This window comes from Schistocerca serialis, chromosome 3 (genome assembly GCF_023864345.2).
Source record: "Schistocerca serialis cubense isolate TAMUIC-IGC-003099 chromosome 3, iqSchSeri2.2, whole genome shotgun sequence".
NCBI classification, from domain to species: Eukaryota; Metazoa; Arthropoda; class Insecta; order Orthoptera; family Acrididae; genus Schistocerca; species Schistocerca serialis.
This window is the reverse complement of record NC_064640.1, coordinates 878,175,327-878,752,042: the sequence shown is the minus strand read 5'-3', so window position 1 is coordinate 878,752,042 and position 576,716 is coordinate 878,175,327. Positions and strand designations below refer to the sequence as shown.

Genomic DNA, 576,716 nt, shown 5'->3' with positions numbered 1-576,716 from the left:
AGCTGGACTACTGGTAACATTTTGGAACTCAGGAGTTATTCCTTCCGCTCATTTCATGCCATTTTTTACTTCCATCCCTGCTCGATGGTCTATATCTATCAGTACATGAGGTCTCCCTGGTCTAGGTTCATCTGTGATTATTCCTTCGCATTTCCACTTCACACTTTCGTCAGCCAGAGTCAACTAAGGTAGCTTTAGAAGGGTTTTAATGTGTCAGGTGGATTTATTTCTAAGGTGATATCCAATGAGTGGTCCACATTCGAAGTCAATGACTGATGCATTCTGCTGTTACTGATTCTCTGCTAAAAACACAATACTCCTTGCCACTTCTTATAGTGGCAGTGACGGGTTCGCCTACCTGGACATCTAGCTGTCAATTCTGTATTTTGCAAAAGTGTCCAGACACGTCCGATTTCTCCGCCTCAGTAGCCGAGATCGGTAAAGCATGCTTGTGCATTGATGTATGTGATTCGAAGTTTATTGGTTAAAGAAATTTCTTTCGGAGTTCTGTAGGCGCCCCGGTGGTCCCGGTCGCCTACGGTGGACTGGAGGCCGAGCGGTGGCCTCTCCAGTTGTCAGGATGCTAGGAAATGACGGTGGACACGTCATAAACGCCAAAGAAACATTATTATTTCATAACACCTTTATTCCTGCAGAGTACAATGTGGCTTGGTGATATCAACGACCTTCCCGAGTCCTCGCTGACTCATAGCGATGACACCAGCTCCGGGCCGCACAGTCTTGCTAGCGCAGCACTGCGTGCTGTGACGTAGTGAAGGAATGTCCACTCCTGGAAATTGAAATACGAACACCGTGAATTCATTGTCCCAGGAAGGGGAAACTTTATTGACACATTCCTGGGGTCAGATACATCACATGATCACACTGACAGAACCACAGGCACATAGACACAGGCAACAGAGCATGCACAATGTCGGCACTAGTACAGTGTATATCCACCTTTCGTAGCAATGCAGGCTGCTATTCTCCCATGGAGACGATCGTAGAGATGCTGGATGTAGTCCTGTGGAACGGCTTACAATGCCATTTCCACCTGGCGCCTCAGTTGGACCAGCGTTCGTGCTGGACGTGCAGACCGCGTGAGACGACGCTTCATCCAGTCCCAAACATGCTCAATGGGGGACAGATCCGGAGATCTTGCTGGCCAGGGTAGTTGACTTACACCTTCTAGAGCACGTTGGGTGGCACGGGATACATGCGGACGTGCATTGTCCTGTTGGAACAGCAAGTTCCCTTGCCGGTCTAGGAATGGTAGAACGATGGGTTCGATGACGGTTTGGATGTACCGTGCACTATTCAGTGTCCCCTCGACGATCACCAGTGGTGTACGGCCAGTGTAGGAGATCGCTCCCCACACCATGATGCCGGGTGTTGGCCCTGTGTGTCTAGGTCGTATGCAGTCCTGATTGTGGCGCTCACCTGCACGGCGCCAAACACGCATACGACCATCATTGGCACCAAGGCAGAAGCGACTCTCATCGCTGAAGACGACACGTCTCCATTCGTCCCTCCATTCACGCCTGTCGCGACACCACTGGAGGCGGGCTGCACGATGTTGGGGCGTGAGCGGAAGACGGCCTAACGGTGTGCGGGACCGTAGCCCAGCTTCATGGAGACGGTTGCGAATGGTCCTCGCCGATACCCCAGGAGCAACAGTGTCCCTAATTTGCTGGGAAGTGGCGGTGCGGTCCCCTACGGCACTGCGTAGGATCCTACGGTCTTGGCGTGCATCCGTGCGTCGCTGCGGTCCGGTCCCAGGTCGACGGGCACGTGCACCTTCCGCCGATCACTGGCGACAACATCGATGTACTGTGGAGACCTCACGCCCCACGTGTTGAGCAATTCGGCGGTACGTCCACCCGGCCTCCCGCATGCCCACTATACGCCCTCGCTCAAAGTCCGTCAACTGCACATACGGTTCACGTCCACGCTGTCGCGGCATGCTACCAGTGTTAAAGACTGCGATGGAGCTCCGTATGCCACGGCAAACTGGCTGACACTGAAGGCGGCGGTGCACAAATGCTGCGCAGCTAGCGCCATTCGACGGCCAACACCGCGGTTCCTGGTGTGTCCGCTGTGCCGTGCGTGTGATCATTGCTTGTACAGCCCTCTCGCAGTGTCCGGAGCAAGTATGGTGGGTCTGACACACCGGTGTCAATGTGTTGTGATATCAACGACCTTCCCGAGTCCTCGCTGACTCATAGCAATGACACCAGCTCCGGGCCGCACAGTCTTGCTAGCGCAGCACTGCGTGCTGTGACGTAGTGAAGGAATGTCCTTACTTCGCACTTCAGCCGCGCGTGGCTGGTGGCGCCCGGCTGGCCGGCCGACTCGGCTGTGGACAGCAAGCCGCTGTGCGTAGGAGGCTCCGGGTTGGAATCCCGGCGCTGTCGGCACGAGAAGCGTTCTCGTAGTGCGGAGTGTACTCTATCCCACCCCGTCTTCTTCCCTGCTCCTCCTGGTGGCTCGTCCGCAGTGGATGGGCGGAACGGGCTGCAATCCCCCAGCATCGTCAGCTCACTCGGTTGTGACGGCGGATGCACTGGGCCTAGGCCCCGCACGATCTCGACGACGGCTCACTGATGTGGTCAGCATTGGCGGCGAGCGTGTCTGCTGCGATGTCTGCAAATCCTGGGTTGATGATTGACAGCGGCAGCAGAGAGGACCAGAGCCGGTACTGTCCCCTCACGTCTGCTGCTGGATGGGCCGCCCTTACTGCAACATCTCCTTAATAAAGATTAGCATGTCAATCACCGAGCTGAGCGCTACGCAGCGACCCAGTACACATCTAACTGCAGGTCTAACTGCGAGTGCGAGTGCCTTGTTGCTATCAAAGCTGGCGTATTTAAAGGAAGCACGAGCGACGTCCTGACGTCATGCTCGTTTGTAGTGAATGCATTCGTTCCACTTATACTGCTGATTCATCTGTCGTACTCGCCCCTTAGGTGTTCTTGCAACAGAGTTACGTGTTGTTACGGCAGACTTATGCGAAGTTGTGAAATGCAGTACTGCTGACGCTATACCTCTGTCTCGCACTCTACGAAAGTCTCCGTCTAACACAAACCCGCGTGCTAAGCAATTCTTTCTCGCCTGTTGTGTGTAACCAGGCTATTACCCTGTGTGACGACACATTCCGATATATGTGCAATCCTTTTACCTCTGGCTCTCGGCATAGCCAACGAAACTTTGACAATATTCCACGTTTCCAACTCTTTACTATTCCGCGACACTACAGTTCTTTTGCTGGAAAGTGAAGGAGAGGTGATGTAGTACAGGTTCTGATCACTAAACTTTGCGTTACTGTCTCATGAAGTGACTGCATGTGATATTGTTGATGGTAACTCTTCCGCCATATGGGAACGTTAAGGTCGGTAGCCCCATTGGTGATATTGGAGAAGAGTAGCTGATGTACATTGGTGTCCAAAATTAAAACAACGAATAGAAAATTTTGAAAGTTGCACTTATTTTGCTACAAAACAGTGGCACTACAGTTCTTTTGCTGGAAAGTGAAGGAGAGGTGATGTAGTACAGGTTCTGATCACTAAACTTTGCGTCACTGTCTCATGAAGTGACTGCATGTGATATTGTTGATGGTAACCCTTCCGCCATATGGGAACGTTAAGGTCGGTAGCCCCATTGGTGATATTGGAGAAGAGTAGCTGATGTACATTGGTGTCCAAAATTAAAACAACGAATAGAAAATTTTGAAAGTTGCACTTATTTTGCCACAAAAATGGTTCAAATGGCTCTGAGCACTATGGGACTCAACTGCTGTGGTCATCAGTCCCCTAGAACTTAGAACTACTTAAGCCTAACTAACCTAAGGACAGCACACAACACCCAGCCATCACGAGGCAGAGAAAATCCCTGACCCCGCCGGGAATCGAACCCGGGAACCCGGGCGTGGGAAGCGAGAACGCTACCGCACGACCACGAGATGCGGGCTATTTTGCCACAAAACAGTATAAACAGGTGATAGTAAAGTAGAAACAATGTAAACAATACGTAATGTAAACAACTGCAACATGTATAACGGTAGGCAAAAATGTTCTTCGTTTTTTCCAACTTAACGGATTTGCACACACATTCCGCAACTGCTTAAGTGCTCAGCATGGAGTGTGACCACCCCCGGCATCAATACAGGTATGACAGCAACGGGGCATACTGTGAATGACGTCATCAATCTGATGTTGAGGCAATAACGGCCATTCTTCCTGAAGAGCTGCTCGCAAGTCTTCGAGAGTGGCTGGCGGATGCTGACATGTTGCAACCCGTCTGCCTAGTTCATCTCAGACATGCTCTATGGGATTCAAATCGGAATAGCGAGCAGGCCACGCCATCCGCGCAGTGTCTTTAGTCTCCAAGACAACACCAACTACCTGTGCTCTACGAGGTGGAGCATTATCTTCCAACAGTACGAGGTCGGAGCCCAAAGTACCTCGCAACAACCGCGCATGTGATCGCAAGATCTCCTCACGACACATTCGAGTGGTCAACACAATCCCTGCCCATGCCATTAGAGATCCTCCTCGATATTGGTTTTTTATCACAATATTTGGATTCCTAATCGTGTTCCACGTTCAGTCCAGATGCGAATCCGCCGAGAATCACTCGCATGCGAAAAGAACGTTGGCCCTCTGTACGACCGTCCAGGTGGCACGATGACGACTCCACTCTAGACGTTTCCGTCTGTAAAAACGCGCAGAGGTACACATACAGCAGGTCTCTGACAATAAAGGTCACACTACTGAAGCCTTCTGTACACCGTTTACATCGATACAACGCTTCCAGTGAATGTTGCGAGGTCAGATGACAATTGCCGTGCAGTACTAACGACATACCGTCCTGCCTTTACAGCAAAAGAACGGTCCTCTCTTTTTGCTGTCACACGTGGTCGCCCCTGCCTTGGTCTTCGGATACAGCCTGGGCCTCTGTAAACTATCGCCACACCCGAGAAACAACAGAACGATTCACAATAAGCCAGCGCGCCACTTCAGCTTGTGACTGTCCTACTTCCGTTCTTCTTAGGCCTTCCACCGAAGAGTCTACTAGGCGTCTTCTCCATGCCATGCTGCACCGTCTGTGACTGGGTTCACAGCAACTGTGGACATGGAACAAACCAACAAGCTCTACCCTGGTTAATAGGTGCCCTGACGTCATCGTTGGTGTGGTTGTCCGTTGATCGAATTCCATCTTCCGTACAGAACACAATAGTACGGTCATATGTAGACAGTTTGTATGATTATATGGTGAATGAGACACTTGACGGGGTAATAGAAGTTTGTCCAAATGGTTCAAATGGCTCTGAGCACTATGGGACTTAACTTCTGAGGTCATCAGTCTCCTAGAAATTAGAACTACTTAAATCTAACTAACCTAAGGACATCACACACATCCATGGCGGAGGCAGGATTGGAACCTGCGACCGTAGCGGTAGCGCGGTTCCAGACTAGCGCCTAGAACCGCTCGGCCACTCCGGCCGGCAGCAGTTTGTTGTTTTAATTTTGGACACCAGTGTATTTCGACCAGATTTCACGACCTCCCTACCGTTTATCTAAAAGAAGGTAAACACAATCCTACAACTCGCAGCCACTCAACGCAGCCATCCACACGACGCAGATACAGTCTCGAAACTTCGTAACAAAACGGGGGAAGGAAACGACTAACAATCTTCACTTGTACATTGCTCGGGACGGCAATGCGGGATTCCCACATCTGTTTCAGATGACCATTTCCTGCCTGTTTGACTGATTTTGACTTTTTGGTCCGCTTTAATCACGCTGAGTTGAGTGAGTCTCCACCTGACTAGCGCCACTTTACATCGGCAAGTTTGGTCCACTTCCATATTACACAACTGGCCATTAAAATTGCTACACCACGAAGATGACGTGCTACAGACGCGAAATTTAACCGACAGGAAGAAGATGCTGTGATATGCAAATTATTAGTTTTTCAGAGCATTCACACAAGGTTGGCGTTGGTGGCGACACCTACAACGTGCTGACATGAGGAAAGTTTCCAACCGATTTCTCATACACAAACAGCAGTTGACCGGCGTTGCCTGGTGAAACGTTGTTGTGATGCCTCGTGAAAGGAGGAGAAATGCGTACCGTCATTTTTACGACTTTGATAAAGGTCGGATTGTAGCCTATCACGATTGCGGTTTATCGTATCGCGACATTGCTGCCCGCGTTGGTCGAGATCCAATGACTGTTAGCAGAATATGGAATCGGTGGGTTCAGGAGGGTAATACGGAACACCGTGCTGGGTCCCAACGCCCTCGTATCACTAGCAGTCGAGATGACAGGCATCTTATCCGCATGGCTGAAACGGATCGTGCAGCCACGTCTCGATCCGTGAGTCGACAGATGGGGACCTTTGCAAGACAACAACCATCTGCACGAAACGTTCGACGACGTTTGCAGCAGCATGGACTATCAGCTTGGAGACCATGGCTGCGGTTACCCTTGACGCTGCATCACAGACAGGAGCGCCTGCGATGGTATACTCAACGATGAACCTGGGTGCACGAATGGCAAAACGTCATTTTTTCGGATGAATCCAGGTTCTCTTTACAGTATCAAGATGGTCGCATCCGTGTTTGGCGACATCGCAGTGAACGCACATTGGAAGCGTGTATTCGTCATCGCCATACTGGCGTATCACCCGGCGAGATGGTATGGGGTGTCATTGGTTACACGTCTCGGTCACCTCTTGTTCGTATTGACGGCATTTTGAACAGTGGACGTTACATTTCAGATGTGTTACGACCCGTGGCTCTACCCTTCATTCGCTTCCTGCGAAACCCTACATTTCAGCAGGATAATGCACGACCGCATGTTGCAGTCCTTTACGGGCCTTTCTGGATACAGAAAATGTTGGACTGCTGCCCTGGCCAGCACATTCTCCAGATCTCTCACCAACTGTAAACGTCTGGTCAATGGTGGCCGAGCAACTGGCTCGTCACAATACGCCAGTCACTACTGTTGATGAACTGTGGTATGGGCAGCTGTACCTGTACACGCCATTCAAGCTCTGTTTGACTGAACGCCCAGGCGTATCAAGGCCGTTATGACGGCCAGTGGTGGTTGTACTGGGTACTGATTTCTCAGGATCTATGCACCCAAATTGCGTGAATATGTAATCACATGTCAGTTGTGGTATAATATATTTGTCCGTTTATCATCTGCATTTCTTCTTGGTGCAGCAATTTTAATGGCCAGTTGTGTAGATAGATGTGATGGCGAGGGAGTATAACTGTGGAGCGGATAGGCGTACGCACTGCTCAAGACGCAGACTTAGGTAGTCGCTGGCCGAGCGTGAGCTCGGGAGGCGAGTCTTCGGCATTGCCTGAGAGGAATGTGAGCGGCGCGGCAGACGCGTCTCTGGCCTCGCCTGGTCCGGCCGCTATTGCGTAACGTGTGAAGGGACGGGAGAATGTATAACCGGCCGCCGGCCGCGTGGCTGGCCGAGCGTCTTGCGGAGATGCACGCGTATACAGCTGTGGCAGGCCGGCCGTCGCGGACACCTGAGCACGTTATGCAAAGAACGTGGTCAGCTGCCGTTGCACAAGCCGGTAATCCGCCCGGCGCGGCTGCTACCCACGTCCCTTTACCTGCCCACCTAGCCCCTCGGATGAGCAAATACTTATTAATAAAACTGGCCTCACTTATCGCTGCGTAGCTTAGTGAATCGCACTTGGTTTGCCTGCACAGCTCTTGAAACAGTTCTTCTTTTGGTGATGATATACCTTCTATATTCATCGATATGATGGTCAACTGTGGTCCTGAAAAGGACCAAGATGATGTTTCTGGTGTGAAAGGATCAGCCGCCAGAGAAACCTGACGCCCAATGTACACCCGATTGCAAGTCTTATCTTCGTCGGAAATCATTGCAATCTTCGTGGAGGCTCCGCGAAACAACCTAACTCACAAACTAGCGGGGACACAGTGGGGATCACATCCACAAACTATTCGCTGTTCTGCAATGGCACTGTGCTTTTCTACTGCTGAACATGCCTCTCCAGTCTGGTACAGGTCATCTCGCGCCAGACAAGTAGACATTGCTCTCAACGAAACCTGCAGGTTGATCACAGGTTGCTTAAGACCTACCCCAACTGATAAGCTCTACTGCCTGGCTGGAATAGCGCCACCATGGATACGCAGAACAGTGGCTGCCAACAAGGAGAGACTGAAAGTGGAACAGGACAGTGCCCATCCACTGCACGGACATAATCAACCACAGCAACGGCTGAGATGGCGAAAGAGCTTCCTGAGAACATCCGAGAAGCTCAGCATTTCACCAGAGAAGGCAAGGCTGGAGTTATGGAAGAAGTCGACGCCTCACCTGCAGACGCCAGAAGCTGAAGAACTACCACCTGGATACAACGAGAGCTGGCTGCTGTGGAAATCTTTAAACAGATTACGATCAGGAGTTGGACGATCCAGAGACAACCTGAAGAGATGGGGCTTCATAACAGAATATACGTCCTGTGATTGTGCACAAGAACAAACCACAAGTCACAGGCTCCAGTGCCTTTTGTGTCCTACATCCTGCACGAAGATTGATCTCCTGCAAGCCACTCCAAGCGCCTTGGAGGTTGCAAAGTACTGGGCACATGTAATATAAATACAATTTGTGTATATATATGTACATATTTATTGATGTGTATGGCTATTGTAAATTTGTATGTTTCTGATTCGAGAATAAATAGAGCTTAGTGAATCCTGTATTCGCATCCGTTCGCAATGCCACGTTGCCTCACACATGTTTGAATCCGAGGTTCATTCTCGAATTGACGACAATCGACGTACCACTTGCATCTAAGAGGTTCAGTAGCTTGGGACGTTCCAACACAAAATTTTACGAAATAGATTCGCAATCTGCAACTATTCATTGACGTCAGCTGTTTGTGACACATTAAAATATGTATCAGATTCAAAAATGGTTCAAATGGCTCTGAGCACTATGGGACTCAACTGCTGATGTCATTAGTCCCCTAGAACTTAGAACTAGTTAAACCTAACTAACCTAAAGACATCACAAACATCCATGCCCGAGGCAGGATTCGAACCTGCGACTGTAGCGGTCTTGCGGTTCCAGACTGCAGCGCCTTTAACCGCACGGCCACTTCGGCCGGCATATGTATCAGACCGGGACTCGAACCCGGCTTTCCCGTTTGTCACGAGAGGTCGCCTGAACCACTTGGGCTATCAGAGCACGCCTCCGGGACCGATACAAACTTTCATCCGTCACAACCACAACCATTATGCTCGCACAATTTGTGATTCCCACACTGGGAGATAAATATTATATCACTGTATGTGTGGTATCTGTTCTACATGCAAATACACTGAAGCGCCAAAGAAACTGGTATAGGCATGCTATTCAAATACTGAGATATGTGTGTTAGAATGAATGACGAAGGAGTTCGTTGTGCATCGCAAATGCTACTTATAGCTCCTTCTCAGCTAAGAAAGCTAACTATCCACAGTGAGTGTAGACACCTGTTACAAGACATACTTCCTCTGCATTACTCCTCTCCATCGCGGCCCTTGCTTGACCGGACACTAAAACCCAGTTTAAAATCAACCAAGTTAAAATGTGTACACTACACTTAATGTTCGTAAATCACTTGATTGCTGCCCTCCTTATATCTGAGCCGGCTGAGACTGGAAGACTGCGGGCTGTTAATGCTTTATGTCTGGCCACAGCCACAAGTAATAATAATAATAATAATAATAATACTGTGTATAGCACTATGGTAGCCCTTATGTAGTTATTGCTGTGTAGACCTGTCAGTTACTTCATTTATGTGTTCCGAAGCGAGTAATGAAGCAATTTCTAGGCTACGGCAGGTTGTATCAACTTGGAGAAGACATTTTCTTGAGATATTTAGCATTTGTTACGTATATGTCTCACTTTTGTCTTCGACGAGGTACGGGGCAAAGCACAACATATGTGTGTAGTGGGTGGACTATGTGAGGAATCTGTAACTTTCATCAGATTAATGCTACTAATTGAGAAAAAGTAATTATTGATAACATATGATTAGTATTACAGTCTTACATAATTGTGGTAGTAAAGATGATCTTTTAAAAATCATTTAGTTTAGTGACTAAAACAGAATCAAATCGTTCAGTTTTTACCACTCAGAAAATTTCATTTTGCTCCTCAGCGAGTAATTACTCCCAAGTTGGGAACCACTGTTCTACACTGATTAGCCAAAACATTATGATCACTGCCCACCGCGTAGTTAGACGCCGCCTGGGGGAGTTGTGGGGACGTGACACGCTAACAAAAGTATATACACGGTGCATACACTGACGAGGGGTAACCCTAACGAAGATATGGGCTGCAAATGGAGAAATCCATTGAGGTAAGCTACTCTGACAAGGGGCAGATTATTATTACGCACAGTCCGTAAACGAGTATCTCGAAAACGGCGAAGCTTGTCGAATGTTCACGTGCTACTGTCGTGATCATCTACGGAAAGGGCTAGTAGGACTCTGAAACTACCACTGGGCGCTAAATGGTTGCAAATCTACGACTCTTCACAGAATGTGGGATTCAGCGGCTTGGCTGCTCTGCAGATTAGGATATATGGTAATCTGTGGCACCTCTGCTGAAAGAGCACAATTCGGGTGCACACGCGAGTGTTTCAGAGTACACCGTTCATAGTACATTGTTGAAATGGAGCTCCGCAGCAGACCACTCCTACGTGTTCACATGTTGGCCCAACGACATCAACAATTACAAATGCAGTGGGCGCGGGACCATCGGGAATCGAACGTCGATCAATGGAAACGTGTCGACTCTTCGGGTGAATCATATTTTTGCTAAAATAAGTCGATAGTCGTCTTCACAAATGCCGTCATCGAGGTGAACGGCGGCTCGAAACGTGCAGTGCGCCACGGACACAGGCTGGTGGGACCAGTATTGTGCTATAGGAGACATTCTCCTGCGCTTGCATGTGACCTGTGGTAGTAATCCAAGATACGCTGACAGTTGCGAACCACCTGTATCCCTTCATGCTTGATGTCTTAACAGACGACGATGTCATCTTTCAGCAGTATAACTGTTCGTGTCTCGGGGCCAGGGCTACGATGGTTTGAGGAGAATCATAGTGAACTCACATTGGTGTCCCGGCGACAAAATTCGCCTGATGTAAATCCTATGGAACCCATCTGGGTCGCTATCGGCCGCCATCACCGCGTATGCAACTCAGCGGCTCGTTATTTACGCAAATTACATGACCTAGGCGTTGACATGCAGAATCATTGATGTATTTCGCTCCAAAGATGGACAAACAAGCTATTAAGCAGGTGGTCAAATATTTTGGCTCATCAGTGTATAAGTGGTCTGCTTAAAAGATGAACTACACATTTCTAGCCGGCCGCGGTGGCCGAGCGGTTCTAGGCGCTTCAGTCCGGAACCGCACGACTACTACGGTCGCAGGTTCGAATCCTGCCTCGGGCATGGATGTGTGTGATGTCCTTAGGTCAGTTAGGTATAAGTAGTTCTAAGTTCTAGGGGACTGATAACCTCAAATGTTAAGTCACATAGTGCTCAGAGCCATCTTTGAACACATTTCAGAACTCTCCCAACAAACCGAAGTCGACCTTTCGTCTTCCCTGTTAGAATCGGTATGTTTACCCAGTCAGTTGTAAGTGGACCTACGATTTAAAGTGGACTTCGGACCACAGTTCAACCCAGCTTCTATCACAACAACAAGCTACACAGTCGATGAAACAAATGAAAAGTTACAGAGGAAAATCCTAGGGCTCACCGGGAACTCAGAAGCCGAATTTTAGAGTTTTTAATTTGGAGAGCTAGCTCTATTTCGCTAACCTCCGTCAACATGCATTCCAGGCCATCCTATCTGTTCTGGGCATATTATTTTTAATCTTTCTCTGAACAATCGTCCTGAAGATGAACCATTTCTGACAGTTTAAACAGCACGTTTCTAAATTTTTTGGACATAAATTCGTAGATTTTTCCTTGTATGTTATGATGGCATATTCCAGTAATAAATCTGGAGTGCAGTCAGCCAATGGAAGAAAATGGGAACAAAATGATTGGCCATCTGTCCTTGGGAGTTCGTGGCCATCTCCCGCAAATTCTTCAGAGAGATAGCCAGCTTTGATACGTATTTAGAGGTTCGACTAATTGAATGAACGGTGTTCTCACCTAATTCGAGGGAATCAGCAGCGTCTATCAATCGCCGGCCGGTGTGGCCGAACGGTTCTAGGCGCTTCAGTCTGGAACTGCGCGACCGCTACGGTCGCAGGTTCGAATCCTGCCTCGGGCATGGATATGTGTGATGTCCTTAGGTTAGTTAGGTTTAAGTAGTTCTAAGTTGAAGGGGACTGATGACCTCAGATGTTACGTCCCACAGTGCTCAGAGCCATTTGAACCATCTATCAATCCACACGTTCACAAAATTGTATGATGTATGCTGAGTATGAAATTTATTAACAACAGAATAACGTTTTTCTTGTTTTAGTGCACAAATATAATCTTGTCGCAACATCAAACACAATGCTTGCAGTCACTTTAGTAAGCGTGAGTCCTGGCTGGATGGAGAGGCAGCGCCATCTAGCCGTATCTTCCTGAGGATTTGGCGGTTGGTTATCTGTGCCGCATGCCTTTCTTACCCCGATTTACTCTACGTTAAGATTAAGAAATGCTTTTCGCAGTTTCCCTTACCAGTGACAGTTTAGTGGTATTTTAATTAAATTTGATTAGACCATTACGTTTCAAGGATAAACCTTATTGTAAGACGATCATAGCAATGCAAAAACGTATAGCCTAATTATGAAATACTTCATTTCTGTCAAGATAAAAATTTGATTATACGTATTACATATGTACGAACCTAAATTTAAAACAAAACTGTAACCTTATAATTTTTGCATACTTATCGTCAGGTTTAGACAGCGTAACATATTCCACAAGCAAGGTACCAACGAATTGTGACAGGATGCATTTACTATTACATGTACACTACAGGCCATTAAAATTGCTACACCACGAAGAAACGTGCTACAGACGCGAAATTTAACCGACAGGAAGAAGATGCTGTGAGATGCAAATGATTAACTTTTCAGAGCATTCACACAAGGTTGCGCCGGTGGCGACACCTACAACGTGCAGGTATGAGGAAAGTTTCCAACCGATTTCTCATACACAAACAGCAGTTGACCGGTGTTGCCTGGTGAAACCTTGTTGTGCTGCCACGTGTAAAGAGGAGAAATACGTACCATCACGTTTCCGACTTTGATAAAGGTCCGATTGTAGCCTATTGCGATTGCGGTTTATCGTATCGCGACATTGCTGCTCGCGTTGGTCGAGATCCAATGACTGTTAGCAGAATATGGAATCGGTGGGCTCAGGAGGGTAATATGGAACGCCGTGCTGGATCCCAACGGCCTCGTATCACTAGCAGTCGAGATGACAGTCATCTTATCCGCATGGCTGCAACGGATCGTGCAGCCACGTCTCGATCCCTGAGTCAACAGATGGAGACGTTTGAAAGACAACAACCATCTGCACGAACAGTTCGACGACGTTTGCAGCAGCATGGACTATCAGCTCGGAGACAATGGCTACGATTACCCTTGACGCTGCATCACAGACAGGAGCGCATGCGATGGTGTACTCAACGACGAACGTGGATGCACGAATGGCAAAACGTCATTTTTTCGGGTGAATCCAGGTTCTGTTTACATCATCATGATGGTCGGATCCGTGTTTGGCGACATCGCGGTGAACGCACATTGGAAGCGTGTATTCGTCATCGCCATACTGGCGTATCACCTGGCGTGATGGTATGGGGTGCCACTGATTACACGTCTCGGTCACTTCTTGTTGGCATCGACGGCACTTTGAACAGTAGACGTTACATTTCAGATGTGTTACGACCTGTGACTCTACCCTTCATTCGATCCCTGTCTAACCCTACATTTCAGCAGGATAATGCACGACTGCATGTTGCATGTCCTGTACGGGCCTTTCTGGATACAGAAAATGTTATACTGCTGCCCTGGCCAGCACATTCTCCAGATCTCTCACCAATTGAAAACGTCTGGTCAATGGTGGCTGACCAACTGGCTCGTCACAATACACCAGTCACTACTCTTGATGAACTGTGGTATCGTGTTGAAGCTGGTTCAAATGGCTCTGAGCACTATGGGACTTAACATTTATGGTCATCAGTCCCCTAGAACTTAGAACTACTTAAACCCAACTAACCCAAAGACAGCACACAACACCCAGTCATCACGAGGCAGAGTAAATCCCTGACCCTGTTGAAGCTGCATGAGCAGCTGTACCTGTACACGCCATCCAAGCTCTGTTTGATTCAATGCCCTAGGCGTGTCAAGGCCGTTATTACGGCCAGAGGTGGTTGTTCTGGGTACCGATTTCTCAGGATCTATGCACCCAAATTGCGTGAAAATGTAATCACATGTCAATTCTAGTATAATATACACTCCTGGAAATTGAAATAAGAACACCGTGAATTCATTGTCCCAGGAAGGGGAAACTTTATTGACACATTCCTGGGGTCAGATACATCACATGATCACACTGACAGAACCACAGGCACATAGACACAGGCAACAGAGCATGCACAATGTCGGCACTAGTACAGTGTATATCCACCTTTCGCAGCAATGCAGGCTGCTATTCTCCCATGGAGACGATCGTAGAGATGCTGGATGTAGTCCTGTGGAACGGCTTGCCATGCCATTTCCACCTGGCGCCTCAGTTGGACCAGCGTTCGTGCTGGACGTGCAGACCGCGTGAGACGACGCTTCATCCAGTCCCAAACATGCTCAATGGGGGACAGATCCGGAGATCTTGCTGGCCAGGGTAGTTGACTTACACCTTCTAGAGCACGTTGGTTGGCACGGGATACATGCGGACGTGCATTGTCCTGTTGGAACAGCAAGTTCCCTTGCCGGTCTAGGAATGGTAGAACGATGGGTTCGATGACGGTTTGGATGTACCGTGCACTATTCAGTGTCCCCTCGACGATCACCAGTGGTGTATGGCCAGTGTAGGAGATCGCTCCCCACACCATGATGCCGGGTGTTGGCCCTGTGTGCCTCGGTCGTATGCAGTCCTGATTGTGGCGCTCACCTGCACGGCGCCAAACACGCATACGACCATCATTGGCACCAAGGCAGAAGCGACTCTCATCGCTGAAGACGACACGTCTCCATTCGTCCCTCCATTCACGCCTGTCGCGACACCACTGGAGGCGGGCTGCACGATGTTGGGGCGTGAGCGGAAGACGGCCTAACGGTGTGCGGGACCGTAGCCCAGCTTCATGGAGACGGTTGCGAATGGTCCTCGCCGATACCCCAGGAGCAACAGTGTCCCTAATTTGCTGGGAAGTGGCGGTGCGGTCCCCTACGGCACTGCGTAGGATCCTAAGGTCTTGGCGTGCATCCGTGCGTCGCTGCGGTCCGGTCCCAGGTCGACGGGCACGTGCACCTTCCGCCGACCACTGGCGACAACATCGATGTACTGTGGAGACCTCACGCCCCACGTGTTGAGCAATTCGGCGGTACGTCCACTCGGCCTCCCGCATGCCCACTATACGCCCTCGCTCAAAGTCCGTCAACTGCACATACGGTTCACGTCCACGCTGTCGCGGCATGCTACCAGTGTTAAAGACTGCGATGGAGCTCCGTATGCCACGGAAAACTGGCTGACACTGACGGCGGCGGTGCACAAATGCTGCGCAGCTAGCGCCATTCGACGGCCAACACCGCGGTTCCTGGTGTGTCCGCTGTGCCGTGCGTGTGATCATTGCTTGTACAGCCCTCTCGCAGTGTCCGGAGCAAGTATGGTGGGTCTGACACACCGGTGTCAATGTGTTCTTTTTTCCATTTCCAGGAGTGTATTTGTCCAACGAATACCCGTCTGTCATCTGCATTTCTTCTTCGTATAGCAATTTTAATGGCCAGTAGTGTATTTGTTAACGAAAAGAATTAGCTGTAACACGTCTTCGTGTTAATCGTGTAAATTTTTGTTTGTGTGCACACGCATTTTCACTGTTATTTGCGACGTTTAGATTCTGGGACGGGGACCACCCCGGTACTCGCCTAAAACGCACAGGCAAGGCTACCCAGAGAACAACATGATTTCCCACACCCAAATAAGCGAATTCTAGGTTCTTATGTCGTCTCGGTTTCCTATCTACGTCACGAAGTCGCTAAATATAAAGTACCGAGTTCTGAAGATACAAATGAAGACATCACATACATTTTCCTTGCTGTAATAAGGCAGCACAACTTCTGTGGTCCACAGGAAGACCATTTCGACGGTCTTGGTTAGGCGACAGTGATGACAGAAGAGGGAATTAGTTGCCACACGAGCCTTAAGTGGGAAAGTGAATTCCTGACAGAATGGGAAACGGATTACTACACTGCCGCTGCGCGCCGGGAAAGTGCTGCGCATGGTTCGGAAACGATTTCTTTCGTGTTGACTTTCTTAGAAACTTAACTACATTCTTTCCCGTACGTCATCAGAGCCACGAAGTGCTACAATTTGCCTCCAATTTCGTTATTTCTAGGAGTCTCCTCAGTGTCTGTAACGTGTAAGCTACATTCTCAGATCCCATTCGTAGGATCATACATTTTTCCTATTCTGACTTAGTCATCTACATCTACATGATTCCTCTGCAATCCACTGTCAAGTGCATCGCAGAATATTCATTGAATCACTTTCAAGTTGCCGGCCAGATTGGCCGAGCGGTTCTAGGCGCTACAGCCTGGAGCCGCGCGAAGGCTACGGTCGCAGGTTCGAATCCTGCCTCGGACATGGATGTGTGTGATGTCCTTAGGTTAGTTAGGTTTAAGTAGTTTTAGGTTCTAGGGGACTGATGACCTCAGAAGTTAAGTCCCTTAGTGCTCAGAGCCATTTGAACCATTTTTTTTTTTTTTTTTGTCGCAATCGGAGGAGAAAGTTGGTGACTGAAATTTCACGAGAAGACGCTACCACAGCGAAAAATACCTTTGTTTTAATGAATGGCACCACAATTGTGTATCATATCCATGGCATTCTCTCCCCTATTTCGCGATTATACAAAACGAGGTGCCCTCCTACGAATTTTTTCGATGTCCTCCGCCAGTCCCATCTGAAACAGTTCGCATGCCGCACAACAGTACTCCAGAAGAGGGTGGAGAAGCGTGGTATAAGCAGTCTCTTTAGTGTATCAGTTGCGCTTTCTAAGTATTCAGACAGTAAACCGCAGTCTTTGGTTTGCTTTCCCCACAAAATTATCTGCATGATCGTTCCAATTTAAGTTATTCGTAATTGTGATCCCTAAGTATTTTGTTGAGTTTAAAAACTTTATAATTGTTTTGCAGTGAACACATAGTGTGTAGTGCGGCGATCACTCTGTTGTAGAAATATTTCAAAAGCTAAGATCGCTTAAATACTGTTTACTGCATAACCGGTTTCAACACGCTAAAGGAGCCATCATCGGATCTGAATGTAGATTAACATTTATAAACCATTTGGATATAACGATACATTAGGCAGACCAGCTGATATAAAATCCTATCTTATGGAAAAGAATGACCATGAGAGCAGTTGTTTTTCATTTTTTGTGACAATGATTTTATATCAGCTGGTCTGCCTCATGTATCGTTATATCCAAATGGTTTATAAATGTTACTCTACATTCAGATCCGATGATGGCACCTTTAGTGTGTTGAACCCGGTTATACAGTAAACAGTATTTAAGCTATCTTGGCTTTTGAATTATTTCTTCTTTATATTTGTGTTACATTTTTCCTGGTAGAATTTTGTTTGCGCAGAGCATAACTTAATCATACCTAACGCTTGGTTCAGGAATCATGAAAGAAGGTTGTATACATTGAAGAAGCCTGGAGATACTAGAAGGTATCAGATAGATTATATAATGGTAAGACAGAGATTTAGGAACCAGGTTTTAAAGTGTAAGACATTTCCAGCGGCAGATGTGGACTCTGACCACAATCTATTGGTTATGAACTGTAGATTAAAACTGAAGGGAAATAGGAGGGAAATAGGAGGGAATTTAAGGGGATGGGACCTGGATAAACTGACTAAACAAGAGGTTGTACAGAGTTTCAGGGAGAGTATAAAGAAAAAAATTGACAGGAATGGGGGAAGAAATACAGTAGAAGAAGAATGGGTAGCTTTGAGGAATGAAATAGTGAAGGCAGCAGAGGATCAAGTAGGTAAAAAGACGAGGGCTAGTAGAAATCCTTGGGTAACAGAAGAGATATTGAATTTAATTGATGAAAGGAGAAAATATAAAAATCCAGTAAATGAAGCAGGCCAAGGAATACAAACGTTTCAAAAATGAGACCGACAGGAAGTGCAAAATGGTTAAGCAAGGATGGCTAGAGGACAAATATAAGGATGTAGAGGCATGTCTCACTAGGGGTAAGATAAATACTGCCTACAGGAAAATTAAAGAGACGTTTAGAGAAAAGAGAACCTCCTGTATTAATATCAAGAGCTCAGATGGAAACCCAATTGTAAGCAAAGAAGGGAAAGCAGAAAGGTGGAAGGAGTATATAGAGGGTCTGTACAAGGGCGATGTACTTGAGGACAACAATATGGAAATTGAAGAGGATGTAGATGAAATGGGAGATATAATACTGCGTGAAGAGTTTGACAGGGCACTGAAAGACCTAAGTCGAAACAAGGCCCAGGGAGTAGACTACGATTTTTACTCTCCACGCTGCCCTCCAATACTAAATTGGTGATCTCTTGTTGCCTCAGAACATGTCGTACCAACCGATCCCTTCTTCTGGTGAAGTTGTGCCACAAACTCCTCTTCTCCCCAATCCTATTCAATACTTCCTCATTAGTGATGCGATCTACCCATCTAATCTTCAGCATTCTTCTGTAGCACCACATTTGCAAAACGTCTATTCTCTTCTTGTCCAAACTATTTATCGTCCATGTTTCACTTCCATACATGGCTACACTCCATACAAATCCTTTCAGAAAAGACTTTCTGACAAATCTATACTCGATGTTAACAAATTTCTCTTCTTCAGAAACGCTTTCCTTGCCATTGCCAGTCTACATTTTATATCCTCTCTACTTCGACCATCATGAGTTACTTTGCTCCCCAAATAGCAAAACTCATTTACTACTTTAAGCATCCCATTTCCTAATCTAATTCCCTCAGCATCACCCGATTTAATTCGATTACATTCCATTATCCTCGTTTTGCTTTTGTTGATGTTCATCTTATATCCTCCTTTCAAGACACTGTCCATTCCGTTCAACTGCTGTTCCAAGTCCCTTGCCGTTTCCGACAGAATTACAATGTCATCGGCGAACCTCAAAGTTTTTATTTCTGCTCCATGGATTTTGCCGTCAAAAACCTTTTTTATTTCACTTTTCAACTGGCGAATTGCTTAAGGTTTGTTCACGTACACCTTTGATTTCACAAATCCCCACAAGAAAAGTCACAAGGTGTAAGATCGCATGCTGTGACAGGCCATTCCTGGTTGCCGCGCAAAGAGAATTTTTTGACGAAACTTTTCATTCAGCAGAGCAATCGTTTCACGGGATGTGTGACATCTCGCACCATCTTGTTAAAACCGAAAATCGTCATTTTCGTCAATAAGAAGGAAAAACCAATCAGAAAGCATGTTTCGGTAATGGTCGCCGTTCAGAGTGACGGCAGCACCCTCATCATTTAAAAAAAAGTGCAGGTCGATCGCTCCTCGTGCCCAGAACCCACACCACACAGTCGTGCGTTGTGGCTGCATCTCAACTCACAGAGTCACTCGCGGATTTTCGTTATCCCAAATTCTACAGTTCTGCTTGCTGACGTACACACTGAGGTGGAGGTGCGCCTCATCTGAGAGAATTATTCTTTTTGTGATGCCGTTCTCCGCTTGTCGAGTCAAGACGCATGTCTCTTTCCACGATCTGCACGCTGCCCGACTGTTTGCGAGTAGTGTTAACCACGTGAAAGCGAGGAAAAGTTTTCTAAATCTTTGCGTATCTTGGAACTCTGACGGGACTTGGGTGCCAACCCGGTATTCATCTATTACGATGTGGGAAACCGTCTAAAACCACATTCAGGTTGGCCGACACACCGACTCTCGTCGTTAATCCGCCGAACGGATTCGAACTGAGGCCAGCACACCACCCCATCCTGTAAATAGCACTTTAAAACACACGACTATCCGGCGAGTACACGTCAGACATGTACAATAGTTTATAAACATTAAAACATGCGTTTTACAAAGTAACAACTGAAAAATGCTTATTTTTAACACATTCATCTCTAAACATTGTCGTACACATCACATTACAGCTGTTGTACAGTTTACAATAGATGTTGGAACATCCCACTGTCAACTTCAGTGCATTTGTACACTCTTGGGAAAACATGCTGTGTTGCTCTACTCTGGGTGCCCCTGCACGTTCCCTAATGAGGGCAGAAGGGTACATGACTTCACCAAGCAGTTCATCTCGAGTATTCAAAATGGTTCAAATGGTTCTGAGCACTATGGGACTTAACATCTTAGGTCATCAGTCCCCTAGAACTTAGAACTGCGTAACCTTACTAACCTAAGGACATCACACACATCCATACCCGAGGCAGGATTCGAACCTGTGACCGTAGTGGTCGCGCGGTTCCAGACTGTAGCGCCTAGAACCGCTCGGCCACTCCGGCCGGCCTCTCGCGTATTCACCTTGCATTTGTATACCCCAGACTTCAATCAACCCCATAAACAAAAATCTGCTGACGTAATATCTGGCGATCTTGGTGGCCCATTAGTTGTACTTGGACGACCAATCTTACGATTAGGGTGGGTGTGGTTAGGATGTTCCCTCACACGTCTGTAAAATGTGGAGGTGCTACGTCATACTGAAAATACATTACAGCCCGCATGGCCAAAGAAAGGTTCAAGGTTTTCAACAAACCAGTTTTCCAAAAAACGCATGTAATTAAGTTCCGTAATTCGCTCTTCTAAAATGACTGGACCTTCCAACATGTTACCGATTATGCTGCACCAAACACTGATCTAAAAACGAACTTGAAAATTGATTTCCAATGTAGCGTGTTGATTTTCCTGGTACCATCTATGATAATTATGTATGTTGTTGATTCCATACCATGTGAAAGTGGCTTTATCAGTAAATAGTATTAACGCATCCAAAAGATCGTCATTTAAACAGTGACAAAATTCAAGTCGTGTGGGATTGTCACCAATGTAAAGATTGTGGACACGCTGCATGTGAAGTGGATACACATTTGCCGCATGTAATGTTCGCCATACACGTGTTCGTGGGACAGTGATACGTACAGAAAGTTGCCGGGTGCCGGTAGCAGTACTACGCTGTATCATTTCGACAACGTGTCTGTTCACGCACAGATTGTTGAACTACACGATCAGAAGAAAACTGGGCACTTGGAACAATGCCTGTTTCATGCAATGTGCTGAAAAATGGGATAAACAGTCTTCGATCAGGTATTCGGCATGTCGGAAAGAGCCAACGGTGTTCCTCGACAGCTACCATCACAGAAGCCGTAAACATACACCATATCTACATAGTCTCCATTAGCGCAGATGTGTGGCATTTTATCCAGCGCGTATACAAACATGGTTAATCGATGCTTCTCTCTGATATACTCTCAGTACCTCGTACTATTTCACTCACATCATACCTAGACAATTGCTAGTTCAGTGGGCTAGTTTAATGCCCAGAAGATATGCCTAACAAAGAAGATGAAAGTAACGAGGCAGGTTGGGATGCGTAAGACACATGCATGCGCACCACTAGCCCAACAAAATACATATTTGTCCAAGCTCGGAAAACTATCGGAAACAAAATACATATTTGTCCAAGCTCGGAAAACTATCGGAATAGGGTAAATGTCCACTTTAAGTTTTTTGCTTTAAATCAGCATTCCTGCCATATCCCTCGATATGCACCATTCCTCCTGAGCCACCCTTGGAGAGAGAGAGAGAGAGAGAGAGAGAGGGAGGGAGGGAGGGAGGGAGGGAGGAAGGGAGGGAGGGAGGGAAGGAGGGAGGGAGGGGAAGGAGAGAAAGAGAGGAGGGGAGAGAGGGAGGGAGAGGGGGGAGAGAGGGAGGGAGGGAGGGAGGGAGAGAGGAGGGAGGCAGGGAGTGAGAGAGGGGGGAGGGGGAGAGGGGGGAGGGGGAGAGAGGGAGGGTGGGTGTTTTTTTTTGTGGTTTTAGGGCGCACAACTTCAACGGTCATTAGCGCCCAGACTACGTTAGGAATGCACCGCGAGGCACAAGTTTAAAACAGGAACTAAAAGGGAAAACACGATAAAAGATCGACAGGCATAGGATTAAAAGAAAACAGCATAATTAAAAGTCCTTAGACAGGTTGGTCAATTTGATAAAACGAAGAACGCGAGCAGCTGCTCCCGGGTCATCCGCTAAAATGGCATCGAGAGTACATGGCAGGCCAAGATCAAGACGCAGTGGAGTAAAATCCGGACAGGACGTTAAAATGTGGCGGACCTTCAGCAAGTGCCCACATGGGCAGAACGGCGCCGGCGCAGCCGTCAACAGATGGCGATGGCTGAACCGGCAGTGTCCAATTCGTCACCGGGCCAAAACTACCTCCTCCCGCCGAGAGGGGCGTGAGGAGGACGTCCAAGCCGCAGGAAGAGGTTTCAAGGCCCGAAGCTTGTTGTCCGTAAGTGCAGCCCAATCGGCATGCCACAGCGATAAAATGCGCCGACAAATGACCCTGCTACAATCTGATGAAGGGACACAACAAGAAGCTGTCAGAGGCTGGAGGACCGCAGCCTTGGCCGCGGCATCTGCAGCTTCGTTCCCAGGGATACCGACATTGCCAGGAACCCACATAAAGCTAACCGGAGAACCGTCGTCCACCAGCTGCTGAAGAGAGCGTTGGATCCGGTGCACGAAAGGGTGAACCGGATACGGATCACTGAGGCTCTGGATGGCGCTCAGGGAATCAGAGCAGATGACATAAGCAGAATGTCGGTGGCGGCAGATGTAAAGAACAGCCTGGTAGAGGGCAAAGAGCTCAGCTGTGAAGACCGAACAATGGCCATGGAGCCGGTATTTGAAACTTTGTGCCCCGACAATAAAAGAACAACCGACCCCGTCATTGGTCTTAGAGCCATCTGTATAAATGAAGGTCATATTAATGAACTTCGAACGAAGTTCGACAAAACTGGAGCGGTATACCGAACCGGTGGTAACCTCCTTTGGGAGCGAGCTGAGGTCAAGGTGAACGCGAACCTGAGCCTGGAGCCAAGGTGGCGTGTGGCTCTCGCCAACTCTAAAGGTTGCAGGGAGTGAAAAATCAAGGTGTTGAAGGAGGCGACGAAAGCGAACTCAAGGGGGAAGCAGGGCAGAGACATACAACCCGTATTGACGATCGAGGGAGTCGTCAAAAAAGGAACGATAAGACGGGTGGTCGGGCATTGACAGTAGCCGACAGGCATACCGACAAAGCAGTATATCGCGCCGGTAGGGCAGTGGCAATTCACCAGCGTCAGCATGAAGACTCTCGACGGGACTAGTATAAAATGCTCCGATCGCAAGACGTAAACCCCGATGTTGTATGGAGTTGAGGCGGCGTAAGATTGACGGCCGTGCAGAGGAGTATACGAAGCTCCCATAATCCAGCTTTGAGCGGACGATCGACCGATACAGGCGAAGTAGGACGGTTCGATCCGCTCCCCACGACATACCACTGAGAACACGGAGGACATTTAGTGAACGGGTACAACGGGCAGCCAAATAAGACACATGTGGAAACCAGCTAAGTTTCCTGTCAAATGTAAGACCTAAAAATTTTGTTGCCTCCACGAATGGGAGTGCAACGGGACCGAGTCGTAAGGACGGTGGGAGAAACTCTTTGTAGCGCCAGAAGTTAATACAGACCGTCTTCTCGGCAGAAAAACGGAAGCCATTGGCAACACTCCAGGAGTAAAGATGGTCAAGAGAACGCTGAAGACAGCGCTCCAGGAAACATGTACGCTGCGCGCTGCAATAGATGGTAAAATCGTCCACGAAAAGGGAGTCTGATACATCAGCTGGGAGGCAATCCATTATTTGATTGATCGCTATGACGAAGAGAGCGACGCTCAAAACTGAGCCCTGTGGCACCCCATTCTGCTGACTAAAGGTGTCCGACAGGACAGAACCCACACGTACCCTGAACTGTCGATCCATTAAAAAGGAACGAATAAAAAGAGGGAGGCGACCGCGAAGGCCCCATGCATGCATGGTGCGGAGAATGCCCGCCCTCCAACAGGTGTCGTAAGCCTTCTCCAAATCAAAGAACACAGCCGCGGTCGGGCGCTTCCGCAAGAAGTTATTCATAATGAAGGTTGACAAGGTAACCAGATGGTCAACAGCAGAGCGGTGCCTACGAAATCCACATTGTACATTGGTAAGTAGGCGCCGAGATTCGAGCAGCCAAACCAAACGAGAGTGAACCATTCGCTCCATCACCTTACAGACACAGCTGGTAAGTGAGATGGGTCGATAACTGGAAGGCAAGTGCTTGTCCTTCCCTGGCTTAGGAATCGGTACAACAATAGACTCTTGCCAGCATGCGGGAACATGTCCCTCAATAAAGATGCGATTATAAGTACAAAGAAGGAAACCTTTACCCGCAGGAGAAAGGTTCTTCAGCTTCTGAATATGAGTAGAATCAGGCCCTGGAGCGGAGGACCGTGACCGGGCAAGTGCATTTTCGAGTTCCCGCATGGTGAAAGGGGCATTATAACTTTCACGATTCGAGGAGCGGAAGTTAGGTGGCCTAGCCTCCTCTGCCTGTTTTCGGGGGAGGAAGGCAGGGTGGTAATGAGCGGAGCTCGAAACCTCTGCGAAAAAGCGGCTGAAGGCATTGGAGATATCCTCAGGGGCCACAAGGACGTCATTCGCGACCGTCAAGCCAGAAACTGGTGAGTGGACCTTAGTGCCAGATAGACGGCGCAGGCTACCCCAGGTAACAGAAGAAGGAGTAAAACTGTTGAAGGTGCTTGTGAAGCCGGCCGAAGTGGCCGTGCGGTTAAAGGCGCTGCAGTCTGGAACCGCAAGACCGCTACGGTCGCAGGTTCGAATCCTGCCTCTGGCATGGATGTTTGTGTTGTCCTTAGGTTAGTTAGGTTTAACTAGTTCTAAGTTCTAGGGGACTAATGACCTCAGCAGTTGACTCCCATAGTGCTCAGAGCCATTTGAACCATTTTTGGTGCTTGTGAAAGCAGCCCAGCTGGCTTTCTTGCTTTCTTCAATAATACGACGGCACTGCGCACGTAATCGTTTATAAGTGATACAATTCGCCACTGTAGGGCGCCGTTTACAGGTGCGTAAAGCACGTCGACGAGCACGTAAAGCGTCTCTACATGCTGCGGTCCACCAGGGGACCGGTACGCGACGTGGAGAAGAAGTGGTGTGAGGGATGGAATATTCAGCAGCAGTGAGAATGACTTCCGTGAGGTGTGCGACCTGACTATCGCAGCTTGTGAAGGTTTGATCCTGAAAGGTCGGCCCGGAAGAGAAGAGCCCCCAGTCGGCTTTGGAGGTGTTCCAACTAGCTGAGCACGGAGAGGGGGTATGATGCAGGAGAGGGACGACACACGGGAAGTGGTCGCTCGAATATGTATCAGAAAGGGCATACCACTCAAACCGGCGTGCAAGTTGGGTAGTACATATAGAGAGGTCTAAATGGGAGTAGGTGTGAGATGTGTCCGAAAGAAAAGTAGGGGCGCCAGTATTGAGGCAGACAAGATTGAGCTGGTTGAAAAGGTCTACTAACAGGGAGCCCATCGGGCAGGATGCTGGAGAGCCCCAAAGGGGATGGTGGGCATTGAAGTCTCCAGTTAACAAAAATGGTGCATGTAGCTGAGCAATAAGTTGAATCATGTCTGCCCTGGTAACGGCAGACGACGATGGAGTGTAAACGGTACAAATAGAAAATGTAAAAGTGGGGAGAGTAATTCTGACGGCAACTGCCTGCAGGCCGGTGTGCAATGTGATGGGATCGTAGTAAGTATCATCCAGGACGAGCAACATAACCCCTCCATGAGCCGGAATACCTACCACAGGGGGTAGGTCAAAACGCACAGAGGTGTAGTGTGCCAAGGCAATGTGATCGCATGGGCGGAGCTTCGTTTCCTGGAGGGCTACGACGAGCGGACGGTGCAAGCGGAGCAGCAACTTCAAGTCCTCTCGGTTGGAGCGAATACTGCGAATATTCCAGTGAATAAGTGCCATCGTGAGAAGAAAAGGAAGATGAAAGAAGGGGTCACCTCGAAGGCCGCTGAGGGCCTGGCTTCGAGCGAGTACTGCCGCCGCTATCAGTAGGCGGACAGTCATCGTCCATTGGTTCTATAGGTTCATCGGCCATCTCGTTAAGATGGCCGGGAGGAGGAGCTTCCTCCGCCGGTGGATGGCCAGATGTTCGGCTACCAGCGGTGCGGCCAGGCGAAACGGATGACGGCCTGGGGCGGCAACCGCTGGGTGGCGCAGGAGAAGAAATGCGCCGTGGCGGAGAAGGAGAACTGTGCTTCCTATGAGCCTTCTTGGAAGGTCTTTTAGTGGAAGTACTGGTCGACGGCTGGGAGTGCGAGGTACGTAGGAAGTCTGCACGGGACGGTTCCTTGTTGAAGGCCCGTGCATCTGATTGCTGTGTCTTCGTCTTGGCAGAAGCTGATGAAGGTGCTTGTCTTGGAGGGGTGACGGGAGGAAGAGGAGACGTCGACCGCGCGATCTTAGCACTGGCCGAACAGATGACCGTGGTGCTGAAGGTCAGATCGCATGTCTGCGTCGTCACCTCCCTGGTAGTCCGAGGAGAGGCGAGGACAGTACTGTACTTTCCCGCTGGGAGCAGCGCGGGCTTCCTACTAGCAAATAGCTTGTGAGCAGCAGAGGTGGACACTTTCTCTTTGACCCGAATTTCTTGGATACAGCGTTCTTCCTTGTAGATGGGACAGTCGTGGGAGGACGCTGCATGGTCACCCCGACAGTTCACACAACGAGGAGACGGAGGTGGACAGTCACCCTCATGGGCATCCCTGCCACAAGTGACACATTTAGCTGCATTGGAACAAGACTGGCGAGTGTGATTAAAACGCTGACACTGGTAGCAGCGCGTAAGTGTCGGGACATAGGGGCGAACAGAAATAACCTCGTAGCCCGCTTTGATACGCGACTGCCGCTGAACACTGCCAAAGGTCAAGAAAAGTGTCCGGGTCGGTACAAGGTCATTGTTGACCTTTTTCATGACCCTATGGGCAGCCGTCACGCCCTGCTCAGCGAGGAAAGACTGAATCTCCTCGTCAGTCAATCCGTCAAGTGATCGAGTATAGACCACACCACCAGACGAATTCAAAGTGCAGTGAGCCTCCACCCGGACAGGGAACGTGTACAGGGGTGTGGCTCGAAGCAGTTTTTGTGCCTGAAAGGCGCTCTCAGTTTCTAGTAATATGGTACCGTTACGCAACCTGGTACAAGATTTGACAGATCCGGCTATGGCATCTATGCCCTTCTGGATAACGATAGGGTTGACAGAGGAAAATTCCTTTCCGTCCTCAGATCGAGAAACGACGAGGAACTGTGGGGCAGGCGGTAGTACTTTTGTCACTGGTGGCTGGTCAAGTTTCCGTTTTTGGGCAGAAGTCGAGAGAGATGGAGAGAAATCCATTGCGGAGGAATCCCCCATGATTGCCAGCGTCTCTGATGGCGCGCTCCTTCCTTGTGGGGACCCTCGCAGAGGGCACTCCCGCCTTAGGTGAATGTTTACACCTCAGGTCACACCTCCCGAGAAACAGACGGAGGGACCAATTGGCATGGTCAGAAGGTATCAGCTCAGGCAATCACCCCTCCCTGGGCCTGGCCTTTACCAGGGGGTACGTGCGTGCCTTACTTGTCTACCCAGGGCGGGGAATTACGCGTTACCCCGTCACCGGCTACGCGTGCGAACGCATCGGTCGGCCTTCAGGCGCGCACAGGGAGGAAGGAAGAAGAGGAAAAGGAAGAGAGAGAGGACAGACTGTCTCAAACGCCGAGGCGGAGACCAGAGAAGGCAAGGAGAAGAAGGCAAGGAGAAGAAGGCAAGGAGAAGAAGGCAAGGGAAAGAGTAAGGAAGACAGTGAGATGGAGAAGAACAAAGAAAGGAACCAACCAAAGGAAGGAAGAAACGAGAAGTGAAAAACCAAAAAGACCACAAATATAGGTGGTGGAACCGTCCGTGTCCGGACGCAGGCGCTAACTACCCCCTTGAGGGGGATGGACTCCTTTTAGTCGCCTCTTACGACAGGCAGGAATACCTCGGGCCTATTCTAACCCCCGGACCTGTAGGGGGGGGGGGGGGAGGGTTTGTGGGGGGGGAGAGAGGGAGGGAGGGTGGGGTGAGAGAGAGCAGAGGGGGAGAGAGAGAAGGAGGGAGAGAGAGACAGAGGGGGGGGGGGAGAAGAGAGAGAGAGAGAGAGAGAGAGGGGGGGGTTGAAAGAGACTGGTATAGGTGCAGATACTGTGATCGTTCGTACCTTAAAATGTACACACATCAGTGTGCCGGTTGTTTTTTCTCTGTGTTGAACAGTCTTCCCACAAACATGTCACAAACTTTGCGATCTGATGCTTTCTGCATTATCGTAACTGCACTGTGAAGTTGATGACCCCCGTCAGCACAGACTATCCGCTTTGCGTCCACGCGTCTTCATTTCGATACATGACCCGCAGCCCAGGGGAAAATAATCATTAGTGGCTGGCTTGTGCCACTAATACTTGGAGGTATGAACAAACCTCTAAATATACTACTCGTAATGGCTACAATTATTACTCTCGAAATAACGTCAATAATGTGCACTTTCAACATCTCGCGGCGTAACGAATAGTCCATTAAATTTCGGGCAAATAAAATTTCCTCCACTGATATTTCGGCCGCGTATCGTTCGGCCATCCTCAGAGTGAGTCACAAGACTGACAACAAGATGTCAAGCGCGGCCTTATATGCTCCACCGCGGCGGTGCTGCGCATGCGGGTCACAGATACTGGTCGGCGGCAGAGAAATACGCTTACACATGCGCCTCCTGTGGCGAAGGCGTACAGACATTAGATTCGCTTATCGATGTATGATTGGCGGCGGTGACACCATGACGACTTCTCTGCAGTTCAATTATCCCAAGAGCCGGATTCCATGCTTTGTCCAAATTAAAACCATTATCTCTATTTATTAAATTATTAGCTAATCTAATCTCTTTAGCTTCCTTGAAGACAGATTCCCGAAACGAAGAGGTGGATGTTAAAATCTTCACATCACTGTAATTCATGGAATGCCCTGTATCAATACAATGTTCGGCCACAGTTGACTTGTCTGGCTGTAATAAGCGTGTGTATCTTCGATGCTCCACACACCTCCCATGAACGGTGCGTGTTGTTTCACCTATGTACGACTTCTCACAATTTCCGCTAGGAATCTGATACACGCCAGCTTTACGAAGCAGTAAATCGTCCTTCACAGAGCCGAGTAAAGCTGCAATCTTCGTAGGGGGGCCGGAAGATCACCTTAACACAGTGTTTCTCAAGAATACGGCCTGTCTTCGAGGAAAGAGCACACACATAGGGCAAAAACGCACAAGATCTGAAGGAATTACTATCTTCTTTCCCATCACAAACCTGCATTTTAGGTTTTGTATCGAATACTCTACGAATTTGTTGCGGAGAAAACCCATTCGATTTAAAAATGCTCTGGAGGTATGTGCGCTCTTCTTGAGAATTGTCTTTATGAGATATACAGTGCGCCCGATGCACCTATGGTCTGTGAAGGGTGATGGCAGCTACTGGCATGAAGATATTAATTTGAGTGTGTTTGTTTCCGATAAACGGCATGTCCTAATGTGCCATCACCTTTACGGCGAACGACAACATCCAAAAAGGGGAGGCAGCCGTCTTTTTCTATTTCCATAGTAAATTTAATGCTAGCCTGGATGGAATTCAAATGCTCAAGAAATCGATGTAATTCATTTAATGAAAGTCAATAATGATGTAATGTTGTTCAGTACGCTGTCCTGCAATACTAGCATTGGAGCAAACGGTGCAAATTTCTAATAAATTTTGTTAACCGGATCTGTGCTTCATTTAGAAGCTACAGAATTATTATTTTTCCTGTAATCACGTAAAAGTTGTTTTTATTTTGTGTTTATTTTTGTCCCTTCTTTTTTTCAGTATTGAAGACGTAGGTCATTGTCCGGTAACGAGGCAGTTCAGAAGCTTATACTCATTTACTTGTGACGCAGTTCAAACCGCGCGCGTAGGTCCAGAGGCACACCGACGTGAATATTTGACTTGGGTTAGGTTGATCAGATACGACAGACCGATAAACTCAACCGCTGCACGTAAGGTGAGGTACATCCTGTTGTGTCATCACATGTACATCATTTGTCATCCACTCTTGGAGTATTTCCCGACAGCTGTGATCCCATGTATCTTATATTAAATTAATTGTCTCAACGTCATCTGCGTCGCTTCGGGCTTTTTAAATTACCTTGACATCTTTCCGTTTCGTTCGGTTAAAAGCGACATATTGATTTCCATCCGCAAGGAAGTCCTGAATCCAGTCAAGAATCTGGTCCGACAGTCGGTAAGCTACACCACTGGCCATTGAAATTGCTACACCATGAAGATGACGTGCTACAGACGCGAAATTTAACCGACGGGAATAAGATGCTGTGACATGCAAATGATTAGTTTTCGGAGCATTCACACAAGGTTCGCGACGGTGGCGACACCTATAACGAGCTGACACGAGGAAAGTTTCCAACCGATTTCTCATACACAAACAGCAACTGACCAGCGTTGCCTAGTGAAACGTTGTTGTGATGCCCGTGTAAGGAGAAGAAATGCGTACCATCACGTTACCGACTTTGATAAAGGTCGGATTGTAGCCTATGGCGTTTGCGGTTTATCGTATCGCAACATTGCTGCTCGCGTTGGTCGAGATCCAATGACTGTTAGCAGAATATGGAATCGGTGGGTTCAGAAGGGTAATACGGAAAGCCTTGCTGGATCCCAACGGCCTCGTATCACTAGCAGTCGAGATGACAGGCATCTTATTCGCATGGCTGTAACGGATCGTGCAGCCACGTCCCGAACCCTGAGTCAACAGATGGGGACGTTTGTAAGACATAACCATCTGCACGAATAATTCGACAACGTTTGCAGCAGCATGGACTATCAGATCGGAGACCATGGCTGCGATTACCTTTGACTCTGCATCACAGACAGGAGCACCTGCGATGCTGTACTCAATGACGAACCTGGCTGCACGAATGGCAAAACGTCATTTTTTCGGATGAAGCCAGGTTATGTTTACATCATCATGATGGTCGCATCCGTGTTTGGCGACATCGCGGTGAACGCACATTGGAAGCGTGTATTCGTCATCGCCATACTGGCGAATAACCCGGCTTGATGGTATGGGGTGTCATTGGTTACACGTCTCGGTCACCTCTTGTCCGCATTGACGGCATTTTGAACAGTGGACGTTACATTTCAGATGTGTTACTACCCTAGGCTCCACCCTTCATTCGATCCCTGCGAAACCCTACATTTCAGCAGGATAATGCACGTCCGAATGTTGCAGGTCCTGTACGGGCCTTGCTGGATACAGAAAATGTTCGACTGCTGCCCTGGCCAGCACATTCTACAGATCTCTCACCAATTGAAAAGGGCTGGTGAATGGTGGCCGAGCAACTGGCTCGTCACAATACGCCAGTCATTAGTCGTGATGAACTGTGGTATCGTGTTGAAGCTGCATGGGCAGCTGTATCTGTACACGCCATCCAAGCTCTGTTTGACTCAATGCCCATGCGTATGAAGGCCGTTATTACTGCCAGAGGTGGTTGTTGTGGGTACTGATTCCTCAGGATCTATGCTCCCAAATTGCTTGAAAATGTAATCACATGTCATTTCTAATATAATATATGTGTCCAATGAATACCCGTTTATCTGCATTCTTCTTGGTGTAGCAATTTTAATGGCCAGTAGTGTAGTATTTTTTCCACTAAACGACCTCGCCCGGTAACTGTTAACCAGGATAGTATGTGCGATGCAATACCTCCTTGCTTTAAGAATTAGCTGATATCGTGTTTTGTTCGTTGGTGCGATTAGACCTTTTCGTGAGGGTGAGGTGGTCCCTCATCTTTCCCCCTCCACATTAACTTCACTCAGCAGTCGAAGCGTTGTGCTTCTAGGTTGCGATTCGCGGTTTCTACGCAATTTGGTCACGATTGTCAAAAATGCGAGGCTGCGCGGGCGTTGCAGACATGCCGTGGGAAACGGGCGGCAGACAGCAGATTGCTAATTAACGGATCCGCAAGGCCGGCTCACACGGCTCACTCACTGGGAGACTGCGTTGCTAAGTCGGCCCACGCTTTTACCCAGGAAATCATAAATCCCGCTCTTCCATTGCACTAATGCTTGAAATTCCCTTCCTGTACTGCAGGCCTGAAACAGCCATCTGTTCCTGTATGAAATCATTGTTTCTTAATCTGCATCTAAATTTATGCTCAACAAGCCACATTAATCAGCCTGCCTCGATTGCTATTATTATCCCTTTCCTGTTCCAGTTCAAAAAAGGTGCGTAGGAAGAACGACTTTATTGAGTCAGTGTGTATGCTGTAATTTGTCAACTTTTTTTTGTTTGCATTTGGACGAGGGTCACTCCAAAAGAAATGCACACTATTTTTTTAAAATCCATCTTTTATTCTTCATCTACATCTACATGACTACTCTGCAATTCACATTTAAGTGCTTGGCAGAGGGTTCATCGAACCACAATCATACTATCTCTCTACCATTCCGCTCCCGAACAGTGCGCTGGAAAAACGAACACCTAAACCTTTCTGTTCGAGCTCTGATTTCTCTTATTTTATTTTGATGATCATTCCTACCTATGTAGGTTGGGCTCAACAAAATATTTTCGCATTCGGAAGAGAGAGTTGGTGACTGAAATTTCGTAAATAGATCTCGCCGCGACCAAAAAAGTCTTTGCTTTAATGACTTCCATCCCAATTCGCGTATGATATCTGCCACACTCTCTCCCCTATTACGTGATAATACAAAACGAGCTGCCCTGTTTTGCACCCTTTCGATGTCCTCCGTCAATCCCACCTGGTAAGGATCCCACACCGCGCAGCAATATTCTAACAGAGGACGAACGAGTGTAGTGTAAGCTGTCTCTTTAGTGGACTTGTTGCATCTTCTAAGTGTCCTGCAAATGAAACGCAACCTTTGGCTCGCCTTCCCCACAATATTATCTATGTGGTCTTTCCAACTGAAGTTGTTCGTAATTTTAACGCCCAGGTACTTAGTTGAATCGACAGCCTTGAGAATCGTACTATTTATCGAGTAATCGAATTCCAACAGATTTCTTTTGGAACTCATGTGGATCACCTTACACTTTTCGTTATTTAGCGTCAACTGCCACCTGCCACACCATACAGCAATCTTTTCTAAATCGCTTTGCATCTGATACTGGTGTTCGGATGACCTTACTAGACGGTAAATTACAGCATCATCTGCAAACAACCTAAGAGAACTGCTCAGATTTTCACCCGGGTCATTTATATACACTCCTGAAAATGGAAAAAAGAACACATTGACACCGGTGTGTCAGACCCACCATACTTGCTCCGGACACTGCGAGAGGGCTGTACAAGCAATTATCACACGCACGGCACAGCGGACACACCAGGAACCGCGGTGTTGGCCGTCGAATGGCGCTAGCTGCGCAGCATTTGTGCACCGCCGCCGTCAGTGTCAGCCAGTTTGCCGTGGCATACGGAGCTCCATCGCAGTCTTTAACACTGGTAGCATGCCGCGACAGCGTAGACGTGAACCGTATGTGCAGTTGACGGACTTTGAGCGAGGGCGTATAGTGGGCATGCGGGAGGCCGGGTGGACGTACCTCCGAATTGCTCAACACGTGGGGCGTGAGGTCTCCACAGTACATCGATGTTGTCGCCAGTGGTCGGCGGAAGGTGCACGTGCCCGTCGACCTGGGACCGGACCGCAGCGACGCACGGATGCACGCCAAGACCGTAGGATCCTACGCAGTGCCGTAGGGGACCGCACCGCCACTTCCCAGCAAATTAGGGACACTGTTGCTCCTGGGGTATCGGCGAGGACCATTCGCAACCGTCTCCATGAAGCTGGGCTACGGTCCCGCACACCGTTAGGCCGTCTTCCGCTCACGCCCCAACATCGTGCAGCCCGCCTCCAGTGGTGTCGCGACAGGCGTGAATGGAGGGACGAATGGAGACGTGTCGTCTTCAGCGATGAGAGTCGCTTCTGCCTTGGTGCCAATGATGGTCGTATGCGTGTTTGGCGCCGTGCAGGTGGCCGCCACAATCAGGACTGCATACGACCGAGGCACACAGGGCCAACACCCGGCATCATGGTGTGGGGAGCGATCTCCTACACTGGCCGTACACCACTGGTGATCGTCGAGGGGACACTGAATAGTGCACGGTACATCCAAACCGTCATCGAACCCATCGTTCTACCATTCCTAGACCGGCAAGGGAACTTGCTGTTCCAACAGGACAATGCACGTCCGCATGTATCCCGTGCCACCCAACGTGCTCTAGAAGGTGTAAGTCAACTACCCTGGCCAGCAAGATCTCCGGATCTGTCCCCCATTGAGCATGTTTGGGACTGGATGAAGCGTCGTCTCACGCGGTCTGCACGTCCAGCACGAACGCTGGTCCAACTGAGGCGCCAGGTGGAAATGGCATGGCAAGCCGTTCCACAGGACTACATCCAGCATCTCTACGATCGTCTCCATGGGAGAATAGCAGCCTGCATTGCTGCGAAAGGTGGATATACACTGTACTAGTGCCGACATTGTGCATGCTCTGTTGCCTGTGTCTATGTGCCTGCGTCTGTCAGTGTGATCATGTGATGTATCTGACCCCAGGAATGTGTCAATAAAGTTTCCCCCTCCTGGGACAATGAATTCACGGTGTTCTTATTTCAATTTCCAGGAGTGTAGATCAGGGACAGCAGAGATCCCAGGACGCTTCCCTGGGGTCACCTGATATCAATTCAGTTTTACTCGATGATTTGCCGTCTATTACTACGAACTGCGACCTTCCTGACAGGAAATCACGAATCCAGTCGCACAACTGAGACGATACCCCATAGGCCCGCAGCTTGATTAGAAGTCGCTTATGAGGAACGGTGTCAAAAGCTTTCCGGAAATCTAGAAATACGGAATCAACTTGAGATCCCCTGTCGATAGCGGCCATACGTCGTGCGAATAAAGAGCTAGCTGCGTTGAACAAGAACGATGTTTTCTGAGACCATGCTGATTACGTATCAATAGATCGTTCCTTTCGAGGTGATTCATAATGTTTCAGTACAGTATATGCTCCAAAACCCTACTGCAAACCGACGTCAGTGATATAGGTCTGTAGTTCGATGGATTACTCCTACTACCCTTCTTAAACACTGGTGCGACCTGCGCAATTTTCCAATCTGAAGGTACAGATCTACCGGTGAGCGAGCGGTTGTATATGATTGTAGGGAGCTATTGTATCAGCGTAATCTGAAAGGAACCTAATCGGTATACAATCTGGACCTGAAGACTTGCCCGTATCAAGCGATTTGAGTTGCTTCGCAACCCCTAAGGTATCTACTTCTAAGAAACTCATGCTAGCAGCTGTTCGTGTTTCAAATTCTGGAATATTCCATTCGTCTTCCCTGGTGAAGGAATTTCGGAAAACTGCGTTCAATAACTCCGCTTTAGCGGCACAGTCGTCGGTAACAGTACCATCGGCACTGTGCAGCGAAGGTATTGATTGCGTCTTGCTGCTTGTGTACTTTACATACGACCAGAATTTCTTCGGATTTTCTACCAAATTTCGAGACAATGTTTCGTTGTGGAACCTATTAAAGGCATCTCGCATTGAAGTCCGTGCCAAATTTCGCGCGTCTGTAAATATTAGCCAATCTTCGGGATTTCGCGTTCTTCTGAACTTCGCATGCTTTTTCCGTTGCCTCTGCAACAGCGTTCGGACCTGTTTTGTGTACCATGGGGGATCAGTTCCATCTCTTACCAATTTATGAGGTATGAATCTCTCAATTGCTGTTGCTACTATATCTTTGAATTTGAGCCACATCTCGTCCACATTTGCATAGTCAGTTCCGAAGGAATGGAGATTGTCTCTTAGGAAGGCTTCTAGTGACACTTTATCCGCTTTTTTAAATAAAATTATTTTGCGTTTGTTTCTGGTGGATTTGGAAGAAACGGTATTGAGCCTAGCTACAACGACCTTGTGATCACTAATCTCTGTATCAGTCATGATACTCTCTATCAGCTCTGGATTGTTTGTGGCTAAGAGGTCAAGTGTGTTTTCGCAACCACTTACAATTCGCGTGGGTTCGTGGACTAACTGCTCGAAATAATTTTCGGAGAAAGCATTTAGGACAATCTCGGAAGATGTTTTCTGTCTACCACCGGTTTTGAACAAGTATTTTTGCCAACATATCGAGGGAAGGTTGAAGTCCCCACCAACTATAACCGTATGAGTGGGGTATTGATTTGTTGCGAGACTCAAATTTTCTCTGAACTGTTCAGCAACTATATCATCGGAGTCTGGGGGTCGGTAGAAGGAGCCAATTATTAACTTAGTTCGGCTGTTAAGTATAACCTCCACCCATACCAATTCGCACGGAGTATCTACTTCGACTTCACTACAAGATAAACCACTACTGACAGACACAAATACTCCACCACCAATTGTGCCTAATCTATCTTTCCTGAACACCGTCTGAGACTTCGTAAAAATTTCTGCAGAACTTATTTCAGGCTTTAGCCAGCTTTCTGTACCTATAACGATTTCAGCTTCTGTGCTTTCTTAAGCGCTTGAAGCTCATGGACTTTCCCAGCACAACTACAACAATTTACAACTACAATTCCGACTGTTCCTTGATCCAAGCACGTCCTGTATTTGCCATGCACCCTTTGAGATTGCAGCCCACCCCGTACTTTCCCGAGGCCTTCTAACTTAAAAAAAACCGCCCAGTCCACGCCACACAGCCTCCGCTACCCGTGTAGCCGCCAGCTGAGTGTAGTGAACCCCTGGCCTATTCAGCGGAACCCGAAACCCCACCACCCTATGGCGCAAGTCAAGGAATCTGCAGCCAACACGGTCGCAAAACCGTCTGAGCCTCTGATTCAGACCCTCCACCCGGCTCTGCACCAAAGGTCCGCATTCGGTTCTGTCAACGATGATGCAGATGGCGAGCTCTGCCTTCATCTCGTAAGCAAGACCGGCAGCCTACACCAAATCAGATAGCCGCTGGAATCCAGAGAGAATTTCCTCAGATCCAAAGCGACACACGTCATTAGTGCCGACATGTGCCACCACCTGCAGCTGGCTGCACCCTGTGCTCTTCATGGCATCCGGAAGGACCCTTTCCACATCAGGAATGACTCCACCCGGAATGCACACGGAGTGCACACTGGATTTCTTCCCCTCCTTAGCCGCAATATCCCTAGGGGGCCCCATTACGCGCCTAACATTGGAGCTCCCAACTACCAATAAGCCCACCCTCTGTGATTGCCCGGACCTTGATGGCTGAGAATCATCCTCTGAAACAGGGCAGGCAGCTGTATCTGGCTCAGCCAGAGATAGTGCCTGAAACCTGTTTGTCAGACGCACCGGGGAGGCTTTCTGATCAGCCTCCAGGGACGTCTTTCGCTGCCTGCCACACCTTGGAACGACCTCCCAGTCAACCACTGGCGAGGGCTCAGTCCCACTGCGGGCAGCAACTGGGGCAACCACAGCGGCAGACCGATCTGGGGACAGACGGGACGAGGTTGACATCCCCGTGATACCCAAGTCCGGCTCCCCACAGTGGTGCCCATTGGCAACAGCCTGAAGCTGCGCGACTGCAGTCAGCGCCACTTGCAGCTGTGAGCGAAGGGATGCCAACTCAGCCCTCATTCGAACACAGTAATCACAGTCCCTGTCCATTCTAATCGATGTTGAACAAGTTACTGAAACACGAGTCCGAGCCTAGATAACGCAAGGAAACACGCAAAGAATGTATTAATTAACCTGTACAAATGCCTAACGACTGCTCTACAATCTGCCTGAATTTACGATTACAGTAACTAAAACTCGAAATTACACCTCCTATACGAAACTCACACGCAATTTAAGTAAGAATCAACGAAGTAAACACTAAAGCGCGATGCTACAATTCTCAAATACTATAATACGCCCAAAATTTATGAATTAAACAATGCAAGTACCCAAAAACACGCAAAGAAATTAAGAATTAAACTATGTAACAAATAAGTAAGCTAGGGGTATACGACTTGCTGCTGGCAGCTGCTGATCCAACGGCGGCATGTTTGAAAGTTTTACAGTGTGTAGATACATCCTTTAGGAACAATATTTTCATTACTCCACATAATTTCCATTCCTCTCAACTGCTTTACGCCATCTTGGAACCACCGCCTGTATACCCGCACGGTAAAATTCTGGACCAACCTCTTGTATGGAGCCACTGTTTGGCAGTGTTCACAAGGGAGTCATAATCTGCAAACCTTGTTCCACTAAGAGAATGTTTCAGTTTCCCAAAGAGATGATAAGTCACAAGGATCCAGGTCAGGACTGTAATGCGGGTGTTTCAGTGTTGTCCATCCGAGTTTTGTGATCGCTTCCATGGTTTTCTGACTGACATGTGGCCGTGCATTGTCGTGGCATATCAAAACATCCTGCTTTTGCCGATGTCGTCGAACACGGCTCAGACGAGCTTGAAGTTTCTTCAGTGTCGTCACATATGCATCAGAATTTATGGTGGTTCCACTTGGTATGATGTCCACAAGCAAGAGTCCTTCGGAATCGAAAAACACCGTAGCTATAACTTTTCCAGCAGAAGGTGTGGTTTTGAATTATTTTTTTTTTTTGGGTGAATTTGTATGATGCCACTCCATTGATTGCCTCTTCGTCTCTGGTGAAAAATGATGGAGCCACGTTTCATCATCTGTCACAATTCTTCCAAGAAATTCATCTCCGCCATTCTCGTACTGTTCCGAAAGTTCGCTGCATACCGTTTTTCTTGTTTCTTTGTGAGCCACTGTCAACATCCTGGGAACCCACCTGGCATAAACCTTTTTTAACGCCAACACTTTCAGTATTCTGCAAACACTTCCTTCCCCTATCCCAACGTAGCGTGACAATTCGTTCACTGTGATGCGTCTGTCAGCAGTCAGCAATTCGTTAACTCTCTGGACGTTGTCTGGAGTGTGTGCAGTACGAGGCCTGCCACTGCGAGGACACTCCTCAATATTGCCGTGCCCGCTTTCATCACGTAACCTGCTTGCCCACCGACTAACTGTACTGCGATCGACAGCAGCATCTCCATACACCTTTTTCAACCTCTTGTGGATGTTTCCCACTGTCTCGTTTTCACAGCACAGGAATTCTATGACAGTACGTTGCTTCTGACGAACGTCAAGTGTAGCAGCCATCTTGAAGACATGCTGTGACGGCGCCACTCACGGGAACAGGTTGAACTAAGTTTGAAAACAAGCGGGAAGGATGTATCTACACACTGTAAAACTTTCACACATGCGGAACGAAAACCGTATTTTTACACAAATAGTGTGCATTTCTTTCGGAGTGACCCTCGTAATTTTGTGGGGTACATAGACTGAGGTGACAAAAGTCATGGGATCTACATCTGCATTTACACCCACATCTACATATATATTCCGCAAGCCACCGTAAGCTGCGTCGCGGAGGGTGCCGTGTACCACTACTTGTCATGTCCCCTCCTCCCCCACTCGTAAAAAGAGCGAGGGAAAAGAGACTATGTGAACGCCTCCGTATGAGCCCTAATTTCTCGTATCTTCGTGGTCCTTACGCGCAATGTATGTTGCGGGAGCAGAATCATTTGGCAGTCAGCTTCAAATGCCGATTCTCTAAATTTTCTCAATAGTGTTTCCCGAGAAGAATGCCGCCTTCCCTCCAGGGATTCCCATTTGAGTTCCCGAAGCATCTCCGTAACACTTAAGTTCTGTTCGAACCTACCGGTAACAAATCTAGCAGCCCGCCTCTGAATTGCTTCGGTGTCTTCCTTCAGTCCGCCCTGGTATGGATACCAAACACCGGAGCAGTACTAAAGAATAGTTCGCACCAGCGTTCGATATACGGTCTCCTTTACAGGTGAACCACTCTTCCCTAAAATTCTCCCAATAAACCGAAGTCGACCATTCACCATCCTGTCAGTTTTCACATGCTCGTTACATCTCACATCGCTTTGCAACGTTACGCCCAGATATTTAACTGACTTGGTTGTGTCAAGTAGGATACTAGTAATACTGTATCCGAAAATTACAGGTCTGCTCTTCCTACTCATCCACATTAACTTACATTTTTCCACAGTTAGGGTTAGCTCGGGAAAAAAAAAGGTTCAAATGCCTCTGAGCACTATGGGACTTAACATCTGAGGTCATCAGTCCCCTGGAACTACTTAAACCTAACTAACCTAAGCACATCACACACATCCATGCCAGAGGCAGGATTCGAACCTGCAACCGTAGCGCCGGCCGGAGTGGCCGAGCGGTTCTAGCGGCTTCAATCTGGAACCCCGCGACCGTTACGGTCGCAGTTTCGAATGCTGCCTCGGGCATGGATGTGTGTGATGTCCTTAGGTTAGTTAGGCTTAAGTAGTTCTAAGTTCTAGGGGACTGATGTCCTAAGAAGTTAAGTCCCATAGTGCTCAGAGCCACTTTTTTTTGCGACCGTTGCGGTCGCGCGCCTAGAACCGCTCGGCCACAAAGGCCGGCATCCATCACACCAACTGGAAATATCGTCTTGTATCTTCCTACAGTCACTCAACTTCGTCTTCTTACCGTACAAGACGACATCATTAGCAAACAACCGCAGATTGCTGCCCATCTGTCCGTGAATTTATTTATGTGTATAGAGAACAACAGCGGTCCAATCACACTTCCCTGGGGCACTCCTGACGATATCCTTGTATCTGATGAACACTCGCCGTCGAGGACAACCTACTCGGTTCTGTTATTTAAGAAGCCTTCGAGCCACTCACATGTCGGTGAACTTATTCCATATGCTTGTGCCTTCGTTAACAAACTGCAATGGTACACAATGTCAAATGTTTTCCGGAAATCTAGAAATATGGAATCTGCCTGTTGCCCTTCATCCATAGCTCTCAGTATAACATGTGAGAAAACGGCAAGCTGAGTTTCGCACGAGCGATGCTCTCTAAAACCATGCTGATTCATGTACGTAAGCTGATTGGCCTAAAGGAAGTTTATTATATCCGAACTGAGAGTATGTTGAAGGATTCTGCAGCAAACAGAAATTGGGGATATTGGTCTCCAATTTTCCGGGTCCGTTCTCTTACCTTTCTTATACACTGTAGTGGCCTGTGCTTTTTTCCAGTCGCTTGGGGCTTTGTGCTGGGCGAGAGATTCACATTAAATGAAAGCTAATTAAGGGGCCAGTCCCGCAGAGTACTCTTTGTAAATTCGAACAGAGATTCCATCCAGACCTGGTGATTTATCTGTTTTCAAATCTTTAAGTTGCGTCTCTACGCCAGGTATGCTTATTCCTATGTTGTCCATATGGGAGCCTGTCCGATGAGCAAATGACGGTATGTTTGTACGGTTCTCCTGCGTGAACGATTTCTTGAACTTGAATTTGAAACTTCGGCTTTCGTTTTGCTATCTTCAGCTGCCACACGAGACTGAATGGATGCCTTAGACCCGATTAGTGATTTTACATACGACCAGAATTTTCTCGGGTTCTCTGCCAGATCTTTTGCTAAGGTGCGATGGTCGTAGTTGTTGTATGCTTCGCGCACAGATCTTTTCACAGACGCAAGAATATCTATTAACTTTCACTTGTCGTCTTTTGTGCGTCGCCTTTGGAACCTAGAAAACAACAGCCTCTGCTTCCTCAGCATCTTACGAACTTCGCTATTAAACCATGGTCGGTCTTTTCCATCCTTTATCCACTTACCAGGCACGTAAATCTCCAGACCACGATTTACAGTCTGCTTAAACTTTGCCTTTAATTCCTCTACACCCATCTTACTAGTGCTAAGTGAAGCAAATTTACTGTCTAAGTACTATGTTAATAACTGTTTATCTGCTCTATGTAGCAGAAACACACTCCTAGCCCTCTTGATTAATTTATTAACTTTCATAATCATAGTTGCTATAATGACATCATGATCACTTATCCCCGTTTCTATACTGACGCTGTCGATAGAGTCCGGCATATTTGTACACTACTGGCCATTAAAATTGCTACACCACGAAATAACGTGCTATTGACGCGAAATTTAACCGAAAGGAAGAAAATGCTGTGATATGCAAATGATTAGCTTTTCAGAGCATTCACACAAGGTTGGCGCCGGTGGCGACACCTACAACGTGCTGACATGAGGAAAGTTTTCAACCAATTTCTCATACACATCCAGCAGTTGACCAGCGTTGCCTGGTGAAATGTTGTTGTGATGCCTCGTGTAAGGAGGAGAAATGCGTACCATCACGTTTCCGACTTCGATAAAGGTCGGATTGTAGCCTATCGCAATTGCGGTTTATCGTATCGCGACATTGATGTTCGCGTTGGTCGAGATCCAATGGCTGCTAGCAGAATATGGAATCGGTTGGTTCAGGAGGGTAATACGGAATGCCGTTCTGGATCCCAACGGCCTCGTATGACTAGCAGTCGAGATGACAGACATTTTATCCGCATGGCTGCAACGGATCGTGCACCCACGTCTCGATCCCTGAGTCAACAGATGGGGACGTTTGCAAGTCAACAACCATCTGCACGAACAGTTCGACGACGTTTGCAGCAGCATGGACTATCATCTCGGAGACCATGGCTGCGGTTACCCTTGACGCTGCATCACAGACAGGAGCGCCTGCGACGGTGTACTCAACGACGAACCTGGGTGCACGAATGGCAAAACGTAATTTTTTCGGATGAATCCAGGTTCTGTTTACAGCATCATGATGGTCGTAACCTTGTTTGACGACATCGTGGTGAACGCACATTGGAAGCGTGTATTCGTCATCGCCATACTGGCGTATCACCCGGCATGATGGTATGGGGTGCCATTGGTTACACGTCTCGGTCACCTCTTGTTCGCATTGACGGCACTTTGAACAGTGGACGTTACATTTCAGATGTGTTACGAGCCGTGGCTCTACCCTTCATTCGATCCCTGCGAAACTCTACATTTCAGCAGAATAATGCACGACCGCGTTTTGCAGGTCCTGTACCGGCCTTTCTGGATACAGAAAATGTTCGACTGCTGCCCTGTGCAGCACATTCTCCAGATCTCTCACCAATTGAAAACGTCTGGTCAATGGTGGCCGAGCAACTGGCTCGTCACAACACGCCAGTCATTACTCGTGATGAACTGTGGTATCGTGTTGAAGCTGCATGGGCAGCTGTATCTGTACACGCCATCCAAGCTCTGTTTGACTCAATGCCCTCTAAACATTCTGCGTGGTGTCTGTTTGTTCTATATCGTATCTCCCTACCACTTTCGCGCAACGACGCTCTGAGCGTGTTTTTTAGGGAATTGACTAGTTTGAACCTGGGGCCTGTTGCTGGTAAGGAGACGCCAGACCACACATGAAATGTAGAATTCAGGAGTTCAGTGAGACTAGCGATGATATAACCAAATACTTAATGATTTCAGCGTCAGCTCCACTGCACTCCCTGTAAAAGAATCTTAATACTAACTAAATTTAGTGGAAGGGGTTCAAGGCTTTCCTATTTTTAGTTAGCTGGTGAAATAACGTCGAAAAAGCAGTTAAGTTTATCATTGGAAATTTTATTCTACTCACAAAACATTGTTTATAAATTGCACTATTGATAAAAGGAAATGTTTTAATACAGGATGGTAAAACCAACTGCGTTCAACAAAAATGTGAACGAATATTCCCTGAATGGGTTTCCAAGTTCTACAATGGATCGAAGGATGACCTATGCCATATCACATCTATAATCTAGGTTTAAATTAAGTTTCACAAAAGAGAAAACTATCAAAATGGTCTACAGTGACCCTCAATTATCTTTAATTACTTATCTAACTTGTCGTAAATTGCAGTGGCTGATGTGGCTTCTCAATAACTATATAACAGAAAAATCATCGCGTTTCGGATTTTTACTTCAAGTGGCAAATGTGAACACCATGAGATTTAATTGATGATCGACACTAGTATTACGCAAAAAAGGGGGTGTAACAGATGAGACTTCTGCAGTTCTGAGTGAAGCTTTATGCGCTCAAAAATGCGGCATCGCGTGCGTTCATTACCTTGTCGGTGTTCGTCAGGGGGCGACGGCCGGCGCGGCTCCGTCCAGCTCGCCCTCTCGGAAGCAACTCTTCTCCTAACTTCTCCTTACTACAATTTACCGAAGTTGGTTTAAAAAAACTATCTGGCTGTGTTTTCATCTGACCAATCAGGGTCTCAATGTTAACCTTAAGCTCCGCCTACAAAAATTCTGTCTATCCAATGAGAAACGTTATACTTTTCGTGGTGGGGCAATGTTTTTAAAGTTTGCAACGTAACAGAGACGCGAAAAAGTCTCACTCTAAAACTTGCAGCTGGTGTGGTCCTTTTAGCGTTATCGTAAGATCTGTACTGTTTTTCTGGAGGGCTCTGTCTTTTAACATGGGCTGGGGGGTGGTCCTAACGTAACAGAGACGCGAAAAAGTCTCACGCTAAAATTTGCGGGTGGTGTGGCCCTTTTTTGTGTTATCGTAAGATCTATACTGTTCTTCTGGAGGGCTCTAGCTTTTAACATGGGCTGGGGGGTGGTCCTAACGTAACAGAGACGCGAAAAAGTCTCACGCTAAAAACTTGCGGGTGGTGTCGTCCGAGCGGTTAGCTGGTGACGTGGGTGTCCGTCCGTCCCATATCGTAGGGCCTTCTCGCTTAACACGGTTCTGCTCTCGGCTTCTGTTCTCGTTTCTCCCCTCGGAACTGCGTCTGTCTCACGGTGGGAAGGTATGACATGCATTTAGGCATTCTTGTGTTAGTTTGTGGTATTCCATTTGCTCACTCGTTACTCGTATTACTTTGGTTAATTTAATGTCACGATTTATTCGGAGCTATGTGACATACTACTGGATTTGCTTATCATGTTAGGGTTTTCATGGAAGGTGTTGGATTTGCCTGACACCTTACAGTCCACGCGTATGAAGGCCGTTATTACTGCCAGAGGTGGTTGTTGTGGGTACTGGTTTCTCAGGATCTATGCACCCAAATTGCTTGAAAATGTAATCACATGTCATTTCTAATATAATATATTTGTCCAATTAATTCCCGTTATCATCTGCATTTCTTCTTGTTGTAGCAATTTTAATGGCCAATAGTGTAGTTAAAAGGTCTAAGACATTTCCTTGCGTTTGGGCTGCTGAGCTAGCTGCTGAAGACCATTTTCAGAATTCGTGATACCTCCTAATATCTTGTCGGATCTCCTTTTACCTAACCTAGTGCAGCATTTTGACGTGGCATGGACAACAAGTCGTTGGAAGTCCCCTGCAGAAATATTGTGACATGCCGCCTCTATAGCCGTCCATAATTTCGGAAGTATTGCCAATGCAGGATTTTATGGACGAACTAATCTCTCGATTGTGTCCAATAAATGTTAGATGGGATTCACGTCGGGCGATCTGTGTGGCCAAATCATTCACTCGAATTGTAGAGAATATTCTTCAAACCAATCACGAACAGTTGTGGCGCAGTGACGCACCATTGTACGACATAGCAACATAGCAGTAAAGTCAAAAATACGTGACAAGAAGGAGACAATAGATCCAGAGAGCAAGAAGTTTGTTTCGGTCTGTAGGTGTGTTAATGGAAGTTGGCTTTGCTATGATAATTCTGAATATGTCATGGGACACAAATGTGAGCTAAATTGTAAACCTGATAAATGTTCTCAAGCCTTGGAACATCGCTGTAATTATACGTTAATAATTATACACTTTGGAACTATGTTCGGGACCAGAGACGATGGTTAGAGAGGCTAGCTTTACTTTGTCAGGGTAGCGTCATAATGTGCTAGTAGCTACTGTGCGGTAACATACTTGGTTTCAAATAGACGGAAGCTGGCCTGCCCTGTAGTAGAGACAGCATTATTTGATGCTATTTTTGTAATATCATGTTTAAAGAGAGATATTGAGCAGAAGGATTACAATATTGTATGAACGAAAAAGGTGACATTTAAAGATAACGGGGTTTTTTATAATCGTATTTACTTAGTATGCAGATTTTTGTAACAGTGCTTATGGTTTGGATTTGCTGCAATGTTTTTGTGATGAAGTTATATGGCGCTGTCTTTCACTGCACTGATAAATTCTAAAGAGACATTTTGTGAATTAGTTCATCTGTAAAAATTGTGAAATATTGTATTGTTGTTATGATGTAATGAAGCTCAGTTATTTCTTTGTTCGTGAGATTAGTATCAGATTTTTTATTTGCATTCATGGTTTTATTTGACTGCACACTCGCACTGCATATCGAGAGTTGTGTGCTTGGTTCAAATGGCTCTGAGCACTATGGGACTTAACATCTGAGGTCATCAGTCCCCTAGACTTAGAACTACTTAAACCTAACTAACTTAAGGACATCACATACATCCATGCCCGAGGCAGGATTCGAACCTGCGACCGTAGCGGTCGCGCGGTTCCAGACTGTAGCGCCTAGAACCGCTCTGCCACCCCGGCCGGCAGTTGTGTGCTGAGTAACATTTTTGAGTATTGATGAAAGTCCGTCTCACGTTGCATGTTGCGAGTACGATGATTGAAACTTAATTTTGACAGGCAGATCCTTCTTTTATAAAAAAACAAAATTGCAGAGCAGGCGAACGGTCCATAGCACACAAGTAAGCCATACTTATTATTATTATTGTATTTCATATTCAGAGCCAGGCAGAGTGATTGTTAAAGTGCATGTACGAGAATAACATCACAGATTTAATGAGAGTGAAATATTTTATGAAAGTGCTACATTGTGATTTCAAACAGATTTAACAGGTAAAGTCAGATGCGTTTTATTCAGTGATCATTTGATGTGTATATTAGTTCTGCTACAGCAGTTGTCTGCTGCACTAACAAAGATTCACAACATACAGGACCAACATTTAACACAAAGACATTCTGCCACATAGGTAAGGTACGTAAATTTTACTGAGAACAGATTTCTTACTCCACTCGCATTGTTTGATCAACCGGTTACTCTGGCTTTCACAGCGTTTAGCGTGAGCTTCACATACGTCATTTCCATCTCAAATAATCTTCAGGTATTTTCAGTCAACATTTCTCAATTACTTAGCTATGTATATTTTACCGTCTGACTTCACAACTGTACGAATATGAAATCATTTTAAAGGATACTTTCAATATCACTGTTAAACTTTCTATTATATCTTTTACACAACTAAGTGCTATTTACTTTGCCATGCTAGGAACTCTCTGTTACCACTCTTTACACGTTTTACGTGGATTTTAGGTACGGATCTAATTCCAATTATTGCATATTAGTTCAAGTTTTAATGTCAGATGCCCGTTTTGCCATATGAAGCAATTTTAATTCATGTCTAGGTATACTGCATTTTAACTGTCGAATTTACGATATTGGTTACTCATGTACCATGGCTGTAGAATCCTCTACTGGCCTCAGTTATTTCTATAAATTCTGGACGCATCCAGGCTATCACCAGCATCTACTATGTACCTAGATACACAGAGCTTGACGTTGTTAGCTACTCCAGAATATTTTTACGGTATGTATGGCTGGTATGTATGACTGTTAATCATGTTAATATTTTTTATTTTTCTTATGTATCATGACTTGTTATAGATTTTGTTTCAGCTGATTGAACTTTGTTGCTTACACCACTTTTTTTTATTTGTAACAGATATGAAGATGGCAATAGCCGAAACTGGTAACTGCCCATTGTACATTCTATGTAATCAAGAAAGACTTTTACCAATGGAGTAAATTTCAAACATAAATATCAACCATTAGAACACAAAGGTTTACGTTCATATCGTAAATTAAATGTGAAATCAAATGCGCCAATTCTTAATTGCGAAAACAGGCACATTTGATATTTGTCGATTACAGAGCCCTATACCACGAATTGAAAATAATGTTTTGAGTAAACTGTATGAATTTTTTGTCGTAGGATCCGATTATCCAATAAAATGGGGGGGGGGGGGGTGTTCCAATTCGAAAATATGAAGTAGACCCCGCCCACGAGGGAGTGGTGGTTACGAGGTGGCCAGTTCTATCACAGACAGATGTCTCCATTAGTAATATCAACTTTTCATCTTGAACTTTTTTTCCGTACGATGTGTCGTTTCCGAGATATTTAGTTGTTTCAAGTTAAAACAAACACCCTATATATAAGAGGAAGTAATATGTAACTAGACTTCTTACAACATGAACTTGCGGAAGTCACTAGACCACTACATTCGGTAAACACTAAAAATTCAGTGATAGATAGCCCAATGATTTTTTTTACCAGCAGAGCTATGAGTCATGGCTTGATAAAATACTTTCATTCCTCTCAACATTAAAGTAGGTGCCGGCTGCTGTGGCCGAGCGGTTCTACGCGCTTAAGTCCGGAACCGCGCTGCTACTACGGTCGCAGGTTCGAATCCTGTCTCGGATATGGATGTGTGTGGTGTCTTTAGGTTAGTTAGGTTTAAGTAGTACTAAGTCTAGGGGACTGATGACCTCAGATGTTAAGTCCCATAGGGCTTAGAGCCATTTGAACCACTTTTTATTAAACTAGGTATTTATCACATTGTACAAAAGCAATACCTATTTACAGCTACCGAATATCACTGTATATCCACTGTCCAGTCATATTAATGTCACCTATTACCAAGAGCCTGAATAACCATCTTTTGCAGTGCGGACCGCTCCGAGACGTGCGAGAGGCAAGTTAATGGTGTTCTGGAAGGTAGCCACGGGGATGTGGAGCCATAGTAAATCCAGTTTCAAGGTTAGCTGCGCTAGGTTTCTCGACTGAGGATCAGGAACAGGCTGATCAAGGTGGTCCCACTATTCTCTACTGGGCTTAAATTTGGGGAGTCTGGTGGCCAGGGGAATGCGGCAGACTCATCCTGTGCTCTTCGAACTATGCAAGTACACTGTGAACTGTGTGACACGTTGCATTGTCCTGCTGGTAGATGCCATCGTGCCGAGGAAAAACAAACTGCTTGTAGGGATCGATATGGTCCCCAACGATAGACGCATACATGTGTTGATCCACTGTGCCTTGGAGAACGACGAGATCACCCAGGTAATGCCATTTGGCCTGGACCTTTCCGACAACTGTTGCAGGGCGTTCGTTTTCGGACGTTCCAAGCTCAACACGCCAACGGCTGACCGATGGAGCATTAAACGTGATTCGTCTGAGAGGGCCATCTGTCGCCACTCACTGGACGTCCAGTTACGGTACCAGCGAGCAAATTCCAGCCTTGGTCGCCGATGAAGCAGTCGGCGCAGGCGCCTGTTGAGGAGGCTAATACTTAGCACCGTTCGTTGACCGGTCGTTGAGGAGACACTGTTGGTAACTCTTTGGTTCACCTGGGCGGTCAGTAGCTCAACAATTGCATGGCTATTCGCTCTTACACATCTCCCTAGCCGTCGTTCACACCTTTCATCTATGGCCGTACTGCACAACGGTCGCCTCGGCGCACGATATCGGCATTTGGCCATGTACTGTATGCTTTAACCGCTGCACCACGCGAACAGCTTACCAACTTACTCGATTCGGAAATGCTTCCGCCCTTGGCCCGAAATCCAATGATCATACCCTTCTGGAAGTATATTACTGGCCATTAAAATTGCTACACCACGAAGATGACGTGCTACAGACGCGAAATTTAACCGACAGGAAGAAGATGCTGTGATATGCAAATGATTAGCTTTTCAGAGTATTCACACAAGGTTGGCGCCGGTGGCGACACCTACAACGTGCTGGCACGAGGAAAGATTCCAACCGATTTCTCATACACAAACAGCAGTTGACCGGCGTTGCTGGTGAAACGTTGTTGTGATGCCTCGTGTAAGCAGGAGAAATGCGTACCATCACGTTTCAGACTTTGATAAAGGTCGGATTGAAGCCTATCGCGATTGCGGTTTATCGTATCGCGACATTGCTGCTCACATTGGTCGAGATCCAATGACTGTAAGCGGAATATGGAATCGGTGGGTTCAGGAGGGTAATACGGAACGCCGTGCTGGATCCCAACGGCCTCGTATCACTAGCAGTCGAGATGACAGGCATCTTATCCGCATGGCTGTAACGGATCGTGCAGCCACGTCTCGATCCCTGAGTCAACAGATGGGGACGTTTGCAAGACAACAACCATCTGCACGAACAGTTCGACGACGTTTGCAGCAGCATTGACTATCAGCTCGGAGACCATGGCTGCCATTACCCTTGACGCTGCATCACAGACAGGAGCACCTGTAATGGTGTACTCAACGACGAACCTGGGTGCACGAATGGCAAAACATCATTTTTTAGGATTCATCCAGCTTCTGTTTACAGCATTATGATGGTCGCATCCGTGTTTGGCGACATCGCGGTGAACACACATTGGAAGTGTGTATTCGCCATCGCCATACTGGCACATTGGAAGCGTGTATTCGTCATCGCCATACTGGCGTATCACTCGGTGAGATGGTAATGGATGCCATTGGTTACACGTCTTGGACACCTCTTGTTCGCATTGACGGCACTTTGAACAGTGGACTTTACATTTCAGATGTGTTACGACCCGTGGCTCTACCCTTCATTCGATTCCTGTGGAACCCTACGTTTCAGCAGGATAATGCACGACCGCATGTTGCAGGTTCTGTACGGGCCTTTCTGGATACAGAAAATGTTCGACTGCTGCCCTGGCCAGCACATTCTCCAGATCTCTCACCAATTGAAAACGTCTGGTCAATGGTGGCCGAGCAACTGGCTCGTCACAATACGCCAGTCACTGCTCTTGATGAACTGTGGTATCGTGTTGAAGCTGCATGGGCAGTTGTACCTGTACACGCCATCCAAGCTCTGTTTGCCCAGGCTTATCAAGGCCGTTATTACGGCCAGAGGTGGTTATTCTGGGTACTGATTTCTCGGGATCTATGCACCAAAATTGCCTGAAAATGTAAGCACATGTCAGTTCTAGTATAATATATTTGTCCAATGAATACCCGTTTATCATCTGCATTTCTTCTTGGTGTATCAATTTTAATGGCCAATAGTGTAAGATGAATCGCTCCGTTACCGCAATGCGACGAATGCACTGAGTTCGCGTCCTCCGGACACGCTTTACATGCCCTCCGCTGTTAGTGCTGCCAACTTCCGTCTGTGAGTAACTATTGCACGTTGACATCTGACATAGGCTGTGGTCACGTTAACGCCATTAGACTGTGTAATTTTGAAACATGAAGACAGAATTACTTCTCGACATGCAAATTACGTTCTGATACTTTCCATACTGAACACAAACGAAGACTCGATGTAATATTAATACTGTTTATATATTTAAAACTAGAGTAGTGTAGTGCATTTTCGGTATTCCGAAGGGAATTTAGTAACCTTCGAACAATTATTCTTTCTGAATCCCATCAGATGCATATCAAAACATTTAAATTAGTCATTATTCGTTACCCAACAAAATGATCAAGTAATAATTTATCCAGTGTCCGCCCCGATAGCTGAGTGGTCAGCGTTCGATTCTCTGGGTCGGGGATTTTTTCCGCTCAGGGACTGGGTGTTGTGCTGTCTTCATCATCATTTCATCTCCATCCGGCTCGCAGGTCGCCCAATGTGGCGTCGAATGTAATAAGACCTGCACCAAGGCGGCCGGACCTGCCCCGCAAGGGGCCTCCCGGCCAATGACGCCAAACGCTCATTTCCATTTGTGTACCCAGTATGCATTTTTGGATCATTAATGAAAGGCCAAAGCTCTGCTAAATTTAACATTTATAATTAATTATATCATTACAGCTGATTTGGATCGCTGATGGATGGCCAAAGCTCTCCTAACTTTTAACATTTACAATTACTTGATTATAGTCAAATTGTAAAATTGAGACGGGTTGTAAAAGAAGGGTTAGTGGTTATGTCTGATTAAACTCAGAAAATTTACTACAGCTGTTGATCGATGTGTAGGAAACTTTAATGTTAACAATAAGCTCCGGAAAGAAATGAAGCAAAAGACGTAACAATTACTATTTTATTTTGTCGCCAAGATGAACCTCAGGCAAAAGAAAAATCATGAAATGAAAGCTAGTTTTGCTTTTATGTTATTTATAATGTTATCCATTCGAGTATCGGCGAACCATCGTTTTAATGCATGCAACTTTGAATAAAACCAATTATCGTTGAAGCGTACCTTGGAAGACTTAGACGAAATACAAAATATCGATACCGACGTAGCTTATAAAACGAGATAACTAAAAATAGGCTTCTTTGAACAAGAGTACCACCTCGAAGACAAACTCGGTAAAGGAAGTATCGAAGTTCTTTGTGTTCAGTAATGATTCAATCCGCTCCATAGAGCAGGGAACACAAAAGGGACGGCTGTGTACACCGAATTGATTGCTCTGTTGTGAGAAGCGTGGATGGCTGAGCAAATATGCGTCTCTGTCGATCAGCTTTTCTGATTCTGACAGCAGCCGATTATCTCATTATTGATTCAGTTTTGGCACCACATCTTGAGTAAACCCTCTGATAACCTGAGCAAGCGCACCGTCCTTACACTAAAAGCTCTTCATCGTTTCACGGACGATACTAGAGGCCGGTCATCATAAACTCAATGAAGGTCTTCAAACTCACCATAGCATTTTCATAAATAATACTGCACCAATCGTGTTCTGAGAATTAAGAATTTTTCTTCTACTTTGGAAGTTTGGAACATAATGTTCGATTAAAATTAACAATGAAAACTTAAAAATTTTGCTCTATCATTGAATGGCTTGATGTACCAATGAAAGCATAACGTTTTAGGTATGAAAGAAAACTGTTTTATGTCGTTTATACCATGTCATCTAGAGCTTTACGCATCTCAGAGGAGACAGTTCACAGAAGACAGTTCTTTCTGAAACATATGATGCTCTGACAGATTTTAAGCACTATTTCCAGATTTCTTAAATTCAGAGAATTTAATTTAAGTTTCTTAAAAGATAATGAAATCCTGAAATTGCAATAGGAATACAGGGGTGGACCAAAATATAGAAACACCAAGAACACGACACACCACCTTGCCTAATATGGTGAAGCAAAGCCATTGGCATTCAAAACAACTTCCAGTCGTCTCGGAAAGAATAAATACCGGTCCTATGTGTTTTTAAGGGAAATTTATATCATTATTCCTGCAAAATAGTGGCAAGTTCAGTTAGCGATTATAGGAGGGTGAGTCAAATGAAAACCTTAAATATTTTTTTAAATATTATTTATTGTGCAGAAGTGCTATAAAGCTGTATAACTTTCCAACATAATTTCCCCCACGCTCAATGCAAGTCTTCTAGCGCTTATAAAATGCATAAATTCCTTTAGAAAAATTTTTTTTGTAGTCCGCGCAACCACTCATGCACCGCGTGGCGTACTTCTTCATCAGAACGGAACTTCTTTCCTCCGATTGCGTCTCGGAGTGGTCCAGACATATGGAAATCACTTGGGGCAAGGTCTAAAAAAAATGGCTCTGAGCACTATGGGACATAACATCCGAGGTCATCAGTCCCCTAGAACTTAGAACTACTTAAACCTAACTAACCTAAGGACATCACACACATCCATGTTCGAGGCAGGGTAGCTGTCGCGCGGCTCCAGACTGTAGCGCCTAGAACCGCTCGGCCACTCCGGCCGGCCGGGCAAGGTCTGTTAAGTATGGTGGATGAGGAAGACACTCAAAATGCAGGTCTGTGATTGTTGCAACTGTTGTACAGGCAGTGTGGGGCCTTGCATTGTGATATTGCACAAGGACACCTGCTGACAGCAATCCACGTCGCTTTGATTTGATTGCAGACCGCAGATGATTTTTTAGGAGATCTGTGTATGATGCACTGGTAACAGTGGTCTCTCTAGGCATGCAGTGCTCCAAAATGACGTCTTTTTCGTCCCAAAAGAGTGTCAGCATAACCTTCCCTGCTGATGATTCTGTTCGAAACTTCTTTGGTTTTGGTGATGAAGAATGGCGCCATTCCTTGCTCGCTCTCTTCGTTTCCGGTTGGTAGAAGTGAACACAGGTTTCGTCCCCGGTACCGACTCTTGCAAGGAAGCCATCACCTTCTCGTTCAAAGCACCGAAGAAGTTCTTCACAAGCATCAACACGTCGTTCTCTCATTTCAGGAGTCAGCTGCCGTGGAACCCCCATCTTGCAGACACTTTGTGAGACTAGAACACATCATGCACAATGTGGTGTGCTGACCAATGACTAATCTGTAAAAATGCTGCAATGTCATTCAGTGTCACTCAGCGGTTATCCTTCACTATGGCTTCAACTGCTGCAATGTTGTGTGGAATCACAACTCGTTGTGCCTTACCTGGACGAGGAGCATCTTCAACTGAAACCACACCATTTGCGAACTTCCTACTCCATTCGTAAACTTGCTGCTGTGGTAAACATGCATCACCGTACTGAATCTTCATTCGTCGATGAATTTCAAAAGCTCTCACACCTTCACTACGCAAAAACCGGACAACAGAACCTTGTTCTTCCCTGGTGCATGTCGCAAGTGGGGTGGCCATCTTTATACTGATACTGCGACGGTATGTGTAAATCTGCACTATGCTGCTACCTACAAGCCATTCTGCACGCTGTTTGTAGCAAGCTTATCAACTTACATGATAACGGCGCGAAATTTCGATTTGTTATTACAAATTTAAGGTTTTCATTTCAGTCATCCTCGTAGAAGTGGATAGCGATCACGCATCCTTCTTGCCAAAGTAAACCACAAGGACTCAATAATATTCAAATCTGGTTCCTGTTGTGGCCAGGGGAGATGAGACAGTTCATGTTTATGTTCACAAAACCAGTCCTGGACGATGCAAGCTGTGAGACAGGGGGCCTGTCGTCTACGAACACGGCATCTCATTTGGAGAACAAATATTGTACTGTGGGATCGACCTGATCAGCCAAAATGGTCATATAATCCTTGGCAGTAACTCGACCTTGCGAAGTAACCATAGGGCCGATGGAATACTATGATGTCGCCGCCCAAATCATCACCGAATTCCATCCATGTTTCACACTACAGACGTAATGTCGGTCAGAAGTTGGAAACAGTATGGAACATGATTCATCCGACCAAATGACAATCTTCCATTGCTGCTTAGTACAGGTTTTATGACTTCGTTGCCACGATTTCCTATCGGGCATTTGCATCAATGATGATTTTTGGAATTGCAGCTCGCGCTGCAGTTCCCAGTTTATGGAACTTACTTCGTGTGGTGTCATCCTGACAGGGTTCCCGAATGAGACACTCAGTTCTGCAAAGACTTTCGCAACTGTCGTCCTCTCCATTTTTCGTCACAGTGACAGTCTGTCACGATCTCTCAACATACACTCGTTCGCGTTGTGATTTAGCTGATGATGTTTCACTGCTTTCGCTGTATGCGGTATAATTCTTCGATACGGTACCTCTTGAAACACTAAACACGTCGACTACCATGGTTACGGAAGCACCCACCATATGAACAACAACAATTTGTCCACGTTCGAATTCGATTATCTCCGACATAATGCACACACGACTTCAAGGAATTCTGTTCTCATCACGATTGACACTTGCAACGTATTGAGTACAGGTTTCATGGCCTACAGTTTGGAAAACGATCTACCAACCGTATCACACCACGACACTACCGCGTCGTTAACGGCAAGTATACTACAAGACAGAAACTGCATCGCATCGCGCTGGTGGACTCACCCCTGTGCCTCAAGTGCAATGTCGAAGATACAAATTTACATCGTGTTGAATGTGGGCCAGCAGCAGCTGTTTGGACCCTCGTACAGAAGATTGTGGATTTCTACCTCCGAGTACCACCACATCACGTTTCTCCTACCATGATGATATATCCCGACACGACCTGCTTTCCATCGGCTAAGTGGCACGCCATCACATGGATCAGTGGAATGGCTGTCAACTACCTCTCCCGGGACGACATCGTCAATCCGGCGGACTTTTGGACACGTCTCCAAGTACATCACCACACCCTTCGCCGACATTGACACTATCGGGCCACTTTCGCGAACTATTTACAAAGTATTTTCGCCAACCCGCCTCGAAGCTGGAATCTCAACGAACAGTGCGAGCCAAGACTGGACGATCCCACGTTCCCCTTTTAATGGTCAATGATAGAATGCACTTTGTTCTGATGGCGCGCCAAAGTGGAGCATGGTGCGGAAAGTATTCCAATTTATTTCACTTCTCTTTTCTCCTCCTCTTCTAAGTTTTTTCCCCTTTACACGTGTTTCTCCTTTTCACGCTTAGCTCTCTATCTGCAGCCTATTTGTTTTCTTTCTCCTGTGCTCCCCGTAAAAATAACATAAAAAACAAAGTTGGGTTGCTGCTGATGGTGAGACTGTATACTCATATACGTTAACAAAAAAAAAGGATGTTTGCGAAAATATAGCTACCTATTTATGTTTTACGTTTTCAAGGGATTTTGTGCTATTTTATGAAGAACGTCGTTTTTTATTTTCATACACTAGAGGTTTTTATTTGTTTTCTCATTACCTGCAACTTTACTCATGTAATAGGTGTTTGCTCTCTATGTAAAAAAAATAAAAAAAAATAAAAAAAACCGAAGAAACGAATTAAGATAAAGATGGTAGAGCACATGCACGCGTAAAAAAAAGTGGTCAGCCAGCGCCGATGTTAGTAAAAAAAAAAGTACATAGCAGAGTTGCCGTTCGTCGTCAAATACAACAAGTGGAAGCTGCAAGCTTGGATAGCGTCTGCGTTGTTGTTCAAGCACTCGCCTCTGTTTCTATATTTTTGTCCAACACATGTATCTATGTCGCTTGTCTCGAACGATACAAGGTAAGTCATAAGTCTGAGAAACATTTAAGCAGTTGACAGGGAAGAAACGTTGGAAAGTTCTGTTGCACTGCAAAATACACTGAAGCGCCAAATAAACTTGTATAAGCATGCAAATTCAAATACAGAGATATGTGAACAGGCAGAGTACGGCGCTGCGGTCGCCAACGTCTGTCGCAGTCGTTAGATCGGTTACAGTTGCTACACTGGCAGGTTATCAAGATTTAAGTGAGTTTGAACGCTGTGTTATAAGCGGGGCACAAATGATGGGGCACAGCATCTCCGAGGTAGCGATGAAGTGGGGATTTTTCCGTACGACCGTTTCACGAGTGTACCGTGAATATCAGGAATCCGGTAAAACATCAGATCTCCAAAATTGCTGCGGCCGGAAAATATCGTTCGAGAACTGGACTAGCGACGACTGAAGAGAATCGTTTAACGTGACAGAAGTGCGACCCTTCCGCAAATTGGTGCAGATTTAAATGCTGTGCCATCAACAACTCTCAGCGTGCGAACCATTAAACGATACATCATGAATATGGGATTTCAGAGCCAAAAGGCCACTCGTGTACCCTTGATGACTGCACGACACAAAGATTTACGCCTCGCCTGGGCCCGTCAACACCAACATTGGGCTGTTGATGACTCGAATCAAATAGATACGACTGTGACAGGTGACACGTTTGTAAGCATCGTGTCTGATCACCTGCATCCATTCATGTCCATTGTGAATTCCGAGGGACTTGGGCAATTCCAGCAGAACAATGCGATACCCCACACGTCCAGAATCGAGGGCTCCAGGAACACTCTTCTGAGTCTAAACACTTCCGCTGGCCACCAAACCCCCCCAGACATGAGCATTACTGAGCATTTCTGGTATGCCTTGCACTGTGCTGTGCAAGGCATACCCCCTCGTACTCTTACGGATTTATGGACAGCCCTGCAGGATTCATGGAGTCAGTCCTCTCCAGCACTAGTCGAGTCCAAGCCACGTCGCGTTGCGGCATTTCTGCGTGCTCGCGGGGGTCCTACACTACATTAGGCAGATGTACCAGTTTCTTTGGCTCTTCAGTGTAGATAAGCTTATTAAGTCATTATGACGTATTCTACAACTGCTGCATTTTTTTACTAAGTCATTATCAACATGAGCGTTAGCATTGTTTACATGGGTGCCAAGATCATGGTACTTGCTGAACATTGATGACAAAGAGATGGCGTCCTTCATAGAGCTGCATGGGAGTAAGTCAATTGGGTAAGACCAGTGTGTAGCTAAGAAGCCGGTTGGTGGGAAGGTGGGCATTGGAGTGTGACTAAAGCTAAAGTTCGATCTACTGGCCCTGTCGGGCCACTCAGTACCGACTGGCCGCCGTGTCATCCTCCGCCAAACACGTAAATCGAATGCGGTGTGAAGAAGCATGTGGTTCGCACACCGCTCTCCCGGCTGTTGTCAGCTTCCCAGACGTTAGATTCGATAGTTCTTACTCAAATAGCTCCTCAGTTGGCATTAAGAAGCGGAATGCACCACGTTCCACTTCTCCCACCAGGAAAAAATCCCTAGCAGGAAAGAATATTCACACGGGTCCGAAACATAGCAGTGTGACACGCTGACCGCTTTTTTAATCTGTTTCCTCGTCTTTCGGTGTCAGTATTTTGTGCGCATAACACCTATCAAATTCCATCGATGAGAAATTCACTCTTTTTTATTTTGTTGTTTTTATTACAGAGGATCGCCAGTCCCCTTGTAACGCCGGAAATGCATATCCTCCTATTTTCATTTATTGTGCTATAAATTTTTTCCTTATTTTGTTACCTGAAGATATGACATTTCTGTGTCTTTATATATTGTAATTGTTTTACAATTTGTGTATACATATATATATATACATCCAGCTTCTGCAACACACACACACACACACACACACACACACACACACACACACACACACATATTATATATATATATATATATATATATCGATGTATAATTGGTTTGTTTTATAAATATTATTTGTATTTTTTACGCTGGGTGGTCGTGTGGAGAACCAAAGTGTTTAGGATCTTTGGTAGTGTTAACTCTGCCGCGTGGAGCGCGGGCCGAGCGGATTCTTGCTGGAGTAGGGCGGTGGAGCAGGTGCGTTGAGTGACGCTCCCGCGAGTTGCCGCGCTTTCGGGGTTTGGCGGCAAGTAATTGCGCTCGACTTGCTATGATAGTTTCTGGCACAGTGTCGCGGACGGGAAACATTAGCTGGTACACATCAAGAGCCCGTTTCGCCTGGGGACCGTGTCGAGAAGAAGGCGCGCCAACATCCAGCTTCTGTAACAGCGACGGGCGACAATAAGTGATTGTCGCCACCTCCTCGATCGACGACTTCAAACCTTCAATCAACCAACAAGGAAGACTGAAAGCACGTGACGTTTTAGAACTGTATGGCAGATCTGAGCTTTTCAAACTGTTCCATTTGCATCACTGAAATACAGCAACTTAGCATGAACCTATGTTGCTCATTGTCCCAATTGCATTACCAAGCAGGGTCCCTTCCTTTTCCGAAATGAACCCGAGTGTCGTTGAAATTCAGACGCCAGCATTAAAGTAGTATCATTCCATTTCACTGCTTTAATTTCAAAGTTCGGTTAAAGTATCCACAGCTGGCTATGATAAACAAAGAGAACTATATTTAGATTACACAAGCACAAATTAAGAGCGCGAGTTTTATTACCATATTTTAGCTTACCTGTGACTGCAACTCAGCTTGGTACGTATTAAATTTTACTATTGTTAATTGTTAAAAATCATTTAATTCAAGTTCAAAGTTAAATCTCTTATTTCTAAATTGCGTAGGTTCAAGTCGCTGAGGTAGCCTAAGGCTAACCTTATTTAATTTAATTTCGTAGTGCTTTAGAAAGTTCACTATTAATTTCAGTCACGAAATTAACTTTCGAATTCCCGGTTTTATTAATTCTTTTGCTAAATTAAGTCAGAGTGTAGCGAAATTTATTACTTCTGACAAAAATTCAGTTTTCACACAACACCTGTCAACCTGCAGTTGCCACGATTTTAGTGGTAATTATATGTGCATTAACCTTTCTTTTTCAGTTATTATAGTAGTTGTCCATAGGACTGGCGACCGCAATTTTCGCCAAATCTCAAATATCTAATTAACGCCAGTTAATTGTTGACGTACCGACCACACATTTACTTTCTTTATTAAATTCACCCTTTTTCAAAATTAATTTCCACCACTTTCTTTGCATTTTTCCTTTCATTTACACGTAACCCTTCCCCCCTCTTTACCGACAGATTAACTTCGGTGACGATTGCTTTTCCCAAATTTCCATTAGGTACACACGGTTTAATTTTTCACTGTCATTAAGGTCGGTAAGTGAGGGAGAGGTTACACCGTTACCGAAACGGTGAGCTACCGCGTCGACACCACTGAGCTATGGAGGCGGACTGTTTCATGTAACGCACCAGCCAATAACGCCGTTCTTCCGAATCTGTCTGTAAAACATACTTCGAGCTGTGTTAAACCCTTTGTGTTGATTTTTGTGAAACTGCATGTAGAAAACTATTTTACCGCTGCACCGTTCATTATCGGTGACATAAGGGAAACACATCAATTATTACGTGAAAAATTTAGAACATTGGAGTTCAGTGTGTGCTAGTTTTTCGAATCAGAAGCAGTGTTCCCAGCCGCCAGTAGAAGGAATAGATGGACTATGAGGTGTGAGACATATAGCAAACTAGTGAAGTCGAAAAGTATTCTCTGACTATTTCTGTGCAGAAGGTACAATTTTTGCAATGTACAAACGACTCTACGTCTGGGAGCGGCCACTGTGTTAGTGCCTCTTTCCTCAGCATTGAAACCATTTTTGAGGCAAATTGTGACTGATGCACCCTCATACGTATCTTTTGTTTTAGAGAAATTTGGAATGAAGTTAAACTTCATGAAATCCGCTAAGAAAACACTAGTGCAATGTTCTTATTGACGTACGCCCCGCTACATCAAAATATCATACAAGTATCTAGAGAAAATTCTGGCTTTATTTATGCGATAAGGCAAGAAATATCAATTATGCACGAACACAGTACTATATACAAAGGAAGCTTCCGTCGAAACTATACCGTTTAACAACAAATATTGTGAACACTCCAAGCCTACCACCAAATCAATGAGTTGCTCGTATATCTAGTGTGTACAACAGTGCACTACCTGAACCTATTTATAATCTTCCGCCGTTCAGCACACTACTGGCCATTAAAATTGCTACACCACGAAGATAACGTGCTACAGACGCCAAATTTAACCGACAGGAAGAAGATGCTGTGATATGAAAATGATTAGCTTTTCAGAGCATTCACACAAGTTTGGCGCCGGTGGCGACACCTACAACGTGCTGATATGAGGAAAGTTTCCAACCGATTTCTCACACACAAAAAGCAGTTGACCGGCGTTGCCTGGTGAAACGTTGTTGTGATGCCTTGTGTAAGGAGGAGAAATGCGTACCATCACGTTTCCGACTTCGATAAAGGTCGGATTGTAGCCTATCGCGATTGCGGTTAATCGTATCACGACATTGCTGCTCGCGTTGGTCGAGATTAAATGACTCTTAGCAGAATATGGAATCGGTGTGTTCAGGAGGGTAATACGGAACGCCGTGCTGAATCACAACGACCTCGTATCGCTAGCAGTCGAGATGACAGGCATCTTATCCGCATGGCTGTAACGGATCGTGCAGCCACGTCTCGATCCCTGAGTCAACAGATGGGGACGTTTGCTTGACAACAACCATCTGCACGAACAGTTCGACGACGTTTGCAGCAGCATTGACTATCAGCTCGCAGACCGTAACTGCGGTTACCCTTGACGCTGCATCACAGACAGGAGCGGCTTCGATGGTGTACTCAACGATGAACCTGGGTGCACGAATGGCAAAAGATCATTTTTTCGGATGAATCCAGGTTCTGTTTACAGCATCATGATTGTCGCATCCGTGTTTGGCGTCATCGCGGTGAACGCACATTGGAAGCGTGTATTCGTCATCGCCATACTGGCGTATCACCTGGGGTAATTTCAGCAGGATAATGCACGACCGCATGTTGCAGGTCCTGTACGGGCCTTTCTGGATACAGAAAATGTTCGACTGCTGCCCTGGCCAGCACATTCTCCAGATTTCTTGCCAACTAAAAACGTCTGGTCAATGGTGGCCGAGCAACTGGCTCGTCACGATACGCCAGTCACTACTCTGGATGAACTGTGGTATCGTGTTGAAGCTGCATGGGAAGCTGTACCTGTACACGCCATCCAAGCTCTGCTTGACTCAATGCCCAGGCGTATCAAGGCCGTTATTACGGCCAAAGGTGGTTGTTCTGGGTACTGATTTCTCAGGATCTATGCACCCAAATCGTGTGAAAATGTAATCACATGTCAGTTCTAGTATAAAATATTTGTCCAATGAATACCCGTTTATCATCTGCATTTGTTCTTGGTGTAGGAATTTTAATGGCCAGTATTGTATGTATGCTGTTAAATTCTTCACTCGATGTGATCTGCAGGCTCTGAAGGGCTCGAGGGATGTGACATCGTCTATGCTCGCCTCTCTAAAGAGCAACGAAGGGAAGGAGATTACAGATTTGCGTCCCAACGACGACTGAGCACAAGCTCAGACTGGGGAAGAATCTAGAAGCCAGATGTCCATTTCCTTTTAAAAGGAACCATCCCTTTATTTGCCATAAGCGATTTAGAGAAACCACTAAAAATCTGGATGGGGACTATTAGATGGGAATCTGAAGAGCCGTCGTCCTGAATGCAAGACCATGGCTTACCTCTGCGCCAATTCCGTTAATGTCTCCAGGTAGTGTGATACGCATAGTGCAAGGGATTCAGGTACAGAGAATGTGGAGGATATTTCATACAGGTAGTCCTCACCCTCCTCAGTGTCGTATCAGCTCGAGTAGGAAGGAAGACGGTTCCACGTTCCATCTGCTACGAAGTCATTAGAGACGGAGCCCAAACGTAGATAGGACAAGAATGGGGAAGGGAATCTGTAGTTCTTTTTCATAGGAATTATCGCAGAAGATTCCTTAAAAATTTAGGAAAACTACGGGAAAATTAACTGTAGATGGCTGGATGGCGATTTGGACCCATCTCCCCCACGTGTCTTAACCATTGCGCCCCCTCGATTTTTGAATTATGTGGAAGTTGCCTCTGTTGCCAAAATAAGGAAGTGAAGATCGACTGAACCACGGATAATTCGACAACGTTCACCAGGTACCTAGGCGTTTCTTTTCCCTTCAACCGACTCTGACGCGTAGAAGTACGGTGGTGTTCTTGGTTGGTTGATTTGGGGGACAAGACCAAACAGCAAGGTCATCGGTTCCATTGGATTAAGGAAGGAAGGCGGAGGAAATCGGCCGTGCCCTTTCAAAGGAACCATCACGGTATTTGCCTGAAGCGTTTTAGTAAAATCACGGGAAACCTAAATCAGGATGGCCGGACGCGGGTTTGAACCGTCGTCTTCCCGATTGTGAGCCCAGTGTGCTAAACCATTACGCTACTTCGTTTGGTGGTGGTGTTGCAGTAATGATATCCGTACAGATACACGCGTCTTCCATGAATATCACGTTGCAGCCCTTTTTGGCACAGTGGTATCTTATTCGGTCTCTTTATACCAACCTGTGCCCTGAATCGGTCATTACACTTAATAGGACTCATTTGAGAACATTGTCCCGATTCACTGCCATTGTTCTAAATCGTCATATTCAATTTGGTGCTGCGGTGATTACAAGTTACTGGAATGCATCAAAATGATTGTCTTTACTGTCATCCTGGGAAAAAAGTGAGAGAATGGAGCACTAACAAGCAATGAAGCAATTTGTGTAAGACTAGCGGAGTAGTTCCTTTGCTCCCTCTTTGACTATCAGCCGATTTTCTTTGGACGATTCGCACCCACCAGGAAGCAGACGTATAGCTGTTCATCGGGAAATAGTTCTTTTTTTTACAGTCTTAATATTACACTTCCTGCTTCTTCCAGCGCGTTCCAAACAATGGTGAAGCTTTAACATGCCTCAAGTCGATTAACTGGTCTTCTACGGTCATAATGAACCAGATGACGGACTGTAACCATCCTCCGACAAGATTATTCCCAACAAGAAGCAATACAGCTCTAAAACCGGTTACTTCAGTGTGACTACAACAGACGTTCCCTGAACTGTAATAGTTATTTTGTGTGTACCGATGAGACAAATCATTTGGCAGTGTTCTATGTTAGTAACTTCGTATAGATACACCGTTGCGAAGACGTGACGAATGTGCGAATGTCGCTGTGCTTTAACAGTCGTCATGGAGTGTACTGATGTGCAATTAAGTTAGACACACCTGCCTAACAGCTTGTATAACCCTCTTTCACACTGATGGTGTCGACGACGTGTCGTGGCATGGCCTCCACGAGATATATAACGGGTAGGGGAGTCATCTTAATCCATGACAATACAATCGCCACATTTAATTAAAGGAGATTTGTCAGAGTTAGGTCCATGGAGCGCAAATCTCACTCGACGACATCTCTTTGTGTAACATGTATGTTACACCTAATATTTACACACATCAAAAAACGTTTAGCATCACCTCTGTTCCGAGAGTTCCGGAACCTGCACACAAAATCGGAATAGAGATCATAAACATCATTTCTGCCCTTTTTATTGCTCATGAAAACCACACATTGCATGTTGTACTACCATACAGCGACACCTTCAGAGGTGGTTGTTCAGTTTGCTGTACAAACCGGTGCCTCTAATACCCAGTAGCACGTCCTCTTGCATTGATACATGCCTGTATGCGTCGTGGTATACTATCCACAAGTTCATCAAGGCACTGTTGGCCCAGAATGTCCCACTCCTCAACGGCGATTCGGCATAGATCCCTCAGAGTGGTTGGTGGTTCACGTCGTCCATAAACAGCCCTTTTCAATCTATCCCAGGCGTGTTGAACAGGGTTCATGTCTGGAGAACATGCTGGACACTCTAGTCGAGCGATGTCTTTATCCCGAAAGAAGTCATTCACAAGATGTTTACGATGGTGCGCGAATTGTCGTCCATGAAGACGAATGTCACGCCAATATGCTGCCGATATGGTTGCACTATCGGTCGGAGGATGGCATTCACGTATCGCACAGCCGATACGGTGCCTTCCATGATCACCAGCGGCCAATGTCGGCCCTACATAATGCCACCCAAAAGCAGCAGGTAGTCTCCACCTTGATGTACTCGCTGCACAGCGTGTTAAGGCGTTCAGCCTGACCGGGTTGCCTCCAAACACGTCTCCGACGGTTGTCTGGTTGAAGGCATATGCGACACTCATCGGTAAAGAGAACGTGATGCAAATCCTGAGCGGTCAATTCAGCATGTTGTTGGGCCCATCTGTACCACACTGCATGGTGTCGTTGTTGCAAAGATGAGACGGCCGCGGTGGTCTCGCGGTTCTAGGCGCTCAGTCCGGAGCCGCGCGACTGCTACGGTCGCAGGTTCGAATCCTGCCTCGGGCATGAATGTGTGTGATGTCCTTAGGTTAGTTAGCTTTAAGTAGTTCTAAGTTCTAGGGGACTGATGACCATAGATGTTAAGTCCCAGAGTGCTCAGAGCCATTTTTTTGCAAAGATGAACCTCGCCATGGACGTCGGGAGTGAAGTTGCGCATCATGCATCCTACTGCGCACAGTTTGAGTCGTAACACGACGTCCTGTGGCTGCACGAAAAGCATTATTCAACAAGGTGGCATTGGTGTCAGGGTTCCTCCGAGCCATAATCCGTAGGTAGTGGTCATCCACTGTTATAGCAGCCCTTGGGCGACCTGAGCGAGGCATGTCATAGACAATTCCTGTCTCTCTCTGTATCTCCTCCATGTCCGAACAAAATCGCTTTGGTTCACTCCGAGACGCCTGGACACTTTCCTTGTTGAGAGCCCTTCCAGTCACAAAGCAACAATGCGGACACGATCGAACCGCGGTACTGACCGTCTAGACATGGTTGAACTACAGACAACACGAGCCGTGTACCTCCTTCCTGGTGGAATGACTAGAACTAATCGGCTGACGGACTCCCTCCGTGTAATGGGCGCTGCTCACGCATGGTTGTTTAAATCTTTGGGCGGGTTGAGTGACATCTCTGAACAGTCAAAGCGACTGTGTCTGTGATACAATATCCACAGTCAACGTCTGTCTTCAGGAGTTCTGGGAACCGCGTGATGCAAATTTTTTTTGGTGTGTGTATTTTTGTATACCTCAGGGAATTAAGTAAACGTTCTTTGCCAAATTGTAGTATATACTTTACACTACGTGCTTTCTGTGCACACTGGTTTTCGTTTCTGGAAGTTCTCAGTAGGTGGCAGCATTTGTCTGGAGAAAGCTATTTACCGAAGTGTCAGCAGGTCTTCGAGAAATAAAGTTAATTTCTGCTAGTTTTCAGCAATTTTTGACTAGACTGTGTTTAGAATTGGATGTAGTATGCTAACATATCCTACTCATAAGCCATTGTTTATTTCTCCACAGCAATACAGCGATATATTTTTTTCGATGCAGCACTGGGTCTACATAAGTCAATATACCTAAACGTTTCATTTTCTAATGGCATTGTTTTCGTAGTTTTTAGGTATTTGGCATTGAGTTTTCTGAATATTGCACATATTTAAGTTGTCTTCTAATACAAATAGTATTCACCTTCAACATGTCCTAAAATTTTGGGGAGAGCGTTACGGAGATGCTGAACAAGCTCCAGTGGCGGACACTTCAAGAAAGGCGTTACGCAATACGGAGAGGTTTATTATCGAAATTACGAGAGAGCACATTCCGGGAAGAGATGGGCAACATATTTCTACCGCCCACATATATCTCGCGTAATGATCACAACGAAAAGATCCGAGAAATTAGAGCAAATACGGAGACTTACAAGCAGTCGTTCTTCCCACGCACAATTCGTGAATGGAACAGGGAAGGGGGGATCAGATAGTGGTACAATAAGTACCCTCCGCCACACACCGTAAGGTGGCTCGCGGAGTATAGATGTAGATGTAGATGTAGTTTGTTACAATTATTATTTTAGTCTTATTTTGTTCCAGAACAATGCACTGACCGCCAATATAAACTTTTCATATGTAAAATGTAGACTTAGTACTCAGGAAGCTACAGGATTTAGATAAGAAAACCTGGGGGCTAAAAAGCAATCTCATGTTCGTGGAATGTTTCTCAAACCATCCTGATAAAATTAGGAAGCGATACGTTGTCTGACTAAAGGTGAAAGTCACATAAAGGACGTTGTGAACTGTAGGCAGATACCATCACGTATGGTCTTTGACGTATTCGTATCCTACCATTAGTTTAGGTGGCATATTTTGTACTTCCAGCGTCTAATGAAAGTGTTGGTGAACCATGCGGACCTCTGTAAGTTGTGTGTGCGGTGAGCAGAGGTACTATTTCTGTTTTGTTTTGTTTTGTTTTGTTTTAGGGCGCAAAAACAAGTAGGGTCATACGCGATCATTTCGGAACTGAAGAACACGAAGACAAAGAGAAGAGTTAAAAACGACTACACGTTAATCATAAACGACGGAAGACAGCTAAAACAGGGACGCGGAGAAAGGTCTATAAAATACGGCATAAAGAAACGGAGGTCCTGAACTAAAAATTAAATGGCCTTCGCCATATTGCTACGACGAATAAAAAGTAAACGCCGTCGACAGCCCTCGCGTCGATCGCTAAAACGGCCGATAACTCAGACGGTAAACACAAACGAGAACGTAAAATATTCCGTCAGGAAATGGCGGGCCGTCGAAGGTTGAGTGCAGCGAGTACAAAGTGGTGGGGCAGCACCACTTAATAAATGGCGATGGTTAAAAAGACAGTGCCCGATGAGCAACCTAGCTAAAATGATCTCACAGCGAAAGGGCCGAGAGGAAGTAGTCCAAGCTGCTGGGAGAGGCTCAATAACACAGAGGTTGTTCCCGTGAAGTGAAGACCAATGACGATGCCAAAGGGACAACACTTGCTGGCAGACGGCAACACGGAGATCATTGGAGGGATTGTAAGAACTAGCGGGCTGACGTACGAGGACTGCAGCCTTGGCAGCAGCGTCGGTGGCCTCGTTATCTGTCAGACCGACTTGACCAGGAACCCACAGAAACATCACAGTGGCTCCACCAAGAGTGAGCAAATGACAGTTGGCCGTTGTGGCCGAGCGGTTCTAGGCGCTTGAGTCCGGAACCGCGCGACTGCTACGGTTGCAGGTTCGAATCCTGCCTCGGGCATGGATGTGTGTGATGTGCTTAGGTTAGTTAGGTTTAAGTAGTTCTAAGTTCTAGGGGACTGATGACCTCAGCAGTTAAGTCCCATAGTGCTTAGAGGCATTTGAACCATATTTTGGAACAGCACCAGCACCGCCTTCTGCAGTTTGCATAGTTTGCAAGGAGACAACTTCTCTCGAAATGTTCCGAACATATAAAATGTTTGTTTTTTCTATTGGTCATAAACCTCTCCTCCTGACAGCATTTAACCATGTTTCTAAAAGACATGGTTTTGAAAGAGGAAACCTGCAATTAAATGCACGTTTATTACATTATCATGTTGTAGATACATTAACAGGACGTGTATTAACATACAAAGCATCAGAAAAACATCCACGAATTTGTGAAAGATAATATCGCTCCTTTTCCTTTATCGAACTTAAGTTGTAAGTAGGCTGTTTAGGTTTTTATGTTGGTAACGCCACGTAGCGCTCTGTATTAAACCACTGGCAGTGCTGTCTGCAATCTGTGGCTGGTTGGTATTGTTGGAATATTTGCTATTGTAGTGTTGGGCAGCTGGATGCGAACAGCGCGTAGCGTTGTGCAGTTGGAGGTGAACCGCCAGCACTGCTGGATGTGGGGAGAGAGGTGGCAGAGTTTTGATAGCGGACGATCTGGACGTGTGTCCGTCAGAAAAAGGAAATTTGTAAGACTGGATGATATATATATATATATATATATATATATATATATATATATATATATATATATATGTGTGTGTGTGTGTGTGTGTGTGTGTGTGTGTGTGTGTATTATGCATTTTGAACACTATTAAGGTAAATACATTGTTTGTTCTCTATCAAAATCTTTCATTTGATAACTATGCCTGTCAGTAGTTAGAATCTTTTATTTAGCTGGCAGTATTGGCGCTCGCTGTATTGCAGTAGTCTGAGTAACGAAGATTTTTGTGAGGTAAGTGATTCATGTAAGGTATAGGTTATTGTTAGTCACGGCCATTCTTTTGTAGGGATTATTGAAAGTCAGACTGCGTTGCGCTAAAAAAAAAATATTGTGTGTGAATTTAGTGTTGTTCAGAATAAGTAAAGAGAGAAATGTCTGAGTACGTTCAGTTTTGCTCAGCTGTTTAAAAATCAAATAACGTAGAGGTTTTCGATCACTGTCATTCTTTACATTCAAAGGGGAAATTTCAAGTTGTGCAATTAAACGCTGCACAACTCTTTACTATTTCTCTTCACGTAAGCTGGAATGTGTAGAGATTACGACTACGACTAACGAATACTGTATATATCCCCCGATAAATACACAATGTTCGATCTGTGTGCTTAAGAGCCAGAATACACTTTTGCTTAACAGACTGTTGCCATCATAATGGCGACCAGGCGAATGTTCAAAATATCCCGCGACTGCAGCGCCCTCAGGGAGTAAAGATGTTTTTACAAGGTCTTTGGGCAGCGGCGACAAACGAGCGAATGATAATGGTGTAACACAATCTGGCTACATGCATCAATGCCTCGCAATTTGTCCATTAACAACGCCAAGTAATATAATGCTTCCAGATGTTTTCCATACGAAACAAATCCATTTACGTCACGCGCTGCTTATTACTCAATTAGTTGTTCGGTAGGATAATGGGAGAAACAAACAAGAGACTGATCAACCGTCTCGTTTGAGTCTGAGGGTCTTGTAAACTGCGGCAGCAGTGGCTGCTTATAAACGGCCGCGGCGTCAGCGGGTCACCAGGGTCAGGCGAGGGAGAGTGGACATGAGCATTCTACAAGCCGCAAAACGCCGACATCCCACAGCTAGTGGGGCAACGTTCAACACAAGCAAGCAGTTTGCTGACGGCATTGTTTATGGAGATGGGCAAACACCAGTTGAATAGGTAACTAACTAGATCCGTGGTTTAACATGAGAGCTGTCTGTTAGAACTTTGTAGATGCATTCTGCTGTTTTGAAGTCAGGTAACCAAATAAAACTTCTTTTCTGTGTTTATTTTTGTGAGTATACGACTCCAGTAGAAAGAAGACCAGCGTATTGCAGATAAATGTACCTTAAATTAAAATTGGCCTTAATATTGATGTTTTATTGGTAGCAGAATCGATTTTCGATCACAGAGTTATCATCTTCAGTGCTGGATGTTAAAAATTTTACATAGCGATCAGTGAGTAAAAATAAAAACCACAAATACACCTGAATATAAAGCAACTGTTGGAAAGAACATACCTGTGGTGTACAAATTAAACTCAGACACTGGTATCAAGTTATCAATAACCAAAACTGAGAAGCGATCACAATAACTGAAGCCGCTGTTTACATTCACCTATACAGCAGACCTCGGTGTGACAGGGTCTTGGAAAGCCCTTTATGTGGCGTGTGTCACGTGAAGACTTAACAATTCTTTATTTGCCAAGAGATTACTACAAAATACCAACGTTCACTAGCAAATCATTAATTGAATATTTCAATTTTAAAATTGTACATTAAAAACGATGGCGTGTTATTTTCAAGCAACTTAAAAACATGTCAGAATAAAAATCAACAGTTATATGGTGTCAGATTACAGGACTAGAAAAGAAGAAAAATATACAAGTAACATGACATCAAATGTAACAGAATTTTAATTTAACATATATGGTCGTTGTGCACACAGCACTCCATGGAGCCGCCAATCAATAAATGTACCTTAAATACCAGATTAAGACACTGGTATGTTCACCTATCCTTCTTTTTTGAGCGAATATTCGCCTTGTGTGTATATTTTGCAATCGCTTGTGAAAGGCTAATTGCAGCTGGAAGAAACAGGCAACATTAAGAGAATTCCTTAGCCTATCGACTGCTCTCAATATGAGCAAAGAAATACAAATAATTCGAGAGCTATATCTCCTCTCGTTACGGCGAGTGATGAATCAATAATCACCAGAAAGGCAGTGCTAGCGAAAAGACAAGAGAATCTCTGTAAATGAGCGTCCAAATGATATCCATTAATTTCTTTCGTAACCAGAAGGTCCGCCAGCATTTATTAAGCTGTTTTACGAAGCACAATGTATTCTTTGAACCATTAAGTTAACGACATCGAAAAATACAGTTGCATCTCAAATCTGCGTGGCTAAATTTTATGTCATTTTCCTGAAATGACTTATCTGTTTTCTCTCGTCTTGAATCGTAAAAAAATTTAAGTTCCTTCAAGGAAACTGGAAGAAAGTTGCGCGTAAATGACTTTATGATATTAGAGGGAAATTGTAACTCATCATATGTAAACTGGGAGACTCAAGTGATTGGGGCGGATGGTGAGGATAGGCATTCGTTTTATACTGTTCTGAACGTCTCAACCGAGTATTACCTCGAGCAGTTTCTCAGAGAATCAACTGGTGAGGATAACGGTTAAGATCTACTGGTTACAAACAGGTACGAACTTTTTAAATTCAGTTAACGGGAATCAATGGTCAGAGACCGTTATAGGCTTACTACGGCTGTCATTGGTAGTGTTAGAAAGACAGGAAGCTATTTATATTTGATAAAGGCGGAAACAATTAAATTTTAAAACATCTGAGCAGTCAGAATCAAACATTCATCTCTGAGATTGAAAATGTTGAGTATAAAGGTTGCTCCAAAAGCAAAGAGAAATTCTCCACAATTTTAAACTTATCCGAAGATTTGTTGACCAACAAACACTCCACGAATCGACAATCAGCGTAAGAAGATCAATATGGGGAATTTCAATCAATTAGAAAATATAATTATATAGCCAGCCGTTGTGGCCGAGCGGTTCTAGGTGCTTCAGTCTGGAACCGCGCAACCGCTTCGGTCGCAGGTTCGAATCCTGCCTCGGGCATGGATGTGTGTGATGTCCTTAGGCTAGTTAAGTTTAACTAGTTCTAAGTTGTAGGGGACCGATGACCTCAGATGTTAAGTCCCATAGTGCTCAGAGCCATTTTTTTATAATTGTATGTACCGAACTCTCTAAAAACCGTAAGATGTTTATGCCTTAGGTAAAGTCAATAAACGGATGAAAGTCATATATCCAGTCACTCAGGGGCCATAACAACACCGAAATTATGTCTTACGAAATAGTTTCTCTGAGGAAGATCGTGCTACGGTTCGTCCTTTGATTCGCCGCACAACACCAAAAAGAGAGATGTCGATGTAAATCTCCGCGGTACAGGATATCAAGTAAAATCACTCAACAGAGGAAGGCTAGCAGGGCGCGATGAGATACCTATATGAGTCTACATAGGATGCGACAGAACGCGCTCCCCTTTGACCAGCAGTTTACTGTAGGCTGCCGAAGGAATGAAGAGTTATAAATGATTGGAAAAATGCGCAGGGCATCCCACTATTCAAGAAAGGTTGTGAACAAATTCACACAACTATAGACCTACATTACTGACATTATTTGTTTATTTTCTGTTTTCTTTCAGTCTGCTATCAAGATACAAGAACAGACCAAATGCTGCACATCAATTAGTATATACACTGAAGAGCCAAAGAAATTGGTACACCTGCCTAAGATCGTGTAGGGCTCCGCAAGCACGCAGAAGTGCCACAACACGACGTGGCATGTACTCGATTTATGACGGAAGTAGTGCTGGATGGAACGGACACCATGAATCCTGCAGGGCTGTCCATAAATCCGTAAGAGTGCGACAGGGCGGAGATCTCTTCTGAACAGCACGTAGCAGGGCATCCTAGATATGCTCAATAATGTTCATGTCTGGGGAGTTTGGTGCCCAGCGGAAGTTTTTAAACTCAGACGAATGTTCCTTGAGTCCCTCTGTAGCAATTCTGGAGGTGTGAGGTGTCGCATTGTCCTGTTGGAGTAGCCCAAGCCCGTCAGAATGCACAATAGACACGAATGGATGCAGGTGATCAGACAGGAAGCTTACGTACGTTTACCTGTCAGAGTCGTATCTAGACGTATCAAGGGTCCCATATCACTCCAACTGCACACGCCCCACACAATTACAGAGCCTCCACCAGCTTGAACAGTCCTCTGCTGACATGCAGGGTCCATGGATTCATGAGGCTGTCTCCATACTCATACACGTCCATCCGCTCTATACAATTTGAAACGAGACTCGTCCAACCAGGGAACATGTTTCCAGTCATCAACAGTCCAGTGTCGCTGTTGACGAGCCCAGGCGAAACTAAAACTTTGTGTCGTACAGTCATCAAGGGCACACGAGTGGGCCTTCGGCTCCGGAAGCCCTTACGCACGCTGACACTTGTTGGTGGCCTAGCATTGAAACCTGCAGCAATTTGCGGAAGGGTTGCACTTCTGTCACGTGTAACGATTCTCAGCAGTCGTCGTTGGTCCCGTTCTTGCAGGATCTTTTTCCGGCCGCAGCGATGTTGGAGATCTGATGTTTTACTGGATTCCAGATATTCATGGTACACTCGTGAAATGATCGTACGGGAAATCCCACTTCATTGCTACCTCTGAGATGTTGTGTCCCATCGCTCGTGCGCCACGTTCAAACTCACTTAAATCTTGATAACCTGCCATTGTAGTAACAGTAACCTACCTAACAACTGCCCCAGACACTTGTTGTCTTATATAGGCGTTGTCGACCGCAGTGCCATCGTCTGCCTTTTTACATATCTCTATATTTGAACGCGCATGCCGATACCAGTTTCTTTGGCGTTACTGTGTATGCATGTAACACATAACTTTTAACATAAAATTTCAAATGCAGTAGTATAACTCAACATTATGGTATTTAAGGAAAAAAGAAATATTATTGAGATCGGTCTGTTGCAGAATTTTTGAAAATGAATTGTACTTGCGTATCATAACCTTTCTGAAGACCGAAAATCTCCTATGCAGTTATCGTCACGGATTCTTGTGAAACGTAGCTCGCTTTATTCGCCGACGATATAAAGAAGGCAGTAGTCACTGGTGTCGATATTGATGCCGTCTTCCCCGACCTCCGGAAACCGTTCGGTGCACTTTCGTACTGTCAACTAATGAGCAAAATACAACTGTCCGGAATGCCAGACTATATTTGAGACTGTATTAAAAAGTTCATTACAAATGGAACATAGCATATCAATGTTAACGGAGAGAAATCTGCAGACGTAAAAGTAGTTTCGGCCGTGCCTCAGGGGAGTGTTATAGGACCGTTAATTTTCACTGCATACGAGTATATTAATGACCTAATCGGTAATATCAAAAGTTCCGCTTTGCGGATGACAGTTGTACATAAATGTAAACAGAGGACATTCTGAGAAACATCAATAAAACAATGTAAACAAAATTCATCACACGCCAGTTTGACCACCATTTCTGAACGTATCTAGCATCAAAACCTTCATGCAACCGTAGCGGGGAAACGGTGCATCTGTGACGTTTTTACCGCATGAAAAAGTATTTCTTTTTGTATCCTCTAAACACACTAAAATTACGCTACTGGCCATTAAAATTGCTACACCATGAAGATGACAGGTAGAAGATACTGTGATATGCAAATGATTAGCATTTCAGAGCATTCACACAAGGCTGGCGTCGGTGGCGACACCTACAACGTCCTGACACGAGGAAAATTTCCAACCGATTTCTCATACACAAACAGCAGTTGACCGGCGTTGCCTGGTGAAACGTTGTTGTGATGCCTCGTGTAAGGAGGAGAAATGCGTACCATCACGTTTCCGACTTTGATAAATGTCGGATTGTAGCCTATCGCGATTGCGGTTTATCGTATCGCGACATTGCTGCTCGCGTTGGTCGAGATCCAATGACTGTTAGCAGAATATGGAATCGGTGGCTTCAGGAGGGTAATACGGAACGCCGTGCTGGATCCCAACTGCCTCGTATCACTAGCAGTCGAGATGACAGGCATCTTAGCCGCATGGTTGTAACGGATTGTGCAGTCACGTCTCGATCCCTGAGTCAACAGATGGGGACGTTTGCAAGACAACAACCATCTGCATCAACAATTCGACGACGTTTGCAGCAGTATGGACTAACAGCTCGGAGACCGTGGCTGCGTTTACCCTTGACGCTGGATCACAGGCAGGAGCGCCTGCGATGGTGTACTCAACGACGAACTTGGGTGCACGAATGGCAAAACGTCATTTTTTCGGGTGAATCCAGGTTCTGTTTAGAGCATCATGATGGTCGCATCCGTGTTTGGCGACATCGCGGTGAACGCACATTGGAAGCGTGTATTGCTCACCCGGCGTGATGGTATGGGGTGCCATTGGTTACACGTCTCGGTCACCTCTTGTTCACTTTGACGGCACTTTGAACAGTGGACGTTACATTTAGATGTGTTACGACCTGTGGCTCTACCTTCGATCCCTGCGAAACCCTACATTTCGGTAGGATAATGCACGACCGCATGTTGCAGGTCCAGTACGGGCCTGGGCAGCACATTCTCCAGATCTCTCACCAACTGAAAACGTCTGTTCATTGGTGGCCGAGCTACTGGCTCGTCACAATACGCCAGTCACTACTCTTGATGAACTGTGGTATCGTGTTGAAGCTGCATGGGCAGCTGTACCTGTGCACGCCATCCAAACTCTGTTTGTCTCAATGCCCAGGCGTATCAAGGCCGTTATTATGGCCAGTGGTGGTTTTTCTGGTTACTGATTTCTCAGGATCTGTGCACCCAAATTGCGTGCAAATGTAATCACATGTCAGTTCTAGTATTATATATTTGTCCAATGAGTACCCGTTTATCATCTGCAATTCTTCTTGGTGTCGCAATTTTAATGGCCAGTATTGTAGTAGCTCACGTTGCCTGTATGTTCTATAAAGGAAAGGAAAAATGATTGAATAATATCTTTTCAGGTAGAAACGGACAGATGTCTACTGCTGACTTGGTATTTCTGTCAATCCGAAGCAAAATAATGGAACAGTGGAGTGGTGGAATGACGAGACATAAAAACTGGTTTTCCGTGATAGATTCAACATGCGATTTTTCAGTGGTTTCCACAATACTGCACAAGGAGAACATCGTCATTCAGAAAAAAACTATACGCCTTGCTTGTTGCCAGTAGCAGCCGAATTGACTGATTCTCTTAAACAAAAATAAGTACAGAATCCAAACCGTGGTTTAACTTCGGATTCGTGGCGCTGTTGTGAAATGTTGAACTTGAGAGTTCTCGTTAACGCCGGCTCAGCTCTGCAGTTCCCACGAATTATTTCCCAGTCCCTCTGGATGCTTGCTGAGAATTCTGTCAGATAAACGAACTGTGGGAGTGAGGGGCCAACTACTCTGGAGGAATTATTTTGACTTTCGCTCACTGGAGATGGTAATTAGATACTCTCTGTTACTTTAAGTTAATCTGAAGAACTCTTCGTTTTCATGGAACTATGAAAGCTATCTAGAAAGTGAACGTGCAAAGCACAGAAAATTATTCACGAAATTCAATATTTTCATATCAGCTTATCTTACGTTTCGAGCGAAAATTTAGCGGCGCTTCGCCGCTACAACTGCCAATGACCACATAAGTCTTCATCGTTACCACGACCGATGTCCACACATTTTGAAAGCTTGGTTAAAAAATTTTATATTCCAATGCTTTAGAAGTGTTCTATCGCCTCTTCACTCATTTCATCACACCCTTTTGAACCCTATCGACCCCTGCAAAAGCCTTTCCTCCGAAGTATTCCTTCAACTTTACAAATAAGTGTAAGATACACAGTGACATATCTAGACTTCACCGGTGGTGTGTCAAAGGTTAGTGCCAGAAGAACTGCACCAAGCCATTTGCAGTGTGAGGACAGTAGCGCAGTAAATGAGTTTCCTTGCCATATCCTTTAAATATCCGTGACAGGTTTTATCAAAAATGGTTCAAATGGCTCTGAGCACTATGGGACTTAACATCTGAGGTCATCAGTCCCCTAGAACTTAGAACTACTTAAACCTAACTTACCTAAGGACATCACACACATCCATGCCCGACGCGGGATTCAAACCTGCGACTGTAGCGGTCGCGCGGTTCCAGACTGAAGCGCCTAGAACCGCTCGGCCACACCGGCCGGCCAGGTTTTATCCTTTCTTACAATTAACATCAAGGGGTTGATATAAAAGGAGAGTGTGTGTTGTGTGATTCTGTTTGTATTCGTTCATTCTAACGTGTCCCGCGAACTACACAAGCTTCGTCAACCAACACAGTTCAGTCCAGAAAAACGACTTCTTGTTCTACAAAAGGACAAACTTCGCACATGGGTATGTGATGAACATAACCGTTTTAAAACTAACGTTCCGAGCAATGACACCAACAGATAAAAAAGAAAAAGCTTTTCTTACGTTTTCTTGGATTGAATCAGTATTACATGGATAGCTATCGCGATTGCGTTTATTAATTAATCAAGACTTATCATAACAATAAAACAAGGAATATTTGCAGTCCCCCTGTTTCATTTAGTACCCTTAAAGAATATATACTTGGAAGGAGAGACAGCACTGAAGATGGTCACTAAGTGACCGAAAATCGATTTTGCGTTTAATAAAACAAAAAAATACGACCAATGCTGTCTCTCCTTCCAAGTATACCCATTATATGGTCGTGGTGCACAGGACACTCCATGGAGTCGCCAATCCCTTAAAGAATGTTAGCACATACTAGAATCGAGAGAGGTGGTCCACTCTTAAGACACAAGATTTGTATTCGAGAGGGTCACGGTTCACTTTCCTATCTGCCATCCATATTCAATGTTTCCATGATTCCCCTAAATAAATTAATTCAAGTGCTGGGACGATTCTTTGGAAAGACACTGCCGAGTTTCTTCCTCATTCGTTTTCATTCCGAACTTGTGCTCCCTCTGCAGGGGCGCAGCTGTCGTCGGGACGTTGACCCCAAATCGCCCTTCGCTACGTTCTAATTCCACCGTTTTCCCCTCTTCCACGATCACCAGTAACAATGCAATACTGTACCGCAGACGTCAACACTGTCCTTCACAAGGTGGAGGTCACAACTTGTAGCATACCAAGTATAGAAGTGTGAAACCGGAACTTTTCTAAGGATGGTGCTAGCCGTCAGTATAGGGCCCGTGAGTCCGCGTTTGCAGCGCCATCTGCTTCCTGTAACGGCTGACGACGAATGTTAACACTCAGTAACCCAATTTCCATACACTGGTATCTGCTACAGATACTTAAACATGTCGAGTTTAGTGCCTACGAACTAAGATTTGCGGACAGCATTCGTTTTCTGTTATTATTTGAAGAAAACTGCTGCAGAATCGCATTGAATGTTTGTCGAAGCTTTCGGCGAATATACTCTTGGGAAAACACAGTGTTTCAAATGATTAAAAAAAGTAAAAAATGCTGATTTTGACGCGAGAAACGACCAGCGTGGGAAACCACCGAAGAAGTCCGAAGTCAACGAATTGCAGACCTTATTGGATGAAGATGATATTCAAACTCAACAGGAACTCGCGGAACAATTGAATGTGACGCAGAAAGCCCTTTCTCTTCGGTTGAAAGCTATGGGGAGGTTGCAGAAAGTGGGAAGATGTGTTCCGCATGAACTGAATGAAAGATAGCACCCAGGAATTTCTAAAGACCACATGTGAAATGCTGCTCGCCAGATACAAAAAAAAAGTCGTTTCTCCATCGAATAGTGACAGTTGATGAGAAATGGATATATTTTGAGAATCATAAGCTTCGTAAATCATGGGTGAATCCAGGCAAACCATCGACATCTACAGCAAGACCAGATCACTTTGGAAAGAAGACAATGCTCTGTATTTGGTCGGATCGGAAGGGTGTCATCTATTATGAGCTGCTAAAAACTGGTGAAACCGTTAACACTAATTGCTATCAATAGAAAATGATCGATTTAAATCGAGAATTACGTGAAAAACGACCGGAATATGGAAAAAGGCAGCACAGTCATATTGCTCCATGATAACGCTCCATCAAACACATCAAAACGGGTCAGGGAAATGTTCGAGGCGTTCAGTTGGGAAATACTAGGGCATGCGGCTTATTCTCCAGACTTGGCTCCTTCCAGTATACCAGGAACTGGCAGCTGCTGGAAGTAATAGTGACCATGGTAGTAACGATGTTGCGGAGAGCGGGATCTTATGTAGACGTATTTCCCTCAGACCGATGTCCAGTGCATATCAGAATGTATATTTTACCAATATCATCGTCTTTCCTATTCCGTTCGCATATAGAATGAGGGAAAAATGACTGACTATATATGCTTCTGAACGTGCACTACTCTCTCATACATTATTCTCATGATTAATAAGCAAGATATACTGTGGTGACAGCTGAAGTAATCTTCGAATATAGGTTTTCTAAATTTTCCCTACATGATTCCACTAGAAATATTTTATTTTTCATTTTGGCTTTACCCACCTGTACGATTTTAGTGGAAGGGGTGATCAAAAAGTTTCATTTGGAGGGTGCTGACGCAGCATATATGCGACGTAGTGCGACTCCAGTATGGGTATATAAGCACCGAAATGTCGGCAATGGATTAGTGTGGCAACCGCGTCTCTCGGAGTTACGCGCGCTAAATGCGAAATGTTGACTATGGCGATATTATCACCAAATGCATTCAAACAGGAAAAACATGCTGTTATTCTTTTCTTCCCTTTCGAAGTACAAACACGAGTAGACAACCATCACAGAATGAAGAATCTGTAAGTGGCAGCATGTCTGCTGAAAACCACTGTTATGAAATAGTGCACCAAATTCGTGAGTAGGGGGATAAGGTGAGCACCAGCACAATATGTTATTGTGGGTTGCCTACATCATGGGCAAGTATACATTCAAGGTTGGTTGATTTGTGGGAGAAGACCAATCAGCGAGGTCATCAGTCCCATTGAGCTAGGGAAGTGTGGAGTAGGAAATCAGCCGTGCCTGAAGCGATTTAGGGAAATCACAGGAAACCTAAATCAGGATAACCGGATGTGGGACTGAACCATTGTTCTCCCGAATACGAGTCCTGTGTACTAATCACTGCGCCACATTGCTTGGTAGATTCAGGGGCAAACCTGTTGTTCTCTTTTGATTAATAGGTCCTTAACCTGTTGTTATGCTAAGAGGATTATGACCCCTGGGGATAATCCATCCTTTTGGTTGACAGTTCCTAACCTATTGTTTGGTGAAGTGGTTTTCCATGTCACCCCCACCCCTCCCACTGCTCCGTCTCCTTCCCCTCCTCCTCCCCCACCCCTCAGGGAACACCCCTCGCTGATACAAGCCCACTTTTGACATCACTTAGATTGACTAATTAAATGAATCAATTAATTAACCCCTCACCCTCTGTGAAATCCTGTAGCCTCCCCTCCCCTCTCTAACCTGGAAATTGGAAGGGGGGGGGGGAAGCCTCAGTTGATCGGACATTTGGTGGGAAATCGACTACAGTTTATGGAATATTGTTTAAACAACTTAGACAATGTGTAGAATATTGATTATTTAAACAATTTATGAGATACAAGGCAGTGTATGGAATACAGTTTATCTAAAGAATTTGTTAGGAAATCGACTGCACTATGGAATATTTACACAATTGTTGCGCTTTTATATTCCGACCACCATGGAAATGGTGAGAAGACTTAGTTTAAATTTGTTGCCAGAGTCAGAGATGTTGAGGATCTTATTTCTTTTTTTTACTTTTCTCTCTTTTCGAAGCACATTTGTGTCTAAGCACACACGAGAAAATCTGAACAATTAAATATCTAAATGTTCATGATTTATTTCTAAATCTGCCACCACTTTCTACACATGGACAAATAACTAAAATCTCAGCAGCGAACTATTTTGTACAGATCGAGAAACATACAGCAGTCATATTGCACTAAGAGTAAAACCCTGCAAGAGGGGTCTACAGATCATGAGTGGAATGAAGTGCAGCATAGTAGCCACCGTTTGGGGGCTCCCGTTCATGTGTCTATCGTCAGGGCACCACCATGAAGGTCAAAACCGCCGAATGTTCTAATAACAGATCACATTACCAAATAACACCGATCACGGAACACATATCGGACTCCTTTGATCTCATGGCCCCTAAAAAAAAGCATCAAGTGGTGGCATTCTATTGATCGGGAAATTCCAAACTCGCTTCCTGTCTCTGTCCTCCTCGAGAGGTCACTCCCTGTTTGTCTGTGTGATCCAACATCCCAAAACATGCAGACGGAGGTTTTCATCTCTCCTCAGAATGCAGTGTTCCTATTAGCTAATGCCAGAGACAAAGGGAGAGCTGACTCAGTTTCGATGTGAAGAATAGAGTGGCATAAGCCATTTTCACTACCCTATCACATTAATTGCTTAACTATTTACAGTAATCAAATAGATTGCTTAAAACACACATCTCCACCTTACAACGATACTTCTTCATAATGAACTATATTTTCGACGTTTGAGTATCGCACACAAACTTTATGAAAATCAAGTAATGAAATTTCCACCACAAATAGATTGTGGCACTAAATATATCCAAGGTCCTGTGCATACTAACGTTGAACAGCACAAACACCCTAATCTATCACAACATACCACTAAAGATATTGGGCGAATATTGGGTGAAAGAAAATCCTACCATTCACGCAAACTACCGAACTTGAGGTGCGTGCTGTTGACCGTCTACAGGGTAGCCCCCATCCGCACCCCTGGGGTGACATGGAAAACCATTTGACCAAACAATAGGTTAAGGACCTGTCAACCAAAAGGATGGATTATCCCCACGGGTCATAATCCACTTAGCAGAACAATAGGTTAAGGACCTGATAATCAAAAGAGAACAACAGGTTTGCTCCTGAATGTATGCTTGTCCCTGATGTAGGCAACCCACAGTAAAAAACTGTCCTGATGCTTAGCTTTACCCCATACTTCTGTGCTGGTCACGATTTGACATAAGATCCTGGTCGATCTAGGAGTTCTGCAGAAGTTACTCCAATTTAAGTGGGAGACACTCGAACACCTGCCCTATAGATCTGAGCTTTCAAATGGTTCAAATGGCTCTGAGCACGATGCAACTTAACATCGGAGGTCATCAGTGCCCCAGAACTTAGAACTACTTAAACCTAACTAACCTAAGGACAACACACACATCCATGCCTGAGGCAGGATTCGAACCTGCGACCGTAACTGCAGCGCGGTTCCAGACTGAAGCGCCTAGAACTGCTCGGCCACAGCGGCCGGCTGTTGTAAAGCGCATGCAGAGTGTAAATTAATATAGTTTGTGTCGAAGTGTGTGTAATGATTTAACAACTGGACATTAAAATGGAGGTAGACAGATGGACACTAAGCGAAAAAAGCCGCCTATACTGTCGCAGTAAGTAAATAACTAAATTCACATCCATATCGACAGATAAGCAATAGTCATGGCGATACTTTAAGGCGTGTTCCATCTTTTTGTCATAGAGCCAGCACCCAGCATTATGCTAGCAATAATGATGTAATTTCCTGAAACCATCTGAAGATGAACGTGAAAAGGTTCAAAAACCGGTTCACGGAATAAAACATAATTATTCAAAAGAGTGAATGGTTGCAGTTTTGTATAAATTATTTACATTCAGTTTACAGTCGCGGTTCTAAAATATCCGTAATGGATAAGAATAATGTTTTATGCTTCATATCTTTGTAGGACACAGAATAATACACTCTTCGAACAGAAACTTCTATATCGCTCCTTATGTAGGTTTTAAAGGGTGGAAATGCAGATATTTCTACTGCTGAATGAGGACGACGTACTGAACAACATTACATCAGTATCTACATCATTTGGAGAATAAGTCGTATATTTTTAGGTTGGTTAGTAGCTCCGTGTACAGGGGGCATGGACAAGTCATTAAAGCGTATTTTCCCCTTGGCAGGGTGTTGAAGTGCGGATGCGTGATCGTAAAACAGGTAGTCTGTACTGACAGGCGTCGTTCACTTTGCAGCCCAGGTATGGCCATGTAGAAAACATCAGGTTGTAAAGTTTGTGACGTGTTTGTGGGAAGTCTGTTCGACGCAGAGAAAAAACAACTAAGACTCTAATGTGCTTCCACATTAAGGTACCATGTATAAAATAGTTGTGCTTATACCCGTTCATGCTGAATATTCAGAACATTAGAAATCCTATTAAATTTCCTTGGGGCATACCCTCTGTTACTCTCCTTTCCATGGAACATCAGCCACCCATTGCAATGTCATGAGTTCTGTCCGTGAAAGATTCCTTTAAACAATCACACATTTGCGAAGACACTTTGAATGATCGTATCTCAGCTGATGGCGAGGATGTGGTGCAGAGTAGAACGCCTTTCATAAATATACTATGACACAATCTATTTGTTCAACTGTATATGTTGTTCGCAAGATGTCCTGCATGAATAAAGCAAGTTGTGTGGAGTCGTCTGCTGTCAGATACATTTCACGTACTCAAGCTCGCAACAGAAGGTACTTGTGTGTCTCAAGAAACTTATAGTCATCTAACTTGCATGCTGGGATTGTGTTTCGCTGGATCAAACCGTAAGGCATGTCTTCTGAATTCTGAACTGACCCAGCCAATAGAAAAGCTTTACGGGCAGACTCAGTGAGGGCTACGTGGTTGGCAGACAAAAGGTCACTCTCGCCTGGACACAGTTCTTCCGCTTGGTACTGTGAGGACTTGCCGATCTGTTTAGATTCACCTTGTAATAACGAAATGGGCACAATGGACCGATTCGTTGTGGATCGTGGTGAGATCGCTACTGAGTCGCATGCTTGTGCTCCGTTTGCGTACCTTACGTGCTTTTACAGATTGTGGAAGATCAGAGTTACTTAAGAGAGTTGGTTTGCAGTAGTATTTAACGTGGGCAACGTTAGGTCTTTGTTCGAAATCACAAGTGCAGAAGAACACGGGACAATCAATAACCAAATTTTATTCATTCATCCTAGCTTTCAGGTTGTTTATTTCGTTGCTCTTTCACTCATCAAATAAATTTTGTGCTTTAACTCTGATATATGACTGTTTTAAAAAAAATGGCTCTGAGCACTGTGGGACTTAACTTCTGAGGTCATCAGTCCCCTAGAACTTAGAACTACTTAAACCTAACTAACCTAAGGACATCACACACATCCATTCCCGAGGCAGGATTCGTACCTGCGACCGTAGCGGTCGCGCGGTTCCAGACTGTAGCGGCTAGAACCTCTCGGCCACTCAGGCCGGCGACTGTTTTCTTTGTCTGTTATATGTGAATGGTAATGTCAAGACATGTGGTCTGTTGAGTGGAATTTTTGTATGAACCATGAGATATTCTAGGTAGTTGGTTGGCTAGTTTGTAAAGTGAAGACACTAGACGTATTTCATTCAATTTATGAACAATATACTAAGCGTGTATATAATTTGGAATTCTTACGAACTCAGTTTTCACTTCCCAGATCGTTATTCAAGTTAACCTTTCACGTGTTCTTTATCTCTGTGTGTGTTCACATATGAGTATGTTGTCGAAGGTACTACGTTCGCTTTAACTACACTCAAAGCCGAGAGGGAATAAACTGCTTTCAGCAGTGATTGTATTTTTATTTTTCAAGCCATTTGCACCTATGTAGGTAAGTTTGTGCTCGCAGATACGGTGACTTCGAGATGAAATTCTGTTATCTCACTAGCGCGATGATTTCCATTTACTAGGTGTTGTATAACACAGAGTACAAAACACATTTGTATCGCACGAATTACACATATAGAGTGTAATTCATAAACGCGTAGACTGAGAAGCCATATGATGTTTGTAAGGATAGTTTCAGTTTTGTCTTGGTTTAACTGCTGTTAAACCCCCTTTAATTATTCCGTTGCGCAATGAGAAAGTTATTGCCACTGCGAGACTTTAAACAAAGTTAGTCACATTGTGTTTATTCTTATACGAGTCAGATTTCATACAAAGGAGTAATATTTCAGTGCATTAGAAGTCGGAGTTATAGTCATCTGAAAGCGCACAGGTTAAAGTAAAAACTATCGCAAGGATTTCGTGCGTTTTAACACGAGTGTTTTTCTGAAACTGTTCTGTTTCTTTGGGAGAATATCGCGTTTATCCATGAATGTCATATTTTTTTTGCTTAGTATGTGCTCCAGGATCCTACAACAAACAGATGTCAGCAACACTAGTCCGTAATTCTGTGCACCCGATATTTGAATCCTTTCTGTAAGCAGAAGTAACCAGCTCTTTTCCATTTACATGGCACTTTTCTCTATGCAAGCGATTCTCCGTAAATGTGAGCTACGAAAGCAGTTAACTATGTGGTATATTCAATGTACACTACTGGCCATTAAAATTGCTACACCAAGAAGAAATGCAGATGATAAATGGGTATCAATTGGACAAATATATTATACTAGAACTGACATGTGATAACATCTTCACGCAATTTGGGTGCATAGATCCTGAGAAATCAGTACCCAGAACAACCACCTCTGGCCGTAATAACAGCCTTGATACGCCGGTGCATTGAGTCAAACAGAGCTTGGATCGCGTGTACAGGTACAGCTGCCCAAGCAGCTTCAACACGATACCACAGTTCGTCAAAATTAGTGACTGGCGTATTGTGACGAGCCGTTGTCAGTTGGTGAGAGATCTGGATAATCTGCTGGCCAGGGCAGCAGTTGAACATTTTCTGTATCCAGAAAGGCCCGTATAGGATCTGAAACATGCGGTCGTGTATTATCCTACTGAAATGTCGGGTTTCGCAGGGATCTAATGAAGGGTAGAGCCACGGGTCGTAACACATCTGAAATGTAACGTCCACTGTTCAAACTGTCGTCAATGCGAACAAGAGGTGACCGAGACGTGTAACCAATGGCACCCCATACCACCACACCGGGTGATACGCTGGTACAGCGATGACGAATACCCGCTTCCAATGTGCGTTCACCGCGATGTCGCCAAACACGGATGCGACCATCATGATTCTGTAAACAGAACGTGGATTCAACCGAAAAAATGACATTTTGCCATTCGTGCACCCAGGTTCGTCGTTCAGTACACCATCGCAGGCGCTCCTGTCTGTGATGCAGCATCAAGGGTAACCGCTGCCATGGTCTCCGAGCCGATAGTCCACGCTGTTGCAAACGCCGTCGAATTGTTGGTACAGATGGTTGTTGTCTTGCAAACGTCCCCATCTGTTGATTCAGGGATCGAGACGTGGCTGCACGATCCGTTACAGCCATGCGGATAAGATGCCTGTCATCTCGACTGCTAGTGATATGAGGCCGTTGGGATCCAGCACGGCGTTCCGTATTACCCTCCTGAGCCCACCGATTTCATATTCTGCTAACAGTCATTGGATGTCGACCAACGCGAGCAGCAATGTCGCGATACGATAAACCGCAATCCGACCTTTATCAAAGTCGTAAACGTGATGGTACGCATTTCTTCACCTTACACGAGGCATCACAACAACGTTTCACCAGGCAACGCCGGTCGACTGCTGTTTGTGTATTAGAAAAGCTAATCGTTTGCATATCACAGCATCTTCTTCCTGGCGGTTAAATTTCGCGTCTGTAACGTGTCACCTTCGTGGTGTAGCAATTTTAATGGCCAGTAGTGTACATTTTCAAGTGCGGTATTCACGAGGGCATGTTGAAAATTTTTTATATGAAAACTCTTAAAGCTTTTTTAATAAATACGTTATTAACATTCTTTGTCTTTATTCTTCATGTCTGCATATTTATTAGTCGATCGATGTCGAGTTATTTGCCGCCGGAGAGACGGCATTTGATTGGGTCCTCGGAAAGGTATGGTTTCGGTCGAGAAGATGGACCACAGACTGAGTGCCGCTGACTGGCTCGGCAGCCCTTCCTCAATTTTCCAGTCGAGTACGACGAAGAACAGACAAACTCTCCCCAGTGAGCAGTGTACTCACCGAACGGTGTCCCGCTTCATGACGGTTGCATCTTAACAGGACCTTCCATTCAAAGATCTGAGGAAGGCACATGTGTACCGGTCCGCCAGCACATTGCGAAGTGATCAGTACGCTATCTTCCAATTGTTCTTTCGACCCGTGATACAGTCACTCATTCAATCGGTATGGTACATTTCAAAACAACGTTGGATAATTACAATACGGCAAACACGTTTCCGACTTTGATCAAGGTGGGATTGTAGCCTATCGCGATTGCTGTTCATCGTATCGTGACATTGCTGCTCGCGTTGGTCGAGATCCAATGACTGTTAGCAGAATATGGAATCTGTGGGTTCAGGACGGTAATACGGAACGCACTGCTCGATCCCAACGGCCTCGTATCACTAGCAGTAGAGATGACAGGCATGTTATACACGTGGCTGTAACGGATCGTGCAGCCACGTCTCGATTCCTGAGTCAACACATGGGGACGTTTGCAAGACAACAACCATCTGCACGAACAGTTCGACGACGTTTGCAGGAGCATGGACTATCAGTTCGGAGACCATGGCTGCGGTTACCCTTGACGCTGCATCACAGCCAGAAGAGCCTGTGTTGGTGTACTCAACGACGAACCTGGCAAAACGTCATTTTTTCGGATGAATACAGGTTCTGTTTACAGCATCATGATGGTCGCATCTGTGTTTGGCGACATCGCGGTGGACGCAGATTGGAAACTTGTATTCGTCATCGCCATACTGGAGTATCACCCGGCGTGATGGTATGGGGTGCCATTGGTTACACGTCTCGGTCACCTCTTGTTTGCATTGACGGCACTTTGAACAGTGGACGTTACACATCAGATGTGTTACGACCCGTGGCTCTACCCTTCAGTCGAGCCCTGCGAAATCCTACATTTCAGCAGGATAATGCACGACCGCATGTTGCAGGTCCGGTACGGGCCTTTCTGGATACAGAAAATGTTCGACTGCTGCCCTGGCCTGCACATTCTCCAGAGCTCTCACCAATAGAAAAAGTCTGGTCAATGGTGGCCGGGCAACTGACTCGTCACAATACGCCAGTCACTACTCTTGATGAACTGTGGTATCGTGTTAAAGCTGGATGGGCAGCTGTACCTGTACACGCCATCCAAGCTCTGTTTGACTCAATGCCTAGGCGTATTAAGGCCGTTATTACGACCAGAGGTGGTTGTTCTGGGTACTGATTTCTCAGGATCTGTGCACCCAAATTGCGTGAAAATGTAATCACATGTCAGTTCTAGTATTATATATTTGTCCAATGAATACCCGTTTATCATCTGCATTTGTTCTTGGTGTAGCAATTTTTTGGCCAGTAGTGTATATGGAGGATACGTTCATTAATATGTTCTGCAGAAATGATGAGCATTTTATGATGGTATTTGGTTTGTGGGGCGCTCAACTGCGCAGTTATCAGCGCCCCTACAAATTCTCAACATTTGCTCGGTCCAATCTCGCCACTTTCATGAATGATGATGAAATGAGGACAACACAAACACCTAGTCATCACGAGGCAGGTGAAAATCCTCGACCCCGCCGGGAATCTAACCCGGGACCCCATGCACGGGAAGCGAGAACGCGACCGCTAGACCACGAGCTGTGGACATCAGCATTCGAGCCGCGTCGGCCAGTGGGTTCAAGGTCAACATCGATATCGCGGCGCAACGCCACCTGCTGGTAACATGTGCCTGCGGCTATCGTTGTCTCTATAAACTGAGGGTAATAGACCAGTGTCACTTGAGCAGATGTGCAGGATGTCTCGAAGACGCATGCGCCAACCGTTCAGGCAATTCAATGAGTTTGAAACAGGGCGCATTATAGAGTTGAGAGAATGTGGTGAATACGTCCGGGAAACAGCTGCTCGTGTGGAACGAAGTGTTTCGGTAGTGTACCGGGTGTGTGCAGAATGGTTTACCGAAACCGTAGATCACATTGAGATGGATGAAGTCGCTCCACCCAGACCACAACAGGAATCATTCGAATGATATTGCAGAATAGCTGCATCCTCATCGGCTCTAGTGGAACAGTGTAAGACACTATCAGGGGTGACAGTCCGTCGCCGTTTATTACCGCAAGGGTTACGTGCGCGTCACCCACTTCTCCGCTTACCTTTGACGAATGTGCAGAAACGTGCTAGAAAGCGAAGGTATATGGAACGGTGTCACTGGGGACGCGAATAACATCAGATAGTGTTTTTGGACGAATCCAGGTTGTGTTTGTTTCAAAATGATGGACGCATTTTGGTTCGCTGCAGACAGGGGGAGTGTCATCACAGTGATTGCATTCGCACACGACATACGGCGCCAACTCAAGGCCTTATGGTGTGGAGCGCGAGGTATGTGCAGAAACGTGCTAGAAAGCGAAGGTATATGGAACGGTGTCACTGGGGACGCGAATAACATCAGATAGTGTTTTTGGACGAATCCAGGTTGTGTTTGTTTCAAAATGATGGACGCATTTTGGTTCGCTGCAGACAGGGGGAGTGTCATCACAGTGATTGCATTCGCACACGACATACGGCGCCAACTCAAGGCCTTATGGTGTGGAGCGCGAGGTATGTGTCGAGGGCAATGTGACCAGTGTGACCCACGTGAATGGCATTCTGTGGCCCGCAGCCACACACTTTCTGCTCAAAACCCCAGACGCCATTTTTCCGCAAGACAATGACCTACCACATGTTGCAGCACCAACACGTGCCTTCTTGGTGTCACAGGATGTCAGCCTTTTGCCCTGGCCCACTAGATCACCACACTTGTCCCCAGTCGAAAATGAATGCAGCATGGAAGGGTATACCACACGACGCAACATGGACGGATATAACACAGGACGCCATTCGCGTCTTACAAGGGGGCTCTCCATACTGTAAATCACGGATTTTGATACGCTTCAAATATGTTGTTGAGAAACTTACCCTAAGTACCAGGCTATCCGGTTTTTTAGCGACGGGCCTTGGTTTTTGAGAAAATTGATTTTGAAATTCTTTGCGTGCTTTGTATACCCATAACATAACATGTAACCCGAGCAAGTCAGTGGTTAAGGTGCACGGTTACCGCGCTGGAGGTACCGTGTTCGAATCCTGCTCGCATATGTTTTTTTTTTTTTATGAATGCAAGACCGTCCGGAAAATTTGATTCTGACGTTCAAAAGCGAGTAGACGAATTAACTGGGAAATACAGAAATGTAGTCGTGTCCTGCACGAAATGCGAGAAGTTCAAGAAACTGGTATACGAAGAATTTTTGCGTTGTGTAATTCATCCGTATGTGGGACAGAAAATTTTTTTGTACGTTATCGATTCGTGGGGAGGGCAAACCGATTCAACTTTATACGATATTCACTGATGAAAAGAAGGCGAGCACCTACAACCTAAAAGTGGTCCCACGGAAGTGCACTGCTTATTGGCAGCCCTGTGATGTTTATTTTTACCGACAGTTGAAAATTTTCACGAAACTTGTTCAGAATGGTCCCGACTTGATGGAAGACAATAGGGAGATCGCTTCTAGGGAAGATTCGATAAAATTACATTCGCTAATCCTACATCAATTCAGGGCACCTAATTTTGAAAGCATGATTAGACACGCATGGATCGCATCGAAATTAGCTGTTGAAAGAGAAATCTTTTTGAATGCAAAAGAATTGTGTTTCCCGGTATTGCTCATGATGAAACCGTACGCCAGCAAGACGGTTGCTTTTATAAAATGCGCATGGTGCTGCAAAAATTTGTGTTTCGGTTGTTTCTATGATACGTATCACCCACAATATTGTTCTGGCACATCAAGCAATGTGGACGATGAAAAATAAGATTTTGTAATATTGTATAACAGAAAAAATTAATAACTGGATATATCTTTATAATTTCGCACACCTTACACTGTTTGTTAATATTCTTTGAAATAAAATTTAAAACTGCGGTCTATTTTGAAAAAAAAAAGTACGAGCGGGATTTCATCACGGTACCTCAACCACGGTAGCCGTTAAACTTCACCATTGCGCTGCACTGACTTACCCGGAATACATGATATGTTACGGGTATACAAAGCACGCAGTGACATTCAAAATCGATTTTCTCAAAAACCAAGGCCCGTTGCTAAAAAAACCGGATAGATACTCAGGGTAAGTGCCTCTACAATATAATTGAAGCGCATCAAAATCCGTGATTTACAGTATGGAGGGTCCCCTTGTTAAACGCGTCGATGCCATCGCTCGTCGAACAAGTTATCAGCGACCACGGCGGTCCCTGTGCCTACTAGGCAACAGCACACGTATTGAATCGAGATGACTGAAATGTTAATCGTTTCTGCAGAACATACTAATGTGCATTTCCTGTAAATATGAAAAAAGAGAACACCTTGAACGACTAGAGATAGCACGTTCATATTCAAAGGAACATCCTATATCTAGTCGTTCACGGTGTTCTGTTTTTTTCTGAACATGAGTCTAGAAAGACAGTAAATTTCCAACAAAAATTATTTGAGAAGCCTATTACTCCTCTGAGTTTACAAGGAAGTCCTGAATCACTCTGTGTAAACTGGGAAACCAGAAACTAACTGAACATCACCGGGACTTTTTTTTCTTCTCCGTCCAGTTTGTCTGAAGTACCGCTGCGCATTTTCTATCCAGTTAAAACCTATTGTTTAATTCACTTAGACGCGCTCTCCAGTCAACTGTACTGTTACTACAGGATCTTTCCACGTATTTTTAAAATTTAATACACGTAAAATCAGAGTAAAGTCCCTAAAACTCTTGTCACGTGTGTATTTTGCGCGTGGCTTTTTCCAGTTGTTGATATTAAAAGTTACGGTACAACGTTCCGTTTGAGATAGGTGCCGTTTCTTGATTTCCCTTCACATCCAGGAAGCGAAGAGTGGATGCTACTGCATGCGAAGTAACGGACGCACGGATGCGCGTGACGGAGTGCATCAGTGCGCGGAAGGAAGCCGTGGTTGCGCTTTAACCTTACATATCCTGCGCTCGCTTTCCAGCGAACTTAATAAACCCTCGTGTTAATTGAAGGGTGGCACGATATTTGCTGTTTCCGTTAATTCGCCTGGTGCGCTGGAATTCTGCTATAGAGCACAAGAGGACGGAAGAGTTCCAACGAGTAGTCGAGGCGGAATGGAAATATTGCTTATAGGGATGCAATAGAAATGAAAAATGTGAGTGATCAGGATCATTATTTCAAATTTAAATTCAAAATATTCCTTGTGACGCGGTATTTGTATCCTGTAAAGATTTTGTTCTCAGTAGTTTTCATTATAGACATATTCCCAGTCAAGTATCTTGCTTTTCGTATTTAGTTTTCTAATCAGTGTTATGCAAACTATGTGTTTACTGATCTGCGTCATGTCAGAGTAGCTTGGCTAGAACTGCTTAACGGAACCTATGAAAGAAAAATACACTACTGGCCATTAAAATTGTTACACCAAGAAGAAATGCAGATGATAAACGGGTATTCATTGGAGAAATATATTATACTAGAACTGACATGTAATTACATTTTCGCGCAATTTCGGTGCATAGAACCTGAGAAGTTAGTACCCAGAACAACTACCTCTGGCCGTAATAACGGCCTTGATACGCCTGGGCATTGAGTCAAACAGAGCTTGGATGGCGTGTACAGGTACAGCTGCCCATGCAGCTTCAGCACGATACCACCGTTAATCAAGAGTAGTGACTGGTTTTGTGACGAACCAGTTGCTCGGCCACCATTGACCAGACGTTTTCAATTCGTGAGAGATCTGGGGAATGTGCTGGCCAGTGCAGCAGTCGAATATTTTCTGTATGTAGAAAGGCCTGTACAGGACCTGCAACATGCGGCCGTGCATTATCCTGCTGAAATGTAGGGTTTGGCAGGGATCGAATGAAGGGTACAGCCACCGGTCGTAACACATCTGAAATTTAACGTTCACTGTTCAAAGTGCCGTCAATGCGAACAAGAGGTGACCGAGACATGTAACCAATGGCGTACCATACCATCACGCCAGGTGATACGCCAGTATGGCGATGACGAATACACGCTTCCAATGAGCGTTCACCGCGATGTCGCCAAACACGGATGCGACCATCACGATGCTGTAAACAGAACCTGGATTCATCCGAAAAAATGACGTTTTGCCATTCGTGCATCCAGGTTCGTCGTTGAGTACACCAACGGCGCTACCGGCGCCAACCTTGTGTGAATGCTCTGAAAAGCTAATCATTTGCGTATCACAGCATCTTCCTCCCGTCGGTTAAATTTCGCGTCTGTAGCACGTCATCTTCGTGGTGTAGCAATTTTAATGGCCAGCAGTGTGTAATAATGTTGCTTTCATGCACCTCTTATAGCGTAAGAAGTCACGGGTCGGTGCGAAAGCTCATGACCATGCATTTACACTGAGGAAACAAAAATCATGGATTACCTCCTAATATGGTGTGAAACCTCCCTATGTCCAGCATAGTGCAGTAACTCGAAGTGGCATGGACTCAACAAGTCATTGGAAGTCTGTTGTAGAAGTATTGAGCCTTGGTGCCTCTATAGACGTCCTTAATTGCGAAACTGTTGCTGGTCCATGATCTTTCGCACGAACTGACCTCTCGATTACATCCCATAAATGGGGTTCATGTCGGTCGATCTGTGTGGCCAAATCATTCGCTCGAATTGTCCAGAATGTTCTTCAAACCAATCACGAATAACTGTGGCCCGGTGACAAGGCGCCTTGTCATCCATAAAAATTACCCAGTTGTTTGGAAACATGAAGTCCACGAATGGCTGCAAATTGTCTCCAAGAAGCCTACCATAATCATTTCCAGTCAATGATGGGCTCAGTTGCAGCAGGGGACCCAGTCCATTCCACGTAACGATATCTCACACCATTATGGAGCCACTACTAGCTTCCACAATGCATGGTTGACAACTTAGCTCCATGGCTTCGTGGGGTCTGCGCCACACTTGAGCACTACCATCAGTTCTTATCAACTGAAACCGCGACTCATCTCACCAGGCCATTGTTTCCCAGCCAACATGGTCACGATCCCAGGAGAGGCGCTGCAGGCAATGTCGTGTTCTCACGTCGGTCGTCTGCTGCCATAGCCCATTAACGCCAAATTTCGCCGCACTGTCCTAATGGATACGTTCGTAGTACGTGCCATATTGTTTTCTGCGGTTATTTCACATAGTGTTCCTTGTTTGTAAGCACTGATAACTGTACTCAAATGCTGCTGCTTTCGGTTGTTAAGTAAGGCTGTCGGCCACTGCGTTGTCCGTGGTGAGATGTAACGCTTCAGATACTGCATTCTCAGCACACTGTCGACACTGTGGACCTCGGAATATTGAATTCCCTAACGATTTCAGAAATGGAATGTCCCATGCGTCTAGCATCAACTACCATTCCGCTTTCAAAGTCTGTTAATTCCTGTCGTGCGGTTATAATCATATCGGAAGGTTTCTCAAACGAACCGTCTGAGTACAAATTACAGCTCCGCCAGTGCACTGCCCTTTTATATCTTATGTATGCGATACTACCGTCATCTGTATACAGGGTGTTACAAAAAGGTACTGCCAAACTTTCAGGAAACATTCCTCACACACAAATAAAGAAAACATGTTATGTGGACATGCGTCCGGAAACGCTTAATTTTCATGTTAGAGCTCATTTTAGTTTCGTCAATATGTACTGTACTTCCTCGGTTCACCGCCAGTTGGCCCAATTGAAGGAAGGTAATGTTGACTTCGGTGCTTGTGTTGACATGCGACTCATTGCTCTACAGTACTAGCATCAAGCACATCAGTACGTAGCATCAACAGGTTAGTGTTCATCATGAACGTGGTATGGCAGTCAGTGCAATGTTTCCAAAGGGGGAGTTGGCAGATGCCCATTTGATGTATGCATTAGCACGTGGCAATAGCCGTGGCGCGGTACGTTTGTATCGAGACAGATTTCCAGAACGAAGGTGTCCCGACAGGAAGACGTTCGAAGTAATTGATCGGCGTCTTAGGGAGCACGGAACATTCCAGCCTATGACTCGCGACTGGGGAAGACCTAGAACGACGAGGACACCTGCAATGGACGAGGCAATTCTTCGTGCAGTTGACGATTACCCTAATGTCAGCGTCAGAGAAGTTGCTGCTGTACAAGGTAACGTTGACCACGTCACTGTATGGAGAGTGCTACGGGAGAACCAGTTGTTTCCGTACCATGTACAGCGTGTGCAGGCACTATCAGCAGCTGATTGGCCTCCACGGGTACACTTCTGCGAATGGTTCATCCAACAATGTGTCAATCCTCATTTCAGTGCAAATGTTCTCTTTACGGATGAGGCTTCATTCCAACGTGATCAAATTGTAAATTTTCACAATCAACATTTGTGGGCTGACGAGAATCCGCACGCAATTGTGCAATCACGTCATCAACACAGATTTTCTGTGAACGTTTGGGCAGGCATTGTTGGTGATGTCTTGATTGGGCCCCATGTTCTTCCACCTACGCTCAATGGAGCACGTTATCATGATTTCATACGGGATACTCTACCTGTGCTGCTAGAACATGTACCTTTACAAGTACGACACAACATGTGGTTCATGCACGATGGAGCTCCTGCACATTTCAGTCGAAGTGTTCGTACGCTTCTCAACAACAGATTCGGTGACCGATGGATTGGAAGAGGCGGGCCAATTCCATGGCCTCCACGCTCTCCTGACCTCAACCCTCTTGACTTTCATTTATGGGGGCATTTGAAAGCTCTTGTCTACGCAACCCCGGTACCAAATGTAGAGACTCTTCGTGCTCGTATTGTGGACGGCTGTGATACAATACGCCATTCTCCAGGGCTGCAACAGAGCATCAGGGATTCCATGCGACGGAGGGTGGATGCACGTATCCTCGCTAACGGAGGACATTTTGAACATTTCCTGTAACAAAGTGTTTGAAGTCACGCTGGTACGTTCTGTTGCTGTGTGTTTCCATTCCATGAATAATGTGATTTGAAGAGAAGTAATAAAATGAGCTCTAACATGGAAAGTAAGCGTTTCCGGACACATGTCCACATAACATATTTTCTTTATTTGTGTGTTAGGAATGTTTCCTGAAACTTTGGCCGTACCTTTTTGTAACACCCTGTATGTGAATATCGCTACCAGATGATTATCATCACCTCATCTACATCTACATTTATACTCCGGAAGCCACCCAACGGTGTGTGGCGGAAGGCACTTTACGTGCCACTGTCATTACCTCCCTTTCCTGTTCCAGTTGCGTATGGTTCGCGGGAAGAACGACTGCCGGAAAGCCTCCGTGCGCTCTCGAATCTCTCTAGTTTTACATTCGTAATCTCCTCGCGAGTTATAAGCAGGGGGAATCAATATATTCGATACCTCATGCAGAAACGTACCCTCTCGAAACCTGTACAGCAAGCTACACCGCGTTGCAGAGCGCCTCTCTTGCAGAGTCTGCCACTTGAGTTTGCTAAACATCTCCGTAACGCTATCACGCTTACCAAATAACCCTGAGACGAAAACCGAGCGTGGTGGCGCAGTGGTTAGCACACTGGACTCGCATTCGGGAGGACGACGGTTCAATCCCGTCTCCGGCCATCCTGATTTAGGTTTTCCGTGATTTCCCTAAATCGCTTCAGGCAAATGCCGGGATGGTTCCTTTGAAAGGGCACGGCCGATTTCCTTCCCCATCCTTCCCTCACCCGATCTTGCGCTCCGTCTCTAATGACCTCGTTGTCGACGGGACGTTAAACACTTAAGTTCCTCCTCCTCCTGTGACGAAACGCGCCGCTCTTCTTTGAATCTTCTCTATCTCCTCCGTCAACCCGACCTGGTACGTATCCCACACTGATGAGAAATACTCAAGTATAGGTCGACCGAGTGCTTTTGTAAGCCACCTCCTTTGTTGATGGACTATATTTTCTAAGGACACTCCCAATGAATCTCAACCTGGCACCCGCCTTACAAACAATTAATTTTATATGATCATTCCACTTTAAATCGTTCCGTACGCATAATCCCAGATAGTTTACAGAAGTAACCGCTACCAGTGTTTTTTCCGCTATCGTATAATCACACAATAAATTATCCTTCTTTCTATGTATTCGCAATATATTACATTTGTCTATGTACAGTGTATACAATCAACAGAACAGGCTACAGATGCATAGAAGATTGTAATCTAGCACAGCAGAAGACGCGGTTGCTTTCATGGAATGAGATAGCGCTGTGATCCGATTTACGACCGCCTTTTGAACCTTTTTTTTTTTTTTTTAAGTCGTTGGTAGGTGTTCAGAGGTATATGTTACCGGCTTTCTACGCACATGTCAAGCGATTCTCGTAGATCACGAACCGTTGGTTTGTGGGGGTGTAGTTGATAACTTAACAGATGTATTCCATCACGATCAAGACAGACGATTCTGGTGGCCAAGACATCAATGTGAGTTCACTACCGTGCTCCTCAGAGAACTGTGACACGAGACTGGCCTTACGACACAGACAGTTATACTGCTGGAAGATGTCATGTTCCTCGGGGAAAGCCATCAAGCATGAACATACACTATGTTATCAAAAGTATCCAGACGTATGGCCGAAAATGACTTACAAGTTAATGGCGGCCTCCATCGGTAATGCTGCAATTCATTATGATGTTGACGAACCCGCGGAAGTGTCATAGTACTTGCAGTGGATTCTGATGCAGTTTGGAATTCCTGTTTGACGGTCCGGATAGATGTCTGCCTATTACATATTACGACCATCTTCAACCGTCATCGGTCTCTGTCTACATCTACATCTACATCCATACTCCGCAAGCCACCTGACGGTGTGTGGCGGAGGGTACCTTGAGTACCTCTATCGGTTCTCCCTTCTATTCCAGTCTCGTATTGTTCGTGGAAAGAAGGATTGTCGGTATGCCTCTGTGTGAGCTCTAATCTCTCTGATTTTATCCACGTGGTCTCTTCGCGAGATATACGCAGGAGGGAGCAATATACTGCTTGACTCTTCGGTGAAGGTATGTTCTCGAAACTTTGACAAAAGCCCGTACCGAGCTACTGAGCGTCTCTCCTGCAGAGTCTTCCACTGGAGTTTATCTATCATCTCCGTAACGCTTTCGCGATTACTAAATGATCCTGTAACAAAGCGCGCTGCTCTCCGTTGGATCTTCTCTATATCTTCTATCAACCCTATCTGGTACGGATCCCACACTGCTGAGCAGTATTCAAGCAGTGGACGAACAAGCGTACTGTAACCTACTTCCTTTGTTTTCGGATTGCATTTCCTTAGGATTCTTCCAATGAATCTCAGTCTGGCATCTGCTTTACCGACGATCAACTTTATATGATCATTCCATTTTAAATCACTCCTAATGCGTACTCCCAGATAATTTATGGTATTAACTGCTTCCAGCTGCTGACCTGCTATTTTGTAGCTAAATGATAAAGGATCTATCTTTCTGTGTATTCGCAGCACATTACACTTGTCTACATTGAGATTCAATTGTCATTCCCTGCACCATGCGTCAATTCGCTGCAGATCCTCCTGAATTTCAGTACAATTTTCCATTGTTACAACCTCTCGATACACCACAGCATCATCTGCAAAAAGCCTCAGTGAACTTCCGATGTCATCCACAAGGTCATTTATGTATATTGTGAATAGCAACGGTCCTATGACACTCCCCTGCGGCACACTTGAAATCACTCTTACTTCGGAAGACTCCTCTCAATTGAGAATGACATGCTGCGTCCTGTTATCTAGGAACTCCTCAATCCAATCACACAATTGGTCTGATAGTCCATATGCTCTTACTTTGTTCGTTAAACGACTGTGGGAAACTGTATCGAACGCCTTGCGGAAGTCAAGAAACACGGCATCTACCTGTGAACCCGTGTCTATAGCCCTCTGAGTCTCGTGGACGAATAACGCGAGCTGGGTTTCACATGACCGTCTTTTTCGAAACCCATGCTGATTCCTACAGAGTAGATTTCTAGTCTCCAGAAAAGTCATTATACTCGAACACAATACGTGTTCCAAAATTCTACAACTGATCGACGTTAGAGATATAGGTCTATAGTTCTGCACATCTGCTCGACGTCCCTTCTTGAAAACGGGGATGACCTGTGCCCTTTTCCAATACTTTGGAACGCTACGCTCTTCTAGAGACCTACGGTACACCGCTGCAAGAAGGGGGGCAAGTTCCTTCGCGTACTCTGTGTAAAATTGAACTGGTATCCCATCAGGTCCAGAGGCCTTTCCTCTTTTGAGCGATTTTAATTGTTTCTCTATCCCTCTGTCGTCTATTTCGATATCTACCATTTTGTCATCTGTGCGACAATCTAGAGAAGGAACTACAGTGCAATCTTCCTCTGTGAAACAACTTTGGAAAAAGACATTTAGTATTTCGGCCTTTAGTCTGTCATCCTCTGTTTCAGTACCATTTTGGTCACAGAGTGTCTGGACATTTTGTTTTGATACACCTACCGCTTTGACATAAGACCAAAATTTCTTAGGATTTTCTGCCAAGTCAGTACATAGAACTTTACTTTCGAATTCATTGAACGCCTCTCGCATAGCCCTCCTCACACTACATTTCGCTTCGCGTAATTTTTGTTTGTCTGCAAGGCTTTGGCTATGTTTATGTTTGCTGTGAAGTTACCTTTGCTTCCGCAGCAGTTTTCTAACTCGGTTGTTGTACCACGGTGGCTCTTTTCCATCTCTTACGATCTTGCTTGGCACATACTCATCTAACGCATTATGTACGACGTTTTGAACTTTGTCCACTGATCCTCAACACTATCTGTACTTGAGACAAAACTTTTGTGTTGAGCCAACAGGTACTCTGAAATCTGCTTTTTGTCACTTTTTCTAAACAGAAAAATCTTCCTACCCTTTTTAATATTCCTATTTACGGCTGAAATCATCGATGCCGTAACCGCTTTATGATCGCTGATTCCCTGTTCTGCGTTAACTTTTTCAAATAGTTCGGGTCTGTTTGTCACCAGAAGGTCTAATATGTTATCGCCACGAGTCGGTTCTCTGTTTAACTGCTCAAGGTAGTTTTCAGATAAAGCACTTAAAAAAATTTCACTGGATTCTTTGTCCCTGCCACCCGTTATGAACGTCTGAGTCTCCCAGTCTATATCCGGCAAATTAAAATCTCCACCCAGAACTATAACATGGTGGGGAAATCTACTCGAAATATTTTCCAAATTATCCTTCAGGTGCTCAGCCACAACAGCTGCTGAGCCAGAGGGCCTATAGAGACATCCAGTTACCATGTCTGAGCCTGCTTTAACCGTGACCTTCACCCAAATCATTTCACATTTCGGATCTCCGTCAATTTCCTTCGATACTATTGCACTTCTTATCGCTATAAACACGCCTTCCCCTTCACTGTCCAGCCTGTATCTGCGGTATACATTCCAATCTGAGTTTAGGATTTCATTACTATTTACGTCTGGTTTCAGGCAACTTTCTGTCCCTAGTACTGTATGAGAGTTGTGACCGTTTATTAATGAGAGCAGTTCTGGGACCTTTCTGTAGACGCTCCTGCAGTTTACTATTAGCACATTAATATTGTTATTCCCTGTTGCATTTTGCCTACTCCTACCTTGCTGCGTCTCAGGAGGCGTCTTGTCGGTCCTAGGGAGGGGATTCTCTAACCTAAAAAACCCCCATGTGCACTCCACACGTACTCCGCTACCCCTGTAGCCGCTTCCGGCGTGTAGTGCACGCCTGACCTATTCAGGGGGACCTTACATTTCTCCACCCGATAGCGGAGGTCGAGAAATTTGCAAATGGCTCTGAGCACTATGGGACTCAACTGCTGTGGTCATAAGTCCCCTAGAACTTAGAACTACTTAAACCTAACTAACCTAAGGACATCACACACATCCATGCCCGAGGCAGGATTCGAACCTGCGACCGTAGCGGTCGTGCGGTTCCAGACTGTAGCGCCTTTAACCGCTCGGCCACTTCGGCCGGCGAGAAATTTGCACCCCAGATCTCCGCAGAATCGTCTGAGCCTCTGGTTTAAGCCTTCCACTCGGCTCCAAACCAGAGGACCGCGATCGGTTCTGGGAACGATACTACAAATAGTTAGCTCTGATTTCACCCCGCGAGCGAGGCTTTCCGCCTTCACCAATTCCGCCAACCGCTTGTACGAACTGAGGATGACCTCTGAACCCAGACGGCAGGAGTCATTGGTGCCGACATGAGCAACAATTTGCAGTCGGGTGCACCCAGTGCTCTCTATCGCCGCCGGTAGGGCCTCCTACACACCTCGGATGAGACCCCCCGGCAAGCAGACAGAGTGAACACTGGCCTTCTTCCCCGACCTTCCCGCTATTTCCTTAAGGGGCTCCATCACCCGCCTAACGTTGGAGCTCCCAATAACTAATAAACCCCTCCCCCCGTGTGCCTGCTCGGACCTTGCTGAAGGAGCAGCCACATGTCCACTCACAGGCAGAGCGGGCGATGCCACACGGCCGGCCTCCACATTTACCCTCCGCCTCCTGCGCCGCGAACGCCGCTGAACCCGCCACTCCCCTTGGGGAGAGGGTGGCCCAACCGCGCCCAGTACACGCGAAGATGTCTCGACAGCAGGGACAGTGAGTGAAGCATGTAACACCTGGGGTGTACCTTGCGACGCACCAGACTCCCCACTGCCGCTACACTCCGAGGCAGCAGCCTGAAGATGGCTGACCGCGGCCATCAACACGCTCAGCTGTTCGCGAACAGTGGCCAGCTCCTCCTGCGTCCTTACACAGCAGTCACACATCCTATCCATCCTAAGGAATCAATTTACTGAAGAGAGTTAATCAACCTTTAACTAGACTGCTAATTCACTAAAGGCGGCTGTTTATTCACTAAACTGTGGTTGCTAGCCACTTCTTGTAGAAAACAATGAAAATAGCACTACCTGTCTCTGGACTGTATTGAAAACAAACACTAGCACTACTGGCACTATGGTCGACTAAAGGGACTCTCTCTGACTGTATTCAAAACAAACACGAAATCTATGGAACTATTAATAGCACTCGACAATTAAAGCTTCATAAAAGCAAATACACACGGAAGAAGAAGTGACAAGTAAGAAAAATACAGTTAATACTTAAATTAAGGTAGCTCGCTGCACAGCAGACGTGAAGCAGTCGGCAGTTACGACGATACTGTCAGTCAACAGACGAGGTCGGCCTGTACGCTTTTGTGCTGTACGTGTCCCTTCACTTTTCCACTTCACTAACACATCGGAAACAGTGGGCCTAGGGATGTTTAGGAGTTTGGAAATCTCGCGTACAGACGTATGACACAAGTGACACCCAATAACCTGACACTTTCGAAGTACGTGAGTTCCGCGGAGCGCCCATTCTGCTGTCTCACGATGTCTAATGACTACCGAGGTCGCTGATATGGAATACCTGGCAGTAGGTGGCAGCACAATTCGCCTAATATGAAAAACTTATGTTTTTGGAGGTGTCCGGATACGTTTGGTCACATAGTGTATGTTCAATATATATGAAATATGTTACACGTGTGGGGATAGTTTTGATCACATAGTGTATTTTACAAGTATTTATACTTGCATTTCACCTTTATCTCTAGCGTATTTCGCACCGCAGTGTCATTCTGAAGCAGCTTAATGTTTATGACGTTCTATCTCCCGAACTATGTGTTGTACAATGACATAATTATGCAGGTATGTTCATTGGTACATTTCGCTACTGTCTACCAAATGTGTTGCGAATAGAGTCAGTAGCCAAGCAATAAATTAAAACGTCACACTTCATGCGGCAATTTTACTGCATGAATAGCGAGAATGTAGCAAGTGATAAACTTATTTCATTTCGTCATTTTCTGGGGTTGTCAGCGAGGGAAATGTTTCGTTAAGATTTGAAATGACGTGCAAAGTTTGTACCAATTCACTAACTGCTCTCATACCCAAATACTGGATGACTAAAGTTTGGGCATTCACGTGCTTTGGGCTACACTGTTTTTCCACTACAACCCCCACCCTTCTGATAGGTAGTCGGTTCTTACCCCCACAGCGATGATTTATAGACTGTAAGTGATATGTGCGCAAAGTTTGGATGATATCGGCCTAGTGGCTTAGGAGAAAATATGGAACATAAATACACACATACATTTGTGTAATATGTATCATATAGGGTGAACCAGAACTCCACCGCCAAATTTTAAGAGGTGGTAGTATCGAATAAAACAAGAAATAATGTCTAGTAAACATGCACTCTACAATGCATATCTTAATAATTATGAGCACTTTTTAATCTTGGTTGCTATGAAAGACATCCCTTCTACTGAACAAGTGCACAAAGTGTCACGAAATGCGTTTTAGAGCCCATGTTTACTAGACATTTTTTCTTGTTTTGCTCCATAGTGGCACCTCTGAAAGTTTTCTGTGGGGTTCTGGTTCACACCGTATAACACCGACATTCGTAGCACTCCAGATGTCTAAATCGCCCAGTTCGCGAGTGATAACGGCGTTTTTCACGATCGAATGAAGACACGAGACAAAAACTTGTATTCAACACCAGTTGGATCTTATTAGCGGATGGTGCCGGGAGAACAGATTTAAAATGAACGAAGAGGCTGTCCCATACCTGAGGGTAAAACTAGACAAACACATATTCTTCCACAAACATGTGGAAAAATTACCAATAAAAACGCTAGGCATGGCAAAGAAATCATCCTCTTTTTCTGAGTAGTGAGATGAAAGTGTCTGCTAAATTTAGACTATACAAGAGTACAGTACTAGCACAGATTATTTCAGGACTGTCTGGCGTTTAACGAGTAAAACATGCCTCAACGAAATTGAAATAGTCTAAAATACTTGTCTTAGATGGATTTTGGGAAAGGACAGATACTCGAGAATCACAGACCTGCATCACACATCCACAACTGTATACTTTAGGCATAGCAGTTCAGTTGAAACCGTCCCGTCTCCTCTCTATCTCTTTTGTTACGCAACCTTCCCTTCTACAATAACCTATGACACCTTCCCTTAGGATTTCTATCTCTTGCTTAATAATAACAAATGAAGTCTTCCCTTTGAAATTAATTCTCTTTCTCAATAATAATAAGTGCAATCTTCGCATACAAATTTAAATTCTGCTTATTAAAAGTGATTTTCTGATTATTTCGACGAAACATACAATGTGTCGTCGTCGTGGCCCTCAGTCGTTACCCGCAATAACCCAAAACTGTTCCTTACCTTTTTTACTATTACTGGATCGCCATCTGACTGCTACATCGAACTGCGACATGAATATACTTACTCTGTTTTACTATACTATATTAGCTGCTGGTCGGCTGTCATAATAAGTGCCTGTATTTATTACCAAAGCTGACGTTATTCTTTAATATCCAAGCTGATATTATTCTTTAATTAATTTAACTGAAGTTACGTAATTCATAGTTAAACTTTTTCTTGGCAACAATAAAATTTTGCAAAGTTTTACGTTGATGGTTTTTGGGATGGATTATAATCAGTAATGAAATATTGCCGGCAAAAATTAATTATATTCTGAAAACGATTCTTCAAATATTTACTGTTGGTAATGAAATGATTTTACAAACTTTCAAATGGGACTTACTTTTTACAATAATCTTACAACTAACACTGCGCAAACATACTTTCAGTAGTCTTGAGTTTCTCAAAAAAAAAAAAAAAAAAAAAAAAAAAAAAAAATTCAATAATATTAGTTCCCCTTGTGATAATAGTTAGCTGATGTCTCTGTACATCCGTTTATAATCTCTTGTAAATCATTGCTGGTGGCTGGCAGGCACACCGCTCCTCTCAACCTCTCGCTGCAGACCTGCTACCGACTCGCTTCACAACTCGCTTACTACTGACTTCCTAAGAACGCTAAAGCGCGGTCTCTCCCTCCAACAATGCTTTCTGGTGGAGACATTCCCTGCTACCATTACAAAATGTATCAATGTGCGGTCTTTCCCGCTCTTTTCTTAAAATGTATCCATACGCGGTCTCTCCCGCCCATTTTAAAATTGTATCACTGTGCGGTCTCTCCCGTCAACAATAATTTGGTGCAGACATTCCCTGCTACCACAATTATTTCCAAAATGACAAATATTAATTATTCCTACTTAATCCTATTAGTAAAATAAAATATAACCATCTTTCATAAATTGTGGTTTGACAATAGACATGTACACGTCTTACACAGTTGTGATCAACATATCAATAGAGTAAGATCGACCAAGTTCGTGTGACCATCAGTCAACTGGAACACAAAGACACAACGAAACCACGAGCCTGCCATCGATTCAAAGTTCCCTGGACGTTAGTCCACACAGATAAAACAATTTTAGGACAAACGTGTCGAAAATAGGTTTGTGGACGCCTGTCGCACTTAAAATACGTCTCCAGAGAGAAATAACGAGAACGTAAACCTCACACATCTCACGTAATGAAGCAGTGAAGGTCTCCTGGAGGCGATGGGACTTCAAACACACTCTGAAAAAAAATGGGGAATCGTTGTAGCGACGGTACGGGCGGCAAGTAGGGAAATCCATTGACGTAGGTGACTTTCACAAACGGCAGGTTATTATGGTCTGGCTTCTGGGAACGAGCATCTCGAAATCGGCGAAGCTCGTCGGCTGTTTGCGTGCTGCTATCATGAACATATACACAAAGTAGTTGAAGGATGGCGAAATAAGGGTAAGTGACAAGGTGTTGGACGTCCTCACCTCATCTCGGAAGGAGGGAGTATAAGGATTGCCCGCTCTGCAAAGTAGGATAGGCGGCGATCTGTGGCAGATTTGACAAAGAAGTAGAATAATGGTGCGGGTGCAAGTGTTTCGGAGCACACTGTTGAACATGGGCTTCCGCAACAAACGACCCCTATATGGTCCTACGTTGACACAACTTGATCGTCATGTAAGATTGCAGTAGGCTCGGTATTACGCGTCCGTTTTCTCCAAATTGTTCCTTAACTTATGGGAAAGTCATAAGAAAGTGTCCAATCTAGTCAAAGTAGATCAATCCCCTCCGGATAATGAAATGTGGCTCAGTACCAGCGATTGCCAGTACCTCACTATTTAGATTACAATTTAATGTACTGCTAAATGAGAAGCCAATGTGGAAGCAAGTTGGGCTCCGCAGAGGACGAGTGAAGTGCGGTAGGGACATAAACTGTACCGAGTCGGTCCCCCCAGTCATCTGCAAAAGAGCCACTTGCCTCCGTGCGAAGGGGCCGGCCTGTGTTTTGTAAGAAGATCACGCTGGCGCCACAAGTCCAAAGTTATACAATACAGATTACAGGAGGTTCGAGTCATCCCTCGGGCATGGGTGTGTTTGTTGTTATTAGCATAAGCTACTTTAAATTAGTTTAAGTAGTGTGTAAGTCTAGGGACTGATGACCTCAGAAGTTTGGCACCTTAGGAATACACACATATCTGAACAGATTACATCTGCAGGACGTGCGGGGACAACAAGATTGTTTTAGTGAGCTTTGTGGCCACAAGATGCGTGCTGTTTAAAGGCAGATTCCCGGAAGAACTACCAGTGTGGATAGAAACAGCGGGCAGTCAAAATTCACCGAAAAACACATGCCTTTAAGATGAAACCTTTGAAAGTGGAATGGAATAGAAAATTTAGGACCCCTTCAAAGACCGTGGAATTCAGACACCTCACTCTGATGCGGAGAAACCAAATAGTTAGAAAATGGTTCAAATGGCTCTGAGCACTATGGGACTCAACTGCTGTGGTCATCAGTCCCCTAGAACTTAGAACTACTTAAACCTAACTAACCTAAGGACATCATACACACCCATGCCCGAGGCAGGATTCGAATCTGCGACCGTAGCAGCAGCGCGGCTCCGGACTGGAGCGCCTAGAACCGCACGGCCACCGCGGCCGGCCCCAAATACACTCCTGGAAATGGAAAAAAGAACACATTGACACCGGTGTGTCAGACCCACCATACTTGCTCCGGACACTGCGAGAGGGCTGTACAAGCAATGATCACACGCACGGCACAGCGGACACACCAGGAACCGAGGTGTTGGCCGTCGAATGGCGCTAGCTGCGCAGCATTTGTGCACCGCCGCCGTCAGTGTCAGCCAGTTTGCCGTGGCATACGGAGCTCCATCGCAGTCTTTAACACTGGTAGCATGCCGCGACAGCGTGGACGTGAACCGTATGTGCAGTTGACGGACTTTGAGCGAGGGCGTATAGTGGGCATGCGGGAGGCCGGGTGGACGTACCGCCGAATTGCTCAACACGTGGGGCGTGAGGTCTCCACAGTACATCGATGTTGTCGCCAGTGGTCGGCGGAAGGTGCACGTGCCCGTCGACCTGGGACCGGACCGCAGCGACGCACGGATGCACGCCAAGACCGTAGGATCCTACGCAGTGCCGTAGGGGACCGCATCGCCAATTCCCAGCAAATTAGGGATACTGTTGCTCCTGGGGTATCGGCGAGGACCATTCGCAACCGTCTCCATGAAGCTGGGCTACGGTCCCGCACACCGTTAGGCCGTCTTCCGCTCACGCCCCAACATCGTGCAGCCCGCCTCCAGTGGTGTCGCGACGGGCGTGAATGGAGGGACGAATGGAGACGTGTCGTCTTCAGCGATGAGAGTCGCTTCTGCCTTGGTGCCAATGATGGTCGTATGCGTGTTTGGCGCCGTGCAGGTGAGCGCCACAATCAGGACTGCATACGACCAAGGCACACAGGGCCAACACCCGGCATCATGGTGTGGGAAGCGATCTCCTACACTGGCCGTACACCACTGGTGATCGTCGAGGGGACACTGAATAGTGCACGGTACATCCAAACCGTCATCGAACCCATCGTTCTACCATTCCTAGACCGGCAAGGGAACTTGCTGTTCCAACAGGACAATGCACGTCCGCACGTATCCCGTGCCACCCAACGTGCTCTAGAAGGTGTAAGTCAACTACCCTGGCCAGCAAGATCTCCGGATCTGTCCCCCATTGAGCATGTTTGGGACTGGATGAAGCGTCGTCTCACGCGGTCTGCACGTCCAGCACGAACGCTGGTCCAACTGAGGCGCCAGGTGGAAATGGCATGGCAAGCCGTTCCACAGGACTACATCCAGCATCTCTACGATCGTCTCCATGGGAGAATAGCAACCTGCATTGCTGCGAAAGGTGGATATACGCTGTACTAGTGCCGACATTGTGCATGCTCTGTTGCCTGTGTCTATGTGCCTGTGGTTCTGTCAGTGTGATCCTGTGATGTATCTGACACCAGGAATGTGTCAATAAAGTTTCCCCTTCCTGGGACAATGAATTCATGGTGTTCTTATTTCAATTTCCAGGAGTGTAGTTATAGAAATGTAAAAACGGCTACCACTGGTTCACGTAAAGTATTTAGAAGTGGGAGTAACGAGTGGACTATGCTTCCTGTCATTCTGTCCTTCCAGATTGACCAGCACACAGCAGTAGTCAGCAAAAGGGAGAACATCGGACACATTTTCTAGTGACAAGACTAACTGATTAACCACCCGAAACACGAGTAAGGTAGAGGACCAGCGTCTTGTAAGATAACTTCTTACTGGTCGGCACTCGCCGTATTTATTGTTTAGCCAGTTACAAACTACACAATGACGAAAAACGCAGAGTACAGAGTTTACCCCGTCTGAAGTGCTCTGCGGAAAGTTACTTCTCGCACGCTTCTCTATAGGCAGAGTTCAGTCCTATATCACATCTCCAGGCTTGTCTGAGACGAAAGGCTCTCATCTGGTTGAGCTGAACTTAGACACAAAAAGAGAGGAGCTGTTGGTCCTGAGCCAATGACTGATTTTTCAGCCATGTCAGCCGCCAGTTGTAGATTGTAAGTATGGTGAGGTCCAGCTGCAACAGTGATGCTAACTGCAGCGAAACACCAATCATTTGTAATGAATTTCAGTAATTTCAAACTTGATTGTGATGATCTGTTTGCCGTTAGACGTTCACCACGCTTTCAATTCTGGATATAGATGCACATACATATCCTTCTGTAGTATTTTCTATCTTCATTGCACTAACCTTTGTAAGTCACGGGCCGGCCGAAGTGGCCGTGCGGTTAAAGGCGCTGCAGTCTGGAACCGCAAGACCGCTACGGTCGCAGGTTCGAATCCTGCCTCGGGCATGGATGTTTGTGATGTCCTTAGGTTAGTTAGGTTTAACTAGTTCTAAGTTCTAGGGGACTAATGACCTCAGCAGTTGAGTCCCATAGTGCTCAGAGCCATTTGAACCATTTTTTTTGTAAGTCACGGTTCAATTACCACGAATGTAAATGTTTTGTCCAGATAAGCGTTCAACAAAATTACATTCCATATCACTTGTCCAGGTTTGCCAAGGCATTGGCATATTATTCTCAGTAATTGTTGAACCACCTGTTTCTTGGTTGGTTGGTTGATTGAATTGGGGGAGGGGATCAAATAACGAGGTCATCATTCCCATCGGATAAGGGAAGGATACGAAAGGAAGTCGGCCATTCCCATCCAAAGGAACCATCCTGGCATTTGCCTGAAGCAAACAGTATGGACGGATGCGGGCGAAACCGTCGTCCTCCCGAATGCGACTGCAGTTTGCTAACCACTGCGCCACCTCGCTCTGTATCTACACTATGTGATCAAAAGTATCTGGACACATGGCCGAAAATGATTTACAATTTCATAGCGCCCTCCATCGGTAATGCTGGAATTCAGTATGGTGTTGGCCCACCCTTAGCCTTGATGACAGATTCCACTCTCGCAGGCATACGTTCAATCAGATGCTGGAAGGCTTCTTGGGGAATGGCAGCGCGTTCTTCACGGAGTGCTGTACTGAGGAGATGTATCGATGTTGGTCAGTGAGACCCAAAGGTGTTCTATAGGATTCAGGCCAGGACTCTGTGCAGGCCAGTCCATTAAAGGCACGTTATTGTTGTGTAACCACCCGCCACAGTCCGTGCATTCTGAACAGGTGCTCGATCGTGTTGAAAGATGCAATCGCCACCCCTAAATTGTTCTTCAGCAATGGGAAGCAAGAAGATGCTTAAAACATCAATGTAGGCTTGTGCTGTGATAGTGATACCCGACACAACAAGGGGTGCAAGCCCCCTCCATGAAAAAGACAACCACACCACAACAACACCGCCTCCGAATTTTACTGTTAGCACTACTCACGCTGGCAGATGACATTCATCGGGCATTCGCCATACGCACATCCTGCCATCGGATCGCCACATTATGTACTGCGATTCGTTATTCCACACAACGTTTTTCTACTGTTCAATCGTCCAATGTTTACGCTCCTTACACCAAGCGAGGCGTCGTTTGGCATTTACCAGCGTGATGTGTGGCTTATGATCAGCCACTCGACCATAAAATCCAAGATTTCTCACCTCTCGCCTAACTGTCATAGTACTTGCAGTGGATCCTAATGCAATTTGGAATTCCTGTGTGACGGCCTGGATAGATGTCTGCCTATTACACATTACGACCCTCTTCAGCTGTCGACGGTCTCTGTCAGTCAACAGACGAGGTCGGCCTGTACGCTTTTGTGGTGTACGTTTCCACTTCACTATCACATCGAAAACTGTGGACCTAAGTATGTTTAGTAGTGTGGAAATCTCGAGTACAGACGTATGACACAAGTGACACCCAATCACCTGACTACGTTCGAAGTCCGTGAGTTCCGCGGAGCACCCATTCTGCCCTCTCACGATTTCTAATGACTACTGAGGTTGTTGATATGGAATACCTGGCAGTAGGTGGCAGCACAATTCGCCTAATATGAAAAACGTATGTTTATGGAGGTGTCCGGATACTGTTTATCACATAGTGTATGTTCAATATATATGAAATATGTTTCACATGTCCGTACGAGGGCAAAGCCACGGTAAAAAGCTCACTATAAACCGCACGAACGATGTCAACCAAATTTGGTACACAAATTATGAGGGTTGCCCAGAAAGTAATGCGCCGCATTTTATTCTTCAACAATTCTGTGCTGAACATAATTGGAATCACACACACGAAAGAATGGTGTTTTATCTACACACACTATTTTTCCACATAATCTCCATACCGTACTATGGACTTTCTCCGGCGCGGAACAAGGACGTGTATGCCCAGTCGGTAGCAACCCTTGTCATGATGGCGGAGCGAGTGCTTCACTGGGTGAATCACCACCTCATTGTCCTCAAAATGTCTTCCACGAATGGCATCTTTTAATGGCCCAAACGAGTGGAAGTCCGAGGGGACTATCACAGGGCTGTAGTGTGGATGGGGTAACACTGTCCAACCCTGTTTTGCGATGTGTTCACCAGTCTTCAGACTTGTGTGGGGCCGAGTGTTATCGTGTTGCAACAAAACATCACCTGGGTTGCTGTGGCACCGAAGTAACCGGAAGCGCGTGTTGAGTTTTGTTAGTGTGTGGACATATGCTTCTGAATTAATGGTACCGCCTCTTGGCATCATATCACTGAGGATCATACCTTCGCAGTCAAAGAACACGGTGATCATGAGCTTTCCGGCGGAAGCGGTTGCTTCAATTTTTGCTTCCGTGGGGAGTGGGAATGGCGCCACTCCATCGACAGTCGTTTTGTTTCGGGTTAACGGAGTTTTCATCACATTCACAATCCGGTAGCAGAAGGCCTGTCCCTCAGTTTCAGAACTTTGCAACAAATCTGTTATATAGCTAGGGAAGGACGAAATGCACGCTATAAGCTCACGCAGGATGGCGTGAGGTCTGAAACAGGATACGTAATGAATGCTATAAAGAAAAGTACGTAGCTGCTGGAATACTTAACTTTAATCCATCATTTGTATACATCGTTCTAGATGAGACATGCTTTATACGATAACTATCAATGCTATGGCGCCTTGCTAGGTCGTAGCCATTGACTTAGCTGAAGGCTATTCTAACTATCTTCTCTGCAAATAAACGAGGCTTCGTCAGTGTTGCATCGCTAGCTAAGTCGTCCGTACAACTGGGGCGAGTGCTAGTCAGTCTCTCGAGCCCTGCCGTGTGGTGGCGCTCGGTCTGCGATCACTGACAGTGGCGACACGCGGGTCCGACATGTACTAATGGACCGCGGCCGATTTAAAGCTGCCACCTAGCAAGTGTGGTGTCTGGCGGTGACACCACAAAATCAAGCCGTGATGACTGGGTGTTGTGTGATGTCCTTAGGTTAGTTAGGTTTAAGTAGTTCTAAGTTCTAGGGGACTGATGACCATGGATGTTAAGTCGCATAGTGCTCAGAGCCATTTGAACCATTTTTTTTCAACAAATCAAGGCAAATGTTTTTTCTGTGCGATTTGTGATCTACGCTTAGACACCGCGGGGCGCATCTAGCACACACTTTTGAATATCCAAGAACGCGAATAATTGCATCCACACTTCCTTTGCTGCTTGACAAATGCCGCGCCAACTGGCGAGTCGTAACGCGTCTGTCCTCGCGAATGATTCCAGCTCGCTGGAACATGTCAGGTGTGACAGCCGTGGATGGTCTCCGTGACCGCTGCAAAACGTGGAGCTGCGCCGAACCGCCTTCTGATGACCTCACCCTCCGTGCCCAGCGACTAACTCTCCTTCTGTCGACAGCAGATGCTCCACAGATTTTGCACAAGCGTTTGTAAATATTCCCCACAGTTTCTTTCTCTGCAGTGAGAAGTTCAATGATGGCACGTTGCTTGTAACGTACATCACCCAGAGACGCCGTTTTGAAATGTCCTGCAGCTACGCTATCTGTTGGAAGTGACGGAAACTTGGCGCTCTCACTCAGGATACTTCAAGTAATACATACACTACTGGCCATTAAAACCGCTACACCACGACGATAACGTGCTACAGACGCGAAATTTAACCGACAGGAAGAAGATGCTGTGATAGGCAAATGATTAGCTTTTCAGAGAATTCGCACAAGGTTGGCGCCGGTGGCGACACCTACAACGTGCTGACATAAGGAACGTTTCCAACCGATTTCTCATACACAAACAGCAGTTGACCGGCGTTGCCTGGTGAAACGTTGTTGTAATGCCCGGTGTAATGAGGAGAAATTCGTGCCATCACGTTTCTGACTTTGATAAAGGTCGGATTGTAGCCTATCGCGATTGCGGTTTATCGTATCCCGACATTGCTGCTCGCGTTGGTCGAGATTAAATGACTGTTAGCAGAATATGGAATCGGTGGGTTCAGGAGGGTAACACGGAACGCCGTGCTGGATCCCAACGGCCTCGCATCACTAGCAGTCGAGATGACAGGCATCTTACCCGCATGGCTGTAACGGATCGTGCAGCCACGTCTCGATCCCTGAGTCAACAGATGGGGACGTTTGCAAGACATCATCAATCTGCACGAACAGTTCGACAAAGTTTGCAGCAGCACGGAGTATCAGCTCGGAGACCATGGCTGCAGTTACCCTTGACGCTGCATCACAGATAGGAGCGCCTGCGATGGTGTATTCAACGACGAACCTGGGTGGACGAGTGGCAAAGTGTCATTTTTTCGGATGAATCCAGGTTCTGTTTACAGCATTACGATGGTCGCATCCGTGTTTGGCGACATCGCGGTGAACGCACATTGGAAGCGTGTATTCGTCATCACCATACTGGCGTACCACCCTGCGTGATGGTATGGGCTGCCATTGGTTACACGTTTAGGTCACCTCTTGTTCTCATTGACGGCACTTTGAACAGTGGACGTTACATTGAGATGTGTTACGACCCGTGGGTCTACTCTTTATTTGATCCCTGCAAAACCCTACATTTCAGCAGGATAATGCACGACCGCATGTTGCAGGTCCTGTACGGGCCTTTCTGGATACAGAATATGTTCGACTGCTGCCCTGGCCAGCACATTCTACATATCTCTCACCATCTGAAAACGTCTGGTCAATGGTGGGCGAGCAACTGGCTCGTCACAATACGCCAGTCACTACTCTTGATGAACTGTGGTATCGTGTTGAAGCTGTATGGGCAGCTGTACCTGTACATGCTATCCAAGCTCTGTTTGACTCAATGCCCAGGTGTATCAAGGCCGTTATTACAACCAGAGTTGGTTGCTCCGGGTACCGATTTCTCAGGATCTATGTACCCAAACTGCGTGAAAATGTAATCACATGTCAGTTCTAGTATAGTATATTTGTCCAATGCATACCCGTTTATCATCTGCATTTCTTCTTGGTGTAGCAATTTTAATGGCCAGTAGTGTATGTAACGTTTCGCATTCGTAGCATTGTTTTCGGCTGAGAAAAAAAAATGCGGTGCATTACTTTCTGGGCAATCCTCGTAGTTACGATCTGTAATGAAAGTCTGTGGCGGTGAGAACCACCAGCCCCATATTGGGTTTGGGTTGACAACATGGTGAGAGGACGAGGGGGGGGGGGGGAGATCTGCAGACAAAGAGGGGGAAGTAGGAGATGAACACTGATAAGGGGGAGGAGGAGATGGACAGAGTGGGGACGAACTGATGGACAGAGACAGGGGGCAAGAGCAGACATACAGAATGGGAGGTAGGAGGTGATGAACAGAGGAAGGGGCAGGAGGAGATGGGCGGAAATTAAGAAAGGGGGGGGGGGCGGGAGAAGAGAACATCGCACGACTGAAGTAAATAAACTGGACAGCAGTGGTAGACCTGCCTAATATCGTGGAGGGCCCCCGCGAGCACGCAGAAGTGCCGCAACACGACGTGACATGGACTCGAATGATGTCTGAAGTAGTGCTGGAAGGAATTGACACCATGAATCTTGCAGGGCTTTCCATAAATCCGTAAGAGTACGAGGGGGTGGAAATCTCTTCTGAACAGCAAATTGCAAAGCATCCCAGATATGCTCAATAATGTTCATGTCTGAGGAATTTGGTGGCCAGCGGAAGTATTTAAACTCAGAGGGGTGTTCCTGGAGCCGCTATGTGGCAGTTCTGGACTAGAGATGGGTCGTTCGCGAACTAACGGGTCCAAAGGAACGGTTCACCAAGACGAACGGAACGAGCAAGGAACGAATTCTAAGGAATGGTCTTTCATAGTTCACTTCAGTCGCGGGTTTCTACTTATAGTTCCCGAGAACGGGAAACGTTCAGTCTCGTTCGCGAACGGCACGTCGGCCGGTCTCGTTCCAGCCTCGGCCCCGTTCCCGTCTGTCTGGGTCTCTGCCTCCTACGCGTGGCCAGTCTTCGTAGTTCCACTGGCGACTGCTCATAGTTCAGTGTCCAGTGGTTGTTGTTCATTTCGTTCGTTTCGTATGCCCATTCTAGATCTGTTTCAAACCTTTTTGTTATTCTATTCAGCGTCCGCGACCGGTAATTAAAATGTATTTGATAGCTATGTAAACTACAAAAAAATTACGGGGTATGTAATACATACATCTCTTCAGGTAGCAAAACGGCGTATCAGCTTACTTCACTATTTCGATAAACAGAAGAAGAAATACTTGTAAAAAGGCAAGATTTTTGTTATTACTCATGCAAAGGACGTTGGCACGACACACACGAGTGGCCATTTTCCGTCTTTTTTTGACCCAAGGTAAAAGATGGTGTTCATTGTTATGGAAGGCAGACCAACTTACCATCGAATGAAGGCCGCTCTTCGTAATCGAGTGTATGGTGTCACATTTTGTAAAGAGAATATGATAACTCCTACAATGATATTTCAGTGGCACCGGGTGGCGCACAAAAAACCAACAGCCGGCCGCTGTGGTCGAGCGGTTCTAAGCGCTTCAGTCCGGAAGCGCGCGGCTGCTACGGTCGCAGGTTCGAATCCTGCCTCGGGCATGGATGTGTGTGATGTTCTTAGGTTACTTAGGTTTAAGTAGTTGTAAGTCTAGGGGATTGATGACTTCAGATGTTAAGTCCCATAGTGCTTAGAGCCATTTGAACCATTTTTTGAAAAATCGGCCCCGAGTACTAGACTGCTCATTGCCGCTTACCAATCGTAATCTATTGTTTGGTAGCATTAGCTTATTTGTTATTTCTTCACTGCCTAATTATTACATGTTTATCTATTCTGCTAGTAGCGGTCAACAAATCGTCCGTAATTGGCAAGCAGTCTGTGCTCGGGACCAGTTTTTCGTGCGCCACCTTATATTGTTTCAGTGCGATCAGCCACAAACGCTACAGTTGACTAAACGAGAAGTTTTGTAGAATCACGACAATTACAAGTGTATGTGAATTCAGTTATGAATAAAAACTCTGTACTCCATGTGCGAGGCAAGTGCCCCCTCATGGCCCCTTCCATCTTCAGTCTACTAATTTTTAATTTTTCATAAGAACCATATATCAAGCACAATGAAAGGTCAAATGAGTAAAAATGAACGGTTCCCAAAAAAGAGCGATCACTAGTGAACTAGTTCCCAAGGATGAACGACTTTGCCCATCTCTATTTTGGACGTGTGAGGTGTCGCATTTTCCTGCTGGAACAACCCAATTCCGTCGGGATGCACAATGGACATGAATGGATGTAGGTGATCAGGCAGGATGCTTACGTACGTGTCACCTGTCAGAGTCGTACCTAGACGTGTCAGGGGTCCATGTCCCACCAACTGCACAAGCCCCACACCATTACAGAGCCTCCACCGGCTTGAACAGTCCCCTGCTGACATGCAGGGATCATGATTCATGATGTCTCCATATGTTATGTAGACATGTGTCCGGAAACGCTTACTTTCCATGTTAGAGCTCATTTTATTACTTCTTTTCAAATCACATTTATCATGGAATGGAAACACGCAGCAACAGAACGTACCAGCGTGACTTAAAACACTTTGTTACAGGAAATGTTCAAAATGTCCTCCGCTAGCGAGGATACATGCATCCACCCTCGGTCGCATGGAATCCCTGATGCGCTGATGCAGCCCTGGAGAATGGCGTATTGTATCACAGTCGTCCACAATACGAGCACGAAGAGTCTCTACATTTGGTACCGGGGTTGCGTAGACGAGAGCTTTCAAATGCCCCCATAAATGAAAGTCAAGAGGGTTGAGGTCAGGAGAGCGTGGAGGCCATGGAATTGGTCCGCCTATACCAATCCATCAGTCACCGAATCTGTTGTTGAGAAGCGTACGAACACTTCGACTGAAATGTGCAGGAGCTCCATCGTGCATGAACCACATGTTGTGTCGTACTTGTAAAGGCACATGTTCTAGCAGCACAGGTAGAGTATCCCGTATGAAATCATGATAACGTGCTCCATTGAGCGTAGGTGGAAGAACATGGGGCCCAATCAAGACATCACCAACAATGCCTGCCCAAACGTTCACAGAAAATCTGTGTTGATGACGTGATTGCACAATTGCGTGCGGATTCTCGTCAGCCCACACATGTTGATTGTGAAAATTTACAATTTGATCACGTTGGAATGAAGCCTCATCCGTAAAGAGAACATTTGCACTGAGATGAGTATTGACACATTGTTGGATGAACCATTCGCAGAAGTGTACCCGTGGAGGCCAATCAGCTGCTGATAGTGCCTGCACACGCTGTACATGGTACCGAAACAACTGGTTCTCCCGTAGCACTCTCCATACAGTGACGTGGTCAACGTTACCTTGTACAGCAGCAACTTCTCTGACGCTGACATTAGGGTTATCGTCAACTGCACGAAGAATTGCCTCGTCCATTGCAGGTGTCCTCGTCGTCCTAGGTCTTCCCCAGTCGCGAGTCGTAGGCTGGAATGTTCCGTGCTCCCTAAGACGCCGATCAATTACTTCGAACGTCTTCCTGTCGGGATATCTTCGTTCTGGAAATCTGTCTCGATACAAACGTACCGCGCCACGGCTATTGCCACGTGCTAATCCATACATCAAATGGGCATTTGCCAACTCCGCATTTGTAAACATTGCACTGACTGCAAAACCACGTTCGTGATGAACACTAACCTGTTGATGCTACGTACTGATGTGCTTGATGCTAGTACTGTAGAGCAATGAGTCGCATGTCAACACAAGCACCGAAGTCAACATTACCTTCCTTCAATTGGGCGAACTGGCGGTAAATCGAGGAAGTACAGTACATATTGACGAAACTAAAATGAGCTCTAACATGAAAATTAAACGTTTCCGGACACATGTCCACATAACATGTTTTCTTTATTTGTGTGTGAGGAATGTTTCCTGAAAGTTTGGCCGTATCTTTTTGTAACACCCTGTATAGGCGTTGCCGACCGCAGCGCCGTATTCTGCCTGTTTACATATCTCTGCATTTGAATACGCATGCCTATATCAGTTGGCGCTTCAGCGTACATACCCAGGCGGACATTGAAATAAGTGTCCTACGAAAAGAAATGCAACTGAAATCACTCAACAGAGAAAAGTCCACTGGGCCTTACGGGATATCAATTCGATTCTCCACAGAGTGCGCGAAAGAACTTGACCCCCTTCTAACAGCCGTGTACCGCAAGTCTTTAGAGGAACGGAAATTTCGAAATGATTGGAAAAGAGTACAGGTAGTTCTAGCTTTCAAGAAGGGTCGTCGAGGAGATATGCAAAACTATAGGCCTATATCTCTGACGTCGATCTTTTGCAGAATTTTAGAACATGTTTCTTGCTCTCGTATCATGTTGTTTCTGGAAACCCAGAATCAACGCTGTAGGAATCAACACGGATTCCGGAAAGAGCGATCGTGTGAGACCCAACTCCCTTTATTTGTTCAGGCTCCCAGGTAGATGCCATTTTCCTTGACTTCCGGAAGGCGTTCGATACAGTTCCGCACTGTCGACTGATAAACAAAGTGAGAGCCTACGGAATATCAGACCAGCTGTGTGGCTCGATTGAAGAGTTTTTAGCAAACAGAACACAGCATGTTGTTATCAATGGAGAGACGTCTACAGACGTAAAAGTAACCTCTGGCGTGCCATAGGGGAGTGTTACGGGACCATTGCTTTTGACAATATATATAAAAGACCTAGTAGATAGTGTCGGAAGTTCCATGAGGTTTTTCGCAGATGATGCTGTAGAATACAGAGAAGTTACAGCATTAGAAAATTACAGCGAAATGCAGGAGGATCTGCAGCGGATAGGCACTTGGTGCAGGGAGTGGAAACTGACCCTTAAATAGACAAATGTAATCTATTGCGAATACATAAAAAGAAGGATCCTTTATTGTATGATTATATGATAGCGGAACAAACACTGGTAGCAGTTACTTCTGTAAAATATCTGGGAGTATGCGTACGGAACGATTTTAAGTGGAATGATCATATAAAATTAAATGTTGGTAAGGTGGGTGCCAGGTTGATATTCATTGGGAGAGTCCTTAGAAAATGTAATCCATCGATACAGGAGGTGGCTTACAAAACACTCGTTCGACGTATACTTGAGTATTGCTCATCAGTGTGGGATACGTACCAGGTCGGGTTGACAGAGGAGATAGAGAAGATCCAAAGAAGAGCGGCGCGTATCGTCACAGGTTTATTTGGTAAGCGTGATAGCGCTACGGAGATGTTTAGCAGACTCAAGTGGCAGACTCTGCAAGAGAGGCGCTCTGCATCGCGGTGTAGCTTGCTGTCCAGGTTTCGAGAGGGTGCGTTTCTGGATGAGGTATCGAATATATAGCTTCCCCTTACTTATACCTCCCGAGGAGATCACGAATGTAAAATTAGAGAGATTCGAGCGCTCACGGAGGCTTTCCGGCAGTCATTCTTCCTGCGAACCATACGCGACTGGAACAGGAAAGGGAGGCAATGACAGTGGCACGTAAAGTGCCCTCCGCCACACACAGTTGGGTGGCTTGCGGAGTATAAATGTAGATGTAGATGTAACTCAGCTAATTGTGAATAAGATATCCCCCTTTCGTCTCTGCTGCTTTTACGTCACGTGCCCGCAACACCACCAGGCCGCATTCAGTCTCGTGCTGTCAATAATTATAACTTTTTGGCTCACCATTGTAAGGATTTTTTTTGTCTTAAACTGTATAATAACCGTTTGTCTAGTATCGGTGTAATAATGACATACCGTTTAGTACAAGTACTGCCACTGCTAGGATAGAAACGGCCGGCGAGTGATATCGGCGGGAAGTGTTCCGATACGTGCAGCTGCGGGACGCTGTGGCGCGCGGCGATGCGTGGGCGTGTTGTGGGATGTGGGGTGGGGTGGGGCGGTGGTGAGGTGCACCCCTGCGCGGATGCTGGTGCTGGCGGGGAGGCGATGCGGCCAGCGCGGAGAAAGCGCGGCGCGGCGCGGCTGGCTCAGTGTGACGATGGCGCCCGCCGCTCGCCGTGTGCCTCCTGCTGCAGCCGCTGTGCTCGTCCTAGCGCTGGCCGCTGCCGGCGTCGCCGGGCACGCCACCGAGAAGGTCAGTCCCGCACTCGCACTGAAGCGGTCGGGGTTCCAGCAGCCGGACTCGGGCTCTGCTCGAGTTGACTTGCCTTAAGCTGGGTTTACACTAGCAAGTCGCTTGCAGAATTATTGCTGCAAGTTATTGCTAGCCGCTTGCAGCTGTGTTTACACAGCAGCGCAAGAATTAAGCCCGTCTCACACGGAGCAAGATTCGCTGTAAGTTTCCTTGCTGGCTCGCGCGGCGGCTACCTTGCGGGCTCCGTCGTCTGCTAGCGGGCTACCTTGCTGGCAACCTTGTAAGATTTTCAGGACAGGTCCGGTGCTATTTTTCTTGCAAGGTTCCCTGCCTGCTACGTGCGTTGGCCAATCGTGAGGCGTTTCGTTTGTGACGTCAGACGCGGAAAGCTTGAGCGGGAAGCCTTTGTTGATAGTCGCTTTTCTGCTGTTGTGAGGTGCGGTAGGAAGTTCTTACACTTATTGAATAATGGCACCGCAGTGGTCCAAGGAAGCGATTGAAGCATTGATATGTACTTACAGGGAAGAACAGTGGCTGTACGTCGTGAAAAGCGCAAACTATTATAATAAACACTTGCGTGCAGAGACACTCGAAGGAGTTGCATATACCAATACATCCATTCCTATAATATTTGCAGCCGGCCGAAGTGGCCGTGCGGTTAAAGGCGCTGCAGTCTGGAACCGCAAGACCGCTACGGTCGCAGGTTCGAATCCTGCCTCGGGCATGGATGTTTGTGATGTCCTTAGGTTAGTTAGGTTTAACTAGTTCTAAGTTCTAGGGGACTAATGACCTCAGCAGTTGAGTCCCATAGTGCTCAGAGCCATTTGAACCATTTTTATAATATTTGCAAAGGATGTACGAACTTCTATCCTATAAAATAAAGTCGTATATAACAGTCATTATTGGTATATTTATAAAATCAAACAGTAATGAAATTGTGATACTTTTCAAACAAAAGTAGGTGTTATGCGAACTAACCTCAACTCTTTATGAAGCATGGAGAGCACACCTGTTCCAGCGTTTCTCCTCTTAATCCAGTTTTTCGTCAATTCTTTCTTTCTTCTTCTCTCATTAGCATGCATTTCTGCATCGTTTAGAACCAAAACAGCTAATAACGTCAGTTTGCTCTGAAAATCTGTACCTGAAGCAGCCATCTTCTTTCGATACAACATGCAGCCGATCACAACACAACTAGCTGCCGATCTTGCACCGTGGGAGAGCTTCGGCATGGAAGATAGCCGGCTCCTTTCCCTGCAAGCCGGCAGGCATGCACGCCATCTCGCAAACTTGCGGCGAACCTTGCTCCGTGTCAGACGGGCTTTAAGCAAGATTCTTCCGCAAGTTCTTTGGCAAGAAACTTGCGTCAACAACTTGCTGATAGTGTTTACATATGCTTTCAGTACCACTACGAGTGTCAGCCGAAGTGTAAAATGACAAGTAGGCGGGTGAGATGTGCTCCAGCTCTTGTAATTGTAATGCAAAACGTGAAAAAGAGAAGTATTTGGGTTAGAGAGTAGATAATGAGAAGATCGCAAAATGGTGCCTGTAATAACCTTTTGCAAGAACTTAGTATCGAGAGCACGGATACTTTTGAAAACTTTTGCAGAATGTCCTCAAACGATCCTCAGTATTTGTTGATGTTAATAGCGCCCGTCATATCAAAACGAGACACAAACTTCGGTACTGCTATTTCACCAAAGGAACGTTTGCTAGTCACACTATGATTTATAGCTACCGGTGAGCTACGAATAAAATAGGCATTTCATTTATTTATGTGAAACATACAACCAAAAAAAGTTTGAATTTTGAAATCTTTTCTTTGTAGGAGTCCCTAATGTACTTGTTTCATATTCCCGTCAGCATGATTTCTCTGATCGTACCCGATGAATGTAGAGCCTTTTTTAACGTCTCGAAAAGGGAAAATTATTTGAAGCTATGTGAAAACACAACAATGAAATTAAATTTTTATTGAAATAAACTGCATTTTACAGAATGATATGCTTATAAAAATGTTTTTTTTTCTAATGCTCATAAAATGGAAAGTGACAAGCTAAGTAAATAGAACATGTAATAGTTACACATCGTCTTTTTCTAGACTCCTAAAACAACAAGCGAGTGGATGCAGGTGGCAAAGGGGTTGTGTCTTAAAGTTATGCTACTTTCTATGTACTTATTTTATAGATGTGTCGAATATCGACGAGATTTCATTTAATGCGCTCATCTTCTTCACTCTATCCTTAAAGTCTCGGTTATGCACGTTCCGTATTTCGGGGTAGCTCTCCACGGCTTCAATAAAATGTTCTGTATCCTGCTTCATCCATTCCCGTTTCTCCTCCATTTCTGATATTTGTTTGCATGTAATACGTAAGATGGTTGCATAAAATTAAATCACCACATTAAGTAAAATGTTAAATATGACTTGCGATTCCTACTTGCAGGAAATAGAAATAAATCCTAAAAGCTGCAAGTTACTTGCAGATACTTCTTGCGTGGTGTTCACACTGGAAGCGGAAAACGTGCAGCAAGTCACTTCCGCAACAAATTGCTACAGTCGCAAGTCGACTTGGCGATATGTTTACACTTGCAAATCGCACGGCAAGTTCCTCCGCGCAAGTAAATTGCTGCAATAACTTGCTAGTGTAAACCGAGCATTAAGGGGGTTAGGACGTCAAACGGGCCGACTTGGAGCAGGAGAATCACCACAGGACATTTTAAGTTCTACTGTCTATACTTTTACAAATAAATTCATAAAACTTTGTCACCGTGACCAGGAAGGATTGAGGACTCACACTCATCGCAGTGGAAGTTCAAAAACGTAGCAAAATACCTTTTTTTACATGTGAAATTTCATCATTTTTTCACGTATTACTCGCTGCATTTGTTGCTATAGGTGCACTTTTCTTCCTAGGTAAGAGCGATTCTTCGGTGAATTATTCATAGCATACAAACAGTAGTTACAGGTGTATGAAGCTCTAGAATTTTCCAAATCTATTACAAAACTGTGGAAAAAATTGAGATAATTAACTATAAAACCTGAATTTTTTCTAAACATGAACTTTAAAATGTAACAGTTCATTCATTTTTTCATAAATTAAATAACTTCTACAGTTTCATACACTTGTAACTGTGGTTTGTATGCTGTGCAACAGTCATCGAAGAATCTCTCTTACTTAGGAAGAAAAGTGTACCTATAGCAACAAAAATGGTTCGAATGGCTCTGAGCACTATGGGACTTAACATCTGTGGTCATCAGTCCCCTAGAACTTAGAACTACTTAAACCTAACTAACCTAAGAACATCACACACATCCATGCCAGAGGCAGGATTCGAAACTGCGACCGTAGCGGTCACGCGGTTCCAGACTGAAGCGCCTAGAACCGCACGACCACACCGGCCGACGTACCTATAGCAACAAATGCAGCCAGTAGTAAGTGAAAAAATGATGAAATTTCACATGTAAAAAAAGTGTGTTTTGTTACGTTTTTGAGCTTCCACTGCTATGAGTATGAATCCCGAAGGCCGAGCGGTTCTAGGCGCTTCAGGGTGGAACCGCGCTACCGCTACGGTCGCAGTTTCGAATCCTGCCTCGGGCATAGATGTGTGTGATGTCCTTAGGTTAGTTAGGTTTAAGTAGTTCTAAGTTCTAGGGGACTGATGACCTCGGGTGTTAAGTCCCATAGTGCTCAGAGCCATTTGAACCATTTTTGAATCCTGAATCCTTCCCGGTCATGTTGTTAAAGTTTTATGAATTTATTTGTAAAAGTATAGACAGTGGAAATTAAAATGTCCTGTGGTGCCTTCCCTGCTCCAAGTCGGCCCGTTTGACGTCCTACCCCCCTTAATACGAGTGTGTGCCGGAGTACGCGTAATACGAGCTTCGTGCTACGCGCTGCACACTACGCGCAAGAAAAGAAACTTATCCCATGTGACCACAATTAGTCTCGCTCCACCTTCTCAAATATCTCAAAATAGTTGAGTTTCTCGTGGCCACTTGTTGACCTTCCTCGTTAGCTCAAAAAGTTTCGAGATTGGTTTAATATAAAAAAGGGGGGAAAGGTTAAGAAATTTTTAACATTTTTATGCAGTGACAGCAACTGATATTGTTTATATAAGAATATACAGCCTACAGCTGCAGGTTAACTTTACCGTTAACCTAGTTTTCAACGTTAGTAATAACGTCTTCTTTAGAACATAAAATATTATTTAAATGTTTGCCTAAAACAGGCCGTGTCTTAAGTCAACTTTATAAAACTTGATGCATAACCGTAAGGTTTTGTCACTTCATTAAACAAGCTGTAGCAGATTCACTTTAAGCCCGTTGTATGGGCCTCGTCGTGTGACTAGTCGACGATGAAGTTAACCTGCAACTGTAGGCTGTATATTCTTATATAAAGGTTAAGAAGGTGGTTTTCATGCTTCAGGCTTTGGTTCACAGTCCCACCCCACTCAATTACAAAGCTCAGAACGTTAGTACAACCGATGTTGTTCATTTCACGCGTCACATTGTCTAGAATGTTTGTTATGTCGTCAAAGCGTTGACCCTGGATATGAATGTATGCAGAATGAGATTTTCACTCTGCAGCGGAGTGTGCTCTGATATGAAACTTCCTGGTACTGGCGGAAGTAAAGCTGTGAGGACGGGGCGTGAGTCGTGCTTTTGGGTAGCTCAGATGGTAGAGAACTTGTCCGCAAAAGGCAAAGGTCCCGAGTTCGAGTCTTGGTCCATCACAGAGTTTTAACCTGCCAGGAAGTTTCATGAATGTATGCACTTCCTCGCTTTGTGCTAGATCTGCATCGATAACACCATGTCTCGTCTCCTGTGATGAATTGTTTCGAGAGAAGTGCTTACCACGCTTTGCATTTCAATCAAATCGCGGCAGACGTCAACGCCTCTTCGTTTTTGTTCGTGAGTGGAGGTGTGATGGACAAATTTGGCACACACTTTTCTCTTCTTCAAAACGTGCTGGAGAATGTCTTGAACACTTGATCTACAGATTGCTATTTGTGAGACAACAACGATGAGACGCTACGGTCGCATGTCCACTGCCTCTGCCTGCTCAAAGCTGACTGGTCGGCTGCGCATTTGTTGTTTACAGTTATTAGTTCAAGCTGCTACCGTTGTTCAGCGCTGATGTCGTTTATAAACTGCAGTCTCCGCCCGCCATCCTTCTTCCATCTGTTGTCCACATTAAACTATGCCCAGTCCAAGTAACTAATAAGGAAAGTCTTTTACGATGATTTGAGAGGAGCGAAGATTACAATACCCTTTCAGGTTTACTTAACTTGTCTTGCTGAGATCGCTTCAGATCTTCTTATCTAGGGGTCTGATTCTTGTAGCTGTAAATCTTAACATCAGGCCCTCACGGCTGGTTTGAACTAAATAAATTGGAAGATAGTTGTTGCAGGATTTTTCTTTACGTAAATATATTTTCCACTGATTTTCTCACAGTTTAGTATATCATACAGTATTTTGATTTTTCACATTAAGGAAGCTGAAATTACATTGTTCGCACATATTATACAAAAATACATCCGATCATATCAGAGGCAAGCGTACCACTCGGAAATGACAATATTTCAAAGGGTTTACAATTTTTCTTAACAAATGAATTCCTACTAGCTTCCGTTACATTATTAATTTCGATTACTATTTCATAAATGACTCCAGAAATAAACATAGTAAACAGTACAGGATTGCGTTATTAATAACAGAAATTTTAAGTGTGCAAATATTTCGTAATTTCAAACGTTCCTAAGAAAAATAATTTTAACTGTACATTCAGAACTAGCACTGACAGATTATAACATCGGAACTAAAATATTTTATAAAGTAATTCCATTTCGTAAATTTTAGCTTGAAGTATGACACACTGTGTATAAAATTATGTGACAGTTTTCAGAAAAGCAACTGAGATAACACTGACCTGTTCAAAATTCGAAAATAATAAAGGTATCGACAGCTACTGTTGAGGAAAAGTAATGCTAGAGGAAGATGTCCCGTTACAAAGTCAAAAATCAAATCATCTCTTAACTTTTTGGACGACTGTGTATTTGCCTGTTGACTTTCGTCTTGGGATGTTCGGCCAGTGTTTAATGATTTTTCTGACATTTCGGCGGCACGATTGCCTGACGTAGTCAAAGATCCCCCCTCCTATCAGCAATTTAAGGTGAATGTGTGACAATACCAGTCACCTATGGTTTCTAAATGTCAGGAAAATCATTAAAAAAAGGTCGGACGGTGATCCCGAGAAGAAAGCCAACACGAAATATCTTAGAAACGACGCCGCAATTTTTTAACTGTCTCGGTAGGCTGGTCTTGTACGAGCAAAATATCGAAAAATACAGTCCAGTCGTAGAGTTTTATGTAGAACCACGCTGCTTGTTAATTGAAATTTCGAGAAAGCTAGTAAATGTGTAGAAATGATGTTGAAAACATAATTTCAGGCAGCTATTAACAATTAGAGTGTAATTTCAGGAAAGAAGTGCGCTCTTGGAAATAAAACAAAATTGGAAAGACATAGTTCAAATAAATAACGCAAATTTCAGTTCCTCGACAGAAAATTATGTAAAGACAACGATTGTGTGTTAACTTGATCAGATGAAGATACTATACCGTCATCAGAAGCGTCACCTTGAAGGCCATCCGAACCGAAAGTTTTCAGAAAATATGATCCCTACGTTGTCCATTGCATCTGATCTTGCTATTACTAATTATTAGGATATCGTGTCTCTTTAGGAATGGAAGAAGTAGAACCAGTACCCGCTTAAAAAAACATAATAACTACATAAAATGAATAAAAAGAACTTTAACCCTCAATATCAGGTTTAGCAGAAATGTTATAATATTATCAGTATCTGCCGTTATACACGTACGAAACGAAATTTGTACAGGTGTACTAAGCAGTATGAAACTACCGTACAAGTGGTCTGAAATAGCTTTTATAACACTGTACTAATAAAACGTTTAATACATACGATAATTGCTTGAGAAACGTCATAAAATAATCAAATATGTGTAGCCTTTAGAGGTTCCGTTCCCTTGTCAGTTGACAACACTGGAAGACCTCCGTTCGCGATGATGCCAAAAACATAGGGACTGAACTAACGAGGAATCGCGTTGCATGCTCTTTAGGACTAGAGCAGATTCAATCAGAGCAGCGATTCTGGACGTACCCTCACTCACATGACGATCGGTGGGAACGAGTAACGTAATCGCTTGGTGGTTCAGATGTTACGGTGTGAGGAGACAGAGTTACATGAGCGTAAATCTTTGACGACGGTACAGTTACAGCTCATCGATATCGTGACACTGTACTCCTTCCACATGTGCATCTATTCAGCGATGCATTCGGCCATGGCTTCACTTTTGTGGATGGGAATGCACGACCGCATCGAAAAGCGGTCCTCTCTATCTGAGTTCTAGATACCTGTAACGGAAATAGTGGCTGATATCAGCATTCGTTCTATAAAATCAACTGCTTATTGCTTAGTTTAATCGAATGAGTTCTGTTTCTGTATTTTTTTAAATAGGTCTTTGTCCTCCTGATCGTTTAACTAAGGTTCTGATAGCAAGAAGATTTTAGTAGATTTCGATTACTGAGAACAGGCTAGATATTGAATCTGCTCCGTCCTCCAAGACGGTACTGAGCACTATCAGATTTTATAGAACGAATGCTTGATGATAGGGCTTTAGCAGCAATTCACGGAAGTAACATAAATATTTACGGAAACTGCCCAGCTCATATCTTCCATTCATTTGAACTTACTGCTCTATTAAATCTGAACAGATACAACTGCTCTGCTGAATCAAATCACTAGTAATTTCCCTTCATTATGTGCTATGTATTAAATACTTATCGTTTGACAGTAACGGAAATAACTTACCAAATTTGAATGAACTGGCAAGCACAACAAACGCCATCCTGTGAGAACCTCCACTGGTTAAGTCAGTGGGCTAGTATTCACGGTGAAGCGGTAACAATCCGATATGGCCATCCTCTTATGCGAATTTCCTAAATCACAGAGACGAATGTCAAATGGTTCAAATGGCTCTGAGCACTATGGGACTTAACATCTATGGTCATCAGTCCCCTAGAACTTAGAACTACTTAAACCTAACTAACCTAAGGACATCACACAACACCCAGCCATCACGAGGCAGAGAAAATCCCTGACCCCGCCGAGAATCGAACCCGGGAATCCGGGCGTGGGAAGCGAGAACGCTACCGCACGACCACGAGATGCGGGCAGACGAATGTCGGTCTACTTTCTTCGAGAAGACCCCGGCCGAAACCATCTAGCTTCCTTAATTAACTGAGGTTTCTTTTGTTCCTTCTGGGCTCAGTACTGACGGGACGTTAAAGCCTGAACTTGTTTCATTCCCCTATACGAAAGGAACAGAGTTCAGACTGCTGTCGGAGATACGATTTAAATTCTCGTGGTTCCCTAAATTGTTTCATATTACTCTTGGGATGAGTTTTTTAACAAGACAACGGTCGATTACTTCCACAGACCAGCAATGGACTTCTCTCTCTCTCATTACCTCTGTGTCAATGGATCATAAAGAAACAGTAACAAAAACTGAGTATTCTGCGATGAATGGGTGTTTCACAGAACCAAGAAGTATGCAATCAAGCGAACGTTTGTAATTGTTGTTCAAAACTTCAGGACTAAAGTAACTTTAGCGAGATGTGTAACGCCCGAGTAACATAGCTCGATGTGCTTGGACCACACATAGAAAAATCTTCTGCAATGTAGCTCAGAAGGGACTCACAGGGCCATAGACACGGGTTCCCAGGTAGACGCCGTGTTTCTTGACTTCCGCAAGGCGTTTGGTACAGTTCCCCACAGTCGTTTAATGAACAAAGTAAGAGCATATGGAATATCTATCAATTGTGTGATTGGACTGAAGAGTTCCTAGATAACAGAACGCAGCATGTCATTCTCAATGGAGAGAAGTCTTCCGAAGTAAGAGCGATTTCAGGTGTGCCGCATGGGAGTGTGATAGGTCCGTTGCTATTCACAATATATATAAATGACCGTGTGGATAACATCGGAAGTTCACTGAGGCTTTTTGCGGATGATGCTGCAGTATATCGAAAGGTTGTAACAATGGAAAATTGTACTGAAATTCTAGAGGATCTGCAGCGAATTGGCGCATGGTGCAGGGAATGGCAATTGAATCTCAATGTAGACAAGCGTAATGCGCTGCGAATACATAGAAAGATAGATCCTTTATCATTTAGCTTCGATATAGCAGGTCAGCAACTGGAAGCAGTTAATTCCATAAATTATCTGGGAGTAGGCATTAGGCATTAGGAGTGATTTAAAATGGAATGACCATATAAAATTAATCGTCGGTAAAGCAGATGCCAGACTGAGATTCATTGGAAGAATCCTAAGGAAATGCAATCCGAAAAGAAGTAGGTTGCAGTGCACTTGTGCGCCCACTGCTTGAATACTGCTCACCAGTGTGGGATCCGTACCAGTGAGGGTTGATAGAAGAGAGAGAGAGAGAGAAGATCCAACGGAGAGCAGCATGCTTCGTTAGAAAATCATTTAGTTATCGCGAAAGCGTTACGGAGATGATAGATAAACTCCAGTGGAAGACTCTGCAAGAGAGACGCTCAGTAGCTCGGTACGGGCTTTTGTTGAAGTTTCGAGAACATACCTTCACCGAGGAGTCAAGCAGTAAATTGATCCTCCAACGTGTATCTCGCGAAGAGACCACGAGGATAAAATCAGAGAGATGAGAGCCCACACAGAGGCATACCGACAACCTTTCTTTCCACGAACAATACGAGACTGGAATAGAAGGGAGAACCGATAGAGGTACTCAAAGTACCCTCCGCCACACATCGTCAGGTGGCTTGCGGAGTATAGATGTAGATGAAGGGAAATAACACATACGAGTATTCAAAAACAATAATTACACTGAACTCACCACGATTTATGGTAGTTCCTTGCTCCTTACAAAAACAGAACTATGAAGTATACACTCGAGCGAATGTTTGTAATAAACTGGTTTTCAAAACTTCAGGACGAATGTAACTTTTGCGTGATGTGTCACTCCCGAGTAACATAGCTCGATGTTCCTGGACCATACATTAAAAAAAAAAAAAAAGAGCTGCTGCAATGTAGCTCATAAGGGACACGAAGGGAAATGACACTTTCATTCAAAGACAATAACTACACTGAACTCATAGCGATTTATGATAGTCTTCTGCACCTTACAAAAGGCGGGACACGGTTCTTAGCAGGTTGTGTAATGACCACGGACAGCAACGCATGATCTGCAACGTGATCCCATACTGGCTACAAAATCGATAAGGAGTTCTTGTAATAGGACGTCCCAGCCCTCCACCAGCGCGGGATAGTCGTTGTTGCATATGGACGTGCTGCGAAACGTCTTCCCAGTGCATCCCACGCGTGCTTGATGGGACAGACCAGTCCATCCGCCGAAAATATTTCCGCTCCACGAACTCCTCCACCTGCGCTTTTCGACGCGGTCGCGCAATTCCATCCATAAAAATGAAGTCACTGCCGAATGCATCTCTGAATAGACGCACATGTGGAAGGAGTACAGTCTCACGTGATCGATGAGCTGCAACTGTACCGTCGTCAAAGATTTGGAGGTCAGTATGCTCATGTAACACTATGTCCCCCACACCATAACACGTGGATCAGCAAACGTATGTTTCCAGGATGCACCACGGAAAATTTTGGAAAATTGTGGTAAGTTCCTATGGGACCAAACTGCTAAGTTCATCGGTCCCTAGGCTTAAACACTACTTAATCTAACTTAAACTAACTTACACGCCGGTAAAGAACTAGAGAAAAAAACTAAACTATGTTATTAGGATTAAGTGTTAAAATGTAAGTAGACTGTGTAGGTTTTTATGTTGGTAACGCCACGTAGCGCTCTGTATGAAAATCACTGACTGTACTGTGTGCAGTCTGTGGCTGATTTGCATTGTTGGAATATTTGCTATTGTAGTGTTGGGCAGTTGGATGTGAACAGCGCGTAGCGTTGCGCAGTTGGAGGTGAGCCGCCAGCAGTTTTCCCCTTTGAAAAATTAATGAATTGCTGTGCTGATAAACCTCTTACGTTATTTGATTTTCAAACAGCTGAGCAGAACTGAACGTACCCAGAAATTTCTCTCTTTACTTATTCTGATCAACACTAAACTGACACACAATATTTTTAGCGCAACGCAATCTGACTTTCAATAATCCCTACAAAAGAATGGCCCTGACTGACAATAACCTATGCCTTTCATGAGTCAGTTACCTCACAAAAATCTTAGTTACTCGAACTACTGCAATACAGCGTGCGCCAATACTGACAGCTAAATAAAAGATCCTAACTACCGGTACTGACGGCACTAACTACTGATAGGCATAGTTAGCAAATGAATGATTTTCATAGAGAACAAACAATGTATTTACCTTAATAATGTTCAAAAGTCATCATATATATTACATCAGTTCATGATATCCACTACTACAAATTTACTCTTTCTGATGGCCACAGGTCCTGATCGTCCGCTCTCAAAATTATGCCATCTCTCTCCCCACATCCACCACTTCTGGCGGCTCACCTTCAACTGCGCAACGCTACGCGCTGTTCACATCCAACTGCCCAACACTACAATAGCAAATATTCCAACAATGCAAATCAGCCATAGATTGCACACAGCACAGTCAGTGATTTTCATACAAAGCGCTACGTGGCGTTACCAACATAAAAACCTAAAGATCCTACTTACAAAAACAAAAATCACTTGAGCTATTCCTGTACTACGGTAGATTTCTCGTGTTAACATAGAAACAAAGAAGCATATAAAAGTAATGAGGAAATTAAGCAAACAGTAAGCCATGTTTCCAGAATGAGATTTTCACTCTGCAGCGGAGTGTGCGCTGATATGAAACTTCCTGGTAGATTAAAACTGTGTGCGAAAGGCAAGGTCCCGAGTTCGAGTCTCGGTCCGGCACGCAGTTTTAATCTGCCACGAAGTTTCAGTAAGCCATGTGTTATTTCCGGTTAACATTATTTTATACACGGTCACGGTGACGGTGACTGAAGTCGACAGCTTAAACACATACAGCGACAAGCACCTGCAAAGATTGTGTTCGAGTGACAACGGAGATGAGGATTTAGTAGCCAGCCTTTTTTCTCGCATGCACTCTCTGAGTATCCTGCTTTGCCTGGGTACGTATTTGCTCCAATCTTCTATTAGTTCATCTCATCCTTCCCCCTCTCTCTCTCCTCCACACCCTCTCCCTGTTCATCTCCCCATCTCCCTCTCTCTGTACATATACTCTTTCCCCTCTCTCTGTCCGTGTATTCCTCTTTCCTTTTTCTCTCCATCTCCTCTTCCCCTGCTCTCTGTTCATCTCCTCCTTTTCCCTTCCTTTGTGTCTTTCTCGTTCCCCCTCTCTCTGCCATCTTCTCTTCCCTTTCTCTGTGCATTTCTCCCTCCCCCTTGTTCTGCCCCTCTCCTCCTCAATGCCTGGGTCCATATTCTTTTCCTCCTCCTGCTCCTCCTCCTCCTCCTCCTCCTCCCTCCCTCCCTCCCCCCTCCCTCTCCCCCTTCTCTGTCCACATTATCACACCCACTCCAATAAGAGATTGCTGGTTCTTACGCCCTCAGTATTTCTCTCCATGTAATATGAATAGCAAGTTTGGTTGTAATCGATCCCATGGCTTAGGTGGAACCTTTCATCAACGGCGTTGCTGGCGTACGCACTTGTCACATATATTTAACATATTTACTCATATCTGTCCACATCTTTCAAATGTATCTCTAGCTGATTTCGCCCAACAGTTTCGTTTTCAAGCAGCTCATTGCCTATGACGTCTTATCTTCTGAACTATGTGTCGTACAATGATATAACTTTGCAGCTCCATCCAGTGGTATATGTCAGATACAGCCTGGAAAATGTGTTGCGAACAGAATCAGTAGTACAGAAGTAATAAATTAATACGTCATGCCTTGTGCGGGTTTTAGTGCACGAACAATGAAAATGTAGTTAGCGATAAACTTTTTTCCTTTCATTAGCGGGTAAAAGTATCGTAAAGACTTCAAATTATGTGTTAAGTTTGTTGCATGTCACTAAGTACTCTCGTTCTCATATACTGGCTGACTGAAATTACGCTCCTTGGGGACAAACACACAAACTAACTCTAATACTTGTCTTATCGTGTTAAATTTTTAACATAAGATTATACCTCTTTATGAGTAGATTATGCCAACATTTTAAATTTTTAAGTTCTTAAGATGAATGGCTGACACTGCGTTTCATCGCTTTCCTCCAGAGGTTACGTACTGAAAGTTTCTTTTGGTCAGTACTAATCGTGAGACTGTTGTGCCAGCCATTTTTTTTTTCTGAAAGCGCTGTTTCGACAAAAAGTTACCATTACTCAGATACTAAAGTTGATGAGGAGCACAGGCTACAGTATTCATCATCGGATCAGCAGAAATTAAATCAATACTAACATTTTATAGTCTATAATGTTGCAAACCTTTTATTGTTGTCCCACGATGCATGTGTTAGGTTACTGACAACTAGGTTAATCCCAAAATAACGCATAGAGATCTATAAGAACAGTGAATAGGGGTTTGGATTTCGGGACACAGCAGACCTGTATATCACCTGGATTAGTATCGAAAAATCATATAAACTCATTGCCACTGCCCATATTAACAGACATCTCTTACTTTTTTTTAACGAAATCTAATGACGAGTGTGATGGGTATTAACGAATACCATCAGATGCTCGCTGATTACGATATTGCAGATTTAGATATAATGAGACAACTTTCGCAAACTGGAGGATGAGCGGTGTGTGACCAAACAGAATACAGATACAGAAAGACATGAAAGTATATTTTCCAATGTTCAAGTATCTCGTATTAACCGTAATACAGTACAGTGTCTAAAGTTTTCTACAATTTCTTCCATGAAAAATGCTGCCAGAATTTTAATGTTTTGTGAGAGGCACAGATGCAGACACATTTACAGAATTATTTTTGACCTGGTGTGTAAAGTGGCGTCTGCGTTGTGAATCACTGAAGGTAACCTGGTGAAATTGCTGCCACTTCTGCCCTGGTCTGACTGATGATTGTCTAGGCAAAGATTTTCTGTGCGCATATTTAGAATTGGATAAACGCTCCTATCTGTAACCATATTCTGGAATACTGACTTTCTCCAAAAGAGCATTACTGTGATATTAATGGAATTGTTGGCAGCCTTAGCAACCAACTTAATATTTTCTAATTGCGTTCGGACGCTCCTGCCATCTGAGAGACAACGTAACTTCAAAGAGACACTCATGGTGCACTGCTAATACAGAAAAATCTCAGTATCATTCTTTAGACTATTTATTAATAGAAAATGGCTAACCCATTCTTTCCAATGAAGTTTATTTAAACGCTAGGAAACACGTATTAGTTTCCTAAAGGTGACAGATTACTATTCTCGGATCTGTGGATGAGGAGTCGGGTGTAAAGTTCAATGATTTGACGCACTGTTGCTGAAAATTGATACCTTAACGGATACCTTTTTACTGAGTCCTTATTTCAGCTTCGTAACAAACATGCACACTAGTTTATGTATCATCTTCATTTTCCTAGGAAGATATCAATATACCTTTGTTGTTTCACACCTAGAGGTAATAATTTTCGTTTCCCTGTCTGTATCGTTTAATATTACCATCCTGTAAGTCATACGATATCTGCTACAACGTTCTTTGGGTGACACTAAGATTTTTCCACTTTTTCCGTCAGGAATGTGTTTGAATATGTTTTGAGAAATTTCTGTAAGCAATGGCAGATTGTTTACTTGCTCTTTATGTGCTGCGCACTGCTCGATATCATCTATGGTATAGATGGCTTGGAGTGTAAAGTAGTTATATTCCAGATTTTATGGCGGTGTTGTTAGGTTATTATTAACATACTCATTTCATGGTTACGAAGTCTTTCGTGACGTATTTCTTGAATAAAAATCTCTCGGTGTACATGCCGCGTCAATTCAGGATAAAACTCCAAGCCTTCGACCACTACCTCCATTACTCATTTCATGTTCGCTCTGCCTGTAGAATCCTATGAATTCCTAAGTTTTCTTTTTCAGTTTGTATATATAACACAATTTTTATTTTATTCTCAACATTTCCATCGTTTCTTGAATTATATAGTCACTACTCACTAGTGGTTAGTTACAATACTTCATAGAACTTCTTATACTTAAAGCGAGAATTTGAGTTTATCATTTTACTCTTGAAAAATATTCTTAAATTAGCCAGAAATTTAGACTGAATGGAATGTTTGAGTTGCATTATCACGTTGTATTCAAATAAACTGTGCGACTTACGTCTTTGGCTGCATATGTTTTTATATTTTACAGTTCATAGCAGAGTGGTGAAATATTCGTATTATTTCTCTCATATTTTTCTGTGTCGGGAACAGAAATGACTAGTTTTAAGATCCCATAATTGTTCAGGAGTCTCATATTTATTCTCTTACCAGCTTTACCAGGCGATTAATTCTAGTTCATCTTATAGGTAAATGAACAGACGATAAAAATGCATTGACTACCTGTGGTTCATTCTTCAGTACTCTTTTTGGTGTCTGTACTTCATTCACAGGGGAAAGATAATAGCCGGCCGGAGTGGCCGTGCGGTTCTGGGCGCTACAGTCTGGAACCGAGCGACCGCTACGGTCGCAGGTTCGAATCCTGCCTCGGGCATGGATGTGTGTGATGTCCTTAGGTTAGTTAAGTTTAAGTAGTTCTAAGTTCTAAGGGACCTCAGAAGTTAAGTAGCATAGTGCTCAGAGCCATTTGAACCAAAGACAACACGATGCCTTTTACGCATGCGGCATACGCCGGGACAAGGCAGCTACAAAATTCCACTATTTCGCCCTAATTTGTTATATTGTTAAATGAAATCGCATGCTAATTTTTTGCATATGATAATGGGCTTAAGAAGATTATTATATATAAAGGGTGATTCAAAAATCTTATTGCAGGCTTCTAGGGATTGTATGGGCGACTTATTCGATGAAGTTCTGGTAAGGAACCCATGTCCGGAAATGCACCATTTGGACAAATAAATTCGAAGATCGGATCACTTTCATATCTCCCACTAAGCTGAGAAAATGTCGCCGTAGTCGGTTCCTGTTGCAATTACATTGTATAATACCTTAGTCCGACTACAACAACGACTGCAAAAAATTGATGCGTTCGAAGCAAGGACGACTGCCTGTGGGGCTCCAAGGCCCCCCCCCCCCCCTTCCCCCTAGTGTACATACCGTGAAGCGGGAGATTAGGAAGCGATCCGATCTTCAAACTGATTTTACATCCGAACGGTACATTTCACGATGACCGAGCTGCCCCTACCGATGCTATTTTATGCAATGCCCACTACGTCTGTATCAGGAACAGTGTCCAGACAAGCGACAGCCACGTAATCGATATAAGTTCCCTCTCAGAGCTTTGGGCGACTGTTAGCAAACGGAATGATTCCAGAATGAGATTTTCACTCTGCAGCGGAGTGTTTGCTGATATGAAACTTCCTGGCAGATTAAAACTGTGTGCCGGACCGAGACTCGAACTCGGGACCTTTGCCTTTCGCGGGCAGGTGCTCTATGAACTGAGCTACCCAAGCACGACTCACGCCCCGACCTCACAGCTTTACTTCTGCAGTACCTCGTCTCCTACCTTCCAAATTTTACAGAAGCTCTCCTGCGAACCTTGCAGAACTAGCACTCCTGAAAGAACGGATATTGCGGAGACATGGCTTAGCCACTGCCTGGGGGATGTTTCCAGAATGAGATTTTCACTCTGCGGCAGAGTGTGCAAGGTTCGCAGGAGAGTTTCTGTAAAGTTTGGAAGGTAGGAGACGAGGTACTGGCAGAAGTAAAGCGCTTAGGGCGGGGAGTGAGTCGTACTTGGGTAGCTCAGTTGGTAGAGCACTTGCCCGCGAAAGGTAAAAGATCCCGAGTTCGAGTCTCGGTCCGGCACACAGTTGTTAATCTGCCAGGAAGTTTCAAACGGAATCATGCTGTGAACAATACAAGTGAGGATTGGCCACGAGCTACACGGTATTTTTGGGCCAAGATGTACCTTACTTCTGCTATACTTATCCAAGTGTCTCCAGTTTTTCTTTGTATAATTAACGGTGTGGTGATAGAAGTTCTGGATGCCACTGTAAGTACTTAATCTTCCGTAAATGGTTCAGAAACGTTGCCTTAAAGTTTGTTTCACCATCTGAGACAACAAAATGTCGCAGATTAACTGGTAAAGGATATGAAGATATCTTAGACCTATTGCACAAATTTTGCTTACGATACAACCTGAGTACATTAATGCGGCGTGTAATATATTAATCTTTCCATTGGGTTGTATATAGGAAAGTTAGTTCCACGTTTCCCATTTTGGTACCTCCTGTTAATTTCGTTGTTTTCTATGAAGATACACACTTTACAAGGCAAAGCTTCTCAACCATTTACAAAAGATTAGCTACTATAAACAGAATAAATGTACGAGCCCGGCCAAAACCGGATGACTACACCGCTAATTACACAAAGAAAGATTGGAGACACTTGGATAAGTATGGTAGATGCAATGCATATCTTGGTCCGAAAATACCGTATAACTCATGGCCAATCCTCACTTGTGTTTCTTACAGAATGATTCTGTTTATTATCAGTCGCCCACAGCTCTAAGAGGGAATTTACATAGATTACGTGACTGTCTCCTGTCTGGATACCATTCCCGTTGGAGACATATCCGGGGTTGCATAAAATGGCATCGGTAGGGGCAGCTTAATCTCCCTGTATGTACGATACAGCGTGAAAAAAAAACCGACAAAATTTTGGGGGTTGTTCATAGATATTTTCAGAGTATTTTGATGTAAATAGACCTGTGGTCTCCGGCGACTCATCACAGAGTAATAAGGTAATTACTATTTATTTGGCTTTGTTACCAGAATTATCTTTGGTTGTGTGAAAACACTTTCACAACAGTGAAAAAAACCGTAACACAGATTTATCAAAACCTAGAAACATGGAGGGGTCCAGTTATTCGTGGGTGCCTGTGTACATATGCAAAACTACTGTTGTATGGTGGCCTTCGCTGTAGAACAGCTAAGCGTGGCACCGACGTAATGCTTTTCCACTGCATTCAGTGAACCCATAGACGAGATGCATATCGGCCGATTCTTCGACGGTAAACCCATCCATGCTGCTGTGTTAACGTACAACTAACACTACTGGAAAAACAAACCCGTGACAGGATTGAGCAGTACTGAATGCTAGCCTGAGGATCAGGAGTAAAGTAAGCCTTAGTGTTGTGAACAGCAAGTGAATGGAACAAGTTTGTTTTCAAACAGGTCACACATCGCATATTGTCGACATTTGCACTGTTGTGCACAAATTTTCTGTGTAATACCGATACAAGGGGTTCACCCTATATACAAATGACTCAGCTGCCCCTTTTACTAAGGTTTGAAGCTCCTCTTGATGTTATTCTGCGTTTTCGATTTAAAATTTGATTGTTTTGAAGATCATCCTAATGCAAACACAATTTTTTATTTTTCTATTTACCCAGACGTGTTTCGACACCTATGTGTCATCTTCTGTGGGCCAAATATTTATTTCTTAAGATTACATCGCTAAATTAACTGCATTATTGTACACCCGTTTTCCGTCTCTCTCTCTCTCTCTCTCTCTCTCTCTCTCTCTTTTTCTTTTTTTTTTTGACAGCATATCATCGTCCGGTTGCGTGTGTGGTTGGGATCTCTATCAATTCAGTTGCCCCTACCTATGAGTTCCATGTAACCTGCAACGTCTTCAAAAACCACGTGTGAGATTTTCATGTCCCCTTGCTCACTACACACAGGGAGACCTTCTTCACAAAAAAACAACCCATCGCTCGATAAAAAAATAGTTGTTTTCATAAACAGTATTTGTTTAAAAAGGGCGGGGAATATTATTTTGTTTTCAATTGTCTGCTTACGACAAGTACTCCTTCCATTAAAAAAGAAAAAGTGATGTTTAATTAACGTATAAAAGTTGTTACATTGTCAAAAACATCGTACTTTCGGTGTATTGTCCTAAAACAACGCGAATGAAAGATAACAGGGGTATTAAAGCTTATATGATGAGCCAGGAAATGTAGACTCACAAATGAAGATATAAAGGCTGTAGTTCACCTCTTATGTTGGCCTAAACTGACGAAATATGATAGCATATTCTCTGTGTCACATGAACACATGCGCAGTGTGACGTAAAAGGACAGCCGGCCGGTGTGGCCTAGCGGTTCTAGGCGCTTCAGTCTGGCACCGCGCGACAGCTACGGTCGCAGGTTCGAATTCTGCCTCGTGTATGGATGTCTGTCATGTCCTTAGGCTTGTTAGGTTTAGGTAGTTCTAAGTTCTAGGGGACTGATGACCTCAGATGTCAAGTCCCATAGTGCTCAGAGCCATTTTGAACGTAAAAGGACAAGATCCTATGACTGTCGATGAGGTCATTCCGCGAGTGTAACTGATACACTATGTGATCAACAGTATCCGGATACTTGGCTGAAAATGACTTACAAGTACGTGGCGGCCTCTATCGGTAATGCTGGAATTCAGTATGGTGTCGGTCCACACTTAGCCTTGATGACAGCTTCCACTCTAGCAGGCATACGTTCAATTAGGGGCTGGAAGGTTTCTTGGCCAATGTCAGCCCTTTCTTCACGGAGTGCTGTACTGAGGAGAGGTATTGATGTTAGTCGGTGAGGCCTGGCACGAAGTCGGCGTTTAAAACATTCCAAAGGTATTCTATAGGATTCAGGTCAGGTCTCTGTGCAGGCCAGTCCATTACAGGGATGTTATTGTTGTGTAACCACTGCGCCACAGCCGTGCATTATGAACAGGCGCTCGATCGTGTTGAAAGATGTAATCGCCATCCCCGAATTGCTCTTCAACAGTTTTCGAAATTTCAGCATCAAGCCTCTCCGTGCTTTACACCACTTCTCGTATAACGTCTTCCACTGGAGTTCATTTAGCATCTCTGTAACCCTCCAGCTCCAAGTAAAAGATACAGCCCCGAAACGCGCCGGTTTTCCTTGGATCTTCTCTCTCTCTCTCTCTCTCTCTCTCTCTCTCTCTCTCTCTCTCTCTTCTACTAATCGTACTTGGCAAGGATGAGCATCACTCGGGAAACGGTCGACCGAGCGTTTGTAAGTTTATAAGCCACTTGTTTCACTGACGAATTACATTTCCTTCTACATCTACATGGATACTCTGCAAATCACATTTAAGTGCCTCGCAGAGGGTTCATCGAACCACCTTCGCAGTTCTCTATTATTAAAATGTCGCATAGTGCGCGGAAAGAATGAACACCTATATCTTTCCGTACGAGCTCTGATTTCCCTATTGTATCATGGTGATCGTTTCTCCCAATTTAGATCGGTGTCAACAAAATATTTTCGCATTCGGAGGAGAAAGTGGGTGATTGGAATTTCGTGAGAAGATTCCTCCGCAACGCGAATCGACCCAAATATTGTATCGTTTCAGTGACACTCTCTCCCCTATTTCGCGATAATAAATAACGAGCTGCCCTTCTTTGAACTTTTTCGATGTACTCCATCAATCCAATCTGGTAAGTGCGGTATCGATAGCTAGGATGCCACGGCTTAGGTGCCAGCTAAGTTGGCACTACGACAGACAACGATGACAGCGCCCTCTAGCAGGCGCAGTTCAGCTGTACGAGCACCACGGTAGATTCCGCCCATTTCATCAGGTGCAGCCAGCGAGGAAACTTCGCTTCAGCTTTGCTCTGCACACGATGGGTCTAAGACTTCGCATCTGTACAAAGTTGTGTGTTCTTTCTTGCACCAGTAAACCACTTTTACTCACTGTAGTACCGACGTAATTTTCCTGCTCCTGCTCCTACCCACGCGCCGCCTTCCATGCGGGATACAAAAGTAAGGATCCCACACTGCGCAGCAGTACTCCAAAAGAGGACGGACTAGCGTAGTGTAGGCAGTCTCCTTAGTAGATCTGTTACATTTTCTAAGTGTCCTGCCAATAAAACGCAGTCTTTGGTAAGCTTTCCCCACAACATTTTCTAGGTGTTCCTTCCAATTTAAGTTGTTCGTAATTGTAATTCATAGGTACTTAGTTGAATTTACGGCTTTTAGATTAGACTGATTTATCGTGTAACCGAAGTATAACGGATTCCCTTTAGCCCTCCTGTGGATGACCAGACGCTTTTCATTATTTAGGGTGCACTGCCAATTTTCGCACCGTACAAATATCTTTTCTAAATCATTTTGCGATTTGTTTTGCTCTTCTTCTTGTATCCCACCTGGGAGGCGGCGCGTGGGTCTGCTCCTATAAACTGAAGGGTAGGCCGAATGTAGGAAGTGAGCAGGAGTAGAAAAAGGTGAAAATCTCTCGGTACTGCTGTTAGAAATGGTTTTACTACATAACTTTACACTGAGGTGCGAAGCCTTAGACCCGTCGTAAGTAGTACATAGTCTTAATAGCCATCGAAGTGTCCCGACAGTCTGCCCTTGATGAAATGGGGAAGAGTCTGTAGCGGAGCTCGTAGACCTGCACAGCACCGGCTAGAGGGTGCTGTCGTCGATGACCGTTGTAGTGCCAACTTAAGAACTTTTACCTACGCCGTGGCATCGTAGCTATCGATGCCACACTTCTGATGACTTTATTAGTCGATAAACGACAACGTCATCTGCAAACAACCTAAGGCGGCTGCTCAGATTGTCTCTCAAATCGTTTGTATGGATAAGGAACAACAAAGAGCCCTAACACTACCTTGGGGAATGCCAGGAATCACTTCTATTTTACTCGATAACTTTCCGTCAATTACCACGAACTGTGACCTCTCTGACAGGAAATCACGAATCCAGTCACATAACTGAGACAATATTCCATAAGCACCCAATTTCACTACAAGCCGCTTAAGATTCTCAACGCTCTCCCATTGAGTCTGCGTGTTTTATCTGGTTCCCCTACAGTTTGCTTCATGTGGTCATTCCACTTTAGCTGGCTCCAGATGACTTCTCCTTCGTATTTTACTGTTGTTACTGTTTTCAATGCTTTGCTGTCAGTAGTGTAACAGAATAGCAGTGGTTCTCTTCTCAGATTTATGGGCAATGCATATTACATGTATTTATGGTCAGGGTCACCGCCAGTCCCCGTACCCTATTAAGGTCACAAAATGAGATACAGGGCAGCCCTAAGTGTTAACGTGACTTCAGGGCCCCGTAAGAAACACGGACGACAAGGAAGCATTGAGTAGTTGATAGTAATTCTCAATTTGCATAGTAAACGTGCCATAGCCGTAAAGACGAGGTGTTCCACGTCGCGGGGCGAAGGTCACAGACTAGGAGCAGCAGGAGCACGTGCAACTGCAGGGAAGGCCGCTGGGGCATCGGCTGACCTTGCTGCTGCCCTTGCTCCCACCACGGCTTCCTCCCTACTGCCCCACGCACCTCTCGCATTACTCAATCGCTGTCCTGCGTAACTGGGAGCCCAAAAGCGGCGAGCTACGTAAACCTACTAACACCACGCTGCCTATGAATATTGAACCCCTGCTACCACATTACTACAAAATACTAAATTTTCGTACATGGTAAATCACCTGAACCCTACACTACTTCTATTTCGTGAACCGTACATGATTTCGAAACCAGGTTTTCCGCACGAAGAAGGGCACGTTGAAAGCATTTATACCCACATCTATGTACATACTTCGCGAGCAACAGTATGGTTAGTGGCGGAGATTATCTCGTTCCACTATTAGTCATTTCCCTTCCTGTTTCACTCGCAAATAGAGCGAGAGGAAAACGACTGCCTATATGCCGCTGTGCGAGCCCTAACGTCTATTACACTACTGGCCATTAAAATTGCTACACCACGAAGATTACGCGCTACAGGCGCGAAATTTAACCGGTTGGAAGAAGATGCTGTGGTATGCAAATGATTAGCTTTTCAGAGCATTCACACAAGGTTGGCGCCGGTGGCGACACCTACACCGTGCTGACATGAGGAAAGTTTCCAACCGATTTCTCATACACAAACAGCAGTTCACCGGCGTTGCCTGGTGAAACGTTGTTGAGATGTCTCGTGTAAGGAGAAGAAATGCGTACCATCACGTTTCCGACTTTGATAAAGGTCGGATTGTAGCCTATCGCGATTGCGGTTTATCGTATCGCGACATTGCTGCTTGCGTTGGTCGAGATCCAATGACTGTTAGCAGAATATGGAATCGCTGGGTTCAGGGGGGTAATACGGAACGCCGTGCTGGATCCCAACGGTCTCGTATCACTAGCAGTCGAGATGACTGGCATCTTATCCGTATGGCTGTAACGGATCGTGCAGCAACGTCTCGATCCCTGAGTCAACAGATTGGGACGTTTGCAAGACAACAACCATCTGCACGAACAGTTCGACAAAGTTTGCAGCAGCATGGACTATCAGCTCGGAGACCATGGCTGCGGTTACCCTTGACGCTGCATCATAGACAGGAGCGCCTGCGATGGTGTACTCAACGACGAACCTGGGTGCACGAATGGGAAAACGTCATTTTTTTCGGATGAATCCTGGTTCTGTTTACAGCATCATGATGGTAGCATCCGTGTTTGGCGACATCGCGGTGAACGCAGATTGGAAGCGTGTTTCCGTCCACGCCATACTGGCATATCACCCAGCGTGATGGTATGGGGTGCCAACGGTTACACGTCTCGGTCTCCTCTTGTTCGCATTGACGGCACTTTGAACAGTGGACATTACATTTCAGATGTGTTACGACCCGTGGTTCTACCCTTCATTCGATCCCTGCGAAACCATACATTTCAGCAGGATAATGCACGACCGCATGTTGGAGGTCCTGTACGGGCCTTTCTGGATACAGAAAATGTTCGACTGCTGCGCTGGCCAGCACATTCTCCTGATCTCTCACCAATTGAAAACCTCTGGTCAATGTGGGCGAGCAACTGGCTCGTCACAACACGCCAGTCACTACTCTTGATGAACTGTGGTATCGTGTTGAAGCTGCATGGGCAGCTTTACCTGTACACGCCATCCAAGCTCTGTTTGACTCAATGCCCATGCGTATCAAGGCCGTTATTACGGCCAGAGGTGGTTGTTCTGGGTAGTGATTTCTCAGTATCTATGCTCCCAAATTGCGTGAAAATGTAATCACATGTCAGTTCTAGTATAATATATTTGTCCAATGAATACCCGTTTATCATCTGCATTTCTTCTTGGTGTAGTAGTGTAATACGAGCCCTTTTTTTGTTTTGTTTTTGTTTTTGTTTTTTAATTTCCGATCGGTAGTGAGATGGAAACCACAGTGAAAATCAAAAATGTTTTATCCGCAACACTTAGCTCCACCTTCCACCTAGTTTTTTTATGTAATCGCTGCTCCCACTTTGACATCTGTCGCGGTGTGGTACGAACTTCAGAAGGCAGCCTGCTGTGTTTTCCGTCAATTCGCTACGCTGGTCTGAAGTTCGCCGTCTGTGCCAAAATGCTGTCCTCATAGCCAGCAATTCAGTGGAGCGGATAGATGAAAACCGGTGGGAGTCAAGTTCGGGTCTGTGGTGCGTGATCAAACACTTCCCATGGATAACGCTGCAGGTGCATCGTTGTGCCTGGAATGTGCGACCGAGTAGTGTCATGAAGCTGAACCCGCGTGAGAGTCACGTTAAGGGCTAAGCGCAAATTGAGAAGCGTATAGCAAGTGTGACGTGACACGATTTTACGGCGCGACCCGCACGTTCCACAGGCGTCGTGCTAGCGCAGGTTGAGGCGCGATGACGGGTCTACCCTTCAGTAGCGGTGACGCGCACGTGGCAGAGTCCAGTTACTGATCTATTGCTTGCCAAACTGACAGTGTGTGATTCGTGAATTTAAGAGTTACTATTGTTACACTTGAGTTCCGAATCAGATACGGATGCTAATGCTGAAGACGAAGTGTTGCTTTATTCATTAATGAATAAAAAATGCAAATCATCAAATACATATATCCTGTTTGAATGGAAAAGAAGTGGGCAATTTCAAACTACGACTAGGATGAATGATACTGATTTTAAAAATTACTTCAGAATGACTAGAAAGCAGTTTTCTGAAGTACATAGGATCATCCAGCACACCATTGACTCAAATTGACGTAGTGCCCAGGAACCGATTGCAACTGAACAAAAACTGGCAGTATTTTCGAATAGTTGATGAACAGTGACATTTATTTTCTTTATTTAAGAAATTGTTAAGTATTAGCGATAGGAAAGAATCTGTAACAGCAAATGCGAATGCGTTAATCATGGCTAGTGAAGATGTATGTCTAAGGATAAGTGAAGACAAAACTAAATACCTGGTTATTACTAAAATGCCAACAGCAGTAGATCAGGAAATGTTAAGAGTTGGAGACATGCAGTTTGAAGAAGTGAACACATTTAAGTATCTAGGCGTGGACATCATTTCGAGAAATGAGATTGAATACGAACTGAAGAAGAGATAACGGGCGGGAAACGCGTACTACTTGTCACTGAATAGATTACATTCATCACGGATATTGTCTAGGAATTTAAAGATTAGAATATACAAAACTATTATTCTACCAGTTATGCTGTATGGGTGTGAGACTTGGTCTCTCACTGTGCAAAATGAAAGCCGTTTCGAGTATTTGAAAACAAAATTTTGAGGAAAATTTTCAGAGCAAAAAGGGATGACATTAGCGGAGAGTGGCGAAAACTGCATAACGAAGAAGTTCAGGAACTCTATTCAAGCCCTGACAATCAGTATTATTAAATTACGTAGGCTGCGATGGGCGGGTCGCGTAGTTCGAATGAATGAGGGCAGGGCAGCGCGCAGAGTACTGGTAGGGCACTTAGAGGGAAAACGTCCTGTGGGGAGACCGAGGCGTAGATGGGAGGACAATGTGAAGGCTGATTTGAGGAGCCTAGGTATTGAAGGGGAATGGAAGGAAATAGCCCAAGACAGGGACAGATGGCGAAAATACGTTGCTGCGGTAATGGACTCTCGAGTCCGGTATGACCAGTGAGTGAATGTGTGATTTAAGAAATTGTAAAATGTTGCTTCCATGCATGTAGGTATTTTATTTTCTACCCACCGACGCAAAAAGTATCGTAAACTTTCCTGCGTTCCCTCACTGCCTATATTAACTTATCTTATGCAATTGTGAAAAGTAAACTAGTCATCCACTGCACAACATGATAGTCTGTGTATTATCAGTAGCTGAGAATAAGGCACGTGACAGGAATGCGGAAGCTAGCAAGGTGTGCCTTGTGAGGGGAAAAATTCACATCGTTCGTAAAACATTGTTATGAATGTAGGTCTGCCTTTGTTAGCAATACATTTCAACAAATTAAATATATCAAATGACCGCACTCTTTCAGGATACTCATACGTTCGGAATAATACTGACCACTTGTTCAGTTGTGTATCCTGGTGCATAATTAGTATGTTATGCTGATACTGTGTATGTAAGTACTTAAATGATTTTTCTCGTCACGACAAGCCAATTAAAACATTGAGATTCGTGGAGGTTCTTCGACTGTTTCTAGCTTCCAGTGGAAATGTGATGTCCACATGCATGTAGTATAATGTCTCTTATTAGATCCATATCCAAGTAATCGCAGTGAAAACTTGTATACTTCAGATCATGGACGCTTTTGACCGGGAACAGAAAGGGGTCACACCGGCGGAAATGAATCCCTTTCAGATTTTTGTAACACATCGTACAGTATGTAGATAACCTTGTTTTACTTTTCTGCTTTGATTCTCGATCACATGATTTTACAATATTTCTTGCTTCATTATTCACTACCGTAACGATGAATGTACTGTCCCTTATTGCGATCTGAAAACAATGTTTAGCCAGAAGATTTAATCCCTGTGGCTGGTGGCTCACCGGTTATTGAACTGTGCACTGTTCCTGACAAAAGAAAGAAACAAAACAAAAAAACTATACAGATGTAAGTAACTGAAGAGTATATTGTACGAGGAGTGATTTTTAAGTAAGTACCGTTTTGAAATTAAAAAAAAGACGTGCTAAGATATCGCAACAATTTTATTTTTACAGGAAAGCCTGTACCTTAATCTACGCACTGACGCCATTACAGTCTGATTCTTCCTTGTTTACGTTGTGTACTGAGTGTTTAAGATGCCTCCGATAATCGTGAGCCCCGCCGACTGTTAAGTACGGACTGTTATAAGATTTCTTAGTGCTAAAGGCCTAAAAGCGATCGATATTCATCGTGAGATCTGTGCAGTTTACGGAGAAAACGTTACGAGTGATGGAATGGTAAGAAAGTGGGTGAGAGCATTTAAAGATAGCCGCAACGGAGTGGGCGTCCTTCGGTCGTTAATGAATGTTTGGTGCAGGAAGTAGACAACAAGGTGAGAGAAAACACACGCTTTACGATTTCCTCCTTTCGGGATGACTTTCCTAATGTTTCTCGTAGTGTTTTGTATGGCATTGTGACAGAGCACTTAAATTACCGAAAATTGTGTGCACGTTGGGTACCGAAAATTTTGACGGATGTGCACAAAACCAAACGTTGAGACAGTGCATTGACTTTCCTTGAGCGGTACCACAACGGCGGTGATGATTTCTTAAGCCAAATTGTCGATGAAACATGGGTGGCCTACGTCACACCAGAATCAAAGTAACAGTCCATGGAAGTTGAGCAGGGGCATCGTTTTGCTGCAAGACAATGCCCGTCTGCATGTGGCGAATCAGACCAAAGATCTGATCACATCTTTTCGATGGTTCGATGGGAAACTGTAGATCATCCTCAGTGCAGCCCCGATCTTGCGCCCGGTGACTACCATCTGTTCCTGCACTTGCAGAAACACCCGGGCGGTCAGCGTCTCCAAGACGATGACGAAGTCAAAACAGTGGTGATGCAGTGGTTAACAAGTCAGGCGGCAGACTTCTATGAGGAGGGTATTCAAAAACACTGATACAACGTTATGACAAGTGTCTCAATATTGACGGAAATTATGTAGAAAAGTAGATTAAGGAACAGGCTTTCATGTAAAAATAAAATTTCTGAAATATTTTAACACGTATTTTTTAAATTTCAAAACGGTACTTACTTAAAAAACACGCCTCGTCCTAACGAAGAAAGGTGGAGCGCTTAAATGGTGATAATCGGAACACTACTCAATGACAATAAAATTCGCAGCCGCGCGGTCTAGGGCGCCTTGTCAAGGTCCGTGCGGCTGCGCCCGTCGGAGGTTCGAGTCCTCCCTCGGACATGGGCGTGTGTGTGTTGTCCAAAGCGTAAGTTAGTTTAAGTTAGATTAAGTTGTGTGTAGGCTTAGGGACCGATGACCTCAGCAGTTTGGTCCTATAAGACCTTATCACAAATTTCCAAAATTTCGGATGACCAATACTACCGCTGCCCATAGGCGCCGTGCCGAAGTGAACATATGGCAGGACAACTTTCCTGCTCCCAGCCTCACCCCTTTCGCAGTGCTAGCGTGCTGCGCGGCGCGTGATAACAGTGCCACTATCACAAAGTCGCGCGACCTAGTGTGGGCGTGAGTCGCGTCCCTTTCCCGTCGCGTCCCAGTTTGCGCCGTCCCATTCGAACTGGTGAAGTTATAAAAATGCGCCATCTCCTGCACCCCGCCACACGCGCTATACGCGGCTCAATTTGTGCCCATCGTCTCACAAGGGAACCTCCCCATCGCACCCCCCTCACATTTAGTTATAAGTTGGCACAGTGGATAGGCCTTGAAAAACTGAACACAGATCAATCGAGAAAACAGGAAGAAGTTGTGTGGAACTATGAAAAAAAAAATAAGCAAAATATGCAAACTGAGTGGTCCATGTGCAAGATAGGAAACATCAAGGATAGTGTGAGCTCAGGAGCGCCGTGGTCCCGTGGTTAGCGTGAGCAGCTGCGGAACGAGATGAACTTGGTGCAAGTCTTCCCTCGAGTGAAAAGTTTACTTTCTTTATTTTCGCAAAGTTATGATCTGTCCGTTCGTTCATTGACGTCTCTGTTCACTGTAATAAGTTTAGTATCTGTGTTTTGCGACCGCACCGTAAAACCGTGCGATTAGTAGACGAAAGGACGTGCCGCTCCAATGGAAACCGAAAACATTTGATCGCAAGGTCATAGGTCAACCGATTCCTCCACAGGAAAACACGTCTGATATATTCTATACGACACTGGTGACGGCATGTGCGTCGCATGACAGGAATATGTTGTCGACCCACCTAACTTGTACACTTGGTGAATGGGTAAAAAGATTCTTCTACCTTGCCCGATTTAGGTTTCTTGTGGATCAATAAAGTGATGAAAACATAATAGTTTGTCACATGAACTGCAACAAATGAATGCAACAGTTTCACAGTCGCACAGTTTTGCCTGTGCTCTGTCAAAACATATGTTTTTAACGTTTTCAAATTTTTCGTGTGTAGACCGTCAAATCGTGCATATGTCCAAACAAATCTGAACATGTCCTGGAATTTTGAAGAGCGAAGTTGATTATGTGTGAGTGCATGAACTTTGATAATTGTCTGAAAATAAAAAATTAAAATTTTCACTCTAGGGAAGACTTGAACCATGGACCTCTAGTTCCGCAGCTGCTCACGCTAATCACAGGACCACGGCACTTCTGATCTCACACTATCCTTGATGTTGCCTATCTTCTGCATGGCCTACTCAGTTTGTATATTTTGCTTATTTTTTTCATAGTTGCACACAACTTCTTCCTGTTTTCTCGATTGATCTGTGTTCAGTTTATCAAGGCCTATCCACTGTGCCAACTTATAACTAAATGTGAGGGGGGTGCGATGGGGAGGTTCCCTTGTCAGCAGGCGCCTCACACTTGGCGGGAGACCGTATTGTTCTAAGGATGTTTATGTGATCACTGTGTACTCAAAAGTAAAAAGTGCGACTTCACGCAATCGACGGGCATACTAGAGACACTGCACAACACACCTGCGGTAAGCTTCATCGGAGTTTTACTGCAGTTTTAATTTCGTGACCGATCGGAGGTTGAAAGGAAAATAGCTCTCACTGTAGTGGTACAGGTACTAAACGCCATGCACAGTATGGTGGCTTGCGGGGTATTTATGTAGATTTAGATTAATACCTACGACCACCACTTACACATATAAAAACCTTCATTCACCTCACGCTGACCTGTGCCTACGGGATCTCACATGCAATGCGTCTCATTTTCAGTACCTTCCATTCTCCTCTCACCGTTTCCTGTACCAGCTCATAAAGTTTCCGCACCACCTCTTCATTCAGATTACTATAACTACAGTTCTCCAAAAGCTGTATGTGCCTCGCCCTTTGATTTTATCTGTTACATGACCAGTTCCTATGCAGATGTTTCGCAGTTCTTTGTATGATTTCCATAACTGCCGTAGTCTCGCTTTATGAGTAGTATTGTGATAAGCCGGCCGCGGTGGCCGTGCGCTTCTGGCGCTGCAGTCCGGAACCGCGGGACTGCTACGGTCGCAGGTTCGAATCCTGCCTCGGGCTTGGGTGTGTGTGATGTCCTTAGGTTAGTTAGGTTTAAGTAATTCTAAGTTCTAGGGGACGTATGACCTAAGATGTTGAGTCCCATAGTGCTCAGAGCCATTTTATTGTGATAAGTTTAGTGCATGTCCGCTGCTAGTCCTGGCGTCTTTTTGCACTCAGTAAATAATTGGTCGCTGTAATTGCTGGTTTCTTGCTCGTGGATGTGGAAGAAAGAAGACTGAAGAAGACTGAGCTTTTGGGCTCCTATAAGAAATTCAGAAGCTCGTGAAGGGAGAAGAGACCGTTTGGGACAGAAGGGACAAACGAGTAAGTGGGTAGGAGCAGCTCCAGTTAAGATTTGTTGCAGGAAGGAGAAAATGATGGAAATATCTTTCGAATTTTGGAAGGTAACAAGGTAGGTACTGTTCAGAACGTGGTTAAATCCTGCATAGGCCTCCAACTGCAGGTGTGGCCCCAGGATCCATTTAATCACCCTTCCTTTATCTCCTTTGACAGCCAACGACCCAAAACGACCATCGCCTTTTTACCTACTCCAATATGCTGACGACACAGTTTTCCTTGCAGTTCATTCCAACCTCCATTTATCGCAACCATTTCTCCAACTAAATTCAGACCACTTGACATTCCGGTGAAAAGAGTATTTTTTCCCATGAATCCTATTAAAACTCAGGCAGTAATTACAGGAAAAACCACTCGAGCATTCCATCCCATATATCTTTATCTAATTATCCACAGCCGTCCAGTTCATCTAATATGTGGAAACCCCACCTACAAACTACCAAAAATAAAGGGAACAACAGACTAAAACTATTAACGGCCGATCATGAGGGCTCTTAACAAAGGTCCGAGCATACAGAGTGGGTTCCCAGATATGTGAGTGGCTTGAAGGCTTCTTAAGTGCCGGAACACAGTACGTTGTCCTGGACGGCGACTATTCATCACAGAGCAGCGGAACGCCGTTGTCCCTCCAGGGGTTCCTAACTGATTTCTCGAAGCATCTCCGTAATACTTGCGTGTCGATCGAACCCGCCGGTAACAAATCTAGCAGCCCGCCTCTGAATTGCTTCGATATCTTGCTTGAGTACTACCTGGTGGGGATCCCAAAAATTTGAGCAGTGCTCAAGAATGGGTCGCATTATTGTTCTATACGCTGTCTCCTTTACAGATGAACTACACTTTTCCTGAAATTCTTCCAACAAACCGAAGTCGGCTATTCGCTTTCCGTACTACCATCCTTATGTGCTCGTTTCATGTCATATCGCTTTGTAACTTCGAGCCTAGATACACTATGTGATCAAAAGTATCTGGACACCCCCAAAAACATACGTTTTCCATATCAGGTGCAGTGTGCTTCCACCTACTCCCAGGTACTCCGTATCAGCGACCTCAGTAGTCATTAGACATTGCGAGAGAGCAGAATGGGCCACTCCGTGGGACTCACGGACTTCGAGCGTGGTCAGGTGATTGGGTGTCACTTGTGTCATACGTCTGTACGCGAGATTTCCACACTCCTAAAAATCCCTAGGTCCACTGTTTTCGATGTGTTAGTGAAGCGGAAAAGTGAAGGGACACGTACAGCACAAAAGCGTACAGGCCGACCTCGTCTGCTGACTGACAGAGACCGCCGACAGTTGAAGAAGGTCGTAATGTGTAATAGGCAGACATCTACCCAGACCATCAAACAGGAATTCCAGACTCCATCAGGATCCACTGCAAGTACTATGAGAGTTATGCGGGAGGTGAGAAAACTTGGATTTCGTGGTCGAGCGGCTGCACATAAGCCACACATCACGCCGGTAAATGCCAAACGACGCCTCACTTTGTGTAAGGAGCGTAAACATTGGACGATTGAACAGTGGAAAAACGTCGAGTGGAGTGACGAATCACGGTACACAATGTGGCAATACGATGGCAGGGTGTGGGTTTGACGAATGTCCGGTGAACGTCATCTGCCGGCATGTGAAGTGCCAACAGTAAAATTCGGAGGCGGTGATGTTATGGTGTGGTCGTGTTTTTCATGGAGCGGGGCTTGCACCCCTTATTGTTTTGCGTGGCACTATCACAGCACAGTCCTACATTGATGTTTTAAGCGCCCTCTTGCTTCCCATAGTTGAAGAGCAATTCGGGGATGGCGATTGCATCTTTCAACACGATCGAACACCTGTTCATAATGCACGGCCTGAGGTGGAGTGGTTATATGACAATAACACCCCTGTAATGGACTGGCCTGCACAGAGTCCTGGCCTTAATCCTATATAACACCTTTGGGATATTCTGGAACGCCGACATCGTCCCAGGCCTCACTGACCGACATTGATACGTCTCCTCAGTACAGCACTCCGTGAAGAATCGGCTGCATTTTCCCAAGAAGCCTTCCAGCACCTGATTGAACGTGTGCCTGCGAGAGTGGAAGCTGTCATCAATGCTAAGGGTGAGCCAACACCGTATTGAATTCCAGCATTACCGATGGAGGGCACCACGAACTTTTAAGTCATTTTCAGCCAGGTGTCTGGATACTTTTGATCACATAGTGTATTTAATTAACTTGACTATATCAAGAAGAACAATAATGATGTTGTATTCGAATATTATGTGATTTTCGTACTCATCTGCATTAACTTACATTTTTCTATATTTAGAACAAGCTGTCATTCATCACACCAACTAGAAATTCGAAGTCGTCTTGCTTCTTTCCACAATCACTCAACGACGACAACTTACCGTACACCAAAGCGTCATCAGCATCCTACCACACTTCCCTGGGGCACTCCTCGCGACAACCTTGCCTCTGATGAACACTCTGCTTCAAGGACAACGTACTGGGTCCTATTACGGAAGAAGGCTTCGAGCCACTTACATATATGGGAATTTATTCCGTATGCTCTTACCTTCATTAACAGTCTGCAGTGGGGGACTGTGTCAAACGGTTTCGGAAATCTTTGAATACTGAAGCTGTCCGTTGCCCTTCATTCATGGTTCGCAGGATATCACGTGAGAAAAGGGCAAACAGAGTTTTGCACGAAAGGTGCTTTCTAAATCCGTGCTTATTCGTGGACAAAAGGTCATCCGTCTCAACGAAGTTTATTGTGAAGAATATGTTCAAGGTTTCCTCTGCAAATCGATGTCAGGGATATTGGTCTGTAATTTTGTGGGTCCGTTGTTTTGTCCTAACTGCAGTATATACGGGAGTGAAGTCATCTCTTTTCCTGTCGCTTGGTACATTGCTCTGGGCGAGAGAATCGTGATAAATGCAAGCCACGCAAGGGGCCAACGCAGTAGCGTACACTCTGTATAAACGAACTGGGGTTTAATCCAGAACTGGTGACTTCTTGGCTTTCAACGCTTTCAGTCGCTTCTCTACGCCATGGATGTCTATTACTATGTCCTCCATCCGGAAGTCTGTACAATGGTCAAACGACGACATGTTTGTACGGTTCTCCTGCGTTAACGATTTCTTACATGTGGACTTTAAAACTTCAGCTTTCCTTTTGCCATCTTCTATTGCCACACTAGACTGATCAACGAATGACTGGATAGAAGGCTTCGACCCACTTAGCGACGTCACGTAGGACTAGAATTTTTTCTGGTTCTCGGCAAGACACGACAGTGGAAGTTGTATGCTTTAAGCATCGATCTTCTTACAGCCGCATGAATTTCTACTAACTTTTGCCTGTCGTCATTTACGCGTTCTCTTTTGAACCCAGAGTGCAATAGCCTTCGCTTCCTCAACATTTTCCGAATTTCATTGTTGAACCACATTGGGTCTTTCCGTCCTTAATCCACTTACTCAGAACATAATTCTTCACAGAACGAATTACAATCAGTTTAATCTTTACCCATAATTCATCTACGTCCATCATACTGTAACCAAATGAGGTCAGTTCTTTGCCTAAGTGAAACGATGATAATTGCTTATCTGTTCTCTCTAGTAAAAATACTTTACTAGACTTCTTGATGGATGCTTTAGTAATTGATATTTTAGTAACCAATGTCGCCATAATGACACCATAACCACGAATCCCTGTCTCTATACTGACACCGTCAATAGGGTCAGGTCTGTTTGGAGGTATAAGGTTGTAATGGTTCTTTATTTACGTGACCATTACGGCACTCCAACCACAGTTCTCGATACCAGTAATATCGTACTACTTTTCTGCGAAGTAATAGACATATTTTTGTAACAACATTCACATTTGGTTTGATTAATGTATAGGTACTTCGATGTATCTACACTCCTGGAAATGGAAAAAAGAACACATTGACACAGGTGTGTCAGACCCACCATACTTGCTCCGGACACTGCGAGAGGGCTGTACAAGCAATGATCACACGCACGGCACAGCGGACACACCAGGAACCGCGGTGTTGGCCGTCGAATGGCGCTAGCTGCGCAGCATTTGTGCACCGCCGCCGTCAGTGTCAGCCAGTTTGCCGTGGCATACGGAGCTCCATCGCAGTCTTTAACACTGGTAGCATGCCGCGACAGCGTGGACGTGAACCGTATGTGCAGTTGACGGACTTTGAGCGAGGGCGTATAGTGGGCATGCGGGAGGCCGGGTGGACGTACCGCCGAATTGCTCAACACGTGGGGCGTGAGGTCTCCACAGTACATCGATGTTGTCGCCAGTGGTCGGCGGAAGGTGCACTTGCCCGTCGACCTGGGACCGGACCGCAGCGACGCACGGATGCACGCCAAGACCGTAGGATCCTACGCAGTGCCATAGGGGACCGCACCGCCACTTCCCAGCAAATTAGGGACACTGTTGCCCCTGGGGTATCGGCGAGGACCATTCGCAACCGTCTCCATGAGGCTGGGCTACGGTCCCGCACACCTTTAGGCCGTCTTCCGCTCACGCCCCAACATCGTGCAGCCCGCCTCCAGTGGTGTCGCGACAGGCGTGAATGGATGGACGAATGGAGACGTGTCGTCGTCAGCGATGAGAGTCGCTTCTGCCTTGGTGCCAATGATGGTCGTATGCGTGTTTGGCGCCGTGCAGGTGAGCGCCACAATCAGGACTGCATACGACCGAGGCACACAGGGCCAACACCCGGCATCATGGTGTGGGGAGCGATCTCCTACACTGGCCGTACACCACTGGTGATCGTCGAGGGGACACTGGATAGTGCACGGTACATCTAAACCGTCATCGAACCCATCGTTCTACCATTCCTAGACCGGCAAGGGAACTTGCTGTTCCAACAGGACAATGCACGTCCGCATGTATCCCGTGCCACCCAACGTGCCCTAGAAGGTGTAAGTCAACTACCCTGGCCAGCAAGATCTCCGGATCTGTCCCCCATTGAGCATGTTTGGGACTGGATGAAGCGTCGTCTCACGCGGTCTGCACGTCCAGCACGAACGCTGGTCCAACTGAGGCGCCAGGTGGAAATGGCATGGCAAGCCGTTCCACAGGACTACATCCAGCATCTCTACGATCGTCTCCATGGGAGAATAGCAGCCTGCATTGCTGCGAAAGGTGGATATACACTGTACTAGTGCCGACATTGTGCATGCTCTGTTGCCTGTGTCTATGTGCCTGTGGTTCTGTCACTGTGATCATGTGATGTATCTGACCCCAGGAATGTGTCAATAAAGTTTCCCCTTCCTGGGACAATGAATTCACGGTGTTCTTATTTCAATTTCCAGGAGTGTATATATTACAGTGATATGGTTCTTGTGTGTATTCATTTCTGAGAGACTGTGATAATCTATGACTTACTTGTAACCGTTTTGGCGCGAATGCGCATAGAGCAGTCTTTGTTTCACTTTGCAGAAGTTAAGTTATTTCGCTTTGTAAAAGAACAGTCAAGTCTTGTGTACGGTTAAAATGGAAATTAAATATATGAAGATTGATAAAAAACTGTTTTCTTGATGATGTGACAATTAAGAAGAAGTATATGTGAATTTACAAGAAGTTTAATAAAAATGTGGGTCGTGAATACCAAGTCAAAAATTATTTCTACCAAACCATTGTTCTGATCTGGGATTGTTTGATCATTAAGAATTTCCTGAAAAACGCATTTGTTAGGTCTTCAAATATTGCTAACATACAGGTCTGGACGCTCTAGCAGTCAAAGTGGAATCACCCTAGAATCAACAAGATGAGCCATAACAACTTCGACGAAATCTACGTGGGAATCCATTCAAGATAAGTGCCAAAATTAATGACTTTTTACAGTGATTTCATTATTTCCATTCTGACGATACCATCCACAGTCAATAACTTTGTTGTTGCCCGATAAAGCGAACATATTCTGCGTGAGCAACATTATTAATATGATTTCTAACCTACTTTGCAAGTGGTGGTATTGTTAGAAGGTCTAAAATATTTCCATTTTGTATGGGCTGTCGAACTAGCTGCTCAAGAACGTTTTCGGAAGACTTGTTGAAAGGCACTTCACAGGACTGCCTGTCTGTCCCGCATGCAATGGTCTGTTAACACGCGTTCAGTGCAGCATCCAGTTGCTTTGACTATGAGAACTGCATTTACACTGCAGAAAAATAGCGCGCGACATTCTGCGACGAAGTAAACTGTGGAAAGTCAAAATAAAATTGCTCACTGTGCGATAAAGTTTCAACACAACAAAATGGGCAATGGTTTTTTAAACATCTCTGCAAAACACTATGAAACATATTGCAGCGAGCAAGTGATTGTACAAGAATACAATTTGTGAGATTAGACGATAGGGCCTACAAGCTGAGAGACGTCACTAAGTGATCTCATCTGCGAGAAAATGAAAGCCGAGATAAGATAGCAAAACAGTAATAGACGATATGGGCAAGTGAATTATTACGCTTAAGAGATAGGTATAGGCATGGGATTTGAAAACAATGAAAATGGTCCGAAAACAAGCAAGCGGTTTTTTTTTTTGCGATGGATACATTTCATTTATTGAATTGAAATAGATGTTAATTATACGAATACGGCCTCAAGGGCGAAACAGTTGATTTGATTCATGATTATCGTTACCACCATTTTCGGCAGCGGCTGCTTGACATCCATTGCTACATAAATGCTTCCTCTGGACTTCTTTCAACTATACGCACCCATACAATTTCTCTATGTGCTTTAAAGTCATCTTCCCACCTTTCTTTAGACCACGTCTCTATCTTTTCTTATCAGATGGAATCCAACAAAGAATTTCTGTAATTCATCTATCATCCATTCACCGAGCGAGGTGGAATACTGGTAAGACACTGGACCCATCTACATTTAGGTTTTCCGTGATTTCCCTAAATCGCTTCAGGCGAATGCCGAGATGGCTCCTTCGAAATGTCACAGCCGGTTCCCTTTCCCATTCTTCTCAAATCTGAGCCCGTGCTCACTCCCAAATCATCTCGTCGTTGGCGGGACGTTTAATCCTAATGTTCCATCCTTTGTATCACCCATTCGTCTGGGTCCAGGGTACACCTGCCTCTACTTCATTTTCATTGTAGTACAACTAATACACACATCAAAAAAAGCTTTGCATCACACCGGTTCCCAAAACTCCTGAAGACAGACGTTGACTGTGGATATTGTATCACAGACACAGTCCCTTTGGCTGTTCAGAGATGTCACTAAACCCGCCCAACGAGGTAAACAATCATGCATGGGCAGCGCCTATTAGACGGATGGGGTCCGACAGCCGATCAGTTCCAGTTATTCCATCAGGAAGGAGGTACACGACTCGTGTTGTCTGTAGTTCAATCATACCTAGACGGTCAGTACCGCGGTTCGATCGCATCCTTATTGATACTTCGTGCCAGGAAGGGCTCTTCACAAGGAAGGTGTCCAGGCGTCTCGGAATGAACCAAAGCGATGTTGTTCGGACGTGGAGGAGATATAGAGAGACAGGAACTGTCGATGAGATGCATCGTTCAGGCCGCCCAAGGGCTACTATTGCATTGGATGACCGATATCTACAGATTATGGCTGCGAGGAAACCTGACACCAACGCCAGCATGTTGAATAATGCTTTTGGTGCAGCCACAGGACGTCGTGTTACGACTCCACTGTGAGCAATAGGCTGCATGATGCACAGCTTCACTCCCGACGTCCGTGGCGAGGTCAGTCTGTGCAACCACGACACCATGCAGCGCAGTACTGATGGGCCCAACAATATGCCGAATGAACCGCTCAGGATTGGCATCACGTTCTCTTCACCGACGAGTGTCGCATATGCTTCCAACCAAACAATCGTCGGGAGCGTGTTTGGAGGCAACCCGGTCAGGCTGAACGACTTAGACACACTGTCCAGCGAGTGCAGCATGGTGGAGATTCCCTGCTATTTTGGGGTGGTATTATGTGGGGGCCGACGTACGCCACTAGTGGTCATGGAAGGCGCCGTAACGGCTGTACGGTAAGTGAATGCCATCCTCCAACCGATAGTGCAACCATATCAGCAGCACGTTGGGGAGGCACTCATCTTCATGGACGACAATTCGCTTCCCCATCGTGCACATCTTGTGAATGACTTCCTTCAGGATTATGACATCGCTCGACTAGAGTGGCCAGCATGTTCTCCAGACATAAACCGTATCGAACATGCTTGGGATAGATTGAAAAGTGCTATTCACGAACGGCGTGATCCACCAACCACTCTGAGCGATCTACGCCGAATCTCCGTTGAGGAGTGGGACAATCTGGACCAACAGTGCCTTGATGAACTTGTCGATAGTATGCCACGACGAATACAGGCATGCATCAGTGCAAGAGGACGTGCTACTGGGTATTTGAGGTACCGGTGTGTACAGCAATCTGTCTCACCCATCTTGCACTTCAGATGGAATAGTTTTGTCATGGCTGCCTCTCCCAAGGCGGTTAGTAGTTCTGAGGGAATGTCGTCTACTCCCTGGGCCTTGTTTCGACTTAAATCTTTCAGTACTCTGTCAAATTCTTCTCGCAGTATCATATCTCCCATCTCATCTTCACCTACTTCCCTTTCCATTTCTATGATATTGTCTATCTTGTGTAGATCCGCTATATACTCTAAGAACCTTCAACATCGCAGCGCGTCAGCAAACGTTGGTTAATATATTATTATGCGTTTTATTGTTGTTCTGAAGAAGGTGTAGTTATCTACGCCGAAACCTGGGTTAACACTTAATACTACGTGCTTTTTTCGAAATCGAGGCGGGTTTTTAGTTTTTTAATACCTCTGTATACTCCTTTCTCCTTTCAGTTTTCCTTTTTCTGCGTAGGACTGGTTTTCCATCTGATCTCTTGATATTACTACAGCTGCTTCTCTTTTCTCCAAAGGTCTCTTTAATTTCCCTATAGGCGGTATCTCTCTTTCACCTAGTGAAATATGCTTCTAAATCCTAATATTTGTCCTCTAGCCATTCTTGCTTAGCCATTTTGCGCTTTCAGTCAATCTGATTTCTTAGATGTTTCTATTTTCTCCTTTCATCAGTTAAATTCAATATCTCTTGTGTTATCCAGTGGTTCCTACTAGGCCTTGTCTTTTTTCTATTTGATCCTCTTCTGCCCTCACACTATTTCATCTCTTAAACCTTTCCATTAGTCTTCTACTATATTCTTTTCACCTGCTCTAGTCAACCGTTCTATAATGCTCCCTCTGAAGCTCTCAACAGCCTCTGGTTCTTTCAACTTATCCAAGTCTCATCTCCTTAATTTCCTAAACTTTTGCAATTTATTCAGTTTTAATCTGTAGCTTATAACAAATAAACTGTCGTCAGAGTCCACATATAACCCCGGAAATGTCGTAAAATTTAAAATCTGGTTCCTAAACCTCTGTCTTACCATTATATAATCAGTCTGACGCCTTCTTTTGTCTCCAGTTCTCTTCATTGTGCCTTGATGAACTTGTGGATAGTATGCCACGACGAATACAGGCATGCATCAATGCAAGAGCACGTGCTACTGGGTATTAGAGGTACCGGTGTGTACAAAAATGGTTCAAATGGCTCTGAGCACTATGGGACTTAACTTCTGACGTCATCAGTACCCTAGAACTGAGAACTACTTAAACCTAACCAACCTAAGGACATCACACACATCTATGAACCTCGCGCGGTTCCAGACTGTAGCGCCTAGAGCCGCTCGGCCACTCCGGCCGGCCCGGTGTGTACAATAATCTGGACCACTACCTCTGAAGGCCTCGCTGTATGGTGGTGCAACATGCAGTATGTGGTTTTCGTGAGCAAGAAAAAGGGCGGTACTGATGTTTATGTTGATCCCTATTCCAATTTTCCGCACAGGTTCCGGAACTCTCGGAACCGACGTGACGCAAAACTTTTTTTGATGTGTGTGTTTTATTAAGATCACATACTGATCTTCGTGTATCTATATGCCGTTTCTAGATGACTGGAGCAAAATATCAGATATACTGAAAATGAGAGACGAAAATCAATATCATTTCTTAAGAAACTAATAAGGACCCCAGACAACGGTGAAACTTCTTCGAAACATGTAGAAGAAAACTGTGTTTTCCTATTCCTATAAATGTATAGCATACTTTAATTTTAAAGGTAAAGTTTATGACCCTAAGAGTCTGTTGACACACGTAATTCCTGGCCACACATTAATATCAAAGTGAACTCGTGATCACTCGATTTGCATCTGCCCTCACCTGGCTATTCTTGTAATCCAGCCTATGTATGTGATGATGACGTACAAATATATCCGTGTCAGATATTTTTAAAACTTTGACATGTGCAGAAAGCACATTGCTTCACACCACATTACTGTACTCCACTTAAAAATGGGTAAATTTTTATAACTAAATAGTTGAAATAGTGAAATACGATGATAATGTATAAGCTATGTCAGTATGTCCAGACCGGAATTTGAACTCCACTCCAAATGAATGCGAGTCTAGTGGCGACACCGACAACGTGCTGACATGAGGAAAGCTTCCAACCGATTTCTCATACACAAACAGCAGTTGACCGGCGTTGCCTGGTGAAACGTTGTTGTGATCTCACGTGTAAGGAGGAGAAATGCGTACCATCACGTTTCCGACTTTGATAAAGATCGGATCGTACCCTATCGCGATTGCGGTTTATCGTATCGCGACACTGCTGCTCGCGTTGGTCGACATCTGTTAGCAGAATATGGAATCGGGGGGTTCAAGAGGATAATTCGGAACGCCGTGCTGAATCCCAACGGCCTCGTATCACTAGCAGTCGAGATGACAGGCATCTTATCCGCATAGCTGTAAAGGATCGTGCAGCCACGTCTCGATCCCTGATTCAACAGATGGGGACGTTTGCAAGACAACAACCATCGGCAGGCATCCGGAGCAGGCGAGCGGTTCTAGACGCTACAGTCTGGAACCTTGTGACCGCTACGGTCGCAGGTTCGAATTCTGCCTCGGGCATGGATGTGTGTGATGTCCTAAGGTTAGTTAGGTTTAAGTAGTTCCAAGTTCTAGGGGACTGATGGCCTCAGCAGTTAAGTCCCACAGTGCTCAGAGCCATTTGCACCATTGGAACCATCTGCACGAACAGTTCGACGACGTTTGCAACAGCATGGATTATCAGCTCGGAGACCATGGCTGTGGTTACCCTTGACGCTGCATCAATGACAGGAGCGCCTGCGAAGGTGTACTCAACGACGAACTCAGTGCACGAACGGCAAAACGTCATTTTTTCGGATGAATCCAGGTTCTGTTTACAGCACCCGTGTTTGGCGACATCGTGGTGAACGCACATTGGAAGCGTGTATTCGTCTGCGCCATACTGGCGTATCACACAGCGGGATGGTATGGGGTGCCGTTGGTCACACATCTCGGTCACTTCTTGTTCGCATTGACGGCACTTTGAACGGTGGACGTTACATTTCAGATGTGTTACAACCCGTGGCTCTAACTTTCATTCGATCCCTGCGAAACCCTACATTTCAGCAGGATAATGCACGACCGCATGTTGCAGGTCCTGTACGGGCCTTCTGGATACAGAAAATGTTCGTCTGCTGCCCTGGCCAGCATATTGTCCAGATCTCTCACCAATTGAAAACGTCTGGTCAATGGTTGCCGAGCAGCTGGCTCGTCACAATACGCCAGTCACTACTCTTGATGAACTGTGGTATCGTGTTGAGGCTGCATGGGCAGCTGTACCTGTACACGCCATCCAAGCTCTGTTTGACTCAATGCCCAGGCGTATCAAGGCCGTTATTATGGCCAGAGGTGGTGTTCTGGGTACTGATTTCTCAGAATCTATGCACCCAAATTGCGTGAAAATGTAATCACATGTCAGTTCTAGTATAATATATTCGTCCAATGAATACCCGTTTATCATCTGCATTTCTTCTTGGTGTAGCAATTTTAATGGCCAGTAGTGTAATATCTGTCAAGAGATACAGAAACCATTGGAAATTTCTAACTTATTGTTTGTTAGTCACGTGTGCGATTTAAAACAGTCGATTGTCGCAGTATTTTAATGTCGAAGCAGGCATATATGCCGACGAAGTGAACGTATAACACTGTAACTAAGCTCGAAACATCCGAGATGACCATTAAGGGTAGAAAGTAGTAATCAAGTGTTTTGCATCGCAACTATGACTGTAATAAAAATAGCTTTCTTTTATTTGCATACATAACCGCTACTTGTGTACAATGAAAGGCAATTATCGCGCTAGATTAAGTAACGTTGTAGAGTGGTAATGAACAGCAACGGATCATGTGGAGTTACTTCTTGTATAGTGCCTGTTAGCTGATTTTTCCGCGACCCTCTGTGTCCTGAATTTTTCGGGTTTATGTTTCTTTATATTATGCAACCGGACCAACAGAAATTTTGCGCATGGTTCATAGGTAAGTCCAATGCGGAGCGTTTATACATACATTAACACCATTGACTGTACGTTAATGACATTCCCACAAGCGCTTTTTACTATTCTTTTATGCGAGACACTAAGAACTAGTTCAGACGTCCAGTATGAAAAGGGTTCTTCGCAGATGTGGCACTTTCGTCGCACAAAACGTGAATTTTGGAAGTGAATGATCCTGTTAAACGCGTGTAGTGTGTGGTGCAGAGCTACATTGCATTTGTGACTTTGATAAGAGACGGGGAAGGGGAATGAAACCCTGGGCTGGTACGTACGTACTCAATACTCTCACATTATACGCAAAGCTACCATCGAGCTTAAAATTCTCTACCGACTGACAGAAAAGAGGAAGGAAGATTTCGCTTTAACGTCCCTTCGACGACGAGGTCACTGGAGACGCGACACGATCTCCAATTGATGAATGACGAGAAGAAAAACGACCACGACCTTTGAAATGAATCATCCTCGCATTGACCTTAAGCGGCTTAGGGAAATCACAGGAAACCTAAATCTACAGGATGAAAAATTATTTAACCGGACGAACTCTTAGAGGTTGCACGGGACATCAAAACAAATATTTCGTTCTAATACCATAATTTTCAGTGAGCCTTATTTAATCTGGTAGAGGACGTATTCGCTTTGCAGTTGTAATGGTCCAAATGGCTCTAAGCACTATGGGACTTAACATCGGAGGTCATCAGTCCCCTAGAACTTAGAACTACTTAAACCTAACTAACCTAAGGACATCACACCCCTCCATGCCCGGGACAGGATTCGAACCGGCGACCGTAGCAGCAGCGAGGTTCCTGACTGAAGCGCCTAGAACCGCTCGGTCACATGGGCCGACTCAGCTGTAATGATTGATTTTGTTCTTATAACGGTTCCTGTTGTACCAGCAGAGGACATACTTCGCTCTTCAGTTGTCATAGCTGTTTCACATTAACGTTTAGTTGTAAGTCTTGACCAAGGACAGTCCTCGTTTACTAATGGAGCGATGCGCGTGGACCGAGTACACTGATATAGTTCGTGCTTACCACATAGCGAATCACAACGGACATGTGGCACGGCCGGTTTATTAACAACAATATCCTAATCGCCGTACTCCGCATCATTCAATGTTTACTGCCGTGTATCATCTACATCTACATCTACATTTATACTCCGCAAGCTACCCAACGGTGTGTGGCGGAGGGCACTTTACGTGCCACTGTCATTACCTCCCCTTTCTGTTCCAGTCGCGTATGGTACGCGGGAAGAACGACGGCCGGAAAGCCTCCGTGCACGCTCGAATCTCTCTAATTTTACATTCGTTATCTCCTCGGGAGATAAGTAGGGGGAAGCAATATATTTGATACCTCATGCAAAAACGCACCCTATCGAAACCTGGACAGCATGCTACACCGCAATGGAGAGCGCCTCTCATGCAGAGTCTTCCACTTGAGTGTGCTAAACATCTCCGTAACGCTATCACGCTTACCAAATAACACTGTGACGAAACGCGCCGCTCTTCTTTGGATCTTCTCTATCCCCTCTGTCAACCCGACCTGGTACGGATCCCACACTGATGTCCTTCATGAGCAATTATTTCATCCATTTCACTTACGGTGTGTGCACAACCTGGAACTATGATTATCAGAGTACAGTTTTTCCCTGTGGTACTTAGAACAGTGTCGGCGCACCCTGGACTTCCATCCTCTGTTCCGTCTACGGACAAAGCAACGTTCGGGCGTGATGTCTTCAACATCCACAATTCTCATGTTTGGAGTGATTTTAATCCATATGTCACGTTTACATGCGCTCAAAAGCGGTTATACGTGAATGTGTAGCCAGGTTTTGTTCGTGACTGTTTCACTGGGCCATATCTCCTACCAAGGCCATTGAATGGCAGGCATTATTACAATTTCTCGCCAGAGCATTGGTAGAACTGTTGGATGACGTTCCACCCGCTACAAGACAGCGCATGTGGATCCACTGTGATGGTTCGCCGGCACATTGGAGCCATCATGTGCGTCGATTCTTGAAGCGACATTTTCCAGAAAAGTGGATTCACAGAGGTGATCTTGCTCCATGGCCTACTCGATTCTCTAATTTGACCCGTCTGGACTTTTTGTGTGAGGAGAGAAGCGCAATCTTGTTTACAAAATCCCTGTTGAATCAGAAGAGGATCTGGTTGCCCGGAGTAGCAGGAGAAATGGACACCCCTGCTGTCTTTGACCGTTCTAGACGCAACATGACCCGGAGGTCTAACCTTTATCTACAAGTCAATGGACCCTTTTTGAACATCTACTGTAATTGAAGTAACTGTGTTGAGTTGATGTTGTATCTCGGTAATAAAGAATTACAGATCGTTTGTGCCATTGTTTGTCTACTGTAAGAAAGATGTGATGTCCTTGTAAAATGATGTCTCACAGGAAAACACATTAGAAAAAGTGTTTTCAGCGTCCCATGCAACCTCTTGGAGTTAAGTGGTTTAAAAAAATTTCAAGAGAAAATATTTGTTTTATTGTTCCGTGCGGCCTGCCAGAGTTTGCCGGTTTAAATAATTCGCATCATGTATATGGCGAGAATGTATTTGAAACACTGTTCTCCCGAATTACAAGTCCAGTGTGTTACCCCCGCAACAGAATTCTCGAGATATGTAGTGAAAGTTATGAGGCTCTTATCCTGAGCATTAGCACACAGAACACTACGCTAAAACCTCTGCTCTGCTCGACGATCCCTTCCAGGTAATGAGAATATACTCCATCATCAGTACACGAACTGGCTACAAGCAGGTCGTTAGCACTCATGACAGTAGCGTGCGGGCCGCGCGAGATTAGCCGAGCGGTCTGAAACGCTGCAATCATAGACTGTGCGGCTGGTCCCGGCGGAGGTTCGAGTCCTCCCTCGGGCATGGGTGTGTGTGTTTGTCCTTAGGATAATTTAGGTTAAGTAGTGTGTAAGCTTAGGGACTGATGACCTTAGCAGTTAAGTCCCATAAGATTTCACACACAGTAGCGTGCGTTTTGTGCTTTCAGTGAGGAAGGAAGAATGCTGAGGTGATCTTGTTAACTTACATCGGATCAATGTCGTACTCTAATGTTGAATTAGAGTTTAAGGATTCGGGAGCGACGAGTTTGTAACGTATTGCTGTGTTTACGACGTTGCTCATCAATCCATATACGTTATCTCGCATTTCTAGCTGCTTCTCTCACACAATTAATGGTAAAAATTCAGAAATTCAGGGTCGCCACCAGCCCAAGCCCTTCCTAACCATTTAGAAAAAAACGGAGCTGCAAAATTATTAGTTTAATTACTATCATAATTTAATTACAAGTACGCAAATTTCTTTAAGCAGCCAGATAAATAGCACTCCATGTCGTGTATGAAGCAACTTGATTAATTCAGGATTGGAAATCGGAGTAAGTGCGTAAGATGAACACAACAGAATTTATCTTTCACGTAGATTATTTATTGTATCTAAGTATTTGGCTGCACATCCTAACTACACATAACTGGTGCCTGACTAGAAATATTTAAGCAAGAATTACGTGAGAATGTAACAGAGCACAATTTAACTACAGCAAGAAGAAACACAGAAAACGGGGGTGGGAGACAATGATACTATAATCTCCTTCGCATTCATACCATAAAAATACCTCAGTGAGATTCGCATTACTATTCTGGACAGAGGTTTAACCAATGCACGAGGCTGTCCGATAATTATTCAACATACTAACTCCGTCTACTGCTTGCAAACGGTCTAACTAGAGCCCATGGTGCATTCCGAATCAAACTGTTGGCCTGCTTTGTAGAAAGCGAACGAAAGAACAGATATTCTTGCAGAAATTATAGCTCGTTAAACAAGCAAACTGTTAAAATAAAGCCTATTGCGGTGCCGTGGTCGACCAGAAGGGTCATTGATTACCAAACACGTGGCACAAAATCGACACACAAAGACAAAAGGAGCTTCCACACTTTTAACACAAACACCCAAAAATCGCCTATTTAAAGCAATATTTAATGCACATTTGGAAAAATAACTCGCTTCAGTTAAGCTGAAGTTCGTAAGTATTTCAACAGTTACACATAACGAAGTCCTAACTCAACCTGCTTCCTATCACCTGAAACCCCCCTTAAGAGCTACGATCCGTACTCACCAAGCGTTCACCGAAGAGTGCCCCTTTCTCTTTCGAGACTACCTAGCTACCCGCGCAGCGGAAGTTACCAGAGGGGTAGCCCTCCGTCACCAACCTCACACACAAAAGCAGCCTTCGACACAGCCTTCGACTAAGATGGGTAAACCTCTCTGTTCAGGTACTGTAAACCTAAGCTGGTCATCCTGTGCTCTCGTTCAAACGAGAAGCAACATCGTCTGCTCCCAGTATACGATGACCAACTCAGCGTTTCCTACAAAACAAAACCGAAACTCCACATCAAAACACACATATCATAAACAATAGGCCTTATTTGAGCGCTCAGTCTTTCTGGAAGAGTTCATGAATTGAGCTAAAATCAGGTAATAAAGTGAATAAGTTGTACCGAATTCGACAAGCGTCTTCTGAAACGACTTCACAGAGACGTTTCAAGGTCCTAAAAGCAATGTAGAAGCTCGGTTTTAGCAAGGAAGGAGGGAGAAAGCAGCATTATGTTTTCCAAAGGAACAATCCCAGAATTCATCTTAAGCTATGAAGGGAACCGCCAGAAAACCTAAATCTGGGTGGTCGGACAGAAATATGAACCTCGAGCCTCCAAAACGAGAGAACAGTGTCTCAAGTACGAGTGACTGGGGCACATTCGCCTCAGGGGTACAAGCATTATTTCGATAAGAATACGCTTCCGACTAAGGAGGTTGTTGGCACCAATACCGTTGTCTTTCCACAAACGTACCAGTGCTGTTAGATCGTCCAGCGAGGAATGGCACAAATTTTATGATTTCTTGTCAGTGGAATTCAATTTTCTTGGCTCAAGATTTTTTTTGTGCACACCAGGACACTGCTCTTACTAAACAAGCAAGTGCAGCTATTAATGCCCGTAGATTAAGGGTTATTTTGACTGTGTATAGGGCGATAAATGTTTAAAACGTTTACGTAACTGAACTAAAATAATTCCAAGATAGCGACGGGGCACAATGGCCCGCTTAAATAAGGGCACGTTGGCTCACATGGTAATCTGCACCGATGGCTCTTTTGTAAGTCTTTTATTGATAGGTGCAATAAAGTCAAAGTCTGGATTACATCCAATGCAATTTTTACGTAAGTAAATTGTGTCCTGCATTGATTTTAAACCGGTGGCATCTATGTGGAGTTTGATTTTCTTTTTCCAAAATCCATAGCTTTTGTTCAAGTATTCACCTAAAACGATTGTAACATAAATTTGAAATTATTACTTAGAAGACATTCCAGGACATATATTTTCAAGTATCAGATCTACTTGTAGCTTCTAACACAGTTTTTTTACTCGTCGTCACTCTACGATTTTGTTTTTAGGATGGCACGAAATTGTAGAATCGAAACTGGAAGGGCCAATGTTTTTGAAGCAACTATAAGATTAATAATGGTAGAAGTAAAACAGCATGAAAGATCAGTTATAGAAGTAAGCAAAGAATTTAACATTCCTAGAAAAATTTTATAGAAGTGCTGCAATAAATTCAAAGATTTAGAAACTTCCGTAACGGCAACAAAATTGTTAGATAGATTTGGCTTCGCAGAAACATTTCAAGTAACATATTTCCTTGTTTTGTAGTGTTTTACTTGATATTTTCGCTATTTTATAATAACACCAAATATAATTGAAATAATAGTGTATATAAAACTAAGATCACTATTACTTTTTAGAGCTTGATTTATTCAAGGATTATTTAAATTCGTAGCTAACACAAACTCATTTTTCTAGATGTTTGAACGTGAAGAGGAAAACATGCATGGAGAGTACTTCTCTAAAGTTAATGACAGATACAGTGCCCTTTCAGCAGAAGAAGTTGGAAGATTTGCTACCACTTGGACAGTTGCTGTCAACGTCAAAGAGACCAATGTTGGATCGACTTTGGAATGGCGAGACCTGATTGGTTTTCAGGATTTCCAAAATGATATCAGACATTCTGGACTCAAAATAGTTTGGTGCGCTGTATTGGCTTCAACAAACGCAATACAGCCTCCTTTTTTGACAACCCGAAAATTTTTTTTCGAGATTGAAACTGACCCATGCTGACATCTGGAACCTAGATGAAACTGGAATCCCTACAGTACACAAGCCTGACAAAATAGTCGTGCGGATGGGATGGCGCCATATAGGGTAGCTAACATTTGTTTATCACTATGGCTTTAGCTGTTAGTACGGTTGGGAATAGAGCGTGCCTCCACTAGGCTTTCCGAAGAAGATTCTGCAAGATGAAGAAGATGAGGATGCTCTGTGCCTTAAGCGTCTTAAACTATATTTTCTCACAACAACCCAGGTGATGAACAGATTCCATGCACATGTTATAAGGGGTGGGCACATCTGTCCTGTGTTTATATGATGAGGAAGAACGTTTTTAATGGATTATCAACTCGGTAGATCTTTTCGGGCATTCCGACGAAGACTGATAACATTTTTGGACATATTTTTCTTGTCAGGCTATTATTATAACAATGATAACAGGATTTACAATGGTAGTGTGTGTCATAAAGGTCTAGGAATTAGTATTAAAATAAACTGAGTATTAAAGTCGATATAGTTTCAATTAAATAACCGATGCCAATAACTAAATTAAAAGATAAAATCATTTGGGTGAATTGCCCCAACTGCTGGGCCGATTTCCCTTTAGGTGTGGCAGGTTGGATCTGGTGGTATTATTACTCTAAAGATTTTGTTGTGAATAGAAAGACAGTGGGAAGCCTTAATTACTAAGTTGTAATGGTGCTGAACTAACGTATCAATGTTTACACATAAAAGCACTCCGTCTTCAGGCCACAAGTTGCCCATGGGTACCATCCAACCGCCGTGTCATCCTTAGCTGAGGATGTGGATAGGAGGGGCGTGTGGTCAGCACACCACTCTCCCGGCCGTTACGATGGTTTTCTTCGACTGGAGCCGCTACTATTTGGTCGAGTAGCTCCTCAATTGGCATCACGAGGCTGGTGCACCCGCGAATTACACATAAAAAGACCAATGAAAATATTTAAAACATTTAAACTGCCAGCTGAATAAAATCAAGAAGGAAAACATTCGTTCGCTTAATCGTTTTTGTGAGAACATTGGATGGGCGGAAACTTCGTCCAGTTTCAAGAATATTAGTTGTTTTTTTGCGTTTTATATCCATTTATTTCACCTCGCCAGATTAGGACTTTCAGGCCCTCTCTTGCATCTAACCATATACGTTTAATGTTCAACGATAGGATATGCATAGTACAAGAGCAATAGGTAACGGTAATAATAATAATAATAATAGATATAATGATGAATATATGGAAATTACAACTGCCAGTTCAGCAATTTCCTCGTTATGCTCTCGTGGAATGTAAGTAATGACATAGTACAGATATATATGGTAGCAGTACAGAAGTAATGGAATGTGAAGAATAACTAGGCTGGGGCGGTCTAGTAGGGCGCCTCACCACGGTTTGCGCGGCTCCCCCCCTCCTCCCCCTCCCCCCCCCCCCCCCCCCCCCGCCGGAGGTTCGAGTGCTCCCTCGGGCGTGTGTGTGTGTGTGTGTGTGTGTGTGTGTGTGTTTTGTCCTTAGCGTAAATTAGTTTAAGTTAGAGTAAGTAGTTTGTATGCCTGGGGACTGATGACCTCAGCAATTTGGTCTCATAGGAACTTACCACAAAATTAACTTGGCTGGTCGTAGGAAGAGAGAGAGATAGCTGGTTAAGGTCAGCAGATGAGGTTAAAGGAAGAAAACAAGAAATAGAAAGGGATCAGATGAAGATGGATAGTGCTCACAGTGTACCAGAGCTACTGATTCACTGTTGGACAAAAGGAAAATAGCTGAACTATGCCGAGCTACGATGATGATAACAGATCAAGATTTATTCTCTTGTATGCAGAATAGTTTCATGACAGATATTTGATATAAGAGAAGAGATACTGAGGACACAAATGACTAAGAAACCAGCGTTATTCTTCATTCAGCTACATCATTGCAGACTGAACACTTTCTCACAAATGGACCGCACCTACTCTCCATCACCGATTTCATCCTGATTTGTGGTATAAGCGGGACCTGTCCAGAAATGAAGTGTGAGTTCCAGATGGTCAAGCATTTAGATAAATACCATCGTTGGCGCGGGTTAAGCAAGACACGAGCCATTTATGATACCATAGTTTCCACACAGTGGTAGCGCAGCGGAAAGGGTACAGAACGGCAATCCGAGAGTTGTGTTTCAAGTCTATATACAGAAACTTTTATTTTCATTTTCGTTAATATATTACTTACATTGCAAATAAACCGAAATAATGCTGATACCGATGCACCAGGCACATCAATATTTTTTGGTCAAATCGATATTTTACACAATATTCTCACTGAGTTCGCACAATACTCTCGAAAAAATTCGCGTTTCCCGCTCGAAAGTTAGCAAGCGAATGAGCTTCGTAGTCGTTGTCCCCTACGACCGGTAGGCCGGTTTTACCTGCACCGGGAACTGACTGCTCGATTACAGCTGCCGAGGACTGCTCTAAGGTCAAAATGAAACTAACGGAATACGAAGTCCTGTATTATTTTATTACAATCCCTTAAGTAGGCGCTACAATCCTTTCTTGGAAATTTATTAGCAATCCCAAAATTTCCTTTGTCTTGTTTCTTTTTTCTTTTGATGCGTTTTATGAAAATATCAATAAATACAGCAAGACCGAGGATTTTCAGTGTAAGCTAAACAAAAATGGAAAATAAAGAAGAAGAAAAAGTTTCCGCGGAGGGAAACGATTCCACGACCCTCGGATTACGGTGCTGTGCTCTTTCTACTACGTCAACACCTGTCTCGAAACTTAGCTAGCATAAATGACTCATGCCTCGCCCGACCCATGCCAAAAATGCCATTTTTTCTAAACTCTTGGCCGTCTGCAGCTCTCATTTCTGTCACTTTGATTCCAGTACAAGCCCTGCATTTACCATAAATACGGAGATGATGAGCAAGCGCAAAGGATGAAGAAGGCGGCCTCTTACGTCCTTTAAAAAACTTAGTCTCGTCTAAATTGATCACGGAGCCTGAAACACGGCCTCTGGAACAAGATTTTAGGGGACTGGTTCGTGGACACAAGCGGAAATCTTGAAAAATTTGTTAGTTTTCCAAAGAGTGTAGCTCAAAGAATAAGAGTTGTCAGCCCATGTATGCCTGCCACCTTTTAACAGGTCTTCTGGGAACCGTTTAATGTGTGAACCATAGCTCTTGGCCTCACATTTTTTCCTGAATTGTATTTTGTGTAGCAAGCCAAGTAAACCGCGTTAATTATTTACGTACAGGGTAGATACACATACTTTTTTTTTGATACTATAATTTTTTTATGATAAAATCAAACAGTTTCGGCCCTCAAACGTCAAGGAATAGTCTACTATTTAATGAAGTGTGTTTTAAGACAGCACACAGAATTTCAACCCTTTATATGTAAAAGTTGGTAACAACTGTGTACCAGACCCTAAAAAAAAAGTAAATAAATAAAAAACTGAACTTCAAGTTTAAGTTAAAGCTTGTTTTTCTACCTACCCTGCTTAACACTAATGCATCCCACGTCCATTTTCATCTTGTTTCTGGTATTGTTCATCCTCCCATTTCTTTTTCATATTCATATTTTCATATTTTTCATATTTTTCCTTATTCGTGCTTCCTTTGTGGCTTCCAACACTGATTTCTTTGCGTCGAGGGGTCTCCTGTGGTCAATGGCAACTAAAGTTCTTTGCATATTTAGTCCAACAGTCACGCCCATCATTTCTATAATCTTAAACCTTGACACTGCACCATCACTGAAGCTTTGCAGAGCATTCAGCACACGTATTTTCATAGTATTTAGTCCTGTCACAACAATTTTTGGTTTCTGTTCCCATATACAGTTATTAAAACTCATTGCGGTTTTGAGTTCTACCATGAAACTACTTCTCTAATAAGGCATTAGAGACTAGAACTTCATTAAAAAAACAATTGGAAAGATACTGTTTTTAACATACCTGTCTGTGCGATATGGGGGCGTTGTCACGTGTGCAGGCACTTTTACATCTACATCTACATTTATACTCCGGAAGCCACCCAACGGTGTGTGGCGGAGGGCACTTGACGTGCCACTGTCATTACTTCCCTTTCCTGTTCCAGTCGCGTATGGTTCGCAGGAAGAACGACTGCCGGAAAGCCTCCGTGCGCGCTCGAATCTTTCTAATTTTACATTCGTGATCTCCTCGGGAGGTATAAGTAGCGGGAAGCAATATATTCGATACCTCATCCAGAAACGCACCCTCTCGAAACCTGGACAGCAAGCTACACCGCGATGCAGAGCGCCTCTCTTGCAGAGTGTGCCACTTGAGTTTGCTAAACATCTACGTAACGCTATCACGGTTACCAAATAAACCTGTGACGAAACGCGCCGCTCTTCTTTGGATCTTCTCTATCTCCTCTGTCAACCCGACCTGGTACGGATCCCACACTGATGAGCAATACTCAAGTATAGGTCGAACGAGTGTTTTGTAAGCCACCTCCTTTGTTGATGGACTACATTTTCTAAGGACTCTCCCAATGAATCTCAACCTGGCACCCGCCTTACCAACAATTAATTTTATATGATCATTCCACTTCAAATCGTTCCGTACGCATACTCCCAGATATTTTACAGAAGTAACTGCTACCAGCGTTTGTTCCGCTATCATATAATCATACAATAAAGGATCCTTCTTTCTATGTATTCGCAATACATTACATTTGTCTATGTTAAGGGTCAGTTGCCACTCCCTGCACCAAGTGCCTATCCGCTGCAGATCTTCCTGCATTTTGCTGCAATTTTCTAATGCTGCAACTTCGTATAATTTTGAGATCTTCTTCGGTACAATTTTTTCGAGGTAAACTTTTTCTTATTCAGAAAACTGCAGAGAATTTTTTAAGACTAAAAGTAAAAAATCGGTTTTTTGACGCTTATTCACGTACTAGTCCCCTTAAACATGGGTCCGTGTGAACGCACCTACGACCTATGGGTTATATCGAGATCTGCATGCATGATTCAAGTGGATAAACCAGTCGGCGGAGTGCATGCGACGGTGGGTGACGGGGCGTAGCGCTGGTCACTGAGAACGCCTTTCTGCTGCAACCTGAATTCTGTGTAGACTCTTGGGAGCTGGCTGCGGGTGAAAGGCACAGAGAGCGTACTCATTCCGCGCAAGGGAACTCGGTTTATTCCTCAACCAATAACGCGCTGCCTTTCGAGTGCACGCGGCCGGATATCCCACCGGAGCTGACTCGGCGTGAGTTGGCACTCCTATGTCATCGCAGCTAAAAGTCTTCGCTCATTGAACCACACTCTCCACTGCCCATAATCATTCCTAGTATCCCCCCCCCCTTTTGCTTTCAAACACGAGACTAGGAAAGTATGTAAATATATTCAGATTTTTTTAAGCTTTCTCCAATTAAGAGTACACACGACCATCCACATGAACGGCGTCTCATCCCGTTTCTCCTCTGCGTGTGAACTTCGTAGTTGCAGGTACGAGAAATCAATCTCATTGAGACGGATAAAAACTGCCAGTAACTGAATGACTGGCATTCTGCAAAAATAAACAGATTAGGAAGTGAGATACTGAAACGAAACGACAGTATCGAATTAGTGACCACGAGCTTTCTTGTGGGATTTCTCAGCCGCCTGGAGCAAATCTTTCTGTCTAACGACATTTCGGCGGCTTTCGCACGGATGAAGATCAGATGAAATGATAAGGACAACAATAACACCCCATCCCCGAGCGAAGAAAATCACCCGGCACTCCGCAGTCTAGAGGCAGCAACACTAAACACTGATCACTAGACCATCACCTGTAGACTAATTAGAAACTAAAAACAGCCAATGAGTTTTGCTATTTGGACAGTAACATAACCGACGATGGCCTAAGTAGAGAAGATACAAAATACAGACTGGCAGTAGCACGAAAAGCATTTCTGAAAAAGAAAACTTTTTTAACATCGAATATACAGGGTATTACAAACTTGTGTTACTTGTAGGGGGAAAGGGGTGGGGTGAGTATATGATATTCTGAACAAAAACCCATGTGGGGAAACTTACCGTTTTTGTCCTACGGCCGGCCGGGGTGGCTGAGCGGTCTTAGGCGCTACAGTCTGGAACCGCGCGACCGCGCGACCGCTACGATCGCAGGTTCGAATCCTGCCTCGGGCATGGATGTGTGTGATGTCCTTAGGTTAGTTAGGTTTAAGTAGTTCTAAGTTATAGGGGACTGATGAGATGGCTCTGAGTACTATGGGACTTAACATCTGTGGTCATCAGTCCCCTAGAACTTAGAACTACTTAAACCTAACTTAACCTAAGGACATCACACACATACATGCCCGAGGCAGGATTCGAACCTGCGACCATAGCGGCCACGCGGTTCCAGACTGAAGCGCCTAGAACCGCACGGCCACACCAGCCGGCGGGACTGATGACCTCAGATGTTAAGTCCCATAGTGCTCAGAGCCATTTGAACCTTTTTTTTTTTGTCCTACGACAGTTTCAGTTTAGATGCTGAACTCATCCACTTCTGCTTGAGGAACTGAATTAGGTGTGACGCAGTACAGTTATAGGCTGACAATTCGAAAGGATACGTATCGAAACATCCATTTATCACTTTAACACGTTTCTTTGTATTAACACTTAAACATTACGTCTTTACATTATTCTAAACCAAAAAAGAACCCAGCACACTGTACGTACAGAACAGCACTGATGCATTACAACAGTGCCTCTATGTGGCGACCACCAACATGTTTAAATATATTGTACTCTCCATTCTGTCTACCCTGTTGCATACCAGGACAAGCAACTCTGAGACTTTTCTCTTCCACTCTCCCCGTACCCAGCAGACGTGGATGCGGAGACGATGCGTTTCCGGACATGCGTTCCTATTCAAAATTATATACTCACTCCCCTCTTCAAGTCCTAGAAGTTGTAACTGTAATTTTTGAACACACTGTAAAATTACGTTTCGTTCATGGTCCAGCCAAATAGTGATTCTTGGTGGAAAGTTCTGTAGAGTTTTTTTGATAACCTTTCTATGTGTTTTCGAGTGAGCTTAATCCGATTTTTTAAAGTACCACGAGAAGTTCGGCCCGGAAATTGGTTAAAAATGGAAGAAAACACGAAAAAATGGGACTCTTTTGGGGTTTTCTGTTATAACTCTGAAAAGATGCAATTTCCGACAAAGCGATCTATGAAAATAAAGGGGATGAAATTTCCCACAAAATAGATCTCAGTGACTGTCAGACCAACAGTATGGCGCTTAGCGCACGTTGTTGTTGTTGTTGTTGTTGTTGTTGTTGTGGTCTTCAGTCCTGAGACTGGTTTGATGCAGCTCTCCATGCTACTCTATCCTGTGCAAGCTTCTTCATCTCCCAGTACCTACTGCAACCTACATCCTTCTGAATCTGCTTAGTGTATTGATCTCTTGGTCTCCCTCTACGATTTTTACCCTCCACGCTGCCCTCCAATGCTAAATTTGTGATCCCTTGATGCCTCAAAACATGTCCTACCAACCGATCCCTTCTTCTAGTCAAGTTGTGCCACAAACTTCTCTTCTCCCCAATCCTATTCAATACCTCCTCATTAGTTACGTGATCTACCCACCTTATCTTCAGCATTCTTCTGTAGCACCACATTTCGAAAGCTTCTATTCTCTTCTTGTCCAAACTGGTTATCGTCCATGTTTCACTTCCATACATGGCTACACTCCATACAAATACTTTCAGAAAAGACTTCCTGACACTTAAATCTATACTCGATGTTAACAAATTTCTCTTCTTCAGAAACGATTTCCTTGCCATTGCCAGTCTACATTTTATATCCTCTCTACATCGACCATCATCAGTTATTTTACTCCCTAAATAGCAAAACTCCTTTACTACTTTAAGTGTCTCATTTCCTAATCTAATCCCCTCAGCATCACCCGATGCGCACGTTGAAGTTACTGTAATTTCCGGCGCCACCACCAAACCCCACCTCCTGATCCCTCATTGTGCTGTGATGATCGTTCAAACGGCAAAATGAAACCTCCTGAGATGCCGAAATCCTCAGCTCTGAAATAGCGCTAACTTCATCACTCGCTACACGCCATGCGATCGGTCTACCGAAAAAGTCATTGAGGCCTATTCTGTGGGAAATTTTATCCTCTTTATTTTCGTAAACAGACTACTTTGCCGTGAACTACGTTGACAATCCATAAAAATCCCATTTTATCGTGTTTTTTTCTATTTTTGATCCATTTCCGGCCGGTATTTTGGTGGGGCTTTAAAAATTCTGATTCAGCACCCTTGAAAACATACAGATGGCTTGTCAAAAACTTTCCGCTTTTTGGCCGCATCATTTGAGTGCACTATCTTCGTAGTTGATGTTTCTTGGAGAACCTCCAACTGTGGCATTCATTACCTACATCATACAATTGAGTGTTAGGAAGTCATTCCTGAAGGCGTTTGTGTGCAGTGTAACCTTGTACGGCAGTGAAACGTGCACAATAAAAAGTTCAGGCAAGTAGAGAATGTGGTGTCACAGGTCATGCTGAAGGTTAGACGGGTAAATCGAATAACTAATGAAGAGATACAGAGTCGAATTGGGGAAAAAAGAAGTTTGCGGCACAACTTAACTAATATAAGGGATTGCTTTATTGGTCACATACCAAGGCATCAAGAAATCGTCGGTTAGGTACTGGAAGGAATTGCGCGGGTAACAATTATAGAGGGAGGCCAAGGATCGTGCAGAATAGATTAGCGTGAAGAGCTGCATGAGACCAGTCTTCGGAATTAAGAACACAACAACAATACCATTTCCGGTTCATTTTGACATGGAACATTTGAGGGATGCGGTCACGATATCGACACGAGTGCCTCATCGAATTTATGTCCAGATCTACGGACACACTCTTCAACCTACTGTATGTTGAATGCTGGAGGGTATTTCGCACTGTTATTTGCTACTGAGTTTCCTGTCCAACCATCAAACGGAGCGTGGGAAAAATAACTTTACGTCTCTGTAAATGTGATAATCTCAATTACACCTTTCTAACAACGCTCGTACGTATAATGTGACAGAGACAGTAGGATTATTATAAAATTTCTCTCTGACACTGGTTCTCTGAACTTTCTTTTAACGTTTTGTTAAGAGATCGTCATCATTCCTATAGATACGCCGGTGTTAGATGCCTGAAAATCTCGTTAAGACTTTCATAGTGAGCAAACTAGCACCTTACAAGCTTATTGACATGCCTCTGAATAAAGTCCATCTTCTGTTCAGTTTTACCAGGGTGAAACTCCCAACATTCAAGACTAGGACACACATCTGTCTCGTACACCTTATCTTCTGCCGAAGTCCTACATTATCCGGTAATTCTTTCAATAAATCCAGGTTTCGCATCCGATTTTATTTGTTTTCCTCGTTCAATATCAAATGGTGCAAATGGCTCTGAGCACTATGGGACTTAACCTCTGAGGTCATCAGTCCCCTAGACTTAGAACTACTTAAACCTAACTAACCTAAGTACATCACACACATCCATGCCCGAGGCAGGATTCGAACCTGCGACCGTAGCGATCGCGCGGTTCCAGACTGTAGCGCCTAGAACCGCTCGGCCACCCTGGCCTGCCGTTCAATATCACTTCGTCACGTTACTCCTAGGTATTTAATAAATATGACTCAGTCCAATAGCAAAACACTAATACTGTACTCTAAAGCTATGGGCTTGATTCGCCTGCTCGTGCATATCATCTAGCATAGTTTCAGACTGAAGGGAAACCTATTGCCTAAATGAGGTTAAACTGCAAGATAATGGCCATAAACAAGAGAAACTACTCAATGGTATAAGAGTGCAACATTAGTGGTAAGCTATTCCAGTACCTCTCACAGTATAAATACCTAAGCGTAAGCCGGCCAGGGTGGCCGAGCTTTTCTAGGCGCTACAGTCTGAAACCGCGCGACCGCTACGGTCGCAGGTTCGAATCCTGCCTCGGGCATGGATGTGTGTGATGTCCTTAGGTTAGTTAGGTTTAAGTAGTTCTAAGTTCTAGGGGACTGATGACCTCAGAAGTTAAGTCCCATAGTGCTCAGAGCCATTTGAACCTAAGCGTAACATTACGAAACGACATGAAATCCGTAATAGGGAAGGCTTTGATTTGTCTAGAGCAGTGGGTCCCAATTTTTCTTAGGCAATTACGCCTGAGTGGAATCAGATATTTGCTAGTAACCTCCCTCGCCTTTCCCTCCTCCATAATCAGTGTCTGCCGAGAGAGGTGGCGCAGTTGTTAGCACACTGGATACGCAATTGGGGGGGACAATGGTTCAAACCCGCGTTCAGCCATCCTGAATTAGGTTTTCCGTGATTTCCCTAAACCGCTCCAGGCAAATGCTGGGATGGTTCCTTTGAAAGGGCACGGCAGACTGCCTTCCCCATCTTTCCCTAATCTGATGGGACCGATGACGTCGCTGTTTGGTCCCCCCCATCCCCTCCCCCCCCCCTCCACCATAATCAACCAACCAACCATTAGCGTCTAACCAAACGTTAGACGAAAAGCAAATCACTTTCAAAATTTTTATTTTTAAAATAATGAAAGATGAATGAGATTTATACACTCCTGGAAATGGAAAAAAGAACACATTGACACCGGTGTGTCAGACCCACCATACTTGCTCCGGACACTGCGAGAGGGCTGTACAAGCAATGATCACACGCACGGCACAGCGGACACACCAGGAACCGCGGTGTTGGCCGTCGAATGGCGCTAGCTGCGCAGCATTTGTGCACCGCCGCCGTCAGTGTCAGCCAGTTTGCCGTGGCATACGGAGCTCCATCGCAGTCTTTAACACTGGTAGCATGCCGCGACAGCGTGGACGTGAACCGTATGTGCAGTTGACGGACTTTGAGCGAGGGTGTGTAGTGGGCATGCGGGAGGCCGCGTGGACGTACCGCCGAATTGCTCAACACGTGGGGCGTGAGGGCTCCACAGTACATCGATGTTGTCGCCAGTGGTCGGCGGAAGGTGCACGTGCCCGTCGACCTGGGACCGGACCGCAGCGACGCACGGATGCACGCCAAGACCGTAGGATCCTACGCAGTGCCGTAGGGGACCGCACCACCACTTCCCAGCAAATTAGGGACACTGTTGCTCCTGGGGTATCGGCGAGGACCATTCGCAACCGTCTCCATGAAGCTGGGCTACGGTCCCGCACACCGTTAGGCCGTCTTCCGCTCACGCCCCAACATCGTGCAGCCCGCCTCCAGTGGTGTCGCGACAGGCGTGAATGGAGGGACGAATGGAGACGTGTCATCTTCAGCGATGAGAGTCGCTTCTGCCTTGGTGCCAATGATGGTCGTATGCGTGTTTGGCGCCGTGCAGGTGAGCGCCACAATCAGGACTGCATACGACCGAGGCACACAGGGCCAACACCCGGCATCATGGTGCTGGGAGCGATCTCCTACACTGGCCGTACACCACTGGTGATCGTCGAGGGGACACTGAATAGTGCACGGTACATCCAAACCGTCATCGAACCCATCGTTCTACCATTCCTAGACCGGCAAGGGAACTTGCTGTTCCAACAGGACAATGCACGTCCGCATGTATCCCGTGCCACCCAACGTGCTCTAGAAGGTGTAAGTCAACTACCCTGGCCAGCAAGATCTCCGGATCTGTCCCCCATTGAGCATGTTTGGGACTGGATGAAGCGTCGTCTCACGCGGTCTGCATGTCCAGGACGAACGCTGGTCCAACTGAGGCGCCAGGTGGAAATGGCATGGCAAGCCGTTCCACAGGACTACATCCAGCATCTCTACGATCGTCTCCATGGGAGAATAGCAGCCTGCATTGCTGCGAAAGGTGGATATACACTGTACTAGTGCCGACATTGTGCATGCTCTGTTGCCTGTGTCTATGTGCCTGTGGTTCTGTCACTGTGATCATGTGATGTATCTGACCCCAGGAATGTGTCAATAAAGTTTCCCCTTCCTGGGACAATGAATTCACGGTGTTCTTATTTCCATTTCCAGGAGTGTATTTCGTGACTGTTTTATTAAGCCTCGAAATAATGAGTCAACGAGACAACTGGTACTGCTTATGTCTAACAGTCTTTTCTGCATTCAAGTTATTCTAGTCAGTGCACATAATAAATCATGCTGCAAACCTATACAGAACCTTGTTCTTATTTTCATTGCTGAGATAGTCAAAAAAACTACTTTCACATCCTGACGCAATTCCCGGTGCATCGAGAGTGCTCCATGCTACTCCTTCTCAGATAAGAAAGCTAATTATCCGGTTAGGAAATACACTTGTTACAAAATGCGTCCTCTGCACTTCTCCTCTCCCTAACAGCGCTTGCTTCAGCTGCACCCCGCACTCTCTTTAAAATCAACCAAGCTCAACTGTGTGCACTATACTTACTGTGTGTAAATCACTTGACTGCTAGACTCCTTACTTCTGAATTGGCGGAAATGGGAACGCTTCAAACTGTTATTGCTCTGTGTTTGATCACTCTAATAATAATAATAATAATAATAATGGAGTAGTGAAATGGAGTAACACAGACCTAGAAGCACTCAATACACTTACACGATCACAATGCCACAAATATAGAATACATCACATACATTCAGCAACAGAAAGATTCACATTAAGCAGAAAGGAAGGAGAAAGGGGATTTATCGACATAAAAAACCTACATTATGGACAGGTAGACAATTTAAGAAAATTCTTTATAGAACGAGCAGAAACTAGCAAAATACACAAAGCAATCACTCATATGAATACATCGGCTACACCACTGCAATTTCATAACCACTTCTACAACCCTTTTAGATCACATAACATCAACAGATACAAAGAAAGTAAATTGGAAAAAGGAAACACTACATGGCAAGCACCCGTATCATCTAACACAGCCACACATCGATCAAGACGCATCCAACACATGGCTAAGAAAAGGCAATATATACAGTGAGACGGAAGGATTCATGATTGCAATATAGGATCAAACAATAAACACCAGATATTACAGCAAGCATATTATTAAAGATCCCAATACCACAACAGATAAATGCAGACTTTGCAAACAACAAATAGAAACAGAAGATCACGTCACAAGCGGATGTACAATACTAGCAAACCCCAGAAGACACGACAATGTAGCAAAAATAATACATCAACAACTTGCCATACAACATAAACTAATAAAACAACACGTTCCCACATACAAGTATGCACCACAAAATGTACTGGAGAATGATGAATACAAATTATACTGGAACAGAACCATTATAACAGATAAAACAACACCACATAACAAACCTGACATCATACTCACCAATAAAAAGAAGAAATTAACACAACTAATCGAAATATCCATACCCAATACAACAAATATACAGAAGAAAACAGGAGAAAAAATTGAAAAACACATCCAACTGGCTGAGGAAGTCAATGACATATGGCATCAGGATAAGTTGATATTGTATCAATTATACTATCAACTACAGGAGTCATACCACACAATGTCCACCAGTACATCAACGCAATACAGCTACATCCAAACGTATATATACAACTACGGAAATCTGTAATTATTGATATACGTTCAATTACCCGAAAGTTCCGAAATGCAATGTAACATATACCACACAGTTAGAAGGAAGTCACGCTTGATCAAGGTCCGCGTCACTTTCCATTTTTAACCAGACATAACGTCTGAGAAGGAATATATTAACAATAAATTATACAGCACTAAAGTAGACCTCATGTTGTTGCTATTGTATGGTGCTGTCAATTACTTCATTTATCTGTTTAGAAGTGAGTAATGACGCAATTTTTGGTCTATTGCAGAAAGTGTCTAAAACTTGGAGAAGACATTTTCTTGTAATATTTAGCGTTTGTTAGTTTATGTCTCACTTTTACCATAATCGGTGTATAGTACAAAACGCAAAGTATGTGTGAAGTGCTTGGAATACGCGAGGAATCTTTAACCTCCACCGCATTGTGTCATGCATTAATTCTAGTAACTGAGAAAAAAGTAATCATTGATAACATACGGCCGCGCGAGATTAGCCGACCGGTCTCAGGCGCTGCAGTCATGAACTGTGCGGCTGATCCCGGCGGAGGTTCGAGTCCTCCCTCGGGCATGGGAGTGTCTGTTTGTCCTTAGGATAATTTAGGTTAAGTAGTATGTAAGTTTAGGGACTGATGATCTTAGCACTTAAGTCCCATAAGATTTCACAAACATTTAAACTTTTTTTTTGATAACATACGTAATCAATGTCAGAATTTAACAGAATGGTGATAATAGAAATCTCTTAAAAATGATTTAGTGTCATGAGTTAAACACAGTTAAACGTTTTTGGTTTTTTACCCTTCAGAAAATTTCATGGTACCCGTCTAGATGATTCTGGGAATGTAGGGGAATACATGGGGTACCTACAAGGGAATCCACATGCAAGACACAGACCGAGTTTGTGCAGTGCTAATACGCTGGAGTTGTACTCTGGGAGACTGTGGTTCAAATTCCCGTCCGGCTATAGAGCTTTAGGTTCCCCGTGTTTTCTCTAAATAGTTTACGGTAAATGCCAGGGTGGTTTCTTTGACAGGGCGTAGCCCTTATCCTTCCACACCCTTCTCCGAAACAGCGCTTGTGTTTCGCCTCTAATGATATCGTCGTCAACAGGGCTTTAATCCCTAATGTTCCCTCCTTCCTTCCGGCCGGCCTAAGTGGCCGAGCGGTTCTAGGCGCTACAGTCTGGAACCGCGCGACCGCTCCGGTCGCAGGTTCGAATCCTGCCTCGGGCATGGATGTGTGTGATGTCCTTAGGTTAGTTAGGTTTAAGTAGTTCTAAGTTCTGGGGGACTGATGGCTTCAGAAGTTAAGTCCCATAGTGCTCAGAGCCATTTGAACCATTTGAACCTTCCTTCCGCTTAAAAGAGTCGAGGGCGACCTGTTCTGGAGCACTGTTTCGGTATTTGGGGTCCTCATCCAATAAACCTGGCAATAAAATCAGAAGGAATTTAGAGACGCATTGCTAGTATCGTAACATTTCGGTACAACTAATTCTCAAGTACACTCCTGGAAATTGAAATAAGAACACCGTGAATTCATAGTCCCAGGAAGGGGAAACTTTATTGACACATTCCTGGGGTCAGATACATCACATGATCACACTGACAGAACCACAGGCACATAGACACAGGCAACAGAGCATGCACAATGTCGGCACTAGTACAGTGTATATCCACCTTTCGCAGCAATGCAGGCTGCTATTCTCCCATGGAGACGATCGTAGAGATGCTGGATGTAGTCCTGTGGAACGGCTTGCCATGCCATTTCCACCTGGCGCCTCAGTTGGACCAGCGTTCGTGCTGGACGTGCAGACCGCGTGAGACGACGCTTCATCCAGTCCCAAACATGCTCAATGGGGGACAGATCCGGAGATCTTGCTGGCCAGGGTAGTTGACTTACACCTTCTAGAGCACGTTGGGTGGCACGGGATACATGCGGACGTGCATTGTCCTGTTGGAACAGCAAGTTCCCTTGCCGGTCTAGGAATGGTAGAACGATGGGTTCGATGACGGTTTGGATGTACCGTGCACTATTCAGTGTCCCCTCGACGATCACCAGTGGTGTACGGCCAGTGTAGGAGATCGCTCCCCACACCATGATGCCGGGTGTTGGCCCTGTGTGCCTCGGTCGTATGCAGTCCTGATTGTGGCGCTCACATGCACGGCGCCAAACACGCATACGACCATCATTGACACCAAGGCAGAAGCGACTCTCATCGCTGAAGACGACACGTCTCCATTCGTCCCTCCATTCACGCCTGTCGCGACACCACTGGAGGCGGGCTGCACGATGTTGGGGCGTGAGCGGAAGACGGCCTAACGGTGTGCGGGACCGTAGCCCAGCTTCATGGAGACGGTTGCGAATGGTCCTCGCCGATACCCCAGGAGCAACAGTGTCCCTAATTTGCTGGGAAGTGGCGGTGCGGTCCCCTACGGCACTGCGTAGGATCCTACGGTCTTGGCGTGCATCCGTGCGTCGCTGCGGTCCGGTGCCAGGTCGACGGGCACGTGCACCTTCCGCCGACCACTGGCGACAACATCGATGTACTGTGGAGACCTGACGCCCCACGTGTTGAGCAATTCGGCGGTACGTCCACGCGGCCTCCTGCATGCCCACTATACGCCCTCGCTCAAAGTCCGTCAACTGCACATACGGTTCACGTCCACGCTGTCGCGGCATGCTACCAGTGTTAAAGACTGCGATGGAGCTCCGTATGCCACGGCAAACTGGCTGACACTGACGGCGGCGGTGCACAAATGCTGCGCAGCTAGCGCCATTCGACGGCCAACACCGCGGTTCCTGGTGTGTCCGCTGTGCCGTGCGTGTGATCATTGCTTGTACAGCCCTCTCGCAGTGTCCGGAGCAAGTGTGGTGGGTCTGACACACCGGTTTCAATGTGTTCTTTTTTCCATTTCCAGGAGTGTAATAAAGGTATGTTCATGGAACGTAAGTGTTAATAGTCTGGAGAAAGACGAAGTTGTTCTCGTGAAACCTTGTTTGGTATGTTTAGAGCACCGATATTTGCAGGCATTAGCGTACTCACAGAAAAAGACTTTTAGCCATTTTCCCCCATTCCATTCGCGAACAGGTTTAAATGTCTCTGAGCAGTATGGGACCTAACATCTGAGGTCATCAGGCCCCTAGAACTTAGAACTACTTAAACCTAACTAACCTAAGGACATCACACACATCCATGCCCGAGGCAAGATTCGAACCTGCGACCGTAGCGGTCACACGGTTCCAGACTGAAGCGCCAAGAACCGTTCGGCCACAGCTGCCGGCATTAGAGAACAGAATACGATAAGGAATGGCTTGTGTTGTTAAAAATTACCCTTCGGCATACGCTGCATAGTGTTTTCCCGAGTATACGTCATGGATATTTTGTGTAACAGACTTCGCACAAGTTGTGCTGGGGCTCAAGACTGCATCAGATGACTAAATGTCGATAAGCATTCGACTGTAGCCTGTTAGAGTCAGGATATGCCGGATTATTTTTGAGGAAAACCACATTAAAAATTGCTGATAGTTGCCAGAGAGGGCGTGTTGTTTACCGATCTCGAATACGACTTGGATGTTTTGACAAGTGTGCAGTATGCTCGAGCTGTTGATCTATGTGGAATCATACAAAGACGTATATTACATAAAGAACTACATTCAGAGCTGCCACAAATAGCTGAATCCTGGGCAGAACTTGAAATTTGCAAATAACTTTCGGTACTAAGTTGGAAGATGGGACACGTTAGATGCGGTGGTTCCATGTCACGGAACATTAGGATCATTTCTTATTTCTGCTTTGTAGTTATAAGAGAGGTTGGGAATATGTTTGAATTTTTTACAGTATGGCGTATACCACGTAATTTCTGTTCGGAAAAAAATTAAAAAAATTGTCCCTTCGCCTACGAATTTCTCATCTACTTTAGGCAGTGTATGTCTAATTTGTGTCCACCCTTTATACTCCATAAACATGAAGAGAATTGAGCAAATGACAGTCCGAAAAATCAGAACGTCGTGTTTTGAGAGCATTAAGTACAATCTGTGAACATCCGTCTATTTGAATGCAACACTATGACAGTGGCAAACGACAGTACCGACCATGTGTGTAAATTTTTGCTCGCCTTTCTCCACTAACCGCAGGCTGAGATCTGTTTATGGCTCTGCTGCGTGAGTCAGCTGCAATTGAGGCACTGTAATGGCCCGTTATTTACTGCTTAGACACGCCTCGCAGATGTCTGGCCACAGGTGTCTTTTCTCAGATTTATGACAATCGATTCCGTCTGCCACATTACTGACCCCTTATTTTTAAGAAATGTGTGGCCCGTCACGCCAAAGAGACATCTTTCTTCGGTTTTTGTGAAGATGATTCAGCGTCTGACGAACGAAGAAGCGAGTCATCACTGGTGTACACGGAAGGAGCTACACGAGCGACGCTTTGTGTTACCGGCGTTGCTAAACTTCTTTTAGCTCCCGCCGAGAAACTACGTTCCCTGTTTTCTGTTTTCATTCTTGCCCTGCAATTCATTACTTATTTCTGTTCGTAGCTACGAGCCTTTTGCGAATATTATACATTTTCCGGTATTTCCACACACTAATAGGAAATTCAAACTTCTCATTATTTTAATTGTAAACGGTTTCTGACGAAAAAAAGTTGCCCCAATTTCTGATTTTTCATCCGGAACATGATTACATCACCTTCTATCATTTAGGCAGAAAATCTTCCACCATGCTCAAGGCGAGACAGTTATTAACTTGTCTCGACAACAGTTGGAAAGTTTCCAGCCGAAATTTGGTATCATTTCCCTTTTAATACTAGTTTTAAACATTCCTGGGTGTTTACTGTAAACATTTCAATGTGTTAGATCTGATTACTGAGCCCATCTTTGTTCGATATCCTCTACAGTTCCTTTTTTGACGTAGATATCGTTTTCACATCCATATACAGAATTTAGTAGCAGACTTCATGGATGTACACTACTGGCCATTAAAATTGCTACACCACGAAGATGACGTGCTACAGACGCGAAATTTAACCGACAGGAAGAAGATGCTGTGATGTGCAAATGATTAGCGTTTCAGAAGGTTGGCGCCGGTAGCGACACCTACACCGTGCTGACATGAGGAAAGTTTCCAGCCGATTTCTCATACACAAACAGCAGTTGACCGGCGTTGCCTGGTGAAACGTTGTTGTGATGCCTCTTGTAAGGAAGAGAAATGCATACCATCACGTTTCCGACTTTGATAAAGGTCGGATTGTAGCCTATCGCGATTGCGGTTTATCGTATCGCGACATTCCTGCTCGTGTTGGTCGAGATCCAATGACTGTTAGCAGAATATGGAAACGGTGGGTTCAGGAGGGTAATACGGAACGCCGAGCTGGATCCCAACGGCCTCGTACCACTAGCAGTCGAGATGACAGGCATCTTATCCGCATGGCTGTAACGGATCGTGCAGCCACGTCTCGATCCCTGAGACAACAGGTGGGGACGTTTGCAAGACAACAACCATCTGCACGAACAGTTCGACGACGTTTGCAGCAGCATGGACTATCAGTTCGGAGACCATGGCTGCGGTTACCCTTACGCTGCATCACAGACAGGAGCGCCTGCGATGGCGTACTCAACGACGAACCTGGGTACACGAATGGGAAAACGTCATTTTTTTCGGATGAATCCAGGTTCTGTTTACAGCATCATGATGGTCGCATCCGTGTTTGGCGACATCGCGGCGAACGCACATTGGAAGCGTGTATTGATCATCGCCATACTGGCGTATCACCCGGCGTGATGGTATTGGGTGTCATTGGTTACACGTCTCGGTCACCTCTTGTTCGCATTGACGGCACTTTGAACAGTGGATATTACATTTCAGATGTGCTACGACCTGTGGCTCTACCCTTCATTGGATCCCTGTGAAACACTACATTTCAGCAGGATAATGCACGACCGCATGTTGCAGGTCCTATACGGGCCTTTCTGGATACAGAAAATGTTCGACTGCTGCCCTGGCCAGCTCATTCTCCAGATCTCTCACCAATTGAGAACGTCTGGTCAATGGTGGCCGAACAACTGGCTCGTCACAATACACCAGTCACTACTCTTGATGAACTGTGGTATCGTGTTGAAGCTGCATGGGCAGCTGTACCTGTACACGCCATCCAAGCTCTGTTTAACTCAATGCCCAGGCATATGGCTGTTATTACGGCCAGAGGTGGTTGTTCTGGGCACTGATTTCTCAGGATCTATGCACCCAAATTGCGTGAAAATGTAATCACATGTCAGTTCTAGTATAACATATTTGTCCAATGAATACCCGTTTATCATCTGCATGTCTTCTTGGTGTAGTAATTTTAATGGCCGGTAGTGTACTTCAAATAATTTAACGGATATCGTAAAGTGAACACTGTGTTTTGGGTAATTAACGTGACAGAATTTGTTCGACAACTTGTTGTCCACTATTTCACGACTGTTGTATTAATACCGTTAAAATATCCAGCTGACTGACTTTAGTTATAGTGTCGTCAAGAAACGTAAGATACTCACTGCTGTCAAAGATATAGGGTGCGCTATTGCATTTAATCAGGAGTGGCACCTCGGGCATGTCCGCAGTGCATTATAAGTGTCAGTCATGGTCATAATATTGTTCCGTGTCGTTGTGAGTGCATTATGTCCGAGGTAAGTGATTTCGAACGTGCGCAGATTGTTGGTACTCGTTTGATGGGTGCTTCCGCGACCAAGCTACCCGAAGTGTTGGGTATTTCAAAACGCCCCGTATCGAAGATTTATACCGCATACAGGGAAAGCGGAAGAACATCAGCCACTAAGTCACAACGCCGACGACAGTTTGTGTTGATTGAACGTGACGGACGGACCCTGAAGAGGATTGTGACAATAAGTAAGTCGATGACAGCTGCAAAAGTTACTGCAGAACTAAATGTCGTACTCTCGAACCCTGTCAGCACCAAAACAAAACCAAGGGAGTTCCAGAAGTAGAGGATTGCAGGGTGAGCTGGATTTACAAAACCACTCACCAGTGATGCAAAAGCCTATAACAGGAAAACGTGTTGTCGAAGTCAAAAGACCTGGATTATAGAGCAACGGGCGAAAGTTATTTGGTCGGATGAATATTGTTTCAAACTGTTTGCAACTTCTGGCCTACTTTACGCGTCGAGATCAGCACACGTCAGGGGTTCGGAAATGATTTGGGCAGCCATATCGTGGTATTCCGTGGGCCCCATGGTTACTCAGCAAGGTCACATTACTTCCGGGGGTTATGTGACCATTTCGGCTGAACAGGCCCATCCCATGGTACAACATTTTTCCCCAATGTTGACGCTTTGTTCCAAGACGACATCCCACTGTTCACATAGCATTGTCCAGGGATGGTTCTGTGAGCACGAGGATGAAACGTAGCATCTCTGCTGACAACCACAGTTACCAGATGTCAATACTATTGTGCCTTTCTGGTCTACTTTGGCGGAAGGGTGCTAGTTCACTATCTATTTCCATCATCGTTACCTGATAGTGTCACTATTTTGCAGAAAAATTCCACTGAAACCCACACAGGACTGTTTTTATCATTTTTGAGGCGAGTGGGCGCTATTTTGGATGCCAGCGGTTTCCTTCACCGTAATAAGCATGGTAACGTGTTGTTTTTGGCGTTTTCATATTTTGTGTCATTCTCTGTACATAGTCCCTAGTACTGAATATCCTCACGATGGTTTACAGCGGCCGAAGACTTTTCTTTTGTGATAATTCGTTGTTACAATCTAGACAAACACCCTGTGATCTCATTTGGAGGCACTAGATACACTTTTGCCCACAAATACGACATCGTCCCATCTATTAGCGTCCATATTACCATTGATTTTACGAATTACAATCTTTTCTTGCAGGAAAACTAATATAGGGCCTCTCTCTTGACTCTTGGTCAATGTAACATTTTTTGGGCACGTATATTCAATAGACATGGATATACTGGAGTATCGCTTTGGAAGGGCTCGGTCGAAGCGTTAGTGATCTAACACTTTCCATTTCTGTGAGGGTAGATTTAGTTTAACTGGAAACAGGAAGTGCACCTAATCATAAAATAACTTTGCCTCCTAGTAACTGGAGTAAAAATTGCAGCAGAGACTGCGACTTCGTTTGAAAAACGTGAAAAGCAAAGCCCCTGCTTGACGGCTGGGAGCTGATGTCAGTTTTAACTGCCGTACATGCTTATCAACAAACTATTCTAAATTTTATATTAGTACATAAATTTTTATGTCCGCTTTCATAGATAAGTGAACATTGTGTTTGATTGCCACAAGGAAATTCTGCATCGCTCCCTGGAATTACGAGGGGCGTTCAATAAGTAATGCAACACAGTTTTTTCAGAAAGCAGGTTGGTTTTCTTTCAGGATTAAAGATTATTTCCAACTCTTTTGGCTTCAAAACCCTATTTTTTCAACATAATCTCCGTTTAATGCGATCCTGCCAGGTTAGCTGAGGGCGCTAATGCGCTGCTTCCTGTACTCGGGTAGGCGCGCCGGCACCGGATCCAATCCGTCTGGCGGACCGCCGGCGCGAGCCGGTGTGCCAGCCAGCCCGGATGTGGTTTTTAGGCGGTTTTCCACATCCCACAAGGTGAATGCTGGGCTGGTTCGCACGTCCCGCCTCAGTTACACGACTCGCAGCCATTTGAAAACGTACACACTATTTCACGGCTTACACTAGATGCAGACAGCTGGGGTACACTGATTCCATCCCGGGGGTACGGGGTGGCGACAGGAAGGGCATCCAACCGCCCTCGACACTAACCTCGTCAAATACCATATTAAAAAGGCCGACCCCATGTAGAAGTGGGACAAAAGCCCCAAGCAAATGAATGTATCTCCGTTTAATGCAACGGCCTTACGCCGCCTTACTAGGAGGACCAGTATGCTCGTATGGTACAACTCTACTGGTTGACGTCTGAGTCAAAGTCTTCTGCTGCGTCAGTAACCTCTTCATCATCCACGAACTGCTTCCCACGTAGTGCATCTCCCGTTGGGCTACAAACTCGTTGTTGTTTACGGCCTTTTGTTAGGCTGCGGGCACACACCTTTGAGCATCTCAAGTGGTACACGAGTGTTGTGTGCAGTCGGCCAACATGTGGAAGATCGGTCAAGTATGCGCGACCTCAGACGCCTCACCCATCGACTCACCGTGCTTTTGTTCACTGTCATGTGTCTGTAGACATTCTGCAAGCACCTATGAATATCTGCGATGTTCTCGTTTTCCGCCAAAAGAAACTCAGTGACTGCTCTCTGCTTGGAAAGCACCTCCGTTACAAACGACACTTTGAAAGCTACTTATGTAGAACTAACGAGCTACTTGAAGGGAATGTATCGGCTTCCATTCTGAAAACTGAGTTTAACGGCAGGGAGTTTTATTCCAACGACCGTACATGCTGTTCTGTATTACCATCTATGACAGCTGCTCCAAAAGATGAAGCGCAGTCGGTCGGAAGCGTCCTGTCGTACCTGGAATCATCGTGAAGCTGCGTTCTTTTTTGAAAAAATTCTACTGAAAATTCGATAGAAGCTGCTACACTGCTTTCTTTCAAGGGAATTATGTGACGTCAGGCACAGTTACCCTTTTAGCACCATCCTTGCTGGAATTTTGTGGCTTGGTCTAGTATAAATGTGTCATGTGGGATGCAGCGGTTGTGGTGATTGGTGACGCTGGTGATAGACTGTAGTCAGAATCATCAGGTGGATGACAAATCCAATTATGATAGCTTAACAATCGAAAATGGTAGGATTATAAACATGACTGAGTTTGTTATTTCCTCTCAAGAGAGGTCACAGTTCGTAGTAATTGACCGAAAGTCATAAAGTAAAACAGAAGTGACTTATGGCGTTCTACAAGGTAGTGTTACAGGCCCTCTGTTGTTGCTTATCTATATAAATGATTTAGGAGACAATCTGAGCAGCCGTTTTAGGTTGTTTGCAGATGATACTGTCATTGGTCGTCCAGTAAACTCATCCGAAGATGAAACAAATTGCAAAATGATTTAGGAAAGGTATCTGTATGGTGCAAAAATTGGCAATTGACCCTAAAAAATGAAAAGTATGAAGGGTCATCCACATGAGTGCTAAAAGGAATTCGTTAAACTTCGGTTACACTATAAATCAGTCAAAACTAAAGGCTATAAATTGAGCTAAATAGCTAGGAATTACAATTACGAACATTTAAATAGGAAAGAACACATAGCAAATATTTTGGGGAAGGTAAACCAAAGACTGCGTTCTATTGGCAGAACACTTAGAAAATGTAACAGATCTGCTAAAGATACTGCCTAAATTACGCTTGTCCGTCCTCTTTTGGAGTACTGCTACCATCTTTATCAAATGGTATTGACGGAGTACATCGAGAAAGGGTGGAGAAGAGAGTGAAACATCAGACGTCTCCATACACCAACAGGTCTCAGCAGGATTAGAACTGGAGCACTATACCAGAATTCTGTGTGACTTGCTTCCACCAACATGACAAGGCAACCGAGAGACAAAACGCAATTAGTGCTTGGTATCTTCAGTTATTTGACGACGGCCACCACTCATTTTTGTATTTCTCGAAATACGACAGAGAGTGTCTTGGACATGATACAGGACTTGGGGCTGACATTATTAAAACAACGGTGTGTTTCGTTGCGGCGGAATCTTCTCACGAAATTTAATTCACCAACTTTCTCCTCCGAATGTGAAAATGCTCTGTGGACGCGGACCTACATAGGGAGGAATGATCATCAGAATAAAATAAGGGAAATCAGAGCTCGCACAGTAAGATATAGGTGCTCGGTTTTTTTTTTTTCGCGCTCTCTTCGATATTGAAGTAGAGAATTTTTGTCAAAGTGGTTCGATAAAACCTTTGCTAGGCACTTAGGTGTGGTCTGCAAAGTATGCATATACACTCCTGGAAATTGAAATAAGAACACCGTGAATTCATTGTCCCAGGAAGGGGAAACTTTATTGACACATTCCTGGGGTCAGATACATCACATGATCACACTGACAGAACCACAGGCACATAGACACAGGCAACAGAGCATGCACAATGTCGGCACTAGTACAGTGTATATCCACCTTTCGCAGCAATGCAGGCTGCTATCCTCCCATGGAGACGATCGTAGAGATGCTGGATGTAGTCCTGTGGAACGGCTTGCCATGCCATTTCCACCTGGCGCCTCAGTTGGACCAGCGTTCGTGCTGGACGTGCAGACCGCGTGAGACGACGCTTCATCCAGTCCCAAACATGCTCAATGGGGGACAGATCCGGAGATCTTGCTGGCCAGGGTAGTTGACTTACACCTTCTAGAGCACATTGGGTGGCACGGGATACATGCGGACGTGCATTGTCCTGTTGGAACAGCAAGTTCCCTTGCCGGTTTAGGAATGGTAGAACGATGGGTTCGATGACGGTTTGGATGTACCGTGCACTATTCAGTGTCCCCTCGACGATCACCAGTGGTGTACGGCCAGTGTAGGAGATCGCTCCCCACACCATGATGCCGGGTGTTGGCCCTGTGTGCCTCGGTCGTATGCAGTCCTGATTGTGGCGCTCACCTGCACGGCGCCAAACACGCATACGACCATCATTGGCACCAAGGCAGAAGCGACTCTCATCGCTGAAGACGACACGTCTCCATTCGTCCCTCCATTCACGCCTGTCGCGACACCACTGGAGGCGGGATGCACGATGTTGGGGCGTGAGCGGAAGACGGCCTAACGGTGTGCGGGACCGTAGCCCAGCTTCATGGAGACGATTGCGAATGATCCTCGCCGATACCCCAGGAGCAACAGTGTCCCTAATTTGCTGGGAAGTGGCGGTGCGGTCCCCTACGGCACTGCGTAGGATCCTACGGTCTTGGCGTGCATCCGTGCGTCGCTGCGGTCCGGTCCTAGGTCGACGGGCACGTGCACCTTCCGCCGACCACTGGCGACAACATCGATGTACTGTGGAGACCTCACGCCCCACGTGTTGAGCAATTCGGCGGTACGTCCACCCGGCCTCCCGCATGCCCACTATACGCCCTCGCTCAAAGTCCGTCAACTACACATACGGTTCACGTCCACGCTGTCGCGGCATGCTACCAGTGTTAAAGACTGCGATGGAGCTCCGTATGCCACGGCAAACTGGCTGACACTGACGGCGGCGGTGCACAAATGCTGCGCAGCTAGCGCCATTCGACGGCCAACACCGCGGTTCCTGGTGTGTCCGCTGTGCCGTGCGTGTGATCATTGCTTGTACAGCCCTCTCGCAGTGTCCGGAGCAAGTATGGTGGGTCTGACACACCGGTGTCAATGTGTTCTTTTTTCCATTTCCAGGAGTGTAGATGTAGAAGTAAATCCCAAGGTGGAGAAGAGAGTGAAACATCAGACGTCTCCATACACCAACAGGTCTCAGCAGGATTAGAACTGGAGCACTATACCAGAATTCTGTGTGACTTGCTTCCACCAACATGACAAGGCAACCGAGAGACAAAACGCAATTAGTGCTTGGTATCTTCAGTTATTTGACGATGGCCACCACTCATTTTTGTATTTCTCGAAATACGACAGAGAGTGTCTTGGACATGATACAGGACTTGGGGCTGACATTATTAAAACAACGGTGTGTTTCGTTGCGGCGGAATCTTCTCACGAAATTTAATTCACCAACTTTCTCCTCCGAATGTGAAAATGCTCTGTGGACGCGGACCTACATAGGGAGGAATGATCATCAGAATAAAATAAGGGAAATCAGAGCTCGCACAGTAAGATATAGGTGCTCGGTTTTTTTTTTTTTTTCGCGCTCTCTTCGATATTGAAGTAGAGAATTTTTGTCAAAGTGGTTCAATAAAACCTTTGCTAGGCACTTAGGTGTGGTCTGCAAAGTATCCATGTAGATGTAGAAGTAAATCCCAAGTTCCAAATGTTTATAACCCACACATAATGAGTGGATTTACTGTCGAAAGTGGTCGCAGATTCAGCAACCCTACAGAATTTATGAGTAGACTGTGGTCGTAGTGAAGCATCTTTTCGTGAAACTACCCCCGCCTGCGGCACGCTGCCCAATGCTGACGTGCCCTCGTGCGGCCCTGGAGAACTGCTGCGCTACCCTGACTGTGCGCCTTCCGACTTTTTTCTTCTTCGCTGTTCGGCGAGTGCGTGCAGGGGCTTACCCATCCGTCATAGCTCACTATTTAACGTTCTGCTGGCTTATAGCTATTAAACGAAAGTCAGACTAGCGAGTTCCTGCCGCTAGCTGGCTTAATGGTCCTTACAGAGTGCCGCAGCTGCCCGTCACGGTTCTGAGTCGAATTAACTCGTACGCCGCGTCTGCAGAGCCCATGCCCGTCTAGCTTCAAGTAGCATGTGATCTTTTTGCTGTAAGATTGGATTTTCTTGTGTAGATCCGCCGCTCACTGGTAATAAGCTCCTCTGGAATCACAAATAAAGGAGCTTTCTTTGAGTACTCTTACAGAGTAGTAGAGATTGTTAATGAGAACTTGTCTACGTCGTTCGTAGACAGAGATTTGTAACGTGAAACGCAGCAATTTTTTCTCCAAAAAATGCTGAAATATTATGTGAAATGATTTTTCTAATGTAATGAATAAAATAAATTAGATAAACATTTGACTCGCCGCTGAATGATACTTGAAATAACGTACAGCAAATAAGGTGGCAATTAAGAATGTAAAGTTCAATGTTTAAATTAGAATATTAGGATTTTAAAGATTATTAGAGCTGTACATAATTTCCAGTATCTCCACATGTACATCATACTCCGCAAGCCAGCTAATGGTGTGTGGCGGAGGTTACTTTCGGTACCACTATCTGATCCCTCCAACCCTGTTCCACTCGCGAATTTAAAAGCACAAGTGTTTTTCTAGTGTATTTTATTTCTTACTTTTAGACAAATCATTTCACAGAACATTTCACTGTTTTTTTAAAATCTTTTTTATGTTCAGTTTTTTTTCAGAAAGCGTGATATATAATATACTTAAATATTGATATGTATTTTATTATTTTCTTAATTACCTTTATTACTTTCAAGCAAATATTATTTTTTTCGAAAACAGAGTTCAGACTGGTCAATTTACTACCCGCATTTGTTTGGCTATGAGAATTCGGACAAAATCCATTGTGTAATTTGTAGGGAGTCTTATTTTCGCTCCGGTCAAACATCTGTACAGAAAGAGAGAACATAGAGGTCAATTTCGTACAAAGAAGTCACATAAATGGTATAAAGGTACATCTACATGGATACTCTGCAAATCACATTTAAGTGCCTAGCAGAGGGTTCATCGAACCGCCTTCACAATTCTCTATTATTCCAATCTTGTATAGCGCGCGGAAACAATGAACACCTATATCCTTCCGTATGAGCTCTGATTTCCCTTATTTTATCTTGGTGATCGTTCCTCCCTATGTAGGTCGGTATCAACAAAATATTTTCGCATTCGGAGGAGAAAGTTGGTGATTGGAGTTTAGTGAGAAGATTCCGTCGCAACGAAAAACGCCTTTCTTTTAATAATGTCCATCCCAAATACTGTATCATTTATGTGACACTCTCTCCCATATTTCGCGATAATACAAAACGTGTTGCCTTTCCTTGACCTTTTTCGATGTACTCCGTCAGTCCTATCCGGTAAGGATCCTACACCGCGCAGCAGTATTCTAAAAGAGGACGGACAAGCGTAGTGTAGGAAGTCTCCTTAGTAGGTCTGTTACATTTTCTAAGTGTCCTGCCAATAAAACGCAGTCTTTGGTTAGCCTTCCCACAACATTTTCTATGTGTTCCTTCCAATTTAAGTTATTCGTAATTGTAATACCTAGGTATTTAGTTGAATTTTAGAGTAGACTGATTTATCGTGTAACCGAAGTTCAATGAGTTCCTTTTAGCAATCATGTGAATGACCTCACACTTTTCGTTATTTAAGGTCAGCTGCCACTTTTCGCACCATTCCGATACTTCCTCTAAATCGTTTTGCAGTTTGTTTTGATCAGCTGATGACTTTATTAGTCGATAAACGACAGCGTCATCTGCAAACAACCGAAAACGGCTGCTCAGATTGTCTCCCAAATCGTTTATATAGATGAGGAACAGCGAAGGACCTATAACACTACCTTGGGGAACACCAAAAATCACTTCTGTTTTACTCGATGACTTTCCGTCAATTACTACGAACTGTGACCTCTCTGACAGGAAATCACAATTACAGTCGCATAACTGAGACGATATTCCATAAGCACGCAATTTCACTACAAGCCGCTTGTGTGGTACAGTGTCAAAAGCCTTCTGGAAATCCAGAAATACGGAATCGATCCGAAATCCCTTGTCAATAGCACTCAGCACTTCATGCGAATAAAGAGCTAGTTGTGTTTCACAAGAACGATGTTTTCCAAAGCCATGTTCACTGTGTGTTCAAAATGGCTGAAATGGCTCTCAGCACTATGGGACTTAAGAGCTGATGTCATCAGTCCCCTAAACTTAGAGCTACTTAAACCTAACTAACCTAAGGACATCACACACATCCATGCCCGACCCAGGATTCGAACCAGCGACCGTAGCAGCCGCGTGGTTCCGGACCGAAGCGCCTAGAACCGCACGGCCACCACGGCCGGCTGAGTGTGTGTCAATAGACCGTTTTCTTCGAGGTAATTCATTATGTTCGAACTGAATGTGTATTCCAAAACCCTGCTGCATATCGACGTTAACGATATGGGCCTGTAATTTAGTGGATTACTCCTAATACCTTTCTTGAATATTGGTGTGACCTGTGCAACTTTCCTGTCTTTGGGTACGGATCTTTCGTCGAGCGAACGGTTGTATATGGTTGTTAAGTATGGAGCTACTGCATCAGCATAGTCCGAAAGGAACCTAATTGCAGGCAGGGGTGGCCGAGCGGTTCTAGACGCTACAGTCGGGAACCGCGCGACCGCTGCGGTGGCAGGTTCGAATCCTTCCTCGGACATGGATGTGTGTGACGTCCTTAGGTTAGTTAGGTTTAAGTAGTTCTAAGTTCTAGGGGACTGATTACCTCAGAAGTTGAGTCCCATAGTGCTCAGAGCCATTAGAACCATTTCTAAAAGTAGAGGGGATAGAAAATCAAGGAACTGCCTGGGAAATGATGTAACATACCATTAAATCACCGCAGAAAAATATGAAGTTGTAATGGGATCACAACTTAAATACTCTAGTAGACTGTCGTTTTCGAGTGTGAAATGTATGGGAATCAACGCCCCAAGGGAAGAGGTGGTTTCAGTAACACCTTTATGCCACGTCCTCAGGCCTTTTCTTGGCGATTCTGAGCATCGGTGTGTCAGGAATGTTTTCCTCGCTTACTCTTAAGAAAACCGTATAGTTTCAACGTTGTACCCCGCAGTTCTGACCTCCATCACAGACGCGTCTTTAGAAAGGGTGAGAGGAGCTGTGACAACCTTCCCTTCGGCACAGTGGCGTTGGACAGAATTGTGGCGAAATTTGGTGCCAATGTGTCATCATTAGCCCACCTTACAGCTCACATGACCTTCATATCTCTGGCCTTGTTTTCACATGTGGCGACATCTCGCTGTTTGAGGCGTCGCGGAACCCGAGTATGACGTCACTGGGCGCCACGCTCTTGCAACATCACGGAGGAAGTTTGCGGGCAGCATTGAGCCGAATCTCAAACATCTGCCCAGCAATGGGAGACAACTGCGGGGTTTCCAAATAGTAACAGCTTAATTACACTACTGACCATTAAAATTGCTACACCACGAAGATGACGTGCTACAGACGCGAAATTTAACCGACACGGAGAAGATGCTGTGATTCGCAAATGATTAGCTTTTCAGAGCATTTACACAAGGTTGGCGCCGGTGGCGACACCTAAAACGTGCTGACATGAGGAAAGTTTCCAACCGATTTCTCATACACAAACAGCAGTTGACCGGCGATGCCTGGTGAAACGTTGTTGTGATGCCTCGTGTAAGGAGGAAAGATGCGTATCATCACGTTTCCGACTATGATAAAGGTCGGATTGTAGCCTGTAGCGCTTGCGCTTTATCGTACCGCGACATAGCTGCTGGCGTTGGTCGAGATCGAATGACTGTTAGCAGAATATGGAATCGGTGGGTTCAGGAGGGTAATACGGAATGCCGTGCTGGATCCCAACGGCCTCGTATCACTAACAGTCGAGATGACAGGCATCATATCCGCATGGCTGTAACGGATCATGCAGCCACGTCTCGATCCCTGAGTCAACAGATGGGGACGTTTGCATGACGACAACCATCTGCACGAACAGTTCGACGACGTTTCCAGCAGCATGGGCTATCAGCTCGGAGACCATGGCTGCAGTTACCCTTGACGCTGGATCACAAACAGGAGCGCCTGCGATGGTGTACTCAACGACGAACCTGGGTGCACGAATAGCAAAACGTCATTTTTTCGGATGAATCCAGGTACTGTTTACAGCATCATGATGGTCGCATCCGTGTTTGGCGACATCGCGGTGAACGCACATTGGAAGCTTGTATTAGTCATCGCCATACTGGCGTATCACCCGGCGTGATGGTATGGGGTGCTATTGGTTACACGTCTCAGTCACCTCTTGTTTGCATTGACGGCACTTTGAACAGTGGACGTTACATTTCAAATGTGTTACGATCTGTGGCTGTACCCTTCATTTCTAGGCGCTACAGTCCGGAGCTGCGCGACCACGACGGTCGCAGGTTCGAATCCTGCCTCGGGCATGGATGTGTGTGATGTTGTTAGGTTAGTTAGGTTTAAGTAGTTCTAAGTTCTAGGGGTCTGAGGACCTCAGAAGTTAAGTCAGAGCCATTTCTACCCTTCATTCGATCCTTGCGAAACCCTACATTTCAGCAGGATAATGCATGACCGCATGTTGCAGGTCCTGTACGGGCCTTTCTGGATACAGAAAATGTTCGACTGCTGCCCTGGCCAGCACATTCTCCAGATCACTCATCAATTGAAAACGTCTGGTCAATGGTGGCCGAGCAACTGGCTCGTCACAATACGCCAGTCACTACTCTTGATGAACTGTGGTACCGTGTTGAAGCTGTATGGGCAGCTGTACCTGTACACGCCATCCGAGCTCTGTTTGACTCATTGCCCAGGCGTATCCAAGCCGTTATTACGGCCAGAGGTGGTTGTTCTGGGTACTGATTTCTCAGGATCCATGCACCCAAATTGCGTGAAAATGTAATCACATGTCCGTTCTAGTATAATATATTTGTCCAATGAATACCCGTTTATCATCTGCATTTCTTCTTGGTGTAGCAATTTTAATGGCCAGTAGTGTATGTTACGCTGTGTAGTTAGATATCTAGCGGGCTAATAATTATTGACTTTGGAGTCTCGTGGGCCAAAGCGAAGCCGACGACGCTTATTTAGACAGATTTTATAAGTGTAGTAATGCGGAGAATTAATTCGGACCCGCCGATAAGTGCTTGCGACGAAATGTGCGGAGCACAACGTCGCATAGTTTGTCTCGCGCACTTGGACCGGCCACAATTAAGTTTCCAGCCCGCATCTCGTGGTCGTGCGGTAGCGTTCTCGCTTCCCATGCCCGGGTTCCCGGGTTCGATTCCCGGCGGGGTCAGGGATTTTCTCTGCCTCGTGATGGCTGGGTGTTGTGTGATGTCCTTAGGTTAGTTAGGTTTAAGTAGTTCTAAGTTCTAGGGGACTGATGACCATAGATGTTAAGTCCCATAGTGCTCAGAGCCATTTGAACCATTTTTGAATTAAGTTTCCCTGCTACGTCACGGAAACTCGGAGTACGCACGACAGTATCGTTTCAAACATCCACTATATTTTCTAAGGTAATACTAATTACCACACGATGCATCCGGTATACCACTCAACCCATTCTGTAACATTATCCTTGTGTACTCGACAAGTTCTTCTCGATGTTGATCGACTCCAGCGCCGGTGGGAACGTGTGAGATGCGAGTAAGCTGAGGAGAAGGACGATCAGGGAAAAAGCGTGTAGGCTTTACGCTAGGCCTGAAGAGGGTTGTGCCGTTAGAGAGGTTTTGCGCCTACGCGATGGCAGTGGAGCAAGATGAGGGCCACGGCGAGCCGCAGTGTGCCAAGAGCAAGGCGAGCGTGCGACTTTTCCCCTCCCGCATCCTCTTTGGCGCGGCGAGCTGCCAAGCCATCTCTCTCAGCCCAGACCCGCCCTGGGAAGGACGAGCCTCAGGCACTGCTCAAGCTTTCAGGCATGTACCTCCCAGCGCTGGTGACGAGTAACATAGATATGCTTGAAAATGTGCAGATGGGTTGCACGTATGAAATTTCAGCCCATTACTAAGAGGGAACATCGTGAAAAGGTCTGACACTGGAAGACAGTTTTTGACGTAAAAAATGTAGTTATATTTCGACATCGTTCACACACTGAAGCGCCAAAGAAACTGGCACATGCATGCGTATTCAAATACAGAGAAATGTAAACAGGCGAATAGGGCGCTGCTGTCGGCAACGCCTATACAGGGCGGTCCATTTATCGTGACCAGACCAAATTTCTCACGCAATAAGCGTCAAACGAAAAAACTACAAAGAACGAAACTTGTCTAGCTTGAAGGGGGAAACCATACGGCGCTATAACTGGCCCGCTAGATGGCGCTGCCAAAGGTCAAACGGGTATCAACTGTATTTTTAAAAATAGGCAGCACCATTTTTATTACATATTCGTGTAGTACATACAGAAATATGAATTTTTTAGTTGGACCACTTTTTTCGCTTTGTGATAGTTGGCACTGTAGTAGTCACAAACATATGGCTCACAATTTTTGACGAACACTTGGTAACAGGTAGGTTTTTAAAAATTACAATACAGAACGTAGGTACATTTGAACATTTTGTTTCGGTTGTTCCAATGTGATACATGTACATTTGTGAACTTATCATTTCTGAGAACGCATGCTGTTACAGCGTGATTACCTGTAAATACGACATTAATGCAATCAATGCTCAAAATGATGTCCGTCAACCTCAATGCATTTGGCAATACGTGTAACGACATTCCTCTCAACAGCGAGTAGTTCGCCTTCCGTAATGTTCGCACATGCATTGAATATGCGCTAACGCATGTTGGGAGGCGTTGTCGGTGGATTATAATAGCATACAGGGTGTTACAAAAAGGTACGGCCAAACTTTCAGGAAACATTCCACACACACAAAGAAAGAAAATGTGTTATGTGGACATGTGTCCGGAAACGCTTACTTTCCATATTAGAGCTCATTTTATTACTTCTCTTCAAATCACATTAATCACGGAATGGAAACACACAGCAATAGAACGATCCAGCGTGACTTCAAACACTTTGTTACAGGAAATGTTCAAAATGTCTTCCGTTAGCGAGGATACATGCATCCACCCTCCGTCGCATGGAATCCCTGATGCGCTGATGCAGCCGTGGAGAATGGCGTATTGTTTCAGAGCCGTCCCCAATACGAGCACGAAGAGTCTCTACATTTGGTACCGGAGTTGCGTAGACAAGAGCTTTCAAATGCCCCCATAAATGAAAGTCAAAAGGGTTTAGGTCAGGAGGGCGTGGAGGCCATGGAATTGGTCCACCTCTACCAATCCATCGGTCACCGAATCTGTTGTTGAGAAGCGTAAGAACACTTCGACTGAAATGTGCAGGAGCTCCATCGTGTACGAACCACATGTTGTGTCGTACTTGTAAAGGCACATCTTCTAGCAGCACAGGTAGAGTATCCCATATGAAATCACGATAACGTGCTCCATTGAGCGTAGGTGGAAGAAAATGGGGCCCAATCAAGACATCACCAACAATGCCTGCCCAAACGTTCACAGAAAATCTGTGTTGATGACGTGATTGCACAATTGCGTGCGGATTCTTGTCAGCCCACACATGTTGATTGTGAAAATTTACAATTTGATCACGTTGGAATGAAGCCTCATCCGTAAAGAGAACATTTGCACTGAAATGAGGATTGACACATTGTTGGATGAACCATTCGCAGAAGTGTACCCGTGGAGGCCAATCAGCTGCTGATAGTGGCTGCACAAGCTGTACATGGTACGGAAACAACTGGTTCTCCCGTAGCACTCTCCATACAGTGACGTGGTCAACGTTACCTTGTACAGCAGCAACTTCTCTGACGCTGACATTAGGGTTATCGTCAACCGCATGAAGAATTGTCACGTCCATTGCAGGTGTCCTCGTCGTTGTAGGTCTTCCCCAGTCGCGAGCCATAGGCTGGAATGTTCCGTGCTCCCTAAGACGCCGATCAATTGCTTCGAACGTCTTCCTGTCGGGAAACCTTCGCTCTGCAAATCTGTCTCGATACAAACGTACCGCGCCACGGCTATTGCCCCGTGCTAATCCATACATCAAATGGGCATCTGCCAACTCCGCATTTGTAAACATTGCACTGACTGCAAAACACGTTCGTGATGAACACTAATCTGTTGATGCTACGTACTGATGTGCTTGATGCTAGTACTGTAGAGCAAGGAGTCGCATGTCGACACAAGCACAGAAGTCAACATAACATTCGTTCAATTGGGCCAACTGGCGGTGAATCGAGGAAGTACAGTACATACTGACGAAACTAAAATCAGCTCTAACATGGAAACTAAGCGTTTCCGGACATGTCCATATAACATCTTTTCTTTATTTGTGTGTGAGGAATTTTTCCCGAAAGTTTGGCCGTACCTTTTTGTAACACCCTGTATATCCTTCAACTTTCCCCACAGAAAGACATCTGGGGACGTCAGATCAGGTGAACGTGCGGATGCTTCGACAACCAATCCACTGTCATGAAATATGCTGTTCAATACCGTTTCAACGGGACGCGAGCTATGTGTCGGACATCTATCATGTTGGGAGTACATCGCCATTCTGTCATGCAGTGAAACATCTTGTAGTAACATCGGTAGAACATTACGTAGGAAATCAGCATACATTGCACCATTTAGATTGCCATCAATAAAAATGGGGGCCAATTATCCTTCCTCCCATAATGCCGCACCACACATTAACCCGCCAAGGTCGCTGATGTCCCACTTGTTACCGCCATCGCGGATTTTCCGTTGCCAGTAGTGCATATTATGCCGGTTTACGTTACCGTTGTTGGTGTGACGCTTCGTCGCTAAATAGAACGAGTGCAAAAAATCTGTCGTCCCGTAATTTCTCATGTGCCCAGTGGCAGAACTGTACACGACGTTCAAAGTCGTCGCCATGCAGTTCCTCGTGCATAGAAATATGGTACGGGTGCAATCGATGTTGATGTAGCATTCTCAACACCGACGTTTTTGAGATTCCCGATTGTCGCGCAATTTGTCTGCTACTAATGTGCGGATTAGCCGCGACAGCAGCTAAAACACCTACTTGGGCATCAAGTGTTGCAGGTCGTGGTTGACCTTTCACATGTGGCTGAACGCTTCCTGTTTCCTTAAATAACGTAACTATCCGGCGGACGGTCCGGACATTTACCGAGCAGCATACATAGCACACGCCCGTTGGGCATTTTGATCACAATAGCCATTCATCAACACGATATCGACCTTTTCCGCAATTGGTAAACGGTCCATTTTAACACGGGTAATGTATCACGAAGCAAATACCGTCCGCACTGGCAAAGTGTTACGTGATACCACGTTTGTGACTATTACAGCGCCATGTATCACAAAGCGAAAAAAGTGGTCCAACTAAAACATTCATATTTCCTTACGTACTATACGAATATGTAATAAAAAATAGGGGTTACTATCTAAAAAAACGCAGTTGATATCCGTTTGACCTACGGCAGCGCCATCTAGCGGGCCAACCATAGCGCCATCTGGTTTCCCCCTTCAAGCTAGATGAGTTTCGTTCTTTGTAGTTTTTTCGCTTGATGCTTATTTCGTGAGATATTTGGCCCGGTCACTATCAATGGACCGCCCTGTATAAGACAACAACTGTCTGGTGCAGTTGTTAGATCGGTTAATGCTGCTACAATGGCAGATAATCAAGATGTGAGTGAGTTTGAACGTGGTGTTATAGTCCGCGCACCAGCGATGGGACACAGCATCTCTGAGGTAGCGATGAAGTGGAGATTTTCCCGTACGACCACTGCACAAGAGTACCATGAATATCAGGACTCCGGTAAAATATCAAATCTCCGACATCGCTGCGGCCGGAAAAGGTCCTGCAAGAACTGGACCAACGAAGACGTATCTGGGATGCCTTGCAACGTGCTGTTCAGAAGAGATCTCCACCCTTGGTTCTATTTGGATTTACGGACAGCCCTGCAGGATTTATGGTGTACGTTCCCTCCAGCACTACTTCAGACATTAGTCGAGTCCATGCCACGTCGTGTTGTGGCACTTCTTCGTGCTCGCGGGGGCCCTACACGATATTACGCAGGTGTATCAGTTTCTACTGAGTGGTTCAAATGGCTCTGAGCACTATGCGACTTAACTTCTGAGGTTATCAGTCCCCTAGAACTTAGAATTAAACCTAATAAACCTAAGGACATTACACACATCCCTGCCCGAGACAGGATTCGAACCTGCGACCGTAGCGGTCGCTCGGTTCCAGACTGTAGCGCCTAGAACCGAACGGCCACTCCGGCCGGCCTACTGAGTGGATTTAATCGCTGACGTGCTGTTCTGGAAGATTTTAAAAATACCCATGTACAGCTGTCATAAACTTATCGTTGCACTCAAAATGATTTCCACTCACAAATTTCTTTACAGGTGGAAACGGGTGGAACCAGAGCGTGTCAGATCTGTAGAACAGGGTAAATGTTCCAGTACGTCATCTTACGAACCCTAGAATTTCCCACTGTTAACGAGAATTTGTGTGAGAGCGCATTCTCCGAAAGACAGATAATTCCCTTGTTTCTGTCGGAGACCAGAACTCTTCTCACCTATTTTTTCCCATCATTTTCGTTCAGGTGACGACCGCAGTAGCTTATACTTGTTCCTTTACCCTTCGAAAGGAAATCAATAAGCAGCATCCTTTATTCGTCGCACATGACAGTGACTATAATCTCCCTGGCGGATGGAAACCACTTCGCCTGTTTTTACTCAGGATCACCATCTTCCATTCATTCACTGCTTTGATTACTGTTTCGCTACTGCCGTGAAGTGGTACATTCACGTCACGTAGACGGTACTGTATTGGCTTACAGCATCAGATGAAATACTTTTGATTACCGAGAAATTGGATTTCACATTTTTGATCAGCATTCAACAAATACCGGTACCGTTCCTTCACAAATCTCTCCTACAGACAATTCATGTAAAACTCGATACTACCCGGTTTTCTGATGGAGTTAGTTGTGTCATACATCTTTAATCAACATGTTGTACAACGGTGTTTCCATCAGTGGTTGCAATGTTGGGACGTTCTTCTTGTAGATCATCTTCACGGAAGTGCTGCCATATTTGAATTATTCAGCTGCCTAAATCATAACTATCGAAAATGAAGTAGCAAACTCCTTATAATATTTCAGAAAGATTGGAAGAATTTTCGTTGGAGATAAATAGTTCAAAATAAATAATTTCACAACGGCATGGTTTTCAAATTTACCATCATGAATGAAACACAAACGAATGTATTAAATAGTGAAAGCAAGGTATTATTCAGATCGAATTTTCACAAGAAAAAAATGGCTCTGAGCACTATGGGACTTAACATCTGAGGTCATCAGTCCCCTGGAACTTAGAACTACTTAAACCTTACTAACCTAAGGACATCACACACGTCCATGCCCGAGGCTGGATTCGAACCTGCGACCGTGGCGGTCGCGCGGTTCCAGACTGAAGCGCCTAGAACTACTCGGCCACACCGCCCATGAATTTTCACAAGAGAAACTTTAATGCGCAGCATACACAAACGTAACCAAAATATAATGATATCGAATCAACACAATCTGTATGTCAATTCGAGAACTTTTCACCCCGCGATTTTAAATCGTCATGTCATGAAGCCACCAAGACATCATTTAATTTTTATGCCCTAGGGTGCTCTATTAAAGATGATACATAGGAGAAATCGACAAAAATACTGTCTCATATGAAGTTATTATCGTCGGCGTTATAATCTTCAGTCCGGAGACTGGTTTGATGCCACTCTGTACGCTAGTCTAACCTGCGCAAGCCTCTACCTAACTTATATAACATGCGTGAGCGTACTTTACATACATAGGCCCAACATCAAACCAAATTGCAACTCATTTAAAGAGAAGAATGTTAATATCAGTTTCTCTCCTAGTAGTAAATTACAGCAAAACGTGATCCATGATGTAAGTCTTTCCTATGCCCCCTAAAGTAAATCAGAAATATACAGGCTCCAGTGTGATTCGTAACCAAAACCCTTCATTGGTCAGACAGGGAGAAATTTCAAGATTAGGTACAAAGAGCACCTCGATGCCTTAAGGCTTGGAAACTTGACCAAATCTACATTTGCAGTCCACAATGCAGAAGAAAACGATTCAGTGACAAACACTGAAAGCAACATGAAAAATATTACATTTAGCAGAAAAAGGAGTCACTATGAATATTTTAGAGGAAATAAAAATGCATACACACAAAAACACTTCCCCCTGATAATAACCTTAATGAGCAGACCGAATGGTTAACACTCCTTTCCTGAAAACTTCCAAAAGTACTTTTTATACTCCAATACAAATAATATTTGCACACCTATCTGCAGAATAATTAGCTCATCTTATAATATTGTACGTACCTACAACAGTCAGTATTATTTTTTGCTCTGGATATTGATAAATTTTGCCGCGCGGGATTAGCCGAGCGGTCTCAGGCGCTGCAGTCATGGACTGTGCGGCTGGTCCCGGCGGAGGTTCGAGTCCTCCCTCGGGCATGGGTGTGTGTGTTTGTCCTTAAGATAATTTAGGTTAAGTAGTGTGTAAGCTTAGGGACTGATGACCTTAGCAGTTAAGTCCCATAAGATTTCACACACATTTGTACATTGATAAATTTTAGTGTATTATTATCATCGGTGTTCAAATGGTCATAAAGATTTCACACGTTTCTTGCCCACATTTGTATCTCTATCGTTATATAAAATAAGTTTGTAATGCTATAATTCACAAAATCCCATGTATTAATCGTTTCTGTCTGCATTTAATGGGCCGGCCACAGTGGCCGAGCGGTTCTAGGCGCTTCAGTCTGGAACGGCGCGACCGCTACGGTCGCATGTTCGAATCCAGCCTTGGGCATGGATGTCTGTGATGTCCTTAGGTTAGTTAGGTTTAAGTAGTTCTAAGTTCTAGGTGACTGATGACGTCATATGTTAAGTCCCATAGTGCTCAGAGCCATTTGAACCATTGGTTGACGGGCGTCTGCGCTCGAAGTACGGCTTGAAGACATCCTTTCTCACCACTCGACAAAAGATAAGAATTCTCTGGTAGGCGATAACATGGGCTACAGATTCTGAGTCATGCAAGTGATTCGCAACTCGCGCACTGGTACATCAGAAAAATGGTTCATATGGCTCTGAGCACTATGGGACTTAACTTCTGAGGTCATCCGTCCCCCAGAACTTAGAACTACTTAAACCTAACTAACCTTAGGACGTCACACAAATCCATGCCCGAGGCAGGATTCGAAACTGCGACCGTAGCGGTCGCGCGGTTCCAGACTATAGTGCCTAGAACCGCTCGGCCACTTCGGTCGGCGGTACATCAGAGGAGCGACATTTTAACAGAAGGCTTTCGACCTGCATTCGGTAAGATTATGGCTCAAATCCCCATCTGGACACCCCGCGTAGGTTTTCCATTGTTTTCCCAAATCAACTCTGGAGGGTACAAGAATGGAATGTTAATCAGGGAACAACTAGGTTTGTTCACAGATCTGTTCTTTCCGAGAGCGACGCACTTGTACATACCGAAATGGCACGATTCGAAAGGCGGCGTGAACTGGAGGAAGATCATCTGAGCCGCATGCGAGCGTAGGTTTCGATTAAGTCTGGTGGCGCCTTCCGTATGCAGAAAAAAACAGGTACGAGATGTTTTGGTAGGGGCGTTGTTACATGCGGGGCCAGTGCAGAGAAAGCTGCGGTGTGCTGTGCTGTCATTATGGCGCATCGGCCGACGTTACCTCACTCGGCCGCCCAGCTGCCGGACAGGGCTTCTTGCCTCTCTGTTTTCTTCTCCCACCACACTTTCTCTTCGCTTCCCTAGAATCTGCTGTTTTACGCCCACGTCCTGTTCCGGTTTAATTCAGATCTGTGCACACCGACAGCAGCTTCACTGTCATTTATCACTGGTGACACGGGTTCCCAGGTAGATGCCGTGTTTCTTGACTTCCGCAGGGCGTTCGATACAGTTCCCCACAGTCGTTTAATGAACAAAGTAAGAGTATAAGGACTATCAGATCAATTGTGTGATTGGATTGAAGAGTTCCTAGATAACAGAACGCAGCATGTCATTCTCAATGGAGAGAAGTCTTCCGAAGTAGGAGTGATTTCAGGTTTGCCGCAGGGGAGTGTCGTAGGACCGTTGCTATTCACAATACACATAAATGACCTCGTGGATAACATCGGAAGTTCACTGAGGCTTTTTGCGGATGATGCTGTGGCATATCGAGCGGTTGTAACAATGGAAAATTGTACTGAAATGCAGGACGATCTGCAGCGAATTGACGCATGGTGCAGGGAATGACAATAGAATCTCAATGTAGAAAAGTGTAATGTGCTGCGAATACAATACAACAGGTCAGCAACTGGAAGCAGTTAATTCCATAAATTATCTGGGAGTACGCATAATGAGTGATTTAAAACGGAATGATGATATAAAGTTGATCTTCGGTAAAGCAGATCCCAGACTGAGATTCATTGGAAGAATCCTAAGGAAATGCAATCCGAAAACAAAAGAAGTAGGTTACAGTACGCTTATTCGCCCACTGCTTGAATACTGCTCAGCAGTGTGGGATCCGTACCAGATAGGGTTGATAGAAGAGATAGAAAGATCCAACGGAGAGCAGCACGCTTCATTACAGGATCATTTAGAAATCGCGAAAGCGTTACGGAGATGATAGATAAACTCTAGTGGAAGACTCTGCAGGACAGACGCTCAGTAGCTCGGTACGGGCTTTTGTTGAAGTTTCGAGAACATACCTTCAGCGAGGAGTATATTGCTCCCTCCTACGTATATCTCGCGAAGAGGCCATGAGGATAAAATGAGAGAGATAAGAGCCCACACAGAGGCATACCGACAATCTTTCTTTCCACGAACAATACGAGACTGGAATAGAAGGGAGAACCGATAGAGGTACTCAAGGTACTCTCCGCCCCACACCGTCGGGTGGCTTGCGGAGTATGGATGTAGATGTAGTAGATGTAGATGGTGAAATAGCAGACAGTATTTGGGAATAGTTGATATTTATATGTAAAAAGAATAGCTCGTTCTATTTAAACTCAGACATCGAAAATCAGAGTCAGTCCTAACGCACACCTGGTGCAGCGGCGCTCGACTCTAAAATTGCTGGTTCTAATCCTGGTTAACAAGCTCCTTGTTCAGGCCTCGAAGGCCCAAGAGATGTCGACCGACCGCCGTGTCATCCTCTGCCTTCCGGCGCCATGCGGATGCGGTGTATGGAGGAGCAGGTGGTCAGCCGTTTTCAGATGTTGGATCCGCTACTTCTCATTCAAGTAGCTGTTCACTGCACCTCGAACCAGTCCTCCTACCAAGGACAATCTTTGGCAGTACCGGGAATCGAATCCAGATCCTCTGCGTGGAAGCCACCTGCGCTCAGCACTCAACTACTGAGGCGGACTTCCAATCTTGCTAAGGCAACAAAATTTCTCCGCTCGTATTCGGCCTGTAAGAGGAGGAGAGGTAGCATTAGACTTTGCAACAACGACTTGATTAAATTTGAAACTTGTCCCATGTGTCTCATGGAGAGTGGGGGGGGGGGGGAGGGGGGGGGGGGGAGGGGATGTGGATGCGGAACTGCGAATAGTGGTCCGTCCGTTGGTTGGGAATGTTAGCCTGGCGGCCGCCTTGGTGCCTTTAGAGAGGAGTAGCCCTTGTATCGGCATCGAGTTTTACCTTTTCTGTTCTTTTATAATCATGTTGATGTTGTTGTTGTTGTGGTCTTCAGTCCTGAGACTGGTTTGATGCAGCTCTCAATGCTACTCTATCCTGTGCAAGCTTCTTCATCTCCCAGTACCTACTGCAACCTACATCCTTCTGAATCTGCTTAGTGTATTCATCTCTTGGACTCCCTCTACGATTTTTACCCTCCACGCTGCCCTCCAGTACTAAATTGGTGATCCCTTGATGCCTCAGACCATGTCCTACCAACCGATCCCTTCTTCTAGTCAAGTTGTGCCACGAACTCCTCTTCTCCCCAATTCTATTCAATACCTCCTCATTAGTTATGTGATCTACCCATCTAATCTCCAGCATTCTTCTGTAGCACCACATTTCGAAAGCTTCTATTCTCTTCTTGTCCAAACTATTTATCGTCCACGTTTCACTTCCACATGTGGCTACACTCCATACAAATACTTTCAGAAACGACTTCCTGACACTTAAATCAATACTCGATGTTAACAAATTTCTCTTCTTTAGAAACGCTTTCCTTGCCATTGCCAGTCTACATTTTATATCCTCTCTACTTCGACCATCATCAGTTATTTTGCTTCCGAAATAGCAAAACTCATTTACTACTTTAAGCGTCTCATTTCCTACTCTAATTCCCTCAGCATCACCAGATTTAATTCGACTACATTCCATTATCCTCGTTTTGCTTTTGTTGATGTTCATCTTATACCCTCCTTTCAAGACACTGTCCATTCCATTCAACTGCTCTTCAAAGTCCTTTGCTGTCTCTGACAGAATTACAATGTCATCTTCTCCATGGATTTTAATACCTACTCCGAACTTTTCTTTTGTTTCCTTTACTGCTTGCTCAATATACAGATTGAATAACATCGGGGATAGGCTACAGCCCTGTCTCACTCCCTTCCCAACCACTGCTTCCCTTTCGTGCCCCTCGACTCTTATAACTGCCATCTGCTTTCTGTACAAATTGTAAATAGCCTTTCGCTCCCTGTATTTTACCCCTGCCACCTTCAGAATTTGAAAGAGAGTATTCCAGTCAACATTGTCAAAAGCTTTCTCTAAGTCTACAAATGCTAGAAACGTAGGTTTGCCTTTCCTTAATCTTTCTTTTAAGATAAGTCGTAGGGTCAGTATTGCCTCACGTGTTCCAACATTTCTACGGAATCCAAACTGATCTTCCCCGAGGTCGGCTTCTACCAGTTTTTCCATTCGTCAGTAAAGAATTCGCGTTAGTACTTTGCAGCTGTGACTTATTAAATTGATAGTTCGGTAATTTTCACATCTGTCAACACCTGCTTTCTTTGGGATTGGAATTATTATATTCTTCTTGAAGTCTGAGGGAATTTCGCCTGCCTCATACATCTTGCTCACCAACAGCACAAAAATGATAGCACAGTGTACACATACTCATTAAAACTACCTATACTCAACACATGCACTTAGCAGGATATCATGTGCTTCTTTTTTTTTTTTTAGCTTGAAACAGAAGTTTATGCACACACGTTCTTCCCACATACCCGCGATCGTCAGTTTCGCACGACACGCAACATACGACAATGGGGAAATGCCCATGTAAACTAAACGCGACCACATAGTACAAAGGCGCTAGAGCCACTAGCTCTCATGAGATGTTTGATGTTCTACGTGGCGGCGTTTCGTCGTGCTAGCTAGACTTCACCAGCTACACATACATTCCCCGAACGTCTGGGTAGCACCTCGCATTATCATGGACAAAATAACTTACGCTAAGGTGACAAAAGTCATGGGATACCTCCTAATATCGTGGCGAACTTTCTTTTTACCGGCGTTGTGCAGAAACTCGTATCACAGACTCGGTAAGTCGTTGGAAGTCCTCTGGAGAAAAACTGAGCCATGCTGCTTCGGTTGCCGTCCATAATTGCAAAAGTGATGATGATGATGATGATGATGATGAGTTGGGTTGAGGGGGCGCTCGACATCACGGTCATCAGCGTCCTGACGAAGAATCAACATGAAATCTCATGGGTGGGGACGAAGGCTGTCCCCACAGGCAGAGCAGTTTATGACGCCCTTCCCCACCAGTTTAGGGATGAGGCCTGATAGTTCACAAAATTTCACCACTCTGTTAACACTGGTATCGGTATCTGCGAGGACGGTGGGCAGATCTCGAGCGAGACCAAGGGCTGCCCTATTGTCAGTATACAGGACACACGTAGCCACAATATGCTGAACTGAAAGCGGCACGCCACAAACTTCACAGAAAGGTGGATCCTCCCCCCAGAGGAGTAAGCTATGTGTGAAAGGGCTACGCCCGATACCCAGTCTGGTAAGCAAAACCTCCTTCCAGCGGCGAGGCTGACATGAAGTCCGCCAAGTTTTTGTGGTCGGTTTGAGTGACCGCAGTTTGTTGTCCGACACCTGCAACCATTCAGTCTCCCACTGACGCATGATGCATCTGTCAGAAAATGAGATAATGGCGTGCAACGGGACGGGACGTTGATGTACAGCACCATCCCAACATGCTTCCTTGGAAGCTTTACCAGCCATGTCGTTACTGATGTGTCGGCAGCTGGGCCGACACCTTGTAGGTCGAGATGGCTGAAAATGCACGCTAGACTAACGCAGACGGGCGTGAAGTACTGGAACAGGCTACGTAATTAATGCTATGAAGAAAAGTACGTAGCTGGATTAATACTTATCTTTAATCAATCATTGTGGTACATCGCTCTTGACTATACACAGGAGACTTTAATTACAATCACTGTAAGGCTAATGGCACCTTGCTAGTTCGTAGCCATTAACTTAGCTGAAGGCTATTCTGTCTCTCGGCTAATGAGAGAGAAAGGCTTCGTACATCTAGTCGCTAGCTAGGTCGTCCGTACAACTGGGGCGAGTGCTTGTTCGTATCATGAGACCTGCCTTGTGGTGGCGCTAGGTCTGCGATCACACAGTGGCGACACGCGGGTCCGACATGAACTAAATGGACCGCGGCCGATTTAATCTACCACCTAGCAAGTGTGGTGTCTGGCGGTGACACCACATTCCTCCCCCGCAAATCGGCGAACGGTCGTGAGATAAGGCGTCCGCCCGCCGTGGGGAGGACCCCATGTTGACGTATGCGATGAGGTGGGGAGCCTAACAACAGGCGAGGCTGTGCCACCCGCACCCGGCCATTCGGTCCGAGGGGAGCTAGGAAACGCCGGAAAAACTAGTCCAGGGTGCACGTCAACATGCGGTGTATGCGCCCATAAAGAGACAGGAGGGGCCGAAGGGTCGACCTCCATTGCGTCGGGGTAGCCGACGCGCGATGACGTCATGTGGTCCGGAGCGGGTGGGAGTTCCATGGCGGAGGACAGCTGGTCTCGGGAAGCGATCGGCGGCGCGTGACCCAGGGAAGCGCGTGGCGGCTGCAGCGAAGCGTCGAATGCGGGCGGCGCCGGCGGGAGAACAGGCGGCGGCGGCGACGGCGGCGACGGCGGCTGCTTCGGCGGCGCGTCGCCATGGGGCAAAATGGAAGGCATCGTCGGTAACACCTGGGGATGAGGCGAGCCAGTAGATGGGTCCCCAGGGCGCTGACCGGACGGCACCGTCGCTGAAAGCAGACGGGGACCGGCAGAACCCGTGCGACGACAGAGGCGCAGCTGATTGAGATGCCGACGCACCTCACCAGAGGCCCCCAAAACCAAATACATCGCGCGGCCGAGGCAGCGAAGAATGCGCCCTGCGAGCCAACGCCGTGAACCTCGATAGTTGCGATAAAATACAACGTCGCCTGGAGCAAAAGGAGGAGTCTGCCGCTGCACAGGAACCTGATGCGGCGGATGCAGCAAAGACATCAAGGTGCGATGAGGACGACCATGGAGCAACTCAGCCGGCGAGCGACCATCTCGGGGCTGAGAGCGATACGAAGACAAAAAGAGCAACAATGCGTCCTCCCGAGAATGCGACTCTTTCAACTTCAACATCTGTGACTTGAAAGTCCGGACCAATCGTTCAGCGGCACCGTTTGACTGAGGCGAAAACGGCGCGGATGTCAGATGTTGAATACCATTGGCCTGGCAGAATGACTGAAATTCTGCGGACATGAACTGTGGGCCATTGTCGGAAACAATAGTCTGCGGAAGACCTTCAATGCAAAAGATAGCAGACAACGCTTGGATGGTGGCGGAGGACGTCGTGGAAGACATCCGGACAACAAAAGGAAAATTACTGAAGGCATCAACCAGAACCAACCATCGAGCATTCCAGAACGGACCAGCAAAATCAATGTGCAAGCGTTGCCAAGGGGAAGTGGCTTTTGGCCATGCAAAGACTTTCCGCGGCGGTGCGGATTGTTGTTCGGCACACGCCATGCAAGAAGAACACATATTCGTAATCGCAGCATCGATTCCGAACCAAGTACAGTGCTGACGAGCAAGTTGTTTCGTTCGCACTATACCCCAATGTCCTTGGTGAAGAAGCCGTAAAACAGAGGACTGTAACGAACGTGGGACCACGACTCTGGACTGATCATTATCAGAACGCAACAACAAAACACCACGTCGAACAAAAAGTCTCTCCTTGTGAGCAAAAAATCGACGAACCAACGGATCCTCGATCCGAGACTTTGACAAAGGCCATTGCATAGCAACAAAACGCAAAACAGTAGTAAGGACAGGGTCAGCAGCTGTGGCTGTAGCTACACGACGAAAATCAATCGGAAACGATTCGACCACTTCATCGGTTTCCGAATCAATGAACAGGCAAGCACGTTCGGAAGAATCGAATGCTTTATCCTCAGCAACCGGCAAACGGGACAACGCATCGGCGTTTCCGTGCTTAGCAGTGGACCGATACAAGATATCGTAGCGGTACTGCGAGAGGAAAATAGACCAGCGAATGAATTTCTGCGCTGTACGTGGAGGTACAGGCTTGGTCGGATGAAAAAGCGATGTCGAAGGTTTGTGGTCTGTGATGATGGTGAAGTGACGACCATACAAGAAATCATGGAACTTAGTAACACCAAACACGAGAGCCAAAGCTTCTTTCTCTATCTGCGAGTAATTTCTTTGCGCAGACGAGAGCAATTTGGACGCAAATGCAATAGGGTGATCATGGGAGCCAACTTTGTGCGCAAGCACAGCACCGATCCCGAAATCCGATGCATCTACCATCAACAAAAGTGGTTTCTGGGGATCGAAAGGCGTGAGGCAAGTATTAGAAAGCAACGCCGATTTCAACTGGCGAAAGGCGCGTTCGCATTCCGTCGTCCAGACGAACGGAACACCTTTACGGCGTAAGCGATGAAGCGGAGCTGAAATGGAGGAGGCATTGCGCATATATTTGTGATAATAGTTAATTTTACCCAACACACTCTGTAGCTGTTTCACATTGCGAGGGGAAGGTAAATCTTGTATGGCACGGAGGTGCTCTGGACTCGGATGTATGCCTTGGGCATTGATGACATGGCCCAGGTATGGTAAGTCACGAGCAAAAAACACACATTTGTCCTTCCTCAAGCGAAGACCATTGTGTCGCAAGACCTGAAATAACGTTCGTAGGTTCGCAAGATGATCGTCTTCCGTCTGTCCGGAGATCACTATATCGTCCAGATAGTTTGCAGCAGTAGGGACCGACGCACAAATAGTTTGTAAATACTGCTGAAACAATGCAGGGGCGGATGCACACCCGAACGGCAGTCTTTTGAACCTGTACAATCCAAGATGCGTGTTAACCACCAATACGCGCTGGGATTCGTCGTCCACAGGTATTTGCAAGTACGCATCGGCTAGATCCAACTTCGAAAAATATTTTCCCGGGCACAGTTTAGCAAAAAGATCTTCCGGGCGAGGCAAAGGAAAAGTAGCAGTCACTAGTTGTGGATTCACTGTGGCATTGAAGTCCACGCAAAGTCTCAATTTGCCGGAAGGTTTTGGCAAAATTACTAAGGGTGAGGCCCAGAGAGAAGCTTGCACACGTTCAATTACACCCTGTGATTCTAGATCGTTTAATGTTCGTGCGACCTCATCACGCAATGCGTGGGGAACATTGTGCGCTCGGAAAAATTTCGGTTGCGCGTTGACCTTCAGTTCCAAATGTGCTTCATAGTTTTTAGCGCAACCTAAGCCCGGTGCAAAAATGTCTGCAAATTCGTCACATAAGCGAGAAACACTGTCTGAAGGCACAGTCTGATTGACTGATATGATCTGATTTACAATAGACATGTTAAACAACTGAAATAAATCTAAGCCAAACAAGTTCACTGCAGTAGAAGAACGAAGAACGTAAAATGACACAAGTTTTGTTTGTCCTTTATATGTTGCAAAAAGAGTGCACTGTCCTAACACAGGTATTGTCTGTCCTGAATAACTATGTAACTTAACATTTGCGGCACGCAACGGAGGTGCGCCCAGTTGTTTGTACGTGTCGTGATTGAGCAATGAAACTGCAGCTCCGGTATCGAGCTGGAATGGTATCACTTTGCCTTCAAAGTCTAAGTCCACAAAAAGTTTATTGTTCTGCTGTCGACAAGAGCGACTGTTTTGTGCAACTTGAATAGACACCGGTACAGAATTACTTGCTAATTGACGTGATTTCCGGCGACGTCGACGCACAGTTTTTGTGGGACGAACACAGTCACTGTTAGAGAAAGTGGCACTGGACGAATCGGAATTAACGACATGAATGTCCATGGGTGAAAGTCCACGAGCCTGAGTGTCCTTGGTACGATTCCGGCGCGAAGCAAAGGGCCAGGAATGATTGTGATTGTCTGATCGGAGCTTTTCTGGCAAACACTTTGAACATGTCCTTTCTTATTGCAGAAAAAGCAAATAGCTTGGCGTGACGGGCAATGTCCACGCGAATGTCTAGTAGCACACCGCGGGCATGATTTCACTGCATTTGTGGGCTGGCGCGGCACACGTGGCTTAGAGCGCGGTGGCAGCTGCGTGTGTTTGCGCGAGGGCAGTTGACCGGGCCGCGCAGCTCGCCCGGCAGGCCGGTTAATGTTACACACTGCTGGCGAAGTTTCAAAAGATTCCTGAGCACAGTCAAGTGTGTCTTGTCTATCCAATATGTCTATCACTTGTTGAAGGGAGGGATTAACTAGTTTCAAAATTTGCTCCCGTATGCGAACATCAGAAACGTTCTGTGCAATTGAATCACGTACCATTGTATCTGAATAAGAAAGCCCACAATCACAGTCAAAAGAACACTCCCTAGTAAGTCCTTGCAATGTTGCTACCCACTCCCTATTAGTTTGACCGGCCGTACGTTTTGTACGAAAGAACGTATACCGTTTTGCAACCACATTAACTGTTTCTTTGAAATAGGCATCTAAAGCAGACAAAATTTCCTCGTAGGACAGAGTTGCTACGTCGCGTCGGGGAAACAATTTCACTATCACACGGTAGGTGGACACACCGACACAAGAAAGCAAAAACGGCTGCCGCTCATTACCTTGAATTCTGTAGGCGGCGAGATGGAAGGCGAATTGACGGGACCACTCTTGCCAAGTCTCGTGGGTTTGGTCAAAACTTCGAAATGGTGGTGCAACGGCAGGTTGTGGCTGCGGTACCGGTGAAGCGGCAGCGGCCGCATTGGTTTGAATGGCACGTTGACCCTGGACGAGCTGTCCAAGGGCATCCAATAACGCCTGCGTCTGCTGATTCTGCAAGCGATAAAATTCGGACAGTACATCTGGAGAATGTGGAGAAGCCATGACACAAATAAATTAGGGCAAAGTAAAACACAAGATCCTTTGTAGACTCGTCGCCATGTGATGTGTCGGCAGCTGGGCCGACACCTTGTAGGTCGAGATGGCTGAAAATGCACGCTAGACTAATGCAGACGGGCGTGAAGTACTGGAACAGGCTACGTGATTAATGCTATGAAGAAAAGTACGTAGCTGGATTAATACTTATCTTCAATCAATCATTGTGGTACATCGCTCTTGACTATACACAGGAGACTTTAATTACAATCACTGTAAGGCTAATGGCGCCTTGCTAGTTCGTAGCCATTAACTTAGCTGAAGGCTATTCTGTCTCTCGGCTAATGAGAGAGAAAGGCTTCGTACATCTAGTCACTAGCTAGGTCGTCCGTACAACTGGGGCGAGTGCTTGTTCGTATCACGAGACCTGCCTTGTGGTGGCGCTAGGTCTGCGATCCCACAGTGGCGACACGCGGGTCCGACATGAACTAAATGGACCGCGGCCGATTTAATCTACCACCTAGCAAGTGTAGTGTCTGGCGGTGACACCACAGTTACCCTGTATCCCAACATGGCCAGGTACCCAGCAAAAGATCACCTCCTTGCCATAGCGTTGGAGCCGCTGTAAGCAGTCAGGGATAAGCTGAATCAGCGGGGCTACCGGATACATTTGGTGAAGCGCTTGCAGTGTGCAGAGAGAGTCGGAACAGACAATAAAACTCGTACGGTGATGTCTGTGAACCCTCTCCAGTGCCATTAGAATGCCATATAACTCCGCGTCATAATTTGTAAATTGTTCTGGAAGACGCACTTTAAAAACCCTATCAGGGAAAACCACAGAACAATCGAGAGCATTCCCCTGCTGGGATCCATCTTTTAAAGGCACATTCTTAGCCATAGCATGTAAAACTATTTTTTTAATCAGAGAACCCTGTTTAATAAAGCATGAAACCAATGCAAGTTATCTTGTGCGAGGTCGCATGTGATCGCTGGTGAGATACATAAAGGATGTCTAGTCTTCTGTTAATTACTTCTTCTGTTATATGTTCTGGAATGGAGTCGAGTGAGAGCCTCGCGCGTTAGACTGGCGGCGCTAATTTGAACTTTTTAATTTTATAAAAAGTCACTGCGTATTGCAGGGCGCATACTCGCGCATACTAGTAATTATAAAAGAAAATTTCCACTGCGCACAGACGAGATACCAACGTGCGGATAATCAACATACCGCTAGTCATTAATATTGTATTCCCAATGTAAGTAGCATAGTGCACTTAAGTAATTATAGTTATGATTAACGCTATTGTGATTTCATTATTTGTTTAATGCATGATCCTAAAATTTCAACATTATACACTCCTGGAAATGGAAAAAAGAACACATTGACACCGGTGTGTCAGACCCACCATACTTGCTCCGGACACTGCGAGAGGGCTGTACAAGCAATGATCACACGCACGGCACAGCGGACACACCAGGAACCGCGGTGTTGGCCGTCGAATGGCGCTAGCTGCGCAGCATTTGTGCACCGCCGCCGTCAGTGTCAGCCAGTTTGCCGTGGCATACGGAGCTCCATCGCAGTCTTTAACACTGGTAGCATGCCGCGACAGCGTGGACGTGAACCGTATGTGCAGTTGACGGACTTTGAGCGAGGGCGTATAGTGGGCATGCGGGAGGCCGGGTGGACGTACCGCCGAATTGCTCAACACGTGGGGCGTGAAGTCTCCACAGTACATCGATGTTGTCGCCAGTGGTCGGCGGAAGGTGCACGTGCCCGTCGACCTGGGACCGGACCGCAGCGACGCACGGATGCACGCCAAGACCGTAGGATCCTACGCAGTGCCGTAGGGGACCGCACCGCCACTTCCCAGCAAATTAGGGACACTGTTGCTCCTGGGGTATCGGCGAGGACCATTCGCAACCGTCTCCATGAAGCTGGGCTACGGTCCCGCACACCGTTAGACCGTCTTCCGCTCACGCCCCAACATCGTGCAGCCCGCCTCCAGTGGTGTCGCGACAGGCGTGAATGGAGGGACGAATGGAGACGTGTCGTCTTCGGCGATGAGAGTCGCTTCTGCCTTGGTGCCAATGATGGTCGTATGCGTGTTTGGCGCCGTGCAGGTGAGCGCCACAATCAGTACTGCATACGACCGAGGCACACAGGGCCAACACCCGGCATCATGGTGTGGGGAGCGATCTCCTACACTGGCCGTACACCACTGGTGATCGTCGAGGGGACACTGAATAGTGCACGGTACATCCAAACCGTCATCGAACCCATCGTTCTACCATTCCTAGACCGGCAAGGGAACTTGCTGTTCCAACAGAACAATGCACGTCCGCATGTATCCCGTGCCACCCAACGTGCTCTAGAAGGTGTAAGTCAACTACCCTTGCCAGCAAGATCGCCGGATCTGTCCCCCATTGAGCATGTTTGGGACTGGATGAAGCGTCGTCTCACGCGGTCTGCACGTCCAGCTGAACGCTGGTCCAACTGAGGCGCCAGGTGGAAATGGCATGGCAAGCCGTTCCACAGGACTACATCCAGCATCTCTACGATCGTCTCCATGGGAGAATAGCAGCCTGCATTGCTGCGAAAGGTGGATATACACTGTACTAGTGCCGACATTGTGCATGCTCTGTTGCCTGTGTCTATGTGCCTGTGGTTCTGTCAGTATGATCATGTGATGTATCTGACCCCAGGAATGTGTCAATAAAGTTTCCCCTTCCTGGGACAATGAATTCACGGTGTTCTTATTTCAATTTCCAGGAGTGTATGTGAACTGTATTTTCATATACAGGGTGAGTCACCTAATATTACCGCTGGATATATTTCGTAAACCACATCAAATACTGACGAATCGATTCCACAGACCGAACGTGTGGAGAGGGGCTAGTGTAATTGGTTAATACAAACCATACAAAAATGCACGGAAGTATGTTTTTTAACACAAACCTACGTTTTTTTAAATGGAACCCCGTTAATTTTGTTAGCACATCTGAACAGAACATATAAACAAATACGTAATCAGTGCCGTTTGTTGCATTGTAAAATGTTAATTACATCCGGAGATATTGTAACCTAAAGTAGACGCTTGAGTACCACTCCTCCGCTGTTCTATCTTGTGTATCGGAGAGCACCGAATTACGTAGGGATCCAAAGGGAACCGTGATGGACCTTAGGTACAGAAGAGACTGGAACAGCACATTGCGTCCACATGCTAACACATTTTTATTGGTCTTTTTCACTGACGCACATGTACATTACCATGAGGGGTGAGGTACACGTTCGGCAGGCGTTTCATAGGACGTGGAGGACGCATAAATTGGCCAGCCCGTTCTCCTGATCTTACACCTCTGGACCTCTTTCTGTGGGGTACGTTAAAGGAGAATGTGTACCGTGATGTGCCTACAACCCGAGAGGATATGAAACAACGTATTGTGGCAGCCTGCGGCGACATTACACCAGATGTACTGCCGCGTGTACGACATTCATTACGTAATTGTGTGCAGCAAATGATGGCCACCACACTGAACATCTATTGGCCTGACATGTCAGGACACACTGTAGTCCACTCCGTAATTGAAAACGGAAACCACGTGTGTACGTGTACCTCACCCCTCATGGTAATGTACATGTGCGTCAGTGAAAAAGACCAACAAAAAGGTGTTAGCATGTGGAAGTACTGTGCAGTTCCAGTCTCTTCTGTACCTAAGGTCCATCACCGTTCCCTTTGGATCCCTACGTAATTCGGTGCTCTCCGATACACACGATCGAACAGCGGAGGAGTTGTACTCAAGCGTCAACTTTAGGTAACAATATCTCCGGATGTAATTAACATTTTAAAATGCAACAAACGGCACTGATTACGTATTTGTTTATATGTTCAGATGTGCTAACAAAACTTACGGGGTTCCATTTTAAAAAAAACGTAGGTTTGTGTTAAAAAACATACTTCCGTGCATTTTTTTATGGTTTGTATTAACCAATTACACTAGCCCCTCTCCTCACTTTCGGTCTGTGGAATCGATTCGTCAGTATTTGATGTGGTTTACGAAATATATCCAGCGGTAACATTAGGTGACTCACCCTATATATATATATATATATATATATATATATATATATATATATATATATATATATAAAAATTATTTACAATCTGTATAAATAACGATAAAACTAAGGTACATACTTAAAATAGGCGAAAACAATTGCGAAAGTGCTGCCGGTGCAGAATTGTGTATCAGAACTGACCCCTCGATTATGTCCCATACATGTTCGATGGGACTCATTTCGGGCGATCTGGGTGGCCAAATCATTCGCTCGAGTTGTCCAGGATGTTCTTCAAACCAACCGCGAACTGTTGTGTTCTTTTGAGATTGTCATCGATAAAAATTCCGTCGTTATTTGGGAACACGAAGTCCACCGATAGCTGCAAATGGTCTACAAGTAGCCGAACATAACCATTTACAGTCAATGATCGGTTCAGTTGGACCAGACGACACAGTATATTCCATTGATCACACAATTATGGATCCACCAGCAGCTTTCACAGTGACTTGTTAACAACCTGGGTCCATAGCTTCGTGGGGTCTGCGCCACACTCTAACTCTACCGTCAGATCTCACGAACTGAAATCGGGACTCATCTGATCAGGCCACGGTTGTCCCGTCGTCTGGGGTCCAACCGTAATGGTCGCTGCCATAGCTCATTAACGCCAGATTTCGCCGCACTGTCCTAACGGATACGTTTTGTAGTACGTCCCACACTGATTTCTGCGGTTATTTCACGCAATTTTGCTTGTCTGTCAGCACTGACAACTCTACACAAACGCCGCTGCTCTCATTAAGTGAAGGCAGTCAGCCATTGTGTTGCCCGTGATCACTCTTGACATTGTGGATCTCTGAGTATTGAAGTCCCTAACGATTTCCGAAATGGAGTGTCCCATGCACCTAACTTTAACTACCAATCCGCGTTCAGAGTTGTTTATTTCCGTCGTGCGGCCATAATCACGTCGGAAACCTTCTGATACGAATAAACTGAGTAGAATTGGCTCCGCCAGTTTTTTTTTTTTTTTTACTCTCGAGTCAGAAACATACAAATTTACAGTAGCCATACACATCAATATATATATATATATATATATATATATATATATATATACTCCTGGAAATTGAAATAAGATCACCGTGAATTCATTGTCCCAGGAAGGGGAAACTTTATTGACACATTCCTGGGGTCAGATACATCACATGATCACACTGACAGAACCACAGGCACATAGACACAGGCAACAGAGCATGCACAATGTCGGCACTAGTACAGTGTATATCCACCTTTCGCAGCAATGCAGGCTGCTATTCTCCCATGGAGACGATCGTAGAGATGCTGGATGTAGTCCTGTGGAACAGCTTGCCATGCCATTTCCACCTGGCGCCTCAGTTGGACCAGCGTTCGTGCTGGACGTGCAGACCGCGTGAGACGACGCTTCATCCAGTCCCAAACATGCTCAATGGGGGACAGATCCGGAGATCTTGCTGGCCAGGGTAGTTGACTTACACCTTCTAGAGCACGTTAGGTGGCACGGGATACATGCGGACGTGCATTGTCCTGTTGGAACAGCAAGTTCCCTTGCCGGTCTAGGAATGGTAGAACGATGGGTTCGATGACGGTTTGGATGTACCGTGCACTATTCAGTGTCCCCTCGACGATCACCAGTGGTGTACAGCCAGTGTAGGAGATCGCTCCCCACACCATGATGCCGGGTGTTGGCCCTGTGTGCCTCGGTCGTATGCAGTCCTGATTGTGGCGCTCACCTGCACGGCGCCAAACACGCATACGACCATCATTGGCACCAAGGCAGAAGCGACTCTCATCGCTGAAGACGACACGTCTCCATTCGTCCCTCCATTCACGCCTGTCGCGACACCACTGGAGGCGGGCTGCACGATGTTGGGGCGTGAGCGGAAGACGGCCTAACGGTGTGCGGGACCGTAGCCCAGCTTCATGGAGACGGTTGCGAATGGTCCTCGCCGATACCCCAGGAGCAACAGTGTCCCTAATTTGCTGGGAAGTGGCGGTGCGGTCTCCTACGGCACTGCGTAGGGTCCTACGGTCTTGGCGTGCATCCGTGCGTCGCTGCGGTCCGGTCCCAGGTCGACGGGCACGTGCACCTTCCGCCGACCACTGGCGACAACATCGATGTACTGTGGAGACCTCACGCCCCACGTGTTGAGCAATTCGGCGGTACGTCCACCCGGCCTCCCGCATGCCCACTATACGCCCTCGCTCAAAGTCCGTCAACTGCACATACGGTTCACATCCACGCTGTCACGGCATGCTACCAGTGTTAAAGACTGCGATGGAGCTCCGTATGCCACGGCAAACTGGCTGACACTGACGGCGGCGGTGCACAAATGCTGCGCAGCTAGCGCCATTCGACGGCCAACACCGCGGTTCCTGGTGTGTCCGCTGTGCTGTGCGTGTGATCATTGTTGTACAGCCCTCTCGCAGTGTCCGGAGCAAGTATGGTGGGTCTGACACACCGGTGTCAATGTGTTCTTTTTTCCATTTCCAGGAGTGTATATATATATACACTTTGCAACCTCCAAGGCGCTTGGAATGGCTTGCAGGAGATCAATCTTCGTGCAGGATGTAGGGCACAAAAGGCACTGGAGCTTGTGGCTTGTGGTTCGTTCTTGTCCACTATCACAGGACATATCTTCTGTTATGAAGCCCCATCTCTTTAGGTTGTCTCTGGATCGTCGAACTCCTGATTGTAATCTGTTTAAAGATTTCCACACCAGCCAACTCTCGTTGTGTCCAGGTGGTAGTTCTTTAGCTTCTGGCGTCTGCAGGTGTGGCGTCGACTTCTTCCATAACTCCAGCCTTGGCTTCTCTGGTGAAATGGTGAGCTTCTCGGATGTTCTCAGGAAGCTCTTTCGCGATCTCAGCCGTTGCCGTGGTGGATTATGTCCGTGCAGTGGATGGGCACTGTTCTGTTCCACTTTCAGTCTCTCCTTGTTGGCAGCCACTGTTGTGCGTACCCATGGTGGCGCTATTCCAGCCAGGCAGTAGAGCTTATCAGTTGGGGTAGGTCTTAAGCAGCCTGTGATCAACCTGCAGGTTTCGTTGAGAGCAATGTCTACTTGTCTGGCATGAAATGACCTGTACCAGACCGGGGAAGCATATTCAGCAGTAGGGAAGCACAGTGCCATTGCAGAACAGCGAATAGTTTGTGGATGTCATCCCCACTGTGTCCCCGCTAGTTTGCGAATTAGGAGATTTTCATTTTGGTGTTCTTGCAGTGAGTTTTGAATGTCAGAGTTCTATCGAGAATGACTCTCAAGTATTTAGGTGTGTGATGATGCTGGAGTTGGATGCCTGACCATGCAACATGTAGCTCACGATTAGCTTCTCTGTTCCTTAAATGAATGGCACACACTTGTGTCTTCGAAGGGTTTGGTCTGTGTTGGTTCCGATTGTAGTAGCTTGACAGTGTTCTAAGTGCTGTTATCAGGTTTCTTTCCACTCTTTCAAAGCATGAGCTCCACGAGTGCACTGCCCTTTTATAGCTTGTGCACGTCATACTACTGCCAGTTGTTTCTATGCATATCACTATCCCGTAACTTTTGTCGTCTCAGTGTAAACAATAGTTTGTGGCTGCCATTCCCTGGTAGCTCGGTAGGCGTGGGAGAGTGTGGAAAGCAGGCCGCCGCGGGCTACGAGCATGGCCGTGGCGGCAGCCCTGGCGCGTGAACTTGGCAGCAACGTCGCTGCGTGCTTACACGCACAAGCAGAGCGTGAAGGGAGAAGCGGCAAGTTAACACGCGCCCACCACACACCGCGAGCGGTTCGCAGCCGCAGTAACCTCGCGGTTACGTCACAGCGTGCGAGAGTCCGCGTGGACCAATACTCCAAAAGTTGCGTTGACGTCCGGCAAGTATGATGCTGCAAAACACTGTGTACTCGACAAATTAACAGAGAGCCGGGCTCAGAGAGCTGTTTGCGTACCGTCGCGTACGACGACGGTATTTGATTTACCACTATCGGTTGCGAGCAATGGCTCGTCCTCGAGAGGTACACAGGTAGATAACTTAAAAGAGAAGACAATCGTGAATTTTAAATTCCATATAAATCGACGTTCATCAAAGATATAAATTTGATGACGAACCATATCTCTGACACACGAATCAATATTGTAACATTCGTGCAAAAATACACTACTGGCCATTAAAATTACTACACCAAGAAGAAATGCAGATAATAAACGGGTACTCATTGGACAAAGATATAATATCAGGACTGACATGTGATTACATTTTCACGCAATTTGTTTGCATAGATCCTGAGCAATCACTACCCAGAACAACCACCTCTGGCCGTAATAACGGCCTTGATACGCCTGGGAATTGAGTCAAAAAGAGCTTGGATGGCGTGTATAGGTACAGCTGCCTATGCAGCTTCAACACGATACCACACTTCATCGAGAGTAGTGACTGGCGTATTGTGACGAGCCAGTTGCTCGGCCACCATTGACCAGACGTTTTCAATTGGTAAGAGACCTGGAGAATGTGCTGGCCAGGGCAGCAGTCGAACATTTTCTGTATCCAAAAAGGCCCGTACAGGACCTGAAACATGCGTTCGTGCATTATCCTGCTGAAATGTACGGTTTCGCAGGGATCGAATGAAGGGTAGAGCCACGGATCGTAACACATCTGAAATGTGACGTCCACTGTTCAAAGTGCCGTCAATGCGAACAAGAGGTGACCGAGACGTGTAACCAATAGCACCCCATAGCATCACGCCGGGTGATACGCTAGTATGGCGATGACGAATACATGCTTCCAATGTGCGTTCACCGCGATGTCGCCAAACACGTATGCGACCATCATTATGCTGTAAACAGAACCTGGATTCATCCGAAAAAATGACATTTTGCCATTCGTGCACCCAGGTTCGTCGTTGAGTACACCATCGCAGGCGCTCCTGTCTGTGATGCAGCATCAAGGGTAACCGCAGCCATTGTGTCCGAGCTGATAGTCCATGCTGCTGCAAACGTCGTCGAAATGTTCGTGCAAATGGTTGTTGTCCTGCAAACGTCCCCATCTGTTGACTCAGGGATCGAGACGTGGCTGTACGATCCATTACAGCGCTGCGGATAAGATGCCTGTCATCTCGACTGCTAGTGGTACGAGGCGTTTGGGATCCAACACGGCGTTCCGTATTACCCTTCTGAACCCACCGATTCCATATTCTGCTAACAGTCATTGGGTCTCGACCAACGCGAGCAGCAATGTCACGAAACGAGAACCGCAATCGCGATAGGCTACAATCCGACCTTTATCAAAGTCGGAAACGTGATGGTAGGCATTTCTCCTTCTTACACGAGGCATCACAACAACGTTACACCAGGCAACGCCGGTCAACTGCTGTTTTTGTATGAGAAATCGGTTGGAAACTTTCCTCGTGTCAGCACATTGTAGGTGTCGCCACCGGCGCCAACCTTGTGTGAATACTCTGAAAAGCTATTCATTTGCATATCACAGCATATTCTTCCTGTGGGTTAAATTTCGCGTCTGTAGCACGTCATCTTCGTGGTGTAGAAATTTTAATGGCCAGTAGTGTATTATGTTATGGGGGACGTTCACCTGGGTTTCCAGGGGACCTGTGGTAGTAATCGCAGACACCATGATGTCCGTGGGCTACGTAAACATTAGTTCGGATCACCTGCACCAATTCAAGCTTGATGTCTTTCCCTACGGCGATAGAATCTTACAGCAGAAAATCTGTTCGCGTCACAAGTCCAGAATCGTGCAAAAGTCGTTTGAAGAGCATGATGATGAACTCATATTGATCTGTTGGTCACCGAATTCGCCAGATCTGAAGCCGATGGAACACGCGCGTGACGGTATGGAACACCAGCTTCGCGCCCACGAACGAAAGGTTTGTAGTTTACTGGGATTGAGTGGAAGTGCGCAGACATCTGACGCGACACATCTACGGAAACATATCAAAGCTTTGTCGATTCGATGCCGCGGAGAACTGTCGCTGAATTTGGGCAAACAGCAAAACATTTTACGAAACTGGTGGTCCTAATGTTTTGGCTTATCAGTGTGTGTGTGTGTGTGTGTGTGTGTGTGTGTGTGTGTGTGTGGTGGGTAAATTACTTCTGACTCACATCCTGAATATTACCATTAACTCATCTGGCATTGTACCCGTCCTCGCTGTCTGTGGAGAAACAGCAGCCGTTCACTACCCATTGGCATGTTGCGAAAGAAAATCATTCCGCGGTTGCTTTCCAACAATCCGCTATGTTGTAGAGCTGCGAGTGTTTTCTGTACACCACGTACATTTCTGTGGTTGCTCTAGGGCAGCGCAAATGTCCGTTGGGTTCCTTTCACCCGAGGGAGAGGGGGAAACGTCACCTGCGAACGGCTTGTGGCACTTTTCTGCAACCAGCTAGGCGAAAGCCCGCCACGCCCTATTTACTGCTTCCTGAATTGCAACAACGCATGTCACAGACAGAAAAGTTTACAAAAATAATCATAAATGTATTTAAAGAATTCTGAAGGTTTGAGGATAAAGTTGTACACCACCGACTATGTTATTCGTGTGTATGACCAGAATCGTCATGCTTATAGTTGGCGAATATGTCTTCCGTTCTAAACGTAGATATGATAGAACAACTGCCGTTTATTATACACGTTACTGCACATAAAAATCAATTTATTCGTTATTTATACAATATTGAGGTATTTCTGAATACATGAAACGTATTCGCAGTTGCGAATGTGGGCAACCATTAATTGTATAATGTAATGATGACAATGAAAATTTGTACACATTAAATGCATTCTCAATTGCGAATAATGACAACCTTCAGTTGCAGAATGGCATGGCAGTGAAAATTTGGGCCGGATCGGAGTTCGAACCCGGATTTCCCGCTTATCGTGAGCAGTCGCCTTACCATTAGGATATCCGAGCACGCTCCACGGCGAGACCCAAATTTCTACATGTCATCAACTGTGTCTACAACCTGTACTCCTACATTGAGTATGTATATTCCCGTAAAGGGGAGATGTTTAATTGAAAGTTGCTTGCCCGGCGAAAAAATACCATACTATAGTGCCTGTGTTGTTCAGAATTACGATGCAATGTTCCTTCGGACATACATGTCAAAAGGAACATTACATCGTAATTCTAAACAATAAAGGTGCTGCAGTATCGTATCGAAAGTACCGGGTGATCAAAAAGTCATTAAAAATTTGAAAATTTAATAACCACGGAATAATTTAGATAGAGAGGTAAAAATTAACACACATGCTTGGAATGACATGGGGTTTTATTAGAACCAAGAAAAATACAAAAGTTCAAAAAATGTCAGACAGATGGCGCTTCATATGATCAGAATAGCAATAATTAGCATAACAAAGTAAGACAAAGCAAAGATGATGTTCTTTACAGGAAATGCTCAATATGTCCACCATCATTGGTTCAAATGGCTCTGAGCACTATGGGACTTAACATCTATGGTCATCTGTCCCCTAGAACTTAGAACTACTTAAACCTAACTTAACCTAAGGACATCACACAACACCCAGTCATCACGAGGCAGAGAGAATCCCTGACCCCGCCGGGAATCGAACCCGGGGACCCGGGCGCGTCCAGCATCATTCCTCAACAATAGCTGTAGTCGAGGAATAATGTTGTGAACAGCCCTGTAAAGCATGTCCGGAGTTATGGTGAGGCACTGGCGTCAGATGATGTCTTTCAGCATCCCTAGAGATGCCTAGAACCGCTCGGCCACACCAGCCGGCCCTAATATCGTGTCGAACGTCCTTTCGCTCGGTGTAGTGCAGCAACTCAACGTGGCATGGACTCAACAAGTCGTTAGAAGTCCCCTACAGGAATATTGAGCCATACTGCCTCTACAGCAGCCCATAATAGCAGAAATGTGGCCGACGCAGGATTTTGTGCACGAACACCATAAATATTCGATGCGATTCATGTAAGGCGATCTGGATGGCCAAATCATTCACTAGAATCGTCCAGAATGTTATTGAAACCAATGGCGCACAATTGTGTCCCAGGTGACATGGCGCATTGTCATCCATAAAATTTCCATCGTTTTCGGGAATATGAAGTGCATAAATGGTTGCAAAAGGGCTCGAAGAAGCCGAACATAACCATTTCCAATCAATTATCGGTTCAATGGGACAAGAGAACCCAGTTCATTCCGTGTAAACACAACGCATTATGGAAGTACCACCGACTTGCAGAGTGCCGTGTTAACAACTTGTGTCTATTGCTTCGTGAGGTGTGCGCCACACACGAACCCTAGCATCAGCTCTTACCAATCGAAATCGGGACTCATCTGAGCACGCCACAGTTCTCCAGTCGTCTAGGGTCCAATCGATATGGTCACGAGCCCAGGAGAGGCGCTGCAAGAAGTGTCGTGCTGTTACCAAAAGCACTTGCGTCGGCCGTCTGCTACCATAGCCCACTAACGCGAGATTTCTCCGTACTGTCCTAACGGATACGTTCGTCGTACACTCCACATTGATTTCTGCGGCTATTTCGCGCAGTATAGCTTGTCTGTTAGCACTGACAACTCCACACAAACGCTGCTGCTCTCGGTCGTTAAGTGAAGGCCGTCGGCCACTGCGTTGTCCGTGGTGAGAGGTAATTCCTGAAATAAGGTATTCTCGGCACACTGACACTGTGGATCTCGGAATATTGAATTCCCGAATGATTTATGAAATGGAATGTCCCATGCATTCAGCTCCACTTCAGCGTTCAAAGTCTGTTTATTCCCGTCGTGCGGCCATAACCACGTCGGAAGCCTTTTTACATGGATCACCGGAGTACAAGTGACAGCTCCGCCGAAGGACTGTCCTTTTGAACCTTGTATATACGATACAATCGTTATCTGTATATGTGCATATCGCTATCCCATGATTTTTGTCACCTCAGTGCAAATCTCATTAGAGAGAAAGCAACGGAAGACATTATAAATGATGTTTTCCAAAGAATTAGTAAGTGGTTCTCAGAAATAGACTCTCCCTAAGTTTTGGAACACACTATTCAGTTCTGTAGAACAAAGTCACCAACAATTGATGTAGCAGATGAGCAGCAGTCAGTGAATAGGGTAGAATGCTCCAAACTTTTGGTTGTACATATTGATGAAAACTTGAACTGGAAGAAGTATATTATTATTATTATTTATTTTATGGCCTTCATTGGACCACTTTAGTCAAAAATACAAAGTTCTAAACAAGTTGTTACACATGGGTACAATTTGGTTCGACAATAACTTAATATATTTAGGTAATATAATTATTAGAGGCTATTCTTATATGAAAGGTGTTTTGCTCTTCTCTCTGCCCAATATTTCTTCATTCTTTCAGATATTTTCTTTCTTTCTTCGTCTGAGACAACTCTTCCTGTACTCCTTTTATCGATTTTCATTTGTAGTCTGGTTTGCGGGTCTTGCAGTATTCTGGTTTTCTCTGTCTTGTTTTTTAGGTCATCTACTGTAATTTGAAGTTCTTTTATATCTTCCTTAATTTCTGTGATCCATTTAATGTCGCTCTTGCTATTCCACAATTTTTGTATTATTTTTTTACTAATTCTGTTTTCTGGAGTTCTCATCAGATGTCCAAAGAATGAGATGCGTTTCTTCCTGATTGTGCTCATGACTGGTTCTATTTTCTTATATACTGTTTCATTTGATGCTATTCTCCAATGTCCATTTATTTTATACTGTTTATTTATTCTTCTTTCTATTTTTAGTATTCTGTCAATTTCTGCTGTATTAGTTGTTTTGAAGATAGTTTCAGCTGCATATGTTATTTCTGGTTGGGTAACTGTTTTATAGGGTTTTAATTTTGCATCTAAAGACAGGTTTTTTTTGTTGTATGTAGTTTTGGTAATGTAATTTGCGTAGTTCAGTTTTTTTATTCTATTTTGCCATGATGGCTTCTCATTTAGACTGTATGTTATTATTTCGCCTAAATATTTAAATTTATCAACAATTTTGATTTCCTGTTCTCCTATTGTAATTTTGTTTGCAAGTGGTGGATCAGTTAGCATAATCTCCGTTTTTTCAAATGATATTCTAAGGCCTACTTTCTCTGCTATTTCTTGTAGTGATTTCACTTGTTGCCTGGCTTCTTGAACGGTGTTGGCTAGGAGAGCAAGATCATCAGCGAATCCCAAGCAGTTTAAGCTAATATCATCTTTTGCACTTCCAATTCTTATCCTCTTTGGATTGTCCTTGTACCATTCTCACATTATGTATTCCAGTGCACAGTTGAAAAGTAATGGTGATAGGCAGTCACCTTGTCTTAAGCCTGTTTTAATGAGGAATGGTTCCGAAATTTCTCCTCTAAACTTCACTTTTGATTTGGTGTTGGTTAGAGTGAGTTGTATTATTTTAATTAGTTTTGGATGGAGCCCTAGAGTTCTTAAAATTTTTAATACTGAAGGTCTGTGGAGACAGCATATGCCTTCTTAAGATCTACAAATGTTATTGCCAGAGGTTTGTTCCGTTTCTTGTAGTATGCCGTAATCAATTTTAAACTAATTATCTGCTCTGCACAGCTTCTCCATGGTCTGAAACCTCCCTGATATTCCCCTAACTCCTGTTCTAATTGCTCCTTGATTCTTTCATATAGGATCTTGGATAGAATTTTATATGTGCGATCTAGGAGAGAGATTCCTCTGTAGTTCTCTGGGTTGCTCTTATCTCCCTTTTTGTGTAGTGGGTGGATGATAGCTGTGGTCCAATGTTCGGGAAATTGTTCTGTTACCCAAATTTTTGTTAGAGCCATGTGTAAGGAGGTCTTGACTGAAGTATATTACTGAGATTCAAAAAATTTAAGTTCAGATACTTTTGCTCTTTGTGTAATTGCTAATTTCGGAAATAAACAAATTAACCTCCCAACATATGTTGCATATTTCCACTCAACAACGCCTTATGGGAAAACTGTCTAGGGTAACTCACCTCTTATAAAGTATTGATTGTACAAAACCGAGGAGTGAGAATAATATGTGGTGTTCACCCGCGGACGTCATGGAGCTATCTCTTCAAGGAGCTGAGCGTTTTAACTGCGCCGTCACAATACATAGATTCGCTAATGAAATTCGTCGTAAACAATCCATCACAATTTAAGAAGAACATGGATGTTCATACCCACAACACTAGAGGGGAAAATGACTTTTATAACCCGTTATTAAATCTGTCATTGACTCGGAAAGTAGTTCAATATGCTGGAAAAAAAGTCCTTGATGATTTGCGCAATAAAATAATATATCTGACATATAGCAAACCAAATTTTAGAACTAACCTGAAATCAGTTCTCTCGGACAGCTCCCACTGTTTCATAGACGAATTTCTATTTAACAAACAAACTAGAAAAAAGAACCGCTTGTTGAAGGGTATAATTGCGTGTGTGTAAAAAAAAAAAAAATTACCTGTTTGTTGGTGCATACATATCCTGTACACTGACTCTTTCCACGTCATTTCAATAAAAGAATCGTTAAACTGGCATATGAAACATGTAACTAACTAAGGAGGAGTTTCCATTGTTAAATGTCCCCCATTCTCATTTCTTTTCACAACGGTCTCAGAGTCAATTGGCACAGCAGTGAAGATGGCAGCTAGAGACACAACGGAATGGAACGTTGCTAACGCGCCGTCATCTGGAAGAAGGGTTGCTTTGAACTTCCTGTAGGACGTGGGGGGACCCAATGTACATCCCGGCCACTGAGAGGATCGTTCCGTCATCAGTGCCTCCCGATTTCTTTTTGATGAATCGATGCAGCATATTATAGGAAGTACACAGAATGAAATGGTAGTAATGGAATAAAAAAAAACACCACTTAGACCGTATCGCTAGAGGAACTGGGACAATGAATGGTATCGTGTATGCCAGACGCACTTTTTGGGCTAAAGGTGTTCCCTTGAACGATTTTTAGTCGCGTTTTTAGGGCCTTAATTTCATCACGGATAAAATGACAACACACATTTTCCACAATCTTATAAAATTCCTCCAACGAGAAGTCGTCTCGAGCTTAGCGCACCCCTCCTGACATGTTCACTCTTATTTCTGAAGCGCGGAACAAGTTCGTGCATAACTGCCTCCGATGTTATCGCCCTTGCGAAAATATTACAAGTTATAGGCAGTAACTTCCAAAGTGCAGTTTTACCCAGTATGCCAAACAAATATGATAAACATTGTCTCAGGTTTTGGATAACTGCAGACTTGGCATTCAAGTACATTTGTAATGCCTTCCCGTATCTTGGTAAAGAGGAAGGCCGACCAGACAACCAACCGTTGGGAGAATATATCGTTCTTCGCCTCATGGAGCCACTTATAATCCAAGGAAGGGGCGTGACAATAGACTACTTCATCACGTCCATTCAACTTGGCAAGAAACTTCGTGAGACGAAATCGTCGTTAGTGGGGACAATGAACAAGATCCGCCGAGGAATCGCTAACTGGGAGACGAAGAAGAATTCTAAAATAGAATGAGATTTCCACTCTGCAGCGGAGTGTGTGCTGATATGAAACTTCCTGGCAGATTAAAACTGTGTGCCGGACCGAGACTCGAACTCGGGACCTTGCCTTTCGCGGGCAAGTGCTCTACCAACTTTTTTGTATTATTTTTTTTTAATCTCATTTTGTTCTATATTGTTCGTTGAATTTGATCGTAGCGGACGTCCGATGACACTCGTTCAGGTTGTTCGTTGATCCGTTTACTCAATTTTTTATTACAGAGGGTAGCTAAACTCTCTGACCGAACACGCTGAGCTACCGTGCAGGCATAACTGAGCTACCCAATCACGGCTCACGCACCGGCCTCACAGCTATACTTCTGCCAGTACCTCGTCCCCTACCTGTGAGGACGGGGCGTGAGTCGTGCTTGGGTAGCTCAGTTGGTAGAGCACTTTCCCGCGAAAGGCAAGGTAGCGAGTTCGAGTCTTGGATCTGGCACACAGTTTTAATGTGCCAGGAAGTTTCATACGAGCGCACACTCCGCTGCAAAGTGGAAATCTCATTCTGGAAACATCCCCCAAGCTGTGGCTAAGCCATGTCTCCGTAATATCCTTTCTTTCAGGAGTGCTAGTTCTGCAATGTTCGCAGGAGAGCTTCTGTAAAGTTTGGAACGTAGGAGACGAGGTACCGGCAGAAGTAAAGCTGTGAGGACGAGGCCTGAGTCGTGCTTGGGTAGCTCAGTTGGTAGAGCACTTGTCCGCGAAAGGCAAGCTCCCGAGTTCGGCACACAGTTTTAATCTGCCAGGAGGTTTCAATTCTAAAATACATTCCATCATTGTCTTGAAAAGGTCATATAAGCCAGATTATACGTTGGCAGTGTACCAAGGAAAAAAGAGTAAAAGAGAGATTATTCTCAGCACACTGTTATCTTGAAGTGCCAGTGAGCGAAGGAGAAGAAAAGAAACCAGGAACTGTTACTTTCTATAGTATTTATTATAAATTTCAAATTGAGACCTCTAGACCTCTACCCGTTCCTGAGAAAAAGGGGTCTTAACATTTGGACAGACAGACAGACGAACAACAAATAGCAAATATATATATATACATATACATACATACATATATATATATATATAAACTCCTGGAAATTGAAATAAGAACACCGTGAATTCATTGTCCCAGGAAGCGGAAACTTTATTGACACATTCCTGGGGTCAGATACATCACATGATCACACTGACAGAACCACAGGCACATAGACACATGCAACAGAGCATGCACAATGTCGGCACTAGTACAGTGTATATCCACCTTTCGCAGCAATGCAGGCTGCTATTCTCCCATGGAGACGATCGTAGAGATGCTGGATGTAGTCCTGTGGAACGGCTTGCCATGCCATTTCCACCTGGCGCCTCAGTTGGACCAGCGTTCGTGCTGGACGTGCAGACCACGTGAGACGACGCTTCATCCAGTCCCAAACATGCTCAATGGGGGACAGATCCGGAGGTCTTGCTGGCCAGGGTAGTTGACTTACACCTTCTAGAGCACATTGGGTGGCACGGGATACATGCGGACGTGCATTGTCCTGTTGGAACAGCAAGTTCCCTTGCCGGTCTAGGAATGGTAGAACGGTGGGTTCGATGACGGTTTGGATGTACCGTGCACTATTCAGTGTCCCCTCGACGATCACCAGTGGTGTTCGGCCAGTGTAGGAGATCGCTCCCCACACCATGATGCCGGGTGTTGGCCCTGTGTGCCTCGGTCGTATGCAGTCCTGATTGTGGCGCTCACCTGCACGGCGCCAAACACGCATACGACCATCATTGGCACCAAGGCAGAAGCGACTCTCATCGCTGAAGACGACACGTCTCCATTCGTCCCTCCATTCACGCCTGTCGCGACACCACTGGAGGCGGGCTGCACGATGTTGGGGCGTGAGCGGAAGACGGCCTAACGGTGTGCGGGACCGTAGCCCAGCTTCATGGAGACGGTTGCGAATGGTCCTCGCCGATACCCCAGGAGCAACAGTGTCCCTAATTTGCTGGGAAGTGGCGGTGCGGTCCCCTACGGCACTGCGTAGGATCCTACGGTCTTGGCGTGCATCCGTGCGTCGCTGCGGTCCGGTCCCAGGTCGACGGGCACGTGCACCTTCCGCCGACCACTGGCGACAACATCGATGTACTGTGGAGACCTCACGCCCCACGTGTTGAGCAATTCTGCGGTACGTCCACCCGGCCTCCCGCATGCCCACTATACGCCCTCGCTCAAAGTCCGTCAACTGCACATACGGTTCACGTCCACGCTGTCGCGGCATGCTACCAGTGTTAAAGACTGCGATGGAGCTCCGTATGCCACGGCAAACTGGCTGACACTGACGGCGGCGGTGCACAAATGCTGCGCAGCTAGCGCCATTCGACGGCCAACACCGCGGTTCCTGGTGTGTCCGCTGTGCCGTGCGTGTGATCATTGCTTGTACAGCCCTCTCGCAGTGTCCGGAGCAAGTATGGTGGGTCTGACACACCGGTGTCAATGTGTTCTTTTTTCCATTTGCAGGAGTGTATATAGTAATTACAAATTAGGGCCCGCCCAGTTAGCCGTGCGGTCTAACAGGATTGGGAAGGAGCGCCTGGTCCCCGGCACGAATCCGCCCGGCGGACTTGTGTCGAGGTCCGGTGAGCTGGCCAGTCTGTGCATGGTTTTTAGGAGTTTTCCATCTGCCTCGGCGAATGCGGGCTGGTTCCCCTTATTCCGCCTCGGCTACAGTATGTCGGCGATTGCTGCGCAAACAAGTTCTCCACGTACGCCTATACCACCATTACTCTACCACGCAAACATAGGGGTTCCACTCGTCTGGTGCGAGGCGTTCCCTGGGGAGGGGGGGGGGGGGAAGAGTCCATCGGGGGCCGACTCGCACAATAACCATGAAAGAGTGGTTCGGTGTGGAGCGGCGGAGGGATGAAGTGGACTGCGGTAGTCGTCGTGGGGTTGTGGACCACTGAGGCTGCAGCGGGAACGGAGCCTCTCCGTCGTTTCTAGGCCCCAGGTTAACATACAATACAATACAATTAAAAATTAACAGTTATCTAATTTTCCTTTTCCTTGTATCGTGAAACCTTGCTTCTTGTCTAATTACATGACTCTAGGTCAACGGGAAGATCTCTATAGCGCTATAAGAGTGAGTTTGCGAGTATTGGAATATGTGACATAAATGGCCGTATCTTTTGACTGCGTTGATCTAGAAGCTTAAAGTTTTCACGCCGCCGAGGAACTGTAGACCATAAATTTCAGCTTGATACCCTTGTCCATTTCTGAGAAAAAGTGGCCATAACAGTCGGACATACAGGCAGACATGAAAGTGATCCTATCAGGGCTTTGTTTTTACCAGTTAAGATATGGAAGCATAAAAACTAAAGAAGTGTCAATTTGGAAGGTACAAAGGAAACAACAACACCGACATCTGAAAGAAATATAGAAAGCCCCCTGACGAAAATGTCTCCAAGAAGGTACCTTCTCAACTTATGAGTTCAATATTTAGAAACAAACGAGTGAAACAAACGAGGAAATGTTAGGAACAATTAGAAATAGGTCGCATTTATGGGGAGATATGCAACTTTTGCATCCTAAGCTACAACTTTGACGTAAAATTTTGATTGAAATGCATGGAAAAATATAGGTTTTTCTTTAACTATGTTGTGGAGTTTTGCAAATTTCATTATGGTTCAAACGGCCCCTTACTGCTGTTATAATGGCATCAAATTTTCCGTTATTCTAGTGTTAAACGCTTAAGACGGATGAAATTGCCAATTCAATGAAATTCGTTCCTCATCGTGATTTATCCACTGAGCTGAATACTCGTGACTGGTTCTCGAACCCACGTACGTGCTTTTGGCGTTATCTCTCTTCCAAATATGAACTATTTGTATAATGGTGCGTTCCACATTTACTGTTACTCTCTCCTCGACCAGATTATAAATGTCGTAATGTGATGCTCAGCTTTCTTTTTATCTGGTTGCAAGACATTGCTACGTCTTATAACAGGAAAGCGCAAAAACAACAAGAGAGGGAATTAATTGCTTGCTTGAAAACTAATGAGGGGGAACGAAGCGGCGGCATCGCGAGTCGGAGTAGCCCGTTTGGGGAGCTAAATTCCCAAGACAGTTATCTCCACCAGGATCGCTGTAAAATAACCGGCTATTGAGATAGCGCGAGAACAATGGAACCGCGTTCCAGACGCTGAACAATGGCGCGTGTAGGTTGTTAATATGAGCCTTCTTGTGTAACAAGCGACTAACCATTGTCAATTTCTGAGCGCAGCAGACACAGCTAACACTCTTTTAAGGTTCATTCTGAATTGCGCACACCAGAAATTTGATAGTCCTCACACACGGTCAGCGCTGCTTAGATAGATTTTATCTGTTTGGCTGTCAGTTATTTCAAACTGACATTTACAATTATGAAATACTTTGATCCCATACAGATGACCCTGTAGTCCTCCGGGAAAGTAAATAAAGGAAAGCTGCAGTCTTTTAGACTAACACCAAGAACTGTTTTAAGTCGTAAGAGGAGATGTGGACACAGAGGGGGGGGGGGGGGGGGGCAGGTCAGTTATTGAAGAAGGAAAAGATTTTCTTATAGTCTTTAGTAATTCGGAACTGTGCCATTGTTTCTGAAGAACATGTGCCCGCCAAGGTATTATACGTTTGCTTATGTGACAGTATGAGCTTCATGATGCTTCTTCCTCTTACCTTATGAGGAGAGGGCAATATTGCATACAGCTTGGCTAACACTGTAAAATTTAACCAGACCGGCAATCAGCCAAATCGCAGTGGAGAACGTAACCTACCTGTTGGGTGCCTTGGACCAACGGTCGTTCACCGGCGGCTAGATTAGATCTAATTTACTGCACAGTCTGGCGAGCTAATGCTCCACTTCACGGGAACAAGTTCCTGAACGAGATCTATAGCTCTTGCCTGTGTAGGATAGCCATTAATGCGATGTGAAAACAAACTGACACAGTCATTAATGCAAAAATTTCTTTTATCATTACAGTATTTTACTTGGCTTCATGTTACTGCATGCCGTACGGCCATGCCTTCATTCTATCAAAGAACCAGTTGGCTGAGTGGGTTTGTGGGGGACCTAGTAATGTTGATGTAACTGATACGAATACCGTGCTATAATCACCTCTTAAACCTCTATTATTCTCTGTCTTGCCTGAAATGTACTGACGACGTGTTTTTTATTTCCTTGAAGTATAAAACAACCAGAAATGTTCCGACACACTAGCACGGCTGTGGTCGTTGTTGTGCTGATGTAAGTTCGAGCATTACAGACACCTATCGAAGTAAATTGTCTGAACAAACTTAATTGATGTATCCATAACACCACTTTCAAATAGATCTGGAGCTACTATATTCTGTTGGCATGCAGTTAGCTAATCAGGAAAAAGACTATTAGGGTTTTACGTTCCGACGACGATGACGTGATTAGGCGTGGAGTACGCGATCGGATTGGAAGTCACGTGAAAGGAAATTGCCGTGACTTCTGTAGATGAACTGTTCCGTCGTTTGGTTTATGCGATTCCGGGAAAGGAATTTGAATCTCGCTCCTCTCCAGTGCAACTTCAATATGCTAATCACTGCGACACCTCGTTCGACGAGGAAACTTAGTCTATTAAAAACAACGGTAGACGAATAAGTAAACTTGCTGCCAGAGACAGGAAGGCAATAAAATAATTGTTACCTCTTAGAAGACCACTGACACGATTTTCTTAAAGTGTTTCATTCCTATGCCGGCCGCGGTGGCCGTGTGGTTCTAGGCACTTCAGTCCGGAACCGCGAGACTGCTACGGTCGCAGGTTCGAATCCTGCCTCGGGCATGGATGTGTGTGATGTCCTTAGGTTAGTTAGGTTTAAGTAGTTCTAAGTTCTAGGGGACTGATGACCTAAGATGTCAAGTCCCATAGTGCTCAGAGCCATTTGAACCATTTTTCATTCCTATGTTAGGGAAGGCTTGTAGCAGCATAGTGTCTACTATTCACATGTACAGATTATAAATACAACTGAGTAGATACTATTAAAATTTAAACAAGAAAAAGTATTAATCACATTAATTAGAAAAGCTAATACTGACACGGCAATGCATGTGTGTGATGGAGTTGGCATTGTTATGTCACTGAAGATATGTTTTTGTAAATTTGTCGTAATTTATTATGGCCCCAAACTGCTGAGGTCATCTGTCCCTAGACTTACACATTACTTAATCTAACTTAAACTAAATTACGCTTTGGACAACACACACACCAATGCCCGAGGGAGGACTCGAACCTCCGACGGAGGGACTGAAGATATTTACGTTCGATCTGCTGTGGTTCGACTGAAGGTACACTACTGGCCATTAAAATTGCTACACCACGAAGATGAGATGCTCCAGACGAGAAATTTAACCCACAGGAATAAGATGCTGTGATATGCAAATGATTAGCTTTTCAGAGTATTCACACAAGGTTGGCGCCGGTGGCGACACCTACAACGTGCTGACGTGAGGAAAGTTTCCAACCGATTTCTCATACACAAACAGTAGTTGACCGGCGTTGCCTGGTGAAACGTTATTGTGATGCCTCGTGTAAGGAGGAGAAATGCGTACCATCACGTTTCCGACTTTGATAAAGGTCGGATTGTAGCCTATCGCTATTGCGGTTTATCATATCGCGACATTGCTGCTCGCGTTGGTCGAGATCCAATGACTCTTAGCAGAATATGGAATCGGTGGGTTCAGGAGGGTAATACGGAACGGCGTGTTGGATCAAATAGGCCTCGTATCACTAGCAGTCGAGAGGACAGGCATCTTATCCGCATGACTGTAATGGATCGTGCAGCCACGTCTCGACCCCTGAGTCAACAGATGGGGACGTTTGCAATACAACAATCATCTGCACGAACAGTTCGACGACGTTTGCAGCAGCATGGACTATCAGCTCGGAGACCATGGCTGCGGTTACCCTTGACGCTGCATCACAGACAGGAGCGCCTGCAATGGTGTACTCAACGACGAACCTGGGTGCACGAATGGCAAAACGTCATTTTTTCGGATGAATCCAGGTTCTGTTTACAGCATCATGATGGTCGCATCCGTGTTTGGCGACATAGCGGTGAACGCACATTGGAAGCATGTATTCGTCATCGCCATACTGGCGTATCATCCGGCGTGATGGTATGTGGTGCCATTGGTTACACGTCTCGGTCACCTCTTGTTCGCATTGACGGCACTTTGAACAGTGGACGTTACATTTCAGATGTGTTACGTCCCGTGGCTCTACCCTTCATTCGATCCCTGCGAAACCCTGCATTTCAGCAGGATAATGCACGACCACATGTTGCAGGTCCTGTACGGGCCTTTCTGGATACAGAAGATGTTCGACTGCTGCCCTGGCCAGCACATTCTCCAGACCTCTCACCAATTGAAAATGTCTGGTCGATGGTGGCCGAGCAACTGGCTCGTCACAATACGCCAGTCACTACTCTTGATGAACTGTGGTATCGTGTTGAAGCTGCATGGGCAGCTGTGCCTGTACACGCCATCCAAGCTCTGTTTGGCTCAATGCCCGGGTGTATCAAGGCCGTTATTACGTCCATAGGTGGTTGTTCTGGGTAGTGATTTCTCAGGATCTATGCACCCAAACTGCGTGAAAATGTAATCACATGTCAGTTCTAGTATAATATATTTGTCCTATGAATACCCGTTTATCATCTGTATTTCTTCTTGGTATAGCAATTTTAATGACCAGTAGTGTAGTTCCAGTATTGGGTAAACTATGGGATAAAATAAAATTGTGGAAAGGAGAGTTGAGGTGGATGTATGTCGGAAGATAATTAGGGGGTGTGTTTAGAAAAAGGAAATTGTCAGGGCTTTGATGGTTTAGGCAACGATATGCATTATGGCTCTGGTGGGGATTGGATGCGGTAGGGTTGGAGATATTGTGTAGGATGAGCTGGGAGTGGAACTGAGCAGAGGTATCTAGGTAGGAAAAAGTGTAATTGGAGAATTTAGGAAAGTGTGGGGCGATATAATTTAGGGGAAGTGTGGAGCGGTCAGTCAGTGTGGTTTTTTGGAGGATGTAGGGTACCTAAAAGATCTGGATACGCTGGAGGACGGTTGTGATAAAACAGACTAAAATTTGAGTTGTGGGAGCTGAACGTAAAACCTTCTCTGGATGGAGGTATTTATAGCAGACTGCCTAAGATTGATGAAATGAGATGGGGTAGGTTAGGCTGTAATTATTAGATGGAGTTGGAGTTTGTAGGTTAGGATATTGTTTCAGAAAGATTTTGGATTGTACATTCATGTTCAGAAAAAAAAACAGAACAGTTTGAACGACTAGAGATAGGACGTTCATATTCACAGGCTATGTACATTAGTATGATCTGCAGAAATAATTAGCATTTGGCACCTCAGTTGCCTAGTAGGCACAGGCTTCGCCATTGGCCCTGATAACTTGTTCCACGCGTGATGGCATCGACGCGTATAAGGCACTAATATCGTCCTGTGGTGTAACCATCTATGCTGCACTCACCTGATTCCAAAGTTCATCTGTGGTGGTTGGCGTAAGTGTCACAGTGATGCACCTGTCGTTTCACCATTTCTCACATATTTTCGATTGACTACAAGTCTGGCGATCTGGTGGGCGAGGGCAAAATGCTGACATTCTGTGACACCAAGAAGGCACGTGTTCGTGCAGCAACATGAGGTCGCGCATGTCGTCGTGAAAAATGTCATCTGGGGTGTTCTGCAGAAAGGGTATGACTATGAGTAGCAGGATGTCATTCACGTAGGTCACACTGGTCACATTGCCCTCGACACGTACCAACTATGATTTGTGATTGGACCCGATAGCACCCCACACCATAAGGCCTTGAGTTGGCGCTGTCTGTCTTGTGCGAATGCAGTCACTGTGATGCTGCTCCCCCTGTCTGCGGTGAACCAAAATGCGGCCATCATTTTCAAACAAACAGTACCTGGATTCGTCCAAAAACACTATCTGATGCCATTCCTGTCCTCAGTGACGTCGTTCCATACATCATTTCCGTCTAGCATGTTCTGCACATTCGTCAAAGACAGGAGGAGACGTGGACGACGCGCATGTAACCCGTGCCATGATAAACGGTACGGATTGTCACCGCTGGTAGCGTACGATATGTTACACTGTTCACCAGAGGCGAGGAGGACGCAGATCTATCCTGCAATGCCATTCGGAAGAGGCGTCGACTTTCTCGGGGGAGGGGGGGGGGGGGGGGTTATCTGGTTGGTGCGACCCGACCCATCTCGCCGTGTTCCACGATCTACCGTGACCGAGCGAGGTGGCGCAGTGGTTAGACACTGGACTCGCATTCGGGAGGACGACGGTTCAATTCCGCGTCCGGCCATCCTGGTTTAGGTTTTCCGTGATTTTCCTAAACCGCTCCAGGCAAATGCCGGGATGGTTCCTTTGAAAGGGCACGGCCGACTTCCTTTCCTAATCCTATGAGACCAATGACCTCGCTGTCTGGTCTCCTTCCCCAAAACAACCCCAAGCCAACCCAAGGTCTCCCGTGAACTATTCTGCACATTCACGTTGCACTGCCGAAACACTTCGACCCTCACGAGCAGCAATTTCCCAGATGGACGCCTCACATTCTCTCATACCAATAATGCGCCCTCTTTGAAACTCACTGATTAGGCAGTACAGTTCGCGCAAACGTCTTCGAGACATCTTGCACGTCTCCTCAAGTTACACTGATCCATTACCTTTTGTTTATAACGACAGCCGCAGGCACACTTTACCGTTAGGTGGTTTTGCACTGCGATATCGATGTTGACCTTGAACCCGCGGGCCGACATGGTTCAAATCGTAATCATTTCTGTAAAACATACTAATGTGTACATATCTGGTGAATATGAACGTCCTATCTCCGCTCGTTCAAGGCGTACAGTTTCTTTTCTGAAAATGCGTTTAGTTGGGTATGTTGGAAGTATTTATACAATTTGTGGTCAGATGGTCATTGTAGGCTAAGCATTTTACGCAACAGTGTAATTACCAGGTGTACCGGTATGAAATGAGCGTTTCTTGTGAAAATGAAACACTAATTTTGAATTGAAAAGTAAAAACATTTCATTCAAAGTACTGACCATTGCTTTCTATACATTTTGACCATATTTCTGGCAATTTGTGGGCACCACGCCAATAGAAATGTTCGTCTTTTGAAGCAAACCAATCAGACACCCAGTTTTAGACTTCTTCGTAGGAATCGAAGTGTTCCCCAACCAATGCGTGTCCCATTGATGAAAACAAATGGTAGTCGGAAGGGGCCAAGTCTGGTGAATACGGCGGGTGGGGTAGCAGCTCCCAGCCAAGTGTTTTGATTGTATCCTGAACCAGTTTTGCTTTGTGTGCAGGTGCATTGTAGTGTAAAAAAATTACTTTGCCATGTCTTCTGGCCCATTCTGGTCTTTTTTCGATCAATGCATAGTTCAAATTGATCATTTGTTGTCTGTAGCGATTAGTATTCACAGTTTCACCGGGTTTTAGAAGCTCATGATACATCACACCTTTCTGATCCCACCAAACACAGAGCATTGTCTTCTTGCCGAATCGATCTGGTTTTGCAGTCGACGTTGATGGTTGTCCCGGATTAACCCATTATTTTTCCCGTTTAGGATTATTAAAATAAATCCATTTTTCATCGCCAACAATTTGATGCAAAACTGATTTTCTTTCATGTCTTTGAAGCAAAATTTGACAAATGGTTTTTCGGTTTTCCATCTATCTTTCATTCAATTCATGTGGCACCCATTTTCCACACTTTTGGATCTTTCCCATCGCTTTCAAATGGCAGAAATTGTTTGTTGTGCAACATTTAGCATTTCTGCCATTTGTTTCTGACTCAAAGTATCATCTTCATCCAATATTGCTTGCAATTCGGCGTCTTCGAACTTTTTTGGTGGTCTTCCACGTTCTTCATTTCTTACACCAAAATCATTATTTCTGAACCGTTGAAACAATCTTTTGTATGCTGCTTCTGATACAGCATGATCACTATATGCCTCGACAAGCATTCGATGCGTCTCTGCAGCAATTTTTTCCAAATGAAAACAAAAAATTAATGCTTTCCGCAAATCATCACTTTCTGGTACAAAATTCGACATTGTTAACACGAAGGAAACATATGATCTTGATTGTTCCATGCCTTGATGTATACTAAATATCTTTGACAGATGTCATACCAACCAAAAAAAAATAAGGCCTTTTTCACAGCAAATGTTCCCTATCAACACATTTGTATCTTAACGCTCATTTCATACCGGTACACCTGGTAGTATGGGATCAGGAAAGTTCAACACTAAATCTACCGTAGGAAATATAAATGCCATTAATGATAAGGTGGTCGATCCTGAGGCAACGCTGACAAGGAATGTGATAATGGCGTGGTTGAAAATGTGGACGTCTTTATGAATTTGCATTTCTGGCAGAATGCTGAGTTCCCATTCGACACCCTCTGCTGTGATCTCATTATCAGCCCCATTGATCACAGCAGTAAGGACAAGCAGGCGGCGGGGATGGTGGTGTGGGAGCAACGATGTATAACGACCAAGTAGAGTTTACTCAACGGAAGAGATTGGATATCAGCTTCTGGCATGTGTGAACCAATATAACTGATTATAAGTAATGATGACGAAAATATCCTTAAACTGATAGTCGATATGATCGACATGTCAGTGCCAAGTCTTCTTTGAATGGCAGAGGAGGATTCCCTCTTTTATGGGTCTATGGAATGAATAATTAATAATTAATCTAAGAGTCTAACGGCAATTATACCCATTTTTTTTTTCAATACTGATCACATAACAGTTACAAGTTTTGGATTCTTATAAATAATCTTTTATTAGTCAAGATCACAAAAATTATTTATAATCATGATAATTAGTTTCGGCTAAAGCAGTTAGCCATCTTCAGATATGAAATTTTGTAGAAAAGTGCGACACAAACTGTCATTACGATGAAGGTTACACAAAGTTAGTACATAACAAACATGTCGAACATTGGTGCGTCTAATCACCAGACCGGCAGGAGAGACATTGTCATCCTTAAATTACATACTAGTGCTTAACACCATGCATAGTCCACCTTTTTATACTGGTACAGCTCGTTGAACATTAATATACACAAAACCTAAAAATATGGAAATCAAATAGAAAATATGATGCATTATTTTATTATACCATTGCAAGGTTGAAAACAGGTAATTCTTACCCAAATGTCTGGTGTCGTCGTATAAATTGTACACGAATATTGAATCATATAGTATCCACATTTGATGATGATGATGATGTTTGATTTGCAGGGCGCTCAACTGCGCGGTCTTCAGCGCCCATACAAAGTCCCAATTATTACACAGTCCAATTTTTTTCCCGTAGTCAAATCTAGCCACTGTCACGAATGATGATGAGGATGGAATGATGAGGAAAACACAAAATCACAGTCCCCAGGCACAGAAAAAGCCCTAACCCGGGCGGGAATCGAACCCGGGACACCGTGATCCACAGGAAGCAACGCTGGCCACTATTTTTGGTTGTTCGTTAGTGTTCGTTGTATTTGTTCGGGGAGGGTGTTCCATGAGTCTTGTTCGAGTTCATCGTTTATCCATTAACTCAGTTTTTATTTATTACAGAGGGCAGCTAACTCTCTGACCGAACACGCTGTCACTAGACCACGAGCTGCGAACTTCCACATATGAAGAGTGCCTATCACAAACTGGCGGAGAAATTTATCCCTGTCGCGTAGCATCAGTGAATAACAGAATAATATTACGTGCTGGGGCTTATGGGGAAAAGCTACGAATGCTCTTCAAAAATGGTTCAAATGGCTCTGAGCACTATGGGACTTAACTGCTGTGGTCATCAGTCCCCTAGAACTTAGAACTACTTAAAGCTAACTAACCTAAGGACATCACACACATCCATGCCCGAGGCAGGATTCGAACCTGCAACCGTAGCGGTCGCGCGGTTCCCCACTGAAGCGCCTAGAACCGCTCGGCCACACCGTACGGCCTGTGAGACAATCGGGAATCTCAAAAACGTCGGTGTTGAGAATGCTGCATCAACATCGATTGCGCCCGTACCATATTTCTATGCACCAGGAATTGCATGGCGACGACTTTGAACGTCGTGTACAGTTCTTCATCTGGGCACAAGAGAAATTACGGGACGATGACAGATTTTTCGCACGCCTTCTATGTAGCGACGAAGAGTCATTCACCAACAGCGGTAACGTAAACCGGCATAATATGCACTATTGGGCAACGGGAAATCCACGATGGCTGCGACAAGTGGAACATCAGCGACCTTGGCGGGTTAATGTATGGTGCGGCATTATGGGAGGAAGGATAATTGGCCCCCATTTTATCGATGGCAATCTAAATCGTGCAATGTATGCTGATTTCCTACCGATGTTACTAAAAGATGTTTCACTGCATGACAGAATGGCGATGTACTTCCAACATGATGGATGTCCGGCACATAGCTCGCGTGCGGACGAAGTGGTATTGAATAGCAGATTTCATGACAGGTGAATTGGTCGTTGAAGCACCATACCATGGCCCGCACGTTCACCGGATCTGACGTCCCTGGATTTCTTTCTGTGGGGAAAGTTGAAGGATATTTGCTTTCGATGTCCACCGACAACGCCTGACAACATGCGTCAGCGAATTGTCATGTAGTGCGAACATTACGGACGGCTAACTGCTCGCTGTTGAGAGGAACGTCGTTACACGTATTACCAAATGGATTGAGGTTGACGGACAACATTTTGAGCATTTATTGCATTAATGTGGTATTTACAGGTAATCACGCTGTAACAGCATGCGCTCTCAGAAATGATAAGTTCACAAAGGTACATGTATCACATTGGAACAACCGAAATAAAATGTTGAAACGTACCTACGTTCTGTATTTTAATTTAAAAAACATACCTGTTACCAACTGATCGTCTAAAATTGTGAGCCATATGTTTGTGACTATTACAGCACCATCTATCACAAAGCGAAAAAGTGGTCCAACTAAAACATTCATATTTCTTTACGTACTACACGAATATGCAATAAAAATGGGGGCTACTATTTAAAAAAACGCAGTTGATACCCGTTTGCCCTATGGCAGCGCCATCTATCGGGCCAACCATAGCGCCATCTGGTTTCTCCCTTCAACCTAGAGAAGTTTCGTTCTTTGTAGTGTTTTCATTTGACGTTTATTTCGTACCCGGTCACGATCAAAGGACCACCCTGTATAGTTTACTGCCGGCCTGGTGATTAGACACAGCACCGTTTGTCATATTTGCGTAACCTATTGTTAGGTCACACTGCTCTTCCTCACGGGCAATTTTCTATAAAATACCTGGTCTGAAGATGATTAATGTTTGAGCCCAAATTCTTAAACGTGATTGCAAATAATTTTTGCGATCTGGACTAATGAAGGATTATTTATAAGAATCCGTAAATTTCGACATTTCTAGATCGCTTATTTCCTTTCTGTTTATGTCACGAAACAACAGTTAACCCAACTAATGAGGTTAAACCTGAAGGATGGGATGTTAACGTGAATTGATTATCCCGTACTTCGTGGCGCTGTAGAAAGCAAAAGGCACCCGACGTGCTGATGCGACGTAGGACCGACGTAAACAGAAAAAAAAATAAAACCCTTAAAGCTTCGGTGCCGGCCGTGGAATGCCGAGCCTCTCTCTTGTCGTTTACTAACGCGTATGGCGGAACTGGTCGTGAAACGCTTCTTGTTAGTGGAAGTTGTTCACACGTCTAGCCCGTTGCGATAATGTGTTAGCAGTCCAAATAAGTTGTTTCGTCAGGGGTACATTAGGTAACGCGCCAGATGAACTGTCTCGTGTGAAAGACGCTGCGAGAAAGCGACAGAGGCGCAGCTTCCTGGACTGCTCTCCTTCAGCTGGCGTTCTGGTGCGATGGCGGTGCTTTCAGTCAGGCTAAGTTCACATGACGAAAATAAGACGCGCCTCTTCATACTGTGCGTTTAGACATCTAACTTACAACCGATCATATGAGCTCGCGTTAGTGCCGCTTTCTTGGAAAAAACCTCTAGACATATGCGAACGCGCGTTGACGCGCAGTTAGAAAGATAGACGACGCCCGTGTGCTGCTCAGTTGATCACACGTTACCGTACTGGCGTATTTTCTATGTATTTCTGTTACTTCTCTCTGCTGTACGTTGCAAAAATGAGTGAAACCGAAACCGAGAAAATTGACATCAAGCTACTAACTGACGAAAAACGGCAAGCATATTGGAATATTGCGTCGGAACTGCATAAAGATAAAATTTTTAGACGACGGGCTTGGGAAAAATAGGTTTCATACTTATGTAAAGAACTGTTAGACAGAGAAAAGGCAGATTAGTTGGACAGAATTCATTTTGTTGAAGTGTGCCATAGTAAAGAGTAGCAATCAATGCTGAGCCACATCTTTGCAAAAATATATTCTGTGATAATTATAAACTCCACATCAAGGAAATAGCTGTGTTGTCTTAAGTCACGTTGCCTCCATTAGCTATTGGCATCCAGCCAAATTTTTTGAAAAAACTTAGCTTTTACGCTTATAAATACGAAACGCATCCACATGGCATAAAATTGATTATAACAAGCACCGGGGTCCCTATATCCTAATCAATACTCACTCACTCTTTCTCTCCATTAATCATCATAACTGCCTCATTCTATTACAGAATGCATCATAAATGTCATAATTGTCATCTCGCGTACCTCAAAAACATAAATTCCATTATCCTGTTACAGCATTAATCGTATTCGCTGTCTTCCTCTCAATATATCCTTCAAATAACAATTCCCTTCTCTGTTTTCGTACACTTATTCCCACGTAAACAACACTTTATACCTATAATCGTAAATATTACAGTAGCATTGCTACCTCAAAATGATCCTGAAAAACTTCTTACATCAAAATACCTATCATTCTTCTTTCCAGAAAACACAATTACTCATCCTAAGAGTCTGTATATCTCATTAGTAGTGGTAGATAGTGTTAAATGTCTGTGTATTATCATCACTGTGTATAAACAAAAATATTTCTCAAGTGAACAACACATTGCTGATAACCTGTGCATCCTCTCAAAACTGGTTTAAAAAATACTGTCAATGTTCATTTTATTAGCAGTTTGTTTAGCGCACGCGTCGTGGCAGCAAATCACTCGAGTTGTAGTGCGAAAAAATAGTTCAAATAGCTCTGAGCAGTAAGGGACTTAACATCTGAGGTCGTCAGTCCCCTAGAACTTACAACTACTTAAACCTAACTAACCTAAGGACATCACACACCTCCATGCCCGAGGCAGGATTCGAACCTGCGACCGTAGCGGTCGTGCGGTTCCAGACTGTAGCGCCTTTAACCGCTCGGCCACTCCTGCATTGTTGGTGCGCCTCTGTCTGAGGTTGCAAGGGAAACCGTAACAATGGCCGCCACGCTAATAATCCATGGTGCTTCATATGTCGTGGCAACACTTAGAATTCTCAACACGGCGGCCACTGTTGCGCCTTCCCTTGAAGCGGCAGCAGAGAGGCGCGCGCCAACAGTGTGGGTACTTACCTTTCTACAAATAAGCTCATCTCGTAACTCACGGTACGTAACAAGCTGTGAGAACCTTCACGCTCGACCGAACAAAAGGTCTGACCTTATAATAAACTTGATCCTTATGAGCACCTTTCTTTCTTTCGCTACTGCCTTTATCCCGCATTGTGCGCAGGGTCAAGTACGGATTTGTCATGGTGAATTTGAAGGGGTGGCCGGATGCCCTTCCTGCCGCCTGCCGCCACCCCCCCTCCCTACCCCCCCCCCCCCCCCAGACGGAATTAGTGTACCCCAGCTGTCTGCGTCTAGTGGAAATCGTGAAATGGTGTGAATGTGTTTCAAATGTCTGAGAGTGTGTAACTGAGGCGGGATGTGGGGGGCCAGCCCAGGATTCACCTGGTAGGATGTGGAAAACTGCCTAAAACCCACACCCAGGTTGGCCGGCACACCGGCCGTCGACGTTAATCCGCCGGGCGGATTCGATCCGGGGCCGGCGTGCCTATCCGAGTCCAGGAAGAAGCGCGTTAGCGCTCTCGGCTATCCTGGCCGGTGATCATATTGAGCACCATATTTGATAATAATGTTGCTGATCAACGAAAATCACCTCAGTTGTATTACTACGCATTTATGTGTTAGGACCAGTTTCGTTCGTCGAAGACCTTCAGCACAACTCGGCAACCTGAATATGTTCAACGAACGAAACTGAAGCCGTTGAGATCTCACACGGAGTTATGTATGGCCCTTCTGAATCCATCGATTCCATACTCGCTTGAACATTAGTGAGATTCCGTCCAACGCGAGTAGCGATATCGCTGAATCATCAATAGGTCACGACAAGGCACGAAAGGCCTCGAGAAGTCACGATCCTGTCACTGTTCTGACACATGCTGGTAGCCGTCTCCCCTTCTTACACAAGGCATGACAGAATCTTCTCACAAGCAGCTAATATTCGAATGCGAGTTCGGAATGAAAAAACACTACATAATCTTTCCTTATACTCGTATACAGAATGTAAAAGGCGTTACTCCTCCCAGCCTTCTGCGGTTGCGAAAATACTAACATCTGCATATCGAAGCATGCACGGAAATGTGACGTTTGTTGCATGCCTCCTTCATGCTGTTGCAAATTTAATGGCCAGCAGTTTATACAGGGTGGTCCTTTGATCATGACCGGGTCAAATATCTCACGAAATAAGCGTCAAATGTAAAAACTACAAAGAACGGAACTTCTCTAGGTTGAAGGGAGAAACCAGATGGCGCTATGGTTGGCCCGATAGATGGCGCTGCCATAGGGCAAACGGGTATCAACTGCGTTTTTTTAAATAGTAACCCCCATTTTTATTGCATATTCGTGTAGTACATAAAGAAATAGGAATGTTTTAGTTGGACCACTTTTTCTCTTTGTGATAGATGGTGCTGTAATAGTCACAAACATACGGCTCACAATTTTAGACGATCAGTTGGTAACAGGTAGGTTTTTTAAATTAAAATACAGAACGTAGGTACGTTTCAACATTTTATTTCGGTTGTTCCAATGTGATACATGTACCTTTGTGAACTTATCATTTCTGAGAGCGCATGCTGTTACAGCGTGATTACCTGTAAATACCACATTAATGCAATAAACGCTCAAAATGATGTCCGTCAACCTCAATGTATTTGGTAATACGTGTAACGACATTCCTCTCAACAGCGAGCAGTTAGCCTTCCGTAATGTTCGAACTACATGACAATTCGCTAACGCATGTTGTCAGGCGTTGTCGGTGGACATCGAAAGCAAATATCCTTCAACTTTCCCCACAGAAAGAAATCCAGGGACGTCAGATACGGTGAACGTGCGGGCCATGGTATGGTGCTTCGACGACCAATCCACCTGTCATGAAATATGCTATTCAATACCACTTCATCCGCACGCGAGCTATGTGCCGGAGATCCATCATGTTGGAAGTACATCGCCATTCTGTCATGCAGTGAAACATCTTGTAGTAACATCGGTAGGAAATCAGCATCCATTGCACGATTTAGATTGCCATCGATAAAATGGGGGCCAATTATCCTTCCTCCCATAATGCCGCACCATACATTAACCCGCCAAGGTCGCTGATGTTCCACTTGTCGCAGCCATCGTGGATTTCCCGTTGCCCAATTGTGCATATTATGCCGGTTTACGTTACCGCTGTTGGTGAATGACACTTCGTCGCTAAATAGAACGCGTGCAAAAAATCTGTCATCGTCCTGTAATTGCTCTTGTGCCCAGTGGCAGAACTTTACACGACGTGCAATGTCATCGCCATGCAATTCCTGGTGCATAGAAGTATGGTACGGGTGCAATCGATGTTGATGTAGCATTCTGAACACCGACTTTTTTGAGATTCCCGATCTTCGCGGAATTTGTCTGCTACTGATGTGCGGATTAGCCGCGACGTTTTGCATGTGGCTGAACACTTCCTGTTTCCTTAAATAACGTAACTATCCGGCGAATGGTCCGGACACTTGGATGATGTCGTCCAGGATACCGAGCAGCATACATAGCACACGCCCGTTGGGCATTTAGATCACAACAGCCATACATCAACACGATATCGATCTTTTCCGCAATTGGTAAACGGTCCATTTTAACATGGGTAATGTATCACGAAGCAAATATCGCCCACATTGGCGGAATGTTACGTGATACCACGTACTTATACGTTTGTGACTATTACAGCGCCATCTATCACAAAGCGAAAAAAGTGGTCCAACAAAGACATTCATATTGCATTACGTACTATACGAATATGTAATAAAAATGGGGGTTCCTATTTTTAAAAACGCAGTTGATATCCGTTTGACCTATGGCAGTGCCATCTAGCGGGCCAACCATAGCGCCATCTGGTTTCCCCCTTCAAGCAAGACGAGTTTCGTTCTTTTTAGTTTTCTCGTTTGAAGCTTATTTCGTGAGATATTTGGCCCGGTCACTATCAATGGACCACCCTGTATATCTTATAGCTGGAACTTATTCTGATTATTGCAAATTTTTATAAACGTGGGTGTGGCTACTGTAAAAGGTTTGAACAAAAATATGCAAACAGCACGACAAATGCATGCCTGAACATGAATGCAGATGTTAGCCAGGCGTGTTGTATTTGACCACGAGCGGCACCTGTGCGATATCGACAAGACGTCATCAGAACGGTGCTCTGTGTAGTTGTGCGTTATGTCGGGGATGGCCAAATTGTTGGTGTTCATTCGGCGGTTGCTTCTGTAGCCAAGGTGGCTCAACTATGTGGTGTTTCAAGAGACATCGTACCGAAGATTTATACCACATACAGAGAAAGCGGGAAAACATCATCCGCTAAATCACAACTCGGAAGAAAGTGTTCGTTGAGTGATCGTAACAGACGGCCATTGAAAAGGATTGTAACTAAATGTAAGGGGACGACAGCTTCAAATGTCGATTCTGAATTGAATGTCGCACTCGTGAACGATATTACCACCGAAACAACGCGAAGGGAGCTCCATCAGCTGGGAATTAAAGAGCGAGCTGAAATTCCAACAACACTCATCACTGATACAAACGCCCGTAGCGGGAAATCGTGGTGCAGAAACAATAAAATCTGGACTATGGAGCAATGGAAGAAACTCATCTGATCGGATGATCCTTATTTTATATTGTTTCCAAGTAATGTCGGAGTTTCCGTCGCAAGAGCGAAACGTGGCGGGGTTTCCGTGACGACTTTGGTAGCCATAGCGTAGTACTACACTACTGCCCATTAAAGTTGCTACACCAACAAGAAATGCAGATGATACACGGGTATTCATTGGACAAATATATTATACTAGAAATGACATGTGATTACATTTTCACGCAATTTGGGTGCATAGACCCTGAGAAATCAGTACCCAGAACAACCACCTCTGGCCATAATAACGGCCTTGATGTGCCTGGGCATTGAGTCAGAGCTTGGATGGCGTGTAGAGGTACAGCTGCTCTTGCAGCTTCAACACGATACCACAGTTCATCAAGAGCAGCGACTGGCGTACTGTGACGAGCCAGTTGCTCGGCCACCATTCACCAGACGTTTTCAATTGCTGAGAGATCTGAAGAATGTGTTGGCCAGGGCTGCAGTTGAACATTTACTGTATCCAGAAAGGCCCGTACAGGACCTACAACATGCGGTCGTGCATTATCCTGCTGAAATGTATAGTTTCGCAGGGATCGAATGAAGGGTAGAGCCACGGGTCGTAACACATCTGAAATATAACGTCCACTGTTCAAAGTGGTGACCGAGACGTGTAACCAATGGCACCCCATACCATCACGCCGGGTGATACGCCAGTATGGCGATGACGAATACACGCTTCCGATGTGCGATCTCCACGATGTCGCCACACACTGATACAACCATCATGATGCTGTAAACAGAAGCTGGATTCATCCGAAAAAATGACGTTTTGCCATTTGTGCACCCAGATTCGTCGTTAAGTACACCATCGCAGGCGCTCCTGCCTGTGATGCAGCGTCGAGGGTAACCGCAGCCATGGTCTCCGAGCTGATAGTCCATGCTGCTGCAAACGTCGTCGAACTGTTCGTGCAGATGGTTGTTGTCTTGCAAACGTCCCCATCTGTTGACTCAGGGATCGTTACGTGGTTGCACGATCCGTTACAGCCATGCGGATAAGATGCCCGTCATCTCGACTGCTAGTGATAAGAGGCCGTTGGGATCCAGCACGGCGTTCCGTATTCCATATTCTGCTAACAGTCATTGGATCTCGTCCAATGTGAGCAGCAATCTGGCGACACGATAAACCGCAATCGCGATAGGCTACAATCCGACCTTCATCAAAGTCGGAAACGTGATGGTACGCATTTCCTCCTCCTTACACGAGGCATCACAACAACGTTTCACCAGGAAACGCCGGTCAACTGCTGTTTGTGTATGAGAAATCGGTTGGAAACTTTCCTCATGTCAGCACGTTGTAGGTGTCGCCACCGGCGCCAACCTTTTGTGAATGCTCTGAATACTAATCATTTGCATATCACAGTATCATCTTCTTGTCGGTTAAATTTCGCGCTTGTAGCACGTCATCTTCGTGGAGTAGCAATGTCCAGTAGTGTATTATTAGTATTTTCTGCATAGGTCTGCTGCACTGTAGGATACCTGTGACGCATCTTCTCTGCTTAATTTTCCACACTCTGATAATCTCCGACATTACTGCTCGCTCAGCGGTACACCTTCAATTCGTGGTGCTTCACTTCGAGACCTTAATTAAGTAAGCAGAGCATGCAATTTGTTCGTACTCTGACGACGAACACTATAATAAGCTTTCTGATGTCATGAAAACCTTGCAGTAAAATCCAGTACATAGAAATTTTCTCGGGGAAGTCGTGAACGGCAGCGTCGTATCAGATTGGAAGGATGTAACGGTCTTCATTTTCTCCGAGGTGAATCCACCAGCGTTGCTGTCAGTGCCAACTGATAGCCTTCGAAATAACATAGGTGCGCACACGATCGGGTGTACAAGTTGCAGGACTGGGCGGGCTAGTAGAAGCGAAGCGACTTAATCCATATTTTTGTTGCTACCAGAACGACAAACTTTCAGTACTAGTGAAATTTTACGTCTAACTTAACAATTTAAATACGCGGATACATTGTCTGCTTCACTTGAATAAGCTGTTAATTTTGGAGGACGTAATACACTCCTGGAAATTGTAATAAGAACACCGTGAATTCATTGTCCCAGGAAGGGGAAACTTTATTGACACATTCCTGGGGTCAGATACATCACATGATCACACTGACAGAACCACAGGCACATAGACACAGGCAACAGAGCATGCACAATGTCGGCACTAGTACAGTGTATATCCACCTTTCGCAGCAATGCAGGCTGCTATTCTCCCATGGAGACGATCGTAGAGATGCTGGATGTAGTCCTGTGGAACGGCTTGCCATGCCATTTCCACCTGGCGCCTCAGTTGGACCAGCGTTCGTGCTGGACGTGCAGACCGCGTGAGACGACGCTTCATTCAGTCCCAAACATGCTCAATGGGGGACAGATCCGGAGATCTTGCTGGCCAGGGTAGTTGACTTACACCTTCTAGAGCACGTTGGGTGGCACGGGATACATGCGGACGTGCATTGTCCTGTTGGAACAGCAAGTTCCCTTGCCGGTCTAGGAATGGTAGAACGATGGGTTCGATGACGGTTTGGATGTACCGTGCACTATTCAGTGTCCCCTCGACGATCACCAGTGGTGTACGGCCAGTGTAGGAGATCGCTCCCCACACCATGATGCCGGGTGTTGGCCCTGTGTGCCTCGGTCGTATGCAGTCCTGATTGTGGCGCTCACCTGCACGGCGCCAAACACGCATACGACCATCATTGGCACCAAGGCAGAGGCGACTCTCATCGCTGAAGACGACACGTCTCCATTCGTCCCTCCATTCACGCCTGTCGCGACACCACTGGAGGCGGGCTGCACGATGTTGGGGCGTGAGCGGAAGACGGCCTAACGGTGTGCGGGACCGTAGCCCAGCTTCATGGAGACGGTTGCGAATGGTCCTCGCCGATACCCCAGGAGCAACAGTGTCCCTAATTTGCTGGGAAGTGGCGGTGCGGTCCCCTACGGCACTGCGTAGGATCCTACGGTCTTGGCGTGCATCCGTGCGTCGCTGCGGTCCGGTCCCAGGTCGACGGGCACGTGCACCTTCCGCCGACCACTGGCGACAACATCGATGTACTGTGGAGACCTCACGCCCCACGTGTTGAGCAATTCGGCGGTACGTCCACCCGGCCTCCCGCATGCCCACTATACGCCCTCGCTCAAAGTCCGTCAACTGCACATACGGTTCACGTCCACGCTGTCGCGGCATGCTACCAGTGTTAAAGACTGCGATGGAGCTCCGTATGCCACGGCAAACTGGCTGACACTGACGGCGGCGGTGCACAAATGCTGCGCAGCTAGCGCCATTCGACGGCCAACACCGCGGTTCCTGGTGTGTCCGCTGTGCCGTGCGTGTGATCATTGCTTGTACAGCCCTCTCGCAGTGTCCGGAGCAAGTATGGTGGGTCTGACACACCGGTGTCAATGTGTTCTTTTTTCCATTTCCAGGAGTGTACATTAGTTAATTAGTTAAATGGGGATTGTAGAATATTTTCGTGGATTCTAATACTGGAAATCTTGCGCAGACAATGAGTCTCTCATTTGATTTGATTTGATTTTGGCAGGGACAGCTTAGGTCTAACCCGCCACTGCCCTCACCGAAACCGAGTTTATTGTGCGGTATCGCTCCCTGTATATCTAGTAAAGCCATCTATGGCCCTTAAATAGAGCAAGGAGTCCCTTTACCAGTTTTTTGCTAGACACAATTTCTTCAGGTCTAGTTAGCCCGAAGATTCTTTATCTTTTGCGCTCCAATGCCATGCCTTCGGAGATTAGGTGTGCTGCAGTTTCCTCGTCCTCATCACAGATCCTTCATTTAGGGTATTCTTCCGTTATACCCATTGTGTGTAGGCGTTTTTTGAAATTCCCATGGCCGGTCATCAGTCCAGTCATGAGTTTAATCTCTTTCCTGTTCAATCCCAGGATTACAGAGCTTCTTTTAAAACACAGCTTATGCATCATTACCTTACCATGTTTTCATTTATGCACCTTGGTTCAATATTCTACGTGCTGTTTCCTAAGCCAGTTCCGAGGATATAGTTTGACCATAGCATCGGTGATTGCAGGACAGATTCCGGTCCAATAGATGTAGTCGTTGCCCCCATCCTGGTCAATCTGTCGGCTTGTTCATTGCCACAGATCCCTAAGTGGCCAGGGACCCACACTAGGTTTACCCTATTGCTCCCCCCCCCCCCCTAGCTCCACCACGGTCCTGTGGAATTCTGCAACAATCTTAGATCTCGTTGCAGAATGAGTCCCTATTCCTTAGCTGAACATTTTTGCTTGTGCTAAACTTACCTACAAATTTTCCCTGGAATGATGTGCTATTCAGTGAAAATATGAAGAAAGGAGAGAGTTGAACAAATCGTCAACAACGAGTAACTGCGAATGTTTTGGGTTTTGTTTTTGGGGGGGGGGGGGATCCAAACAGCGAGATCATCGGTCTCATCGGATTAGGGAAGGACGGGGAAGGACGTCGGTCGTGCCCTTTCAAAGGAACCATCCCGGAATTTGCCTGGAGTGATTTATGGATATCACGGAAAACCTAAATCAGGATGGCCGGACTCGAGATTGAACCGTCGTCCTCCCGAATGCGAGTCCAGTGTGCTAACCACTGCGCCACTTCGCTCGGTGGGGAATGGGGCACAATGATTTCCGACAGTAACGGAAGATGCAAGTAAAGGTATCCCGCGGAAAGTATAAGCACTAACTACTTTTCCCAAATAGAGATACCAAGTAAGATCAGAATAAGTTTAGGATTGACACGGGACAAACGCAGCTATAGGCGTGGAGCAGAGTTAATCGCGTTCTGCACGGAAAACGTCTTAACCTTATATTTCTTTCTACTTGCTCTACCTTGTAATTTATTCACTGTAAAAGGATGGAACTGGAATCAGAATCTGACAGAGCTCTACTGCCCTTTGATTTTAAAACAGTAATATCTTATTTGTCAGTCTCGATCATTACGTACATCACTTGATTATCGATTTCGATTTAATATCATAGATCGTGTGTGCCAGGGGCCCTCCAAACCAGTTGCCTGTCACACATGATTAGTGACGACATCCGACGATGATAACGATTCCTCGAAACCGGTGATGTAGTGATGTACACTGCGGTCAATACTGATTAGCAAAGTATTATGGTACCGTAGTCAGATTGCTGTTGTGTTCCTCAATTGAGCAGTGTCAAAATGGTGATTTGACATTAATATCTAGCACAAGTTTTAAGATTTTATACGAGAAGTTAATGTGATTCCGTTTACTAACAACGTTCTCGACATGTTAGAAATTTGTTTGATATTGAATTTAGGTGGATACGATATGGAAATAGAATTCTGCTTTAAAAACGATTTTTTCATGGTGTCAGTGATTTTTGAGAAGAGATAATATTGTAGTTACATGTGACATATAATGTTCCATCCACTTGTGCAATAGCTAGGCAGATGATCGATCGATTTTATTGCGAGAAAAAGATCACTTGATTTGTATGTTACCTCGTATTACGTTTTCTAATCAGTCGAGTTATTTCTGAAGTGATACGAATAAACCTCAAAAGTTCTTTTGTATTATTCAAGATGAAGCAACATACTTTAAATACGGATGTTTCTCAATTCGTGTTATAGGCTTCTTGGGGTTGTGGAGGGAAATTAGTAGACAAAGTTTTGTTAAGGAACCCATATCTGGAAATTTACCGTTTGGATGTAAAGTAAGTTTGAAGACTGCGTCACTTTCGAATCACCCGTTTCACAGTAAGCGTACAGCGGGGACAATGAACGCTGACGTGTGTGCTATACTGCAACCCATCGCGTTTCGAGTACTCATCGTCGAGTTCTCTTCTATATGACGAAGGATATCCTTTTAAAGGTCGAGAGTGAGGCGCGTCTGTGAAGCACTACAATCGACCCTTCCAGCTGCGAACGTACCAGTTTCTCGCAGCCCTCGTTGTATTTACACAAAAATGGTAGGCTCATGAGATATAATCACAACAGGAACTTCTTTTCAGTTTGTGTGCGTACCGCCAAGCGGGAGATTCGAACTTGATACGACCTTCAAACTTATTTTATTCCCAAGCGGTACATTTCCGAACATGGGTCCCTTATGAAAACTTCATCTACTAAGTCTCTTCTACAAGCTCAAGAAACCTGTAATAGGAATTATGAAACTCCCTGTGTATCTGCTGAGCCGAATAGTTATGAGAGAAAAAAAAGTACCTTTGTATTATACACTGAAGCGCCAAAGAAACTCGTATAGGCATGCGTATTCAAATACAGAGATACAGGGTGTTTCAAAAATGACCGGTATATTTGAAACGGCAATAAAAACTAAACGAGCAGCGATAGGAATACACCGTTTGTTGCAATATGCTTGGGACAACAGTACATTTTCAGGCAGACAAACTTCCGAAATTACAGTAGTTACAATTTTCAACAACAGATGGCGCTGCGGTCTGGGAAACTCTATAGTATGATATTTTCCACATATCCACCATGCGTAGCAATAATATGGCGTAGTCTCTGAATGAAATTACCCGAAACCTTTGACAACGTGTCTGGCGGAATGGCTTCACATGCAGATGAGATGTACTGCTTCAGCTGTTCAATTGTTTCTGGATTCTGGCGGTACACCTGGTCTTTCAAGTGTCCCCACAGAAAGAAGTCACAGGGGTTCATGTCTGGCGAATAGGGAGGCCAATCCACGCCGCCTCCTGTATGTTTCGGATAGCCCAAAGCAATCACACGATCATCGAAATATTCATTCAGGAAATTAAAGACGTCGGCCGTGCGATGTGGCTGGGCACCATCTTGCATAAACCACGAGGTGTTCGCAGTGTCGTCTAAGGCAGTTTGTACCGCCACAAATTCACGAAGAATGTCCAGATAGCGTGATGCAGTAATCGTTTCGGATCTGAAAAATGGGCCAATGATTCCTTTGGAAGAAATGGCGGCCCAGACCAGTACTTTTTGAGGATGCAGGGACGATGGGACTGCAACATGGGGCTTTTCGGTTCCCCATATGCGCCAGTTCTGTTTATTGACGAAGCCGTCCAGGTAAAAATAAGCTTCGTCAGTAAACCAAATGCTGCCCACATGCATATCGCCGTCATCAATCCTGTGCACTATATCGTTAGTGAATGTCTCTCGTGCAGCAATGGTAGCGGCGCTGAGGGGTTGCCGCGTTTGAATTTTGTATGGATAGAGGTGTAAACTCTGGCGCATGAGACGATACGTGGACGTTGGCGTCATTTGGACCGCAGCTGCAACACGGCGAACGGAAACCCGAGGCCGCTGTTGGATCACCTGCTGCACTAGCTGCGCATTGCCCTCTGTGGTTGCCGTACGCGGTCGCCCTACCTTTCCAGCACGTTCATCCGTCACGTTCCCAGGCCGCTGAAATTTTTCAAACAGATCCTTTATTGTGTCGCTTTTCGGTCCTTTGGTTACATTAAACCTCCGTTGAAAACTTCGTCTTGTTGCAACAACACTGTGTTCTAGGCGGTGGAATTCCAACACCAGAAAAATCCTCTGTTCTAAGGAATAAACCATGTTGTCCACAGCACACTTGCACGTTGTGAACAGCACACGCTTACAGCAGAAAGACGACGTACAGAATGGCGCACCCACAGACTGCGTTGTCTTCTATATCTTTCACATCACTTGCAGCGCCATCTGTTGTTGAAAATTGTAACTACTGTAATTTCGAAAGTTTGTCCGCCTGAAAATGTACTGTTGTCCCAAGCATATTGCAACAAACGGTGTATTTCTATCGCTGCTCGTTTAGTTTTTATTGCCGTTTCAAATATACCGGTCATTTTTGAAACACCCTGTATGTAAACAGGCAGAACACGGCGCTACGGTCGGCAACGCCTATATAAGACAAAAAGTGCCTGGCGCAGTTGTTAGATTGGTTACTATTGCTGTAATGGCAGATCGTCAAGATTTAAGTGAGTTTGAACGTGGTGTTATAGTCGGCGCACGAGCGATAGGACACAGCGTCTCCGAGGTAGTGATGAAGTGGGGATTTTCCCGTACGACCATTTTATGAGTGCATCGTAAATATCAGGAATCCGGTAAAACATGAAATCTCCGACATCGCTGATACCGGAAAAATATCCTGTAAGAACGGGACCAATGAAGACTGAAGAGGATCTTTCAACGTGACAGAAGTGCAACCATCCCGCAAATTGCTGCTGATTTAAATGCAGGGCCATCAGTAAGTGTCAGCGTGTGAACAATTCAACGAAACATCATCAATATGGGTTTTCGGAGCCGAGGGCCCACTCGGGTACCCTTGATGACTGCATGACACAAGGCTTTACGCTTCGCCTGGGTCCGATTGGATTGATGACTGGAAATATGGTGCCTGGTCGGACGAGTCTCGTTTCAAATTGTATCGAGTGGATGGACGTGTACGGGTATGGAGACAACCTTATGAATCCATGGACCTTGCATGTCAGCAGGGGACTGTTCAAGCTGGTGGAGGCTCTGTAATGGCGTGGGGCGGGTGCAGTTGGAGCGATATGGGACCGCTGATACTTCTAGATACGACTGTGACAGGTGACACGTACGTAAGCATCCTGTCTGGTCATCTGCATCCGTTCATCTCCATTGTGCATTCGACGGACTTGTGCAATTCTACCAGGACAATGCGACACCCCACACGTCCAGAATTGCTGTAGAGTGGTTTCAGAAACACTCTTCTGAGTTTAAACACTTCCGCTGGCCGCCAAACTCCCCAGTCATGAAGATTATTGGGCATATCTGGGATGCCTTGCAACGTGCTGTTCAGAAGAGATCTCCACCCCCTCGTACTCTTACGGATTTATGCACAGCCCTGCAGGATTCATGGCATTAATTGCCTCCAGCACTACTTCAGACATGTCCATGCCACGTCGTGTTGCAGCACTTCTGCGTGCTCGCGGGGCTATACACAATATTATGCAGGTATACCAGTTTCAAAATGGTTCAAATGGCTCTGAGCACTATGGGACTTAACTTCTAAGGTCATCAGTCCCCTAGAACTTAGAACTACTTAAACCTAACCAACCTAAGGACATCACGCACATCCATGCCCGAGGCAGGATTCGGACCTGCGACTGTAGTGTACCAGTTTCTTTGGCTCTTCAGTTTAGCAGTGACATATTAAGCAATGTGATACATCTCATTTCAGTGATAAAGCTTTCCGGCACGTCGAGTAGTGTTGCAGATTAAACTCGCAGCGGAATGCACGCAACGAACTACAGTACACGACAGTAAGCCGCCTGAAACTGAAACATAGTACATACAGTAATTATTGTAGTTTCGGGGGTTTGGGAAGGAAACCCGTAACATTTACTACATGCATAGATTGAGCATCAACCCACAACGTACTTGATTACTGCCAGTCCCACGGTAGTTTCGAATAGATTGTTAACCACTGTGATACGTCGCTCGGTCTGAACTGTGGTAAGATATTGGGAGATAGAAAAGAATCTAATTATTTCAGTCAGACTGACTTCACCTTCTTGGCCAATATTCCTATTTCTATTTTCTTGCGTGCTGACATACATTTGTGGAATGTTTTTAACCCGAGACCTGTCTGCTTGAGGAAAAAGAGACTTATTACCCAAACCAACCAACGAACACACATTTGAAACACAAGACGTTCCTATTTCACTTTTGTATGTCTCTTACTCTCTCTTAAATTTTGCGCTTGTGAGAGGTTTCATTGTCTTTGAGAGTCACAGTCGACTAAACTTTGTTCTTCTTTTCGCATGGTGGAAAGTATTATCGAATAATAGAAAGCAACATTATTTTCACGTGTAACCACTAGTAACTGTTGTAATTATGAGAACCAAGAACTACTTGTAATCTTCTTTGAGCAAAACATTATGTAATAATTAATACACAGTCGTGCCTGAAGTTAATAGAGGAAACATCTGTGACAGTGATAAACGGAAAATTCCTTAGAAAGCACTGCTTCATTACACGATACAAGCTTTCACGGCCGGCTGTGTTCATTTGTGCGGAAAACGAAATATTCCAGGGGATTAACTACTGTGGTCTAAGAAACGTTCGCTTGCTGACGTTACTTCGATGATTGCGGTGGCCACCTTCAGCGTCACCCAGCAATATGCGAACAGTTCTCGCTGAATGCAGAGACATGAGGAGCACTCAGTTGCTTTTGTCTGTTGATTCATGCGGATCTGCTGCCTGCACTGCCTTTTAAATCTACATCTACAATACTCACGCTACCTATGGGTGTGTTGTGTAGGATACCTCTTGCACCAATGTTATCTCCTTCCTTCACTGTTCCATTCGCATATGATCCTTGGGAGAACGACTGCCTAGAAACTTCGTATGAGCTCTAATTTCCCTGATTTCATGGTGTGGTCACTTCGCGAGACAAATGTGAGAGGATGTAATATACTGCCCGGCTCTTCTCGAAATTTCAACAGTAACATCTCCGCGATACACAGTGCCCCTCTTGTATTGACTACCACTGGAGTCTGAGCATTCTGCAACACTCTCGCGCCGACTAAACGATCCCATGACGAAACGTGCAGCTCTTCGTTGGATCTTCTGTCTCTTAACCCTAGTTGGTAACAGTTCCAAATTGATGAATAATACTAAAGAATCCGTTGAACGACTGTTTTGTTCAAATGGTTCAAATGGCTCTAAGCACTAAGGGACTTAACATCTGATGTCATCAATCCCCTAGAGTTAGAACAACTTAAATCTGACTAAGCTAAGGACATCACACACATCCATGCTCGAGGCAGGATTCGAACCTGCGACCAGATCAGCAGCGCGGTTCCGGACTGAAGCGCCTAGTACCGCTCGGCCACCGCGGCCGGCTGACTGTTTTGTGAGCCACTTCTGTCGTAGATGGATTCTTCCATTGAATCTCAGACTGGTATCTGCTTTCCTTACAATTAGTGTTATGTGACAATCCCAATTTTGGGTCGCTCTGGACACCTAGATTTTTTAAGGTTGTTACTGCTTCCAGTAAGTTTTCACCACCAACAGCCTAAACGAACAGTAATGAATCTCTTCACCTGTTTATGAGCAATACGTTACATTTATTTATGTTCAGGGTCAACTGTGAGTGTCTGCACCAATCATCGATCCTCCGTAGGTGTTCCAGCATTTTCCTACAGTCTTCTGCCGTTGCCACTTTCCTGTAGACGCCAGCATCGTCCGCAGAAAGCTCCATGAGGCTCCCTACGTTATCCAATACATCATTCTTAGTGCTGGTGTACTTATTTTGACTGAGCGAGGTGACGCAGTGGTTAGCACACTGGACTCTTACACGGGAGGACGACAGTTCTAACCCGCGTCCGGCCATATTGGTTTAGGTTTTCCGTGATTTCTCTAAATCGCTTCAAGCAAATACCGGGATAGTTCCTTTCAAAGGGTACGGCCGACTTCCTTCTCCACCCTTCCCCAATCCGACGGGACCGATGACCTCGCTGTTTGGTCTCCTCCCCCACACCAACAAACCAACCATCCGTATTCTGGTTATCGTTACCCCTGATGCCTTCGTACTGAAATGCTACGGTTTATGGAATTTCGCTGGTTTCATTGTACAAATCAGGCCAATAGTTTCATCGCTTAATGTTCGAGTCTTAAGCATGTTATGGAAATAATTGAGTCAGCCGCTGCAGGGAAAGCTTATGAAAAACAGCACCACCAAATAATTTAATACGTATGCGAGAAATTGCCAATGGACCGAGAAATATTCTTTCGAAAGCTAGTCGGAATTTATAACACATGATGTGACTAGAAGCTGGAGAATATTTTATTAGCTGAATGAGATGTTCGTTAAGCAGATGAGGGGTTTTTCGAGCCGCTGAAAGAAAGACCGTCAGAGAATAACATATGCTAGTGTGCAGACTACGGACGAAAGTAATTTTGGGATGATGTGTCACTGCCAATGAACACAGCTCGATGAAACTCGGACTATACATACACTCATGCTCATGAATTAAGGATAACGCTGATACATGGTGAAACAACGCTCTGGTGGGCGGTTTGCTGGTTTAAACAGAGGTGTGTTGGTGCAGGTCAGAGTACGGTGCAGCGAGTAAGTGTGCAGATGTTTTCAGACGTGCTAATGGTGACTGTGTGTTGAAAATGGCTCAAAGAACACATATTGATTACGTTATGAGGGGCAGAGTACTAGGGCGACTGGAGGCTGGTCAAACACAGCAGGTCATAGCATGGGCCCTCCGTGTGCCACAAAGCGTGATCTCAAGATTATGGCAACGATTGCAGCAGACAGGAAACGTGTCCAGGCGCACCAGTACGGGACATGCACAGTGTACAACATAACAAGAAGACCGATATCTCACCATCAGTGCCCGCAGACGACCACGGAGTACGAGGTGCATTCAAGTTCTAAGGCCTCCGATTTTTTTTTCTAATTAACTACTCACCTGAAATCGATGAATCTGGCGTTACTTCTCGACGTAATCGCCCTGCAGACGCACACATTTTTCACAACGATGACGCCATGATTCCATGGCAGCGGCGAAGGCTTCTTTAGGAGTCTATTTTGACCACTGAAAAATCGCTGAGGCAATAGCAGCTCGGCTGGTGAATGTGCGGCCACGGAGAGTGTCTTTCATTGTTGGAAAAAGCCAAATGTCACTAGGAGCCAGGTCAGATGAGTAGGGAGCATGAGGAATCACTTCAAAGTTGTTATCACGAAGAAACTGTTGCGTAACGTTAGCTCGATGTGCGGGTGCGTTGTCTTGGTGAAACAGCACATGCGCAGCCCTTCCCGGACGTTTTTGTTGCAGTGCAGGAAGGAATTTGTTCTTCAAAACATTTTCGTAGGATGCACCTGTTACCGTAGTGCTCTTTGGAACGCAATGGGTAAGGATTACGCCCTCGCTGTCACAGAACATGGACACCATCATTTTTTCTGCACTGGCGGTTACCCGAAATTTTTTTGGTGGCGGTGAATCTGTGTGCTTCCATTGAACTGACTGGCGCTTTGTTTCTGGATTGAAAAATGGCATCCACGTCTCATCCATTGTCACAACCGACGAAAAGAAAGTCCCATTCATGCTGTCGTTGCGCGTCAACATTGCTTGGCAACATGCCACACGGGCAGCCATGTGGTCGTCCGTCAGCATTCCTGGCACCCACCTGGATGACACTTTTCGCATTTTCAGGTCGTCATGCAGGATTGTGTGCACAGAACCCACAGAAATGCCAACTCTGGAGGCGATCTGTTCAACAGTCATTCGGCGATCCCCCAAAACAATTCTCTCCACTTTCTCGATCAAGTCGTCAGACCGGCTTGTGCGAGCCCGAGGTTGTTTCGGTTTGTTGTCACACGATGTTCTGCCTTCATTAAACTGTCGCACCCACGAACGCACTTTTGACACATCCATAACTCCATCACCGCATGTCTCCTTCAACTGTCGATGAATTTCAATTGGTTTCACACCACGCAAATTCAGAAAACGAATGATTGCATGCTGTTCAAGTAAGGAAAACGTCGCCATTTTAAGTATTTAAAACAGTTCTCATTCTCGCCGCTGGTGGTAAAATTCCATCTGCCGTACGGTGCTGCCATCTCTGGGACGTATTGACAATGAACGCGGCCTCATTTTAAAACACTGCGCATGTTTCTATCTCTTTCCAGTCTGGAGAAAAAAATCGGCGGCCTTAGAATTTGAATGCACCTCGTACTGCAGGTAGCCTTGCTCAGGACCTTACCGCAGCCATTGGAACAGTTGTCTCCAGACACCCACTCTACAGACGACTGAACAGACATGTTTTATTCGCCCAGAGACCTGCAAGGTGCATATTTACGGACGAGTCCAGGTATAGTCTGAACAGTGATTCTCGCTGGGTTTTCATCTGGCTTTAACCAAGAACCAGATACCAACCCCTTAATGTCTTTGAAAGGGACCTGTATGGAGGTCGTGGTTTGATAGTGTGGGGTGGGATTATGATTGGTGCACGTACACCCCTGCATGTCTTTGACAGAGGAACTGTAACAGGTCAGGTGCATCGGGACGTCATTTTGCACCGGTATGTCCGCCTTTTCAGGGGTGCAGTGCGTCCCACATTCCTCCTGATGGATGATAACGCACGACGCCACCGAGCTGCCATCGTGGAGGAGTACCTTGAAACAGAAGATATCAGGCGAATGGAGTGCCCTGCCTGTTCTCCAGACCTAAACCCCATCGAGCACGTCTGGGATGCTCTAGATCGACGTATCGCTGCACGTCTTCAAACCCCTACGACACTTCAGGAGCTCCGACAGGCACTGGTGCAAGAATAGGAGGCTATGTCCGAGCAGCTGTTCGAGCACCTGATCCAGAGAATGCCATCCCGTTGTGCGGCCTGTGTACGTGTGCATGGTGATCATATCCCGTATTGATGTCGGGATACATGCACAGGAAGCAGTGTCGTTTTGTAGCACATATGTTTCGGGACGTTTTTCTCAACATATCACCAATATCGTGGACTTACAGATCTGTGTCGTGTGTGTTCCCTATGTGCCTATACTATTAGCGCCAGTTTCGTGTAGTGCCACGTAGTGCGGCACCACATTCTGCAATTATCCTTAATTTATGAGCATGAGTGTAGAAAGAGGTGCTACAGTATATCACAGAAAGTAATTCAAAGAAATACGCAACGAGACAAACATAAATGACACTTCTTATTCAAATACAATAATTAAACTGAAGTCACCGCGATTTATGATGGTGACCTGCACATTACAAAAGGCCGAACATTTTTCTTAATAGGGTGCGTGATCACCACGGCTGGCAATGAATGATCTGCAACGTGCTCCATTTCTGGCCACGATGTTGGTATGGATTTCTTGTGGACGGGGGTTCCATTCCTCCAGCAGCGCGGTTGACAGCTGCGAGACGGTCGCTGGTGCTTGTGGCGTGCTGGTAATACTTCTCTCCAAGGTACCCCACGCGTGTTCAATGGGATTTAAGTCTGGGGAACGGGCACGCCATTCCATTACCTCAAAAGGCGCTTTTAGTGAAGCTGTATTATCAGAATGGGGAATGTGCTACTTCAGCGTTACGACCCTATCGCCATAGGAAGGGGATTCGAACGGGTAAAGGTCCGTTGACAAATGCAGCTGTGGCGAGAATGATTTCTAAGTTCGAAGCCACGGGTTGTTTAGACGATAGACCCCGTAGTGGCCGACCGAGCACAAGGCGTAATGCTGCTGAGAGAGTTCAGGAAGAAATGGTGACTGTAGCGGGTTCGTCTATGCACTGGGAAGTCAGCGCTCGTGCAGTCGCACGTCGCACCGGCATTCCATACACTACTGTTTGGTTGGCACTTAGGCGTACCCTCCGATGCTATTCGTACAAAATCCATCGGCATCATGAACTGTTACCTGGCGATTTAGTGAAGCGGAGGGCATTTGCGGTGTGGGCGTTTCAAAAGATGGCGGGCGATGACGATTGGTTGAGTAACGTGTTGTGGACCGACGAAGCTGATTTCACGCTCCGAGGGTCTGTCAACGTCCACAACTGCAGAATTTGGGCTACCGAAAATCCTAGAACTGTCGTGGAAACTCCACTGCACGACGAGAAAGTCACGATATGGGTTGGATTTACCACATCTACCGTTCTCAGTCCTTTTTTCTTCGAGGAAATGCGTGATTCTGGTTTTGTAACTGCTACCGTGACGGGTGAGAGGTACGCCGATATGTTACAGAAGCGCATCATCCCCAGCCTGGCTAATAACAACTGCTGGAACGTGCGATGTTTATGCAGGATGGCAATCCACGCCGTATTGCTAGACGCGTGAAAGATTTCTTGCTCGCTTCGTTTGGTGATCGTGTGCTGAGCCGCCACTTTCGTCATGCTTGGCCTCCCAGGTCCCCAGACCTCAGTCCGTGCGATTATTGGCTTTGGGGTTACCTGAAGTCGCAAGTATATCGTGATCGACCGACATCTCTATCGATGCTGAAAGACAACATCCGACGCCAATGCCTCACCATAACTCCAGACATGCTTTACAGTGCTGTTCACGACAGTATTCCTCGACTACAGCTATTGTTGAGGAATGATGGTGGACATATTGAACATTTCCTGTTAAGAACATTATCTTTGCTTTGTCTTACTTTGTTATGCTAATTATTGCTATTCTGATCAGATGAAGCACCATCTGTCGTACATTTTTTGAACGTTTGTATTTTTTTGGTTCTAATAAAACCCCATGTCATTCCAAGCATGTATGTCAATTTGTACCTATCTACCTACATTATTCAGTGATTTATTCAGTTTTCAAATTTATACTGACTTTTTGATTACGCGGTAGATAGCTCACGAAAGTCTTGTTAGACTGGTTCTTGAGTACTTCTCGTAAGTGTGGTATATTTACCAAATAAGAGCCTCGCGTTTTATCATAGATTCGTTCGGAAGGAAGGAAGGAAGGAAGGAAACAAGATTAGAGTTTAACGTCCCGTCGACGTCGAAGTCATTAGAGACGGAGCACAAACCCGGACTGTGTTAAGGACAGGGAAGGAAATCGGCTGTGCTCTTGCAAAGAAGCTATCCTGAAATTTGCCTGGAGCGATTTAGTAAAAGCACGCAAAACGTAAATCTGTATGGTCGGACAGAGATTCGAACCCTCCTCGTTCAGAATACGAGTCCAGTGTGCAAACCACTGCTCCACATCGCTCGCTTAGACGCTTCAAGAGTGACGTTGTGTACCACGGAGTGGTTTATTGTAAAAATTCCGGGACCGTACGTTCCTGGAACAATGAGGCAACGCCGCGCAGGGTAGCCGCGCAGTCTCAGGCGCCTTGCCACGGTTCACGCCGGCTCCCCCGGCGGAGGTTCGAGTCCTCCCTCAGGCATGGGTGTCTGTGTTGTCCTTAGCGTAAGTTAAAGTCAGATTAAGTAATGTGTAAGCCTAGGGACCGATGACCTCAGCAGTTTGGTCCCGTAGGAACTTAACACAAATTAATGAGACAACATATTAGTTTTCTGCTTCATGTATTTCTCGAAATAAAGGTGAGCGTAAAAATGCGATAAATTAGAGCTTTTACTGAGTCTTACCAACAATCGTTCTTTCCGCTCACAATCCATCAATGGAACAGGAAAGGGGAAAAGGCACCGTGTTACTCCAAACCGTTCGGTTGCTTGCGGAGTATAGATGTACACGTAAAATATTTCAGACGACGGAAGGTAGATGCATCTAGTGGTCATCAGTTGACATGGACGAGGAAAAATCACATCAGTATCATAAATATTTTGGGCAATGTAGCAGTTTCATTCGAACTGAGTCAGATCACGTCTCATAGATTTAATACGAAATAGTTTTGCCCGTGTTATTAAGAAGACGATGCAATGTTCCTTCAGACATGCATACATCGCCGTAGGAACATTGTATCACACTTCTTAATAACACAAGCACTGCTATTTCGTATTTATTCTCCAATTTCAGGCCCTCGAGTCTTATTAAATAAGTCCTTCCTGGACGGGAATACACGTAACGTACGAGTGCAGGTTGTGATACATGGACGGCGACAAATGGAAGTTTAGATGTGGCCGTGATTCGTGCGCGGATAACCGATGCGGCTAAGGCGACCGCTCGCGTAAAACCCGAAATCCGGGTTCGAGTACCGGTCCGGCACGAATTTCATTGTGGTCGTTCCAATATAAGGCCTACGGTGGGTCATGTTCGTAATTGTGGATACGTTTTCTGTGTTGTAGGTTTAAAAGAGTCCTACGTTCCCGGTTAACAGTTACTTCTTCAGCTTATCCGCAGTCTATAGTATTACAAGTGGTTTGCTTTTATTTAGGTAAAGATTTGGAAACTGCAGTTTACTTCACTTGCGATATATTTTGAAACTGTTTCATTGGTTCCCTCCACTTCAGTCTATCCGTCTACTCAACAACTCAGTTCAGATAAAAGATGGCACACCACACATAAAGCTCATGGCAAGGCAACGGATTTTTTGTGATCTCTTGCTTCCGATCTGTGAGTAATGTGTCAGCTTAGCACGTCTGTCCAGAGAACGACTGAGAAGTGTTTATGTGGTGCAGTGTTCTGTCTGTGTACTTATGGATGATTATGGAAATCAGAAGCAGTGAGAAGATGGAAGACGGCTCCAGCACGCGATTTACTTCCTCGTAGGGACATCGAAAGAAATCATCGAGCCCCAGCGCGAACGTGACGGACAAATCACCAAGAAAATTTTGCTGTGATCGCAGACTTTGACACACAGTATGGTTGTCATATACTCGTTTCTCTCATACATAACCAGTTCACTGAAGACTTTTGGGATCTGGACATTCCTTTCAGTAGTAGCTTTCGAAACTTCTGTTTCCGGGTCGAGTACCAGATATTTAGGCTACTCGTGTTTTTCATACTGGGCACCACAGCCATGAATTTTTACATGAAGGTGGAACTTTTCCACTTACGCTGTGATTATTTACACCTCTTCTTTGTTCCACAACTAGCAGAATTTTTGAGCGAGCATGTACATTAGTACATTGTATGAATACGCTGCCATTTTCGAACGTGTGACGCATTTGTGGAATGAAGAAAAGGCGGAATGAATACACCTGAAGTAGAAAAATACCGCCTTGTTTCATTTAGACCATCTGTTAACGTAGACACAACGAGAGATTGATCAGTTCCATACCACATCGCGGATAAAGGCTCCAGCGACTAACCGTGCCTGGAGACGAAAACAGTAACATACACTCCTGGAAATTGAAATAAGAACACCGTGAATTCATTGTCCCAGGAAGGGGAAACTTAATTGACGCATTCCTGGGGTCAGATAGATCACATGATCACACTGACAGAACCACAGGCACATAGACACAGGCAACAGAGCATGCACAATGTCAGCACTAGTACAGTGTATATCCACCTTTCGCAGCAATGCAGGCTGCTATTCTCCCATGGAGACGATCGTAGAGATGCTGGATGTAGTCCTGTGGAACGGCTTGCCATGCCATTTCCACCTGGCGCCTCAGTTGTACCAGCGTTCCTGCAGGACGTGCAGACCGCGTGAGACGACGCTTCATCCAGTCCCAAACATGCTCAATGGGGGACAGATCCGGAGATCTTGCTGGCCAGGGTAGTTGACTTACACCTTCTAGAGCACGTTGGGTGGCACGGGATACATGCGGACGTGCATTGTCCTGTTGGAACAGCAAGTTCCCTTGCCGGTCTAGGAATGGTAGAACGATGGGTTCGATGACGGTTTGGATGTACCGTGCACTATTCAGTGTGCCCTCGACGATCACCAGTGGTGTACGGCCAGTGTAGGAGATCGCTCCCCACACCATGATGCCGGGTGTTGGCCCTGTGTGCCTCGGTCGTATGCAGTCCTGATTGTGGCGCTCACCTGCACGGCGCCAAACACGCATACGACCATCATTGGCACCAAGGCAGAAGCGACTCTCATCGCTGAAGACGACACGTCTCCATTCGTCCCTCCATTCACGCCTGTCGCGACACCACTGGAGGCGGGCTACACGATGTTGGGGCGTGAGCGGAAGACGGCCTAACGGTGTGCGGGACCGTAGCCCAGCTTCATGGAGACGGTTGCGAATGGTCCTCGCCGATACCCCAGGAGCAACAGTGTCCCTAATTTGCTGGGAAGTGGCGGTGCGGTCCCCTACGGCACTGCGTAGGATCCTACGGTCTTAGCGTGCATCCGTGCGTCGCTGCGGTCCGGTCCCAGGTCGACGGGCACGTGCACCTTCCGCCGACCACTGGCGACAACATCGATGTACTGTGGAGACCTCACGCCCCACGTGTTGAGCAATTCGGCGGTACGTCCACCCGGCCTCCCGCATGCCCACTATACGCCCTCGCTCAAAGTCCGTCAACTGCACATACGGTTCACGTCCACGCTGTCGCGGCATGCTACCAGTGTTAAAGACTGCGATGGAGCTCCGTATGCCACGGCAAACTGGCTGACACTGACGGCGGCGGTGCACAAATGCTGCGCAGCTAGCGCCATTCGACGGCCAACACCGCGGTTCCTGGTGTGTCCGCCGTGCCGTGCGTGTGATCATTGCTTGTACAGCCCTCTCGCAGTGTCCGGAGCAAGTATGGTGGGTCTGACACACCGGTGTCAATGTGTTCTTTTTTCCATTTCCAGGAGTGTATTTTGCGTTAAAATTTGTGCCTCGTGTCTTAAGAAGAAAAGTGTACGCTTTACTTGGACTCGGATTTTCACAACTATAGGTACAAACGAAACTGGACGAGTAGAGGACAATGAAACAAGCAAATAACCCTAATAAACACAGGATCGGATACCAATGGCTTCCCAGATACGACTTATTACGGCTGAGTATATGAGCAGCTTGTAACAGAGTCAGCGAGGATCCAATCTAGACATATGCGCACTTGACGACAAACACATTAAAATCAGTGCGCTACAAGGCCACCGTTCATATGAAGGCAGGCTTCAGCACGTCTCATCATCCAAATTCATATACGTTTAAAAATCCCTGACGTGTTCCGAATGCACTGACAATCATCCAAAATGCGTTCCCGCAGTTTGTCGACACTCTCAACAGTGCTGGAAAGCTGCAGAGCTTTTAAATATCCCCCCCCCCCCCCCCAACACACACACACACACACACACACACACACACACACACACACACACACACAAAATCCAACGAGTACTTCCGAAATAAACATAGCCTTAGTGTTGTAACGTCGGCGTGAATACAATTGTGCATACTTTTTATCGGGTAAACTACAGGTTTTTGGATGTACCGGGTGATCAAAAAGTCGGTATAAATTTGAAAACTGAATAAATCACGGGATAATGTAGATAGAGAGGTACAAATTGACATACATGCTTGGAATGACATGGGGTTTTATTAGAACCAAAAAAATACAAACGTTCAAAAAATGTTCGACAGATGGCACTTCATCTGATCAGAATAGCAATAATTAGCATAACAAAGTAAGACAAAGCAAAGATAATGTTCTTTACAGGAAATGCTCAATATGTCCACCATCATTCCTCAACAATAGCTGTAGTCGAGGAATAATGTTGTGAACAGCACTGTAAAGCATGTCTGGAGTTATGGTGAGGCATTGGCGTCGGATGTTGTCTTTCAGCATCGATAAAGATGTCGGTCGATCACGATACACTTGCGACTTCAGGTAACCCCAAAGCCAATAATCGCACGGACTGAAGTCTGAGGACCTGGAAGGCCAAGGTTGACGAAAGTGGCGGCTGAGCACATGATCATCACCAAACGACGCGCGCAAGAGGTCTTTCACGCGTCTAGCAATATGGGGTGGAGCGCCATCCTGCATAAACAACATACGTTCCAGCAGGGATGATGCGGTTTTGTAACATATCGGCGTACCTCTCACCCGTCACGGTAGCAGCTACAAAACCAGAATCACGCATTTCCTCGAAGAAAAAAGGCCCGATAACGGTAGATGTAGTAAATCCAACCCATACCGTGACTTTCTCGTCGTGCAATGGAGTTTCCACGACAGTTCTAGGATTTTCGGTAGCCCAAATTCTGTAGTAGTGGGCGTTGACAGACCCTCGGAGCGTGAAATCAGCTTCGTCGGTCCACAACACGTTACTTAACCACTCGTCATCTTCCACCATCTTTTGAAACGCCCACACCGCAAATGCCCTCCGCTTCACTAAATCGCCAGGTAACAGTTCATGATGCCGATGGATTTTGTACGGATAGCATCGGAGGGTACGCCTCAGTGCCAACCAAACCGTAGTGCATGGAGTGCCGGTGCGACGTGCGACGTGCGACTGCACGAGCGCTGACTTCCCCGTGCATAGATAAACCCGCTGCAGTCTCCATTTCTTCCTGAACTGTTCAAATGGTTCAAATGGCTCTGAGCACTATGGAACTTAACTGCTGTGGTCATCAGTCCCCTAGAACTTAGAACTACTTAAACTTAACTAACCTAAGGACATCACACACATCCATGCCCGAGGCAGGATTCGAACCTGCGACCGTAGCGGTCACGCGGCTCCAGACTGTAGCGCCTAGAACCGCACGGCCACTCCGGCCGACTTTCTGAACTGTCTCAGCAGCATTACGCCTTGTGCTCGGTCGGCCACTACGGGGTCTATCATCTAAACAACCCTTGGCTTCGAACTTCGAAATCATTCTCGCCACAGCTGCATTTGTCAACGGACCTTTATCCGTTCGAATCCCCTTCCTGTGGCGGTAGAATCGTAACGCTGAACTAGCACATTCCCCATTCTGACAATACAGCTTCACTAAAGGCGCCTTTTCAAGTAACGTCAACATGCTGCGACTGCTGGCGCATCTCATTCTCTCTCTCATTACAGCTCCTTTTATACACTATTGTCATGCGCAGTCACTGGCGTTTTGCTGTCCAGCGCGATCTGTCGGACATTTTGTGAACTTTTTTTTGATTCTAATAAAACCCCGTGTCATTCCAAGCATGTGTGTCAATTTTTACCTCTCTATCTACATTATTCCGTGGTTTATTAAGTTTTCAAATTTATACTGACTTTTTGATCACCCGGTATGTGTTGCGAAATGTAAGTTGGGACGTAACGGAAAAGAAAGGGATGGTCTTGTCCGCTATGTAAGATTGTGAACTGTCGACTGAAACAGCTGGCAATTTTAAACGGGCACTTAAGAGTTTTGGACAGGGAATTAGTCTGGAGGTGAGGCCACGGCGGCGGTGAAGGGCCAGAGAAAGCGCCACGGCGAAGGTCGGCCGCTCCGATCTGCTCAAGATGCGCCCAGCAGACACGCACGTCGTTTACCTTCGTCCTTTCCGGTCACTCCTTTCACTCCGACTGGCCACAGCTTGCATTAATCTCTCCAGAATACGAACGCTGCTCACGTCACCTCGAAAGGCGGGCACTCTTTCTTCCCGTTCCGCGTGCCGACTTTACTGAAGGAGCCCACTCCTCTTGGTACATATTCAGTTTCATTTTAGCGGGCGGGATATTTAAATGTTCAGGAGCTACTTCCAGAGATGCATAAACAGATCCGCAGTCATACCACTATTTATTGTGCAATTTGAAACTGTGTAACACTTAGTCGACCATTTTTAGGACATATCGACTTTCGTAAGCGATGTGCACTCAGATTTGTAAAGAAGCAGCGTACAGGGTTAAAAAAAATGGTTCAAATGGCTCTGAGCACTATGGGACTTAACTTCTGAGCTCATCACTCCCCTAGAAGTACTTAAACCTAACTAACCTAAGGACATCACCCACATCCATGCCCGAGGCAGGATTCGAACCTGCGACCGTAGCGGTTGCGCGGTTCCAGACTGTGGCGCCTAGAACCGCTCGGCCACTTCGGCCGGCTTACAGGGTATGGAGGACATTTATTGGCCTGTCAGTAAAGGACTATATTTTTTCCGATGTTTCCTCAGCATTCCAACTTCATATGATTTTCGTCCAGTCAGTCCAGAGGAATCACATAATATTCACTAACCACTGTCTAATCCTTTCCAAGGTAATCAACGAGAAGAATACCTTTAGCAGTTCAGATAAAACTTTTCAGTAGATTAAAACGACTTCGCCTTTTTTGTGGAAGGCTACCGTTACCAGTGACTGGTCAGTTAGTTGCAGGAAATAGTGGACCTACGTATCATCCACAGTCATTTTCATCGTTTGCTAGTCAGCATTCAGAAATGGCAGAAAATGCCATTTCCGGTCCGGCACAAATCTTAATTACATAAAAATTTCTGCTTAAATTTGATGATCAGCAGTGCCGAATGGAGTGTGATTTCTTAAGATGAAACAATGGTCAGCCGTCTCCTGCGGTATCTGTGGTAGCAAACGTTCCTAGGACTTAAGCTGATTAGAGGTGACAGTAAATTTATAGCTGCGTCTAGATTATACTGTGACTGCTAATAAGACACATGCGCTAGCTTTGCATCTCTTGAATTATCCCCCGTATCCATGACGTGATTTGGTTAGAGAATATGTCAGCATATCACCAGTTATAGAATTAATCGGAAACGACCTTCGCCACGCGGGATTAGCCGAGCGGTCTTGGGAGCTGCAGTCATGGACTGTGCGGCTGGTCCCGGCGGAGGTTCGAGTCCTCCCTCGGGCATGGGTGTGTGTGTGTGTGTGTGTGTGTGTGTGTGTGTGTGTGTGTGTGTGGGTGGGTGTGTGTGTGTTTGTCCTTAGGATAATTTAGGTGAAGTAGTGAGTAAGATTAGGGACTGATGACCATAGCAGTTAAGTCCCGTAAGATTTCACACACATCGGAACATTTGGAAACGATCTTCAGGAAATTTAAGGAGGTAGTGGGTTCTTCCCGACGTAGACACTTATTAGCGTTCCATTTTTAGAGGATAAAAAGACAAATAATATTAGCTACTTAGCTACTGAAATAATATATAGAGCGGTAACCATGAAGTTATACCAGGGTCGTCCACACAGTAAAGAACGTTTTGGCATAACTACATGAAAACACAAGATATCAACACAAAACTTTATTTAAAAAGTTACAGTACCTTACTCAGTTATTTGGTGTAGTTTGGATAGCTGTCACGGCACTTACTGTAGGGTGGGACCAATTTTTCCGTTCTTATATTGTACTCCTCTGTTGCCAAAGTCACTGCTTTTTTGAGGTCTCTGTTGTTGGTAAACTGTTTCCTACCCAAAAATTTCTTTAGTTTCGGGAACAAGTGGAAACCAGTTGGCGTCACATAAGATGTTTAAGTTCTTGCTCTGTTCGTACTGATGCCGCAATGACTGATGGGCTCACACTCAGATCTTCATCGTGTGTACAGGTTATTTCTTGATTAAACATAACACACCATACCTCACTAAAGACTAGTTCATTGCACTATCACAATAAACATTCTTTATTTGCCAGTAAATTTTGCAGGGCCGAACATTTTGGGCATTTAGGAAACGAATGACAGAACGCACTTCGCATTTGGCGGGATTTTCGATGGGTGCCGACATTTCGAAAGGCTACAGAACAAAGAGCGGTGATCGCTCGGCAACAAAGCTCGGCTTACACTGACAGCCTGGAGGAGGAGCTAACTAGCTCGCTTGCGACCACCGTGGTGGGGGATCGGCCCTGGACGCATCGTGCTTTATTTTCTAGACGGCCTTCATCATTATCACCTCGAGAAAATCAAGCTGCGGGCATGAACACTGGTGATGGTGTTAGTCCTTTTCTATGTATTCAGCCTTCACGGCGGCACTTTTTCCCAATGACTGATGACTTTGCGGAGATCTTGGTTCATTTTGGCTGTTCACGAAACTTTACACTTCCAAAATAAACTTTTCGTCGTTCTGTAAATGCTTGCCATACAAGGGATTCCTCATCTCAGGAAAGAACAACAAGTCACTAGGTGACACGTGAGGAGACTGCGGCAGTAAGGCAGTGTCTGACAGTGCAAAGAAGAAGTATGAGCTACTGCCCTGTGTACGGCGAGCTGGGACGTTGTGGAACAAAGCCACCCTCTTGGACAGCTTCACGTGACACTTCATCTCGAGAGTCTCCCATAAAATTGTTAGGGTGAGTTCTGTAGTGTGCACCTGTGACACTCTGCCATTTCTGAGCATTATCTGCTAGCACCACAATGTGGTAGACTCTAAACACATTCAGCATCACCTTGCCTGATGATGGTTTATTTTCGCCTTAGTCAGCTGTTTCCACTTATTCCCCTATTAGCTCGTTTGTGAGACGCTGGTCTTTCAACTTACAGGCTCTACTTCTCTTGCGATACCCGGTGCTTCACTGAGAGATAGTCTGATACTTCGTTCTTCATCATTCAGACTTATCTGAACAGACTGGAAGCATATACGACATCTAACCAGCGTTGCAAATATATGAATGCGTGGTATCTGTTCTTTCGGATATGTCCAAAAGAGCAGACAACAAGCGGTATCCGCAGCTGTTATATATACTATGTAAACTGAACGTTGACTTGGGAGAAAGGAAAGGAAAGGAAAGGAAAGGAAAGGAAAGAAAAGGAAAGGAAAGGAAAGGAAAGGAAAGGAAAGGAATTGTTGATGTCAGCTGCATCAGAACTGTGTGTTGAATCAGCCATGACGAATTAAAATGTGTGCACGACTGGGATTCGAACCCCATATTCAAATGAACGGACAGCACACATTCATATACACAGTGTGATAAAAAGTATCCGGACACCTGGCTGAAAATGACTTACAAGCTCGTGGCGCCTTCCATCGGTAATGCTGGAATTCAGTATGGTGATGGCCCACCTTGGCCTTGATGACGGCTTCCACTGTCGCAAATATACGTTCAATCAGGTGATGGAAGGTTTCTTGGGGAATGGTAACCCATTCTTCACAGAGATGCCGTACAGACGATATCGTCGTCGTTCAAGACAGACTATATATAAAACAATTGAAGACATTGAAATGACAACTTCTGCTGCCGACAAGAAGAGGAACACGATCAAATCTGTTGCTGCACATTCTCTATTGGATGGACCCGCTGTCTTTTGCGGTTGCAGACTGAACTTCAGCATCGACATCAATGATACTTTTACCCATGGGAACGGATGGTTAACTGTTGCTGTTGTACGTGGTGGAAGTGGTGTACCTAATGTATCCGGACTGGAGAGCTTCGTGGACAGAGACATCATCGCCTACAGGACCTACCACATATGTGAAATTGCAAATAAAGACTTCGGCAAATCTGTATATAATTCCCCTTCTGCTCTGTCTTTGTATACCCGTAGTAGACGTAAAATATCTGTTAATGAAACTGTACTTATTTGGATTAAAGGTAAAGGATGCTGTGAATATGTAAAGTTTCCAAAACATCGCAAGGTGTTCTATAGGATTCAGGTCAGGACTCTGTGCAGGCCAGTCTATCACAGGGATGTTATTGTCGTGTAACCACTCCGCCACATGCCGTGCGTTATGAACAGGTGTTCGATCGTGTTGAAAGATGCAGTCGCCATCCCTGAATTGCTCTTCAACAGTGAGAAGCAAGAAGGTGCTTAAAACATCAATGTAAGCCTGTGCTGTGATTGTGCCACGCAAAACAACAAGTGGTGCAAGCCCCCTCCATGAAAAATACTACACTACATATGCAGGCAGAGTCGTTCGCCTGGCATTCGCCATACCCATACCCAGCCATCGGATCGCCACATTGTGTACCGTGATTCATCACTCCACACAACGTTTTTCCACTGTTCAATCGTCCAACGTTTACGCTCCTTACACCAAGCGAGGCGACGTTAGGCATTTACCGGCGTGATGTGTGGCTTATGAGTAGCCGCTCGACCATGAAATACAAGTTTTCTCACCTCCCGCTTAACTGCCATACTACTTGCAGTGGATCATGATGCAGTCTGGAATGCCTTTGTGATGGTCTGGATAGATGTCTACCTATTACACATTATGACGCTCTTCAACTGTCGGCGGTCTCTGTCAGTCAACAGACGAGATCGGCCTGTACTCTTTTGTGCTGTACGTATCCATTCACGTTTCCACTTCGCTATCACATCGGAAACAGTGGACCTGAGGATGTTTAGGAGTGTGGAAATCTCGCGTACAGACATATGACACAAGTGACACCCAATCACCTGACCACCTGACCACGTTCGAAGTCCGTGAGTTCCGCGGAGCGCCCAGTTCTGCTCTATCGTGAGGTCTAATGATTACTGAGGTCGCTGATATGGAGTACGTGGCAGTAGGCGGCAGCTCTATGCACCTAATATGAAAAACGTATGTTTTTGGGGGTGTCCGGATACTTTTGATCACATAGTGTAACTGATTCGTCTCTATGGTCAATGAATTCACCACCTTCAGTGCGGATGCACAATTATGTTCGACCTCCAACGGGAATCAAAGTAGCGAGGGTGAAGGACATAGACGGGGGCTGCAGATAGGTGACCCTAGGTAGGAATGTTGTTCGGCCGCAAGGAGGCCGAAACAGTCCGCGTAATTGCGACAAATACTGTGTCTGGCTGGTGCAGTGGTTAACGCAGTGCCTCGTAAACTGCCGGCATGGTAGAGAGTCAGCTGCTTTCTGAAATTAAAAAAAAAACTATGTTGATGAGTCAACGACGAACTTGAACGGGTGTCATGGGCCATCCACGCCGAACAAATCCAACGAACAGTAACGAAAGAAATGAGATAAAAAAAAGTAAGCAGGAGATCCCGTGTTCGAACTTGAACGGGTGTCATGGGCCATCCACGCCGAACAAATCCAACGAACAGTAACGAAAGAAATGAGATAAAAAAAAAGTAAGCAGGAGATCCCGTGTTCGAATCCTGGACCGGCCCACATTTTGACTCGTGGACGCTGATTCCGCATACAGTCCTGATGCAGCTGACTTCAATAGTTCCTTCCCTTTCCTATCCTTTCTGTCCCTTCTGCCTATAAATTAGAAAGTGTTTCATATGATGGGGCACTGTTGTAGTTCAGTTCCACCACCTCAGAGTTGTTCCATTCAACTGTAGTAAACAATACTCCATTTCAACAGTGGGCTGCACCATTTTGTTTGGTGGCTAATGGAGACTCCATTTCTGTGTGTACTGCAGATGTGTCTCAAACTAGCCGAAAAATTAATTACTTAACTTTATTTCTTCATGGCGATAATTGAAACTTTATGACTACTTCTCATGCAGCTTACATTCAAGTTATTTGTGTACCAGCCGAGAACTGCTGCTATCGCAGTACAAAAAAAGGCAGATATACTTCCGGTTATCAAAAGACTGATTGAAAAGTGGGGTATCACCTGCATCATTGTTTCTCAGCACCTTTAAAATTTTTCCCAGTATTCGCGATGTTTCGAACATGCAGCTCTCCTCTCACGCCCACAGACCTCCCTAACGGTAACTCGCTCACACGCACTAGTCCATCACTATAGGTTGCTCGTACTACCCTCTCCAAGCTGCCCGTCCTCACTGTCATTCAGCCCATCTCATTCTCACTATCTCTTCGTGTATCCCTGTCACTGTCTCCTGTCTCACAGCCACAGTCTCCTTCGTTCTGTCCTACTACTACTGTCGCCTTTCTTTGTTACGGTCTCCCTCCTGCTGTCTCTTAATGATCTCTCATTCACTCCTTCCCACCGTTGCTGCCTCGTCCTCTCTTCCTCGTTGTCATTGTTACAGACTCTATCCTTCATTATCAATGGCTCTCACCCACTTCCAATTCTACCTTCGCTTTATTCCTCTCCCTGTCTACTTCACTCTTTTCGTAACACAATTCTTTCATTGTCTACTATGTTCCAAGGCCACTGTAACCTCTTCTCTTACATTGCTATTCTCCCCTTCACTCGTTCTATACCGCAACCACTACCTACTGCCTTCCAGTATTTACACTACTGGCCATTAAAACTGCTAAACCACGAAGATGACGTGCTACAGACGCGAAATTTAACCTACAGGGAGAATATTCTGTGATATGCAAATGATTAGCTTTTCAGAGCATTCACACAACGTTGGCGCCGGTGGCGACACCTAGAACGTGCTGACATGAGGTACGTTTCCAAGCGATTTCTCATACACAAACAGCAGTTGACCGGCGTTACCTGGTCAAACGCTGTTGTGATGCCTCGTGTAAGGAGGAGAAATGCGTACCATCACGTGTCCGACTTTGATAAAGGGCGGATTGTAGCCTATCGCGATTGCGGTTTTTCGTATCGCGACATTGCTGCACGCGTTGGTCGAGATCCAATGACTGTTAGCAGAATATGGAATCGGTGGGTTCAGGAGGGTAATACGGAACGCCGTGCTGGATCCCAACGGTCTCGTGTCACTAGCAGTCGAGATGTCAGGCTTCTTATCCGCATGGCTGTAACGGATCGTGCAGCCACGGCTCGATCCCTGAGTCAACAAATGGGGAAGTTTGCAAGACAACAACCATCTGCACGAACAGTTCGACGACGTTTTCAGCAGCATGGACTACGAGTCATTAGGAAAGGAAGGAAGGGGAATTAGAGTTTAACGTCTCTTCGACACCAAGACAGTTAGAGGCTCGCGTTACGAAAGAATGAGGTGGGGAAATCGACCATGTCCTTTTCAAAGAAACCATTTGCGTGGAGCGATTTAGCAAAATCATGGAAAACCTAAACCTGGATGGCTGGAGGGGGATTTGAACCGTCCTCCTTCCGAATACGGGCCCAGTGGCTCATCATTGCAAAAAAAAAAAAAAAAAAAAAAAAAAAAATGGTTCAAATGGCTCTGAGCACTATGGGACTTAACAGCTGAGATCATCAGTCCCCTAGAACTTAGAACTACTTAAACCTAACTAACCTGAGGACATCACACACACCCATGCCCGAGGCAGGATTCGAATCTGCGACCGTAGCGGTCGCGCGGCTCCAGACTGGAGCGCCTAGAACCGCTCGACCACCCCGGTCGGCTCATCACTGCACCTCCACGCTCGACGTTAAAATCTTCTAGTATCAATGAAGCGAAGAGCTCGCAGATGACATTAATTTACATTGAAGCTTCGTAAGACATAACACATATTTTAGATGACTTTTATCCTTAGGTATTCGGAAGCTAAATACGCCTGTGCCGTGAGAAACATAATTTACGTAAATTTCTAATGTTCAATCTTTGCTTTGCGATTAAGGCAATTTAGCAGTGACGTCATAGTCATCATCAAGTACAATTTTGATTGCAAAATTGTTAAGATTAGATTTTAGATTATATTTACTTTCATTCCAAATGATTCCTAGTGAGGAGGTCCTCCAGGATGTGGAACGTGTCAGAAAAACAAAAATGCATGCCAAATATTTACAACTAAAAGAAATAAGCTAATGTATCTACCACAGTATCTATAGTTTTTAATGAACACTATATGAAACGATCATTTTACAACACTCATTTACTGAGATCGCATTAATGCACTGAAATGGTGCAGAAGTTAGATTGTACTTTATATACACACACACGAAGGTTGGAACTTTAACAGTGGAAACTATTTATTTACAGCTCGTACAAAATAGATACGTGTTTCGAAGTTTTACTGACGTTCAAAGTAGTCACCAGTATTGTGTATAACCCGTTGCCAGTGATGTGGAAGTTGTAGGATACTCCTAGCAGTGCCAGCTGTGTTGACAGTTCGAGCGGCGCGGTCTATTGCCCGACGAATTTGTAGCAGTTGTGAAGCGAATGCCGTGAAGTGTTTCCTTCATTTTAGAAAATGGCTCTGAGCACTATGGGACTCAACATCTGTGGTCATCAGTCCCCTAGAACTTAGAACTACTTAAACCTAACTAACCTAAGGACATCACACACATCCATGCCCGAGGCAGGATTCGAACCTGCGATCGTAGCGGTCACGCGGTTCCAGACTGACGCGCCTTGAACCGCACGGCCACACCGGCCGGCTTCATTTTAGAAATGCTGTTGACCTCACGAGGGCTTAAGTCAGGGGAGTGTCGTAGGTGGTATAGCACTTAGCAGCTCAACCAGTCAAACAAATGAGTAACAGCTTTCACTGTAAGTGCTTGAGCACTGCCCTGCAAAATGATGGTCAGATCCTCCAGAAAGTGTCATCACTTCTGTCTCTAAGCTGGTCATAGGTTGTGTTCCAAAAATACACAGCATAGAGACAGATGTGACGACATTTTCTGCAGGACCTGACCATCATTTTGCAGGGCAATACTCAAGCACGTACAGTGCAAGCTGTTTCTGATTTGTTTGACTGATGGGGCTGCTAAGTGCTGTACCACCTACTGCACTCCTCTGAAGTAAGCCCTCGGAAGTTCAAGTGGATTTCTAAACTGAAGGAAACACTTCACAGCATTCGCTTCACAACTGCTACAAATTCGTCGGGCAATAGACCGTGACGCTCGAACTGTCAACACAACTGGCACTGCAATGAGTATCCTTCCACATCGCTCGCAACGGGTTATGCACACGCTGTTGACTAATTTGAAGGTCAGTAAAACTTTGCAACACGTATCTATTTTGCACGAGCTGTGAATAAATAGTTGCCAATATTAAAGTTCCAACCTTCGTATATCGCCCAAGAGAACAATCTGTATTCGATCTACCCAATAAAAGACCAAATATGAGAAATATTACCCTTTCCCACATGCTGCACCGAACATTCCTATAGCGTACAACATTAAAATAGTGCGGAAACAAACAGTACTGGTGCTGATTTAAAAGTCGTTCGCCAACACTGAATATATTACTGTGCAGTCATCAAATAGTTCGTGGCAATTGGAGCTTTGGATAAAGAAGCAATACTCTGTTCAAAATGGAGAGATAAATCAGTTATTTTTACCTAAAAATAAAAGCAAGCACCGTAGGAAAATTGTAAAATCACACGTTGTTATTTAAAATCAACCCGTCTCCAGCGTCGCATTTAACAGGGACACATACCGCGATATTTCCGCTTATTTCATTTATATTTTGTATTCTGACTTACCTCCTGTGGATAACAAAGTCCTTGAAAGCTCGTTTTTGGCAAGGATGGGAAAGAAATCAGTTGAAGTATGTTGAAAGAATTGCCATGTTATTCACCCTGAAATGTATGAAGGAAGACCACCAACAGTTTAAATCGAGACTGATTGACGAAGTGTTTAAATTAATATCTCATTCTGCTACTTTTCCTTAGTCAGTCCACAATATGCCTCTTCTTTGGAGATAACTAATCTAGTTAGATCTGTACTGAATCTGTACACATAAGAGAGGGATAATGGCTGATAGAAAGTGTGTGTCGTTTTGTGAGCATCGCTTGGAATGTTCGGGTGGTAGAACGTAGCCTGAAAGAAATAATGTTTTGGGTCCGACGCCCTTGGCGCCAATAGCTTCAATGTGGACTGGAGGTTCATTTCAGCACACACAGCTGCGGAGTGAAAGTTTCATCCTAGAAACGAAGTAATTTCCTCCGAAATATGAGCTCAGCAAAAGGTAGTGCAATTACCACGACCCTCATGTCTAGCTGCTTGAAAACTAGTTAATCGGACAATAAATGAAACTTGAAACTTCCTGGCAGGTTAAAACTGTGTGCCGGGCAGAGACTCGAACTCGGGACCTTTGCCTTTTGCGGGCAAGTGCTCTGGGACAATAAATGTTATCAAATTTGAAAAACGACTGGTTACGTATTATACTTACATAACCCTCAAACTGCGAGCTCAGTGTTTAGCCCCTGCTCCAGTCGATTCATGAGCTATTGGCTGTACCGTCAAGGTACGAAGCTGTTAGTTCCCCGCAGTAACTACACTACTGGCCATTAAAATTGCTACACCAAGAAGGAATGCAGATGATAAGCGGGTATTCATTAGACAAATATATTATACTAGAACTGACATGTGATTACATTTTCACGCAATTTGGGTGCATAGATCCGGAGAAGTCAGTAGCCTGAACAATCACCTCTGGCCGTAATTACGGCCTTGATACGCCTGGGCATTGAGTCAAATAGAGCTTCGATGGCGTGTACAGGTACAGCTGCCCACGCAGCTTCAACACGATACCACTGTTCAACAAGAGTAGTGACCAGCGTATTGTGACGAGCCAGTTGCTCGGCCACCACTGACAAGACGTTTTCAATTGGAGATCTGGAGAATGTGCTGGCCAGGGCAGCAGTCGAACATTCTCTGTATCCAGAAAGGCCTGTACAGGACCTACAGCATGCGGTCGTGCATTATCCTGCTGAAATGTAGGGTTTCGCAGGGATCGAATGAAGGGTACAGCCACGGGTCGTAACACATCTGAAATGTAACGTCCACTGTTCAAAGTGCCGTCAATACGAACAAGAGGTGACCGAGACGTGTAACCAATGGCACCACATACCATCACGCCGGATGATACGCCAGTATGGCGACGACGAATACATGCTTCCAATGTGCGTTCACCGGGATGTCGCCAAACACGGATGCGACCATCATGATGCTGTAAACAGAACCTGGATTCATCCAAAAAAATGACGTTTTGCCATTCGTGCACCCAGGTTCGTCGTTGAGTACACCATTGCAGGCGCTCCTGTCTGTGATGCAGCGTCAAGGGTAACCGCAGCCATGGTCTCCGAGCTGATAGTCCATGCTGCTGCAAACGTCGTCGAACTGTTCGTGCAGATGATTGTTGTATTGCAAACGTCCCCATCTCTTGACTCAGGGGTCGAGACGTGGCTGCACGATCCGTTACAGTCATGCGGATAAGATGCCTGTCATCTCGACTGCTAGTGATACGAGGCCTATTTGATCCAACACGCCGTTCCGTATTACCCTCCTGAACTCACCGATTCCATAATCTGCAAAGAGTCATTGGATCTCGACCAACGCGAGCAGCAATGTCACGATATGATAAACCGCAATAGCGATAGGCTACAATCCGACCTTTATCAAAGTCGGAAACGTGATGGTACGCATTTCTCCTCCTTACACGAGGCACCACAACAACGTTTCATCAGGCAACGCCGGTCAACTGCTGTTTGTGTATGAGAGATCGGTTGGAAACTTTCCTCATGTCAGCACGTTGTAGGTGTCTCCACCGGCGCCAGCCTTGTGTGAATGCTCTGAAAAGCTAATCATTTGCATAGCACAGCATCTTCTTCCTGTCGGTTAGATTGTGCGTCTGTAGCACGTCATCTTCGTGGTTTAGCAATTTTAATGGCCAGTAGTGTAATTACCCAACCTATGTGCTGCAGTGCTGATTTGAAGTGGTTATCTTTGCTTGCTAATTCTCTTTTTAAGTAGTTTGCCCCGTGCAATTTCCGTACGGTTATGACCTTCCGAGTACTGTTCTTATTAGCGATATCCGTTTATTATATCATCCACACCTGCTGACTGTCCACACTGTGTTACTGCCACTTCTTTCTGTGTCCAGATGAACTTTTAAAGTTTAATTCTAGGAGGAGAACGTTGTGTACGTCATACGTCTGCTATTCGTGGAAAATGTTTTATGTTTATTTTCATTTTTCAGCTGTTTGTATGTTTCTCCGTCCGTAATCAATACGTTTTCCTCTACGCGAGTTTGGGAAACCGCCTAAAAACACATCAGATTTTGTCAGTTTACGAAAAAAATCATCGATAATCTAGCAGGTGGATTTCATCCTTACGTGTCTGTACCTAATAACCTACTTCTTCTGCTTTACAAACAGATTCAGATCTAATGCGGCAGAATGTTCGAAACGCAGGCCTAAATAGCGAGCATCGTAGTGTTTAAATCTGTAATAGCAGCTCTAGCTTACGTTTGTTAGTGACAGGAACAAGAACTTTGATCAATGTCTATGTCTTGAATTGCATTAAAAGAACATATACGCAACCGCTAGTTTAGACATTTTTATTGGCAAATGCGGACAGCATACTTTAGTTAAATGGTTGCAACAGGACGTTAATTAATTCCTTAATTTTCTTCGACGTTTGTTATGCATGCACCAGAGCTCGCTAATGATGAGCAACCGTCAATTGTCGATCAGAAAATATTCTTTATTTTAATTCTGTGGCTGATTACCCTTCCCGTGGTCACAAACGTCAGTTACCGTGAGACAGAGAAGTCTTTTGCGCCATCTGTACGTGATTTGTGTAAACGTTGTATTGTATCGTTACTTTAATTATTCGTAGGTAACGGCCTAAACTGGGAAAAGTCTTCAAGTAGAAAAATATTAATCAATAATAAAATAATAGATTAGGTGAACTGACTTCATATATTTGAGTAGTCATATTCTGCAATTTGCAAAGTAGACAGAGTACAGTTAACAAAGAATATTCAATAACATTGTATTTTAAAAAGAAACGTTTGCAAAAAAATGAGACAATAAATGCTCATCAGATTTCATAACGACGCCACCAAAATGATAAAGCAAAAACAAGTAGAGCACAGACGAGATTTTCACGTTTTCTAAGTTAGGTACATGGGACAGATAGTGAGAAGTAAAAATACAGGAAAACGATGGCGTGTAGATAAATTATAAACTGTGTACCAACGAACCAATCTAAATGGCAGTTGAAACTTCCTGTCAGATTAAAACTGTGTGTCGGACAGAGACTCGAACTCGGGACCTTTGCCTTTCGTGGGCAAGTGCTCTACCACTTTTTTTTGTGTTTGGTCGTTGCGGACGTCACATGACATCCTTTAACGCTCGTTTTGTTGATCCTTCCACTCAGTTTTTTTTTATTATAGAGGCCAACCAGCTCTCTGACCGAACACACTGAGCTACCGTGCCGGTGTCGATCTGAGATACCCAAGCACGACTCACGGCCTGTCCTCACAGCTGGAAACCTCCCGCAGGCCGTGGCTAAGCCATGTCTCCGCAATATCCTTTCTTTCACGGGTGTTAGTTCTGCAAGGTTCGCAGGAGAGCTTCTGTTAAGTTTGGAAGGTAGGAGACGAGGTACTGGCAGAAGTGAAGCTGTGACGACGGGGCGTGAGTCGTGCTTGGGTAGCTCAGTTGGTAGAGCACTTGCCCGCGAAAGGCAAAGGTCCCTAGTTCGAGTCTCGGTCCGACACACAGTTTTAATCTGACAGGAAGTTTCATATCAGCGCACACTCCGCTACAGAGTGAAAATCTCATTCTGGTAAATGGCAGTTATAGAACGGCAGAGAATAAGTTACTATGTAAAGTGCTCCAGCAATAAACCCGAGGGACGAGAGGCTTAGGTCGACCATACCGTCAATGACATAACACTTTGTTTAGTTGTAAATGGGTGAATATCCAGTACCGCTAATGAATGATCGTGATATTATCATCATTATGATATTACAAAAAATGGTTCAAATGGCTCTGAGCACTATGGGACTTAACATCTATGGTCATCAGTCCCCTAGAACTTAGAACTACTTAAACCTAACTAACCTAAAGACAGTACACAACACCCAGCCATCACGAGGCAGAGAAAATCCCGGGAACCCGGGCGTGGGAAGCGAGAACGCTACCGCACGACCACGAGATGCGGGCTATGATATTACAGAATATAACTAAAAATTAAGTACATATGTCTAAGAAATAGACTACTATTGTAAACAATGAGTGACATGAGTTAATAATAATTTAAAGAAAAAGATGTAATATGTTCAAAATCCTAGATAAAAATAAAACGTAAAAATTACTAGTAAGCAAGCAAAATTGGGCTTTAAAACTGTATTATTTGATATATATATTGTTTATTAAGAAGCATAGGGGGAAAGTGGGCAAGGCAATGAAGAAGCTTTCACATTTTGAGTTGCATATGCCCCGGAGTGATATCAGAACATTATATCACTGCACAACTAATCTACCGATCACCGCCTTTGGGAGCTGTCAAATTCTCGTTTAGTTATTGGAACTGTTTACAGTATCTGTATCTGTGTGCAGGGTCACAGTACTATAAATTATTTTTTATGAATACAGTATAAACATTCTGTGGCTTATATGTCTCAGTGTAAACGACAATAACGTGCTGGACCCAATTGATTTTCTGGTTTCTTTAAAGTCTGTTCCGCCATTAAGGTGTTGTTTAATTACAGTGTTACAATTACACTTACACAATCATGATTTCGGCTTCAAAGTGCCATTATCAAGTGTTTTAAGTGTCATAAATTGCCTAAGATGGCATATTAGGCAGTTTATAACACTTGAAACACTTGATAATGGCACTTTGAAGCCGAAATCATGATTGCGTAAGAGTAAATTTAACACTGTAAATAAACAACAGTCTAATGGCGGTACAGACTTTAAAGAAATACGAGTATATTACGACTGTGGCTCCGCATTACGAAAAAGTTATTAGATTTTCTGATTGATATTCATACTACACTTGTGTCTCCTTGTCCTACCCTTGGCAGCAGCAATGTGTGGGTCTAACCTTGCAAGGAAATCCAGAAGTGCTCTTATCAGACTTGTTCTCAATGCATGAAGGGGTTCAACTTACTGGATACTGAGGCAGCAGGGATATGATGTGATAGGGCCTGACGGGTGTTGTAATTTTGGTTGCACGTGCACATTCCCAATTTCACATCCTCCCTATCGCTGAAATCAGTTCACAAGCTTGTGCATTTCATTCATATTTGCGTTTGTTCTCACATTCTCGCTTTAACTACAGTACTGTTCGTGCTATGTGGGTTGGAGAGTGAACGCTATGCGTCGTAACCTGGTATAGTTCTCTCTTACATCTCAGGGAAATGGTATCAGAGACATTATTAACTGTCATCCACTATTTGTGTCTTCGTATTAGTCGGTATAGAAGTTTATTAGTCTGAATAGGTTTCCTAATTTCGTCACAGGTGCCGCAATTAAACTTGTTATTGGACATCCCCGTATGACCATGCTGACAGATATCAGTTTCTTTTTCGTTGAACCTCTATAGTTAAAAAGAATATGGGCCGTGTCCCGTCAGATGGTGACGAATACGTTGACTGGCGACAATGTGGTTCAGGGCTAGACTTCGCAAATGTTAGAAGAACGTTGGTGTACTCTTCAGTTCGTATCACTGTTGTCCCTGTCGTTCTGTCACGCTTTCTCCATCGCATCGTCTACGGGATTTGCACCTTGTCTGTTATTCTTCGGTCTACACCTTTTCCCTGTTCCATTCGCGAATGGCGGGTGGGAGGAGTGATTCTCGGTAAACATAATAGTTGCCATTGACCGCAGAAATTATTTATTTCACTTTTGGAATTTCGGCCTTTCAGCCATTTTCAAGTGCTACTGCAAAAGATTTTGCTTCAGCACATGTCAGACTTTAAAATTCTCCTACGTGTATAAATGTCCCACTCAAAAATGTCCGCCTGCTTAGCTCAGTGGTGCCGGTACGATAGCTCAGCGTGTTCGGTCAGAGGGTTAACCGCCCTCTGTAATAAAAAACTGAGTTAAGGGAACGTCGATGAACTTGAACAAGCGTCATGGGACGTCCGCCCCGAACAAATAGAACGAACACACACGAATAAAATGAGATACAAAAAGTAGTAAAGTGCTTGCCTACCATGCAGCGGGCCCAGGTTCGATGCCCGACCAGGTTGGAGATTTTCTCCGCTCGTGAACTGGGTGTTGTATTTGTCCGCATCATCATTTCATCCTCATCACCAGCATGCACGCCCAATGTGGCATCGACTGAAATAAGACTTGCACTCGGCAGCCGATCTTCCCTAGTAGGTGCCTCCCACCGACCTCTGTGACCGAGCGGTTCTAGGCGCTTCAGTCCGGAACTGCGCTGCTGCTGCGGTCGCAGGTTCGAATCCTGCCTCGGGCATGGATGATTGTGATGTTCTTAGGTTAGTTAGGTTTAAGTAGTTCCAAGTCTAGGGGATTGACGACCTCAGATGTTAGGTCCCATAGTAATTAGAGCCATTTGAACCATTTGGTGCCTCCCGGCCAACAATGCCACATGATCATTTTTTTTCTTCATACTCAAAAATAAGCCTTTTCACTACAGAAATACAGTAACATCAGACTAGTTCGAAGCTCTGTACTTCGTGAAATGATGTAAATTACACGACATGTTACCATCATTTGTAACAATGGTAATATTTCAAGCAATTTACCTCATTCCACGACGTACAGACCTTCGAACTAGTCTGATGTTACTGTACTTCTATAGTGAAAAGGCTTATTTTTTACGATGACATGTATACATGTTGGAAGATTTTAAAGTCTGACATGTGCTGAAGCAAAATCTTTCGGGGCAGCACTTGAAAATGGCCGAAAGATCGAAATTGTAATAGCGAAATAAATAGTTTCCATAGTCAACGGCGAATATGATGGCATTTAAAAAATTCTACATGACTGTAAACCCCGACCGTGAGAAATTACTCCGTATTTCTCGTAGTGGTCATTTCGCGAGGCATGTGTGGGACGAAGTAAGATGTTGCCCAACTATTCCAGGAACCCACTCAATTTTAATAGCAAACCTTTTCGTGGTGCATGGCGCGTCTCTGGTAGTGTCTGCGACTGGTGTTCAGCAATTCCTTGACGCTGTCGGTCCTGCTAAACGATCCAATGAGGAAACGCATCGCTCTTCATTGGATCCTCTCAATCTCTTCTATTCATCTACATCTACATACTCCGCAAGCCACAGTATAATGGGTACCATGTACCACTACTAATGACTTCCTTTTCTGTTCCACTTGCAAACTGAGCGAGGGGAAAAAGACTCTCTGTATGCCTCAACACGAGCCCAAATCCCTCTAATCTTATCTTCATGGACCTTACACGAAATGTATGTTGGCGGCAGTAGAATCGTTCTGCAGTTAGCCTCAAGTGCCGCTTCTCCAAATATTCTCAATCCTGCTGGTCCAAAATAACGTCACCTTTCCTCCAGTGATTCTAATTTGAGTTCCAGAAGTATCTCCGTAATACTTGTTTGTTTTTCGAGCCTAGTATTAACAAATCAAGCAGCCCGCCTCTGAATTGTTTTTATGCCCTCCTTCATTCCGACCAGGTGCGAATCCCATAAACTCGAACAGTAATCAACAATGGGTCGCACTAATAGCCTGAATGCGGTCTCCTTTACAGATGAACCACACTTTCCTAAAATTCTCAAAATAAACAGAAATCGACTATTCGTCTCTTCTGCTACAGTTCTTACTTGATCATTCCATTTCATATTGCTTTCCAACGTTACGCCCAGATATTTAATCGGCATGACCGGGTCAAGCAGAACACTACTATACTCTATTCGAAAATTACGCTACTGGCCATTAAAATTGCTACACCAAGAAGAAATGCAGATGATAAACGGGTATTCATTGGACAAATATATTATACTAGAACTGACATGTGATTACATTTTCACGCAATTTGGGTGCATAGATCCTGAGAAGTCAGTACCCTGAACAATCACCTCTGGCCGTAATTACGGCCTTGATACGCCTGGGCATTGAGTCAAACAGAGCCTGGATGGCGTCTACAGGTACAGCTGCCCATGCAGCTTCAACACGATACCACAGTTCATCAAGAGTAGTTACTGGCGTATTGAGACGAGCCATTTTCTCGGCTACCACTGACCAGACGTTTTCAATTGGTGAGAGATCTGGAGAATGTGCTGGCCAGGGCATCAGTGGAACATTTTCTTTATCCAGAAAGGCCCGTACAGGACCTGCAAAATCCAGTCATGCATTATCCTGCTGAAATGTAGAGTTCCGCAGGGATCGAATGAAGGGCACAGCCACGGGTCGTAACACATCTGAAATGTAACGTCCACTGTTCAAAATGCCGTCAATTCGTATAAGAGATGACCGAGACGAGTAACTAATGGCACCCCATACCATCACGCCGGGTGATAACGCCAGTATGGCGATGACGAATACATGCTTCCAATGTGCGTTCACCGCGATGTCGCCAAATATGGATGTGACCATCATGATGCTGTAAACAGGACCTGGATTCATCCGAAAAAATGACGTTTTACCATTCGTGCACCCAGGTTCGTCGTTGAGTACACCATCGCAGGCACTCCTGTCTGTGATGCAGCGTAAAGGGTAACCGCAGCCACGGTCTCCGAACTGATAGTCCACGCTGCTGCAAACGTCGTCGAACTGTTCGTGCAGATGGTTGTTGTATTGCCAACGTCCCCATCTGTTGACTCAGCGATCGAGACGTGGCTGCACGATCCGTTACAGCCATGCGGATAAGATGCCTGTCATCTCGACTGCTAGTGATACGAGGCCGCTGGGATCCAGCACGGCGTTCCGTATTAACCACCGATTCCATATTCTGCTGACAGTCATTGGATCGCGACCAACGCGAGCATCAATGTCGCGATACGATAAACCGCAATCGCGATAGGCAGCAATCTGATCTTTATCAGAGTCGGAAACGTGATGGAACGCATTTCTCCTCCTTACACGAGGCATCATAACAACGTTTCACCAGGTACCGCCGGTCAACTGCTGTTTGTGTATGAGAAATCGGTTGGAAACTTTCCTCATGTCAGTACGTTGTAGGTGTCGCCACCGGCGCCAACCTTGTGTGAATGCTCTGAAAAGCTAATCATTTGCCAATCACAGCATCATCTTCCTGTCGGTTAAATTGTGTGTCTGTAGCACGTCATCTTCGTGGTGTAGCAATTTGAATGACCAGTAGTGCATGAGTTTGTCTTTCCTACTCGTACGCATTAACTTACATTTTTCTACATTTAGAACTAGAACCCGATAAGGATTATAGACAGGTGAGCAATCCTTAAGAACCAGCCGAACAATTGTTTTGTAAGCCATCCATTTCAGGATGATTTACATTTCCTTAACGTTCTTCCAGCAACTCTCAGTCTCGCATCTGCTGTTACTGCAATTGGTTTTATGTGGTCATTCCACTCTAGCTAGCTCCGGGTAGTTACTCATAGGTATTTTACGGTAGTGTGAATCGCTAATTGGCTAATCGAACTGTAGAGGATTTCGTCTCCTATTTAAAGGCAGAACGTTGCATTTATTTATATTTAGGGTCAACTGCCTGGCCCTGTTTCAGTCACCGCCAACGGAAACCAATTCGATAGCTCTTCTCTTGAAGATGATCCACGTGCTTATCGTCCCGAAACAATAAACATAGATGGAAACATCGACGAAATGTTCAATTTGCTATTGTACCATTGAATGTTAAAAATGTATGAAATAGGTGAAGCAAATAGTTGATGAAGCAGTATCAGAAGAATGAGTACGGTACATTTTACATAAATATTGTCACGCAGAAGAAGGTGTAATTAGATGAATGACGAACACTAACATCACTTAAAGAAGGTTTGTCAGCACTTGCATATACAAGAGCGCGGAGCGAACTGCCTCCGGCCAGAACACATACGGCATATATACAGTTGCAGAACATTCCAGTAGAATGCTTCTTGAAATTTGTGGATACTTCTAGAATGTACTCTGACCGAATATAGAAATTAAAATTATACAGTTTTGAACTCACGACCCTTCATGCAACAGTCTAGTATCATAACCACTACTCCATGGTGACTGTACTACTCTATTTTTCCTGGTAACAATAGTTCTCTATGAGAAAGCAATATCGGCGCCGCATTTCTAGAATACTAAGTTTTCAGCAATATTTGCGTCGTTTTAAAATAAAACCAATAGATTTTGTGGGTGTCTTATTACTGTGAATGACAAGTGGTTCCACAACATTACGTCAGACGCGGAATAGTAATCATTATAGTGGGCTGTAATCGGTGGCTGCGCTAAAACAGGCAAAGTCGATTTCATCTGCTGTAAATGCTATGGCCAGTTTCTTCTGGGAGGACAACAGGTTTTTTAACGTTGGTTACGTTGCAAACGGTAAAATAACAAAAGATGAATTACTAAAATTACTCAAACCTTCTCGACCCACTCGATGAAAAAAAAAAAATGTTAGAAGAGACATGTCTTCCAAAAGAAAACGATCATTCTTCGTCATGGCAATATAGCTCTCAACAATGGTGTATTATGAATGGGAAAACTCTGATATTATTAGTACGAATTGTTGGAACAGTATTCCATTGCCCCAGATTTGACACCTTCTACTTTCTGCAATTTCCACACATGAAGAATTGTTTTGGTTGGAAAATTGCTTCCACTTAGCGATTCACTTCACGAGGATGGGCTACAGGAGAAGTACGGCACTTTTGAATTCAGCCTCTCTGTTCCTAATTCTCGAAAATAAAAGACTAGAAGCCTTTAAAACCTTCTTCAACTATGTATAAATTTCCGTTGGCGACAGACAGTGTGACTGACAGAATGCCATGACTGCACACTATTATAATTTGCTTTTTCAAAGAAACACACAAAACCCGACTATTTTAAAATCGAAGTAAAAAAAACCTGTCTCGCAGATCAAGTTGAACTTGATCTATTTCAATACGCAGCATAACAATACACGTGCACTAAAAACAAAATTTCTTTGGTACGAGTGTCAACGTATTCTCTGTTCAGGAGGAAAATTTGCTCCTGCTCTCGTTGTAATTCTCATTTAAAGACTTCGTAAACGATGTAAACGTTTGATTGATTGTGAACAAAGAGAAAGTAAAAATGCAATCTTCTGGTGCTGGGTAGTCAGGTTGTACCGTTTGGCACGCACAAGCCGTATCTGGAAATCGTCCCTCAACGGCCATTAACCACGCGTTACAACGTGGCGTTGACTGCATCACGCAACCATTTATCACTTTATTCACCTACAAAGTATGTTCGCATACGATTAATATCGAAATTTCGTGTCGTTCCATTGTTCTGCCTGTGACAGCGTTACTAACACGGAATACCGTATGGCACCCTATAAAGCCAAATGTCTCAGTGTAATGTGAGCTGAGACCATCAATACCGACGTTTTCCCCTTTGGTTATGACACTGGACATGAATTCCAGTGCAGCAATTTCCAATTTCCTGTCCGGCGAACATTAAGTGTACTGTTGTTTCCGTAAAATCGTTCATGGCAAATTTCAGTTCGGTTCCTTTAAAATCGATGACCGATTTCCTTCCCCAAGCTTATAGAACTAGGACGTGTGCACAGTCTCTAATAACTTCATCAAAAGGACCTTACTCTTAAATTTATTTAGTAGTACGTACCAAAAAGTGACAAGAGAACTGGACGTGATAATTACAGTAGATGTCCTGTCAAACCAAGACTGTCACAGATATAATTTCTTCCGTTTCTTTTGAGAACATTCAGCAGACTCTCTGGTTTTTGAAGTGTAGGATTAATTTACAATTTACACGAAGTGCTTTACAAGTACTGTCCGAGATTAAATTAAAATGATCACTTAGAATTCCTGAAAAGAAGGATAAAATCGACAGTCAAGAACCACAATAAGAATTGCGTCGTTCGCTATCCAACCACAATTAATAAGCAATGAAAGAGACAGAAGAGTAAAATTCTGTTATGTAGTTGTTGTCCATGTGGGGCTATTCCATTATTGGGAACAAGTTATCTTATTGAGGAATCATCTGAACTGTCTAAACAATAGCCACAGTGGAAATTGTTATTTAGGAGATTCTGTTGAAGGTGTCGGTCTGAATATTATTGTACTGGGGTATCCTGACATGTCTGAGAAATTTCTTAAAAGTATCGATCGACAAACATTTCCTACTCCAAGATGAAGTTGATACTCTAGCGTAAGGATCACTGTAATGTTTAGCTGAATTCAATATCTGTTGTAGCTGAACTAATACGAGTTTCTGACAAATTTAGAAGTCAGAATAACTTGGTTAGTTTGGTACAAAGATCAAACTGTTGTCGTTGACAAGTCAATTTTGAGCTTAAGTTAGAACAGCAGAAGTGTCCATGTGCGCTCACAGAACAAAACTTTACATTTTTGACTTCTTTAATGTGTGGTACAACGATCGAACTAAGCTCTTTGACTGTGTTGTAAGTTATATCAACAGTATCAGTAAGTGAGTTGCATGTATTTTGATAAGTGATACAGACATCTTAGATGTGGAAAAATTTAATTTGAGGGATAATCATGTTTTGAAAAATGTGCTGCAATATCGAACGGTAGTCATCAACAAGTGCTGCTTAACCTGCAAGTTCTATCAGCAGTGCTATTGTAAGAGCGATGTGTGTCTTTTTTCTAAATTTTATGGAACACTTAAGTTATTAAAGTAGTGCATGTGTTTTGTACTCTATATCTTAAATATTTTAGACATAATTTTATTTTAGGGCAAGATCGATTTTTTTTGCAGTCAAGGATCTGTAATTATATTTGCATGTCATGACAAGCCACCTGCGTGTGTTTTTATAGTGGAAATTTTAAATGACTTGATAATTTTTGTTTTTCTGTTTGATATCTCGAAAAGCCAATAAAACAGACTTCGCTCTCTACTTGTGGAACCTTGTCAATCGTTTTCTTTGAATATGTTGTATGTTTGCATCTCGTATTCAGAGCATTATAAAGTTACATTTTCGAACTGCGAAAATATGCAGTTTAAGCGATACAACGCCTTCCTAACCTCTAAAATAATGATCGGTCAGTTCGTTTGCCTTTAGCTGTGCTGTCTGCTTAAATCTCATACTTTGGAGTATTACTAATAGAATATATTATTTAGTAGGAAGAAAATGAAATACAGTCTATAAATATTTTAGAGAGCCTTGATACCATAGTTGGGATTAGTAAATGCTACACAAATGTCCGTCTTTTGTACATAACCTCAAGTACACCTAGATCAAATGTAATAAAAAGCAATATTAGCTTGTCAATAGTATTGGTTATGTTTTTCTATTGTAGAATGTGATGCATTATGTTCTTCCCCCCTAAATTTGTGCCTGGTGATGTGAAACATTATTGAATAACTTGTAAAAACATCAGGTGATCATAGTTTGATCTTTTTACTACGAGTAACATAACCTCATGTAAGTCTATGATCGAAATCCAACACCCTTTGTGTGTTTTGATATGTATTAAGACAATTCAGACACAGAACGATTTTTACTCACTGTGTGCAACCTTGTCCATCATTTTTTAAATCATGATTTCTGTTTTTATCTTATACTTATATCTGGAGCATTACGATTAGATCTTGGTATTATTTAGTAGTTGATTATGGAAAGGAAATACAGACTGCAAGCTTTTAGACAGCGCTGACAACCTATTTCGGACTATTAAATGTCACAGCCTTTCTCGAAGGTTAATTTCTTTACATAACCTCATTTAGGCGTAAATCAAATGTCAGCTGCTGGCGTAGCATATTATTTTTAACCATGTGTGCCTTGTGCAGCTATAGAACAATTTACGCATGGAGATAGCATTAGGAAACTTAATCTGAGAGTCCGCAGTCTTGTTTTAGGCATCAGTTTTGACGGAAACGTAGTTTTTTACATGGAAATACTTCACTGTACCTTTCATCAAGTGTTGTACAGAAATCGAACTACAATCATCCGCAATTGCCACTTAACCTGTAAATTCTTAACATAAACAGTGTACGTGTGTGTGTGTGTGTGTGTGTGTGTGTGTGTGTGTGTGTGTGTGTGTGTTTTATACTTGCTGAAGGTTAAACTTAAGTATTTTACACATGGAGAAACTGCATGTTGCATCCGTTAAGTAATATTTTGATAAATAATTCAGGTATTTCATACAATTTTTGAAATGGCATAAAATTCAGACCCTTCAGCTACTTTTGAATCGCGCAGAATTCAGATTGTTCACATACTGTTGAATATTGTGCAAAAATATTCTGAATGTTCGAATAATTTTGAACGTGGCATCATCATGGATTGCAGTGTCAGTGGGCTGCGAAGCATAGCTGTGCTAGTTGCACCATTTTGAATTCTGAAATTATTTTGTGAATGTTTTGTTAATTTTCCAGTAGCACAGCTAGCTTTTTGCGGCGATTTTGGTTTCTGAATTTTTCACCGGACCATCTTAGATTTTTTAAAATTCCCAACGGCGCTAGCTTGCATTCTGCAAATGCAGCGCTGGCAGGTGTTGTTTGCTTGAACTGTGGCCCAGGTTTACCATAGCTACTGTGTCGCTCGGTACACGTTTCTAAAATGAGTACAACGTGCACATTTAAGTAGGCCGTCATCTAAAGTGGTTGCAGCTTGATACGAAGACTAGCAGCTGACACTCAGCATGTGTAACTGTAACGATATGCGCCTAATAAGACAAACAATGTAGCAATAATTAAACACCACCTACAGGTCGTTTTGCACACATTAGTGACTACAGATGATACTTAAATCCATCAACACATTTCTGAATCCAAGAAATAATCAAAGTCATGAAGAAAGAATGGTGGGAATTCAGAAATTAGCTCAAAGACCTTATCATATACAAATGTAACACCCTATCCTTATACGCTTTAATATCTCTGAGACACTAGGAAAAAGTCAGAACTATACTTGCGGCCTACTGGGCTTCAGTACTTGATCGTTTTAAACGGAACTTGATCCAAAAACGACCTACACTGACACACAAGAATGTATTCTTTCGCCAGGACAGCATACCAGCCAACAACAACACACTGGCGGAAGTGCATAAAAAATGGTCCAAATGGTTCTGAGCACTATGGGACTTAACATCTGAGATCATCAGTCCCCTAGACTTAGAACTACTTAAACCTAACTAACCTAAGAGACCACACACATCCATGCCCGAGGCAGGATTCGAACCTGCGACCGTAGCAGCATCGCGGTTCCGGACTGAAGCGCCTAGAACCGCTCGGCCACCTCGGCCGGCGGAAGTGCCTAATTGTGGGTTTTAATTGGTTCGCTATCTACCTTATTCTCCATGTTTAATCGAAGTGATTTCTTTCTTTTCAGTAACCTGAAGAACATTTTATTCGAAGGGAAGAAATTTGCATCGAACGAAGAAATGACTGTTTTACAGTCTGACAACATCTACCTAAATCTGTGATGTTCTCAAGGAAGGAAACAATGTTCAGAAGTTGAATGGTTTGGCAAAAATTGTTTATGACACATTATCAGGGTTATCAATCTTTCCTCATATAACTGCCAATTCATATAATGTTTCCTTTAACCTGTAATTTGAATTCAGTTTCTCACTTCAGACGAACAAGGTCCCATTCAAAGGAAAAGCGTCTGTAGACCTCCATTATAATGCCGCGCTTCTGTTGCTAGAGTGGGCACGGTTCGTCTCTCAGCACTTTCCGTTCGTTCTTTGCAACAGCAATAATTAACTAGCTGAAAATTTTACGCTTTACTTGCCCAAATTGAAGTCAGAATTGGCGCTGCTTGTGGGGTAAACTAAGTGGTTTAGCATCTGATGCAATTTTGCTAACGGCGCAAGAATTCATTTCTCCACCGATATTTCGTACGACTCGAACTGTGATGAAATATTTCCTCCTTTATGTCCCACATACTTTCTCCAGAGATACGTGCAACAGGTTTTAAGAACATGTGAGCCTCGGATAGTGTTATAATTTTCTCCGGAACAATACATTTATAATCACGTCACGAAACTGTGCGCTACTTGGTTTCGAAGTAGAAGCCGATGCTGAAAGAAATCATGTACGTCTTTATGTGTGACCTAGGTATTGGAGACAAAGATCGAGGGAGAAAAACTGTAGCATATTGTAAGTGCCGTAAGATACAAGAAATATAGGAAATTCCTTCAGTGCATTACTACCAGAATGATGACACTGGTTCAGAAAGGAAATGAAAATCTCAGGGATATTTATAATACGACAGTACGCAGTAAACCGTCGTCGAACATAATGAAAACAAATTGGCATCTCCAAAGGCGAAACTAATTCTGTCAAATTAAATGCAGGTGATAATTACTTTAATTGAAGAAGAAATAGAAAACTTTTAAGGTTCATTATTCACTAAGTGACGATGTGGAATGAATACACAAGGACACTAACATAGAGAAGGTTGTCAACATGTCATATCCTTCGAGTCCTGTCATCAGTGTGTAATTGTAAGTTCATCGACGTTAAATAGTGCTCCCACGTACACCTAGTCTTTAACTATGGAATCTGTTTTTGGAATCAAATGTTTGACGTGTATGCACGATATTCAAAATACAGAAAAAAGCTGTAATAACATCAACTAAAACAAATTGGGATCATTGTAAAAAAAATCTGCATAAGGAGTTGAGAAATCTAAGTGCACTGTCTGAGTGCATCTTTCAGCCGTTCTACATCTTCATCTACATTCATACTCCGCAAGCCACCTGACGGTGTGTGGCGGAGGGTACCTTGAGTACCTCTATCGGTTCTCCCTTCTATTCCAGTCTCGTATTCTTCGTGGGAAGAAAGATCGCCGGTATGCCTCTGTGTGGGCTCTAATCTCTCTCATTTTATCCTCATGGTCTCTTCGCGAGATATACGTAGGAGGGAGCAATATACTGCTTGACTCGTCGGTGAAGGTATGTTCTCGAAACTTCAACAAAAGCCCGTACCGAGATACTGAGCGTCTCTCCTGCAGAGTCTTCCACTGGAGTTTATCTGTCATCTCCGTAACGCTTTCGCAATTACTAAATGATCCTGTAACGAAGCGCGCTGCTCTCCGTTGGATCTTCTCTCTCTCTTCTATCAGCCATATCTGGTACAGATCCAACACCGGTGAGCAGTATTCGAGCAGTGGGCGAACAAGTGTACGGTAACCTACTTCCTTCGTTTTCTGACTGCATTTCCTTAGGATTCTTCCAACGAATCTCAGTCTGGCATCTGCTTTACCGACGATTAATTTTAAATGCTCATTCCATTTTAAATCACTCCCAGATAAATTATGGAATTAACTGCTTCCAGTTGCTGACCTGCTATATTGCAGCTAAATGGTAAAGGATCTTTCTTACTATGTATTCGCAGCACATTACACTTGTCTACATTGAGATTCAATTGCCATTCCGTACACCATGCGTCAATTCGTTGCAGATCCTCCTGCATTTCAGTACAACTTTCTATTGATACAACCTCTCGATATACTACAGCATCATCCGCAAAAAATCTCAGTGAACTTCCGATGTTATCCACAAGGTCATTTATGTATATTGTGAATAGCGACGGTCCTAGACACTCCCCTGCGGCACACCTGAAATCACTCTTATAAATTAGGAAAAAAATATTAGTACGTGTTGTAATAATAACTCTAAGAAGGAATATACAAAACAGGTGAATAAAACTTTACAATAAATTTCATAAGGAAATTAAATAAATAATAAAAACTAATATTTTAAAAAGGCGACTGAAGCATTTCTCTCGACTAACACATACTATACAGGAAACGCAAAGTAGGATTTGGTATTAAGGTGACATAAATGAGTAATAAAACAAGCCTGGCATTCTGAAACATGCCTTCCACAGTGTAAAACTTGTTGTAATAAATTTTTATGCCTAATATATAAGATGGATAAACTGACCGGAATTCATATTCTCGTAGTCTGTGCAGTGTGCGCCGGCCAGGTTGGCCGAGCGGTTCTAGGCGCTACAGTCTGGAACCGCACGACCGCTACGGTCGCAGGTTCGAATCCTGCCTCGGGCATGGATGTGTGTGATGTCCTTAGGTTAGTTAGGTTTAAGTAGTTCTAAGTTCTAGGGGACTGATGACCTCAGAAGTTAAGTCCCATAGTGCTCAGAGCCATTTGAACCATTTTGTGCAGTGTGCGTACTGACTAGACACGTGTTGCACTCTTTTTTGCACATATTGCATAAATCCTTGTGAAACCAGACCAATAAGTAATTGGAATATTGTATGTGTGAATATATTTTATTGTTGAACTAAGCTGAAATATCTATTATCATTACAAAGTGATCTGAGAATGAACATACAACTAACTAACCATGAAGAGAAAACTAGATAGTTTACGTGTAATTGCTGAAGAAGTTTTGTTCGGGTTATTTTGCGAAAGAACAATGTATACGCAAAGAAAACAGCACATAATACTAGTGTGAGCTGTGTCTCGGAAGTCATTAAGAGGGCCTCCTTAAGAATGAGAGAGAAATGATAGAGATACGTGTTGTTACAGTTGTGCAGATCAGAGCACTCCATAGGAAAGTAAATGGAGGTATTTAGAAAACTCATATGACGTTGAAAAGCCACTCAGGGAAAGTGCACGAACATACGAGTCAATGAAGAAACACAAATACATCAGCAGCTGATGTCCATTAGTCTGCAAGTTAAAGTGGCCTCTTCACCACACACACACACACACACACACACACACACACACACACACACAGAGAGAGAGAGAGAGAGAGAGAGAGAGAGAGAGAGAGAGAGAGAGAGAGAGAGAGAGAGAGAAGGGGGGGGGGAGAGAGGGAGGTGTGCGGCGTTAATTTCCTCAGGCAACATTATGGCGGATTTTTCTTGTCCAGCTAACTAGAAGTGCGGGACACCTAGACAGTTTTCAGCAATTATGGCTGATTATACGTAGGGGAATCCACAGAAATAGAGAAACCCAAACTGACAGCTTAATGGATCATACTTTATTTTGTTAGCTTTTTCTTCAATAATGGGGTTATTTACAAAAAGCGCGAAAGTAATGTGAAAGGACTAGCCATGACTAAAAATGTTAATTACTTTCTCGCAAATGGAGAGTGCAAGGCCTGCTCTCTACGGTGCTGTGAGTATCAAGCAGTTTAGCAACGGCGTGGGAAGTCATTAGGGCGTACTCGTACAGGTCCTCATAGCGGTGGTCTAACGTAGTCAGTCGGTTTTCATTGCGGTAGGTATGGGTAACGAACCTTTTGTGGTAGGTAAAGTCATGTTTACTCCTGGTAACTACACATACATAAGACTCAATTCAAATTACAGATGCTTTAAATGTGTCATACGGTTACGTAGGACAATGACATTCCCACGAAAACACAAGTGGCCAAACTTATCTTAAATATTCGCAAACGTTAACACCTTACTGCAGACTCTAGTTAAGTAACACGAGCTTTAAAACTGTGTCATTCGGTTACGCAGGACAATGACCACTTGTGTTTTCGTGGGAATGTCAGACTTGCACATTAAATACACCACCATTCACGGATTAGGCCTTATGGCTGTTCTGACTAGCCGACTGCTGGAGAAGGGGTCGTGGGGTATGTGATCAGCATGCAGTAAACCCCTGCAACCGATATTGCCAGTAGATGAATCCTGACGTTGCCGCTGCTACTTTATTCAAGCAGCTCATGATTTGGACTCACATGGGCTGAGTGGACCCAATACCAGGCTTCCCTACCTCAGAGAAATATCTCAGAATGTGCTCGGAATCGAACCCGAGTCCTTCCGCACCAGAGAGCGACGTTAACCTTTTCTTTTCTTCGTATGTGTTTTTTCGTCGAGATCGGTTCTGTGTGGAGGTCAATGACGTCTCCCAAAATATTAACGATGAAATCTTTACTCACTTTTCTATCACCAAGGGTGGCCAACCGAACCTGCTTAGCTACAGCACTGGCAAATTATTCGGCTGCGGAGACAGTCTCTTTATTCTCAAAATAAAAGAATGTCTCATTTACGTATAAAAATTTGTTTCAACAACTTTATTTTATTTATGTTGATGTGAAAATTGTTCATAACAGTCCAGCTATCGCTTTGTTTCCTTCAATCTCGGAAGTCAACAGATACTATAAAGATTAAGTTTTATAGCAAAATTTCAAACTTAAACGTGCGATTAACATTAACAGTCACTATTTACATTTCACTGAACGGGTAATAATGTCAAAAATACCGGTATACAAGAAACTACATCCTTAAAATCAGACAATAAGGTTATACTTTTTATAACAGCTTAATACGCTGAAGAGCCAGAGGAACTGGGACACCTGCTTAATATCGCGTAGCGCCCCCGTGAGCACGCAGAAGTGCCGCCGCACGACGTGGCATGGACTCGACTAATGTCTGAAGTAGCGCTGGTGGAAACTGACACCATGAATCCTGCAGGGCAGTCCAGAAAATCCGTAAGAGTACGAGAGGGTGGAGATCTCTTCTGAACAGCGTGTTGCAAGACATCCCTGATATGCTCAATAATGTTCATGTCTGGGGAACTTGGTGGCCAGCGGAAGCGTTTAAACTCAGAAGAGTGTTCCTGGAGCCACTATGTAGCAATTCTGGACGTGTGGGGTGTCTTATCGTCCTGCTGGAATTGCTCAAGTCTGTCGCAATTCACAATGCACATGAATGGATGCAAGTGATCAGACAGGATGCTTACGAACCTGTCAGAGTCGTATCTAGACGTATCAGGGGTACCATACCACTCCAGCTGCACACGCCCCACACCATTACAGAGCCTCCACCAACTTGAACACTCCCCTGATGACTTGCAGGGTCCACGGATTCAAGAGGTTGTCTGCATACTTGTACACGTCCACCCGCTCTATACAATCTGAAAGGAGACTCGTCCGACCAGGAAACATGTTTCCAGTCATCAACAGTCCAATGTCAGTGTCGACGTGCCCAGGCGAGGCCTAAAGCTTTGTGTCGTGTAGCCGTCAAGGGAACACAAGTGAGCCTTCGGCTTCGAAAGCCCATCTCTATGATGTATCAAAATTGTTCAAATGTGTGTGAAATCCTATGGGACTTAAGTGCCAAGGTCATCAGTCCCTAAGCTTTTCCGCGATTGGTAAACGGTCCATTTTAACACGGGTAATGTATCACGAAGCAAATGCAACCGCACTGGCGGAATGTTACGTGATACCACGTATGTTCAAATGTGTGTGAAATCTTATGGGACTGCTAATGTCATCGGTCCCTAAGCTTACACACTACTTAACCTAAATTATCCTAAGGACAACCACACACACCCATGCCCGAGGGAGGACTCGAACCTCCACCGGGACCAACCGCACAGTCCATGACTGCAGCGCCCTAGACCGCTCGGATGATCCGGCGCGGCTCGATGATGTTTCGTTGAATGGTTCGCACGCTGACACTTGTTGAAATCTGTAGCAATTTGCGGAAGGGTTGCACTTCTGTCATGTTGAACGATTCTCTTCAGTCGTCGTTGGTTACGTTGTTACAGGATCTTTTTCCGGCCGCAGCGATGTCGGAGAGTTGATATTTTACTGGATTCCTGATATTCACGATAAACTCGTGAAATGGTCCAACGGGAAAATATCCACTTCATCTCTACCTCGGGGATGCTGTGTCCTATCGCTCGTGAGCCTACTATAACACCACGCTCAAACTCACCGAAATCTTGATAACCTACCATTGAACCAGCAGTAACCGACGTAACAACTGCGTCAGACACCTGTCTTATATAGGCGTTACTTCTGTATTTCAATACGCATGCCTTCACCAGTTTCTTTGGCGCTTCAGTGTATATCAGTTTAATTTGAGATTAGGATCTTAACGTAACATTTACTCTGAATGATAAGCTGAAAATAGTTGATGCTCGCAATGCACAGAGTCCTCTATGTAAAAGATACACAGCTTAAAATAAAGCTTGATTTATGACCGGTACCCATCAGAATTGTACAAAAATAATTTTTTATTTTTCATTCACAGACTCTTTACCTCCAGACATGGTAATAGATTTCCAAGAAACATCAACTCAAAAACTGTGCACAAGTGCGGATTAATATGTTATTAGAACATAAGAGAGCCCGAAATTTCCCAAGAATAGACCGTATACGTTTCTATCGTATTGTTAATTCATGCAATGGTGAAGTGTGATGGTGTGTCTGAACATTTCTAAAGCACACACATATAGGGCATGTCAGAAAAAGTATACGATTTCGATATAGCGAAACAGATCGAGGACTTTATTGTAAAACATTCTGAATCACAAAGAAACCTTTGCGTTTTGCCATTCCACGCACCGTTCATATTTTGAAAATGAGGTCTTGTAGGTGGCCTCCGTTATTACGTTGACACTCAGACAATCTGCGACGTACATCGTTCTCTGCACGTTCAAGCATCTATATAGGAATGTTTCTGACTTGTGCACGAATAATGTCCTTGAGTTCTGCGGTCGTGTGTGGACGTCTAGTATACACCCTGTGTTGCAGGAACCCCCAAAGGAAGTACTCATGGACCGATAAGTAGAGAGATCTGAGAAGCCACAAATGTTTCCATTCCTTGAAATGATGGAGTTACCAAACACTGTGCGCACTGCTGTCAGTGAAATTTGAGGAGCATCTTGCTGAAACTAATACTCATTTTCAGGAAACTGTTCAAGTTCAGGTGCATAGAATGTGTCAACCATGGCAGCATACCGCTGAGATTATGAATGTGTTCGTCTTCAAAAATGAAACGACCGATTAACCCACTGAAGAGACAGCGCACCACACTAACTTTGCTCTGTGTGAGGGGCTTTGATAGAGTTCGTGGGGATTACCTCCGCATGGGTAACGACACTTTTGTTTGTTGACGTAACCACTGAGATGGAAATGTACCTCGTCACTCGTTCATAGCAAGTTTAAGAAGCCATCACCGTCCATAAAATTAGACATCATTTCAACAGTCAGTCTTTCGCTTTTCGTAATCACATTCATTCAACTGTTGTACAACCTGTCTCTTCTAAGCTTGCAACTTTAAATCATTCCTTAAAATTCTGTCTACACTAGGACTGGACATTTCAATTACTGCCGCAATTTGTCTCACAGAACGCTTTATACTGTTGGTTATAACATTTTGCGCCTCTTGTATACTTTCTTGCGAGAGACAACTTCGGGGCTTTCCTGGCGATTTCAGCTTAAGTGCACTTCCCGTAACTTCAAAATTTTTCGTCCGTAGCTTGATTGCATGTACCGATGGTACGGGATCATTTCGTCTAAGGCAAAAATGCCGACAGTATTCCCGTCTAGCAGCAGCAACACGGTCGCTGTTTTTGTAATTGGCCTTCACAGGCACAGCATGTTCAGTCTCGCTCCAGAGCTCCATCTCAGCAAATGGCGTATCTACTTGAAACATATTACAAACATTCAGTGTCGCCAGTAACACCACTCCCTTTTCAAAGAGTAATTAAAACAAGCCCTCTTTCTGCCACACCGTGTGTATTATAGTAATGGATACATGACACTGTAATTGTCTTATCCTTGACACCAAATTATTTATTTTATCTTCATGCGCTTTTTGTTTCAGATAACTCAGAACACTGTGACACAATATAATGGTCTGAATACCGTTTATGCTACATTGGGCTATTGTAATGTTACATATATTAATAAAGGTTTACAAAAGCATTTCCAAATAGCAAATTCATATCTCTCGTCATTAAAATTGCAGCACCAGGAGAATAAAAAACGAAATTTTACTTATTTGCGTATGCAACATGTGACAAATATACAAGGTCACAATTACGAAATTATATGAAATAAAATCGTCATAAATGATGAACAGTTTGCGTTAGGACGTTCAAACTGCACTGTTGGCCGCGGGATATTATGGGAATTGGTATGCACATTGTAGTCTCCCCCTCCTTCCTTTTTCTATCTATTGTCTGTATTAAACAATGGCCAGTCCAAGTAATTAATAAGCAAAGTCTTTTATGAAGATTTAAGAGGAGCAAAGATTACAATATACTTTCACGTTTACTTAGCTTGTCTTGTTGAGATGGCTCCAGTTCTTCTTGTCTAGGGGTCTGATTCTTGAAGCTGAAAATCTAACATCAGGTCCTCACGGTTGGTTTGAACTAAATAAATTGGAAGATTGTTGTTGCAGAATTTTTTAACGTAAATATATTTTCCACTGATTTTTTTCACATTTTAGTGTATCATACAGTATTATGATTTTTCACATTAACAAAGCCGAAATTACATTTTTCCCAAGTATTATACAAAAATACGTCCTATCAAATCAGGGGCAAGCTTACGACTCTCAGACTCTATGGAAATAATATTCCAATTTTTCTTAACAAATGAATTCCTACTAGTTTTCGTTACATTATTAATTTCGATTATTATTTCATAAATGAATTCAGAAATAAACATAGTAAACAGTACAGGATTGGGTAACTGATAATTGAAATTTTAAATGGGCAAATAACTCGTTATTTCAAATGTTTCTACAAAAATAAATTTAACTGTACATTCAGAACTAGTACTTATCGATTGTAACATTGAAACTAAAATATTTCATAAAGTAATTCCTTTTCAAAATTTTAGTTTGCAATATAACAAATTGTGTATAAAATTATACGAAAATTTACAAAAAAGCAACTGAGATAATACTACCATGTTCAAAATTCGAAAAAAATAATACTGTTATCGACAACAACTGTTAAGGGAATGTTACAGGAGGATGTCGCGTTACAACATGCATGGTTTGGTTTAGGATCGAAGCCCACTTTCATTTGGATGGGTTTGTCAATAAGTAATATTGGCGCATTTGGAGGACTGAGAATCCGCAGTTTGCGATTGAGAAGTCTCTTCACCCACAACGGGTGACTGTGTGGTGTGCAATGTGCAGTCACGGAATAATCGGTGCGATATTCCTTGATTGTACGTTGTCTACCGAACGGTGCGTGAAGATTTTGCAAGATAATTTCATCCGCATTATCCTAAGTGACCCTGATTTCGACAAGAAGTGGTTCATGCAAGATGGAGCTCGTCCCCATCGAAGCAGGAGAGTGTTTGATATCCTGGAGGAGCACTTTGGGGACCACATTCTGGCTCTGGGGTACGCAGAGGCCACTGGCATAAGCCTCGATTGACCACCATATTCTCCGGATCCGAACACACTTGAGTCCATTTTGTGGGGCTCCATTAAAGACAAGGTGTAAGGCAACAATCCCAATATCATTTCTTTACTGGAAACAGCCATTCAGGAGGTCATAAAAGCATCGATTTTCCGACACTTTAGAGGGTCATGCAGAAATTCGCTACCGTCTGCGCCACATCATCATCAATGATGGCAAGCATATCGAACATGCCACAACCTAAATCCAAATATCTGCAATGTCGTTTACATGTTAAAAAAGTGTGTGCACGCAGTAGTTTGTAACTAATTTACGTTTCTTTTATGCAGTTCAATAATTGTCAACCCGTAGGTTTGTAGGCAATTTGGTAATATACAGGGTGCGAGCGTGGAGGGTAAAAATCGAAGAGGGAGACCAAGAGATGAATACACTATGGTGATTCAGAAGGATCTAGGTTGCAGTAGGTACTGGGAGATCAATGAGCTTGCACAGGATAGAGTAGCATGGAGAGCTGCATCAAACCAGCCTCTGGGCTGAAGACAGCAACAACAACAGGGTGTGAAATGCAGTACACAGATCTGTCGCCTCCAGCAGCAACATACGATCTAACTCAACCGGACATTTAGACGAAATAAGCTTGGATGACATATAATGGTACGTCATTACAGCCTTCTTCAGTTCTGTGCCAGACTCCATAAAGTGTAGTAGCTGGTGAGCGGTGGCGTGCCAATCTGTCAGGCACTGATGATCATATGTTTTTAATGGTTGACAGGTCTGAGCCGGCCGTGGTGGCCGAGCGGTTCTAGGCGCTACAGTCTGGAACCGCGTGACTGCTACGGTCACAGGTTCGAGTCCTGCCTCGGGCATGGATGTGTGTGGTGTCCTCATGTTAGTTAGGTTTGATTAGTTCTAAGTTCTATGCGACTGATGACCTCAGAAGTTAAGTCGCATAGTGCTCAGAGCCATTTGAACCAACAGGTCTGAAGAACCTGCTGACCATTGCTTCAGTAGAACGCATTCTGTGTCGAGGTAGGTCAGGGTAGCACAGCACGGCGAACATGCTGTCTTGTATTACTTTGTTGAAAGATAACGTCACGAAGGCCTCGAAGATAGGTACAGTCACGAGCCTTAACACATCAGAAATATAACGGCTGCTGTCCAATTCACCGGCTATGCGAACCAATAGTAATCGTGTTTGCCCAAAATCATTCCATGCCATCCCACCTGGTCCTGTGGCGGTATGACAATAAAAAATGCATTCTGGCAACGTTCGTTCTCGTCGGAGCCTACACACATATGGATATAGCCCTCGTGATGCTGTATGCATGAAAAGGACTCGCCTGAAAACATGGCATGGTGTCCAGTGTTCCAGTGTTGTAGTTGGATGCAACACTGGCGGTGAGTCTCTCTCTCCTGTCGCATCAGTGGAAGCTGTAACAACGTTCGCAGTGCAGACAGTACACGATGTTCCATATTGTTCCTGTGGTCAGTTGCCCTACTGAAAACAACTCCATTTTTTGATTCATGGTACGTGACTAGGCTGTAGGGCCCTGTGCGGCCTAGTAAGCATATTGCTGATCCTCTCGGATGCTGGTCAAATGGGGCCGTTGACGTATCGGGTGGCGGTGATTATGGCGCTCCTGAATCCATTGGTCCCTTATTCGCATTACAGTCGTGGGATCCCGACCAACGAGAGCGGCAATACCGCGAAACGATAAACTTCAGTCCTCATGGAGCACGGGGGTGTACTCTGCTACTGTTCAATTCTGACACGTGCTGGAAGAAGTCTCCTCCTTACACAAACTACAACACGATCTTCTCACAAACAAACAACGTCCAAATGCGATTTCGGAATGAGATACCTTATGTAATATTTGCTTATTCAGAATGGGATGGCATAACTCAAATTACTTCGTGTGGCTGCACTGAAATAAGAGAGCGCGATGAAAAGTAATGCCCAGGACTTTTATGCTATTCTCATTATCGTTTAATGTATTACATGCCAGGCATATTGCTCGGTCTACTTTCCCAATTCCTTGACGCAAATTACATCCCTCTGCCGCCAGACGGCCCAGAATTCTAGCGTGTAACTTGATGGTGTGTAACGTAACTATATCGGTGCGTGAGAAACAGCATGTTGTAATCGAGTTTCTAACCGCAGAAAACGTGTCTCCAAATGAAATCCATAGAAGAAGGAAAGCTGTGTATGGCGATGATTGCGTCGAAATCAGTAATGTGCGACGATGGTTTGTTCGTGCTCGTAATGAAGGCAACGATGGTGCTAACCTCAACGTGTTTGACACAGCTCGAAGTAGACGACCGCATACGTCGATCGACGAGAGTTATCAGAATCGGGATGAACTTATCAGAGAAAATCTTCGGATAAAACAGACACAGTTCCCAGTTTAGAGACCGTGTACAGGTCGTTATTGCAGAAATGCACAACAAAAAACTGTGTGCAACGATGGTGCTTCTACACTGAAGAGCCAGAGAACCTGGTACACCTGGCTAATACTGTGTGGGAACCAGCGAGCAAGCAGAAGTACCACAACACAACGTGGTAGGAACTCGACTAATGTGCGAAGTAGTGCTGGAGGGAATTGACACCATCAATCCTGCAGGGCCTGTTCATAAATCAGTAAGAGTACGAGGGGGTGGAGATCTCTTCCGAACAGCACGTTGCAAGGCATCCCTGTTATGCTCAATAATGCTCATGTCTAGCGATTTTGGTGGCCAGCGGAAGTGTTTAAATTCAGAACAGTGTTCCTGAAGCCACTCTGTAGCAATCCAGGACATGTGGTGTGTCGCATTGTTCTGCTGGAATTGCCCAAGTCCATCGGAATGCATAATGGACATGAATTGATGCAGGTGATCAGAAAGGATTCGTACGTACGTGTCACCTGTCAGAGTCGTATTTACGTGTCTCAGGGGTCACATAGCACTCCAGCTGCACACGCCCCAAGCCATTACAAAGCCTCCATCACCTCGAACAGTCCCCTGCTGACATGCAGAGTCCATGAATTCATGAGGTTGTCTCCATACCCATCCATGTCCACCTGCTCGATACAATTTGAAACGAGACTCGTCCGACCAGGAAATTTATTTCCAGTCATCAACGGTCCAGTGTCGGTGTTGCCGGGCCCAGGCGAAGCGTAAGGCTTTGTGTCGTGCAGTCATCAAGGGTACACGAGTGAGCCTTCGGCTCCAAAAGCCCGTCTCGATGATGTTTCGTTGAATGATTCGCAAGATGGCAGTTATTGATGACCCCTGCATTGAAATCTGTAGCAATTTGCGGAAGGGTGGCACTTCTGTCACGGTGAAAGATTCTCGTCAGTCGTCGTTTGTCCCATTCTTGCAGGATCTTTTTCCGGCCGCAGCGATGTCGGAGATTTGATGTTTTACTGGATTCCTGATGTTCACGGTACAGTAGTGAAATAGTCGTACGGGAAAATCCCGACTTCATCGCTGTGTCCTACCGCTCTTGGGCCAACTATAACACAACGTTCGCACTCACTTAAATCTTGATAACCAGCCATTGTAGCAGATGTAACCGATCCAACAAGTGCGCCAGACACTTGTCTTACATGGGCGTTGCCGACTGTAGTGCCGTGTTGTGCCTGTTTATATATCTTTGTATTTGAATACGCATGCCTATACGAGTTTCTTTGGCGCTTCAGTGTGCTTTCTCTGATGATTTCATCAGCCCGATCTGTTAAGACTCGTTGGTTACCGTGCGCGGTCGTCCACTTTGAGCTCTGTTCAAAAATGGTTCAAATGGCTCTGAGCACTATGGGACTTAACTTCTGAGGTCATCAGTCCCCTCGATTTAGAACTACTTAAACCTAACTAACCGAAGGACATCACACACATCCATGCCCGAGGCAGGATTCGAACCTGCGACCGTAGCGGTCACGCAGTTCCAGACTGAAGCGCCTAGAAACGCTCGGCCACAGCGGCCGGCACTCTGAGCTCTGTCTCAAACGTTGAGGTTAGCATCACCGTTTCCTTCATTACGAGCATTAACAACCAAACGTCGTCCATTACTGATGTCGATACAATCATTAGCGTACACAGATTTCATACTTCTATGGATTTCAATTGCAAATACGTTTTCTGCGGTTAGAAACTCGGTTACAGCACGCTGTTTCCCACATACGGACGTATTTACTTTGTACGCCAACAGGTAACAAGCCACAATTCCGAGTTCTCTAGCGGCAGGAGGTTGCAACGTGCGTCACCAAGGCGGGAAAGTCGACGGAGTAATTTGCGTGACATGTAGTACCTCTGCCGATATTGATAACAGAATCAGAAATTCGGAGACGTTACTTTTCAGCACACTCTCGCATAAAATATTTCCATCCAAATCTTGTAGCACGCTTCGTGCTAGTTTGACCTTTGTTCCACGTCATCTCGTGTTATTGCTATGTAAATGGTCATTGACGCAGATAGCATTGTATTTAACACAAACACAAAACAGAATACTCTTAGATTCAGCTGAGGGATCGTTAAGTTTCACAGCAATGCGGAATATATTGCCACCGGTAACAAAACTGAAGTAAACATGGCAACTGACAAGCTGCGCCCTCTGCGGAAGGAGTCTGCACGATCTCACTGGAGAGGCACGTGGCAGCACATCGCTCTCCTGAGCGCTAATGCCGACTCTCGAAGCCGGAGTCCCTACTTCTCCTTCAAGTAGCTTTCAGTTGTTCTCAGAAGGATGGGTACGTCCTGTTCCACTGCTCTCAACAACAAAAACTCTCTTCACTGTATGACGAACGAAATCGGTTCCTCCTAGTGCCGGTCGGTAACACAGACCTCTCAGCTATGGAGGTGGACTTGCATTTAATGCTTTCACCTATTAAAGTTCCTTACAGTCACTGAAAGATACTTCTCCATTATTCTCTACTGTTCTACAAAACGTTATATATTTCAGATTGTTTTTACTTACAACAAGTGTGGCCATTGTCAGCACTAATAACAGATGTCTACCCCTGCCGTAGCTATTTAGATATAGTTTATTGCATCAGAAGATCGCAGAATGAATTCACTGCGTCCCAATTCTTAGACGCACCCTGTCGGCTTAATGTGCGTTTCATATATAGCCGTGAAGGCAACTGCTTGTAACGGCATCGTTTTCTGCGCCTCTGTTTCGTGGTTGCAGGTGACCTACGTTCGTCACAGTGAGTTGTTATCGTCCCCACGAAGTGTTGCTGGATGGCGGCCTCGGATTCCTTGGATGTGCAGGCCAATACTTTAGCAGCGCTACTGTTCGATTAGCCCAGAGGCGTGGCTTCATATAGAAATGATGCTCCTCCGAAGTCTTCCTGGACGCTGAATCGCAATACACTCCGGAGTGTGTCTGGCTAGCTAGGAACATATTACATTCGATATTCCTTGTGGCGTTTCTTGGCGCTTTCCACTGTCCACGTCTACATACGAGTATATTGGCCGTTCCTAGCAAGTGGTCTATATGGCATCTTCTTCTTCTCAGACATTCCTGTACTTCCTTCTTTAAGATTAGACGGAAGTATGTGGAGGGTGGTCCATTGATAGTGATCGGGCCAAATATCTCACGAAATAAGCATCAAACGAAAAAATTGAAAAGAACGAAACTCGTCTAGCTTGAAGGGGGAAACCAGATGGCGCTATGGTTGGCACGCTAAATGGCGATGCCATAGGTCAAACGCATATCAACTGCGATTTTTTAAATATGAAACCCAATTTTTATTACATATTCGTGTAGTACATAAAGAAATATGAATGTTTTAGTTGGACCACTTTTTTCGCTTTGTGATAGACTGGACGACATCATCCTAGTGCCGGACCGTTCGCCGGATAGTTACGCTATTTAAGGAAACTGGAAGTGTTCAGCCACATGTGAAATGTCAACCACGACCTGCAACAAATGATGATGCCCAAGTAGGTGTTTTAGCTGCTGTCGCGGCTAATCCGCACATCAGTAGCCGACAAATTCCGAGAGAATCGGGAATCTCGGTGTTGAGAATACCACATCAACATCGATTGCACCCGTACCATATTTCTATGCACCAGGAGCCGGCCGGAGTGGCGTGCGGTTCTAGGCGCTACAGTCTGGAACCGCGCGACCGTTACGGCCGCAGGTTCAAATTCTGCCTCGAGCATGGATGTGTGTGATGTGCTTAGGTTAGTTAAGTTTAAGTAGTTCTAATTTCTAGGGGACTGATGACCTGAGAAGTTAAGTCCCATAGCGCTCAGAGCCATTTTTTTGCACCAGGAACTGCATGGCGACGACTTTGAACGTCGTGCACAGTTCTGCCACTGGGCACAAGAGAAATTACGGGACGATGACAGATTTTTTGCACGCGTTCTATTTAGCGACGAAGCGTCATTCACAAACAGCAGTAACGTAAACCGGTATAATATGCATTATTGGGCAACGGAAAATCCACGATGACTGCGACAAGTGGAACATCAGCGACCTTGGTGGGTTAATGTATGGTGCGGCATTATGGAAGAAAGGATAATTGGCCCCCATTTCATCGATGACAATCTAAATGGTGCAATGTATGTTGATTTCCTACGTTATGTTCTACCCATGTTACTACAAGATGTTTCACTGTATGACAGAATGGCGATGTACTTCCAACATGATGGATGTCAGGCACATAGCTCGCCTGCTGTTGAAGCGGTATTAAATGGCATATTTCATGACAGGTGGATTGGTCGTTGAAGCGCCATACCATGGCCCGCACATTCACCGGATCTGACGTTCCTGAATTTCTTGGTGTGGAGAAAGTTGAAGGATATCTGCTATCGTGATCCACCGACAACGCCTGACAACATGCGTCGGCGCATTGTCAATGCACGTGCGAACAGTACGGAAGGCGAACTACTCGCTGTTGAGAGGAGTGTCGTTACACATATTGTCAAATGCATTGAGGTTTACGGACACCATTTTGAGCATTTATAGCATTAATGTGGTATTTGTAGTTTTAGGTAATCACGCGTTCTCAGAAATGATAAGTTCATAAAGGTACATGTATCACATTGGAACAACGGAAATAAAATGTTCAAACGTACCTACGTACTGTATTCTAATTTAAAAAAAACCTACCTGTTACCAACAGTTCGTCTAAAATGGTGAGCCATATGTCTGTGACTATTACAACGCCATCTATCAAAAAGCGAAAAAAGTGGTCCAACTAAAATATTCATCTTTCTTTACGTACTACACGAATATGTAATAAAAATGGGGTTCCTATTTTAAAAAAACGCAGTTGATATCCGTTTGACCTATGGCAGCGCCATCTAGCGGGCCAACCATAGCGCCATCTGGTTTCCCCCTTCAAGCTAGACAAGTTTAGTTCTTTGTAGTTCTTTCGTTTGACGCTTATTTCATGAGATATTTGGCCCGGTCACGATCAATGGACCACCCTGTATATATATCTCACGGGCAAATACTGTGGGGATGGCTTTTTTTGGCAGAAAACTTAGAAGCTGCAACATTTCTGTTAAATAGACTGCCTACACTACGATTGTCCGTCCTCTGTTACAGTATTGCTGAGCGGTATGGCATCCTTACCAGACAGGACTGACGGAGGACTCGGAAAAATTTCAAAGAAGGAAACTCGTTTTATATTTTCGCTAAGTAGGGGAGAAAGTGTCAAGGATATGATACTCGAATTGGGGTGGCAATCATTAAAACAAAGAAGTTTTGCACTGCAGCGAGATTTTTCACGAAATTTCAATCTCCAACTTTCTCCTCTGAATGTGAAAATATTTTGCTAATGCCCACTTATATAGGGAGAAATTATAATCGAAATAAAATAAGAGGAATCAGAGCTCGTACCGAAAGATTTGATTGATTGTTTTTCCTGCACGCTGTTCGAGAGTGGTACTGTAGAGAAATAGTTTAAAGATGATTCTATGAATGCCCTGCCAACACTAATGTGTGAACTGCAAAGTAGCGATGTAGACGTAGACAGATTGTCACAAAGTGTGTCAGTCCTCATGAGTGGTTTAATAGCCACAAACAAAATGTTTGTTAATAGCATATTGATATTAAGCAATTTTACTTTGTTAATCACGAGTTTCGCAGTATCGTCTTACGTTGTGTATACTTTTCGTATGTGTTTGAGTTAACGAGAAATACTTCTTTATATGAAAACGGTGGTTTCAGAGCACCAGATGAGTGTATTACTAAGCGCTCTTGATTTAAAATTGCGATAGCTTATTTCATGGCGAAGGAGGAAATGAGAACATTGTATTCACGATCAGCAGGAGTCAGGAAGGTGAGACTACAGTATGATTGTACATTTTATGTAAAACAATAGTAGAGATACATACACTCCTGGAAATGGAAAAAAGAACACATTGACACCGGTGTGTCAGACCCACCATACTTGCTCCGGACACTGCGAGAGGGCTGTACAAGCAATGATCACACGCACGGCACAGCGGACACACCAGGAACCGCGGTGTTGGCCGTCGAATGGCGCTAGCTGCGCAGCATTTGTGCACCGCCGCCGTCAGTGTCAGCCAGTTTGCCGTGGCATACGGAGCTCCATCGCAGTCTTTAACACTGGTAGCATGCCACGACAGCGTGGACGTGAACCGTATGTGCAGTTGACGGACTTTGAGCGAGGGCGTATAGTGGGCATGCGGGAGGCCGGGTGGACGTACCGCCGAATTGCTCAACACGTGGGGCGTGAGGTCTCCACAGTACATCGATGTTGTCGCCAGTGGTCGGCGGAAGGTGCACGTGCCCGTCGACCTGGGACCGGACCGCAGCGACGCACGGATGCACGCCAAGACCGTAGGATCCCACGCAGTGCCGTAGGAGACCGCACCGCCACTTCCCAGCAAATTAGGGACACTGTTGCTCCTGGGGTATCGGCGAGGACGATTCGCAACCGTCTCCATGAAGCTGGGCTACGGTCCCGCACACCGTTAGGCCGTCTTCCGCTCACGCCCCAACATCGTGCAGCCCGCCTCCAGTGGTGTCGCGACAGGCGTGAATGGAGGGACGAATGGAGACGTGTCGTCTTCAGCGATGAGAGTCGCTTCTGCCTTGGTGCCAATGATGGTCGTATGCGTGTTTGGCGCCGTGCAGGTGAGCGCCACAATCAGGACTGCATACGACCGAGGCACACAGGGCCAACACCCGGCATCATGGTGTGGGGAGCGATCTCCTACACTGGCCGTACACCACTGGTGATCGTCGAGGGGACAGTGAATAGTGCACGGTACATCCAAACCGTCATCGAACCCATCGTTCTACCATTCCTAGACCGGCAAGGGAACTTGCTGTTCCAACAGGACAATGCACGTCCGCATGTATCCCGTGCCACCCAACGTGCTCTAGAAGGTGTAAGTCAACTACCCTGGCCAGCAAGATCTCCGGATCTGTCCCCCATTGAGCATGTTTGGGACTGGATGAAGCGTCGTCTCACGCGGTCTGCACGTCCAACACGAACGCTGGTCCAACTGAGGCGCCAGGTGGAAATGGCATGGCAAGCCGTTCCACAGGACTACATCCAGCATCTCTACGATCGTCTCCATGGGAGAATAGCAACCTGCATTGCTGCGAAAGGTGGATATACACTGTACTAGTGCCGACATTGTGCATGCTCTGTTGCCTGTGTGTATGTGCCTGTGGTTCTGTCAGTGTGATCATGTGATGTATCTGACCCCAGGAATGTGTCAATAAAGTTTCCCCTTCCTGGGACAATGAATTCACGGTGTTCTTATTTCAATTTCCAGGAGTGTAGCTATTGTGGTCTTGCAACTGTATCTGATACTTGCCTCAGTTTTGGTTTGTAATCATCGTTGTAACTACATACAGGTGTAATTTTGAGTTGTTGGTCTTGTACTCGGACGAAGTGGGTTGTTAGTGAAAGGCGACATGTAGTGGAGAAGTCGTCGGAGACATTCAGCTTGTCCTGGAGTGGGCCGAACGTAGGCTGATGAGAGCTGACTTGTCCCGTTGCCAATAGAGCACGGAACTATATGGCATTCACGTATCTGTAGCTGTTTGTGTATGCGTATGGATAGACGTGTGTGGGCGTGCCAAGCGCTGATTCGCCGAATGGTGAAAGGAGATTACTTATAGTCTCTGAGCATGTTAGGGGCCTCTGCGTTCCTACATAAATCATATTTCTGGCGGCTATTGGGGTAACTTCGATTCTGTTAAGAGGTTATGCTTTAGGGTAAAGGGTCGTACAACTAACCTGAGAGAAATGAGATGGCGTGAGACGTGTGCTTCGGAGATTCGCTTCCCTGAGAAGTCCTCGTCCTTTCTGGGTGCAATTCACTCAACCACTATTTTTTCAAGATGTGGGGAGAACGCTTGAGAGAATCCTCTTCTTTACATGTACTACTCATGATCAGAACCTCTGATTGGGAGTGCACGATCTCTCTCTATGACAAGTGGTTAGAAATGAGCTGCAAATGCGTAGGAATATGGAAAGGGTGGCATTAGGCTAGACGATACCTGTGCAGCGCGAATTAGATGAAAAAGAAGGAACGTCTCTTCAGCAGCATGATAATTGGAAGCAGAGCACTAGCCATGTGTGATAAATATAGGGGCTGCAGTTGACGGTAACCTTGTGGACAGGCTATCATCACATGAGATAGTAAATGATTTTTTTTAAGTTAGTGACCGGTTTCGTTGAAATGGTCTAGCGTTAAGCTTTGGAAAAAATAATCAGCTATTAACATAATACACCTACAAGAAATACTAAACAAGGTTCTAAGTGCTTAGGTGTGCATATTTATGACTGCTTAACCTGGAAAAACAATATAATATACGTAATAAAATTTTTAGGTTCGGCCATTTTTGCTGTAATAATAATTACCAACATTTGGGATATAGAAACCAATAAGTTAACATATTTTGCATATTTTCATTCACTGATGTCTTACGGGATAATATACTAGGATAATTGCTCACTTAGAATTGGGATAAATTGCATAAAAGGGAGTAATTAGAATTATACGTGCGATTCACAAACGTAAATTTTGTAGGAATTTCTATAATCAACTGTAAATGTTAACCTCAGTATCACTGTACATTTGTTCATTTATGAAATTTGTTATCAACAAGCCATATGAGTTTGAGAGTAAAAGACATATTCATAGGTACAACACTAGAAGGAAGTATTATCTGCTTTACCCTTTGTTGAATCTAACTCTGGCATATAAATGGGTGAAATAAACGGCTATGAAACTCTTTGGCAATCTAACCACGGAAATAAAATGTTTGACAGATGGCAGAAAAAAAAATGCTCAAATGTGTGTGAAACCTTTGGGACTTAACTGCTAAGGTCATCAGCCCCTAAGCTTACACACTACTTAACCTAAATTATCCTAAGGACAAACACACACACCCATGCCCGCGGGAGGACTCGAACCTTCGCCGCGATCAGCCGCACAGTCTATGACTGCAGCGCCTAAGACCGCTCGGCTAATCCCGCGCGACAGATGGCAGAAGTCTTCTCAAACGTTGATTAAAGGTGTTTCTTATTGAAAGCTGCTCCTATACCATAGAGAAATTCTTTAAAAAAATCAGTCATTTATTCAGAAAAATCTGTTAACAGCCAGCATGTAATCATAAAAGTATTTTTAATTTTTTCATATTTTTGATATGCACTTTGTTTCTTAAAATGATAGTTCATTATAACGTTTATCGGAAATATGATCTATGGAACACGTAAATGATTGAAATTTAAAGAAGGATTGCTGGATCAGATCCGCATACTAGTTACATTTCTTAATTGCTGCTCCCTTACACGGCAGTACGCGGGTTAGGTGTGCTCCTGGAAGAACATTGGCTGCTGTAACATGGACACTCACGACAGTGCGTATACTACCCGTCGATGGTAGTGTCCACTCAAGTACTCTTCCTAAGTCTAAAGTAACGTTTTCACGGCAATTCTGAAGAGAAGGAGCTATCTATTGTTTAAGTACTGAGAAGGTCAAATAGCAGAATTTCTCAAATCGGTAAACATAGCTTTACTTTTTATTAATTGACAACGACCATTTACTGGCACGTGTTTCTGCAGCTGCCAGTAGATTGAACCTGACAGACGAAAAATCGAGTAGTCCCAAACTGAAGCTTATGTCAAAATCGCCTGACAAATGCGGTCAACGAGGCTAACAATTTCAGACAATGAAACGAGATTAAATCACTGCTGCTGGTCAGGCAGTAGTAATCTCAAAGTTATTATTGGTGTAAATAAACCAGTTCAGTGTTAAATGCGTTTTTCGATGTAACCAAAATATTTTCAACACTCACTGCCCGTAGACTGTGTATGAATTAGCTAACATTTTTGTTACAGTAAGGTTTCTGCGTTCTCTTCTCGTTAATAAATGTAAGTCTTACTTTGACGCTGTGTGTTATTTGCAAGAACTGTCGTAGCTACTAAATATTTTTGAAGCACAGTGAGCTGATTTGCCACTATACAGTAACTAAACATCAGACTGCATATGCTAGAAGTTTATTAAGGTTTATTTATTCATATCGGTCGTGACTGCGGAAGCCCGGCACTGACACGGTTAACTGACAATTTCGACAGATTTTAGCGAAATTTTAACAGCATATTTGTTTAATTTTATGTATTGTTGTAGAGTTCACTTAGTGACCCATATTCGGACATGTTGGCCGTCATCTACTAGCATTTCTTCTTCTCGGCGTTTCTCAAACGCTCGTGGCCAGCATTTTAGAGGGTTTCCTAGCACTGATTACTCTGTTGGATTATACTCCAATTTATATCTGCGTAACTTCCCCCCATATAAGCGTTCTTATTTTCATATAGAAAGGTATTTACGTTCTATCATTACGATGATTATCAAGAAATTAACAAGCGTAAAAAAGTATAATAATTATTATAGTATTCGGAGCATCACAGGGAAGTGTGGTAGGACCGTTGCTGTTTACAATACATAAAAATGATCAAGTAGAAAGTGTCGGATGCTCTTTAAGGGGGGTAGGACGTCAAACGAGCCGACTTGGAGCAGGAGAGGCACCACAGGACATTTTAATTTCCACTGTCTATACTTTTACAAATAAATTCATAAAACTTTGTCACCATGACCAGGAAGGATTGAGGACTCACACTCATCACAGCGGAAGTTCAAAAACGTAGCAAAATACCTTTTTCTTACATGTGAAATTTCATCATTTTTTTCACTTACTAATGGCAGCATTTGTTGCTATATGTTCACTTTTCTTCATAAGTAAGAGAGATGGTTCAATGAATTTTGCACAGCATACAAATCATACTTAAAGGTGTATGAAACTCTAGGATTTTACAAATCTATTAAAAAGTGTGGTAAAAATTTGAGATAATTAACTACAAAATTTGTGTTTTTTCTAAACATGAAGTTTAAAATACAACAGATCATTCGTTTTTTCATAAATTAAATAAATTCTAGATTTTCATACACCTGTAAGTATGGTATGTATGCTGTGCAAAATTCATCGAAGAATCTCTCTAACTTATGAAGAAAAGTGTACCTATAGCAACAAATGCAGCCATTAGTAAGTGAAAAAATGATGAAATTTCACACGTAAAAAAATTATTTTGTTATGTTTTCAAACTTCCACTGCAATGAGTGCGAATCCTGAATCCTTCCTGGTGATGCTGACAAAGTTTTATGAATTTATTTGTAAAAGTATAGACACTGGAAATTAAAATGTCCTGTGATGCCTCTCCTGCTTCGAGTCTGCACGTTTGACGTCCTCCCCTCCTTAAGGCTATTCGCAGATGATGCAGTTGTCTGTACCAATGTAGAAACGCCAGAAGATAGTAAGAATTTGCAGAACGACCTGTAGAGAACTGATGAATGGTGCAGGCTCTGGCAGCTGACCCTGAACGTAAATAAATGTAACATATTGCGCATACATAGGAAATGAAATCCACTACCGTACAGCTACCCTACTGATGATGAACAGCTGGAGACAGCGTCGGCCGTAAAATATCTTGGTGTAACTATCCAGAGCGTCTGTAAGTGGACTGACCACATTAAAGCGATAGTGGGAAAAACAGATGCCAGACTCAGTTTCATCGGAAAAATCTTAAGGAAATGTAACTCATCCACGAAAGAAGTGGCTTATAAGGCACTTGTTCGTCCCATTCTTGAGTATCGCTCATCTATCTGGGATCCCTATCAGGTAGAACTGATAGAGGAGATAGGGAAGATCCAACGAAGAGCGGTAGTTTCGCGACGGGAGCGTTTAGCTGGTGAGAGCGCGTTACGGAGATGGTAAACAAACTCCACTGGCAGAAGTTACAAGAGAGGCGTTGTGCATTAGAGTCCTGCATGACCGAGTAAGCGAGCACAAAATACGAGATGGGGCGAGCACACCCTAACTGGATAGGCTGCCCGCACGAGTCCTTGTGACCGAGCATAGATGCCGTGACCGAATACGTAGCACGTAACTGCAGACGCATTACACATGTCATTATCCGTGTGAGACTGCAGCCAGTACGGGCTTCTCATTTCTGGTGTGTCTCTCTCTGTAATCATGCAGCGCAAGGAAGCCAGTGCAGTAAGACGTATGATTTAAACCAATGTTTACACAATGAACAAACAGAAGGTCTAAAAAGCCAAGTATGGAGTACATGTTTGTTGGTTGAAGACGAAAACAGTGCGTCTACTGGGTTGTATCGTGCATAAACTGCTCCACATTATTGTGTTTCCACTCGGGAGCCACGCATTTAAAGAAACACAATTTCAAGAAACCTCACAAAGATACAGCTCCTTCAGGGATACCGGCAGTAATAAAAAATAGTATTACAGCAAAGTGTGTTGCAATGTGTGCTAACGATATGAAATCTTTTAATACTGATTCCGGTGAGGGTTTCAGAGCACTAGGCCAAGAATTCAACTAGGTGCGCGCCATGGAGAAATTAACGTGGCAGATGTCAGCCAGTTAAATCCGGAACGCGTTAGTGATTTACTGATCAACAATAACTATAATTTTGTTTCTGTTGCAAACAAGTGAAAAGTATGACAAGTTACGTCTGTAAAAGTTGAATGTTCTTTGTATGCTTTCTTTATGAAGATGGTTGTCTTCTAGATTACAGGGACAGCAATTATTAAATGTTTCCTGTTAATGAAAGGAAGAATATATCTTCTGTTTCGAAATGAGACTCGTCTTCTATCCATGATTGTATTGAAATATAATTTTACTTTCCAAGTGCTTTATGAATTTAGCTGTGTCACGAACCCATTCTAGTAAACGTTCCTTTTGTGTTAAATGAGAGAGAGAGAGATAAATACACTGTGTGTGTGTGTGTGTGTGTGTGTGTGTGTGTGTGTGTGTGTGTGAGACAGAGAGAGAGAGAGAGAGAGAGAGAGAGAGAGAGAGAGAGAGAGGCGTTGGATTTGTACAGTACAGTGCAGCGAGCCGGGACGAGGCGAGCTGAGGTGAGACGTCAGCTGTGACCGGTCATGTTCGATTATCCGCGTGTCCGTAATCCGGACAACAGACATGGGGCGAGTACGTGACCGAGCCGAGTCGTGTGGGGCCGGACACGAGCTGCTCGGTCCCCCCGTCAACAGGCGAGCTGTGACCGGTCAAACACAGAGCGCTGCAGCACTCTATTGTGCATCACAGAGAGATTTACTATTGAAATTTCGGGACAGCACTTTCCGGGAGGAGTCGGACAACATATTACTTCTCCCCAAATACATCTCACATATTGACCACGAGGAGAAAATTCGAGACATTAGAACCAATACAGAGGCTAACCGACAATCATTCTTCCCACGCACTATTCGCAAGTGGAACAGGTTTGGAGGGATCAGACCGTGGTACCGAAAACACCCTCCGCCACACACCATTAGGTGGCTTGCGGAGTGTGAAGTAGATGTAGATGTACTGACAACGAAGAATCGCAGCTGCATTAGCCAATTTGGCGACATAATTTCAGATCTTTTACGAGGGTCACTCCAAAAGAAACACACACTATCTTTTTAAATCCATCTTTTATTCGACATGTTTGAAAGTTTTACAGTGTATACTTACATCCTTTAGGAACAATATTTTCATTTCTCCACATAATTTCCATCCCTCTCAACTGCCTTACGCCATCTTGGAACCAGCGCCTGTATACCCGCACGGTCAAATTCAGGACCAAGCTGTTAGAGCCACTGTTTGGCTGCGTGCACAAGGGAGTCGTCATCTTCAAACCTTGTTCCTCACGGAGAGAGTCTTTCAGTTTCCCAAAGAGATGATAGTCACATGGAAACACGTCAGGACTGTAAGGCGGGTGTTTCAGTGTTATCCATCCGAGTTTTGTGATAGCTTCCACGGTTTTTTGACTGACATGTGGCCGTGCATTGTGCTACAGCAAAACATCCTGGTTCTGCCGATGTAGTCGAACACGACTTAGTCGAGCTTGAAGTTTCTTCAGTGTCGTCACATATGCATCAGAATTTATAGTGGTTCCACTTGGCATGATGTCCACAAGCAAGAGTCCTTCGGAATCGAAAAACACCGTAGCCATAACTTTTCCAGTAGAAGATGTGGTTTTGAATTTTTTTCTTAGGTGAATTTGCATGATGCCACTCCATTGATTGCCTCTTCGTCTCTGGTGAAAAATGATGGAGCCATGTTTCATCACCTGGCACAGTTCTTCCAAGAAATTCATCTCCACCATTCTCGTACTGTTCCAAAGGTTCGCTGCATACCGTTTTTCTTGTTCCTTTGTGAGCCACTGTCAACATCCTGGGAACCCACCTGGTACAAACCTTTTTTAACGTCAACACTTTCAGTATTCTGCAAACACTTCCTTCCCCTATCCCAACGTAGTGTGACAATTTGTTCACTGTGGTGCGTCTGACAGCAGTCAGCAATTCGTTAACTCTCAGAACATTGTCTGGAGTGTGTGCAGTACGAGGCCTGCCGCTGCGAGGACAATCCTCAATATTGCCGTGCCCGCTTTCATCACGTAAGCTGCTTGCCCACCGACTAACTGTACTGCAATCGACAGCAGCATCCCCGTACACCTTTTTCAACCTCGTGTGGATGTTTCCCATTGTCTCGTTTTCACAGCACAGGATTTCTGTGATAGCACGTTGCTTCTGACGAACGTCAAGTGTAGCAATCACGTTGAAGACATGCTGTGACGGCGCCACTCACGGGAAGAGGTTGAACTAAAGGATGGTTGGTTGGTTTGTGTGATTAAAGGGACCAGACTGCTACGGTCATCGGTCCCTTTTTCCAAGTACTAAAAACACCCACAGATAATAGAAACGATTAACAGAAGAAAGCACAGACGACACAGAACAAGAGAAACTGAGACAAAGACCAGACAAAACGAACTAAAATCACACAGAGTGTGACGGTGGTTGGCCGACCATAGAAATAAAAAAAGAAAAAGCCAACCACTGAGAACACATTAAAAGACGCAGCTTAAAATCGTAGGCCAAAGGCCAGAATCAACACAAAACAATAAGATAAAACAGAAACACTTAGATTAAATGATAAAAAAACCCTGCCCGAATAAAACGTAAAACTAAGTCGGCCGTAGCAGAGTCATCCGTTAAAAGGGCAGGGAGCGTGTCAGGCAGTGCGAACGTCTGCCTGAGCACAGCTAAAAGCGGACACTTCAATAAAATATGGACCACAGATAAAACGGAGCCGCAGCGACATAGAGGGGCGTCCTCACGGCGCAATAAGTGGCCGTGCGTAAGCCGAGTGTGCCCAATGCGCAGCCGGCAGAGGACAACACACTCCTTGCGGGAGACCCGCATGGACGACCGCCACACAGTCGTCGTCGCCTTGATTAGACGGAGTTTGTTGGGCGTGGGCAGATTGCGCCATTCAGCGTCCCAAAGCGAGAGAACTTCGCGGCGGAAGACTGCCCGCAAATCGGTCTCCGGGAGGCCAATGTCCAGGGTGGGTTCACTGTAGCTGACGTTCAACAGCTGCAATGCCAGTAGAGCTGTAGTAAAGGCAGAAGTCGTCAGCATACAGGGAAGCGGAGACAGAATTTCCCACGGCCGCAGCGAGCCCGTTAATGGCTATTAAAAACAGGCAGACACTTAAAACAGAACCCTGTGGCACACCGGTCTCCTGGACGTGGGAGGAACTATATGAGGCCGCGACTTGCACGCGGAAGACACGATACGACAGAAAATTGCGGATAAAAATCGGCAGAGGACCCCGAAGACCCCATCCATGAAGCGTAGAAAGGATGTGATGACGCCATGTCGTATCATACGCCTTCCGCATGTCGAAAAAGACAGCGACCAGGTGCTGACGGCGGGCAAAGGCAGTACGGATGGCCGACTCCAGGCTCACCAGACTGTCGGTGGCGGAGCGGCCTTTACGGAACCCACCCTGAGACGGAGTCAGAAGGCCCCGAGACTCCAGTACCCAATATAAGCGCCGGCTCACCATCCGTTCAAGCAATTTGCAAAGAACGTTGGTGAGGCTAATGGGACGGTAGCTGTCCACCTCCAGAGGGGTCTTTCCAGGTTTCAAAACGGGGATGACAATGCTGTCCCGCCATTGCGTCGGAAATTCCCCCTCGACCCAAAGACGGTTGTAAAGATCGAGGAGGCGTCGCTGGCAGTCCACTGAAAGGTGTTTCAGCATCTGACAGTGGATGCCATCTGGCCCAGGAGCGGTATCAGGGCAAGCGGCTAGGGCACTGCGAAATTCCCACTCACTGAATGGAGTATTGTAAGAGTCTGGGTGGTGGGTGCGAAACGAAAGGCTCCGACGTTCCATCCGCTCTTGAATGGAGCGGAAGGCCAGAGGGTAATTCGCAGAAGCGGAACTCATAGCAAAATGCTCTGCCAAGCTGTTGGCAATTTCGTCGGAGTCTGTACAAACAGCTCCATTCAGTGAGAGCGCAGGGACGCTGGCAGGGGTCCGATAGCCGAAGACGCGCCGAATCTTGGCCCAGACCTGCGATGGAGTGACATGGAGGCCAATGGTGGACACATACCGCTCCCAGCACTCCTTCTTGCCTTGGCGGATAAGGAGGCGGGCACGCGCACGCAGCCGTTTGAAGGCGATAAGGTGGTCTATGGAGGGATGTCGCTTGTAACGCTAGAGCGCCCGCCGGCGACCTTTAATCGCTTCAGCGATCTCAGGCGACCACCAAAGCACAGCCCTCCGCCGAGGGGACCCAGAAGAACGGGGAACGGCAGATTCGGCGGCAGTAGCGATGCCGGTGGTGACCGATTGAACCACCGCATCAATGTCATCAGCAGAGAGAGGCTCAATAGCGGCAGTGGAGGAGAACAAGTCCCAGTCAGCCTTATTCATAGCCCATCTGCTAGGGTGCCCAGAAGAGTGACGCTGTGGTAGTGACAGAAAGATCGGAAAGTGGTCACTACCACACAGGTCGTCATGCACACTCCATTGGACAGACGGTAAGAGGCTAGGGCTACAGATGGAAGGGTCAATGGCGGAGTATGTGCCATGCGCCACACTGAAGTGTGTGAAGGCACCATCATTTAACAGCGAGAGATCGAGCTGCGACAATAAATGCTCAACGATGGCGCCTCGACCTGTTACCGCTGACCCACCCCACAGAGGGTTATGGGCGTTGAAGTCGCCCAATAGCAAGAAAGGTGGTGGCAATTGGGCTACCAGTGCAGCCAGGACATGCTGCGAGACATCACCATCCGGTGGAAGGTAAAGACTGCAGACAGTAACAGCCTGTGGCGTCCACACCCGAACAGCGACAGCCTCTAAAGGTGTTTGGAGAAGGACAGACTCGCTGTGCAGAGTGTGAAGGACATATATGCAGACGCCACCAGACACCCTTTCATAAGCTGCTCTGTTCTTATAATAACCCCGATAGCCACGGAGGGCAGGGGTTCGCATTGCTGGAAACCAAGTTTCCTGAAGTGCAATGCCGAAGAAAGGGTGAAGGCTGATAAGTTGGTCGGAGCTCAGCTAGATGGTGGAAGAAACCGCTGTAGTTCCACTGGAGGATGGTGTTGGCCATGGCTGGGAAAGGCGTGACGGGACTGGGAAGGCAGATTACGCCGCTGGGTCACCTGCTGCCTCCGATGGAGCACCCGTGCAAATGCTATCCATTGCGTCCGAGGGACCGGCGAGATCGAGGACCCCAGCGGACGCCAGAATCTCCACCTCGTCCTCAGACGCAGAGCTTGTAGGAAGCGGTGGATGGGTGCCACCGCAATATCGTTGGTCTTGGGGACTTTCTTCTTTTTCTGCTTGTCGCGCTGTGCCTTCGGTGGTTCAGGCTTCATGGGCTTCACTGGGTCAGTCTCAGGGACAGATGACGACCGTGAGGCCAGACGACTAGGGCCTGCTGGGTGTTTCAACCACTTGCGGGCGTCCGCTTTTCCACTGGTCGGAACTTGCGAAGGGAGGTCCCCAAGGGATCCCTTCCTGGCGAGAGTAGCCGAAGAAGTCTTACGCTTCTCCGGCTGGGAAGGGGGAGCTGATGTCCCCGATGGTTGGGAGGGTGTTGCTCCTGGAGAAGATGGAGCAGGAGCAACAGGGTGTGAAGTGCCCCCCACAATCAAGGGGGCTTTTGGATGCTGACCAATCATAGAACCAACCGTATGGGATGACACAGGAGATGGAAGAACCGTCGTTGCAGCAGCGGCGTACGTTGACGTCATTGCCACAGGATGGAGCCGCTCGTATTTCCGTCTAGCCTCGGGGTAGGTCAGGCGGTCCAAGGTCTTATATTCCATTATCTTCCTTTCTTTCTGAAATATCCTACAGTCCGGCGAGCAGGGGGAATGGTGTTCTCTGCAGTTAACACAGATAGGAAGCGGGGCACACGGAGTATCAGGATGTGAAGGACGTCCACAATCCCGACACGTGATGCTAGAAGTACAGCGAGATGACATGTGCCCGAACTTCCAGCATTTAAAACACCGCATCGGAGGAGGGATATATGGCTTCACATCACAACGGTAAACCATCACCTTAACCTTTTTGGGTAAAACATCACCCTCAAAGGCCAAGATGAAGGCACCGGTGGCTACCTGATTATCCCTCGGACCCTGATGGACGCGCCGGACGAAGTGAACACCTCGTCGTTCTAGGTTGGCGTGTAGTTCATCGTCGGACTGCAGAAGAAGATCCCTGTGGAATATAATACCCTGGACCATGTTTAAACGCCGGCCGAAGTGGCCGTGCGGTTAAAGGCGCTGCAGTCTGGAACCGCAAGACCGCTACGGTCGCAGGTTCGAATCCTGCCTCGGGCATGGATGTTTGTGTTGTCCTTAGGTTAGTTAGGTTTAACTAGTTCTAAGTTCTAGGGGACTAATGACCTCAGCAGTTGAGTCCCATAGTGCTCAGAGCCATTTGAACCATGTTTAAACTTTTATGGGGAGTGATGGTGACGGAAACATCCCCCAACTTGTCACAAGTGAGCAACCTCTGTGACTGGGCAGAGGATGCTGTTTTGATGAGAACCGACCCAGAGCGCATTTTAGACAAGCCCTCCACCTCCCCGAACTTGTCCTCTAAATGCTCCACAAAAAACTGAGGCTTAGTTTGCAAAAAAGATCCACCATCGACCAGCGTACAGACAAGGTACCGGGGTGAATAATCTCCACTGCTGTCTTTAGCCATGCGTTCCTCCCATGGAGTGGCCAGGGAGGGAAATGATCTTGGATTGAATTGCTTGCCGTTGAGGTTAGACCTCGATCGCTTAGAGACTGCTGGCGGAGGCCCACCAGCGAGAGATGATGTACCACGCTTCATTGCGGGTCATCCGCCCTGATGCCACCCACTACATCTACATCTACATTGATACTCCGCAAGCCACCCAACGGTGTGTGGCGGAGGGCACTTTACGTGCCACTGTCATTACCTCCCTTTCCTGTTCCAATCGCGTATGGTTCGCGGGAAGAACGACTGTCTGAAAGCCTCCGTGCGCGCTCTAATCTCTCTAATTTTACATTCGTGATCTCCTCGGGAAGTATAAGTAGGGGGAAGCAATATATTCGATACCTCATCCAGAAACGCACCCTCTCGAAACCTGGCGAGCAAGCTACACCGCGATGCAGAGCGCCTCTCTTGCAGAGTCTGCCACTTGAGTTTATTAAACATCTCCGTAACGCTATCACGGTTACCAAATAACCCGGTGACGAAACGCGCCGCTCTTCTTTGGATCTTCTCTATCTCCTCCGTCAACCCGACCTGGTACGGATCCCACACTGATGAGCAATACTCAAGTATAGGTCGAACGAGTGTTTTGTAAGCCACCTCCTTTGTTGATGGACTACATTTTCTAAGCACTCTCCCAATGAATCTCAACCTGGTACCCGCCTTACCAACAATTAATTTTATATGATCATTCCACTTCAAATCGTTTCGTACGCATACTCCCAGATATTTTACAGAAGTAACTGCTACCAGTGTTTGTTCCGCTATCATATAATCATACAATATAGGATCCTTCTTTCTATGTATTCGCAATACATTACATTTGTCTATGTTAAGGGTCAGTTACCACTCCCTGCACCAAGTGCCTATCCGCTGCAGATCTTCCTGTATTTCGCTACAATTTTCTAATGCAGCAACTTCTCTGTATACTACAGCATCATCCGCGAAAAGCCGCATGGAACTTCCGACACTATCTACTAAGTCATTTATATATATTGTGAAAAGCAATGGTCCCATAACACTCCCCTGTGGCACGCCAGAGGTTACTTTAACGTCTGTAGACGTCTCTCCATTGATAACAACATGCTGTGTTCTGTTTGCTAAAAACTCTTCAATCCAGCCACACAGCTGGTCTGATATTCCGTAGGCTCTTACTTTGTTTATCAGGCGACAGTGCGGAACTGTATCGAACGCCTTCCGGAAGTCAAGAAAAATAGCCCGACCAGGGGCTCTCCCCACGGGCGCCACCTAGCCACAGCAAAGACCACCTGGCAGGATGGCCTTTGCTGGGAGTCCCGATGCCCCAGAGGGATAGGCATCTACTCCTCGGCATACGTGGGGAGGTAGCAGCTCAGGCATCAGGAGTGCGACCCATGTGTAGTCAGGGGGCTACCACCAAGAGGGTACATGACAACCCCACCACAACGGACTGGCTACCGTGCTGGATGTTGGGTGTCGAAATATCCATGTACATCATGAGAGCAAAGATGGAATTGCACATTGGAGGGAATGTATGCCACCCGGAACACACTGCAGTGGATGTGGCCGGAAGCTCGATGTAAGTCCAACTCCATGAAAAATCAGGTGTGCCAGATCTTAGGGCAAGGTGGATTTTTAGATGCACCACGTAAGGTGTCCTTCTCCAAATGGTACGCACTAACGGAAAAAATTTAGAAACGGAGTGGTCAAACCCATTAGGGGACCATCACATTAAAGGCCGAAACAGTTGAGACTCCTTTTAGTCGCCTCTTACGACAGGCAGGAATACCGCGGGCCTATACCCCCGAACCCGCAGGGGGGGAACTAAAGGAAGGTAGGAGACGAGGTACTGGCAGAAGTAAAGCTGTGAGGACGGGGCGTGAGTCGTGCTTGGGTAGCTCAGTTGGTAGAGCACTTGCCCGCGAAAGGCAGAGGTCCCGAGTTCGAGTCTCGGTCCGGCACACAGTTTTAATCTGAAGAGTGAAAATCTCATTCAGGTTGAAATAAGTTTGAAAACAAGCGGGAAGGATGTATCTACACACTGTAAAACTTTCACACATGCAGAATGAAAACTGTTTTTTCAAAAATAGCGTGCATTCCTTTTGGAGTGACCCTCGTAATTTCACCTATACCCTGATGTGACAGTATTATCGTACTATCGTGGCTGGACCCTTCCAAATACATGCAATGTACTCTCGACGTCAGTTCCATACATTCTGATATTGGAGTGATTTGAAATTTACGTGCTACTATCATGTCTACGGGAAACGAAAGTAGTTTTATATCATTTTCGTATTAGTAACGACCGCCCAGTAAACTCAGTGGCAACTCTGGTACTTACCATGGTCGTAGGTTCCACTCTCTGGAGCATTATCAGTTTAAATGGCAAACCAGGGAACCGTAAAATTCTTCAACAAAGACATTTCGAGCAGCGGTGGCAGGAGATTCTCATACACTCGAACAGCGGTTATGGGATTGCAGAGAAAATAGGAGAGCGTACTGAAAAGTAATGTCTCTGATTTTCTTATGTGAAAACTCTTAAAGATTTGTAAATAAAAGAAACGTTATTAACGTTCTACATTTTTGTCCTTCACGTTTATATACAGGATGCGTCAAAAAAACGTATACACACTTTGAAGCGTCATAGAAAATTTTTTTCCCGTTCTACAAGCTTAAATTTCTGGAAATGGAAAGCTTTAAGTCCAATTGGAAAAATAAATGTACTTTGCAAATGTGATTAATGTTCAAACTGGTGGCCTTCAGCATCAATACATTTCTGAGTACGAGTCACCACTGATTCCGTACATCGTACCAAAGTGTCCAGTGAGATTTCTGCTCACACCGCTTGAGTCTCATTCCAAAGTGTGTCCAGGTTACTTGGTTTACGTTTGTACACCTCATCTTTTACAGTGCCCCATAAGAAGAAATCCAGTGGCGTGAGGTCTGTAGAGCGTGCAGGAAACTCGATTGGTCCCCTGCGTCCTATCCACTGGCCTGGCACATTGTGATCCAGGTATGGTCGTACGTCCCTATGATGGTGCGGCGGGGTGCCATCTTGTTGGAAATAAAACTCATCATTGCCGTATAATGCACGAATGGCAGGGAATATGCAGTCAGCAAGCATTGTTAGGTACGTTTCTCGAGTAAAAGTGCCTTCAAAGCGGAAAGGCCCAATGAGTCCCCTTGCAGACAAACCACACCACACATTTACACCAGGCAAATTCACAGCCTTTTCAACTGTAATGTGAGGATTATCTTCAGCCCAGTACACACAATTGTGCCTATTGACAGTTCCATTGAGTTTGAATTGGGCTTCATCCGACCAAATTATGCTACCCATAAATCCCGGTTCACGTCTCACCATCTCCTGAACCCATTCACAAAATTCTAACCTTCGATCTGAACCGTCGTCACTTAGCTGTTGCACCAGCCTTGGAATGTACACACGAAACTTGCCTTTCTTCAGAATGCGTAGCACACTACTAGCACTTACATTACTCTCACGTGCCGCTTGCTTTGAAGATTTTTGAGGCGAACGCTGAAACAGTTCCAAGACCGCAGTTGTTGAATCATCACTTGTAGCTGTACGAGGTCGCCCTGATCGACCTTTATGCACATCACACACTGTTCCACGAATTTCGAATTTGTCTCGTAGACGTGTAATTGTTAACCTTGAAGGTGGTTCTGTACCATACTCACTTCTCCACTGTCTTTGAACCGCAGCTACTTTCTCAAACTTCCAGTACCACTTAATTATCTACTTCCGCGCTTCAAAGCTCAAACGCACGTCCGCCATGTTGCAGTAATTCCTTGCCACTGTTGCCACCTGTTGAAGAATCATAACATTACTTTTTCACAGGTATTTAAACTTGTAGAACGGGAAATAATTGTATATTACAGTTCAAAGTGTGTATAAATTTTTTTGACGCACCCTGTACCTACAGCCCTGTGCCAATGGAGCACTCCGAATTGTACCGTGTAACATGTCCGTGTGCAACTCAACTATGTCGGTGTACTGCGAGACCCTCAGAAAACATAAAGCGCGGATTCGAAGAGTACGTCCACACATGGACCACCTTCTCCTTTATCATGACAATGTCAGACCACAAATGAGAGTTGCGACATCTGCGACAATCTTACGTCTTGGGCTCACTGTCATCAATCATCCTACATAAAGTCCCGACATGGCCCTACCAGACTTTCATCTGTTTCCAAAACTTAAAGAACACTTTCGAGGACTTAACTTTGATGGTGATGAAATGGTGCAGGCAGAGGTGAGCTTGTGGCTCCGTTAACAAAATCAAACATTCTACGGTGTCAGCATCAAGAAACTGGTCATTCGTTAGGAGTAATGTGTTCGTCACCAGGGTAATCCCGTTGAGAAATAAATATGTAGACATGAAGAATGATGATGTAGAATGTTAATAACGTTTGTTTTATTTAAAGAGCTTTAAGAATATTTACATAAAAGATTCGGAAGCGTTACTTTCAGGACGCACTCGGAAATCGTTGTACTGTCGGTTTCTACTTAAAACCTTGAGTGTTTTAGTTGTAAACCATTCGCTGTCTCCAGACCTCTCATGGCAGGATGCCTGGATGTGTTCAGGCAAACAGAGCCTTTCCCACGCTGGTGACAGTACGGTATCATCCTCGCGAGCTCTAGAGAGTGGTAGCTGGCCCATCCTGCATGACACATACCGTACCCGTTCAGCTACTGTGTCAACTGATTCTCGCTATTACCGCTCCCTACTTAGAACAGCTAACGGAAAGCAAGCTTCGCAAGCCGGACTTAACGGTGACCGCGAAGTTATGCCTTTCTCCCTGCTCGTGTGAAAGACCGGACGCTGCGGCCGTGTTTGCACTGGCCGCTCTCAAATAATGAAACTCTCCCTTCTGGCTGGCGGCAACGCCCATCTGTAGGAGATGGTTCGAGTCCTGTCGGTGTGTAGCTGGTAACAGGAGGTTCATCTCCGTGCTCCCTGTATCCCGCATAGTTCTCGATGGCGATACAGTAAAATTCAATAGTTTTCTACACATTAGAGACGAAGTATCGGGCGGTAATCTTCGAACAACTCCAGTACACTAATCAAAAATACACTACTGACCATTAAAATTGCTACACCACGAAGATGACCTGCTACAGACGCGAAATTTAACCGACAGGAAGAAGATGTTGTGATATGTAAATGATTAGCTTTTCAGAGCATTCACACAGGGTTGGCGCCGGTGGCAACACCTACAACGTGCTGACATGAGGAATGTTTCCAACCGATTTCTCATACACAAACGGCAGTTGACCGGCGTCGCCTGGTGAAACGTTGTTGTGATGCCTCGTGTAAGGAGGAGAAATGCGTACCATCACGTTTCCGACTTTCATACAGGTCGGAATGTAGCCTATCGCGATTGCGGTTTATCGTATCGCGACAGTGCTGCTCGCGTTGGTCGAGATCCAATGACTGTTAGCAGAATATGGAATCGGTGGGTTCAGGAGGGTAAACGGAACGCCGTTCTGAATCCCAACGGCCTCGTATCACTAGCAGTTGAGATGACAGGCATCTTATCCGCATGGCTGTAACGGATCGTGCAGCCATTTCTCGATCCCTGAGTCAAGAGATGGGGACGTTTGCAAGATAACAGCCATCTGCACGAACAGTTCGACGACGTTTGCAGCAGCATGGACTGTCAGCTCGGAGACCATGGCTGCGGTTACCCTTGACGCTGCATTCCAGACAGGAGCGCCTGCGATGGTGTACTCAAAGACGAACCTGGGTACACGAATGGCAAAACGTCATTTTTTCAGATGAATCCAGGTTCTGTTTACAGCATCATGATGGTCGCATCCGTGTTTGGCGACATCGCGGTGAACGCACAGTGGAAGCGTGTATTTGTCATCGCCATAACCCGTATCAGCCGGCGTGATGGTATGGGGTGCCATTGGTTACACGTCTCGGTCACCTCTTGTTCGCATTTACGGCACTTTGAACAGTGGACGTTACATTTCAGATGTGTTACGACCCGTGGCTGTACCCTTCATTCGATCCCAGCGAAACCCTACATTTCAGCAGGATAATGTTGCAGGTCCTGTCCGGGCCTTTCTGGATAAAGAAAATGTTCGACTGCTGAACTGGCCAGCACATTCTCCAGATCTCTCACCAATTGAAATTGGTGTAGCAATTTTAATGGCCAGTAGTGTACTTTCAAAATGGTATTTTGGGATAGCGAGGTTCAAAATTCCGCCTAGTCATCTAAATTTATGTTCTAGATGGTTTTCGAAACTTCATGAGGCGAATTCAAGTATGCTTCCTTTGAACAGGCCACGCCAAACCTATCTCCCCGAACTTGCCCCGTCTGCATTTCCAACGAAATGCTTTTTAAATTATCAACTTTCTTTTTTATGCAGAAGGGACGGGTTACGAATTCTGTTCATGCTATACAGATTTAGGTTTCCTAATGTTTTCCTAAAACGTTCCACTAAATGATGGGGTGGTTCCTTCGAAATCGATACTATAGATTCCTTCTCTCATACTTACCCAATCTAAGCCAGATTTTCGTTTCTAATTGCCTAGATGGCGACAGGTCGTTAAATTTTCCCGGCCTTCCTTTTTCCTGCACAAAACGAGTGCTAAGTTGTCGGTGTTAAAATTCTGAAAGCTACATCACTGAGAAAGCGTCTAACATTATTGGGTACATCCACACAGCGAGGTCATTGACGCACCAGAGGCAAGTCATGTTATCATCTGTGGATACCGGTGCAGCAAGTCTTTTACATAATGACACATCCCAAAGCATATCACTACTACCATCGGCCTTCATTCTGACGGCATCGATGATTTGTACAGCCAGCTTCATGTTTACGTTCGTGGAATTAAACAGTGCCTCACAAGGCCGACAGACGTTTTCCCACTCACTAACTATTCGATTATCATTTTGGTTTCATTACGCGGGACGTTTTCGCTCATGAAGCCACGTAGCTTTCAGCTACATTGGGCTATAGCACAGTCATTAGATACGAGCGGAAAAATGCTGCTATCGGAGCACAAAAAAGGCAAATATGCTCCTGTTTAAATGACTGGCTGGAAAGTGGGATAACAGACGCCCCATTCTACCTTGCTCCCCTACCTGTAACTTGTTCACGCCCGCTACCCCATCACCCTATGTCGCTCATATTCATCCACTCCCACTTGCCCATCCTGTCTCAGCCATTCAGCCAAACTCATTGTCAGTATCTCCGTGTCTTTCTAATTGTCACCTTCTAACGTCTCACAGCCACAGTATCCTTCGTTCTGTCCTGCTACTACAGTCTCCTCTTGCTCTCACCGTCTCCCTCCTGCTCTCTCTTAGTGCTACTGTGTCACTGATTCCTTACCGCTGCTGCTGTCTCTTCTAAGTGTCACAATCTCTCTCTTCCTCACTGCCACTCTCACGGAGTCCGTCTCTCTGTGTCGCTGGCTCTCATCCACTTCCACTTTCTCCTTCTCTTTATTCCTCTCCAACTGACACTGTCTCCTTCACCCTTTTCCTGGCGCTATTCTGCCCCTGTATGCTGAGTCAAAGTCAGGTGATTTTGCAGGCCAGTCGAGATATATTAGGGTGGAAGACTGTTCGTAAAACCAATCTCATATTCTCCCAGCCCGATGAACTTTGCTGTCGTCCTCTTCATGTACATGTGTGAACAATTGCATCTTGCGAAATGAACGACTCGAGATGTTCATTCCAAGCAGTTCCCATCACAATGTTCACTCGCTAACAGGTTGAGACGGCCCTTCATTCGCTTCACGCAGTAATAACTGTCAAGTTTGGAAGCGGTTTTGATTCGCAGACCGTGAAACGTGTCTCCGGTCCTGTTTTCAGGATCTTTTTCCGGCTACAATTCTGAAGTCGTGTTTGGTGGCCACGTATGTTACATCACTGCTTGTAGACACGTGAACAGTCCACCGCGAAACACCAACAAATTCAGCAACTTCACACGCTGTATGGCCACGGGCACAGCCAAACACGATTGCCCACTTCCACCACTGTCATATCCTTGCCTTTACCCATGTTTACGTACAATGTCCGCTTGAAACATAAATGTCTCACTGATCGGTACTGCGTTACGCTCATGTGGAGGCAGTGCGCAAGCGGTTGAGCCATCTGTAAGGGCTTAACACGTCATCTGTTTGTGCGCACTGTGTTGATTACTTTTTTTGTCCGATACGCTTACTAATGTTCGTTCTTACACTACGCACATTTCAGCTGCATCATCCAGTACCGCAACACAGTGAATTACAAAAATAGACCTGCATGTTAGCTAATATTTCCAATTTCTCTTCGGTTCACACAGGGTTTCATACAGGGTGTCCCACTCGAAGGAGGCGCCACAAACATACACTCCTGGAAATTGAAATAAGAACACCGTGAATTCATTGTCCCAGGAAGGGGAAACTTTATTGACACATTCCTGGGGTCAGATACATCACATGATCACACTGACAGAACCACAGGCACATAGACACAGGCAACAGAGCATGCACAATGTCGGCACTAGTACAGTGTATATCCACCTTTCGCAGCAATGCAGGCTGCTATTCTCCCACGGAGACGATCGTAGAGATGCTGGATGTAGTCCTGTGGAACGGCTTGCCATGCCATTTCCACCTGGCGCCTCAGTTGGACCAGCGTTCGTGCTGGACGTGCAGACCGCGTGAGACGACGCTTCATCCAGTCCCAAACATGCTCAATCGGGGACAGATCCGGAGATCTTGCTGGCCAGGGTAGTTGACTTACACCTTCTAGAGCACGTTGGGTGGCACGGGATACATGCGGACGTGCATTGTCCTGTTGGAGCAGCAAGTTTCCTTGCCGGTCTAGGAATGGTAGAACGATGGGTTCGATGACGGTTTGGATGTACCGTGCACTATTCAGTGTCCCCTCGACGATCACCAGTGGTGTACGGCCAGTGTAGGAGATCGCTCCCCACACCATGATGCCGGGTGTTGGCCCTGTGTGCCTCGGTCGTATGCAGTCCTGATTGTAGCGCTCACCTGCACGGCGCCAAACACGCATACGACCATCATTGGCACCAAGGTAGAAGCGACTCTCATCGCTGAAGACGACACGTCTCCATTCGTCCCTCCATTCACGCCTGTCGCGACACCACTGGAGGCGGACTGCACGATGTTGGGGCGTGAGCGGAAGACGGCCTAACGGTGTGCGGGACCGTAGCCCAGCTTCATGGAGACGGTTGCGAATGGTCCTCGCCGATACCCCAGGAGCAACAGTGTCCCTAATTTGCTGGGAAGTGGCAGTGCGGTCCCCTACGGCACTGCGTAGGATCCTACGGTCTTGGCGTGCATCCGTGCGTCGCTGCGGTCCGGTCCCAGGTCGACGGGCACGTGCACCTTCCGCCGACCACTGGCGACAACATCGATGTACTGTGGAGACCTCACGCCCCACGTGTTGAGCAATTCGGCGGTACGTCCACCCGGCCTCCCGCATGCCCACTATACTCCCTCGCTCAAAGTCCGTCAACTGCACATACGGTTCACGTCCACGTTGTCGCGGCATGCTACCAGTGCTAAAGACTGCGATGGAGCTCCGTATGCCACGGCAAACTGGCTGACACTGACGGCGGCGGCGCACAAATGCTGCGCAGCTAGCGCCATTCGACGGCCAACACCGCGGTTCCTGGTGTGTCCGCTGTGCCGTGCGTGTGATCATTGTTTGTACAGCCCTCTCGCAGTGTCCGGAGCAAGTATGGTGGGTCTGACACACCGGTGTCAATGTGTTCTTTTTTCCATTTCCAGGAGTGTACATTTGCTTCAATGAGACTTAAAGGCTTTGCATAAAAATCAAGAAATGCAATGAAATAAACATGTCATACCTTGTTCATGGGGAAATAAACGTCAATCACAGAAGGTGCGGGAAGTGACCGCCCTTAACTTGTAATCACAGTTGAACGCGACGCTGCAGATTCTCGAATGTTGTTGCCATCACCTCTGGTGTCACTGCCTGGATTTGACGGATGATGTTCTCCCGTAAATCTTCCATATTGTGTTGTTTGTTCCTGTAGACCTTCCATTTGGGCCACCCCCGACGAGAAAGTCAGGTGGTATTAAATCAGGTGACAATGGGGGCCACAGTCCATTCGAAATCACTCTGCCAGGGAAAAATGAGTCGACCTCAGCCGTGGTCACTCGAGATGCTTGGCATGTGGGGCCGTCCTGTTGTACCAGCCGAGGGTAAGTTCTTCACCGTCCAACTGGTTTATAAATTCCCGAAACATTTCGATGTAAATTGCACTTTTCACAGTAGACGCGAAAAAAATTGATCCGATAATATGACGCTTCTGATATTGCACAGAACACGCCGATGTTTTGCTAATGCAGGGGTTGCTCGACCAGTCCATGTGGATTTTCATTACGCTACGAACGTGTATTCTGAGAGTTTACATAGCCATAGAGGTGAAACCATGATTCATCACTGAACCATGTGTACTGCAGTACTCCTGGCCTCTGAATAATGAATTACTGAAACCAACTGCAAAATGTTATGCGTTTGTCTTTCTCCTTGTAATTCAGTTCCTGAACAACGGTAATCCTGTATGGATAAATGCCAGCTTTCTTCGCAGCTCTGTTACGTGTGCTCCGTGACATTCCACATTCCTGAGATAAACGTCGAACATACTTTGCAGGAGAGGCCCAACAATCGTTGATTCACGTCAGTCACGTTTTCTTCCGATAATAGTTGCCGTCCCCCGCCGTGAAGATCCAACACGGTTCCACTGCTCCCTATCTAGTTTACTAACTTTTGTATGCAACGTTTTAGACGGTATATGCTGGCCACCAAACCGTTCAACAAACATTCGTTAACATGTCTTAATGGAACCAGTAATCCAATACTATTTCACAAGAAGCACGCGCTCTTCGACAGAGTAGCGATACATTGTCACTGAAGACTGAAGACTGAGCTCCAGCCACAGAGACGCGCTGAAACAATGTTGCGTCAAACGATGTCGCAGAGTGCAGTGTTGCCACATCAAACGTCACAAATTGTATGGTGCAATTTCAGCGGAATTCGACATAGGTTTGTGGGGCCTCTTTCGAATGGGACACCCTTTGTTTTCATCATGTTTATGGCATATAATCCTACGCGACTGAGAATTTCACTAAGTTTCTTCTGCTTTACCGTGTTCGATCTATTACTATCAGCTTCTCCTGCTTCACTCAGTTTCTCCTGCTTCACTCAGTTTCTCCTGCTTCACTCAGTTTCTCCTGCTTCACTCAGTTTCTCATGCTTCAAAAAAATGGTTCAAATGGCTCTGATCACTATAGGACTTAACATCTGAGGTCATCAGTCCCCTAGAACTACTTAAACCTAACTAACCTAAGGACATCGCACACATCCATGCCCGAGGCAGGATTCGAACCTGCGACCGTAGCAGTCGCGCGGTTCCAGATTGAAGCACCTAGAACCGCTCGGTCACATAAGGCCGGCTTCTACTGCTTCACCCAGTTTCTTCTCATTCATCAAGTTTCCATTGATTTACTCAGTTTGTCATGATTCTCTCAGTCTGCCTTGATTCATTCAGTTCCCAGCGTAATTTTTTCTTCTTTTTTTGGCTCAGTTCCTTTCGTTTGATTCAGTTCGTCTTTTTTTATCCAGTTCTTCCAGCCAGATGTACGCATCATTTCATATTCGTCAGTGATCCAGTCAGTAATTTTTCCTCTTTCAATGAACCATCTTGCCAGTAACTTCTTCTCTGAATATAATTTCACAGCCTGTTTTATCCAGATAGCATGACTTGAAGTCCCTTATTTCCAGACGGGAAGACATGATTTTGAACAGTGGATCTCTGCAAATGTTATGACGACCTTTACGAAAGCCCACATTCCCATTCTTTCTGCGTTCAAGTACAGTTGAAAATTCTGCGTCTCTGAGGATCTTAATGTTGGCATGAAATTTAACATCAACTGCACGTTTGGAGGACGCGATATAACGACCATTTGGACACCATCCAATGAACATATTAGCGATTCGCTTGTTCCGCCTCGCGCGAAATTCCTTACGTATATTAAAGCAGCGGGATCTTGACACAAAGGGAACCGCTACGCGCCTCTCAGGGAATGGCCCTTCATCAATTTACATTTACATCGCTTCGCCGCCGCGTGTTAGCTAACACAGCTCAGCGTTACGACGAGCGGTGTATTCTCCATGCGGAAAATTAATGAGTGGTGAATATTTCAGGATGTACACGTTTTCATTTCCATCCAGAAGACTGGTAAACTACATGTCCGTAATATTTGTGATGCTGCATTCGTGTCAGTCTCGCTGTTGACTAATGATCGAGTGTGCTTTCCGTAGCTAATTCATCTCGCTAGTGACGCTGAAATCGCCGTAGAATTTGGAAGGACATGGGATATAGTCGTCGATACGCTGTTTTCCGTTACTTTTAAATTCCATTAAGCTGCACAAATCGAATAGGATGGATTATCTGGATTATACTGTGTACCAAAACACTATTGTGACAATCTTCTGGACGCTCCGAAATATTTTTGAAAATACATAACATTCAAAAAACCACTAGCTGCACTATATTTTAATAAACAGCTGAAAATGTACAAGTCCAGAAACATGCCACTAATTAGAATAAAATAAGTTTTGAAGTAGCTGGTCTTTTATGTCATGTTTTCCAGAGAGAAGAGTCTTTGCAGCTAACACAAAATTTCACTCAACAACGAAACGTCAAGATCATTAGAGGGCCGTCACACATTTCAGGTTCTGAGGCAAACAAATAATATATCAAGAGAGATCCTAGGACATGTCCGTCACGCTTCCAGCACCATCATAAATAAACTCACGAATCGCCTGTTATATGAAAGAAGGCATATAAGATCAGCTTCCCAATGTGATAAAGGAATAACGAAATCCTAATTAGAGATTTTCTTTTTTCTTTTTATCTAGAACAGACAAATTGTTTCTGGCGCAGAATGACACAATGTCAATAGTGATCCTGCACATTTTTCGTGACATGCACCAGCTGTAACGTGCCCTAACACGGCTTGAGAGTGCAGCTGTTACTATAAGCTTCGTCTCTTGCAAAATGTCGTATGCGGATGGAAAATTTGCTAAAATATACTATGTGATCAAAAGTATCTGGACACCTGACTGAAAATGACTCAAATTCGTGGTTGCCCTCCATCAGCAATGCTGGAATTGAATATGTTGTTGGCCCATCCTTAGCCTTGATGACTGCTTCCACTCTCGCAGACATACGTTCAATCAGGTGCTGGAAGGTTTCTTGGGGACTGGCAGCCCATTCTTCACGGAGTGCTGCACTGAGGAGAGGTATCGATGTCAGTAGGTAAGGCCTGGTACGAAGTCGGCATTCCAAAACATCCCAAAGGTGTTCTGCAGGATTCAGGTCAGGACTCTGTGCAGGCCAGTCCATCACAGGGATGTTACTGTCGTATAACCACTCCACCACAGGCCCTGCATTATGAAGAGGTGTTCGTTCGTGTTGAAAGATGCAATCACCATCCCCGAACTGCTCTTCAACAGTGGGAAGCAAGAGGGTGCTTAAAACATCAATGTAGGCCTGTGCTGTGATAGTGCCACACAAAACAATAAGGGGTGCTAACCCGTCCATGAAAAACACGACCACACCATAACACCACCGCCTCGGAATTTTACTGTTGGCACTACACACGTTGGCAGATGACGTTCAACGGGCATTCGCCATACCCACACCCTGACATCGGATCGCCACATTGTGTACCGTGATTCGTCACTCCACACAACGTTTCTCCACTGTTCAATCGTCCAGTGTTTACGCACCTTACACAAAGCGAGGCGTCGTTTGGGATTTACCGGCGTGATGTGTGGCTAATGAGCAGCCGCTCGACCATGATATCCACGTTTTCTCACCTCCCACCTAACTATCATGGTACTTGCAGTGGATCCTGATGTATTTTGGAATTACTGTGTTATGGTCTTGATAGGTGTCTGCTTATTACACGTGACCCTCTTCAACTGTCAGCGGTATGTGTCAGTCAACAGACGACGTCGGCCTGTACGCTTTTGTGCTGCACGTGTCCCTTCACGTTTCCACTTCACTATCACGTCGGAAACAGTGGACCTAGGGATGTTGAAGAGTGCGGAAATCTCTCGTACAGATGTATGACACAAGTGACACCCAATTACCTGACGACGTTCGAAGTCCATGAGTTCCGCGGAGCGCCTCATTACTACTGAGGTCGCTGATATGGAGTACCTGGCGGTAGTTAGCAGCACGATGCACCTAATATGAAAAACGTATGTTATTTGGGGTGTCCGGATACTTTTGTTCACATGGTGTATCTGTTTTCAGCAACAGTTTTCAGCCGGCCGGAGTGGCCAGCGGGTTAATGGCGCTACAGCCTGGAACCGCACGACCGCTACGGTCGCAGGTTCGAATCCTGCCTCGGGCATGGATGTGTGTGATGTCCTTAGGTTAGTTAGGTTTGAGTAGTTCTAAGTTCTAGGGGGCTTATGACCACAGCAGTTGAGTCCCATAGTGCTCAGAGCCATTTGAACAGTTTTCAAACTTGGATGCCATATATTGAAAAAACCTTTTTTTCTGTATGGTCTTTCTTATAAATTGTGGTTTCTGAGAGTGATCGTTAATCATCTTTCTGTGTTTTTACGAGAACCCGCTTACCTCTCTTCATAGTAAAATGTCGTGATGAGTCGGCCTTTTTCTAACTATTGTTTCTAATACACAATAATGAAACTACAGCAATTATCGTTTTTGGAGAAAGTCTTCACTGAGAAATAAAATATTTATTGATCATTAACTTGCAATAAGTATAAATGACATGCATATCTGTAGTCTGAAAATCACTATCTGTATCAATATACAAAGGGAAAACGTTGTTTAACATTGTTTCCAAAAATCTCGAGAAGTTTTTGACTGATTTACTTCAAATTTTCAAAAATGGTTCAAATGGCTCTGAGCACTATGGGACTCAACTGCTGAGGTCATTAGTCCCCTAGAACTTAGAACCAGTTAAACCTAACTAACCTAAGGACATCACAAACATCCATGCCCGAGGCAGGATTCAAACCTGCGACCGTAGCAGTCTTGCGGTTCCAGACTGCAGCGCCTTTAACCGCACGGCCACTTCGGCCGGCTCAAATTTTCACACGATACTCTAACAAACATTAGGATGGACATAAGCTATATATCTTTTGAACGACAATGTATAGGTTTTCTTTTAAAACCTACCGCGAGAGAGAAATTTCTGTTCTGCGCTGTGAAAACGTAGGGTTCCCCTTTTTCTTTCTGGTAGGGGGACCAGAAAGTAATGTCTTCTTATATTAAATTCGAACTCATAAATTGCTTACAAGTTTTTATTTGTAATCAGTAATGTAATAAATCTCGTTATCAACAGCCTATTGCCATCTAGTGTGCAAATTTCAATGCTAGATCGACAAAAATCAATTGGTCTTCGAACAAAGAAAATCTGGAGATGACTTTTTTTGTCAATTAGAAAAGTTAGCCTTTAAATCAGTATTGTAACATAAGACCAAACAAATAATTCTGAGAATGGAAAAATTACTTTGTCCAACGTAAATGGGTTATAGTATCGTTCTCATTTCACTAGACATTAAGAATTCTGACATCCAGAGGGATTGGCAGTACTTCTTTTTGTATCTTGCGTGTGTGGAACGAGTTAATTAGGTCGAGGTAATATTTAATAGGACACGTCAATACTCCTAAGCACTCTGATACAGTTATTAAACTACTGGAATCGTGCTCACCAATTTTTTGAGAGTCAAACACCATGTGAGTACTGTGGTTTAAACTCAGTTTCCCATTGCTTTTGTTCGTCACTTTAAGCGAATACGGGACTGACTCTTTCAACAAGACCGCAAACATATTTGTACTCTTCAGGTTAATGTTTCGACGTTGATATAAATGCACTGGGAAGCTAAATTCTAGATTTCGTCTCTTACTGAGCATTTGCCGGTGTTGACTATTGTATAGTAGCTGCAGAACATTAGAATGCTTATATACATCGAGTGCAAATCATGATTTTCAGGTCGGCGTCACAGACCAACAGTCGTTAACAAGTACACGACTCTGTCGAAAAGTTCACTAAGCCCACTGACTGTTCAGAATCCACTGGTGAATTGCGAAAAAAATTTGTGAGTGAATTATGAATCCACATATGCTGAAGAACGGGACTGTCTTTTACTAAATTTCCGTCTACGTCGAGTTTTTTTTTTTTTTTTTTAATTTTTGGTTCGAACAGATCTGATATAAGGTCTTATTCTAGTACTTAAGTCTTCGTAGAGAATTTTACAAGGAGTCTGATTCGTACGCTAGATGTGGATAATCAACTTGATTCTGTGACTTATAATAATGGGTTCTCTATGTTCATCTATACCAGTATTCGAACTGTCATACTGATTGCATAGCCTTCCCATTTGTTGATCGTAATCGATAAAAGCTCCTACATATGAAAACGCTCCCGTTACTACATTTGACAGAGTTACGGTTCAGCTGTCATAACTAGAGATTAGGGTTGATTCAAAAACTACCTATTATGTTATCTTTGTTGTATATATTCGTAGATCATTGTTGATAAAGAGAGACCGAAGGCTATGGCGATTAGAGCGAATTCTTTTTCACGTCATTCGCTGAAATGTAACATTCGGAGAGAATTTTCCCAAGTGTGCCGGAAATATTAGGTATCTTACCTTGGCTGAGGGATACCAGGATCAAGTTAGCCAAGTGTCTTAATTGTCTGCCTGCTTAGCGCCACGTCCAATGGCTAATATAAACCAACTGACGGACGATATCAACTTGTCATGGTTCTGCATTTTTCCACCAAAAGCCAGTTTTGAAATTGCGGTATATGACATATACTCAATATACAAAAAATACAAATAACAGATTTTACACACCTCATGCAATTCTCAAATATTTATTTATTTATATTTTATGTGTTAAATTATCTGGAATGCGTAAATAATGTAGTTCACAAATAAAAATGCCATTTTACTTTACTATACATTAAAGAATGGTAGAATTTTGATACTCTCCACAAAAGGGTAGGTACAGTAAGTACCGCTACATAATTGGACGAAGCTGCGAAATCGATATATAACAATAACTCGAAATAGTTTGTGCTATCTAAAGAAGACTGGGAATTAACGTCCAGTCAATGACGAGGTGCGTGTGTGGTATCAATTATTCCAATGCAGAAAGTCCAATGTACTGGCTTTTCTCTAGCTTCCATAGACTGTTATATACAATGCAAGATAAATATGGTTATGTTATTCAGTGTTAACAAATTTCTCTTCTTCAGAAACGCTTTTCTTGCCGTCGCGATCCTATATTTTATATCCTCTCAACTCCGGCCATCATTAGTTATTTTTCTGCCCATATAACAAACCTCACCTACCACTTTTAGTGTTTCATTTCCTAATCCCATTCCCTCATCATCAACTGATTTGATTCTATTACACTTCATTACCTTTGTTTCGCTCTTATTGACGTTCATCTTATATCCTCCTGTCAAGACACTATCCATTCCATTCAACTGATCTTCCAAGTCCTTTGCTGTCTCTGACAGAATTACAATGCCATCGGCAGACTTCAAAGTTTTCATTTCTTCTCACTCTCTACAGCTCTGTCTCACTCCCTTCTCAAGAACAGCTTCCGTTTCATGACCCTCGACTCTTATAACTGCAGTATGGTTTCTTTACAACTTCTACATAGCCTGCTACCTTCAGAATTTCAAAGAGAATTTTCTAGTCATCATTGTCAAAAGCTCACTCTAAGTCTACCAATGGTATAAATATAGGTTTATCTTTCCTTAATCTATCTTCTAAGATAAGTCAGTATTGTCTAACGTGTTCCTACATTTCTCCGGAATCCAAACTGATCTTCCCGAGGTGGCTTCTACAGGTTTTTCCGTTTTGTGTAAAGAATCCGTGTTAGTATTTTGCAATCATGACGTATTAAAGTGATAGTTCGGTAATATTCATATCTGTAAGCCCCTACTTTCTTGGAATTGGAATTATTATATTCTTTTTTAAGTCGGAGAGTATTTCACATGTCTCATTCATCGCGCGCACCAGATGGAAGAGTTTTGTCGTAGCTGGCTCTCCCCAGGCAAACAGCAGCCAGAATGTAGTCAACTCCTGGGGCATTTTTTCCACTTAGGTCTTCAGCGCTCTGTCACATTCTCCTCGTAGTAACACATTTCCCATCTCACTTCCATGTACGTCCTCTTCCATTTCTATAATATTGCCTTCAAGTTCATCTCGCTTGTACAAACCCTCTATACAGGGTGGTCCATTGATTGTGACTGGGCCAAATATCTCACGAAATAAGCGTCAAACGAAAAAACTATAAAGAACGAAACTTGTCTAGCTTGAAGGAGGAAACGAGATGGCGCTATGGTTGGCCCGCTAGATGGCGCTGCCATAGGTCAAACGGATATCAACTGCGTTTTTTTAAAAATAGGAACCCCCATTTTTATTACATATTCGTGTAGTATATAAAGAAATATGAGTGTCATAGTTGGACCACTTTTTTCGCTTCGTGATAGATGGCGCTGTAATAGTCACAAACATATGGCTCAATTTTAGACGAACAGTTAGTAACACGTAGTTTTTTTTAAAAATTAGAATACAGAACGTAGGTACGTTTGAACATTTTATTTCGGTTTTTCCAATGTGATACATGTACCTTTATGAACTTATCATTTCTGAGAACGCATGCTGTTACAGCCTGATTACCTGTAAAATACCACACTGATGCACTAAATGCTCAAAATGATATCCGTCAGCCTCAATGCATTTGGCAATACGGGTAACGACATTCCTCTCAACAGCGAGTAGTTCGCCATCCGTAATGTTCACACATGCATTGACAATGCGCTGACGCATGTTGTCAGGCGTTGTCGGTGGATCACGATAGCAAATATCCTTCAACTTTCCACACGGAAAGAAATCCGGGGACGTCAGATCCGGCGAACATGCGATGACCAATCCACCTGTCATAAGATATGCTATTCAATACCGCTTCAACCGCAAGCAAGCTATTTGCCGGACATCCGTAATGTTGGAAGTACATCGCCATTCTGTCATGCAGTGAAACATCTTGTAGTAACATCGGTAGAACATTACGTAGAAAATCAGCATACATTGCACCATTTAGGTTGCCATCGATAAAATGGGGGCCAATTATCCTTCCTCCCATAATGCCGCACCATACATTAACCCGCCAAGGTCGCTGATGTTCCACTTGTCGCAGCCATTGTTGATTTTCCGTTGCCGAATAGTGCATATTATACCGGTTTACGTTACCGCTGTTGGTGACTGACACTTCGTCGCTAAATATAACGTGTGCAAAAAATCTGTCATCATCCCGTAATTTCTCTTGTGCCTAGTGGCAGAACTGTACACGACGTTCAAAGTCGTCGCCATGCACTTCCTGGTGCACAGAAATATGGTACGGGTGCAATCGATGATCATGTAGCATTCTAAACACCGACGTTTTTGAGATTCCCGATTCTCGCTCAATTTGTCTGCTACTAATGTGCGGATTAGCCGCGCCAGCAGCTAAAACACCTACTTGGGCATCATCATTTGTTGCAGGTCGTGGTTGACGTGTCACATGTGGCTGAACACTTCCTGTTTCCTTAAATAACGTAACTATCCGGCGTACGGTCCGGACACTTGGATGATGTCGTCCAGGATACGGAGCAGCATACATAGCACATGCCCATTGGGCATTTTGATCACAATAGCCATACATCAACACGATATCGACCCTTTCCGCAATTGGTAAACGGTCCATTTTAACACGGATAACGTATCAGGAAGCAAATACCGTCCGCACTGGCGGAATGTTACGTGATACCACGTACTTACACGTTTGTGACTATTACAGCGCCATCTATCACAAAGCGAAAAAGGAGGTCCAACTGAAATATCCGTATTAATTTACATACTAAAGGAATATGTAATAAAAATGGGGTTCCTATTTTAAAAAAACGCAGCTGATATCCGTTTGACCTATGGCAGCGCCATCTAGCGTGCCAGCTATAGCGCCATCTGGTTTCCTCTTCAAGCTGGACTAGTTTCGTTCTTTGTATTTTTTTCGTTTGATGCTTATTTCGTGAGATATTTGGCCCGGTCACTATCAATGGACCACCCTGTATACTCGATCCACCTTTCAGCTTTCCATTCTTTGCTTAGGACTGAGCTCGCGGGGGTCCTACTCGACATATCCACATCGCTAAATGTCATTCCAATTTATATATATTTTAGAGAAAGTCCTAATGGAACATTCATCTCTTGCTGCTGTTGCTTGTCACAAAAGATAGTGTATTAGGACTGAGAGGAGTCAGAGAGACTTCCGGTCTGCTATGTGCTAATAAAATGGACCGAGTGGCAAGGGTCGCGGAGTACGCCTGGGCGCCACGGCTGCGGCGGGAGCCTTCCTCGCCAGCTCGGGCCTGACGCAATCTTCTGCGAATGCGGTTCTCGTGAAAGTGCCGTAATGACACGGCTGCTAAGCATACCAGCCCGCTCACATATCACGGCATTCACTGCTGGACGTCTGGGGGACCATCCCAACTCTCGCTGGACCATACGACCGCGCAGCGTTAACAACTGGTTTTGAATTGCAGAGCACTTTCGTTCAGTTCCTGGTTGATGCTTTCTGGTCTGCGTTTTTCGCACAACCTTATACGAGGGTGAGTCAAATGAAAACCTTAAATATTTTTTAAATATTATTTATTGTGCAGAAGTGGTACAAAGCTGTATCACTTTTCAACATAATCTCCCCCACGCTCAATTCAAGTCCTCCAGCGCTTACGAAGTGTATAAATTCCTTTAGAAAAAAATTCTTTTGGTATTCTGCGCAACCACTCATGCATCGCGTGGCGTACCTCTTCATCAGAAGGGAACTTGTTTCCTCCCATTGCGTCTTTGAGTAGTCCAAACATATAGAAATCACTTGGTGATGAGGAATGGCGCCGTATCTTGCTTGCTCTCTTCGTTTCCGGTTGGTGGAAGTGAACCCAGGTTTCGTCACCAGTAACGATTCTTGGAAGGATGCCGCAACCTTCTCGTTCAAAGCGCCGAAGAAGTTCTTCACAAGCATCAACACGTCGTTCTCTCATTTCAGGAGTCAGCTGCCGTGGCACTCATCTTGCAGACACTTTGTGAACTGGAGCACATCATGCACAGTGTGGTGTGCTGACCCATGACTAATCTGTAAACATGCTGCAATGTCATTCAGTGTCACTCGGCGGTTTTCCTTCACTATGGCTTCAACTGCTGCAATGTTCTGTGGAGTCACAACTCGTTGTGTCTGACCTGGACGAGGAGCATCTTCCACTGAAGTCACACCATTTGCGAACTTCCTACTCCATTCGTAGACTCGCTGCTGTGACAAACATGCATCACCGTACTGAACCTTTATTCGTCGATGAATTTCAATAGGTTTCACACCTTCTCTACGCAAAAACCTAATAATAGAACGCTGTTCTTCCCTGGTGCAAGTCGCAAGTGGAGCGGCCATTTTTATACTGATACTGCGACGGTATGTGTGCATCTGCACTATGCTGCCACCTACAGGCCATTCTGCACGCTGTTTGTAGCACACTTTCCAACTTACAGGATATCGGCGCGAAATTTCGATTTGTTATTACAAATTTAAGGTTTTCATTTGACTCACCCTCGTATCTACGTATACACATACAAGGTTAATTATTTTTAGGAGGCAATATTTCTTGGACTAACTGATTTTCATGGTTTCTTTCTTTTGGAACCCAATAGTAGACTGCACATCTCGGTGTGATGTCATGAACATCAGGCACCACATTCGGACAATTTACTCGTCACAGCACCTTGTCAGGGATGAGTGTGTTGTCCGGGGCTATAAATAGGTTTTTACCACAGTCATGTATACGATGGTGTCAGACTCCGAGGAAAGCCATTTCGAGTGCAGGTGCTGGATGACATTTTCACTGCCACTATTTCTCCGGCAAGGGAGCGAGATGTGGTGACGTGAGGTTCCTGATCACCAATCTTCGCGCCATTGTCCTGGATTAAAATTCTAACCTCTTTGCAGTGTCTCATGAAATGATGGCATGTGACACTATCGATAGTGTAGCTCGGCGGCCTTCTCACCATAAGACACAAACACTACACTGTACACTCACCTACACTCTACAAATACACGTACAACACAAACCTTCACATATTCGCAAGGAAAGGAACTAACTGCATGCAACAAGAACACCCTTTCGGCTGGGTGGCCAATGAATTACGATATTTACATTTAATTTTTAATCTCCAGAAGTGTGACAGCTTACATTCAAGGGGAACAGGGAATGAAAACATAGGTCTTATGAAACCAAAAACACAAATGTAATGGGAAATAAGGTGAAAAAATTACTAAAATAAGTATAGTCTGCTCGAAAATACATATCTTTGCATACCTGTAAAATAGAAATTTGCAGATGGGTAACATCCATTTCGGCGTTGATAGAAAGTTGTTCGGATCCCCCTTTCCATTCTGTCAACGAAATGGTCGAGACGTTGTAGATCAAGCCTTGACAGTGGCTCTCCTGAGGTCATCCAGTGTGCGAGGAAGGTCTCCGGGACAACATGCTGCATGTTTAAATGGTCCGACCAAGCTCAGCTGGCTTCTTAACAGCCATTCTATTCAGTTGATTCATGAATCCAGGACGAAGATGTTCCTAAGATGGGCACTGTGAGAGCTCATGCAGTATCATCTTGAAAAAGGAAGCTATCGTCGAAATGCTGACTGCGGGGCAGGGAAATATGAGGGTCACTCCAAAAGAAATGCACACTTTTTTTAAAAAAATCTATCTTTTATTCTACATGTTTGAAAGTTTTACAGTGTATACATACATCCTTTAGGGACAGTATTTTCATTTCTCCACATAATTTCCATCCCTCTCAACTACCTTACGCCATCTTGGAACCAGCGCCTGCATACCCGCACGGTAAAATTCTGGACCAGCCTGTTGGAACCACTGTTTGGCTGCGTGCACAAGGGACTCATCATCTTCAAACTTTGTTCCATGAAGAGAGACTTTCAGTTTCCCAAAGAGATGATAGTCACATGGAGCCAGGTCAGGACTGTAAGGCGGGTGTTTCAGTGTTGTCCATCCGAGTTTTTTGACTGACATGTGGCCGTGCATTGTCGTGCAACAGCAAAACATCAGTCGAGCTTGAAGTTTCTTCAGTGTCGTCACATATGCATCAGAATTTATGGTGGTTCCACTTGGCATGATGTCCACAAGCAAGCGTCATTCTGAATCGAAAAAAAATGTAGCCATAAGTTTTCCAGCAGAAGGTGTGGTTTCGAATTTTTTTTTCTTTGGTGAATTTGCATGATGCCACTCCATTGATTGCCTCTTCATCTCTGGTGAAAAATGATGGTGCCGTGTTTCATCACCTGTCACAATTCTTCCAAGAAATTCACATCCACCGTTCTTGTACAGTTCCAAAAGTTCGCTGCATACCGTTTTTCTTGTTTCTTTGTGAGCCACTGTCAACATCCTGGGAATCCACCTGGTAAAAACCTTTTTTAACGCCAACACTTTCAGTATTCTGCAAACACTTCCTTCCCCTATCCCAATGTAGCGTGACAATTCGTTCACTGTGATGCGTCTGTCAGCAGTCAGCAATTCGTTAACTCTCTGCACATTGTCTGGAGTGTGTGCAGTACGAGGCCTGCCGCTGCGAGGACAACCCTCAATAGTGCTGTGCCAGCTTTCGTCATCACGTAACCTGCTTGCCCACCGACTAACTGTACTGCGATCGACAGCAGCATCTCCATACACCTTTTTCAACCTCTTGTGGATGTTTCCCACTGTCTCGTTTTCACAGCACAGGAATTCTACGACAGCACGTTGCTTCTGACGAACGTGAAGTGTAGCAGCCATCTTGAAGACATGCTGTGACGGCGCCACTCACGGGAACAGGTTGAACTAAGTTTGAAAACAAGCGGGAAGAATGTATCTACGCATTGCAAAACTTTCACACATGAAGAATGAAAACTGTATTTTTACAAAAATAGTGTGCATTTCTTTTGGAGTGACCCTAATTTGTTGAAGGATCCTGCCCCGATACTTCTCAGTCCTCAAATTTTCTTCTATAACAATGAAAATCTGCGGACGTCAGTGCATGGTACCGGCCCTACACATTATTCACCCAACTCCCTGCTGAAAATATGAGACTACATGTCTGACACGTGCAGTGGTGCTTTGCCACATCCGCATTCTTCTTCGAGGACCATTAAGCTTCAGAAAAATCTGGACCCGTCGGTGAAGAGAACCCGACGTCATTGATCCAGGTTCCATTCCGAGTGTTTTCTTGCCCACCGTCTTGACGCATCGTGTCTCTTATGGTGGAAGGAGGGTAAAGTGGGAGTGTGTTTGTACAGCTATTCTTATTGGACCTCTAAGGGCCAAATGGAACGTGTGGAGATGGTCGCGCATTGTGTGGGTCGCTAGGTCTACACAACACTCCATAAACGCAGTGCGCAGTTTTGCTGCATTCTCCTGGTCATACCTATGAGCCATAAGTTGTAGGCAGCAACCATTAGCCAGTGCTGTCATCCGCGAGTGACCACTACGAGACATATTTTCAACATTTTGTGTCTCACGGTGGTGGCTGAATGTTCTGATGGCGTCGTTACGGTGTACGCCGGTACTGAGCAGGCAACTTAACGGTGCTAACAACGCTTCTTGCCGTAAAATAATTATGTGCGCGCTGTCTGAGCTTGACACGACCGTTCGGAGCATGTTGACACACCGAACGGAGTACGCAGTGTCTCATTCTCGATTTTAGAAGCAGCATGCTATACTGAGCTCCGGTAATGCTGATACAATAGCTCCATACTTAACAATCCTTCACAATCATATGCAATCATTCGCTCGACAAAAGATCCGTACACAAAGACTGGAAAGCTGGACAGATCATGCCAATATTGAAGAAAGGTAGTATGAGTAATCCACTAAATTACAGGCACGTATCATTAACGTCGATATGCAGCAGGATTTTGGAATACACATTCTGTTCGAACATTATGAATTACCTTGAAGAAAACAGTCTATCGACACACGCTCAACACGGATTTAGAAAATATCGTTCTTGCGAGACATAACTAGCTCTTTACTCGCACGAAGTGTTGAGTGCTATTGAAAAGGGATTTCAAATTGTTTCCGTATTTCTGGATTTCCGAAAGGCTTTTGACACTACCACACAAGAGGCTTGTAGTAAAATTGCGTGCTTTTGGAACTGCTTTGCAATTATGTGACTGGAGTCGTTATTTCCTGTCAGAGAGATCACAGTTCGTATTAATTGACGGAAAGTCATCAAGTAAAACAGATGTGATGTCTGGCATTCCCCAAGGTAGTGTTACAGGGCCTTTGCTGTTCCTTACCTATATAAACGATTTAGGAGACAATATAAGCAGCCGCCTCAGGTTGTTTGCAGATGACACTGTCGTTTATCGACTAGGAAATTCATCAGAAGATCAAAACAAATTGCAAAACGATTTAGAAAAGATATCTGTTTGGTGTGAAAATTGGCAATTGACCCTAAACAACGAAAAGTGTGAGGTCATCTACATTAGTGCTAAAAGTAATCCGTTAAACTTCGGTTACACGATAAATCAGTCAAATCTAAAGGCCGTTAATTCAACTAAATACCTAGTAATTGCAATTATGAACAACTTAAATTGGAAAGAACACGTAGAAAATGTTATGGGGAAGGCTGACAAAATATTGGGTCTTATTGGCAGCGCACATAGAAAATGTAACAAATCTACTAAAGAGACTGCCTACACTACACTTATCCGTCCTCTTTTAGTATACTGGTGGGCGGCGTGGGATCCTTACCAGATAGGACTGACCGAGTACATCGAAAAACTTCAAAGAAGGGCAATACGTTTTGCATTATCGCGAAATAGAGGAGTGTGTGTCACTGAAATTATACAGTATTTTGGGTGGACATCATTGAAACAAAGGCGTTTTTCGCTGCGGCGGAATCTTACTAACGAAATTTCAATCACTAACTTTCTTCTCCGAATGTGAAAATATTTTGATGACGCCGACCTACGTAGGGAGAAACTATCACCATAATAAAATAAGGGAAATCTGACCTCGCAGGGGAAGATGTAGGTGTTAGCTTATTCCGCGCGCTGTACGAGATTGGAATAGTAGAGAATTGTGAAGGTGGTTCGATGAACACTCTGACAAGTACTTAAATGTGATTTGCAGAGTATCCATGTAGATGTAGATACCTCTAGACAGGTGTCGTTTCCTTCAAGCCATGTGAATTCTCGTTATGACGCCTCAGAACGTTAGGTTTAAACTTTCAGAATCCACCTTTCTGATCGGGTCATACTGTTAATTTCGGAAGATCCCACGCTCTGTCGGTGTGAATACGTGTGAGAGCTTGTTTAACACCATCACTTAGGTGTGACTGGTCGGCGCTTGGAATCCTCGCCACCACTGGCCAATAAACTCTTGCTTTGACGGAATTTAAAAAACAGCAAAGTTCTAGAGCAAACAGAAGGAGAAGACTTCACTGTAGGATTTGGAAGAGGACAATTCACTTTAAGGTTTTGGTGAGTAAACACTTGGCTGTAGGCTTATGCAAACAATGACTTCACTTCTTCAGAAAGTTAGGAGCTTTGCTGCCACTACACTAGTGGAAATCAGTATAAAGGCATTGATTTTTTAGCAAAATTAACATTGTCGATTTGACTAGTTGTGCATAGAGTATATGCAATAGTATGAGATCCAGTATGCCGACAGATTCAGTCAAATGGTATCGCATTTGACGTCTGTAGTACAGTATATAACAAGACATCAACGATTCGTGGGAGACGGTGGAACTCAATATAAAGGCAGTCGTCTCTGCGTGGTATTAGTGTGGGCGTACGTGTGTTTATGGCAAAAGGGAAGCAGACGTAATTAGTGAGAGTGCTTGTTGTGTACATAAACCACAATTGTGACAATGCCACGTGGAAAACAGTTATTATATGATGAAAAACCAGAAGTCGGTATGTACAAGGAAATGGGATTCTATCGTCATACGCCAAGAAGTTGAACCATTCAAATACAGTGAATGATGATTTCGTTGAATTGGGAGTATGGTATGGATAGAACGGAAAATGTTGTCAAAGTAGAAAAATATCTGATGCATCGAAACGGTTACTTTTGCGCAAAGAAATACCACAAACCGTTATTATTCCCAACTTGTTGCTGATTTACTGTCCCTGGCAGCTGCCAGACGAGTACAACGAATTTTGACACATGACAAACATCTTGCATTCAAAAACGACTGCAGAAACCTGCTCTAACACCCAGCTGAGAAACATATGTCATGGACTTCAGAATTGGATAAAGTGATCTTCAGTGATGAGAATAAGTTTCATTTAGGTGGGCCGGATGGATTTCAATATTACTGGTATGATATGAGAACATAGTGGCAGGTAAGAATGAGCAGAATTTTTGGTGGTAGAAGTTTTATAATTTGGACAGCCTTTTGCACTAAAGGTAAATTACACATTGCTTGGGGGAACACTGGAATGGACTTTAACATTTACGAGAGCTAATTAGAATGTATGAGGACCTATGAGACGAAAGTCTAATGTTTCAGCATGATACTGCGTCTTTGCAGGTTTCTGTTGCAACCAAAACGTGGTTTGAAGATTATGTCTTGCCCTGGTTTGCACGTAGCCGAGATACGAACCACGTGGCAAACCTTTGGGGAATATTTGCAAGACGTGTTTATCGCAATGGGAGACAATTTGAGGCCATATATGGCCTGGAAAGAGCGATACGAGAAGAGTGGGTGAAAATTTCATCGCAAAAACTACAAACGTTAACAAAATCAATGTTGAAGATAATTTTCGAGGTAACTGAGAAGAACGGAGAGTGTCGAAAGTACTAACAATGCAACAACACAACAGGGCAGTGACGGCCTTTATACTAGTTTCCATCCAGGAACTTCAAACGCGTTGTTTTGTTACTCGTGTTATGAAAGAAACTATATAATTCCGTGACGATTGTTTATGTTTTATGTGTATCTACTATTTTCATAATAAATCCGTTACATGTGTGGTTGGTGATTGTACTATTACTTTCGTCGGAGCCCTGCCTTTATACTGACTTCAAATACTGTAGAAAGATAACTGTACTTAAGCACTAAGTACAGAGATAAGGCTGAAATCATCTTCTGCTGCCGCCGCTTACTTCACGCATGCTCCGCGTGTTGTGGTAAGCTGGACCATCGTTGAAAGTGCGAGCGTCGTTAAGACGCGAAGTTAATTCGGTCCTTTCAGGAGCCAAGCACACAGATTTAAATTCACGTATACTACTTGTTGCTCTCAATGCACATTTTGGCAATCTAATGGTGTTCGCTTCTCTCCCTCCATGTACTTTCTATATGCGATTCAAAAATTTTACAGTCACTGGCCGCGTCCGCGAATTATCAACGTAACTTGTGTTTCATTCACCCCATCGACATGTGTAAAGATTATATCTTAGAGTTATAATCCCTTGTCTGTCATGGTTCTTTATGGATATCAGTGGGTAATTTTCATGGTTAAAGATAATAAATCTAAATGTTATCGTGACTATTTGTTTCCATTCATGACTAGAAGCTCCCTCCTACCATTAATACGTCTATGTGAGTGGTGTGGTACCCATTTGTTTCACCCTTACTTGGGCCACCCCTTCTAATATTCATTTAAATAAGACGTTTTCCGTTGCCCAACAGTGTCCCTGTTTTAAATTAATTTGCACGATCATATAGTGGTCATTAGAGTTTGGTCCTGTGCATCCTAGGGGTATGTTCCATCCTCACCCCACACTCCACAAAGTGTTTATAAAACCATTGTGAAATCTCTATAGAATACAAGACCAATCTCATGGGGCCATTAGGATGTAATGTTCATCAGTGCTTGCAATCAATTCTTAGCAACTCTGTGATGATTAATCATTTACGTTACACTGACTTTATACACTCCTGGAAATTGAAATAAGAACACCGTGAATTCATTGTCCCAGGAAGGGGAAACTTTATTGACACATTCCTGGGGTCAGATACATCACATGATCACACTGACAGAACCACAGGCACATAGACACAGGCAACAGAGCATGCACAATCTCGGCACTAGTACAGTGTATATCCACCTTTCGCAGCAATGCAGGCTGCTATTCTCCCATGGAGACGATCGTAGAGATGCTGGATGTAGTCCTGTGGAACGGCTTGCCATGCCATTTCCACCTGGCGCCTCAGTTGGACCAGCGTTCGTGCTGGACGTGCAGACCGTGTGAGACGACGCTTCATCCAGTCCCAAACATGCTCAATCGGGGACAGATCCGGAGATCTTGCTGGCCAGAGTAGTTGACTTACACCTTCTAGAGCACGTTGGGTGGCACGGGATACATGCGGACGTGCATTGTCCTGTTGGAACAGCAAGTTCCCTTGCCGGTCTAGGAATGGTAGAACGATGGGTTCGATGACAGTTTGGATGTACCGTGCACTATTCAGTGTCCCCTCGACGATCACCAGTGGTGTACGGCCAGTGTAGGAGATCGCTCCCCACACCATGATGCCGGGTGTTGGCCCTGTGCCTCGGTCGTATGCAGTCCTGATTGTGGCGCTCACCTGCACGGCGCCAAACACGCATACGACCATCATTGGCACCAAGGCAGAAGCGACTCTCATCGCTGAAGACGACACGTCTCCATTCGTCCCTCCATTCACGCCTGTCGCGACACCACTGGAGGCGGGCTGCACGATGTTGGGGCGTGAGCGGAAGACGGCCTAACGGTGTGCGGGACCGTAGCCCAGCTTCATGGAGACGGTTGCGAATGGTCCTCGCCGATACCCCAGGAGCAACAGTGTCCCTAATTTGCTGGGAAGTGGCGGTGCGGTCCCCTACGGCACTTCGTAGGATCCTACGGTCTTGGCGTGCATCCGTGCGTCGCTGCGGTCCGGTCCCAGGTCGACGGGCACGTGCACCTTCCGCCGACCACTGGCGACAACATCGATGTACTGTGGAGACCTCACGCCCCACGTGTTGAGCAATTCGGCGGTACGTCCACCCGGCCTCCCGCATGCCCACTATACGCCCTCGCTCAAAGTCCGTCAACTGCACATACTGTTCACGTCCACGCTGTCGCGGCATGCTACCAGTGTTAAAGACTGCGATGGAGCTCCGTATGCCACGGCAAACTGGCTGACACTGACGGCGGCGGTGCACAAATGCTGCGCAGCTAGCGCCATTCGACGGCCAACACCGCGGTTCCTGGTGTGTCCGCTGTGCCGTGCGTGTGATCATTGCTTGTACAGCCCTCTCGCAGTGTCCGGAGCAAGTATGGTGGGTCTGACACACCGGTGTCAATGTGTTCTTTTTTCCATTTCCAGGAGTGTATTTAGCTTATAGTAATGCGTCGTTTATGCTGAGGAAGTGGATATGCTCTGGTGGAAGACGGTGGGTTGGGGTAAGTTACAAGCCGCTCAGAAGCTGATTGATTGCTTTGTAACATCTAGTAGATTGTAGTACATTCCCCCTCCGTGACTGAGTAATCAGGGCAGATGGCTGCCATGCGAAGGATCCGGGATCCATTGCCACTGCTGCCAAGGATTTTTCCTTGCTAGAAGGACTGGTACTGGGTGCATTCAGCCTCCTGATGCCAATTGAGGAGCTACACGATGTAATATTTCTGGCTTAGTCAGCCATCGTATTAGGCCCCAAGAAGCTATTCCCAGAGCAGTGGAGATGCAAGAAGTATATAGATGACGAAATGTGGTGTGAGGTACCTGTGACAGATGTTAGATTCGGTACCATTCACGTGAGAAAGACCGCCTGTATAACGCTACTGCTCTGTGATTGGCTGCTGTGTTCGGAGCAAGGCCGCCAAAACGTTAAAGTATAGTTACTATTATTAGTTAAACTACTCATTGGAATGACTTCATTTTTTAATATAAATATCTCTCAACAGCTGACTATGAATCAGTCATTTTAGAATTATTAAAAACAATTTAAATCAAAAACAAAAGACTGACAACATTGCAGACGAAGGACTTCGGAAGCGTTCGGATCACGCCTTTTCTGGTATGGCGCGCGAAGTGTTTCGGGCTGTTCGAAAAAATGGTTCAAATGGCTCTGAGCACTATGGGACTTAACTTCTGAGGTCATCAGTCCCCTAGAACTTAGAACTACTTAAACCTAACTAACCTAAGGACATCACACACACCTATGCCCGAGGCAGGATTCGAACCTGCGACCGTAGCTGTCGCGTGGTTCCTGACTGTAGCGCCTAGAGCCGCTCGGCCACCTCGGCCGGCTCGGGCTGTTCATCACTCAGGATTAGGCAGTCGAGAAGAACAGACATGTCGTCTGTCGCAGGATGTGTTTGCAGTATTCAGTATTAAAAGATTCACTCCGTTAGTCATGAGGCACAGACAAAAAAAATGGCTCTGAGCACTATGGGACTTAACATCTATGGTCATCAGTCCCCTAGAACTTAGAACTACTTAAACCTAACTAACCTAAGGACATCACACAACACCCAGCCATCACGAGGCAGAGAAAATCCCTGACCCCGCCGGGAATCGAACCCGGGAACCCGGGCGTGGGAAGCGAGAACGCTACCGCACGACCACGAGATGCGGGCTGAGGCACAGACACGTGCCACAAATAGTGTAAAGATACATTTTCGTAAACATTGTGTTTGATAATGTACTTTACTGTATCAAAAGGTGTTGTATTAAGATCATGTAGTCTTCTCGTGTGGCTATATTAAAATACGCGAGTGGCACCCCAAAGAAGTGATACATTATTTCAGAACAGAACCTCGCTAAAAGTCAGTTTCAGCCTCGAGATACAGAACCTACGACCAGCGTGCTGTTTTCTGGGCTGGAGGCATAAACTTGAAGGTAGCAGGTTAGTGAATTATAACAGAACCTTCGTATTCCACACAGTGCAGTGGAAACAACTAGGCGCCTCACGTGTACTGCATGCACAGAACAAATGTGCCCAGTGACGTCATCTGCAGTAATGCAGAGGAGGTAAAGGAGGATGATCGTTATTAACACCAACAATCTATTCATTCTTCCTTTCTTGCCGTAACGACTGAGTATTAGCCGCTCCATGGTGTGGAAAGCCTGCAAAATGGCCGGGAGTGCTGTGTGCTGGCCACATACCCCCGTACCACATCCGCGTTAGGCCGGGAGACAGAGGATGACACGGCGGTCAGTCGACATCTTTTGGGCCTTCAAGGCTTGGACGAGGAGCTCGTTCAGTTCGTAGCACAACTCAGACCCACATCAGGTGCTGCTGGAAGGAGGGCCTCGACCCGCGGGCACCTCCAGTGAAGTGCTTTACTAAGACTCTGACCACTGCTACGATTACCACTGCCGAGGAGTGGCACTATCTTGTGTAGTCAACGGTCCCAGTTGTGACCCAGCAGTGTCAGGCCCGGTACGGCCCAGTCAGCGCGGAACGTAGAATATCGTCCGGCCACGGCAAGTGACGTCTAGGGAGCGAACCCTGGACTGGCGGCGACTGGTGTTGGCGAGCGTCCCAGTGGATCTGTGGCTAATATGGACTCAGTTCGACCCTCGGTCCATCAGGCAACGGCTGGACTCCTTGGCAAACGCTCCTATCAGGGTGACACAGCGGAGGCGACTGCATAACAGTTGACGAGTCGATGGCTCGATCCTTTGACGTACGCCCAGCCTGACCGAACGGCCAGTATTTATTCGCACCAAAACAGGTTCGTTGCGGTTACGATACGCCAGGTGTCGTACGACGTCGTGCCTCAACGCTGTGTCAACGTACTGCCGTAATCGGCCCGCATTACATCATCGGTCTCATCTCCATATTCTCTTATCGTTACATTTATTACTTTCCGAAGCAGGTTACGCAAACAGAATGTCTATTTTTCTGTTTCCAACTTCATTTCCATTGTCCGTGGAAAATAACAGACCACCAAATTGGCGCTATAGTCTAACGTGAAATGTGGCAAACCATTCCCATGTATCCAGAATGAGATTTTCACTCTGCAGCGGACTGTGCGCTGATGTGAAACTTCCTGGCAGATTAAAACTGTGTGCCGGACCGAGATTCGAACTCGGGACCTTTGCCTTTCGCGTGCAAGTGCTCTACAGTCTGAGCTACCCAAGCACGACTCACGCTCCGTCCTCACAGCTTTACTTCTACCAGTATCTCGTCTCCTACCTCAGGCAAAGGTCCCGAGTTCGAGTCTCGGTCCGGCACACAAATGGTTCAAATACCTCTGAGTACTATGGGACTTAACATCTGGGGTCATCAGTCCCCTAGCACTTAGAACTACTTAAACCTAACTAACTTAAGGACATCACACAGATCCATGCCCGAGGCAGGATTCGAACCTGCGACCATAGCGGTCGCGTGGTTCCAGACTGTAGCGCCTAGAACCGATCGGCCACCTCGGCCGGCTCCGGCACACAGTTTCAATCTTCCAGGAAGTTTCCTATCAGCGTACACTCCGCTACAGAGTGAAAATCTCCTTCTGGAAACATGCCCCAGGCTGTGGCTAAGCCATGTCTCCGCATATCCTTTCTTCCAGGAGTGCTAGCTCTGCAGGGTTCGCAGGAGAGCTTCTGTAAAGTTTGGAAGATAGGAGATGAGATACTGGCAGAAGTAAAGCTGTCAGGACGGGGCGTGAGTCGTGCTTGGGTAGCTCAGACTATAGAGCACTTGCCCGCGAAAGGCAAAGGTCCCGAGTTCGAGTCTCGGTCCAGCACACAGTTTTAATCTGCCAGGAAGTCTCATTCCCATGTTTGTATTTGAGTTTCTGAAGTAGTGGCCTTATAGCAATCCAGCTAAAGTCCATGCGCAATTTCCTTTTCAAAACCATGTCTACTTCTGTTAAAATATGTTTTTCTGCATATAACGATGTTTTAAAAATCTGTTGCATAATAATAGGTACGCATCCAACAGCATGCGCTACCTACTATGTTCCAAAACGCCGCGCATAAAATGGGTATTTTCTCCAGGATTCATGCCTCGGGTTCTATAGGTGATAGCAATGTAGGGTCAAGTGTTTTGGAAAGCCTCCGGGCTAAAGACCATTTTTGTAGCAAACAGAAGGAACGTCTTACTGTAACCTTCCCATAAACTACAGGTTCAAAGTTTAAATATCACACACTTCCTCCAGCTCAGACAAATGGAGCAAATCGATTAGTTCTTTTTGCATTATTTGTGGTCTACGGTGTGCCTTAAGGGGCTTATGAAGGCACCATTTAGTTCTTGGGTTTTCCTGAGAAAACCGGAAAAACATGATTTTTGAGTACCAAAACCTTACCGCGCGTTCCAAGACGGATGTACACAGAAAACGGTTGAAATTTTTACAATATGTTGCTAAGACCCCGACATCGAACATCCGTGAGAAATTTCTTGATATCTTTGTCCTTTTGCGAGATATGTAGGTGCAAAGTTGACGTATTTGTACACATAAAATACGCACCTAATATCTGGTGTGAGATGAAATCTAGACAATAAATAAGCGCAGCAGATTCCTCAGACTTTAACGAAGTATTCGCTAGATATTTCTCAAGAAGTGCCATCATCTCTTATTCAAACTTGTTTATCCGGTATCGGATAACACCCCATAAACATGGTTTTTGGGTACCAAAACAGAGCCGCGGATTCCGACACGGCTATGCACATCAAATGGCTGTAATTTTTACGATGTATTCCTAACATCCTGATCTCGAACCACCTTGAATTTTTTTTATACACTACTGGCCATTAAAATAGCTACACCAAGAAGAAATGCAGATGATAAACGGGTATTCATTGGACAAATATATTATACTAGAACTGACATGTGATTACATTTTCACGCAATTTGGGTGCATAGATCCTGAGAAATTAGTACCCAGAACAACCACCTCTGGCCGTAATAACGGTCTTGATACGCCTGGGCATTGAGTTAAAAAGAGCTTGGATGGTGTGTACAGGTACAGCTGCCCATGCAGCTTCAACACGATAACCACAGTTCATCAAGAGTAGTGACTGGCGTATTGTGACGAGCCAGTTGCTCGGCCACCATTGACCAGACGTTTTCAATTGGTGACAGATCTGGAGAATGTGCTGTTCAGGGCAGCAGTCGAACATTTTCTGTATCTAGAAAGGCCCGTACAGGACCTGCAACATGCGGCCGTGCATTATCCTGCTGAAATGTAGGGTTTCGCAGGGATCGAATGAAGGGTAGAGCCACGGGTCGTAACACATCTGAAATGTAACGTCCACTGTTCAAAGTGCCGTCAATGTGAACAAGAGGTGACCGAGACGTGTGATCTAGGTGATACGCCAGTATGGCGATGACGAATACAGGCTTCCAATGTGCGTTCATCGCGATGTCGCCACACACGGATGCGACCATCATGATGCAGTAAACAGAATCTGGATTCATCCGAAAAAATGACATTTTGCCATTCGTGCACCCAGGTTCGTCGTTGAGTACACCATCGCAGGAGCTCCTGTCTGTGATGCAGCGTCAATGGTAACCGCATCCATGGTCTCCGAGCTGATAATCCATGCTGCTGCAAACGTCGCCGAACTGTTCGTGCAGATGCTTATTGTCTTGCAAAGGTCCCCATGTGTTGACTCAGGGATCGAGACGTGGCTGCACGATCCGTTACAGCCATGCGGGTAAGATGGCTGTCATCTCGACTGCTAGTGATACGAGGCCGTTGGGCTCCAGCACGGCGTTCCGTATTACCCTCCTTAACCCACCGACTCCATAATCTGCTAACAGTCATTGGATCGCGAGGAACAAGAGCAGCAATGTCGCGACACAATAAACCGCAATCGTGATAGGCTACAATCCGACTTTGATAAAAGTCGGAAACGTGATGGTACGCATTTCTTCTCCTTACACGAGGCATCACAACAACGTTTCACCAGGCAACGCTGGTCAATTGCTGTTTGTGTACGAGAAAGCGGTTGGAAACTTTCCTTATGTCAGCACGTTGTAGGCGTCGCCACCGGCGCCAACCTTGTGTGAATGCTCTGAAAAGCTAATCATTTGCATATCGCAGCATCTTCTTCCTGTCGGTTAAATTTCGCGTCTGTAGCACGTCATCTTCGTGGTGTAGCAATTTTAATGGGCAGTAGTGTATGTGCATATGCAGACATGTGATAGGAATCATGGATAGGAATCATGGCTTCCGGTATTTATTGTGATGGGGAGTTCTCCAGTTCATTAGCAAGGATCAGCTCTTCGTCACTCTCAGAAATATTTTCTGCGCAGCTCTATTTCCCTCACCCCGCATTCCTCGAAGAGTGTCTTTCATATCTGATTGCACTTTGAAGCAAAATTTTGTTAATCTTGATGGACCAAAAAACTTAACTCCGTCCGAACAGGCCTTGAAGGCCCAACGGTACCGACCGACCACTGTGTCATCCTCAGCCCAGAGGCGCCACTGGATGCTGATATGTAGTCAGCACACTGCTCTCCCAGCCGTTGTCAGTTTTCGTGGCCGGAGCCGTTACTTCCCAATCGAGTAGCTCCTCAATTGGCCGCTGAAGGGTTGAGTGCAGCCCGCTTGTCAATAGCGCTCGGTCGACCCGACCGTCACCCATCCAAGTGGTAACCAAGCCCGACAGCACTTAACTTTGATGATCTGATGGGAACCGGTGTTAACACTGCGGCAAGACCTTTGGCTCCTTACACTAAACAAAATGCTTCATATTCCTTACTAGGACTAAACAGATAGTAATCTTTGCAGTCTCATCTTTGTTTACTCTTCAAAGCAAAATTTGTTAAATGTTCACCAGCCAATCTCTTTAACGGAAACAAAAATGCTTCATGTTCCTTATCAGGACTATACGGATCCCATCGTGATTTGGGGCTGTAACTAATGGCATACATATTGCAGAATTCCCTTTTCTGGTTGCTCTCAGTGACCCTACTGTTACAACCACGGTATATCCATTTACCATGTATTAGTGTTAGCATAAATAAAAACTTTGAGGTTTACCGATGACATTGTAATTCTATCAGAGACAGCAAAAGACTTGGAAGAGCAGTTGAACGGAATGGACAGTATCTTGAAAGGAGGATATAAGATGAACATCAACAAAAGCAAAACGAGGATAATGGAATGTAGTCGAATTAAGTCGGTTGATGCTGAGCGAATTAGATTAGGAAATGAGACACTTAAAGTAGTAAGGGAGTTTTGCTATTTGTGGAGCAAAATAACTGATGATGGTCGAAGTTCAAATGACTGAGCACTATGGGACTTAACATCTGAGGTCATCAGTCCCCTAAAACTTAGAAATACGTAAACCTAACTAACCTAAGGACATCACACACATCCATGCCCGAGGCAGGATTCGAACCTGCGACCGTAGCAGTCGCGCGGTTCCAGACTGAAGCGCCTAGAACCGCTCGGCCACCGTGGCTGGTGATGGTCGAAGTAGAGAGGATATAAAATGTAGACTGGCAATGGCAAGGAAAGCGTTTCTGAAGAAGCGAAATTTGTTAACATCGAGTATAGATTGAAGTGAAAGGAAGTCTTTTCTGAAAGTATTTGTATGGAGTGTAGCCATGTATGGAAGTGAGACACGGACGATAAATAGTTAGGACAAGAAGAGAATAGAAGCTTTCGAAATGTGGTGCTACAGAAGAATGCTGAAGATGAGATGGGTAGATCTCATAACTAATGAGGAGGTACTGAATAGAACTGTGGAGAAGACACAACTTGACTAGAAGAAGGGATCGGTTGGTAGGACATGCTCTGAGTCACCAAGGGATCACCAATTTAGTATTGGAGGGCAGCGTGGAGGGTAAAAATCGTAGAGGGGGACCAAGAGATGAATACACTAAGCAGATTCAGAAGGATGTAGGTTGCAGTAGGTACTGGGAGATGAAGAAGCTTGCACAGGATAGAGTAGCATGGAGAGCTGCATCAAACCAGTCTCAGGCCTGAAGACCACAACAACAACAGTGTTAGCATAGTGAAAGATCTGATGTCTGCCCGCTAACAGTCCGATATTGTGCTCGAAAGAGTTTCATAGGAGTTTTCTCTCGGCCGCCAGTTATTAAATTTCATCTGTATTTATACTCCGCAGTGCTCATATGTATTTATATTCCGCAGTGCAAGTTAGCGACTGGGCGGAGGTTACTTTGTGCACCAATGTTACTTACCCTATTCCTGTTTCAGTGGCGAAGAACTGTTGTTGTTAAGCCTACGTTTGAGATCGAATCTCTCTCATTTTACCTTCCTGGACTTCCGCGAGATACCTGTGGGACGGAGCAATACATTGTTTGACTCATTTAGGAACGACGCTCTCGGAATTTTAACTGTACACAGGAGAAAATCTTCACAAAACTATTCGAGCGTGACTTGGAAATACGAGAACTGCTGTAACACCTCAGACGTTTTGAGTTACTTTAGTGCATGAGGTCAGTGGTCAATAGAAAGATGCAATTACGAGTTACGTGTCTAAAAGCTCACCCGGTTAGCCTTGCGGTCTAACGCTTTCCGGGCGGGAAGGCGTGCCGGTCCCCAGCACGAATCCGCCCGGCTGATTAGTATCGAGGTCCGGCGTGCTGGTGAGTCTGTGGATAGTTTTTAAAGCGGTTTTCCATTGCCTTGGCAAATGCGGGCTGGTTCCCCTCAGTTACACTATGTCGGCGATTGCTGCGCAAACACTGTCTCCATGTAACGCGTACACCATAATTACTCTACCACGCAAACTGGGGTTACACTCGTCTGGTGTGAGACGTTCCCGGTGGGAGGGAGGGGGGGGGGGTCCACTGGAGGCCGAACGGCACAGTAACCCTGGGTTCGGTGTGGGGCGGCGGTGGGGTGAGTGGACTGCTGTAGCCTGTTGTGAGGTTGTGTACCACTGAGGGCTACGGCGGGGATGCAGCCTCTCCGTCGTTTCTAGGTCCCCAGTTCAATACTATACAATACAATAAGTATGAAGGCTTTCACGACCGGATGATATATCTTCTGGTAAACCTTGCGGGATGTAAGGTCGTGGTCCACGAAACTCTTCAGCTCCTAACGTTTCGTCCAGTGCTTCGCTGGACATCTTCAGAGGGGCGTTTCTCCTCCGGTGAGTCTTGCCGACTGACGGGTCGGACGTCTGAGAGCGACTTATGTATCGTAGAAAGTGGGCGTGACCAGAGTTACACGTGATATGCAGAGATAAACTTTGTCAGAGATAAAACTTAACTATCGATCGTAATCTTGTCACGGATAAAACTGTCTAGCAATTCTGTAGTGCTACAGTCCAAATATCACTAAGTTTCATGGTCTCTTCTTTCCGATTAAAATTATCCCTATGTTTATATATTTCAATTGCTTCTCTGCAAAGCCGTGGGTAATAGTTCGTCGTCGTAGATAAAATTTTTGTTTCTGAAAACTTCACTTGATGATTTCCTGGCTGAAAAGCGTGTTCTGCTACAGCCGATTTATCTGTTTTTCCTAATCGGCAAAGACTTCTGTGTTCTTTTAACCGTGTATTTACGCTTCTTTTTTGTTGTTCCAACATAAACTTTACCACATGTACACGGAATTTTATATACGCCACTGGCTGATAGAGGAGCGCGTTTATCTTTTACAGACCGAAGAACATGACAAATTTTCTTCGTTGGTCTAAAAACAGATCTAATATCATGTTTACTTAAAATCTTTCCAATCTGATCCGTTACTTTCTTTATAAAAGGGAGAGAGACTGTATTCTTCCATCGTTTTTCGGACTTGTCCTTAACCTTTTTGTTGTTTGGGTGCAGAATTCTGCTTACTTCTTTCTTTGAGTAGCCATTTTTCTCAAAAGCGTGCTTCAGATGTTTTAATTCGTCGTCTAGATACTCTGGCGTGCAAATCCGTCTGGCTCTGTCAACGAGACTTGTAATCACACCTCTTTTTTGTTTTGGATGGTGGTTAGAGTTTTTATGTAAGTATCTGTCTGTGTGCGTTATTTTTCTAAAAATCTGTTGTTTCAAGCTTCCATCCGTCTGTCTCATAACTAAAACATCCAAAAACGGTATTTTGTTATCATTTTCTCTCTCCATGGTAAACTGGATTCTTGGATTTATATTATTAAGGTAATCAAAAAATTCGTCTAAGGCTTCTCTACCATGTGGCCAGACCACAAATGTATCGTCTACATACCGATACCAGCGAGATGGTTTCTTATCTGCTTTCTCCAAGGCTGACTGTTCGAATTTCTCCATGTAGAAATTAGCTACTGCAGGACCCAATGGGTTACCCATTGCTACGCCATTAAGTTGTTCGTAAAACTCATTATTCCACTGGAAATGACTGGAAGTAAGACAGTGTCTGAAAAGAGCAGTCAGATCTTCTGGAAAAATATCCGTTATAAAATCCATAACTTCATTAACTGGAATCATAGTAAATAAAGATACTACATCGAAACTTACTAAAATATCTTCAGGAGTCAGAATTAAACCTTCAATTTTCTCTATAAAATGACGTGAGTCCTTTATATATGAATCCGTTTTTCCTACCCAAGGTACATAAGAAGGACCTTCCTCTGAGACCGATTGTTAGTGCTATCAATTCTCCTACGTACGAAATAGCAAGATATCTAACAACTCGCTTACAACCATATTTAGGAAAAACGGATTCATATATAAAGGACTCACGTCATTTTATAGAGAAAATTGAAGGTTTAATTCTGACTCCTGAAGATATTTTAGTAAGTTTCGATGTAGTATCTTTATTTACTATGATTCCAGTTAATGAAGTTATGGATTTTATAACGGATATTTTTCCAGAAGATCTGACTGCTCTTTTCAGACACTGTCTTACTTCCAGTCATTTCCAGTGGAATAATGAGTTTTACGAACAACTTAATGGCGTAGCAATGGGTAACCCATTGGGTCCTGCAGTAGCTAATTTCTACATGGAGAAATTCGAACAGTCAGCCTTGGAGAAAGCAGATAAGAAACCATCTCGCTGGTATCGGTATGTAGACGATACATTTGTGGTCTGGCCACATGGTAGAGAAGCCTTAGACGAATTTTTTGATTACCTTAATAATATAAATCCAAGAATCCAGTTTACCATGGAGAGAGAAAATGATAACAAAATACCGTTTTTGGATGTTTTAGTTATGAGACAGACGGATGGAAGCTTGAAACAACAGATTTTTAGAAAAATAACGCACACAGACAGATACTTACATAAAAACTTTAACCACCATCCAAAACAAAAAAGAGGTGTGATTACAAGTCTCGTTGACAGAGCCAGACGGATTTGCACGCCAGAGTATCTAGACGACGAATTAAAACATCTGAAGCACGCTTTTGAGAAAAATGGCTACTCAAAGAAAGAAGTAAGCAGAATTCTGCACCCAAACAACAAAAAGGTTAAGGACAAGTCCGAAAAACGATGGAAGAATACAGTCTCTCTCCCTTTTATAAAGAAAGTAACGGATCAGATTGGAAAGATTTTAAGTAAACATGATATTAGATCTGTTTTTAGACCAACGAAGAAAATTTGTCATGTTCTTCGGTCTGTAAAAGATAAACGCGCTCCTCTATCAGCCAGTGGCGTATATAAAATTCCGTGTACATGTGGTAAAGTTTATGTTGGAACAACAAAAAAGAAGCGTAAATACACGGTTAAAAGAACACAGAAGTCTTTGCCGATTAGGAAAAACAGATAAATCGGCTGTAGCAGAACACGCTTTTCAGCCAGGAAATCATCAAGTGAAGTTTTCAGAAACAAAAATTTTATCTACGACGACGAACTATTACCCACGGCTTTGCAGAGAAGCAATTGAAATATATAAACATAGGGATAATTTTAATCGGAAAGAAGAGACCATGAAACTTAGTGATATTTGGACTGTAGCACTACAGAATTGCTAGACAGTTTTATCCGTGACAAGATTACGATCGATAGTTAAGTTTTATCTCTGACAAAGTTTATCTCTGCATATCACGTGTAACTCTGGTCACGCCCACTTTCTACGATACATAAGTCGCTCTCAGACGTCCGACCCGTCAGTCGGCAAGACTCACCGGAGGAGAAACGCCGCTCTGAAGATGTCCAGCGAAGCACTGGACGAAACGTTAGGAGCTGAAGAGTTTCGTGGACCACGACCTTACATCCCGCAAGGTTTACCAGAAGATAATACAATAAGTGTCTAACAGATTGTGCATGCTAGAAGAGTTTTCATCGCCATAGACAATTCGTACAGTTTAGCATGGAGCGTGCTGCCTTGCGCAAAAAGGTTGAGTCAGCCGCGGATGAAGTTTACGTGCCGGATTAACAGTCGTTAAGCTGGTGTCCGACTTCATGTAAGTTTAGTTGGGTCCCATCAATCGTCTAGATAGATGACGGGCTGTTGCCCCATCTAACCTTCGAAACCCAACATATAAGCGCCTAACACAAAAAAAAAACGTTCGGTAACATATGCACGGTTCACAAAAGGATGTTTTTTACTGTTCCGCGTTGCCATGAATTATGCCAGCTCTACCACTTTTCACAAATGCTTTAGGCTGACAGTATTTTGCTTTTTACGGAGTTTCGACGGATGATTGTGACTGCCTAGATCCTATAGTGGATCAAGGACGTTTTATGGAGCGCGGTACAAATGTGTCTCATTGAAAGTGTATTTTAGTTTGATGACCAGCCAACTAATGAAATTTCCGACGGTTTTGTACGTCATAGCGCTTGTCAAAAACAGCACACCCTAAGTCATAAATAACAGGAAATGTGAGTAATAGTCTTTCCTATCTTCTTATAGCTCTGTCAGTCGGTGTAATTAATTGTGTTTGCTGGGAGTGTTACTGATTTTAGCTCTAATGATCGTAATATGATTGAAGCAAAACAGTGTGACACTAGTGAAGACCAAGAAAAACGAACCATCAACGTTTCGAAGTATCAGACAGAAAATGAAGTAAACATTTGCTGATTATTTCAGTTCCATTAATATAGGTAGTATAATACGAATCGATAGTTAATCACTTATGAAAACAGCATTGGTGAAACAGTGGCAAAAAGGCTGTCGCATGTGGGACCAGTGCTGCCCTTGTGAAAATCACTCTTGCCGAAGCTCTAATTGTTCACCGTGCATTAAAAATTTCGAAAAATAGTAACTGCTTTAAAATAAAGCAAAATATATATTCGGTACCTGTTCTGTGATTACTGGAACGGATTAAACTTCACTTTAACGTTCAAAAGTGTATTATGGCAGTACTCCTGTTGTTTATCCCGTACCTACACGGGGTCAGCATAGTTATCATCAGATTTAGCCCTGTTAATGTTAGAATATTTCCAGATACCCTCTTCTTAGTCACCCCCTTTAACTCCAGGAGGGAGTTTGTGTACTCCAGCTGTCTGTGTGGAGTGATTGTTATCCATGTGCAAGTGAGCGAACGCTTTCCAAATTTTTACGAATGTAGAACTGAGGCGGGACGTGGTTAACAGCCCAGTATTCACCTAGTTGGATGTGGGAAATCACCTAAAAGCCACATCCAAGCTAGCCGGCACACCAGCACTTGTTATTCGACGGACGTATTCGATCTGGGGACGGCAAGTCTGAACGAACCCCGGAAGCGGTATGCTAACACGCGGCTATACAGGTATGTGTATTACGGCAGTACTGCTGATATAATATTCGTATACACACCATACTTCTTTTAGGAGGTCTATTTAAACGGTGATTACGTAAGCTAGTTTGAAATATTTGTTTGACTGCTACGGTCGCTGGTTCGAATCCTGCCTCGGGCATGGATGTGTGTGATGTCCTTAGGTTAGTTAGGTTTAAGTAGTTCTAAGTTCTAGGGGACTGATGACCACAGATGTTAAGTCCCATAGTGCTCAGAGCCATTTGAACCATTTGAAATATTTGTTACTTTAGCAATCTGGAGCCAGAAAGAACATTTCCATTTTTTGTCCAGTTACAGTTGTCATAAAAATAACATTATAGTAAGTGATTAAGGTGATTACACGTAATTTATCTTTTCTTTATGAGAGAACTAACGCTCGTAAACAGAGTACTTCAGGAGGAAAAGCATTTTTAGAGCTGGTAGGACAGATAAATTCGAATAAAACATTCAATATAACGAGCGACAAATTTTAATGATTAGAATGTAACGAAAACGATTACTCACAGAAGGTGTTAACCAAAGGCACATAATTAAGTTAAAAGCTGATTTTCATGAATTCTACCTCCTACTTCAACGCACTTTCGAGTTTTCTTGAAAACGCAATGCGTATTTTTTTCTGAGACTGTCCTAGCGTCTTTTTATTAGGACACCACTGATGATGATGATATTGACTAATAATAATCGGTTCGACTTTGTCAACAACTGGCCACCAAAGCCTTAACAAACTGCCTATTTGCTTTTGTCTCGGGTTCTTCGGCCAACGTTCGTCTGATGATTTTACTAACGTTTCACCAGCACGAGTGGCTGGCATTGTCAAAGCTTCACCCTCCATTGCCAGTTCACCACCGGCAATGGAGGGTGAAGCTTTGACAATGCCAGCCACTCGTGCTGGCGAAACGTCAGTAAAATCATCAGACGAACGTTGGCCGAAGAACCCGAGACAGAAGCAATTAGGCAGTTTGTCAATAATCGGTTCTTTTGTTCAAAAATGGCTCTGAGCATTATGGGACTTAACTTCTGAGGTCATCAGTCCCCTAGAACTTAGAACTACTTAAACCTAACTAACCTTAGGACATCACACACATCCATGCCCGAGGCAGGATTCAAACCTGCGACCGTAGCGGTCGCGCGGTTCCAGACTGTAGCGCCTAGAACCGCGCCGGCCAGGTTCTTTTGTTATATTTACTTTTTCTATGTAGTCTTCCCCTTTCAACGGTCCCCACAGGCACTAATCAAAAGACAAGTTCCGGGTACCATGGTGGCCAAAATACATGAGAGTTACTGCCGATTCATCTTCCTGGGGATTTTAGGTTTAGACAATGTGTCACTTAAGGACTGTAATGTGCAGGGGCTCCGTCGTGGTGGAGAATCATACTCATCCTCGTAAGAACTTTTTACAATAATGCTAGAAGTTCGTTTTAAAGAAAGTATGTATAACGTGGTCCTGTGATAGAATGCGGTAACACACCAGGTCCATTCAGTTGATTGTCAGCATACACCACACATGTACAGAGGAGCCTTCTTGAAAATGTGTTTACACAAAGACATGTATATTCTCATCAGACCACCAATGTGGGTTACGAGTGTTATTGATACCGCCACAACTGGAAGAAGCTTCATCAGTAAACTGTATTACTCGGCGATCTGCAATTACTCAACAACATGAGTCCAATAGTTTACTCTCATTTCCTTCTCGAAGGTACTAAATCCGCTGGAAATGAAAAGGATAGCGGCCTTGCATACGTACGTACTTAATGCCTGCCATATTCTTGTATGTCGAACTCAGACACGTGTTGAAATTCTGTGTGTGTCTATTGAAGGACTACGTGCAGAATTCTTAAAGGATACAGAAGAACTGTCTAAAAATGACGATCCCAGTTGAAAAATTCAGTTATGTAAACTCAAACATACCTTCACAACTTGAATTTCAAAACAAATGCTATAGTCGATAAATAAAGCCATAGAAACTGAAGTACCAACACGTGAGATAAGAACTTCTAGAGAGAAGCTGTATCTCCAGAGTCAATAAAAATTCGACACATGTAATATGAAATGTTTTATTCGAATTAGTCCATGACGTCAACTACTAAAGTATGTACTGTTACCGCTGTACTCGTATTGTGCTACGGGTTAAGCTACACTTCCCCCAGCTAAGCCCATTAAACTACAAGCCGCGACGGAGGCTCGTGCAACAATGATTTGGCGTTTGACGGAGAATTAGAGCGAAAGGGAAAGAGGCGTCAGAGAGAACTGGATTGCGAAACGTTTACGTCTGGTCGTGGTGCGCATCTGTCGTGGCGTAACTCTCTTCCGTCCACCGTACCCGGAACTCCTCAATAGTGCCAATCAGACGCTGATGCTTCAAGATACGTCGCACAATTACGTCCGCTGATGCAGCTGCAGACCGGAATTTCACTTGAGCCTGTTACAAAACCGTCGACAGTTGGCTGACAGCCGATCATTATCATTTTCTTTCGGCGAGCGAAACCGAGCACGCTTTTACATGAGTGACAAGTGCTTGTTTGAGATCGATCGAGAAGGGCAGCTGATTGTCACTAGAAGGATGCTAGCCAGAAACTATCACGGAATCGTCAGACTGATTACTCTATTAACCCTCATGAAATTGATGGCAGTAATCACTGAACGATGCGAACCCAAATAACATTGTTCCGACTGTTTGTGCTACAATTTCTTCATCAAAGTAATGGCAGTTCGAATGCTGACAGACCTGTTACGACATGTCTGTGTTACGCTTGCAGAACGACTATTTGTTTAGCGTAGCTTAAGGCATTACATCACTTCGACAATACCGTTATTAAAGGCGCATTTGCGCCTAAACCATTTCTCTAAATGGAAGAGGATAAGAGAACAACCGTTCTTTTCCTACACGGGCAGGCATTTTTGTCTACACAGCTGATCCAGACACCACTAATATTTCAGAAAGGGTTCCAGATAATGAATCAAGATTTTAGACAAATGATGGGTCACAAAGATGTATTTTGCTGCGTGGTTAATAATCGTAATGTTTTATCTGTTTGAAATATTGGATTAGCTACAATGTTTTATTATATTTAATAAAATGATGTGCTTCTTTTATCAACATTTGATAACAGTTGAAAATCATGTCTCTTATAGAATGAGACTTGTTGATGTCTATAGTGAAATTCTAACAGCTAATCTTAGTGGCGAGGCTGCTGTTACTGCGCAGTTACCACCTTATCACATCTAAATCCACATCTGTACTCTGCAACTCACATCCGTGTGCTTGGGTTTACAGGACAACTTTCAGAGCATTTCTCAACTGTTCCACTCTCGGATAGCAAGTGTGAAAAATGAACACTCAAATTTTTCGGTGCGACCTTGGATTTCTCTTGTTTTATTACGTTGGTTGTTTCTCCCTATGTAGGTGGGAGTCAACAAAATATTTTCGCATTTTGTGATAGATCTCGCCGCAACGATAAACGCCGATGTTTTAATGATTGCCACCCCAGCTCGCGTATCATATCCTTGACAGTCTCTCCTGTATTTCGCTATAAAACAAAACAAGCTGCCTTTCTCTGAACCTTTTCGGTGTCCACAGTCAGTCGTATCTGGTAAGGATCAAGCAATACTCTAGCAGATGACGGAAAAGCGTACCGTAGGTAGTTCCTTTAGTACATTTGTTGCACCTTCTAAGTGTGTTGCCAATAAAACACAGTCTTTGGTTCGCCTTCTCTACAACATTTCCTGTCTGATGGTTACAATTTAAGTTGTTCTTAATTTTAATCCCTAGATATTTAGTTGAATCGACAACCTCTAGGTTGTGTTATATATCGTGTAACCGAAATGTGGTGGATTCTTTTTAGCACTCTTGTGGAGGACCTCACATTTTTTATTCCTCATGATAAATTGTTACTTTTTGCAACATTCAGATATTTTGTCTAAATCATTTTGTCATTTGTGTTGACCTTCCGATGACTTTACGAAATGGTAAACGAGATCCGCTGTAGGTAGCACTCATTACTTCGTGTGCATAAAGGGTCAGTTGTGTTTTACAAGAACTACAGTTTCTGAATCGGCGCTCAATTTGTCACTCGATCGTTTTCTTCCATAATGTCCTAACACAGTATATGCACCAAAATCTTACTGCAAATTGATGTCAGTGATATCGATCTTCCATGTCCCTTCTTGTGTATTGGTATGACCTGTGGAACTTTCCATCCTTAGATACGGAGCGAATGGTTGATTGTTAAATATGGAGCTGTTTCATCAGCATGATGGCGTCATGTGAATTTTATTTACTTTTTAAGTAGATATATTTTGTGTTTATTTTGGTGGATTTGGATGTTAAGGTGTTCATTCTTGCTACAGTGATCTTGTGGTCACTAATCCTTGCATCTTCTATGACGTTCTCTGTTTGTCGAGACTTTGAAAAGAGGTCTAGTATTCTACCACTATCATTGACACTTCATGTGACCTACTGAGCTAACTGCTAAAAATAATTTTCGGACAATGCATGCAGTACAATTTCGGAGGATATTTTATGTCTACCACCGAATGTAAACATATATTTTTGCCAATTTACCGAGGATAGATTGAAGTCACCTCCAACTATAAGAGTATCACCCAGATACCTATTCGAAATGAGATTCAGATTTTTCTTGAACCCTCAGCAACTACATCATGTGAGTCAGGGGGTCGGTAAAAGGAACAAATTATTAATCAATCATGTTTGGTGAGTGTAATCTCTACTGATACTAACTCGCAGCAACTATGTCCTTCAATTTTACTACAATATGAACTACTTCTAACAGCAACATACACAACACCCCGAAATGAACACCCTAGTGTTCTCGGTACAAGATTCGGTTTTAGCCGGGTATCAGTGCCTGTAACTATTCCTACTTCAATGCTTTTTATGAGCGCTTGGAGCTCAGGTTCATTCCCAACACAGCTACGACAGTTTACAACTACAATACCAATAATTTCCATGTTTATCCTTCTCCTGTATTTGACCTGTATCGTTTGAGACTGAATCCCTGTTTTTACCCTTCAACATCCCTACAACATAGAAAAACTGACATGTTTATTAGGCAATCGGTGAGAAATCATGAGATGTTAGCAGTTGTGTACATCAAATCTACCATACTTTGCATGGCTGATTTCTTACGGATTCTCATGTACCTATTGGTTAGGTAAATAAGAAATTGTCTTGTCCATGCACAAAGACGAATTTCAAGTCTTATTTTTAAAGCTGTACTGATACGTACTGCATTAGAAATGAAGTCAAATATAAACTTAATAGGCGTAATAATTGTGATTATATGGTTTATTAAAGTGGGAATGTTGTGAGTGTTTGGTTCACGTAGGTAAACTGGAATATTACGTTTCCATAAAATTATTGACAAGGGAAACTTATCCTACGCTGGTGAAGGTTTAGAAGGAGTCTTCTCTATATCTTTTCAACCGTTGAGATGTGAATGTTTGAATTCAGTCATGACCGTACTTCTCTCTAAGATGTTTCACATGAAAAACACGACATAATTCCATCCGCAAAGGTAAATATTGACGATGCGCAAAATGTGGCTGTGTTAGATGTTACAAAAAGTCCCATAAATACTTCAGACGAAAGAGTGTGGTCCACTTTACATTAAAAAAATTGATTAAGTTTTGTATAGAAAGGGTGACGTATTTGTTGAACTTTGCCGAAAAGAAATCATGGAAACGGATTTCTCAGCAATATTTGGATCGCTACATAAGTAATTCAACGAATTTTGTGCACTCCCTCTTTACTGTGGATGATGTGTAAGTTCACAACTTAATGTCAGAAACGAAACATCGATTTAAGCAGTGGTGAAAGACAAATAGGATGTAACAGTTTGTGAGAAAAAACTGGCACTAGAAAATAATCCGCTTTTCATTGGACAAAGTACATATTTGCAAAAGCGCAAAGTCATGACCTTCCTTCAGTATACAGGGTGGCCATTGATCGTGACCGGGCCAAATATCTCACGAAATAAGCGTCAAACGAAAAAACTACAAAGAACGAAACTTGTCTAGCTTGAAGGGGCAAACCAGATGGCGCTATGATTGGCCCGCTAGATGGCGCTGCCATAGGTCAAACGGATATCAACTGCGTTTTTTAAAATAGGAACCCCCATTTTTATTACATATTCGTGTAGTACGTAAAGAAATATGAACGCTTTAGTTAGACCACCTTTTTCGCTTTGTGATAGATGGCGCTGTAATAGTCACAAACACATGGTTCACAATTTTAGACGAATAGTAGGTAACAGGTAGGTTTTTTAAATTAAAATACAGAACCTAGGTACCACTCAACATTTAATTTCGGTTGTTCCAATGTGATACATGTACCTTTGTGAACTTATTTCTGAGATCGCATGCTGTTACAGCGTGATTACCTGTAAATACCACATTAATGCAATAAATGCTCAAAATGATGTCCGTCAACCTCAATGCATTTGGCAATACGTGTAACGACATTCCTGTCAACAGCGAGTAGTTCGCCTTCCGTAATGTTCGCACATGCACCGACAATGCGCTGACGCATGTTGTCAGGCGTTGTCGGTGGATCACGATAGCAAATATCCTTCTTCGTTCACCACAGAAAGAAATCCGGGGACGTCAGATCCGGTGAACGTGCAGGACATGGTATGGTGCTTCAACGACCAATCCACCTGTCATGAAATATGCTATTCAATACCGCTTCAACTACACGCGAGCTATGTGGCGGACATCCATCATGTTGGAAGTATATTGCCATTCTGTCATGCAGTGAGACATCTTGTAGTAACATCGGTAGAACATGACGCAGGAAATCAGCATGCATTGCACCATTTAGATTGCCATCGATAAAAAGGGGGCCAATTACACTTCAAAAAATGGTTCAAATGGCTCTGAGCAATATGGGACTTAACATCTGTGGTCATCAGTCCCCTAGAACTTAGAACTACTTAAACCTAACTAACCTAAGGACATCACATACATCCATGCCCGAGGCAGGATTCGAACCTGCGGCCGTAGCAGTTATGCGGTTCCGGACTGAGCGCCTAGAACCGCTAGACCACCGCGACCGGCAATTACACTTCCTCCCATGATACTGCACCATACATTAACCAGCCAAGGTCGCTGATGTTCCACTTGTCGCAGCTATCGCGGATTTTCCGTTGCCCAATAGTGCATTTTATGCCGGTTTACGTTACCGCTGTTGGTGAATGCGCTTCGTCGCCAAACAGAACACGTGCAAAAAATCTGTCATCGTTCCGTAATTTCTCTTGTGCCCAGTGGCAGAACTGTACACGACGTTCAAAGTCATCGCCATGCAATTCTTGGTGCATAGAAATACGGTACGGGTGCAATCGATGTTGATGTAGCATTCTCAACACCGACGGTTTAGAGATTACCGATTCTCGCGCAATTTCTCTGCTACTGGTGTGCGGATTAGCAGCGATAGCAGCTAAAATACCTACTTCGGCATCATCATTTGTTGCAGGTCGTGGTTGACGTTTCACATGTAGCTGAACACTTCCTGATTCCTTAAATAACGTAACTATCGGGCGAACGGTCCGGACACTTGGATGATGTCGTCCAGGATACCGAGCAGCATACATAGCACACGCCCGTTGGGCATTTTGATAACAATAGCCATACATCAACACGATATCGACCTTTTCCGCAATTGGTAAACAGTCCATTTTAACACGGGTAATGCCGCGCGGTCTTAGCCGAGCGGTCTGGGGCGCTGTACGGCTGGTCCCGGCAGAGGTTTGAGTCCTCCCTCGGGAATGGGTGTGTGTGTTTGTCAAAATGGCTCTGAGCACTATGGGACTTAACATCTATGGTCATCAGTCCCCTAGAACTTAGAACTACTTAAACCTAACTAACCTAAGGACAGCACACAACACCCAGCCATCACGAGGCAGAGAAAATCAGTGACCCCGCCGGGAATCGAACCCGGGAACCCGGGCGTGGGAAGCTACCACACGACCACGAGATGCGGGCAATGTGTGTTTGTCCTTAGAATAATTTAGATCAAGTAGTGTGTAAGCTTAGGGACTGATGACCTTAGCAGTTAAGCCCCATAAGATTTTAAAAAAAAAAAAACACGGGTAATGTGTTACGAAGCAAATACCGTCAGGACTGGCGGAATGTTACGTGATACCACGTACTTATACATTTGTGACTATTACATCGCCATCTATTACAAAGCGAAAAAAGTGGTCCAATTAAAACATTCATATTTCTTTGCGTACTACACGAATACGTAATAAAAAATCGGGGTTCCTATTTTAAAAATCGCTGTTGATATCCGTTTGACCTAGGGCAGCGCCGTCTGCCGGGCCAACCATAGCGCCATCTGGTTTCCCCCTTCAAGCTGGATGAGTTTCGTTCTTTTAGTTTTTTCGTTTGAAGCTTATTTCGTGAGATATTTGGCCCGGTCACTATCAATGGACCAGTATACCGAGCGAGGTGGCGCATGTTTAAGATGATGTACTTGCATACGCGAGGATGGCGGTTGAAACAGCCGATCCATTACGAAGATTGAATTACAGTTTGTATTTCCTGCCACAGTCCATGCCCGTGCACTCTCTCTAATGATCTCGTCGCCATCGAGACGTTAAACCCTGACCTCCATTTCCGCTTCTTACAACAGAAGACGAGTGGGTATCGTGCGATCTTCTAACTTCCCTTCTCGATAATGTTACACGTAGCGCTCGCAATGCTCGAAGTAATACATATTTTCAAAATTCTTGTTGGCAGACGAAGCGGCAGATCTTCCGGGAGCAGGTGCTGCCCCACACCGGCGGCAAGATTCCGTCGGGGGCGTTCCGGGCTGACCGGCTGGTGCTCAACAGGCTCAACAAGGAGGGCATAGCCGTGCCAGACGGCATCTTGCTGGACGCCCGCAAGCGCCATAAGGACCCCTCGCAGCGCGGAGGGTCCGACCTGGAGGCCGCTGTCGTGAGTACATTTCGCTCCCTTCGAAGTCGCACACCTGTGTTGCTACCATTATTCTGCCATCCTTATTATCATCTGTATATTCGCAGTATCCTGTTTCACAACACGTTTATGAGGAGAGCTTATAAATAACAAGATCAACCTAACAAGCAATTATTGAACCATATGAAAAAAAAAACATAAATTAGTTACAAACTACGGCGTGCACACATTTTATTCAACATGTATACGACACTACAGATATTTGCATTTAGGTTAGGACATGTTCGATATGCTTGCTATCATTGGCGATGATGTAGCGCAGACGAATAGCGAAATTCTGCATGACCCGCTGAAATATCGGAACATCGATGCTGCAGATGACGTCGTGAGTGGCTGTTTTCAGCTCAGCAATGGGTTTCGGGTTATTGCTGCACACCTTCTCCTTAGTATAGGCCCAAAAAAAGGAGTCGCATGTGTTCAGATCCGGAGAATATGGCGGCCAATCGAGGCCCTTGCCAGTGGCCTCTGGGTACCCCAGGTTCAGAATGCAGTCCACAAAGTGCTCCTGCAGGACATGAAATACTCTCCTGGTTCGATGGGGTCGAGCTCTGTCTTGCATGAACCACATTTTATCGAAGTCCGGGTCACTTGGGATAATGTGGATAAAATCATCTTCTAAAGCCTTCGCGTACCATTCTGTAGTCTACATCTACGTAATTACTTTGCTATTCACACTAAAGTACCTGGCAGAGGGTTCAGTGAACCACCTTCAAGCTGTCTCTCTACCTTTCCGCTCCCGAACGGCGCGCGGGAAAAACGAGCGCTTATATTTTTCTGTGCGAGCCCTGATTCCTGTTATTTTATCGTGATTATCTTTTCTCCCTATGTAGGTGAGTGCCAACAGAATGTTTTCGCAATCGGAGGAGAAAACTGGTGATTGAAAATCACTGTACCTTCAACGAATTTTTCTTCCTTTGGGCCTTTGTCCCGCGTCAGCGCGGGATCGGCCGTGTTATTACGGATTTGGCAGTGTTAGTTTCAGAGGGTGGCCGGATGCCCTTGCCCTTCCTGTCGCCACTCCTAACCCCCCCCCCCCCCCTCCGCGAGGTAAGTAGTGTACCCCAGCTGTCCATGTCTAGTGTAATCTATGAAATGTCTAGAGTTCTGTTCAAATGTCTATGAGTCGTGTAACTGAGGCGGATCGTGGGGACCAGCCGGTATTCACCTAGCGGGATGTGGAAAACCGCCCAAAAACCACATCCAGGCTTGACGGCAGACCGGCCCTCGTCGTTAATCCGGCGGGGCGGATTCGATCCAGGGCCGGCGCGCCTACCCGAGTCCACGAAATAAAGCATTAGCGCTCTCGGCTACCCTTGCGGGTCAAGAGTAATTAGGACATACATAAATTGGTAGTATGACGTAAACGGGAATGAGATTTTCACTCCTGACAGATTTAAACTGTGTGCTGGACCGAGACTCGAACTCGGGAACTTTGCCTGTCGCGGGCAAGTGCTCTACCATCTGAGCTACCCGAGCACTCAGTGCCATCAAGGAATATCGCACCGATTACTCCGTCACTGGACATCACACACAGTCACCTACTTAGGGTGAAGAGACTTCTGGACGGCGGAACACTGATTCTCAGTCCCTTGAATGCGCCAGTTTTGATTATTGACGATTCCGTCCAAATGAAAGTGGACTCCGTCGCTAAACCAAACCATACTACACATACTAATTCCCATCATGCCCCACGGCAAACCGTCCAGAAGTTACGACGATTTTATTTCATATAATTCAATAATCGTCACCCTGTACGTTAGAAAATGTATTTGTGTTGGTATTTCCTTCTTTAACTATAAAGGGCGATCAAAGAATTCCCATCTGAGGGTGTTGTTGCAGCGCATATGCAACTTAGCACGATTCCGATGCGGGTACACGGGGTGTCTCTGCTAAGAGCCTTCAGGCACATTTCCACTGGTGTTTCGGCATATATTTGCAGTTTCGTTTGTGCGACCTGTGCCTAGAGTCAGCCCAAACAAATTCTGCTCATCACGCCTTGGTTTGGGCTGGTCCCAGCTACACATTACAAAAACGAAACTGCAAATATCTTCCAGAACACCACAGAAAATGTGCCTGGCAACCCGTAGGAGAGAAACCCTGTATAAATGGTTCAAATGGCTCTGAGCACTATGGGACTTAACAGCTGTGGTCATCAGTCCCCTAGAACTTAGAACTAGTTAAACCTAACTAACCTAAGGACATCACACACATCCATGCCCGAGGCAGGATTCGAACCGGCGACCGTAGCGGTCACGCGGTTCCAGACTGAAGCGCCTAGAACCGCACGGCCACACCGGCCGGCAGAAACCCTGTATAAGATTGGCATGTAGGCAAGATATTAGTGTGCCAATCATGCCTTTCCGAAGTGTGTGCGGTAAATGCAGAAATGTGAACTATGGCGAAGTTATTACCAAATGCGTCCAAACAGTATCAACACACGATTATTCTTTTCTTGCTTGCCAAAGTACAAACACCGGTAGACAACCATCGGAAAATGGAGTACGTGTGTAGGGCAGCATGTCTGTCGAAAACTACGCAAAGTTCCGTGCCGGTGCGGTTTGACAAAGTCGACCTGGGCGGTCAGCCTATCGTATTTCACGCACTTTTTTCTTCGAAAAATTGTCGCAATATCCAAGTGCATCTTCTACTCGAAATATAAAAATGTTCAGCGTCTGATTAAAAATTCCTGTCAGTCTTAAAAATGGCCATACATTCGATACTGCGGGAAACCTATCTCTATGTTGCAACATTTGATTCACTGATAGCACCGGTGCACTGATGTGACGAACGTGAGTTGCGGGGATTCACAAGTTCGCTAACAATGTCTCCCTTCCACCCCACCATCACAAACCCAGAACACTGTCTAGCCTATGATGGCTCATTGCAGTCTACTCTGCTAGTGAACTAGAACTGCAAGTGATTTGTGTTATCGGTACCAGTACAATGTTTTCGTAAGTAGCTACTTACTTAGTGGAGAAAAGTAAAAGGTATTCGTAAGTTGCAGGCTGTAGATTGAAAGTAATAGCATATCCAGAAGATCATGGAAACACAGCAGCTGAGCGGCATTTCGGCCCTCGCTCCAACACACGAAAAAAAAATCGTGATTGGTGTGCTAGAAAACAATAACTGAAAAAAAATGAGGAAGATTAAATGTGTAAATAACGGAATGAATGCAAAATGGGCAAAATTATAAGATGACATAGTGAAAGATTCAGGGACACCATTAAAATGGCACTGGAATTCATATGAAAATGATTCAAATACACGCCCGTAAGCTAGCGCTACAGTAGAACTTAACAGACTTAAACGGTGGAGTTGGTTGTTACTGCAGGTTTATGAAGGGCCATGGACTTAAGCATGCGAACCGAAACTACAATATCTCAAAAATTCCACAAGAGCATGAAGAGAACATACACTACGTGATCAAAAGTATCCGGACACTCCTAAACACATACGTTTTTCATATAGGTGCATTGTACTGCCACCTACTGCCATGTATTCCATTTCAGCGACCTCAGTAGTCATTAGACATCGTGAGAGAGCAGAATGGGGCACTCCGCGGAACTCAAGGACTTCGAACGTGGTCAGGTGATTGGGTGTCACTTGTGTCATACGTCTGTACGCGAGATTTCCACACTGCTAGACATACCTAGATCCACTGTTTCCGATGTGACAGTGAAGTGGAAGCGTAAATGGAATACGTACAACACAAAAGCGTAAAGGCCGACCTCGTCTGTTGACTGACAGAGATCGCCGACAGTTGAAGAGCGTCGTAATGTGTAAAAGGCACACATCTATGCAGACCATCACACAGGAATTCCAAACTGTATCAGAATCTACTGCAAGTACTCTGACAGTTAGGCGGGAGGTGAGAAAACTTGGATTCCATGGTCGAGCGGCTGCCCATAAGCCACACATCATGCCAGTAAATGCCAAACGACGCCTGTCTTGGTGTAAGGAGCGTAACCATTGGACGATTGAACAGTGGAGAAACGTTGTGTGGAGTGGCGAATCACATTACACAATGTGGCGATCCGATGGCAGGGTGTGGGTATGTCGAATGCCCGGTGAACGTCATCTGCCAGCGTGTGTAGTGCGAACAGTAAAATTCGGAGGCGGTGGTGTAATGGTGTGGTTGTGTTTTTCCGTGGAGGGGGCTTGCACCCCCCTGTTGTTTCGCGTAGCACTATCACAGTACAGGCCTACATTGATGTTTTAAGCACCTTCTCGCTTCGCACTGTTGAAGAGCAATTCGGGGATGGTGATTGTATCTTTCAACACGATCGAGCACCCGTTCATAATGCACGGCCTGTGGCGGAGTGGTTACACGACAGTAACATCCCTGTAATGGACTGGCCTGCACTGAGTCCTGACTTGAATCCTATAGAACACCTTTGGGATGTTTTGGAACGCCGGCTTCGTGCCAGGTCTTCCAAAACGACATCGATACCTCTCCTCAGTGCAGCACCCCGTGAAGAATGGGCTGCCTTCCCCAAGAAACCTTACAGTACCTGATTGAACGTATGTCTGCGGGAGTGGAAGCTGTCATCAAGGCAAAGGGTGGGCCAACACCATATTGAATTCCAGCCTTACCAATGGAGGGCGCCACAAACTTTTAAGTCATTTTCAGTCTGGTGTCGGGATACTTTTGATCACATAGTGTATTATCTTTCCATTGCTTTATTAAAAAAAATGGTTCAAATGGCTCTGAGCACTATGGGACTTAACAGCTATGGTCATCAGTCCCCTAGAACTTAGAACTACTTAAACCTAACTAACCTAAGGACAGCACACAACACCCAGCCATCACGCTTTATTATTCAGCATCGAAAGAAAACAATTGTGGAACCAAGCCAAATAGCGAATATGGGTGAAACTGCTCTGACATTTTATGTGCCGAGTAACAGAACATGACAGGTGCTGAAACTGTAACTATAAAAACAAGGGGACATGAAAAACTGCATTACAATGTTGTCCTTTCATGTTGTGCTGACAGTACTAAACTTAACGCAATGATCATTTTAAAGCACAAAACAAACCTAAAACCTTATAAAATACCGCCAGATGTTGTTGTTCACGTACATGACTAGGGTTGGATGGACGAAGCTGGTATGAAATTTTGGATTAATAGTGTGTGGGAGAGACGGAAAGGTTCTTTATAGAAGAAGAGTTCTCTTCTTGTGCTAGTTGTTTAGTAGTCATTCGGAAAATTCTGTGAAAGAGAATTTGAGACAAGGGAAACGCAGAGCTTGCTGTTATTCCGGGAGGACTTACTCCATAATTGCAACGTCTTGAAGTCTTGATTAATAAACCATTTACAGTTTATATGAGAGACGAATGGAACAAATGAATGATGGATGAAACGCAACATGAATTCACTCCGATGGGAGCTATAACACGACCTACAATCAAACAAGTAGGTCAGTGGATAAAACAGTCGTTGTCTAGAGTGAGAGAATACTTTATTGTTAAATCTTTCAAGAAGGCGGCACAGGTAACGCTCTCGATGGCGTGAAGACCATCTTATATATGAAGAGGACAACGATGACAACGAAGAGGAAGAAGAGGTGGAAGAAGAAGAAGATTCAGATGATGATTTTCATGGATTTTAAAGGTCAAAATGGTTCAAATGTCTCTGAGCACTATGGGACTTAACTTCTGAGGTCATCAGTCCCCTACAACTTAGAACTAGTTAAACCTAACTAACCTAAGGACATCACACACATCCATGCTCGAGGCAGGATTCGAACCTGCGACCGTAGCGGTTGCGCGTTTCCAGACTGCAGCGCCTAGAACCGCTCGGCCACTCAGGCCGGCTTTAAAGGTCAATTCGGTTCTATAAACTAAGAGATTTTTTAAATTCTGGGTTTGCTGTCTAATAACAAAAATGGTAAAAATCTTATTTTTTTTAAAAATTGCTTAAAAATTAAGGCGCGTCTTGTAGACTGTAGCGCTTTATAGTACGTAAAATACGGTAATCGTTACGCCAACTAAACTGGGAGACACTCTCTCCATGCGCTTATCACGCTTTCGATCGTTAAAAATAAAAAGGCCTTGAAGGGATGACGATTCCCGTCGGATGAGGATGTGCAGTAGGCAGTTATGGACTTCTTTACGCATCAGGATACGGTGTTTTACTACTCATATATCTTCAACCTGGTGCGTCGGTAGAATATTGTCTCCTCACTCACGGAGATTTTGCCTGATTAGTACACCAATTCTGGAATGTATGGCCTTCGAAGGGAAACTTTTGGATAGCCCCCCCCCCCCCCCCCTATGGTATGTATGTATGTATGTATGTTCTACGTCTTGTCTTAAGTCCTTCGGTCGATTTCAACCAAACTTGGTACACGTACCACTTACTATATGGAAACAAACACTGTGCTGGTTAGAACTACTCACCTCGCGAAGAGGAGGAGATGGGGGGGGGGGGGGAGGGGGTTGAATAGGAGATGCCATAGAAACATAATTCAGGAACATGTAAAGGTATTGCAACCAAAATTTGTATATACGTGAGCCGTTGTTTGTATAAATATACCGTTCTACCACTAGGGGTGGGGATGACGATGAGAAGGGGGTGACATGTACAAATATCCGAAACAAAATGATGGTATTCCTTTCCTGTAATTAGTTTACTTGATATACTTTAAAAGAGTGAAGCACAATGTGTTTTTTATATGTGGTTTTCAGTACGTCTACAAAGTCGCAACAATGAGCGCTGTAGCAAGCCAATAACTTTGTCAACGTCTTTCGGGCCAAAGATCGTGCCATACGGCTCAATATCTCAGGTACAGTTAACGTCCTCTCTGAATTCGTGTGGCGTAAAAGAGCAGAGAATGAAACAGTTGCCAGCGCGAAATATATGCCTCATATGCGTACGCTGGTGTAGCTGCTAGTATGAAATATAGACAGAGGATCTCCCCCCCCCCCTTTCCCCTCTCTTGACTCTCCACTTCCTCCCAATCGTCTACTCTATAATTACTACACGTCCCCACAATCATGTCTCGTTGATGCTATAATGATCGCTTCATTAGAGAGTCAAAAAAAATAGTAAAAGTCGCTTATTTCATTGGATGACTGAGCAGAATGAACCCTAAGACAGAGGCCGGCCGCGGTGGTCTCGCGGTTCTTGGCGCGCAGTCCGGAACCGTGCGACTGCTACGGTCGTAGGTTCGAATCCTGCCTCGGGCATGGATGTGAGTGATGTCCTTAGGTTAGTTAGGTTTAAGTGGTTCTAAGTTCTAGGGGACTGATGACAATAGCTGTTAAGTCCCATAGTGCTCAGAGCCATTTTTGAACCTTAAGAAAGACGCATGGAGCCACCTCAATTAGGAGATATGCTCGCTGTAGCTGAAACAAGTGGAGGGCGTATTGGTATATTTACCATGCAATTAGTGGCCGGATGATGTGCAGTCTCAGATGTTGTCATTGTTCGGACAACACTTAACGTATGCTGTGTATCCCCTTTCTGAACATAGTCTGATGAACCAGAACATTACGCCCACTGGCTAACGTGATACTGAATGCCGCTTGGAGGAGTTGCGGGCACGCGTCCCGCTAAGGAAGGTGTGTCTTGGCCACCAAATTCGCCTGATCTGAATCCGATGGAGCACATCTGGGACACTGTCGGGTGTCAACTCCGCATGCACAAACCACCGGTCTTTAGTCTACCGGAACTGATTGACCCGTACATAGACATCTGGTGTCACACACCGCTGAAATCTGCCAGCGACTTGTCGAATCCGTGCCAGGCAGAACTGCTGCTGTATTGCATTCAAAAATGGTTCAAATGACTCTGAGCACTATAGTACTTAACTTCTGAGGTCATCAGTCCCCTAGAACTTAGAACTACTTAAACCTACCTAACTTAAGGACAGCACACACGTCCATGCCCGAGGCAGGATTCGATCCTGCGATCGTAGCGGTCGCGCGGTTCCAGACTGTAGCGCCTAGAACCGCTCGGCCAGTCCGGCCGGCTGTATTGCATTCATAAAGTGAACCAGCACGGTGCTAAGCACGTGGTTGGCTGGTTGATTTGAAGGAGGGGACCAAACAGCGAGGTCATCTGTCCCATCCGATTAGGGAGGGATGGGGGAGGTAGTCGGCCGTGCCATTTCAAAGGAACTGTCCCGGCATTTGCTTGAAGCGATTTAGGGAAATCATGGAAAACCGAAATCAGCATGACTGGAGGCGGGTTTGAACCGTCGTCTTCCCGAATGCGAGTCTGGCGTGCTAACCACTGCACAACCTTACTTCACTATTGGAGGGATATTTAACACTAATCCTTATTCCTTCAAAGTGCACCACCCGTGTTCGTTGTAGAGTTCAGTAACCAATGCGCTACCAATGCTCATCGCTGCTGGAATGGTTCTCTGAATACTCCACAGACATGGTAGCAATTTACTGAATCAGCATGTCATCTGATCTGAATTCTTCAAATTAAAATCATATTACTGGTCAATAATGACGAGAAAAGGAATTCAAATCTGTGTCAGCTGCGCTTATCACGTGGAGTTTTGTTAAAGTATGGCCATCTGATGTTTATCTCGTGACACTGACACATCTTTGACTACATGTGTCCTCCTAAACCTAATTAATTACGTGCCACGTCGGCAGCAGAAACATTTCTTAAATTCAAATTTTTTTCATGTTACTGTAAGGGACAGAATAAAAATCATGCATGTTTTCTTCACAATACATTCAAAGAAAATGTTTCAATAAATAGCTTTCGTGGGGTCAAAAATGGTTCAAATGGCTCTGAGCACTATGGGACTCAACTGCTGAGGTTATTAGTCCCCTAGAACTTAGAACTAGTTAAACCTAATTAACCTAAGGACATCACAAACATGCATGCCCGAGGCAGGATTCGAACCTGCGACCGTAGCGGTCTTGCGGTTCCAGACTGCAGCGCCTTTAACCGCACGGCTACTTCGGCCGGCGCTTGGTGGGGTCAGTGTGGTACATCTTTACGGAGAAAATGAGTATTAATGTTTTGCGGCAACAGCAACGAACTGTGGATTTACTGGCGCGCCTGTGATACGGCTCCCATTTTTGTATGTGGCTGGCTGTATTGTTTCTTAAACTCTGTTAGACACCAAATATTGAATATGACCACTTAATGGATACAAAAAAAACTTGTCTGTGCTGTCGATGAAGAATTGAGTTCTAGGTGAAAAATTTAATGGTTATTGAGCACTGACTAACACATTAAAAAACTAGTTTCTAGTCTTTTATTGTTTGATTTTTGCGATCATTGTTAGAGTTTCATACATCAGTCAGTACAACACCACAGAAGCACAAGATGTCTCTTCCACGCATTCAATACACTCATCTGCACTAAAAAGTGTAGTCAGGAACAGTCTGAAAAGCTTGTAAGTATAGGGTGGGCTGAGAAATATTTGTTAAGGAAATTCGATACGTTACGCCTCTTCCGAGTTAATTAGCATTTAAGTTAGTCACCCAGGCCGTTGCGCGCGCCAAATCAAGAGGCCCGCCACAGACAGTGTCGCCAGACGTGTTCTTCGTTTGGGTTCTTTAACCAAACAAGAGAGTGATACAAAAATTGGACATGGTGCGGTAGTTAGGATCGAACCCTAGCCAAAGGTATGGGCAGTCTCGTTCGCTATCATTTGCGCTGTGAGAACCACTGACCGTAATTGTATCTGGCGGGCCGCTAGAATCTACGCGCGCAACGGTTTAATTGGCTAACTTCAATACTAATTACTTAGGAAGCGGCGGGACTTACCGAATTCTTTTCTTAACAATTACTTCTTAGCATAACCCTTACAGGTTTTGCAGACTGTTTTGACCACCCTGTATAGTTGCACATCTGAGTTATCATCCACTGGACGAAAGAAATAATTGGTAAAAAGACTCATCAAAGAAACTATACAGGGTTCCTGCTGTACCCCAATATAATATTGTTGAGTGTCTGAATTCACTGTTTCCCTGTATTAAAGTATCATCTAGGGGCTTCCGTTTCCAACGCGCTATTTTCTAAGAAATGGTTTTGTCGTGTTACGTGAGCACATACAAAAAGTATTATTTATTTGTTAGTTATCTGATGTACATGTAAATCCAGCTTTCTTTTAGCCATAATGTCCTCATCATGAAATATTTATTTTATGTTTATGGCCACTATCAGTGATTGCAGACCGAGCGCCGCCACACGGCAGGTCTAGAGAGACTTCCTAGCACTCGCCCCAGTTGTACAGCCGACTTTGCTAGCGATGGTTCACTGACTAAGTACGCTATCATTTGCCGAGACGATAGTTTAGCATAGCCTTCAGCTACGTTATTTGCTACGACCTAGCAAGCCGCCATGTTCAGTTACTATTGATATTGTGAATCATGTACCGCCAAGAGCGACGTTCACCATTAATGGATTAAAGTAAAGTATTCCAGCAGCTACATCCGTTTTTCTAAATTCTAATTTCCTTGTTATGTTCCAGACCTCACGCCAGCCTGCGTGAGCTAAAACGCGTGCCTTTCAGCCTCCTCTAGTAACACGGTGTTGGCTCTCCTGCCAACCACAACATGGAGTATGTCTCACATAAAATGAGGCGAGCAGAGAAAAATAGATAAAAGTTTATCACAAGAGAACAGGCACAAGAGTGTGTTTATTTTCCCCCATATCGTGATCACAATCACCGATACCTCGCATACAGCGAAAGACGTAGCCAGGACGTGTCAGAAAATCAGAATAAAAATTGCCAACTGATATTTAAAGAGCAGTTTGTTTTGTTAGGACTAGCAAACACGTCCATTGCTCATGGTGTAAATATTTAAAGACTACAGGAACTATTCTGTCACATTGTGCGCAACTGAAAGGTTGGAGATCGATAGTTACTTTGATGCAGCTGATAGCTGCTGAACTGCGATGAACTAATAATCTCACATCAAAATTTGCGTGTTCTGCATGTGAGAACAACATTCATGAATTCAAAAATATCTCTTTGTCGCTCCAGGGCGTACTTAAAACTAAGCACATGACTTTTGTTAGTTAAATGTTTTACTGCTATATTGTTCCTACTATGAGCGTGATATACAAACAACGTAAGGTAGAAATGAGAAAGAATGATGAAGTTTAGATGATATATACACTGATAGTAGTTTGCAACGACGAGGGCGAGCGGGTTGAGAAGAGGGGTGACTCAGCCAATCACTGACTGTACCAGGTGCAGAAGTATGAAACCGGAATTTCTCTATAAATGGTTCTAGCCGTCAGTGTAGGGCCCGTCTGAAGCGCCGCGTCTGAAGCGCCATCTGCTTCCTGTAACGGCTGACGACGAACGTCAAAACCCAGTAACCCAAGTTCCGTACTTCGGTATCTGTTTCAAACCCATAAAGAATGTCCAGTTTTGAAACTTTCTGGCAGATTAAAACTGTGTGCCGGACCGAGGCTCGAACTCGGGACCTTTGCCTTTCGCGGCCAAGTGCTCTACCATCGGAGCTACCCAAGCACGACTCACGCCCCGTCCTCACAGCTTTACATCTGCCAGTATCTCGTCTCCTACCTTCCAAACTTCAAAGAAGCTCTCCTGCGAACCTAGCAGAACTAGCACTCCTGGAAGAAAGGATATTGCGGAGACATGGCTTAGCCACAGCCTGGGGGATGTTTCCAGAATGATATTTTCACTTCTGCAGCGGAGTGCGCGCTGATATGAAACTTTCTACCAATGGTAGAGCACTTGCCCGCGAAAGGCAAAGGTCCCGAGTTCGAGTCTCGGTCCGCCACACAGTTTTAATCTGCCACAAAGTTCCATATGAGTGCATACTCCGCTGCAGAGTGAAAATCTCATTCATGTCCAGTTTTGTGCCTACGAACTACGATTTGTAGACAGCGTTGGTTTTCTGATATCATTATAAGAAAATTGCCCCGGAATCGCATCGAATGCCTGTCGAAGCTTTCGGCGAACATGCTCCTGGGAAAACACAGTGTTTCGGGTGGTTCAAAACATTGAATAGTGATGTTTATTGTGAGAAACGACGAGTGCGGGAAACTACCGAAAAAGTCCGAAGACAACGAACTGCACGCCTTATTGAATGAAGATGATACTCAAACTCAACAGTAACGCGCGGAACAATTGAATGTGACACAGAAAGCCATTTCTCTCCGGTCGAAAGCTGTGGGAATGGTGCAGAAAGTGGGAAAATGGGTTTCGCGTGAACTGAATGAAAGACAGGAAGCAAATCGAATGACCACTTGTGAAATGCTGCTCGCCAGACAAAAAAGAAAGTCGTTTCTCCATCAAACAGTGACAGGTGATGAAAAATGGATCCCAAACGTCGTAAATCATGGGTGAATCCAGGCAAACTATCGACATCCACTGCAAGAGCAAATCGCTTTGGAAAGAAGACAATGCTCTGTGTTTGATAGGCTCAGAAGGGTGTCATCTATTATAAGCTGCTAAAACCTGATGAAAACGTTAACACTGATGGCTACCAACAGCAAATGATCGACTTAAATCAAGCATTACGTGAAAAACGACCGGAATATGGAAGAAGGCAACAGGCAGTGATATTGCTCCATGGTATAACGCCCTATCACACACAGCAAATCGGGTCAGGGAAACGACCGAGACATTCAGTTGGGATATACTAGGGCATGCGGCTTGTGCTCCAGAATGGCTCCGTCCGATTATGACCTGTTTGCATCACTGGGACACGCTCTCGCTGAACAACGCTTCATTTCGTGTTAAAATGTACGAAAATGCCTAGCTGGTTGGTTCGCTTCAAAAGAAGAACTTTTTTTTTTTGGCGTTGCATTCATAGCCTGCCGGAGACGTGGGAGAAATGTATGAATAGCAATGGAGATTATCTTGAATAAAATATTGTTTATAAGCTTCAAACAAAACACGTGCAATTATTGCAACGAAATTCCGGTTTCATATTTATACACCTTGCATACCATCATTTAGGTTTTCCGTCGTTGCTATAACGAACAACAGAGGCTCTTTAAAGGAAGAAGTCACCCATTTACTCTCGGGTCCTTGTAAATAATGTTCAGATATTTAGGTGAAGGTGGTCTATGCCAGTGAGGGTTCTCGAGCTCTGAGTCAATATGACGCTGCCTCCAAACTTTAAAACAGCTTCTCCTGTTTAATTTATGAATAGAAGTGCACGGAAACTGACAGGACAGGTCTTAAAATTTCACATAATGAACATTATGGTAAAAACAAATACATTCGGGTTTGTACAGAGAAGTGTTGACAGTGGTTCTACTTTTCAAACTGGCAGGATCAGTACTTTTTGTTATTGGTGAAACGCATTATAATTACAATGGGGTAACGTTGCACAATATCGTTACCAAAAAGACAATTCCAGCGCTGTAAAGTCGTCATGCTCTGTAACCCTGAGAGTATGTGTATTTTTTGTGTTCAAACGTCATGACATATTCAGCCAAATCAAACGTTGTGAGAGTCATAAATACAGCTACCTAAACATTCGTTTATAACTTCAGAATGTCTTTTCCTTATTGGAATATGATATTTAGTTCCGTTTCAGACACTTGTCTTTTATATGGGGAGTCTCAAACCTTTGGGTAAAATTGAAATAGGTGATACTGGCACCACAACCGACTGTTTTTAGATAGGGAACACATGGTCGGAAATGTATACAGGATGGTTCATTGATCGTGACCGGGCCAAATATCTCACAAAATAAGAGTCAAACGAAAAAACTACAAAGAACGAAACTTGTCTAGCTTGAAGGGGCAAACCAGATGGCGCTATGATTGGCCCGCTAGATGGCGCTGCCATAGGTCAAACGGATATCAACTGCCTTTTTTTAAAATAGGAACCCCCATTTTTATTTCATATTCGTGTAGTACGTAAAGAAATATGAATGCTTTAGTTGGACCACTTTTTTCGCTTTGTGATGGATGGCGCTGTAACAGTCACAAACATATGCGTCACAATTTTAGACGAATAGTTGGTAACAGGTAGGTTTTTTAAATTAAAATACAGAACACAGGTACGTTTGAACATTTAATTTCTGTTGTTCCAATGTTATTCATGCACCTTTGTGATCTTATCTTTTCTGAGAACGCATGCTGTTACAGCATGATTACCTGTAAATGCCACATTAATGCAATAAACGCTCAAAATGATGTCCGTCAACCTCAATGCATTTGGCAATACGTGTAACGATATTCCTCTCAACAGCGAGTAGTTCGCCTTTCGTAATGTTCGCACATGCATTGGCAATGCGCTGACGCATGGTGTCAGGCGTTGTCGGTGGATCACAATAGCAAATATCCTTCAACTTTCCCCACAGAAAGAAATCCCGGGACGTCAGATCCGGTGAACGTGTGGGCCATGGTATGGTGCTTCGACGACCAACCCACCTGTCATGAAATACGCTATTCAATACCGCTTCAACCGCAAGCGAGCTATGTGCCGGACATCCATCATGTAGGAAAATTCAAATGGCTCTGAGCACTATGGGACTCAACTGCTGAGGTCATTAGTCCCCTAGAACTTAGAACTAGTTAAACCTAACTAACCTAAGGACATCACAAACATCCATGCCCGAGGCAGGATTCGAACCTGCGACCGTAGCGGTCTTGCGGTTCCAGACTGCAGCGCCTTTAACCGCACGGCCACTTCGGCCGGCCATCATGTAGGAAGTACATCGCCATTCTGTCATGCAGTGAAACATCTTGTAGTAACATCGGTAGAACATTACGTAGGAAATCAGCATACATTGCACCATTTCGATTGCCATCGATAAAATGGGGGCCAATTATCCTTCCTCCCATAATACCGCACCATACATTAACCCGCCAAGGTCGCTGATTTTCCGTTGCCCAATGGTGCATATTATGCCGGTTTACGTTACCGCTGTTGGTGAATGACACCTCGCCGCTAAATATAACGCGTACAAAAAAATCTGTCATCGTCCCGTAATTTCTCTTGTGCCCAGTGGCAGAACTGTACACGACGTTCAAAGTCGTCGCCATGCAATTCCTGGTGGAGAGAAATATGGTACGGGTGCAATCGATGTTGATGCATCATTCTCAACACCGACGTTTATGTGATTCCCGATGCTCGCGCAATTTGTCTGCTATTGATGTGCGGCTTAGCCGCGACAGCAGCTAAAACACCTACTTGGGCGTCATCATTTCTTGCAGATCGTGGTTGACGTTTCATATGTGGCTGAACACTTCCTGTTTGCTTAAATAATATAACTATCCGGCGAACGGTCCGGTCACGTGGATGATGTCGTCCAGGATACCGAGCAGCATACATGGCACACGCCCGTTGGGCATTTTGATCACAATAGCCATACATCAACAAAATATCGACCTCTCCGCCATTGGTAAACGGTCCATTTTACACGGATAATGTATCACGAAGCAAATACCGTCCGTATTGGCGGAATGTTACGTGATACCACGTACTTATACGTTTGTGACTATTACAGCGCCATCTATCACAAAGCGAAAAAAGTGGTCCAACTAAAACATTTACATTTCCTTACGTACTACATGAATATGTAATAAAAAATGGAGTTCCTACTTACAAAAACGCAGTTGATATTCGTTTGATCTATGGCAGCGCCATCTAGCGGGCGAACCATAGCGCCATCTGGTTTCCCCCTTCAAGCTAGACGAGTTTCGTTCTTGGTAGTTTTTTTCGTTTGATGCTTATTTCGCGAGATATTTGGCCCGGTCACTATCAATGGACCACCCAGTATTTATTGTGTTATCGACATACTCAGCGTACACGAGATAACAACAACGTAGCTCGTAGTGACTGTTGAAAGAGACGATCGCCAGTCTCCATGACTGCATGGCAGTGGAACATGAAGTTCTGCAGCACTCTTTCAAAGATCCCTGGTGTCTGTTGTACCAGGAGACAGGCAGCTTGCACCTTAGCAAGCAGGTTTTCATCTGTTTTTACGGGGCTTTCATACACCAACGTCTTGACGTAACCCCAGAGGAGAAAGTCCAGAAGTGTGAGATTCAGCGATCGCACTGGCCATAGGACAGAACCTCACCTTCGCATCCAACGATGTAGATACGTGCTGTTCAGGAGCTTGCGGACATTAACATCGAAGTGGGCTGCAGCACTGTCGTGTTGAAACCACAGCCTTTCGCGGAAAATAAGAACTGTGGCAGCACTTCTCGCCGGAACACCTAGTAATCTTGGCCGGCTGTCTGTGGAGTGAACGACCCTGTCTCTCGTAAGTTGGTATCCACTGAGATAAACTTCTTCGAGTTAGGGTGACGCCTATTGGGAAATCGTTCTCTGTACATTCGTGCTGCTTTACAGCCGCAACATACGGCCCCGTCGCACATTTAATGCATTTCTGCCAACTCTCGTGACGATCAACGTGTCGTCTTTTACTACGCGTCATGAACTGTACGCAGTAGAGATGGGTAGTTCGCGAACGAACGGGTGCAAAGGAACGGTTCACCAAGAGGAACGAATTCCAAGGAACGATCGGTTCGTAGTTCACTTCGGTCGCGGCGGTCTACTTATAGTTCCCGGGAACGAGGAACGATCGGTTCATAGTTCACTAGTTCACTTCGGTCGCGGCGGTCACTTCGGCAGTTCTCGTTCCAGCCTCGGTCGCATGCTCGTCTCAGTCTCGGTCTCCCTCGGCCGCACTCGTCGTTCTTCACATGACCACCTGTCTCAGTTCCACTGCCGACTGCTTCTAGTTACTTCAGTATCCAGTTGTTCGTTTCGTTCACTGTGCTCGCCTATTTTACACGTGTTCCAAACTGTTCTTGCACTTGGTTCTGGTTATTCAGCGTTCACGACCGGTAATCAAAAAGTATTTTATAGTAACGTAAATTACATAAAAATTACGTTGTATGTAATAGATACGTCTTTTCAGGTAACAAAAAGGCATATCAGCTCACTTCATTATATCGATGAACAGCAGAAGACATACTTATAACAAGGAAAGTTTTTTTGTTATTCATATATTTTTTGGTTTCATCGACTTGATATAGCAGCTAACTTTCAATAATTTGCTTAATTTGTAGTGTAAGAAAATTCATATAAAACGATTTTCGTGTATCTTTCATATACAAAACATTACATCCATAAAGTCTCTACTTTGCCTACGAACTCAGAGACAACGTGAAGTATATATAGGGTGTAAACGATTATTGTTTACAACGTAGCATAGCTATGTAGTGAAAGTCGAAACGAAGAATTTTATACAAGACACTTGTGGTCTATTAAGTTGGGAAACAGCCACCAAGGTTTACAAGACTACATGAGGTATAGCCCATGCGCGTCGCGTGAGATTTTCATGTTCTCTTCTCCAGGCCTCTATACATCGTCATCGAGTGTTTCGCATTTGCTGCTTGCATTAGCTTGCTATGTCTTCACTGCCTAATTATTAAATGTTTGTCTGTTTGTTGTATCTGCTCGTAACGGGCAACAAATCGTCCGTAATTGGCGACCAGTCTGTACTCGGGGCCGGTTTTCCGTGCGCCACCGTATATTATTTCCCTGCGAACAGTCACACAAGGCTACGGTTGGCTAAACGAGAGGTTCTGCAGAATCACAGAAATTACTTCTAAAAGTGTGTAAGAATTATGTAATGAATAAAAACTCTATACTCCACGGGGGCGGCAAGTGCCCCCTCTTGGTGCCCTCCATCCTTCAGTCACCTACACTACTGGTTTTCAGTTTTTCATAAGGACCATACACCAAGCACAAATGAACGGTGAACGAGTAAAAATGAACGGTTCACAAAAAAGAACGATCAGCAGTGAACTAGTTCCCAAGGATGAACTAGTCTGCCCATCTCTAGTACGTAGTGACACCTCACTGTGGACACATTACAAGCTGTCTGATGCACTGGACAAGTGATACCACGGATAGTCGTGTGCGTACGGCACAGTTCAATGCGCCGGTGCGATTCATGCGGTCGTCACATGACACACGTGCTATGAGCTATGGTGTATAGAGTATGTCAGTTTGGTGGTCAGAGGGCAACGCTGTTTATAACCCGCTGCCTGTTCCAGTGTGCAACAGAAACCCGGGATCTTTGCGAGAATGCCGCAAAACTGCGTGCGCAGTAGAAATACACTACTAGCCATTAAAATTGCTACACCAAGAAAAAATGCAGATGATAAACGGGTATTCATTGGACAAATATATTATACTGTAACTGACATGTGATTACATTTTCACGCAATTTGGGTGCATGGATCCTGAGAAATCAGTACCCAGAACAACCACCTCTCGCCGTAGTAACGGCCTTCATACGCTTGGGCATTGAGTCAAACAGAGCTTGGATGGCGTGTACAGGTACAGCTGCCCATGCAGCTTAAACACGATACGACAGTTCATCAAGACTAGTGACTGGCGTATTGTGACGAGCCACCTCCTTGGCCATCATTGACCAGACGTTTTCAGTTGGTGAGAGATCTGGAGAATGGGCTGGCCAGGGCAGCAGTCGAACATTTCCTGTATCCACAAAGGCCCGTACAGGATCCGCAACAGGCGGTCGTGCATTATCCTGCTGAAATGTAGGGTTTCGGAGGGATCGAATGAAGGGTACAGCCACGGGTCGTAACACATCTGCAATGCAACGTCCACTGTTCAAAGTGCCGTCAATGCGAACAAGAGGTGACCGAGGGGTGTAACCAATGGCACCCCACACCATCACGCTGGGTGATACGCCAGTATGGCGATGACGAATACACGCTTCCCATGTGCGTTCACCGCGATGTCGCCAAACACGGATGCGACCATCATGATGTTGTAAACAGAACCTGGATTCATCCGAAAAAATGACGTTTTGCCATTCGTGCACACAAGTTCGTTGTTGAGTACACCACCGGAGGCGCTCCTGTCTGTGATGCAGCGTCAAGGGAAACCACAGCCACAGTAGCTGATAGTCCACACTGCTGCAAACGTCGTCGAACTGTTCGTGCAGATTGTTGTTGACTTGCAAACGTCTCCATCTGTTGACTCAGGGATCTAGACGTGGCTGCACGATCCGTTACAGATACGAGGCCGTTGGGATCCAGCACGGCGTTCCGTATTACCCTTCTGAACCCACCGATTCAATATTCTGCTAACAGTCATTGGGTCTCGACCAACGAGAGCAGCAATGTCGCGATATGATAAACCGCAATCGCGATAGGATACACTCCGATCTTTATCAAAGTCGGAAACATGATGGTACGCATTTCCCCTCCTTATACGAGGCATCACAACAACGTTTCACCAGGCAACGCCGGTCAATTGCTGTCTGTGTATGAGAAACGGGTTGGAAACTTTCCTCATGTCAGCACGTTGTAGGTGTCGCGACCGGCGCCAACCTTGTGTGAATGCTGTGAAAAGCTCATCATTTGCATGTCACAGCATCTTCTTCCTGTCGGTTAAATTTCGCGTCTGTAGTACGTCATCTTCGTGCTGTAGCAATTTTAATGGCCAGTGGTGTACAAGCGTTGAGATTGGTGGTCGTTGCAATGAACAACTGCTATGAATTACGTTGCTGTTAAGCACTTTTATGTCAGTAACACAATAAATATGAATTTTCGACAATTGGTTCCCTGACTCAAAACCATCGGTTGTGGACCTGTTTCAGTCTGACTCAGAAGGTTTGACGCACACTGTGCTAAATCCATTTTCAGTGTTCTTCTTGTGGAAAATACAGTTTTGGTTTATACCATAATTTTTACATGAATTAAATGTTACAGTTATCAGCCCGTCTAGCCAAAATCAGTGTTTCCTTTCATCCGGTGAACTGTGAACGATTTTTTCGTAATGCTCTTTGTAACAAGTGGCAGCTAGTGTACGAACAGTGTTACAAGAAGTCGTTCACAGTTCTCGTAAGATGAATCGGATATTCTCGCCAGAGCAGGAGCGAACTGTTTCACATCACTTATCTTACAATATAGGGAATATGAAAACTATGAAACCGAAACATCTCTCCGTGAAAATGGAAATTTAGAAATTTGTGGTAACGACTATGGCACCAAACTACTGACGTCATCGGTCCCTAGGCTTACATTAAAGACAACACACACAGCCATGCCCGAGGGAGGACTCGAACCTCCGCCGGGGAGGGGGGCAGCCGCGCGAACCGTGACGAGACGCCTGAGACCGCACGGCTACCCCGTGCGGCCGCTCCGTGAATATGTGCCGATTTTTCATAAGTGTAAAGCAAATGGTGCCTTTAACCTACAAAAAGATGAGAGTAAACATTTATTTTGAAAAGACTGACGAGTAACTGTTAGATTTTATTCACGTAAAATTATTGTATGAGCTGTTTGAAACTGTATCTTTCAGAAAATACTCTTTGAAGGTGCCCTGAAAATAAGAGGTGCAACGAGCCCCGAACGTAAACAAACATAGTGTAGCAAGAAAAACGTGTTTCAAGTTTTAAATCGAATATTTACAGTAGCGACAATAACCATTTTGACACACGTTTTCGGCGCTGGGGTGTACGTCTTGCGCTTCCCTGCCTAGCCAGCACGTCCCGACTCACTGTGCAGCGGCACGCGTCCATATAAACACATGCATCGATTCAGTGCAGTGGCGGCAAGTACAACGCTCGCCGGCCGGTGTGGCCGTGCGGTTCTAGGCGCATCAGTCTGGAACCGCGTGACCGCTACAGTCGCAGGTTCGAATCCTGCCTCGGGCATGGATGTGTGTGATGTCCTTAGGTTAGTTAGGTTTAAGTAGTTCTAAGTTCTAGGGGACTGATGACCTCAGAAGTTAAGTCCCATAGTGCTCAGAGCCATTTGAACCAAGTACAACGCTAACAATGTTGGTCTGGTTGGTCCAAAAGTATTTTGACACTGTGGTTTACTGTCGGAAAACAAATGCCTACGCCAGTATTACGTTGAATACCTTTGGTTTACATTAGCTTTTGTTTTGACGCAGTTTGCAACATATCGAAGGTCAGAGTACTCAGCAGACTTAAAAAATGTGCTAATCGATATTCTACAGCGAAGCAAGCCTCAGGCAGATGTCGCTCGGGATTTTGGTTTGTCCAGACACATTGTGAGCGTTTGGAATAAGAAGAAACGATTAACGCGGAGCACAGATAACAAACAAAGAACGGGTAGGCCCAGTAAAATCACTCATAAGGAGGATGTCAAAGGGCGACACAAATAAGCCTGCTGTTGACATAAACAGAGAGCTGAGTGAATTCCACAACATGGAAATATCGAACAGTACCGTAAAACAGATCCTCGGAGTTTCTAATCTTCATGGCCGGTGCCCAAGCAAAAAGCCATTAATATCGGCAAACAGGTGGAGAGCCCTGCTTGAATTTGCATATGGACTGGACACCTCAACAGTGGTAGCGTGTGCTCTGGAGCGGTGAAAGTAAGTTTAATTTGTTTATCTTCAGGTGCGACTCAAAATGTTCGAAGACCGATCATGCAAGGAAAGATGTCCGATGCCAGCAATCGCTCTTATCCATGGTGTTGGGAATCTTCTCCCGTGCCGGCCGAAGTGGCCAAGCGGTTCTAGGCGCTACAGTCTGGAACCGCGCGACCGCTACGATCGCAGGTTCGAATCCTGCCTCGGGCATGAATGTGTGTGATGTCCGTAGGTTAGTTAGGTTTAAGTAGTTCTAATTTCTAGGCCCTAGGGGAATGATGACCTGAGAAGTTAAGTCCCATAGTGCTCAGAGCCATTTGAACCATTTCTTCTCCCGTTCAGGTGTCTGCCCTCTAGTGCCTACTGAAGGCCCTATGGATCGTTTCAAATATTGTGAAATTTCTAAAACGCACGTGCTGCCTCACTCTAAAGATAAAATGGGACGAAACTGGAAATTTAAGCACGACAATGATCCTAAGCACAGCTCTTCTCATGTTAGAGACTTCTTGATAAGGATGCGAGTAAAGATGCTGAAGTGGTCTAGGCACAGGTCAGTTCTGAATCCGATCGAACGCCTGTCGGAGGGACTCGATCGAATCCTTGAGGCAACGAAAATTCTCCAGTCACGACCAATTATTATAATCTTTGGTTAAAGAATGGCAGAAAATCCCCCAGCATCGTTTGGCTGCCCTAATTGACTCCTTGCCCTCACACTATGTGGCTGTAATTAAGGCGAAAGGTTGTGCAAGCAAGTACTAACGACTATGTACACTGATTCGCGTTCCACAATTCTTTGAAGCTGTAACATGAATTTTGTCAAACTACAATGATTTTGTAAAACTGTCTGTGTTATTGCCAGTTATGGAACGCATTGTTATTTGTTATAATAGCGCAGTTAGCTCTGTTAATCGAGTGACACAACAGTTATAAAGATTTTCGTTTGAATAATTTGGCCGGCAGCTGTGGCCGAGAGGTTCTAGGCGCTTCAGTCCGGAACCGCTCTGCTGCTACGGTCGCAGGTTCGAATCCTGCCTCGGGCATGGGTGTGTGTGATGTCCTTAGGTTAATTAGGTGTAAGTAGTTCGAAGTTCTAGGGGACTGATGACCTCAGATGTTAAGTCCCATAGTGCTTAGAGCCATTTGAATAATTTGTCTTTATTATGAAAAGGTGTTTGTCAAAATACTTATTGTTGCTACTTCATATATTTGCTGCGGACAATGGTCACACAACCAAAAGTGTTATAACAATCTAAGATTGATAACTAAACTGAGCAAAACGATTGGACACAAGTAGATAGAAAGAAACAAAGAGCGGAAAAAATGATAGTGCACATACCACACACTGCATGTTAGATTTCGGACTCCATATCTACCGGGTGATCAAAAAGTCAGTATAAATTTGAAAACTGAATAAATCACGGAATAATGCAGATAGAGAGAGGCAAATTGACACACATGCTTGGAATGACATGGGGTTTTATTAGAACCAAAAAATAAATAAAAAAATACAAAAGTTAAAAAATGTCCAACAGGTGGCGCTTCAACTGATCAGAATAGCAATAATTAGTATAACAAAGTAAGACAAAGCAAAGATGATGTTCTTTACAGGAAATGCTCAATATGTCCACCATCATATCTCAACAGTAGCTGTAGTCGAGGAATAATGTTGTGAACAGCACTGTAATGCATGCCCGGAGTTATGGTGAGGCATTGGCGTCGGATGTTGCCTGGTCTGTGGATCTGGGAGGCCAAGGATGACGAAAGTGGCGGCTGAGCACACGATCATCACCAAACGACGCCATCTGTCGGACATTTTGTGAACTTTTTGTTTTGTTCTAATAAAACCCCATGTCATTCCAAGCATGTGTGTCAATTTTTACCTCTATCTACATTATTCCGTGGTTTATTAAGTTTCCTAATTTATACTGACTTTTTGATCACCTGGTACCTGCGGACATAGTGCAAAAGAAAGCGGAACGTCGTGGTATTCGTAAATTAGCTGTATTTTTTAAGCACATTTGGCAATTGTTTCATGCATTTTCCGGTATAAAGTTAAAGAAACATGTATAATTAATGATTTAATAATGATATAAACGTTTCTCAGTTAGTATATACCTCGTGGAACGCCTTTCATATTGAAAATATTCGTTACACTTACACAGAACACAAATACTTGTCTTTATCGACAAGACTATTTTGTATCCTGGTAGGCCGCACGCACCACTAACAATGAATTGCCGCGTTGACCTGAAATATAACGGATGAAATGAACAGCTGATCGTCCGCACAACTGGCATTCAGCAGTCCCAACATTATTGTTGCCAACCTGACAGTCCAGAATTCCCATCTAGAAACCTTTTTTTTCACTCTTTGGCCACGTTTTCAAGATTATGGCCCACTGTGCGCTGTGGCGATAGGAGGGACTTGCGACTACAGAGACACGATGTATGGCGATAACGTCAGGCTGTGGGGCAAAATTGTTTAACAGGTGAGTGTGCTGGGGCAGGGTGTTAAGAATGTGTGTGTGTGGGTCAGGTGAAGGTGACGCTTACGGACGACGGACGATACACGGCGCCGGAGGGCCGGCTGCATGCCACGCACCCGGAGACTGTCGACTCGACGTACATCATCCGGCCGCCGTTCAAGGGCTTCGGCCGCCAGCACGGGCTGTGGCCGCCGAGGCCGCGACCTGCGCACAGCTTCGCCGTCCCAGCCAGCCGCCCCCTGCAGCAGCAGCCGCCGCCGCCTCAAACGCTCTACGGCCGACCGGTAAGCATGCCCGTTGAGAATATATCGATGTATCGACACATCAATATTTCTCTGAAAGACGTCGATTGCTATCGGCGATATTTTTTCAACGACATTCGATATTAAAACGGCAGGGTTGATTGCAAATATTTTTATGTTATATTACGTATTTTTCGCAATTTTTGGTAGATTTTAGAAATTAGAGTGTAAGATAATTTTCCTTACTAATTTTTGAGCTTTAATCACTTCCAGTTTTTCTCTTTGACTGTCTGAATGTTTGAAGTACGAGGGTCACTAAAAAAAAAAAAAAACGCACACTATTTTCGTAAAAATACAGTTTCCATTCTGCATGTGTGAAAGTCTTAACAGTGTGTAGATACATCCTTCCCGTTTGTTTTCAAACTTAGTTCAACCTGTTCCCGTGAGTGGCGCCATCACAGCATGTCTCCAACATGGCTGCTACACTTCACGTTCGTCAGAAGCAACGTGCTGTCGTAGAATTCCTGTGCTGTGAAAACGAGACAGTGGGAAACATCCACAAGAGGTTGAAAAAGGTGTATGGAGATGCTGCTGTCGATCGCTGTACAGTTAGTCGGTGGGCAAGCAGCGTACGTGATGAAAGTGGGCACGGCAATATTGAGGATTGTCCTCGCAGCGGCAGGCCTCGTACTGCACACACTCCAGACAATGTGCAGTGAGTTAACGAATTGGTGACTGCTGACAGATGCATCACAGTGAACGAATTGTCACTCTACGTTGGGATAGGGGAAGGAAGTGTTTTGAGAATACTGGAACTGTTAGCGTTAAAAAAGGTTTGTGCCAGGTGGGTTCCCAGGATGTTGACAGTGGCTCACAAAGAAACAAGAAAAACGGTATGCAGCGAACTTTTGGAACAGTACGAGAATGGTGGAGATGAATTTCTTGGAAGAATTGTGACAGGTGATGAAACATGGCTCCATCTAATGGCTCTGAGCACTATGGGACTCAACTGCTGAGGTCATTAGTCCCCTAGAACTTAGAACTACTTAAACCGAACTAACCTAAGGACATTACAAACATCCATGCCCGAGGCAGGATTCGAACCTGCGACCGTAGCGGTCTTGCGGTTCCAGACTGCAGCGCCTTTAACCGCACGGCCACTTCGGCCGGCAAATGGCTCCATCTATTTTCACCAGAGACGAAGAGGCATTCAATGAAGTGGCATCATGCAAATTCGCAAAAAAAAAAAAAAAAAAAAATTCAAAACCACACATTCTTCTGGAAAAGTTATGGCTACGGTGTTTTTCGATTCCGAAGGACTCTTGCTTGTGGACATCATGCCAAGTGGAACCACCATAAACTCTGATGTATATGTGACGACACTGAAGAAACTTCAAGCTCGACTGAGTCGTGTTCGACCATCTCGGCAATAGCAGGATGTTTTGCTGTTGCACGACAATGCACGGCCACATGTCAGTCAAAAAACCATGGAAGCGATCACAAAACTCGGATGGACAACACTGAAACACCCGCCTTACAGTCCTAACCTGGCTCCATGTGACTATCGTCTCTTTGGGAAACTGAAAGACTCTCTTCGTGGAACAAGGTTTGAAGATGACGACTCCCTTGTGAACGCTTCCAAACAGTGGTTCTAACAGGTTGGTCCAGAATTTTACCGTGCGGGTATACAGGCGCTGGTTCCAAGGTGGCGTAAGGCAGTTGAGAGAGATGGACATTATGTGGATAAATGAAAATATTGTTCCTAAAGGATGTATCTACACACTGTAAAACTTTCAAACATGTAGAATAAAAGATGGATTTATAGTGCGCATTTCTTTTGGAGTGACCCTCGTAAGTATAAGTGACACAAAAAAATACGATTGCACTAGGGGTGGTGTGGGGGGTGGAAGTGTGAATGGAATAACAAGATTTCCGATGTAAAGAAGTAGAAATACCACACCAGTGGCGTTAAAATACAATTTTTAACGCAACTGGTGTGCTATTTCTTCACATCGGCATTCTTAAAAAACAGTTGCTGAAAATGATGAACAAAAATCTAAATGACAGGATTAGTCTTTGCAGTGGGTGGAGACGTGCGAGGTGAAATGTGACTATCGGCGCTCGCCGCTACTGACAGAAACTGCAATGTTTAACTTCACCACACAATTTTGACACTACGGGTGCTAGGTCGCTGGTGTTGGCAGAAATGATAAAACAGGGAAGTCAACATAAAGAGTTCCGAGCAAATCCGATGTTCGATGAAACTAAACGACGGACCCGTCGGACATCTTTTATTGTGCCGCTTACATGCAGTTACCATTGCTAGCAAAATAGTTATCGCCAAACGTGAGCGTGCATCGTTTTCCTTTCAGTTCTTGCTCTAACGGGATAAGCATGCTGCCAGTAATACTTAAATATACGGCTCTAATACTGGCAGTATATTTACAGTATGCAGCCATTACTTCTATAGGCCGGTACTTCGATATTTTTCTCGTCAATATGTCTATGTACACTACTGGCCATTCAAATTGCTACACCATGAAGATGACGTGCTACAGACGCGAAATTTAAACGACAGGAAGAATATGCTGTGATATGCGCAGGTGACCACAGAAGGTAAGAAAGGTAAAGGTACGCACTCGTAAAATTACAGACAAATGTACTTAAATTCTGTTTGCTGCAGACTCTTTGAACATATTCTCAGTTCGCATATAATTAATTTTCTTGAGACTGAGGAGCTTATGTCCACGAATCAGCATGGTTGTAGAAAGAAAGGATCGGTCGAGTTAAACTGAACTTGCCCTTTTCTCACGTGATATGCTGAGCACTATGGATAAAGGGCAACAGGTAGATTCCATATTTCTAGATTTCCGGCAAATATTTGACACGGTGCCCCATTGCAGGCTGTTAATGAAGGTATGAGAATATGGAATTAGTTCACAGACATGTGAGTGGCTCGAGACTTCTTAAATAATAGAACCCAGTATGTTGTCCTCGACGGCGAGCGTTCATCGGAGAAAAAGAGTATCGTCAGGAATGCCCCAGGGAAGTGTGGTAGGACTGCTGTTGTTCTCTATATACATAAATGATTTGGAGGACAGGGTGGGCAGCAATTTGCGGTTGTTTGCTGATGATGCCTTGGTGTACGGTAATGTGTCGAAGTTGAAAAAACGGTTCAGATGGCTCTGAGCACTATGGGACTTAACTGCTGTGGTCATCAGTCCCCTAGAACTTAGAACTACTTAAACCGAACTAACCTAAGGACATCACACACATCCATGCCCGAGGCAGGATTCGAACCTGCAACCGGAGCGGTCACGCGGTTCCAGACTGAAGCGCCTAGAATCGCACGGCCACACCGGCCGGCTTGTCGAAGTTGATTGACTGTACGAAGATACAAGACGACTTCAACAAAATTTCTAGTTGGTGTGACGAATGGTAGCTAGCCCTAAATGTGGAAAATTATAAGTTAATGCGGATGAGTAGTAAGATCAAACCTGTAATGTTCGAATACAGTATTACTAGTTTCCTGCTTGACACAGTAAAGTCGTTTAAATATCTGGGTGTAACGTTGCAAAACGATACGTGGTGGAACGAGCATGTGAGAAGTGTGGTAGGGAAGGTGAATGGTCGACTTCGGTTTATTGGGAGAATTTTGAGTGGTTCACCTGTAAAGGAGACTGTATATAGCACGCTGGTGCGACCTATACTTGAGTACTGCTCGAGTGTTTGGGATTCGTACGAGGTCGAATTTGGCCGAGCGGTTAAAGGCGCTACAGTCTGGAACCGCACGACCGCTACGGTCGCAGGTTCGAATCCTGCCTCGGGCATGGATGTGTGTGATGTCCTTAGGTTAGTTAGGTTTAAGTAGTTCTAAGTTCTAGGGGACTTATGACCACAGCAGTTGAGTCCCATAGTGCTCAGAGCCATTTGAACCATTTGAGGTCGAATTGAAGGAAGACATCGAAGCAATTCAGAGGCAGGCTGCCAGATTTATTAGCGGTAGGTTCGAACAACACGTGTTACAGAGATGCTTGGGGAACTAAAATGGGAATCCCTGGAGGGAAGGCGACTTTTTTTTTGGAGAAACACTATTGAGAAAATGTAGAGAACCGGCATTTGAAGCTGACTGCCAAACGATTCTACTGCCACCAACATACAGTGCGTGTTAGGACCACGAAGGTGTGTTGTTGTGGTCTTCAGTGAAGAGACTGGTTTGGTGCAGCTCTCCATGCTACTCTATCCTGTGCAACCTTATTCATCTCCACGTACCTACTGCGTCCTACATCCTTCTGAATCTACTTAGTGTATTCGTCTGATGGCCTCCCTCTACGATTTTTACCCTCCATGCTGCCCTCCAATATTAAATTGGTGATCCCTTGATGCCTTACAACATGTCCTACCAACCGATCCCTTCTTCTAGTCACGTTGTGCCTCAAGTTCCTCTTCTACCCAATTCTGTTCAGTACCTCCTCATTAGTTACGTGATACCACGAAGATAAGAGACGAGAAATTGGGGCTCATTCGAAGGCATGCAGACAGTCGTTTTTCCCTCGCTCTGTTTGCGAGGGGAGCAGGAAGGGAAATGACAGTTGTACAGAGTACCCTCCACCACGCACCGTACGGTGGCTTGCGGAGTATCTGTTTGGATGTAGATGTAGCGGAGAAACGCGATTCGTCGCTGAACACATTTTGGTGCAATTCATCAGCAGTCCACGTTTCCTCGTCAGGACTCCGCCCAAAAGGCAGCCGTTTGTGTCATGATGTTAACGTCAGCCTACACATGGGCCTTGATGTGTCGACAGAAGTGCCGACACAGTGTTATTTTGAGGGGGCCGATAGGCACGCTATCTAACGCAGACGGGCGTGAAGTCTGTAACAAGATACGTTATGACTGCTATCAAGAAAATACACTCCTGGAAATTGAAATAAGAACACCGTGAATTCATTGTCCCAGGAAGGGGAAACTTTATTGACACATTCCTGGGGTCAGATACATCACATGATCACACTGACAGAACCACAGGCACATAGACACAGGCAACAGAGCATGCACAATGTCGGCACTAGTACACTGTATATCCACCTTTCGCAGCAATGCAGGCTGCTATTCTCCCATGGAGACGATCGTAGAGATGCTGGATGTAGTCCTGTGGAACGGCTTGCCATGCCATTTCCACCTGGCGCCTCAGTTGGACCAGCGTTCGTGCTGGACGTGCAGACCGCGTGAGACGACGCTTCATCCAGTCCCAAACATGCTCAATGGGGGACAGATCCGGAGATCTTGCTGGCCAGGGTGGTTGACTTACACCTTCTAGAGCACGTTGGGTGGCACGGGATACATGCGGACGTGCATTGTCCTGTTGGAACAGCAAGTTCCCTTGCCGGTCTAGGAATGGTAGAACGATGGGTTCGATGACGGTTTGGATGTACCGTGCACTATTCAGTGTCCCCTCGACGATCACCAGTGGTGTACGGCCAGTGTAGGAGATCGCTCCCCACACCATGATGCCGGGTGTTGGCCCTGTGTGCCTCGGTCGTATGCAGTCCTGATTGTGGCGCTCACCTGCACGGCGCCAAACACGCATACGACCATCAATGGCACCAAGGCAGAAGCGACTCTCATCGCTGAAGACGACACGTCTCCATTCGTCCCTCCATTCACGCCTGTCGCGACACCACTGGAGGCGGGCTGCACGATGTTGGGGCGTGAGCGGAAGACGGCCTAACGGTGTGCGGGACCGTAGCCCAGCTTCATGGAGACGGTTGCGAATGGTCCTCGCCGATACCCCAGGAGCAACAGTGTCCCTAATTTGCTGGGAAGTGGCGGTGCGGTCCCCTACGGCACTGCGTAGGATCCTACGGTCTTGGCGTGCATCCGTGCGTCGCTGCGGTCCGGTCCCAGGTCGACGGGCACGTGCACCTTCCGCCGACCACTGGCGACAACATCGATGTACTGTGGAGACCTCACGCCCCACGTGTTGAGCAATTCGGCGGTACGTCCACCCGGCCTCCCGCATGCCCACTATACGCCCTCGCTCAAAGTCCGTCAACTGCACATACGGTTCACGTCCACGCTGTCGCGGCATGCTACCAGTGTTAAAGACTGCGATGGAGCTCCGTATGCCACGGCAAACTGGCTGACACTGACGGCGGCGGTGCACAAATGCTGCGCAGCTAGCGCCATTCGACGGCCAACACCGCGGTTCCTGGTGTGTCCGCTGTGCCGTGCGTGTGATCATTGCTTGTACAGCCCTCTCGCAGTGTCCGGAGCAAGTATGGTGGGTCTGACACACCGGTGTCAATGTGTTCTTTTTTCCATTTCCAGGAGTGTATGTAGCTTTGGAATATACTTAACTTTATTTACTCCTTGTGATACATCTCTCTTGACTATACAAATGAGACTCGTAAGATACATGCACTGTTACAATTGGCGCCTTGCTAGGTCGTAGCCATGGACTTAGCAGAAGGTTATTCTAACTGACTCTCGGCAAATGAGAGGAAGGCTTCGTCCGTATTGTCGCTAGCAATGTCGTCGTACAACTGGGGCGAGTGCTCTATCGTATATCGAGACCTGCCTTGTGGTGGCGCTAGGTCTGCGATCACACAGTGGCGACACGCGGGTCCGACGTGTACTAAATGGACCGCGGCCGATTTAAGCTACCACCTAGCAAGTGTGGTGTCTGGCGGTGACACCACAGGCCTGTTATTCAATAGTCCGGCTGCTGCTCGTCTCCGACTAATAGTACGGGATGACAGAACATTCCAAGGAGTCCATTAGTTGCTCTGGGCTGGCAGGCGCAGATATGAAGGAGTCACAATATACGTGGGGCACAATACGGTGACCCTCCCTTGTGGTGGTCAGACTTGCTCGGCCGGAACCTTCACGAAGACTATTCCTGACTTCATTTTCCTATGCATTCAAACATCGGGCCACTGTCAGAAAAGAGAGCCCCAACAAATCTGGATACTGCACCATTCGACTATCTGGCCAAATGGAGACCCACAATATCGCCTGTTCCAAATCTCTTCAAGTCCAGATGGCGCTGTTTCACACGAGTAGACAGCATCTTCGTGCCATTCACAGTGATCACTCAACGTCTGACGCTGTTCGAGCCCTTTTTATGCACTACCAAACCTGGGAAGAACACTAAACACGAACAACACTAATGCACCCTTGTCCCCTTTTTACCGGTTACAGTGATTTGCTAATCTAACCATTTACATCCCCGCCGATGGTGCGTACGTCTACGAGTTACATTGGCATTCTCTGGATGCTTCACATTCTGTCATGCAGTTTATATTGTGAACAGTAACTATCTTACAGGGTGCCTACGTGGACAAGAAAAAAAAATTCCCGGATTTTTCCCCGATTTCCCGGTTAAAAACACAATTTCTCCCGGATGAAATTACGTATAAAGCGGGTGAAAATGCATCCGGGTTAAGTAACAGTATGCTTTCCCTCGGAGCTGTAAATCTATCAGTCCTTTGAATCGTAAAGGTCTTATACCGGCGGAGGACGTCCTAGCACTTTAGGAAACGAAATCCAGGAAAAACAATGCGTTTGGAAATTTGTTTGATGCGGGACAATATGCACAGAGTTTAATTTCGTATTGCGAAAGTATATACACAAATTCCACAAATTCCAGCACGGTAGCTTCCGAAACTCTAAAATAGAGATTGCGTTGAGCGATGCACTTTTGTCAGCCAGTCATAGCTCATATCACGTGATCTCGCTAGCGAATGACGGCAGTTATTCAGAGCACGAGGCCTACGAGAAAGACAGGCCGCGGCGCGTAAGTTACGAAGGTAGGCCGAGCTCGCTCAGCTCAACAAAGTGCGTTTCTACTGCGGTTAACTCGTAAGTAGATGTGTATGTACGAACGAGAATTGCATCGTCTATTGGCATCCACTGTTATTAGTCCTACAATGATAGGAAGTCCGTAGGCCTACTAACACGCTCTAATTTGGCAATTAAAATCGTGCCAAAATGATTATCAGTTGCGTAGAAAAGTCGAGGTGTTCTGGCATGAAAAGACTTGTGACATTACTCAGTAACACATTATGCACATTTTTTTGAAGGTGAATTACACTTTTTGCCATCGATCGCATAATTTTTTATCTATGTAAGAACAACATTAAGTATGAAAACTAACTTGAAGCTCGGTCTTTTTTTAGCGTGTGCTACACGTTAAGTCCTATCAAATACAAATGTGCCGATAAAATTTTAAATAGTGGCATAAATGACTTATCTTCTGGGCCCGACATTTTTCAAATGGCTGATCCTCAAAGTGTTACGTTTTGAATGAGAGTTATAACGCCCTGTGATTTAAGAAATTCACTGCACATTCCCACACGTAACATAAATCATCTTGCGTGGAAATTTCCTTTGAAAGTAACGCATCTCAAGCCACTATTCGTAATATTTACCGATGATCTGTTAGAAATGTAAACAATTGTGACGTCACGCACATTGAATGCACGTTAGTTGTTACGGACGTACTGCATAATCTTCGATCTAAAGCCTTTGACACTTTACGGTGTCGGCAAACTGGTCTGTACATTGTGTAAATTACCCATTTTCTATGCAACTAAACTTTTATTTTGGTGTTATTCCCTGATTTATGTTTCATTGCTGCAGTATTATTCAGCAGTAGTGGACTAAAGTTCTTTGTCAGAGTATCAGATCTTACACGTCAAACCTACAAAACTTTAACTGAAATCTAAAACAATGAAAAATCCCGGAATTCTAAGAAATTCCCGGATTTGTCCCGGATGAAAAAATTCCCGGATCTTTCCCGGATGTCCCGGGCCGTATACACCCTGTCTTACCACACTTCCTTGTAGGACTCTGGAAATTACCGTTACACCTTGAAAGGTTACCGTCAAACCTCCTTGCCTACGGACGCCAGATGAAAGTTGATGCCGTCAAGCCCTGAATGAAAATTGCGCAACGGATAACTGGGGAGGGGAGCTTGAGAGCGCTACTTAGAGAGCGTGCCCTTTCTGTACGATACTAGGCAAGGGGCTGGAGGGCTCACACGCTGATGTGTGGGTTCCTACATTCTATATCTTTTATTTTAAATGAATTCCTTTAACTTGACTTCTTTGTGATTTTTAAGGTATGTTAAAGATTGATGACAACTTATAACCTATTTATTTTAAACATTATCACTCGACTTTATTGCAGGAATTGTTCCAGTTTGCAGATATTACAACTTTACAACTTATAGCTCGGATATATTATATACTAATCTGCATGCACATTTCTACGAGCAAGACGGAATTGCGTTGGCCTAATGTATACCACCAAAGTCTCCCAATATTTTACATGGGACATCCACTATGTGAGGAGGATAACGGGCAAACTGGGGACCAGATGCATTAACACAGGCGGTCAAATTTCCGAAATTAAAGGAGAACATTCATTTCCTTACACAATCCGAAGCTGGAAATAAAAGAATTAGTGCAAATATTCAAATATCTCTCTTCCACGCGTGAACATCGAGACAGACGCACTGAGGGCATGTCTGCTCACTTACCCGTCTTCTGTAACACTCCCAGAATATGGCGGGCACCCGGAGGTCTTCCTGGGCCCCGGTGGAGGGGATGGTCGAACCGCTTGCCCGTGACCAACCTCTCCACCCCAAATCTTGTGAAACTGGAACGTCTCTGACTTTGACCTGCCTGTGCTGTCTCTCTGATCCCCTACCCAGGAGTAAGGTTGGCACTGCTATACTACAGAACTACTTCCCAACTAAGATTTGGCCACGCTTTGTGGAAGGGTGTGGAGGAGGATTAGGAAAGTTCAAGTGCAGATTAACATTCACGTACAAGAAATGCATAATACACGACACATATAAATACATATTATGAAGCCTGACACATTTCTTTCCACCCGTCCACATGGGTTCTGCTGCACCCGCGGCCGGCCGCGTCGTGCAATAAAATTGGCGGCGGAGCCCCCTCCGTTTGCATTTCCCGGTGCGAGAGAGCAGTGAAACCTGCTGCTTATAGAGCGGAAACTACTGTACCGTTTTCAACCTATCCATTTGTTCCTTTAAGAGCGACCTGTTGATTTCTGTCTGCAAGGAATCCCTTAGTCCAATCATGAATCGGAACCGATACTCTGTAAGCTCATATTCTTTTCACTAAACAACTTATGATAGTGTATCAAATGCTTTATTGAATACAAGCAACATGGCATCAACCAGGGCACCAATGTCTGCGATGGTCTAGATCAGGTTGACGGAACAGACCGAGCTTTTTTTTTTCGGTCAATTTTTCCATCCCCTCTGTACCTTCGTTCTTGGGGGGGACCTATATCGGCAACCAACTGGTACAGGCCTGCTACGAGACCAGCTGCCACGGAATCTCGTGCATGTGCTCGTCTGTACGTGGGAACGGTCACTCGCGACCACTCAACTGCTGCCTTGCTCGCGTACCCTAGTGGGAACTCTTTTGACTTCAAGTAATAATCTTGACTCCGACATAAAGCACTCCGTTTTCAGGCCACGAGTGGCCTACCGGGACAATCCGACCGCCGTGTCATCGTCAGATGAGGACGTGGATAGGAGGGGCAAGGGACCAGCACGCCGCTCTCTTGGTCGTTATGATGGCATTCTTGACCGAAGCCGCTACTATTCGGTCAAGTAGCTCCTCAATTGGCATCACGAGGCTGAGTGCACCCCGAAAAATGGCAACAGCGCATGGCGGCCTGGATGGTCACCCATCCAAGTGCCGTCTACGCCCGACGGCGCCTAACTTCGCTGATCTCACGGGAACCGACTCCGACATGCGTATAGCAAATAAAAATAAACGAAATACAGTTAGTCGAGAGACTTTTATTCGTTAAGTAGCTTATGCAGTGTCACGTGTTGCAGGCTGCGGCGTGGGCCCCACGCGCCTTCCCGCGGCTGTCGGACTCCGAGGCGGACGCCAGCTTCAGCTGCGCCGGCCGCTCGCCAGACCGCCTCTACGCAGACCTGCGGTCCCGCTGCCAGGTCAGTCTTTCCCTCACGCTACCTGCCTATTGCTGCTTCTTCTGTCTTAATGTTTTTCCGTCACTACTTGCTACAACAATTGAAGAACCTATTTCCAAAATGACTGTTCTCCGAGAAATGAAAATTTTCAGATGAGAGTAATTTTAAGTAATCTGCTCAATTTTCGTCTCTGTAACATATTTTTTGGTACATGCCTCCACTTTAATATTCTAAATACCGACATAAAAGAGTAAAAAACCTGGGACTAAGAAAATAGGTTTCGCAGTTAAGTTACTCCGTAGAAAAATCACATTTTTTTAACTTCATCGTAATTAAAGGAAGTGTTATTCTTACATTTTTAAAGTAAAAAATAATCAGTTACCAATTACATAATCTAAAGCACCATTTAAATAACTGTATTTAGGAAAATAATATTTACACTACTGGTCAAAATTTTTCGATCGTCCATGACAAAAACTATACTACTGGCCATTACAATTGCTACACCACGATGATGACGTGCTACAGACGCGAAATTTAACCGACAGGAAGAAGATGACGCTCTGATATGCAAATGATTAGCTTTTCAGTGCATTCACACAAGGTTGGCACCGGTGGCGACACCTACAACCTGCTGACATGAGGAAAGTTTCTAATCGATTTCTCATACACAAACAGCAGTTGACCGGTGTTGCCTGGTGAAACGTTGTTGTGATGCCTTGTGTAAGGAGGAGAAATGTGTACCATCACGTTTCCGACTTTGATAAAGGACGGATTGTAGCCTATCGCGATTGCGGTTTATCGTGTCGCGACATTGCTGCTCGCGTTGATCGAGATCCAATGACTGTTAGCAGAATATGGAATCGGTGGGTTCAGGAGGGTAATACGGAACGCCGTGCTGCGTCCCAAAGGCCTCGTATCACTAGCAGTCGAGATGACAGGCATCTTACCCGCATGCCTATAACGGATCGTGCAGCCACGTATCGATCCCTGAGTCAACAGATAGGGACGTTTGCAAGACAACAACCATCTGCACGAACAGTTCGACGACGTTTGTAGCAGCATGGACTATCAGCTCAGAGACCATGGCTGCGGTTACCCTTGACGCTGCATCACAGACAGGAACGCCTGCGATGGTGTACTCAACGACGAACCTCGGCGCACGAATGACGAAACGTCATTTTTTCGGATGAATCCAGGTTCTGTTTGCAGCATCATGATGGTCGCATCCGTGTTTGGCGATATCGCGGTGAACGCACATTGGAAGCGTGTATTCCTCATCGCCACACTGGTGTATCACCCGGTGTGATGGTATGGGGTGCCATTGGTTACACGTCTCGGTCACCTCTTGTTCGCATTGACGGCACTTTAAACAGTGGACGTTGCGTTTCAGATGTGTTACGACCCGTGGCTCTACCCTTCATTCGATCCCTCCGAAACCCTACATTTCACCAGGACAATGCACGACCGCATGTTGCAGGTCCTGTTCGGGCCTTTCTGGATACAGCAAACGTTCGACTGCTGCACTAGCCAGCACATTCTAGAGATCTCTCACCAATTGAAAACGTCTGATCAATGGTGGATGAGCAACTGGCTCGTCACAGTACCCCAGTACCTCTTGATGAACTGTGGTATCGTGTTGAAACTGCATGGGCAGCTGCGCCTGTACACGCCATCCAAGCTCTGTTTGACTCAATGCCCAGGCGTATGAAGGCCGTTATTACGGCCAGAGGTGGTTGTTCTGGGTACTGATTTCTCAGGATCTATGCACCCAAATTAAATGAAAATGTAATCACATGTCAGTTCTAGTATAATACACTCCTGGAAATGGAAAAAAGAACACATTGACACCGGTGTGTCAGACCCACCATACTTGCTCCGGACACTGCGAGAGGGCTGTACAAGCAATGATCACACGCACGGTACAGCGGACACACCAGGAACCGCGGTGTTGGCCGTCGAATGGCGCTAGCTGTGCAGCATTTGTGCACCGCCGCCGTCAGTGTCAGCCAGTTTGCCGTGGCATACGGAGCTCCATCGCAGTCTTTAACACTGGTAGCATGCCACGACAGCGTGGACGTGAACCGTATGTGCAGTTGACGGACTTTGAGCGAGGGCGTATAGTGGGCATGCGGGAGGCCGGGTGGACGTATCGCCGAATTGCTCAACACGTGGGGCTTGAGGTCTCCACAGTACATCGATGTTGTCGCCAGTGGTCGGCGGAAGGTGCACGTGCCCGTCGACCTGGGACCGGACCGCAGCGACGCACGGATGCACGCCAAGACCGTAGTATCCTACGCAGTGCCGTAGGGGACCGCACCGCCACTTCCCAGCAAATTAGGGACACTGTTGCTCCTGGGGTATCGGCGAGGACCATTCGCAACCGTCTCCATGAAGCTGGGCTACGGTCCCGCACACCGTTAGGCCGTCTTCCGCTCACGCCCCAACATCGTGCAGTCCGCCTCCAGTGGTGTCGCGACAGGCGTGAATGGAGGGACGAATGGAGACGTGTCGTCTTCAGCGATGAGAGTCGCTTCTGCCTTGGTGCCAATGATGGTCGTATGCGTGTTGGGCGCCGTGCAGGTGAGCGCCACAATCAGGACTGCATACGACCGAGGCACACAGGGCCAACACCCGGCATCATGGTGTGGGGAGCGATCTCCTACACTGGCCGTACACCACTGGTGATCGTCGAGGGGACACTGAATAGTGCACGGTACATCCAAACCGTCATCGAACCCATCGTTCTACCATTCCTAGACCGGCAAGGGAACTTGCTGTTCCAACAGGACAATGCACGTCCGCATGTATCCCGTGCCACCCAACGTGATCTAGAAGGTGTAAGTCAACTACCCTGGCCAGCAAGATCTCCGGATCTATCCCCCATTGAGCATGTTTGGGACTGGATGAAGCGTCGTCTCACGCGGTCTGCACGTCCAGCACGAACGCTGGTCCAACTGAGGCGCCAGGTGGAAATGGCATGGCAAGCCGTTCCACAGGACTACATCCAGCATCTCTACGATCGTCTCCATGGGAGAATAGCAGCCTGCATTGCTGCGAAAGGTGGATATACAGTGTACTAGTGCCGACATTGTGCATGCTCTGTTGCCTGTGTCTATGTGCCTGTGGTTCTGTCAGTGTGATCATGTGATGTATCTGACCCCAGGAATGTGTCAATAAAGTTTCCCCTTCCTGGGACAATGAATTCACGGTGTTCTTATTTCAATTTCCAGGAGTGTATATTTGTCCAATGAATACCCGATTATCTTCTGCATTTCTTCTTGGAGTAGCAATTTTAATAACCAGTAGTTTATATACTTTCTTTCAACGTACAAACATATCGCACAAATTAAATAGACCAACAAAATAAATGTCTCTCTCTGTCTCTGAGTACAATAAAATATGGTTTAGATTACAGCCTCTTCAAAGTACCCATTTTTTACCCTCAGTACAGCAGCACTAGCTCTTGGCATTCTGGAGATAATATTTTGTAATGTTCTTGCAAATATTGCAATCTAACAGGTCTGTAAATTATTCTACAGGTTTTAACATTAGATGACCTCGGTTTTTTGAGCCTTCTGTCGAGTTCATTCCATAAGAGTTCAATGAGATTTATGTCAGGAGACTGACGTGACCAAATCATATTCTTTAGCTAGCCACATTTCTCCTTTTCGTTGACATACCCTTGCACATTTTAGGAGCATGTTTGGTATTACTGTCCTACGGCATAACAAATCCACGACCAGTAAGTTTCTTGCCAGACGGAACTGCATTGTTAATCAGTATCTTGTGATACCGATTAATTCTCACTCGATCACCGATTTTATTACCTGCAAAACTTCCCCATAACATGAGCGACCCTACACCTTGCTTCATCATTGCCGTCTCTTCATACGTTCTCCACGAACTCCACAAACAAATATTCGACGATGGCTTTCAAATATTCTGTCTTAGATTTATCCGTGAATAAGGCGTTGGACCATTGCTGCACGCTTCAATTTTGATGTTACTGTGCCCGTTACAATCGTTTCACTTTTTCTACGCACCCCTCTAAACGTTACTCTCGCAGATGGCGTTACGCTGGTGAGACAGAATTTGGAGCAGCTCGCGTACTGTTTACTTAATCCTGAATTTCTGGTGAATTAAGAGTCCTTTGACGTTTACTCTGTACACATAGGAACTGATGTTCCCTGTGTGATGTTACTCGGGGCCTTCCATATCGCGAAACACTTACATTGGCACACGTCTGCTTGAACCGCTGCAATGTACACTCAAGAGCCAAAGAAACTGCTACACCTGCCTGATATCGTGTAGGGCCCCCGCGAGCACGAAGAAGTGCCGCAACACGACGTGGCATGGACTGGACTAATGACTGAAGTAGTGCTGGAGGGAACTGACACTATCAGTCCTCCAGCACAGTCCACAAATTCGTAAGAGTATGACTTGTACAGAACTCTTCTAACCAGCATCTTGCAACTCATCCCAGATAAACTCAACAATGTTCATGTTTGGGAAGTTCGGTGGCCAGAGGAAGTGTTTAAACTCAGAAGAGTGTTCCTGGAGCCACTCTGTAGCGATTCTGTGGGGTGTCGAATTGTCTTCCTGGAAATGCCAAAGTCCGTCGAAATGCACAATGGGCATGAATGGATGCAGGTGATCAGACGGGATGCTTACGTACATGTCACCTATCAGAGTCGTATCTAGACGTATCATGGGTCGCATATGACTCGAACTGCACGCGCCCCACACCATTACAGAGCCCCCACCAGCTTAAACAGTCCCCTGTTGACATGCAGTGTCCATGGATTCATGAGGTTGTCTCCATACCGTACACGTCCATCCGTTCGATACAATTTGAAACGAGACTCGTCCGACCGGGCAACATGTTTCCAGTCATCAACAGTCCGATGTCGGTGTTGACGAGCCCAGGCGAGGCGTAAAGCTTGGTGTCGTGCAGTCATCAAGGGTTCACGTGTGGGCCTTCCGCTCCGAAAGCCCATATCGGTGATGTTTCGTTGAATGGTTCGCACGCTGACACTTGTTGATGGCGCAACATTGAAATCTGCAGCAATTTCCGGAAGGGTTGCACTTCCGTCACGCTGAACGATTCTCTTCAGTCGTCGCTGGTCCCGTTCTTGAAGGATATTTTTACGACCGCAGCTATGTCGGAGATTTGATGTTTTACCGGATTCCTGATATTCACGGCACTCTCATGAAATGGTCACACGGGAAATTCCCCATTTCATCGCTACCTCGGAGATGCAGTGTCCCATCTCTCGTGCGCCGACTATAACACTACGTTTAAACTCTCTTAAATCTTGATAACCTTCCATTTTAGCAGCAGAAACTGATGTAATAACTGCGTCAGACACATGTTGTCTTAATAGGCGTTGCCTACCACAGCGCCGTTTTCTGCCTGTTTACATGTCTCTGTATTTGATTACGCCTGCATATCCTAGTTTCTTTGGCGCTTCGGTGTGTAACTACTGTAGATTGGGCTGCGCCAACTTTTGTTGCTATTGTCTTACTAGAACAGCTTTCCTAATGCAGAGCTACAATTACAGAGTCTTTTTAAGGTTCCAATCTACTGCTTCTGTCCCATTGGGAGGTAACACGGTATGAATGTGATCATCTGCTAGATTCCCACACAATATACGTACTATAAACTAATATCAGCTGAATGCTACACAATTGAAGGACTGAGAGCTATTCGAAGGGAACTGTCATAGCCAACGGCACGTCAGTGGTGTTGAGGATACCCATCAGCGCCACCGTATGCGTACAACCAGTCAGATACACAACAGAAGCTCTTAGTCTTTATATGTTTGTACTTGTTTTATTACCGGAACGGGGATATGATAGAACATTCGAAACCAAATCACTGTTTCAACCACAAATACGTTGTTGTGATAAGTGATCTAAAACCTTTGACCGGAAGTGTACATTGGGCTAGAAATACACTCCTGGAAATTGAAATAAGAACACCGTGAATTCAGTGTCCCAGGAAGGGGAAACTTTATTGACACATTCCTGGGGTCAGATACATCACATGATCACACTGACAGAACCACAGGCACATAGACACAGGCAACAGAGCATGCACAATGTCGGCACTAGTACACTGTATATCCACCTTTCGCAGCAATGCAGGCTGCTATTCTCCCATGGAGACGATCGTAGAGATGCTGGATGTAGTCCTGTGGAACGGCTTGCCATGCCATTTCCACCTGGCGCCTCAGTTGGACCAGCGTTCGTGCTGGACGTGCAGACCGCGTGAGACGACGCTTCATCCAGTCCCAAACATGCTCAATGGGGGACAGATCCGGAGATCTTGCTGGCCAGGGTAGTTGACTTACACCTTCTAGAGCACGTTGGGTGGCACGGGATACATGCGGACGTGCATTGTCCTGTTGGAACAGCAAGTTCCCTTGCCGGTCTAGGAATGGTAGAACGATGGGTTCGATGACGGTTTGGATGTACCGTGCACTATTCAGTGTCCCCTCGACGATCACCAGTGGTGTACGGCCAGTGTAGGAGATCGCTCCCCACACCATGATGCCGGGTGTTGGCCCTGTGTGCCTCGGTCGTATGCAGTCCTGATTGTGGCGCTCACCTGCACGGCGCCCAACACGCATACGACCATCATTGGCACCAAGGCAGAAGCGACTCTCATCGCTGAAGACGACACGTCTCCATTCGTCCCTCCATTCACGCCTGTCGCGACACCACTGGAGGCGGGCTGCACGATGTTGGGGCGTGAGCGGAAGACGGCCTAACGGTGTGCGGGACCGTAGCCCAGCTTCATGGAGACGGTTGCGAATGGTCCTCGCCGATACCCCAGGAGCAACAGTGTCCCTAATTTGCTGGGAAGTGGCGGTGCGGTCCCCTACGGCACTGCGTAGGATCCTACGGTCTACCTTCCGCCGACCACTGGCGACAACATCGATGTACTGTGGAGACCTCACGCCCCACGTGTTGAGCAATTCGGCGGTACGTCCACCCGGCCTCCCGCATGCCCACTATACGCCCTCGCTCAAAGTCCGTCAACTGCACATACGGTTCACGTCCACGCTGTCGCGGCATGCTACCAGTGTTAAAGACTGCGATGGAGCTCCGTATGCCACGGCAAACTGGCTGACACTGACGGCGGCGGTGCACAAATGCTGCGCAGCTAGCGCCATTCGACGGCCAACACCGCGGTTCCTGGTGTGTCCGCTGTGCCGTGCGTGTGATCATTGCTTGTACAGCCCTCTCGCAGTGTCCGGAGCAAGTATGGTGGGTCTGACACACCGGTGTCAATGTGTTCTTTTTTCCATTTCCAGGAGTGTATATAAGGGAGTGGTAAACTTCGTACAAAGTGATAATTCATCATTGCTTCCCGTGGTACAGCAGTCAGGGGACTGAAAGGAAACATCTTGTCGGCAAATGGTTTAGCATTATGTCCCTTCGATCTTCACCCTCTTGGCATTTTTCCTGTACATTCATGGGGTCGACACGGTAATTATTGAGTTTGGCAATGTTAGTGGTAGAGGGTCGCATTATGCCCCCTCAGCCGCCACCCCTTTCCTTCTGATACGGAATTTGCGTACTCCGTGTGTCTGCGTGAAAGTGTGCGAACGAGTTTCCAAGATTGTTGTTAAGCGTGTAACAGATGGGACGTTAGTACTAATCCGGTATTCACCTAGTCAGAGACGAGAACGAAAAACGTCAGATAACAACAAAAATTTGGCTGGCCTTCTCCATTTATCCACTAGGTGGCTTCGACCTGGAGGAGCCACGTCCCTCCGAATCCCCGAAGCTGAGTGCTAGCACGCGCCGCCATCCGGACGTGTTCATAACCCTCATTTAGATGGCTGGCTCTGAGCACTATGGGACTTAACATCTGTGGTCATCAGTCCCCTAGAACTCAGAACTACTTAAACCTAACTAACCTAAGGACATCACACACATCCATGCCCGAGGCAGGATTCGTACCTGCGACCGTAGCAGTCGCGCGGTTCCGGACTGCGCGCCTAGAACCGCTAGACCACCGCGGCCGGCCTCATTTAGATAAAGGCAAATTCACATCATATAGTTTTACCTAATTACGCTTTCTGCCTAGAGACTGCGTGTGAGATGCTACAGATGGCTACTTTTTTGACGTTCTAACATTTTTTTGTTACACATTGCAAGTAAATTAGAATAACATTCTATGCATGAGATCGATTTCGAGCTAACAGGGATCACTCTGTAGTGTTTCTATTGGGTGACCTGAAATGTGGAAGTTTGGAAATAAACACAGGAAGGAGATACGCCTCTTTGAATACAACACTAATTTTCGATACAGTTTTAAAGGGGTAACCTGCACATCGAAAAGAAAAATAGCGTGTAGAGTGCCGGAAAAACGTTTTAAAACTACAAACACTTTAGAGGTCTGAGATATAAATACGTCATTTTGGAAATAAACTTTTCGATTTCATATTTTGTTTAAGGGGAGTAGGACGTCAAACGGGCCGACTTGGAGCGGGAGAGGCACCACAGGACATTTTAATTTCCAATGTCTATACTTTTACAAATAAATTCATAAAACTTTGTCAGCATCACCAGGAAGGATTCAGGATTCAAACTCATTGCAGTGTGGAAGTTCGAAAACATAAAAAAATAATTTTTTTTGACCTGCGAAATTTCATCATTTTTTTCACTTACTAATGGGTGCATTTGTTGCTATAGGTACACTTTTCTTCATAAGTTAGAGAGATTCTTCGATGAATTTTGCACAGCATACATACCATACTCACAGGTGTATGAAACTCTAGAATTTATTTAATTTATGAAAAAAAACGAATGAACTTACACGAGTAAGTGAAAAAATGATGAAATTTCACATGTAAAAAAAAAAATCATTTCGTTATGTTTTCGAACTTCCACTACTATGAGTGTGAATTCTGAATCCTTCCTGGTCATGCTGACAAAGTTTATGAATTTATACTCGTATGTAAAAGTATGGACAGTGGAAATTAAAATGTCCTGTGGTGCCTCTCCTGCTTCAAGTCGGCCCGTTGACGTCCTACCCCCCTTAAGGTTAAATCCAAAATGGTTCAAATGGCTCTGAGCACGATGGGACTTAACTGCTGTGGTCATCAGTCCCCTGGAACTTAGAACTGCTTAAACCTAACTAACCTAAAGGCATCACACATATCCATGCCCGAGGCAGGATTCGAACCTGCGACCTTAGCGGTCACGCAGCTCCAGACTGTAGCGCCCAGAACCGCAAGGCCACTTTTAAATCCTCGGAACCGCAAGATTATATACTCTTTGTAGAATGTTACAACAAATTCTGCTTTTTGACACACAGCTTACAGTTCTGGGGGAGCTATGGTTTCAAACTTAAACCTATCAGGTCTGAAACGTGATGTAAGAAAGGAAACTAAATTTCAAATTTTTCAGTGAGATCGAAATCTTTCAGTGACTTCCACTTTTAAATTCAAAAGGACATAACTAACAGCAAAAGCTACCGTTTTATGTCCAGCACAACGCTTTTTGTACACTCACTTTCATGTACAATATGGACTAAGCTGTAGGTTTTGAGTCTCCTTCCTCATGTGGAAATTCGCGAACAAGTAACATTTCTCGTTGGGTATTGGTAGTTCATTTGGCTATTGAATAAAATTATATATCTACAGAGAGATTTACAATATGTACACTTAGTAACTGAGAAACACGTAACTTTGAAATGCTGTGGGTCCTTCCGTAGTACTGAGTTACTCTATGTACAATGAGCGTAATGTTCTTGATAGTAACAGCCTCGAATGCCGACATCTTGATAATCTCTGAATATTAGTAATGCTTAGTGGTGTCGTACTAGATCGATGTACTTTCCTCACTGTATTCTGTCGTTATCAGTTTGGATTCCGTAGAAACGTAGGAACACGCGAGGCGATACTGACCTTACGACTTATCTTAGAAGATAGGTTAAGGAAAGGCAAACCTACGTTTATAGCATTCGTAGACTTAGAGAAAGATTTTGACAATGTTGACTGGAATACTTTCTTTCAAATTCGAAATGTGGCAGGGATAAAGTACAGGGAGCGAAAGGCAATTTACAATTCGTACAGACACCAGATGGCAGTTATAAGAGTCGAGGGGCATGAAAGGGAAGCAGTCGTCGGGAAGGGAGTGAGACAGGGTTGTAGCCTATCCCCGATGTTATTCAGTCTGTATCTACATCTACATCTACATTTATACTCCGCAAGCCACCCAACGGTGTGTGGCGGAGGGCACTTTACGTGCCACTGTCATTACCTCCCTTTCCTGTTCCAGTCGCGTATGGTTCGCGGGAAGAACGACTGTCTGAAAGCCTCCGTGCGCGCTCTAATCTCTCTAATTTTACATTCGTGATCTCCTCGGGAGGTATAAGTAGGGGGAAGCAATATATTCGATACCTCATCCAGAAACGCACCCTCTCGAAACCTGGCGAGCAAGCTACACCGCGATACAGAGCGCCTCTCTTGCAGAGTCTGCCACTTGAGTTTATTAAACATCTCCGTAACGCTATCACGGTTACCAAATAACCCTGTGACGAAACGCGCCGCTCTTCTTTGGATCTTCTCTATCTCTTCCGTCAACCCGATCTGGTACGGATACCACACTGATGAGCAATACTCAAGTATAGGTCGAACGAGTGTTTTGTAAGCCACCTCCTGTGTTGATGGATTACATTTTCTAAGGACTCTCCCAATGAATATCAACCTGGCACCCACCTTACCAACATTTAATTTTATATGATCATTCCACTTAAAATCGTTCCGTACGCATACTCCCAGATATTTTACAGAAGTAACTGCTACCAGTGTTTGTTCCGCTATCATATAATCATACAATAAAGGATCCTTCTTTCTATGTATTCGCAATACATTACATTTGTCTATGTTAAGGGTCAGTTGCCACTCCCTGCACCAAGTGCCTATCCGCTGCAGATCTTCCTGCATTTCGCTACAATTTTCTAATGCTGCAACTTCTCTGTATACTACAGCATCATCCGCGAAAAGCCGCATGGAACTTCCGACACTATCTACCAGGTCATTTATATATATTGTGAAAAGCAATGGTCCCATAACACTCCCCTGTGGCACGCCAGAGGTTACTTTTACGTTTGTAGACGTCTCTCCATTGGTAACAACATGCTGTGTTCTGTTTGCTAAAAACTCTTCAATCCAGCCACACAGCTGGTCTGATATTCCGTAGGCTCTTACTTTGTTTATCAGGCGTCAGTGCGGAGCTGTATCGAACGCCTTCCGGAAGTCAAGAAAAATAGCATCTACCTGGGAGCCTGTATCTAATATTTTCTGGGTCTCATGAACAAATAAAGCGAGTTGGGTCTCACACGATAGCTGTTTCCGGAATCCATGTTGATTCCTACATATTAGATTCTGGGTTTCCAAAAACGACATGATACTCGAGCAAAAAACATGTTCTAAAATTCTACAACAGGTCGACGTCAGAGATATAGGTCTATAGTTTTGCGCATCTGCTCGACAACCCTTCTTGAAGACTGTGACTATCTGTGCTCTTTTCCAATCATTTGGAACCCTCCGTTCCTCTAGAGACTTGCGGTACACGGCTGTTAGAAGTGGGGCAAGTTCTTTCGCGTACTCTGTGTAGAATCGAATTGGTATCCCGTCAGGTCCAATGGACTTTCCTCTATTGAGTGATTCCAGTTGCTTTTCTATTCCTTGGACACTTATTTCGATGTCAGCCATTTTTTCGTTTGTGCGAGGATTTAGAGAAGGAACTGCAGTGCGGTCTTCCTCTGTGAAACAGCTTTGGAAAAAGGTGTTTAGTATTTCAGCTTTACGCGTGTCATCCTCTGTTTCAATGCCATCATCATCCCGTAGTGTCTGGATATGCTGTTTCGAGCCACTTACTGTTTTAACGTAAGACCAGAACTTCCTAGGATTTTCTGTCAAGTCGGTACATAGAATTTTACTTTCGAATTCACTGAACGCTTCACGCATAGCCCTCCTTACGCTAACTTTGACATCGTTTAGCTTCTGTTTGTCTGAGAGGTTTTGGCTGCGTTTAAACTTGGAGTGGAGCTCTCTTTGCTTTCGCAGTAGTTTCCTAACTTTGTTGTTATACCACGGTGGGTTTTTCCCGTCCCTCACAGTTTTACTCGGCACGTACCTGTCTAAAACGCATTTTACGATTGCCTTGAACTTTGTCCATAAACACTCAACATTGTCAGTGTCGGAACAGAAATTTTCGTTTTGATCTGTTAGGTAGTCTGAAATCTGCCTTCTATTACTCTTGCTAAACAGATAAACCTTCCTCCCTTTTTTTATATTCCTATTAACTTCCATATTCAGGGATGCTGCAACGGCCTTATGATCACTGATTCCCTGTTCTGTACATACAGAGTCGAAAAGTTCGGGTCTGTTTGTTATCAGTAGGTCCAAGATGTTATCTCCACGAGTCGGTTCTCTGTTTAATTGCTCGAGGTAATTTTCGGATAGTGCACTCGGTATAATGTCACTCGATGCTCTGTCCCTACCACCCGTCCTAAACATCTGAGTGTCCCAGTCTATATCTGGTAAATTGAAATCTCCACCTAAGACTATAACATGCTGAGAAAATTTATGTGAAATATATTCCAAATTTTCTCTCAGTTGTTCTGCCACTAATGCTGCTGAGTCGGGAGGTCGGTAAAAGGAGCCAATTATTAACCTAGTTCGGTTGTTGAGTGTAACCTCCACCCATAATAATTCACAGGAACTATCCACTTCTACTTCACTACAGGATAAACTACTACTAATAGCGACGAACACTCCACCACCGGTTGCATGCAATCTATCCTTTCTAAACACCGTCTGTACCTTTGTAAAAATTTCTGCAGAATTTATCTCTGGCTTAAGCCAGCATTCTGTACCTATAACGATTTCAGCTTCGGTGCTTTCTATCAGCGCTAGAAGTTCAGGTACTTTACCAACGCAGCTTCGACAGTTGACAATTACAATACCGATTGCTGCTTGGTCCCCGCATGTCCTGACTTTGCCCCGCACCCGTTGAGGCTGTTGCTCTTTCTGTACTTGCCCAAGGCCATCTAACCTAAAAAACCGCCCAGCCCACGCCACACAACCCCTGCTACCCGTGTAGCCGCTTGTTGCGTGTAGTGGACTCCTGACCTATCCAGCGGAACCCGAAACCCCACCACCCTATGGCGCAAGTCGAGGAATCTGCAGCCCACACGGTCGCAGAACCGTCTCAGCCTCTGATTCAGACCCTCCACTTGGCTCTGTACCAAAGGTCCACAGTCAGTCCTGTCGACGATGCTGCAGATGGTGAGCTCTGCTTTCATCCCGCTAGCGAGACTGGCAGTCTTCACCAAATCAGATAGCCGCCGGAAGCCAGAGAGGATTTCCTCCGATCCATAGCGACACACATCATTGGTGCCGACATGAGCGACCACCTGCAGATGGGTGCACCATGTACCCTTCATGGCATCCGGTAGGACCCTTTCCACATCTGGAATGACTCCCCCCGGTATGCACACGGAGTGCACATTGGTTTTCTTCCCCTCTCTTGCTGCCATTTCCCTAAGGGGCCCCATTACGCGCCTGACGTTGGAGCTCCCAACTACCAGTAAGCCCACCCTCTGCGACTGCACGGATCTTGCAGACTGAGGGGCAACCTCTGGAACAGGACAAGCAGCCATGTCAGGCCGAAGATCAGTATCAGCCTGAGACAGAGCCTGAAACCGGTTCGTCAGACAAACTGGAGAGGCATTCCGTTCAGCCCTCCGGAATGTCTTTCGCCCCCTGCCACACCTTGAGACGACCTCCCACTCTACCACAGGTGAGGGATCAGCCTCAATGCGGGCAGTATCCCGGGCAACCACAGTCGTAGTCCGATCAGGGGATGCGTGGGACGAGCTGGCCGTCCCCGACAAAACCCCATCCGGACCCCCACAGTGATGCCCATTGGCAACAGCCTCAAGCTGTGTGACCGAAGCCAACACTGCCTGAAGCTGGGAGCGAAGGGATGCCAACTCAGCCTGCATCCGAACACAGCAGTTGCAGTCCCTATCCATGCTAAAAACTGTTTTGCAAAGAACGTCTGAACTAATCTACAGAGAGCGCAAACAAATCGACAAAATTTAAACGGTTATTAAAATACAAGATTGCCTAGTAAATGCAGTAATGCTGCTACTTGCGCACTGCTGACACTGCTCGGCGGCGGAAGGAGACTACGCGAATTTACACTATTCAGGTACTAAAACGCGATGCTACACTCTCAAATACTATAATACGCCCGAAATTTATGAATTAAACAATGCAAGTACCAAAAACACGCAAAGAAATTAAGAATTAAACTATGTAACAAATGAGTGAGCTAGGAGTATACGACTTGCTGCTGCAGCTGCTTATCCAACGGCGGCAGGGAGCAAGCAGTAAAGGAAACAAAAGAAAAATTCGGAGTAGGAATCAAAATCCAGGAGGAAGAAATAAAAATCTTGAGGTTGCTCAGTGACATTGTAATTCTGTCAGAGACAGCAAAGGATTTGGAGGAACACTTGAACGGAATGGACAGTGTCTTGAAAGGATGATATAAGATGAACATAAACAAAAGCAAACCGAGGTAATGGAATGTAGTCGAATTAAATCAGGTGACGCTGAGGGGCTTAAAGTAGTAGATGAGTTTTGCTATTTGGGGAGCAAAATAACTGATGATGGTCGAAGTAGAGAGGATGTAAAACGTAGACTGGCAATGGCAACGAAAGCGTTTCTGAAGAAGAGAAATTTGTTAACACAGAGTATAGATTGAAATGTCAGGAAGTCGTTTCTGAAAGTATTTGTATGGAGAGTAGCCATGTATGGTAGTGAAACATGGACGATAAATTGTTTGGACAAGAAGAGAATAGAAGCTTTCGAAATGTGGTGCTACAGAAGAATGCTGAAGATTAGATGGGTAGATCACATACCTAATGGGGAGATATTGAATAGAACTGTGGAGAAGAGAAATTTGTGGCACAACTTGACTAGAAGAAAGGATCGGTTGGTAGGACGTGTTCTGAGGCATCGAGGGATCACCAATTTAGTATTGGAGGGCAGCGTGGAGGGTAAAAATCGCAGATGGGGACCAACAGATGAATACACTAAGCAGATTCAGAAGGATGTAGGTTGCAGTAGGTACTAGGAGATGAAGAAGCTTGTACAGGATAGAATACCATGGAGAGCTGCATCAAACCAGTCTCTGGACTGAAGACCACAACAACAACAACATAAGAGTCAACCAATTTTTATGAATTAGAGAAATCTAGTGGTTAGAATGCAAGCCTAACAAATACAGAAGGCGTAAATGATTGGAGTTTGTGCTCATAGAGTCCATATTTGATTTCAATGCACTTTCGAATTCTCTTGACAACACCACATGTAGCTCTTCTGAGATGTTATTCGTCTCCTTTTATGTGGACAGTAGTATTCGTAATCCAAACGACCCGTTGGTCTCTGCTGCTTACTTTTTCTTTGCAGATTTCTCCTTTAAACCATACCCACAGGCAAAAATCTAAAGCGGTAAGGTCCGGGGACCTTGGCGCGCAACAAACGTGATCATTTATATGAATGCTGTTCTTTCGGACTTGTCACCACTGATACATCATATGTAAATAGAATGTGGAGGGGGAGAAAATAAACGAAAAGGTTGGAATCACTGCTGCCAGCTGCATCGAGACATTACGCGGAATCATCGGCGACGAGTGAAAATGTGTACCGGACTGGGATTCGAAGCCGGGATCTCCTTACTAGGCAGGTGCGTTAACCATTGCGATATCCGGAAACAGGGACTGTGGATTGGCCGTGACGCATGCCGAGATATTCCGCGCATTTACACTAACGCTGTGTCTCAAATGACGCAGTGGTTAACGTTCGTACCTGGTATGCAGGCGATCCCGGGTTCGAACCCCAACCCGTCACCCATTTTCACTCGCCGCTGCTGATTTTGCGTAATGACCTGATTCAGCTGACAACACTGATTCCCTCCCTGTCCTTTCTCCCTGTGTCCACCTTCAATTTACAAAGATGATCATTTCTACCGATCCATCTGCCGGGGAACGTTAGGTTTAGGTTATGTGTCATCCGGCTACTAGAATGTGCAGCATCCCGTCGTGCAGAAAAAGATATCCATCCTTGAAACCGAAGGAACCTATTCCAGTAATGCTGGAAGCTTGTTTTCAAGAAAGTTTAGGTAACGAGGGCCTGTAAGAAGACGTTGTAATGCAACAGACCAAATCAGCTGTCATACCAAATCACACATTTATAGAGATTTCTTGAAAATGCATGTCTACAAAGGCCTGTAGGTTTTCATCGTACCACTTATGTGAGTTACGACTGGTAACGTTACTGTCACGAATTTAAGTGGTTTTACCAGTAAACAGCATTAATGGGATTACTCGGCGATCTGCAATTACCGAATGACAAAATTTCAATCGTCTACTTTCATCTCCTTTTCGAAGATGCTGAATCCGCTGTAAATAATGAGAATGGAGACCGTGTATACGTAACATCCGCCATTGTATTCTTTGTGCAACAGCGATTCTTACTGGAATTCTGCGTGTACTTCTTGAACGACTACGTTTTACCAACTATATAATATGTTCTGTTTCCGCCACGCCCTGCTCATTTGCTCTTTCAGATGAAATATGACTGCAGCAGTGAGCCACATTTTAGTGCAAACACAAGTACACATTCTCGAATCTGGTACTCTACGGTTACGAAATCGTGTACCGTATTCGACCCGAGCAGCGTTTCCATTACAAAACCTATGGACAGTTACTGTATCTGAGTCAATCCATGGTTACGGACGTAACATTTGTGCAACTGACATTAAAGTGTCGATGTTAAAATAAAAACAGATGGACATGAATATGAACAATACACAGCGAAGGTTTGATGATGCGAGTTCTGTTGTTTTGTCACTGCATAAAAGCACAGGAAATGTTACAGACCTAACAAAACTTCCACTTTTAATAGAACGACACATCTGTAGACTCAGCATACGCAATTGAGAGCTTCATGCTGTAACGATATCGAAGAAACTGCCAAAGAACCACAATCACAGTTGAAAAATTCAGTCATGTAAATACAGGGTGTACATAAAGTCGGGAAACTCTTTCAATTATTTATTGCACAAGAACTATACATTGTACAGATGTCATATATATTGCATCTTGAAGAGTTTTTTTTTTTTTTACAAACATTCTCTATGCGAACCATTAGTGACCCAGCAAACGTCAATACGGTAATGGAATTCTTGCCATGCCGTCCCAGTATGACATCGTTGATTGTGGTAGCTGGTTCAGATGGTCCAAATGGCTCTGAGCACTATGGGACTTAACAGCTGTGGTCATCAGTCCCCTAGAACTTAGAACTACTTAAACCTAACAAACCTAAGGACATCACACACATCCATGCCCGGGGCAGGATTCGAACCTGCGACCGTAGCAGTCGCACGGTTCCGGACTGCGCGCCTAGAACCGCGAGACCACTGCGGCCGGCAAGCAAAATGGAAAGTTATCTTTGGAGCCAGCTGTACTGTGCAATCAATAAAAACTGGATACATGTTATAAAAATGTTTTATTCCAATTAATCTGTGCGACCACAGCTTCTAAAATATTTAATATTCCTCCTGAGAAACTCTGTTCACAAATTTCACGTGGATCAAATGCTACAGTAAACATCTGCGTACATCTGAAGCGTACTACAGGCTAGAGGAGGGCATGCCCGTGATCGGCATTGGCGAGGTCAGGCTCTCGCCTTCCGCAATACCAAACCAGCAGGGTCACTCGTGGGCGTCCCGTCCTTTCTGGGTCACTGAAGGTTTCACGCTCCTTCACAATGAATTCTCTCTCAGGCCGTTGGCCTTGTTTCAGGTTCGCGTTCCCCGAGCATTCATTAATATCTGCCAGCCTTGCCCCGCCTTAAGCACGGCGGACAAACTCTGAATAAACAGCACACGCTATCTACATCTACAGCCATACTCCGCAAGCCACCTGACGGTGTGTGGCGGAGGGTACCTTGAATACCACTATCGGTTATCCATTCTATTCCAGTCTCGTATTGTTCGTGGAAAGAAAGATTGTCGGTATGCTTCTGCGTGGGCTCTAATCTCTCTGATTTTATCCTCACGGTCTCATCGCGAGGTATACGTAGGAGGGAGCAATATACTGCTTGACTCCTCGGTGAAGGTATGTTCTCGAAACTTCAACAAAAGCCCGTACCGAGCTACTGAGCGTCTCTCTTGCAGTCTCTTCCACTGGAGTTTATCATCTCCGTAACTCTTTCGCGATTACTAAGTGATCCTGTAACGAAGCGCGCTGCTCTCCGTTGGATCCTCTCTATCTCTTCTATCAACCCTATCTGGTACGGACCCCAGACCGGTGAGCAGTATTCAAGCAGTGGGCGAACAAGTGAACTGTAACCTACTTCCTTTGTTTTCGGACTACATTTCCTTAGGATTCTTCCAATGAATCTCCGTTTGGCATCTGCTTTACTGACGATTAATTTTATATGGTCATTCCATTTTAAATCACTCCTAATGCCTACTCCCAGATAATTTATGAAATTAACTGCTTCCAGTTGCTGACCTGCTATATTGTAGCTAAATGATAATGGATCTTTCTTTCTATGTATTCGCAGCACACTACATGTGTCTACATTGAGATTCAATCGCCATTCCCTGCACCATGCGTCAATTCGCTGCAGATCCTCCTGCATTTCAGTACAATTTTCCATTGTTACAATCTCTCGATATACTACAGCATCATCCGCAAAAATTCTCAGTGAACTTCCGATGTTATCCACAAGGTCATTTATGTTTATTGTGAATAGCAACGGTCCTACGACACTTCCCTGTGGCACACTTGAGATCACTCTTACTTCGGAAGACTTCTCTTCATTGAGAATGACATGCTGCGTTCTGTTATCCAATCACACAATTGGTCTGATAGTCCATATGCTCTTACTTTGTTCATTAAACGACTGTGGGGAACTGTATCAAACGCCTTGCGGAAGTCAAGAAACGCGACATCTACCTGGGAACCCGTGTCTATGGCCTTCTGAGTCTCGTGGACGAATAGCGCGAGCTGGGTTTCACACGATCGTCTTTTTCGAAACCCATGCTGATTCCTACAGAGTAGATTTCTAGTCTCGAGAAAAGTCATTATACTCGAACATAATACGTGTTGCCGGCCGAAGTGGCCGTGCGGTTAAAGGCGCTGCAGTCTGGAACCGCAAGACCGCTACGGTCGCAGGTTCGAATCCTGCCTCGGGCATGGATGTTTGTGATGTCCTTAGGTTAGTTAGGTTTAACTAGTTCTAAGTTCTAGGGGACTAATGACCTCCGCAGTTGAGTCCCATAGTGCTCAGAGCCATTTGAACCATAATACGTGTTCCAAAATTCTACAACTGATCGACGTTAGAGATATAGGTATACAGTTCTGCACATGTGTTCAACGTCCCTTCTTGAAAACGGGGATGACCTGTACCCTTTCCCAATCCTTTTGAACGCTACGCTCTTCTAGAGACCTACGGTACACCGCTGCAAGAGAGGGCGCGAGGGGGGGGGGGGGGGGGGCAAGTTCCTTTGCGTACTCCGTGTAAAATCGGACTGGTATCCCATCAGGTCCAGCGGCCTTTTCTCTTTTGAGCTGTTTTAGTTGTTTTTCTATCCCTCTGTCATCTATTTCGATATATACCATTTTGTCATCTGTGCGACAATCTAGAGAAATAACTACAGTGCAGTCTTCCTTTGTAAAATGACACTGGGGAAATTGAACATACGCACGAATATCCGCATTGTCTTCCCATTCCATTACACTACCGACTGCGCTACATATTGGGAAATATTGCAGTGTTGTGAGGCACATACCTGCAACGCTGAGGCGATTATGCACCCACATTTAAACATAAGTAGGTTGAAGGTGAACGAAAGGAGTCTTGTGCCTGATTAATTTTCTCGACAGTTATGAAACGTTGTTCTCATTAATGACTGTCAACGTCCTTGTAGAGGACAAATCGTAATGACACGATGGAGAATTGGTAATATGTTGAATGCATTAATGTTTTGCAGCCAATTCTGATACCCACGCCAAAGGCGGCATCAGTAACTGAGATTTTGAGTTGTCCTATGTAACGAGGTGACTTAACTGTCAAGACAGTGCCGCGAGAAATGCATGCCTGAACATAAATTCAGGTGCTATCGAAGCCCACAGATGGCGCTGTAATGTTTGACAACGAACAGCCTCTGTGTAGTTCCCTCAATAAGTTACAAGTGTCAGGCGTGACTAGAGCCTTCTGTATAGTTTTGAGTGCATTCTGTTACAGGTGAGTGAATTCGAACGCGTGCAAATTGCTGGTGTTCGTGTGGTGAGTGTTTCTAGAGGCACCGTACTTTGCATACAGGGAAAGCGGAAAACATCATCCAGTAAGTCACAACGCGGACGGAAGTGTGTGTTGAGTGATCATGTCGGACGGTCACTGAAGATGCTTGTGACGGGAAATACGAGGACGACAGCTGTAGAAGTCTCTGTACAGCTGGATGTCGCACTTGAGAATCCTGTCAGCAGCAAAACAACACGAATCGAGTTCCGTGCGTAGGGAATTGCAGGGCTAGTTGACGTTCCAAAACCACACGTCGACGACACAAATCCCCGTAACAGAAAAACGTGGTGCCGAAGCCATAAAACCTGGGCACTGGAGCAATAGAAGAAAGTGATTTGGCTGGGTCAGTCTTGTTTCACATCGTTTCCAAGTTCTGCCCGAGTTTACGTCCCAAGAATGAAACGTAGCGGGGGTTCGGTGATGATTTGGGCAATCATGTCTTGGTATTCTATGGGCTACGTGGTTATTCTGTTGGCATACTTGAAAAAAAGACAGCATTGGTCGTATATTTTTTACTATTGCAAAATCGATTTTCTCTCACTGAGTGACCATCTTCAGTGCTACATTGTATAACTTAAATTGGGATGCACTGTTGTCACTAAGCTTACGGCAATCACATAGACTCTATGTCTATGTGATTGCCGTAAGCTTAGTGACAACAGTGCATCCCAATTTAAGTTATACAATATAGCACCGAAGATGGTCACTCAGTGACAGAAAATCGATTTTGCAACAGTAAAAAATATACGACCAATGCTGTCTTTTTTTTCAAGTATACCTGTTATCTGGTCGTAGTGCACAAGACAACATGGAGTCGCCAATCAATAATATTCTGTTGGCATTATTCACAAGGGTTATGAGACCATTTTGGCTGCTGAGGTCCACCCCACAGTACATTGATTGTTCCCCAGTGGTGTTTCAAAACGACAGGGCCATTGTTCACATAGCTCGTATCGATCAGGACAGGTTTTGTGAGCACAAGGATTAACTGTCGTATCCCACGACAGCCATCAGATCTCAATAGTATTGAACCTTTGTGGTCTGCTTTGGGGAGAAGAGTGCGTGATAACTTCCATCTCAATACCTGAACTTACCACTCATTTGCAGGAAGAATGGTACAAGGTTCCGTTAAAAACCACATAGGACCCGTATTTACACTACTAGCCATTAAAATTGCTACACCACGAATATGACGTGCTACAGACGCGAAATTTAACCAACAGGAAGAACATGCTATGATATGCAAATTATTAGCTTTTCAGAGCATTCACACAAGGTTGGCGACGGTGGCGACACCTACAACGCGCTGATATGAGGAAAGTTTCCATCCGATTTCTCATATACAAACAGCAGTTGACCGGTGTTGCGTGGTGAAACGTTGTTGTGATGCCTCGAGTAAGGAGGAGAAATGCGTACCATCACGTTTCCGACTTTGATAAAGGTCGGATTGTAGCCTATCGCGATTGCAGTCTATGGTATCGCGATATTGCTGCTCGCGGTGGTCTAGATCCAATGACTGTTAGTAGAATATAGAATCGGTGGGTTCAGGAGGGTAATACGGTACATCGTGCTGGATCCCAACGGCCTCGTATCACTAGCAGTCGAGATGACAGGCATTTTATCCGCATGGCTGTAACGGATCGTGCAGCCACGTCTCGATACCTGAGTCGACAGACGGGCACGTTTGCAAGACGTTTGCAGCAGTATGGACTATCAGCTCGGAGACCATGGCTGCTGTTACCCTTGACGCTGCATCACAGAAAGGAGCGCCTGCGATGGTGTACTCAACGACGAACCTGGGTGCACTAATGGCAAAACGACATTTTTTCGGATGAATCCAGGTTCTGTTTACAGCATCATGATGGTCGCATCCGTGTTTGGCGACATCGAGGTGAACGCACATTGGAAACTTGAATTCGTCATCGCCATACTGGCGTATCACCCAACGTGATGGTATAGGGTACCATTGGTTACACGTCTAGGTCACCTCTTGTTCGCATTGACGGCACTTTGAACAGTGGACGTGTTACGACCCGTGGCTCTACCCTTAATTCGATCCCTGCGAAACCCTACATTTCAGCAGGATAATCCACGACCGCATGTTGCAGGTACTGTACGGGCCTTTCTAGATACAGAAAATGCTCGACTGCTGCCCCGGCCAGCACATTCTCCAGATCTCTCACCAATTGAAAACGTCTGGTCAATGGTGGCCGAGCAACTGGCTCGTCACAATACGCCAGTCACTACTCTTGATGAACTGTGGTATCGTGTTGAAGCTTCATGGGCAGCTGTACCTGCACACGTCATCCAAGCTCTGTTTGACTCAATGCCCAGGCGTATCAAGACCGTTATTACGGCCAGAGGTGGTGGTTCTGGGTACTGTTTTCTCAGGATCTATGCACCCAAACTGCGTGAAAATGTAATAACATGTCAGTTCTAGTATAATATATTTGTCCAATGAATACCCTTTTATCATCTGCATTTGTTCTTGGTGTAGCAATTTTAATGGCCAGTAGTGCATTTGTAAGAGCGAAGTATGAAAAATTTTCTGGGAAAATGAGTGTTACACTCACTGATTCAAAACTGACACCCATCTTTTCGCGAAAAAATATATGCTGTATCTAAGGTGGTTTGCGAGCAGAGATATGTTTCGGAATCGATAATACGTTGAGAAAAAGTATCGGCAATGAGACGTAAGACGTGATATTCTTGCTACAAGACATGTAAAATCAACTTCGTAAATATTAAGGGATAGCATTTCAATGAGAAAGAAGAAAAATAAAGAAATTCGAAGAAAGAAAGCTAAGAGATATCTATCTCATCTGGTCTTGCTGTGTTCATGGGAGAAGGAGATGCCATTTGGTGGAAGCGTTTTTACTTGAACTGCCATGGAATTCGCCTCAGGTTCAAATGGCTCTGAGCACTATGGGACTTAACAGCTCTGGTCATCAGTCCCCTAGAACTTAGAACTACTTAAACCTAACTAACCTAAGGACATCACACACATCCATGCCCGAGGCAGGATTCGAACCTGCGACCGTAGCAGTCGCATCGCCTCAGGTGATTTCGGTAAACCGTGGAAAAGTTATATCAGCATTGCAATACGTGGATGTTAGTTCCGCTCCTCCTGTGTGCGAGTTGAGTATCCGATCCCGTGCAACACATCTCTCGATTCATCAACTGGGTTTGAACTGCGTTTTTAGTAACTAAAAACCTTGTTTATTTGTTTTGCTCCACCGTATAAAATCTAATAACACAATTGTCCTTCAAATGGGGAGATATTGTAGTGGTATCGAAGCTACCATTTATGGCAAACATAATGTTTTTAAAATAATTCCACAAAAATGTATTCAATATCCATTAACTAAATTGTCTAATTTTCTTCTTGTCTATGATCGGTAAATGCAATTGTTCATTTACTGATTCTTCCTTCCTCTAATTGCTAAACATTCATCTGCTGTTCTATCTGTGTCAAGTATTTAGTTTCAAGAACACACATTGTGACATAAACCTAATTCTAGCTAATTTTATACTACTTGTTTAATAAGAGAAAGGACTCGATACCGTCTCATAACAACGAAGCAGAGTACTTCTGAGTTCGTTGAAAGCTCAATGATCCATACAAGACACGATTTTAAAATAGCGACTGAAAAACATGGTCACAGTAAAGAATTCCCTGAAATGATGTTATCTAACAGACAGCCCACAATTTTTGCAGAATTCATCAAACAAGCTTATTTCAACACAGACGGGGATTTTCTGTCACACATTCTACCCCACGCAATGCTCGTTGTAACCCAGAAAGCAAAATGAAACTCTGGGCGGGGCTGGCAAGCTGGAAATGAACTTTCCCTTAGCACAGTTCCGCCCAGGTAGATCCCAAGCGGATGAGTCTGTCGTCTAAACATGTAGAGGCAAGCTGGTTTCTCCGCTACGGTTAAAGGCCAACGGATGCGAATTTGTTCGCACTGTTCCCGTTGTACTGCTACGGACATACGCTGTAGATCAGTTTCAGAGCGCGAAACAGATCGCTAACTGCATCTGACACTACAGGTATTCCAACCTTCCCGGAAACGAACTGCGTTTCCCATGTGAGATAATTCTTCTCCCCTCGCAGTTCATAGAGCTGACGGCACTTTTAGTCTAAAATTGCTGGCGATTACCAAATTAAATCTTAAAAAAATTGAATAAAGTACGGTCGCAGCTATAAAGAGAGTACCGTACTCTTTCACTAGACGCAAGGTAAGAATTACGAGGACGCTAAAACGAACTTCCTCTTTCCTGAGCGTAGTAGATTAAATGGATTTCCTTGAGTATAAGTGTCGCAGACACCAGCTTACCACTGGACATCGAAAAATTGTATCGTCATTTTGGGGGCCTGATCTTCATTAAGTTCAGTCAGCTGTGGTATTCTAGACCGTGAGGAAGAGATCAGAACTCTGCGAGGTAGCAAAATGGAGTTTGGCTACCTTTGTGAAGTACGGTGGTGGTGGTGGTGGTGGTGGTGGTTAGTGTTTAACGTCCCGTCGACAACGAGGTCATTAGAGACGGAGCGCAAGCTCGGGTTAGGGGAGGATGGGGAAGGAAATCGGCCGTGCCCTTTCAAAGGAACCATCCCGGCATTTGCCTGAAGCGATTTAGGGAAATCACGGAAAACCTAAATCAGGATGGCTGGAGACGGGATTGAACCGTCGTCCTCCCGAATGCGAGTCCAGTGTGCTAACCACTGCGCCACCTCGCTCGGTGTGTGAAGTACGTCCTAGTAGAAAACAGACTCACCTTCTGCCAGCTAATGAAAAAATTTACTGTGGGATTTTACCGCCGGTGATTTTTGGAGGCTTATATCGACGCTAGTGATGGGTATGAGGGAAAGGGAAGGAAGTCAGTCGAGAGTTAAGTGTTGGAGCGAGTGAGTTGTAACAGGGTATATTCATCTGTGGAGGAGAGACTCGCGTTAAACTGAGCAAAGCGATGGCATAGCGTACAAAATGACGTTTCCGTCTGTTCTCGCTGCAAGCGAGAATACGTTTATTTAACGTGGAGTGTCGACATCTCAGAGGCTGCCAGATGAACAGACAACGAAAATGACGTTTTATAAATATTTCGTAAGAATTGGGTGAACGACAATGAATTAAATCGATGTGAAAATGATGCAAGTGTCTTCCAGAGGTGAGTGGAAGAACTTGGAATCTCAGTAACTCGCATGGTGCGTTGGTCCCAATCTTAACTGGCAATGGGTGCTTTCTGCCAACGTTACGTGGCGAACGTTGCTTTGTATCGATGTTATCGATGCTACGCGCAGAGGGTGCTTTGTACCGATGTTGTGTGGCAGAGGGTGTTTCGTAACAATGACCCATGACAGAGGATGCTGCGTGCCAATGTTGCATGGCAGAGGGTGCTGTGCACCAATCTTGTGTGCCAGAGTGTACTTCGTACCAGTGTAACCTGGTGAATAGTGCTTTGTACCAGTGTTGCATGGTAGGGGGTGCTTTATACTGATGTCATGTGGCAGAGGGTGCTTCGTACTGATGTGTGATAGAGAGCCCTTAGTACCAATGTTGCTGGTTGGTTGAGTTTGGGGAGGGACCAAATAGCGAGGTCATTGGTTCCATCGGATTAGTGAAGGAAGTCGGCTGTGCCCTTTCATCCCGGCATTTGCGAGAAGCGATTTAGGGGACTCACGGAAAACCTAAATCAGGATGGGTAGACGCGGGTTTGAACCATCGTATTCCCGAATGTGGCAGAGGTTGCTTTGTAATGTTATTACATTGGAGAGTATGATTCATGCCAGTGTTGCTGGGCGGAGGGACCTTCGTATCAATGTTGCGCGGCAAAAGCGAGCTGCATGCCATTGTTGTGTGGCAGAGGGTGCTTCGTACTAAAGTTGCATGGCAGAGTGTGCTTCAACTGATGTCGTACGGTAGAGGGTGCTTCATACTAATGTTACGTGGTACAGAGCCCTTCATACCAATGTTGCGAGGCAACGGTTGCTTCGCAGTATTACCACGTTGCAAAGGGTGCATCGTGTTAAAGTTGTATGGGGGAGAGAGCTTTACCAATGGCTCATGGGAGAGGGTGCTTATTCTCGATGGTGGGCGGCAGAGGGTGCTTATTCTCGATGTTGGGCGGCAGAGGGTGCTTGTTCCCGATGTTGGGCGGCAGAGGGTGCTTGTTCCCGATGTTGGGCGCCAGAGGGTGCTTCGTACCCACGTTTGGGCGCCAGAGGGTGCTTCGTACCCACGTTTGGGCGCCAGAGGGTGCTTCGTACCCACGTTTGGGCGCCAGAGGGTGCTTCGTACCCACGTTTGGGTGCCAGAGGGTGCTTCGTACCCACGTTTGGGCGCCAGAGGGTGCTTCGTACCCACGTTTGGGCGCCAGAGGGTGCTTGATACCCACGTTTGGGCGCCAGAGGGTGCTTGATACCCACGTTTGGGCGCCAGAGGGTGCTTCGTACCCACGTTTGGGCGCCAGAGGGTGCTTCGTACCCACGTTTGGGCGCCAGAGGGTGCTTCGTACCCACGTTTGGGCGCCAGAGGGTGCTTCGTACCCACGTTTGGGCGCCAGAGGGTGCTTCGTACCCACGTTTGGGCGCCAGAGGGTGCTTCGTACCCACGTTTGGGCGCCAGAGGGTGCTTCGTACCCACGTTTGGGTGCCAGAGGGTGCTTCGTACCCACGTTTGGGCGCCAGAGGGTGCTTCGTACCCACGTTTGGGCGCCAGAGGGTGCTTGATACCCACGTTTGGGCGCCAGAGGGTGCTTGATACCCACGTTTGGGCGCCAGAGGGTGCTTCGTACCCACGTTTGGGCGCCAGAGGGTGCTTCGTACCCACGTTTGGGCGCCAGAGGGTGCTTGATACCCACGTTTGGGCGCCAGAGGGTGCTTGATACCCACGTTTGGGCGCCAGAGGGTGCTTCGTACCCACGTTTGGGCGCCAGAGGGTGCTTCGTACCCACGTTTGGGCGCCAGAGGGTGCTTCGTACCCACGTTTGGGCGCCAGAGGGTGCTTCGTACCCACGTTTGGGCGCCAGAGGGTGCTTGATACCCACGTTTGGGCGCCAGAGGGTGCTTGATACCCACGTTTGGGCGCCAGAGGGTGCTTCGTACCCACGTTTGGGCGCCAGAGGGTGCTTCGTACCCACGTTTGGGCGCCAGAGGGTGCTTCGTACCCACGTTTGGGCGCCAGAGGGTGCTTGATACCCACGTTTGGGCGCCAGAGGGTGCTTCGTACCCACGTTTGGGCGCCAGAGGGTGCTTCGTACCCACGTTTGGGCGCCAGAGGGTGCTTCGTACCCACGTTTGGGCGCCAGAGGGTGCTTGATACCCACGTTTGGGCGCCAGAGGGTGCTTGATACCCACGTTTGGGCGCCAGAGGGTGCTTCGTACCCACGTTTGGGCGCCAGAGGGTGCTTCGTACCCACGTTTGGGCGCCAGAGGGTGCTTGATACCCACGTTTGGGCGCCAGAGGGTGCTTGATACCCACGTTTGGGCGCCAGAGGGTGCTTCGTACCCACGTTTGGGCGCCAGAGGGTGCTTCGTACCCACGTTTGGGCGCCAGAGGGTGCTTGATACCCACGTTTGGGCGCCAGAGGGTGCTTGATACCCACGTTTGGGCGCCAGAGGGTGCTTCGTACCCACGTTTGGGCGCCAGAGGGTGCTTCGTACCCACGTTTGGGCGCCAGAGGGTGCTTCGTACCCACGTTTGGGCGCCAGAGGGTGCTTCGTACCCACGTTTGGGCGCCAGAGGGTGCTTGATACCCACGTTTGGGCGCCAGAGGGTGCTTGATACCCACGTTTGGGCGCCAGAGGGTGCTTCGTACCCACGTTTGGGCGCCAGAGGGTGCTTCGTACCCACGTTTGGGCGCCAGAGGGTGCTTCGTACCGATGTTGGGCGGCAATGGGTGCTTCGTACCGATGTTGGGCGGCAATGGGTGCTTCGTACCGATGTTGGGTGGCAGAGGGTGCTTCATATCGATATGTGGCAGAAGGTGCTTCACATTAATGTTGCGTAGCAGAGGTGCCTCCTGCGAAAGTTACATGGCCTAGAGTGCTTTGAACCAATATTGCGTGTCAGTAGGTGCTGCATATCAATGTTGCATCATGTCAGCGGGTGCTGTGTACCAATGAGTGTTGGATGACAATATTTAGTGGCAGCAGGTGCATCGTACAAATGTTGTGTGGCACAGAATGCTTCGTAGCAATGTTACGTTAGGAGAGGTCACACAAAGAATGTAGTTCGTGCTGGACTGGCTCTGGAGATGGCCGGCCATGAAGCGGCTATAGGTTGCGCCGATTACGCGGCAGTAGGCCGGACCACTCTGTGTGTGTGAGTGTGTGTGTGTGTGTGTGTGTGTGTGTGTGTGTGTGTGTGTGTGTGTATTGAACCGGGGACCTAGAAACGACGGAGAGGCTTCGTCCTGCCGTAGCCCTCAGTGGTTCACAACCCCACAACAGGCCACAGCAGTCCACCCGCCCCACCGCCGCCCTACACTGAACCCAGGGTTATTGTGCGGATCGGCCCCCAGTGGACACCCCCCCCCTCCCCCCGAGAACGTCTCATACCAGACGAGCGTAACCCAAAATATTTGCATGGTAGAGTAATTATGGTGTACGGGCACGTGGAAACGGTGTTTGCGCAGCTATCGCCGACATAGTGTAACTGAGGTGGAATAAGGGGAACCAGCCCGCATTCGCCAAGGCAGATGGGAAACTGCCTTAAAAACTATCCACAGACTGGCCAGCACACCGGATCTCGACAATAATCTCAGTAATATGCCTACCGGATCCGTGCCGGGGACCGGCACGCCTTCCCACTCGGAAAACAACGCGTTAGACCGCGTGGCTAGCCGGGCAGGCTGGACCTCTCTGTATTGGCACTGCTGTTGGGTGGCTGGGAAACGGCTACAAATCGTGATGATCTTGCTCTGCAGTCGGGCGGACCGGTCAACATAGTACCTTGCAGCTCCCATTACTGCCACGAGACGCCACTAAAAACACCAATTAAGTATGGAACAGATGACATTCGTGTCTGCTGTGAACTTTCCTGGCATGCACTGCTTAAATTGTTTGTTACATGAAAGTGGTGATAAACAGATACCTAACATCGTTCTCTGAATTTTTATGATAACTCTATGCAGTGGCCCGCCAACAACAGTTAATGCCGTGCCAGATAAGTTGTAAGGCTGTAGATACTTAGTGCTACCTGTGCGAAGCCAGAGTGGGTAGTTAGTTCAGTTTTAAAAAGAAATCACTATTTCTCAAGACTTCGTGGCGAGCCAGCTATTAATGAAACCCTCCCAGTTTGGTAATTACGGCGTGGTATTAATGAAAGATTAGCAGCTTGCGCTCTCTCTCTCTCTCTCTCTCTCTCTCTCTCTCTCTCTCTCTCTCTCATACCTATAGGTTTTTCCCTTCTGACGGAATATTGAATTGGTGTGTGTTGTTCAAATGTGTGTGAAATCCTATGGGACTTAACTGCTAAGGTCATCAGTCCCTAAGCTTATACAGTACTTAACCTAAATTTCCTAATGACAACCACACACACCCACGCCCGAGGGAGGACTCGAACCTCCGCCGGGACCAGCCGCACAGTCCATGACTGCAGCGCCTGAGACCGCTCTGCTAATCCCGCGCGGCAGAATGGGTGAGCATACACGATTCCTGTGACTCTGAAGGATATAAAAGTATACATTATGGCAAAGTTCTGTATCATTACTCCAAAAACATTTCAGGCTGCTTCTTCAGTTAATCTATATTTATAGATGTGTCTTTCTGTCGATGATCAAAACATGGATACCATGCTGTGAAAAGGAATACAACGAGTGTTTTCAATAATAACTGTGCTCTTTTTTTATTAAGTATGCATTCGTGGTTTAATGTTACGAGGTACATTGGTTTTGATAAAATTTGTTATTAGGTTCAGTGCAAAAAGTCAGCAGCTTGAATCATCACATTAACAATACTGAAATCACAAGCTGAAATAGCAGATGCAGCCGCATGAGCCTACGCAGAGAGTAAAACGGAACCGCTGCGTCGCTCGTAAAGATGCGCTTCTCAAGATCGTATTAGTACTAAACCTGTCAGCCATTTGCACTGTTGTTCACGTCCAGAATTTTTATAATGCTGCTCTCTGCAGTTATAAACCATGTAAATGAATGGGATGGGCAGCATTTCACAGCACTTTGCAATCCTGTCAGAGGGCAGGCTGTCTGTAGTAATTGTTCTCCTAGAGACAAAGGTTTTTGCGTTACTGTCGTGGAAGACTTTGTGGGATGATTATTTTTTGTGAGGGGGAGGGGGGCAGTTAAGCGGTAATATAACAGTCCAGGTTTCAATTATTTATGATCTCTTCAATCAGATACAGTGGAACTTTTGAACTGAATCATTTTAATTATGTATTGTCGAAGGAAATATTCATTAGTACTGACGCCTGATGGGAGAAACAAGTACAACTTGCGAAACAATATGGTCTGTTGCAACATTTAGCCACTACGCATGACCTGGATAGGACTATGATCTCCTGCCATATAAGACCTTTGAGAGAGCCTTCTAATTCATTACCATTAACGCAGTTACATATTTCCTTGGACTGCGTAATTTTACTGTTTACGGAATGACTTGTTAACGAAGGCCTCTAAACTGGAGTGTCTATAGAGGAAGCTAGATTACAGCACATTTTTCCCTCGAACGTGGTGGCGCATTGGTTAAATGGGAGCATTCATATTCGGGAGCAACGAGATTCACATGCACGTCCGGTCATCAAGAGTTTCTTAGGCAGTGTCCTACGTAAGAGTCAGAAGCGACCGTCAGCGAGCGACGTCTGGATAAGCGAAACTCCAGCCCCAAGCTGCAGCATCGGGCGAAAGAAAGCTCGTGTGTCCTGCGACCATCTCGCGCTACAAGATGGCTGCTTAAAGCCGACTAACTGTTTCTATAAAACGGCGCCCCATAAAATGAAGAAAACTGTAGCTGCAGAGAAAGGCTACAAAATTAGCTTTATTTAGGAAAATAAAGCGAACAGGAATGCTGTGCATGGAATTTACAAACGAAGGAATCTTCATAGAGAATTTCATAATTTATATTATCAACTACGAAGATCGCCAGACAAATTCTTCGAATACACGTGAATGAATAGTGGAGCATTCCACGCTCACATCAATAAATTAAAAACGAATGTTTTTTCACAAGATCAAGGAGTTAACAGGCGATAAATGTGGAAGAATTACTGACTAACTTAAATACAAAGAATGAGAGTGTCAAATAAGAGTTACCTGTGGTGTAACAGTAGCGTTCCAGATTTGTGAAAGATCATGGGTTCGATCTCAGTTGCTTCATATATCTTAACTGACTTGGCTACAATTCTGTATATTGAGTTTCATATACAGGGTGCTCCATTGACAGTGATCGGGCCAAATATCTCACGAAATACGCATCAAACGCAAAAACTACAAAGCCCGAAACTCGTCTAGCTTGAAGGGGGAAACCAGATGCTGCTATAGTTGGCCCGCTAGATGGCGCTGCCATAGGCCAAACGGATATCAACTGCGTTTTTTAAAATAGGAACCCCCTTTTTTATTACATATTCGTGTAGTAAGTAAAGAAATATGAATGTTTTAGTTGGACCGCTTTTTTCGCTTCGTGATAGATGGCGCTGTAATAGTCACAAACCTGTAAGTACGTGTTATCACGTAACAATCCGCCAGTGCGAACGGTATATGCTTCGTGATACATTACCCGTGTTAAAATGGACCGTTTGCCAATTGCAGAAAAGGTCGATATCGTGTTCGTGTATGGCTATTGTGATCAAAATGCCCGACGGGCGTGTGCTATGTATCCGGTATCCTGGACGATATCATTCAAGTGTCCGGACCGTTCGCCGGATAGTTGCGTTATTTAAGGAAACAGGAAGTGTTCAGCCACATCTGAAACGTCAACCACGAGCCTCAACAAATGATGATGCCCAAGTAGGTGTTTTAGCTGCTGTCGCTGCTAATCCGCACATCAGTAGCAGACAGCTGGCCGGTGTGGCCGAACGGTTCTAGGCGCTTCAGTCTGGAACCGCGCGACCGCTAAGGTCGCAGGTTAGAATCCTGCCTCGGGTATGGTTGTGTGTGATGTCCTTAGGTTAGTTAGGTTTAAGTAGAGTTAAGTTCTAGGGGACTGACAACCTCAGGTGTTAAGTCCCATAGTGCTCAGAGCCATTTGAACCAATCAGTAGCAGACAAATTGCGCGAGAATCGGGAATCTCAAAGACGTCCGTGTTTAGAATGCTACATCAACATCGATTGCACGCGTACCATATTTATATGCACCAGGAATTGCATGGCGACGACTTTGAACGTCTTGTACACCTCTGCCACTGGGCACAAGAGAAATTACAGGACGATGACAGATTTTTTAGCACGCGTTCTATTTATCGACGAAGCGTCATTCACAAATAGAGGTAACGTATACTGGCATAATATGCGCTGTTGTGCAACGGAAAATCCACAATGGCTGCGACAAGTGGAACATCAGCGACCTTGGCGGGTTAATGTATGGTGCGGAATTATGGGAGGAAGGATAATTGCCATCGATAAAATCGGGGCCAATCTAAATGGTGCAATGTATGCTGATTTTCTACGTAATGTTCTACCGATGTTACTACAAGATGTTTCACTGCATGACAGCCGGCCGGAGTGGCCGAGCGGTTAAAGGCGCTACAGTCTGGAACCGCACGACCGCTACGGTCGCAGGTTCGAATCCTGCCTCGGGCATGGATGTGTGTGATGTCCTTAGGTTAGTTAGGTTTAAGTAGTTCTAAGTTCTAGGGGACTTATGACCACAGCAGTTGAGTCCCATAGTGCACAGAGCCATTTGAACCATTTTTGAACTGCATGACAGAATGGCGACGTACTTCGTACATGATGGATGTCCGGCACATAGCTCGCGTGCGATTGAAGCGGTATTGAATAGCATATTTCATGACATGTTCATCGGATCTGACGTCCCCGGATTTCTTTCTTTGGGGAAAGTTGAAGGATATTTGCTATCGTGATCCACCGACAACGCCTGACAACATGCGTCAGAGCATTGTCAATGCATGTGAGAACATTACTGAAGGCGAACTACTCGCTGTTGAGAGGAATGTCGTTACATGTATTGCCAAACGCATTGAGGTTGGTCAACATCATTTGCAGCATTTATTGCATTAAGGTGGTGTTTATTGATATTCACGCTGTAACAGTATGCTTTCTGAGAAATGATAAGTTCGCAAAGGTGCATGTATCATATTGGAACAACCGAAATAAAATGTTCAAACGTACCTACGTCTTGTATTTTAAGGTAAAAAACCTACCTGTTATGAACTGTTCGTCTAAAATTGTGAGCCATATGTTTGTGACTATTACAGCACCATCTATCACAAAGCGAAAAAAGTGGTCCAACTAAAACATTCATATTTCTCTACGCACTACACGAATATGTAATAAAAAATGGGTGTTCCTGTTTATAAAAACGCAGTTGATAACCGTTTGACCTATGGCAGCGCCATCTAGCGGGCCAACCATAGCGCCATCTGGTTTCCCACTTCAAGCTAGGCATGTTTCGTTGTTTGTAGTTTTTTCGTGTGACGCTTATTTCGTGTGATATTTGGCCCGGTCACCATCAATGGACCACCCTGCATCGCTAAGTGTATTTTTAAGGTCTTGCCAAAGTAACTGATCGGTAAGTGTATACACACCTACGCAGTATATCGCACACCTTAAATTCTTAAAAAAAATACAGTGAACACCAATGAAATTTTACAGATATTTGATTTTGCTAACATAATTCATCAGCAGTCATTGTTAAGGCCAAGCGTTTCAGTTGATCTAAATAGTCTTTAAAAGTAAAGCACACAAAGAAAGTTAAATGTTTTGTGAAATGACATGTCAAAGTATGAAATAAAGAGTATTAGGGAAACATTTGATGCACCTCATTTTCCCTTCATGATTTCGAGCATCATTCAAAGGCACGTATAACGTTTCTCTGATCTTTTTATTTCTTTTATACAAATCATTCCACAAAATATTCGACCGATTTCTTTCATTGTTTTATTTTCAAGTTTTATTCAGAAAGCATGATCTTACTGACTCCTCGTTTGCCTTCCTAACATCTTCTGTTCTCGAAAATCCTAAATTTCCTATTTGATTCGAAGGAAGTCTCTTTGACATTTAAATACCGCGCCAATGTATCTTTTTATGTGCAAAATAGCTAGGATTTTGACAGATGAACTTTTTGACACTTAATCTACATAGCGTAGCAGCAGTTTTTCGCGAAATATTTAAATTTTTCCTCAGCTCATTAATCAAGTTTGTCTTAATTAACCTGATTACTTTCAAGCAGTTAAATATTTTCATGCAAAACTAGACCTCGGGGTGGGAACTTTGATACCCCGTTTGCCTGTTTCTCTCTCTTTGCTTGGCTACGAAAATTCGGTCAAAACCTCATGGTGTAATTTATAGGTAGTCTTGTTTTCGTTCTGCTCACGCGTTTACAAAAACGTATCGAGTGTTAATCACACGATAAAATAGTCCATTCTGCGTGCTGTCATTTCCAAAAAACGTCGTTTCGTTGTCTTGAACAATTTATGAGATACGACGATTTTTACGACTATACCGAAGCGCAGGAAAGGATTTGGACGCGACGCGAACGACCCATCCGTGGATATAAGAGCCAATATCTATCTCAAGAACGAAGAGAGATATCATTTTGGCCTCAACTTTCAATACAATTTAGATATATTAGTTACATTTCATACTCTATAATGTATGGTCTTAACTGAACTATACGGAAAGTCTACGCAATGTGTTTTTCTCTCTGCCAATTCTTAAAAATTTCGTACAGTGATGTACTGATTAACTATGACGAATAACGAAAATAAATTCAGAAAATTATCGAGTCAAGATATCAAGCTAATATATGAGGAAGAATCAAATTTTTTCACCGAATAGTTTTCTTAAAATCATAAGTATTTCATAGCTGCCGTCGCGTCCGCTCCACTGCTTTGCCGAGAAGACACGTGGTTGTCGTTCTCTCTCGCGCGTGCTGCAGCGACAAGATTCAAACACGTTTGAATTCACACGTCGCTCGTTGTAGCAGAGAACAGGCAGTACCACGGACGTCGCCCACGTAGGACACTTCCTAACCATACCTGCGGCGGTGTTTCGTCGTATGAAGCTGTCGCGCTCTGTCGATCGCTTCTGTCGTTTACGTAGGACGCGGCCTTACGGTGAATGCCGGGATGCTTTCTTTGAAAAGAACACGCGATTTCCGGCGTTATCCTACTTCAGTCTGACCATGTGTTTTGTCGACAATGACCTCTTTGTCAATGGAATGTTGACCACTAATACTTCTTTTCCTTTTTTCGCCTTAGTTTTCATCGCTGAGTGCGTGTTACGGTCAATATCCTCAACATATTTCACAGCTGCCATTGTAAGTATTTATAACAAATCTAAATTTCTCCTTATACTTGCATTAGCAACTTATGTGATCCCGTTTTCGTATACACAACTATCCGTTTTACTCTTTAAAAAAATGGTTCAAATGGCTCTGAGCACTATGGGACTTAACTTCTGAGGTCATCAGTCCCCTAGAACTTAGAACTACTTAAACATAACGAACCTAAGGACATCACACACATCCATGCCCGAGGCAGGATTCGAACCTGCGACCGTAGCGGTCGCGCGGTTCCGGCCTGTAGCGCCCAGAATCGCTCGGCCACCCCGGCCAGCTGCTTTACTCTTAAATGAGATTACTATGTGCACAACTTTCATCGTCGATTTGATTTAAAATTTCCTCTTTCTCTATATTTTTCCTTCGTCTAGAGATGTAGTCAATGTGGTTTTTGAAATACTATCAGCACTATAATTTCTTGCTTCCCTTTTGTCAGCAATTCGTATCCACGCAGTGCAAAGAATCAAAAGTATTACGAGAATATCCATTCCCGTTCCTTAATATTAGGCTGATAATATACAGAGGAAGACAGTCTTCTAGGCATATTTGTTACCGAAATACAATGATTTGTTGTGAGTTCAACGGATGTACGTGATTATAAAAATGAAAAGAGACATTGCGATCGTTCACAGTTTTGTCTAACGAATTATTTCCTTTTTTGTAACTAGTTTTGTGTTTAAGGTCATCTTCATCCAGTGGCATACATTCTTTATTCAGTTTTTCACATTGTTTACAAGTTATTTACTGTACACCCTGTTGTACCGTCAGAAGATTACTATCTGTGACTACTGGCGTTGGGAACCATGGAGTTGATTCCCGGTGACAACCTGTTGTGACTGTAGAAAATTTTAATTTTTATTCTTGCTTTTGTGACCATAATAAGAGTCCAGGCTCCATAGGCAAACAGCCAGCCGACATTAAGAAATAGTCCACCAGGATGTAGGGACAAGATGAGCGGCAGAGGCTGCCAAGTATGGCTCGTTGATCAAATAACTTAGTGTTGGACTTCCTGCCAGAGGAAGCAGCATGAATTAAACTTGCGCAATGGAAGACGCAAACACCAGGGCGATAATACAGCAAGAGAGAGTGTCAGTCACGTGCGGAAAAGACTCGTGTGGAACCAAATTAAGTTGTGTGCAGCTAGGAGCGAAAGTGTCGTGTGGAACCATAGGCATTCTTCTGCAATCCGATCACTTAGAAATGAAAGTGTCATGTGAAGCAAATTAACTCGTGTGCACCCAAGTACATGAGAAACGAAATAAAAGGCCAGACAGCGGAATAGCTAGAGGCAGAGATTCAGATGCAGATTCAGAGCCAGTGCCGGCAGTTTGGAGATTCTGCAGCAAGATACCAGCGGGGCCGAGTAGGCCCATAGCAGCCAATACAGCTGATAACGACTTCAACTACAAGAAGACGGTGATAGACTCTGGTGGACACTCAGGAACTGCAGGTCAAGTAGGATTTTTAGAGTTTCATTGGAATAGTATTGAACAGGGACTGTCAGTCTTTGTCTCAATTACTTAGATTTCAGTGCTAACCAAGAACAAGTGATTGCTTTGTACTTGTTTCTTACATGTACCGGCAATTAGCTTTGAAGTAGCAAGTCCGAATAGATAGACTGAATCTTACTAAGGGGTTTATGGTCCGACACCTCACGTAAGTATATGTGAGAATAAACTTGACAGAAACTAACCAATTTTTTCTGCCATTTACTATTCTGTAACCTATTTTCAGGAATCTTATTTGCTTCAAACCAAGGAGATTCTCTCCCTCTCAACTGCGATATAAAGGTTGACAGCAATTTATAACCAACCCATTGTCGTTAACGTCCAGATTTCGCTACGCAGTTCGCACTTACTTCATTCTGGTATAGTGAGGCTGTGCCGGGACACGACAAACCTAGTACTTTCCTCTAAAGAGAAAGAAGCGAAACCGGAAGATACATTTACATATTTGTACCGAAAGCCTTCGTACGGTGTGTCATGGAGAACACAGAGCATAACAAAACCATTTTCCCCTCTTCCTGTTCCATTTGCGGATAGTATGGAAGATGAAAGGGTGTTAGTGTCCCTCGTATACGCCAAAAGTCGTCTAATTTTACCCTTGCGGTCATTACGTGTACTTTAAGTTGGAAGAAGCGATATATTCCTTGACGCGTGTTGAAAAATGGAAGCTCATACTGTTGAGAGTAACGCTATGAACGATGCACAACGCCTTACTCTTAAGGTCTCCCGTAAGAGCTTTGAAAGCATTACTATGGCGCTCTTAAAAATGTGCACCTCTTCTCGGTGTCTGTTCTACCTCTTCCTTAAATAAAACTTGGTTGAGGTACCAGTTCAACGAACAGTACTCAACTACCATCATTAGATTCTCAGTACGGTATTTGACGTAACCGAGGCTTCATTTATATAATCATTTCACTCAACAATCACTCACATATACTAGACACTTGTGCTCGGTTATGTTGACTGATCGACAGTTGCGTATTCTGTCCTATTTACACTCGTTATATTTCATTTACTTATACTTACGGTAAGCTTCGTGCGAAGTAGTGATGCACTGTGAATATTACTAAATTCAGTCACATTTTTTAACGCTGTGACTCACACTGCCGCTCCCCCGGTATAGCTGTGTAGTCTGCAATTAGCCTCTGACAGCTTCTAACGTTCGTATAATTTATACAAGGTATCAAAAAAAGTATTCCATAATTTGAGAGGTGGTATCATGGACCAAAACAAGAGAAAAATTTCCAGTAAACACTAGCCCTAAAATGCTTACCTTAAGGTCTATGAGCACTTTTTGATCTTCGTTACTGCTATTACGAACGACCTAGAGTTTGCAGTAAACATATAAGTAAACAAATATGAACCTAGTATTCTGTTACTGCGAAACAGAGCTACTAATGTAAACTGCTTGCTATTACGTTCGACCTACACTTGTGATTCATCGCTAAAGGAGGTGCTGGATGGGGTACCCATTCATAGCAAGGCATGCTTCTGTCCGACTTCGTACGGAATCCTACACCCTTTGAAAGACTCTAGGCTGGTCATGGACGCACTGGCAGGTATTAATGATGCGTTCCTGTGATGTTTGCACATCGCTAATAGGGCTTGCAAACACCAAAGATTTCACGTGTCCCTAAGGTCAAAAGTCCTAGCGACTAAGATCGGGGGAACGAATTGGCCAACACATTGAACCTCCCCGACCAATTCATTGCCCATTAAATGGCTGTGTAAAGTGTTCTCGGACATTTCGGAGAAAATGGACTGCTGCTCCATACATGAAACACATCTCCAGCCGTCGTCGGAATGGTACCTCTTCTAGTAGAACAGGAAGGTTTTTTGATACAAATTAATTCCTGCCCATACATTAACTGGAAGTCGGTGCAGATCGCTTGCTTCTCCAACTGCATTTGCATCAGCTCACATATGTTGGTAATGAAAACTGACAATCACATCTCGCGTAAAACCAGCATCATCTGTGAACAGTATTTTTGTCCTGAAAAGTGAGGGGGGGGGGGGGAGGGGAGGGGGAGGGGGAGGGGGGAGGGGGAGGGGGAGGAGATTAATGTTTAAAACTTTCATTCATTCTGGATTTTGCTTAACGCCCCGTCGACAACGAGGTCATTAGAGATGGAGTACAAAATCGGATTAGGGAAGGATAGAATGGGGAAGGAAATTGGCCGTGCTCTTTCAAAGGAACCATCCCGGCATTTGCCTGAAGCTATTTAGGGAAATCACGGAAAGCCCAAATCAGGTTGGCCACACGTGGGCTTGAACCGTCGTCCTCCCACTGCGCCATCTCTCTCTGTGTGAAAAGTAAATCTTCACATCCTTGCCACAGCCATTGGCAGAACTGCATTTTGGCAGGTTGATCTTGAAGCCGAAGGGCTTGGCCACTCTGTACATGATATCTGTGTAGCAATTGCTCATACCAGTAAATGCTGAAATTCTATGTGCACTCCTTCCAGGATCTTTCCCCACACGTTGCACTACTCGACCCTCCACAACAGAGGTAGGTTCAAATGGCTCTGAGCACTATGGGACTTAACTGCTGAGGTCATCAGTCCCCTAGAACTTAGAACTACTTAAACATAACAAACCTAAGGACATCACACACATCCATGCCCGAGGTAGGATTCGAACCTGCGACCGTAGCGGTCGCGCGGTTCTAGACTGTAGCGCCTAGAACCGCTCGGCCACCCCGGCCGGCCCAACAGAGGTAGGGAAGGACCAACGTCTGCCACTATCCGCCGTTGTTGGAGCTATGGAGCCAGAGAGTGCTAGTCCCTGGAAAAGGCGACTGAATAATTGTATGGATATTACCTGAGTTTTGAATATTTTTCAGCATACAGGACATGGGCTCTGTGGCTTGCTTCGATCGGCAAGAACATAACAGATCATGGTTGCGGATTGATAGGTTTCCATTATACTGGTAAATGCAAAGATAAAACTACGATGTAAAACCATTTCGCAACTTTATTAAAACACAAACTGGTTCCATTAGAACCAACGCATGCGCAGCACGTTGGATACGGTTTAGAGTAACAACACCAACAGATGTTTATGCCTGCTGTATCCGTGGACAGTAACAGAGGAATGTGTCCTCATTTGTTTACTGCGTCAAAATCAAAGAGGTCGCAGTAGAAGAGACGTGTTTCCCAGTAGCGAAGAAGAACAAGTACCCATTACTCGAAGTTATGCATTATATGGCCCATGTTTATGGACGTTTTTTGTTGTAGTCTCTACCACCACTTCTTAAAATATGGAATACTTCTTTGAACATACTGTACAAACTGCGAACGATAACAGACCTGACACACATCCAGTGAGGACGCGAATGCATTTGCGATGACATCTCAGAATTAAGAAAAACACGATGAGGCCTGTTTTCTAGGTTTTCAGTCGAGTCGCATATCCGCCCCTTTTTTTTTGTAAGCAAGATTTTGTTTGCTGGGCGACGGTGTGAAATTTTATCGAAATGTTTCTGGAAAACAAGAAGCAGAATCGACCTGGGATCTGCCAACTACAATCTTAGGCGAAAACATCAATTGAGTTTCACATGATTGATGTTTACTGAATCTGTGTTGATTCCTACAGGGAAGTTGATTGGTTGCCAAATACGTTAGCATACGCGGCCTACCTGAATAAACAGAGCGCAGCTTGGGCGCTAATAACCTCAAAGTTGGGCGTTCTAACCTCAAACGTACCAATAAGCTGTAACTACGACGTGTAAACCGCCGACGTGTCTTCTAATCGACGAGCTTCTATAGTTCTTTATAAGTCACAAGGTGTGGCCAACAATTGTTTGCCACGGGTTGGGATGAAATTTGCACAAATTTTAGTTATTGTAAAATAAGAGGTATCTTTATCGACTTTTAGCTCGTCATTCATTAGCGTTGAAGAGAATCGATTTAGAATGATTTCTTTGTGGCTCATATTGACTATAACTAGTTGGCGAGAGGTCCCTAAAGGTCACACTCTAGATTTGAGGACCAGCTAGTCAACTGTTTATAGTCGTTAGAATATCTGCATCGAGTTTATAAGACATTACGGGGTGAAAATGAATGTGTAACTTCTGTGTGAATTTTCACACAGTTTCGTGACTCAGAATTAGTGGCCTCCCCTTATCAGCTTCAACAGTAGATTCTGTATATCTAGATCTCCAGATAACTTTCTACAGTCTATCCCACTAGAGACAGTTAAAGGTCCGAGTAAAGTAAATATAGGCTGAAATATGTGACTGGATAGAAGCCGTTGTCAACAACATAATCCAGTACACTGTCGTGGAGCGCGAGTGTTTAGCAGAAACAAAAGTAACGTTACGAGCGCCCCAGGAAAGTGTGATACGACGGTTGCTATTCTCCACGTACATAATAGATCTGTTGGATAGTTCGGACAGCAGTCTGAAACGGCTGAAATCACACTTTTGTACAGGAAAGAGTCGTCGTGGAGTGAGTGATGATTTGAACGTAATTTCAATATGATACAATGTAGACAACTATAGACTAATGTGGATGAATAGGTGAAACGTTGCTGTAATGTCCGAATATAGTACTAATGATAAACTGCTTAACTGTCACCTAAAATTTTAAGGTTGAATAACAAGTACACCGTTTTTGTTCAGCCGATTTTTGTTTATTTCAAAATAGTTTTCGGTTTGTTTGGTCATCTTTGGGAAAAAACTGACTAGCGCCTGATAGGGTCCCTTTCAGACGCTAGTCAGTTGCCTCCTGAAGATGGCCTAACCTACCGAAAACTAGTTTGAACGAAACAAAAAATCAATAGAACAAAACAGTTTACTTGTTATTCAACCGTAAATATGAATTTTTCTACCGAGAAGTAACCGAAGAATCCATAAATAAGACGTCACCTAAAATATTTAGGCGTAATGTTGCGAAACGACATGAAATGGTGCGATATCAGTTGTAGAGAATGCAGATGGTCGTCTACGGTTTATTGACAGGCTTCTGGGAAAGTATGTTGATTCTATAAAGGAGATCAGCTACAGAAATCTTATGCGGCCCGTGCTTGAGTACTGGTGCGTTTGGGGGGTCCTCAGCAGCTCAAATTTAAGGAAGCATCATAAAGGGGATAGGACGTCAAACGGGCCGACTTGGAGCAGGAGAGGCACCAGAGGACATTTTAATTTCCACTGTCTATACTTTTACAAATAAATTCATAAAACTTCGACAGCATGACCAGGAAGGATTCACGCTCATAGCAGTGAAAGTTCAAACACACAGCAAAATAATTTTTTTACATGTGAAATTTCATCATTTTTCCACTTACTATTGGCTGCATTTGTTGCCATAGGTATACTTTTCTTCATAAGTAAGAGATTCTTCGATGACTTTTGCACAGCATACAAACCATACTTAAAGGTGAGATTTTCACTCTGCAGAGGAGTGTGCGCTGATATGAAACTTCCTGGCAGATTAAAACTGTGTGCCGGACCGAGACTCGAACTCGGGACCTTTGCCTTTCGCGGGCAAGTGCTCTACCATCTGAGCTATCCAAGCACGACTCGCGCCCCGTCTTCACAGCTTCAATTCTGCCAATATCTCGTCTCCTACCTTTCTTTCAGGAGTGCTAGTTCTGAATGGTTCGCAGGAGTGCTTCTGTAAGGTTTAGAAGGTAGAAGACGAGATACTGGCAGAATTGAAGCCGTGAGTACAGGGCGTGAATCGTGCTTGGGTAGCTCAGATGGTGCCGGCACGGTAGCGCAGCGAGTTCGGTCAGAGGGTTTAGCTCCCCTCTGTAATAAAAAAAACTGAGTGAAAGGATCAACGAACAACCTGAACGGATGTCATCTGACGTCCGCCACGAACAAGTTCAACGAACAATATAGAACAAAATGAGATAAAAAAAGATGGTAGAGCACTAGCCCGCGAAAGGCAAAGGTCCCGAGTTCGAGTGTCGGTCCGGCACACAGTTTTAATCTGCCAGGAAGGTTCATTCTTAAAGACGTATGAAAATTTAGAATTTATTTAATTTATGAAAGAAGGAATGTGCTGTTACAGTCTAAACTTCAAGTCTAGAAAAAACTCAAATTTTATAGTTAATTATCTCAGTTTTTACCACAGTTTTTAATAGATTTGGAAAATTCAATGGTTTTTTACAGTAAGGAGTTTGTGTTTAATAAGAAACGCAAAATTTATCGAGGAATGTCTCTTACTTATGCAAAAAAAAATGTACCTATGGCAACGAATGTTGCCAATAGTAAGTGAAAAAAATCATGAAATTCCACAAGTTAAATTTTTTTTAACTTGTTACGTTTTTGAACTTCCACTGCCATGTGTGAGAATACTGAATCCTTCCGGGTCATCTTATTAAAGTTTTATGAATTTATTTGTAAAAGTATAGACAGTGGAAATCAAAATGTCCTGTGGTGCCTCTCTGCTCCAACTCGGCCTGTTTGACGTTCTACCCCCCTTATGCAATTCAGAGACGCGCTGCCAGATATTTTGAAAAAATGGTTCAAATGGCTCTGAGCACTATGGGACTTAACTTCTGAGGTCATCAGTCCTCTAGAACTTAGAACTACTTAAACCTAACTAACCTAAGGACAGCACACAACACCCAGTCATCACGAGGCAGAGAAACCAGATATTGTAACTGAACGTTGCGATCGGCTCGAAACACTCGCGAAGAAATAGAAATATAGATAACCAGTATTTATGAGAAACTGCTGAACGATTCTACTGCTTCTAAATTCATTTTTTGAAACAACATAGATGTACAGGGTGTTTGTAATTAAACTTACACATGCGGAAGCGAAATAACGGATAAACCACAGAAAGAAACACATTTTAATTTTCACATGAGAGGGTAACATTTGATAATTGAGAACCATGTTTACGTGCCAGATTACCAACGTTGCTCAATGTGACGGCCATCTCCATCCACGACAGCCTGGAACCGCACTAAAGATACCATTTCACATTTGTTTACAGCACTTTTCCAGTGGTGGACCGTATAATGTTCAGCTGCCATGACAGAGCTTGTTGACTGCTTGGTGATCGCACTTTGCATCCAGCATTCTCAGCCATGGAAACAGTAGCTTCTGCAACAATTTGCGTCGGCCTGTCCCAAATAGCTAGCTAATTCGAACTTCCGAATCATGTTCTTGAATCCCCGTGCGGAAAGAGGGCGTCTCCGAATTCCTTTAATGCCTCGATACACGCGAAGAGCAGCAACATTATTGCTGTAGTTTTGATAAAACAGCTTTACGAGTAAAGTCCCGCTCATCTTCTCCCACGCTGACTGACTGCAGCTGTAACGTAAACCGATGCTTGCGTTTCAACTGACACCCACGAGAAAGACAGGCCGCGGCGCGTACGTCATAGCGTGTGGCACTGCCGGTGTTTTGAGTGGCAGCAGCAGTCTCCGGCTGGGAGCGAGTAACTGTTTAAGACGAGTTTAATAATTTTTAACTGAGTGATTAAATGCATGCAAGTTCTCAATACCACCCGAAAAAATTAAGACATTCAGTGGGTATCTTTTCAATTAAATATTGTTTTCCTGTGGGTCCTGCACGAAACCGAGCGTTCTCAGACAAGCCGAATAGTCACAAGTTCATTGCAGGGCTCATGTATCTCGTAGGCCCAGGTTTCAACCCTACGTCGCCGTACCAGCACCGTCGCCTAATGGTAAGTCATGACACTAATACTATTACACTACTGGCCATTAAAATTGCTACACCACGAAGATGACGTGCTACAGCCCCGAAATTTAACAGACGGGAAGAAGATGATGTGATGTGCAAATGATTAGCTTTTCAGAGCATTCACACAAGGTTGGCGCCGGTGGCGACACCTACGACGTGCTGACATCAGGAACGTTTCCAACCGATTTCTCACACACAAACAGCAGTTGACCGGCGTTGCCTGGTGAAACGTTGCTGTGATGCCTCGTGAAAGGAGGAGAAATGCGTGCCATCACGTTTCCGACTTTGATAAAGATCGGATTGTAGCCTATCACGATTGTGGTTTATCGTATCACGACATGACCGCTCGCGTTGGTCGAGATCCAATGACTGTTAGCAGAATATAGAATCGGTGGGTTCAGGAGGGTAATACGGAACGCCGTGCTGGATCCCAACGGCGTCGTATCACTAGCAGTCGAGATGACAGGCATCTTATCCACATGGCTGCAACGGATCGTGCAGCCACGTCTCGATCCCTGAGTTAACAGATGGGGGCGTTTGCAAGACAACAACCGTCTGCACGAACAGTTCGACGACGTTTGCAGCAGCATGGACTATCAGCTCGGAGACCACGGCTGCGGTTACCCTCGACGCTGCATCACAGACAGGAGCGCCTGCGATGGTGTAGTCAACGACGAACCTTGGTGCACGAATGGCAAAACGCCATTTTTCGGATGACTCCAGGTTCTGTTTATACAGCATCATGATGGTCGCATCCGTGTTTGGCGACATCGCGGTGAACGCACATTGGAAGCGTGTATTCGTCATCGCCATACTGGCGTATCACCATGCGTGATGGTATTGCGTGCCATTGGTTACACGTCTCGGTCACCTCTCGTTCGCATTGACGACACTTTGAACAGTGGACGTTACATTTCAGATATGTTACGACCCATGGCTCTACCCTTCATTCCATCCCTGCGAAACCCTACATTTCACCAGGATAATGCACGACCGCATGTTGCAGGTCCTGTACGGGCCTTTCTGGATACAGAAAATGTTCGACTGTTCTCCTGGCCAGCACATTCTCCAGATCTCTCACCAACTGAAAACGTCTGGTCAATGGTGGCCTAGCAACTGGCTCGTCACAATACGCCAGTCACCACTCTTGATGAACTGTGGTATCGTGTTGAAGCTGCATGGGCACCTGTACTTGTACACGCCATCCAAGCCCTGTTTGACTCAATGCCCAGGCGTATCAAGGCCGTTATTACGGCCAGAGGTGGTTGTTCTGGATACTGATTTCTCAGGATCTATGCACTCAAATTGCGTGAAAATGCACTCACATGTCAGTTCAAGTATAATATATTTGTCAGATGAATACTAGTTTATCACCTGCATTTCGTCTTGGTGTAGTAATTTGAACAGCCAGTAGTGTAAAGACATAAACCCGGTAGCGCACCGTATGAACATTACTCCTATAACGCTGAGTACCCATACGCTAAATGGTTTTCCGTCTACACTGGCTTAAGCAGAGAAAGTTTACTAATAAGCAGCCTGAATAAGGTCTTCCCTCGCTGCATCATTAGTAGTGGTACAAAGTACCTTCATCACCCATTGTACAGTGGTATGTACACTGATGAGACAAAATAACATGACGATCTCTTAACAGCGTGTTAGTCCACCTTTGGGACGCAGTATAGCAACATTTGTGCCTCGGATGGATTCGACAAGTATTTGGTAGGTTACCGGAGATACGTGGCACAGTTTCTCCGCACAGTTCTACATCTACATTTATACTGCGCAAACCACCCAACGGTGTGTGGCGGAGAGCACTTTACGTGCCACTGTCATTACCTCCCTTTCCTGTTCCAGTCACGTATGGTTCGCGGGAAAAACGACTGCCAGAAAGCCTCCGTGCGCGCTCCAATCTCTCTAATGTTACATTCGTGATCTTCTCGGGATGTATAAGTAGGGGGAAGCAATATATTCGATACCTCATCCAGAAACGCACCCTCTCGAAACCTGGCGAGCAAGCTACACCGCGATGCAGAGCGCCTCTCTTGCAGAGTCTGCCACTTCAGTTTGCTAAACATCTCCGTAACGCTATCACATTTACCAGATAACCCTGTGACGAAACGCGCCGCTCTTCTTTGGATCTTCTCTATCTCCTCTGTCAACCCGACCTGGTACGGATCCCACACTGATGAGCAATACTCAAGTATAGGTCGAACGAGTGATTTGTAAGCTACCTCCTTTGTTCATGGACTACATTTTCTAAGGACTCTCCCAATGAATATCAACCTGGCACCCGCCGTACCAACAATTAACTTTATATGATCATTCCACTTCAGATCGTTCCGTACGCATACTCCCAGATATTTTACAGAAGTAACTGCTACCAGTTCAAAAAATGGTTCAAATGGTTCTGAGCACTATGGGACTTAACTTCTGAGGTCATCAGTCTCCCAGAACTTTGAACTACTTAAACCTAACTAACCTAAGGACATCACACACACCCATGCCCGAGGCAGGATTCGATCCTGCGACCGTAGCGGTCGCGGGGCTCCAGACTGTAGCGCCTAGAACCGCACGGCCACTCCTGCGGCTGCTACCAGTGTTTGTTCCGCTATCATATAGTCATACAATGAAGGATCCTTCTTTCTATGTATTCGCAATACATTACATTTGTCTATGTTAAGGGTCAGTTGCCATTCCCTGCACCAAGTGCCTATCCGCTGCAAATCTTCCTGCATTTCGCTGCAATTTTCTAATGCTCCAACTTCTCTGTATACTAAAGCATCATCCGTGAAAAGCCGCATGGAACTTCCGACACTATCTACTAGGTCATTTATATATATTGTGCAAAGCAATGGTCCCATAACACTCCCCTGTGGCACGCCAGAGGTTACTTTAACGTCTGTAGACGTCTCTCCATTGAGAACAACATGCTGTGCCCTGTTTGCTAAAAACTCTTCAATCCAGCCACACAGCTGGTCTGATATTCCGTAGGCTCTTACTTTGTTTATCAGGCGACAGTGCGGAACTGTATCGAACGCCTTCCGAAAGTCAAGGAAAATGGCATCTACCTGGGAGCCTGTATCTAATATTTTCTGGTTCTCATGAACAAATAAAGCGAGTTGGGTCTCACACGATCGCTGTTTCCGGAATCCATGTTGATTCCTACAGAGTAGATTCTGGGTTTCCAGAAACTACATGATACGCGAGCAAAAAACATGTTCTAAAATTCTACAACAGATCGATGTCAGAGATATAGGCCTATAGTTTTGCCCATCTGCTCGACGACCCTTCTTGAAAACTGGGACTACCTGTGCTCATTTGGAACCTTACACATTTTGTGTAAATCACGGGCAGGTAGTTTGTGGAGCACGGTGCTGCCGTCTTGCAGCCAGCCACACGTGTTCCATCGGATTCATGTTAGGTGAATTTGGTGGCCCAGACATTAACGTGGGTTCATTATTATGCTCCAAAAACTGTAGCCCAATTCTGGTCTTGTGACGCAGGCAGTTGTACTGTTGGAAGACGCCACCGCCTCCGTGGAAGGCAACAAGCATGAAGGGATTTGACATTGGCACGGTGCGTGTTGTGAGCAGGCGTTCGTTTGGATGACGGCATATCCGGACATGAGCATCGACCCGGTATAACAAGAAGCGTCATTCATCCAACCAGGCGATACGTTTCCACTTATCCACGGTCCAATTTCGGCGTTCTCATTCCAACTGCAGAAGAAATCGTTAGGTCAACAAAGGACTACTTAGGGGTGATCTGCTGCGGAGCCCCAATTCAGAGCAGTTTGCACTGTAAGGTGTGCTTCGTAACACTTTTGCCTGCTCCGGCGTTGTAATTTTTCGTCAGATCTGTCACAGATCGCCGCTTATCCCGCTTTACAGAGCTTGCAAGCCTCCGACCTTTAGGATCTGTAATGCGGCGTGGACGTGCAGCAACTTATCACGTGCTCATGGTTTCAGCATCCTTCAACCACTTTCCGTAGATGCTCACGACACTAAAACGCGAACAGTGGACCAGCTCTGCCGTTTCCGAGATTGTCGTCCCCAGTCCCAAAGTCTGGGCCGTAACAATCTGCCCTATGTCAAAGTCGCTTATATCGGTGGATTTCCCCATTTGCGGCCAGTATGTTCGGCAGAACTATTTCCTATTCGTCTCTCCTCCCCTTACATACACACATCAAAAAAAGTTTTGCATCACTTCGGTTCCGATAGTTCCGGAATCTGTACAAAAAAATTGGAAGAGAGATCAACATAAACATTTCCGCCCTTTTTATTGCTCATGAAGACCACACATTGCATGTTGTACCACTACACAGCGATACCTTCAGAGGTTGTGGTCCAGCCTGCTGTATACACCGGTACCTCTAATACCCAGTAGCACGTCCTCTTTCATTGATGCATGCCTGTATTCGTCGTGGCATACTATCCACAAGTTCATCAAGGCACTGTTGGTCCAGATTGTCCACTCTTCAACGGCGATTCAGCGTAGATCCCTCAGAGTGGTTGGTGGGTCACGTCGTCAATAAAAAGCCCTTTTCAATCTATCCCAGGCATGTTTGATAGGATTCATGTTTGGAGAACATGCTGGCCAATCCAGTCGAGCGATGTCGTTATCCTGAAAGAAGTCATTCACAAGGTGTGCACGATGGGGGTGGGAACTGTCGTCCATGAAGAGGAATTTCTCGCCAATATGCTGCCGATATGGTTGCACTATCGGTCGGAGGATGGCATTCACGTATCGTACAGCCATTACGATGCCGTCCATGACCACCAGCGGCTTACGTCGGTCCCACACAGTGCCACCCCAAAACAGCAGGGAACCTCCACCTTGCTGAACTCGCTGGACAGTGTGTCTAAGGCGTTCAGCCGGACCGGGTTGCCTCCAAACACGTCTCCGACGATTGTCTATATCATTAACGTCGATTTGCAGTAGGGTTTAGGAACATATACTGTATTCAAACATTATGAAGTACCTCGAAGAAAATGATTTATTGACACGTATTCAGCACGGTTTCAGAAAATATCGTTCTCGTGAAACACAACTGGATCTTTATACTCATGAAGTAGTAAGTGCTATCGACAGGGGCTGTCAAATTGATTCCATATTTTTAGATTTCCAGAGGGCTTTCGACACCGTTCCCCGCAGGCGTCTTCTAACCAAACCGCGTGCCTATGGAGTATCGCCTCAGTTGTGCGACTGGATTCGTGATTTCCTGTCAGAAAGGTCACAGTTCATAGTAATAGACGGAGAGTCATCGAGTAAAACAGGAGTAATACCCGGCGTTCCCCAAGGAGGTGTTATAGGCTCTCTATTGTTCCTGATCTATATTAACGACATAGGAGACAATGTGAGTAGCTGTCTTGGATTGTTTGCAGATGTTGCTGCCATTTACCGTCTTGTAAAGTCATCAGATGATCAAAACGACTTGCAAAATGATTTATATAAGATATCTGTATGGTGCGGAAAGTGGCAATTGAACCTGAAAAACGAATAGTGTGAAGTTATTCACATGAGTACTAAACGAAATCAGCTAAATTTCGATTACGCGATAAGTCACACAAATCTGAAGGCTGTAAATTCAACTAAATACTTAAGGATTACTGTTATATTGCTAGAGAAGGCCGAAATGCACGCTATAAGCTCACGCAGGATGGCGTGAGGTCTGAAACAGGATACATAATGAATGCTATACAGAAAAGTACGTAGCTTCTGGAATACTTAACTTTAATCCATCATTTGTATACATCGTTCTTGATGAGACGTGCTTCATACGATAACTATCAATTGCTATGGCGCCTTGCTAGGTCGTAGCCATTGACTTAGCTGAAGGCTATTCTAACTATCTTTTCTGCAAATAAACGAGGCTTCGTCAGCGTTGCATCGCTAGCTAAGTCGTCTGTACAACTGGGGCGAGTGCTAGTCAGTCTCTCGAGACCTGCCGTGTGGTGGCGCTCGGTCTGCGATCACTGACAGTGGCGACACGCGGGTCCGACATGTACTAATGGACCGCGGCCGATTTAAAGCTACCACCTAGTAAGTGTGGTGTCTGGCGGTGACACCACATTCCTCCCCCGCAAATCGGCGAACGGTCGTGTTTAAGGCTTCCGCCCGCCGTGGGGAGGACCCTATGTTGGCGTCTGCGATGAGGTGGGGAGCCTAACAACAGGCAGGGCTGTGCCACCCGCACCCGGCCATTCGGTCCGAGGGGAGCTAGGAAACGCCTGAAAACCTAGTCCAGGGTGCACGCCAACATGCGGTGTATGCGCCCGTAAAGAGACAGGAGGGGCCGAAGGGTCGACCTCCATCGCGTCGGGGTACCCGACGCGCGAAGACGCCATGTGGTCCGGAGCGGGCAAGAGTTCCATGGAGGAGGACTGCTGGTCACGGGAAGCGATCGGCGGCGCGTGACCCAGGGAGGCGCTTGGCGGCTGCAGCGACGCGTCCACTGCGGGCGGCGTCGGCGGGAGAACAGGCGGCGGCGGCGGCGGCGGCGGCGGCGGCGGCGCGTCGCCATGGGGCAAAATGGAAGGCAGCGTCGGTAACACCTGGGGATGAGGCGAGCCAGTAGATGGGTCCCCAGGGCGCTGACCGGACGGCACCGTCGCTGAAAGCAGACGGGGAGCGGCAGAACCCGTGCGACGACAGAGGCGCAGCTGATTGAGATGCCGACGCACCTCACCAGAGGCCCCCAAAACCAAATACATCGCGCGGCCGAGGCAGCTAAGAATGTGCCCTGCGAGCCAACGCCGTGAACCGCGATAGTTGCGATAGAATACAACGTCGCCTGGAGCAAAAGCAGGAGTTTGCTGCTGCACAGGAACCTGATGCGGCGGATGCAGCAAAGACATCAAGGTTCGATGAGGACGACCGTGGAGCAACTCAGCCGGCGAGCGACCATCTCGGGGCTGAGAGCGATACGATGACAAAAAGAGCAACAACGCGTCCTCCCGAAAATGCGACTCTTTCAACTTCAACATCTGTGACTTGAAAGTCCGGACCAATCGTTCAGCGGCACCGTTTGACTGAGGCGAAAACGGCGCCGATGTCAGATGTTGAATACCATTAGCCTTGCAGAATGACTGCAATTCTGCGGACATAAATTGTGGGCCATTGTCGGAAACAATAGTCTATGGAAGACCTTCAATGCAAAAGATAGCGGATAACGCTTGGATGGTGGCAGATGACGTCGTGGAAGACATCCGGACAACAAAAGGGAAATTACTGAAAGAATCGACCACAACCAACCATCGAGCATTCCAGAATGGACCAGCAAAATCTATGTGCAAGCGTTGCCAAGGGGAAGTGGCTTTTGGCCATGCAAAGAAGTTCCGCGGCGGTGCGGATTGGTGTTCGGCACACGCCATGCAAGAAGAGCACATTTTCGTAATCGCAGCATCGATTCCGAACCAAGTACAGTGCTGACGAGCAAGCTGTTTCGTTCGCACTATACCCCAATGTCCTTGGTGAAGAAGCTTTAAAACAGAGGACTGTAACGAACGTGGGACCACGACTCTGGACTGATCATTATCAGAACGCAACAACAAAACACAACATCGAACAAAAAGTCTCTCCTTGTGAGCAAAAAATCTGCGAACCAACGGATCCTCGATCCGTGACTTTGACAAGGGCCATTACGTAGCTACGCAAAACCGTAGCAAGGACAGGGTCAGCAGCTGTGGCTGTAGCTACACGACGAAAATCAATCGGAAACGATTCGACCACGTCATCGGTTTCCGCATCAATGAACATGCAAGCAAGTTCGGAAGAATCGAATGCTCTATCCTCAGCAACAGGCAAACGGACAACGCATAGGCGTTTCCGTGCTTAGCAGTGGACCGATACAAGATATCGTAGCGGTACTGCGAGAGGAAAATAGACCAGCGAATGAATTTCTGTGCTGTATGTGGAGGTACAGGCCTGTTCGGATGAAAAAGCGATGTCAAAGGTTTGTGGTCTGTGATGATGGTAAAGTGACGACCATACAAGAAATCATGAAACTTTGTAACACCAAATACGAGAGCCAAAGCTTCTTTCTCGATCTGTGAATAATTTCTTTGCGCTGACGAGAGCAATTTGGACGCAAAGGCAATAGGGCGATCATGCGAACCATCTTTGTGCGCAAGCACAGCACCGATCCCGAAATCCGATGCATCTACCATCAACAAAAGGGGCTTCTGGGGATCGAATGGCGTAAGGCAAGTATTAGAAAGCAACGCCGATTTCAACTGGCGAAAGGCGCGTTCGCATTCCGTCGACCAGACGAACGGAACACCTTTACGGCGTAAGCGATTATGCGGAGCTGAAATGGAAGAAGCGCGCAGCACAAATTTATTGTAATAGTTAATTTTTCCCAACACACTCTGTAGCTGCTTCAAATTCTGCGGCCAAGGCAAGTATTGTATGGCACGGAGGTGCTCTGGACTCGGATGTATGCCTTGGGCATTGATTACATGTTCCACATATGGTAAGTCACGAGCAAAAAACACACATTTGTCCTTCCGCAAGCGAAGACCAGTTTGTATCAAGACCTGATATAATGTCCGGAGGTTTGCTAAATGTTCTTCTTCTGTCTTTCCGGAGATCACAATATCGTCCAGATAGTTTGCTGCAGTAGGGACAGACGCACAAACAGTTTGTAGATACTGCTGAAATAATGCAGGGGCGGATGCGCACCCGAATGGCAGTCTTATGAATCGATACAAACCAAGATGCGTGTTAACCACCAAAACGCGCTGGGATTCTTCGTCCACTGGCATTTGCAAGTACGCATCTGCGAGGTCCAACTTCGAAAAGTATTTACCCAGGCACAGTTTATCAAAAAGATCCTCCGGGCGGGGTAGAGGAAAAGTTGCAATCACTAGTTGCGGATTCACTGTTGCCTTGTAGTCCACACAAAGTCTCAGTTTTCCGGAAGGTTTTGGCAAAATTACTAAGGGTGAGGCCCGGAGAGAAGCTTGCACACGTTCAATTACACCCTGTGATTCTAGATCGTTTAATGTTCTTGCGACCTCATCACGCAATGCGTGGGGAACATTGCGCGCTCGAAAAAATGTCGGTTGTGCGTTTACTTGCAGTTCCAAATGTGCTTTATAGTTCTTAGTGCAACCAAGGCCCGGTGCAAAAATGTCTGCAAAGTCTGCACATAGACGAGAAACACTGGATGAAGGCACAGTCTGATTCACTGATAGTACCTGATTTGCTATAGACAAGTTAAACAACTGAAATAAATCTAAACCAAACAAGTTCACTGCAGAAGAAGAACGAAGAACGTAAAATGACACAAGTTTTGTTTGTCCCTTGTATGTTGGAAGAAGGCTGCACTGTCCTAACACAGGGACCGTGTGACCTGAATATGTAGTTAGCTTAACATTTGCGCCACGCAACGGAGGAGTGCCCAGTTGTTTATACGTGACTTTATTGATCAATGAAACTGCAGCTCCGGTATCGAGCTGCAATGGGATCACGTTGCCATTAATGTCCAAGTCTACAAAAAGTTTATTGTCCTGCTGACGACAAGAGCGACTGTCACGTGCAATTGGAACAGACACTGGTACAGTATCAATCGCAACTTCACGTGAGTTCCGTCGATGTCGACGCACACATTTTGTGGGACGAACACAGTCACTAATAGAGAAAGTGGCACTGGGCGGAGTGGAATTAATTACATGAATTTCCATGGGCGAAGGTTCACGAGCCTGAGCATTCTTGGTGCGATTCTGGTGCGAAGCAAAGGGCCGGGAATGGTGTTTTGTGTCCGATCTGAGCTTTTTCTGGCAAACACTCTGAACATGTCCTTTTTTTATTACAGAAAAAGCAAATAGCTAGGCGTGATGGGCAATTCCCACGCGAATGTCTAGTAGCACACCGCGGGCATGATTTCACGGCAATTGCATGCTGGCGTCGGATACGGGGCTGCGCGGGATACGGGGCTGCGCGGACGTGCGCGAGGGCTGTTTACAGTTCTGTGCAGATCGCCCGGCGGGCCGGTTAATGTGACACACAGCTGGCGAAGTTTCAAATGATTCCTGAGCAAAGTCAAGTGTGTCTTGCCTATCCAATATGTCTATCACTTGTTGAAGGGAGGGATTGACTAGTTTCAAAATTTGCTCCCGTATACGAACATCAGAAACGTTCTGTGCAATTGCATCACGTACCATAGTATCTGAATAAGGGAGTCCACATTCACACTCAAAAGCACAATCCCTTGTAAGGCCTTGCAAAGTTGCAACCCACTCCCGATTAGTTTGACCGGCTGTACGTTTTGTACGAAAGAACGTGTACCTTTTTGCAACGACATTGACTGATTCCTTGAAATAGGCATCTAATGCAGACAAAATTTCTTCTCAGGACAGAGTTGCTACGTCGCGTCGGGAAACAATTTCACTATCACACGGTACGTCTGCACCCCTACACACGACAATAAGTGAGGCTACCGCTCGTTACCTTGAATTCTGTAGGCGGCGAGATGAAATCCAAATTGGCGTGACCACTCCGTCCATGTTTCCATTGCCGCATCGTATGGACGAAACTGGGGTGTAACAGCATGTTGTGGCTGCGGTAGCGGTGAAGCGGCGGCTGCCGCATTGGTTTGCATTGCACTCTGACCCTGGACGAACTGTCCAAGGGCATCCAATAACGCCTGCGTCTGCTGATTCTGCAAGCGATAAAATTCGGACAGTACATCTGGAGATTGTGGCGAAGCCGTGACATAAGTAAATCAATCAAATAGAAAGAAGACTTTTTTCTTCAGCCTCGTCGCCACTTGTTATATTGCTAGAGAAGGCCGAAATGCACGCTATAAGCTCATGCAGGATGGCGTGAGGTCTGAAACAGGATACGTAATGAATGCTATAAAGAAAAGTACGTAGCTTCTGGAATACTTAACTTTAATCCATCATTTGTATACATCGTTCCTGATGAGACATGCTTCATACGATAACTATCAATTGCTACGGCGCCTTGCTAGGTTGTAGCCATTGATTTAGCTGAAGGCTATTCTAACTATCTTCTCTGCAAATAAACGAGGCTTCGTCAGTGTTGCATCGCTAGCTAAGTCGTCTGTACAACTGGGGCGAGTGCTAGTCAGTCTCTCGAGACCTGCCGTGTGGTGGCGCTCGGTCTGCGATCACTGACAGTGGCGACACGCGGGTCCGACATATACTAATGGACCGCGGCCGATTTAAAGCTACCACCTAGTAAGTGTGGTGTCTGGCGGTGACACCACAATTATAATTACAAATAAAGTAAATTGGAACGATCACATAGATAATATTGTGGGTAGGGCAAATCAAAGACTGCGATTCATTGGCAGAATACTTAGAAGGTACAACAGGTCTACTAAAGAGACTGCTTACACCATGCTTGTCCGCCCTATTCTGGAGTATTGCTGCGCGGTGTGGGATTCGCATCAGGTGGGACTGACGGATGACATCGAAAAAGTACATAGAAGGGCAGCTAGTTTTGTATTATCGCGAAATAGGTGAGATAGTGTCACAGACATGATACGTGAATTGGAGTGGCAATCATTAAAAGAAAGGCTTTTTCGTTGCGACGGGATCTTCTAATGAAATATCAATCACCTCTCCTCCGATTGCGAAGATATTCTGTTGGCACCCACCTACATAGGGAGAAATGATCCTCACGATAAAATGAGGGAAATCAGGGCTCACACAGAAAAATTTAAGTGTTCGTTTTTCCGGCGTGCCGCTCGAGAGTGGAACGGTAGAGAGAGCTTGAAGGTGGTTCATTGAACCCCTTCCAGGCACTTTATTGTGAATAGCAGAGTAATCACGTAGATGTAGATGTCTGGTTGAAGGCATATGCGACACTCATCGGTGAAGAGAAAGTGATGGCAGTCCTGAGCGGTCCATTGGGCATGTTGATGGGCCCATCTGTACCGCGCTGCGTGGTGTTGTGGTTGCAAAGATGGACCTCGCCATGGACGTCGGGAGTGAAGTTGCGCATCATGCAGCTTACTGCGCACAGTTTGAGCCGTAACACGACGTCCTGTGGCTGCACGAAAAGCATTATTCAACATGGTGGCGTTGCTGTCAGGGTTCCTCCGAGCCATAATCCGTAGGTAGTGGTCATCCACTGCAGTAGTAGTCCTTGGGCGGCCTGAGCGAGGCATGTCATCGGCAGTTCCTGTCTCTCTGTATCTCCTCCAGACATCGCTTTAGTTCACTCCGTGACGCCTTACACTTCCCTTGTTGAGGGCCCTTCCTGGCACAAAGTAACAATGCGGACGCGATCGAACCGCGGTGTTGGCCGTCTAGGCATGGTTGAACTACAGACGACACGAGCCCTGTACCTCATTCCTGGTGGAATGACTGGAACTGATCGGCTGTCGGACCCCCTCGCGGTATTGACCGTCTAGGCATGGTTGAACTACAGATGACGCGAGCCCTGTACCTCATTCCTGGTGGAATGACTGGAACTGATAGACTGTCGGACCCCCTCAATCTAATAGGCGCCGCTCATGCATGGTTGTTTACGTCTTTGGGCGGATTTAGTGACATCTGTGAACAAAGGGACTGTGTCTGTGGTACAATATCCACAGTCAACGTCTGTCTTCAGGATTTCTGGGAACCGGGGTGATGCAAAACGTTTTTTGATGTGTGTACTTTCCTTACTCTGGCATGTACCTTCTACTCCACCTGGAGATGGCCTGTTTGGAGGTGGGCATTGGTCATAATGTTTTTGGGCATCAACGTGGGTAGAGGTAGAATTGGAAGGTCCTCCTAACGCTATTGTCACAATGGCGCAGATGAAGCGGTTGTATAACGACCGTCGGAGCACAAGCTGCATTTGACAATGGCCAGTCGGAGGGGCGCAGGGAAAGCGACCATGCGGGCAGCAAGCTGCGGGTCGTATCTGCTCCTCTCTGGAGCTCAATGGGCAGGCATGCCGCGACTCGTGCGAGATAACACTATCCACGCGCTAGAAATGCATTTAATGCCGCAAAGGCATCGCAACCTGCTCCTCTGTGCGCTCGAGCGCATTAACTTCCGGTTTTGCTTGCGTGAGAGACTGTTGCTGGCACTGGTTAATAAAGCGCTCCTTAAGGGTTTCTTCAGTGAAGATTGTTCCGTAATTGCTATTACGATATTGTACAGGTTGTCGTGAGGACACAACCTATTTACATATTAGTGCGAGAACTATCTCCTGACATATTTTCCTCTGAAAAAAATCCATTCGCTCAGTCCTCCTTGAAACTCTTTAAGTGTTTAGTACGAATTGTGGAACACCGTCTACATGGACACACTGTGAACTTGTAACAGCAATAACAGTATTATTATTTTACCTACAATTATTTCGACAATGGAAAGTAGTGTATCAGCTGGTAATCCGTAGCGACGTATCTTTCACAGCGGTAAATTTTCTGATCCAAAATGCACGTTACCGACTGGTATTACGTAAATAACAAGTCACAAGAGAGAGTTGCAGTTTGGTGCGTGGTTCCTTTTCAATAGGATCGCTCCGCGCATTTCCACAGCACGTCCTTTCGAAAGACGAGTCTCACAGCCGGCTCGGTGATAAGCACATACTGTGTCAGCACACTTTGGAAGAAGGAATGGAATTTCTCTTAGCGCAGGTGGCATTCGGGAAACTTCTCATTGCACAATGTACGCTTTTACTGGACTTCAGAGACAAGACTTTACTTTTTTCAAAGGAATTACTACAATGGGTGCATCCCCGAACCCTCCCGCGGTCAGAAAAATGGTACCGAATCCTCCCCAGCCCGCAAGGGTCTGAAAAACAATGGGACCGAATACTCCCGTTTGAAGCAGGTAGGAGTTCTAAACGTTATGAATACTCCAGGAAGGCAAAGGAAAGCATATGAAATTACAGTAGAAGATGTAAAAATTTTTCGCGTGTATTGTATGTTTAAAAGTTTTGTCTTTTATCTTACTGAGATCGAGTCCAGCCGGCACAACAACAGCGACTAAGTCCACATGCAAAGCGTGCGTAAGTGAATTAATATTCTTTTTTGTTTAAAGCATAAGAGGGGTAGGGAAAGGAGATAAGGAACATGGCAGAGATAATTATATTATTGTCTATAATACAACATACAATGTGTCAGTTTGGGAGGATTCGGTCCTGTTACCTGCTTACCTACCTGGTTTCGGAAGGATTACGGGCTGCGCCCACTACAATGCAGGAGGAATTTTTATGAGTAATGCTGGTAAATTATAGTATGAAAGGCTGTGTCAATTGGCGCCAAACAGAGAACTGCAGGCAATGGAGAGGGGAGTGTAATTAATGGAAATATCAGCTACTGAGACCAAATTAAATTAATCTTCACTACAGTACTGACTGACTAAAGTGCCTAAATTTTTAACAAGATATTTTGGAGGGTTTTTTAATGTCGCGAACTATAACAATTTATTGTGTATCGTTTTTGAGGATAGAAGGCGTGTTTTCGCGTCCTAAAAGTCTCAGAACGTGGTGATTATTTTCGACAGCTTCCAGCTTCTTAAGAAGGAAGAAGTTATCCAGTATGATTGGTGTAGTCAAGTTCCTGGTATGGAGTGTTGGTGCAACATCGCATTTAAACTTCTGTTCGCGACTGCGGTGTTCTATTGGCGCCTCTTCTAATTCTTGAAAGCAAATTCGTTCCGATTAGCCAAAGCGGATGTTATTTTTCATTGGCAGCCTACTGTTGGGTAATAGAACAGAAAGCACTCTGTATTGGATGTTGGTTGCAAAAACGCACTTGATAGGGTGTGTTAAACTGAAAATAAACCTAATTGTTACCGTGGAAACTTAAGTGTTTATTTTTTTAAATTTGTTTATGAGAGATTTGACGGGTATACTTTTGATCTGTTATACCTATATTTTTTTGTTTGGGAAATTCCAGTGACGTTGCAAGGAACAGGTTTGGAGATATCTTTGTGCTATCACATTGCTACGCGGCTCATGGCAGAAGTTTAAGAGTTAGTAACTATTAGGAAAAAAATTTTTGCTGTTGAAGGTTAAGAGGTTGATTCTAGTATGCCGACAGAACGTTTTCTTGACTGGCGGTTGCGAAATCGTGCGTGCCGTATCAAGTATGCCGACAGAACGTTTTCCTGACTGGCGGTTGCGAAATCGTGCGTGCCGTACTTCGCTTGAAGTACATGGGCAGTGACCGAGAGCATTTATTTTGGGGTAATAAGAAGAGGAAAAATATTCCAATGTTTTTGATCATTGGTGACAAATTTGAAAATTACGTGAGATATTAAGAAGGGTGTAAGACACGGATGTAGTCTTTCGCCTCTGCTGTTCAATCTATACATCGAAGAAGTAATGACGGAAATAAAAGAGAGGTTCAACAGTGGGATTGAAGCTCAAGTGAAAGGATATGATTAATTCGCTGATGACATTGCTATCCTCAGTGAAAGTGAAGACGAATCACAGGATCGGTTGAATGGAATGAACAGTCTAATAAGTAAAGAACATGGATTGAGAGTAAATCGAAAAAAGATGAAAGTAATGATTAGTAGCAGAAATGAGAGCAGCGAGAAACTTATCAGAACTGGAGGTCTCGCAGAAGACGAAATTAAGTAATTTTGCTAAGTAGGCAGCAAAAAACTCGTAACAGACGGAGGAAATAGGACATAAAAAGCTGACTAGCACCGGCAAAAAGGGCATTCCTGGCCAAGAGAAGTCTACTAGTATCAAAAATAAGCCTTAATTTGAGGAAGAAATTTTTGAGAATGTATATTTTGGAGCACAGCATTGTACGGTAGTGGAAAATAGGGATGGGAAAACCGGAACAAAAGAGACGCAAAGCATTTGAGATGTGGTGCTACAGACGAATGTCGAAAATTAGGTGTACTGATAAGGTAAGGAATCAGGAGGTCCTTCCCGGAATCGGTGAGGTAATGAATATATGGAAGATGCTGGCAAAATGAAGGGACAGGATGATAGGACATCTGTGAAGGACACCGCGGAATAGCTTCCATGGAACTAGAAGGAGCTGTAGAGGGTCAAAACTGTAGAGGAAGACAGAGGTTGGAATACATCCAGAAAATAGTTGAGGATGTACTCTGAGACGAAAAGAGTGAGGAAAATGTATCAGGACTCGAATCCGGGTGCTGCTATTGAGATTGAAGAAAAGAAATTTTTTGTTATTTCCGAGTTTTTTCTAATTATTTTCATTTATTTTCTGTCTAGAATAATCTATTGGCTTAAGTACTTCCTACGTCGCTGGCAGCAGTCAGCAGATACTGTACAGGACTCTGTAGGTAGATGGCAACATTGTTCTGCTTCAGGAGACATGCACTGACAAGATATGACACGCCTGGATCGCCGAGCGCGTTAAAGCGCCGCTTCCGGGGTACAGGGAGGAGAGCCGGCTGGTGAACAGGCCAGGCTGTATGTGCTCTTAGGCAGTTTCCCCATATCCAGCTACATAAACACCGGCCTGGTCCCTACGTTCCGCCTCAGATACTCGCTACGCAAACAATTAGAAAAGCGTTGTCATACTTAAGTACGAAATTTAGACGCAGCCAAATGGAGCACACGAATTTCGTCTCTGTGCGAGTGGGAGACTCAGGAACGGCTTCGGGCCACCAGCTACCACTAAACATTACCTCAACCTATATAACAGTACTGACCCCGCAAGAGAACGGAAAAAGGCGAAAGAAGAACACGCAGATGACAAAGATGTTAATGAATAGATGGTATTCAAAGCAAAACTAGCAAGGAAAGGCCATGACGTTGGGATCACAGATCTACTTCAAACATTGTACACCTTTAGTAGACCATTAAAACAACAATGTGCAAACAGTAAGGTGCACTACTCCGGCAGTTCCGAGAAAATCCCAAGTTTTTTAAGCGTCTATCGCGTAACTGATGTACTAGTGAGTGGGGAATGGCCGTTAAGAGTTGATGGTGATCAAGTTCTCTGTAATAAAAAACTGAATGAAGAGATCAATAAAGAACGAGAATTTTCATGAAATTTTAGTGAATTCAGTTTATTTGACTACTTACTCTTTTAATTAAATTTACTTATTACAACAAACATATTTATAACTATCGCAAGTAAATGAAGAAACGCATAGTTTTCTTGAAAATGTATGCCTTTCGTGATTTGCGGCATCTCTTATACCTGTAATCTGGTAAGGTACCAGGAACTACTTTGCACTTAGATGTTTCAAGCTGCAGACACAGAGGCAGGCCTCATTTGCCAGTTAACCTGCTAATGTAACAAGAACGAATAATGTAGGCGCAATTTTTTTGAATATCACAGAATTTACAATTTTACTACAAAAATGAAGGTTTGAGCGGGCGTCGAACCATCGTCTCGTAAACTTTCGTCTTAGAAAGCTCGAATGTTAACCACCAAGAACTCTAAATGTGGCACCTACGCACAGATACATGAAGTACATAATAGACACGTAAAACTTCTCTTGCGATTTTCTCGAAATTTCCAGAGTAGTGCACCTTGCCATTTGCGCATTATGTTGTATTAATGGTCTACTAAATGTATACGAAATTTGAAGTAAATTTGTGATCCCAACGTCATGGCTTCCCCTTGAAAGTCATCACATATAAGACACAGAACATATTTGCATTAAACTGCCACTGTCATCGCTAAAAGTTTACCGAAAGTTAAACGTCCAGTACTGGAGTGATATTTAGTTTAGTACCGACCGATTTAATCCAGGCATGCGCATTATTTGCCCACTAGGTGAATATATAAATTTAAACAAAAAATAAAACGTTTCTCGTGTAAGTTCAGTATAACACTCAGTACAAGTTGCATAAGAAAAGATTCACAATGCTGTACCTGCTTTACAAAAGTTTCTTTTGACATGGAGCTTGCTAGTTCACAAAGCATATAGAACGTATGCTTCTTTAATTCACTTTTAACTAAACAAGAAATACATTTAATATGACAGAAATTCATAAGTCCGTGTAGAATTGACCAGTGGGTGAAATAGAATTATATATATGTCATGTGCTGGTCAAATCAGTTGAAAATCTAATTACGTTCACACAAATTGACAGAAAAGAATATTACAAAATAACACTTTTTAAATGAAAACGCTACAGACAGAGATACAGGGTGCTCCGGGACAAATGGTCAATATTCAGGGATATGACAGGAATGAAAGTCTAGTAAACTTGGATTCTAAAATATATATCTTAAGAAATATGAGAACCCGTACGGTAGAAGAGACGTATTTCACATCAGCGGACATGAACAACTGCTCTTAAGGTATTCCCTTTAGAGCACATGTTTCCGGATATTACTCCTTTTTTTGATCTATAATACCACCTCTCAAAATATGGAAGACAAAGAACTTGCGTCTAAAGAGATTTGTTTCATACAGAACATGTTGTTGGTGTGGTCTTCAGTCCTGAGACTGGTTTGATGCGGCTCTCCATGCTACTCTATCCTGTGCAAGCTTCTTCATCTCCCAGTACCTACTGCAGCCTACATCCTTCTGAATCTGCTTAGTGTATTCATCTCTTGGTCTGCCTCTACGATTTTTACTCTCCACGCTGCCCTCCAATACTAAATTGGTGATCCCTTGATGCCTCAGAACATGTCCTACCAACCGATCGCTTCTTCCGGTCAAGTTGTGCCAGAAACTCCTCTTCTCCCCAATTCCATTCAATACCTCCTCATTAGTTATGTGATTTACCCATCTAATTTTCAGCATTCTTCTGTAGCACCACATTTCGAAAGCTTCTATTCTCTTCTTGTCTAAACTATTTATCGTCCATGTTTCACTTCCATACATGGCTACACTCCATACAAATACTTTCAGAAACGACTTCCTGACACTTAAATCTATATTCGATGTTAACAAATTTCTCTTCTTCAGAAACGCTTTCCTTGCCATTGCCAGTCTACATACAGAACATAGCGCTTAGAGTTCATCTTTAATAGACTTTTTTGCTCGTATGATCGTTCCTGTCATATCCCTGAATGTTGACTATCAGACTAAACAATAGAGCTGAGACAGTGCTGAGATTATAGATAATTGTTTACAGAGATCTTATATTCATAGTGAATAAAAAAAGTTTTCTGTTTATTGAAATATATGCAAGTATCTCGTAGAATCAGTTATTAAATAGGTCTGATAATTTCCTTTGTTCCGTAGGAGGTTCGAGTCCTGCCTCGGGCATGGGCGTGTTTGTTGTCCTTAGCGTCAGTCAGTTTAAGTTAGATTAAGTGGTGTGTAAGCCTAGGGACCGATGGCCTCTGTAGTTTGGTCCCATAGGAACATACTACAAATTTCCAATTTCCTTTGTTTTTTCCTTTGTTTATCTCTCTCCAGTCCTTACTGGGCTTTCGTATATTTTCTCTTTTTAAAGTTTTATTAGGCTTTCGCCTTGTTGCATGAGTCTTAGTGAAAGTAAGTGACGAGGAACAAATACAAGAAGTGAGAGCTGAGAGTAAACCAGTAAATGAGATACTGCTTGCACAACGCCACTTAACAGTTGCGCCGAAATTGCGAGGTCTCAGAACTTGTAATATACCAGTAGCCCTTGTTTGGGAGGTAGTCTAAGGGGATCTCCCTTGGCAGAGAGAACGCCGTCAGTGGAGTTCCTTATTTGCATTCAGGCTTTGGAGAGATCATGACTTCTGCAATTTGTGAAAATCGCTGGCGAGCCGGAGATCTGGTTGGAGGGGTAGATGGGAGGGGAAGGGGGGAGGCGGGCTACCTAAAATGCATCTCACTAACCTCACCAGAAGAAAAAGGTCACTTTACAAAGTCTGCGAACCTTGATACGAGCTGCCATTTTGTTTGACATGGAGTGCACAACACGTTAGATGTACGAGTTGTCGATGTCCAACCTTCAGTCCGGAACCGCGCTGCTGCTACGGTCCCAGATTCGAATCCTGCCTCGGGCATGGGTGTGTATGATGTCCTTAGGTTAGTTAGGTTTAAGTAGTTCTAAGTCTAGGGGACTGATGACCTGAAATGTTAAGTCCGTTAGTGCTCAGAGCCATTTTTTGATGTCCGACCTGTCACGATAAACTACGCAGATCCTCCAGATAGTAAGAATATCGACCTTGATATTTGTTGCAGTGCTTGAGATGATGAATGAGATTAGCCCTTGACGTTCATATCCTGAGTATTTACGGACTAACCAGTAATGGGATTACTCTAGGACGTTCCTCTTGTTACGCGATCACAACTTTAGTTTAATACATTGCGAACATTGCCATGCTGGAAGAGATATCTCGAATTTTTTTGTGAAGACGACGGTCATATCGGGAAACCTGGTTGTCGAACACCTCGACGTGGCAGAAGTGGTTTAATGTACGTTCGATTTTAACCTGACAACCTGTTTCTGCGTAGTAAAAAGATCTATAGAATACCACATGACCTCCTACAGCTTGTCATGGTTTAGAATGAACACGTCGTCACACATCCATGATATAAAGCCAGATATTTGATTCGTCTGAGCATTCAGGGAGGGCATTGCTTGAAGATGCACTTGTGACGTCTGTTCTTCCACTGTATTTGGGCAACCCTGTGGGCGGAAGTAAGTGTATATTATGCGGAATTCTCTTATAAATATCCATATGATACAGTACCCTCCAGACACAAGCCATCCCCCCTCCCCCCCCCCCCCCTTCTTCCTTGTTACACCCGCGAATGGCGCGTTGGAAGACTGATTGTGGAAATTTTGTGAACAATGATCGCCTTTTGACCTAAATTTTGAATTTGAGTTGTTGTAGATTGAACTTTTTCACGCTGTTGCTGAAACAGATGCAGATTTCCTGGTCAACACTTTCCACCATCTAGCAAAGCGTCATATAAACGAATGCAGATTGCTGTTTGTAGTTATGACAACGACGCTATCACTAGGGACCGATAGGGAAGGTAATCAGCCGTATTCTATTCACAGAAATAATTTACGAATTTTGACTGATCGATTTAGGGAAAGAACGGAAAACGCAAATAAGGGTGGCTCACTGGGATATGATCCATGCCCTACCCGACTGCGAATCCATTGTGCTAACCATTGTATCATCCAATTAACTTCACACTACATTCACAGGCAACAGAAGCTAATACGTACTGTAATATTTCAGGTGACTAATTGTCTGCCCGACTTTATATCCAGACAAGATATTTTTCGAAATTAGAATTATATTAATACCGTCAGCTGCGCACGGGCATTGATATAGATCAACAGAGACAGGTGAAAATGTGTGCCCCGACCGGGACTCGAACCCGGGATCTCCTGCTTACATGGCAGACGCTCTGCCCATCTGAGCCACCGAGGGCACAGATGATAGTGCGACTGCAGGGACTATCTCGCGCTCACCTCCCGCGAGACTCACATTCTCACCTTGTTTATCCACACATTACATTCGTAGTGTCCCACCCCAACACACTCATTATTCGTGGAAGACATTCTTCCAAGTCCCGTGGGAGTTCGGGAAATATGTGCGAATCCGCACAGAGGAGGAAGGTCATGGCCGGTATCGCGAGAACTATATACTTATATAGATAAGGTGTCTGTTTTTTCGGACATGTCCGAAAGAACAGACACCATATCCATATAAGTATAAAGATATTTTTCCGTTGTGTGTTGAATTAAATTCATTCTTGAGAAAGGAAGATCCTACGTCCCTGATAAGTTTTCAGAGCTTCTTACTTCGCACTCTGAACGTAACTAAATTTACAGGATACAGAAGAACTAGACCGACAAACAACAAGGGTTGTAGAGTGTTGCTTCTGGAATAGACCGTGGATAGAACTCATATTCGAAAAAATGATGCAACGACGCCATAGGGCGTAAACAGTGTTAAGACAGACGTGGGCGCATTGGACGCCATCGAAAGACCTAAATTCCGTCAGGCACACTACGAGAAGTCCCATTTACAGTGCGTTAACGTGTAAACTCACATTTGGTGATGTAGGGACGGACTAACTCGCTCCAACGCTGACGCTATATGGCTATGTTGGAAGACGTCTCCGAACATGGGTCCCTGCCTTCAAATTGTTGCACAATTTTTTAAAAAATAATTTATGTTTATTGGTACAAGTGTGAAGAACTTTTCATATATAACGTTTCGAAATCTACGTCATATTCCGCCTGCCACCTAATGGTGCTTGGCGGAGGGTACTTCTGGTATCACTAACTCATCCTCCCCTTCCTTGTTCCACCCACGAATGGCACGTTGGAAGAATGATTGTAGAAATTTTGGAAATTTGTGGTAAGTTCCTATGGGACGAAACTGCTGAGGTCACCGGTCCCTAGGCTTACACACTACTTAAACTTAGTTACGTGAAGGAACACACACACACACACCCACACACGAGGGAGGACTCGAACCTCTGACAAGGGAGGCCGCGCGAAATGTGGCAAAGCGCGCCCCAGACCACGCGGATATCTCGTGCGGCAAGACTTGTCTTTGAGCCTCTGTATAAGGCCTACTTCCTCGAATTTTCTCGTCGTGGTCATTTCGCGTGATGTACGTGGGAGGAAGTAATACGTTGTCCGACTCTTTCTGGGCAGCGCTCTCTCAAAATTTTAATGGTAAATCTTTCCATAATGCACAGCGCCTGTCTTGTAACGTCTTTCACAGGAGTTTGTTGAGCATGTATGTAACGCTCTCGCGCCGACTAAACGATCCCGTGATGAAACGCGCCGCTCTTCATTGGGTCTTCTGAGTTCTGCCTGGTAAGGATCCTACATAGATGAACAGAATCAGTCGAACAAGAACCTTGTAAGCCATTTCCTTCGTGGATGAATTGCATTTCTTTAACCCTTTCAGTCCAGAATTTTTTGTACGAATATATAAAAATACGTACTCGTTCTCAAAATTATAATTTTTTAAATTTTTATGGACCAAAATAATTAATTTTGAAATATCCGCTGCTGCAATAAATAGACTGGTTATTCAGTAACTATCACGCAAAATAACGTCAATAATATTCAGTTATACAGTGGATTATAACTAACTAACTAACCACTTCCGTGTATTCTTGCGGTCACAAACGGCTGCGCGCTCGCTACATTGGCTTGTTGATATTTTCATAGTGATGCCCAACAGCTGGCAGCACTGGTGCTTGATGGAAAGGCTGAACAGTCACAAATGTGTACATGTGGCTTCCACCGGGGAAAAATGTTTTTGTAGCAGCTAAGACACATTAAAAGATAATGTACATAATTGTGGCCAGAGGGTCTGAAAAGATTAAGATTTTTCCTCTGAATCTATCTGGCGTTTTCATCAACTTAGGAAAATGTATCACGAACACAGCCCCTCGAATTTGTCGGTATCGTTTTGTTACGCACTGCATAAAAAGGGGTTCATTGCTGTGCGGGGACCGCTTCCGTAGCAAGGATTGCCAACGGACGTCTGTTCGGTGCTCGACTCGGAGGTAAGCCAGTTCGAATCCTTGTGGTGAATGAAATTGTCACTGCCAGTATTTATCCGGCAAGGGGAGAAGAGATAGTGGTGTGAAGCTGCTCATCACCAGTCTCCTGGATTAAATTTCAAACCTCTCCGCAGAGTCTCATGAAGCCAGGCTATGTTACACTGTTGTTGGTGACACGTCCGTCGAGTGGGACGTTAAGGTCGGGGGGCCCTGGAGAAGAGTAGGCTATGTGCTGGCATCTCATTATCATGCAACACAAACGTAACACTACACTATACAGGCGTTCTTTATACTCACCTACACCCTGAAAATACACATACGGCACACCTACCACATATCCGCAAGGAAAGGGGCCCGATGTGCACGAAGGAACAACGCCCTTTCCGATAGGCGGCTGAACCCATTCCATGGAATATCCTAGTCAACGATGTCATACGACGTGCACAGTTTTAATTTGAGTTGTGGGCAGATATAGGTCAGGATGGGCAAATTAATATCACCCCTATAGGAGAAACGTGGTTACCCTACTTAGGATCTCTACATCGAACAGAATTTCTTGCGAATTTCTTGCCGTTTGTACAAAAACACTGAATTTTAATTTCAAGAATAATTCGGGGAACTGAACTGGGACATTATAATATTTAATATCTGCCAGAGACTTGATCTGTGACTAACGATTGGAAGTTTGGATCATAGACAGCTGGGAGAGGTTGATGATGATACAACAGATGTTTTAGAAACATTCAGAGTTGTTCATTACCCGCTTTCAAATCCCAGAAAGAAAAAGGTTTGGCTCACCGCAGTCTGGAAGCTTCTGGCTTGAAGCTACATTTATTGGTAGTGTTTATTTCTCCGATTCGTTATTCAAACGATCTTAAGCTAGCGTCTCAACACTGATAGGATCTAGCGCAGAACTTCCCATTATGCAAAATTCTCTTGCGATTGTGGGGAAACGAATTCCTTGTTTCCAGCTCATTAACTAGCATCACAGCTAGCGATGGAGAGGCTTTTTAACAAATAATTTATGCTTTTGGAGCTGTTTTGTAGTATAAGTGCGTAGAACGTTTCGTCCAGAATGTCTGTCAGCTCTGGAAGAGCGTCATAAACACAACGGCAATAGTTGAATAACATATTGTTGCAACATTTGATGAATTTGTGGGTAAGATGATTTACAGTATTTTGTATTTGGGTCCTTTAAACTGTTGGACTAAAAATTTCGATGCTATGAACGAAACATCGACAGAGCTTGATACACCACTGGCCATTGAAATTGCTAAACCACGAAGATGACATGCTACAGACGCGAAATTTAACCAGCAGGAAGAAGATGCTGTGATATGCAAATTATTAGCTTTTCAGAGTATTCACACAAGGTTGGCGCCGGTCGCGACACCTACAACGTGCTGACATGAGGTAAGTATCCGACCGATTTCTCATACACAAACAGCAGTTGACCGGCGTTGCCTGGTGAAACGTTGTTGTGATGCCTCGTGTAAGGAGGAGATATGCGGACCATCACGTTTCCGACTTTGATAAAGGTCGGATTGTAGCCTATCGCGATTGCGGTTTATCGTATCGCAGCATTGCTGCTCGCGTTGGACGACATCCAATGACTGTTAGCAGAATTGGAATCGGTGGGTTCAGGAGGGTAATACGGAACGCCGTGCTGGATTCCAACGGCCTCGTATCACTAGCAATCGAGATGACAGGCATCTTATCCGCATGGCTGTAACGGATCGCCGGCCGAAGTGGCCGTGCGGTTAAAGGCGCTGCAGTCTTGAACCGCAAGACCGCAAGACCGCTACGGTCGCAGGTTCGAATCCTGCCTCGGGCATGGATGTTTGTGATGTCCTTAGGTTAGTTAGGTTTAACTAGTTCTAAGTTCTAGGGGACTAATGACCTCAGCAGTTGAGTCCCATAGTGCTCAGAGCCATTTGAACCATTTTTGTAACGGATCGCTCAGCCACGTCTCGATCCCTGAGTCAACGATGGGGACGTTTGCAAGACAACAACCATCTGCAAGAACAGTTCGACGACGTTTGCAGCAGCATGGACTACCCTTGACGCTGCATCACAGACAGGAGCGCCTGCGATGGTGTACTCAATGACGAACCAGTGTGCACGAATGGCAAAACGTCATTCTTTTCGGATGAATACAGGTTCTATTTACAGCATAATGATGGTCGGATACGTGTTTGGCGACATCGCAGTGAACGCACATTGGAAGCGTGTATTCGTCCACGCCATACTGGCGTATCACCCAGCGTGATGGTATGGGGTGCCATTGGTTACACGTCTCGGTCTCCTCTTGTTCGCATTGACGGCACTTTGAACAGTGGACGTCACATTTCAGGTGTGTTACGACCCGTGGCTCTACCCTTCATTCAATCCCTGCGAAACCCTAAATTTCAGCAGGATAATGCACGACCGCATGTTGCTGGTCCTGTACAGAGCCTTTCTGGATACAGGGAATGTTCGACTGCTGCCCTGGCCAGCACATTCTCCAGATCTCTCACCAATTGAAAACGTCTGGTCAATGGTGGCCGAGAAACTGGCTCGTCACAATACGGCAGTCACTACTTTTGATAAACTGTGGTATCGTGTTGAAGCTGCATGGGCAGCTGTACCTGTACGCGCCATCCAAGCTCTGTTTGACTCAGTGCCCAGGCGTATCAAGGCAGTTTTTACGGCCAGAGGTGGTTGTTCTGGGTACTGATTTCTCAGGATCTATGCACCTAAATTGCGTGAAAATGTAATCACATGTCAGTTCTAGTGTAATATATTTGTCCAATGAATACCCGTTTATCATCTGCATTTCGTCTTGGTGTAGCCATTTTAATGGCCAGTAGTGTAGGTTCAAATGGCTCTGAGCACTATGGCACTTAACATCAGAGGTTATCAGTCCCCTAGAACTTCGAACTGCTTAAACGTAACTAACCTAAGGACATCACACACATCCATGCCCGAGGCAAGATTCGAACCTGCTACCGTAGCGGTCGCGCGGTTCCAGACTGTAGCGCCTAGAACCGCTCGGCCACCCCGGCCGGCGGTAAAATAGGACAGGCGGCGAACTGTATCGGAAGTAACATCAGACTTTAATTCTGGACAAGGTGCAGGTATTTCTGAACACACAGTGCACCGAACACTCCTAACGATGGGCCTCCACAGCTGACAACTCATGCATGTGCCACGGTGGGCGTTGGCACAGTGGCAGAGCGCTGCATGGTTGATGAATCTCGATACATTCTTATTCATGCCCATAGGAGGGCGCCAATCCGTCGTCTTCCAGGGAACAACTCCGTGACACTTTTACTGCGGGATGGAGACAGGCTGGCGGCGGCTCCATTATGCTATGGGAAACATGCACGTGGGCGGCTGGTGTGCCCGAGCGGCTCTAGACTATTCAGTCCGGAACCACGCGGCTACTACGGTTGCAGGTTCGAATCCTGCCTCAGGCATGGATGTGTGTGATGTCCTTAGGATAATTAGGTTAAGTACACTCCTGGAAATGGAAAAAAGAACACATTGACACCGGTGTGTCAGACCCACCATACTTGCTCCGGACACTGCGAGAGGGCTGTACAAGCAATGATCACACTCACGGCACAGCGGACACACCAGGAACCGCGGTGTTGGCCGTCGAATGGCGCTAGCTGCGCAGCATTTGTGCACCGCCGCCGTCAGTGTCAGCCAGTTTGCCGTGGCATACGGAGCTCCATCGCAGTCTTTAACACTGGTAGCATGCCGCGACAGCGTGGACGTGAACCGTATGTGCAGTTGACGGACTTTGAGCGAGGGCGTATAGTGGGCATGCGGGAGGCCGGGTGGACGTACCGCCGAATTGCTCAACACGCGGGGCGTGAGGTCTCCACAGTACATCGATGTTGTCGCCAGTGGTCGGCGGAAGGTGCACGTGCCCGTCGACCTGGGACCGGACCGCAGCGACGCACGGATGCACGCCAAGACCGTAGGATCCTACGCAGTGCCGTAGGGGACCGCATCGCCACTTCCCAGCAAATTAGGCACACTGTTGCTCCTGGGGTATCGGCGAGGACCATTCGCTACCGTCTCCATGAAGCTGGGCTACGGTCCCGCACACCGTTAGGCCGTCTTCCGCTCACGCCCCAACATTGTGCAGCCCGCCTCCAGTGGTGTCGCGACAGGCGTGAATGGAGGGACGAATGGAGACGTGTCGTCTTCAGCGATGAGAGTCGCTTCTGCCTTGGTGCCAATGATGGTCGTATGCGTGTTTGGCGCCGTGCAGGTGAGCGCCACAATCAGGACTGCATACGACCGAGGCACACAGGGCCAACACCCGGCATCATGGTGTGGGGAGCGATCTCCTACACTGGCCGTACACCACTGGTGATCGTCGAGGGGACACTGAATAGTGCACGGTACATCCAAACCGTCATCGAACCCATCGTTCTACCATTCCTAGACCGGCAAGGGAACTTGCTGTTCCAACAGGACAATGCACGTCCGCACGTATCCCGTGCCACCCAACGTGCTCTAGAAGGTGTAAGTCAACTATCCTGGCCAGCAAGATCTCCGGATCTGTCCCCCATTGAGCATGTTTGGGACTGGATGAAGCGTCGTCTCACGCGGTCTGCACGTCCAGCACGAACGCTGGTCCAACTGAGGCGCCAGGTGGAAATGGCATGGCAAGCCGTTCCACAGGACTACATCCAGCATCTCTACGATCGTCTCCATGGGAGAATAGCAGCCTGCATTGCTGCGAAAGGTGGATATACACTGTACTAGTGCCGACATTGTGCATGCTCTGTTGCCTGTGTCTATGTGCCTGTGGTTCTGTCAGTGTGATCATGTGATGTATCTGACCCCAGGAATGTGTCAATAAAGTTTCCCCTTCCTGGGACAATGAATTCACGGTGTTCTTATTTCAATTTCCAGGAGTGTAGTTCTAAGTCTAGGGGACTGATGACCTCATGTGTTAAGCCCCATAGTGCTTAGAGCTATTTGAACCAATTTGAACATGCACGTGGGCACCCGTGTGTCCTGTGGAGCTCTTGCAAGGCACCATGACGGCCAATAAATATCGTAGTTACGTTCATTGGTTGCAGACCACGTACACTCCTTCATGACAATCACCTTTTCGGACGGCACTGGTATTGTTCAACAAGATAATGCGCCATGTCACAAGGCAAGCAGTGTGATGGAGTGGTTCGAGGGACACAGTGGCTAATTCCACTTGATGTGCTGACCTACACCCCCAATTCGCCATCTCCGAACCCAATCGAACACTTCTGAGATGTAACTGAATGGGGCGTTAGAGCTCATCGCCCCCCTTCCCGGAATATTCGGGAATTAGGTGACTCTCGTGTACAGATGCAAGCACAGCCGCTGTTGTCAGTGCCAAAGGTGGACGTTCCGGATATCAGGTAGGTGTTCATAATGTTCTGGCTGATCAGAGTATACTGAGTGACAAAAAAATCTGAAGCAGTCAGTAGACATTTTGGATGTCAATGTAACTTCAACTCGAACGCACTATCGCCTGGTACGTAGATAGAGTTGTAATTTTCTGTAACTGGAAAAACGGCCACCAGAGTTCATTAGTGTTGTTAGTGTGTATTGTTGCTACCTAGCCTTGTAGGTTGCTTATATGAACAGCGTCAGATGTTGAGTGATCGCTGTGAAGGACACGGAGATGCCACGTACTCTTCTAAGCCAGCCGACAGAGTATGAAAGGGGCCTCATTATGAATCTCCATTTGGTCGATAGGTCGAATTGCGCAATATACAGATTTCTACATCTACATGGATATACTGCAAATCACATTTAAGTGCCTGGCAGAGGGTTCATCGAACCACCTTCACAGTTCTCTATTTTTCAAATCTCGTATAGCGCGTGGAAGGAATGAACATCTATATCATTCCGTACGAGTTCTGATTTCCCTTATTTTATCGTTGTGATCGTTCCGCCCTATGTAGGTCGTTGTCAACAAAATATTTTCGCATTCGGAGGAGAAAGTTGGTGATTTGAGTTTCGTGAGAAGATTCCGTTGCAACGAAACACGACTTTCTTTTAATGATGTCCAGCCCAAATCCTGTATCATTTCTGTGACACTCTCTCCCATATTTCACGATAATACAAAACGTGCTGCCTTTCTTTGAGCTTTTTCGATGTACTGCATCAGCCCTACCTGGTAAGGATCCCACACTACGCACCAGTATTCTAAAAGAGGACGGACAAGCTTAGTGTAGGCAGTGTCCTTAGTAAGTCTGTTACATTTTCTAAGTGTCCTGTCAATAAAACGCAGCCTTTGGTTAGCCTTCCCCACAACATTTTCTGTGTGTTCCTTCCAATTTAAGTTGTTCGTAATTGTAATACCTAGGCATTTAGTTGCATTTACGGCCTTTAGATTAGACTGATTTATCGTGTAACCGAAGCTTAACGAGTTCCTTTTAGCACTCATGTGGATGAACTCACACTTTTCGTTATTTAGGGTCAAACTGCCACTTTTCAAACCATTCAGATATTTTTTCTAAATCGTTTTGATGTTCTGATGAATTTCCTAGTCGATAAACGACAGCGTCAACTGCAAACAACCGAAGACGGCTGCTCAAATTGTCTCCCAAATCGTTTATATAGGTAAGGAACAGCAAAAGACCTATAACACTATCTTGGGGAACGCCAGAAATCACTTCTGTTTTACTCGATGACTATCCGTCAATTACTACGAACTGTGACCTCTCTGACAGGAAATCGCAAATCCCGTCACATAACTGTGACGAGAATCCATAAGCACGCAATTTCACTACGAGCCGCTTGTGTGGTACAGTGTCAAAAGTCTTCCAGAAATCCAGGAATTCGGAATCGATCTGAAATCCCTTGTCAATAGCACTCAGCACTTCATGTGAATAAAGAGATAGTTGTATTTCACAGGAACGATGTTTTCTAAACCCATGTTGACTGTGTGTCAATAGACTGTTTTCTTCGAGGTAATTCATAATGTTAGAACACAATATATGTTCCAGAATCCTGCTACATATCGAGGTTAACGATATGGGCCTGTAATTTAGTGGATTACTCCTACTACCTTTCTTGAATATTGGTGTGACCTGTGCAACTTTCCAGTCTTTGGGTACGGATCTTTCGTCGAGTGAACGGTTGTACATGATTGTTAAGTATGGAGCTAATGCATCAGCATACCCGAAAGGAAAGTAATTGGTATACAGTCTGGACCAGAAGACTTGCTTTTGTTAAGTGATTTGAGTTGCTTCACTACTCCGAGGATATTTACTTGTACGTTACTTATGTTGGCAGCTGTTCTCGATTCAAATTCTGGAATATTCACTTCGTCTTCGTTTGTGAAGGCATTTCGGAAGGCTGTGCTTAGTAAATCTGCTTTGGCAGCACTGGCTTCGATAGTATCTCCATTGTTATCGCGCAGAGAAGGCATTGATTGTTTCTTGCCGCTAACATACATCACATACGACCAGAATCTCTCCGAATATTCTGCCAGGTTTCGAGACAAAGTTTCGTTGTGGAAAGTGTTGTAGGCGTCTCCCGTTGAACTCCGCGCTAAGTTTCGAGCTTCTGTAAAGGATCGCCAATCTTGGGAATTTTGCGTCTGTTTAAATTTGGCAAGTTTGTTTTGTGTTGTTTCTGCAACAATGTTCTAATCCGTTTTGTGTACCAGGAAGGATCAGCTCCGTCGTTTGTTAGTTTATTTGGTATAAACCTTTGAATTGCTGCCGATACTTTTCCTTTGAATTAAAGCCATATCTGGTCTACACTTATATTATTAATTTGGAATGAGTGGAGATTGTCTCTCAGGGAGGCGTCAAGTGAATTTTTATCTACTTTTTTGAATAGGTATCTTTTTCGCTTATTTTTCTAGGATTTGGGGATTACAATAGTCAGTCTCGCTACGACAACCCTATGTTCACTATTCCCTATATCGGTTTTGATGTTGGTTATTAACTCAGGATTATTTGTTGCTAAGAGGTCAAGTGTGTTTTCACAACAGTTTACTATTGGCGTGGGCTCATGAACTAACTGCTCGACCATTGCGATGTGACAGTTGACTAATGTTGTTGGACTACACTGGAACTAGAGGACAGCCATACTCCTTGTCAAGGTTCTACGTCTGACCACAACAAGGGAAGATCGTAACTCCTTCACATGGAGTACCTGCAACGTTCTATGTCATGTACCATTGGTCAGGGCGACAAAGCAGCCGTCCGATGCGCAGGCTACCGTTCAGACCACAACACAAATGGCTGCGTTTGGAGTCGTGCCGTGCCAGGACATCTGAACAGCTGATGAATGGCGTCGTATTGTGTTCGTCACGGCTGGCCGTGATTGAGGGAACTACGGCACAATGGTAAGCCCCGGACACTCTTCGTCCTCGTGTTACCCCTCATGCGGCTGTCTCATGGAGCCATTTTTTCAACAGGACAATGCTCCTTCACACATGGTGTGTCTATGAACTATGTGACTATGTGTGATGGATGCTGAGGTACTCATGTGGCCAGCGAGAACCCATGACCTCCCATGACCAGAACTTTTGTGGGACCATATCTGACTCAAATCCGTCCCAGTGCCAGTATACAAGCTGTCAAGGACTATTTACAACAGTTGTGGGCCAACATGCCTCAATAGAGAATATGACGACATTATGACACCATTCCGAACCGAATGAGTGCATGCATCCGGACCAGAGGGTTTGCAAAGTCATATTGGTAAGTGGCTCGTAGTGCTAAGTTATTTGTAAATGTGACTCGATATTGCAGTCACTGAAACAGCATCACATACCCTCTCAACGCTTGTAGCTATATTTTGTTTCCTCCTCATCTTCTCGGTCTTTCACTCATTTGTTAAAAAATGGTTCAAATGGCTCTGAGCACTATGGGACTTAACATCTATGGTCATCAGTCCCCTAGAACTTAGTACTACTTAAACCTAACTAACCTAAGGACAGCACACAACACCCAGTCATCACGCACTCATTTGCCAGGCAGCGAAATTTAGCAGCATCAAACTGTCTACTCTACAAATATATCTTTATACGAGGTTCACTCCAAAAGAAATGCCCACTATTTTTTTTTTAATCCATCTTTTATTCTACATGTTTGAAAGTTTTACAGTGTGTAGATACATCCTTTAGGAACAATATTTTCATTTCTCCACATAATTTGCATCCTTCTCAACTGCCTTACGCCATCTTGGAACGAGCACCTGTATTCTGGACCGACCAGTTGGACCCGCTGTTTGGCAGCGTGCGCAAGGGAGTCATCATCTTCAAACCTTGTTCCACGAAGAGAGTCTTTCAGTTTCCCAAAGAGATGATAGTCACATGGAGCCCAGTCAGGACCTTAAGGCGGGTGTTTCAGTGTTGTCCATCCGAGTTTTGTGATCGCTTGCATGGTTTCTTTGGCTGACATGTGACCGTGCATTGTCGTGCAGCAGCAAAACATCCTGCTTTTGATGATGTGGTCGAACACGACTCAGTCGAGCTTGAAGCTTCTTCAGAGTCGTCACATATGCATTAGAATTTATGGTGGTTCTACTTGGCATGATGTCCACAAGCAAGAGTCCTTCGGAATCGAAAAACACCGTAGCCATAACTTTTCCAGCAGAAAGTGTGGTTTTGAATTTTATTTCTTGGGTGAATTTGCATGATGCCACTCCATTGATTGCCTCTTCGTCTCTGGTGAAAAATGATGGAGCCATGTTTCACCAGCTGTCACAATTCTTCCAAGAAATTCATCTCCACCATTCTCGTACTGTTCCATAAGTTCGCTGCATACCGTTTTTCTTGTTTCTTTGTGAGCCACTGTCAGCATCTTTGGAACCCACCTGGCACAAACCTTTTTTAACGCCAACACTTTCAGTATTCTGCAAACACTTCCTTCCCCTATCCCAACGTAGCGTGACAATTTGTTCACTGTGATGCGTCTGTCAGCAGTCAGCAATTCGTTAACTCTCAGAACATTGTCTGGAGTGTGTGCAGTACGAGGCCTGCCGCTGCGAGGACAATTCTCAATACTGCCGTGCCCGCTTTCATCACGTAAGCTGCTTGCCCACCGACTAACTGTACTGCGATCGACAGCAGCATCTCCGTACACCTTTTTCAACCTCGTGTGGATGTTTCCCACTGTCTCGTTTTCACAGCACAGGAATTCTATGACAGCACGTTGCTTCTGACGAACGTCAAATGTAACATCCATCTTGAAGACATTCTGTGACTGCGCCACTCACGGGAACAGGTTGAACTAAGTTTGAAAACAAGCTGGAAGGATGTATGTACACACTGGAAAACTTTCACACATGCAGAATGATAACTGTATTTATACAAAAATAGTGTGCATTTCTTTTGGAGTGACCCTCGTACATATTCGACAGGCCACTGTGCACAACACTGCAGAAGGGTACGTCGGATCAATTCATATTGCATTCGCGTCAGGAGCGAAATAATAGTCACTATTTGTATGCTATAGTAATATGTCTTGTCCTATCTTCGTGGTGCCTATACGAGGTATAAGACGGAAGCAGTGGAATTGTTGCATTGTCTGCTTCACATAACCAACATGCTTTCGCGAGAACACGTCGTCTTTCATCCACAGACTGCAATTAGTGCACGTCTTTTGAACTTTCGTGTGGCCTCTTCCGACCTGTTAAGATCGTAGGCTATTGAGGCCCACTTGCTAAGTCTTCCATTCGTCTTCGCTACCAATGATTTCACGTATTCGTCCCATTTCGTATCAGTTCATAGAATTACCCCAGGAGAATTAAAATATCTGACAGACTCCAGAAATTTACGACCAATCTTGTAATGGGATACTATCGGGTTCCTCCCTTGTTTACGGGAATTGTCTTGGAATCATCCTTATTTAAACACAGTTTCAGTCAGTACACCAAGTAAAATTACTGTTATTCTAGGTTTCCTTAAAAAAAGTTTATGCATGATAGTGACCTGAAGAGAATAATGTTGCCCAACAATGTGAGAATGCTACTGATCCTACCTGATAACTCTTTTAAGTAAGTAGAGTATATTAGCGATTTAATTACGCTTTTTGTTTTGACACACCCGATGTCACTTTTTTTTACATTCTCCGTCCAAAGTAACGCGCTCTGTTCTATTCGTTAATATCACTATAGATTGGTTCGTCTCCACGAAAAAGACAGGAAAAGCTGCACGACACCTGTTGGTTCACTTTGTTTATCAATATAGATCCCATATTTTCATAACAGAAATCGACGGCAAGCGACGCAGCTGGTAGGATAACTTATGTTAGAAGATACCCAAGCACTAAAGCGTTTATGTCCATACCTCAGGGAGGCAAAGCGCACAAAATTAAATGAATGAATACAGGCAGATCTTGGTCCCCTCTACGGCATCTAAGGCCGGACAGTGAAAGGCCACAAAAGCCGACAATTAGCTGGACAGAGGAGGTCAGGCGGTCGCAGACACTGTCTAGACGGAGAAAGCGGCTCACATGCCGCATCTTGTCATATTAATGACGCAATGACCGTGTCTGCTGCATAACACTCGTTTTCGAATGCAGTAACGACATTACGAACACTGTAACGTTAGAAACGGAAAACGGGAGACTGCCAATGAGACAAAGACCACTTCGCCACAGTTTCATGTATTTGTGCGGAAGGAGAATTTAAATGAAATGGAAACTATGGTTATGAAATTTGACTGAGAATCCTTAAGACGGATTTGTGAGCGTAATTATTACGGCAGAGCTGTCTAAGAATCCGAAGAAGCTTAGATCATACTTAAAATTTATCAACGGAGCCAAGTAAACCGACCGAAATGGAAAGTATTATAACATGAGGCACCAATTCGATACTTATTGGGCTTTGTGGAGCTTTTCGTTGGTCAAACTTTCATTCCATTCGCAACTGCTGTCCATCGTCAACATCAGTATGAAGTGTGACCTCCACGATCACGAACACAATATTGTACGAAGACGTGCTGAAAAGGATTATCTCCGACTTCTTTTTATGTGAAATCTCTTAAGGCTTTTGAAACAAAACAAACGTTACTAACATTCTACATCTTAATTCTTCGTAGCCTCCTCCCGCTAGAAAGCTCTGTATTGCAGCATTTAACATGGAGGTGTGTAACACAGCTACGCTATGTGATCTAAAGTATCCAGACACCTGACTGAAAATGAATTACAAGTTCGTGGCGCCCCCCAACGGTAATGCTGGAATTCAGTATGGTGTTGGCCCACCCTTAGCCTTGATGACAGCTTCCACTCTCGCAGGCACACGTCCAATCAGGTGCTGGAAGGTTTCTTGGGAAATGGCAGCCCATTCTTCACAGAGTGCTGCACTGAGGAGAGAGATCGATGTCGGTCGGTGAGACCTGGCATCAAGTCGGCCTTCCAGAACATCCCAAAGGTGTTATGTAGGATTCAGGTCAGGACTCTGTGCACGCCAGTCCATTACAGGGATGTTATTGTTGTGTAACCACTCCGCCATAGGCCGTGCATTATGAATAGGTGCTCGATCGCGTTGAAAGATGCAATCGTCACCGCCGAATAGCTCTTCAACAGTTTGAAGCAAGAAGGTGCTTAAAACATCAATGTAGGCCTGTGCTGTAATAGTGCCACGCAAAACAACAAGGGGTGCAAGCCCCCTCCATGGGAAACACGACCACGCCATAACGCCACCTCCTCCGAATTTTACTGTTGGCACTACACACGCTGGCAGATGACGTTCACCGGGCATTCGCCATACCCACACCCTGCCATCCGATCGCCACATTGTGTACCGTGATTCGTCACTCCACACAACATTTCTCCACTGTTCAATCGCCCAATGTTTACGCTCCTTGCACTAAGATAGGCGTCGTTCGGCATTTACCGGCGTGATGGGTGGCTTATGAGTAGCCGCTCGGCCATGAAATCCAAGTTTTCTCACCTCCCACCTAATTGTCATAGTACTTGCAGTGGATCCTGATACAGTTCGGAATTCATGTGTGATGGTCTGGATAGATGTCTGCCTATTACACATTACGACCCTCTTCAGCTGTCGACGGTCTCTGTCAGTCAACAGACCAGGTCGGCCTGTACGCTTTTGTGCTGTACGTGTCCCTTCACGTTTCCACTTCACTATCACATCGATAACAGTGGACCTAGGGATGTTTAGGAGTGTGGAAATCTGGCGTACAGACGTATGACAGAAGTGACACCCAATCACCGGATCACGTACGATGTCCATGAGTTCCGCGGAGCGGCCCATTCTGCTCTCTCACGATGTCTAATGACTACTGAGGTCACTGATATGGGGTACCTGGCAGTATGTGGCAGCACAATGCACCTAATATAAAAAACGTATGTTTTTGCGGTGTCCGGATACTTTTGATCACATAGTGTGTGTCGATCCGTGAGAAACAGCTTGCTGTAATCGAGTACCGAATTCGAAGAATTCTTCCGCACATGGAGCACAATGAAAATGCCAGACCACACACGAGCGCAGCGACATCGGTAACAATCCGACGGAATTGGTTAACTTTCATCGATCACCCTCCTTACAGCCCCGGCTTGACCCCATCCGATTTTCATCTGTTTCCAAAACTTAAAGTATACGTTCGAGGAGTGATGCAGCGGTGCAAGCAGAGGTGAGATTGTGGCTGCATCAGCAAAATCAAACATTCTACAGTGACGGTATCGACAAATTGGTGTCTCGTTGGTAGAACTGTGCCCGTCGCCAGCGTGACTATCTTAAGAAATAAATACGTAGACATGAAGAATAAATATGCAAAATGTTGATGACGTTTGTTTTATATAAAAATCTCTAAGAGTTTTCACATGAAAATTCGGAGGCATTAATTTTCAATACGTCTTCGTATTCGTTGTGTTGTGATAGAAAACAGCCTTTGAATATCATCTTGAGGAATGCCATGCCTGAAATACGTGCTGTGTCAGTTTATGAAAATTCCTGGAGGCTTGTACGAAAGTGTTCGTCTTCTCACTGCGCCCCAGACATAATCAATGGGTGATAAATTAAATGACCGGTCATGCCAATCAAGGATATGTACATTGCTCTAGGTGTTTTTGATGTGAAACGCAGTGTAGGGGTCTTGCAATATTCTGTTGGAATTTGCAATTTCGTCCCCGGTCATGAAGGGTACGACAACAGGCTTTACCATTCTTCCCAATAACTGAGGAGCAATCTGCCTCCCTTCCACAGTTACCAAATCAGTCATGGTATATCTGGCAGCTCCCTACATCAAAATTCCAGGAGCTGGAGAAGTGTGACTTTCGACAATCGCTGATTCCCGTGACCTTCCTCTAGGTTGTCTACAGACAGGTTGACGTCGATATGATCGCGACAGTTAGAAGCGAGACTACGCTGAACGTCACAGAACGCCACCCAACGTCTCAGTTGACTCCGGCTGTACGCCACGCACGTCTTTGCTATCTGTGGGACGGTATCGGCGGTAAAGGGTGCATGAAAACACGAGGTTTCAACCCGTTTTTCAGTAACCTGTTTCCGACGACTCTTAGTACACTACCTGTAGGTTCTGTCCCGATTTCAGTTGTAGTCGGAGCCAGTCAAACAATCCTACGATCTTCTCGTGGTGTAGTTCTCTTCTGGAAGTATGTGGGCCTACTCCACTTGGCATACTGTTGTCTTGAGCCCATTTCGTCACGACTAATTCTGCAGTCATGACACTACAGCCAACTGTCTACACGATCCGTCGGTATGATGTTGCCATGTCTCTCATGCCAGTGATTCACTCACTCTCAGAGTCCGAAAGATGATGATCATCTCCACGTGCACGCCCTCTCCAGACGCTGTGCTGCGATTTCTACTTGAAAATTTTCAATAGTGTTTGACGCACCCAATAGCCATCATGTATTCACGCCGTTCTTCGTCTGTAGGTACGGCTTTTCTTTGAACTGAAAAAAGCTCGCATAAGGATGAAACTGCAGTCAACATATCCCAGAGCCATGACAATTTCGGAAGCGTTTGCTCAAGGTGTTCATGTAGTAACACTTTCTGTTTTCGCGTGTGTAGTTTGTTCAATTGCTACCTAACCATACCGGTGCTGTAAATGATGACAGCAAAGTAGAGGTTGAAGTACTGAAATCTGCTTTTTGGAAATCTTCACCGAATGATGACTATACTATAGTTTCTTTGTTTAACGACCAGACGAATGTAACTTAGAACGAAAAAATGAATGAATATAAGATTTCACCAATAACCTTTGCAAAATTATTGGAATAAACTGTCTCTCACTTGCAAATGACTTTGCTGCACTTTCTGAACATGTCATCTGCTATAGCACAAACTAATCTTTTCGAAGAAACACCCTGTAAAAAAACACTCATCGATATTTCTGAAAACAGATATTGGCACAATTGAGAAGGTTAAATTTAAATATCTTACAGAGATAATACAAGAAAATTGTCTGAAAAATGCTGTTGTGAAGGAAAGAATATGTAAAGTAGGAATGGCATTTGGCATAACGAAAGATTTTTACAACAAAAATATATGCTAAAATAAGCCATTACCGTACAGTAGTGAAACAAGAATGTCTGTAGGCAAACGAATGTCGAGCAATAAACTATAATTTAGATAAAATAGACATACTAGACAGACTGATCATTAGGAAAATATTAGGCCCACGCGAAACAATGAAAGGTTAGAAATCACGTAGTAATGCTGAAATTTATCGAAATATAGAAGCGCGCTATTTTTTGGCCATTTATATCGAATGGTAGACAATAGATTAACCAAAAAGATCAAATATTTGTGGGATAAGAAGCCACAACAAGTAGACTCCATTAAATAATAAATATTCAAATAAAAATGAATTTTTAACTAAACACGTTTTTAAATCTTATTAAAAATGCTAAAATAATTTCGCCTAGCTCTATTCATATTCCTAACCTCATTCAAAAAGTCCTGAAAATTTGTGCTTGCGAATTTTTAGTAGATACAGAACGACAATATTTGTAAGATATATAACGAAAAACATTGGTCGCATGCAGTACATAATTGATGCATGAATAACTCGCCTATTATCTGTTGCAAGCACCCTACGTTTTTCGTTATAAATCTTACAAGTACTGTCAGAGCTATTAAAACTTCGCAAGAACAAAATTTCGGGACTATTGTGCGGGGCTTGGAACTTGTATGGAGCTAGGAGAAATTATTTTATACCTTTAGCCCGATTGAAAAAAAAAGTGTTATAGTAAAAATTTATCTTTATTTAAATAATTATTTTCTGCTTTTTATTCTTGTGTGTGTGAAATTTCTCAATAGATTTTAAAAATCTTAATGCCATTATATTTTTTGTTTAAATAATTATTTATGTACGAGTATATACTAGCTTTGTACGAGTATGTCACATATCCTGTAAACTTCCCCCCTCTCTCCCCATTCTTTCTGTCCATCTCCTCTTATTCCCACCCCACTCCCCCTCACCAACCCCTCTTAATCACTGCGCAGCTGAGCCGTCCGCATACTGCCTGGAACACATTTCACACACTTCATTGTTTCCACAACAAAACACTGTTTCGAAATCTGGTAGAAAATCCAAGGAGATTCTGATCGTATGCACAACTACACCAGCTGCACGACACAATCAATATCTCCACTACGCAACTGTAATGGAAAACGTTACCGATGACAATGTCACTAATGCGGTGTTACTGAACACGGTTTTCAGAAATTCCTTCACCAAAGAAGACAAAGCAAATATTTCAGAATTCGAATAAAGAGCAGCTTCCAACATAGTTAACGTAAAAGTATACATCCTCGGCGTAGCGAAGCAGCTTAAATCATTTAATAAAGACCAGTCTGCCGTTTCACCTTGTATACCAAGTAGACTTATTTCAGAGTATGCTGATGCAATATCTCAGTACTTACCAATCATATACAACTGCTAGTTCGACGAGACAGACTCGCACCTAAAGACTCGAAAGCTGCACAGGTCACACCAATACTCAAGACAGGAAATAGAAGCAATCCGCTGGATTACAAACCCATAACACTGACGTCGATTTGAAATAGGATTTTGGAACATATTTGTCTTCGGACACTATGAATTACCTCGAAGAAAACAATTCATTGACACATGCTGAGCATGGATTCAGAAAATACCGTTCCTGTGAAACACAAATAGCTCTTTATTCACATGAGAGCTATCTACAGGGGATCTCAAATTGATTCCATATTTATAGGTTTCCAGAAGGCTTTTGACACCGTTCCTCACAAGCGACTTGTTATCAAATTGTGTGTCTATGGAGTATTGTCCGAGTTGTGCGCCTGGATCCGTGATTTCCTGTCAGAAAAGTCACAGTTCGTAGTAACTGACGGAAAGTCAGGGAGTAAAACAGAAGTGATATCTGGCTCTCACCAAGGATGTATTATAGGCCCTCTGCTGTTTCTAATTTACATAAACGATTTAGGAGAGAACTGAGCAACCCTCTTGGATTCTGTGCAGATGATGGTGTCATTCACCGTCTTATAAAGTCATCAGATGATCAAAACCATTTGCAAAATGATTTAGATATGTGCATAGTGAAAAAAGTGACAATTAACTCTAAATTATGAAAACTGTGAAGTCATTCACTACTAGCCTAGTGAAAGTAATTCACTAAATTTCTGTTACACGATAAAGCACAGAAACCCAAAGGCTATGAATTCAACTGAATACTTAAGGATTTCAATTACGAATAACTGAAATTGGAACGATCATATAGATAATGTTGTGGGGAAAACGAACTACAGACAACAATTTGTTGGCAGAACACGTAGAAGATGCGACAGGACTACTAAAGAGACTACCTACACTAAGCTAGTCCTCCTTCCTCTTTTGGAGAACTACTGCGTGGTGTGGGATACGCATCAGATAGGACTGACGAAGGACATCGAAGAAGTTCAAAGAAGGGGAGCTCGTTTTGTATCATGGCGAAGTAGGGGAGCGAGTGTCACGAATACGATACGCGAGTTGGGGGCGACAGTCATTAAAACAAAGGCGTTTTTCGTTGCGGTGAGACCTTTTCACGAAATTTCAGTCACCAACTTTCTCCTCCGAATGCGGAAATATTTTTTTGACACCTACCTACATAGGAAGAAATTATCATACCAATAAAATAAGAGAAATCAGAGCTTTATGTTTGGTTTTCGCCGCACTCTGTTTGAGAGTGAAACAGTAGAGAAATAGCCTGAAGGTGGTTGGATAAACACACTTCCAGGCACTTAAGTGTGAACTGCAGAGTAGCCATGTAGACGATGATACGCGCACAACGTGTTGGGCCTGCAAGGCTGCCGAGACGTCACACGCTGCTGCCTTTTTCACCCTCAACAGCATTCCCAGCCCAAACCCACCCCCAACCCTCCCGAACAGACCGACAAGAAAGCGGGTTAATATTGTATTGTCATCCAGTTCTAAGCTATGACTAAAATTTCAAGTGTGCAGCTCAAGGGGAAGTTGGTTTAAAGTCAGTTACAGAATTTGGACCGGACAAACAAACACCAGAAAGCGACCTAATAAAAACATGTTAACAAAGGATATACACTCCTGGAAATTGAAATAAGAACACCGTGAATTCATTGTCCCAGGAAGGGGAAACTTTATTGACACATTCCTGGGGTCAGATACATCACATGATCACACTGACAGAACCACAGGCACATAGACACAGGCAACAGAGCATGCACAATGTCGGCACTAGTACAGTGTATATCCACCTTTCGCAGCAATGCAGGCTGCTATTCTCCCATGGAGACGCTCGTAGAGATGCTGGATGTAGTCCTGTGGAACGGCTTGCCATGCCATTTCCACCTGGCGCCTCAGTTGGACCAGCGTTCGTGCTGGACGTGCAGACGGCGTGAGACGACGCTTCATCCAGTCCCAAACATGCTAAATGGGGGACAGATCCGGAGATCTTGCTGGCCAGGGTAGTTGACTTACACCTTCTAGAGCACGTTGGGTGGCACGGGATACATGCGGACGTGCATTGTCCTGTTGGAACAGCAAGTTCCCTTGCCGGTCTAGGAATGGTAGAACGATGGGTTCGATGACGGTTTGGATGTACCGTGCACTATTCAGTGTCCCCTCGACGATCACCAGTGGTGTACGGCCAGTGTAGGAGATCGCTCCCCACACCATGATGCCGGGTGTTGGCCCTGTGTGCCTCGGTCGTATGCAGTCCTGATTGTGGCGCTCACCTGCACGGCGCCAAACACGCATACGACCATCATTGGCACCAAGGCAGAAGCGACTCTCATCGCTGAAGACGACACGTCTCCATTCGTCCCTCCATTCACGCCTGTCGCGACACCACTGGAGGCGGGCTGCACGATGTTGGGGCGTGAGCGGAAGACGGCCTAACGGTGTGCGGGACCGTAGCCCAGCTTCATGGAGACGGTTGCGAATGGTCCTCGCCGATACCCCAGGAGCAACAGTGTCCCTAATTTGCTGGGAAGTGGCGGTGCGGTCCCCTACGGCACTGCGTAGGATCCTACGGTCTTGGCGTGCATCCGTGCATCGCTGCGGTCCGGTCCCAGGTCGACGGGCACGTGCACCTTCCGCCGACCACTGGCGACAACATCGATGTACTGTGGAGACCTCACGCCCCACGTGTTGAGCAATTCGGCGGTACGTCCACCCGGCCTCCCGCTTGCCCACTATACGCCCTCGCTCAAAGTCCGTCAACTGCACATACGGTTCACGTCCACGCTGTCGCGGCATGCTACCAGTGTTAAAGACTGCGATGGAGCTCCGTATGCCACGGCAAACTGGCTGACACTGACGGCGGCGGTGCACAAATGCTGCGCAGCTAGCGCCATTCGACGGCCAACACCGCGGTTCCTGGTGTGTCCGCTGTGCCGTGCGTGTGATCATTGCTTGTACAGCCCTCTCGCAGTGTCCGGAGCAAGTATGGTGGGTCTGACACACCGGTGTCAATGTGTTCTTTTTTCCATTTCCAGGAGTGTAGAAAAATGTAAAAGCTGAAGAAACAACTGATACAAGTGTTTAAGGGAAAACAATCGAATATAAGAAGCCTCCAAGGCAGAAGAGTGAAGATTACTGGTCTGAAGTGGTCAGGAGACAGGAAAAAAAGGCAATGAACAGATGAAAGAGTACTGAAAGAAAAGTAGACAACGAATAAGGAACTAAATTGGCACCTGGTCCTTAGGCGGACAATCAGAGTAGAAAAGAAAATAACACAAATGACAAAATACACAGTAATCAGAACGTGGCGTTTAAGAAATTTCAGTCTTATTAACATAAAGCAGTTTCTTCATTAGGTTCTTGGTGAATGTGAGTAATGACATCTAACAGAGAAGATATACTGAAGGGTGCGACGTTCGTGTCTTCAGCGTCAGTGCGTCAGAGGGACGTGAGGCAGACAACATATTACTTCGTCCCCTTTGTATCTCACGAAATGAAATAATAGGATTTGATGCAAATATTGTGGCTGACTAACAATCTTATGCATCATTTGCGAACAAAACGGAAAAGTGTGGGTAAGAGTGGTATAGCACTCACCAATCACTGTAAAGCGGGGTTGCCACTTGTTTTTCTATTACCTGAAAAGTTCTAAGCAGGGGGTGGATGTTGGGTTGAGTTGGAACGAGATCGTTTAAAATGAAGTCAAGACAAATACAATAAGAAACGCAGAAGTGTTCTTTTCTTTTTCGCGTCGACTACTGCTTTTAAAACGCCGAGAACTTGTTTTCCCGACATCGCCCTCACTTCACATGTACAAACAACTAAAGCGTCAAAATAACGATTTAGTGATATTATGGCAAATGATTTTCGAAAGCCGTTATTCATTTGTCGCCCAGCTTCCGGGTATGATCTGCCGTATGGTGCGGAGTAGAGATACTGATTAGTATAATCGACTATGGTGGCACAGAAATCACCATAAGGGGCATTTTGAGTTATGTTTTTAGTGGTTTCCTCATCATTCCTTGAGAATGTAGAACGTGTTCTTTAACAAACCCACGGCCGAATCGTTCTTCGTCTTTATCAAGGTCATGCTGTCCGTCATTACAGTTTTGATAGTTTTGTAGAGCATTGGAACACGGTGATATATTCCAAAATAAACCTATAATTTTTGCTAGTTCCGATTCATGAGGCGTTTAGTTAATATGATGATAGAAGTAAAGAATAAATTTCTTTGTGTGAAAACCTCAATAGAAAAATGAATACAACGGAAACTTTGACTAGGAGAAAGGATTATTCCACTTCAAACTTCAAGGCAGAATTAAACTGTGTGTCAGACCGGGACTCGAACTTGGGAGCTTTTCCTTTCACAGCACAGTGCTAACCGACTGAGCTATCCAAGCACGACTCACAATCCCCCCCCCCCCTATAGCTTCATTTGACCAGTACCTTATGGCAAAGGCAAATGTCCCAGGTTCGGCTACGTGCCTGGCACACAGTTTTAATCTGCCAGGAAGTTTCAAATCAGCGCACACTCCGTGATAGAAAGAAAATTAATTCTGGATTATTCCACGTGTTGCCATTAAGGGAAGAAACACCGTCCTTTCATTGACGAGATTATAAGAGTGAGCACAAGTTCGGTTACACAAGCATAAGGAAGGAATCTGGCTCCTACGTATAGAAGGAACCATCCGAGCATTTGTCTGAAGTAATTTAAGAAAAAGACGGAATATCAAAATGTGCATGGCCTTGATGAGTTTTGAAACCTGTTCCCAGTCTAGCAATTTCACCAGTGCCTCTTGTCGGCGTGTTTGCTTTATGTGATTTTCAGGAAAATGTAACTGACTTCGGGGCATATGTATCGTCAACAGCAGATGAAGTTGAAAGAAACGTCGTATGTCTTTCGAATAGATAACTAGAATGCTAGTGAATAAAAATGTCGAGAACTGTCGATATTTCAAGTGGTGACCTCCCATTCGTTCCCAGTGCAAGAGCTTCCAACTGATATTTTTTGCTTATACTGCGAGCAAATCCGGTAGTGTAGGCGGAAGCTGGGCAAGCTTTATATTAGACAGTGAGAATGCAAAGTGTGCATTTCTTGGTTTAAAGATGAAGGGATGTTAGCTATCGAAATACTGGCGGTTTTTTAACAGGAGCTCATATCTGGAAGTTCGAAAACTTCCTGTTTCCTGCAAAGGAGTAAAGATTCAAAATAACGTATTCTACTCTGTTGTATTTGTTATGTGAGAGAGCGAAACTACTTCGCTGTTATTAGAGATTGCGACTTTTGTAAGCTGTCTTCTAAGTCACTGGACTCGCATTCGAGAGGCACGGAGTTCAAATTCCGATCTGTCCTCCAGGATTTAAAGTTTACCGTTTTTTCTCTAAATAACTTTGGAGATTATGGGAATGGTTCCTTCCGAAAGAACTTATTTGATTTTCTGTTCCAAATCTGTCGAGCCCGTGGTGGTTCTCCGTTACTATTGGTCCCGTAGATGATGGGATATTCCATCGATACCTTTACTCCTTCCTCACTCGTGTGGTAACAATGCCCAGTACTAACCGACGCCGGGAAAATAGCTGTAAATTATCAGTGGAAGAAGAGACACCATGTGTACAAAGTGACAAGTGAATACTCCACATTTCGTTTGCACCTAGTTGTGGCTATTGTAACAGCCCCGACAGCTGAGTGGTCAGCGTGACGGGCTTTGGGGTTCGATTCCTTCTTGGGTCGAAGATTTTCTCCGCTCAGGGACTGGGTGTTGTGTTGTCTTCATCATCATTTCATCCCCATCCGGCGCACAGGTCGCCCAATGTGGCGTCGAATGTAGTAATACCTGCACCAAGGCGGCCGGACCTGTCCCGCAAGGGGCCTCCCGGCGAATGACGCCAAACGCTCGTTTCTATTGCCATGGCTATTGTTACCACATTCGTTACAAATAAGCTATTTTTTACGGCAGTGTCTCCTTCAGCATGACAACGCCAGACCACACACGAGTACTGCGACATCTGCAACGATCCGACGCCTTGGGTTCACTGTCATCGATCATCCTCCAAACAGCCCCGACTTGGCCCTTCCCATTTTCATCTGCTTCCAAAACTTAAATAATGCCTACGAGACTCTGAGCACTATGGCACTTAAAATTTGAGGTCATCAGTCCCTAGAACTCAGAATTACTTAAACCTAACTAGCCTAAGGACATCACACACATCCATGCCCGAGACAGGATTCGAACCTGCGACCGTAGCGGTCGGGCGGTTCCAGACTGAAGTATCTAGAACCGCTCGACCACCCGGCCGGTCGCGTACGAGGACTTCTTTGATAACGACGGAGTGGCGCAAGCAGAGGTGAGATTGTGGGTATGTGAACAAAGTCAAATATTCTACAGTGACAGTATCAACAAAACTGATCCCTCGCTGGAAGAAATTTGTTCGTCGCCAGGGTGACTGTTGAGAAATAAATATGGAGTCATGAAGAATAAAGTAGAATGAAGACGCAGAATGTGAATAACTTTTTTTTAATTTAAAAAGCTTTAAGAGTTTTCACATACAAAACTCGGAGACATTACCTTACAGCAGGTTTTCCTACATTTGAATTCCTATTCTACTTCGACGAAACAGTAGCAGGAGAGTGGAACATGTTACGGAATATTCCCGCCTTACGGGGACGGTAAGTTTCCAGGCATGAGTTCCTGTTCGAAATTGTAAATCATAGGTACCTGTTGCAGTACATTAAAACGGGTAACGGTAGTTAGAAACATCTTATATATACAGCAAAGTTCCATCTTGTCTCCACGGCCACTGAGATGACCCCTCCAATTGTTGGCGTGGTGATGATTATCAATGTTGTTTCAAAGCTAGTGTGTACAGTCACTGTTACATGGTTCAAATGGCTCTGAGCACTATGGGACTTAACATCTATGGTCATCAGTCCCCAGAACTTAGAACTACTTAATCCTAACTAACCTAAGGACATCACACAACACCCAGTCATCACGAGGCAGAGAAAATCCCTGATCCCGTCGGGAATCGAACAAGGGCGCGGGAAGCGAGAACGCTACCACACGACCACGAGCTGCGGACTACATGTTTTAGATATCTCTTATTTGATACTATAAAGTTTGTATTGCGCATTTATGCAGTCATTGTAGCATGTTCTAGAGATCTTTTTATTTGATACTGTAACGTTTATATTGTACATTTATGTCACAATAGCCAACGAGGCCATTCAGACATAACTTGAACGCTGAGCGGTCATCGCCACGGTTCTCAGGACTTCAGCCACACACGTTGCTCGAACCGGAGATGGTATATCGCAATTTCGTGAACAATTCCTGCGTAAACGTGCAGCAGTTCCGCATTTAGCAAAGGAATTGGTTACGCAACATGCGAAGCTGGTGCGTAGCAGGAAGAGAAGCGGGCAGCTGCTGATTGTGGGGGAGGCACTCATCTGCACTCCACAAATTGCGGTGCTCTCCCACCGCTGCAGCTGGAAAGCTGCTGTTTTGGTGAGAGCTACGGCGGAGCAGGATAATTTTCACTGCCGTGATAGCAGCTTTTCAGCTACAGTCTGCTCAAGGAAGGATAGGTTATTTGCTTTTACGCGCCGTTGTTTCTTCTTGCAAATGGAAAGGAGTGTTCGTTTTACATGTTTAATCGCGGAATACAGCTCCAAACAACAACTGGTTTTTAGATGTATGTACACTACTGACCATTAAAAATTGCTACACCAAGAAGAAATGCAGTTGATAAACGGGTATTCATTGGGCAAATATATTATACTAGAACTGACATGTGATTACACTTACACGCAATTCGCAATTTGGGTGCATAGATCCTGAGAAATCAGTACCCAGAACAACCACCTCTGGCCGTAATAACGGCCTTGATACGCCTGGGCATTGAGTCAAACAGAGCTTGGATGGCCCGACCAGGTACAGCTGCCCATGCAGCTTCAACACGATACCACAGTTCATCAAGAGTAGTGACTGGCGTATTGTGACGAGCCAGTTGCTCGGCCACCATTGACCAGACGTTTTCAATTGGTGAGAGATCTGGAGAATGTGCTGGCCAGGACAGCAGTCGAACATTTTCTGTATCCAAAAGGCCTGTACAGGACCTGCAACATGCGGTCGTGCATTATCCTGCTGAAGTGTAGGGCTTCGCAGGGATCGAATGAAGGGTAGAGCACGAGTCGTAACACATCTGAAATGTAACGTCCACTGTTCAAAGTGCCGTCAATGCGAACAAGAGGTGACCGAGACGTGTAACCAATGGGACCCCATACCAACACGCTGGGTGATACGCCAGTATGGCGATGACGAATACACGCTTCCAATGTGCGTTCACGTGCGATGTTACCAAACACGGATGCGATCATCATGATGCTGTAAACAGAACCAGGATTCATCCGAAAAAATGACGTTTTGCCATTCGTGCACCCAGGTTCGTCGTTGAGTACACCATCGCAGGCGCTCCTGTCTGTGATGCAGCGTCAAGGGTAACAGCAGCCGTGGTCTCCGAGCTGATAGCCCATGCTGCTGCAAACGTCGTCGAACTGTTCGTGCAGATGGTTGTTGTCTTGCAAACGTCCCCATCTGTTGACTCAGGGGTCGAGACGTGGCTGCACGATCCGTTACAGCCATGCAGATAAGATGCCTGTCATCTCGATTGCTAGTGATACGAGGCCGTTGGGATCCAGCAAGGCGTTCCGTATTTCCCTCCTGAACCCACCGATTCCATATTCTGCTAACAGTCATTGTATCTCGACCAACGCGAGCAGCAATGTCGCGATACGATAAACCGCAATCGCGATAGGCTACAAGCCGACCCTTATCAAAGTCGGAAACCTGATGGTACGCATTTCTCCTCCTTACACGAGGCATCACAACGAAGTTTCACTAGGCAACGCCGGTCAACTGCTGTTTGTGTATGAGAAATCGGTTGGAAACTTTCCTCATGTCAGCACGTTGTAGGTGTCGCCACCGGCGCCAACCTTGTGTGAATGGTCTGAAAAGCTAATGATTTGCGTATCAGAGCGTCTTCTTCCTGACGGTTACATTTCGCGTCTGTAGCACGTCATCTTCGTGGTGTAGCAATTTTAATGGTCAGTAGTGTATGTCACACCAACGACAATCCTTATCAACGCGGTGTTGCTCACGGTAGTCGCCTCTGACTGCGGCAGTTTTGTCCAATTAAAGGTACTTTTGTTACACACTTGACGTAGTGGCTTGTGAAGAGCCCAGTGCCTGCACTGCTTCGGAGTGTCCCATGCATGAGAAAGCCACGATTTGCCACGATCATATCGATTTGATGTGGGTTTTGCCGTCGTACAATGGAAATAAATTTTGAAACTTCCTGGCAGATTAAAACTGTGTGCTGAACCGAGACTTGAACTTGCAGGAGAGCTTCTGTAAAGTGTGGAAGGTAGGAGACGAGGTACTGGCAGAAGTAAGTCTGTGAGGACGGGGTGTGAGTCGTGCTTGGGTAGCTCAGACGGTAGAGCACTTGCCCGCGAAAGACAAAGGTCCCGAGTTCGAGTCTCGTTTCGGAAGTTTCATATCAGCGCACACTCCGATGCAGAGTGAAAATCTCATTCTGGAAATAAAATGTTTTTTTCAACTTGCATGTTTCTAGTGACTGGTTTTAAGTTGGAGAAAAGACTATAAACATCATAGAAAGGACCACTTCTAGACGAAATGTATGAAGCGACTATATGCAGAGCGACTAAGTATATATTCAATGAATGGAATTTACTCGATGAGGTCGTCTTTCTATAGAACATTAGAACACAAACCGAAACTAAGATACTGGATTTATCATGCTGGATGTTCACAATATAATTTCGGTTCATGAACTTCGGTGTCACTCAGTGACTCTGAGGAATCTCTGATGCAAATACTGTTTTAAATAGCCATCTGTGATAAGTTTAGTGTAGGGGGATGATGCATAGTAATAATAATAACAAAAATATTAGCGAAGGGAATTACTTGTAAACAAATATCCTAATTTGACACTAGTGGGATCCCGCCATCTCTTACAGAATACCCAGAGAAAAAAGCGGTTAAATAATTGGCAACAACTCAGGAGCAAATTGATCGAAACAGTAGAAACAATAATCCCTCTGCAGACAGAGGAAAGTGCACCCTTGGTGTTATGAGGACTGAGAGTACGTAGTTCAATATCGACAGAATGCATGTAACAATTGGAACAGCAGTAAGACGCAATGCAATTACAAAACAATCTTGATGTTGAGGGAAGAGAGACAGTCAAATTAATCAGAAAGACCAATAGGAAATAGGGAAAGGATTAGCTAGTTGAAATCGAGGAAGGCTTCGGAAGAAACGACCCACAATAATTCTACGAGAACCTAAAAAGTAAGCTCATATGATATCCAACCCAAAGTTTCTGCTTCAAAAAAGAAAGTAAGCACATGGCTTTAAACAATCAAGAAAACTGGAAGGAAGTTTTCAGATATTTCAAAGAATACTTAACTGCGCAGAATCACTAGAAAGATTCTCGCTAAAAGAATCTAAAGACACTAATCCAAATTCATGATCGGCAAATTACGAAGGAGCTGCCAGACAGATCAAAAGACTCAATAGCAATAAAGCGTCGGGGAAGATGGAATCATAGCAGAAATCCTCAGATCAGTAGGCTCAAACACCATAAAAAACACAAAAATCCAGCATCGCATTTGGCAAACAGAGCAAATTACAGAAGACTGGAAAAATGTGTTAGAGCACCTATCATTCGAGAAGGGAGACGGAACAGAACTGCAGGGGAATCTCACTGATATCAGCTGCATAAAAGTTCTGTCAATGTGTCTTCTCGATAGAGCACAGAAAAAATTTGAACGAAAAATTAGACAACCTCAGAAAGGATTCAGAACAGGCCGTTCATGTCCAGAAAAAAAATCTTGAACCTGAATGTATTCTAAACGTCAGAGACTCTGTAGCAAAAATGTAGTCTGTACAGTTGTTGAGTTCAAATAAGCCTATGATTCAGTTGACTGCGAACAGCTCTTCCAAACACACACATCAGAAAACGTTTTGCATCACCCCAGTTCCCAGAAATCCTGAATACAGACGTTGACTATGGATATTGTACCACAGACACAGTCCCTTTGACTGTTCAGAGATGTCACTAAACCCGCCCAAAGATGTAAACAACCATGCATGAGCGGCGCCTATTAGACGGAGGGGGTCCGACAGCCGATCAGTTCGGCGTTCCACAAAGGAGCAGCTATACGGCTTGTGTTGTCTGTAGTTCAACCATGCCTAGACGGTCAATACCGCGGTTCGATCGCGTCCGCATGGTTACTTTCTGAATGGAAGGGCTCTCAACAAGGGAAGCAAATTTGGAAATTTGTGGTAAGGTCTAATGGGGCCAAACTGCTCAGGTCATCGGTCCCTAAGCTTACGCACTATTTAATCTAACTTTAACTTACGCTAAGGACGACACACACATCCATGCCCGAGGGAGGACTCCTACCTCCAACAACGGCAGGGAGGAGGGGCGGGGGGCGCCAAGGGAAGTATTCAGGCGTCTCGGAGTGAACCAAAGCGATGTTGTTCACACATGGAGCAGATACAGACAGACAGGAACTGTCGATGTCATGCCTCGCTCAGGCCGCCCAAGGGCTACTACTGCAGTGGATTATGGCTCGGAGGCACAACCCACTGCAACGCCACCATGTTGAATAGTGCTTTTCGTGCAGCCACAGGACGTCGTGTCACGATTCAAACTGTGCGCAATAGGCTGCACGATGCGCAGCTTCACTCCCGACGTTCATGGCGAGGTCCATCTTTGCAACCACGACACCATGCAGCGCGGTAAAGATGGTCCCAACAACATGCCGAATGCACCGCTCAGGATTGGCATCACGTTCTCTTCATCGATGAGCGTCGCATATGCCTTCAACCAGACAATCGTCGTAGACGTGTTTGGAGGCAACCCGGTCGGGCAGAACGCCTCAGACACACTGTCCAGCGAGTGCAGCAAGGTGGAGGTTCCCTGCTGTTTTGGGATGTCGTTATGTGGGGCCGACGTATGCTGCTGGTGGTCATGGAAGGCGCCGTAAAGGCTGTACGATACGTGAATGCCATCCTCCGACCGATAATGCAACCATATCGGCAGCATATTGGCGAGGCATTCGTCTTCATGGACGACAATTCTCACCCCCATCGCGCACATCTTGTAAATGACTTCCTTCAGGATAACGACAGCGCTCGACTAGAGTAGCCAGCATGTTCTCCAGACATGAACGCTATCGAGCATGCCTGGGATAGATTAAAAAAGGCTGTTTATGGACGACGTGACCCACCAACCAATCTGAGGGATACACGCCGAATCGCCGTTGAGGAGTGGGACAATCTGGACCAACAGAGCCTTGATGAACTTGTGGATTGTATCCCACGACGAATACAGGCGTGCACCGATGCAAGAGGACGTGCTACTGGGTACTAGAGGTACATCTACATCTACATTTATACTCCGCAAGCCACCCAACTGTGTGTGGCGGAGGGCACTTTACGTGCCACTGTCATTACCTCCCTTTCCTGTTCCAGTCGCATATGGTTCGCGGGAAGAACGACTGTCTGAAAGCCTCCGTGCGCGGTCTAATCTCTATAATTTTACATTCGTGATCTCCTCGGGAGGTATAAGTAGGGGGAAGCAATATATTCGACAGCTCATCCAGAAACGCACCCTCTCGAAACCTGGCGAGCAAGCTACACCGCGATGCAGAACGCCTCTCTTGCAGAGTCTGCCACTTGAGTTTGCTAAACATCTCCGTAACGCTATCACGGTTACCAAATAACCCTGTGACGAAACGCGCCGCTCTTCTTTGGGTCTTCTCTATCTCCATGTACCGTCATGTACAGCAATCTGGACCACCACCTCTGAGGTCTCACTGTATGGTGCTACAACATGCAATGTGGGGTTTTCATGAGCAATAAAAAGGGCGAAAATGATGTTTATGTTGATCTCTATTTCAAATTTCTGTACAGGTGCCGTGACTCTCTGAACCGAGGTGATGCAAAACTTTTTTTGATGTGTGTATTAAAATAATTTATATATGTGAAACCACCTGCAATCATAAAACAGATACTGACAGATATAATTTCAAAGCTTAAATTATTGGGGGGACTCTCAAATTCGTTCGAAATCAAAAAGGGAGTAAAACAAGGAGATGGCTTTCTCCATTACTTTTCAGCTGTGTCCTTGAGAAGGTGACACAAGAATGGCGCAAACAGAAATCAATTCTCAAAAGTGACCAGCCAATCACTTTAGGTAGACGCAAGTTACAGAACAGACATGTTCGTCTAGCTTTATTTCCTGAAGATCGCGCTCCGGCTAGAATCATAAACACAGATATCTGCTATCTGTGTATTTAATGTCCCTCGACAGTGCGGACGTAACGATGTATCGTCAACGTGGTATTTAGTGTGGCTTAGCGCGTTCCGGGAACAATGCACAACTATACAATCGCAAATTGTACTAATTCATATTTTATTCAAAGGACTTCATAATTTATAGTTTATGCACCAGTAAATTACAATTACAAGGTCTCCAGTAGTATGTCACATAAAAATTAAGTACAAAATATCCTGTTTTACACCCTATACTGACAATACCGGATTGGCGGGAACGGCGAATTGGTACCAGCTGCAATCGTAAATTGTGCTAGGGTTCAGTATCTAGGGTTAAGAAAACCGACCTGGCGTTTCCCAGCCTGGGAGCTGAAAGTAACTGCTCTTAGCATTAGGCCAGGGCTCCTGTGCTCCACCGCAGTTACATAACTTACGTCTGCCGGGCGGAATACGCACCCGCTATCAGCAAGAGGGCACATTTCCAAGCGGATTGCATCTCACTGCAAGAACATCCGCTACTAAATCCAATTTATTCGAGTGCCCATTGTTATAACGAGGAAATGCTCTTCTTTCGAAATACCAGTTTCAGTGGTTCAGCCTAATGACACTCTTTCGTTTCCTTTCGTTCTGCAGAACATGAATCCCAAAGACCGTTGTAAAATAATTTCCGATGTTCTACCTCGCTATCGTTACTTCGTTTTGAAATGCTTCCTGGTAGAATGTAATAATTAATTTTATGTCCTCGCATTTAGTCCTGCGCAGGAAATCAAACCTAGCGTTAAGTGGGGCGTTACTTAATAACCTTGTACGTAGGACAATCACAGCTATGAGTAGTCATCTTGGGTATTAATAAACCGCTTAAGCTGTATTTAGTCCTTTATTATTGGATCACTACAGGTTTCGTGGCACTAAAAGCCACATCTTCAGGTGAACATCTGCATAACAGTAAATCCAAAAGGAAAAACCACTCTGAGATATACACTGGTTTGATCAACTATTTTAAGATAAAAGAAACTTAAAACAGAAGAGCGGAAAAGCTCGGAACCTTTTTATCCAACATTCGTTGTCCGTCAGAAGAAAACATCTCTTAAAGGCGGTATGTCATAGGATAAAACAGACTGATTCCAATAAAGTGGATGGGAACTAAACAAATCATACCACAATGATCTATTAGCAAGGAGAAAATAAATGAAAACTATTAAGACATAATTTTGGGCCAGAATGAAAAACCAAGAAGTGGTTGCCACAAAACGGCAAATCTTAAAATAATTTACCATACCAGTGTACAAAAAATGGCTCTGAGCACTATGGGGCTTAACATCTGAGGTCATCAGTCCCCTAGAACTTAGAACTACTTAAACCTAACTAGACTAACGACATGACACACATCCATGCCCGAGGCAGGATTCGAACCTGCGACCGTAACGGTCGCGCGGTTCCAGACTGAAGCGCCTAGAACCGCTCGGCCACACTGGCCGGCACCAGTGTACATCTCAGGATTGTTATTCCTTCTGGATTTATTGTTACACAGATGTTCACTTGAAGACGTGGTTTTTAGTGCCACGAAACCGGTAGTGATCCAATAATAAAGGACTAAATACAGCTGAAGCGGTTTATTAGTAACCAACATGAGTTTTGTAACAGTTAAATTAGTAAAGATTTCACATTTGGCGGTAACCACTTTGCTAACAAAGGTAACTGCAGGTAAGTGGCACAATAAAAGGCATCCAATGGGTCCGCCGTTAAGTTTCGTCACATATCGAATTTGTCTAGAACACTTCGTGTCGACTCTCCTGTTCTTTCATTTCTGCAAACGCCAGCGACTTAGCAGTGTTAGAGTCAAAACTGCGTGGTAAAGTTAAACGTTGCAGTTTCTGTTGGTATCACTGAGCGCGGATTACGTCATCATTTCCCCTCACACTCTCCGCCCACCGCAAAATACCAATCTTGTCATTTTGATTTTTGTTCATCAGTTTCAGCAACTGTTTTTGAAAAATGCCGATGTGAAGAAATAGTACACCAGTTGTGTTAAAAATTGTTTTTTAACGTAACTTTTGTACTATTTCTTCACATCGGATATTTTGTTATTCCATTCACTCCGCCCCCCGCCCCCCTTCACCCTCCAGTGTAATGGGACTACTACTTTTGTGCCATCTACACTAGCTCACACAGTCAAACACTGGACGTGATGAAAGCTCAAAAAGTAGTAAGACTCCTTCACGCAGTCAAAGTAAAATTGTGTTCTACTACAATTTTAAAAGAACAACTTCAAATATTTATCGAGAATTGCAAAAAGAATGTGATTAAAATAAAAATATCGACACTCAGATTTCCCTGTGCGATATCGATATTTCGGTGAAAGAAGATATTGACTACATATATCGATGTCAGGAAAACTAATCGATACATCGATATTTTATCGACTGCGCTACTTGCAACTGTACCCACTGTTGTCATCTGGTCGACCACCTCTTCTTCGGGCAGCAATGCCTGTGGTTCGGAGCGCCCTCCATGCACGTGAAACAATGCTGTGAGCATACCAAACTTATGAACTACATTCGACATACTATGTCTTTCTTCCATATTCCCGATGATTTTCCCCCTTGTGAAGTCATCCAGATTTTGTCTCCTAGCCATGTCTTAACGATGATTACCGAAGCACTGCACAACAACTGGTCGCTGATTAAAATAGATTGTCTTTTCCCATTCCTTCATCTGCTTCATGTTGTTTGGCCAGCCCCATTTGCGCTACAGTTAGGCTGATCTCCGGGCCTTCTGTGCGCTACTGGGAGACCTCTGGGGACGTGCTGCCACGTTTTCATTCATTCCCGCTGGGTTGTTAATATCTTATGTTACTTTGTCTATCTCCATCTTAAGGTTTCCAGAGCAGCATATTTCTCATTAGGCAGTTAACCGTTCCAACCCTGATTACGTCTTCTCTTACCCTGTTCCGCTGCCGATAAAAATGCTGTATTACACCGAAGAAATTATTATTATTCTGGATTTACAATGTGAGTACATTTTTCCAGCACCTATTCTAGATTACAGTAAGTCACTAATTATTGTTCTCCACTCTTCTCTATTTGTCCATAAATCTTCAGGAATGTTGTTCTTCCTCATTGCTGACTGAACTCCCTGTATCCATGTATCAGGTGGTTGTCCCCTTTTTCTTCTTCCAATTGGTACCCAGTCGATTATGCATTTTGGTAGCCTTTCCTGTTCCATTCGTCTGTTGTGTCCATACCATTTAAGATGTTTGTGCTCGATGAAATCAATAATTGAATTTTTAAATTTCATCTTGTCTCTGATTACTTCATTTCATATTCTTTCTCGTCTTGATATTCTTGCTGAACGTCTCCAGAAATCCATTGCTGTGGCTAATAATTTTGATTTCAGTTGCCATTTTGTTGTCCACACTTCTGAACCATATGTAATAATGCTCCTAACTATTGTTTTAAAAATCCTTATTTTGTTATCAGTTGTTATGTGTTTGTCCCAGAGAATTCCATTCAATAAAGAGATTGTCGTCTTTCCAGAATTTATTCTTGATCTAATTTCTTTGTCCTGTTTCCCATCATTTGTAATTTTCACACCTAAATATTCATATTCCTCAGTAGCTGTTATTGTTCCCATCCCTTCTTCTAATATTAAGTCTCCATTCATTCCACCAATTACCATGTACTTTGTTTTATTCATGTTTACATTTAGACCTGATTTTTTATATTCTTGAATCAATTTTCTGGTCATATACTCTATGTCCTCATAGTCTTGGGCTATAATCAGTTGGTCATCTGCAAATTGTAACGAGTATATTGTTCTATCATTTATTGGTATTCCCATAGCGTGACATTTTTTCTTCCAATTCTGTAAAGTTACTTCTGTATATATTTTATACAATGTAGGTGAAATGCTACATCCTTGACGTAATCCTTTTGTGACTTGGAATCCATGTGATAGATATTTACCAATTTTTATTTTTGAAATAGAATTTTTATATAAATTCTGAATTGCTTTAATTATTCTTGGATTTATTCCTATTGACATTAAAGCTTTCCATAAACTGGATAAAGGCACACTATCATAGGCTTTTTCTATATCTATGAATACTAAATGTATAGGTTATGCCCGAACCATTTTTTTTTCAATAATTTGTTGTAGGCAAAAGATATGATCAATTGTTGATTTTCCAGCTCTAAAACCTGCTTGTTCTTCAGCCTCCTTTTCTTTGTATTCTTGTTCTAACAAATATTTAATAATTCTTCCATATAATCTACTGAAGGTATTGGTCACTGTTATTCCCCTACAATTTTTACACTCATCTTTCGCTCCTTTTTTATGTATCACTGAAATATATCCTACTTTCAAATCATTTGGGACATCTTCCCCATTTAAACATGTTTCGAAAAGGTTTCTTAACAATTCCATTAATTTCTTTGTTCCTAATTTTAATAATTCTGCAGGAATACCTCCAATGCCTGTAGCCCTTCCATTCTTTAAAGATTTTATTGCAGTTTTTACTGTCTCTATTTCCAAACGGATGTAATTCTCTGCTTGTAGATCTATCATTTCATTATATTCAGGGTTTCCCAATTCCGAAGAAATTACTGCACTATTATTCTACATTTTAGAGGATATCAAAAAGAATCATCCGATTTAAAAAAAAATCATAACTATTAAGTTATTTGAGATATGTGCGTGAACAACTTACTGTTGGAAAGAGCAAACGCTTGAGTTTTAGATGGTTTACGCTAGGCAGCAGCAGTGTGCGCCCACTTTAGTTCTAGTAAAAATGGTGTCGGGACAACAGAGAGCGTTTTGTGTTCTACGTTTTGCGCAGTGCGAGTGAGTAATAACCGCTCAGAGTGACTTACGTACTAGGGATGGTGTGGATCCTCCTACAGCACAGAGCATTGGACGATGGCATGAACAATTCCGAGAAACAAGTTGATTGTGCAGAGGCCGGCTCCTAGTATCCGATACAGACGTCGGACGCATCCGCCATAGTTTCACAAGGAGTCCGCAGAAATCCGTTCGCCGTGCACCTCGACAACTCAACATGTCCCCGACGTCCGTCTGGCATGTGTTGGGCTGACGTTTGCACAGCAAACCATACAAAATTCAGCTACTGCAAGCTCTTCGTGAAGGTGACAAACAACAACGTGTGGACTTTTGTAATTTCGTTCCTGGCAAGATGGAGGATGACAGTTTTCTGCCATGCTTAGTTTTTAGTGACGGGGCAACATTCCATTTAAACGGAAAGATGAAACGTCATAATATAGAATATGGGGTACGGAACAGCCACATGAAGTTGTACAATATGAGAGGGACTATCCAAAATGTGATGTGTTTTGTGCAGTTTCACGGGAAAAGGTGTACGGTCCATTTTTCTTTGCCGTGAGCACTGTTACAGGAAGCATGTGCTTGAGAACTTTCTTTTCCCACGAACTTCATTTACCAACAGGATGGGGCACCGCCACACTGGCATCTGGAAGTGCGGGAATTTTTAAATCAAAGGATTACTGGACGATGGATCGGTCGCACTGGAACAAATGATTCAGCCTTATATTACTGGCTTCCAAGGTCACCGGACCTGACTGCATGTAATTATTTCTTGTGGGGGTTCATAGAAGACTCTGCTTATGTGCCTCCATTACCAACAATAATGAAGGAACTGAAACATCGCATAACAGCAGTTGTGGAAGCTGTAACTCGAGACAAGATCGCTGAAGTGTCGGAACAGTTTGAATACCGCATTGACATATGCTGGTCATCTCAAGGGGGGCATAGTGAACACCTATGAAAAGGTAAGAAAATAATTTTTTTTTTGAGTTTCCCGTTCATCAAAAAACAAAATTCATTGTATAGGTCCATTATTTTCAGAAATACAGACGTACCAAATCGGATAATTGTTTTTGATACACCCTGTACAGGTAGTTCTGATACACTCCTGGAAATTGAAATAATAACATCGTGAATTCATTGTCCCAGGAAGGGGAAACTTTATTGACACATTCCTGGGGTCAGATACATCACATGATCACACTGACAGAACCACAGGCACATAGACACAGGCAACAGAGCATGCACAATGTCGGCACTAGTACAGTGTATATCCACCTTTCGCAGCAATGCAGGCTGCTATTCTCCCATGGAGATGATCGTAGAGATGCTGGATGTAGTCCTGTGGAACGGCTTGCCATGCCATTTCCACCTGGCGCCTCAGTTGGACCAGCGTTCGTGCTGGACGTGCAGACCGCGTGAGACGACGCTTCATCCAGTCCCAAACATGCTCAATGGGGGACAGATCCGGAGATCTTGCTGGCCAGGGTAGTTGACTTACACCTTCTAGAGCACGTTGGGTGGCACGGGATACATGCGGACGTGCATTGTCCTGTTGGAACAGCAAGTTCCCTTGCCGGTCTAGGAATGGTAGAACGATGGGTTCGATGACGGTTTGGATGTACCGTGCACTATTCAGTGTCCCCTCGACGATCACCAGTGGTGTACGGCCAGTGTAGGAGATCGCTCCCCACACCATGATGCCGGGTGTTGGCCCTGTGTGCCTCGGTCGTATGCAGTCCTGATTGTGGCGCTCACCTGCACGGCGCCAAACACGCATACGACCATCATTGGCACCAAGGCAGAAGCGACTCTCATCGCTGAAGACGACACGTCTCCATTCGTCCCTCCATTCACGCCTGTCGCGACACCACTGGAGGCGGGCTGCACGATGTTGGAGCGTGAGCGGAAGACGACCTAACGGTGTGCGGGACCGTAGCCCAGCTTCATGGAGACGGTTGCGAATGGTCCTCGCCGATACCCCAGGAGCAACAGTGTCCCTAATTTGCTGGGAAGTGGCGGTGCGGTCCCCTACGGCACTGCGTAGGATCCTACGGTCTTGGCGTGCATCCGTGCGTCGCTGCGGTCCGGTCCCAGGTCGACGGGCACGTGCACCTTCCGCCGACCACTGGCGACAACATCGATGTACTGTGGAGACCTCACGCCCCACGTGTTGAGCAATTCGGCGGTACGTCCACCCGGCCTCCCGCATGCCCACTATACGCCCTCGCTCAAAGTCCGTCAACTGCACATACGGTTCACGTCCACGTTGTCGCGGCATGCTAACAGTGTTAAAGACTGCGATGGAGCTCCATATGCCACGGCAAACCGGCTGACACTGACGGCGGCGGTGCACAAATGCTGCGCAGCTAGCGCCATTCGACGGCCAACACCGCGGTTCCTGGTGTGTCCGCTGTGCCGCGCGTGTGATCATTGCTTGTACAGCCCTCTCGCAGTGTCCGGAGCAAGTATGGTGGGTCTGACACACCGGTGTCAATGTGTTCTTTTTTCCATTTCCAGGAGTGTATATTGCATAGACACACTTTCTTTCTAAGGCGCCAGAAAAAACTTACAAAGCATAACAATTTACTATTTTAAAGGAAACATTCAAAATAAGTGGGCACCTTGAGAACTCAGTGGAAATAAATGAAAGCGTGGCAGCACGTTCCCAGAAATCCCCCAGTCGTGCACAGAAGGCAAAGTCGTTATCGCCAAGCGTAAACGTGCATCGTTTTCCTTTCAGTTCTTGCTTGAAGGGGGATAAACAGCCTGCTAGCTTGTTGATGTATGGAATATCTAACAATAAATCAGTACTTAAATATACAGCTCTAATTGGCGGTTTATTTACAATGTGCAGCTGATATTTTTCTTGGCCAGTACGTTGTAATTTCTTCGTCGATAAAACGATAACTATTCTCGATACATCGAGGGCCGGTAACAACGTTTTAAGTATCGATGTATCGGACAACCGGTATTCTTAAAAATATCACCAGTTCTAGCTGCAACTATATTTAATAGGACTGCAAGGCACGCAATCTGACGCTCCGCAGAGACACGGTGACTGCATGGGGGTGATCTCTTTGCCTGACGACCAGTGCGTTGCGTTTAGTTGACATTCGCAGATCAGCGACACCGTTTGCGGTGGTGCCAAGAGCATAGAGACTGAACCAACGAGGAGTGTTGTCGCGTAATCTTCTCTGACGAGAGTCCGCAGCTCGTGGTCGTGTGGTAGCGTTCTCGCTTCCCATGCCCGGGTTCCATTCCCGGCGGGGTCAGGGATTTTCTCTGCCTCGTGATGACTGGGTGTTGTGTGATGTCCTTAGGTTAGTTAGGTTTAAGTAGTTCTAAGTTCTAGGGGACTGATGACCATAGATGTTAAGTCGCATAGTGCTCAGAGCCATTTGAACCATTTTTCTCAGACGAGAGCAGGTTGAAACGTCTCCTTTGGAAACTTATAAATGAGCTGTGAACTACGTTATTTGATACAAAGACAGCTGAGTATAACTGAACGTACTCAGACATTTCTCTCTTTACTTATTCTGATCATCACTAAGCTGACACACGAAATTTTTAGCGCAACGCAGTCTGACTTTCAATAATCCCTACAAGAGAATGGCCTTGACTAACGATAACCTATACATCTCATGAATCACTTACTTCACAAAAATCTTCGTTACTCGAACTACTGCAATACAGCGAGCGCCAATACTGCCAGCTAAATAAAAGATTCTAACTACTGAAGGCACTAACTACTGATAGGCATTGTTAGCAAATTAAAGATTTTGATAAAGAAAAATCAATGTATTTACCTTAATAATGTTCAAAAGTCATCATATATAAAGTTCATGACATCCAGTCTTACATATTTCCTTTTTCTGACGGACGCACGTCCAGATCGTCCGCTCTCAAAACTCTGCCATCTCTCTCCCCACATCCACCAGTACTGGCGGCTCATCTCCAACTGCACAACGCTACGCGCTGTTCACATCCAACTGCCCAACACTACAATAGTGAATATTCCAACAATGCCAACCAGCCACAGACTGTACACAGCACAGTCAGTGACTTTCATACAGAGCGCTACGTGGCGTTACCAACATAAAAACCTTAACAGCCTACTTACAAGGTTCAGCCTGAATAGTAATTCTGGACGTAACCTCATATGGTGAGAGGTGGGAACACGTAATGGACCCTGGAACATTGTCAAGCACGTTCGTTTTGGGGGTGCAGGGGCTCTTGGGAGGGGGGGGGGGGGGGGGGAATGGGGGTAAGGCATACTCAAATCGATTTCGAAACACGGTACGCTCATCGGGGGAAATGTTTTTGTAAAACTGCACTCCTTCCCCAAATGCGTGTGTTTAGGGGTTCTTTCGGCCCTGATTTGATTTTTAGGGTTCTGTACCTCAGTCGGTAGAAACGAAACCCTTATGGATCACTTTGTTGTCTGTATGTCTGTCCGTCCCACTGTTAAGACCCCGTCAGGGACGGGAAGAGTTATGAAGCTGAAGTTTGTTGTATAGTGAGATGTACAGCCTGTACAGCGGTATAAAAAATTTAAGCTCCTAAGTCAACAGAGTCAAAAGGTATGGGTTATTTATGAAACATATTTCGACACTCGCAAACTCATTCATAAAACCTGTAGGGAACTTCCTGATGACCTATAGTGCAAATGGTTCAAATAACTCTGAGCACTATGGGACTTAACTTCTGAGGTCATCAGTCCCCTAGAACTTAGAACTACTTAATATTAACTAACCTAAGGACATCACACACATCCATGCCCGAGGCAGGTTTCGAACTTGCGACCGTAGCGGTCGCGCGGTTCCAGACTCTAGCGCCTAGAACCGCTCGGCCACACCGGCCGGCGACCTATAGTTATTAAATTTCACAAGAAGCAAGGTTTCACAGTACAAGTAAACGAAAAAAAAAATCAGGAAAATTGTTGATTTGCGGTCATATCACACAAAAAACGATTCTTTTCCATTTGTCGTTCGTCCGTCTGTCCGTTCGTTCTTATGTTAAGACCCCTTTTTCTCAAGAACGGGTACAGGTATCAAGCTGAAAGTAATGTCAAATACTAAGTCTACGGTCCCTGGGCTTTCGGAGCTGAAGGCCCACACGTGTACCCTTGATGACTGCATGACACAAAGCTTTAAGCCTCGTCTCGGCCCGTCAACATCGACATTGGACTGTTGATGACTGGATACATTTTGTCTGGTCAGACGAGTTTCGTTTCAAATTGCCTCGAGCCGATGGACGTGTATGGCTATGGAGACAACCTTATGAATCCATGGACCCTGCATGTGAAAAGGGGACTGTTAAAGTTGCTGGAAGCTCTGTAATAGTGTGGAGCATGTGCAGTTGGAGCGATATGGGACCCCTGATACGTCTAGATACGACTCTGAAAGGTGACACATACGTAAGCATATGTCTGATCACTTGTATCCATTCATGTCCATTGTGCATTCCGACGGACTTGGTCAATTCCTGCACGATAAGGTAATACCCCACACGCTCAGAATTGGCACAGAGTGACTCCAGGAAAACTCTTTTGACTTTAAACACTTTTGCTGGCCATCAGAATCCCCAGACATGAACATTATTGAACCAATCTGGGAAGCCTTACAACGTGCTGTTCAGAAGAGATCTCCAACCCCTCGTACTCTTACGGATTTATGGGCAGCCCTACAGGATTCACGGTTTCAGTTGCCTCCAGCACTACTTCAGACACTGTATTGTATTATACTGAATGGAACTGGAGACCTAGAAATGACGGAGAGACTTCATCCCCACCGTAGCCCTCAGTGGTTCACAACAGGCTACAGCAGTCCACTCACCCCACCGCCGCCCCACACTGAATCCAAGGTTATTGTGCGGTTCGGCCCCTAGTGGACCCTCCACGAATGTCTCACACCAGACGAGAGTAACCCTAATGTTTGCGTGGTAGACTAAATTATGATGTATGCGTACGTGGAGACAGTGTTTGCGCAGAGATCGCCGACACAGTGCAACTGAGGCGGACTCAGGGGAACCAGCCCGCATTCGCCGAGGCAGATGGAAAACCGTCTTAAAAACCATCCACAGACTGGCCAGCACACCGGACGTCGACACTAATCCGCCGGGCGGATTCGTGCCATGGACCTCCACGCCTTCCCACCCGGAAAGCAGTGCGTTAGATAGCATGGCACTTAAGACAGTCGAGTCCGTGCCACGTCGTGTTGCGGTACTTCTGTGTGCTTGCAGTGGCCCTACACGATTTTAGGCAGGTGTACCAGTTTCTTTGGCTCTTCAGTGTATCTACATACTTGTTGAGCCTGCGTAAGGTCGAATGGCAGCCGTAAGAGCGAGCGGGCACGAAGCTGCACCTTCTTCTTCCCCGCCGCATTGCCGCGTGATTTAGTGTGTACCGTAACAATCTTCTGTATCATGAGGAACTTAAACAGAAAAAGATTATATCCAGTGGACTTTAGATCGTAACTCTCCGCATCTTAATGGCTTTAGACATTCAGAAGCGAGTGTTTGAGGAAAATAAGATTGTACATGAAGATATTGTCGGTTTTCAGTTGGATTTCATTTTGAACTCTCTTTTCATGAGACTGAAAACTTCCGAAATACGTGAATGTGTTGTGAATTCCACTTGTGGCATTCGAAAATTTAGAAATTTATATGACTCGATTAATAACCACAAATCGTACATGCTGGCTATGGTATCCATAGTGTATACATATTCAACCTACCTTTGAAGTTTTCGAATGACGCTATCTCACGATGGTTACGTCTGCATGGAACTGTTCTAAGAGTGAGTAATCAAAAGTGATCGTCTGCTTGCATATGCCAAGTTGATAGCGGTGTTAGGATTGTTGCTACTGACCCAAACAAGTATATACCTTCGTTATATGGCCGTTGGTGGCACACAGTCATTCATCTCGTACAGTGGGCAGACCCCCCCCCCCCGACAACTCACCTGCTATTTTGCGGGTAGACTGAGTACTTCTGGGCAAACTGTAGTAAGCACAGGTCGTCTCAACTTCCCCGAGAAGCGAGCCAGCTGTTGCCCCTCCCCTTCCACCACCTCCCTTCCTGCCGTGCTCTCGCTCGATATTCTGGCCGCCACGGCGAGAACTCCCGCCGGTGTGAACGAAACCCACTACTGTCACTCGGCAGCCGCACTCCCTATTAAACTGAGAACCATACTCGTGACTCGGAGGAAGATATGTTGGCTAAGGGGGCGACCCCGCACACGACGTGGAAGCAGTGGTCGACCCCATGCTCTTCTGACTGCAGCCTCGATGCTGAAACGGTTACATCTGCCACTGATCTAGGCGTCGATATTCCCTGCGGAACAAGCAGTGTAACTCCGTTTTTATGTAATGACAGTGCTGTCTTACCCGTCGCAGGCTTCATTCAGCGTTCCGGCGTCGAAACAAAACCTAAAGAGAGGTGTAACAAGAACATGAAAGGTAAAGGGGAGGGAGACACCCTACATCTATCATCCAATAAGAAAAATATTCAAGTACCGCAATCCAGAGCGCAGAAGAAAGCTGAGCATTTAAATCCTATTCTGTTGAAAATGATCAGGTCCATTAAGGCAGCTGCAACCCCTTCAGAATCTACATCGTGTGCCACTGCCAGCGCTACAGCCGTGGAAGAAGACACACCGTTAGCACCCGAAACATCATCCTGGTGGGTCCCCACGAGCAGGCAGAATTGCCGCAACACGACGTGGCAGGGACTCGACCAATGTCTGAAGTAGTGCTGCAGGGAACTGACACAATGAATCGTGCAGGGCTGTCCATAAATCCTGAAGACTACGAGCGGGTGGAGATCTCTTCTGAATAGCATGTTGCAAGGCATCCCAGATATGCTCAATAATGTTCATGTCTGGGGAGTTTGGGGGCCAGTGCAAGTCTTTAAACTCAGAATAGTGTTGCTGGAGCCACTCTGTAGCAATTATGGACGTGTGGGGTATTACCTTATCCTGCAGGAATTGACCAAGTCCGTCGGAATGCACAATGGACATGAATGGATACAAGTGATCAGACACGATGCTGACGTACGTGTCACCTGTCAGAGTCGTATCTAGACGTATCAGGGTTCCCGTGTCACTCCAACTGCACACGCCCCACTCCATTACAGAGCCTCCATCAGCTTCAACAGTCCCCTGTTGACATGCAGGATCCATTGATTCATGAGGTTGTCTCCATACCCGTACACATCCATCCCTCGATATAATTTCAAATGAAACTCGTCCGGCCAGACAACATGTTTCCAGTCATCAACAGTCCATTGTCTGTGTTGATGGGACCAGACGAGGTGTGAAGCTTAGTGTTGCGCAGTCATCAAGGTTACACATGTGGGCCTTTAGCTCCGAAAGCCCATATCGACGATGTTTCGTTGAATGGTACGCACATTGACACTTGTTGATGGCCCACCATTGAAATCTACAGCAATTTGCTGAAGGGTTGCACTTCCGTCATGTTAAACGATTCTCTTCAGTCGTCGCTGGTCCCATTGTTGCAGGATCTTTTTCCAGCCGCAGCTGTGTCAGAGATCTGATGTTTTACTGTGTTCCTGATGTTCACGGTACACTCGTGAAATGGTCGTACAGGAAAATCCCCACTACATCGCTACCTCGGAGATGCTGTGTCCCATTGCTCGTGCGCCGACAATAACACCACGTTCAAACTCACTCAGATCTAGATAACATGCCATTGTAGCAGCAGTAACCTATCTAACAACTGCACCAGAGACTTGTTGTCTTATATAGGCGTTGCCGACCGCAGCGCCATTTTTGCCTGTTTACATATCTCTGTATTTGAATATGCATGCCTATACCAGTTTCTTTGGCGCTTCAGTGTATAAGTACAATTGATATTAATTGGATTACATGTGGCCATAAAATCCGTGATCTTGCAGACGTTCCGTACGGCACTGCGGTCGATATTGCTCTTCTTCATGAATTTACCACTTCTGATATTATTAATTTAGGTTATGCTGACATTTTCAACGTGAGTAGTGAAGATTCTATTGGAACCACAATCCTGATGCGTTACAGCATTCCATTCACTGATGTCCATGTCGTCTTAATGGCTGATGCATCTCATCTCATGTACCGTCAACGTACACAGATAATAAACCTTTCTGCTCCATTAGGATCAACCAAACGACACAAGCTTCCCTTGTTTTTTTGAAAAAAGAGCTACCAAGTCTAAACAATACCTGTGGTTGTACGCTACTCATTGCCGGAGACTGACTGTGTCGTCCATGCTAAGGATGAGGCACCCAGCTTCAATAAGTCTCACGAAATGCAAACACTCGTTACTCATCTTCACCTTGTTGACACTTTGGAACAGTTACACGACCTCCTGCGTCCCATTTTCCTATCTGTCCCACTGTGCAGCAAGCAGGTTGTCATGATTGACGGCATAGCGCCAGTCAGTTTTTCTGACTACTGTGCCTGCTCCTGTTTTATAAATCTTCAATGTCAACAGGTCTCTCGTGGTTTCAGTTGCTGGAAGCTCAATACTAGCCTCCTGCAGGACACAGAGCTTAAAAATGAGATAAGACGCAAATGGCAGCAAAATCATTTTTCAAGACAACGCCATTCGCTCAGTAAAGCCTAGGCTTAAGTGAATAGTGAAACATTACGCCAGGCAGTAACGCATGAGGCAAAAATCGAGTATAGTTTCACTATCAATGTATCAGGGACCTGTACCAGAGAACTACCGTTGTCGATGATGCTGCAATATGTGCAAAGCCCAAGTATTTTAAAGATAAAATCACTGAAATGTGGTGAAAGCAGCTCTCTGGAGTCTTTGTTCAGTCTCGACCAAAATTCATACCGGCCAAAGAAAGGGTATGGCTGTTTCGTGTTTCGCTCATTGTACTTTGATGGGAAGTTCAACCGATTACTGAAGCTGTGAAAGAATCCGGCCAGCGAGTAGATACCCAGAGGGGGCTATGGACTGCACCTAAGCATATTGTTGTACCCTGTATAACAGACAAGATATCGACGATAAGGCATGTTACACGGTGCTAAGCTACATCCAAGAGGACTTGCAAGAGGCGGATAGTCACTCTGAAAGCCCCATTCGCGATCGACGAAATTGAGGAAGCAACTTCCCGCACAGCGAAGGGAAAGTCGCCAAGGTCTGATGGTCTCGAAGCAGAGTTGTACCAGTACTACTGGGACATTTTCAAAGACACCACTGAAGGTGCTGCTAATGGCATGTGGCGAGGCACAAGAGTACCCGACGCTCTGAAAGAAAGGATAGTAGTTCCTCCCCCGAAAAACAGTTGGAGCATGCATGTAAGCAGCCTGTCACACTGCTTAATGAAGATGGGCTAGCCCGCATCTCGTGGTCGTGCGGTAGCGTTCTCGCTTCCCACGCCCAAGTTCCCGGGTTCGATTCCCGGCGGGGTCAGGGATTTTCTCTGCCTCGTGATGGCTGGGTGTTGTGTGCTGTCCTTAGGTTAGTTAGATTTAAGTAGTTCTAAGTTCTAGGGGACTCATGACCACAGATGTTAAGTCCGATAGTGCTTCGAGCCATTTGAACCATTTTGAAGGTGGGCTACACCAAACCATGCTTATACTAATTTCCATCATACTCCACGGCCTACCATGCAGTTTGAACGTCCTAACGCAAGCCGTTCAGATTTTATGGAGATTTCATTTCATACAGTGTGCGAGTATTAGTTGAGGACCAATTGGATGAAAATCAGTGTGGGTTTAGGCCTCTTAGAGGTTGTCAGGACCAGATCTTTAGCTTACGGCAAATAATGGAGAAGTGTTATGAGTGGAACAGGAAATTGTATCTACGCTTTATAGATCTAGAAAAGGCATATGACCGGGTTCCTAGGAGAAAGTTATTGTCTGTTCTACAAGATTATGGAATAGGAGGCAAACTTTTGCAAGCAATTAAAGGTCTTTACATGGATAGTCAGGCAGCAGTTAGAGTTGACGGTAAATTGAGTTCATGGTTCAGAGTAGTTTCAGGGGTAAGACAAGGCTGCAACCTGTCTCCACTGTTGTTCATATTATTTATGGATCATATGTTGAAAACAATAGACTGGCTGGGTGAGATTAAGATATGTGAACACAAAATAAGCAGTCTTGCATATGCGGATGACTTAGTTGTGATGGCAGATTCGATTGAAAGTTTGCAAAGTAATATTTCAGAGCTATATCAGAAATGTAAGGACTATGGTATGAAGATTAGCATCTCCAAAACGAAAGTAATGTCAGTGGGAAAGAAATATAAACGGATTGAGTGCCAAATAGGAGGAACAAAGTTAGAACAGGTGGACGGTTTCAAGTACTTAGGATGCATATTCTCACAGGATGGCAACATAGTGAAAGAACTGGAAGCGAGGTGTAGCAAAGCTAATGCAGTGAGCGCTCAGCTACGATCTACTCTCTTCTGCAAGAAGGAAGTCAGTACCAAGACTAAGTTATCTGTGCACCGTTCAATCTTTCGACCAACTTTGTTGTACGGGAGCGAAAGCTGGGTGGATTCAGGTTACCTTATCAACAAGGTTGAGGTTACGGATATGAAAGTAGCTAGGATGATTGCAGGTACTAGTAGATGGGAAAAATGGCAGGAGGGTGTCCACAATGACGAAATCAAAGAAAAACTGGGAGTGAACTCTATAGATGTAGCGGTCAGGGCGAACAGGCTTAGATGGTGGGGTCATGTTACACGCATGGGAGAAACAAGGTTACCCAAGAGACTCATGGATTCAGCAGTGGAGGGTAGGAGGAGTCGGGGCAGACCGAGGAGAAGGTACCTGGATTCGGTTAACAATGATTTTGAAGTAATCGGTTTAACGTCAGAAGAGGCACCAATGTTAGCACTGAATAGGGGATCATGGAGGAACTGTATAAGGGGGGCTATGCTCCAGACTGAACGCTGAAAGGCATAATCAGTCTTAAATGATGATGATGATGACAGTTCAATAATTGTCACCCTGTGGGCCTTAGTTGGCAGTGGGACATCGTGCAAAAGTTAACATTTATCTTTACATTTTACACAGCACTTTATAGGCTCCTTCCACTTGTGTTGAAAAGTTAACATGTTGTCGTTTAAACACTCTGAGCCAGAAAGAAAGGGCAACTCTCACCTTGATATATGAGGCATGTTTTTTAAATAAGGTCCATTTCAACGTGAGCACACAACGAAAGGTTCTTTCAAAAAAGTAAATTTATTTTCAGACAGTACATAACTTCACTCTATTTTTCGACATAGTTGCCAAGTTTGTTGAAACATATCATACCTCTCAATCAATTTTAAAACACCCTCTTCATAAAAGCTTGCCGCCTGCTTCGATAACCAAGAGTTCAATGCCGTTTTCATGTCGTCATCACTGTAACGGCTGCCACTGAGGTGTTGTTTAAGGTGGAGGAACAGATGGTAATCGCTCGGCGCAAGATCAGGACTGTAGGGTGGGTGGTCTAAAACATCCGACCTAAAACTGTCCAATTAATCACGGGTCTGACCAGCAGTGTGAGGGCTTTCATTGTCATGGAGGATGACAATTCCCTTTGTCAGCATGCCGCATCGTTTGTTTTGAATCGCTCTACGTAGCTTTTCAGGGTTTGGCAGTGTGCTTCTGCATTGATAGTGATTCCTTGTTGCATGAAGTCGACCAACAAAAGACCATGCCTATCCCAAAACACCGACGCCATGATTTTGCGCTGGGACAGGTCTGTTTGGCCTTCACCTTTACAGGCGAGTGTGTGTGTGTGTGTGTGTGTGTGTGTGTGTGTGTGTGTGCGCGCGCGAGCGCGCATTCGCGCCCGCCAATTCCATGCTCTGTTGCTTCGATTCGAGTGTGATACGCGAAACCCATTTTTCGTTTCCAGTTATGATCTGAGTCAAGAAGCCGTCACCTTCTTCGTGATAATGAGTCAAGAACTTCATCGCACACTCAAATTTTTGGTTTTTGTGGTCCTCTGTTACGAGTTTTAGGACCCAGCAGGAGCACTGTTTCCTAAATTTTAGGTGTTCAGAAACATTGTTGTAAAGCACTGATCTCGACACGTCATGAAATTCGTTTGAGAGACATTTTATTGTGGAGCGCCTGTTCTCATAAATCATCGCTGCAACTGAAGCCACGAAATCGTCTGTAGTCGAAGAAGGGCGACCGGGGCGGTCCTAATCATGGACGTTGTCACGGCCATCTTTGAATTCTCGTACTCTCTTACGCACTTTGCTTTCACTCATAACAGTATCGTTGTACACTTAGCAAATCTATCGATGAATTTCTGCAGCAGACAGGTTCCTTGCTGACAAAAACCGTATCACTGAGCGAACCTCACTCTCGGCGGGCGAGCTGATAGTCAAACATTTTGAAAGCACAGAACAGAACCGTACAGGTTAGCTACAGAGCTGAAACTGATCACAGTTGTTCCAGAGGCATGCCGGTACACGACGCACGCGCTCGTTGCGGTATGTGCGCGAACTACTTGTGTATACAACAAAACGGACTTTACTTAAAAAACACACCTCGTATATTCCGTTATTTTTGTGTGACAAAGATGAATGATTTGTGCTAGTTTCTGCCACAGTGCCTACAAAAATTTTTAGGTTTCAGACCGTATTGAAACATAGTCAGCACCTTTATCATCCGTTGATGAAAAGACCTGCGAAGCAGAAAATATTTTTTCCATCTGTCCGACAAAGTTTAGTGTCGAATTCACCCTACCATTGAAATACACAGAGCCGTACTGAGCAATCTTAAGAACATACTACCACCATTTTAGTGCACATTATTCAAAACGAGTAAACGAGAGACCTGATTCCTCGGTTTTACAATCAAAACATATCAATCAACATTTGTCTACGACTAAACTCTACTTAAATTTTTACTTTTGAGCACAGCTTCCTATGCAATTTCTGTCTTGCCGTGCATGGAACAGATAAAAAATGTTACGCTTCTCGTAAGAGCAATTACGCGTAATACTTACAGGGAGTAGCCTTCAACGGAAAAGCCCCATTATGCATCCACTTCGGCTCTTACGTGTCCCTAACCTACCCATGTTATCTTTCCGACGAGGCGGGACGTACAGTTTAACGTGGAATCTGCACCATGAGTCGTTCCTGGCGGATCTCCATATTGTTGAGCGGTAAAGGCTAGGTCCAAGGCGTACTCAAATAGTCCGTGCTCCGACCAGTATTCGATTCCATGACATTTTGGTTTCCAGGTACGCACTTTACCACTAGACCACCAGAATTCTTTATTTTGAAAATAAAAATGTAAAGCCCGTATAGCGTGAGAGAACACTTGAGACTGGCAGTCTTACAGAAGCTCTAAATTTAGCACGGACAGCAATGCGAGATGCTTATAATAGTTTCCACACTTGTCTCGAAACCTGGCCAAAATGAGACAACCAATGCCTTCTCTGCTCGACAACAATGGAAATACTACCGACGACAGTGCTGCCAAAGCAGAGCTACTAAATACAGCCTTCCGAAATTCCTTCATCAAAGAAGACGAAGTAAATATTCCAGAATTCGAATCAAGAACAGCTGCCAACATAAGTAACTTAGAAGCAGATATCCTCGGAGTAGTGAAGCAACTTAAATCATTTAATAAAACCAAGTCTTCTGGTCCAGACTGTATACCTGTTAGGTTTGTTTCAGAGTGTGCTGATGCAATAGCTCATACTTAACTATAATATACTACCGCTCCCTCGACGAAAGGTCTGCACCCGAGGACTGGAAAGTTGCACAGGTCACACAAATATTCAAGAAAAGTAGTAAAAGTAATCCACTAAATTACAGGTTCATATCATTAACGTCGGTAAGTAGCAGGATTTTGGAGCGTATATTGTATTCGAACATTACGAATTGCTTCGAAGAGAACGGTCTATTGACAAACATTCAACAAGGATTTAGAAAACATTGTTCTTGTGAAACACAACTAGCTCTTTACGCACGCGAAGTGTTGAGTACTATTGACAAGGGATTTCAAACTGATTCGGTATTTCTATATTTCCAGAAGGCTTTTGACGCTGTACCACACAAGCGGCTTGTAGTGAAAGTGCGTATTTATGGAATATCGTCTAAGTTATGTGACTGGATTCGTGACTTCTTGTCAGAGAGATCACAGTTCGCAGTTACTGGCGGAAAGTCATCGAGTAAAACAGAAGTGATTTCTGGCGTTCCCCAAGGTGGCGTTATAGGCCTTCTGCTTTTCCTTATCTATATAAACGATTTAGGAGACAATCTGAACAGCCGTCTTAGGTTGTATGCAGATGATGCTGTCGTTTATCGTTTAGCAAAGTCATCAGAAGACCAAAATATATTGCAAAACAATTTAGAAAAGATATCTGTATGGTTCAAGAATTGGCAATTGACCCTAAATAAGGAAAAGCATCAGGTCATCCACATGAGTGCTGAAAGGAGTCCGTTAAACTTGGGTACACGATAAATCTAAAGACTGTAAATTCAACTAAATACCTAGTAATTACATTTACGAACAACTTAAATTGAAAAGAACACACAGAAAATGTTGTGAGGAAGGCAAACCAAAGACTGCGTTTTATTGGCAAGGCACTTTGAAAATGTAACAGGTTCACTAAAAAGACTGTCTACACTACGCTTGTTCGTCCTCTTTTGGAGTAATCCTGCGCGGTCTGGGATCCCTACCAGATAGAATTAACAGAGAATATCGAGAAAGTTCAAAGAAGAGCAGCACGTTTTGTATTATCACGAAATAGGGGAGAGTGTGTCACTGACACGCCAGGGTAGCCGAAAGCGCTAATGCGCTGCTTCCTGGACTTGGGTAGGCGCGCCAGCCCCAGTTCGAATCCACCTGGCGGATTAACGACGAGGGCCAGTATGCCAGCCAGCCTGGATGTGTTTTCAGGCGGTTTTCCACATCCCACTAGGTGAATACCAGGCTTGTCCCCAAGTTCCGCCTCAGTTACACGACTCACAGACAGCTCGACGCAGACAGCTGGGGTACACTACTTCCATCCCTGGGGGTTCAGGGTGGCGGCAAGAAGGGCATCCGGCCACCCTCTGCCATTAACACTGCCAAATCCGCTATAACACAGCCGACCCCGCGGTGGAGCGGGACACGGGCCCGAGGAAGAAAGAAAGGGGGGAGTGTGTCACTGACAGGATTTGGGGTGGACATAATTAAAACAAAGGCGTTTTTCGTTGCAGCGGAGTCTCTTTCGGAATTTCAATCACCAACTTTCTCATCCAAATGAGAAAATATTTTGTTGATGCCGACCTACATAGGGAGAAGCGAGCATCATAATAAAATAACGGAAATCAGAAATCACATGGAAAGATGTGTGTGTTCGTGTTTCTGCGCGCTGTTAGAGATTGAAATAATAGAGAATTATTGTGAAGCTGGTTCGATTAACCCTCTACCAGGCACTTAACTGTGATTTGCAGAGTATCCATATAGATGTAGATGTACATGTGTCGACAGTTCAGCCGCCTAGGGGAAGTACGAGGTGATCAAAAAGACAGTATAAATTTAAAAACTGAATAAATCACGGAATAATGTAGATAGAGAGGTACAAATTGACACACATGCTTGGAATGACATGGGGTTTTATTAGAACCAAAAAAATACAAAAGTTCACAAAATGTCCGACAGATGACGCTTCATCTGATCAGAATAGCAATAATTAGCGTAACAAAGTAGGACAAAGGAAAGATGATGTTCTTTACAGGAAATGCTCAATATGTCCACCATCATTCCTCAACAATAGCTGTAGTCGAGGAATAATGTTGTGAATAGCACTGTAAAGCATGTCCGGAGGCATTGGCAACGGATGCTGTCTTTCAGCATCCCTAGAGATGTCGGTCGATCACGATACACTTGCGATTTCAGCTAACACCAAAGCCAATAATGGCACGGACTGAGGTCTGGGGACCTGGGATGCTAAGCATGACGAAAGTGGCGCCTGAGCACACGATCACCACCAAACGACGCGCGCGCAAGAGATCTTTCACGCGTCTAGCAATATAGGGTGGAGCGCCATCGTGCATAAACATCGTACGTTCCAGCAGGTGTTTATCAGCCAGGCTGGGGATGATGCGATTCTGTAACATATCGACGTACCTCTCACCCGGCACGGTAGCAGTTACCTGCTGTCCAGCGCCATCTGTCGGACATTTTGTGAACTTTTTTTTTGTTCTAATAAAACCCCATGTCATTCCAAGCATATGTGTCAATTTTTACCTCTTTATCTACACTATTCCGTGGGTTATTAAGTTTTCAAATTTATATTGACTTTTTGATCACCCTGTACATCGTGATTTTTTCACACATGTTGATGAAATGTTTGTTGTTGCAGGGTTTTCACGTGTGCCAGAGGGACGGACGGCGTGATTCGTTCCTGTGTCCTCACGGTACGGCCTTCAACGAGCTGACGGAGCAGTGTGACTGGTGGCATAACGTCAAGTGCTTCTGAACTTGCGGGAGCATTCAGTTCAGCCGTTGCCTGCAGCTTATCCATCACTACCTCACGGTGGAACACTCATACGACATACAATAGAAATCACGTTCCACCCTTTCGCTTCTCCTCACCTCTCCAGTTCCACCAATTTTCATATACTGGACGTGCCCTTAAAATATTTTTTTTCGACTTCATTTCGGGGCACAGTGCATACGTCATGGAATTCATCGTCATATCAACATCAGTCTTCAAGATTATATAAGCCTCATCATTTTTCAGTAGTTCACTTTTTTTTCTATTCGCAACATCTTGTTCCATATATTATAATAATCTATTCGTTATCTGCTAGCACATCAGTATTTGTTTGCGTGCGTGGGCGCTCATTAATCGCTTCCATAGTCCCATTAATTTCATTAATAAGCACCGGAAGACTGTATGATTAAACGTGATATTAAAAAAAATGCTACAAGAATTTAAAATACGCTTATCCACCTCGTATTCCTCAGCTTCCATTTAATGTAGATAATTTCTCATTTGATTCAATAACTGTATGGAATGCAGGCAAATTAGACTGTTGAAAAGAAGGTAGCGAAGACTCTGTAATAGCAGGTTGTCAGCCCACAAATTGAACGACATGACAAATATTCACCCGTTCAAAGTTTACGAAATTATTTAGAATGACTATCGTTTACAGATAACTTTTTGTCTTTAACAAATCGAAAAGAAGGTACGTTTGTTTATATTTTGACAAGAGCAGCTACCAACTCCGGTTCTTCCGTGGTTAAAATCTCAACTTCTCAATACGGAATCCAAGTTTTATGGTTTTCTTTGAATCTAGTTCGGAATGCTGTTCCATACTGATTACTATCACTGACCATTTTACTGACTGATAAAGTACTGATTTATATTTACTGTCTCATGTTATCGTTACGCCCAGTTTTAAGCTGAGTGCAACAAAAATACGTGTAAACACAGTAGAGAAACATTGTTTGAAAATAGGAGCTCCCTCAGAAATCACATTTTTCCGAAGTAATCACATTTAGCTCACTGGAAGAAAACGAAGACTTATGTTTCCATTTAACGTTCACTCTCGGGAGCAGGGGAGAACGTTTTATGTTCTCAAAGTGTATCATGAAAGTGACAAAGGCTGTCCTCGATTACTAATGGGACTCAGCACTCAAGACTAAATGACTGCCATAGATAAATTAAGGTTTCTCGCAAACTAAAGTATGTACATGTTTCCGACCATCTGCTGCAACGATATCTGCGAGCTCTAAGAAACGAATTACTGAAACTGCTAGTACCACAAAAGACCATAAAATACTTGTTGTACAGTGCAGGCAGCCACGTCGTTCCAGGTTAACACTTCATGTTGTTATAGTTGGATCCCAGTGGAAGAAATGGCGTATTTATATCCAATTGCCACCAATAGGCTATGGCCCATTGTGCCTCTCGAAACGTCGCGTCGAGAAGAGGACCACAAACTATTGTGCCAATCACTTTATAAGTTCACACAGCTAATGAAATAAATTATAAAAACATAGAAGAGTCAATGAGACAAATGGGTGATGGAGCTGTATTCCGAAATACAAGATATATCTAATGGACTCTATACAAGTTAACACGGTGATCAGAGACTGGAATAGAAGAAACTAATTCTACACTTCCTGGATCACTGTTTTTATTTGTGACTATGTCGCAACTTGTATTCTCAACATGTCATACGACATACCTGGAAACTGCGTGCCGGATTAGGACTTGAAACAAGATTCCTACATTTCGCAGGCAGTGCAAGAAACATGAATTCACATGGATCAGAACAGTGCTGAAGTTTAGAGCTGTGATGCTTAACTTTCGTGAGTATTAAGCAACGTGCACGAGTTGCATTAAAAAGTTCAACACAATTGCAATAATTTTAGATAACCATTAATAATATACCCAAATATCAAGCATTAAAATGTGTTTCGTCAATTAATTCCGTCTGTACAATATTTTTTAACCTGTGCAATTATTAGGGGTACTCAAAAAAATTGCTTTTAAAACAAGTATATGAAGTCACTAACAATTTCCGGTAGATTTATAAAAGAAAAAATTTGCATTGATTAACAGGTTGAATGATAGTGAAATTTATTAATTTTAACTTTTAGAGCTGATTTATCTTCTTCTGAATTCAGACCTGGAACATAAGTTGGGCAAGTCCTCACTAAAATGTCTCAGGGTTACATCTACATCTACATCTATACTCCGCGAGCCACCTTACGGTGTGTGGCGGAGGGTACTTATTGTACCACTAATTGGCTAGTAAGTAACAATTTGCATTTGCATATAAATCAAAGACACAATTAGGATTGCCAAATAATTCTTTATTATTTATTCTCAAACCCTTACACAGCTCTGAAACCGGCTGCTGCACAAGAATCCTTTATAAGATAGTAGGGGGCGCGAGGTTTCACGTTTAGGATGAAAAGATGATTAGATGTTAACAGGTATTTAGTTTGCATCAATAATTTTTCTGAAAGTTCTCCAATTATTACGCAAAACTGTAAATACTAACTCGTCTATGCGAATGGTTCAGACGATACTGTTACACGTTCCTCGCTTGCGTCGGAATTTTTCCACTGTCTGCGCACTCTGTGTGAAACTGAATGTCTCGACACTCAGAATAATATGAGTCTTTCTTTACACTTCGGTACCTGGGAGTGGCTTTACCGTACGATGGAGATTTCCACCCAACGAAAATACAAGTATTTCCGGAGTTTTGGGACGACAGTCTTGAACCTTCACGTGTGTTTTCGGTACTTCTCTCAGAACTGTTGACTGTACTATTTTCAAACAATTTCGGCAGAAATATTTTAGCATATAGCTATTAAAATGAATAATAAACTATCTGAGACTTGGATGTTGTTCCCCAGCATTGTTCATCTATTCATTCCATCAGTGCTTTTTGGCAACATTACTACAAAACCTGTTCGTGAACACTGAATTTGGCAACCTAACAGAATGGCACTCCACAGGACAAACCGCTCGTGTGCGCTGTGCCTTAATCAGCATCATGATACTTATATTCATCTTGTGGAAAGGTAGCATACTATGTACGATCAGCTATACGAATGTATACAATAACCATTTCATTTTCATTTTTATATTGTTCTTTTTTATACTTTATATGTGTATATTTGTAGTAAAAATAAAAAAATCTAATTGAAGTTTTTATTCTGTCTATATCCAATAGTCCCTTGTGTACTACCCATAAGACACGCACAGTTTTAACTATGAGACGCTGTGGCTAGGTCTGTTTTAACAACAAGTAAGCACTTCATATATCGGTTGTTGCAAAACATAACGTTAGAGCCAAACTTTGTACTTTAAAGGGTTTTCGTTGTAGCATATCTGCAACCAAAGAACATTCATTATAATGTACAACTTCTTATAATAACTTAATAATGAACTTACAACTCTGGGAAGCATACGAGCTTAAATTTTCCTCTGAAAATGCGTATTTATGTCAAGTCATATAGCAGTTTTTGTATGTCATATTGGAATTTTTTTAAATTCATATTTTTTCTGACATTTAAGGCATTTTAATGAAAATGAAATAGTAATAACTGCGCACTATTGAACTGAATCAAACATTTGATTGATACTAATGTCTGCGTCTTCTTACTAACCACATCAGTGTATCCCATTAACTGTAGGGTAGAGTGCTGTACGTAGAGAATAATGTACCCAGGAACACATCATGTTTCTTGGTCGTTACATCAGTCTAGTGACCGCTTTTAAAATAACAAGAAGAAATCCGCACTAGAGACCACCAAGTACAGTTTCTGCCATTTTCTACAGTTTTTAATGTTAGACGTTAGGTTGTGTTTTGCGTATCTTCCGTAAATACTTCGCTTTCCACACATTTAAGTGCTGTATGATACATTAAAGCTATTTGGAAGATATTGTTAATTCTTCAGCTACAGAATTTTATGGTGAGTAAAATGCTATATATTTTTAGAACTATTTATACAACTTGTTGACATTTAAGTCATACGTCGTCGGTCATGCACTATCTTGTATTTTGAAACAAAATAAGGTCCTTCACCATGGAACATGTGTAACCTACATATATGTGTGTGTGTGGTGTTGTTGTTGTTTTTGTCTTCAGTCCAGAGACTGGTTTGATGCAGCTCTCCATGCTACTCCGTCCTGTGCAATTTATTTCATCTCCCAGTGCCAACTGCAACCTACAGCCTTCTGAATCTGTTTAGTGTAGTCATCTCTTGGTCTCCCCCTACGACTTTTACCCTCCACGCTGCCCTCCAATATTAAATTGATGATCCCTTGATGCCTCAGAATGTGCCCTACCAACCTATCCCTTCTTCTAGTCAAGTTATGCCACAAATTTCTCTTCTCTCCAAATCTATTCAATTCCTTGTTAGTTATGTGATCTACCCATCTAATCTTCAGCATTCTTCTGTAGCACCACATTTTGAAAGCTTCCATTCTCTCCTTGTCTAAACTATTTATCGTCCATGTTTCACTTCCATAGGTGGCTACACTCCATACAAATACTTTCAGAAGCCACTTCTTGACACTTATATCTGTACTCGATGTTAACAAATTTCTCTTCTTCAGAAATGCTTTCCTTGCCATTCCCAGTCTACATTTTATATGCTCTCTACTTCGACCATCATCAGTTATTTTGCTCCCCAAATAGCAAAACTCATTTACTACTTTAAATGTTTCATTTCCTAATCTAATTCCCTCAGCATCACCCGACTTAATTCGACTACATTCAATTAGCCTCGTTTTGCTTTTGTTGATGTTCATCTTATATCCTCCTTTCAAGACACTGTCCATTCCGTTCAACTGCTCTTCCAAGTCCTTTGCTGTCTCTGACAGAATTACAATGTCATCGGCGAACCTCAAAGTTTTTATTTTTTCTCCATGGATTTTAATACCTACTCCGAATTTTTCTTTTGTTTCCTTTACTGCTTGCTCAACATACAGATTAAATAACATCTGGGATAGGCTACAACCCTGTCTCACTCCCTTCCCAACCACTGCTTCTATTTCATGTGTGTGTATTGTGTATTAAACCAGGGACCTAGAAACGACGGAGAGGCTTCGTCCCGCCGTAGACCTCAGTTGTCCACAACCTCACAACAGACCACAGCAGTCCCCCCCACCCCGGGCTATGTGCGTAACATTTCTTTTGGACAGTGTCCCACAAATAGGACACATATTTTGCCTGTAGCATTTGGCGTCAATTGTATCAAACAAATTATGCACCGACCCTTTAATGTCATACTGTGCACTTTACTGCTGTGATGCAGTTTTGCGACGTCCTTGGAGTGGATCAGTTTCATATAAGGTACGACTATTTCTGAATGTTATTCAACTCTCTTTTTAAGTCTGAAGTTATGGAACAGACTCCTTATAAGCCTCCAACTACTTTGGATGATTAAACGTAGGCCATTTAGCAAACAAACAAACAAACAAACACCGTCCGTACAGGTCTTGAAGGCCCAACGGTACCGAGCGGCAGCCGTGTCGTACTCAGATCTTAGGTGTCACCAGATACAGAGGGCTATGTGGTCAGCACTAAGGTAGGTTACAAGCCGTCCCAAACAATGAGTTTTGTCAAGGTGCAATATTCAGACCCATATGAACGAAACACATTCAAGGACGCACTCAACTAGACACTTTTAAAAAGCCATATAATCAAAACTATTCCGCAGATCCAGTTGACGCTTGATATACATTAATTTGTAACACGTACGAAAACAAGAAAATGCAACAAATTTTATCCCTATGCTTAGTCACAAAACAAGCCAAATGACTTTTTGCATCGATTTCTTTATTGTGGATGAGTTCCTACTACACCACAAATATACCAGTCGGAACTTTTCGTCTTGGCCACATATGACAGTATATTTTATATTTTAGAATGTTCTCTTTTTTGTATTTTTCTTGTTTAGACTTCGTCATTCCATATACAAGGAGTCAGATGATATAGGTGACTTATATTTTCCTAATACAGTGCTAACTTTCATGAAGAGTTGGAATAAACTTAAATGGTATTTTTATGCGATATTTTTTTATGAGTGATGGCAATACACAGAAAGAAAAGGGAACAGCTACCTGTAACTTTAGCAAAGTTGGTGCACAGTTTTTAGGCAATGAACGACCAGTTGCACACCTCTTCAGCGCAACAACGTTACCAACATTGGTCGCGTTCAGTGAAGATCGGCACTCGAAACATTCATGACGGCGGTCGAGAGACATTCTTTCAAAAGCATAGCCAGTCCCGGAGTGAGACTCGGGCGCCGTCTGCAAAGTGTTATTACGACAAAACGAATCATTCAAGAGAACAGAATCATCTTCATCGCTGTTGTCAGAATAACTTACTACTCTACATTTCTTTACACGTCCAATATTGTCACTGGCACAAGAATCGGCTCAGAAACACAAAAACTTTGATTCACACTGTAAGGTGTCAGACAAATCCAACACCTTCCATGAAAACCCTGACATGTTAGCAAATCCGGCAATATGTCACATAGCTCCGAATAAATCCCGACATTAAATTAACCAAAGTAATATGATCAACGAGTGAGCAAATGGAATACCACAGACTAACACAAGAACGTCTAAATGCATGTCATACTTTCCCACCATGAAACAGACGCAGTTCCAAGAGGAGAAACGAGAACAGAAGCCTAGAGCAGAGCGGTGTAGGCTAGAAGGCCCTACGATAAGAGCGGGACAAGGGGACACCCGCATCGCCGGCTGACAGCCAAGAGGCCCATCCCCCAGCCCATGTTAAAAGATAGAGCCCTCCAGAAGAACAGTATAGATCTTACGATATCACTAAAAGGGCCACACCAGCTGCAAGTTTTAGCGTGAGACTATACGCATCTCTGTTACGCAAAAACATTAAAAACATTGACCCACCACGAAAAGTATAAAGGTTCTCATTGGATAGACAGAATTTTTGTAGACGGAGCTTAAGATTAACACTGAGACCCTGATTGGTCAGTTGAAAACACAGCCAGATACCTCTTTCTTAAACCAACTTCAGTAAACAGTAGTAATGATAAGTTCGAGAGAGATGCTACTGAGACAGCGAGGTGTGTGGAGCTGCGCCGCCAGCCACCCCTGACGCTGCCTAACCACTGACAAGGTAATGAACGCACATGATGCCTCATAAGAGCGCATAAGGCTTCACTCAGAACTGCAGAAGTCTCGTCTGTTACATCCCCTTTCTATGTAATACTAGTGTCGATCATCAATTAAACTTCGTGGTATTCACATTTGCTACTTGAAGTTAAAATCTGAAACGCGATGATTTTTCTGTTATATAAATATTGAGAAGCCACATCAGCCACCGTAATTTACGACAAGTTAAATAAGTAATTAAAGATAATTGAGGGTCACTGTAGACCATTTTTGATAGTTTTCTCTTTTATGAAACTTAATTTAAACCTAGATTATAGATGTGATATGGCATAGGTCATCCTTCGATCCATTGTAGAACTTGGAAACCCATTCCAGGAATATTCGTTCACATTTTTGTTGAATGCAGTTGGTTTTTACTATGGTGTATTAAAACATTTCCTTTTATCAATAGTGCAATTTATAAACAATGTTTGTGAATAGAATAAAATTTCCAATGGTAAACTTAACTGCTTTTTCGACGTTATTTTACCAGCTAACTAAAAATAGGAAAGCCTTGAACCCTTTCACTAAATTTAGTTAGTATTAAGATTCTTTTACAGGGAGTGCAGTGGAGCTGACACTGAAATCATTAAGTATTTGGTTATATCATCGCTAGTCTCACTGAACTCTTCTGACCTCTACATGTCATGTGTGGTATAGCGTCTCCTTACCAGCAACAGGTCCCAGGTTCAAACTAGTCAATTCCCTAAAAAAACACGCTCAGAGCGTCGTTGCGCGAAAGTGTTAGGGAGACACGACTTAGAACAGACAGACACCACGCAGAATGTTAGAACACGTTCATCCGGATCTTAACCACCACTAGGAACATATGAATACTCAATGTCAAAGACCTTCGAAAGTATTTCAGAGTCGGGTATTCCATTCCGTTTTCTCAACAGAGCAAAAAGTAAAAGCGCGAGAAACTTTTAGAAGAAGCTATAAATATTTTAAATATCAAAATACAATCAAAATGCTAAATAAGCAGAAAATACATGAAGGCAATCAAGTTTGATACATCGACTACTGCTGTAAATATCTATATCGATTAAGTGATTAAAATATATCACAGCAGGTGACGTTTACTGACAGCGAGCATAAAACGCCAGTTATGTCGAGATCCATTCTTAACGGGTGGCGCTGGAAAGAAAAGTAAACTCGGGATCCGCCTGCAACGTGTTAAGCTAGCACTCAAGCAATGTAATGTTCTATAAATGGCGGCATACGACTTATATCTCCCAAAATTCGTAACATATCATTTACTTTTGATATTAACTGCATAAGGAAGACTATGAGCTTAAACCCTGAAGACTGTGCAAAGTACCGAAAGTCTTCTGAAATTGGCAGCCGCGAAATGAAATCCGATAAATGGGGGATAAGGTTCAGTTTAAGAATGCTACAGTTCTAGCTCATGGGCTCATCTATTAATGTTCAGTTGCAAGAGAGGACGTAGATACCCGCCCGATTAAAGACAGCGAGTCTCTCCGGATGAAAGTTAGTGGCAAACCTGATGGATTCGGAAAATATGGAGTATGGAAGGTCAGGAGAGGAGATAGTAGACACCGCCAGAGAAACAAGGCCGATCGTCGGCGAGGTACGCCACATACACGACAGCAGTCTGGCAAGAATAATTCTCGTTACAAGTACTGGATGTCAAAGGCAAACGTTGATGGTGCAATCAAGTGGTCTCACTTCTAAATAAATAATTTGCGAGTCACTGCACTTTGCGTGGTGGAGGATAGTTCTTACCGATGTTAACAAGTCTCTTCCTCATTCTATTCACCTACGGAACGAAGGAAACATGATTGTACCTCTCCGCATGTGCCCAAGCCTCTCTTGACTTATCCTCATGGTCGCTAAGCAAGATGTACGACAGAGACAGCAGAAGTGTTGCTCAGATTTCCTCGAATATTGGTTTTCTGAATTTGACTAATAGGGTTTGAGTTAATAATGTCACCTTTCTGCAGAAAGATTCGTATTGAACTTCCCTGAGCTTCTCTGTTGCACTGTCCTGTAGAACATGCTAACCTGTTACGACCATGGCAGAGCGTCTCTTTAGTTGGTTCGACGCTTGCTGTCAAGTCTACTTCATAAAAGCTGCGAAAACCCGAGCATAAATCGAGAATGTGTCGTATTAGCTCGCACTTGTGCGAGGTTCTCTTTTCAGACTGAGACTGTAGATTTAAGTCCAAGTGAAGTGATAAAAAAGAAAATCTAGACTGGATAGTACGAAGAGACGAAATCAAGCCTGTTAATCGACAACCAAATGAGCCGGGAAAAGGGAAAGTTAACATCAAAACAGTGAAGCACATGTGGGCGAGGGTGCGGAAAAAACTAATGATAACTGAAGGTCAAAAGAGACCTAACGACCAGACCATTTACATTAAAGACAATAAGTACCTACTGTATATCACGTAGGAACGCAACTGGACGTTGATCACAATAAACACAAAAAGTTTTAAACATGTAATGGAAGAGTTAGTGTGGGTAAGATGAAAATTCTGATCTAACACAGAGATGGTTTATCGGTACAGAGATGGCAGCGATGGTGTATTGCTACACGTTCCCCAATAACTCAAATAACCGTCAACTTGATCGGAAGACTCGTTTAGTTTATACAGCTCTTTAAACTACGTTAAGTGAATTTTGATCAACTGAATACAATGTAATACTTTGAAGTTACAAAATACATTGTTTTAGACGTTTTATTGCTTGTTTTAGTCGGTTTATTGCCAATGGAAGTTCATCCAGTCTTGGTGAAAGTTCATGAAGGGTCTATTCTTTCATTTTCAACAGCTAAGAAATGGGCAGTCGAACTTAAACAATAAGAAAAATAAGACTATTTTTGAATGTGGCTTTAGTTCCCTGTAAGGTAGAACATATGAAGGGTATCTGATGATAGGGGATTTCATATGTATAAAATAGCTGACACTGTTCGCATATCAGAAGCGACGGTACAATTTGCTGGAATTAAGTATTGTATTGTATTAAATGTTAACCGGGGACGTAGAAACGACGGAGAGGCGCCGTCCCCGCCACAGCCGCAGTGGTCCACAACCCCACGACGACTACCGCAGTCCACTTCACCCCTCCGCCGCCCCACACCGAATCCAGGGTTATTGTGCGTTTCGGCCCCCGGTGGACCCCCAGGGAACGTCTCACACCAGACGAGTCTAACCCCTATGTTTGCGTGGTAGAGTAATGGTGGTGTACGCGTACGTGGAGAACTTGTTTGCGCAGCAATCGCGGACATAGTGTAACTGAGGCGGAATAAGGGGAACCAGGCCGCATTCGCCGAGGCAGATGGAAAACCGCCTAAAAACCATCCACAGACTGGCTGGTTCACCAGTCCTCGACACAAATCCACCGGGCGCATTCGTGCCGGGGACCAGGCGCTCCTTCCCGCCCGGAAAGCCGTGCGTTAGACCGCACGGCCGACCGGACGGGCGAATTAAGTATTAGTAAGTTTTGTGTTGGATTGGTGTCCCATTTGTTGACGGATGGGAAAAATTAAATAAATAAATTTGTCCGCATTGTTTCCATCGTTTTTAAAACAATTCAACAGATTCTGTATGACGGCCACGTAGTTTCACCTCTTTGCGGCAAGAACGAAACAGTATTCATGTCAGTGACGGTGGAGGTGGAGGTGGGGATAAGCGCACGGGGGAGTGGGAGGGGGGGGGCGACAGGAAAGGTGAGCAGGTCGTTGGAACTGCTCGAAAAACTAAGCCGTTTTCACATGACGGAAATTGCGTATCCAACATTTTCTGTGGTGGAAAAGGGATCCTCCTTGTCGATAACAATGGAAATTATAGTAAAATAATATGCGGAAAGCACACGAGTCGAAAACATGTGAGAGGAGGCCTCGACTGTAAAAGAAAATAAATCGTCGTTCTTCAGGACAATGTATCTGCCTTCAAAAGTACTTTGGCAACACTGCATTTTTATGTGCTAATTGTTACTAGCTTCTGAAGAATTTTGACAGGTAGAGACCGATATTTCGCAGGCCAGTCAAAACCAAGTTTCAGAACGAAATCGACTCACATGAAAAACATTGGTTAAAATGCGTTGATCTAAAGGGGCAGTAACAAACAAAAAAGGTGCATTTTTACATAAGAAACAATATCTTTCATTACCAACATCATAAATTTTCCAATTTTCCTCATGATTTATTGTTGACACGTCTAGAAGACACAGAATCATTTTTCTTGTGTTTGAGGCCAGAATATGGATATAACCTGGTTATCCAATTACAGCGCCCCTAAAAAAGGCATACAAATTTTGGACGTCCTATCTTTCTGCGTGCCGTGTTTTTGTACCGATGTGCGTTACACAAAGCCGGATCTCTAGGAGCGCAGCGCAGGAAATTTCCCTTGATGATATGTTGCGGGCCGCCGATACATATCAAGTAGCACTACGAACGTGCATTTGAATATAATGGCTAGTTACCGAAAGCATTCCACAAGGAAGAAACCCCTGGCTTATTAATACTACCTTCGCTTTCTCTCGCACACCCTGCGTCATATTCATCCGGTTATCTTGCGAGAAAGAAAGTGCTCGACATCTCTGATATAGAGCTCTTTGTTTAGTGACATGTAATTTTGAATCTGCCATGGCTGCACGTCGTGTTCTGCGGCTGATCCTCTGCTAAGCCAATTACGCCTCGTCTGCTTGGCCGTGGTAATGTATACGCGGAGAGAAATGCCAGCAGAGTTAATGTTAAATAGGTACCTTCATTCATCGCGGTCCATTAGGGCCAGATGCATTTTATGAGCAGAGCTTACCTCCCACATACAGCAGTCACGGATGTCTGCAAAAACGCACAATGTGATCAGATTAGAACGCTTTTCGAGACTCAATCGCCTTGTAATCATTTAATAAATGTGCAGACTTTCGCTCAAACCAATCTACACGATGTATTTAGCGTTATTTTAAAACGAAAATTTCACTCGGTAGCAGTGTGTGCGCTGAGCTAAACATACCAGACAGATTAAAGAAGAAGCGGTTCTCGAGCTCCTGTTATATAATTAGTCGTGCGCTTTGATGCTCAAATTCGCCGGCCGGGATGGCCGAACGGTTCTAAGCGCTACAGTTTGGAACCGCGCTACCGCTACGGTCGCAGGTTCGAATCCTGCCTCGATCATGGATGTGTGTGATGTCCTTAGGTTAGTTAGGTTTAAGTAGTTCTAAATCTAGAGGACTGATGACATCAGCAGTTAAGTCCCATAGTGCTCAGAGCCATTTGAACCATTTCGATGCTCAAATTCATTAACAACAAACGGTCAATTTCTGTTTCAGTACACTGGTTATTCATAGAGGCCGACACTATATAGAATTTTAGTGGATCCCCTAAGGAATTAACGAACAAATGACATCTACATTTATACTTATGGTGTGTGGCGGAGGGTACTTTGTGCAACACAGTCACTTCCCCCTTTCCTGTTCCAGTCGCAAATGATTGGAGGGAAGAATGACTACCGCTAAACCTGACCTACACTCACTCTAATTTTACCATCATGGGCTTTTCGCGAGATATACGTAGGAGCAAGCAATAAATTGGTTGACTCTTCTAGCACCGTATGCTCTCGGATTTTTAACAGTAAACCATACCATGACGCAGGATGCCTCTATCGCAGCGTCTGCCGCTGCAGTTGGCTGAGCTTCTCCGCGACGCTTTCGAGCTTACTAAATGAATCTGTCACGAGACGCGCAGCTCTTCTTTGGATCTTTTCTAATTCCTCTACCCGTTCTATCTGGCACTGATCCTTAACTGCCGAGCAGTATTGATGTACTGGCTGATCGAGGGTTTTGTAAGCTACATTCTTTGTGGATGGACTGCATTTCCTGAAGATTATTCCACTGACTCTCAGTGCCGAAACTGCCTCATCTGCGATCAGTTTTATATGGTCGTTGCACTCTAAATGAAACAGTTGAAAGTCCTCCCGACGGCGCATCATTAGAGACAGTAAAGGTCTTCTACATCTGCATCTACGTAGATACTACGCAAGCCACCGTACGGTGTGTGGTGTAGGGTACCCTGTGGCACTACTTGTCATTTCCATTCCTGTTCCACTCGTAAATAGAGCGAGCGAAACCGACTGTCTGTATGCCTCCATATGAGCCTTAGTTTCTCGTATGTTATTCTTACGCGCAATGTACACTATTGGCCATTAAAATTGCTACACCAAGAAGAAATGCAGATGATAAACGGGTATTCATTAGACAGATATATTATACTAGAACTGACATGTGATTACATTTTCACGCAATTTGGGTGCACAGATCCTGAGAAATCAGTACCCAGAACAACCACCTCTGGCCTTAATAACGGCCTTGGTACCCCTGGGCATTGAGTCAAACAGAGATTGGATAGCATGTACAGGTACAGCTGCCCACGCAGCTTCAACACGATACCACAGTTCATCAGAGTAGTTACTGGCGTATCGTGATGAGCCCCTTGCTCAGTCACGTCATTCTGGAGAATGTGCTGGCCAGGGGAGCAGTCGAACATTTCTGTATCCAGAAATCGAATGAAGGGTAGAGCCACGGCTCGTAACACATCTGAAATGTAACGTTCACTGTTCAAAGTACCGCCAATGCGAACAAGAGGTTTCCGAGACGTGTAACCAGTGGCACCCCATACCATCGAGCCGGGTGATACGCCAGTATGGCGATGTCGAATACACGCTTCCAATGTGCGTTCACCGCGATGTCGCCAAACACGGATGCGACCATCATGATGCTGTAAACAGAACCTGGATTCATCCGAAAAAATGACGTTTTGCCATTCGTGCACCCAGGTTCATCGTTGAGTACACCATCGCAGGCGCTCCTTTTTGTGATGCAGCGTCAAAGGTAACAGCAGCCATGGTCTCCGAGCTGATAGTCAATGCTGCTGCTAACGTCGTCGAACTGTTCTTGCAGATGGTTGTTGTCTTGCAAATGTCCCCATCTGTTGACTCAGGGATCGAGACGTGGCCGCACGATCAGTTACAGCCATGCGGATAAGAAGCCTGTTATCTCGGCTGCTAGTGATACGAGGCCATTGGGATCCAGCACGGCGTTCCGTATTACCCTCCTGAAGCCATCGATTCAATATTCTGCTAATAGTCATTGGATCTCGACTAACGAGAGCAGCAATGTCGCGATACGACAAACCGCGATCTCGATAGGCTACAATCCGACATTTATCAAAGTCGGAAACGTGATGGTACACATTTCTCCCCCTTGACACGAGGGATCACAACAACGTTTCACCAGGCAACGCCGGTCAACTGTTGTTTGTGTATGATAAATCGGTTGGAACTTTCCTCATGTCAGGACGTTGTAGGTGTATCCACCGGCGCCAACCTTGTGTGAATGCTCTGAAAAGCTAATCATTTGCGTATCACAGCATCTTCTTTCTGTCGCTTAAATTTCGCGTCTGTAGCACATCATCTTCGTGGTGTAGCCAATTTTAATGGCCAGTAGTGTATGTTGACGGCAGTAGAGTCGTTCGGCAGTCAACTTGAAATGCTGCTTCTCTAAACTTTATCAATAGTTTTTCTCAAAAAGAACGTCAGCTTCCCTCGAGGGATTACCATTTGAGTTTCTAACATTCTGCGTGGTGTCTGTTTGTTCTATATCGTGTCTCCCTACCACTTTCGCGCAACGACGCTCTGAGCGTGTTTTTTAGGGAATTGACTAGTTTGAACCTGGGACCTGTTGCTGGTAAGGATACGCCAGACCACACATGACATGTAGAGTTCAGAAGAGTTCAGTGCGACTAGCGATGATATAACCAAATACTTAATGATTTCATCGTCAGCTCCACTGCACTCCCTGTAAAAGAATCTTAATACTAACTAAATTTAGTGGAAGAGGTTCAAGGCTTTCCTATTTTTAGTTAGCTGGTAAAATAACGTCGAAAAAGCAGTTAAGTTTACCATTGGAAATTTTATTCTATTCACAAACATTGTTTATAAATTGCACTATTGATAAAAGGAAATGTTTTAATACACCATAGTAAAAACCAACTGCATTCAACAAAAATGTGAACGAATATTCCTGGAATGGGTTTCCAAGTTCTACAATGGATCGAAGGATGACCTATGCCATATCACATCTATAATCTAGGTTTAAATTAAGTTTCACAAAAGAGAAAACTATCAAAATGGTCTACAGTGACCCTCAATTATCTTTAATTACTTATCTAATTTGTCGTAAATTACAGTGGCTGATGTGGCTTCTCAATATTTATATAACAGAAAAATCATCGCGTTTCATTTTTACTTCAAGTGGCAAATGTGAACACCATGAGCTTTAATTAACGATCGACACTAGTATTACGCAAAAAGGGGATGTAACAGATGAGACTTCTGCAGTTCTGAGTGAAGCCTTATGCGCTCAAAAATGGGGCATCGCGTGCGTTCATTACCTTGTCGGTGTTCGTCAGGGGGCGGGGGCCAGCGCAGCTCCGTCCAGCTCGCTCTCTCGGAAGCAACTCTCTCCTAACTTCTCCTTACTACAATTTACCGCAGTTGGTTTAAAAAGAACTATCTGACTGTGTTTTCATCTGACCAATCAGGGTCTCAATGTTAACCTTAAGCTCCGCCTACAAAAATTCTGTCTATCCAATGAGAAACGTTATACTTTTCGTGGTGGGGCAATGTTTTTAAAGTTTTCAACGTAACAGAGACGCGAAAAAGTCTCACGCTAAAACTTGCAGCTGGTGTGGTCCTTTTAGCGTTATCGTAAGATCTATACTGTTCTTCTGGAGGGCTCTATCTTTAAATATGGGCTGCGGGGCGGTCCTCATGTAACAGAGACGCGAAAAAGTCTCACGCTAAAACTTGTGGGTGGTGTGGCCCTTTTTGTGTTATCGTAAGATCTATACTGTTCTTCTGGAGGGCTCTAGCTTTTAACATGGGCTGGGGGGTGGTCCTAACGTAACAGCGACGCGAAGAAGTCTCACGTTAAAACTAGCGGGTGGTGTGGTCGTAGCGGTTAGCTGGCGACGTGGGTGTCCGTCCCTTATCGTAGGGCCTTCTCGCTTAACACGGTTCTGCTCTCGGCTTCTGTTGTCGTTTCTCCCCTCGGAACTGCGTCTGTCTCACGGTGGGAAGGTATGACATGCATTTAGGCATTCTTGTGTTAGTTTGTGGTATTCCATTTGCTCACTCGTTACTCGTATTACTTTGGTTAATTTAATGTCACGATTTATTCGGAGCTATGTGACATACTACTGGATTTGCTTATCATGTCAGGGTTTTCACGGAAGGTGTTGGATTTGCCTGACACCTTACAGCTGAATAGAATACGAAAAGGACCAGAAGTTCAGAGTTCATAAAAATGTTTGAAACAGATCTAGAATGGGCGTTCGAAGCGAACGAAACGAACAACAACCAGTCGGCACTGAACTATGAGCAGTCGGCAGTGGAACCCCGTCAGTGGCCACGCAAAGAAGGACGAGTCCGGCCGACCGAGACAGAGACAGACGGGAACGGGACCGAGACTGGAACGAGACCGGCCGACGTGCTGTTCGCGAACGAGACTGATCGTTTCCCGTTCCCGGGAACTATAAGTAGAAAGCCGCGACCGAAGTTAACTATGAAAGACCGTTCCTTAGAATTCGTTTCTTGCCCGTTCCGTTCATTTTGGTGAACGGTTCCTTTGCACCCATTAGTTCTCGAACGACCCATCTCTAGTCCAGAACTGCCACAGAGCGGCTCCAGGAACACCCTTCTGAGTTTAAACACTTCCGCTGGCCACCAAACTCCCCAGACATGAACATTAACGAGCATATCTGAGTTGCTTTGCAATGTGCTGTTCAGAAGAGATCTCCACCCCCTCGCAATCTTACGGACTTATGGAAAGCCCTGCAAGATTCATGGTGTCAATCCCTTCCAGCACTACATCAGACATCATTCGAGTCCATGTCACTTCGTGTTGCGGCACTTCTGCGTGCTCGCGGGGGCCCTACACGATATTAGGCAGGACTACCATTGCTGTCAAGTGTATTTACTTCAGTCCTGTATTAGTCATCTTCTCCCCTCCCCCCTCTTAATTTCCGCCTATCTCCTCGTGCCCCTTCCTCTGTTCATCTCCTCCTACCTCCCTTTCTGTCTCTCTGCTCTTGCCCCCTATCTCTGTACATCAGTCCGTCCCCACTCTGTCCATCTCCTCCTCCCCCTTATCTGCGTTCATCTACTACTTCCCCTCTTTGTCTGCCGATCTCCCACCCCCCCCCCCCCCCTCATTCTCTCTCCACGTTGTCACCCCAAACCCAAATTGGGGCTGGTGGTTCTCATCGCCACAGACTTTCATTACAGATCGTAACTACGAGGGTTGCCCAGAAAGTATTGCACCGCATTTTTTTTCCTCAGCCAACAGAAAACAATGCTACGAATGCGAAACGTTACAGACACTACTGGCCATTAAAACTGCTACACCAAGAAGAAATGCAGAGGATAAACGGGTATTCATTGGACAAATATATTATACTAGAACTAACATGTGATTACATTTTCACGCAATTTGAGTGATAGATCCTGAGAAATCAGTACCCACAAGAGCCACCTCTGGCCGTAATAACGGCCTTGATACGCATGGGCATTGAGTCAAACAGAGCTTGGATGGCGTGTACAGGTACAGCTGCCCATGCAGCTTCAACACGATACCACAGTTCATCAACAGTAGTGACTGGCGTATTGCGACGAACCAGTTGCTCGCCCACCATTCACCAGACATTTTCAGTTGGTGAGAGATCTGGAGAATGTGCTAACCAGGGCAGCAGTCGAACATTTTCTTTATCCAGAAAGGCCCGTACAGGACCTACAACATGCGATCGTGCATTATCCTGCTGAAATGTAGGGTTTCGCAGCGATCGAATGAAGAGTAGAGCCACGGGTCGCAACACATCTGAAATGTAACGTTCACTGTTCAAAGTACCGCCAATGCGAACAAGAGGTTTCCGAGACGTGTAACCAGTGGCACCCCATACCATCGAGCCGGGTGATACGCCAGTATGGCGATGTCGAATACACGCTTCCAATGTGCGTTCACCGCGATGTCGCCAAACACGGATGCGACCATCATGATGCTGTAAACAGAACCTGGATTCATCCGAAAAAATGACGTTCTGCCATTCGTGCACCCAGGTTTATCGTTGAGTACACCATCGCAGGCGCTCCTTTCTGTGATGCAGCGTAAAGGGTAACAGCAGCCATGGTCTCCGAGCTGATAGTCAATGCTGCTGCTAACGTCGTCGAACTGTTCTTGCAGATGGTTGTTGTCTTGTAAATGTCCCCATCTGTTGACTCAGGGATCGAGACGTGGCCTCACGATCAGTTACAGCCATGCGGATAAGAAGCCTGTTATCTCGACTGCTAGTGATACGGGGCCATTGGGATCCAGCACGGCGTTCCGTATTACCCTCCTGAAGCCATCGATTCAATATTCTGCTAATAGTCATTGGATCTCGACTAACGCGAGCAGCAATGTCGCGATACGACAAACCGCAATCTCGATAGGCTACAATCTGACATTTATCAAAGTCGGAAACGTGATGGTACGCATTTCTCCCCCTTGACACGAGGGATCACAACAACGTTTCACCAGGCAACGCCGGTCAACTGTTGTTTGTGTATGATAAATCGGTTGGAAACTTTCCTCATGTCAGGACGTTGTAGGTGTATCCACCGGCGCCAACCTTGTGTGAATGCTCTGAAAAGCTAATCATTTGCGTATCACAGCATCTTCTTTCTGTCGCTTAAATTTCGCGTCTGTAGCACATCATCTTCGTGGTGTAGCCAATTTTAATGGCCAGTAGTGTATGTTGACGGCAGTAGAGTCGTTCGGCAGTCAACTTGAAATGCTGCTTCCCTAAACTTTATCAATAGTTTTTCTCAAAAAGAACGTCAGCTTCCCTCAAGGGATTACCATTTGAGTTTCTAACATTCTGCGTGGTGTCTGTTTGTTCTATATCGTGTCTCCCTACCACTTTCGCGCAACGACGCTCTGAGCGTGTTTTTTAGGGAATTGACTAGTTTGAACCTGGGACCTGTTGCTGGTAAGGATACGCCAGACCACACATGACATGTAGAGTTCAGAAGAGTTCAGTGCGACTAGCGATGATATAACCAAATACTTAATGATTTCATCGTCAGCTCCACTGCACTCCCTGTAAAAGAATCGTAATACTAACTAAATTTAGTGGAAGAGGTTCAAGGCTTTTTTTTTTTTAGTTAGCTGGTAAAATAACGTCGAAAAAGCAGTTAAGTTTACCATTGGAAATTTTATTCTACTCACAAAACATTGTTTATAAATTGCACTATTGATAAAAGGAAATGTTTTAATACAGGATAGTAAAAACCAACTGCATTCAACAAAAATGTGAACGAATATTCCTGGAATGGGTTTCCAAGTTCTACAATGGATCGAAGGATGACCTATGCCATATCACATCTATAATCTAGGTTTAAATTAAGTTTCACAAAAGAGAAAACTATCAAAATGGTCTACAGTGACCCTCAATTATCTTTAATTACTTATCTAACTTGTCGTAAATTACAGTGGCTGATGTGGCTTCTCAATAACTATATAACAGAAAAATCATCGCGTTTCAGATTTTTACTTCAAGTGGCAAATGTGAACACCATGAGCTTTAATTGACGATCGACACTAGTATTACGCAAAAAGGGGATGTAACAGATGAGACTTCTGCAGTTCTGAGTGAAGCTTTATGCGCTGTTATGCGGCATCGCGTGCGTTTATTACCTTGTCGGTGTTCGTCAGGGGGCGGCGGACAGCACAGCTCCGCTCACCTCGCCATCACGGAAGCAACTCTCTCCTAACTTCTCCTTACTGCCATTTACCGAAGTTGGTTTAAAAAAACTATCTGGCTGTGTTTTCATCTGACCAATCAGGGTCTCAATGTTAACCTTAAGCTCCGCCTACAAAAATTCTGTCTATCCAATGAGAAACGTTATACTTTTCGTGGTGGGGCAATGTTTTTAAAGTTTGTAACGTAACAGAGACGCGAAAAAGTCTCACGTTAAAACTTGCAGCTGGGTTGGCCCTTTTAGTGTTATCGTAAGATCTATACTGTTCTCCTGGAGAGCTCTAGCTTTTAATATAAGCTGGGGGGTGGTCCTGACGTAACAGAGACGCGAAAAATCTCATGCTAAAACTTGCGGGTGGTGTGGTCGTAGCGGTTAGATTGCGACGTGGGTGTCCGTCCGTCCCGTATCATAGGGCCTTCCAGCTTAACACGGTTCTGCTCTCGGCTTCTGTTCTCGTTTCTCCCCTCGGAACTGCGTCTGTCTCATGGTGGGAAGGTATGACATGCATTTGGGCATTGTTGTGTTGGTCTGTGGTATTCCATTTGCTCACTCGTTACTCGTATTACTTTGGTCAATTTAATGTCGCGGTTTATTCGGAGCTATGTGACATACTACTGGATTTGCTTATCGTGTCAGGGTTTTCATGGAAGGTGTTGGATTTGCCTGACACCGCCGGCAGCGGTAGTCTAGCGGTTCTAGGCGTGCAGTCCGGAACCGCGCGACTGCTACGGTCGCAGGTTCGAATCCTGCCCCGGGCATGGATGTGTGTGATGTCATTAGGTTAGTTAGGTTTAAGTAGTTCTAAGTTCTGGGGGACTGATGACCACGGATGTTAAGTCCCATAGTGCTCAGAGCCATTTGAACCATTTGAATTTGCATGACACCTTACAAGTTCCCGAAGCATGTGTTGTTCGAGCCTACGGGTAACAAATCTAGCAGCCCGCCTCTGAATTGCTTCGATGTCTTCCTTCAATCCGACCTGGTACGGATCCCAAACACTCGAGGAGTACTCAAGAGTAGCTCGTACCAGCGTCCTATATACGGTCTCCTTTACACTCTTTCCCAAAATTCTCCCAACAAACCGAAGTCGACCATTCGCCTTCCCTACCACAGTTCTGACATGCTGGTTCCACTTCATATCGCATTGAAACGTTACGCCTCGATATTTAAACGTCTTGACTGTGCAAGCAGGGCACTAGTAATACTGCATCCGAATATTACTGTTTGATGTTCCTACTCATCCGTATTAACTTACATTTTTCCACATTTAGGGCTAGCTGCCATTCATCACACCAACTGGAAATTTTGTCTAAGTCGTCTTGTATCTTCCTACAGTCACTCAACTTCGACACCTTACCGTACACCACGGCATCATCAGCAAACGACCACAGATTACTGCCCTCCCTGTCTGCCAAATCATTTACGTATATAGTGAAAAAAAGCGGTTCTATCACACTTCTTTGAGGCTCACCTGACGACACCCTTGTCTCTGAAGAACACTCACCGACGAGGAGAACGTACTGGGTCCTGTTATTTAAGAAGTCTTCGAGCCACTCACATATCCGTGAACTTATTCCATGTGCTCGTACCTTCGTTAACAGCCTGCAATGGGGCACTGTTGGGATGAAGAAACCGTATCAGAATTTGAGGGAGCAAATCTAGGGAAACGACTGAAACTCTAAATCCACGTGATGTGTGAGAAATTTAAACTGCACTTTGTAATATTTCTGGCTTATTAAACCATCATATTAGGCTCCAGGAAGCTATTCCTAGGGCAGTGGAGATGCAAGAAGCATAGAGATGACGCAACGTGGGATGAGGTACCGGTGACAGATATTAGATTCGGTACCATTCCCGTGAGAAAGACCGCCTGCATGATGCTGCTGCTCTGTGATTGGCTGCTGTGTTCGGAGCAACAGCGCCAAAACGTTAACTTTAGTTGCTATTATTAATTAAACCTGTCATCCAAATTACTTGATTTTTTAAAATAAACATCTTTCAATACCCACCTAACAATCAGCCATTTCAAAATTATAAAAATCAAAGCATTACTAAAACAAAAGACTGACGATATTACTGCCGATGCACTTCGGTGGCGTTCGGGTCACGCCTTGCTGGCTCGACGCGCGAAGTGTCTCATACAGTCCGGCTCTCCAGTTCTGACCGTTCCAGTAGACAGACATGTTGTCTGTGGCAGGATGTATTTCATGTTATTTTAGCCAGATATAATGACTGTGCAAAGATATGTTCAATACGTTGTGATGAAGAATAGTTTCTCGTGTCTATATCAATAAAAAACGCGAGTGGCATCCCAAATGAGTTATAGTTTATTCGTAGCAGCAGTTCCTTGCGAAGTTAATTTCAGCCTCAAGAACAAGAATCCACGACCTGCGTGCTGTTTCCTGCGCTGGGGACATCATCATCATGAAGACAGCAGGTTAGTGAAGTGTACACGAACTTATGTATTCCACACAGGGCAGTGGAAACAACTAGGCACCTCACGTGTACCGCATTCACAGTACAAACGTGCTCAGTGACACGTCATCTGCAGTAATGCAGAGGAGGTAAAGAAGGATGAAAGTATTAACACTATTTCACTTTTATTCCTTTTTTCTCGCGTAACTTTTCCCGAATACATCTCCTGCAGCGTAACCTCTGCACCAACTTGTTCGATCTGCAAAGTGCAGTCTATCCTCCCGTTGTAATACGCTGAAAGAACATGGTTAAAATATCCTAACTCTGAGGAGGTGTATAACAGTGTACCTGGAAAAAGAAGTGAAGCTTGCAGATAAGATGTACCCATAGACCAAGATACGCCCTTCCTTATGCGACCGGAAATACGTGTTACGCCGAGCTCAGTCAATTAACAGTCGTTAAAAGAAGTGTAATCCCAAGATCATGTGTCAGTACACTATCTGATCAAAAGTATCCGGACACCCCCCTATGTAACGAATAACTGACCACTAAATGTCGACGGGTACATCAGTACGGAAGGAAGCAGGGAGAATTGTGTTGTCTATATGCCACTCCACCCTGCTCCGGACGATCGTGCGGTATCTGTTTTAAATGTGTTGAGGCTCAGCTAATCACTTTCCTGTGTAACTCCGGACTGCAACGATTCTGAGCGTTAGCGGCTTCCATTAGGCAGTTGTTTTCTTCAGTACTGTGACCACCAGAGTGCAGAAGATCATTTCGAACTTCAACAAGAAGACGCAGCTATGCGCCCGAGATAGATAGAATATGTAGTCCTGTATTTCGGTAGTTTAAGGCAATTCCTGCATTATTTTAGACTGAAAATGTTTCATTCAACTTACGTAAGGTGTCCAAACATATGTATGAAGCGCCTTGTGGATATTATACGTGTGTGTGTGTGTGTGTGTGTGTGTGTGTGTGTGTGTGTGTGTGTGTGTGTGTGTGGTCCATAGCGGAAGTTAGATTAAGTAGTGTGTAGGCTTATGGACGGGTGACCTCAGCAGTTTGGTCCCATAAGAATTTACCACAAGTTTCCAAAATTACGATCATGATAGCGACTTCTTGAACAGCTATCACTGTGAGAATTTTTCAGTATTTTTTATCTAATTCCATAGGTCATAAAGTATGGAAACTGATTCCTATCAGATCAACTTCTAAGAAATTTTCTGTCTACATCTACACCATCTACATCTACATTATACTCCGCAAGCCATCCAATGGTGTGTGGCGGATGGTACTTTCGGTATCACTATCTGATCCCTCCAACCCTGTTCCACTCGCGAATAGTGAATGGGAACAATGATTGTCGGTAAGCCTCTGTATTGGCTCTACTTCCCTACATTCTCGAATTTCCTCCTCGTGGTCAGTACGCGAGATGTATTGGGGGGGGGGGGGGGGGGGAAGTAATATGTTGTCCGACTCCTCCTAAAAAGAGCTGTCCCGAAATTTCAATAATAAATCTCTCCGTGATCTACATCGTCTCTCTTGTAACGTCTGCCAGTGGAGTTTGCTTACCATCTCCGTAACGCTCTCTTGCCAGCTAAACGATCCCGCGGAGAAACGCGCCGTTCTTCGTTGGATCTTCTCTATCTCCTCTATCAGTCCTACCTGATAGGGATTCCAGATAGATGGAAAATATTCAAGAACCGGGCGAACAAGCGCCTTATAAGACACATCTTTCGAGGATGGGTTACATTTCCTTAAGATTCGTCCGATGAATCTGAGTCTGGTGACTGCTTTTCCCACTATCTGTTTTATATGGTCATTCCACTTACGGTCGCTCTGGATAGTTACGCCTTTACGGTCGCTCTGGATAGTTACGCCTAGATATTATACGACAGACAATGTCTCCAGCTGTTTCTCATCAATAGTGTAGCTGTACAATAGTGGATATCTCTTCCTATGTATGCGCAATATGTTACATTTATTTACGTTCAGGGTCAGCTGCCAGAGCGTGCACCGTTCATCAATTCTCTGCAAATTGTATCTTCTGGCGTTGCTACTTTGGTATGGACAACTGCGTCATCTGCGAACAGCCTTAAAGAGCATTCAACGGTTTCGACACTTGCATCAGGGTGGAAAGGGATAGAGTCATATGAGCTCAATGGCTTTGAATGCTGACTGGTTATTGCATGCCACCACAGTAACAAATCCTACAGATATTTCAGTCCATGTAAAGCTCCACAAGTCGACTGTTATTGACATGCCTGTTAAGTGGAAATGCAAAAGAGTAACTACAGTTGACACAAGACGAGGCAGACCTCATGTATTGACTGAGTGGGAACGTCGAGAGTTGTGGACGGTGGTTGTAAAAAAAATTGCCAGAAGACAGCCTAAAAAATCATTAGTGAGTTCCAAAGTACACTACTGGCCATTAAAACTGATACGCCACGAAGATGATGTGCTACAGACGCGAAATTTAACCGACAGGTAGAAGATGCAGTGATATGCAAATGATTAGCTTTTCAGAGCATTCACACAAAGTTGGCGACACCTACAACGTGCTGACATGAGGAAAGTTTCCAACCGACTTCTCATACACAAACAGCAGTTGACCGGCGTTGCCTGGTGAAACGTTGTTGTGATGCCTCGTGTAACGAGGAGAAATGCGTACCATCACATTTCCGACTTTGATAAGGGTCGGATTGCAGCCTATCGCGATTGCGGTTTATCGTATCGTGGCATTGCTGCTCGCGTTGGTCGAGATCCAATGACTATTAGCAGAATATGGAATCGGTAGTTTCAAGAGGGTAATACAGAACGCCGTGCTGGATCCCAACGGCCTCGTATCACTTGCAATCGAGATGACCGGCATCTTATCCGAATGACTGTAACGGATCGTGCAGCCACGTCTCGAACCCTGAGTCAACAGATGGGGACGTTTGCGAGACAACAACCATCTGCACGAACAGTTCGACGACGTTTGCAGCAGCATGGACTATCAGCTCGGAGACCATGGCTGCAGTTACCCTTGACGCTGCATCACACACAGGGGCGCCTGCGATGGTGTACTCAACGACGAACCTGTGTGCACTAATGGCAAAACGTCATTTTTTCGGATGAATCCAGGTTCTGTTTACAGCATCATGATGGTCGCATCCGTGTTTGGCGACATCGCGGTGAACGCACATTGGAAGCGCGTATTCGTCATCGCCATACTGGCGTATCACCCGGCGTTATGGTATGGGGTGCCATTGGTTACACGTATGGGTCACCTTTTGTTCGCATTAACGGCACTTTGAACAGTGGACGTCGCATTTGAGATGTGTTACGACCCGTGGCTCTACCCTTCATTCGATCCCTGCGAAACTCTACATTTCAGCAGGATAATGCTCGACCGCATGTTGTAGGTCCTGTACGGGCCTTTCTGGATACAGAAAATGTTCGACTGTTGCCCTGTCCAGCACATTCTCCGGATATCTCACCAATTGAAAACGTCTGGTCAATGGTGGCCGAGCAACTGGCTCGTCACAGTGCGCCAGTCACTACTCTTGATGAACTGTGGTATCGTGTTGAAGCTGTATGGGCAACTGTACCTGTACACGCCAACCAAGCTCTGTTTCATTCAATGCCCAGGCGTATCAAGGCCATTATTACGGCCAGAGGTGGTTGTTCTGGGTACTGATTTCTCAGGATCTATGCAACCAAATTACGTGAAAATGTGATCACATGTCAGTTCTAGCATAATATATTTGTCCAATGAAAGCCCGTTTATCATCTGCATTTCTTCTTGTTGTAGCAGTTTTAATGGCCAGTAGTGTAGTATCGGCAGTCCAGGTAGCACAGCGACTGTAGGTAAGAAGTTGGAAAGAAGAGGGTACAATGGTGCATCAGCTCCTCGTAAGACAGGCATATCTGTAGTCAGTGCCAAGCTACGCTTGAGGTAGCGTCAAGAGCGACGTCATTGGGCGGGAAATGAGTGTAAAAGAGTGGTTTGGAGTGATGAGTCACGCTATACCGAGTGGCAGTCCGATGAAAGGGTTAGGGTTTGACGAATGGTGGGAGAACGTTACTTGCCATTGTAAGGTGCAATATTTTTGGTTTACTTATTCTATGATTGAAGACAACTCTATAAGTTGAAATGACATGTTTAATGTCGCAATATTAGCACCAAATTACACAGTTTTCAATGTGACAAAAAAAAAAAAAAGAAAAAAAACAGTTGTCAGGATAACACATCTCGTCAACGTCATAAAGTGAAATAATCCTAAACACAACATTATGAAATATTAACTCTCAGAAGGTTAAATTACCCTAAACACGACAATACTGAAGTTTAACTAGAAGTTTCTTTACAAAATTTTTCCTACACTTACCTTATGATGTTGGTCAGTACTATGAAAATCGTCCGATTCCGGTTCAAAGCTCGGTACTATTTTTAGGATGACAGTCAAGTCTACAGTGGATGGTTAGTTATGTGACAAATTTAGCAAAAGATTACCAAAGGTCGCTCGAGTTTACAGATGACACAAGCTGGTGAACCAACAAATTTACGCCTCGGCACACGGTATTTACCTTAATCTGCGATGAGCTGTTGTCTGCTAGGCCGCTCTCTTCCGCTGAAATTCCTATAAAACTAATTATACCTTTGATGAATTTTCCAGCAGAAACCTTCCCTATGTTTCTTGTTATGCGAGAGAACATGTACTCATCCCTAGTCTTAGAATGTGGCGATACACACGAGCATGGATGGAGCAGCATGCATATTATAATGCCCTCTCAGTTCTCGCAAGAACAATTAACTAAGTAGTTGATTCATTACTCCACAGTGGGAGCTAAATGATGCTGCAGCTAATCTCTAGCTGGATATCAGCCATTGTGAACGCAGTGTTCAAACAAATGGTTCAAATGGCTCTGAGCACAATGGGACTCAACTGCTGAGGTCATTAGTCCCCTAGAACTTAGAACTAGTTAAACCTAACTAACCGAAGGACATCACAAACATCCATGCCCGAGGCAGGATTCGAACCTGCGACCGTAGCGGTCTTGCGGTTCCAGACTGCAGCGCCTTTAACCGCACGGCCACTTCGGCCGTCAGTGTTCAAACAAATTACTCCTCTGCGTCATACAGAGCGTTATGTGATCCATTTTGCACTTGACGCCAATTCAGAGAAGAGTCCTCCAAATTTCCGTCTTGTCTTACTCATAGACGAACTGTATCCCCGCCTGAGATCTTTCGTTCTTCACATCACTGCTTTTTTCGACCAATAGGAGAGTTCCTCTTATTCTGTGGAAACTCTCTACCAATCGCAAGGTCCCTACCATTAAATTGCGTCGAAACTTTGGCTCTTTCCTCCTTACGAGCGCGTTTCCGCCAGTCGCACGTTTTGTGCCTGTTCCAGACGCCTAAATGTGTACCAGTCTCTAGACATGTGATCGAAAATGCGTCACTGGTCTTGTTACGTATCCATTTGGAATTCCGAAATGCAGTTTTCTAAAAGCTTTCTTTCCTGTCCTCCCTCAGAAGGGCGGTTATACTCTCTCTTCCCATCTGAGTCACCTGGTTGGTCGTTTACTTTCCGCCTGGGACACCCCTTTAAATTGTTTCTGTGGTACCACCTGTAGTGCGGCCTTGCCTCTGTCCTCATCCCTCTGAATTCTCAATTTAGGACACCATTTCTATTTCTATTCAAATGACTTTATTTTAGACTCTACAAATTCCCCTGTATTAAGTGCTAAATACAACTAATTCAACAAATAAAATGCGAAGTATAATAATTTTAGCTGAATTTCCAATTAAGAAACACAGAGTTACATCGAACGTATAGTGCAGGAAAATTAACGTCCAATAGTAAAATTACGTAAATACCTATATGGAAGCGCATAAAATATTGCGTAGGATGACCTGCTTAGAAGTTAAAATCAGTTTACCTATTTAGCCACAATCGATCGACAAAGTTCGGCAATTTTTACCAACCTGTCGGAAAAGTTTGTTATGGCTATATTCTAACGTTAGCCAGCCCGGTTAGCCGTGCGGTCTATCGCACTGCTTTCCGGGCGTGAAGGCGTTCTGGTCCCCGGCACGAATCCGCCCGGCGGATTTGTGTCGAGGTCCGGTGTGTGGTTTTTAAGGCGGTTTATCATCTGCCTCGGCGAATGCGGGCTGGTTCGCCTTATTCCGTCTCAGTTACACTATGTCAGCGATTACTGCGCAAATACTTTCTCCAAGTACACCACAATTACTCGACCACGCAAACATTGGGCTTACACTCGTCTGGTGTGAGACGTTCCCGTGGCGGTCCACTGGGGCCGAACCGCACAATAACCTTGGGTTCGGTGTGGGGCAGCGGTGGGGTGGGTGGACTGCTGTGTCCTGTTGTTGGGTTGTAAACCACTGAGGGCTATGGCGGGACAGAGCGTCTCCATTTCTAGGTCCCCAGTTCCGTACAATACAACACAACATTCTAACGTCTGTAACGAAAATATGGATACTATTCCAAATGAAAAATGTCGTGCGCTAAAGTTGTAGGGCATCAAAATCTGCTTAAAAAGCGCTCCTAATTTATAAAATTCGCTCACTCCTATTCAAAGATACCGATAAATACTTGGAACTGTCCGTAACGCTAAATGCCTGCTAAGACTTTTTTGTAAAGTCAAGTTACTTTTGAACCCTGAATCACCCACATTCTCCAAATATTCAAATTTAAGGGCTATTCAGTTAGCTTCCTACCTTCCTACACAGTTAGCTCTGTGTATTAATATTAATTATTTACCATGCCAGTTCAATATAACAACAAATGGGTTTAAAGTTGATAAAAATATATAAAACTGATGACGGAGTAATTTTTACAACCATTCTTTAAGAAATTATTGCTCTGTATTGACATTCATTTACAACTTTTTTTGTTGTTTTTCTGTGTTTCGGGAAAGATGATCCAAGGAAGGAAATGTCGTCGTCGAATTCTCCGTCTTCTTTCGGCATGGCATCAAAATCGATTTCTTCTACGACGACTTCAATCTCATTTTCGATTTGCGACGAATCACGGAAGATGTCTTCTTGTGTTAGAGAGTGAAGGCATAAAACCCACCTTTCAATCGCTGCATGCAGCCGAGCTCTTTATAGGCGGTTTCCTGCAGGAACAAACTCCTGGCATCCGTTCTTGCACGTGCAGGATATTATGCCGAGCAGTTCCTGGGGCTCTGGTGGTTGGATAGTTGCAGTAGGAATCAGACCATTTTTTGCGGTCTTCTACGCCCATTTCAGTGGCTTGAGCTTATTGTTCCTCGAGATTCGAGCATGGAAGTAGACCCTGAGGGAGTACTGACGAGCGACGACCGCTGGTGGCCGAGCGGTTCTGGGAGCTTCAGTCTGGAGCCGCGCGACCGCTACGGTCGCAGGTTCGAATCCTGCCGCGGGCATGGATGTGTGTGATGTCGTTAGGTTAGTTAGGTTTAAGTAGTTCTAAGTTCTATGGGACTGATGACCTGAGATGTTAAGTCCCATAGTGCTCAGAGCCATTTGAACCATTTTTTGAAGTATTGACGAGCGGTGGCTTCGGTGGGAGGAAAACATGCCAAACTGAATTTATTGTTTATTGATAAAGCTCTCTGGAGCTGTGGCAGACGAATGTCATACAGAGGTATGGAGCTGCCACCGGTTTACAAACACGCTATGAACTTCACTCCTGCCTCAGCGATCCTATTGCGAGTGACGCTGCCATCCTCAGCGTCTGAGGCAACGCGCTGGATGCTAGCGTTCTTTTGAAAAGTGTTTATAAATTTGAGTTTGGTCCGTCGAAGATATGCGGGGTGTTGTCACAAACACTAAGTGCAAGAAAAAAAAAACACATGTTTTTGGGATTTTTCAGAGAGCTTAGATCTATTGGGAGTGTAAATGGATGTGTCTTGGTTGCTTTTTCCGGTTTTCACAACGAAGATATTGGTGACGTGTTGTTCTTGCTTACTATTATCAGCTACGTGGCTAGTCAGCAGAACCAACACATTCATCTGTCCCGACTTTTCTATAGCTGCGCTGATAGTCACGGGGTCTGCATCCTGAATGGTCTGCTTGACCTGATACCCTTCACCACACTACTTTTCTGTCAACGTTGAGATAAGACGTTTATTATTAACAAGGGAATGGTCCAATCCGACATGTCGAAACCTATCCTGAAATTTTTTACACAGGAAGGATACACTGAAAGAAGTGCACTGTCAAAATTTTAGCTGCTAAGACGCGCTGAAACTATCTAAAAATGTTTGATTTACTCATTTTTGCAGCACGAAGAACAGCTTATAACAGCGGTTTGTACAGCCCTTCCCGCCAAACACGACAATCGGCGAATATGCATACACAAACTGACAAGACAAATTAGCAAAAAGTCGAAAACGTTTACACACACGAATTTTATGCACTTAAGCCATAAAGGTGTGCTCAAATAATTAATTTCTGTATAGTTTGCAGGTCATATTGAAAGCTGAACTGTAGCAGATGTAGTTTTTACACGACTATTAGAGGAAAGAAAATCAAGTTAGTGTAGGATATTACGAACGACTTCCATCATCAAGAATTCGTTGACATGAAATATGTGGTGTCACCGCCAGACACCACACTTGCTAGGTGGTAGCTTTAAATCGGCCGCGGTCCATTAGTACATGTCGGACCCGCGTGTCGCCACTGTCAGTGATCGCAGACCGAGCGCCACCACAAGGCAGGTCTCGAGATACGGATTAGCACTCGCCCCAGTTGTACGGAGGACTTTGCTAGCGACTACACGGACGAAGACTCGCTCATTTGCCGAGAGATAGTTAGAATAGCCTTCAGCTAAGTCCATGGCTACGACCTAGCAAGGCGCCATCAGCATTATATTGCATTTATCTAGAGAGAGCCTCACTTGTATCATCAAGAACGCTGTATACAAATGATGGATTAAAGTTAAGTATTCCAGAAGCTACATACTTTTCTTTATAGCATTCATTACGTATCCTGTTTCAGACCTCACGTCATCCTGCGTGAGCTTACAGCGTGCATTTCGGTCTCCTCAAACCACACTGTGTCGGCACTTCAGTCGACACATCAAAATACTTTGTAACAGTTCCTGTAGCACAGTTCTTGTGATAATTTTTGAATAATGCGTATTTTACTAACAGTGAAACAGTTCGTTGTTTATTCCCTGTAGACGTCACATAAATGCGAAGTGTCAGCCCCGGATCTACGATATTTTCGAACC

The 576,716-nt window shown here is 45.0% G+C and overlaps 1 protein-coding gene and 1 non-coding gene across 2 annotated transcripts; one reads left to right on the top strand and one right to left on the bottom strand.

Annotated features, from left to right (window-relative positions):
• The first annotated feature begins 120,370 nt into the window (after positions 1–120,370).
• LOC126471294 (uncharacterized) lies at positions 120,371–548,174 on the top strand. Its single transcript, XM_050099413.1, has 5 exons — positions 120,371–120,466; positions 388,858–389,058; positions 412,944–413,177; positions 424,019–424,138; positions 544,949–548,174. The coding sequence occupies exons 1-5, from the start codon at positions 120,371–120,373 to the stop codon at positions 545,063–545,065; spliced, it is 768 nt and encodes a 255-aa protein (XP_049955370.1). The 3' UTR covers positions 545,066–548,174.
• Trnat-ugu (transfer RNA threonine (anticodon UGU)) lies at positions 490,345–490,419 on the bottom strand. The gene has a single exon. It is a non-coding gene; the product is annotated as a tRNA-Thr (tRNA).
• Positions 548,175–576,716: the final 28,542 nt, after the last annotated feature.

Excerpts from the sequence above, each read along its gene's own strand:
- LOC126471294 (XM_050099413.1), top strand. The coding sequence starts at position 120,371 with ATGGCGCCCGCCGCTCGCCGTGTGCCTCCTGCTGCAGCCGCTGTGCTC. Across the intron at positions 120,467-388,857 it reads CCGGGCACGCCACCGAGAAG|ACGAAGCGGCAGATCTTCCG; the intron begins GTCAGTCCCGCA and ends TCTTGTTGGCAG. Across the intron at positions 413,178-424,018 it reads AAACGCTCTACGGCCGACCG|GCTGCGGCGTGGGCCCCACG; the intron begins GTAAGCATGCCC and ends CACGTGTTGCAG.